This window comes from Calliopsis andreniformis, chromosome 6, assembly GCF_051401765.1.
Source record: "Calliopsis andreniformis isolate RMS-2024a chromosome 6, iyCalAndr_principal, whole genome shotgun sequence".
NCBI classification, from domain to species: domain Eukaryota; kingdom Metazoa; phylum Arthropoda; class Insecta; order Hymenoptera; family Andrenidae; genus Calliopsis; species Calliopsis andreniformis.
The window spans coordinates 12561718-13095251 of record NC_135067.1 but is presented as its reverse complement, the minus strand read 5'-3'; the positions used below and the strand labels follow the sequence as shown (position 1 = coordinate 13095251).

Here is a 533534-nt window from a genome sequence, read left to right as displayed (position 1 = left end):
TCACGCTCTGCTCGAAATGTACGATCGACAGGTGATTCGCGCAAATACCTTCCAGTATCTCGAAATACCTGGTCGTCGTGGATTGTAGCCAGGTGGAGTGAAAAAGGGTAAAGGAACGATACGGTGAAGGGGGGAGGAACGGGACAAAGGCAGAAGGAAAGAAACCGGGGCGAGAGTGTGTGTATTTTCCAGAGGAAAAACGAGGAAGTCGTGGCTCAGCTCATAAATACTAGGCATCCTACCGTTGATTGGGGTGTGAATCTTCCCAGTAAATACCCATGTATCTATATACCGTATATACGTATGTACTCCCTAAACTGGCAACTTACTTTCGGCTGTGCGAATAGAACCACTGATACACTGATTACTCCGCGCTGGCTTAATTGATTCCAGACCAATCTGGAGGTCCTTGGGACTTTTTGAACTTCTTCTATCTGTATCCCTTCTTCTTTCTACCTCTCTTTGCTCTTTAATTTTTCTCCCACAGAATCCCCCAAAGTTTCTGTCTTTCTCTTTTTAATCGGGTCTAGATTTTCATTTTCCAAACTTTTAACTTCTCGGATGAATCAAAGTGGAGTGTCCAAAGACAGTGACAAGATTTATGGTTAAATTTGGTGATAATAAATGATAAATGACTGGGAAAATATTTTACAGAATCTATGAATTTTAATAATAATGATTCCAAGGGTTTTTAAATATAATATGTGTATAAATTCTGATTGAAAAATGTTTAAGTATTAGAATTGACTTCTCTAATCCCTAATCCTCTTTGCTACTTTTTAGGCCCCTCTTTCGAAACCTAATCTCTTGTAATTGAAACGAAATAGACCTACTACATCTACGACATTCTTTATTCAAAATAAACTGCTGAACTAACCAGACACTCTGTATAATGTGTATGTGGCCGTGTGTAATGCTAGATAGAAGTATTAAACAGTTCCCCCTCAAACACAATGACGTACGTGTTTGTTGGACTCACCCTCGTTCCCTTACCCTTCTCAACCCCCTTTTCCTTCATGCTTCGACATCGTTCCCTCTATCGTCCACCCTCCGCGAAAAGACTCCCGAGCAGCCTGTAGTGCTGGAACTTAAAGCGTGCAGCCAGTTTCACGAGCGTAACAAGAAGTAACAGCTGCAACGACTTCGCGGCACCCACCGACAATATATCCGAGAGATCGAGCAGACAAAAGTAATTATGCGGGATATATGAAAGTCGAACCCCATGCTATTTTACCAGTGGCTGCGAGCTTCTTAGATCTACGGAGAAACTTTTTGATTTATAGTTTCGACAGCTTGTTTAACCCTGCCATGCTCGTAGTATGGTTTACTACGAAGGGCTAGGATAAGATGCTCTTTCATTTCAGTTTATGGTTTACTAATGTTAGAGGAAGATTTTTGCGAGGCGAGTGAATTTTTATCTTTATAAATAAGTGTCACAGATGCTGATGACTATTTAAAGTTTTGTGGGCAAAAGCTTTCATCCTAAGGGACACGACATCAGCTTTAATCTATTAATGCAAAGTGACGTCACGATCGTTCATCATCATCGAATTTTGACAATGGGATCGTTTACCATTGAATACATAATCAATATTAGTCTCTTGCACAATGTAAATATCAGGCCCGTTCCATCGGGCTAGAGAAACCGTGGCGAGAGTGTGGCATTCAATGAAACAAGTTTGCTTTTGTCCAACAATTACGCTGAAACAATGAAGCGCCCCAGATCCTTTCGACCAGCTCGTTCGGCAGCTGCCATCTTCTACGATCTGATTTCCACCCACTATTGCCTTCCCCGACCTTTGTCGCGGTTGTCCTACCCGAATATTCCCCCAACTAATATCAAACTTTCAAGAAAGAAGTAACACCATCGGCATCCACTGTTCCGCGAATCGATCCATAGTGATAAGGAAGCGATTAATACATACGTTCAAGTATTGGTATAGAGATCTAAGATAAGAGAAATAATCATAGAAAATTTTCAGCACTTCGATTACTCCAGAGCATAACTAAAGTACACTTGAGAGACTCTTTTTTTACTATAATAAACTAAATAACTTCAGTCACAATTTTGTCAGATTAAAAATTTATTTCCCAATGATTCAAACACCCTCGTCTTAAACAGTTTTAAACCTCGTAGTTCATCCAAGTCTGACAGCAAACACTCATATTTCACTGTGTGAATTTGTCTGATATGCGACATGCTCAATCTACTTTGTAACTAACCCAAACTTACTCTCGCCAAGTACCTGTCCTATGAATCTCAGGAAAAATTCATGAAACATCTCCATCGAGAGTTCCCCAGCACCCCAAAGAATCATCCACAATGTATCTAGGATAGCTGCAAGAACACACAGCATACACACAATAGCCCAGAGTACAATGCGACTGTGTAGACACGTCCACCCACGAACGTACAGTTTCCAACCTGAACGTAAGTACGTAGTCACAATCTCGGTGTAACGCTCCTTCCAGGGATGAATACATCTGTACAGTTATTCAATGGATGTGTGCGCGCGAGTGTGGGTGGCCAGGAACATAAAAGAGGGCCGAGTTAGGAGGGACGGGGCTGTGGATAAGGTTGAAATGGGACGAACGAGGGTCGATGATGCCGCGGCGGTATCTGGAAGTAAAACAGAAGGAGAGAATGTTCCGCGGGAAATAATTGATTGTATTAGGTGAGTTAGTATTCCGCCTGCGGATCGCGCCGTCGAACTCTTGCCGCGCAAAGCTCTCGGGCTTATCCCACCGCGTGTACGTGTGCATGTGGTCGTGTGGCCGTGTGTGCGCGAGGCCCTGGACATCTACACACACCGAAACGACGCAGCCAACGGCAAATGTTTGCTTGAAATCACGAACCTTGCGGCCTTCCTACCAGCGATTGCCTGAGCGTACGCGATGTAATAAACGTGATTTTTAATGCAAGCTTTTTTTAATGAAAGAAGAAGAATATTCTGTGACACACTAAATACATCAGATGCACATAATCTTATGTAGAAGAGATGAGTGAGTCTTTGACACTTTGCAGAATTCTGAAATATTAAATATTCAACCCCTAAAGAGAGGAGTATTGGCGTATTCAACTTAACAATTTCTGCAATACACCATATAGCCTTATTACAGAAAGTGAACGTCACATTTACTTTTTTTCATAAAACTTCTCACTTATTTACAGACTAACTTATGTCACCCAGTATTCAAACAGAAACCAAGATCCCAAAGCCTAAGAAACCGAGACCAAAATCCCTTCAACTGCATCCATTCCTCGCGAATGAATACAGCGGTTCGAACCTGTCATAATGTCCAGATGAACGTCACAGCGGCACGGTTTCGAAAAAACCTGTCGATTTGGGGAATACGGGAATTCCGTGAAGAGCTTGTAATTGAATCGTAACCCAAATCCGCAGATTGGCAGATAGGTCGCAGTGTAACGTCGTGGATGTTCCTCTGGCGTGATTGAAAGGGAGCAGCGGGCGAAGGAAGAGAATGAAAGAGGGACGGCTGTTCCCCTAGGAGCGAGAGAAGAGACACGGAAGGGAAGGAAGTAGCGGTGGATGAAGAAGCAGAAGAAGTGGCACGATCGATCAGGTCGCAACTTTCATAGGAACGGTCAGAAGACTTCGAGCGGGCGGAAGGGGGAAGGAGGAAGCGGTCTGTCGGTATTCGATGCCCATACACATCCAGCCAGGTGTAGAGAGGCATGAAGCAAGCCGTGAGTAAGCCGTAAGCCGTAGCAGGCCGTGGGGGCTGGTTCTGACTGGCAGGTTTCTTCATCGGAGAAGCCACCGGAAATGATGCTTCCTTCCTTCTTACCGGGGATATATTGTCGCGGCAGCTACTACCAGACCTATCCTCAGCCATGTCAATAAATATACCATCGACGAAAATATACTTTAAATATGAAACAGTCAGGCGCAGGGCCCCGATCCCCATCGAGATGACTCCCGACAGCAACATGCCTCGAACACGCCTCGGTCCGCCGAAGGCCCGCCTTCCCGACTTCCTCGAATCCGCCGCTTTTCTCCAACTTTCGTAACGACGCGCCGGAACTTCGCTACATAACCCATATGTACCTACTTAGGAGATGCCTACTCGATAACTCTGTTTTTTATTCTCTCTTCCGAATAAATCGGAACCCATTTCCCTCGGATTACTTTGTAACTGTAACGTCGGTCTTCGCTGTGGTTGACCAAAAGAAGACTCTTTGGTCTACTGAGTGAGGGTAGGTCGGGGAAGAGGGCTCGTAGGTGTTCGAAACTAGGTGAAGTTGGGGAACTTGGGTAATTCTATTTCGAAAATTGGAATTACTGAAATGTCATTTTTTTTTTCAATATTCTTACTCTTATTCTTTACTAAATATTTATGCTAACTACATTGCTCATATTAATTACCCACAATAGAGCAGATATTATCATTTGAAGGGTTGTATTACTGGAATGTTGGGGTTTACAAGAGCGACACGTGAAATCTTGAATAAGTAGGTAGGAAATGGAAGTGTTTGATCTTCATGAATGTACTGATAGAAAATTGGCAGATGTCTATTTATGCTTCAGACTACTAGAGATCTGCAAGTGGAAAATATGAGCATGAAGAGAACTGTATGCCACACAATTGTGTTTTCGCCTATTTCCCTCTGCAACTGTACCGTCTCTGGCTTTCATACCTCCTATGAATTCTCAAAAGGATACTACCTATCGCCTACTTTTACAATGAACATATCGAATTCTGATAGATAGGTAGCACGTGTAGCAGGACATGGGATACGAGAAATGGTTACTATTCAAAACTTGATTCTTGACAGAGAAATCTGCTTTAATACTGTCATATTAACCAACCTAAATCCTATTTTAACAATGAATAGTAATGGATGCTTTTGCATAATAAATTTATCTCTTCTCTTTTAATTAACTAAAAAAATAAAAAAAAAAGAAAAAATTATCTACTCAGCTGAACACTACCAATTTTAGAAAAATTAAGAATTTCCTACTCTTCATGAAAAAATTGAAGAACACACCGAACATACTACTTCCTCAAATATCAGATCAATTAATAGATGTATATCATAGTCCACAAAAAATTCACTTAATTCCACTTCTGTGATCCACTGTGCTCAAAAAAGTACCCATAAATAATACTCTCCAACCATATTATCTTAAAACTAACAAAATCTAAAGAAAACTGCTCAACCCATCACCTACTTGACAGAAGCACTCACTAATAAATTCCTAGTGTTCCACACGTAGGCTCTCCAGAAAACTTTCCAATCACCCTCAAGAAACTACTTAAGTCCCTCCCTGAACTACGTACTCCCAATAGTCACGCAAGGCGAAGAGCACGTGGCTGGCTGAGAAGACGGCCGAATTTCGACGTGTGCACACATGAGGGGGTGAACAACTATCGTGACGACGACAGCCGCGCTTCGTTATCAGAAACGAATGCCAATTATACTTAACCAAACTGCGAGTCCAATTTGTGAGTCGGCCGGTGAAGTGGCCTCAAACTTCGAACGAAGGGGCCTCCTCTACATGGGCCAGGCGTGCTGTAGTGCCTATACTTGCTTCGCCACTAAAATAACAAGAATCTCTCGGTCATTCCCTTCCTATCCTATTCCTACCTAGTTCTCCACAGTCTCGGGTCGCGAAATGAGGCGTGTGCCTTAGCCCCGTAAGGCTTCAATACAACACATTCGAGCAAGTTGCTTATATGGATAGAGGACTCTCTTTCGGACTCTTCTTTAGAGTTCTTCTTTAGACCCGTCAAAAGCTTCGTTAAAAGTGTATACTTCGGCTTAACTATAATTCGCCTTCGCTACTGAGACGAATTTACGGTTTCGTAATCCGTGTGGTCCCCTAAATTTCTCTCGAATGATATATCTATCAGCTGGATTTAGCCTCGTCGCAGATAAAAAGGTGTCTTAAAAACCGCGAGCTCGGTTGTAAACGCCAAGCATCTTTATACGACACGTGCGAAAAAAGATTGATGGAGGGTAACGAGAATAACGCGGGACCATGTGTGCTTATATGAATCACGCGAATGGGGAGCGAAGAATTCTCGAAATGTGCATCTGTGCTGATTATTTGACGCAGAGGTCTTAATTTAATCGAGGTTGCTACAGTACCACTTAAGATACTTAAAAGTGCCTTATGTGTTTAGATAGACATAGGTAGAGCACTGTTTAGGAGCAATATGAGTTCTATTATGAGGAATGTTAATCCATTGAAAATTAACCTCATGACAGTCAAGATTCTGCTAATCTTTCAAATTACACTCAATTTATAAATACTGTTTACCATATGAATCTGTATAACAACTGCAACAAACACAATATAAACCCAGACACAGTCCACATACGCAGCACTGCATTCCTGAAAAATGGATTGTACACTCTTTCGAGATCTGAAGTCTGTCTAAAGCAAGAAAAATTAGCGACGACAGAATGTGTAAGGATGCCGCCACGCTAACCTTTATCGGTTCACAGGGAAGCATATAAACAATAGATAGAGGGTAGTTCATCAGTTCGATTGTGAAACCGTGCACGTAGTTGCACATAGTAGCATAGATATTCGTCGCGACATGCAGCATGTGAGCTGCAACTCGTGCGCCCGAGGATAGACATCTGCACGTGTTAGAAAGAGCCGATGTATGAGGATTGAAAATAGATTTTCGAAATGCAATTTCCCAATGAGAAAACGAAGAGCGTACACGACCAACCACCCACGCGTGTTTTCACTCGTACGTTGAATATTAACAAAAATAATCCAGCACCTCTAAAAGCCACGCCACCACCGCCTCATTTCATCCTCCCTTGCGGCTTTGCTTTTCTCTTTATGCGGATAATTCGTACGAAACTCATTAATACAATTTCGAAGCGATATTCGATCATTCAGAAGCAAAATCAGTGACCATTAATGATAATGATGATAATTCATAAAAATGTATTTTTGTTGGTTATAGTTACGTCAGAAAATGAATCTTTTCAAAAACGCTTAAAACCCATTCATTTGGCTTTTTATTTTAACCATTTATTCGAGCACTTTCAAATTGATTCAGATTTGATATATATTCTGAAATTTTTTAGATTAATAATAATTGAAAAGTATTCATTTTAAGGTACCATAATCAAATATCGATATTATTAAATTATATCTAAAACTTATTCAAGAGTCTGTTTCATGGCAGAACATTATTACACTGAAATATGCATTCGTTCCTCTTTGACGCACGCATACGTGCTTCATAGAAAAGTTAGGAGGTACATTTTTATCCGCAATATTCGAAATGTGAAACAGACACGACATTCCAGGATTGCAGCGATCCAATATGACACAGTGTAATTAACGAATCGTATATAGAAAATCTCCTATTAAACGGATGACCACCGTTATGCGAGTGAAAGCCAAGCCTAGCTGCCAGACACAGGATCATTTTCAATCATTTTCGGGCGTATTTCAAGCACTACTGAAAATCGATTAAATATCGAGTGGAGCGGTCTCAGCGAGCAAATCATATTGGATCTCGTCCTATTGAAGACAACGAGAATTTCAACGTTTTTTTTCAATCCTCCTCAGACTGATTCCACTGTATTTTACCTTAATGAGATGAAAAAACGTTGGTAATATCAATAAGAATCTGTCTAAAGAACACACCTTGGGATTAATGATGAAATATTCGAGGGTTTGAATAATTTCTATCCGAAGGGTAACATGTTCAATTGACGAGGATAATTTGATAAATATCTTCGCAGAGAAATTGTCCTCTAACATTATGTCCGAGATTTTCACGATTTCACTGATAGCAGAGTATGACAAAACGATTACTTATCGATCCGTAATAAAATCCATTTAGATTAATGCGTTACAGATCAACAAAATTCATCGGGGCGTTGTAACGATAATTACGTAGCAACGCGTTAAATAGGTATTACTGTGAGCAGCCAGCATCACGTGCAACCATTAACGAAATCCTACGTGAGAAAGGTTTCGATCAGCGAGTCCATTTTAATTACGTTGTCATTCTCTTCAATTTACAAGCGGCAAATAGCATTTTCAACGGCTGCGCTGCAGCAACGCTATTTGTCATGGAAAAAAAGATCCGATAGCGTGTTTCTACGCATTCACTCCTAAATTCAATTACACCAGCACGGCTTCGAATTCCGATACTAAATATAACGATTATCTATATAAACGTGAACACGAGCATAAATGTTCCTTACAGATGACAAATTAATTCGTCCCCTGAAAAAGACTTCTTTGCGGATCATTTCAAGCGAATTTGCTTCGAACTCAATTATTCCCGTATTCACTGTGCCAGTAGCAATTTCGTTATACACCCTTTCCCACGTACCAGAGGAAATCTCAGATCGATTCGTTTCGAATGATTGGATTTTAAATCTCACTTTTATTACAGCAACTATCGATATTTAATGACTCGAATCTATGATTACTGGAACGGTATAATGCGCAAGGTGTTTCAAAAAGAGACTTGAAAATTCAGAGTGCTGTAACTCATTAAATTAAGTGAAAAATATTTAATCAAAGTGAATCGTAAAATTCATGCTGACGGATTTAGAATCTACTTTGACCTATGAAAGAGGGGCTTCAACCACTCTGATCCCATTTCCATACGTGTCTGTGCCTTATAAGAAATTTCTACTTGTCACAAATATTAACCAATCTCAAATACTAATTTTATTATCGAAAAATTCAGAAATAGAGGTCTATATTCAATCCTGACTAGATTAATATTTTAACCTAATTTCAATCAATATTTTTCATTAACCTAATTATACAGTCCTTATTCGATAATTATATCTACATTAGTATACGCGTCTTACTATATGTCGGTCTCTGTATTCGACTACCACTCGGTCGACTGTACCAGTGATATGTTAGTCTTCTAGTGCTGCATGGATCGAAAAAACCTTCCTGAAGGCATGATAACGAACAAAAAGGCTGCTTGAAATACCCATTTGCGAAAATATACAGAAGCCAGGGAGGAAAAAAGAGGAACGTTGTCGGTGCAGGAGAACTGCGAAGCAGATTTCAACCCTCCGGGGGCTCGGGAACTAACCTCAGCTAGAGCCGATTAACGATGCAATTTATCAAAAAATAAAAGCACGCTTTTAAGCTGATACTCGCGACACATGACGCTGCCTCCTATGCAAAAAATTCCCCAAATCCCCTTCGTTTTTTTCTGAACTGTATAATTATTCTCTTTTCGAAAGCTAGTCTGTGTACTCTAATGTGGCTGACCAATTAGCCTTCAATGATTGTTTACTACTTATGGAGTCATTGATATATGTATAAATGAGATAGATACTCAAAAATTGAACAAATTTTGTACACAACAAATATAATTATATAGGTATGTACAATGTATATCTATTTTCAAATTCACTATAAGCATTGAAACTGTTCTACACGCCAATTCACTATGCTATACATATGTACATCGTGAAGTCTTTTCAAAGCTGTGGAATTGGTTATATCCATTTCGATAGATTTTCAGCTAAACAGGATTGGATCGTTTATAAACCTATGATTTACGTAGATGAATTTGCTGTACGGTAGATCCTTTTCTAATATTTACACAATGCATTAACAGCATGAATGATTAGCACTACTAATCAGAGTTGAGTATTGAATTTATTCCAAATAAATACCTGTATAAATACGTGTATGTAAATACTCGATTAAATTTCATTTAGTTTAATATTTTATTTGAATGAAGATCATTCACTCCTCAAAATCATTCCATTAAATTTATATTCGATTAAAAATATGTTTGATTATGGAGAACAGAAATTTATGTTTATTCCTCTTCCATTATCTGAAAGAAATTTTTACTTATCTCTGCTAGTAACAGACGAATCTTCCATTCTTTGACCAGAGGTTGCGACAAGAATCTAGCAGACCAAGAGGACGATTGATGGAATTTCCTGGGCGATCCAGAAACGTGACGAGTAAAATTGCTGGAAGCGACGTCAGACTATATTTCGCTCGTTAAGGTGCGCGGCAGGGGCAGAAGAGGGCAAGAGATATTAAAAGTAAGGCAGGACGGGTGAACTTATCTCATTAGAACAGCTTGTAAAGCCAATCTCCGCTGTGCTCTTGCACCGACCTCGGATTACGCGCGATTTTCGAAGATGATTGAGAGTTAGGGCCCATAATCAGAATCCTTCTGCCGAGGGGATTCTCGAACGAATGTTCAAGAAGTCGACTGAATAGAGATAAAGCAAAAGTTTGACGTATTAATCAGTCAAAATTTTCATGAAACGTCCATTGTCAAGCTCAGCTATATAGAAATGTAGAACGAAATAAAACTTTCCTCCGAATCATGGCCAGAGGACAATACGTAACAAATGACCAGATCTCGAGAAAAATCTTAACCTGAATATTAATAGCTGGAAACGTATAGCTAATTAAAGAGAAAGTTCTAGCTACTGAGGCTTATAAATAAGCTAGCGTAGCTCGTAAGATTAATTAGGTGATTTAGTTCAAAGAGGAAATCCGACAAATCTATAGCACAGGAAGCAATTACTAGAAGACGATCGATCGAGGGATATTGACTAGCAACTTTTCTTCGACTCCCCTTCATTTTTCGGCCATTTCGCCATCGTTAGGGGCTGAATGATTAGCATACAGCAGACCATCGGCCACGATTACCAACTAAATCAAACCACGCGCGAATATTGAAATATGCTAAGAGAATCCATATCGCCACCTGTTCCCTTAATGCACTCATATGTATGTGTAGGATATTCTAATGTGATTTCCGATTCATAATGCATCGATGGGACGGGCGGGGAAAAGATGAGAGGACATGAACGTGACGGTAACAAGAACCGTGTCATCCTCTACGAATCCTCGCTGTGCGTGGATATGAGCTAACTTTCAATTTAACTGTGCAGTAAGACTGATACGCTCTCTGCTTGTCGACTTTACATCGCCACTTCTAACCGTGAGCGGAAAATTCAAGTACCTTCGACGGATCGAATTTTTATTGAATTCATCCAATCGGCCTTGGGACCACGCATGAAGGACCTCGCAATTTTGCTATTGAAGATTATCTACTTAGGAAGATAAGTATTAAAGTTATTGAATCTAACGAATCGTGTTGATCATTAAACGTGAAAAAGAATTCAAATTAATCCATTTCAGAAAATCTGTAAATCTGCATAGCTACTATAATACAACAATATCGTAAGAAATATATTTTGTTCCATTTTAGTTGAAAATTATGTTATTAAATACTGACATGGCTCTATAATTTTTTTAAAATAGATGGAATTCAATATGCACGTTCAATTTAAGTCTAGATTGAAAATAATGAAAATAACATCGAGTATCACTGCATTTATGCAGCAGCGCTTTCCAGAGAACGCATTAATGCATTACATGGTCGTTTATTAGCAGTTACATATTCCCTGCGTGCATTAATGATATATTGCATTAATAGGAATGCTCACTCAGCTACTTAAACAAGTAGAAACGAAATTCGCTGACTCGCTTGAAATGACTGTATATTCGTACTACACATCAATCTATTCACACAATTTATGCATTTATTTTCCTTATAGCTGTTACATTACTTCTTCATGCTTGACAGTTGCCATAGTCCATAAGACATGATGCGATATTCGTGGAAATATTTACAGAAATTGTCAGGAAGTTCGGATGAAACAGAGAAAACTTTCGGAAATATCCTTCTTTGTATTTGATACTTCCTTCTATCCTTTACATATGAATTTAATTATAAACACGAAACATGGCAATAAAAATGATTCAATCGATCGAGGCTAAAGAATCCACGTACCTACTCTGGATATTCGATAAATGTACAGACGCGTTGAAATCTCTACCAGTTCACACTCTACAGCGATACGTTACATCATTGTCCAAAATCGATGAGATTACAACTTGATCCGGAAAGCAAGGCAGCTTTCACAAACGTGTTTCCCTTACGGTACGTTTTCATCGCTTTGCTCGACCCATATCGACCTGTTCGCTTTGACAAGTGTTCATTTCACTTGAACAGCTATAAAACTCTAAGAAAAGTTCCTCCAACAATTCTCGAAACTGTGACAATTCAATTTTCTTTTACTCTTCTTATATAGAGGGCGAACAGGATAAATTACTTTCGTAAAGAACATACATCTGATCCAAGAAAGACAAAGCAAGTTTCACTCGAATTAAATTAGAAATGGAAAACGTCGAATGTCAGTATCGTTACTTGCATTAAAAGATAAAAATTCGATTTCGAGTATCATCGTGAGAATATTCGTAATATCTTATTATTTACTACTTTACTGTACTATTTTCTGGAAATATTTTTTTCTCACAGGATCAAGATAACGTATAAAATATAAGCTCTTTTCACTTTTACAATTCCACTCCATCAATTACGCCAGCAGTAATTCATTCTGTGAATTGTAAGCTAACCAAAGAACATTATTTGGAAAATGAAACATTTGCGATCTGTGCAGCAAACGCTCCGACAACAACAACGCGAATAATTCTCCCCCACAACGAGTAACTTCCACATAAGGCACCACAGCGAAATTCACCCGGAGGAATTTGTGCTTTATCATAACGAGATAGAATAAATATTTCGAAAGCGCAAGATGGAAACGGATATGATGGTTAATGCGAATAAATGGCCCAGCAAACCAGCCGTATAACGGAGCATTATGTTATAAATTAGCCATTGTTGCCCAGTCATAGCCGGATGTGGCTAACTGACGAAGGATAATTTAACCGTGCCGCGTTCGCCAGTATCCACGGGAGTCACCGCGAATATCCGGAAATGCCCTTTCTAATTAGCATGGCGGCCCATGTGGAAATTATGTCCGATTTGTCGGCGATTTGACAGTGTGCGGAAGGCACCGAAATTTTCTCGGCCATCCGCGAATTTCAATGGCGCGTAAATATGCTGACCGTTCGTTGAAATTTCCTAGCTAATTCCACCGTCCAGCGATCGTGGTTACTGCTTCCTTGAAAGCTCACGAGGAACAATCAAGCTTCGAAAACAGAAATTTTCTACTATTTCCTATATATCTGTCTTCTGAATTATTTTTATATGTACGAAAAAACTTAAGGTAATTATTTGCAATGAATTGGAACGAAAAGTAGATCATTTTTATGAGAGAAAAACAAAAAGCCAATTGAAACTGAATATTCTTAGTGTTTTAGGTGAGTCTTTAGTGAAGAATTGCAAAATTATCAAAAATTCGTAACTTTCTGATTTCTGAACTAATAGTCTGCTCATGTAATCAAAGATACTAAGTGTATGTCTGACTAATGACAGGTTCGTACTACTTAGTAAGTATCTAGCACGCGTCTGGCTGTACTACTGAAGCGTCTGACCTACGTAGGGCTGTGCCACTGAAGCTTCTGACCTGCGCAGGGCTATACTACTAGAGTATCTGGCCTGCATAAGGCGATACTACTAAACCATCTGACCTACGCAGAGCTATACTATTCCTGTATGTCTTACCATATACGGAGTTATACTACTTGCTAAGCGTCTGACGAGGGACGAAACTATACTACTTACATTACTACTCAAAATTGCATTTCCATATATTTTCATCAATTATACAGTTAATGGTATTGCAAAATTCGAGTACAATTGGAGACAAGATTGAACAATTGAGAGATAATAGGTATTTTCACTATCGATTTAGAATGTTCACACCAAGGGTGCAACGCGAAAATCTGGTGCAACCGGCCTCGCAGCGATACAGAGAAAAATTAGATTCCCGACACGGGCGACGACAAACTGGTAACCACGGCTGTACCCGCGAACCATCGATTGTTGCGAATTGAAAAACAATTAGTGAATTGCGGTTTGGTCCAGCACCACCACCACCACCATTTCGATGTATCACAAATCCATCCCCATCCAGGTACTCCGCAATTCTCCCGTGCTACAATCTCGTCGAGGTCATCGTATACATACGACATTCATTTGCATACACCAGTGAGAGGGAATATATGAAAACTATGAGGATATCGCGGAGAAGTTCGCGGTGAAAGAAACACGTCAAAATTATGATTGCACGAGGTACAAGGGGAATGAAGATAACGATAGAAATTAAAAATAATTAAAAGAACATTGTTAAAAAAGTTTCTGACGAGCTGAATACTATTAACAAATTTTCACACCCATAGTATTATCAGAGATAATATGAATTTGCCTTTCTCCTCTTTATCTTCCTCCAAATTCATTCGAATGATGAACGAGGTACAAGCTTTCATTCACCGCTAACAAATAAGCTTCTCATGAAATATAAATTTATCTGACTAATTTATAATAGCAAATAATTTCCATTTCAGCTTTCGATTTCAAAGAGTTCGCCTGAATAATTACCTCAAAAAGATATTTATTTTAACCAGTTCAAACAACGACCAACCCTGATCCCTACATGCATTAAGAATTCCGTCTCCCTACACGATTTTTCGTCATACTTTCCGGGACCCGTCGATGTGACTAATGCCCGCGATTAATCTTCACCATCATCACTCGATAAAATGGCTTAATCACAAAGAAAAATTCCCCGAAATAGCTACCGTTCTTTCTCGCGAGTTTCACCATCAATATATCTCGCTTAACTTTTCCCTACACTTTCCCCTCTCTCTTTCACCTTCCCGCTGCCTATCAATCTACCTATTCCCCCAATTCATTTTGACTTTCCTGCTGGTCCAAGCTAATCCGTCAGAATAAGTTAGAACCGCGAGCGAATAATTCGGTTAACACGCCGCGTTACATATCTCCACCCTCTCTCTTATCAAACGAAACTTCTTCAATAAGGGACGCGATCGAAGTTCCCCAAATATCATTAATCACCGAATGGTGATTCACTCTTTCCTCCCTTTTCTCCCATATTTCACCTCTCAAATACTACAGTTATTAACACGAGCGATTCTTCGAGTACGACAGGTCGAGTCTCTGTCGAACAATATCGACACGGTGATGGTATTAACGGCGTTGAATATGCGCGATGAAAAAAATGATCCGCGAGAGGGAAAGAACGAGCGCGGCGCAGGCTGACATTTCCCAACGGCGAGCCTACGGCTAATTTCCATATCATTTCGACTACACGCGCGGACGTACTTCTGACAATCACCTGTTCTCCACGCATACACGTGCCCAGAGGTTCGCGGTGACCGATGCACCGGCGCAATCCACCACGTCCGAGCATCACTTGAAAATCAAATTCCCGCCGATATGCATTCGGCCCGGCTCAAATACACGCACTTAAGTTGCCATAGTGTGTTTGATAGTTGTGAATTGTTTTATTCGCATGTGACAAATTGTATTAAACGAACGGATGGGATGGTAATTGACGCGTTTACCGTGCTCCCACGTTCCTCGTCCGCTGTTTATAACGAGTCGTTTATAACGCCAGGGGAGATTATTTCGCGCGAGAACGAGTACTTCGATCGCGTGCGGGGTGAAAATAACGTCGCTTCCAGGGCACAGCAAATGTATGGTGAAATCGGAGGAATTGTTATGGGAAATTCGGCGGATTTATTTTGAAGCCTGGGTAATGTGGATATTTCTATGCTGGAACGAATACTGATCAGTAGATTAAGTTATTGAAGTGTAAGTAAGGAAAAAATAGAAATTTTGATATATTTCGGAGAAATAGAAAAATATTTCAGTGGTACTTTTGCTAACTATATTATGAGATTATATTATTTCAGTGACGTCGAATAGAAATTTGTTTGTCATGTACTATGCAGAAATGGTGGACTTGCACCTGAGACATATGTTGTCTAAGTCCGAAAATGCAAGTGAAATCAGGTGAAACTATTTACAGTAACCATATAGATACGCATTTTTTCCAGATGCAATCTTACTAGCTCTGGACAGTAGATATCACTGTACATTATTTACAAGTATCAGCTAGACCCTCCAATATCATCATTACCTTGATTACTTTTTAACGTGACATTTTATAAGGATGCTTCTGCGATCCTGACGTTCGTAGCCATCCTCTTATTAATTCATAACGATGTCGTCGGAGCAGAAATAGGAAGCCTTCCGCTGGATAAAAAGGGATGCTGTGAACTCGATGCAGTATTTTGATACGTGATTATACAATGTAATTAAACGAACAAGATCGAAACGTGTGTAATGATAAGGGAGAGTGCCGATAACCTGTACACACGAACGAGGGACTTAATAATTCCTGTTACACCCCACGAATTTTGCCACTCGACCGACTCAATTATACGCCCGGCGAAATAATCTTCATTCATTAATGTTTTAATAATCATAAGGAGAACGACATGGCGCAAAAGCCGCTGAAGTGCAGCGGACTGTCACGTCAAGTGTTGGAAAGCTCGCGGCGAGTACACTTCAGCAGATCATTAGTCGGTATAATCATCTGCTGAGCTTAAAAATTCACAGCCTCGTGAATCGACGACAGGGAAAATTCTAACGAATTATATACGCGTTTGTGCAGTTTTTCAATGCTTCCTAAGATAACGGATTGAAGCAGTCGACTTCCTTGCGTTTGATAATTAACGAACGCGACCGCTGCACGCAATCATCGTACATACTTGTCAATTTTTGCTGTAAAAACTGTCGTTTGCTGATGTAAAAATTGAAAATTTAATAGCAGATGCTAATATTAATTATAACTAAAAATCATCAGTGAACGAAAATTCATATTGTTTTTTTAAAGAGAAATAACAGAAGTTTCTCGAGATTTATTAAGATTCGAATTACCTCCACCCACGAAAGATTCGACCAATCATAAACGCTATCAACAACACGCAAGTGGTCGGATTGATGTATTTTTGATAGTATGGTGTGATATTTCTAAGGGAAGCATATGTGCCCAATAATATACTGGCACCTTCCGTAATCTATCATTTCAAGTAATATGAGACAGAAATCACGCTACACGATCCAAATATACTACTTTCAGTATGGCCAGCAAAGTGCAAATAAATTGACCCATTATTTCAAACGGATCATATACATATCAAGATCTCAAAAATAGCGTTCAAGCTCCACATTGTCACAAATACGTAAATTAACGTAATTTATTGAATGTGCGTGTAAAAGCATATCCACTGTGTTTTATAGAAGCTATTTGCAACTATATGAAGCGTACTCTTAATGAGACAAGTATTACAATTGATAAAAGATCTCGTGTAAATATCACGGTACGAATAGTCTCAGTGCAATGAAAACAAGTTCATTAAATGAGCGCGAAACAATGGGAGGATTTTAAAAAGTCGTAATCTCGGTTGACGATGAATGATGGGTGCATCGACGAAATTAATCGGAGATACGAATGCAGTGCCCATTCGCGTGAACGCGGCGATAATGCAGGGCGTGTATAGAAACTTCCATTCGGTTCCTCGATGAAAACCGCTAAATACCTCATCATCCCGCCTCTGATTTATCCAAGCATACGGGCGATACACGATAAAATTCTATTTTGTAAAATTCAGTGCAGCGCACCTCTGCGTAGATGGTGCTCGATAATTTCTTTAAAACAACACTATTTTGAATTACTTACACCCACAATAACACGTTTCGAAATATAGCAACAGTTTGTAAATAACTGTACGGCTGGGAATGGAGCAACAAATGCTTATTGAAAGTTAGTATTCTAATGTTTAATTGAAAATTGTACAGTGGTTTGAATTACAAATAAAAAAATTTCCAATTTTTATTGCCTTTAATTCCCTCAGTCCTGAAATATTTTTTCAGCAGTGTATATTTTGAGATTTTGTTGAAAATAAAATGTAATTTGAAAAGCTGCACCATCCTCTGTATTTTCAAAAGAATATTTCAATAATCGACACGAAGGAATTTTTACCATGAAATTTTAATAACGCCGCAACGATATTCGAGTACATTACGATAAAAACGATTCAATATTCGACATATATTTCAAGATAATCGTATTAATACCAATACACGATAGCGCTGATATTTTGATACAATTGTGATACACGAGAGAACTTTTCCCATGTCGTTCTCCCTCTCTCTCCTTCCCCCACGACAGACAAAAACGCAAAGGGAATACAGCGATGAAACGCGACAATTATCTGCAAATCTCTAATTTACAATTTTAAATCGCACATTGGCACACATTATGTTTCCCGAAAGGATTACGTACATTCCGACAACGAATTCGAATTAATTAATCTGGGAAGCAAAGTGAAAGTTCCATCTGCACGTTGGAAAATTTGTTTTCTACATACATTCCATTATACCTCCGCATTTGAATTTCTATATTTCAGGAAACTCCAAAGCGCGTAACTTGTAGGAAATCTGTTAAAAAGTAATCTATATTAGTAATAAAAAAATATTTTAATACAAACTTTCCCTCGTTAAACGAACGCTCAAAACATACATTCTCAAATCCTTAAATATTTAATAAAATCTCCACGTCACAGACCCGAAGTTACAAACAAGCACAACTATGGAACGTGTAGTGTTTAGGTAAAATTGAATAAATAATAATGAAGAGACTTTGAAGAGTCTCACAATAGATTATCGAATGAGAGATACGAGAGGATGGGTGCGTAGTAGATACATAACAGAATAGATAGAAAATGCAGTATTGGACCAGTAGCCCAATTTGTGTATTCTTTCTCGCTGCCATACACTACGCGTACGTGTAGCAAATCGGAATTCTATCTGTGGACGATGTGTAGAAGAGTGCCATCGAAAAAGACGGAGAGAACTCGGGGACGTATGAACATCGCGTTTCGATACCCAATGCGTCTCGAACACACGCACAACCTGCGTTGCATACGTTCATCGGCTAAAACCAAATTCAACTGCAACCACGCTAAAGGACTCTTTTTTTATACCCTGCAACCTACCGTATGCAGAACGAAATAAACGACAATGCAAGCTAAATCTCCACTTTCCACTGGCGCACGCTGCAGCATGGCGCCGCACGCGCATGAGACAGAAGAGCAACCAGAAATCTGTATAGGTGTTGACAGCCATGAACTACTAGTATTTCTGTATGGGGATGAAACGTTCAGTAACAGAGAATTTTTTAAATCTACAGGATATTCCGCGATACGCGAGTAAAAAGAGCTGAATCGGAATATCGATCAGTAAATCGCGTCGATGGGGAAATGATATGAAATTGCGCCCGAAACGACATTATTGGATAAAGTTACGGTTTGACCGTGTCAGAAAATTGATAGCAGATTGAAGAATTAAGTGTGTCTGAAATAAACTAGTTGGAAAATAATGAGCAGGAATAATTGTATATTATTAATGATAATTTTGAGAATAAAGGTAAACTGATAAGGGATCCAAAAATGGCGATGTATAATTAAATTGCAAATGATTTTTGTAGTGAATTGTAAGAATTATTAATAAGTATTTCTATATTTGTATTTTTAAGTGAAATACAGACACAATTTCTTAAATATTATTTATCAAAATTTATTAAACATTCATTCGTAATATTTCACATTTCATTTTTTACGCTAAACAGTTCGATTTAAACAGTTCGAACAGAATGCTTCGATTTAATAAAAATTGCTAAAGTCCGTTTCGACCATGCAAGACTGCTCCTTCAATCACGAGGGTATTTGCATTCACGAACTAACTTTAAGTTGGGAATTGTTTCGAGGTCAGGATTTAAATTTCGAATGTAGGAAAAATTTAAAGTTTCTTCTTCAAAGAAATTACCATTACTTAGCTTAACTTTTGGTAAATATTTAAAAAAAATATGATGTTCTAAAAAAATATGCAAACAATAAAAGCTACATTGAAATCCTAAAATAAAGGCTAGGCTTTCGTGAAATATTTGAAAAATACCTTAAAGATGAGAAAGTACAAAACAGCGAGATAAAATATAAAAAATGTCAGTTTTGTACTACCATTCCACAAACACCTAGCACACTATATATGAAACGTTTCAGGCCACTTCAAAAACCTTTCTCAATTGTTTTCCCGCCAAACAATAGCGTGGCGAAAAAATATCGTCGAAAGCCGAGCACAAACTTATTCCCAACCGCACTCAATCAAATTACCATCGATGGATACGTACCATCGCTGTTTCCTATTTTCCAGTTATATTCGATAAATACAATGGACCGTGGATTAAAAGCGCCCACTTTAACATAACGTAAAAAAATGTTCCCTTGGAAGAAGAACAGCAGTGTTGGTGCGTTTACATTACCGCGCGATAGGAAGACGATTCCCTATAAATTTACGGTGGAAGAGACTCTTTCGTATTCGCGTCGTAGCTTATCTCACGATGCGGATGCCAACGAGCCGTGCTTCGTGTTCGAACCCGAACGCCTTATCTCGATCACAAGATTCGACTGGAAGGGTTTGTACATACGGATGACGTGTGGGTGGCTCATATCGAGTCTATGCAAAGTTATACCGTCACGTCGCGCGCGACGTGAGAACGTCGCCTCTCGGTTCCCGATGCCCGTCGCGAGGGAAAGTCCACGGAAGTCGGTGTAACGATAAATCTCCGCGCGGGGGAAAAAGAAAAGGAGCCCCTGTTCAAAGGCGATTTACCCGAAGCTTCGATAAACAAGAATTCGAACGCATCGCGACAACGTGGGCGGAGAGGGGTTGCGAAACCAGCGGCGTCTTCGGAGGGAAAACTCCTGGCGTAACGTGGAAAATACTGTGGTTGGATTAATGTGTTGGAAATCTGATAGACAGTGAGAAAAATGGGGAGTGACTGAATCAGGAAACAACTGCAGGGGAATCTTTCTTTTGGAAGAAAATAGATTACCTGTACTCTTCAGCTTCAGGGAAATTTCAGTATCATGACAGAGCTCTTAATTATGTGAAACGTCGCATAGTTCGCACACTGGGTAATTTTATTGATGAAATTCAAGTAATATTTGTAAAAACAAAAGAAGAACAAGAATGTTGTATATTGAAGATTGTTACCTTTTAAATAAATAATTTCACTAGAATTATAATGTATCAAGAACTTCGAAAGTTTTTGTATTTCCTATTGTCTGTACTATCTTTCTTTGAGTATTTCAATCTGGTCTCAATAACATGAACACATTGTAATTATCGTACTCCCATAGCAAGAGCATAGTCTGTTATTCTTATTAAGATATAATGAAGTTAATTAACTTTCTAATTATCATCTTATCCTACGCCACTTCCCTACCTTTAGTTTCACTTATTTTCCTTCCTCCTCCCCCCCGCCGTCTTTTCTCTTTTCTTTCCAATCCACTAACTTGTCTACCGTTTTCAATGCTTCAGGCACTTTTCAAAGCGCTAAATGGCAAGCAAGCGGGAAACTTAGCGGTCCCGATGAAATACCCTTAACATTTTACAGACTAAACTTTAAAGAAAATAAAGAAAAGAATGAAGAAAAAAGTATGAGTAGGTATTATGTTTGCAAAGTTTCGTACGTTCAATATTGTTAATTTTTTACTGAATCTTTGTGAAAGAATCAAAAGATGCAAGGACATAAATTTTGTGTAAATTCAAAGAAGTCAAACTGTGAGATCTTGTGACATATACGGCAGCAATAATATTGCAAAAAGTATATTTTTAAAATGATTGAAAAATAATAAGCGAAGCAAAAATAAATACATCTTTCATGAAAATGTGCACAGAGAACAATTAAATATATGTACATACATATATAAAATTAGTCCATTGGTGAAGTCAAAGTATGTAGATACACGAACACCCCAATTAACTGACAATGAGTCATCGTTACCCAGAATCTCTGGTATCGAGGTGCTCAATTATTCGACATATTAAACCCATGATTTAGTAATAGTCTATAGAAAGTAAATAATTAGTCATTAAGAGGGTGTTTCAACCTCGAATCTGATATTAAGTCGGTTAATTGAGGTCGCAGTATATTCGCAACTAATGTGAAACTGTGTTTCATGTAGAAGCAAAGTATAAATCATAAAACAAGTCTCTTATCGCAAAGCCGTGTATTAAATATCACTTATAAATTATTATTTCACAATAGAATAAATGCATAAAGGCGCAAAAACATTAAACACAGACTAGCTGAGTGACACAAAAAATGACATATCAAATAATAATAAATTTTAGCTACATAAGGATCTGCAAAGAATGTTAAACAAACTCTTGTCATATTTTCTTTTAAAAAACATTAAACCTTGCATTTATCAGAATATTTAATACCCGTCTGCAAAAATCCAATACGATTACTTCACAAGAAAAACAGCTTTATGATTAAAGTTTGCCTGAACGACTACACAACACCATAAGATCACAAGGTACTCACCAACGTAAGCAGAGGAGCGGGCGAAATTGACGGAAACATGACATAGGATCAGGCCACGTCTTCCAGAAGGCTAGTGGTAGCGGTGGAGAACAGCCGCGGGCAGATCCAGGCAGCAAGTTGAATCCACTCTGCAAGGAATATCTGGATCTCCCTCCTTCCTTTCGATTTTCTTTCTTCCACTGGGCTCTTCGTTAGCGGTTTCGAGGGTAAAGTACCGTGGAGTTAGCTAATTGGTTGAACGCCTCGGGCGGCTACTCTCGGAATCTATGAGATATCCCGAACCCTTCGGTCTCCCTCCATATTTCCTCCGCTCGAACCTTTACTGCCGTTCCGTATCTATATCTTAGCATCTGAAACGACGTAAGAAAGGAGAAGGTGTAACTATATACTTTCTTCGAGAGATTACGAAATCGCGTTTTCAGTGTTCGAAGAGAAAAGCCCCGTGGTTGTGGGGCCGCGATGGCGGACGGGCGGAACAAGGACGGAAGAAACGCTTCGAGGACATTCCCGTCGAGTTTATCGTGAAAGTTTTCGCCAGTTGTCCGAGGATAAGGACAAAATCCAGAGATCTTGCTTGGCGACAATGAGGACTTCTCTAGACGATATCCTACGATCGTAATATAGTGCTGCCGATCCCAGCGTCGGGGTTGGCTCTCGAGATACCGTATTCGCTGTTTGTTAGTTTAATCCTTTGACCCAAGTTAGATGTTACACAGCCTTTCGAGCTGACACGTGTTACGTGGGGATTGAGTCGTGGACAAGTTTGACGTGAGACTTTGAAATCATGATCAATGTGAAGAGTACAGAGTACTGACTTTTAATTACGATGTCATGAAGGAATATAGAAGAAAATGGTCATCGCTAAGATCTATATGTAGTCTGAAAAATTTGAAATATTTCAGAAAATGAAGGTCTGATTCCTGAAAGGCGCAAATCGAACGATTCTGAGCGCACTGACACCTTCTCCTTCTGACTCTTTCTTATTCAGTAGCCCATCGTGAAAGAGAGAGAGAGTGTGTGTGTTAATGCGCCAGAATCGTCTGAGCTGAGTATGTATACTTTTAATTTTTAACAACATGATTCTATAATGTACGCATAAAGAAGACTATGCCACATGTATTTTTATTCTAACTGTACATGATGTGTTGAGAAATGAAAAGTGGGGCAACATAAATTGTCGAAATTGTAATAAATAATCTGTACACAGCCACGATAAAGTACTCGTTAATGCGTTTAAATGTTTTTACTAATTTGCATTGTACATGCCGCAGCAAAATACAAAAGCTGCTTCTGCCAAGTTTCCATAAAGGACCATTAATACGCTTATCACGTAAAATGATTGCATATTAATAGCCATTCGAAAGGGTTGGAGGCTATTTGTAAACTAGATATGAATATTCATTTATCCTTTCCCATTTAACCATCCGTTTATCCACTTAGGTACATGGTTCCGAGAGAGATTACGATTATTTTCACAAGTACATCAGTTATTAATCCTAAATAAATTGTTTTACAGATTATTTAGATAATTTAAATATTCAGAAAATAATTTCACTGGGTGTGCGCTATCTGTATTATTTATTCGTTTCCAGCTGTTGCTAAGTTCAATGATTTAAAAACTATTTCGAATACAAAAATAAGTGAAGTACTTTTAATATTGTTTATTTTATAATATGTTATAAACTAAAATCGTGTACATAATAAAACAAATATATTTGATTTCCAGTGCTTTTTCAGAGGACGCTAGCTTACGGCTACTGAGTCGTTTTATCATCAGTGAATAATAGTGAAAATATGCTCAAAATCACAGCCGAATGCACAGGATAGGCCGGACATTTAATGGACTTTCATTTCTCACGTTCTGAAATACCGACGGTTCGAAAAACCACTGGTTTTTGAACGCCCTCTGCGATTTTCGAGCGGTGGATGTAGGAAACGGATTCTTTTTACGCTGGTAGTACCAGCAAACGAGAAAATATTCCTACCATACCACCCAAGGTACAAGATGCCCCACTAAACTATGCTTCTTATTCATCCTTACAATTTCAAGTAATAAGCAAAAATGCTATTTACAAAAAATATGTTGTCGCAGAAAATTCATACCAGAGTGACGATATTTATTCTAAATGAGATGTCTAATTTTTTATGGTTAAATTCAGTAAAATAAGGAATTCTAGGTAAAAGTGCTAAAGTGCATTCATTCAGAAGTACAAATCGCTTAGTAATGATGGTAAAGAAACATGATTAAAAACTTTAAGGGTAGATAGCGTATGGACCACAAGGGCCCGCGAAGAGATAAATGGAATTGAGGTACCATCAATCTTCCATCACAAAAAGCTTGAAGTCTGAAATCTAAACTGATAAGCCAAAGACATCTGATCAATGGTTAAGCTGTTAGTGGACAGAGTGGTTGAGGGTAACCCAAGGTAGTCCATGATAATCCAGGAAGTCCTTCCAGAGGATCGCCAGGACGATTCACACCTGCTGGAAACTCCGAAGCGACTGACCAGAAGATTGTTATCCCTCGGACAGTAGATTGTCTTACGGTCATATAGACAGCCAGTGGTCTCAGGGTCAATTTTGACCCAGCATTTGTCGTCCGAGGGTTAATAACAATCGCAAGCAGTGACTGATGCAAGTTATTAACATTTATAACTGTTAGTTAAAGAAATATTAAGAAGTTTCCAAGAGTTGCGAGATTAATCGAACGATAAATAATATACGAAAAGTTAATAATTTCCACATTTGTTAAATAAGAAAATACAAATGCACACTGTGTGTAATTGTTATTAACAATATGTGTGACAGAAATTGTTGCTCGGGTGAGTATTTTATGAAAAATATCAATTTTTCGCCAAATATTGTTCGCTAGATCGGTCTCGAATTTCTAATTAACTGAAGAACTTCTCTGATTGGTTCCTCATCTTCCAGGAGACAATATAAATACCCCTGCAGGAGCACGAGTGTCTCACTCGTCGCGGGTCCTCCGGCGGGTGAGGACCTCCCTGGAGATCCTGGAGGGACTCCTGGGCCTTGGACCTGCCTGGACCTCGGCCCACCATGGACCCCTGGACACCCTTGACCAGTGGCCAGCTGACCGATGACCAGTGGTCATCTTGGACAAACGGTAAGTTTTTGCTCAAATTTTGAATTTATTTCTACTCTTGCCCCTCTTTGCTGGTTCCTCCCTTTTTTATGTACCCCACCCCCCTGCCAGGTGAAGGGTTGTGCTTTATCTATATATTACTGTTAAATTTTGGATTCAATGGAATCCAGTTACTATTTCTACTTCTTATACTTGTCTTTCACTCATCTCTTTGGCTTACTAGTCATAAGTTTGAATTTTTAAATTTTTGTAAAGGGAGATCGATGGAACTTTGATTCCCTCTATCTCCCTGTGGGTCTCCAGCACAGCAACCTCCTCGTGGTGAGACCTGGGCCGGTTCTGTCCGGGCTAATGGCTGTGCACATCGATGGGGTATTCTTGATGAGGCTCCCTCAATCATTTGTGTATTTCTCTTGATCTCAGATTTTGCTCTTATTTTTGCGGTTCCTTCAACCATTTATATATGTCTCTTGATCTCTGGTTCATCTCTTATTTTCACAATCACTGATATGCTTCTGTTACTCTTCCCTTTCTTCGCTGTTGTATGTCTCTGTATTATCTTGTTGATTTAGTAACAATTATCATCACATGAAGATCATTCATCGAACGAAGACATCGTATCCCCCGAGGGATATCATTTCCACTTCTAATTTCTAACATTTCAGGATTTAGGTGAACATCGAATGAAAGTATTAAAAGAAGAGTTCAATCAAATGCCAACGTTGTTCAATACTGTTTTCTCTTTAAATATGTTTTCTCTTGATTCGGGGTTCGGATTGTTCCGTCGATTCCTTCTCACTTATGCGATATTCCTGAAACGATTCAATCGGACATTCAATTATATTTCCTCCTATTTCTTGTAATGGAATTTTTCATTCTCTTCGAGGGCTATGGATCATTCGATCGATCCTCTATCATTCTGTAAAATGCTGTTCAGTACTCATTGCTGATCCTAATATTTATCGCTTTTGCGATCCTGTAATTTTAGTATTCTCTAGGATTTAGGTGAACATACCTACATCAAATGAAGACATAGCAACCGCCGAGGGATTCCATCGTTACTTCATTTAAAATCTCTTTTAAGATTTAGACTTCAAGATTTTTGTACAGGGAGATCGATGGAACTCTGATTCCATCTCCCTGTGCGTCTCCAGCACAGCAACCTGCTCACGGTGAGACACAGGCCGGTTCTGTCCGGGCCAATGGCTGTGCCATCGTTGGGGTATTCTTGGGGAGGCTCCCCCAATTATTCATATAGTACTCTTCATGCTGGTTCTCTCTTCACTTTTTACTTGAAGACTGAAGAGCGAAGACGTCGCATCCGCCGAGGGATTCGCCGCTTCTAGTGTATAAGTCACAATCGCTTAGAATATTTTTAAGTCCCTACTTCTAAGTTTCCATTGTAAAGTCATTGTAACACTGCCAAGTTGTCATTTCTTAACTCTCTTTGCTCGGTTACTTCCTCCTCACCTTCTGTGAGGAGGGCACCTCTGCTTCTCTTAGTAGAAGCAAATGTCCAACTGTGGAATCGGCGGTCGATGGAGCCTGTTCTTCTTCCCTTGGGGGTTTGTACTAGCAAGAGACGATGTGGACACCGAATGGTGTGTGGTATGACACACTTGCAGGTGGAAACCCCACAGTTCAATCAGGCAACTGATTGGGCTGTGAGGTGCCAGTCGCCTTCTTCTAGTACCCGCCTTCAAGGTGGAAGGACTCGCACCACCGATTGTCTATTTCATGGTTGCCTTACGCGATAAACTCTAAATATTCTCAATCTCCACTCTATGATTACTTGGCACTTCTCTACTTTAAGATCCAAAGCAAAGGCGTGGATGGAACTTGGCTTCCATCCATGTCTTTGCCTCTCTAGCGTAAAATTACTGTACAATTGTCGAGTTGTCATTCCTTAACTTCTTTTCTTGAAATTTGTTCCTCATCTTTGGTGAGGAAGTCACCGCTGCTTCTCTTGGTAGAAGCATGTGACCAACCGTGGAATCGTCGGTCGGTGGAGTGTGTTCTCCTCTTGGGGGTCTGTACTAGGAGTGACGCGACGGACACAGTAGGGTGTGTGGAAAGACACACTCGACTGTGGAAACTACACGTTTCCGCCTTTTGCACATTCTCTTTACCAGCCTGTCGGAATTAGGTCTACCTCGGTAGCTCCTATGTGGCAGCAGGGAGCAATGGACAATTGACTGAATCATGTAGTGCCGTGCGCCACTCCGACCTACCGGCCTTCAAGATGGTAGAGCTCACACCATCGCTCGTCTATTTCACGGTTGCATTAGCTGTAGAGTCCAATTCAATCAAACCATTCCTAATGATAGCTCGACAGTTTCCTACTTTAAGGTCCAAGCTAAAGGCTTGTATGGAACCTAGCTTCCATTCATGTCTTTGGCTTGTTAATTTAAGATTTTTGTAAAGGGAGATCGATGGAACTTTGTTTCCATCTATCTCCCTGTGGGTCTCCAGCACAGCAACCTCCTCGTGGTGAGACCTGGGCCGGTTCTGTCCGGGCCAATGGCTGTGTATCTTGTATTAGATGTAAGAGTAGTTAGGTAGAAGTATGTATTATTTTCTTCGTTCTCTAGAACATCTGTGGTTCCTTTCTTGTTCTCGAGGAGGCTCCCTTAATTGGAGGTACAGATTGTTCTGTCAATCCTTTCTCATTGTTATGATCTCCATATGGGTCTCCAGCACAGCAACCTCCTCGTGGTGAGACCCGGGCCGGTTCTGTCCGGGCCAATGGCTGTGCCAACGTTGGGGTATTCTTGGGGAGGCTCCCCCACTCATTGATATATTCCTCTAGAAACTCTTCCTTCGCTGATTCTCTCTTTACTCTTAACTTGAACATTCAAGAACGAAGACGTCGCATCCGCCGAGGGATTCAACGCTACTAGTTTATAAGTCGCAATCGCGTAGAATATTTTTAAGACCCTACTTCTAAGTTTGCATTGTAAAGTCATTGTAACACTGCCAAGTTGTCATTTCTTAGCTCTCTTTGCTCGGTTACTTCCTCCTCACCTTCTGTGAGGAGGTCATCTGCTTCTCTTAGTAGAAGCAAACGTCCAACTGTGGAATCGGTGGTCGATGGAGCTTGCTCTTCTTCCCTTGGGGGTTTGTACTAGCGAGAGACGATGTGGACACCGAATGGTGTGTGGTATGACACACTTGCAGGTGGAAACCCCACAGTTCAATCAGGCAACTGATTGTGCTGTGAGGTGCCAGTCGCCTTCTCCTAGTACCCGCCTTCAAGGTGGAAGGACTCGCACCACCGATTGTCTATTTCATAGTTGCCGTACGCGGTAGACTCTAAATATTCTCAATCTCCACTCTATGATTACTTGGCACTTCTCTACTTTAAGATCCAATGCAAAGGCGTGGATGGAACTTGGCTTCCATCCATGTCTTTGCCTCTCTAGTTTAAATGCACTGTACAATTGTCGAGTTGTCATTTCTTAACTTCTTTTTTTGATACTTGTTCCTCATCTTTGGTGAGGAAGTCACCGCTGCTTCTCTTGGTAGAAGCATGTGACCAACCGTGGAATCGTCGGTCGGTGGAGTGTGTTCTCCTCTTGGGGGTCTGTACTAGGAGTGACGCGACGGACACAGTAGGGTGTGTGGAAAGACACACTCGACTGTGGAAACTACACGTTTCCGCCTTTTGCACATTCTCTTTACCAGCCTGTCGGAATTAGGTCTACTTCGGTAGCTCCTATGTGGCAGCAGGGAGCAATGGACAATTGACTGAATCATGTAGTGCCGTGCGCCTCTCCGACCTACCGGCCTTCAAGGTGGTAGTGCTCACACCATCGCTCGTCTATTTCACGGTTGCATTAGCTGTAGAGTCCAATTCAATCAAACCATTCCTAATGATAGCTCGACAGTTTCCTACTTTAAGGTCCAAGCTAAAGGCTTGTATGGAACCTAGCTTCCATTCATGTCTTTGGCTTGTTAATTTAAGATTTTTGTAAAGGGAGATCGATGGAACTTTGTTTCCATCTATCTCCCTGTGGGTCTCCAGCACAGCAACCTCCTCGTGGTGAGACCTGGGCCGGTTCTGTCCGGGCCAATGGCTGTGTATCTTGTATTAGATGTAAGAGTAGTTAGGTAGAAGTATGTATTATTTTCTTCGTTCTCTAGAACATCTGTGGTTCCTTTCTTGTTCTCGAGGAGGCTCCCTTAATTGGAGGTACAGATTGTTCTGTCAATCCTTTCTCATTGTTATGATCTCCATATGGGTCTCCAGCACAGCAACCTCCTCGTGGTGAGACCCGGGCCGGTTCTGTCCGGGCCAATGGCTGTGCCAACGTTGGGGTATTCTTGGGGAGGCTCCCCCACTCATTGATATATTCCTCTAGAAACTCTTCCTTCGCTGATTCTCTCTTTACTCTTAACTTGAACATTCAAGAACGAAGACGTCGCATCCGCCGAGGGATTCAACGCTACTAGTTTATAAGTCGCAATCGCGTAGAATATTTTTAAGACCCTACTTCTAAGTTTGCATTGTAAAGTCATTGTAACACTGCCAAGTTGTCATTTCTTAGCTCTCTTTGCTCGGTTACTTCCTCCTCACCTTCTGTGAGGAGGTCATCTGCTTCTCTTAGTAGAAGCAAACGTCCAACTGTGGAATCGGTGGTCGATGGAGCTTGCTCTTCTTCCCTTGGGGGTTTGTACTAGCGAGAGACGATGTGGACACCGAATGGTGTGTGGTATGACACACTTGCAGGTGGAAACCCCACAGTTCAATCAGGCAACTGATTGTGCTGTGAGGTGCCAGTCGCCTTCTCCTAGTACCCGCCTTCAAGGTGGAAGGACTCGCACCACCGATTGTCTATTTCATAGTTGCCGTACGCGGTAGACTCTAAATATTCTCAATCTCCACTCTATGATTACTTGGCACTTCTCTACTTTAAGATCCAATGCAAAGGCGTGGATGGAACTTGGCTTCCATCCATGTCTTTGCCTCTCTAGTTTAAATGCACTGTACAATTGTCGAGTTGTCATTTCTTAACTTCTTTTTTTGATACTTGTTCCTCATCTTTGGTGAGGAAGTCACCGCTGCTTCTCTTGGTAGAAGCATGTGACCAACCGTGGAATCGTCGGTCGGTGGAGTGTGTTCTCCTCTTGGGGGTCTGTACTAGGAGTGACGCGACGGACACAGTAGGGTGTGTGGAAAGACACACTCGACTGTGGAAACTACACGTTTCCGCCTTTTGCACATTCTCTTTACCAGCCTGTCGGAATTAGGTCTACTTCGGTAGCTCCTATGTGGCAGCAGGGAGCAATGGACAATTGACTGAATCATGTAGTGCCGTGCGCCACTCCGACCTACCGGCCTTCAAGATGGTAGAGCTCACACCATCGCTCGTCTATTTCACGGTTGCATTAGCTGTAGAGTCCAATTCAATCAAACCATTCCTAATGATAGCTCGACAGTTTCCTACTTTAAGGTCCAAGCTAAAGGCTTGTATGGAACCTAGCTTCCATTCATGTCTTTGGCTTGTTAATTTAAGATTTTTGTAAAGGGAGATCGATGGAACTTTGTTTCCATCTATCTCCCTGTGGGTCTCCAGCACAGCAACCTCCTCGTGGTGAGACCTGGGACGGCTCTGTCCGTGCTAATGGCTGTGCATCTTGTATTAGATGTAAGGGTCCTTAGGTAGGGGTGTATAACAATTTTTTCGTTCTCTTGAACGTCTATGGTTTCTTTATTATTCTTGGGAAGACTCCCTTAATGAATTATGTATTTCTTTTGACTTGTGGTTCTGCTCTTTTTCTTGGAGAGGCACTTTCATTCATTTACCTATTGTTGATTTCATCACTAATAATATTTATCATCACATGAAGATCATTCATCGAACGAAGACATCGTATCCCCCGAGGGATTTCAATTCCATTTCATGTTTTTAACATTTCAGGGTTTAGATGAACATCGAAGAAGTATTCAACCAAATGCCAACCTCGTTCCATTCTGTTTTCTGTCTAAATTCAGAGTACGGATTGTTCTGTCAATCCTTTCTCATTTCTGTGATTACCATATGGGTCTCCAGCACAGCAACCTCCTTGTGGTGAGACCCGGGCCGGTTCTGTCCGGGCCAATGGCTGTGCCAACGTTGGGGTATTCTTGGGGAGGCTCCCCCAATCATTGATATATTCCTCTAGAAACTCTTCCTTCGCTGATTCTCTCTTTACTCTTAACTTGAACATTCAAGAACGAAGACGTCGCATCCGCCGAGGGATTCAACGCTACTAGTTTATAAGTCGCAATCGCGTAGAATATTTTTAAGACCCTACTTCTAAGTTTGCATTGTAAAGTCATTGTAACACTGCCAAGTTGTCATTTCTTAGCTCTCTTTGCTCGGTTACTTCCTCCTCACCTTCTGTGAGGAGGTTATCTGCTTCTCTTAGTAGAAGCAAATGTCCAACTGTGGAATCGGCGGTCGATGGAGCTTGCTCTTCTTCCCTTGGGGGTTTGTACTAGCGAGAGACGATGTGGACACCGAATGGTGTGTGGTATGACACACTTGCAGGTGGAAACCCCACAGTTCAATCAGGCAACTGATTGTGCTGTGAGGTGCCAGTCGCCTTCTCCTAGTACCCGTCTTCAAGGTGGAAGAACTCGCACCACCGATTGTCTATTTCATGGTTGCCTTTCGCGGTAGACTTTAAATATTCCCAATCTTTTCTCAATGATTACTTGGCTCTACTCTAGTTTAAGGTCCAAGCTAAAGATATGGATGGAATTTGATTTCCATCCATGTCTTTGGTTTACTAGTTCAAACCATAGACTTTAAGATTATAACTTAAGATTTTATCCTTAAGACTACGGAAGATAGCTCATCCGCCGAGGGATTCAGCACCTTTGGTTCGTAAAGTTCTGTCTTTACTCTTTATTGTTCGTGTGAATGAAGACGTCGCATCCGCCGAGGGATTCCCCGCTTCTAGTATATAAGTCGCAGTCGCTTAGAATATTTTTAAGACCCTACTTCTAAGTTTCCATTGTAAAGTCATTGTAACACTGCCAAGTTGTCATATCTTAGCTCTCTTTGCTCGGTCACTTCCTCCTCACCTTCTGTGAGGAGGTTATCTGCTTCTCTTAGTAGAAGCAAATGTCCAACTGTGGAATCGGCGGTCGATGGAGCTTGTTCTTCTTCCCTTGGGGGTTTGTACTAGCGAGAGACGATGTGGACACCGAATGGTGTGTGGTATGACACACTTGCAGGTGGAAACCCCACAGTTCAATCAGGCAACTGATTGTGCTGTGAGGTGCCAGTCGCCTTCTCCTAGTACCCGTCTTCAAGGTGGAAGGACTCGCACCACCGATTGTCTATTTCATGGTTGCCTTACGCGGTAGACTTTAACTATCCCCAATCTTTTCTCAATGATTACTTGGCACATCTCTACTATAAGAACCAAGCTAAAGGTGTGGATGGAACTTGACTTCCATTTATGCCTTTGGCGTATTAGTTTAAGGTTTTTGTAAAGGGAGATCGATGGAACTTTGATTTCATCTATCTCCCTATGGGTCTCCACTCGCAGCAACCTCCACGTGGTGAGACCTGGGCAATCGGTTCTGTCCGAGCTAATAGCTGCGAATTGTCGATAGATATAAAATAATAGGTATAAATATAAAGACACTTCACAGCAAAAGTAAAGGTTTACTAATTGTGGTCCTAAAACTTATCGATCGTTGAGCTGATATAACACATTTAGAAACCGGTTGTTTGATGGTAATGGGGCTTTAGAGCCCCGAAAGTATGGGACAGATGAATGTATTGCTTGTTCAGTCTATTCTCTAAACTCGTACGTGGTCGAATGTGAATTTACAAACTTTACCGCCTTTTATGGTTTGATTTATGTGATTCGTAAAGTCACCACTAGTGTACGTAGAGGGCGCGAGAAATCAATGTTTCGGAAGTCGGTATTGCAGATCATATAACACAAAATCCCATATGATGTTAGGTCTACTTTATATCTCGTCGAGGATCAAAATAAATAAGTGGCGTTAGTTCCGCGTCATACATGACATGTGCCTTGAGAAACTTGTTGCAACTGTTTTGTTCTAAACTGAAATTACTATTACAAGAATATGTTCATTAGCCTAAACTGCTGTTAAATAGATTTTAAATTAACATTATACATAATTTCATACTTAAGAATGACTAAATCGGTTCTTGTTGTTTGCTTATTAAGTTTACTCATTAGCAAAGGTACAATAATAATTTCATACAGGGTGTGGTTGATTTATAATCCACTATTCATTTTACTGTAACATTCATTATATTTTTAGGAGAAAGCTTATATTGTTACAGATGTAACAGTAATCATCCTGGGTGTGGCACACCTTTAAATTGGTTGTGGTATTGGGGAGAGACTTGTCCAGAATATGATGATAAATGTGTTAAAATTATTGAAAGGAAAGGAGGTAAAAATTTTGTAATAACTTATGCAACTGTATCAAATATTATAGCAATACATAGAATATGCCCTAGTAACTTATACTATAATTTATTGTGTAACTATCTCTTTCAGCTGAAACTATTATAACACGAGAATGTTTAAGTTCAGTACGTAGCTTTAGAACAGACATTCCAGCTGATCGATATGAAGGGTGCAGACCTGCTGCTAAAGATGTTCGATTGGGACATTATGTAAATAACACTATTCCTCAGTTGGATATACACAGAGATTATTATGATGAAGTAACATGGTGTTTCTGTTACTTTGACCATAGATGCAATAGTGGTACTACTATTGCTCTCTCAACAATATTATTATTTATAAGTATTGCAATACAGCAATTTGCTGTTTAAATGTTCACAAAATGTCATTTTACCATTTTTAAGATTTTTACATTCTTAATTTACTCAAATGCAATGTTTAATTAATATAAGGTGAAAACATTGAATCAAATTCAGTTTAATTGATTCAGTATTTGCATATACATAAAACAATGAAATTTGAATTTAATTTTTTTATTGCACTATTGCTCATAACATTTGCTATACTTGTATATAATGTAAATAAAAATGACATGCCAGAAAACACAAAATAGATATAGAAAATTAATTGTTACATATTTCTGGATTTGATCAAAAATGTTCTAATAATGTAATACTTCTATAGTAATAATACTCATGTACAGCAAATAATGTTTCAGAGATTTTATTGAAAAAATTGAAATGGTAAAATGAACAAGTCAGAACTACTTTTAGTAATGCAATGTTTATCTGTAGTGTTCATTCCGTCCAAAAGATCTATTCACAAGTGTCTAAATATTTTATTTTTATACACGAAAATAGCATTATTTACTCTAATATATATAGTGTATTGTTTATAGTAGCTTTTTTAAACAATTGGCATATGAGTTGCTGATATTTTAAACATATCGAACTGCCGTCCATTATTGAAATGATAAAAAAGTATATAATATTGTATAAGTATTAAATAAAATGCAAGTTACAACTAATTCTAATAAAAATTTTATTAAAAGTATTGATGTAGTTGATTTTCTTTATTTATATTCTAATCACTTGGATCATAAATCATGAACTTAAACAATTTTAAACTACTATCTCAATTATTAACTATAGCTATGACATGACATCAATAGTGACTGAGTAAAGAACTTTTTGATTGTATATTGAGAAATGTTAATGATTTATGATTTACTGGGAAGGATGATTGAAGTAGAGATGGTTATAAAAAGAACTATTTTTTATTACAAAAATTTGTATGACAAATTAATAATCAGTTATTAAACTGACTCACTCATCAGTACAATCAAATGTATTGTTTCATGACATACATCTTCAAACCTAAAGATTACATTTTTACTTATCTAAAATATGATTTGTAAGAACAATGAAAATTGAAATGCAAATGAAATTTTTAACACCTTTGAGTTAAATGAAAATAAATAATTTTTTAAAGGAATCATACACATGTGAAATGAAATGGAAAAATACTGGAAAAAAAACTTGAATACAGTCTTCTTAAGCAGCTTTAACAGTCTGTTCTTGCTGTGCTCTCTGAGGTGGATTCTTCTGTGCTGTATTCTGATCTTTCTGCTTCTCCACTGCGCTGGTATCTTCTCTTATAGCAGGCTTTCCTGTAGTTTGAATTTGAATAATTCTTTCATTCTTTTGTTTTGATTCAGGTTCCTTCCTTGGTGCCGTAATAGTCAAAACTCCATCAGAAGACAGGCTCGATTTGAGTTCATCAATGTTACATTGCTCAGGTACAAGATATTTCCGTACAAATTGTCTGGAGATAAAGCCATGCTCATCCTGTCGCTCTTCATGTTTACCTTCCACAATTACATTCTTTCCAACGACTTTAACTGTCACCTCTTCTGGAGTAAACTGTTGAACATCCAACGTTACTTGGAACTTGTTCTTATCGGCTTGAACTGTAGATATTCCAGTGGACTTGCGCTCCAAGCTTCTTTCGTAGGGCTGATACCTTTGGAGACCACGACGTCGAGGTCTCAGCACTAGGATTTCTGAGTCGTAAGGGGCCAAAGCTGAAGTGGGCAAGTCTTCAGGGCTTAAAGGCAATCCAAAATGTTGATCAAAGAGACGATGAGGTCTCTCCAAATCTTCCCACCAGCTTGAGAATAACATTGGTAACAGAGACATTTTGCTGCTCTTCTCTTTAACTCTTGGCGTCAAAATATAGTTATTGAAAGCTTTGATAATTCGCTTTCTTGCTTCAAACGTTTGATATTGTCCGTTTGGAACTTAAATTGTCAGATAATGCACTATTTCAGTAGGCAAAATTGAAATGCGCAAAACTTGCACTGGCGTACGTTAACGTCATAGAATGCACTCGATCTGTTGGTAATGGCTGCCACACGCGAATATATATTTGCTACGTCTCGACAGCGTAGTGGGGGCAATATTAATCGAGAAATTTCCGGAAGTCTCGATTTCCAGAAAAATTAAGAAGAGAATATAGACATTCTAATAAACATAATAACTAGAAATGAATGATGTTTAATTGAAATTTTAAATATATATAAACGATTATAAAAAATGCTACCGTAATTCGTTCCGGTAATAAAATGGTTGAAACGCGCGAATGTACGAAAACATGTCTGAACAAGATATGCAATTTCGAATATTCGTGTACTTTATATGTATATTAAATCATTACGAAATATCAGTTAATTTGGTATACGACTCTTAAAGTATAGAAAAAAATCGTTGGCTTCGAATGATAAACGCGCCATTTTTGTACCCCGAAAGTGTCCAAAAAGTATTTGCATAAATAATTACTTTTAAGACAAAGTTTCACTTAATTATTTGCACAAATTGAACATCGTAACTTAATTGTTCAACTAATTGATAATTTATTATAAATCTGGCCATTTTATCTTAAAATTAACAATAATTTTACATACCAAAAGCAAGCGTGACGAATGCCCCTCCATTGCGCACTCACTTAACAAAATTCAATTCCAGTGTTTCAGTAACTCAATTTACGGAATTCCAACGTTCCGTCATATTCATAAAAGTACTAACAGAAATATTGAATCAATAGTCAAATTTAAGTTTGAATTATATTATATGATAAATGATAAAGTATATGTGTGTAATAGAAATAAATGAAAAATTGATCAATACTATAAAGAACATATTATAATTAACACAATTATAAATGACTTCGAAGCTTTAAATAACTTTAAATCAAATTAAGTGAAACAGTACTTTTCGCGCAGAAAAGTTATCTGGATGGAATTTACTGGAACTTCTCATTAACGACGATTTTGGTTGAAATTTTAAACAATTGAGTTCATAATATATTGACATTCAAGAATTTCGGACTTTTTCAAATAGTACAAATGTAATCTATGTATAGTATTCAATTTTAGTACTACAATTAAATTTAACTAGTCATACAGATATTATTAAGAAATACTAGAATTTTTATAAATCAAGCTACCATAATCCCATGACCCATAGCAATAACGTATCGAACAATGATAAATTCTCAACACAATTTAAAAATTACATGGAACAAAAAAATGAAACAATTACATAGAACAAAATCAAGATATATACCTTAAGCAAAATAAAATCATACAGACATGAACACAGTTTCGTTTAAATACACCGTGTTTATTTTTCTCCATTACCTACATAAGTAAAAGGTTAGGCAAAGGGTTGGCTTCTGTAGGTCGTACAAACCCCATAAAAACATTACATACGTATGTACATATCCCCGTATAATTCGCCGCTCACTCAATATCCGCTCGAATCTCGAAGCTTCGGGATACGTCGAGGCCTGCGCAAACGCGTCTATAAAAACAGCGACGAGCGAGTTAGCTCTCAGTATTCATTTAGCAACCGAACAGTGAACATCGCAGACAGAAGCGAATCTTCACCGCATTCATACTAGTCGAAATATCGTGATATACTCTTGGTATATTTATCAAGTTAAACAATCGTAAAAATGTCTCTGGTACCATTGCTGTTCTCCGACTGGTGGGAAGACTTGGATCGCCCACACCGACTTCTGGACCAAAACTTCGGATTGGGCTTGTACCCTGATCAATTGCTGTCGCCAAGCCGGCTGGAGCTCTACCTGCAACCACGAAGAAAGACGTACCACAGACCATGGGCTGAATTGCTGCGCTCACCCGAAGGAGGCTCTTCCACCGTGCAGGCAGACAAAGATAAGTTCCAGGTGGTGCTCGATGTTCAGCAATTCGAGCCCAGCGAGATCGACGTTAAAGTCGTCGACAGATACGTCACCGTCACGGCGAAGCACGAGGAGAAACGTGACGAACATGGCTGGATTTCACGGCAGTTCGTCAGGAAATACCTGATCCCGCAGCAGTGCGATATCGAGCAGGTCGCATCGAAGCTGTCCTCTGATGGTGTACTCACCATTACCGCACCGAGGAAGGACCAACCGAAGCTGGAGAACGAGAGGGTAATCAAGATCGAGCACACCGGCAAACCGGCGATTCAGCAAAACAAACCGGCGAAGCAGCAGCAGCAACAGCAGAAGCAGACCGAGGAGAAGAAGAAAGAGGAGAAGTAAAGACAACGTTTCGCCATTAAACGTTGCTGTCGATTATATTCGATACATATTCCTATTCACTATTAATCATTGTACCATCGTTACTTATGATTATGATTCCTATCGTAGCATTTTTTCTTATGAGGTACAACACATCAGAGTTTAGAGTTTAGGAACGTTGTATTTATAAATCAGATTATATTATATTTTCGTTTCATTCACCGTTCATTTTTATACAGTTGTGAATATACGTAAAATCATATGTATGATCACTATCTGCCAGTATGTAAGACTTATTTTTTTTATGCAATTAATAAATTTATAAGTAATTAAAATATCTTCTGTGAATTTTATCCGTCCTATCCTCATCCAAAAGTATTTGTCTTGTTCATAAAATAAATACATTTAATTTAGTTTTCATTTTCTGAAGACGTGTATAATAAAATACTTAGAGAGATAACGTTATTTGAAGGTACTTTTAGTTGCTATAGAGACACAGCATTATTTATCAGTTTGCATTTTATCATGGGGTCTATACTTTCGTAGCTTTCCAAAATTTTATTCCTGATAAAAGTAAAGTAGTCGTACTTACAATTAGTAGTAATTTCTGCGTTCGAATTCTGTATTATTTTTAATGATAAATGAAATTTTGAGAGTTAGTGATTTAAATTTTGTCATATATCATTTATTATACTATAGAATCATATTTACGGTTTTCATTAATGTATGGTATAGTATTTATAGGATATTACACTGGAGTTTTCTTCACGTATTTAGTATTTGCAGCATTGAATCGCAATTTTTTTTTATGCGTGAAATCGTAAAATTGCTTATGCCTGTGGATCCTAATCTACAATTATCTATAATTTTGATGTTGATCATTTCCAAGAAATACAATATAGATTACAATCAATTGCATTATTTCGCTGCAAATGTTGGATTATCACGCAGAGTACTTTCAAGGTTTCTCCGCACTTACATAGAACATATCCTATTTGATCTGTAAAATTTACATATATTTTTACAAACTTTACTACAATTTTGTAGATATCTAATAAGATATTTAATATATAATTCGAATAAATGATAATTTTTATTGATATTACGTAACATACAATACATCATCCTGTATTTGATCCATGTAATAATTCATATAAACAAAAATAAATATACATATCTAAACCTCATGCATTTTTTGGCTCAAAAAAGTTCGTATAAACTTCCTATACTGTGAATTTCTATTTGAATATATTGTTTATCAGAAGATTACATAGTAAAACTGATCATTTTTTACGAACGTAACACGCAGTAGGTCGCAGGAAAGCCGGTTATGTTCCTAACCTTACTACACATGATGTACATACGTTACTACAAAGAGACAATAAAACGAGTACAATAAAAAGTTCCAACATTAAATAAAGGGAAGGTTTTTTAAAAAATATTCTTTGATGATATTACGTTTCAGAACAAAGTCTTATTTTATTCAGAAAACTTTTGTTGTACAAAGTTTCTTTATAAAACTACATCACCTACATACAATGCTTAAATATATATCTACATAGTTTAAGGAACATAGCATTAGAATAATGAGAACGATAAAAATACTAAACACGCGTACGAAATATACAAAAGAACACTTCAATTTGTTTCTACTGGCTTTGTTTCAATCTCTGAGGTTCGTCCTCTGCCGGTTTACCAGTACGTTCGATTTTAATAGTTTTTTCGTGTTTGGTTTCGATAGCTTCTGGTCGCCTTGGTGATGTTATCGTCAAAATGCCATCCGAGGACATAGTACTCGTCGTTTTCTCAGGATCGCATTGTTCTGGTACTAAATATTTTCTAATAAAATGTCTCGAAATACTACCGTGATCATCTTGCTTTTCCTCGTGTTTGCCTGCAAAAATAATTATAATTTGTTAACGAAATATTAAAATAGGGATATTTAAAACACGTAATGATTTCTATAACGTCACAAAAAAGAATTATAGTTGCACATTGATTCTGTTTATTATTTTCTATTAAAAAGATATAATTACCTTCGACAACAATGTAGTTATCCGCCACTTTTACGTTTACTTCTTCCGGTTTGAACTGTTGTACGTCGAGCACCACGTGAAACTTGTCTTTGTCATCTTTCACCATAGACCATCCACTTTCTTCCTCTTCCTTCATCCATTCCATCAAAGGTCTATAATAACTGTATGGACACTGTCTAAATGGTGATCTTTCAAAGATTGATGATGGGAATAATTGATCTGGTCGCAACGCTCTGCCGAAACGTTGATCGAACAACCGATGCGGATGATCTAATGTCTCCCACCAATGAGAGAACAATTTTGGAACTATTGACATTCTCGATCTCATTTTTAATGTTTTGGTTTTTTTTCTTCAACAGTCGTTTAAAAAATCTTTCGTTGTTAACGACGCAATAACGACGTATACTCGAGGCTTGTCTGCTTCCTACTGACGCGCGCGCTTGCGTTGGGGTTCTATATATACCCATGGAAACTTAGCCGCGCCGAAAGAGTGACAATCGAGAATTTTCACGAAAATTCTAGAATTGTCTTTGATTTTCTCGAATAACATTGTTTTCTATTATGCTAATCATATAATAAGGAAGAAAATTGTAACTGTTATGTAAAATTCTGTACGTTTGATTTATATTGATTTATATGGAAAATACTTTGAGGACATATTGGTTCAGTTATGCATGTATACATTGTAATTTATAGGAGACAAGCAAAATTTAAACACAATTATAAATACATCACAGAAAATAGGATTTTCTCTCAATTCTGGAAACAAAATTGATTATTACCTTGCAAACAGTTTTAAGTGTATTGCGTCTACTTCATTGCTAGTCAAGAATCGATAATATTGCATCAGACAGACGTTAAAATTGTTACTAGCATTTAGTTTCACTAAATAAAGTATCGAGCTATATTTATTGTATGTAAAAATAATAATATTCCTTGAATGATTGAATCAATATCTATCTGTATGTGTATCTATACATTATTATAAAGTCTGAGTAATTTTATTCAGAGATTAAGCTATCTATATTATGTTAAATACTAAACACGAAGTGGTTTAGTTTATCTACATTATATATTTTCCAAATTCCTAAGACGGTATTACTATAAATTTATTTATAATATTCCAGTCATTTTATATTCAACTTCTAGTGTTATTAATGATAGAGTTTATCTGGAAGTTGTAATAAAATCGTTATTCGTTTATAATACTACGTTTCTTTTGGCATTTACTATGCTTCATTTAGATATAAACACTTTTTGTTTATTCTAATCATTTTTATTGTATTTTGTAGATTGAAACGTTGAAAATACGTTGATGCTGAACTACGAGATGTATTGACGTGGCTGCGCGTAGCGAAGACACTGACCTCTCACACTATTACACGACGATTGCGCATACTTTCTTAAAGACGAGACTGGTTTAATCTTCAACGGTTGTCCGTTATCCCGAAAAAGAACCTTGACATTCAACTTGTCCTACAATTTAGATCATCATTTAAGCCACTTAATTTGTAAATACACAAACATGAATACAATTTACTGTTGTATATTTTTAGCTGCAAGAAGCACAACTTACTGTACCTCAGTTAGCTGTCTAATAAGATAAAGAAATATATTAACATTATATCTATTTAATTAAATATATTTTTCCATTCTTATGGGCATAGATTTATAGAAATAAGACTTCTGCAAAATATTAGAATTATAAAAATAGTTTATTAGTAGCAATATTAAAGTTTTAATTTTTGAAGAGGGAAATAATATTTCTCCAACGTTTATCGTTTTAAAGTTAATTTCCGTTTATACGTACGTTTTTGAATAATTCGAAGAATTTCTGTTTTCTGCCGTCTGTCTGCAGTAGAATAGGAACGTGTGCGTCAGATTAGACGAATCCGTTAAGAATAAAAATTGTGCACCTCTTTCTCTCTTTCTTTTCTTCTTGTTTTGCTGTACCAAAAAGGTGGTGACTGATTTCTCTCCTCTACTGGCCACGAGCCGAAATTGCGTGCGTTATGTTCGTCACGTAGGCTCAAAATCAATACAGAAGAAAATTGCTTGCTTGTAGCAAAGAAATTCGCATAATTGAACTTAAATGCACCAAATGCCTGACATTATTCTACCAACTATAAAATTTAATTTTAAAGTTAATTTTACGGAGCATTCTGACTTTTAATGCACGATCTGAATGTCAAATCCCTAATTTAATCAGTTTCAGAATGACAAAAATATAAGAATTCGTGATTCATTGAAAAATCAGAAACAGGTAGTTAATGCGAACAACGATGAATAAGTACGTGGATATGCAGCTAAAAACACCGATTACTCAAGAATATAGTAAAAAAAGGAACCGATGCGATTACAAACGTCTGTCACTTGCTGTGATCCTGAATTTCGGGTTGTAGTCTATTTAGTTACGTCACAATACCGACGATCCTACGGTCTGGAACAGAGGTTGTGGCAAGGTTACGACGCATTTCGGCGTTAGTCGATATATTTCTTCAAGGCTCATTCTCGGGACGATGTCGTATCTGCGACGTAGTAGCAGCGTGTATGGAGGTATGTTTACGAAAAGAGAGATGAGAAACGAATGCAAGTCGTACAATTTGAAGGATTGTTTTAGATATTCAAATACGAATATGCATTCATCCAAAAACAGATTTATTAAATGTTATTTACACTATCTTTAATAAATACTGTAGGTCGTTTGATATTACGGAGTTCAAGTTTTTTTTAACATAGTTGCGAAAAGAGTGAATATTTTTGTCAAAAAGTAGATTATGTATCGAAGAGTACATATTAAAATATTTTTTACTCAAATGCGCGATTACACAAATGTATTTATATATTATATTAATAATTTATTAATTAAAAGTTTTAGTTACTGTTGAAATTTTTAAGACAGGTGTAATACAAATGTCTGTAAAAACAATAAAAAGTACAGATGTGTATCAAATGTTTATGTGTAAGGCATAGGATTGATTTTATTACACAGCATGTGTTATATCAACTTGTTTTTTATTATGAAGCACACCTCCCGATATCTGTCACCTCGTTTTAAGTAACCTAAGATAAGCTCCATATTTACCACGTCTATCAGCACAGAAATATATTCGCAGATGGTATACGAAGAAAATAACTTATCATGCATTTGGTGCCATAGTAAAAGGTATAGACATAATAAGGGAAATTTTTATTTTATTTTAATGTCATTAAAGTATTAATTATCTTAATAATTAATTAAATTATGTTAACAAACAAGTAGATACAAACTTGCACGATAGGTGTTAAAAGATGCGAAAAAATTCATACACTATCAGTGATTAATACGCATATTATAACATCCGTATACAATGATGAATCAACTGTGCGTAGCTCTCAGATAACTCATTTGTTGATTCAACGTGTCCCAGTCACGTTCCAGAATTTTCGAATTTCTCAAAAGAAATACAGTGTAGAATATTTTATCTATGATGTAAAAAAATTGAAAGTTTCACAAATATTGCAAAAAATTATATTAGACAATGCTATATGATATTAGTTTTCAGTAAAAAAAGTACATATTTAAATATAAATTGAATATAAAAGTATGTATTTAAATATAAATTGATTGTACAGGAAAAAGTTCCTTTATAAAGTCGTCACCAAGTTTTGAAATAAAAAAAAAACGTTAGAGAACATTGCCATCGTGAATTGCATCGATTTTAAAGAGGTACCGCTAAGAGAACCAATTCGAGAATTCGAATAGTAATTTCTCGAAACAGTCACCGAGTTGCGTCATTTGTGGCGTTTGTCGACAGACCGTTGAAAAAATATTGATTCGAGTGTCAAATCCGGTGCTCGATACACTTACTAAATATAGAATAAAATCCACTAATTTAAAAAATCGAAGAAACATTCAAAAAATTTAAAAACATACTTTGACCTAAAGAAATGACGATAATAAAAAGCGATATTAAATTCACACACAACGTACTTAAAAAGGGAAACGAAAAAAGTTGAAGGAACAAGTCAAATTTAGGATAAAGTACGTAAAAGTCTTTCATCGTGAGAGAAACGAAGGTTCTACAACCTTCGTTTCGCGTCGTATCCCGACCTATCGTACGGGAAACGTTGGAACGAAAATACGTCGTAACTTCGCAATCGCACTGAAATTATCAGATACCCTGTAAAAAGAGAAGAGCATTAATTATTCGTCCTAAAAATGACGATATCAGTATTAAAAACGACGAAGAAAGACACATCGATGACATCTTCTCGCTCTCAGTCCGGTAGCTTCTCGAAACTATACGATATAGACAACGTTCCACTACATTGAAACTCGGCCCACATAAATAGCGTTTGCAGAGGGCGAAACTTCAGTTGTATCTCAGACAGCAAAGCATTGCAGAAAGGTGCAAGTTGGTTATAACATTTTGTACTTGAGCACACTAGTGAACAAATTTTCAGTGCGAGAAGAACGTTTAGAGGAATCGATCGACCGAGAATGTCACTTTTACCTCTTCTATTCTCCGCTTGGTGGGCGGACTTAGATCGTCCACACCGTCTTTGGGACCAGAATTTCGGCTTGGGAATGACTCCCGAACAATTAATGCTTCCTTCCACGATGGACAGGCTTTATTCGATGATGAACAGAGCCGCCCTTGACACGTACTTCAGACCAATGACCGAAATGTTGCGGCATGAAGATAGCGGTACTTCAACCATAACTGCCGACAAGGACATGTTCAAGGTGATCTTGGATGTGCAACAGTTTAAACCGGAAGAAATCAACGTGAAGCTCGTCGACAGGTTTGTCGTGGTCGAGGCGAAACACGAAGAGAAGAGAGATGAGCATGGTCTGATATCAAGACAGTTCGTAAGGAGATACTTGCTGCCTGAGCAAGTAGATGAGGAAAAGCTGTCGTCGAACATCTCTTCTGATGGCATTTTGACAATCATGGCACCGTTGAAACAAACGGAAGGGAAACCGAACGAGCGAATGATCAAGATCGAGTTCACAGGTAAACCTGCCATTCGTGAGAGGCCAACAACCACCATGGGCAATGAACTTCCAAATCAAGAAACGGAACGTCGCGAGGAAACTACTCCAAATCCGCAGGAAAATAAGACCTAATATTCAAAAACTACCTACATTTTTGAATATTTTGTTCCTATTAAGAATTTAGTTGTAAGGTTTTTACAATACATTTAAAAGTGTGTTATGTAAAATAATGGCTATGAATGCTGTGCGTAAAATTCTCAGGATCTTGTGTTAATGTTTTTTTATCGTTTCTAATAAAAAGAGTAAACTCTTATATACTGTGTAATTTTTTAACCTTTCTCCTATCCTGTGTCCTTATATCACAAATTTAGTCGAATTTTTTGATCAGTTTCTAATTCAATTTTTTTATGGATAAAGAAGTTAGATGCTTAGAACTCCAGAAATATTTTAACGCATTCCTTTGCTACATAAAAATTTCTAAATAGAGTAGTGAAATATAAAAATGACTTTCGAAAAAGAATATTGTAGAATATGCATTATTAAAATGTTTCATTTCTAAAAGTTTATCAAATGTTGAAATCAACTGTTTGATAAGTACAGAAAAATGGTACAGCAGACTTTTTATGTTTTTGATATTTAAAGTATTTCGTATGCTTATGGGGTTTCTTACGTATACCAGTAGAATGTGACAGTACGCAACCAGCCACGATGGTTGCTACACACTTCATTCATGTCTTACGATACTGTATAAACAAATATACCTACATTAACTGCGTTTTCATGTTTTTTAAATATTATCTTACAACTGTTCTTTGATGTTAATGTAATTTATTTTAACATACGACAGTGACTATTCTCGGTTTATGGCGTTGAAGCGCACGAAGGGAAGGGAGAAAAATCAATAAATAGAAACGTCAGAAATAGTCAGTTGTCTTTTTGAATAAAATTTACCTATATAGTTTATAGTATACGTACAAATAAAAAACTCAATGATATATTCGTTCATGAAACATACATTATAAATTTTCTGTTTAATTGCGATTATTGCGACTATCAATAGCATTATCACGCTAGGGAAGTGACACAAACTCGACCATGAATCGTATAGTCTCCAGTAAGGACATCTTTAGGGTCAGTAAGGGAATCAATGACTATAATGACCTTTTCCATGAAATTTTAATAATTTGTCTGCACTTCCAGTAAATCAAACCTGATATTCTTAAATTGTTTAACGAGTATAGTCTTCAAATATAATTACCGTTCAATATAGTAGCGCTTTAGGTCAGTTGGTGCAAGGTCTTTGAACTTTACTATTGACGCAGTCGCATTCAAAATCCAATTAATGCCTGTACACTAGTCTGAGTACTATAGTTTGCAAACAAAACATCAATATTTGTATTAATTAAGCTGATATCGTATTCCTTCGATCGCCGTGTCCATTTGATTACATACGGTATAATAATTTCTATAGAAACGAACATCAAACAAAATTTTTGTTTCATCACGCACATAAATTTGTCCTAATATAAAGATTAATAATTCACCAACTACATCCTACAAATGTCATAACTACACGGTATTGATAAAGCAATCCATTTAAACTATTTCTGGAAATTTCAAGAAATTTCGCTTTGCGCGTGCCTACGAATTTTCTAGACGTTCGGCTTTTCGATTGGAGCGCCTTCCCTTAAATGCGGCGGTCATGTTGGAAAGCATATCAGTTCAATAACAGCAGCCGCCGTCGAGAATACCGGTGCATTCCGTGCAAGCTCTCAAAGCTCTCTCAAGCAAACTAATACAAACCAGCTCGAAACAGCGAGACCTCCAATCATGTCTCTTCTGCCTCTGATTTTTTCCAACTGGTGGGAAGATCTGGATCATCCACACCGGCTTTTGGATCAGAATTTCGGCATCGGCCTCAGCCCCGAGTCATTAACCCCGAAGGCGTTGCATCTGTACAATTTTGTTCCCCGTGAGCCCGCCACGAAATGTCCCATGGCGTACTACAGACCGTGGAGCGAGTTGTTACGCAAGGGAGAAGGCGGCTCGTCGACCGTGAAGGCTGACAAGGACAAATTTCATGTGGACCTTGACGTGCAGCAATTCTCACCGGAAGAGATCAATGTCAAAGTCGTCGACCGTTTCGTGATAGTCGAGGGAAAGCACGAGGAGAAGCAGGACGAGCACGGCTGGATCTCTCGACAGTTCTCTAGAAGATACATGATTCCCGAGCAATGCGACATCGACGAGGTCACGTCGAAGCTTTCTTCGGACGGTGTTCTTTCTATCACCGTGCCACGCAAGCAGAAGCCGGCTCCAGAGGGCGAAAGGGTGATCAGCATCGAGCAGACCGGGAAGCCAGCTATTCGCCAGGGCCAAAACGAAGAGAAGAAACCGGAGGAGCCGGCAGAAGAGCAAAATTAAAGCTGACATCGTCCAGCATTTTCTCATCACCGTTCTTACTTCTTATATTATATGTATCTCTGTAGCTGTGGTACGAGTATTTAGACGTGATACGACACTCTTCGACGTGTACGCGTATAGCAACATGATATGCAATTAAGATTCCAATTGCACCTTTGAGGTGCGCCGTTTTCAATTCACTCGATACCTATGGTATCATTTATCGTTATTGTTTCCTTTAGTCGATGTTCCATGTTAAATATCAGTATTATATTTTGATGTTAAATCGTGTGTGTTACGTAGTATTAAACATTCGATTATAATCAGGAGTGAACGATTCAAATTTTTGTGTGTAGGTATTTTACAATAAATATTTCATTTATGAACTTAATATCACTGATGTAATTTGGAATGGATTGGATTGAAATTGTCTATGTGAGATACAATTAATAAATATCATCATAAAATGTGCAGTACCTGTGTTATTATAAAAATACCTTTAGATGGTTTATTCTTTGGACGTTCTTCATGAACGATATCGTGACTAAAGTTTGCCATGACTACATCCGTATAGAGTTCGCGATAACTGCTGATAATCTGACCAACGTTAAAATCAGCACATTGTATTCTCGGAAACGTTTTAGTCCTCCGAGTGAAATAATTTTAGAAGAGTTTAAATAAAATGTGCGAATTTTATACGCTGACGAAATTATTCTTTAAATAAAATTTCTTTCCATACTTCCTACAGTCCCACCTACGATTTCTTCCTTATGGATATTTATACGATATTGTACCTCTTCATGCTCGATAAACGTTTCTTGACAAAAGATATCGCCCAGTTTCCGCACTAAAACGCAGGGGACAGTGAAATCATCGCAATATTAATTACCCTTAGATAACCTTACTTTAAAAGTAGCAATATTAAACAATAATGTACAACATACAGACACATATACTGTATGTCTCACATACTAGAATAGGTCGAAACCATGGGTATAATACTCTGATGAAGTAACCTTAACACATTAAATGACTTCAATTCTTAGTTAGATACTCATTTACATATTTCTCCCCAAATCCATCGCGTCAATAAAGTAGATATAATCATCCAAATACTCAACCCTTTATAGTTCTACTTTAAACACAATCCCTAGTCCCAATTATTAATCGAATCAAGGAACCAAGATCGACAGAAAAAAATTGTACCGCCAAAGGGTTAAAAAATTCAAAATTTAAGATGGTTACAAACATTAAATCATGCAAAAACTACGCAAATATTATAACAGATAAATCTTTCGAGGTAGCGTGTGAAAGATAGTCCCCCTTGGAGCGTGACTAACTGGTTGGATCGATGTCTAGACGCGGTCTAGACAACCTGAAGTTAACAGTCCACAAACTTGCCCCTACCATTTTCTAACGGCTTTCGTAGATAGTGGCACTAAAATATTGAAGCTACAGGCTAGTGGGTTACGTTACATTGCGCAGGTCTGTTACAAGAACTGATGTCTGATACGAAAAGGCGACTGTATTCAAGGACAGCTCTGGTGTTTTCCAGTCTCTTCTCGGATGCGCGGTACATACAAGGTCCCCCACTACTCTCCCTAATGCGCAACGAATACGTATAAAGGAGAAACGCGGGGTTGTCGACGGTTGATTCACGTGTGAACGATATAACGGTGCGGCCGAGCGAATCAGCTGCGAATAAATCAGTGATACAGTGTATTGTATTATATAACACGGAGATCAAGAATAAATAGTAATCGCGTAACCGACAAGGTTAATTATATACGCGAGACTGGTGATAAAATTCTTCGAATACGATACGGAAATAGTGAAACTGATTCAGTAATCTCACAATGTCACTGCTACCAATGTTGTTTTCCGATTGGTGGGAAACCTTGGACTACCCCCATCGACTCTGGGATCAACATTTCGGCACACCGATAGATCCAGAAGATTTTTGGGAACCGTTGAACTCAGAAATGATGCTTTATCGACCGCAGAGTAGACGCTCTCGAAGACGCTATCATCCGTTTCTGAAGGGCGCTGCCAGAAGGGGACGGGGTGCATCTACTGTGGAGCCAGATAAGAATAAGTTTCAAGTGACTTTGGACGTGTCTCAGTTCGCGCCAGAAGATATTAACGTTAAAATGGTGGACCAAAACGTTGTTGTCGAAGCGAAGCATGGAGAGAAAGAAGACGAGCATGGTTGGGTGTCGAGACAGTTTGTGAGGAAATACATTGTACCGTCTCAGTGTGACATCGAGAAAGTAGAATCGCATTTGTCTACTGACGGTATTCTGTCTATCAGTGCACCCAGGAAAGAGCCCCTGAAGCCAGAGGCGAATGAAAGAACTGTTAAAATACAGTACACTGGTAAACCTGCTTTGATTAATGGGGAAGAGACGCCTAACGACACGTCAGAGTCGCAAAAGGACCAACAACCCCAACAGAGAGGACAACAGCAGCAACAACAACAGCAGCAACAGCAACAACCCCAACATCAGCGCGGAAGAAAAAGCGCTATGAAAACATAAATCATATATTCATCGTTACTCATTTATGATCAAATTCATTAATCATTACTAGCAATATCGTAAACATAGTTTACGGCATTACAAGCATTGTAAAACAAAGGCTATTCACATATATCGTGCACAAGTACAAACGTTGTTCATATGTTTTTTATTATGATTTCCGTTAAGAGTAAGAAATAAATCGTTCCAGTTTTTATTTAAATAAACTGTGTTCATTGAATTTGACCTCTCACCTATCCTAATCCTTTCGAGATCTCCTACCAAGTCATTTCTTATAATAATTCAAATTCTAATTCTAATTATTTTCTTAATTGTTTAATTTTTTTAAATGATCTATTAGATTTGCTGATACAAACTGAGAATTTAAAGGAAACTGTTTTCAAACAGTTTCTTATCAGATTTTGTATTTTCTCCAAGCATCAAATTTTTTATATTTTTCATATTTTTTTACTCGACAAAAGTATGACAAATTATGCTTGTAAAAAAATGTCCTTGAGTTAATAAAAATTATTTTTATGAAAATCAATAAGTAAGGAAACACGTTCATCGCAGAAAATAAACTTTTTACCGAACTAAAAATAATTTGATTTAGTCATTAGAAATATTTAAAAGTTTCTAGAGTGCAATGCCCTACACAGTAAACCGAAGTACGCTATGTGGGCTTGTAGCCAACATTAGCAGCTTAGAAGCACCGAGAAACATCGATTTTATTTCATGCAAAAATAGAACATCGCACACGGAACATAGATGGACACGGTTTGTATTCTCTGCTTCAAAAAGTAACACCATGAACAGGTTTTATAAATATTGCCAGCTCAAGGTAAATGAAGAACATTTACCTTCTACCGGTTCAGGACTGGTGAACTATTAATATTTTGGCAAATGAATAATGCTACTATTTTGAAAATCTAAAGGAGAAACGCATATTTCAGGGCCAGGGAATTATGTGTATATTTAGCCAACATGATTAAGAGACTCGGATTCAAACATGGATGATAAATGCGAATTCCTGAGTTGCAACTTTGTTATCGATTATAGAATGCATTAGAACTTACTAGATAAAGTTCACTGTATAATATAACATAAAAGTAAACAGTTATGTAGGTTTTTAACTGATTTTTACAATGTTTTCTTGTAATAGATAAATATAGAAATTAAGAAGTTGAATTTGCGTTTGCACAAAATTAGTAAAAGCTAGTATTATTCATACAAAATAATAATCAGACTAAGTCCATGAAATATGATAGAAATGTACTTATTCTGAGTACATTCGCACATTGTTTCCACGCTCTTTCTCAAAACGAGTAATAAAATATACGGAGTAACATGATGAGACGTGTGAATCGTCCGTTGAATAAGTGTTAAGGTCACGTATGTTACTATGCAAATGCTCAGAAAGATATTTATGTATAGTAAGGCCGCACGCGTATTACTAAATTTAGACACGTATATGTAAGTACTTAGTAATGTCGTGTAAAAAGTAGAAACGCGAATTTATGAATATATTACCCTAAGGCAATTACGAAATTATAAATTACAAATCTTGAAATTTCTCGAACATTTACACAATTGAAAATGTTTCCAAAGAACTTTCTAGAAATTTCGATTACTCGAAAGTGCTATTATCAGTTATGATTGCATTACAAGTGACTTTTTTGTTTTAAAATTCGCACGTTAATTGCGATATGTACGTTCAGAGCATGATAACATACTCCAAATGCTTTAAACAGCATTATCTTTATCTTCACTGCCTGGCAACGCCTTCTTCGCAGCGCAACATGTGCAGAATTTAATATGAACATTTATTTCGAGCTTCAAATGCTATCATTTAATACAAAATAAAATTAGAAGATACTAAATATACATCGTATAGTAATAACTCTTTAACACTGTTTACGTCTGCAACGTAAAACAGTGTAGAATTTATTTGTTCCATTACCAAGAAATCTCTAACGACGACTAATTTTCCATGATTATCTACGTTTCAATGGTGCAGTTTTATTCGCGTAATGATACGGTTATACAAGAGTTATACAATAATAGGGTTATCGTTAATTTACCAGAAATTGCTGTGAATTATCTCTCCAATTATTGTATCCTGACATGCTTTTTGTATCGTATTTAAAAATAACGTTGCCGCAACACCACAGCATTCTACATGTTACAAATACAAAAACTCCACATCATTTCTAGAATGTTCGAGAATATTCTTTTAAATGTTGCTAATCACATAAATTGTATCAAAGATAAGATAACTACTATATAAATGTTTTTCAATTTTAAAAGAGCTTTATACTGTTAATCCAAAGATTTTTACAAATGTTAATCTATATCAGTTATGTTTACATGCCTTCGCGAAAACCTGCCAATCACGACGCGATGCCTGCACAATAACATGCCGGCAAATAATACGAAGTATTTCATATCTCCACAGAATTGTGTATGTACGTAAATATTTAACGCAACAATAAAAATATACCAATATAAAATAAGAATAGTACCTTCTTGACACTAGAAAATTGTAAAAACAACATTATAGACATCACTGTAAACAAAGTAGCGGCTTTCGGTAACCTAGCTACATGCATGCACGAATGTATCCCTACGCCAGCTGTTTCGCAGTCGCGTAGTAAATATCCCCCTCGATGATTTCAATTATTATCGAAGTACATAATCATTATCGCTATTCTTAGGCTAACAGCAATTTCAAGTCCTTTGCATTATAAAATAGATTTACCGAGATGAATAAAAAGGTAGAATTTTCTCGAAAATTTACATAAAAATAGAACGTTCTGGACGCGCACATCCGCCAGCTTCTGACATATAAATACGTGAGCGCCGGTGCGTAGCAACAGTACGCCGAAAGCAATCAAGAGTGAAGCATCGTGATATTAAGCGTCGAACGCAACATACGTTTGAAGAAGCCCTACAAAGAGTGTACGTTCTGTAACGTATAATTAATCCAGCAAAAATGTCTCTGGTACCATTGTTGTTCTCCGACTGGTGGGAAGATTTGGACCGCCCTCACCGCCTCTTCGATCAGAACTTCGGCCTGGGATTGCACCCTGAGCAATTGCTGAATCCAAGTATCCTCGACCAATACTTGGTACCTAGCCGAAACAGAAGGCCAATGGGAGGATGCCCATTGATGTATTACAGACCATGGGGTGATCTCCTGCGTAAAACCGAGGGAGGAGGTACCTCCACTGTCAAGGCGGATAAGGACAAGTTCCAAGTGATTTTGGACGTCCAGCAGTTCAAGCCAGAGGAAATTAGCGTAAAGGTGGCCGACAAGTGCGTTATTGTCGAGGGCAAGCACGAGGAGAAGCAGGACGAGCATGGCTGGATCTCGAGACAATTCACGAGGAAGTACTTGATCCCTGAACAATGCGATGTTGATCAGGTAACATCGAGCCTGTCTTCCGATGGTGTACTCAGCATCACCGCACCGAGGAAAGATAAACCAGCGATCCAGGGTGAGAGATCGATCGCGATCGAGCAAACGGGCAAACCGGCGTTGAAGGAAGCTGAGAAGGAGCAGCAGCAGAAGGAAGAGAAGAAGTGAAATTCTTGTTAACTCATGAAGTGTACCATACTTTGTGTTCCTCTTTCGTTATCATTTCATATTTGTCAAGAGTTTTCCTCATTCATGTAAATCGAATTTTGTAACTTTAGCATTTAAGGATTTTTTTTTCAAATAAAACATTTGTAAAAAATATTTAACGTTTTCTTACAGCTTTCTGTATGTTCCTTCCCTTTTCATTGAATAAATATATTTTTAGGTTGATTAAAAAAAATTTAGTCTCAAGAGCAATGAAAGATAATTTTAGATCACGTATGTGGTTAAAAGGGATGACCATTATTGGATGTCTATTATTGAATTACTTGGAAAGTACTTTAAATTCTTATTTTGATAGGTTTCTTTGTTCTATTTATTAGATAAAATTCTACTTTCAATTTTGTTATGGGATTTTATTAATCTGTAGCTATTGTAAAAAACTGATGTGAAGAATGGAAAAATATGATTTTTATGGTTTGCATCATGTGTAATAAAATTAAGATAAATTAAAATTTAGTGATAGAAATTAGTATACAAATTAACAATTTTTATTTTAAGATATAGGTTTAGTATGTTGGGAATACATATGTATTTCAAATTTACATTAAAAATACAATAGAAGTATTATCAGTGTTCACATGTTTACATGTTTATTGCTAGCCCCCCATTTTCTGTCTATTTTTAATGCAATGTTTTATATACATTTGATGTAAACCAAAAAATTGCTTAAAAATTATAACTTAGATTATTAAAGTGTTTAATGTTACAAACCATACAAATACAACCTGTGTTCAATTTGTATAAATTTCTGAGCTAATTATGTTAAATCAGTGATATTTTCATTTTATAAGCAGAATGATCAATGCAGTTTAATTCATAGCACCAAATACAGGTAAAGTGATCTAATACTGAAAATATACATTATTTACTATTTCATTCGTTGTACAGTTTTAGATCAAATATTTTACATTGTTATTTTCAATAAAAAAGTGTATTACAGACTATTTTTTTCAATTGACAAAAATTTTACAGTAAGACTATCACATGACAACACATTGTTTCTAATTTATATTAGTTATTGTCAACATATCTTTGAGTAGCATTAAATAGTTTTATTGTAATTACCAAAATAACATTAAAATTAAAAATATTAAATACAACTTTTTCCAGATAACTGTTTCTTTGTATAGCAAGATTAATTTTGAGAATTACTTATATTGCAATTAGTTAAATAATTATCACATAGAAATCGATATATTCTTATCAGAAACAATTTTTTTCATTATCTTATTGAATGAAATTCAGTAAATGACTGTACATATTCTATAAGCATTGCTTCTCACTAATGATTAAAAATTTACAAAGCATAATGTATAGGAAATTTTAATATCAGCTATCCTTTAGCACTTCTTTTAAAATGGAACCTGTATTTCTAGCTGGAACAAAGTCCGGGAATGTTGGAAGATTTACATTGGAAAGCAACAAAGTAGATTGCGTCGATGATGTAGAATGCTGTCTACTATGGCCAGGTCTTGGCAAAGGCTGCAAAAATAGAATGTTAAATCATGAAATTGTATATAATATTGCATAGTAATAGTGATAAAAATAAATATTCTTACAGATGTCTGTATTGGTAGTGCAGGCAACTGTGGTTTAGGTTTTGATTCACTTTCTAAAAATCTGACAAATGCAGCTGACAAAGATGCTTCTTGCTCCTGAAAAATATAATTATTTACATTCTCTTTTAAATAGACATTTCCTTTAAATACTTTTAGTGTTATATATGCTATATTTTAGTTGTTATTGCTTTCGATATTTATTTCAATATAATTTTATAAAAAAAATGATCAGTATTTAAATACGTAACTATGGTTTTTAAATTTTGGCGCTAACGATGCAACACCACCAATTCGATATCTCGTAATATTTCGTTTAGTACCCGCGAATGTACCCTACTCCGATGCGTAATCTTACCAAACGTTTTTTAGTAATAATTGTGTTTTAAACAAGTTATTTAAAACTAAAACTATTAGAAAGTGAAAGTGTAATATAGAAACAAGTAGTTTACTTTGTTAGAAACGGCGGATCCGCCACTTAATCGCGAAAACCAACTATTTTGCGCGGCCGTGTGGTTTAAGCCAGCTTTCTCCCTCTCTGCTTCGTCGAAATCCAAAATCGTGGAGAATACCCTGAGTACTGAGGACTTATCCGCTGCTGACGAGGACAGGTAACCCAAGAAAAGATTTTTAATGAGAGTTCTGAAAGAAATGAGCGTATTTTTATCACGTCTGCTAACTTTACACAATGAAGTTGTATAAGCGATAGTTAATAATGTACTCACTTATCAACTTTACCCTCTCCACTTTGTTTTGCTTCTTCTATCCTATGATCAGCAGTATTCACAAGGTTTGTCAATCGGTCCACTATAAATATACAATAAAAATATGAGGAATATGGTAATAAGAAAATAAAGACTTATAACTACTTAAAAAAATAGTTTGTATGACATTATTGATTAAATGATGTGCTAGAAAATATAATTGAAATAGAATCATTAACTGCTTAAGAGAGAGTTTAGTATTTTGGTTGTTTCATTTTTATACATGTGCATTCCAGCGTTGTAAAGTTGGCAGATTCGAAGGTTGAGAAGACATGAGCGTAAGTATAACACAGGTACTGGTTGCCTCAATATCACACCAGTACCTGATGTAATACTCGCACCCATGTCTTAATTGCTCATGCTGCATTCTTCATTTATCATGCCGTACTAGCAAACTAACTTTCACACATGCCACTAGAAGTAAGGAAGCTATATTAATATAGTAATAAGTACTTTAGTATGTTACAATAATATAATAATGTAATTAGTATGTTACAATGATATCAAATATTATATTAAAATATAATAGCTTATAAATTTATTACAATTTTTCTGTGCAAATTCGAGTAATTTGTCTCCAATTGACATATAGATTTCCAAAAAATTATATTATTTATAGAAAAAAACTTAATTAAATTTTGATCTGTAAACTATTACAAAATTTGAATGAATTAGTAATTAGTCAATCTTTCTTACATTGTATGAAATTAATTACAAGTATAAATTATGGAAAGAAAAATGAAAAATTCAAACTACATGCTTTCATCCTTGTAGGATAATGGTAACGGGTGGGAAACCCCACGGGGTAATATGAGCTTTTACAATTTACACGCTCACAGTTACCGCATGAGATTACCCACTCTAACGTTACCAAACTTTAACGTTTGATATATTTCTTTTCCGTACAACGCGCGTTATATGTCCCTAATACACATTAAATTTCATGTTTTTATCTGCTGGTAAAATACATGTTCATCAAGCCTAATAGCAAAATTATTATACTTGCACTATTAGAGTACCCACAGCTTATTTCTTTTATATTTAAAAATTATAAGATCACATTAATATAGGTACAATAATGTACATGTGATCATACACATAATTTGTACAATTTAACTGCATAGTACTCTAATGTTGCAGTACATTAATATTTAGAAATCACTCTAGCTAGCATTTTATTTTAAAGATTAAAACTAGAATATTACCTAAAAATATACTTTTATATGTTATATGGATATGAATGACTTAGTTACTAGTATTACAAAATCAAACGAATCATTAAGTGCAAAAGTATAAGTGAAACATAGCAGTATTTATAATAATATAAATAAAAAGTTAAAGGATGTTGTAATGGAAAAAAGTAACTAATGTACATAGATACAAAAAAGTATAAAAATAAATTTCTCGTCTGTTCTTTATTCCTTAACAATGGTTTATGTAAAAGATCAGAAATTTATATTTAGAAAAATGGGGAAAGATAGTACCAGCACCAGTGGCAATGCATGAGCTAACGAAGATGTGATTTAGTGTGCTAAGGCGACGACCCAGTTCGTAGCCGGATACCAGCAAGAATCCTGGGTTATTGTCAAAATCCCAGAATTACCAGCTGATATTAGACTACGTCACCAGATTTTTTATGTGTTTGCTATTGCAGATTAGTTACAGGTCACACTCAAACCAGTAATTATAAAGTGGGATTCAACCATCTCACCAGTGCATAAATTGTAATTAGAATATACAACACGTTGCATGTTGTTTTATAAATAAGCTGTTATAGCATCAAATTCATTTTGCATAATTTGAATGCATGTGCTTTCCTAATCCACATAAAAGGAATTTGAAGCACTCCAATATGCCTTTTGAAAATGTTACCATATTATGTCCATGTATTATGCATATTCCATATCACCATTCCAATAATGATGCAATATTTGGGTGATTATACATATGAATAATTTAGCTTAAATACAATACTATTATGATAAAATTCGAATGATTATAAAAAATAGTAATATGAGAATAATTCACCAATGCTGATGATATAAAATTGCTATATTTTAAAATGGAAAAATATAAAGACATTTAAAAAGAAAATTAGGTCATTATAATATAATAAAACAGTGAATTATTCTCTGTGAAACAACATTCAGTATGTAATGCTATTTAATAATTTAGATTTCAATATATTTTGATGACTGAAAAGTATTAAGCACAATTCTGGTTAAGAAGTTAAATATTTTAGAACATTTTTAGTTAATCATTGTTTATAACTCAGTTTTAGTATAAATTACATATAAAATAACACATAAATCCTGTATATTTATAACCACACCAAATAAGCATGTACATATATTTACTTACGTTCAGCAATAGTTTTACAAATGATTTTTTTAAGAATTAACCATATAATTTATATAAAAATTGCTTGCAAATATTTGAATACCCCTTGAATTGATGGAAGTATTAAGACACTATGAAGTCGATTTTGATATATAATGATTGGTGAAGTACTTCAATCATGAAAAAATGCTTATCATGCCAAAGGTAAAAGGAACAAGATGCAAGCAAAAAATAAACTTTGGTAATAAGCATAAAAATGGATACCTTCTTGGCTTAGTTGTTCAATACGTTCCGTTTTTTTATCAAGTTGCTCGCTCAATCTGGAGGCGGCTTGTAAGCATTCCTGAGCTTCAGCTAATTGCTCCTATTAAACATAGTTTCAGATGAATAATTTGATAAATATAATCTTAATTTATAATTTAATATATTTATCAATAAATTAAAAATCTACCTTAAGATTAGTAACATCATTAGCCAGTTCTTCCTGTTTTTTAAACGAGTCATTTAGTTTAGCTTGAAGTCTTTCTGTTGCTCTTATGATCTCTCTTTCTTTATCTGCAATAGATAGAATGTATAAATTAAAGGAACATCATATCATTTTTTATTAATACTACTTGAATTTTATACGAACCTCGTTGAAACTGTTCTAAAACAATTTGCAGATTTGTTAGAGATGCAGTTTGCGATAAAATTCTGTCCTCGGCAGCGGATAACTTGTTTTGAATGTCATCTCTTTGCTGAATGATCAGTGCCATTTGCTGCTGTAACGTTTCCACTTGCTGATTAGCTCTAATACTGACAGATGTATACGCTGTCGAACTACTTTTCATTTTCTCTTCTGCTTGTTGCAACTTTGCTTCCAATTCGTTTCGCGCCTCTTCAGCGATCAAAGCCTCTTCAGTATAACTGGATTCAATTTCAACTAAATGCGTACGCAGTCTTTCCAATTCTTTTGCCGCATTCACTTCTTTGCCTTGACTTTCGTTAAGTTGATGCTGCAACATTCTGTTATTAGATTGCTCCTGGATTAGAGCTGCTTCCAAGGCATTGCACTTTTCGTTTAGAAGTGTAATTTCTGCTGTTTGCTTGGAATGCTCAACAATACCGCAAGTTTCGCTAATATTCGACTCTTCGATGTTTCTCAAGCGTTGCTGAACTGCATTTAATTCGTTCTTGGTCCATAAAAGTTCAGCATCCTTTTCTGTTAACTGCGACAAATTTAAATCCTTCTCCGCCATTAATTTTTGAATTTGAGTCACTTGTTCGTTCAACAAATGTGTCAACCTTTGAATTTCACCGTGATACTGCAGACTCTCATTATGTTTAATCGTAACAAGATTTACTAATTCATCTCGCTCTTTCTTCATAGTTGCAAAGTCGTTCGATAATTCTGTATTACTTTTGGTTGATTCGAGCGTCGCTTTTAGAGTACTAATTTCCTCGTCTTTCTCTCTGATAAGATGGGATAGACCTTCTATTGTTTGTTTCGCCATATCAACCGATTCTTTATTACTCTCAAAAGTCATTTGCAGTTTCTTTTGGGATTCAATGACTTCTCCCATTAATTTATTATTATTGCTTTTCAGAGCGTCGTTTTCTCTATTTTTCTCTTCTAAAAGAGCTGCAATATGCTGTTTTTCATTATCATAGACATTCTCCTGGACACGGCTTAATAATTCATTTTTCTCTGTTTGCAGAGATGTTACTTCATCTTTAAGTTGTTCTAACTTAGCTTGAATCGATTCATGTTGACTCCTTAAATTCATATTCTCATCCGCAAGCTTTGAGAAATGTTCTTGCAAGTTTACTAATTCTTTCTCCTTCAAGCGTAATACATCTACCTCGTTCATCAACTGACTATACTCATTTTGTATGGAATTAAGTTTTTCAATAGTGGACTTTGAGAAATCCAATTCATTCCTCAGTTCATCATGCTTCTTTATTTCATTCTGTAGATTTTCATTTTCTAATTGGAGCTTCTCGCCTTTCGCGCTCATAGATAAAAGTTCATTCTCCAATTTTGTATACTTTTCTTCCATCTCATGTAATCGGTTCTTAACTTCATTTAATTCTCTCTCCCTGGCTGCGGCAGCTTCTTTCAACTCCGCCTGTTCTTGCTCAAGTAAAGACTTTTCTGTATTCACCAAATCTATTTTATCATTAGACTCGATCTGAACAGCAGTTAGCTGCTCTAATAAGGAGCCCTTTTCCTTTAGTAAACTTTCATTCTCTTGATTTATCTTCGCTATGTGATCATCCTTCGCATCTACTTGCCTAAGCGCTTCGTCTAGCTCTTTTCTCATATTCCAGATATCATACTCTAAATCATCCCTCTCGCGAGTGACTCTATTAAGTTGCTCCTGGAGTTTCTCCAACACATTATTATTTTCCTGTTCCGAGTTAATCTCACGCCACCTAGAAATCTCAGCCTCCAACTGTTCATTTCTCTGAGACAACTCTTCATTTTCCTTCTGTATCTCCTCTTTTGCATCTCGCATGTGCTTTAACGTGCTTTCCAACTGTTTCATGTTAGAGGTGGATGTCTCCAATTCTCGCTGTGCATTTTCCAAGTCGTGTTTCAGCTCCTCGATGAACTCCGCGTTTTTGTCCAAACCATTGCACTTCTCCAGGGATACCTTGAGCTGTTCCTGCGTTTCTTTCTCCACAGTCTCTAACATATCGATTTTCCTCCGTAACTCGTCATTCTCATCCAAAGTCGCGTGCAATTTGCGAGATAGACTCTCCATCGAGCTGTCAGTTTCCTCGATATCCTCAGGGATATCCTCTAACTTAGTAGGTTTCCTACTCTTAGGCGCATTTCCTGCATGCATCAAGTTCTCTAACCGTACCTCGTTTACACCACTCCCTCCCAACTTCGCGTTCTCTTTTCGTAACACAGCGTTCTCTGTCTGGAGACGTTTCACTTCTTCGTTCAAGGTCTCTGTTTCAGACTCCAGCAACGCTACGCGTTCCTCGCTCGCCTCAGGTATGGACGGCAAATTTAATTTGAGATCCTGAATCTCTAGCAACAGCGAGTCGATGTGCGTCTGCATATCGTCACATTCTACTTGAAGATTTTCCTTCATCTCCACAGTCTCTTTCAACTCTCGCGTCAGCTCTGTAACCTTCTTCTCCAGCACGTCCTTCTTCCACTTCACGTCGACGTATTGCTTCGCTACAGATTCGAAGATCGATTCCCCAGGCTCTATTTCTACAAAAGTATTTTTTAGAATGTCTTTGACCCTCTTGGTTATCTGGTCAATGACTGTTTCTTCGTTCGTCTGCTCGTTGGCTTCAGGAATCTTTGCTTGAATGGATTCGTCCACCACCTCGGGGCGTACAGTTTGCACGGAATTAGAAATCGTCTCGGTTTGAATGCACTTAGTGGAGTTGAGGAGTCTGTTCTCCAACTGAGTGACCTTGTCCTGAGCTTGGTTGTAGTCTACGTACAGCTGCTCGTAGGCTTTCTGAAGGCACTGGTGCTTTTTCTCGACATCTTCTTTAAGAGACAGCACTTCCTCTACGAATTTAAGGAATTGGTTAATGACTCTGGTTATAATTGAAAAATTTGAGAATAGAGAACACAGTCTTAGACTCACCTATCGATTCCTCATGTTGCCGATCCAACTCTTCGACGCTAGCGAACAGTCTATTGTTTTCTTCCTGAAGTTCCTCGATTTTCTTACGCAATTCCGACTCCCTGTTGCTCGAAGCCGCGATAAAGCCATCGTGTCTTTTGTGAAGGTCTGAATTAACATCGAAGTTAGGCTTCGCCGCGACGGACTCATTGCCTACAGTGCCACGCCACTTGAACTTCTCGTCGAAGTCCGATTTTTCTCGCTTGTTCGCCTCGCTCTGCTTTTCGTTCTCCGTCTCCAGCGCTTTTAACGCGTCTCGAACTAAATCTAGCTTCTCGAGGGAATTCAGTTTGGACAGCACCGTACGAAAATCGTTGATCAACGCCGTTTCATCCGACTGTATGCGCTTCGTGTTCCTCTCTGCCTCTCGGTTCTAATCAAATATTGAACACTGTTTGATAAATCGTTCGCCATAAGTGTGAGTCTAGCGATTAGAGTCGCGAGAATGAGAGATAAATGCTATTTGAAGTAAAATCAGATGGAGAAGAAAAGTTGAGATTATGAAGAACTTAATACTGCTTCGTTTTTCGTATTCAATACCGCGATTTTAAGCGCTTCTTGGAGCTTAAAAAACGGAAATTCCTGTTTTATCAAGATGCAATACCTTTTCTTCCATTTGGATTATACGGTTCACCATGTCCTGTTTGGCTCTCAGGAATTCGGCCTTCTGATGGCTATCGGTGAGCTCGTCTCTCAAAGAGGTATTACTAACCTACGGGTAATATGAAAATTAGTAATTATTGTTCACTAGATTTACTGTCAATATTTATTTTTATTATTTTTATGATTGATTGATCTTAAAAAAATAGTAGACCATGCAAGTTGATCACGTTACACGTGTACAAGTGTATTTCGAGCAAGATGGCAGTGATACAATATCGATTGAAGATAACGTGTGGTGACATGTGTTGTCACGTGTTTGTATGCGTGAAACGGTTGACGGTGAACGGTTAAAATTAAACGCAATTATCTCAAAACAATCGCGATGGTAATTATCCCTTTTATGTTTAGTGGGACAGAGGAGACAAGGCGATTATTAGACACACGGGGTAAAAAAGTATTGCGTGAAACTGTCGGTAAATCTGGCTTCGACTACCTTGGAAAGATGTGTTATTTGTTTAATAACGAGCAGAAGGACAGTTTTACAATATCCTAATAAAGAGAATAATAATATTGTTAGGATACTGAAGTGTTGAAAAGAGAGTTTCATATCGAATTTGTTCATATTTTAGATTCATTCGAAAAATTATTTCGATGATAATATTTTCCTTTTTAGGATAAATCGCCTAGTTTTTTATTGGATGAGATCGTTTTTCATTTTCTTTAAACCTTTATTCAAACAGTTTAGATTTGTTCATTAGAAACTGCCAGAAAAATAATGTTTTACCTTTTGTACACATTTCAATTCAGTTTCCAAATCACGTATTCTCACGGAGGCTTGTGCCAATTGTTCTTGTAGCTGTCGCACGTGGTTCTGATTTTTCGAATGTCGATTTTTTGCGGACGGTGGATCCCAAAAGAATACCTCACTGTCATCATCTTGATTAGTATTGTTCTGTAACAAACATAAAAATGGCATATGTAATATTTTAAAAAAAATGATTGAACACTTATAATTTTCTGTCTTTGTTTACTGCTTTCAAAGCATTTTTCATGCATTCATTTTATTAAGAGAAACTTCACAGACAGTCACAATGTTTTGTTATACGTATTCGTGATACAAGAAAATTACAATGTGCACTAGCAAAACGATTGCAGTGACATTTTTATGATGTATTTACGTTTTATTATATGAAACATCGACATAATAATATTATACAAGAGGCAAGATCGTATAAAAGATAGGGATAAGGAAATTCACGAAGGCCTTGTAAAGCAGATGCCGATGGTTTTGAAATAACAGCGTCTTTTATTGCATAGGTATGCACGAGAGTGCATGTTTGATTAGAAATTTATCGAATAATTGCTTTTATCACGGTCGATTAAAAGCAGAATGGGTGCCACAGAGAATATTTTGAAACATCTGATATATCATAAAGTTAATGTATTTCAACGAGCACTGATTACTTACGTTAACAAGAGGAGTTAACAAATGAAAGTTGCCGCAACGTAAAACAGATTAAAAGGCAACTTCATTTAAAACCATATTAAGGAATATCGTATTTAAGTCCAGAGCAAGATGAACATGAGACTAACTCAGCACATTTCAGTTCCAAGACCAAATCTATTATCAGCCCCAAAACAAAGCATCCATATCTCGTCAATAATCCACAGTAGCCTGAATGCTAACTCATGGAACAATTAAAGGTCTAAATTTAATCGACATACATAGATTCGGTAATGGCCCGCGTTCGAACGGCACGTGAGTCGCGGCGTGGTCGCCTCTTCCGTCGAGGCGAGCCGAAGCAGGATGCGAGCAACAGGCGCACTCGTATGATTAGTAACTTTAGTATTGTTATGCACGTTTACATAAGAACCTTGCGTCTGCAAGCAATGCGCCTAGTATGGCGCTGTTCGACCGCAGGTTCGCGCAAAAATGGGGAAAAAGGACGAAAGGAAGAGGGGGGGGCACGCTTACGCAATCCAAATTATAACTGGCTGCATCGTTCGAGGGGGGGAAAGGGAAAAGAAAATGCATCGAAGCCATAGCCAGCGCTCGGCCGTCGGTGTATATTCGGTTTTCAAATTGCCCGTGCCCGATGGAAAGGATGTCAAGATTTTACGGTGAATTGAGACCTTTATAAAAGCCTTGTCATTTCATAGGAATTGCCTGGATTATGTAACCCCTCTCTCGCGTTCTCTCGCACGTTTCACGCGTTGTTCGTCCGTTGTTTTTTCACCCAGGCAAAGGCCGCTCGAATTGCAACGAGCCGGCCGGCCCCGCGACCGACAACTCAATTCAATGCAATTCGCGCGCCGATTTGCGCTGGGTAAATTGGATTCGTATTGAAACGCGAGCTGGCCGAATTATGGCCGGGCGGCTCGCTTGGAATTTCTCGTGGATTGCGTGATTAAAATCCACAGGGATACCGGATGGCCGATCTTTTATCGGATGGCGAAACTCCTGTTTTCCTTCTTTTCGATTCTTCGCTCGGGTGGTTTTGCCCATTTCGGAGCAACAAATTTGTGGGAGGGTTATTTCAAGTCCTTCTACGGGAGTCAAGTACCTAGCTCCTTTACCTTTGTGGGAGGTAAACGCCCAATAATGAATAAGATACTAACGATTCAATTTACTCTGCGTATCTTACTTTTTTTGAAAGATTTGAATATTTAAAAGTTTTATAAAATGGCAAAGTCACTTATTGAAAGATGAGCGTTACATTTGCAGTAATACTAATTCCTTATTAGTGGACTTTGCGTTTCGTGTTCTGGAATCAATAAAACTGGCGAATCATCAAGAAAGAGCCAGCCAAATTATCATTTACGTAAATTATATTTTTTTTCGCCTTTAAGATATTTATGATTTATAGTTGCGAATTAATACGTCGATTCATTTAATTCTATGTGATGTATAAATATTAATGAAAGTTATTTCTAACGCTGAATGGTTGAATAGAAAATTATATGGTATTTCACAGAATCGTTTCGAAAACGTGGAAACACATTGCCCTGAGTTAGAATACCTTTCTGTTCGTTGATCGATTTCGAAGTCCTTCGTCACGCATTACCATAATTCTATACAAATTATTCAATGGGTCGTTATTGTAGTCGCGTATCGTCCTGACAAAAGACTACAAAACGATTTTTAATCTGCCATAAGTCTCCTACCAGAGGGAGATTCACCTTTCGACCGGGCTTTTACGGTGTCCAAAGTTCTTTCATCTAAAAGTCAATTCACAGCGCATGTTTCTCTTTCTGACCTGTATAATGTAGTATGTCACAAATGTGTCTTATAAATACTTCAATATGCATTCGAATTCTTCATTCGATCGCATAAAAAAAGGAGATCCATATTTTATTTAAACTTACACAAAACAGGGAGCAACTATTTTATCATAGATATTTTACCTACTAATTTTCAATTCTATTTTTTTGTTTGCAATGAACTAAACTCATGTCCATCGAAAAAATTAATATTTCTCGTATTTGTAGTACCTATGAAAAAGGTTAATGATAACATACTCGATAACTATTTTAGTTTTTGCAAGCTATGCAAGAATTTGAAATGCAAAGTCGAAACGAAAACGAGCCCCTGGTATTTTCGTTATTTTTTTACCGCGCCAGCTTGAAAAATGACACTGACTCCTTGATGTATGTCTTAGGTGATTCTGTGTCGCATCGTTGCATATTATCCATTCGGGTCTCTCAGATATACGACTGATACCGAAAAGCTTTCGAGTTGGCCGATGCACATTGTCGAAATGCTGATCGATGCACGCGCGTTATACATTCGCTTCGCTCCAGTCGATCCTGACTCAGATAAAGCGTTCTTTTGGCTTGGTGACCGGTAGTTTAGGATTTTAAAAAACATGTGAACACTAAAAATAAATTCGAGGATCTTGCAGCCTTGTTTCCCTTTTGATAAAACTGTGAGATTGGTCGAGCATCGACGATTTTCAACATGTTCTTTCCGAAACAATTCTTTTGAGATAAAAAGTATGCCAGAATTAAAATGTGTGTTAGTAGTCATTAATAATAAATAAAATAAGCATTCTTGAACTTAAAATTATTAACAATTAATGAATTTTTCAATGTAGAGGTAGAATACTCTGATCAAGTTCAATTTGTTTCATTTGTAAGGGAGCTACTCAATTTTTAATATTATTTCTAGTGATTATTCAACAGATGCGTACACGTTTTTTGAGTAAACATAATATTCAATTACTTTGATCTCGAAATGTCAATCACAAGTGTGTTCCATATGTCTACCTCGAAGAGATAATGCGATAAGTTAACTCATTTCATGGTGAGTACAATAGATAACAACCTCGTTTCCAAATATTCATTTAATATTGTATTTCAAGGGGAAAAAATTGTCTGGTAGCTACGTTTCACGTTTTTATGCTTTTTATCAGACCCAGCACAGTAGTTTCAGTTTCAAGTAACACTGTTCCCCATTAATTATTTTATTACTTTCACAGAATTTTTATTTCAATATGATCCTTTATATACTGTATAATATCATCCATACATGGGTAACCATGGTAATCAATATTAATACTACTTTATAACTCTATAAGATGGGGGACCTAGAAACTTCTTAAGTCCCCTGACTTAAACAATTTAACTGAGCATCTATCAGCAAAGGTATAGATAAACGTTCTACCTTAGAGACAAGGTAACTGCTTTATAGTATCTAAAGTTCTAAAGAGACTACGACCTCTCCCCTTTACTCAGCCAGCCAACCCTACTTTATACTTGCAAACGATATAAAAGCACTCCAACCCACAAACAATCGCTCCCAGAAACAACAGCCCAGAATAATATAATTGAAACAACCGGAGTATCGTCGTGTTGTTGAAAAATCAGCGAGCTGTAAATTACAGCAAGCATGCGGGCGTCTTTCGTAGCCCGAACGGGGGCAATTCTAATGAATATGAAAGGGACCTTCGTTAGGTCAGGTCAAGGAATAATGCATCGTTTGACTTGCATACTGCCTCACGACAAAAGTTTCTTTCTCGCAGCCATTACCATCCGCCTATGCGTACGTTTGCTTCAACCTTGGTCGCTCGTCGTCTTAGGACTGACACGGAGAAGGCTCGTGATCCCAGGGTCGTCCGAAAGTAAAAGAAATTAATGCGACAGACCCGCGGGATCCCGTGAAAGCAGGCTCGCGTCGAACGTGCACACAGTTCTCTCTTTCTCGGATTCCTCCTCGTCCAACGGTTAATTAACACATTCTTTTTATTACGGCCAAATCGGTCCCTCAGCCCGCTCGATGCATTTACATGAGCCCCAGAGACACGGGGTGGTTGCTCGAGCAAGGGGTCACCCGCGCCTGTTCAGCTTTTCCAGGGGAAAATTAGAGGCGATTGAAATTAAACGAACCAGTTTCCGGAAGAAACGTCGAACCTTCCTCGCGGGTGTATCCTCTGGCTCTGGCTGAGTGGGGCATTTGCATACGGTTTCCCTGTGTGTCGTACTAATACGTCTTAACGAGAAGCATCTTGTTCCATGGAATTTAAGTTTTTATTTGAATTTCAAATGGAACTGTCCTTTCTATTCGAAGGAAAGAACGGTAATTGGGCGATACTGAATTCAGCTCGTTACGTATGTGCTTCGTGTAGTGTGCTGGATACTACTGTTAATTTGTCATGTCTATTGTGTTGTATGTTGGGAACAATGTCCTTAATGCTTTCTAAAGCATTTATGAATTGGACATCGTTAGTATTGAGTGAATATTTCTAATGTTATTGTTGAAGATCAAGTCTCGAAATAGTACTGTAAATTATGTTCTGGTAATTCGTCTTCAAATTCATGTGGGAAGGTAGTTGACTCGGTTCTCGATCAGTACTTAGTAGTTGACCATTTCAATAAATAATGATTTTAAAGTACTTATTTATTTAGCTTGTTATTAAAAAAATTATATCAATTGCATAAATATAAATTAGATCAATTTGAGAAAGTTCAAAAAAAGCTATCTTATTATTTATTGAAGTGATCGAGTACTGAATGCTGTACCTTATTTGAAAGGTTGCAGAATTCATCAACTTGCGATTTAAAGTTGCTCAACGCATTTTACCTCTTTAAAAAAATTGAAAATTTGAAGATTTGAAAATTTAAAAATTTGAAAATTTGAATATTTGAAAATTTAAAAATTTGAAAATTTAAAAGTTTGAAAATTTAAAAATTTGAAAATTTGAAAATTTGAGAATTTGAAAATTTGAGAATTTGAAAATGTAAAAATTTGAAAATTTGTAAATTTAAAAATTTTTTAAATGAAATATTTCCGCTTCAATGAATACACCTGCTTAGTAACAAAATACCATTAAAAATGGAGTAGGAATCCACTGTTATAAAATCGATGAGAGAAAGGAACAAGCATATATTTCTGAGTTGAAAATAAATTAGATTTCTGATCACAGTTTATGACAGATTTAGCGAAGTAAAAAATGCTGACACTCCTTCAAGACATATTGATAAAAGATATCGAGATGAAGTATATTTGTTATACAAAAGCTTCGTGCAACGTCGAGTAAGGGAATACGGACATAAATTAAGTCTTATCTTGGAAAGAATTGTATGTAATTCATTAATAACGTTCGCGCGTGTATCACTTCAAAAATGAAAGTGAAGGAAATGAATGCGTTATCCCGATACGATCTCGCGACACTTGCTACGTGTAACACGTGAAATTACAAGGTGCATGGGGAGAGGGAGAGAGTATTAAGATCAAGATTGCGATTCGCTTGACTCGCGACCATTGTTCGAGATCTCCTGCAAGTTTTTATTAAGCGATTCCTTTGGAACCAAATCGATTAAAATAAACTAAATCCAGTGCATATAAGAATTAAAAACGCAATGAAAAATATGACGAAATTAATATTATTGCACAATATTAGCAATTGAAATATTATTTAGCAGAATTGTTAATTCATTTTGAAATGCAAGAGAAACAGATAGGTAGGTACTAGGTTACCCGAGACACTTGAAGACACGGTGTCTTTTTTCAGTGCCACAGAAGGGGGTAATAATTTCTCGATTCTAGCAAACTGTGTACATTCTTGACGCCACAACAATAAATGATCTCCTGCGTTGTCCATTGTTGCTATAAGGTAGTTGATATCTGTTTACTCTATACATTAAAATAGAAAAAAAAAAAAAAAAAAGAAAATAGATAACATCTGCCGTTGCAGGCTTTGATGCAGCTGGAAGATATATTATCGCAATAATGTGAATTTATAGATGCACATGTTCCTAAGGACATTCTTAACAGAAGAGATAAGACGAAGTAATGGAAATAGTCAATAAACGACTCGACTAAGCTGGATTAGAGTGGCAAAAGTACGATTAATTGTTCCTTGCGATTAGAACAATATAAAATGTCAATAGATGTAAGATGCAGGGGTTAGTTAGGGTTAGGTTGTTAGTTTATAATAATGCAACTCTGAAGTACATGAAAATATTAATACATTTACTTATAGCAGAATATCTCTATTTAAATATGTATGTAAATCAGAAATGAAAAATTGAATTTCACTTAAGTTTTCTGTACAAAGCTTTGTATTTTTAGTAGCTTAAAAAATAGTAGAATGAATGCTTATCACAAGATATGAAGATATTTATCACAAGGATTTTTTATTTCATTCACGTTGTTTTATCTTAACAATAAGCAGGATTTTTCTTCTGAGAGGAAAAAACAAAACGAAAAATAATACTTTTATCTGACAATGTGATAAATACTGCGGCTGAATTATCAATAAGAAACGTATTGCTGAAGTCGCAATTTCTTTTCAACTGTAGAGTAGTTCAAACTTAAAATGTTTATCGCTCCTCTGGAAGTGTTCTTCCTAAGGAAGTGGGAGTATTGATTAAGCGCCTTTACGAGCATTCTTAAAAAGAACGAGATAACATATAAGTTATTAAAGGAAATTGCATAATGGTTTAGATAGATATAATGGAATATTTTAGACTTTCTTTTAATCTTGTTGCAACGATTTTTATTTTCATTTTAATATTTAATTAACTGAAATATAGAAACACTACACATATTTTTCAATTATTAGGTTATTACGTGAAATTGGAACTCTAAATTAGTAAACTAAAGAATCCTAAAATGGTATCATTTTCTAAAAAGCGATTATGTGCTTTGATAATGAGACGCTGATAATTACCATCATGTTATCGCGATGTGATTTTGCGAAACGTGTTGCATGCGAGGTTAAAATAGCAACCGTAATAGAATTTTGCATAGTATATGATAGCTTGCGTCAGTGATATGATAAAAGTTCACTGTGGTATTCATTGAATCATTATTTAAATATTCGCAACTGTAACTGATAATCCAGAATATTTACATAAACTTGGAAACCTTCAGAGCTTCTTAAATTTTTTAATAGTTTTCTTACGATAAAAAAAGCAATAATAAAACCAGGTTGCAATTAAAAAGTATAATGAGTCTTACAGCTCTGAAACACTGAAAATGACAAACAATAATTAACAAAAGTATTATGTACTACTTTAAAACTTATATTCTTGAGCATCACCATTTATAACGTGGCAGAGATACGACAGTATAATTCTGAATAGTATGATAAAGAATAAACAGATTACACTACATGAAGAATGTCGTTCGTGTGTCCTTATCTCTACATTTTCTAATCTACGTTGCAAGAAATTTGCACATTTTCTTTAGTTTGACGCAACAGTACTAGAGTAGATCAAGTGAACAGTAATGAAATCGTCCTTAAAATGATCTAGAAGAATTTAGTTTGCTTTTCTATTTGTCACGATAGGAACAGTTAGTGGATAAATCTGGAATATAAGTCAAGATCGAGTATCGAAGGATTATAAACATCGATATCTAACACGCTGGATTAAGCCTCGTTCTATATGGATTGTGGATGTACTTCGAGGACTCCGTGTACTAATTATAATCTCACGAAGATAAATGACGTCAAAACTTTGAACGTGGTGACGAGTCATTCGAACACCATTAAATGGATATTGATCACCGCGCTCCGAGTGAATCACGTGTAGCAAGGACATGTGTATCCTAACTCATTCCACAAATAATCGCTTTAAGGCCTCTCGATGTAGCTAATACTAATACCTCCAGGTACTTTCAAATTCCTTTTCACTTGTTACGTTTTCGATATAATTCTCCGCGGTACTAACAATAGTCGACGTTATCCAATTAAACAAGAAAAATGTATTCGGTAACTATAGAAACTACAGTCACTACGAGACATATTATGCGAGTGCTTCACGTGTCAGCATTGTTTATAGGCTATAAGTCTCAGCTAATTGTAATTTATTATTTTAATCGAAAATGTTTCTAGGCAAAGCTCTACTTTTCTGAAATAACTATTTCCCAAGTGACTATCATTTATCGAGCGATTTATTTATAGAGCACTCCCAGTTCGTTCGATCGAATATCAATGCAGAAAGGAGTTAATATTCATGGAAAGGCAGATCGTTCATGGCGGTTTCCTGAATATCCATTTGCAACAAGGGCATGATTACCTGCCATGTTATCGAAGTGATATGCTTGAATCGTACGCTACAGGTAATACAGTACTGATAGCAACCGTGAGAACGGAAGTTACTATCAACGTTGATGCATATGTGCTTTGTCCTAATCTCGACGAGCAAGAATTGCATGCTAATACTTTTAATACCATACTTTCGTGTACAATATTTTTTTTAACACAAACTCCAATGAATAAAAAGACACACACACTTCATTATATCGTTGATGTTATATATATGAAAATGAATACTTTGTATTTAGCTTCAGGTGGTCGATAAATAGAAATAGCTTCCAAAGATTGGATTTCTGTATAATACTTTTATCCAGAGGTTTTTAAACTGACGGACAATGAGACCTTCCTAGGCGACCGAGCTGACGTCAGAAGCACGCAGATGCTACTCGATATTGTAACGCGTGCTATGTCAACACAGGCCGTAATAAAACTTGTATTATATCCCCTTATACGTGTCCACATGCTTTGTTTTAATCATACGGAAACTCTGTAGCTCTATCGTGTTCGCATAACATTCGACTCAATATTATTCCGCGACAATTGAAACCAGATAAGAATCGACAGTTATGGAAATAGCAGAGGTGACTCAGAATCTTATTGAGCTCTCGATGAATGGTGAATTATTTTTCAATTACTTTTTCAAAGTTGAGTTCAAGTTGAACTTAAAAAAAAAGTTAGGTATCTATTTTTTAGGGATTGTTACAAACTTGGAGTACAATTGATTTTACTTTCGTCTATGTAAATCGATTTAATCGATGTTAATATTGCATCAAACTTAGGTTTTGGACTTCGATTCTGCATCGTTCGATTATTCTATTTTTCCTGTTCACTCTCCTTGTTTATTAGATGTCAGGAATTCTCTGACAAAGCTGCTTAGGTCGCTTGCGATTTACACCATGTCTCTTACATCACGGACTATTCCTCACTTGGTTAACAAATAAAAGTTACGAGCTGTCAGAGTTCATAGTTCGACTCTTTGAACGTCCTCCTCGTGTCTACCTTTCTAAAACGACTGTTATTCATCGTCGCGACGCACGTACACCTCGTTTTATTCTTCTCACAATAATTTTAATTTACATTCCCTTTCCGCTTCACCGTCCCCCTCCGAATCTCTTAAATTCATAATTCCTCTACTGCTCTAATTGAAATCTCGTGATTTCGACAGTTTATTCAGTGGCTACAAATTAACTGATAATTGAATCTTGCAATCAGTTAATGGATCTAATTATCTCTTGCACAGAATAATCGCAATAAAAGGTAGATCGTGGTTAGGGATTTCCCTTATTGATCACCGTTAATGAGCTATTACCTACCATGATTAAGCTTCACGAATGAACGCTAGTATTTTAAATGCAGCTGCAGGTAGGCAGAGATTCTAGATGCTTGTTAGAACAGAATTTACGAGTTTACTGCAACTTCTGATGCAGTTGCACTCATTTAACACTCAATACAGTTCAGTTTACCATACGCAACTGCCGTATCCACAGGTGACTAGTACTTTGGACTCATAATGCTTTCTTGCAACACTCACAAGAAGTGAATCAAGCATTTATAAACTTCCAAACGACGTTATTATCACTGAGGTTTTTATGCAAAACCGCGAACTATTAATTTACCGAGGGATCCAAGATTTTCTTAGTTCCATCGGAATGTACACATTTGCATAGAAGAAAGGGCCAGAAACTAAAAAAAAAAGCCAGCGAACGTGCCAAAGATTTGAACACACATGTCGAGTGATGAAACACCTCGTAGTTGACAATTACATCCAATGAAAAAAAGGGAAGGGAATTGCCAACGAATGAACGGACAAGCAACGAAGGAGGTCACGATAAGAAACGGGCGACCAAAGGTTCTCCGTTCCCTCTACCTAGATACGTCACTCCAAGTATCAGGAATAACGAACGTTCGAGCATTCAGCCACTCGGTGCATTGTTCACACTGCAAATATTAGCTGCAGTCTCGAGTGCACCTCGGATATTTCTAACTGGCGGCCGTCCTCGCGTAAATTTACCGCGAAATCCTCTTTTTCTGTTTTCAACTGAGTCCCAATAGGCTACATTGCGAAGCCAAACTTCAGACAACTATAAACTGCAGAGGAATAGGGAAATTTTCATTGAGAGTTAACTCTGTAAGGTCAATTTTAAAATGAATGATTTTCTTGATCCTCGGAGTCGCGAGAAACTTTAATCAGGCTGAGCAAACACGGATTTGAATCCCTGAAATGGCTTCACGTTAGAACAATAGAGATAAGATCGTGGAAATTCTAATTTCATGAATACTCGAAGATTTGTTGTTGCAGGATCGCGAAAAATTTCCCCCGCGTCGCGCAAATATGACGAAGAGGGATAGAAAGTTTAAGTTTATAATGCATTATTCAAGGCAGGAGTAGCAACTCTGGGAAAATTACGAACACTGTCTCCTGGCTGCATATAAATTTATGTAAAGATATGTTTCACGGTGTGGGCTCAAGGAGAGTGTTTTGTTCATTTCGCGAGTGGCTACATTGTTCGGGCGTCGATACGAAATTCCAGTAGCAACCGTAAAAACCGTGAAATCGTTGAAATTGAATAGATAGCTGTAAAACCGATTGCAAAATCGAAAGCATTTACACGCGTGCTATACGGGCGACAGGTTTTCTGCTGAACAAATGTTTGTATGTGTAGAAAGGGAAAACACAAACAAGGAAACCATTAGCATAATAAAGATGTATGAAAGTGGACTACAATATATTAGCAAACCAAAAATTCAAAAGAATTTTATTTTACAACTATAGATAATTGTTTCTAATTATACTTTTCAGATGTAAATTAGGCACACTGTATTTTTATCAGTAAATTTAATATGAATTTTACCTCTATATTATTAAGTTCGAAGAAGACTATGACAGTATTGTTGAAGGTTTAAATAAATGTTAATTATGTGTTCTGCAGTAGGTTATGGAAATGATTGATTAGCTGGAATAATTTTAAGTAAATACTAGTTTCAGAGGAATATATTGTAAAACTGAGACACAGTACATAGCACATAGTACAAGTCTCTATTGATGAAATTACTGCTTTAAGGGATCGATCGGGCTACAGCTATTTAATTAGAATGCTGTTCACGGGTGCGCGACACAGTGTGATCTAGGAATTCTAATTTCATCTCCTCTGCATCTATAGAGGATTTTTGAAGTGTTTGTTTCGAATAACAAAAGTGATAAAACTTGCAGTACTAATATAATCAGTTAATAATATAGACGTGATATCTTTCAAAAATAAATACCAGTTATTTTGACTACTCCTGCAGTTTTAGTGTTCAATTTCGCAAACCGAGGCGAAAACTTTCTCATTCAGACACACGATCGCGAATAGAGCATCGGAAGTTAGAAAACCGTCGACGATTAGTCAGCAAAGCGACAAGTGTGTTTGCTACGCGACTTATCGCTTCCCATCGTCATATTCTTCCTATTCTTCGTTTTTTACCACCTCCAAGCTTTCTGAGTAGCGTCTTCGTTCCTTCCTCGCGATACCATAGGATATTACTGTCGGGGACAGAAAAGGTACACCATGTCTCGTGTTAGATACCCAGAAGTTAACATTCAGCGCGTTCTTGCTGAAGATAAGGGAATTAGATTCGTGTGCAAGCGATTCGACGCCTTTTTAACGCGTCACCAACTGTACGTCTTCAGTATCAAGTTAGTGAATTCAGCCAGCATCTTTTATACGACTCTATTCTGAAGTTCAGTCAAATTATTCATAATTCTTGAATAACTGTGAACAAATACCTACGTGAAATAAATTCTTCAAGCAAATATGATTTATTCGCTGTTTTAAATTTTGATTGAATTAAAAACTTATTCTCCTGGTTACGGTTACAGTATGCTGGTTTAATTAATTTATTCACGAACTTGTTCAAATTTTCTTATGAACGATGTTATTAAACTTTGAAAATAAATTTTCACCCAGAAAATTCTTCTTTACTTGACTTTATAATCCAATTAAGTCATGTCATTTTTAGATTAACTAAGAGAACAGGGATAGTTTTAATAAATTTAGTGAGAATTTAGTCACTTTTAACTTCGAGCTTGTTGGACTTCTTTAAATAGGTAATTTTCCATGCCAATGAATATGTTCTTTAATGAGTTCATTAAGTCTGTAGAATCGTATACATACAAATGTAAAGTTTAATTTTATAGGTACAGGTTGTATCAGGGAACTAGAACAACTTTTGCAATTAACATGACTAACAGTCTAAAAGCGAGTGATAAGCTACGAGGAAATAATTTCTTCCACTTTCTTAACGTTATCATTACCAACTTATAGTTGCGCTCATTTTCAAGTGAAGGTCTGTAATTTTGTAATACACTAATCGGTGTAATTTCTCATGCTCTATCCTTCAACACATATTGTCCTACATACACACGCAACAAGCATGATTCACAAATTAGTATAAGAAAAGTGTGTTTTTATTAATGTGCTATTTTAGTGTCTCATGGTCATACTTTAAATAATGATATGAAAATTAACACGCTCCTTATACCTACTTTGATACAGGATATAAGACACAGTATCAATTAGTCCATCAATAAATAACAATTCCCACCTAAGGAAATAAGCGAAATTACATGCTGCAATTGCTTGCATACATATATACATACTAACACATAGAAGCCATGAATAGGATCATTCAACATTTCTTCAATATCACTTCTCTCACATCTCCAGTCATTTCGAGATTGCATTTTACTCTACATTTCCAGGACACCCCATTGTACGCGATCTATTTCTGAATATTTTCAACCATAACATTCACGATGACGCATATTCTAAGGTTGAGGAAATGGTCGTGCCCCTTCAAAGAGTGCATTACTCATTCAACACGTGCCATTGTGTTCCACATCACGCACAGTGGACGGAAAAATCTCATACGGACGCACGTATGCGGGAAGATGTTTAAGAAGTAGTCTGAGCTGAAACTCTGACGGTTCGCTCGCACGAGCCACGAGATACGTCGGAGAGCGGATTCTTCTCTCGTCTCGAGAGCGTGTCTTTCTTCTTTCGTAATTCCTAAGTAAATAACAGCACCGAAAATACACACCGCCGTGTGTGAAAGACCTTAAGGAAACTCTACTTCCATTTCACGGAATTCTTAAAACCTTAAACAATGAACAGGATGCCTTGGAAATTCACACCGGGACTCGGTCTTACTCGATGGTACATAACAAATGGTCCTAGGCGAACAAGAGGGTGCTTCCAGCGTTTCGGTGGATCCTTGCTGACGTCGTTCAGACACGAATTACTTATCGAGATTTAAGACTTGTTTGCTTGAGAAACGACTAGCTCCGTTGGGAGAAAAACTTGGAGCAGATGTAACTTTGCTCCGGTTTTTGTGTCTTGTAGTATGCGCAGTTGACGAACTAGTGCTTGGGTTTAAGAAGGGTGGATCTAAGTGAAACTTATTTCTATCTTATTGAGAATCTACTAAGTGTATTTAGATAAAAAAAATATTTTTTTTAATTATTAAAATGTCGACAATTTTTAAGGAACTTCTTTTACCTATCTTGTTTGCAGATGTGTGTTTCTGAGTAGTGACGTACAGTTATGTTCTTAGTATGTTCACTTTCGTGACATTTATTTCCCAATCGTGTTAGTAAAATAGTGGACAGTAGGTTTCTTAACTTCGAGGACAAAAAATGCATCTGAATGCAAGTTATCGATGCAACAGTGGTTTCACGACTCGCGGCACTGTTACGAACGTCTCACTGGTTGTTCTTGATCTTTGGTCTACGTCACCGTACCAAAAAAAGTCCTGCAGTCTTCCTATGAATGGAAAAGTAAATGGTACAAGGTGATGCTGTGAAAGCGCAGAGTGCCAGCACTATCGCTAGAAACGGGAATAGCTTTAAGTTCTGTAAGATAGAGTCCTTGTACGAACATGGAAAAATAAGTTCAATTCAGTTTTGAAAAAATAGTAAGTTTAGAAAAATTAAAATATAATATCGTTATCTACAATACTCTGTTAAAGAGAAAAATATTTTAAACTGTCTAATGTTAGATTACCAATATGAATTGAAGGGGTCAAGCTTTGGCACTAAATCTTTTCAAAGTTAATCGACTTTTTATGAATGCATACTTGCAGAATATTTAGGTACGTCATATCGGTACAATGTATGTATGCTAATGTGTTTAGAATATTTACAGTCAGATTCCGATGAATAATTCAAACTAACAATGATAATACTTATAGTATGTATTTTGCTTTATGAATCAATTCAAACCTTTATGAATCGAATCAAAACCCACTTATTGAAAAACCTTTAAAAACATTAAATTACTCATCCATCATCGCGGATTCTTCTTCAGCAAACGAATAATACCATGCAATATTCGAAGCAGAGCAAATAAAAAATTCAACGCAATCGATAGACTCTTCAAGAATATTAAACATAGCTCACACACAGCTATTTTACTCATTTCAAGTGTAACCAGCATTTGTAACTTCAGTATCATAAATTTTAGTATTTAGTATTATGCACTTCTATGCACTTCCATGCACAAAATGCACAATGCTCCCCAAGGCCGAAAATTCTAAAACATTTCTAAAGGTTTCGTAGATAACTGTTATCGCTCGCGGCTGAATTTTTATTTTCGAATATTGTAGATAGCCATGCATCGTGGATGGCATAACCACTAATAAATGTGCATACGGAATATGTGTCACCGTTATTGACGGGTTTTGCAATCGTCTTCATTATCGGAAAGTAATATTTTCGTCCGGTTACCGTTAATAGCGCCAACGATTGTTTGCGCATAGAAGAATTACCGAATCGGCACAACTCACAATTATCGATGAAAATTCTTAGAAAACGTGTGGAAAGTTTCCCCTGCAATTTCAGAAACTTTTCTGACACGACAATCTAGTTATGGAAACGCAAAAGTTGATAACAGGGACATTTGAAAAATTCTGCTCCATCTTCTACCCTTCAAACTTTCTCGGTGAACACCCCTTTCGATGCCCTCGCCTTTGTTTCGTGAAATCTTCTAGAAATTTCAATTCGTTATAAAATCCTTCGCTAATCCTCGTGAAATTCATTTAAAAAGTTCCCTAGACGACTTGCGAACTTTCAAATGGAGTTTCAAAGCTGAACGATGATGAATTTAAAAAACAAAATCTTTTACAAGGCAAATTGCATGGAAAGATAAAGCAACGCAACTTTTGATAAATAAAATATCGTTCTATTTTTTAAATCTATTTTTTACGATAATCACGTTAGGTTATTATCTACCCTTATTTAATTATAGATTCATTTTTAGACTTTTCGAATATTAGGTAGACTTTAGACTTCGAAATGGCATCGTTGAGTAATTTATTCAACAAAAGCGAAATATGTGCAGGATGAGGAGTGTGATACTTTCCCTGGTATCAATTATACATAGTGCGCGATCGATCTTTACCTTTCCGTGAACAAATCAGGCCGTGCATTACAGGGCGCCGCGGTTAAAAGTCGTTGCACAGATGAGGCCACATTGCGGTTCGCGGTGCATTGGTAATTTCATTCTCTGTTCCAGCATCGTGAAATTGTAACGTGACTGCAGTTCGATTTGAATCGCGATCCCTCGGACAAACGTTTCTGCGTCGAGCTGCGCCGTACTACTTGTCATGAAAACGAAACGAGAGTTTACTGCTCCCTTTGATTAAACAACGAGGGGCCTGGCGATGGTGACACGATTCTGGGCTGCCTTAAGCCATGTTCCTACATGTGCGACGCTCTGCACGAGAATATTTAAATTGAAATGAATTCTTCCTTCTTCTTGTAATTTCAAAAGATTTTTGAAGTTACAGTACCCATTTAAATTGATTTTAATATTTTGAATTTGTTTTCTATAAATATCGAAACGTATAAAATAATACATTTTCTAGGTTTAGAAAAACAGTACTCAATAATGTTCTCATATTGTCCCCTATATAGAATATTAAACTGCATAATAAGAATAATAGTAATAATATTCTATGTATCTACTTAATCTTTCAGTATATCTTGTTTATAAAAAACGAGTCTAAGTCAAATTTTTTTAAGTAATATTTGGAATTGAAACAAAGTTTTCCATCACACATGTGGGAATATGGCTTTAGTCTGTCTTTCGCAAATTTTAATACGGTTGCTACTTCATTTTACCGGGAAATTTAAAATACATAATTGCCACAACATTTCAGCGTCTTACCATGACAATTCCAGCGCTAGCAATTTTCATAGAGAGGAATTCTATTCTCTGCTGGCTTCAATCGATCCAATTAATTCACCGAAGCGAACAAACGGTTAATTGTAATTTCTTATGCGCCCGGGGTTTTGAGCGTGCAGTTCGTTTAATGCAAGGGAGACTGGCGCAGAGCGTAATCGTTTTAGACGAATTCGATTAACAAAGACGAAGGATTATTACTGACTTACGGGAATGGCTGAAGGACACTGTAAAACTATGAAAATTCTTTGTATTACAGTATGACTTTTCGATAATTAATAATGGAGTAAGAGATATAGGTTCTTTTATTCTATAAAAAAGATATTCATATCTTTTTGAGTAATTATTCACATCAAAAACGTGAGATATTTCAAGTTACTTAACCCAATTAAGTCCCAAAGTTGCGTAAACGTATCATTTCATTTACCATTTTTTGTAGTAAATTTACCTTATTGAATTCTGCTTTTTTTCGTGTTATCGTTATAAAAAGGAATATTAGAGATTGGCTTAATATTTTTTTCGTTACTATTGCTCTTCTGTGATGAAAACTACAACGTTTTAAAAACTAAAAAAATTGAAGTATTTATAGCACTAGAGTACAACAGTCTGATTTTTAAGCTACAATAATGTCTCTTGGCTATCGCCATACTTTCCTCGAATTTTACGTGTAATCGGGCCACCTTCCCCTTTATTGTTCCGCAATACGGCTAAATACGAGAGCCATTTGATCTCTCCTCGAGATTACGTGCGACGTAATGACACATTAGCGTTATCTGAAGACGCAAAAACAGCTGAAAAATCGTGCATCCCGGCACATCTCATTAAGCCTGGTCGACGTTGATGAAACGCTCGTCAGCACCTCAAAACAAATAATGGGGGGCACGATTTTTTACGCTCCCCCTCCTTTTTTTTTTGCGCCAGTGAAAATACCTCAGTGTTAATTTGGTCGAGTTTACAGCATTCCAAGCGTTGTGCGTTTCAATTCACGCCTAAGTTTCTCCCCTGCATTCTGGCGTCCAACGAACATCGAAAACACCAGAACACATTCCTACTGTGTACGTTTTCCTTTACTCGTCCGCTGCAAGCGTGCTTCGGTGAAAATTTTTAATTAACTGTATTCTATCGATTTAATTAACGTCGCTGTTTCTTTCAATCAAAGGAACGTTCAAGTATTTTCTACGTTTTCTCTTGTTCTACTTCTTCTGTGAAACTTTTACTGCAACGTTTCCTGTATAACAAGAAAAATTAGTTTCCTCTACGTTGATCTCGAATAAGGAATAAGTAAGGAGGAAACTTTACGTTTGGAGTCAGGTATTTTCGAGTGGTATGTTTGTAGACTGAAATATTTAGGAAGTAGTCAATTTTTAAAAACAGAGTGAAGGTTTCGTTATAATTTTCCACGTTTCTTAATACTGTCTAACTTTAAAGTTACTAGAATATTAATATCCTAGGGAATTAAGAAAAATCTCCATGGATTTCTATGAAGGATTCTGTATTCTTTCCCTCACATAAATTTTCTTATCTATCACTTGTTTCTGGATCATTATGATTGTTACAAATCTGAGATCGTTTCGCTTCGATCTGACCTACTGCTTTTCTTTTTCGCGAATCGGTTGAATTTTCTCAGCGCAGTTTTGTTAACGGGGTTGCCACAGTTTCTTACGTAAAGCCATCGATACAGGCGTTGCATCGTGTCTTTTTGAATTAAAGAACGGCCAAAGATAACGCTGAGTTCTGTGCTTAACTATCGTTACTCCAAATCTGAGAATCTCGGATCATCGTTACGTTAGCACGACTCGCAACTGCGAAGCATAGCGCGACACGTGATGCTTCTATTGCGCAACTGGATCGCTGGACGGAGACCTTGATTAAGCTCGCACCTTTCTGGATATTTCTCTTTTCTTGCCATTTTTCTACCATTAAATAGTTCCAAGCCTTCGTCAAACTAAAACTGACGATGGTTTGACCTCGTTTTTTGTTCAAAGGAGTACAGTCTCCAGATCAGAAATTGCAAATAGAATTTTATAGAACTGAAATATACGCGAGATCAACCTTTATGCTTATACTTTGCCTTTTACACTAATGTATTCTTACTTAATTCTATGCAGAATTACTTTTTACAGAGCAATAAAAATGCATTCATAATAAGGATAATATTCTGAAGAGTCAGACTGACTTCGATAACAGTGTCATTCGACTTGATACTGATATTATTTCCTTCTACCAAAATGAAGGATATTGGAGATCTAATTCAGTAGGACTGCAGACTTCCTCTAAATTTTGTATATAGTCATAAGGGAGTAAAAATTATTCAAGAGGAAGTAGATCAATGAAACAATGCGATTCCAGGCAGCAATTCCAGAGTTCGAGGAATTCAAATAGAGACTAAAGGATGAACAGTGCAAGCCTGGAAATGCGCATTGCGTAACTAGGTCGGTGGACAGAGACCTTGATTACGTTCGCACCTTTGTGAATAATTTTATTACTCTTACTCGCGATGCAGGATTGTCTTCCACCATGTTTCAACGTATCGCTTATTCAGAAATAATCCTTCTATAACTCCCTAAAAAAATATATGTCAATCAATGCTCTCAACATTGATTTCCTTTATCTTCTATAGCATTTCCTAGAGAAACGGTTAAGCCAAGCCGAAGTTATTATTAATCCCTCGTATTTATATCTACGTATGTAATCTTTTTCTCAATTCAAATCACTTAAAAATCATCATTATTTTTATTAAAAATGTCATTACGTAACACGAATATTGTGGTAGCAGTAGAAAATAATTCATAAGAAACTGAACAATTACGATAAAGAATGATGTCCTTCAATTTTTATCAAATGACATTTCAAATAGTTGCGCAGACGCAACATATTAGCAACGCGTCACGAAATGAGTAAATAAGCCTGATCGTATATCGAATAGGTGAAACTGCATGTTACCAAGGATTTAGAATTGCCGACTCTAAGGTTAAAGTACAAGGATCGACTTAATTAACTGCAAGTAATGCACGAGTATTCTGACTGGCGTGGTTTATAATTAGTATTTTTCTTCTTTTGCTCGAGGTTTAAGCGTACCATCGTTGAAGTCCAAGCGAATCTAATCACGATTGATGTTAGTTTAAAAATTATATTAAAAAAAGGTGAGAAGGAAGTCACATAGGAATGGGCGCGACTTCGCAGTACGATAGTATTTACGAGTTCCTTGTCGAACAAGTATTGACTTTTCACTTTTTTTTTCATGGTCTGAGTCGCGATAATGAAAGAGTGAAAAATCGCGTACGAAAAAAATCCATTGATATCGCTTCGATCAAAATAATGTCATGCCTATATAAACCCCTCCGATAAATTAAGCAACATGCTAATCTATCGATCGTACGATACGCAATCTTAATTGCGGATTTGAATCATACTTTTTGGTAGAAACTTAAGCACCAACTTAATCATCAAATAAATTGTTTCCTTCGCTTTATAATTCATAATTTATAATTATAATTTGTACCACGGCAGTTCCATATTTACAAACCAAATAAGTTTTACAGTGCTGATTATTCGCATGGTAATTTAACTTTCATTTCATGTCATCGATTCGATGTTAAAGAATCGACAATGACCAGCTATCCTATAACTTGTGAAATGAACTTCTGAGACAGAAGACCAGACAGTTGTATCGACTTGTTATACTCCATTTTATACGACAGCGACAGGTTGCACGACAGCTTTAGACGTTTCACAACTATCGTTCAAACAGCAATACAAATGGTCCCATCTGTGGACCCTTTTGCTATCAGCCACGAGCTCGATGCTGGATCGTTAAAATGTTTTCGTCGATAACTCCCATGCTCATTAGAATTTTAATCGATTCGCGAAGGCATTCGAAATCTCGAAAATGAGAAGTCCACGTTGTAGAAAAAATGCAGTAATTGGGCATGCTGGTGCATGGCGAGCGTTGGCTCTGATAAGGCTGTACGGTGAATTTTATCACGCGGCAACGTTGACTTTTACAACGAGAATGACGTTAACGAACATCGGTAGCTACCAATACGTTAATCGTTCCACGCGTTCGTTAAGTAATCATAGGTAAATTCGGCCTTCGTTTATTATCTACTGATAACGTTGCATTTTACCGTGTAACGATTGCGTCTTAGCTTTTTTTTTCGTCGACTTTTGAACACTAGAAAACAGTCGATCAATTTTTGCTATTGCTTTGACAATTATTTCGTGAAGTAATAGGAAGCAGATATCTTTATAGATAATGGCACTATCTGTCATTGAAACGTGTTTACTTTTGAGTAACCTACTATATTTAAGCTGTATGGGTCTTACCACGTATCTACAGGTGATATAGTAACTAATTACTGAAAAACGTAGACGTTCCAAAAGCGTTATTATATAGAAAATAATAACTGTTAACTGTATGAAAAAATAAGTAGCTTAGTGTTTGAAAGTAGGTAGTTACCTAGAAGATTCTAAATCAGTAACACACTTTTAAAATTCAATATTTACCTAAGAAGATTACTATACAACAAAGTCACATGTCGAAAAAATATTTTGACGATCTCGACATCGTATATCAAAACCTGTCTACAAAACAATCGGCTTTAATGAATCACAGTGGATCAGTACAGCTTCATGATAACATAAAACCGCAGGTGGTAATATGAACTCCTAAAAAACTAAATTCACTCGCTTCATTCACCAGATATTTTTCCCACAATTTATCTAATTAAGAGACCGAGCAATTTTTCCCAAAATAATCAATTAAGAAATGATATAAATATACAAAATGTAACAAATATTCATCAAAAAATTTTAACGAAAAAAGTATATTCAATTTTCCACACGCACCCTTTCAATACCATTCCATCTCAATTAAATTTCTGAACGATTACTGTCAACATAAATGAACGAATCTCTGCACACCCCCAGGGTATCCATTTATTTTCTATCTATACGTTAATAAACAAAAAACATCAGTTCCCAGAAATGCACACAAGCCCTCAAAATAATGCTCGAATGGGCGCAAGAGGCGTATCGGGTTCGAATCATGATATTTGCGTTTGAGAACCCAAAAAGTTCAAATCAGCAAACACCCTCCAGCGATCCAATATTTTTTTGCCGCGGGGCTCCGTCGAATCATCGAATGGGCTCGCGAAAACACGGATTCGACGAACGCGAGCATCCGCAGAGTACCTTTTTGTTTGCACGCATAAGCGTCCCGTATTTCCAAACGCATTTACGGAAAATCATTTCGCGGAGCTATTTGCACAACGAATGTTAATCCTGCTCGTAATGTTTGCGCGGTGCAGCGGTCGCGCTGGGCTCGTCTTCGCGCGGAGATTGTCGCGTCGTTGTGACAGCAAAGGCAAATGGCCCGCAAATCGTCGGCGAGACCGATTTTCAGATTGTCGCTCGGGCAAGCTCGAAACCGGCGAGAAATGTCGTCGCAGGGAACCGAGACGATTTGCATTCGTATAAATAACGTCGCTGGACAGGCTGTCTTTTCAGCCGTGGTCCGCTCTCGTCCCACAAAGAACGTCCTTCTTTTCTGCGAACACCCCGTGACTAGGACTCTGCGGCGACTACTCGAATACCTTAGTATGTGTTTTTAGTGGTACAAATGAACTTTCAATATTTCAATGTTTAAACATCGTTATAACGTGGTTAGGATTATTTAATGGGGCTTTGAATACTACACATGGGTAAATACAGTGATTCACGAAATGGTTCAAGAAGGATTATTATAATTTGAAATTTTGAAGATATTTTACTTTTCCTAGTGAAACTAAAGAAACTAGACAGAAGTTAAACGTAGAAGCTAGAACTGATAATGAGGTAGATAAAAAAGAAAAATATAGCACAGTAGTTTTCACACTTAACTAATGTGTTGAATACTTGTGCACGAAACTATGAGTCACTGTAGGTTAGGGTACAGGATATTCAAATTATTTCTTATTATACTTTGAGTATACTAATGTGTAAATTATTTGAAAATTACGACGTTCGTTTTATCGTCGAGACCTCAAGAATTCTATTTCCGCCCCTTTTAGATCTTCGGATTCACTTCAAAAGTTATATTATAATTTGCTTCGCACCCTGTACACAATATTTAAGTACTTAAACACTTATAGGGTAAAGTACTCAATCATCGACACCTTGAGCAAAGTCTACAAAAACAGTTTGCTCACTAAAAGTTCATAGTAGAGTTAGTAGTACTAACAAAATGGCAGATTTTAACAAATTCCAAACTAGGATTTAAATTTCAAGTTTATTTCATAGAAGCTATTTTATCTACAGAAATTCAACGTCCTTCTAAATCCTAACTGATAGCAAAACCATGAATTTCGATTGAGTGCACCGTCAAAAATTCGCGAACTACCTCGCCAGGGCTAATAACGACAATAAACAGCTTAAATCGAAGCTGGTACCAACTACGGAGGAAGTTGGAGAAGTTGCTCGCTAATTAGGCGTGGATTCTTTCGTGCGATGTTTTCCAATTTCGAGGGAGGCGAAGTTAAATTGCGCTCCGTTGGAAACTTGTTGCTCTGGCCTGCGCCACGCCGCTAAACTTTCCTATGCAGTTAATTTACATTATCGAGATAACTCGCTTTGCACCGAGGATAATTATTAATATCACGGCTCGTGGCACGTTCGACTCCATCTGAATGTTGCTCGAATGTTAATCCAAAGCACCATATTATCGTTTCACTCAACAGAGACGTCGTTTATGAGACATTGTCCGAAGAAATGTAATATACAGCGGGTTTGTACAATATCGTTCTGTCTCGTGCGTTAACAACGACAGAAGCGACGACGTGTAACATTGTAATTCGAATCTTATCAAATGTTACAAATATTACACGGTTCGATAGGATACAGTGGCGGTGTCTATCAATCCGCTCCCTAATCGCCATTGATATCGCCTATCCGATATCTCTGTTTCCTATATACGTGCACGTATGATGCATGAGCGCTCCAAATCCAAGGATATTCCTTGATTCTTCGGCAAACAGATACGTCACGTCTCGAATCCCTCGATACTCCTAACACTCTCCTTAAAATGGAAAATTTTGCGAAAATTGCTTACTGTTGGAAGCAGATGAGATCTAGCTTGAAAGGTCCAAATTTTGCTATAGAAAATATTTCCCACGTAATGAGTCGCTAAATTACGTCTTAAATGACACTAACATATTCTCTTGTCATAAATAAGCTCCTTGACATATTCACTGAGTCTCTTGTTTTTACTGACAGTCACATATTCGGTAAAACTAAAATACCTAGTCTACCATAAGTACAAGTTAATTAAAAAACAAGTCGCTATAAACTCTAAAACGAACTGTGTGCCTTTGCCAAGAGTCCACAATATTTCTCAAATTCTGTATTTTAATCAACAAAATCAACCTAAACCTCATCTGCTCCAAAGAATCGTACCTTCTCAAGACCACCTAGTCTAAACTGAGTATCCTATTCGAGACACCTCTACATTCTACATTGAAAATACAAAAAACAAAAAAAAAAGAAGTAGATCTCTTACTTGTAAATACGACACTCGTTTCGCTGGCGGGTGCAAGTTCCTCCGAAGGTCCAGGCCGAGGGAGAAACACGCGAAAGGCAGGGTAGCCCAGGGCGACAGTGGTTGCAGCGCGGCATAGTCCCCTGAAGGAACAGAGGCGTTCACGTGTTGGTTGCCCGGGCCACGTTCACCGTCCGACCGTCGAGAAGCGACTGTGCGTTCGCGGCTACTTCACCTCCTACCACCTAGCAACCCTCCCCGAGGAGAGGAGGGCACACGCACCAAGAGGCCATAGTTCTATCGCTGCTGACACAGAAACGCTCGCTCGCACCAGGGCCCGAAAGCACAGAGCCAGAGCAGATATCAAAGATACCTATGCACACCGATCCCCCTAGGCACACTCTAGCAGCAGCAAGGTACAGTGCCCTTTGTGCGCGTGTTGGTACACAAAACGTAAAGATGCACGTGTGTCGACGAAAAGCGCGCAACTGCGCCTGGGACGAGCGGAAGGAAACGCGCGTAGATATGTAGAAAAGACGGTGTCAGGGGGCACGTGGACGCGCGGGGCTGGGTCGGAGCACTCGGGCAACTTTGATGGATGCGCATGCACCGACAACGATGCACTAATGCATCCAGCGACGGAATATTTGGCCCAAGCGCCGCGGCAACACGCCTACCGTGTCGTGCAGCTCTATTAGATGGGTTACCGATGACAAACGCAAGTGCATCCGAGCGATGGACGATGGATGCACGCATACCGTGGCAGGCGGGAGATGCTCGTGCACGCGAGGGAGCGTGCATGCTCTTCTCTGTGCATGACGACCACGGGAACGTGCGTACGCGATATTGCACACATGCCGCGGCTGACTGTTGCTGGCCTGCGTGCGTGTACGCGAAAATTAGTAAATACGCCGTGCGACTGGGGACGTGGCGGCTGTGGATTAAGGCTTTCAGAGGTTTGGAGTCCAGGGAAGTCTGTAGGGAGAGTAATGCCTGGGTGCCTGTAGATAATACGAGCTTGAGTTTTTCAAGTCTGAAGATTGCAAGGTAGAGATACTGAATATGGAAGGTTTGCAAGGGAGATTTAAATTTGGAGTAGAGTACTGCATCCAAAGATTATTGACTCAAACTCTGGAGCAAATTGCTCAAAGTTTGTGATTCGATTTTGGGAGACAGTAATTATCAAAAGTTAAATTAGAGAAGAGTAGGAAATAAGGGGATAATGATTGTGAATGCTGCAAACTGAAGACTTACAGAATTGCATAAGATTCGTATTCAAGTTTCCAAGCAACACGTTATAAAGGCAAATGGGATTAACGAGATAGGCGTAATGAGGAGACACCAAAATGTGCATACTGGTCGCATCTCGATTGCGCAAGATAGATACAGTCTGCGTTTACTGTAAGTCGGCGGAAAAGATATACCGATGCGATGACGTTCGAAAGTGCAGCATGATATTGATATTTCTTTTTTCGATAACCAAGTAAATCGAATGGCTGCAATAGCTATTTCTGTAGCTGCTCGTACGCGAATATTGCAAGTGACTGAGCGAAGGTTGCAACGATCGCCCACTTTTTACGATATTTTATAGCCTCAGGGGTTTCAAGGTACATTGGTACGCCTGTGTCGAGTTTAATGAATATATTTGATTCTTAAAAAGTAAATTAATGAAGAAATTGAAAAAAATAAGTTATTCAAAAAATGTTAAGAAGCTCCAACAAGCCCCACAACAACTCACTGCAACAAAACTCAACTTTTGGAATAAGTAGCACATCGTCAGGAAGGTATCGAACGAAATTCTCCAAAAGCCCAAACAATCTTCAAAAGCGACAGCAACGCTGCCTATATTTCACCAAGGAGTAACTCCACTTCAGTCCCGTGAAACCGAGTATCGTGATGAGTGTGCAGAGTTCTCACTCCGAGGAGCAAGATTCAGAAACGAAATTTCCGGTGCTCGTAAAGATTCATTTCAAGCAGCGTCTCTCGAGGCAAAACATACGGTTCAGACGAGGAGCACCGCAGACACGGTCATGAATAATGTAATTAGGCTAGCTGCCGCCTTTTCCGTTGGGACATGTTTGTGTACGAATGTACAACGCGTCGCTGTTAACGACAGGACATTTTTATCGGGCCCCCATGCGAACGCGTGCTGCGGGCGCAGCTGAAGGAAACCAGAGTGGAAAAGGTACATTACCGGTGACATTATGGTAATCGCAGGATCGCCCTTCTTCAGTCCCCTCCCTCGCCCCTCCTGCTTCCCCGTCGTCACGGTTTTCGTGAGGCCCGAGCCCACCTATGAGGAATCTTTTTTTTTTTTTCGGCGGAAGAGAACTGTTTGACGGGAGACAGAGTTTCGTGAACTGGAAATCAACTCGGTGCGTCATCCGTGGTACGCAATATTTGAGCATGACAAAGACCTTAGAAATATTGTATACAGAGAGGTGGAAGAAAGAGTTCGAGATTTGGAAGAAGGTTACTCATGAAGAAAGATAAATATGTTTAATTAATGTGAGTTCAAAATGATTTGAAACCCTTTCATAGTGGAATCTGATTTTTAGTTTTCTGATGGTATAGAAGAGATTGAAGACCATGTCACTTATGGTCTAGTCAATGCAAAGTGTTTAATAATGGAAGAAACTTGAGAAGATTAGAATAATTATGTCTCTCTTTATCTTTTTCGTTTACGATTGTTTGAGTTATGTATACTTGGAACTTACTAATTTAGTGACTAGTTAATAAGGTAGCGTTGGAATCCTAATATTTAATACATTAAAGTAAAAATAATGTATAAAATATTGTTGTACTGACCTGCCAATGAAATTGATAATTAGGTGATCAGAGTGGTAGCAGACGTGTAAGTAGAGTGGAAGCTCGTTCGACCTACATTTATAGCTATTCGCGGGGGGTAGTCATAGTCACTATCACCCCCGAAGGCTAAGCACCCCTACCTACTCAGCCTATTGCCTCCCATCCGTTATCAGCGAGAATGAAACAATAATAATTGCACACTCCAGCTAAATCTGATCGATGCGTTGCGTCTGTCGCTTGATAATACATTTCTGGTTTACGTGTATCAATCATCTGATTCAAACAAAGTAGATAGCATTCTTATTCATTCCCATATAACATAGAATGATTTAGTGTCACGTGCTTTCTAAGAGTTACAATTTTAGACTATATTCCTTTCGAAAAATTACTCCAAAATGTGAATTTAATTTCTAGTTTTATAATGTATCTACTTATTTGAACGAATTAATAACATTTCGGAGCAAGTGGATAGAATCTGGCCTGTTCATTTTGAAACACTATGTCTCAACAATATACACACTGCTAGAAGAAAATCGATAAGCAGCCTTTGAAATTAAATATCAGAATTTCGTTCATGATCGGATAATCAGCGTTTCTATTTCGCGAGGGTATTTTAGGACGAGGTTATTCATCGAACGACGTTTCAAAACACATACCCGCTAAGTGTAACTTTAAATGGCATTGTGGAGCGGCAATTAACGTGCACTTATTGAGTTAATATTTAGCTGGTTCGGAGCGTGACTGTGATAAAGCGTATTGTGATCAATACACTGATGAGAATAATATTAATATAATGCTAAGAAACATAGAGAAATAATATGGACAGTTTATAAGTAGGTACTGAAATAATAATGTAAATTGCTTTTATAAAGATCATTCACTTTCCTCTATTCTCTTTTCCTTAAAGGTGTATAGAAGACCTGATACGATAAAGAAATAGGGAAATAGAAATTTCCGGTAATTACCCATAACAGTGGTCTATTCTGAATTAGAAATCTAAAACAATTGATTTTATGAGTAATTTCTTCTTGCACCGATTCTCATTACAGAACACGTCATTAACTCAATCTATTTAACTTCTAACTTAAATCACCTTTCAAATCCCTCGCATAAATACAAATCGTTGCTAGTCCAATCTTCTAGCGTCTAGCATCGACCAACAACTACCTGCGTTGTATGATCGAAAACGTAGTCGTCACCTAAAAAATAACATTCGATAAGCGTGACCATCGTACACCTTGCTCCCCATTTATTAACAGAACCGTGGACAATTTCCAAGTGTCCGATAAAGCGACATTAAGTAATTTCCACTGCATTAGTCGCGATCAACTCCAAGGACTCGAATTCGAAAACGGTGTCGCTCGTAGACAGTGGGCTCCACGAGGGATGAGTCACCGCGACGAATTTTTCAGCTGGCCATGTTCCCGTGCGCGATCGAAACGACACGGAGCCTCAACACCTGATTAGTTATTAAAAGCTGAGGTGACGGAGGTCACAGGCTACATCCGGCGGTGCAGAGCCCCGTGAATGGCACCGCGATCGGTCGCGGCGGAGCAGCCACGTGCTTTGTAACTCGACGCGTGCGTTTTAATTCGAATGGACGCGGAAAGCGACGCAAAAACCGAGGGAAAGAGGAATAGAGCCACGTTTCCATGGACTAGCGTTCACGGTGACGGCTGGCAGAGCTTGGACCGATCCTTTGTTGGTCCAAGATATGAAATAAAGCGAGGCTGCGGTTATCGCCTTATCTCGCATTCCTAGCTAACATTTCCTATAATGGGACGGTGCACCATCGTACTAGCTTTTCTACCTATTTCCTTTGCCAGCGTTTCTTATCGTGGCATTACTGATTCGCACGGGGATTCTGGAATTCTTTTTTTCAATCTGCCTGGGAGCGTAGATTATCTCATATTTGGGGATGGAGTGTTTGCGTGGTTATGGAGGGAGTTTTTGTTGACTATTGCAGTTTGAGCTTGGATGGAGTTTCTTATGGCATGAGAACTTATGATCGATGTATGAAGGTTTCTTTATTACTTCTCAGACTATTTGTAAATACGTACGTACTATCGACAGGAAATCGTTCTTATGTAGTAATAAGAATATGATGAACTTCATCCATAAATACAAAAAGTAATTAAAAAAAAGAAGAAATATAAAACACTGCAATCCAGAAGGAACACAAACAATAAAGGGTCGAATATCATTTCCACTTACATCCAAATTGTGTGTTCACGTGAAGAGAGGAATGTTAAAAATTCTGCTAAAAAAGCTCGTGTGAGAACAATCGTAACGAACTTGCTCTTCATTACGGTTGCAGTTTCTGTTCGTATAGAAATGCTTGCGTCACTTTCGAAACTTAATAACGCACCGTGGCAAGCAATTTAATGACACTCGATCATGGATTATTATTGCGATGACCTAACAATGAGTTATCGTCTTTCGAATGTTAACGGAGGTAGAAGTTGCGCGACAACGGAGGGTGCATGGTTTATGGATCGTGCAACCGCAACCAATCCTTAAGGTGCGCTTATTGTCGGACTTCTTTTCTCGTTTTTTTATGCCTGTGCGCGACGCGTTGTACGCGCTGTTTCTGCATACGCGGTCGCCATAAAGTTCAGGGAACCTTGCTCGCTTCGAACTGGCTATGAAATGAGGCATGGGTTACAACAAACCCATGTAATTCAATTATTATTGCGATTCAGTCTCTTTTTTATTGCATGCATTTTTTTGAAACCTCTACACTGAAAAGAAATATCGAATGTTTTTCAGATAAATAAAATCATTCGTATTTCTCTTTTGATGTTTTGAAAAAGAAAACATCGTACTGATGGATGAAACTTGCAAAGGAGTTAGTTATGAAGCGATGTTATTTAAATATCGTTGAATTGATTCAGTGCTTTAAAAGAAGAAATAGAAATATTAGTGAGTCAATATAATGGCTCAGAAAAACTTGATTCAAGGTTACTTTTTCAAATGACATAAATTGAATAATCTAGGAAAATGTGTTTCATTATCCGCCATTTTGTCTGAAGATGTTTTACCATCAAGGTCTCTTGAAACTGGAAAAATTGCATCTATCAGCAGGTCCCGTTTAATATCAAAGGATTTTACTTCATTACCTCTTCAAGCTATGTAATAATTTCAGCCTTAATATTTCCTTGTCTTTAAAGTCAGCGGGGACATTTATGTACATATATTCTTTTAGATTCTTTATCCTTTGCAGACGGTAATGCGAATTGCTGTGGCGAAATTTCTGCGTTGAATACCGTACTAGACGGCTTTCTTTTTAATGCTATTTTTTATGGTTTTTAAAAGTCACTTTAACAATTCTCAAAGTATACAAAGATCTCTAATCTCCCTAACAATTAACATGCATGATATAAATTACTCTGTCGTAACGAAAATAATTAAAATAATTAAAATATGTCCTCATTCTATTACACATTCTACTATTGCATGTTCCCTTCGTGGAAACTTTGTCAAAAGGAATTATCATTTAATTTTTTCAAGTCACCAAAATATATTTAAGATTAAATCTTACTTACCAACAAAAAATGAAATTCTTTTGGAGTACAAGACGCTTAAGAAAAATTAGCAATAATTTACAGTAACAGAAAAACTGTATCACCATGAAAATAATGCAGATAGAACTTCCAGCTTCCCTTAAGCCTCCGTTTATGAATGCAAAAAGTAAAAGATTATTTTGAAGCGTAACAGACGTTTGTTAGTCAATGTATGCAGCAAGATTTTAAGAGTTATACATATATTATTGTCGGCACACAGTGGAAGCGTTAGTACGGTCACGAAAGAGGCGTGAAGAGAAAAGAAGTGTTTAGCAGTTTTCTATCTGCCACATCAGCTGCTACTCAGCATATACACTGTGCAGGCTACGAAAGTGAATCAATTGCGAGCGGTTAATTACACTGCAGTCTGCTTGATTCCTCTTGTTAAATATGCAGGAATATTTTAAAGTTCAAATTGATTCAATTTGACCGTGGGAAAGATTTAAAAAATTATTTTTATAATTTCCCATTATTCCTGAGTATTCATGTTAAAATTTGTTAATTATTAGAAAGTCAGGAATCAACAAAAACGTTCTATAATTCAAGGCAGAAAATTATGATTATCACTGAAGGAAGATTATTTAGTGACAAAACATATTTGACATACACAATGGCTCCAATAAAATTAATTTTTGACAGGGAGTTATTATAATGAAATTGAAATTGACATTTGTAACATTTCAGAACATATAACAATTGGATAATGAATGTTTTATTAATTTGTATAATGCTGAAATGTGGTGTCCAATCTTATCGCGTGCCACTTTTTCTAAACGACTCGAAAACGTGACTCTGTTAACAAGTCATGAATTACATTTCACACGAGCGCTGAATATTTAAAATTAGCTAAAAAATAAGGTCTTCCAGCGTATGTTCAAATTGTAGAAAAAAGTTACAATAGATAATATGATATAAAATTGTAGTGAACTTACCGATTCCTTTGACACCGCGTTTAGTTCAACGACGGTTTTTTGGAGCTCGCAGTTCTGTCGACGCAGCAGCGAGATCTACGATAATAATACGACTTAGTTTTTAGGAGTCTTAAGTATATTTCGAGGTGACGTCGAGTCAAATTTCAAAGACATAGCAAGAATATTATTATTCTCTAAACCTACCAGCTACAGAAATGAAAACCCATTATTCGATTGTACTTCCAATACTCAATCCTGTCTCAACTGTAATCTGTTCCAAGAACGAGCTCAATTGTATAATCAAAAGATTAAATCGTATCACAGATATAAATAAAACCTCCACATCAACAAGAGTAGAAATACTCGAAGGTGACTAAATATTCTGAACCGAATTTTCGATAGACCAGATAAATGGTGACATCCGAAGAATTCTTGGAATTCGGTGCTCTTGTTGGGACAGCAACGAAAAATCGGTATCTCCTGAGGCGAAGAATATGGGGGAAAAAAAGGACGAAAAAGTGAGAAAGGAACGTTAACATGGGGAAGGCAGTAATCACGCTACGGACTTAAATATTGGTAACCATAATCAGAAGGAAGTCCGGTGGTACGCTGTGGGCATAGGGACCGTACGATGCGCGTTTCTGTTTGCCTTCCTTATCTCAGGTTTGCACTGCGATAACCGCCCTTCCCCTTCTCCAAACGTTATACCACCTATGGCCACACCATCTTAAACACCCGCTGGGAGCAATGAAAGCGAGACGATTTCAATCGTTTTAAACCCATCCTCGATAATTTCTAATAGACTGCTCACTCACGAGGCTTCCTTTTAAGGTATCTCAACAATATGGAAAATGGGCTTGATATTAGGTAAAATAAATTAGGAAGGAATGGTATCTCGTTTTTTAATGAGTGCAATGAATTGTGAATGGATTGAGATGTACAACGTTCGTAAAATCAATAACAGTTTTTATTTATATTTTCTATGTTAAGTTAATTGTAAGTGAGGAATGAAGGAAAATTGTTAAACAGGAAAAATTAAAAGCTGTATTCTTGAGTAGATATATTTTGGAAGAAAATTTACTGTGTTGTTAATCATTTTGGACAGTCGTTTTTGATAAATTATACGCAACACTATCTGATTACGATTATTTACAATGAACAGTTATGAAGAATGAAAAATTATACACTTTTAGCATTTACTAAAATATCTTCCTAATTTAATATCATTATAAATTTGTGAAGCTGGGATGTTTGTAAAAATTTTAGAACACTGCAATGAATAGGTTTTTTAAATTTAATTTTATCAGGATGTTTCAATGTATCATGTGGATAAAATATTTAAAACGTTTTGCTAAAACAGTTTTCACAAATAACATGAAAGGTTGCTGAAAAATTCAGAACTGATGTTTGCGATTTATGTTCCACCTGATCAAAATCGGTATGATTTATGATTTGAAAAGACGGAGTAAATACTGAACGTTAATGTTCGAAAACGATATTGCGATTTCAGAAAGTTGATAACGTGATTATGAGGTGTATTAAAAATTCCAAACGTACAACCCTTGCAAGAAGTACAAAACTTGATACTGTTTAAAATAACCGCAGAACAACTTATTTTAATATGTTAATAATTATTTTTGGAACTACTTGCATTATACAAAATCATTATTTAGTGAAAATCTTCTCACGAGACAGGCGAGCTAATAGAGGATCAAAGAATTTCGTTTCGTAAAATTATCAACTATGAATAAATTCCCTTTCAAGTAATTAACCTACGACAGGTAGCTAATTATAAATAATTATCGAAATTAAATTAATTTTCACTTTCGTATCACAATAATACAGCACTTTACTGTTTCATTTAAAATTGTTACTTTTCTAAGTCACCCTCATAATCTGAGGCATTTTGCTCATATAAATTTCAGTCCCCGCGAAAATATTTCCGATAAAATGGCTGGATTGATTCACGAACGCCGATATTTCCAGCGGACACACCTCTCCCTCGGTAAAAGTCAATGAGGAGCGGGTGCATTAACACTGTAACGTTATATGCATGTATAAGGAGGGCAAAGGGGGCGTCGCGTAAGCATTGTTAATGTAGACCAAAGTCTTTGATATCGTTATCTATCGATTCCTAGAACAACAGAGGGTATGGTCCTGAGGTTTACCACAAAAGCACGAACAAACGTGGCGCTCGCTTTCGGTCTCTTATGCTTCCACAAATTGTCCGTGATAACAAACCGGAACGACGTGGCCGTGCAGACTTCAATGACCCTCTCCTCCTCCTCTCTCGACCCCGCCCGTCCCCTTAGAGAACTATTTTTGCACGGTGGAATGATTGCACGTACGAAGGTCGTTCCGACGAGCAATAATTTATGAAAGAAATAGGACGATTGTGGAGAAAATGAAATATTTAAAACCTATCGTGGATGAATTTTTAACGAAGGGAATGGGGTAAGGTTGATTTGCTGAGGAGATGTTAGAAAATTAAGGTTCCCTGTTTCTTCAGTCGTAGAATAGTACATTTTTCTATGAAATAAATGAATGCACGATGAGGTTGGAAAATGGTAGAAAAATTTATTCGAAATAATGCAATATTATCACATCAAACGTACGATTGACATTCTGATCAGCGAAGGACGGCTCGGTATCGGTCCTTGCCGAGGGTTGAAAGGATTCGGGGTTGGTGTCAAGCTAGATAAGGTAAACGTGTTTGCATTACACTCGATCCCGGTTATTATGGAAGGCAACATCTGTCAAAATAATTCCTAACCGTAAGGTGACTGTATCCTTATCGACGTTGTCGACATCTGCGTGGATGTCAAGGATTTGCAACAGTGTTGTGTGTGATTATAAAATAGTTATCGTAGATAAGGAATATAAATGGTATACTAATTTCAGCGATTCATAAAAATATCAAATGCTAAATATGCTTATAGTTTATAAAAATATAAAAGTATGAGATGATAATTTTGTTCATAAGATATAGTTGTAGAAGATAAAATTATACTCACTTCGGCGTCTTTCGAGTTGAGCAATTCTTGCAACTCGACACATCTTTCGTTCGCTTCGTTTAACGCTTTCGATCGTTCGTCTGTGAACACGGAACCATAAAATAATTATTTTTAAATTATTGGATACATTAGCTAATATATTTTCCATTGCTTCAAATTTCCCGCCATTTTATCGACTCACTCGATAAAACAGACCCTTATATTGACAGTCGTCAGTAACCTGCCACGTTAACCAAAACAAACTACACTTTGCAATGATTATACTGTGATTTAAACTAAATCATACACACCTGTTTCCTCTACAATGCCTTCTGATAAGACTTCCTTCGTAAAATTAGTTAACTGTCCCTTTAAATTCGACAAGCTAGGCAATCCGTCACCGAACCACGCCATTTTACACGTTGACACACAATCGTCGTATGTATTTTTGAAGATATACCTCAGCACTTTTTTTTAACGTTACAAACACTGCATATTCTGGCAAAACTATGCACATTAACAGCATAAAAGTATCAAAACATAAAGTAGCAGGAACCACGTAGTAACCTTCACAAAATACACAAGTTTAGTTAGACATGGTCGGCAGTATTAAATGAAAAATCACTAGATCTCTGGGGGTTTTTCTGTCTTGCATAACGGAATATCATATGTTAATAAAGAAGTATTATTTATTATTACATTTAATAATACTCTTAGTCAATTGCATTGACTGTTACATTGTGATCTTAAGATAGAGAACATTTTTTAAAATATTAGCATTGACTAAATGTATTAGTAGACCTAGCATTTTGCGGACCTGCACGACATGATGACATATTCCAACTGCATTACCGACCTGAAATATTATGGGTGATTTTAGCGTCCTCTGCTCATGAATAACGGACAGCTGAAGAACTATTTCTTTGAAGTAAGATTAGTAAACGAAGGACTGCAGTGTGATGTGCATGCATGTACATCTGGCTGTCTTTGATGGGGGGGTGAAATACACAGCTGCTGCCTTTCAATTAAAAAGAAAGAAATGGGGACTGAATACATAAGAATAAAATACTTGATGTTTGTTTCCTCAATTCATTGATGTCCCGTTATAAAAATTTTAAAATCTAATTCTTGAACTAGTAAGTCAAAGTCATAGATGGAAGTCAAGTTCGATTCATGTCTTCAACTTGAGCTTCAAAGTAAAAAAGTACCAAGTTATCATTAAGAAAAGTCTGCTGTTGACCTAGACCCTAATAAAGAGGAAGAAATTAACATTAGGGGTCAAGGTGGGCCAGGGCACATAAAAAATAGGGCCAACAGAAGAGATAAATTTAAAATTTGATCAAAATTTACCAGTGATCCAGGATGACCAATGGTCAAGCTGTCCACTGGTCAGGGTAGTCCAAGTGTCCATGATGGTCCGAGGTCCGGGGTCGTCCAGGACCCAGGAATCCTTCCAATGGATCCCCAGTAGGACCCTTTCCCGCGGAAGGACCCGCGACGAGTGAAGCCCTCGTTGTCCCCCAAGGGTATTTATACCCTCAGTAAAATGGTCAACCAATGAAATGAATTCTTCGCGTGGTGGGAATTCCAAGATTAATCGAACGAAGAATAATTTGCAAAAATTGATATTTCTTCTAAAATAATTACCGCAACAACGATTTCTGGTACACGTATTGTTAATAACAATCACACGCAGTGACTCGTACAAATTGTTAACATTTATAATTGTTAGTTAACGGGATATAAAGGAAGTTTTAGAATAATTTTTCCATATAACAAGTTTTTATTCATCCAGTGCGATAATGGACTACACTAGACGATCAATCTATTTTACATTGATCTCAAATGGAATTTCAAAGAATAGGACTACTGACGAAGGTGTTACCATGAGTTATTATTCTTCGTCGTTCAAGCAGCCGCAAGATGGCAGTAAAACTGCATTTGTCACATCCATAGCTTCCAAGTTCGTCACCAGAGGGCTATGAATAATAATCAGTTTAAAGACTGTAATTTCTAACATTTATTGAATTGGTATTTTTACAAGGAAGAACAATTATTTTGCAACTTATACGGAAGAAACGTGAGTTAATAAAGAATTTTCTACTTATAACATCCTTTATTATACTACAAATTATGATAGCGTAATATTCTTTTTCAAAGCTTGGAAGTAATTTTATTTTTCTATCTTAAGGTTAAATCGTAAAACATTACAGATTGTGTACCGATCATTCCACTAACAGAATCCTTACAAACTAAACACCTTTATTTCTTGATTACGAAAACATTTGCGCATAGAATAAAAAAGTACGCATAATCATTCTACCAAATTTTATTCATGTTTAAACTACCAAATCGTCACAAGCCTTTTCGAAAGATCATCGTTTACAAGCATTACGTTTCTCTATAGAAATGCACACCTGTAACACTTGTTTGAAGTAGGATACCCCCGCGTTGATTTACTTCTTTTCACGGACCAAATAAATTGCCCGGTCTCCTTGTCCATTCTCGTGACTCGTGATTCGAGAATAAAAAACCTTTTGAGAGGGGCGCGTATTATTCAGAAAGTGGCTTAATGTTCAAACGGAAGATGATTCAAAAGGATCCCCCTTCTCTTTTACATTTATTTACGTCCTGCATTTCCTTTATTTTTAGGAAGTCAAGTTGATTGCGTGGACATTATGGAGCCAGCACCTTTTTATAGGGCTTCTTTCGCCGTGGCGGGTACCAAAGTATTAGGAAGAATGGTGGGCACGAGGCTGAGATCCTCAACGAACGAAGGTGAGTAGCGGTTGAGAGAGGGACAGACGCTTTGCTATGCTGCGCTTACACGCAGTGCCGTACCTTTACTTTAGCCCGCTCGGTGTTAAAAGGGCGCGTGATTCAATTTGATTTTTGGTTGTGGAGAAAATTAATAACTTGAGAATATATATAGTCTATTTAGTTGTACTATCATTTAGTTATTACGCAAGATGCAAGAAAGAGTATTAGAATATGTATTCTCACTAACTTGTTGCATAGTAGATCATACATAATAGGTACTACTCTTTCTTATTTTATTTAAATTTTTGTTGAATTATGTAAAGACAAATCTATCTATATCAGCGCTTTTCATAGCTTTGTTCATTTCCTGCTCAACACATATTCTTAACAAAATTTCCAAATCAGACATAAACAACGAAATTACATTACTGAATAAATCTTTCATTATTAACGTTCCTAGCACGTCGTTCCAAAGGACTCAATGCCTACCAGAAGCTCACGTACAAGGGTTCAAGAATTCCCACCTCGATCACGATTCGTCCCGGAATCCGAGCAAAGCGTAATCTCGCGGACGAGGCGATCGCGGTGAAAAGGATGGGTCGCGTGACGCGCCACAATTTCGCCGTGGCGCGTATACGAAGGGCCAGGTCGAGGTACGTCACTGTCCACGCTATCACGATTAACAGAGTGAACAGCACGGGACTGTCCGCGCGCGGGAGGGAGACGGAGCGCGTGGCGAAGGAAAGGTGAAGGAAAGGAAAGGAAGGCGCGCAAGGTAAAGGCATATCTCGAATCCTTCGGTAGACTCGGCTCAGTCTGATTCGAGCCAAGCCACTGCCCTGATCCCGCGGCGTGCCTCGCTCTCTCCGCCGCGACTGGATCCTCTCCTTCCTCTGCCTCTGCTCCTGACACGTTCCGCTCGCCGTTCTAATCCGACGGTGTCATCGATCGCCGATCCGACTTCCTTCCTTCGCGTCGGTTCTCTCGCTGCGCGCGGTCAGTTCAAGTCACGCCGTGCTTCCGTTCCCCTCGCGCCTTCTGCCCGCGACCAGACGAAAATCCGCCACCTGACGTATCGCAGTGCACGCACCGTCTCCGTGTCGAACGCTGCTGCTGGTTCACGCGCGTCCACCGAGACAGACGGAAGCGGGCCGCGCGTCCTCCGAGGGCCGATTTTTTCCCTGCCACGCGACGGGTGTGCGCGTCCGTTCCTGGAAACGGCCGATTTCTGTGGATCCGACGATCGCTCCGCGCCGGAAGTGTGATGACCCTTGCAGCGGGACGGGCTGCATCGATCAACGCGACAATAGCGTGCCTTCGATCTGGGATCTGAGTCTCGCGGTCAAGGTGCGTACCAACTTCTTACCAAGTAGGATTTTCATTTTTCTGTCATTCTTCTGTGTTTGGAAATTGGATGGTACTTGGTGTCTCTAACGAGAGTGAGTTTCTGTTATGTGGTGTCTCTGCAGTAGTTGCTCCCTTTTGTTTAGGTTTAAAATAAGGTGTTCGATATCTGCAAATTTTTGAAATTTTTTGGTATTTCTGCTGAACGGGAATTTGAAGATGTCGTGGAAACAGGGTTCTTCTATTTATTCTTTAATTCGTTTTAAAAGATCATCTATAAAATTGTCTTCTTATAGACTTACAGCTCACTGACAATTGTAGTGAAAGACATGTTTCTGAGGTCCAGTGTAGCTTCGTTAAAAATGTGAGTGACAGTGTGTGACAAGAACTCGTCCTCTTCTAACTGCAAAACAATCAGCAATGATCTTCTAACGAGGGAATGCAGTAACCTCTTTGTCTTGCGGAGTGATAGACGCGGCGAGGAAAAGCTTATCGGTATAATTTGATGCCTCCTTAAAGTCGATCAGCGAATGCTTAATGTGGGACGAGAGCGCTCTTCGTATTGTATTCCGAAACGCGATCGTCGACGTCCGCGTTTCTTCCGATGCTGCCTCCATGACTCGTCTGGGATAAATGAAACATTTTTCCCCGGATCTTTATGGTAGACAATAGGCTATTAGCTGTAAGCACCAATTATAGGGGCTGCATAGCGTGCTTCTTTGCCGGATAGTTGTGCGCGAATAAAGTCAGCAGTCGAGAGTTGCGTCTTTCGTCGACGCTCGCGGGGGAGGTCGAGCAAAAAATCAGAAAGGAAGGCTAAAGGAGTCAAAGGGACTTGGCTCTTTTGTTTATGTAAAAAGCTTTGTAAGGTAAATGTCGCAATACCTGGACGCTTAAGATGTCAAATGTTCCAGTAAATGGGCAACCAGAAACGCATTTATCTCAATGCTTGAATTGTGTCCCAGTAACTGAACATACTATATTATGATAATACTTTATTTTTTTATTAGTAGTACTGGTTTTATATTACAATTTAAGCTTAAAATGAAACAAAATTAGTGTTAGGGTCCAGGTATCGGGACATGGTTAGCTACTAAGACACTTACCTTACCCTGTCTCTAGTCCTTAGAGCGTTGTGTCCTCGGTATCTAGTGTCACTCTGTTATTTATTTCAATTTTTGTTACCAAGTTCTAGAGTTCAAATCTAATCCCTTGCTTCCTCGGTTATCAGCATCTGCGAGTAACCAAGCTCGATACAGACGTTCCTCGTTATCGTAACCGCAGATTCCAAAGGTAAAAGCGAATGAGGGACCGAATCGAGGACACCGTAACTAGCCCCTTGATATTTACCCAGGAAATCGCAAGTTCGTATCAGTTTCGTGCCAGTTTCGTCGAGTGACTCCACATCGTGAGTTTGAATGAAATAATCGCCGCTGGCGGGGTCTGTTATCGGTGCAGGAACGGTTTTCTTGAAGTACCTTTTGTGCGTGAAAGTTATCGATCGTTTTGAGTCACGCTCGGCTAGCAAATGGCCAGGCTAATTGGCGAAGGCAGACTCCTCCGCGATTAATTCCGCAATATGGGTTAACCGTGGCAATGTGCTAAGTCCCGTCGCTTTCTATTATCTCCGGACGGATTCAGGAATTCTGGATTCGAAACCTGTTCCACGGATGCATCAGGCCGCCTCGCGCTCGCTCGAGTTCAATGGCACTCGTCAGTTCGGCACATTGAACAGACGGATTTTTCAAACGACGCGAGGACAAAGGGTGTACTTGGACTCTTGACCTTCTCCCGGTGACTTGTGACGGGTGTCTATCGCTTCAAAACGTGATTCTACGTGACGGGAAATAATTATGCCCGCGACTATGGGAAAACGATAGACGCCTGACACGTGACCCTGACTTTTCTGTGGCCGTTGAGGAAAGTCGAAGGACTCCTGAGGGTGACTATGCTCACGATTATTATTCAGTGATCAACAGAATGGATAGGATATTTGGGGGCTTATTCCGAGTTTTTTAGTTGAAAACATTCAATCAATATGAATATCTTTTGGATGTGTAATCTTAATTTTGTTCAATTTTGAATAATAGAAATGGATAGATTTTTATTTCGAGAATGGAGTAATTAAATTTTTCATATATTTTGATCAATTTTCTCTAGATTTGAAAACAGCAAATTTAATGAAAATTTTTTAGAGAATTAAATATTTTAAATTAACCAATTAGAACTGTTGAATTATTAAAAACGAAACTCGCGTTTAGCACTACTTTATTTCGTTGGTGTCATGGAAGACTGATGACGACAGTGAAACGATAACAGTACCTGATTCTGCAGTATTGTGTTGAAATTGAATTCTACTTCACAAAGATCTCATCTATTTCGATAGAAGACACTTTAGAAGAAAAACACGCATTTCTAGTTCACTGAATCAAATAAATAAACTCGGATCATCAAGATTCTTCCAAAACAACCATGACGAGATCCATCCAAGCATCTCCTCAACGTCCCTCAATTAAATATCAATTGAATCCAGCAGAACCCAAGGGAGCAATCTTCTCTCATCAAAACTTGGGTCTCGATCAACAGGCGCGTACGCTCAGCGCGTAGCAAACGAATAAAATAATTCATCAGGGTCCGTGACAGCGGCGAGCGCGTCGGCTAATGAATAAAACGTGAACACATTGACAAAACCGCGACGATCGTGGTGAACCATGAGGAGATATCGGTGATCACCAGAAGCCGCCCGGTGACTCGTCTCGCTGCCAGAACCTGGAAGGCTACTCGACTGCCTACGGTATTCAAAGCTTCCCCCGAGAATGCAAAGCACGAGCCATTAATTTTCTTAGTGATTCGTCGGGCGTAGGGACATTCTTTTCAGGATTGATATATTGCGCGATGCGCTAGCCAACGTTTATACGCGATTTTTGTTTGAGCCTCGACTCGCCGATGGAGGAAGGGCCTCCTACAGCCTCAACTTCTCTCCATTGCTCGAGTAAGCTGAAGCATCGCGAAATGAAGTGACCACGGAGGCAAATATTCAATTGCAAATCGCCTCGATTGAAACACGCCGCTCGACGTCGATCGGAGAACGACCGCCCCTAGGCAATCTATAATTTCACGACGCCTAATGAGTTTAAATATTTAAATTATGTCGGGGTAGGAGAGAACTCCTCTGATGATTTATTCTTCTCTATATATCAGCGTATTTATCAGCACACTCCTGAATCCTTCACGCCGCCCGCTCCTTCGTCTTTTTAATCAGTCCTCCATTCGACCCTGTATTACTCTTCTCGGTTCGCAAATAACTTCGCGATATAAATAGTATTCGCGATAACACGATTCGCGCGAAACGCGATGCCATGTTGTACAAATAATTGAGTTGCAACAGCAATTTACAATTTGTGAGAGTTGCCGTGTTGGATTGCAGAGTTGCAATCGTTAGGGGTACGATAGTGTGTACTTGAAGGGGGATGAGGGAGGTTTCAGTTGGGTTGAGAGTTGTTCTGGTAGGTTTCGTTACACAGGATTTTTTTAGAGGTAGATTTTCTGGTAGAACTGATTTGGTGTTTTTAATTTTTAATGGGAGTTTGAAGCTTTAAAAACCACGGAATCTATGGTTCGCATTTTGGAAGCAAATTTTGTAGCAGTCTTTATTATTCAGCCAAACTTTGTTCTTCCATTATATACAGTTATTTAAACACGAATATTCCATTAATATATCTACTACAGTTTCTTAACAAATTTATTATAGTCCTTGTTCTTTTTCGCTTTTAAAAGTCAGTAATATTAAATGATGAATCGAAATGTCATATTTCTGGGTCTAACAAGAAACTAGTTACATTATACAATATTTATTATACATATAATAGCCAGACGTTAAAAGCAGCATAAGTGTTCCAAAAAAGTCCTGAGGAATATTATTAACGCGACTCCAGTTTATTGAGATGCACGCACGCGCTAAAGCCTCCACATTACGCACATAAATTTATAATTCGTGCAGAAACCCCGAAACAGCCGCGGACCATCGACGCGTTTGTTTTAAGCGCATCAGGCAAATTTATGCACGCCCCTTCCCGCGCATAATTACCGTACTATGAGCATTATTTACATAACGAGTTTAAGTAACAAACACACGAGCGACACTGTAAAATCCGCGCCGGGTGTTCACTTAATTTCCTGCTTAAGACACGCTGGGGATCGGGTGAACGAGGAGAGGCGAAACACGCGCTGGTACACGCGCATAACGGGAACGTGCACCGATCTTCGGCGCGGCACTCGCGTGTTACATATTTTACCAAACGAACCGTCGACCGGATCCAACCGACGAAACGGGAAGAGGAAAACGAAAGCACCGCGGTCCGAGGGACAAGGAAGCGACGATTTTTACGACCGAGGCGACCAGGACGGGTTCCTGTTGTTTTGGACGATTTGCTAATCGGCTGGGAGCAGTCACAAATTTATTTCAACCGCCCCGAGCCTCCATTCGACGCTTCCTGCTGCCGTCTGAAAAATCGTAAACAGCTCGCTACCACGGAGAGCTACTTAGCGGTACCGTTAGCTCATAGTTCCGACGTTAACATCTCGAATACGATTCCCTGACTATTTCGACGCGCGCTCGTCCACGGTAACGCGCGAATACTCAGCGCTGCTGCCACTTAAAATGCCTTCGTGAAGACCTGCTGGCGTGCACCTCGCTGATTACCGCGAAAATCATTCGGCCAGCTGAGCTTCTATGAGTTGCTGATGTTGATACGTATATGTTCAGATCGGGAATAATTTTGCTGGAGGTCTTGAAGATGCCTGCTTCACGGAGTACGTGGATGGCGGCGATAGAAGTTGAGCTGTGCGGGGGGTACAAATTGCGGGTGATTCGGGAGGCAACTTTACGGAAGGTATTAATTGCTGCCAATTAAAGCTTGGGAGGGACAAGTTTCGTTCAGAGGGAATAGAAATGTTCATATCGAACAGATGGTGTTAACCATGTATTTCTGGAGTTCCAGACTCTCATTTGGAATTAATGTATAAGTTACTGGAAAATCTGGATATAGTGTACCAGCTGTAGAAAATAACTTCATATTATATTAAGTAACTGGGGAAGCTTCATCACTTTTGGAGCGAAATTAAGGTCATTTGTATTTATCAGTTAAAATAATTCTATTTGTAATACCATTTCCCAAGGAGAAGATAATTTATGAATTCTATTTTTTGAAACTCAGGATTCCTATAATACAAGTAATTTTATTTTAACTTCAAAAGTAATAGAATGTTCTTCATCGAATCAAATACGCGAGAGTTCGATCTCTCTGCGATCGTCGCTGTGAAAACATTGGTTATTTTCAAATTCGTCACGGAATCCTAGCTGACGACTTTCATAAAAACTGCCAATCTGCTCGAGCGAAAGCAGATATCATAAATCACGGAATCAATTGCGCGAGCGAAGTCAATCGTCCTACTCGTATGCGTGCCCTCGTTGACGACAGTCGACGAGATCTAGATAATTCACCTTCGTTTCGTGTCCTCCTTCTCCCATTCCTTTTCTTCTTGTTCTTCTTCTTATAAAGAGTCGACTCTATTAGTCGCACAAGCGTGTCCCGTCCGTGGATCTCGTGGAAGGCACGGGATAGATATCCGTCTGATTAACGATCAGATCGAGCAGTATCCTCCTGCTGACTGATTAACGAGCCAGTTTTCGTTTCGAACTGGCATCATGGTTGAATCGTTAGTCCATCGTCCCACCGAGCCTGTCGCTTTGCGATTCGTTAGCGTTTTATTATTCTATTGGACCATGAACGCGTAATTTTCGTTCAAAGGCATTAGTTAATTCGACCGTTTATTCAGGTATTGTACAGGGCACGATTTTAATTGGTTTCGTTAAACACGCGCCCATTGAGCCCGCGTTCGAAGAACTCGGGACATTTTGAGTTTCGTTTCATTCAGCGTTCGAATTCATCGTACGATGGACAATGGGCTTCTCGTGGAATGCAAATTTTATGATCTCGCGATTGTACGTTAATGAATGGGTAAACGTTGAATAATAGAAAAATTCGTTTCCTTGTTCCTTTGTGGTGTGACGAAATATTAGATCCATAAAGTGGAAGGTGTGTTTAATTAAAAATCGACGTATATTTCATAGTGGAAAGAGGGTGACTACTCTAGGGTTAAATAGCCCGCAGCTTACGTCTCTTCCCTCTCAACCAATCGCGACACGTTCATGCTCGAGGGACGTGTTCGTGTATCAGCATGTACAGGCTTTGACGCTGACAGTTTTGATCGGATTACAACGTCGTCCTCGTCTTTCAGGATGACCGAGACCGATGAGCGGATGAACGAGTAAAACTAGGAAGGAATCACAAGGGAAACGAGGGCTGCCGAAGGAAGAGATGGTGGTAGAGTGGCTCTGTCCTGGACTTAGGCCCGCCGGAAGCCGTAGGCCCCGTCTTCTTCACTGCAAAGTGATACTTCTTGACGAGCATGAGCTGCTGCAGGATGTCCTGGTGAGTTTTTGTACCTTCTTCCTGTACGTGTTGCTAAATTGGAAAAAAGATATTTTATTAAGACTATCTTGGAAACTGTGAGAAATCTTATTAAATAAATTGATTGCGATGTGTATAGCTATAAAATTATAACAGCATCTTGTTCATGCTGTTACGAATACAGAACTTTTCATTTTGGGTAAAATACCGATATGTAGAAAAATGTTTGAAGATTTTACAACAATCTTGGTAGTTTCAAAATATGTGTAATTTCTGCACACTTTTGTTAAAGTTTTCGTAAAAATTTTAATCTTATTTTCCATGGCAGGTAATAAAACATTTGTCTAAAAGTTTTTCTTATATCTCCGATAGTTTTCAAGATAGTATTAAGGAGGTAAAGCTTTGGAAGCTGGTTTTAATCTTTGAACTCGGGTTACCACAGTTGGACAAAGTATGTAACTCTTATCTTCAACTATTCTATGAACTTATAAAGTTTCGTTGAAGGTGGTGAGAGGGTACCGTGAATGTTCTTTATTAGTTTTCTTTCTTCTTTGGTGATAGGACCAAGTGTCTTCAAAGTGATTTAAAGGCTTCACCAATATTATTTAGTAGATACTTTTTCAAAGCAAAATTTTATCTTCATAGATATTTTAGAACACAACTTTTAGACATAAAAATTAATTTCGTTTTATAATATATATTAATTATATTTTGATGATTTTCGATTATAATTTTGAATTCTGTAAAGCATTCTTATCACGGTACTGTACCATTACTTTTGGTCTCTGAAGGTATCCATTTACGAGTAATGTATTTACGATAGTATACCTTCTCTACTCCATTGTTTCGTACGTGTTGCAACAGCGCAGTTAAAATATTTTTAAGCGAAATTGATTTCGCCTTTTTGGCGAACGACCTAGTAACAGCCAACAGAAATTTCGTACACCCACGCTTCAGCCTTTTCTGGCAATAGAAACCGAGGATATAAAAGGTGGGCAGGGAATGTGGGCGAACTTGTGTTGTGAGTGGAATTGTGTGCATTGTTAACAATAATTTTATTACATTTTTCGTGTTGTTTATTCACTGTTACGTGCGTAGTTTCTCTTATAAAAACGAAATTGTTGTGTATCCTGTCTGTAACTATTAACATTGGTTATTATATTGTTCGTCAGAACTTTCAATGAATTTTTCTTAAAATTACTTACACAATTTTCCTTGTTGCTTCACGTTGTACGATTAATAATTAGGAAGGAATTCCAATTACTAGCCAGACATTTTACATTCTTTAGTCACACGTATTTGTAATGATGGATATTTTCACGAACATGGGAAATCATTTTCACAAGCCTTTTGCTCAGCGCTTAAGACCTCCATTACCAAAAGTGAGCGATCCTCGTCTATTTTAGAATGATTATCGGTTCGCGGGGTAATTTCGTGCAGACGCGTCACGTAATGAGCGTCCTGTTAATTGCTTTTGCCTGTAGATATTACGTTCTTGTCTTCCTAAATCTCTACCTACTGCAAATATTCTCTTGTGGGTAGGATTCCGCAGAGTATCTACACGACTTATCACTAAGACGAAAATTTCTCTAATGTTAGACAAGTAGAATTTTAGTTTCTCCTAACTAAACTAATTTTTAAATATTTAAACAATTTCCTGGTATATTCTGAATACTTTGAAGATAAATCGATAGATGGCCTGTGGAAAAGAAACTATTTCAGATATTCTCAACCAAAGGTATCTAAAGAAGTTTTCTTCGACAAGCATGTAGACAATGCAGCTGTTCTTTCTCTACCAGTCTTGTAAATGGGATGATTTTTATTAGATAATTTCCATCAGACCGATTGAATCGACCTGGAAACCCATTAAACACGTCGAACATTTGGCCACGGTTTCTAATTGAATGGCTTCTAATACCACAGATAATTCTGTAGCAAAGAAGTTTGTACCTTTCATAACAGTCTAGCTGACTGGAAAACTGAGCCAATTGAATAGCATCCTTTATTACTCTTAATGGTCCATGAAAATTGTTACTGATGTTAATCCTGGAAAAGCGTATGAACATAGATCCGTAGGTAATGGGAGCTTATAATTTATAATAACCTCCTTTAATGGCCACGTTTACGTGAATCTTTTAGGAGTAATGAAACTTATCAGTCTCAATCTATTTTTTAAAATAAAAACTAATAGTAAATTCAGCTAGTAGAAGATATTCCCCGCAGTAAAATAGATATTGAAACTTCTTCACTTGCAACAGTTTTCTCTCGAGGGTGTGACTTATCCTCTCCTTCCCTATAATACTGAAACGCTATTTATAAATAACATACGAATTCAAAAGGAACTAGACTCCCCAGAAATGCTTCCACAACAGAAAACCCTCCACATCGCCAAACCCCAGAGCTCTCAAATCCCAGACGCACTCAGCTATCAAAACACCTAAGTAGAAAAAGAAAACCATCGCCAGGCAGTAATATCCAAGGACGACGGCAGTCCTGTCTCTCTCGGGGATCCTCACGAATCGTCGATCGCTAGCCTCCCATGATTATCCGCCATGAAACACGTCCCCCATACGTATTGCATATTTCATTGTCGCAGCGCGAGCTGGCAATTGCGCGCGAAGCACGCCCGCGCCGCGACCAATTCGCGCACAAATCATCGGCCGAAATTTAATGCCACGACCTACTATAACGTTCCCCTGCACGAACGGCACTGCACGTCGAGCGTTTCACCGTGTCGCGTCATGCTAAAAACTCTCGGCCCCGCTTGGCTCATGCTCTCGAGTCGCGCGATCGTGAGCTGCGCACGTGCACGTCATGGTGAACGCTGCAGACTCTCGCTGAGCGATGATCGGACGAAGTCCTGGCAATGATCGCAGCCGCTACCTTCGCCACGGTCGCGACGATCGCTGCGCGCCCGAGGTATGGAAAATCTGAAATTACCGATCGTAATTGCCCGCCGACGTGGGCATTAACGAAAGCCTGGTGGGCAGTTAGGATCGTTTTTGCTTGGTACCCAGACCGATGAGCGGAGCCGATCGATCCAGACGCAACTGTCCGACAGCCGAGCGTCGTTTTATTCGGTAGCAAATTAACAGCCGTTTGGCACGTGGGAGGATGTAATCCTGGGGATAAATCGAAGGTTTATGATTTAACCGACGCATCGAGATATGGCTTAATTGATGCTGAGATATGGCGAATCTGTGTTACGGAGAGATTCGGATTCGTTTCGACGTCTCTGCTCGTGGATGGGCGATCCCTCGCGGGCTGCAAAACCATCTGCATTTACTTTTCAAAGTCTCGGTTAAATATTCGTGGTTAATAGTGCGGAACGAGTGTCTCTTTGTGATTCAAATTAACCGAGGGACTTGTTCGGCTGCGCGTGCAGAGGAAATTTCGCTCGCGTCTGACGTTGATCGCGGATTCAGTCAAGATGGGACTCGATCGGGGATGCGAAGAAGTTTGCGTGGCTCTCGGGGTAAGGGGAACAGTTTTTTACGAGAGTTGTTCGACCGGGGAGGATGCAAACGAGGGATGGGGTTAGATGGAATGGTGTTTAAGGAAAGTGGGTAGGTGATTCAGTAGGTTTGATTCAGCAATCAGGTCTAATCTCTCGTGCTTTACTTATGAAGTGTTTGGGTACTTATGCTTTGCTAGAAGGATACGAGTCGAGAGTTAGAGTGTGCTTTTAAAATTTTTAACTCTGGATTTATGGCCCAGTGGATCTGGGCTCGGTTAAAGTGGGTTAGAGTGAATTCGAGCGAGTTCGAGAGGATTTATGTGGATTCGAGATTATAAACTTGCTTCAGTGGGAGTGAATTACTCGGTGTTTATTTTAACAGGCGGTCAATAGACTCAACAAAGTATCTATTCAAATATCGAAGTCAAGTCAAAAGTACATAGTCAAAAATGTCTCCATCAAGACTAATCCCTAAACTAATTTGCAGCTTCTCCAATGAAATATTCGTTATCTCTACACTTATTAAGCGATCCTCCTTAAAACATATCAACTTGAATCGTAGATGCTCTTACTCCATCCATACATTAATATCGAGGCTCGCAATCTTAATTGACCGTAAAGAGCAGCGCTCAACAATATCCTACAATTATTTCGCTCGCCAAGACGGGAATTGCCGTTGGTAACGACTGTTACAGCATCCAGTCCTGAATTGTTATTTGTCCTTCGGATGATTTAGGGCCACCACGATATAATACAGCGTAGATATTGCAGCGTGTAACGCACAAAGGTTTACCCCCAATAATAAGAGGTAGCCTTGTTGCCCGAAGATATTGCCTCTTGCGAAACTCATTCATATGCCCCAATCTATATCAGATATATGCCGAGTCGATTTACATTCAAAAGGACACCCTTTCACCCGCGTTTCCTCGTAAACCATTCGAGACGCTCCTCGCTACCGGCACATTTTCGACGATGTTATCTCACGCGATGCCGGGGCAAGGCTACCGACTTACGCGGCATTGCTCATGCGTGCCCCTTTTGAAATCATTTTGCAGCATCCCCGCCGATCGCGTTTTTCATCTAGTCTATTATTAGACTCACGCGAAACCTTCTCGCGGGTGCTTTTCGATCACGACAGCTTAGAACCAGCTATTAGCTCGCTACTGATTGACGCTTGAAGGCTAAGGCTGACCCCATAATAAAGCGACCATTAACGATGACAGGGTTTGATATCTCGAGCTCCTCGGTACGAAGATTGGTCCTGAAAAATTTTCAGCTAGGAATTCCTTCACAGTGAAAGTACGGGGTGCTGAAATCTGGGATACCTTGTACTGTCATTGTTTCCCAAGAGGCTGGGATAGATAGGTATATGATGAAGTAGAGCTTAGTAGATTCAATTCTTTCATAGCTCGTTATTTTTAATTATCTCAGGTATTTAGACTTACCATTTCTTGTATAGTTTTGATTGAATATTGAGTTCTTATAACAAAATTTGTATTTCCAGTCCCTTTATTTAGTCAAAGAAGTGATCATCTACGTACACTTTCTTATAGTGTTTCTTCCCATACACCAACCCCATAATCTCAATTTCACATTCCATCCACTTCAAACCTACTCACTCAAAAAGTGTTTGCAAAACAGTCTGCGAAGCTTTAGCTTTTATTTTCATATCATTTTCGCGTTCATAATATCCAGGTAAAGGAATGCGCTGCTAAAAACTGGTAGCGTTTGACCAATTTCACCCAGTGCCCTCGCTTTTTGTCGCTTCCACTTAGCGTATCGAAACTGGTTCTCACCGACACTGTCATCGTCGATAGTTGTCGCGTCGTTAAATGTGAATCGACCTTAATTCCGATCCCAGGGTACCATCCTTGGCGAAATGTAAAACACGGTGTAGCTCGCGGCTCCCGCCTGGCCGTACACACACCGAGGTCATTAAGTCCAAGACACTTGGTGCACGTAAACGCCCTATTATTCACCCTAGCGAGCCCTGTCTATCAGACTCAGCGAGTTTGCCCAAGGAGACTTCATAGCCTGTAAATTATCCCGCGTTCGCGACTGTCTTCCACTCGATGTCGTGCGCGTAACATTAAAACTGGGAATATCGTCGGGCGGAATAAGGTATTAGGTATCGTTGAACGGCTCGTGATCCGTCGACTGGCAATTTGTAATAATGCTTCGGCTTAGAACATGCTGAATTTATCTGTTTCTGCGAGCTGCTTGTGAAAGCTTGATATATTCATGGGGATCGCGACGACTTTCGATACCGCGCGTGAAATCGCGGGTAAAGCAATTGCTGACGTTTTCTTTAATAGTGTTTTTAAGGAGATCCTATGGCACTTCTATGTGGGACAAGCCGTGACTTGAATCTTCTATCTATTCTTCTTATTACAGCCTCTATTTTGAGTTTTACGCATCTTGCTGAGAGTTTATTACTCATTTTTCATATAGCCATGAAATATTTTTTAGTTTTTTGAATGAGTAATTGGAAGTTCCTAACTGGTTCTCAAACTCTGCTCATGGTATCTGACTCGTGATAAAGTTTTTATGGAGCAGGACCTAGATAGTAAGATCTGCATATTTATGAGGTAATTGAATTAAAGTTACTAGACAGGTGAAACCAGCTGAAGGTTAAGTACCACAGTTTTACATGATCGTAGGCGATGATTAATCCGTCAAACAGATCACTCCTCAGGGGGTAGCGTTAGCTAATCAGTATTTCAGGTGTTTTGTAAGGACACAGATATTTCACGAGCGTTAGAGTATCCATAAAATATGGTCTAAACTTTGTCGTCATTAGCGCAGACTAATTGCTGCTCTTCGTATGCATACATTCTGAAATTGATATTCGGCGATTCAACATGCCTGTATCGACATTCTTCAAAGCCACGGATTACATCAGGAGCGAGCAACGCGAGTAGAACACAAATGAACCTACACGCGATCGATCAACGCTAATCGAGCGTTTTATGATGGTGTTCGTTAATGATAAACAAGAGACGTGATCGCGCGCCGCTAATGCGGTCGCGGATGTAGTTAGAACAAAGTATTATTAGCCGGAAGTAATGTATTACACTGCGGTATATTACGGTGCAATTAAGAGAAAAAAGTATGTCTACCTACGCGATTCATTATTCACTTGCCTGAACGCCGACATCTGACTTTCCGTCCTTGGTCACTCGACGGACGTGCGCCATATAAAGTTTAGAGTTAATGAACTCTACCTTCTGCGAAGTGCAGGGCGTAAGATCACGGGCAATCATGGGTATTTTTTTAAGCGTGCAAAAGAAAACGAAAAGGAGATGCTGTTGATGATGAGCGCATTATTTACGTGCAATGTGTAATTAAAAAACGAATATTGCTTGTCTCGAATGGTTCATGAATTTTCGTGTTTCTTTTTTAGAGAGATGGAAAGACAGTATTATCTGTAGTCTACTATAGACGGACATCTTTTCTCAATGAATTTCTTCACGCGAGCGTTCAACTTTCTCCTCATTCTTCGAATACTTACGTAATCACTTCGAACTAATTTAGGTTAGTCTAGAAAACGATTTTAATCATTGATGAACTGAATTACCCATTAATTATATTGCGTGAGTACTATATAATTTATACTACCGTATACTTAATTACATACATCCATAATCTAATTACATACACACGAACATAAAGTACTCACGTTTTCTAAACATCGTAAAGTATCAATGTTCAACCAAATTTACCACTTTTAACTTCACACTTAATTAATCAGGAATAAAACAAAAATCGAGAACAGAATTTCCCAAAAAGAGTTAAACTCCACATGATCTTCACGACTGCTCTGCATGAATATATTCAACAAGGTTCTTCATACCTATTATTTACAAATCTCCTCGAGTTGGCATCTCTTTAAAAAATCACAATAAATTGCAAGTCGTATTTACAGTATTCACGCGTTCATTGAAAATGAATCCCTCGGCGTGGATGACACCGAACACGGCTAATGCGTTTCCCGCTTCTGTAGAAGGGACGCGAACCGTGACCAGTATCGTGCTGGTAGCTTGGGTCGCATTAAATTGTCTAATCGAAGATCGATATTCAACGAGCTCGTCGTGGAGGGATTCCGATCGTCCACCGGTATTCGTATAAAGGTTCAGCAAGCCGCGGCTCGCGAAACGCTTCTAATTAATTCCAATTACGAGCGCTCCGGAGCTGTGGTCCGTGCCTACTATCTATTACGAGCCGTCCTTTCTTGCGGCGTTGCTGTGTATCCTCGGTCTTGGCGATGGCGCTGCGATCCACGCCGCGTATATCGCACGCAACCACGATTATTCCTAGGATCCGGTCGGCGAAGGCGATGGAAAGGACTTACGATCCGCGTGGACACCACGTTTAACACGTTTCTGATGTTCTGCCTCGTACGCAAGTCAGCACGCCTTTGACTCATATATCGCTTCATTCTTGCGCTTGGATCAGGGTTACGCGTGCAGCTTCAGGTATAGAAATAGTACGTTTGCTCTATGTCTGACCATTGTTCGGCTATTCTACTTACTGAATTGGTAACGATTCACTTCACACTTTTCTGGTTTTTAGAGGCATTTTAATCTGGGTTGTCCCATGAATTCTCTCTTTAATTATAGTGGGGGAGAAAAGAGTGTCCTGTTGTATTGCGTTGTCAAGGTTTAGCTGCGGTCTAAGGCTGGACGTGTACCAAAGGGACACCTGTTGTTTCATTCACCACCTCTGAATTTTTCTCACTTAGCCAAGAAGGGAATTCGTACGACAACACAGATTTTGATTTTGACGAGGGAGTTAGATTCACAATCACTAACCCCTTTCTTCTCTGTATTTATAATGTTTTAAGCGTAAGTACAATTTTTTAGTCAGTCTTTTTATCTCTAATTTAACATACCCGCTCAAAGTTCTTTGATCATACTTACCACTCTTTGTTCAAGTTACTTCAAACCTTTTCTTTTAAGACTTCTAAGGCTTCTTACTTATACCTCAATATTGTATGCAATTACACCTTCTCTCAACTTTCTTTCAATTTCCTCTGTACCGCAAGATTTGATTAAAATCGCCGCATTACAAGGTTCTTTTACGAGAGAGTCGGTTCACAAGCGCATTCGAGTTAAAAACACACACACAGTCATCTAGCGTCGCTACGATAATTGCCGAGGGACATTTTCATTTGTCGTCTCTAAAGCGTGACCACGGACGGCGCGGTTTCATTGAACTCGCGCGATTCCTGCTAGCGAGCGCCTCTGGGACCGGCTGCTGCCTCGTTTTCCGCGAATATTTAAAATGTTGCGTAATGCAGCATGACCGGATGAATCCGAAGCGTTTCACGCTCGACCACTTTATTTCGCAGACAGGGAGTATTTTAATGGCGTATCGATGATTACAGCTATAATGATACCAGCGGAACAACGCTGATAGCTTTGATGATACGCGAATGAACGATTGTGGGAATGTTAAGGGTTCATTAGCTGGGTAATATCTGCTTCACATTGCTTATGCAAGGCAGAAAAGAAACATTGTAGGAATGCGCTGACTATAGGGCACGTAGAAATGAAACGTACATGATGTACGTAATGGTAGAAAGGAATTCAAAGGCAATCAGGCTTCTGGGAGAAGATATTGAGCTATCATATTCTTGGGACCAATGAATATCATCTGCGTTACGATGGAAGTTTATCGTGAACGTTGTTTCACAATTGAGGTATGTGTTCGATTATACGAAAATTATAGTTGAATTAAATTCTTCACTTAGAGGAAAGAAAGGTATAGACGGAATATCTGCAATTTTTCTGAGGATAATTTGTTCAAGATAAATATGATGCTTTGTTAATAATTCCAGTCTCGTTACAATAAATAAATACAAGTGAATCTGTCAAAAAACTGACAGGTTAAGTTACCAGCACCATATTGTGCACACTTAATTTGAATAAGTTAGTAGAACTGGTCTTCCACAAATCATCTCCCAAAAAGAGACATTATTCGCCGCGCTGTCGAAGTGGTACCAGCCAGTGAGACACAGGCACGAAGCACAGTTGAACTTTTCCATAACCCCGCGTTCCATTGAAGCGTCAGGGCTCGGCAAAAAATTATCCAATTACAGTGTCAAGGGTAGAAGGGTTCCCTTTCAAAAGCTTAACTACGAGAGAACACCGAGCGAGAGACCGCGTTATAATTTAAACGGATTAACAATATTTTGTTTCCCGGTGGGTTTCGTTCTTCATAGTGGGCATTCCGTGACCGGGGGCTATGTCGGTGGTGGGCTATGGGTGGCGGTGCATGAATAAGGGGCGTACGTATCGTGGGGGTACCCGGTGCACCTTCAGCCTGCTCTGTTATTAGGCGATATACCAAAATTGGTGGGCCACTTCCCCAGAGGGCAACTCCCCCATCCACCCAGCACACTAATTCACGCGGCTTTTAAATTCGTCTTCTTTCTCGTTCCTTCGCTCCTCCCGACCTCTCCCGAAGCGATCCCTCCTTGAATAGCCGGGGGATTCCTCGACGGACGAACGACCGCGTTCGTGTATGCGCGCAACTGGCCGAGCAGTCCACCGTCAAACATTAAGAACGAGGAAATTATTGCCTAGAGAGGGAATCGCCGTCTACAGGGGCCAGTACCGATTAACCACGACCGTGAAAACTTTTGGAATGTTTCACGAAGGAGACCCTTCGGAATGCCTCCCCTCGGGCTGTCAGAATGAAACGCTCGCCCGCGGTTCCCGATTCGAAAGGGTAATCTTGTCTCTGGGCCAACGAAATTTTTTCAAGATAAACTCCGCGCCAAACACGAAACTCCTCGGTAGCTGGGTGGGGGGGACGTTTTGAAGCATTATCTTTTTTGGGGTGAAGCGATTTCACCTTGATGTTAATAATAGGGGATAGCCTCCACAGGAAGAATTTAAATAGACCAGGAATGTCTGGAATAGATTTTGAGCCTTTTTTCGTTTATTTTTGGGTTTCGGGGTTTGGAGATTTTGTAACGTTTAGGGAATATTAAATGTCGATATTTTAAAGGAGCAAGGACTTTTATTTTTGAGATTCTTGTTTGAGAAATACGATTTTCATGCAGATTTGTTGAAGTTTAAAAATGAAGTATGAGTGAATATTGGACAAGTAAGGTTTACGTACTCTCGAGTATAATTTATATCATTCGATGTAGCTTCACTCTCGAGTGAGAAATACGACTAATTTGATCGTTACACTGGATAAATATGTTATATTATACGTTACATCCAGTTTCATGAATATTTCATTACTCGTGTGTATCTGCCTTCCCTGGCTCCTTCAAGCGTGAAGTACATGTATGTAAAGAGGAGCGTCCTTTAGATCTTTTTTACGGCTCGTAGTATTTTATAGGAGTTTCCCACATTCATTTGCAAATATTATGAATTGAAAGGGCAATAGCACCTAATATCACGTAACAGTACGTAATGCTTCCTTTTCAGAGCTAAGTGTTTTAAGATAGGTAATTACTCCACTTTAGTGTGTGACGTTCAGGTCACTTTATTAAACTTTATTAAGATCAAGTACAGTAACTTTCACCCACTGACTCCTACGTCAAATAATACAACTCTAATTTAAAGGAAACTAGAATTACTTAATTAAGTATAATGGTATCTCCTTTCTCTAATATTAAATCTTCAAATTTCAACCTTCATCTTTAGTAATCTTCTATACTAATTCTTTTCTCACACAATCATATAAGTAATATATGTAGTACACGAAGTTTGCCAAATACGATCTTCCAGCCTGTTCAGAATGTTTTTCATCACTTCCACATATCCACCCAACGACCTTCCCTTCAAGTGCACTCAACATTCATCTTCCAAACTCCTTAATTACCACCGCCTCGAATCCAAAACCGTCTCGACATTCTTCGACCCTAGCCCTGTCGACGGTTTTTGCCAACGAGATAATTGCGAATTATGCAAACTCGCCGTGTACAGACTACGCAGGCCACGTAGCCGCTGTTTCAAGGCGCAGTTCGCGCTGTTTAGCTTGCGGAGTTACCACAAACAATTGCCGCAGAAGGAAGGAACTCGAGTTCTCGGTCGATTCCCCGAGACGTTCCACGACGAGCCGCCTCGTCACGAGCAAACGCGTCGTTATTTGCTCCATTCGACGATTACCATCTTCCCCTTCTGCTCTCCACGGTCAACAATAGAGAATCCTGAAAGTTGGCCGTAGACGGTCGACTTTCATCAGGGGACATAATTTAATCAGTCGCGCGATTCGGGTTCAATCTGGCTGCGCTAATCCTCGGGGCGAGAGTCATCGTGGGATCGCGTTTCAGCAGAAACGGAAGTTCGAACGACGCGAGTCTGGCGGTCTGGTTGCTGGGGAGGGGCACGAAGCGCGAATCAGGGGACAATAGAAACGTCGTTGTCGGGAATCGCGACGGTGCTCCCGAACTTTGGAAACGATTTTCATTCGTCCTTTTCCGTTTCCGGGTGACGTCTGGAGCGACGATCCCGATAAAAGTTTCTCTCTACGGTGAAATTGAAACCAGTCTAATTATACCTGTAGATCGCTCTCGTCTCCCTTTCAATCTGCCCTCTTCTGTCCTTTCCCTCCCCCCAATCCTACTCTCCACGGTCTACTTTCCCACCCCATCGTTCACTATATTAAATTCACTGTTTTCCAACGAATTTGTCCCACGAGAAGTTAAAAATTCTCCCCGTTATCCGCTTTATCGTGCCCCAGACTATTATATTATACATGCCGTGGACGAAGTTGAATTACTTGATTGAGAGATTCGGGGCTAAAATCGAGTTTGCGATTTTTCAAACTTCATAAAGGGATCCTCCAGATTGGGCGCTCGGGGGAAAGGATTTAACGAGAACATGAGAAGTAGGAGCTGAGAGTGACCGTTTCTACGGTGTGTAACGATGGGACGGAGCGTTTGCTGAAAAAGCAAAACGTTCGGACGGCTATTCACCGTTGTCGCGGAAAAAATGTTTGATTGACGTTTCCTTGGCAGTTCTCTGTTTCTTCGGTGAGCGATGAACGCATTTAATTTATTTATACTCGTGATGCGTCGGTGTTTGTCGATTCTTGTTGTTTTTTGGAGATTTAATTGACTAGTTAATCGATTTTTCGAGCAAATCTTTTTTATTGGGCAGTAGAATGGCTTTTCCTCTTCATTCGATGTAAGGCAAAAGGCGAGATTGAGTTTACTTTGAATCCAACTTTTTTAAGTGGTTTGTCTTGAGAACTCTAGGGGCAATTTCTTAAGATCACAACTCGAGAAACGTTAGGTTTGTGCTATATGATTTCTGTAAAAAATTCTCAAGAATTGTTTATTCTTATATATATATTTAAGTTCGATATTTTTTTAGCATAAATATGTGAGAACTGTGTATTTAAAACACTCCTTGGTTTAGGCTTTCACAGGACGAAAGAAAGTTCACTCCTATACCTCAATAGGTAGGTATATCTTGTCACTTGTAGGTACATCTTGTAGGTATATCACTTGATGCTTCTGTACCTCAGTATACCTACCCTAACCCTAGGATCAAGTGTCTACAAGTTCCAATTCGAATTTCAACAGAATAATCAAAGTCTAGTAATTAATTAATAAGAAAAACTAAACTCACCTAATATGTCACCAGTTTCACGTTTCATCCTACCCCTCGCACGATGACGCACATTAAGCAAACACACCTGCTGACTCGAAGCCAAATTCTAATTAACAGCTCAAAAGAAGCTACCCAAGGCGCCGATAGGAATATTGAATCCATGCATCATCCAGCGTCGCGATACATCGCCAGCTGCTTTCTAAAATATATCCCCTAATATTCATCATCGAGAATTTATCGCGACATTCGTCAGCACGAAGGTACGTGACATCAATCTAGATTACCCTTTCCCGATCGATTTACGATCCTCGCGTATTCGGTCCCAGCGAGTCTAGAATCCACGGTATACCGCGTCAGTCCACTGCTGATCGATGAAAAACGCGGAGCTCGTATCCTGCCTCTATCTTCATCACGGCGCTCGCCTCCTGGCGCACCGTTTATTAATAGACTTCCGAGAGACTTATTACAAAATCTCGTAGCCGCCGAGCGTCACCGTGATTTCATCAATTTCAATTACCCAGCAACCACGTCGGTTAGCCGAGTCGCTTTCTGCCCGCGTGGCGCGCTGGAACGCCGCGATTCCGCGACGCCTAAAGGTTGGTACAGACTATGCGTGATTCGTGGTACGACTTGGGCGTGAATAGGATAAGTGTACCTACTAGACGCTAGCTGTGTCTCTAAAAAAAGAAACCCAACAAAACGAGCAAACTGCAAAAGTAATAGCAGGTAATCCCCTCTATACTTCTGCAATTTTACCACTTTGTCGCGTTTCATTCTTTAAAGACATACCTAGCGTCCAGTATTAGATACTGTCCAGTAGGTACACTTATACTATTCACGCCCAAGTCGTACCACGAACCGCGAATCACGCATCACGGATCACGCATAGTCTGCAGCGGCCTTAAGAAGAAGAAGAACACGAAGAATTCCGGAGCGAAAGCAAAAGGAGGAACAAGCTGGGGGGACTAGGGGGCTGGGAAAGGGTAGCGCGATATCACGGATTATTAGAGCTGGAGCGGTCGAGTCGTTTGGTTAGTAACCACGATACTTATAGGCACTATTTCTCGCCATCGATATACCGGTATACGGTCGGCATCTTCCCGGTTTTATATCGGCGGTCATAGAACCAGTCTTGCGTAACCGAACAGCTTGGAAGAATGGCCATGCGTCAAGATAATGCGACCGGATAAACGTAATCCTTCCCGGCAGAACCAGATATCCTCGATACGCATCCGTACCGCGGCGCGTCCTCGTCGTCGTCGTTTCGCGAGAATTTGCATATTATTTATCGACCGCTCGATAGCGGCCTGCCCATCGAACGAGGGACCCTCGTTTCGCGATCTCCACGCTCTTACGGATAACGCGGAGAAATTTTCTGCGCGGCAATAATCGGTTTATGGAAAAGTACGGTTCTAATGGGAACACGTTACGAGACTCGCTGGGATTCGAATGATTTAAGGAGCGACGCTGGATACGTTCTGCGCGTTCGATGGTTGAGGTGGATGTCAGGCGAGTTCCTGGAATTTTTAGCGGGCTGTTTAGATTGTTCAGTTTTATTGGAGCGGGAGGAAGATAGGGTGGAGTGTTCGAGGAAGGAGTATAAAGGGTTTTGTACGTGCTTTGTAAATGCTTGATTCTTATCGCTTCCATTCGGCTCGCTACGAGTTTCCGCTATTCTTATCTGGGATATAAATTTCTTTGCGGGGTGGATAACATTGGCAGGGAATTATGGGAAAGCCAGGGATGCCGTCGCAAATCCTGCTGTAGTGTGACTGGGTTTCTTGTCACTTCCGGTGAACAAGGATTGGGATCGTAGGGTTTCTGTGTAAATTAAAATTAGAAGAAAAACAGTTGGGTACTTCTTGAAGAATATTTTCTCTCACTATTCCTCACAAAAGGATGCAAAGTATGAAAAATAAAGTGCATACATATTATAATAGGTAGAGGCAGAAAATTAATCTCTACCTACTTTTTGCTCTACAAATTACGTCTATAAAAATATGAATTTGCATAAATATCAAGAACCTACAGATGATATTACTTTATAACATATAATAATTAATGCACGCAAAAAGTATTAACGATCAAGTTATCAGAGGAGCAATAAATATATTACAAACTCAACTCGATCTGTTAAAACACGCCTGTCCACGAGAAATTTCGTCCGCTTGTTAGAACGATTTTTAAAGCTCATCCAATTACCCTCTACGACATCTCCGTGCAATTTACGTCCACATTGTGGCATCCGTAGAAGGCAAGCCTTCAACGAAACCTGATTAGAACAGCCACGTCCACTTCGCAGCCAGTTCTCGAGTCGAAGAAGCCGCGGAGATGAAACGGATGAAAGGAAGGCAGTGGGAGCTTCCTGAAAGGGGTCGCGATCGGTTCCTCGAAATTTTTGCTCCTTTTTATCCCGTGCCCTTCTACAGTCTCTCTCCGCCCTAGCCAATTACACAGATAATACTTGTTATATAATTTGCCGGGGGCTTAATCCGTTAAGAGTTTTTCGAGCACAATTGTCCGCCAGCACTTTTCACCGATGTTGCCCTACTCCGTTCGCAAAAAGTAGCAACGAGGTAAACGAGGGAAAAAACCGTCCTGAAATTTTCTGCTTTGTTGCGTCGAGCATTCACTTTTCCCTGTCGGCGGAACGAGAACGCCGTTTCTTCGGATAATTTTTATAACAAGCATGAAGAATACCGTTTCTTGTCTTCCCCCGTTTCCTCCTTTCATCCCTACCTCACCTTGGCCCCTTCTTCAGACACGCTTTATTGATTATTCAGATTCTGATTCGTTATGAATAAAGATCCCATCAAAGTAAACTCCTCATTTCAGTGAACAACTCTTCCTACTTGAACATCTTAAAAGTTTCTGGATTACTTCTTTCGACGAACGAAGTTTCGTCGTTAACGAAAATTCTCTTTTTCTTAAGACACGTTAAATAATGCCAGGGTATTAGGAAACCGTGATTGAGATGCTTTTCTTATTTCTTTGAGTCGCGGTGGTTCTTTTTCTTTCGTTGCACAGATTTACTGTCAGTGATAAGAGTAATAAGAATAGCAACGACTGAGATATAACACATTTCATAGATAAACTTGTGAGAAATAAAATTTTTCTTGTGATTCCTGTAATAGTACCAAATGATATCATAAATTCATGTTGATTGTAATTAATAAATAAGCACATGAAAATTCCCGCTATATTAAATACAGTCTGTTAGGAAAATATACTATAGTTGAATAGCTCTTTTTGTTGTGTCCGATGAAAGATTGCAACCAAAATGAAAACGAATGCCCAAGCAGAGAAAAGGTTGAATAATGCCTTGGAGTATTATCAGCGTCACTCCACGTAGTTTCCTTGTGATCTCTGATACCTTTGAAACCACTGCCTAGAAAGGTGCCAAATGACAATCGCGAGTATTTTTAACATGACAGGCTTTGGCTGATCTTCGCTTTAGCAGAGATTTCAAGATGATCCTTCGTCTCTTAAAATGTTCTTTGTCTAATACTTTTACCTCCCATAAGTTTATTTTTGCTATTCGTGTCGCGTTGCTGTGCACAAAAACCTGCAACAGTAAGAAAACGTAACGTACACTAAATCAAACTAATCAAATAAAAAGAGGACGTGTAAAGATATAAAAGATTAAAGTTATAGTCGGATGTGGTACTTAATTTGTCGCGAGCAATCTAATCTCTCAGTATATCATTTTCACAGTCCCTATCTATTACAGACATGATCATTAATTTTTCTATTCGCCTTGGTTTTCTTACACGTCGCAGTTTTTATTAACAGTAGCAAAGAACTCTAATTTCATTAACGCGACACAGCCGGGAAAGCACTCGTTGTCTCAAAGCGCAATTAAATCCGCCAATAACAGCAGTCACGCCCTGTTGACTAGCAGCCCGTTGTTTTCTTCGAACCATTCTTTCCTCTCTCGTCCTCCTCGCCATCCAAGGCAAGAAGCCAGCTATCGGCGTTTTTTCCCCAGAAGATACTGTCTGTAATCCCCAGCAAACTGTAACAGTAAGAGGTAAGGTCAATTATCGCGGCGGTAGAATTATCCCGAGCAGTTAGCAGCGCCCCGATGAATGTCTTCTTCTGCCGTCGATAGCACGCAGGAGAGGAGGGGCCCCGAGTCTGGGTCCGAGGGCCAGCTCGTGCAACGCGCTATCATCGCGTTCCAACGAGCCTGCGGCATCGTTTCGTACCCAGTTGATCGCGGCTTCTCGCGAAACGGCCGATTCGGTGGCCTCCAGTGATGTTGATCCGTGTTATGGTGTTCCGATTCCCACGACAAACCCTGCCCAGGGGCTGAAAAGTAGCACTGCACGAGACCAGCAGGAAGACAAAAAGGAAAGGGCGGTATGCCCAAATAAACGGTTTGCCTGCATCCCGTATGAAAAATGAAAGAAATGATCGGGGTGACCGTCGAAACGAGAGAGAAGAAAACGGAGCGAGATGGATCGAGACGAAGGGGTCGTTCGGAGCACGCAACCTAAAGATGATTACCTACCTCCTGGACCTATACCCAGGTCCACTCTGCCTCGGGCCAGAAGAAAAGGGAAGTGGACCTTCCTCTTCTTCTTCTGCCTCGTATTCTGCTTCCTCCTCGTCCACCCTATCCTTCGCTGTCGGTCTGCAGATTTTTACTGCGTCGTCTCCTCCACTCCTGCATGCTGTGTTCGATCTCTCGCTTGTTCTAGGCCCCGTGATGCAGCACGGTTTTTAAGTGCTTATCATGCATCCCTTCTGTCGTCCTCGGTTCCTGCCGACGATGGCCCCTCGCACGTATTAATCGCAACGAGTTGCCTGACTTGGTCGTGGTAATAACGATAGGGAAAATGAGAGATTAGCCCTTGAGGATTTTTCTTTGTTGGAGGCTCTGCCTGCCGTTCCAGTTGCGTGACGAAACTTCGTGGAATGCCTCGTGGCTGCGTTCATGGTGTTTTGAATCTCGAATGAGGTGGAGCAAATTGGAAATTTAGTTGTTTTTACGAGGTAATGGTATTCAGCGATTCATCGTCTGTTCAGCGGTTCTTTCAGATATTATCTTTTGATCTCTAAATTCAACAGTCGTGTGCAAATGTAATATTACCTTTGCGTGCATTCGCTGCTCACAGGAATTTATTGTTTGATTCTAGCAGATAGATTCGATTGAGCAAGCAAACTCGATTTTATTTAATTTAACTTTTTGCTCCGTTCTTTTGATCAGTTTTGTATTTCATTTAATTCCAGAGGGCTGGAAGACTTGGAATCGTTCCCCTTTGTTATTTGGAGTTTCCTTTTACTGTATTATTTGCTATTTCGTCTGAATTTTATCTGTGCTTTTCAATCGTACAGCTTGCCTTCCGCTAGTATCACGTGTATTTCTATTACTTTATCTTGAAAGTATTCATGAATCGCGCTCGAGGTAATATGGTAGCTTCTGGCATTTCAAGAAACTGGCAATCAGTGAAATAGCTTCCGGTAGCAATAAGATTTACATATTTTTCCTGCCACTATAGTGAGGGAAATAAAGATTCCTTTCTTTAATAAAATTGAAATTCCACGTGGCCCGTGCCATAACATACAATTCAAATTCTTTAGCGCTAATTAATATTCTCTCCTAAGCTTTTACAAGTGTTGATAATATTTTTATCGGTATACACAATAGTATAAAGAAATTATCACACGAAGACAAAGTACCGCAATTTATTATAAATTTCCTGAATTTCGAAAAATATTTTTAATGTGTTACATGAATTTACATAAAAATTATCAAAATAACATGGTTAATATAGTTGTTGAATTTTCTTTTTTATACTTCCCAAGGGTGCCAAAGAAACATACTGATGTCCTTGAAATCTCATAAAAAAAAGACTTTGAAAAATTGTATTGCCCATTACTGTATACATTTCTCGAAATAGTGAAACTTTGTCTTAAGAGCTTTTTTGATACGATAAGTAGCAGAAATATTTAGGGATCCTCTTTCTCTTGACTCAGCCTCTATAACAAAATATCCGATAATTTCATTTCTACTTAAACCACTTCCACAATTACTAGCATAAATACAGTCTCTCGAACTCGCAGGCACAGCTCAGTCCCACGCCAGACATAACCAAAACACTCTCCTAACCAGAGGAGCATTAATTCGTTCTCACACGGAAGGTTCAGCAAACGAGTTTGCGCTTCGGATGAAAAATAGGATAGCGGTTGAATTATCGTCCGATTGGCCTGCGTTTTTCGAGCAGTCAGGTAACGAACTTCTCCGAGTGACAATAGTTATCGCGTCGAGGCCGCGGTACACGTTTATCGGGCACAAAGCCCATGAAACGTGGAGGAACCTCGAGCTGCCTCTCCGTGTACGTGCAAAAGGAAATCGGCGAGCGAGGGAAGAGGAGGAACTGGCCGAGAGAGGGAGACAGAGCGTTCGCCAGTGACTCGGCAATGCAGAATCGCGGGCGAACATCGTTGTTTGTTTGTTTTCTTCATTCCTTACCCTCATCCCTGGCTACAGTCTTCCTCCTCCGCGCAGAACCAGCGATGCATTTTCCGCTGAAAGCCCGTGGCGCGAGGCTGTTGCAGGTGAAACGCTGCTGCCGGCGCGCATCTTTTGTGCGGTGGGATGCCCCGTTGTTGCTGGCTGCTTGTTCGCCCGGTTGCCTGCTCGCCTTCAGTCACTCGCGCTGCGACTTCCTCTAAGAGCATGATTTTCTTCCCCGAGAGTTTCGATTTCCTGGCCCGTGCCTGGCCAGCATTCGACGCCGCGCAGTTCTCATTTCGTTCCATCCATTAGCTTTCCGCTTGTAACGGCTCCCCGAAATGGTATGAGCCTCCGAAGTTGCACAATAGCCGATGCTCCCGTTGCCAGATACCCTGAAAGTTTTCTTGCGTTATCTCTGATCGTTCCGTGGCTGGAACCTCGTTGTTCCGTGTGCTCGCTCGTTCTTTCTATTCATTTTCGTGCCATCGATTTTAGAGCTGCTGTGAACTTGCGGCTTGGCCTTCGAATACTGCGAACTGGTTAAAGGGAAGAGGAAACGCTTATCTTATCCATGTTAGGTTCGCCAGCTATGTACACATTTCTTTGGAAAAGCTTTGGGAGATATTGGAACGAAATTTTTATCAGATGTTTCTTTAACCTTGTTATGTATTTCGAGGTAGAATTTTAAATTTGTTTGGATTCAGAGATCTCATTTTTCGAAGGTGAAAAATTGTCAGCTATGAACAGAATAGAATATAGCGAAGCCTACGTATGAAATCATTATACATACATATATATCTTTCCGTCTCCTTTTAATTAGACATCTAGGTAACTGTATTTCTTAAAAAGTTTCTTACTAAGGAATTCAATGTATTATGAGGTTACAGTAATTTAAAACATATTAACTCTCTTTCTATTCCTCAATTTTACTATCAATATATGTTTTTCTAATAATAGAAACTTTAGAGAGCGTGATAAACTTTTTGCTGAACAAGTAGGTCACAGGTAAAATGCTTGTTCCAGACAGTCTCAAAATAGCCAGCAATATGTTTAACTTTCTTCAGGCGTCGCGTTTGATCAGACTCACAGATGCGACACGGCACGCGAAAAGTACAGGGATTCTAAACGCTGACGCGGATCGAGGAAAAATGCTGTCGCGCGAACAAGAACCACCGACGTATATCGATCACATAATAACGCTGGTACCGAGAACCTGCGAAGCGTTACTTCCACCTAAGTAACTTCTCGTACACCGATCCTAGCCATCCTGCCAAGCATAAATAGTAAAGGGTACACGACGTTCCACGTCAGGCCTAGCGGCGGGGCTCAGAAAAAGTGACAAATGGCCTGACGAAGTACTGTTCTTGCGGCCATCGAAACCTCCTTACACCATAGGCATATTAAGTATGGACTACGCATTCTTTACAACGGTCTAAGAAAGTACTTATTCAAGGTAGATAGAAAACATCGCGCGAGGAATGACTGGTTTACCTTTTTTTTTTCTCATAAATGAGATGACGATTGAGGAAATCACACGGTTTATCAATTACTGTGTTTGCTTCTGCGTCAAAGATAAAGCCGCCGCCACGCTTGCGTTCTCGCGAGTCCCAGAGAATTGATGCTTTCTTGATCTCAGTGAGTGTCTTATTTATTAAGTTTTGTGTTGAGCTAAGGTCATTCTAAGATAAATATTAATATCTTGTAGTAGCTTAACAATGTGTACAAATCTGTTTATTTATATTATTCAGAGAATTAGAAAAGATTTTAATATTTCTGAAAATTTCATAGAACGGACTACTGATCTGCCTACTAATTTAGATAATTTCTTCAGGAGTTGCAGCATTTGGCTTGCTACCTTACGTTAGCTAGATTCTCAGAACTTGCACAGTCATTTTATTGCAATTTCAAATATCGCTACTTTTAGTCAACTTCTGGAATATTAACCCTTCTCATACATTATTGATTACACATGCGATTATTGGCCATATATCAGTATTGTGGTAGTCTAGGTGGCAACATCCGCGAGTGAAGTGGAAGTGTGGCGCCAGCCTAAATCCCAGACGCTCACGGCGCGAATGCACGCTTGTCACGAATTAGCGTGGTTCGCGGAATATCGAGTTAATGTATCCATAGATTTGTGGTGGAAAAATGGTAATGGCCGGCGAGCAAGAACCGCCAGCGAGCGGAACACGCGATACTGAAGCGTACCGAGAACTACCGAAGCGTTGCTTCTTTTCAGCAGTAAGTTACTCGTCGGCGCGTCGATCGTAACCAAGCCGTGGCGAAGCTCGCCAGTCGAGGCTTGGAAAAAGTGACAAACTGCTTGAGGTATCGTCCTCTCGCGCGAGGAGCGTTCCGCGGCAAACGAGGGACCCGAGCTCGCGCGCTCGCGCATTACTGTATGCGCGCCTCGTGCATCTCTCTCGCGCATTTAATTAACTAATTTATTTAATTACTTAATGATTATACCCTTCCCGACACGGGAAGGCGTAATTTATTTTTGCCATGTAATGAGCCGATCCGTGTTTATTTCGTCTTCGGCGATGGCTCGCGAGGGTCGTCGAAGAGAAGAAAGATTACAGGGTGCTAATTGTGACTGATCGTCGGGATTAACCCCTTTGCCGGGAACAGAGTTTCCGCGAGTTGCTTGCTCGTTTAACAGCGACGTTTCATGTTTTTTAGCTTGGTACCATTTTGCAAGAATCTACCTTGCCCCTGTTCATTTCCTTTTCTCATAAATCCATTAAATAAATTCGCTAATGTATCTTAAATTACTAGCTATATATTAAGTTTTAATATACCTCACTTTGCTATGGTTTCAATACATATCGATTCCTATAATCTGAATCTTCATTTAAAAACGATTTTCAAAAAAACTGTCCCATAAAAGTAGAAAAAAAGGAAGACGACACTATAACCCTAGTCTTTTTTATCAAAACTAATTAATATCTATAGAAAAACGGATATTAAAACATAAATTCTAGTATGAAAGCACGCTGAAATGGTGGAGCACCAATCACCGATACCACCCAAGATTTCAAGAAGCCACAGGCACGTCACGGTTAAACAATACTCTATCAGAACGGCCAAATAAGGTATCTATCGCGTGCGCGTGCATGCATGCAGAGCGAGGAGGCTTAATTCATCGGGCAGAGGGGCGATATTCACCTGTAGCTAACGTAACGTGCGTTGATCGCGGGCAAATTCTCCGGGCGCTAGGCTCAGAGCCCGCGGCGCGGCGCCGCCCGGTTGAGCAGCTCGTACCTCGAAAATTGGTATTCCCCGGTAGGTATGAGTTAGTGGCATCGGTATGTGGGTATTATACCTTTTGTATTCCGATGTGACACGCCTCCGTCACGTTTGCGGGCGTACAACGACGACGACAACGCTGGCCACGGTGCAACGACCACGCGGAGGTATAGGTGGACAACGATAACAGTGTCCCTCGGTTGGGTACAGACGTCCACGTACACGCGCGCGCACACCAGGAACCGAGGGCACGTACGTGGGTCGCGTGTACGTGGACGCGCGTACCAACACCAGCCGCGGTTCCCAATGCGGATGCCATACGTAAAGGCTCCCTCTCGCTAGTAGCAGAGTGGCCATCTCAGCCGTATGTACGTTTGAGAATACATTATGTAAGCAAAAAGCGAAAAAAGGCCCCGCGGTATAACCCCCACCAGATTCTATCGAGTCGCGTCCCTCGGCTCTACTCCCTTCCAGCGGCTCCTACTCCTTCTGCCTCCCGTGTCTGTTCCTGTACCCCCGACCCCTGGACATCGGGCCAGGAGCATCAGGGCATAGACCTTCGCTCTGTTATACGTACACGTACGTATCGGACGATACCGAGACCGTGTCGTATACACACGAAACCGAGCCGCTGGCGTTCGAAAGCTGAGGGAAGAAGGGATGGAAAAAAAAAAGGTGAAAACAATGCATCCTGGAAGTGGACGGACGAACTACTCCGCCGACTGGAGCGACAGAGATACAGCGGGGGAGGCAGGGAGCAGAGAGTGAGATCGAAGGGCGGCGGGATCCGCGGTCGATTCCTCTTGTGGACGTTGAGGCGATACCCCTGCGATCTCTCGATCTGGAGATTAGGAGATCTGCTTGTGGAGCTGGGGGACTTCTTGGGGCTTTTGAGGGCTATGCTTCGAGGAATATCGTGACATTGATACAGAATGTTTTATTATGATGGGATAGTTGGTTTTGGGGGGATTAGGTTGGGTTCTGGGGGAGTCGATGGTAGCATGAGTTGTTGAAGGATGAGGATTAGTTTTGTGAGATGTTCTTATTGTGGGGTAAAGACAAACATAATTCTTGGCCTAAATACTGAGAAGTCTCTACATATATTTTTGCAGTATGATGTATTAAGCACTTGCTTTGTAACGATGAGTTACACTAGGTAATAATACAAATTCTGTATTAAGTAGCAGACACGGTTGCATCATTATGAAGTCTAAGTAATTAAAATTCTCCAGTTTGTTCATGTATTTTGTAACAAGATTTTCTCTTCATTTAAATCAACTGTGCCCCATGCAGTCTAAAAGATTGTAAAGTAAGGGTATAAAATATTGTTGAAAATTTACCTTCACTTTGTTATAGCTAAACATGAATAATTGTCAAAAGTTGCAGGGACATAGGGACTACAAAGTAGCCAAGTATTTGCTTAATATCGTAATTTATTTTCATCAGTTTTTTCGCGTTTGAAGACTACCATGTTACAAGGGGAGCATAAATTTCACTGAAAAATGTAGTTCCCTTCTTCCCTCGTTTGTGATTCAGCGGACACTGCTTTGGTTGATTCACGAAATCCGAAATATCCAGGGGCTACGCGTGTCCCCTTTGCATCACGTAGCCAAGACAAACACGTTGACTTTCAAACAACTCCACTCCTCTTTGCTACCTCGTTTGCGCGCGGTCTCTGTTTTCGAAAAGCTTCGATCATTGCGCCATATAGATTACTGTGATTTAAAAGGACTCGCGAGAGCAACCGGTCGAGATCGGCAGTAAACCTTGGGCCATCGACGTCGAACCTTTCTTTTCCGCTCGTTCCACTGCCTCTTCTCTTTTTGAAGAATCTCTCCCCCCTCTGTGCACTTTGAACGTCTCTCTTTTGGCGCACTTATGATAACATTGTTTCGATTCTGGGGTACTGGGGAGAGCTTTTTTCCTTCTGATAATATCGTGATACACTTTGCTTGGTAGGTGAACGCTATATTTCATTTGAATCACGTTCGTACAGGTTGCAGGAGATTCAACGAGCACGGCAAAGATAAGGGTTTGCCCTGATAAAATTGCTCGTACTATTGTCGAGAAGTATCGTATCATGGAAGAGATTATTCTTTTGGATCAGAGGTTAGTTAGAAGAAAATGATGTTAGCTAGTTATGAAGGTTTGAAGGTTTGAAAATTCAAAATTTTTGAAAATTTAAAATTTAAGAAAAATCGTTTTTTCTTACATTTCTAATGGTACATATAGCTGCAAAAATGAACGATTTGTACAAAATTTTCCAATTCGAAACCAGTGAAACCTAATTAATTTTCAGTGCTACTGATTGACTCACCTGAAAATTCCAATGTCAGGGCAGATTTATAGTAAGTTTATAGTAGGCTTGAATAAGTTTAATAAAGTTTGAACATACTAAATTCCATATTTTTTAAACAAAGCTTACAACTGGCTACTTTGAGCACAATCAAAACAAGTTGTTTCAAAAATAACCTATGCATAATCTTTCATAGCTTTCTCAAGATTATCCCAATCGAGTAATGTCATCGAGCAAAAAAGTATGTAGAATAGAACCCAGCGATCCACCTCGAAATACGACCCGATATCCGATAAAATACACTCCATTATCCACGAAACGTGTTCAGCTCGTTCCACGAGGGATAAATGCAACATTTATGAACTCGTTCGCAATAAAGTGTGACTATGTATGTCGTTTCAGAACGATCTTTCTTCCCTGAATTTCTCTCGCTCGTTAGTAAATTCATTCCCCCTCTGTGACAGGGTTTTCGTTGCAGGGTGATAATCGCATTTTTCGTAGGAAATACGTTTCCGTCCTTGCAACAAATTACGCCAGCTCTCTGTATTCGTTCGTTGCACCGATTCCAATGTCATTATATCTATCCCTGGTGGGAGATCGCGAAGAAGAACTGGCCCCATCCGTGGAATGTGCAAACCATCGCGGATGCTGCGGTAAAAGTGCAGGTGCAGCAGGTAGAATAGATGCCAGTCGCGAATGGGTTCAGGGCACCCACAATAAATTTCACAATGCCACGATCCAGATACGAGCGTTCAGGGGAAAAAAAGAGGGCCAAGACAGTGGCTCGATAGATCTCTCGCTCCGAATATCCCTGCGCTTTGTCGTTGGCCCTGGAGGGATGAAAGAGCCCATATCGAACGTCGTTACTTCATTTTTCTTTCGTTTTTCCTTTTACTGTACTCTTGTTCAGCACTGGTTGCTTCTTTAGTCTTTCCTGTAGTTATTGAACAGCCTTGCATCTGATATTTTATAGTTTTACATCGGAGGAATTTCACCCTGGAAGTGTCCAGTTTGCATTAGGCTTAATGATACAAGAAGCTAGACATAAAAGTCTCTGGTTTCCTATTAGCGCACATTAACCAAGCTCCGTGCTCCATTGTAATGGGCGTTTAAGTAGACCAAATACTCTTGATGAATCGTAAAAGATTGTTACAAGAATTACTATAATAGAACTACAAAAGTGTTAATATTCTGGTGGGTAATAATTTCAGATAGATAATGTATATAGACTGTTGAATCGTTTAGTGTAACTTGATGTTATTATGGGCACGCTTGTTGTAATATATAATTTATAAAACGTAAATCAATTTATAAAAAGAAAATAGGCAGTAAAACTAGTAAAACCTCGGTACCAATCACTGTTATACCTAGTTATTATCATTAAAAACCTCTACGTTAAACCTTACGAGGAACAATTTATTTCGATTATCAATATGTATCAAAATTGATGGATTCATTTTCTTGCTTGCAATGTTCACATATGAAGCTTCAGTGTGTTATGATTTATTACATTCTAATTTTAATTTTAATTTGTTGAGAATCCATCATGGCTATAAACATGTAAGAAATATTAATTTCATGATTCGAAAGGATGAAATTGTACCCGAGTAAAGATGATAGTACGTCATCAATTACGTCGTAGCAGAATTCTTGGCAAGGTGGAATCCTCCGAACTTTAAACCACGGCGGAAATTCCTCGCGATGGTATTATTATTTATTTGGTTTCTCGTCAGTACTCAACACGCAATTGTTAATTATGTCGATACTAATTATTTGATAGCATATTTTCATCAACGTTGATCTATTATTATATCATTATCAATTGGTTGTTTAATAAACGCTTGTTTAAACCTTTTATCCACTTCGAATGTTGTCGATAGTCAAAACAAGTCATTCTAACTACATGCAATGAAATTACGATAATTCTTCCTGCCATTAAACAGACTAGATACATATATTAACATATTTACTAAATTTATCTCAGCACTTAGCAAGTACATATACATTTCCTTGATCTTTGCAACCTTTCCCAATTTCCCTACACTAATAAGGCAATTTTGGTACCCTGAAAAAGATCATTTTTATAATCTTCTGTAGGTTTACAGGGCACCCATTAGCAGCTGTCCTCTCTTACCTTCGCTACATATACACGAAATACCCATTTTATCACACAACGAACCATCTTAACAAGTGTCATACCTGTGCCAACAATTGTCTCGACTATGTGCACCGTGCCATCATGATTAGCATACATCGCGCGTCGCTTGTCAAAGTCGGAGGATCGTTAGGGGCATTGGCAACTGCTTCAATTATTATCCTCGAATTCCAGCGGTTTGTACAGAGGAGAAAGGGCCCGTATGTAATGAGCGATCGAGAGAGAATGAGGAGGAGCAGGGACCACTGTGCTGGAGGGAGACGTAGAACGGGGAACGGGTGATAGAGAAGCGCGCTGGTTGGGAGGTCGGGAGCGAGAGGAAACGATAGGGTGTGGGGTAAAGGACGAGAGGTAGTAACGCGGCTACGCTAATTACGAGCAAACTCGAGGATATTCTTCCTTCTTCGTATGTCCGCGTGTACGGGAACATACGCAGCCCGTATCTCGAAGGAACAAACGATCGAGCACGAAAACACGCATCGTGGCTCCCCGTTAGTTTCCTCCGAAGGGAAACAAACGAGCGTCACGGCTCGCTTGGGTGCACTGGGAACCGGAAACCGCCGATTTCAATCGCGGGTTTGCAAGGTTGGACGTCCTGCGATTCAATCTGCGCCACGTCACCGTGGAAATTCGTCGAGGATCATTTTCCTTGAATCGGAATCATTATCCATGACTCGCGAATTCTAGGCAGATGGCGTGAGAATGAACCTCTAATTGAAGATTGGGAGGAAAATTGTGGATGTTCGTGCGCCTCTTCGCGCCTTTTTTGCTGCATGGAATGATGATGTACGAGCTGGTAATTTGTGGGACTGTTGATACAGGGAATCTTGGAGGTTTTTTTGAAAATTACTCCTGCGGACAGGTAATGATGTGAGGTGTAGTTGAATGAGAAACGAACGTAAAATTATGATTATAAGCGAATTACGCTGGATATTTCGAAACAAGTGTTAATAATTTGGACGAATGATTCTACAAGTTAAACTACGTGGAAAATCAAGAATGATAAAATTACGTGGGAGTCTTCGTTTCTGAGTTATTAATTCTCAATGATACACCTAAGATGTGTCTGACTTGCGTACTCATTCTACTGCCGCCGCACATTAGACCACAGACCAGGCACAGCGGTGTTAGTAGAATAAGACAGTAGAGTATGTCTAATCAGACACATTTTACGAGTACTGTAGACCTTAAAAGTATTCATACATAATCTCTGTACCTCAAAGCTAGACTAACCCAAGTCCATTTTTTTCAAAATTAAATTTTTTATAGAATCTTATTGCTTTCTCTTTATTTTATTAGAATAATAGGAACTTAGTTAAGTTACGTTATATACGAAGGAAATTTAATACTACAAATTACTTCAAATACTATGTTAAGAAATTTTCTTATACCATATTATTTCTTTATATTTGCATCTGACCACATGGGTCATTTAGCAAATGGGATGAATGTCAATTGGTCGTGCGAGAAGGTATCGCCCATTAGCGTGCCTTCAGTCGTTCAGAAATGGGTAATCGCATTTGTTTTTCGGCTCTCCTGAAAAGTAACAAAAAAGAACCTGGGTCCCGTTAGCTCTCAGTTACAGATCTCCAGGCACTTAGGTATCATACGTTCCATAGGAATCGTTACGTGGATAGAGCCTAATTAGCCAAGGGGAAACACAACTCCCTCGACCGCAATGACATATTACGCGCGTCCACGAGTCGCGAAATGAAAATCTGTTGCGGCCAGAGGAACCGTTACGAAACGTGTTACGCACCCCTGAGTTATATCGGCGGACAGCAGTGGACATGCGAAAGAACAAACGCGTTCTAATCCAGCTCCAGGACGTGTTCAATGACGCGTGCGCATCGCGATTCAAATTGCCACGGTTGATCGATCGCGGATCGAAAGTCCCCGAGGGTAATTCTAATATAGGCCCGTTCAGGAAGTAATTTCGTTCGTGTCGCTACGCCTGCACCGACACAGATGCAATAAGTTAAATCATCGCTGTTCTTTTGCAGAGCTCGAACCTCGGCCAAGAGCTGCTCGACAGAGTCTTCAGGCACTTGAATTTATTGGAGACCGCTTATTTTGGGCTGCGATACCTGGACCACGGGAATCAGACGGTAAGAAGATATTTTCTAACATTTCATACCATTAAAATGGATGAAATTTAATCGAACAGCTTGCTTAAAAATTGTATTATCTTAATGCATCTTATATTTTTTAAATGATATTCAAATTGAATGCATTTCATAGATAAGTTTCTCGATGAATTATTTGTAAATTTTAAAACGATTAATAAGAATCTGGGGTATTTTGATTGGAATAACATCAACCTCAAAGTTAGACTAACCCAAGTCCTTTTTTCCAAAATTAAATTTTTTACAGTAGCTTATTGCTTTCTCTTCATTTTATTAGAATAATAGAAATTTAGTTGTTACATGTTAATAAATGGGTAATCCCATTTATTTTCGGCTTTCTTAAAAAATAACAGAAAAGGACTTAGGTCACGTTGGCTCTCAGGTATAGATATACCAGATTAATTTAACCTCAACGTAATCTGAATGTTAGTAAGTTTGCAAGCAACTCACAATTAGTTTGGAACGTTGATCAATACAGTAGCAGGATCGAGCAGTTTACCGTTAATTAGATTTCCACGATTAAAAATTCATAAGAGGACGCCTCGGGAGAGGCCAATTGCATCGCCCTTGGGACGTAAGAGGGTAGGATTATTATCTACGGGAAATGTCGAGCTGCCTGCAATTTCCGGTCTGCTTGATCAACAGTTTCAACGTAACACGCCTCGATCGGCCAGGGATTAATTATTTAGTAATAATTCTCGCCTGTTATCCCCGAAATCTTTAGCAATGGCTCGATCCAAGCAAGAAGATTGGGAAGCAGCTGAAAGTCCAAAAAGGGGATCCAAGCTCGGATGTCCACACCCTCTACTTCGGTGTGAAATTCTACGCGGCGGACCCCTGCAAGCTCATCGAGGAGATCACACGGTGAGCAGATTGAATTTATCTTTCGATCCTTAACTAGTTACCTACTTGTCGTCGTGTATCATGGTTACGAATAATTCACTTGGATGAAAATTGCATACCTTTAGACTCTGTGTGTTGCTTAAACGAGGAGAAACTTCTGCTGACATTTACAGCTACAATTCTTTCTCTTCGGAACCTGTATTTACGAATATTATAAATTAAACGCTCACGACAAGTATAATTTATGGGGTTTATAAAATCTTTGAGTTATTGTGTAAAAATTCTATGTTCATAGAAAAGGAGACGATAAATAGGTAGTAAAATTTCGAAGAGGAAAATCAGTACGAGATTGTTTCCTTTAGAGGAAATACACGAAACTTAGCTCTTATCTTTCTCGTAAATTCACACGATAATAAAATGCAAATCTTGAAAAATTCAAACGCTCTTATAGTACAGTGCAACATTTCTCAATGCAGCATTCTCAGCTCGTAATATTTGCATACGACTACCGTTTATTTTTCTCACGATGTTCTTTCAAATTAATGTACACCTTACAGAAATCGCTAACGGTGCAGAAGACGGTAATTAATAAGCCAAGAAAGTACTAAATGCACCTCATGATACTGTCCAAGGTATTCGTTGATTTATGAGCCGATTTGATACGCATCTGTTAACTTTTCGCTCCACAATTTCTCGCCTTTCGTTGCTTGGCAAACGATTAATTCCGCGCGAGAACAATGCAAACTGAATGACTACGATCGGTATCGGTTTTATTGTACGAATCTAACAGTACCTACCTCTGACTCCTCTGCAGTACACAATGGCCGTGGGGAATCCGATTTTCCGACTCGCACTAACGAAAATTCGGTTGTTTTATATTGTTCGACAGCGATCCTGGAATTAACGAATGGAGTAGGTCTCGTAATCTCTAAATCAGTTCCGACAACGCTAACGGAGCGTACGCGTACAAGGGCCGATTCTCCTCTCTCATGAATACGAAACAGGCACGTTTGCACACACGCCTGTGCGCGCGTGTACAGGTTTTGTGTCAGAGGCACTGGATGCCTGTCTCGTTATCCTAATGAGTTGGGCTTAAAATTCTCAAAGCACGCTTCAAAATCTTTTTACTTCGGCGCCATTCCAGCGCGGCGACGAAGTTAAGAGAATTTAAAACACTCTTACGCCGTCATTGCACTCGTTTCGGGGTTGTCGCGCTTCTTTTGATAAACAAAGTGCTGTTTCACCTGTTTTCACGCTGACATTAACACTTTCTCTTTTCATATTTTCTCCAATTATTGTCTTTCTAGCACTGGGTTTAGCACAGTTGTAGAAAGCTTTTGTAGAGAAGAAATTGAGATAGAAGTGAACATTAGAAAATTTGCATACTTAAATATTTGAAAATTTGAATATTTCTGTTTGTAATTTTGAAATTTTGAAAATTCGAATAAATTTAAATTTGAAAATTTGAATATTTCAACTTCAATTTTGAAATTTTGAAATTTTGAATATTCGAGAAATTTTAAATTTGAAAATTTGAGTAACTGTAATACAGATTGGAAATCACAACTATTGCCACGTGCTTCAGCAATTACACATTAATGATTAATATGCTAATGTGCTGATGTATGGAATTCATTGCAGTGAGTGAGTAACTGAAGCCGATTAGATGGCAATTGTCACTGTATTCACCTAGGTACAGTTTCTATAGTACAGAGAAGCTTGTTGTATTTGGACTATAATGCAACCCATTGTTAACTGTTAGAGGGGTCAGCATGGGACTAAGTAGAAGCTATAACGTAGAGATGTTCGCCCAAGTCTTAAGTGATTACATCTTCATCTAATGTATTACTAGAAATCTGTGTCTACGCCAGTAAAACGGAGGATCAATTATGATTATCAATTACTCGAATAACAGTCACAAAATTCATTTATATTAAAAATTTGATTAGAATAGGTGTATCCTGTTACACATATCATTATTTATTAAATTGTAAATACGTTTTAAAACACTTTTATCAGAACCCTAAGAAACTTTTCCTGTGTAGGTACTACCTGTAATGTGAAAAATCGGGCGCGTCTATCAGATTTATTGATTGTTCCAAGAATGCTGCATTTCTCGTGAGTTCGATTACAGTTTCCAAACAAATCACTGTCGTTTTTCGCGACCCCTTATCAGAGACTAAGCAACTTATATCAAAAGGTCTTCGATTTACCGTCGAAGTTGATGGAGTCTAAGCGAGCAGCGGTGCGTGGCAGACCTTTTAATGGAAGCCCAGAGAAAAATTGGGGGTTCTGCCACCGATAAACTGGCTCGATTGATTCCGTGTTCCCTCCTAGGACTTTCTCAACCCCTCGCGATGCTCGAATTCGCCCCCAGCGATCGCCGATTTTTTCCAAGCGCATATATACGTTCCTTCTAAGTTTCAGCTGACAAGGTAAAGCTCCTTTTGTCCGAGACTATCGACATCACCTCGATATTGATCATTCAAGGCGTTGCTTCGCTTCCTAGGCGGCTCTGCATGAAGTCAGAGCGACGATATCTCCTCGTTCTATCTCAAATATTCGAGTTCCGCTTCCGCGTGATTGGTTCACCCGAGGATCTTGCATATTCCAGCTCTTTGAGTCACTGGTATAAAGCAAAAGATTGGATATGATACGAATAATTTATTTACAAATAAGTAGATTTTTAAGTAGCAGTCAAATTTTTTTGTACTAGCTAGATAATTATATTCATGAGAATATGATAGGTATATCAATACTTAATAATTAATTTCTAGAAAATTTCTTTAATGACTGATGTTTATACGATTAAATTTATCGTCTCCATTTTCTAGATTTCATAAAGTGCTATCCTAATATTTATGCTTGGAAATACACAAGTGTTTGTTTTTTTTAAGTAAAGTCCACCATGGGGTTTGATTATTTGTATGAGGAAATGTTCTCGTAAAAAGTGAGGGAAATTTTCTTATTACGTATTTGGATGCAAAGGGTCGCTTTCATATGGAAATCTTAAAATCGTGCAACGAGATTATGATAATATTCAGGAAGGGGGATTATTCATTTTTTTTCTTGTTAAGCAGTCTATATTGCTGTTTGAAATATTTATACGAGAACTTGCCTCTTTAATAACTGTAATTCAAAGGGAAACCTGCCTCTTCGAGTATTTTTTAAAGTTATCCCTGCAGGTTCTTATTAACAGCATTCTCTACTTCTACTTCCCCATTATTGCAACTATAAAAAAGAATAACCTAAGAATTACCTAGAAATATACTCAATAAGTACCGATATTATTGTCTGTTAGAAAAATGTTCACACATTCAATCACAGAATGAATCGCCTCATATCAAACAGCATAAACCACAAAACATTTCTGCTCCTCGAAGTCCATGCCTCCCATCAGAGATTTCTCCATACTGTCCTAAACATTCTCCACAGACCCATCGCGAACTCGATCATCCGAAAACTATAAGGCCGTTCGTCTGTACCGAATTTGTCGTTGATTATTCGCGATTCGAGCGTAGAGTCGGGAGGCTCGTGGCGGTTCAGCTGATTCAGTAGTAGAGCCTGGGCATCATCCGGAACAAGAAGCAAAAAACGACGTCTCTGGAAACGGACGAACTCAATCTATATGCAAATGCGTTCATCTTTTATCTTGAGTATGAGCAATCGATGGACGGTTGTCAGGATGGGACGTGGTTTTGCGCGGCAGGTTCAACTCCATTGCACAATGAGGAAACGAGCGGTGGGATGAACCGCGGGACGTCGGATCTAAGCACCGAAACCGACTTATAAATAATCCCGATAATGAGATGCGCATATTCCCGCGTTATTATTGGCTTTCACGGAAAGTGAAGCGCGTACGCGGCCGTGGCCGAGGTAATAGCACGCGGAATAAAGCGGCCAACGAGATAAAGCGAATTAGCTTTATATCTCGCTAAATATGCCCAGGGTTGGCGCGTTCGCAACGCGGAACGCAATGTGCCAAGACGGCGCACAGGGCTAGAGAAAAATCGAATTGCCGCCGCGCGTTCGCTTGTTTCAAGCCTCCTCGTTTCTTTTAGTCGCGCTCGATGCGCGGACATTAACCGAAGTGGGCGTATTTAGTCTCACGGTATTGCAGCATCCGAATGCATTAAAATGTAAATCGTCGCTGATATTTATGGGACTGTTCCCGACGCTCTTTCACTAATAAAACGCGACGAGGGGAATCCGTACGTTTCGATTCCGTCGTTTGATACCTTCTCGATATTCCTAACGCGACGAGGAGACGCGATTAAGGAGAAGAGCTTGAGAAATCCTCGAGGCGGTTGGTTTATCTGCTCGATTCGATGAGTGTCTGCGTATGAAGGAATTATCTGGGCGTTAATTCTAAAATGAGGGTAAACTAGTTTCAGAGGGGATTTTCATTGAGAAGTTTGATTGGAGAGGTGAACTTTTTTAGTCGAGAAATCATCGTATGGAGATTATAATTTTTGTGGAAATTTGTTGGTAGTTGAAGACTATTCCCACGAGAATCGTGCTAGGTTGAATTATACTTTTTTCCTCGCCGTGTTTGATGAGTCTAACAAATGCAATCACGTCGAGTAGAAAAGAAAGTTTGGAGTATCAACATTACTGTAATATTTTTAGCCAACAGAAATTTCTAGGCATTTCGAATAGGAAAAAATTAAAGAAATTAGTGTAGAACTTTCTAAAACGCTTCGAGTTATAATCCAAAAGAAAATTTCAATATTTTTGAATGAGAATATTCTTTCAAATTTTAAAAGAGTTTATTATTAACATTATTGATTACATATAATGAGATTAATATTATTTTAAAGAGTAATCCTTCTGTTAAAATAAGATTAATATTAAATTGCAACAAGAGTCAGCTGAAAAAGCAACGTCAGAAAATTAATAGATAGAGAGTTATTGGCTGAAGCATTCATTCAAAATCTCAGTGCCAAATTTCCCGAAACTATGTAAACTTCGCGAAATGTCTGACAGACGTTTTCGTGTATCGGCGCGGCAGACGAGAGTATTGACCTCCGATGATCAAAACGGAAACACCTCTCATTCCCTTTCTAACAAGTAAGACCGGACTCTGGGCTATAGATTAGCGTGCAGTTGTGGCTTTAGACACCGAGTTCGTGGCTGAACTGGTAATTAAGTACTGGCTGGTGATTATTTACCAAAAACGAAAATTATGAGCCTGCATTGTTGAATATCCAGAGTTTCTGTAGATTAGTACTTCGCTTTTCGTTTCCGTATTCTTCTTTTTGTGGTTCCTATTCTTTCTCGTCTAGACTTCTAGATAATGGAAAAGTAAAAAAGTGAAGTTCCAGTATGTATTTAACATTACTGAAATTCTTCCTGATTTAACAATTCCATACGATTTATTTCTGTGTTCAGAAGTCGACTTATTTTTATTATACTGTAAATAGGCCTTTTACAGGTACTTATATTTCAATCTTTCAGCTCCAGTTATTACACAGTAGAAATAACTTGCAGCCAATGGCGTGCCCAGACACATTATTGTTATTCCCAGCAGCAATGCTCCGTTTTAATCGCGAACATCTTCGGGTTAGTTTACAGGCATATAAGCTCGCAAAGCTACGTTATGTATGTTCTTTTTTCATCACGGTAGCGCACGAGCGTTAAGGCACGCCGTGCTCTTGCCTATCGTTACTAATGTCCGCCCACGATTCTCGAGAAGATCGTAACTTCTTTCTTCCCCGAGTTCCAGGGGCTCTCGACGACGTTCCATTGACGTTGCAATATCGTATCTAGCTTCCACCGACGCGTATACGTACAGCATAAAGGGGGCCGTTTCTGCTCGCGTGGGGTGTATACAGTGCACTTATACTCTATCTCGATGTTTGCCCTTGCAATCCCCCATAATTGGTAATGCAATATAGGAATCGATAACGTAAAAAGTTGTTGAAGTAATATGGTAACTCGATAGACAGCGGAGTGTGTAGAGAGTAATTGCATTTGAGATCGTAACTTTGATTAAACACAGACGATCAAGAAGAAGCAGCCAATTTTTTAGATAATATATTTCCATATTTAGAAACAGAAGAGAATAAAGTGTACTTTTTGCTTCACCTCTTCAGAGATTCAGCTCTTCCTCTATTCAGAGAGGAAAAAATGCGGTGAAAATTTTGTTTGTGCTTTCCAGTTTCTTATTTTTCTCATTTTTAGAAAGAGGGGAACATGCAGACAAATTTTTGTTTGAATTATTCAATTTTTTATTTTCCTCTTTCTAGAGAGACTAGAAAATGTGGAAAAATTGTCGGTTATATTTCGCATAACGACAAAAATGAGTCACTAATTTATAAATGGATCTCGAAAATACGTTCTCAAAAAAATTCCAGTTCACTTCACCATGTAAAACTTCATATTAAATTTCCCAGAATGATTAGCTCCCACGAGTACTAATTAACAGAATTACACGCATATGTAATCCACCCCTGCCTGGACTTTGTCAGTGACCCTCGAGCCTAATCCATCGCCAGACGGCGTCACTGCTAAAAATTCCAGCGATTAAACAATTGTACCGTTACATCGTCCAGTGGTGATCCTCCAGAACGAAGCATGCGGCTTTCACCGTGGGGCTTTACAGAAATTTCGTCGAGCAGAAATCACGGTGTCTGGTGGTGTCAGGGCGATTACGGTTGTCTCGCTGATACCAATGCAAATAGACGGGGAGGCATCTGCGCGATTGGCAGAGGTATACGTCGTCTGTGACAGTTTTCGAAGCACACAGATCCGCGAGCCTCGTGGTGTATGGTCGATGTGAGGGCTCCTTAACGCCGCAGAAATCCCCGACTGTTCCCTGGCACAATATAACAGGATACGAGATGCAGACAGTACGACTGGACCGCGAGACATAAAACCGTGGTTCGAGGGATGGAGAGGGCGAGGAGGAAGAAGGGATAAGGCGCTGTCGCCGACGGTTCTCCACTTTTGCCTGCACACGTGCTTCCACGGCCACGGTGTGTGTCGTGCGAATGCAAAAAGATACGTCACGCCACGCCGAGGCGCCCATAACGCGGGGAATATGGGATATACGATACGGAATGGAAGAGCGGGACGCCTTATGCGCTTGAACCCCTCCTCGGGATCCTCGCTGCGAGAGCAACAAGTTTTGGAATAATTAAGTGAGATGGATCGCCACTGTGGCCGTGGCTGACGTCTAGGCTTTCTTTAGGCCTGAAAGGATTCCCCAGTTTTCATTTTATCTGGAGTTACTGTTTATTGACTATTTTAGATCCTTCTTTAAGACTTGTGTAGTGAGGAACTGTTGATAAAGGTTTGACTCGATCTATTTTTATGGTACGAAATAGTCTGAAGTACTGTATTTTTAAAAATATGGTCAGGATTGAATTTTAGTTTTGTGTTAGATTGCGGAGAAGTAGAAGAAAATGGGAAATTTGAATTCCTTTAAAATTACTAGGAGACAGAACAAAATTTAAATTTGAATTTAAATTTGAATTTAAATTTACTTTAAGTTTGAACAACTAAGAAATACTGGAAGTTGTAGATGCATAACTTTTAAATATTTTTTTGCATTCCTTCTTTATTAATTTCGTTACCAACCATAAAATTCCATCTTTGGCAGGACGACCAATCGATTTGGATATCGATTAAATATCGATATATAATTTAACGGTGGCTGTGATTCAATTGGTGACCGCAGTTTTTATTTGATGCTCGTGCAATACCTTTGAGCGCGAGCCGCGGTAATGCGGACAATTTTTGTTCTATGTCACGCTCGCATGCGAATGGTCTTCCTAGCAGCGCGAGCCTCGAAATTCCAGGGAATTCCAGAGTGCTGGTAGCGCTTCAGAATTCCGAATGCGTCGAAATTGTTCGTTTCTGCGTCCGTTCGTGCGTACGTTTCCTTCGATTATCGTATTATCGCCGCTTTGGCGAGTGCTACTTATACGCGCGAACAAACTGAAGGAACGGGACTGAAATACGAGAGAAAAGGAGAGCGCAGGATGCGTGAAGGGGAAAAAAGTTGGAGTGTTGAGTGAAAGTAAAAAAAGCAAGCGAAGGGACGAGCGTAGTAAATATATCAATGTCAAAGTTATCAAATGCGCAGTGAATGAGATAGTTAATTTAGCGATAAAAATACTTTTATGGAATAATATACTTTTTCTTCAGAAAGTTTATTTTTAATTATTCCAGTATTTAGTTAATCCACTTATTCTCTATATTTTGTTCTTTTTTCACCTGTATTCGTACAGGTACGCCATAATGTCATTATTCTCTCTTTCCACATCACGAGAGTGAAACTTAAGCACGTACAAAAGAAATAAATTAGCAGACTGCAAATAAATGTGTAAAACTTTGCGAAAGAAATAGGACGCTAGAAAATTGACGTTAATTACTCATGAATATTGAGCATTCGTCTTCCCTTGAAGTACTAAATTTCACACTTCGTCAGAAAGAAATTCAACAAACAGAGACGATCTCTTTTACCAGGGACCAATTAGAAGTCCCTAAGTGACTCAGAAACAATTGCGCCAGAGATGTCATAGGCTCAAAGAAAGGAAGCAAACGAAATTGAAAGTGAAATAATGAAACCCAGACCAAAACTGAACTTCGTAGGAATTGCGTACGAAGTGAGAAGGATGTGTAAAAACTTCATTAAAAGTTGTTCTTGAGTTTCTTGATGCTATCCTGACTTCTGCATGAAATGCGAATATTAACTTAGAGTAAAAAGTTAAGGGAATCCAAAAAACGTAGAAAACGGATGCAACTGCAGACAGCGCTAAGTGAAGGATGAGCTTAAGGGTAGCAATCCTCAAGAGTCCACCCGAGACAACACAAACAGTAAAAAGCAAATAAAAAAGAAAACAGCACGAGAAAATGCTAGAAAGTATCCTCAACTGCATCTAAAAAAAAAAAACAGAATAATGCTTTCAGATCAATAGTCAGCGACGAATCCTTTTTTGGTAATTGATTCGATGAGACAATCTTAATCATTTAGTTCCCATCTTACCAGTAGTCCACAGTGGTTGGTTTTACTTGCAGAAAGTTAGGGCGAATTCAGACTTTTCATTTTGAATGATCATCGCAGGTAATTCATTCACGCTAAAAATGAAAAGTGAAAGCTGAAGTATTTTCACCAGTGGTTGAATTCACTTCATTAATTTTCAATATACTGACGAGTGGAATATTGAGTATCAGAATTAAAATATTAAAAATAGTAGGTTTGCATTTATCACTGCAGCTTCGCCATAGATGAATCATTCATTTGTTTCATCAAAAGTAGAGCCTCGCTCTACTTCCTTCGCTGTACACTTTCAGAGCCTGGTCACGCAAGCATTAATATAACAAACGTTACGACGTCTGTCGTATGTCTTTCCCTGTTTTCCCAGCTAAGGTTCGATGCACACGAACGATATTTTGACGCACGATCTCATTGCGATCATGCGTCTGCTTCGTTCTTTATAATTAAGAAAACAAAGAAAACCCCACGATCGCAACGAGATCCTGCAAAAAGTATCTCTATGTGCATTGGTCCTAAAAATAACAAATCCACAACTACAATCGTCCATCAATTCTCACATGACCAGGCTCTCAACGCTCACTTTAGATTCAACGCAGATGAAAACAACCTCTCCACTTTTCGCTACGCATAAATCATCCTCCATAATCACCCAAAATGAAAACTCCAAATTCGCCTTTAGACAACATAGCTCAGCGATTACTAACAATCACTGATACTCTTGCTCTAGAAAAATTTCCAAAAAACCCCCAAAACCTGAAGGCAGATCGATAGCCAGCCGCGTCGCGTTGGTGGCGCGTTAATAAGTGGTGCTTCGCGGTCATACGACGCGACGGAAGGAGGCAAAGGGACGGAGGTCGTCGAGAGAGAAAGGAAGACGATGTGGACGAGGTCGTGCAGCCAGCGGAGAGAGTGGGACGAAAAAAACGGGTTAAAAAGACGAGGTTAAACGACGGGGAGTACGAGGAAGAGCTGGGAACAAGAAAGCGGGCTGATTAAGGTGATGACTGGAAAAGGAAGAAAAGGGAGAATTCCCTCCGGCCGGAAGGGGTCGAAGGGGGGGCTTAATGAATGAGATTTTAATGATTCAACGGTAATATATTGAATTTCTTTCTACGCGGGTTGCTGGGGAGTCGGTGGCGAACGGAAGGGGCTAAGCGCGCGCGTTTCCTGCGAGGATGGCTAGAGATGCCGAGGACACCGAGGGAGACAGGAAAAACCGGAGAGTGACGGTAAATCTTACGGAATTATCTTAAAAGGAATTTCACGGGTAATCCTGGCATCGGTGGACTGGGGGAGGAAAAAGAGATAACGCCGGGAGAAGAAACAGAATTTGAAAGGGGAAAAGTCCCTTGGGGATTCGCTTCGCGGGACTATGGAGAATTCACAGTCGGACGGGAAATTATTCATGCGTTAATAAACAGCATTGGAGGATCGTGTATCAGGGGGGGATGAGGCGGGATGGGGGCTGGTCACGAAGCAAATGTACTTTGAGCAGGTATTTCTTTATGGAAAAGATACCAAGTGCTTTTAGAAATGGAGGAAGCAGGGTGAGCTAACAGCTTGGTCTTAGCTCCTCATCTTGGGCACCTTCGGTGCTGAAACTCGTCGCTGTGTATTTTTCTCTGTTATTATGTGGCTACTGTTATGAAGTGCAACATGGAGCTGTGTACTATGTGTAAAAATTAATTTAAACTGTGATGCAGTGGAAACAGGTGATGGCAACAACATTCCTTATTTTTCTATGCCATTAGATGAAGAAAAGAAGGAATACAATCGCCTGTTTTCAGCGATTGTATCACTGTTTATACGCGACTTTAGAATTTGAAAATGTGAATTTGAATATTTAAAAATTCAAATACACAGACATTTCTGTTAAAGTCTCATTTAATGTACTAGACGAACAGGAAAGCTCAGTAAAGAGTCACTTAAGTACGCCTCATAACTTTTTAAAATTGCTAAGATGCAGAAGAACTGGCACATCGCCAAGTGTTTCACGGCAGAGCTGGTGGACACTTATTTTCATCATTCAGTGAAACGAATCGTTCAGCCTTGACTAAGGAAAGGATATATTGTTTCCGTTTTGCCGCTGACAGGTCGCGTTCGCAGATAGACCGGCGGAAAAGCGAAGGAACGGTCGGGGCGAGAAAGAAATAACTCGAGGGAAAAATGAAAACGAGTGTGGCGGATGAGCAAAGAAGAAGGCGACTGGAGAGATTGGCAGGCAGAAAATGAAGAAAAAGCGTGAGTGGTGTGCGAGCGAAAAGGAATCTGCGTAAGGGAAAAGGTATGCGCGAAAGGGAGATTCGCTTGAGCGTGATGTGAACGTCGTGAGATAGAGGAAGAGGGGAAATGACACCGCGAAAGAAAGGCTGGCAACGGATGGCAAGGCGGGACAGGTGAAAAAAGACGGAGGGATCCTTTAACGATGACTTCACAAGAAGAGAAACCGCGAGGGCAACGGTGGTAAAACCGAAGTTCGCGGCGAGACGAGGCCGCAAGCTGACCCCATCCTGACTTCCTTTTTCTCCCGCCCCTTTCTGTCCCCCTTCTATGCTTGTCATCCACCACCCCGTTACTTTCCTTATATAACGCGCATACACTTGTCACACGTCATTAACCGCACTCACGAAATATATCGCCAGAACTCGTTCAATGCCGAGACCGTGTTTTCTTTCGTGCCCGCTGAAAGTGATATTTTTCTGCTTCGCAGGTACCAGTTTTTCCTGCAAGTAAAACAGGACATTCTGCAAGGGAGGCTACCTGTGTCGTTCGACCTGGCCGCGGAACTGGGAGCCTACGTCGTCCAATGTGAGCATGCCATTACTTTTGCATTACTATGTAGCCATTTGCATTAGATAAGCCTCGTCCAGATTATTCAAGTTACTTGAATTCCAGCCACTTGTATTTATGTGGCTTGATGTCAAGTTTATGTTCACGCAAATCAAGTTACTTGAATTCAAGTGGTTTGAATCGAAAAGTTGCCTGAATTCAAGCTATCATACAAAAATAATAAAAATGGCGCCGAAAGAAGTGATAAACTGATCGCTCTGTAGTTCTGCAGTGTTCCTTATGATAGAGATTTTATAAATTCTAATATGAAGCAGAAGTTAGAAACTTAATAGAAGCCAATATAAGGAGCCTTCTAACATTTTATTGATATTTATGAATATGTGTAATCTTGACTGGCTATAAGGATTAATGTAGTAGTTGGAATTCCACTTCTGATGAGTGAGGATATTCGTACGACTAATATAGGAGTAAAAAAAAATTGAATATTGAAATTCCATAAATTTTCCTGTGAAAAAAACAGTAAATTATATATTACGCAATTTTCAGTAGTTAGTTATGCTTGCTAAATCATCTAACGCAGGCATGCATTGCAAAATAAGCGTTTTCATTTCGCGATCCGGTTGGAAATATCAGAACCCATAATTTAAACTGCAAAGTAATAATTTCCCATAGAAATGCATCGTGCAATGTGTTACGGAAGCAAACAGAGCGAACGTAATCAATCAGGTAGCTTATGTTCGCTCGATTTCTTTTCGGAACGAAGCTTCCGTCAGCCGTTCCTGACACAGAGATTATTACTGTTTCTAATGAACGTTATGATTAAAATTGGTGGCTTTAATTAAATTCTGGGATATTAATCTTTTCAAGGTCAAAGAAAGCCAGTTTAGACGCGGAAGAACAAGGGCTTGTAATATCGCTGCAAAATTAACTTTCAGACTCGAACGTGAACATAAGAGCCGTGGATTAAGTTCTTTGTTCTTCCCTGAATAAAGAAACAATTTTTGGGATTAAATGGATTCTCGAGTCGTACTAATTGACGGAAATAATTTAACAGGGACGAGTTCCCTGAAAAACCTATGGAGCGTTTGCAGAGTGAGCGCTGGCTTTCAGGTATACGGAGTGTATAGAGGTTGTTCTCAGATGAAAGGACACTAATTTACGATCTAGTAGGAAATGCAGTTTTACTGAACGAGTTGTAATAAAACCATATGTAGTCTTTTTTAAAGGTTATTTAAAACATTGCATGAGAGTAATTAAATGCAGAAGAGATTGTTAACTACTATCTACCAAAAAATCAGAAATATTTTCCAATACTTGTTCTACAAAATCGTCATCGTTGATACCAAAAAGATGTCCATAAATTTCATAAATTTATTCCAAAGGTTGCAGAAGATATCGAGCATCGTAGCAATTAGGAAAAGGCAACTCCAAAGAAACCGGTAGCAGCGAAAAACAAGTCAGAGCAGATTGCCACTAAGCGTAAAGGAAAAGTCGCTTTAAGCGAGTAATCTCGGAAAGACAATTGCGAACGTAAACCTCAAATAACCTCCGAGTGCTCGTCCCTCATTAGAGGTGGCACTACTATCCTGGAAATGGGTTGTAACTCCTTTTGTTTCACTGCCAACAATTCTCCGTATACTCGTGTCTTCCGGTACGATTCTTACCGCAGCTGTCCTTGAACGTCTGCATGCAGAGAAGTTGTTCTGGTTTCACTTCGCAATATTATGCGAAAAATAGACTGGATCGTGTTGTATAATGATTACAGGATCTGGTACTTGATCCTGCGAAACAGGTTATGTATAATTATTTATTATAAACAGTCATTAAGTAATAGAGAGATTCCTCCAGCACGAGTTTCGCAAATTTCATGGTCATGTTAATACTGAATATAAGACTTGACGATGCGCTTCAAATTATGTAGGTGTATTTTTATACATTGTTAGTAAATTATTACATATTTTAGAAACATAGTCTAATAGAGTTGGTTATAAGGATAGGTATTTAGCTGTCGAATATTATTAAATTAAAATTATGGCAAAATGTACAGGCTGTTCGACAACATGTGTCAGAAATTTAGTAAAATGATTCTACGCTTCAAAATAGAATGAAAATCAGGAATAACAAAATTTTGTCTAGGGCTTCTTTCCAGAGTTATTAATTGCTGCAAGAAACGCCTAAAATTCGCGTGAAATGTGTCTGACTTGAGACTTATTCTACTGCCAGCGTGCATTAAGCTGCGGTTACATTGGACACGTGTTCTTACGACTACGTCTGTACTTGCCTCACTCATACAATAAATAGTTCAGACGTAGGCGTCAGTTCATCAGTTCGTCAGAAAACGCATCCACTGTAACCGCAGCCTTAGTAAGTAGAATAAGTCAGTCGAATAAGTACCAAGTCAGACACGTTCCACCCGTACTTAAGATTTTTTCTCAGCCTTCCATAACTCTAAAACGTAGCCTGAAACGCAACTTCTTACATGGAAACCGTATTATAAAAGTACCCCATTATAATAGAAGACTTTACCGTATAACCACCTTAAACCTTGATCTACCACGATACAAACCCCAAAAACCCCAAAATCGTGGAATTTCAATTCCAAATAACACTGTACTCAATCGATACACCTATCGATCGAGTCTCTCTTTCCCAGCAGTCCCCTTTGATCCAAAAATCAAATTTACCATATCGGTTACCGCGAAATCTCCTTTCGCGCGAACGACTCCAGGGCTCGATGTAAATACCACTTTCCTCGGCATCCCCGGCTGGTGTTCGCTGAAACGGAAAATCACCGCGCGGTGGACACTGCACGCGCTCCGTTTTTTCGCGAGCACGTCGCGTTACCGCGAATACTCGCGTCCGCGGGCCGTAACGCCCGATAAGGATTTACGCAGCGAGAATCGGAGCGCCTGGAATCCCCGCGGTCGTGCATCGGGGCAGACAAAACCGCGGATCGACGGTCGGGGGAGCGGCGGGCTCATTTTTATCACGGTAATGCCGCTTTTATTTCGATTCGTGGGACGCGTGAAGACGAGGGGGTTGAGGGTGGGAACGGGGGATTTCACGGGGCAACGCCTAACGCTCGGACACGCTTATTCCGCGGCCGAGTCTAAACAAAATTGCATGGTAGGTGGCACATTATGCACCCACGCCATTCAGAGCCGCCGCGTCGAAATTACGCCTCGTAATAATTTTCTTTTTCATCGCCTTCACGGCGAGTGCGCAATAAGCGGGCAGGGTGAAGTTTCATCGAAACGCGGGAACTGTGGCTCCCTTAGTCAGAAAAGCGTTTGAGGTGTTTCACGCGAGAATAGTTGTAGAATAAATTGTGTACGTTAATCTTTTTGTATGTTAATTGGTAGCTTGATTAGTTAAGAGTGAGAAGCATAGTTTTCCTAATGTATTTAGGAAAAGGTAATCAAATGCAAACATTTTTTGTTATACTATGTATCGTCTTCAATTTATTGCAAAAAATGGTGCGATGATAATAATAATAATTAACTCATAATTTAGTACTTAATGTAAAACATACTCTAAAGTAAAACTCTTTATATAAAGGGAACAATAGTTGATCAAGGGTAATATAAATCATTGTCGCGATTCTGTATCTCACAAAAGTCACCGTCTGATCGGTATCCATCATACGCACATGCGATACAAGTATTGCAGTGTGAAATAGCTCTTTGGATTTTTGTTTCGTGCCAGCCTTTGAGCGTTTCTCGATAAATTTGTTACTTTATCATTACCACAGTTTCGCTTTGGACCTGGCGTTCGCCAGTGAAATAGCAGAGGGTATGGAGAGATTAAAGTTTTATCGAGGCTGAGGTAGAAAATGAAATGTTAATACGAAAGGAAGTTCAGTTAGAGCATGATTGCGCGACGAGTGTGTTTCAGGATGTAGTGTTGGTGTAGCAGGTTTTTAATTTGCACAGAATTTCGTGGATCGTGATTGGGGACTGTGGATTGGGGTTAGGAGAAATGTTCCTTTTTTCATTTTGATGTGAAGAGGCAGGAAATGCCGCGGCTTAATTTTATGCACGTAAATTAAGAGGGTGTGAGAGCTGGGTGGGAAACTGTGGATGTGAAGAATCATTGAGAAATATTTCCGCGTCTTTCTGTTTCTGTTAGGTTGAAATTTAGAGCGGAGCTTAATTGTCAAGCACCAGCGTTTAAATTTCGTAATGGGAGTGATGCTTCTTTTTTAACTATTTTAATTTTAGAGTGGAGGATTTTTAGTTTATATTGATTAAGAGTATACATGTAGTTAAAAAATGAGAATCTGTTGTTTTGTTAAAGTATTCGGTTTTGCTTTTTTATAAGAATATATAATCTATTTTTTTTTAATTATACATATTCGAAATTACCTGTTTTGTAAGGATGTTTAAATTTATGATATCTGTAACATGGTATGATATAAAAAAGGGATAAATCTTCTGTAAAAGGGAGGATTTTTTGAAATCCTCGTCCGCTGAAAGGGATAAAGTTTTTCAAGAGAAGTACGATCAGAGAAAAGCGATTTAAAAGGATTCGTGGAAGCTTCGCACGGCATGTGATTTCAATTTCGTCGGCGAAAAGAAACGTCCATGTTGCACGTAACACGTTCAACTTTTACAAAGTACATTCAACTTTCTTCCCTTAGAGATAGTTATTTCTATTTCGCATTTCTTTTTCGTGACATTGACAAAAACAACTGAACATATTATTTCTAAAAGATTTTCCACATTTTATACATCCTTTTGATAACTTAAGTAATTTCTCTCTCTTCACCAATTTGATACGAGTTCATAAATTTCATCAAAAACAAATATAAAATTTACGAGCATTACAAAAACTGCAAATGAAGTACTTAAGAATTCATTTTTAAAAATATTATTCAAAAGCATGATGGTATCAATAGTTCAAGTACGTTTCATATTTCAATTTGAGATACGATATTAGTTCCATTTTATATGAACAAAATATCGAGAACCTCGTTATCTACAAGAAATTAAAATTTCTGTAGGCCACTTTAATTTTCACATCAAAGTTAGACAAATATGTTCACATCATCGAATGTGCTTACAAGCCTTCTAAACTTCGTTGAGATGTCTCTGTCACGTATCAGAATGAAATGGCACACTTTCCACGTGTTATCCAACTTTTATGCGAGCCTGGGTGACCTGTCGGTGCCCGATAGTTAAAAATCTCGTGGTTTCCGTTTGACACACACGCGGACGTAAGGCAAAGACGCGACGTTGGTAGAAGGTGGCTGCAGGTCGACGCGTTAGTTATCTGCTGCGAGATTCAAAGTCATGCAAATAGAGAAAGGGGTGGAGAGAGAAAGATACGGTCGTGTTTGCGTCTCATCGCCGTCAAAAGAGACGAAATGAATGCCCTTTCTTCTTGTTCAGTCCCTGGCTCGTTGACAACGAAACGCGGAACAGACGGAGAGAGAGGCAGCGAGCCGAAGAGAGAACGAAGGGGGCAGAGAAACGAGAAAGAGACACGGCACGCGTTTTGCTGCGCGAAATGGAGATAAACCTCTCTGAATGCGCGTGCGGTCCACCGTGGATGAGATCACCGCGAGGATGGATTGCAACATCTTAAGCAACATAATTTTACGTGTTCGACTTTCCTCCCGAGCTCCCTTCGTACGGTGCTGTACACGCGAATCTTTAACGTTTCACTATCTCTTTTGTTGCGGCTACCAATCGAGCGTGTATCTTTATCTTCGAGAATGATGGATCCTGAAGAGATCTCGCGATGAAGTTTAATGTGCGCAAACATGCTCATGCTACTTTACATGAGGATGGGAAGTGAATGAAAAGAAAAAGTAGGAGGTGGAGAAGGGATCAGGAAGTGATTAGGGAGAAACGAGGGAAATGGAAAAGGAAGTAGAAGAAAAAACTAGGGAAAGGGTTGCAAGAAAAAAAGAAGAAAAAAAGTCTAGTCTAGGAATATAGAAAGCGATACTTACATAACTAAATTCACATTTATATTTTTCCTATTTAATGGATTACTGTACCAATTTATGTAAGTATTTAAATTCATCCTCATAATGGGAATTCTTTATTTTTCCATAATTTATTTGTTTTTATTTTAAAAAGTGCAATATAGTTTACGCTACTCATGCAGGTAAAAGTCTTATAGAGTAAAAACAAGAATATTCCATAGTTCAGCAATGCGCTTAGTCTTTTGCATCATTCTTCTTGACATTAACATTAATTAAAGCTAGCCAAGTATTAAGGTTATTTATTATAATAAGTATCTCAGGAAAATGCTGTAAGCCTAAATTACCAATCACTATTAACCCCACGGAATCTAGCTTATTAAAAATAATGTGCAAGGTGTACCATAAGATGTTCACAGGATTCAATTTGAATCGACCTATAAGCTAGCATCGCAATATTTCTCGAAACGATTACCAGGACGTTTCATTTCCTGCAGCACAGCAGATCAATGGGATATTTTCTCTCCGAGAAAATGTTATCGTTATATGACGGTCGCAATCCCGTTCTCGTTCACTGACGAAAACTAATTTCTCGAGTAGACGGTTTAACGACCTGTATTAATCAGTCGGACAACGAGGCGATTTCTGCATCTCTATAATACGTCTGTCTCGGACTGGTAACGCGTTTTTCTTCTCCCGTGCAACGAACCGTGTAGAAACGAGCCCTTTGCGACTGCTTCGGCAAATATTGGAGTTGCTCCGAGGATAAGTAGAACGGCCAGTTTCTGCGCTCTATTTTACGAATGGAAATAGACCCTCGACTGTCGGTGAAAGCCGTTGTCCAGCGTCTCGGAGATCTCAAATAAGATAGTCGAAAGCTTTGAGCACAATGCCATTAGAACGGCGACAGAAACACCTTTAGGCATTTTTCCATCTCGGTATGTCTTCTAGCGAGTGTAGTTCCTTCGCGTTGCCTCGCCTCAACCCTTTCGGTTCTGATGCTTCATTTTTGGGCCACCGTTTCATCTCGTAAATTAATTTAATTTCGCTGTGTCTCGAGGCCCTTGCTCGCTTTAAACAAGGCAGCGACGGAACTTGAAGGCGCTTCATTCAGGCGTGGACAATGGAACCCTTATCTCGAGGCTTAATTGTTTCCTACATTATCATTGCTCTTTTATCTGTTATTGTCTTCGTTGTTTTTCAATTAGGTGCAACCTGCTTTTGTTTGGTCTATTGATGGAACGATGTAAAAAGAATATTCCGAGGGAAAATATATATGAGAAATATCACGCGAATTTGGTACGAGATTTTATGATAGATTCAATAGATTTGTGAAGTCATATTTTTTTTAGCAATCCTGCCAAATATTGTACTAAAGTAATTGAAATTTTGATAAAGTGTGGACACAGCTTCAGGAGATCAAGATATAAGCTTCTGAAAGAGGGGAACTGGAAAGGGCGGAAGTGATCCGAGAAAACATGTTCAGACCACTCTTTGGTTTTCTTTCGGATGAAAAGCTTTCGGTAAACTGAGAACACCATCGAGGTAATTCTACCGATAAAAAGGATTTCATAAGTTTTCTTGTTATTTCTATGAAAGAGGGGAGATGAGAATGTTGGAGGGCTATTGCTTGATAGAGAGAAATGGAAGATGTAGTCAGGGAGATGTAATTTAAAGAGATTACCGAAACCTTTTATGAGATGTACTTCCAATTTCGTCGATCAAAGGGATGATTTCGTGCTTGCGATATATCGAAAACAGATTGCACTTTCTTCGATTGTGAAACTTCGATCAATCTGCAAAATGAAATGGAAAGCAAAATGACTCAACTGTATTAAATCATATTTTTATTGTAGTTTTTCATGTAGAAAATTATCAATACAAAAATGGAATTTAAATTAAAATAGACTCTTTTGTATTGCAAATTGATCTTCGTTAAGTATTGGGAGAAAAAGTTTAGAATAATAGAATTATTCTTACTAATATTTTAATTAGAAAGATGTGGAATTATTTACACATTTGTATACAATAATTTTTTACCATTGACATTCATGGAAGCCGTTAATGATAAGCTAGAGTTATTAATGGTAATTTACAGAAGTATTATCTTTCAGATGCTTTTTATCGTCATACGAGCCAATCGAATGATTCGACTTTCGTTCTTGGTAATATACCTTATGTAACTCAAGACATTTACAAACTTGTCCAATCAATCTTTATTGCAAGAAGATATCAGCAATTGCCATTAAGGAATGTCTTATCGCCTGTTTTCTTCAGCGGAAAGGATTGCATTTATAAAATAATATAACGATAGTTATTATTTAACCATAATAAACTATTATTTTTTATCTCTTTCATAACACGAATTCTACAATTCATCATAATCTTAAAAAATATAATAAATCAAAATACAATAGTCCTGTACACAAGTGTTCTCAAATTTCTGTTTAAAAATAACTCAAATTCTGTCTTAAAAAATTCACCAAATTGTTACAAGCAACATACAAACACTCACAAGTGGACACATATTAATTACTGCACACCACGCATGCGCTACTATATCTCATTTCCGCGCGAAAGAATTCCAAAAACTAAGTTACATCCGTGCCTCCACTTTTCATATCAAACAAACCTACTCCAAGGCCGACTCTCTCAAAATAAGCCAAAACCCACTCGAACGAATTTCATTCTCAGTCCAATTAATTAACACTTCAACTTTAACCCTTTCCCGCGTGTTCAAACAAAACCATCCCCCGTCGAGCCCAAAGCTGGCTCACTTTCCCAGCCGACTTTGCAATATAAACAATCGCCGACAATTTTCAACGTCTACTGGATCCTCGGTCGCTCAATTAAGCTCCGCTGGTTCAATCAGCGTTCCCCATCAATCACGGATCCGAGTTGTCGGTGATCAGAGCAAGAATCGGAAAGATTCCGGTTATGCATCGCGACCAATTGACTCCTATCGATAGAAACACGTTCCTATAGGAGAAATAAACAAGTGCTTGGCGATTTTATACATTTTAAAATATACTTAATATATAAAAACGATATTAGTATTATTATTACTCATTTCTTCATCCATAAAGTAAAGTTTTTGGAGATATGCAGTGCACTTGAGTGGACAGTTCAACACCAAATAATCTAATAGCACAAGTAACATGTAAGTAAATGTGGACGAATTTTGATATATTAAAGCACATATCAAAGGATTTCTCAAAGTTTAAAAAACGATGGATATCACAGCTGCTTGAAGTTGAACTCTAACTCTCTTTGAAAAATCCATAACTCTCGAACCCATAAATCCACGGGAATCAGCTTGTGCATGTCTACCACATTCCCTCGCTCCTTTTCTTCCGACTCAGTTCTTGGAGCGGATCGTCTGCGCGTGAGGACGTTTTCCTCCGTAACGATCCCTTTTTCCATCGGTTCTCAATCCTCGTCGAAGCATGAACCTCAGGACCGATCGACTGTGTCGCGTTTCGTGCATAACGCGGCTCGACCGATCGCTCCGCGGCCTCCGAACGGCGGTCTCGTAATTACACGACCGAATAAGCATACAAGAAGTCGGCGACGAGCCGACATTCATCAAAGTCGGTGATTGAATTAACCGACCAGGGATGATTTCTGGAGGGCATTTCTATCGTGCACCCTATGGGTGCTGACACGGCCGGAGGATGAAGGGTCAGACTGGAGGCGGAGTAGGAGAACCGAATTTACAGTGATCGTGGAACTCTCGGCAAGGATTAGTTGAGGTTCTGCGTTAGCTCGCGGATTACTTTGCTTCTGCTCCTTTTGGGGGAAAGGGAGCTGGTTTTCTTCTTTTTTTTTTTTTGAACTTCTGGACTGCTGGCGAAGGTAGTGTTTATTAAAAATTCAGAATGAAGCTTTGTAAATATGTAACCCTTTCTGAGTGGAAGCACTTTTGAAGGAGTCGTTAAAATTTGCAATTTAATAAGATAGCTACTATTTACGAAGGATTATCTGAAAGTGTTAGCAGTAATTAAAGGTTACTCTAAGCAATAAATATCAGTTGCTACCAATAAATCTGTAATTTTCCAAACTTGTGAAATCGTTCCAATACTTATGAGCGACACTTATATTTGTACTTTTACTTTCCTGCAAATAATAAATTATTTTAGTCATAGTTTTCTGCGTAATAGAATCTTGAATTAAGCTTCCTTAGTTTAGATGGTTAATCCTCTTAAAAATTGTATTAGGAAGATAATGAACAATTTCGAAACCTGTTCGCACGTAGTAGCACTCATGTGCACGTTGAAATGGAACAATAAAGATAAGGAAGATGGAGGAAGAGTACAGAAAAAAGGGGCTCATAACTTATGCATACGGAGATTGCAGGATGAGAGTACTTTCTTCTCCTAGCGCAGATAATGTGTGCGAGCATCCGGCCAAGGGAATGCACGTTATGGAACGATTTACTTAATACGTTGCAAATAAATCGTGAATATAACCCTTGTACGTGCATCGTACATCTCAGCGGCGATAGTAACCTCGTAAGAAGAACTGTTATCTATTGAGGAAGCGATGAGCACTTACGGTCCGCTTCGTGGAAGGGGAAATGAGTTTATACTAAAGTTCCATCTACGGGTCTTTTGATTTCACTTGGCGACTCTGCGATTGCAATAAAAAGTTAATGCAGCGCAGATGGTTAATTGTTTATGCAATTAGGAATGTCTGTCTATAATGAACGAGTAAAAAATAATATTTATAGAAGAAGAATGTATTCATATGAAGTACCCATTAAAGTTTTAGAAAAAAGATTAATATTATTACTAGGTGTTCAGTTGGGTTAATTTCTAATTTTAATTTTATAGTAAATTGGTTTTTTTGTAACTTTAGAATTATAACATTTATTTGCAATTATTCTGTGATTATTTCAGCGGAACTTGGAGATTACGATCCAAGGCGACATTCCCTGGGCTACGTTACCGAATTTCGGTTTTTAGCCAATCAGACTACGGAATTGGAGAATCGTATAGTGGAACTTCATAAGACTCTTGTGTAAGTTTTGATGTATGTATACGCGATTTACTTTATAGCTTTAGAATTTTAAATGGGTACAATTATTTTCTTAAATTAATTACTAAGGTGAATAATAGTATTAGCAACTTGAAAGAGAACAATGATTTTTCCAGAGGACAATTACCTTCAGCAGCAGAACTGAATTACCTAGACAAGGTGAAATGGCTCGAAATGTACGGGGTCGATTTGCATCCCGTCTTGGTATGTATTCAATTCTCATATTTAGAAAAATATCTATGATAGACTTTACAATAATAATCCATTGAAAACCTTTGATCTTGGTCCACAGGGTGAGGATAGCGTAGAATACTTCTTAGGTCTGACACCAAGCGGTATAATACTACTGCGTAACAAGACCAAAGTGGGAAACTACTACTGGCCTCGAATCAATAAAATCTATTACAAGGTAAGAAAACTATTTACTTGTCTTCAAATATATGAAATAATATAATCTTGAACACAGTAAAACATACTAAAATGTTGTCATTTATAAAATATAAGCTTTAACAAATTTCTTTTTTATTTATTCATGCAAACGAGATGTTATCGTGTACGATATTTTACAACTGTCCACAATATATTGTACGAGGCAATATCATTCACTAATTTCCAAATCAGAGCTTTTAGTCAGTTCTCGAGTACATTTTCACGTGCGGCGATTCGTCATGAAGCTAATGCTGAGTATTTTCTTTCCGAAAGCTACACTCCGTCCAATAGCAATTAAACGACAAATTGCAAGCAGCAAAGCGGATCGAAACGTTGTACGTCGTTTTCCAGGGCAGATACTTCATGCTGAGGGTCAGCGAAAAGAATTCCGAGGAAAGAACGCACGGGTTCGAGACGCCGTCAAAGGGAGCGTGTAGGCATCTCTGGAAATGTTGTCTGGAACACCAGGCGTTCTTCCGTTTGATGGCCACGGGGCCACCGCCTCTGAGCCCTTACTCCCGTTTCCGTTCGTACAGTCCCCCGTCCGGCTCGGAGAAGCACACAGTGATCAGACGGAATCCCCCGCCGATTTTCCAGAGGACTCCGAGCCGCAGGGCGCAGCGGCGCGTGGTGGAGGGCCAAGAAATGGTTGGCCCTTTCGTGGAGACACCCGCCACCGTGAACCCAAATGGGGGCAATAACCCAGTCGGTGGCAGTGTTTTGTGCAATACGCAGAACGCGAGACAGGTGAACAATTCGAGTCCCAGGAGCACCAGGAGCGCGCCCTGGACCCAGAGCCAACCCAGGGGCCTCTACACTTCGTCTAGTCCTCGGTCCGTTCGATCTGCGGGAACGGCACCGGCAGTACGTTCTTTAGATTCGTAATTTAGTAGGACATATGTTCTTTATGTAGTGATTATAGTGGTAGCCTTAAACCCTTCTCGTACAGTTTTCTTTCGTAATGTTATTACCTTCGCTGCCGATCTGAAACGTGGGACTATCCCAAACTGCCGTCAATAGAGCTCGCATTGAACGAACATGGACCCTTCACGCGATGGTGCGTGATCGGTTACTTGCGAAAAATCTTCAGCACGCGTTACTGCATAATCGGCGGCGAAGATACTGTAAAAAGTGCACGAGTCAGACTCGTCGAAGTATGGCGAGGGGTTAAAAGGCTGACAGACCTATGGCATACACCCTCGACCAAAAGTATTAGGATATTTGCTCAGTTACGTATGTGTATTTGGAGAAAGTTTTAAAATCAGTAACGAATTGCACTAAAATGCTTGAAATTCGCGTGAAATGAGTCTGAGTTAGAACTTATTCTACTTCCAATGTGAACTAGCCTGGTTAGATGCAGAGAAATCGGTAGAATAGGTTGCAAGTCAGGCATAGAGAAATCAGTAGAATAACTTGCAAGTCAGACACAGCGAAATCTTGTCCGACTTTAATATGTACAGTCACTTCTTAAAATTTCTGATCATTGACAATTTGTATTCTAAAATGGAGGTTATTGAAGGCAGTGAGTGTCTTAATACTTTTGGACAGGGGTGTACATGGGGATATCACTTCCTCAAATGTGAACATGTTACAGTTAGTGATTATCAAAGGGATTTGTATGGTCTTTAAATTTAGGTTTCAGTGATTGAGTTATGAATTTCCTCTCTATTTTCAGCTCTTGAGCAGGCTCCAGCGAAGGAGCAGCTCTGTAGAGAGCCAAAGTTCAGGGGACAGTCATAGTCGCAGCGGTCATCGTAGAAGAAGTCATAGTCATAGTCATAGTCATCGAAGACACAGTCGCCATTCCGACTGCGAGTCCGAGCTTTCAAGAGGTTCGGACACTAGATCAGGACATCGCAAGCACCGCAGGAAGCACAGAAGCTCCCGATCGTCTAGGTACATTTTTAATACACACCAATTTCAAGAACAGAATCATTACACAGGATGGCTCAGCAACATGTACCCTAAACACTATAAAAACTTCTATAAAAGTATTTACAAAGATTTGATACAGTAGCCACAGAAGAGGATAAATTTCTAATTATTTACACATATTTAACTAACAAGATGCTATATATAATATCATAAACATAATATTGCAATCATAAAAGGCACATCGTAGAAAGTTGCAATAAAATTCGATTTATCGACCTCGTTAGCTTCCCAACGTGCATTAAGTCAATTAACCGTCTAAGATGTTCGTGCCGGCTTAATTGGTAATTAATTGGAGTGATAAAGGCTCCTTAGACAGCCATGTGAAAACGAAAGAACTCGACAGAACGTCTTGGGCGAGTTCATCGACCGTGAGGACGGGAAAGAAGCCCTCGCACTCATTATACTCTCACGGTAGGGTACATAAAGTGCGTAAAGGTGATAATTATTTTAATGACGACGCGCTTGGGAAGTATCAACCTCGCGCTACGAAATCTCCCGACGATACTTTCGCATTATTCAATGAAGAAAAAAAAAAAAAAAGAAGTGAACCCATAAGCAGGGACTTGGGACTCGTAATCACGTGGTGCTTGACAAAAGTATACGGATTCGAATTTAGTTTATCGTTAGCGTGTACTTATAATGGGGCGCTCAACATTTCCCGAGTTAAACTGCACACTCTAGCCATTAATGCTCGTTGCTGGGGATCGTTGTTTTCATTTGCACGTGAATCTTTTCAGACACGAATTGGTAGACTCTGAACCGCAATGGAGAGAGGCGCAGAAGCGGAAAGGCGAGGGTGTGCAACGGGCTGTCGTAAGTTCGAATAACATTATTTCATTGCTAGGAGTCTTTTAATTGAACTTGCATCACTTGTGTATGCTTCTCATTTCGTACAATTTTTCTACATACTTTTCCTGCTTTTCTTCTTTCCCCTTTTTTTTAATATATAATTGAGGTGAGAATAATGTTGCGACAGGTGAGTCATACGGAGCCTAGAAGGAGACACAGGAGTAGACACAGAAGCCCTTCTCAAAAACAACCACTGCCAGACGAGCTTAGAAAGTGAGTTTTATTTATAAATATACAGTATTACTAGAAATATTAATTTGTATCCAGGCTGATACAGACATAGAATACCTAATAGTACTACCTAACTTATTCAAATGCATTTATTTATATTATCTACCTGCAGCTACTTATAGCAATCAAGAACTCATAACTACTATTCCCTACTCATCAGAACTCATAACTACTACTTCCTATACATTTAATATACTTAATTCCATTCCTAACAGGACTTTTTTCAATTACCCCTCTTATAACGAAACCAACTCAAAACCACGGCTTCGTTTTCCAGACACTTGGAGTTCGGACTAATCGACACGACGGGGATGAGCGAGCAGCAGCGTCGAGAGATACCATACACAGTGGTTCAGTCGCAAAATCTCCAGCAATGTCCCCTACAGTCTAGCAATTCCCGATTGGACGACCCAGACTCGTCGTCCCTGCCTAGGTACGATGATCTCAAGGCGGCCTGCAACATCCACAGTCATCCTCCGCAAATGGAGGATGAGACGGGATCCGTAGTCATTGTTTGAAATCTTCCCCCTTTTGCATGTGTGTTTTTTTTTTTAATTAATTAATTTATTCAGAGCATGTACATTACGTCTACTATTAAGCATGCCCATTCCTTATTATTTATTTGACGCATGACAGATCCTTAATAAATCGATGAGATTAACAGCTTGTCGCACCTGTTTTTATTTATTTCCTGGCTGGCACACGTACTGATGCTTCTGCTATTTCCATGCTTCTGCATGGAAGTACGTTTGGCTGTTCCGTGGAAGTACATCCTCGGACGTTGTAGCACTTGTTCCATTTGTTTGTTGTATTGTCATTGTTCGTGTATTTGTGTGGTCATGCATCGTGTATTCGTCGAACAAATGTTCGGTATTTGGGAGTGTCGAAATTATTCATACACGTATGTTATTGAAAAAGGGATCGAAATTTTTGTTTTGATATTCTCTAAGCCTGTGTATATGTATTAGCGAAGGTAAAAAAGAAAGTTTGTTTGTTGTGTGCGATTTTCTGGCGTCTGTTTAAAATAAATACATGTTATGTGTGTACCGCTAAGGAATGCAAGATTAGCTCGTATGTAGATATGTATTAACCGCATTTGATCGTATAGTAAACTAAAAACAAACCAAATATGTATTGTGCATCGATGTCGGAATGGTGATCGATAGCAGGTATCGGCTTGAGATTTGGGAGTGAAATCCAGAGATTGTCAAGGAATCACTTTCAGAACGATTGGATCCGTTGGCAAACGAAACAGGAGAGCGATACAGCATTGTCGCGACGGAAGTTATAATATGCCGGCGGCGAGGCCGAGCCAGGTTGAGACAAAGTACTACGATGGTAGTAGGACCGAGTGCAATATGAGGAAGGACTTTTATTATACTCGTAACAACCGAATATTGATAGGCAGTAACGTGGACAGCGGCCTCGGAGAAAGCACGCCGCAGGAATTTTCAAGCTGCTGCTCAAGCTCTGCCGACAGCGCTAAGCCCACTCGTGTAGTACGTATCTTTACGCTTTGCACCTTTTATAACATTATACATTTATTTATTTAGTTTGATTTCACGTGGAGCTCATTACTTTGCGAAAGAAAGAAAGGAATGAGTAACACTTTTGCTTCAAGTAGTTTCAAGCTTTTCGCTTTCAAAAGAGAACACGATGTTTTCTCGTTATAAGCTTGCGGATTCAGGTATCGTGCTTTCATCTTGCGGAAGGCAAGACTTCGTTTAATCCTAACAATCTTCAGAAATGTTAAATAACGAGCTTATGACGGGAAAATGGAATAGTAAATTACAGATGAAATTTTTCTTTATTAAAATTGCACTTATTACATGAAAGTTCTCTAAAAATACTAAGCGCTTTATTTAAATATATGTGGTTAAGGTTTGCTACTTCTTTTCCCACTGGTAACAGCATTTCGTTGTGTTTTCCTAAATTCTCGTAGTTGAAAAGAAATTGATTTAAAGAAATGCTGTTGCTAGAATGTAGTGTGTTGTATCGTAAAATTCTTTGCGTAGTAAATTAGTAAAATAGTTTTGTTTGGTATAGCCGCAAATGCAATTAGGGGGAGAGGTACGCTATGAACTGTCTTCAAACCAAGAAATCTACCCTCCTGTTGATACTACTCTGGACGCTGTTCTGCAACCCATTATATCGTAAGTGCTTCTTTTCATTGCTTCATGCTTTTCTCTCACAATAATGAGAAATCAGTTGAGATAGAATCTGGCTTTATTAATATCTAATGCATTAAAGTGCTACTAAAAATACTTACCATTGGAGTTGTATTTTCTAGAATGTACTTGTAGCTTCTATGTTAATATTAGAAAAATCACATTCTTGTTTTTGTACACTGTACTTCAAAAATTTATTTTTAAACAAACATACACCCACATGACACTTCATTCTGCTTTGCACTGTTTCAGAACATTAACAAGGAGGCAACGGCACCGACCGAAATGAGCGTGAAGCTTTAAATATATACAGAATAGATCATTTATGCACATATTGTATATTTAAGAATGTTTTTTATACCTCATTCAAATTAAATATCTATAATCCCATCAGTCACTGAGAATCTTATGAAATGAAACATAAACGATGAATCAAATGCGCAGCACTTTTATTCCTTATTTTAAAAAAATGTCCCCACCCTTATCTAGTCCTTTATTTTAGCTTTCTTTAGACGCCATGTGCCTCATCAGGTTCCCTATAAACTTTTCCATTTTCTTCAAGTCCTGTGCAATTTCTGTTTTATATTGTAAACACTATAACAAAAATATAGTTATATTATTTAAATAAGTCCGGAAGTATTGTAAAACAAGTTGCTTTAAAGTGACAATTACCGTTTGATCATCTGTAAGCTTTAGACATAGAACACCTTTCCTATGGCAATATTTCATTGTGTACCGAGCCTAAAACAAAAGAAAGGAAATTATAGACGTATACTTATAAAACTATTTATGAATAAAATGCCTGTACATGTTAAAACAATTCAGATTTGCAACTGTAATCTAATATTAAGGTCAATAAAACTTTCATTCAATAATTTTTAATATCTTGCAATTAATTTAATAGAAATCATTTTAAGAATATAAACGATATTTATCTTATGAATAAATTATTTTAAGAATCCTTTACAAGCATATATTGTTCATTTTTTTTTTTTTTTTTTTAACAAAATTTAAAATCCAAAAATTTTCGACACAATACGCTATAGACATCTAGCGGTGATAGAGATAACACTACTTATTAAAGACCCTGCAAAAAATTAAAGAAAAAAAAATTTTAAATCACGTTAAAATTGCACAGTTAATTTTAAATGATGATTTATATTCTCTATCCAACATATGTGAAATTAAGAATTTATCAAATGTATAAACATATAATTAAATATATGATTTCTATATTTCAATAATTACTCCAATAATAGTATAACATAGTAGATACTCTAAATATTAAAAATAATTATTTAAAATAAGAATACTTAGTATGCATGAAATAAGCAACAAATCAATGATATTGTGTATAATTACCAACTATATGAAATTAAAAAAAATATATATATATTCTGTTTCTATTTTAGCGATAATAAGAAATTAATTATTTTTAAAAAACATGAATATAATATATTATTTTTTTCTCATTTGAGATGTAAATAAAATTTTGTCCTTAACCCTTCGAAATGACGTGTCATGTTGTAATGTCAAACAACCTACATAATTTATAGCATATTTTTTTAATTCTTGAATGAAATATGTTAATCCAATACTGTCTCTATTAGCCAGTAAAAACCTTTAATATTTCATGGTAAAAAGAATGAGAAAATTAGTATAAATTCAATTAATACTTACCTTCATCGGATCTTGAAGGTATAACCTCTCAGCACCCTTTTCGAATTCTTCCCACGAACTTAAATATGTCATTTCTATTTAACTAAAAAGACTCGATACACACGAATCCACACTACACCAATATCTTGGTTGAAAAATGCAAACTTTATTCAACACATTACCAGAAACCACAATATTTATCAAAACACAGGACGTGTCGGAAACGAAGATAGATGCTTCGCTGGAACCGGATGGGAGCTCGTGAAAACTTTTCCTAAATGTTCCACTAGAGGGCTATGCGAATTACCATTTTCTCGCAAGTATTTAATTCAACAGTACGTTGAGATGACATTTTACCACTTTTGAAATTCAAATTCGATTCTATGCTAAGTTAACTGAACTAATATAATTAAAACACACCAAATTTGAAAATTTTCAAAAATTTTGAAATTTCAATTTTTAAATCTTTAAATTTTCAGTTATAGCATGTACAAATGCACTCATAGTAAAGAGTATTACAATTACTGATATATACTGTGTAAATTACATCAAAATTCATCTCTACAAAGAGACGGAGAATGGGCGTTATGAAATTTTAAAACTGAGGAAAAAGCGCGCCTATCCCCTCTCTTTATAAGGTTCGAAGATCCGCCAAAGCTGCGCAAGTGTATGCGCAGATTCATGCGCAAATGTATGCGCAGAAAGTGAATGCCGGGAAACGTGTTCGAACTTGTTGGTGAGAAGTGTGAATTTGTGCTTTAAGAATTTGTGGTAAATTAATTAGTGTTAGATCCAGACAACAAGGAATATTTCAAGAGAAAAAGTTGCGCTGAAGTCGCCTGCCATGTTTATGAAAAAAGAACTTAAAATAGGTGAGATAGATCAATTATTTCAATAAATTTTACGATGCTTCCCATTTGAATTGAAAAGGATGACGCTGTAATGGCGTCTCGTTACACATTATTTCAAATACTTTCTCTTTTTCTTTGATTCGAATATAACGTTGTACGTATAAATAATTAAAAATACTATTTTGAAAGCAAGCGATACAGTAAGCATATTGCAAAATATATTTTCACGCAGAATTTGGATGTTAATGAGGATTAAAAAAGCAGGTAGAATATTAGCAAAATGTAATTTGTGCAACAGTTTTATTTTAGGTCTCTCTGTATATAAATAGTGTTATAAAATTGAGTCATCGTACAAAAGTTAACTCGTTAAAAAATGCATGTAAATATTGTTATATTATAAATAAGCGTTCCGTCTAAACAATCAAAAATTAAAATTAGTAATAATTCCTATATTTAAAAGTGTCGTCGTTCCTATAGAGGTAGACATTATGGCAGAGATTGCAACATATTTAAAACATTATTTTTATATTTTGTTGAGTCGGGAACAATATTTCGATATAAAAGCATGTGCGCATCTTAACGATTTGCGTATAAGTTGGTGTCAGTAATGTATTACGGTTAAACACTTCCTAATTCTACAAAAATACTTCGTTGCTGATATGTATCTTTACAAACATAGAGTTACATTATTTTAAAACTGTGTATAAAGTACTTAATGCCGTATTAAAAAAGAATCAACTTAAAAAATGTAGTTACCAAATTTCCTACAGTATGTGTAAGCTGTCCAGCAGAAAACTTGATTCTTTTTTTGACCTGTCCTTAGTTAAAAGTATTATATATTTAGTTGTTTGTACTTTCAGTTAGTGAAACATATGGTTTCGGAACTTCAGTTAAAATTGGAAGAAATATAAAAGATAATGATTAAAATGTCATCAATATTAGATTTTAAGTATGTAGTATCTATGTCCATAGTGCTGTCGGCATTATACCTTCTACTGTGCTAGCAGCAGGTTTCAGATCCTCATTGCATAAAAATTTCTGTGGCATATTTACCAAGTGACCCTAAAATTAAATATAGAGCTATAAATTTAATACACACGACACTTATCAAAATGCTTAGGAATGTCTGTACCTTAATCTTCTCAACCATTTCTTGTGCTAAAAGTGGATCCGATGAACATAGAGGTTCTTCGTCTTGGTACTGTCTTAACATTGAAAAATTAATCACTTTATCTGTAGGGATACAATGAAATACTTCTTCATAGATTTCTGTATTCTGATTACTTCTAGCACACCACACATCTCTGTAGAATGAATTTTTTATTATGTCATTTATGTCTATGTTCTCATTTGTTTTGAATAATCCTAAATGTTCAGAAATTAATTGCTTCCTTAATGACCCTGCAAATTTACCACATGGGAACGGTATATCGTTCATTCTCCCATCTTCAAACTCTCGGTCCTATAAATATATAGCAAAATATAAAATTTAAGCAAATTAGGATTTTCATATTTAAAGGATTTAGAATTTTCATTTACTTACTCGAATTATTACTGCAATTTCACTATCTCTTGTCGCTATCATGCTTCGGTCGTTAATATTAGCTGAACCACAAATGACTGTATTATCATCTACAATTAGTAGTTTACTATGAACATAAATTAGCTCTGTCACTAATGTGCCATTTAACATTGCATTTGTTCTTAACCCATGGAATGTGATGTATTCGCTAGGGTCTTCTATTCCTGCTTCAATTAACCGATTCAGAATAGCATCTCTACCCCTATTTGTAATTAAAGAAACACATGTTTTAATTTCATATTTCGACACAATACCAAGTTAATTCGAAGATATGTACCTTGATATTGAAGCATAATTCCAATGAGTTATAGCACGCAATGCTGTACCACTTGGTCCTCCAACTTCACCTTCAAAGCCTGGTAGTAGAGGCATTATTACAAATACCCTAAATACTGCACCTTCTCTGTGAGCTCTTAAAATGCGTTTGAGCAGTGTTTCTCCTATACGATTTTTCACGGCACTTCGTTCCATAGATGCAAGTGTTATAAAGAATTGATTTTCTATATATATATACCTAGCAAATAATTTAAAAAATAAGTCTTTGGAATATACAAGATTTATTACACTTGTAGGAATTTATGTTACCTTTCTGCTTTACTGATAGCATTTATATAAGCCTCTTGTATACTTTGCTCCAAAGTTTGAGGGTCTAAGAAACCAGCAGACCATGAGCTGACTGAACGTAGTACTTGACAGTCCACATTATGTATAGCACTACTATCAACGAATGGGGCATAGCTTTTACAATCTTTATATGATTTTGGAAGTAGAAATGGATAACATGTATTCAATTTTGCCTTTTCCATCTATAAGCACAAATTATAGATATTATTTTACTATAAGAGCACTGAAAGATTAGATGTGCTTACTTTAATTGCATTCCAACGTTGAATAAAATGTCTAGCAACATCCCTGGCTGATGCACCTTGAACCATGACTCCTATATCATGCCATGGCATTCTAGGAGTCGTACTTCTGTCTACTAAATCTTGATAGGGTTTCTCGAGATCGTTAAAATCTTTAACAATAAAATTTGTATAGTCTTTTCCAAGCCATAATTTGGCTGTATGCGAATATTCTGAAGGTGCATCAATTTCGTCATATACCATTGGTGTACAAAGTTCAACTGAAGTTTGTACTGTGCCACTAAAAATTATGATTTTATCGAACTTAAAATTACGGACTTAATGAAGAGTTATATTTCATCTTTAAATTTAATTACCTATCTACCGTATCTTCTTCATCACTGCTTCCTTCGTTTGGATTGTACACCATATTAATGAATTCTTGTCTTTTTAATTTTATATTCTGCTTTACTTTGCCCATAGTATCTTTTGCCATACCAAATAGATTCTTTCGCTCTGTAGTTGGTGTATTACATTTCATGCTATCGTTTTCTGGCAATTGCATCAACATTAAATCACTAGGATCTAATTGTGGTAGTGTCAATGACATTGTCGCTGTATTCCTCATCATTGGCCTTAAGAAAGAATTACTCTCAGTAATTTTAATTAATTTTCATTTTACAAATAATATACGTACATTACGGGTATAGATCTAGTAGTAGCCATAACAATTGTATTAGTTGCGACGGCTAGCGGTAAAAAAACATGCTTTTGTGTCTTAGAACTGGACACCTTTTTAGTACTGGTATTAGTAAATCTACCTTTTGACGGGATGTAAATACTAGAGTGATGAATTGATCCTGCAAATGTAGCAAATAAGATTAAATTAATGAAAATTAAAAATTCCTCAAAATTTAAGAGCAATTTACCTAAATCTACTAATCTATGTTCATTAGTGTCCCATCGACCATAACATAAATCAATGCCACCAAGAAATGCAATGCTTTGGTCAACAACTACAATTTTTTCATGATGAGCCCAAAGAAATACACCCACCCTTGCATGATCTGGGTGACGCAGTACTTTTATATTGTCAGAGCATGTCTCAACAAGCTTTTGTTTACTGTAAAAGCTGTTTATGCCTAGTGCAACTTCTACCTCCTTATAGATCATTACAAATACTTTTATGCCTTCCAACTGAACAGAAAAATTAATTATAAGTACTTATATGTAAATCTTTTAATTTATAAAGTCTTGAATTTATATTTTAGCAATTAGATAATAAAGAATGCAATAAATATTATATATAACAGATTGTTAAGTAAATAATGATGCATAAAAATTGAATTTATAGCATTACTTACAGCTTTTCTTTGTAAGATTTTATCCAGTCTCCAATAATCGCTATTAAGTGCTGGCCTTTTCATATAAATCTCAGGTGACAACCACCAGTCTGCAATAAAAATTTCTTCCTTAGCATTTTCTAATGCATCTGCTACGGCAGACATGTAACTTGATCCATCCACGAACCAGGTGGCAGGTATAGATGAACGATAAGGTGCAAATGAATTGTGTGGATTAGATTGTATAAAATCTCGACCTGTAATGACAAAATTTGATCTTGTGAATTCTAGACTGAGTCCTAAATTTCACTTAATTTCATTAATTTACCTTCATTGTTACTAATTTCTTGTATAAATTCCATCCATTCTTTGGCTTTTCGTCTAGTCCAACATTTAATTACTATGTGCCTATTAAGATTTGCTATCTGCATACCATTTCTCAAGCCTGTTGTATACATTCCAAAACTGATACCAAAACCATTATCCATTAAAATTACTGATTTTATGCTGCCATCTTTGGGACTAATATATGTTATAAATGTATCTTTAACCACAAGGTGTCGAGAGTGCCATTTACCACATAGAGATGTACAAAATCTGTTACATCTAATACAACACATGCCTTCGAGCAGACCACAGAAGTTACATCTGGTTCTTGCACCTGACCCTGTTTGTTTCAAAATGAGACCTTCTTTGCCCTTTACCCCTAAATCTGCTATGAATGATAAGTGAGAGATTTCCATAAAACTGATCTGAAAATATTTGGTATTAGCTTGGACATTTTGTAGGTAATATTTGTCAGACATTGACAGTATCTTAACTTACAGTTTCAGGATGGTGCAAATAAAGCTTAATTCTTAATAAATTAGCTAGGTAGTCTTCTAATACTTTTCTCCTATGATCTAACTGTTCATAAGGTACTAAAACATCAGGTTTATTTGGAAACCTATACAAATTATTTATTTTATTATTACCTTGGCTAAGAAAGGATGTTTTTTTCAGAGAATTATTTTTTTATACCTTGGTAACGCACCTCTGCGACCTTTTTTCTCTTTTGCTTCCCCTAAACTCTTTAAACTATTTCTTCTTTCTTTGTGACTTTTGGTAGGAAAAGGTATAACTAAGCTAGCACGATATATTTTCAATTGATTATGTAAATTTTGGATATGTTTATATCGTCTTCTTATTGTCCATCTAAATGGGCCATGACGAAATTCAATGGTATATAAATTTGGATTTAGAGGATGTGTGGTCACACTACGTTCATAATCTATGATTTTTACATGCACTTCTTCACCAGGGATGTAAATATTACGGTTCTGGCTTTTGAATTTTTTGGGTAAATCATGGATGGCAGAGAAAGGTATCACACCAAGACATTCTAATAATTGACAAACAGAAGTACACAAGTATTATTTTAACATTTGGTGTTACAATTACAAAATTAATGGGTATAACATCAAAAGAAACAGACATATTTATCAACTTACCTCTATTATCAGAATCTTCCGTAGTTTGGGCATTTCCACTACTATCGTTATCATTAACAGTAATTTCCAAAGAATCAGGTACACATAATGTATCATCATACTCAGAGTCATGGGATATTAAATGATCTAGATTATAGTTCCCATTTTTCTCTTCATTTGATACGTTGTCAGACATTATTGCTATTATACTGCACGACAATAATATATTCTAGACACAGAGTTAAGATCAATCTTAAGAACAATGTGTTGTTAATTTTCTATACCATAAACTTTTTCATTGTGCACAATAGATTACACTATCAATGGTATAAAGAACTTATTGTGAAGTGTTTTATTAAAGGAAATGAGGAAAAAATGGGAGGTTCTCAGGAAAATTTTTAGAAACACAATATATTTCATGAATAGGTACTGAGGCTGGACACAATAGTAATGATTGTACAAAGCATGTACTATGACACAAATATGGATTTTCTTGACTCAGAAAATCTTCTGACGTACGAGGGAGGGGTCTGGAATGTTGGGTATAAATCCATTTAAGTATAATTGGCTGTAATGAGAATGAATTTCGCGGAGGTGTCTCAGGGTTTGACTTAATTAGCGTGTAAACGAGTATTGTAACAACTGCAATTGGCGAAACTTTTCTTTGTAATTTCACGATCTAAAAAAAATGCGAGTAAAAAGTTACTTAAATAAATATGAGATGATAAAAGGATACAAATTGTTTGTTGTAAATATCACATGCCACAATAGTACGACTATAAATAAGCTGCTCTCTTTATAAACAGTATTAAGATAATGTGCCTTACATGATAAAGTTTGCTATACTGTTCCTAGATAATTTCATTATCACAAGAAATCATCGTCGTAATTGATTACACGCGCAACTTGATTCGTGTTCATTGTGACACTTCAGTCACGCAGGTACTTGTTGCTTTAACTACTATAGATCATAGTAATCGAAGAATGCGTGTTCTATCGGTATCGTAGAAAAGCGTCTATCCCTCAAGAATCGAATGTTCGTTTAAAAATGTTACTATATTGAAAATTGTATTTTTTGGAGTTGGAAATGATTCTTAATTTGGAATTAATTAATTAATAAAACTTTCCTGTTTACCGTGTTATGGTTAGTTATGTTTATAGTAATGATCTATGCTGGATCATTCTGTTTTACCGATAGATACAGACGTCCTGTAATGATCAATAGAAAAAGGCAGCTTTTTATTCTTGTTCATTCATGAATTAAATTTTACTTTTTGCGATTATTTTGAACAGTGATAAATTTCTTTTGGTTTTCTGGGGGTTTACAATTAGTTTTCTGTATTCGATCTAGTTTATAAATAACTTGAAGAGGAACCATTGATAGGACCTAATTAATCAGTGTCATATTTGTATTGCATAATTGTAGAAATATTTCTAGTTTCTATACATCATAATTTTACTTAACTTTCTACTTTCTTCTTATACGATGACCAGATGTATCTTACGCAATATATAATATTAATCTAGTCATATTCAGTACTTCTTTTTTATATTTCGAAGTGATTATCATTGTTAGTCTCTTATCTTATCAATAGCCACCTCTTAAATGAAAACAATTTTACAAGATTTATATTTTGGACATTAGACATGTAATATCATGCATTGTTATGAAGATATTATTTCCTGTTTTTTCATCAGACTGGTTTTTGTAAAATGAAAAATTTTACAAATCAGAGGGAACTGAAAATATTTTTTCTTAGATTAATTTTATTAATACAATAGGAAATACAAAGCTAGAAGAAATTGTCAATAATACTGGAATTGAAAGGAAAGATACCATTTCTTTCCTATCAGCTTTCCCTTGACATTCTAATCCAGGAACAAAATCCATGCTCTATGTTCCAATTCGAAAGTAGACCACAAAACAGAACAATTACCGTTCAATAATCAAACGGTTGTCTCGTTTGATACGCACAGGCTGTAATATAAAGAAACATTGTTCTCGAATTGTGAACATAACTTTTCACAAATGCGTATTATATGTATAGCAACAAAGAACGAGGTTGCGCGATTTCGAACCCTTTATAAAACGTTCTAGTTTTCTTTATTGATCCCAATATTGATGCATCAAACTGACATTCATTCAATGAATGAGTAGATAATTATTACTCAATAATTATTACTTTTCAATCCTCGACTGGTGTGCTATCAATATTACAAGCGAATTAATTCAGTGGCATTGAAACCACTTTACAAAATTAAGATATCAGTATAATTTTCAACCCAATCAGAACATAATTAATCCAAGAGCGACTGTAAAAGGGGAAATAAGGGGAATAAAACTGAAAAAATAAAACAATCAGTAATGAAATCCAAACAGCCTTGTTTCAAAAAACAAGGGTAAGAACAACACCTTTCAATTTCAAAGACCTTCAATTTCACCTGTGGCCCACTTCTGGTCCTCTCGGTACACAAAGCGTAAACCACTAATAGGGCCGCACACTCGCGTGCACACGTATCCTCGATCCACACTCATATAGCACAGAGACGTTTTGAAAGTGTATTAAAGACATTTAGTTAATTTTAAAGATATTCAGTTCAGACATTAAAAATGCCTGAAATAGGTCTTTAAAACATCCAAAGTAACAAAATAGGACGTCTTAAAAAATATTCATAAGATGTCTTAAAAACATCCAAATTACGTCTAAAGTACGTTCAGACAATAACTAAACGTCTATAAGACGTCCAAAGACGTAAGTTGTAATACGTCTCATGTAATATGTCTTATGGGCGTAAATTTCAGAAGTCATCAAAACGTACACTCTCAGATGTTCTTATGACGTCCAAATTGTATTGTAAGACGTTCAGGCATAAAATGAATCTAAAACAGACGTCTTGAAGACATCGCGTGCTATCTGGGCAGCGAGTCACGCATATCACTGCAGCTATCAGTCAGTAAGAGGAACGAGGCGACGCGTGCTCCTGGGAGGGGAGGCTTTCGAGGTGTACCTGTCCGAGGGTAGGGGCAGCGTGTACCACGCAGAGAGCAACGCCGGTGGTGGTGGCGAGCCGTGGAGCCGGGCGAAAGGGAAAATGGTCGGGCGAACGCTTTTTTTTCTCCCCCATTTACACCCAGGTTTTTTGACACGGCCGTCGTTCGATCGACTTGCATTTGTCTCCGAGCATTCCGCCGACTAAGGTCCGAACAACCGCGCTCCGCCGGTGCATCCGAGTCTCTCGCGAAGATGTACAACATCCGCGCCCATTTGACCTAACACCGATCGTCCACCTCGTGAGTTCACCGCGGAAGGATCCTCTGGATCGATTCCATCGCTATTTCGTCAGAATCAGTGATTTTCTTTCGTATCGACCCTCTCCATAAGAGAACTCGAGGTTGAGCTACTGTTTACTTCCTCCTCGCTGAAGTTTGACTGTTTTGTCAGTGGGTACCGTGCCCGCTGTGATCTTGTGCGCGATATAAGGGCTCCTCGTAGCGTCAGGACGATCTGTGCGCCCTGGTGAACTGAAATGAACCATTGGATAAGACTGGTCTAAGAAGCTGCAAGGTGAGTGTGACTCAGGTGTACGCGGTACTAGTCAGGCTTCCCTTTTGTTCGTCATGGGAAAATTACGAGTTCGTTGGAACGAGACCTCTCAGGGTCGTGTTCAGCAGCGGAGGGAAATAAGATGAACCTTATAGATTGTGTTCTATTTTACTCTGCATTCGTTGTAATTGTTTTTAAAGGAGGTTGGATGACTAAGGGCTTCGTCCTTAGGCAAGTTGCGCAAGGGATTCTTACTCTTACTTAGTAATCGGGTGTGCGCGGTTTCGTTTCGGTGTTCCTGACGTGGAACTAAGGCGATTAGCGACTTCTCGAAACGTTGTTGCGGTGTGGATGAAAAAACCGTCTTTGATGTGTCAATTAGGTGGTAGTTGAGGATCGCGTAATTTTCTCGGTGGGAAACTCCCCTGTGGAAAAGCGATCGCGACGATTGGAGTTGGCAAAAAACCGCTTGGAATCGCTGCTCGGTTCCGTGATCGCCACGGGAACCAGTTGGAGTTGCAGAATATTAGCCGAGCGGTCGCGGAATTAACTGACCGTTGCCTGTAACTTGGTAGTCCACTTTCACGTGCGCAAACTTCCAGATGTTCCTGCCGTTTCTTACGTAAAACTCGGTTACCTGGAGCGGACCGTGCCGAAATGATTGTTTCGGCGCGACGAGATGGCGGGCTCGTTGACTAGTTGTAAACAGACCCCGTTACGGGGTTTTAAATTCAATAATAATTCTAAAAATTCGTTGAGATCGACAGCGCACGAGCGACTCCAGACTTTCTTTTTATTACTGTATCTTTGTTCTTCGAATAATTGGATTTTACGCAATTAGATATGCTAAAAGAGTAATTTTATTTTTCATTTGAAGGTCAATTTAAAGAGAAATTCTTGAGGGAGATGAGGGTAACCAATATGGCGAAGGGAAATGGATATGGGTTGTTATATAGGGGATATCTATTGTGGATGCTTTATTAACAGCATAGTGTAGAATTAGCAAAGTAGTCCAAGTGACTGGTTTAGAATTATTTATAGAAACCACTGTATTTTGTAGTATTTATACCATGTCATGAGAGTTTTCGTGATATTTTAAAAACTTGACCATATAGTATGTTTAGATAAGTAGGAAATAGAAACAGGTGTACGTTAATCGACGGTCGTTTGAGTGTAGAGAGATATTGATTTTTGCTGTGACGACGTAAGGTGACTGGGTTGTATTCAGGCTCTATTTACTGTAATACATTCTTTTCTTAAAATAGATTTTTTTCAACTTAAACAGTTTTTAATATAAAATCCTTGCCTTTCAAAGTGAAACGAAAAGGATAAAAAAAATGGATAATCAGTTTTATGGAAAATCTGTTCAGAATTTAATGTAAACGACTTTTTGATATGTGGGATCAGTGCAAAGTTTATACTTTACAAAGGCTGAAATGTTTGCCTATTGGTATAATATGGAATATGCTTCACAATCGCGGGCACATGCAACTGATACGTGCAACAGTATGTATATGTAGAGGCGAGGAGAATTTACTTTCGATTCGCGCGTAACTGATTCGTGCGCGCGAACGATCGTGGAAAGGAATCGGTAGTGGAGTAGTGCACCTAAGGAGGTACTTAATCTGTCGATTGTAACAATATCAAAAACAAATTAATAGTTCTCCTTTTTCAACTAATAAGTTGGTTTTACTTAATGATGTTTGTGTTTTCGTTCTTTCTTCTATTAATTATATAATAGTTATTGATATATTATAGACGATAACTTAGGAATTTAACATTCCAAATTTCATATTCAATTGTGAACAATTACTCAATATACATATATTAGTTTTATTTAAAGTGTAACATGTAGTACTGTAAAAAGATAATTATTTAGAAACAAGTATCTGTGTTGATTTTTCATTGATTGATAACTTTCATTGAAGTGATTTATTCAATAGATAATAAAATTATGAGGTTACACTGTTTATTTGATTTAGATAAAAAAAATAGCAGTAACCTTATTATCTAAAAATATTAAAAGTGGATTTTGCATACAAAAAGACTTTTACTATAAAATAAAAGTCTATATTTTATTCGTAGAAACTGGAGGAAACAGTTTCCATATGTCCATTATATAACGAATTACGAAACATTCTACTCAATGAATAATTTGGGTCAATAGAAAATGTATAAAAAGTTATGCAAATTAAGGTAAAGATACGTAGGTGTTTGACAAAGTTGAATCGACGATGCTAATGGATCGTAATGCTACGCGATCGAGTCTAACGGTATTTCGAGTACGGTCGTCGATCCGCGGCTGATCTTGATCTTCCTCCACTACTTGTCGATCTTCGCTTAGAAGGAGGAAAGAGAATCGAGAGAGATCACGATCATCACGACTCGCCGCGTACTTGAGATGGTTTTATTAGATCGCCGTTTGTCAAATTCTGCATACCTGAGAACTGGTTTTACATGTGTCTTTTATTCCACAAAAGGATTGTGTCGACAAGCTATTACATAATGAATGACTGCAATAACCCAAGATCATATAATTGTACATGAAATTCTCATTTTGAATAGGGAGAATTATGATAATAGAATTTTCAATTTTTAGCTTTTCTTTCTGCTTAAAACAGTTGCCATATTGCACACATGCTTTATTAGTTCTCAGTAGTTAGTTAATAAAATTTCGTGTCTTCTGATGAAAATAATAAAATATCGTCTTTCTATAGAGTGTTAGAGAATAATAGTCCTATGATATTATTAAACGACAGTATTAATTATTTTTATACAGCTAATGAAGGTACGAAGGCGTTCTGTCACAACAATGTAAGATAAAAATAAGGTTTAATCGATCTTGCTGATATGGAAACAAAGAGGGTAATCGTGTATTCATCCTTGATGATGCAAAAATAGCTAACTCGGTTAATAGAAGACCGCGGTGTAATTGAATATCAAGGGGTAATTCCGCGATGATCTTTTCGTTGTTTAGCGTGGAAATTGCAGAGATTTAATTGCGTCGTTAAGTGGTTCTACTTGTAAATGTATGATCTCATAGGCGTTTCGTTGCGTACAAGGTACAGTTGTTGAGAATTACGGACACTGTTAACGGGCCAAGAGTATCACGAGTAAAAGTGAATTTTAATCTGGAAGGCGTTGCTCGACTTTCGTGCGTGCATATATTAACGTCTTTTGAATATACGAGCATGTGAAATGGAGGAAGTTCAAAATAAAAGTAAAGCCATTTTAACTTCACTTCTCTTTTCTGAGACCTACTTGCCCTGAATTAATCTTAAATAAACTGATTGTGAAATAAATTAGACTTTTTAATTAAGAATCCAAGAATACTTTTTTGTTAGTTTAATATTGCTTCATATTATTGGTATAAGATGAAACGAGTTAAAATGACTAGTATTGAATTTTTAAATTTTAGATCTTGTGATAATTCATTTTCCAAGTAAATTAACATTCCTGCTTTATTTTTGCAGAATGGCGCGGAGATTTTCGTGGTGCACGGTAGTGGCATTGGTGGTGCTGCTTTTCGTCACAACCGAAGGTCTTCGTGAACGTGGTACTCAGGTTTGTGAGATTTCTCATAAAATATTAATTTCTACATAAAAATTATATTTAAGTAAGGGTAGGGTATCAAATGAGTTGTAATTCATTTATAACTTATAATATCTATATGCGAAATAATATTATTAATATTACTTCTAAAGTGTACTTATAAGATTGCTCAAATGGATTTCGTTATGCAACAAACTATTACGTTGAAAGGATGCTATTTTATGACCTTGCATGTTACATTGCAAAACGGATATAAACAATATCGTCAAGGATTCTCACGAAAGAAATATATCTCTTTGTTTTATTAATCCATTTTTAGAAGCGTTCAAGTTTTTAGCACCACTTAAAGATAAGTAATAATGGTAGTATTTTTCTTTGGAAATCAGCAACTATGATGTAACGAATCATAAATCCATTGACTCTCGACGACCAAATTATCCATGTGACAGATTTCTTAAAGGCCCCAGGAGAAGGTAGATTTCAAATAATTCATTTTGCAAGATCTTTTCATCGCGTTCTGTCTTTCTCCTTTGCGATCAGCCCTGATTCCCTTTTTCTCAAACCTGCAATTTGAGAGTACAACAATTCTGTGTCAAGGATACCGCGTTGCGTTTAATGTAGTGACAGCGTTAATTTTTATTTCTTTTCTTTTCGCGAAGGCTACCGAGCGAGCCACTGGAACGGATTAATCCTTATAATTTGAATAACTTCTGTAATCGAACAGACGCATCCGCTTAATTAAATATCGAGAAAGGAAGTCGTTCGTCAAGGATGGTCCTGCAGCTCCACAGCCGTGATACGAAAGGGAAATCGTTATGAATTTTATAATTGAGAATGTTTCCTGTTGTTAAGTCACTGTTTAAACACACTTCTTTCGCTAGTTTACCTAAATATTCGATTCGTGCAGGATAACTTGTAGGTTAAACGAAGCATGTCCAGCATTACTGTGAAAATCTCGAGTTGGTTCGTTCGATATGAAATACGAAATTAGCAGTTTTCACTGTAATATGGAGAATCTTGGCACTCGAAGCCTATTATCTGCAAATTATTTGAAGGCAAACATTTGAGACGGTTCGATCGAGGAGGCACGAAGAATAAAGTCGTATCAGGAAAGCGAATTAATTGCGTTTGTCGAGAAAGAGGAACGTGACGTTCGTCCATTTCTCCATAGAAAGTGTCTTAAACTGTTGAATCTACTTTCCATAAAATTAGTGTTAATGCTACCACAAGTGTTTTGTTTGATTTGGGATAAGAGATATCCTCATTGCATCTCTCAGTTTTTGCGCTCGTTTGCAGATACTGAATTGACATTATGAGTTTACTGTTTTGCGCTAATTAGGTCGGACTCTTATCGAGTTCATTTAATGACTAATCAGACCTTTCTGATAGAGATTGCATCTCAAACAAAGTGTGTGCGCAAAGGGAACGTAGAAAGTGGTACTGGTCCAGTTTACAAAGTAGCTTTGATATTTATGCGTAGTTCACACGTAATTTGTGTCTATTGCATTTTACTTTCGAACTGCTGCCAAACGTTTATTGGCAATTAGGATGAAAACATTATGATGTAAAATATTGCTTCAATTGATTGTATGTTCTGGGAGTTAATTTACGATGATCAGAATTTCTATTTTCGCCACGAGAAATTGTAAATGAGCTTTGTTGAATTTGCAGAAATTACTAATTTTTTTATTCCATTCAAGTAAGATCGTTTTATGCAATTGGAAACTGCCTATTTCTTCCTATAACTGTCTACGTTTCTTATTTACGTTTTTATGAAGTAAGTTTCTCTTACGAACACGATTTAAAGATAAAATCTTCATCAAAAACTGTTAATGTTAATTCTGAGAAGTTTCAATTGAAGTTAATTTTATAAACTGACTCTGAGTAATCATTCAGCATTCCTTAAATAGTGATCTTTAATTTTATTTAATTTGTAACTCTCATTGCAATAAAATAAAAAAGTTCGCGTGATCTCAATAACATTAACTAATTTTCCTCTCTCAAACAAAAAATTTAGGCCAAAAAACGTTAGTGCATCGAAAGTGCAATAAGACCCAGAGAAATGTTAATGTCTGCCTTGTAACTTTATTTCATCATTAGAAACTGTATGTATAGTACTCCTAACACGTCAGAGTAAATATGTATTAGAAGTGCAAACAAAAACTGCTATCTTTCAATTGATGACTTCATTTCTCTCTGCGGTATCTTTAATAGAATCACGAAGATTGTCAGACATTCACGTCGATTCCACAGCCTCCAAAGGTTATCAAGACGTGTTCGTTTAGCTAAAAATGATCGAGGTGAATCCTTTCATATTCCGCTGCTCATAAGCACGCTGTTCCACGCTGGCCACGTGTCGACGATTGGAAAGTTTTGGTCGTAAATAGAAATAACAGGAACTGAACATTACGCCAGATGCAGTGTCACGACGTGCAGATATTTACGCACACTGTTCCAAAGATGAAAAGGGCACCATAGCTATTAGAGTAAATGAGACCAATTAATTAACCTCCATATAGAGGAATACTGAGTAGAGTTTCATTTAAATTCTCTGTACTTTGTGGACATCTCATTTTTGATATTCTTTGAAGTCTGACTGCGGACTTATTCTACTGACTTCGCTATGTCTGACTCGACTACTGCGTGCTGGCAGTAGAATCAGCCCCTAGTCAGACAGATTCTTATCCTTCATTTTAGTCCTGTTTTTGACATCCAGAACGAGCTCTTAAAATTCCTGACACCTGTTATCGAATGCCTTATAGTATTTTACTAACAATATTGGATTATAAATTGGAACATAGAACTGTTCATGCTCGATACCAGTTCAATTTCATCGTTTTCAGACTTACTTTCTTATTATGCCTGTGGTGAATGGTTGTTGAAATGCTCTGAACAGCTGTTAGAGAGTGTAGGAAGTATCTTGAAGCACCTTCTCGCGTATACATTATTGTACACGATACTGTACTCAGACCGGAACAATGTTGCCTAATCGATTCTCCTTAATACACTTTGTTCCATAGGATATAAGCAAATTAGTAGTAGTACATAGAAACATTTAAGTCACCTCTTAGGTAAATGCAAGTTAATCTTAATTTGTTCATCATAATGTGAAAAATGGATTAGACCTACCTTCAACTTTCGCCCTGACCGCAATCTTGAATTACATTTAACAAAAACGTTACGAACTCTTTAGATGGAAACATTTCTCTTTTCTGTGTCTAGATCTAGATATCCATAGCATCCTAAACCATACAAATTAAATGATCAATCTCAACTGTACAAAATGTGATAAATTATGTTGAATCAACCTGTACACCCTCAATGATCAAGTAAATAGTGATACAAAGTAGGGAACGCGTTCACTCCGAAAATCGTATTGACCGATTATGTTACATATAAACTATACCCCAAAGTAAGTAAGTGTATCGCAGTCTCAAGTGCCCTAACAGTAAATAGCTGAGAGACACAGAGAGAAACGTAGGGAAAGAAAGGAAGAAGGCAAGAGTGTGCAGGTCCGCGCGGGCCACGCCTAGTCGTGCGCCGATCTCTCGTAACAAACAATCCAACGGGTGGCTATAAATTTTGCGCTTTTCCAGCCGGTCTAGATATTTTCTAGCGACGAATAACAACGCCAGGCGTCTCTATGACGGAGTCTCGTAGCTGGATGTGGGACAGGACACGAATAGGGTCGATGGTTCAACCGGACACGATTATGCGCGTTATCCAATGGTAATATTGTTGCTGGGACAAGTGAAAATAAGTGTTATTAGCGACTTAAGCGGGGTCTACACAGTGAGACTTGTCTCGAGGCATGCTTTGCAATAAATGATGGGACCAGAACACTTTGAATCATTTCGACTCTTATTGGGTCTTTGAAGGAGCAAAGAAATTCGAAATAAATCCAAGTGGTCTCAAATCCATCGCTTTTGTGAGGTTCACTTTAAGTGTCCTGGTTTTGAGAGATAGCATGGGTGTCTTGCAATTGATTCTCGAAAATCTGGGGTATGTAGGATGTATACTTTTCAGATTTAGTAAAATTCAATGTAGTGTATGTGGAATGTATGGTCAAGGGATGAGAAATTCTTGCATGGATTATAAAAACTAAAAAATTTGTATACTTACTATATTTGCGAATTTGCGAGTTTAAGAATTTGAGGACGTGATGTATTTCATATGATCTACCTTGCAATGAAAATCGTTTACAAATTTTATCGATTCTGTTTACTCCACCCGTTACATAGATCTCAAGTTTCGCGCGTTTATTAAGCTTCAAACTGTTCAAACACGAGCACGTTTTGCAGGATTATCTGTTCTAAGTTTCGTTATGGTATCTGTTATCCGTTAAATACAATATTCTAAGTAACCGAAGTAAACTGGCGACATGTGGATACCTGTTTCACAAAATAGCGTTAATTGTTACCGATGGCTAATTAATATCTCACAAAAGGGAAACATATTTAGCTACTGCAATTTTCACATGAATTAAAAAGTCACTGCGTCTTAGTAATTGATATTGACATTGAAACTTTAGAATCTTGTTTCAATAACAATTTAGAATATTGATGATCTTGAACTGTCCTGACATTATAGAAATAGTATGCCTTGGAATATGTTCACTAAATATTCTGGTTGTGCAACTCGTTTTGGACGCAGTAGAAGTAATATTTAGAGTTCGTAAACAGTCATCTGAACTTTTTTGCACACATAACGGAACTCCTTTTTTGTCAAGGAGTAGGTATGTTAATGCCGTATTATAATTTATAATAGCTTATTACGAAATAGTTTTTGGTAAAATCATCTCTTTTTCGTCAACTGCGTCTTTCAAGATTGTCTATTAAGTAGTTCATCAAAGATCAAACATTTAATTATTTAGTAAAAGCTTAAGAAATATATATTTTCATGAGTACTATCCTTTGAATTATAACATTTATTCTTAACTAAAGGTTTATTAATTAAAAGATATATTTTGCAATGTTTTATAACATTAAATACCGCTAAATTACTTTTATTCTTCTAAGGAATACGAGACCAGTGCAAAGTAGAAAATAATTGTAGTTTTGCAAATATATTGGCTTCAAGTATCTCAAAGTTCATTTCAAGTAGTAGAAATATCGAAGGTTCTTCAAATAAACGCGCAATCCATCGCTAAATATAAATCATAAACGACTCGGCGTTCATCGTAGAACCTCTGGACAACGACTGAAAAGGTCGGTCGATCTCGTTGAAAGTTAATGCACATCATCCACGATCCTTAATCTAAATTACACATCTATTACAGGTGTTGCTTCCCGTGTTACGGCATTTCGTATAGCTTGCTCGGTTTTGCGCAATGCGATCGCAACGCGAAAAAGAGGCATCAGGATGAGATCAGCGGATTTCGTTTTGTTGATGAATAGGTTATTTTTAACAAAACACAATACCTATCAAGTCATAAAATTGGAGAATGTATGCTACTGTCCTTCATTTTCGTGTAGAATGGAAGTTCCTGTGATAAATCGATGAATAGAGAGAAACAGTAAGTCCTTCCCACGTGGAAGGATCTATAAATCCGTCGTGAGATCGTTTAGATGGAAATCTGGATCTCTGTATTCGATGAATTTGTTCTGATCGATCATTCAGTTATCTACGATCCTATCGACTGGCTTCAGCTGTGTCTATTACTTTCTCTATACGTAGCTGCCTAGCTTACTATTGAAGTGTGAGCTTTTTGCTTGGAGAAAAAGTGAAAGAATAGTCATGATAAATTATTATCGTGCAGAGGTTTAGTGATGAACCGAAATGATTCATTTGGCATGATCAGTTGATGATAGGCTTCCTTGTGCATCAGGACTTTGGTAATCTGAAATATCCTATCTTTTGCCTGAGATCACAAGCTCTGTGATCGCTGGAGTAAGACTTGTGTTTTGCAATTAGTTTTTGTACCTCATAGTTAGACTGTGAATTTTTATGCAAATTATATCTTCTCGTAAACAAAGCTAAAGAAATGAAATCTGAATAAAAATTTGGTTTACCTTTCAAATATTATAATTTGCACTCTACTTTTTATATTTTCTACATTTTTTAATATTATACATTATTCAACTTTTTACATATTCAACATTTCTATAAATGGATAAACATCTACAGTTTACAATGTATTTGTCTTCTGCTATTATTTGCTTCATTAATTTTTCATACAAGTGTCTTTTGTAAACCTGCTTCAATAAAGTCTAGATTTATAGATAGTGATAAAAAATATGACACTATGTATCTTAACAATAAGTAGATTATCAATGGAGGCTAAGTATTAGCATCAATTATTCTCAGATTTCTGATTAAATTAGTCAAACTTCGTCACGTATCTTTTTACAACTCTTCTTCGATAAATGCCATGGCATATACGAAAGTCCACGATTTTAGTATAATAAACGAGACCAACTCAGTTAAATAAATGTTAGATGTTGTAAACTAGCCCTAAGGTATTTCCAGACTTCTGATGTCATTTAGTAGGTTCTGGTTCATGGCTCCCTGTTCATATAATAAAACTGAATGCATTGCATTTATCAATATCTTTTGCAATGAATCCACTATAAACATGAGAAACCTTCAATGAGCAATCAGCCAACGCACATTGCGTAACAAGTATCTCGGTTATTAATCTGGAACGGTTTTTACGAAGCCAACGAAGCTTCGCAACATCCCGTTATTAGGCATCGCGCTCGGTGCATGTATAATTGCAGAAAATATTAAACAACATCTCGAGCATCGATCCGTGGATCGTATAGATCGTCTTGCAGAATAAGGTGTACGGTGCAAGGTCGCCTACTCTTACCACGGGATTTCTAGTGTCCTTATCAGCCTCATCAGCAGGATACGTGTATCCTTGATCGATCCTACCTGGATGAGAGGAAAACTGGAGCGTGTCAGGAATTTGTGAATAATTGTTCTTGCGCGTTTAAGATTTCTCGGTCATACATCGAGCAGTTATCCAACGTGGATTGTTGATCGGTTTTTGTAAGCTTGGTCTGTTGGATAATACTGCTCGATCATGGTAACGGGTTCGATGGGGATTTTTGTTTGCAAAAACTGCAAGGTCGTTTCTAAAAATACGGCTGCCAATAAACTTAGCACAAACTTTCGGCAATGAAATCGTGCTGCTCGCGTGTAAGAGAGGGTCCTTAAAGTATTCTGCGTGTAAAAAAGTGAAAGGAAGTTCTTGGTAGCAATCTTGAAATTTGTGACTTTATTAGGTTTTAAATTTTGGCGTTTGGAGTCTAATTACTGATTATGAAATAGGTATGGATTTGGGAAATGGGAAATGAGACTTTAACTTTCATCTTTTGATAATACAGAAAATTGAAGAGGAAAACATAGGGAAATTAACACACATTAGTAGTCAACATGAAAATGTCTTTCGGGCATCCTAACTAGCTAATTTCTCGTTCACATGTGCATCATCATAATTATTCAAGAAATGTAAAGACTGATGCCTCATTAATCATTTCTTGATTTGTGAATTCTAATTTGCATGTGAATGCCGCAGGAAAATTTGAAATTTAACTGAAATGTAGTTGAAATGTATCTTCTTTTGTTGCTCGTAAGCGTGTTCTTTGGTTCACGAAACACATCCATCTATGACCTTTCCAGAAACTTCTCGAAAAAATTATTTTTGACGTATAATCTAGTCTCTCAGAATTCCTGTTCAGAACGATATATTGGAGTACATAATTGGCTTGTCGGCAGCATTAGCCACGGAATTCATTTAACTTAACAAGTCTAACAATGTAGTTCTTTATTACGAAATAAAAGTGATGTATCGCGATACATTTCTTGACGGTTTACTTTGCCATTGCACGCGTTGCTTGTATCAGGAAAATACTTTACATATTTTTACTTAGACTGCTGTTTCTTTCATATATTCTTGTCTCTATTTTACACTTTCAATTACTGTAATATGGGTCAGCACACCACCTTTCGCCAAATTAAAACGCTCTAGTATCTTATAAATACTACCAGTTTCCAAATGAGTATTTCTTTAAAGGAAAGCATTTTCCATCTCCTCCATTACAGGATACTCGTAGACAGAAAACCAGATCAAAGATTTACTTCTATGTCTCGCACTGTAAGCCCACTGCAGGTTCAGTTGCATTGTGTATGTCCTATTGCATTGACCTGCTGCATTACGTACATTCTGTTGCATCACCGTTGTCTAAGTCATCGTTGACGTGTTGAAGCCACATATTTTGTGGTTTACCCATGATTACCTCCTTTGATTACAAGTGGGAAGAAACCGTTGACCAATGCAACAAACAATGTAGACTTTCGTACATCTGTAATTTCTCGTTGATGACATATGCTTCCTTGAAAACATAGTTACGTAGACATCATTTGAAATTATGTGAGTTTTTGACGTATGGGATAGTATTAGGATACAATTATGAATGACACATAGCGTAGAATGAATTTAAAGGAAAATTTCCTATGCATACATTTTACAGTACTTTTCTTACCAGAGGAAGAAATTTAAAAATTGTTGAATTTGAGAACTTGAAAATGTGTAAATTTGAAGATTTAAAAATTTAAAGATTTGAATATTTAAAAATTTGAATATTTAAAAATTTAAAAATTTGAAAATTTGAAAATTTGAAAATTTAAAAATTTGAATATTTGAATATTTGAAAATTTGAAAATATTGCATTTATTTTTGACGAATAAACGTTAATTGTAGGTAATCTCTGTGTTGATTTCACGTCTTGCCAATTTCCTCTTAGGGTACACGCAGTTCACGCGTTTCCATCTTCGTCGGTTCATAGTTATCGATGCAGTGGATCGTAAATCATGATCATTTGTCTGGTCTGGTACGATGCGTGCATTAGAGCCCTTAAACCGTGTAAGTGCATTTATATGCACCGATGTGAGGTCGGTTATTGGCCGCGCTAAAGTGTGCAGAAGTATACATATAGGTATGACGATGGATGTTGCACCTTGCACAAGCATGTGCACAGGCGTAATGAAAATCAGGTTTTCCATCGGAGAAAGCGCCTCTTCTGCATCGTTTGGCTCGCCTGTCTTTCCGAACTTTGTACTGTTTTTATTATTATTCATTTTTGCTCATTTCTGTCGTTATCGCTCAGGTAACTGTCGATAAGTGTTACGCAGTCGCTTCTTTATTTGTTCTTTGCGTCACAAATGTACATTTCGAACATAAGCTTCCTCTAGCATTTCTGTAATTGTCAGTGAGTTCAAAATTATTGCAATAAAAATTCAGTGCTATGAATTTCTTTTATAAGTATTCATTATGATTGTAGTTAAATTAATATAGGAAAAAATTGAGAATAAAAAAATGGATATAAATATTCAGTGGGGGCAACAGAATTCGAATAATGCAACTGGAAAAGCTATTTCATCATACTGATTGTTTAAAATTCACTTTTCAAACAATAAGGTATTAACATTCTCTTTTATGGCTATAACAATATTTATATACATATATCTCTCTTTTTTGATTTACGATCTCATTGTAATAAAAAAATATCTTACAGTCATTCTTCGTTGCACTCTATTAGCTATTTTGCTTTTTAAAATAGACTGCAATCATTATCATCGCGGTTTACCTTGCCTCTCATTAATTTATTACGTCATAAATAGAGTCAGCGTTTTCATTCTAGAAAGAAATTCATTCAGGTTTCCGCATTCCTTTAAAATTTTACAAGAAATCACGCAACAGAGTGTTGTACACAAAATTCAAGTAAAATTGGGAACAAAGAAGCAAGCGCAATTATTTCGAGTTCCATGTAGTCAAGTGGTTAAGTTTCATTTGAATTTTCCAACGAGGGGCTGATGTAAAGGCGATCCACATCAATTGTTTGATACTGTTTCTGCATTCTTCCGTATTTTCTCTCATTGTTATGAATTCTTTCTTTTATGGCATTGTACAAGTGTTAGGTACAATTGAATAAACAATCTTTTCAGCATCACGCGAACTAGCTCGCGATTTTCCTTTAATTTCAGTTCTATTTTTCCAGGAACAATACTAATCGTTCTTTCTCGTCGTTTTTAATTTGTTTGGTTATTGTATTCGGTTTTCTTAATCGCATTCACTTCCTCTTTTATTACATTTAATTTGTTTATGAATCTTAATTATTTAGCACGTTCGTTTCTTTTCCGTTACAGTAATTTCTAAAAGTTGAAAACACAGATTAAATCTCGAAAGTGTTTGTATCTTTTTGAAGATATGAACAGTCGAAACCCGGAAAAATAATTCGTAATTATTCCTTCGGCATTGAAGGTTTCTCTCCGAAGTGAACTCTCTGTAATTAAGTTGATCCACTTCTCAACTAGTTTTCGATACTTATGCAACCATGCGTTATGAAAGAAGTATTTTCGTTCATGTTACGCATTTTACAGAGGGTAGTTTAATATTTCCTCCTCAGTATCTTTAATTTTCTGTGTTTAAGAAATCTTGCGTTAGATTTCTTAATCTAACTTTTGTGTTCAAGTAGAAAAAAATTTCGAATCTTAGTATAAAGTATATATATTTCAATTTAGTATTGCAATTTATTTTTTGTATAGACGTCTCATGTAAGATAAATGAGTTCTATATCAGATCTTAATCTAAACACTGTCAATCGAGGTCCTAAGAATCGATACGTTGTCTTGTTTCTGTCAATGGTGACACACATTTTTACGTACTACCTAATCAGGCTAATTGTCGATTGCAACATCCAACGATGGAAGACGTTGTAATATCATGTTACAGAACGACTCTTAAAGATTGCAATATTGACATCGTTCAGTTTTACAATTCATAAGTTCATGATTATCTTTAACCCAATTTAATGGGATTTGAATTAGGAACGACCTATGAATCGCGTTTTGCATAATTCATACTAACGTTGGTATTTGCATAATTCATAGCAACGTGTCTGGTTTAAGAGAGCAATTTGCAGCGTTCTTCATAAAAGTTGGAATAACTTTTTCCTATAACGAGTCAGCTTTTTCTTTTGAAGAGTCAGTGCAGATATATTTTGCAAATCGGAGGATGTCTCATCAATAAAATTATATAGTTTTTTAAATAAAGATTATACGACAGCCTAGATCAACGAACAGATTAGGAATCATGGGTTTTCTTAATGATGTCGTTACTTAAAATTCTTGTCGTATGATTACAATTTACGAGGATTTCAGAAGAAAGTCGGAAGTCCTGTCTCGGAAGTGATAGTTAAACTGAAAGTAGTCGCATGATGCGACTTCTGAACCGAATTCTTCCCTTTCGTTTTTGAATCATTCCTTCTGGCCATTCACAGAAGCCTAAAACGAAAACAGAGTCCGAATGGATGCAAATCTTGCTTTCTCTTTCGATTTCTACGAATGCTATTTTGCACAGTTTGTGAAATGTTGCTGTGTTATAAAAGTAAATGATGAGCGGAGGTCTGTCAACTATAGAAAGTAGATTCAAATTTGTGTAAGAAATATCATTACGTTTTAATTCTAGGAATTTATTTCGTACCATAAAAAATATTTTGAAAATTGCATTCAGAATGACTGGTAGATCTTTAAAAAAAATTATACAGAGTTGCACAAAAAAGAATTCGATTGGAGAGAAATCTTACAATACAGAGTCGAATCACGCTAATTATACAGCGTATTGCTCACGCCTTGTTAAATTTTTTACGCTCTAAACGAACGTCCTTCGATCGTTCGAACTTATATTTATATTGAAATGGGAATCTTGCTTAATGTTTCATTCTTAACTTTCCATTGCACTGATTACAAGATTAATCATTCTGCGTGAATGCAAATACTTTTTTTTATTGTTTTTCCATTATGTAGAATCAGGTGCAATTTCCTAACATATTTTTTTCAGTTGGAAAAGAATTCTACATATTTCTTGCAAATTTTAAATTACGCATAATTTCTGTTAGCTTTAAGTTCGCAAGATTGCAAAACGTAATGAGAAATAGCCTAAGAAATGAGAAAAACTTACAAGAATTGAGTCAGACCGAAACTAGGTGCAGTACTGGCATCAATAAAAAAAAAATATCTCAAGTTTTGGTATTCAAAAAAGTGGTCGGACCATGAAACAGGAAATTTCATCTTTCACACGATTTCTTCATTAACTTAGCAATTTTGATCATCCCATTGTGTAATCGTGAGGTTATAGTAGGCGATGTTGGTCCTGTTATGATTCACATGTTGTGTGTGTAGGAAAATGACGAAGAGGACCTCGTTCTGCCTGAGGCTTAGTAGAAAGCTGACGTCGTATGGTTTTGCGGTTCGAAATTGTGTTAAAGGTCGCTGATGATTTCGATCGAATGCGACTAACTGCAAAACTCGTTTTCGGATCTAGGTTTTCTCTTGACATTCAATCTGATCCTCGTCGTCGTGTTTGTTGGTATTTGTAGCGAGGAGATCACTTGAAAATATGGTAAAAGATTCATCGAGAAATCGCTCGAGTTCAGGATAGTATGTAATTTAGGAAAGTGGAGCAGATGCACGGCATAACCGTTTGACAAGAACTTTGACTTGTTCTACATTTATTATGCGTATCATTGTAACAGTCAATTGCACATTGCGTGTGGAGTGTTGTTAGGTGGACGAGTTCAGGGTACGTTTAGTCAGTTTACAGAGCGTGGATCATCGTGTAACGGTAAAGTCTAAATTATATAAAAATTGCGATGTCGTGAGTCCAAGTACTTTAGTATTTGAGTCTCTTTTTTAGCGAACACATTTTGACTTATTACGTTAAAATGGATTATCAGTTGAGAATGATAAACTTTCCCAAAAAAGAATGCACGTGTGTGAAGTAGGTAGGTGACAGAAGCTGTTGAAAAATTGTGTTACGAAACGTGGATGCAAGGAATTCAACGTGAGAGGATTTCATGGGTTGTCTTACAGGGCCAAGAAGAGAAAACCACACCTTCACTTTTCGAACCAGTTTTTGATGGTCACGTTTGCAGACATTAAGGTTTATCAGTTGCTGAAGTCCTTCCAATAAGGAGATCAATATTTTTAGCACATGCTTTTACGCAATCCGCCTACAATTTATTGAATTTATAATTAGGTCAACTTGTTTTGTTATTCTCATTTTGATTCGTTGAAATATCTCCGTGTATCCTCGTTTCTGTCAATTTATCTTTGGGAGTTGTCGATAAATATTCAAGCTGATTTAGCTTCTGAGAAGGATTATGAAGGTTCTTTTTGTCAAGTTGACATTTCTTTATTTGAAACATCCGACTTTTTAGGAGACTATATTATATATTTTTGAAAACTGGGAACTTGGGAACATGGCTTGGGGATTTGAGGATTTACAGATTTGAGGATTTGAGAATTTACAGACTTGAGGACTTGAGAATTTACAGACTTGAAGACTTAAGGATTTGAGAATTTACAGACTTGAAGACTTTTGAGGACTTGAGGACTTGAGGATTTGGGAAATTGGGGACTTGAGGACTTGAGGATTTGAGGATTTGGAAACTTGGGGACTTGAGGACTTGAGTACTTGAGGACTTAAGGATTTGAGTACTTGAGGATTTGGGAACTTGGGGACTTGAGAACTTGAGGACTTGAGGACTTGAGGATTTGGAAACTTGGGGACTTGAGGACTTGAGGATTTGAGGACTTGAGAACGTGAGGACTTGAAGACTTGAGGACCTAGAAAAGTTAGATAGAACACTAAAGGTTCAAAAATTTGAATACAGAAGACTTGAATACTGGAAGATTTGAATAGATATTTAAGTAGATAGTCGACCCAAAGACAACCATATTCGCACTCAAGGTATTTTCAGTAGGTGCATTATTGCACTTACGAAACAAAATAAGACCGTAAAAAAACCTATCATCCTTCGCCTCCAACGAAATAAGAGGTACCGCCCTCCTCAATTACACGGCCACTCACATTTCTCTCCTCCACAATATATAACAATCCCTGTATCAGTGCTTCCAAGAAATGCAAATTGCTCGGCATAAATGAACCAAGAAGAGGATGCAACATCGTCAGTAGTCGAGTCTCGAAATTCGTTTGAGAAATTTGATTACTCGTGACCAGCGAGGATCCGTAAACTCGCTATCATTTTCTCATCATTGCACCAACAAAAGTCGCGGAGTGGCTCCGATTACGGAGTCAAATGACGGGGAAAATCACTAATAATTCCATGAATAATTCACATCCCTTAATCAAACGTTCCCACCGATAGAATAATCATCCAGGGAATCTGTGATAATCGTTCCTCTGGACTCGACCAATCTCTAGGCTCTGGCTATTTCGCAGTCAAGATGGGCAAAAAGCTTGGGACGATTAGTCGTCGATTTAAAAGAGGATTCGGTCAGCGTTGGGAGTCAAGTGGCGAAAGTGTATCTTTGCTGAAAAATTCAGATGCAAACCAGTGGGTAGAGGAGAGTCCTGTCGAAATCCAAGGACACTGTTCTTAGAGAGACCTATAAGGTGACTAAGTTGGCCAGGCATCATCGAGGCGGTCTACCTTCGTGGAAACGAAAACAGCCTCTCACCGCCGTCACCGTAACACGCTTTTTCAATAATTCTACACAGCGTGATATTACGCACGAGTGCGCTGCTACATTGACGATACGTAAGAGTATCGATCGAGGAGTATCGAACGAAAGGAACTGGAGAAATGTTGGTTTAGAAATCGTCTTGCATCGCAGGCATTCGGCGGGAGGTTTTTGCCTCGAAAATCTTGGGGGTTTCGCGAGTAATCAAGAGTATCAAAACCTTAGACTTTTCCTAATTCTCTAGACATTTGGTGAGATGTATTTTATCCTGGAAATATCTCTTTCGATATTTATGTAAGGTTTCGGTAAGAACTGGTGGAATGTAGGTGCCAGAAGTGATATAATCGCAGACTGAGTCTGTAAAAAAGAATCTTGATGTAATTGGAGTTCAAGTTTATTTGTATAGATAGAAATTAGTTGTTATTCGAAGCGAGGTAATTAAGAGAACATGTTACAAGGTGCACTAGTAAGTTGTAGAACATCTAAGCAGGGTACTTTCTTTAGATTATTCCTGAATCGAATGGATCGAGAAATTTGTACTGAATATTTAGTTAGCTTAATATTATCGTCGATGTATCATTATACATTTACGAAATAAGCAGTTTTACAGGAAGTTAGATATATTAGTATTCAATGTTTTTTGTTAGTAATCGGGTAAGAGATATGATCGTCAAATTGCGTGACTCACTCTGTAGAGTCGAACAAAAGGTGCAAAAAATTTCATTCTTTATTCATTTCTTTCATAATTCATTGGACGAAGGTTTACAAACTTCTGTAATAGGAACTAGTTTTAAAGATTGGTAGAATGAAGTCAGTATTAGGAACAGAAGAATACTTTCTGTATACTAGCTAATTTATCATTTATTCCAAATTTTTTTTAAAGAACATATTGCATTATTTTTCGACAATAATTTATTATTTGTAACTTTGAAATTTTACTTAAATCAAGTTTCATCTTATAATCCTTGAGTGTTGCCCACACAAGGCCCACTCAAGAGTCACACAAGTGACTCTTCCTTTCACATTAAAATTATAGTTCATAGATTTTGTCTAGTGAAATCTCGAGCCTTTCAAATTCTACCTAGTTGGCATTTCGTGTTGCTGTACTGTTACACATTCCGTCGCATGTTCATAATCATAGGGGATGTGTGTGTAATTGCCAATGGGTGAGAGTTCGATCGAAGATTCCCTAACAAGCAGGGGTTCTAGTTCGTATCTTCCAATTACGTAAGTAAACAGCAGATTTGTAATTACGTAGTAGAGTTAACGATGCTGCAAGGATCATCATTGTTGCATACATTCGGTTCTTACAGAAGAAAGTCACGATTACAGTCTGTTACACTCTTCCTTGCATGAAAGTAAAGAAATAATTAAGTACTACGTGTTGCGCTACAAATGGAAGTAATGCAAAAGACTGTTTGATTACATGGCTTTTAATTTTTTGAGGAAACACATTATGCGCTACGGATTAAGAAACTTTTTATTCAAATCTTGGGCATAATGATAGTTGTAGAAAAAAAGTAGATAGCAAAGGGAAATTATTTAATTTCATGCTACGTGGATTCCGTACTGACAGAGATGCATGTAATTTATATTTGTGTACTTTTAATAATGTATTTTTTAATGACTCTTGATTAGAGGACGTAAATTATATAAATTATGGTACCGTAATAAAGTGCCTAAATTGATATTAATGCAGTAATTATACAGCATTTTTATCGTATTATTCTTAATCATACTGTATGTGAGTAGCCACTGCTATTTCACTGGTTGCTTCAGTTAATGACAGAGTCTATTAGTATTCAGACAATTTTCTTTGCATTTCTATTAAAGTTACTATTTGCATAGAATCCTATATTACTCAGAGCTGTTCATGTAAATCCAGTTCTTTTTAGTATGCAGAAATTTTCACAATATTGTGTACACTGTTGTAAATGTAAATGATGAGAAAATGCACTCAAATTTTGCAACATGCCGACCTTGGGGATCGAACAATGTGTCCTCGATTTCGGGATCGAGGTGAACGTAATGCAACTGCACTAACAGGTAACTCAATAATTTTTCCAACGAACAGATGGTGCTGATAACGATACAGATTGAAGGTATTGAGTTAACCTCTCACCGTTGCCAGCCAGATGCACTTTTTCGCGAATATGCACGCCTACAGTATGTAGATTCGATCTGTTCCCTTCTGACTAAGTTGCGCCAAACAGAGAAAAGCACTGTTCCGTGTTTCGAAATCGAGCACAGACGTAATTGCAACCTGGTTGATATCAATATCCTAATATTATTTCGTATGATAATTGTCCTTTGAGTTCTACGATTTTTCAGCGGAAACTAGTACTTACGTAATTAAAATTGTGAAACTTTCAAGGATCTTAATTACTTGACATATTTATTTCAAATTTGTGGTAAAATAAATTCATAATAAATAAGGCAATAATAAGACACTACTTTCTCAAGAGTAAAAATATTTTGGCACGTGCCTTGTTATATCGTCTTGATTCATATTTTAGAATAATTCAATATCACTTGCCACATTCGTCATATTTTAAACCTACATACAGGGTTTAACTAGAAATCCTCTAATGAGTGTTAACAGCATTAAGAATAAATGCTGCCAACACTCAGAGGGTTTCCAGATAAAAAAGTAGGTACAAATTTTTCATTATAAGCTCTTCAGTGAACTATGACTCCACCTGAATAGGCCCTTTTATTATAGGCATAGTATCTGACATAACATTCTACAGTGGTCCAAAGATCACTACGATTTTCCTCCACTTTTACTGAAACCACCGAAGCATAACTAGGAAGAGCATCTAAACACATCTCGCGAAAGTGCATTTATGGTTATCATAAGACCGATGCTTCCCATTATCAGCACAGCTGATTAAAAATCTCCTTTCACGTTAAAGTGAAGGGATCGATGAGCCTTCTGACGGCTGTTCGCGAGATTCTGCCTCGTCGATCGACTCTCTCGCGGAAGGACGTCGGTAGTCGGCGGACGTCGAGCTTTTCGATTCGTTCTACTTGAGTTCAAATCGCGCCGACAAAAGTGCGACAAAAAGGGGCTGGATCGTTCCTGGGAAACTCTACGGGGACTTTATTTTGCAGTTCTATTTACAGTAGTTGACCGCGGCGTTCAGCGGTTCAGCGAGGCATGCTTTAAGGTTGCTCGACTTCGGCTGCATGCTTGACTAGGTAACGTGACGTGAAACACCGACTTTTACTTTCAGCAGCGTCGATTCGACTCGTGTGTCTCTTGGGTGGATAAGGATAAATGAAACTAGAACGCCAAGGTGTACTGGGGAGAACCGGGTCTTGGGGCAGTTCAAAGAATTCTTTGGTAAATGCGGTTTTTCGGCCTCCCCCTCCTTGGGAGGACACTTGCTTAACTCTGTGTAGGTAACGAGAGAAGCAGTCGTACTGTTTTCTTACTATTTTGTGTACTGATATAGGAGAGTATTGTAGAAGTCTCTGTTGCTATACTTTGGGTGCTGATCAATAATCTTGGGGATATCAATTTTGTAGAAGTTTAGATTCTTGTGGTTTAGTATAATTGCAGACGCTTCTTAACACATTCAGGAATAGTGTATTTTACCAAGACTGTCCTCAGCGATCCATAACAGTCTTTTTAGATAAGAAATTACTCACGTGTTGTGTCTGGCTAATGAGGAAGGCTATCCTTTGATTCAATGGATGGGTCATCGGACGAGAATGTGTTAACAATGTGATTATGCATGGTGTGTTAATAGCTAGTTGGTAAAAAATGAAAATAAAGTAAAATTCATTTGGAATGGGAACCCATTTTAAGGTTGGAATGCTGTAAATTTATGCATATTTTGACATTTAAGCAAGGGTTATTAATAATCTATTTCTTAGCTCCGTCCTTTCTCATTTTTTTCTTAATTCCTAGTGGAAAATACGTAAAAAATCGAGTCTAGGGAAAAAGGGTGGTCCCTATTCTTGTGCTGTCTCAATTCCTATCAAGTACTGCTAGTAAAACAATTTTATACACAGGTAATAATTTTTTATCTCCTGAATGTTCGAACTGGTTTTTGTGTAAATAAAATTAACTAAGTTTGATAGTGAGAAATTAAGTTCCTGTACTTGTTACGTGACATAGTTACGAGATGTGTCACAATGTTTTGCTTTAGTCTGTATTAGTATTATCATTTTGTTGCACAACTGTTCCTAAGAATGGTGTAGTAGTTTCACTTCTAATTCTAGTTATATTATTTGATACTCTCGTATTGGTTACAAAATAAGTATTTAGAGTATCATTAAACAAATTAGCTTCACAAAGCAATCTTCAACTCAAATTAAAAAATTACTTGTCATTTTCTAATTTGAAAATCTAGTATTCTCGCATCTACGAACTTTTCATCTAGCAGATCACAGGACAAACATTAGCAAGTCACCTAATTCGATCGTCTTGAATGAATTAATAAATTAAACGATCACCTATTAGATGCACTTATCGAAGACCAGTCAGCGCAGTCATGAAACCGTTTTAACGTCGTTTACAATCGATAGACACAGACGACCCATAATTTAAGATGAGTATCGGTTATCTGCTTTAACGACGGAACGTTGCTTAGCAAAGTTCATTAGCTATTGTCAACGATCAACGATTAGTCGATCTGTTCATCGAATCTTATTATTACTATGTATTCACATTAATCACAGTCCTTGCGAATAATCGACTAATTACTATTCCTTTGCTGTTTCACAAGGAACAGTGAATGAATGATTGATCGATGTAGTCGACTCTCTATTGTCAGAATTTTGATTAAGATTCGATTGACTAGAATGATATTAGACTAAAGCAATGCCTTAATTAATTCAGTTCTAATTTCTCAACGTAAGAGAAACTTAAATCTTTTAATAACCATTGCGAAAATTAATGCCAAAAATAAGAAAGTAGTTTAAGTTAAAACTTTTTCTCATTGCTATTTAGTAGTATATTAATCATATTGATACTTAATCTTTTCGCTTGTGTAACGACAATGTAATAAAATCGTGGCAATATTTATAACTACTGAAAACCTAAGAGTAGGTCTTTAAGTTTTCTATTAAGTACCTTTTCTACAAACTAAATTAAATCGTAGAAGAATAGAATACCAGGAAACAAGTCTCACAAAACGCTCGCAAGATTCCATTAAATCTAAGAACTAAATCTAAGAACAGGTCAACACATTTTCTGCTCACATTTGACCATTGCTTTCCATCTTATCCTCCATCAATCTCTGTTCATTCTACCTCTTCCTGGTGAGGTAATAATCTAGCAAATCTCTTCTTTTTATTTCTCGTCTCACCTCGGTCAGTATCGTTTCAAAGGAAGTCGATGATGTCCCTTTTGCTCCTTCCTTTCAGATCGCGCTTCCGGTGATCGATGAGGCACACGCCAGCTAGAAACTACGTTACTACTACACTGCTATCTCGTTTTCTTGTTCCATTCGATCAACGTTCTAATTATCCGTTCAGTTCTCGGAGAACTTAATTCCAGTGCATCGGCACAGAGATCACTCTCGGTGCTTGTTCTTTAACGTCGTTGCATGACAGAACTTTTCCCCTTATTCTCGAACCAATTACATTCAATTAATGCCTCATTGGAGTTCACCTGTAACGTCACAGGTGTTTCGCCGCGAATGATGTTGGACGTTTTCATGACGCCACTTGCGAAAGGAGCGTTGATTGTACTTACGCGTTAGAAATGCAAGTGGACGTCCATTCACTTGAGAAACCGTCGCGTTGTGGTCGTAATGACCATAGGCGATGAAAGTAGGCAACATGAATGATGGAAATAGGTAATGGGATTGTTGTGTTCAGATGCATCTTAAGCTGAGCTGCTTCCATTAATTAATACAGTATGCAAACGTCTCGTTGAGCTGTGTTTGACCATGGATGAATGTGGAACTGTATGGTATATTGATTAATGATTTATTATCTGTTTATCGGCTTCGAGATGGCTATTCAGACATTAATTGAGGAATTAGGTAACGTAGTGCATACATTTGAATTCATTTGAATGTACGAACGAAGCTGAAAGTGTTTTCGAATGGGTTGCTCGGGGGGTCGTTTATTTAAAGAATTTTTTAATGTGTTCGCAATCAGAAGTTTCACTTGAGATATAGCGTGAATGATTATTGTTTGAGCGAGTAATTTATACAGCTGGATTTTGATGCGAGTAATTTGTGCAGGTCGATTTTCAAGGTATCAAGATTTCAGCTGTTAGAATTGCAAAAATTTTTTGTTATTCTATCAAAAGTTGTCGGGATATAATTTTATTTGTTGCATTATACAAAGTTATATACGAAAAATCAGATTTTATCGAAAGAAGAATTAAATGTGAAGGGTGACTGGATGTAGGATCATTGTCGTGGAAACGAATGCATTTAACAACTGGATCACCTTGAATTCACGAAATATCTGGAAGTAATTGGACCCTTTGGGTAAACTGGACCATCTAGATTAGTTCTTGTATAAAAAAAAGTTGAGTATCAAAAAAAAAGACACTGCAGAGCCTTGGGCCCAAAATTTTGTATCAATTTTGCAACAGTATCCTTGAAATGAAAGATAAAAATGTATTCTTGTTGAGAAACTTAAAACTAAACAAGAAGAAGCAGTATTAAATATCGAACAATGCACCGATATAAAATAAATCTTTCAATATTAAGAAAATTTGTTTAAATTTTAGGTCGACGATCACAAAGCGCATAGCACTAAAGATCGTGGCACACTGAGGTATAATTTCAAATCTCCTGAAGAAACTTCGACGTCAGCCTCGTCACTTTCGAGAGCCAGATCGAGAAACAGAACGTCACATCTCGAAAGGCACAATGGATCCATTTCGAAACCATCAATCAATTCGGAAGCGAAAGTCGAATCGAATAGACGTTCAAATTTTAGAACCGCTAGAACGACTGAGCGAAATGTCGTCTCTGCAGCGACTGAAACAACGAATACTCCACAAAAAACTTTAGAGAGAGACTCCGAAAACATAAAAAAAATAGAGCCAGCAATTCACAGGAAAAATGATCATAGACATCCTTCAGAACACAACAAACCACCGAAACCAAAAGTCGATGAGCAAAGCAGCACTCTAGTGACGCCAACAGAGGCTTCTCGAAGATCGTCTAACAGGAAGTCTGACAATCCAGGTGTCACTAAGAGATTAGACGACATAGGACCATCTTTCTTCACTGCAACCACCGAGTTCTCGAGATCCAGAACTGGCAGAAAAGTTCAAACCTCTTATACAACGTCAGAACTCAAGACTCAACTACCTACTTCCAGGAAGTTCAATAATAAAAAGTTCGAAGGTATTGAGACAACCACAGCTGCCTTTAAGAGAACCGAAAGTAGAGGTAGATCGACGACAGAGAGAAGCGACAGAGGAAGATCAGGCAGATCGAAAGTAACGAACAGAGAGAACAACACCATCAGTCGAAGAATAGATGGGCCAGATCCTCTGCTCTCTGAGTCTGAGAGCATCAGGGTCGACGTTCCTCTGACAGTTGAAGCTACTGAAAGTTTAATAGTAAATACAACTACTGAATCCATCGTGCGCTCTCAAAGACAATCAATAGACACTAACAGACGATCTGATACCAAGGACTCTTCCAAAGCTAATACAAGACCTGGCTCTGAGAGGTTCAAGATTCGTGGACGAGCAAATGATACTGAGTCGGCTAGTCCAGCTTTTAGAAACAGTTCTCGAAGAGGCTCTTCTAAGTTCAATGATTATGCAACGACAGAGGCGAGTGAAGCTAATTCTAGGAGGAATACAGTTTCTAGAGATCGTTCGAGGATCTCGGAATCTAATAAGAGTTCTACCAATGAAGTACGACCTAGGTCTAGGGGTAGAAATCTTGAAAACAGTGGAAAGTCCAGTTCTATTGTTGCGTCAGAGCGAGATGTTAAGAGGAAATTACCTGGAGACAGAAATACCTCTGAAAGGCGATCGAGAGTTCTTGATCTTGGTGCCAGACCTGCAGAAAATCGTGGACAAGATCAGGATACTCGGGGAAGGTCTAGGAGTAGGTCAAGGTTGGATGCTACAACAGCTGCTGTTTCGGGTAGGTATAGAAGTGCTTTCTTTGTTAGAAAGTATTAGTCATATTTTTCAGAGGATAATCACAGTTACGAATAGACAAATAAAATAGCCTAAATTAAGTATTTAGGTAAAGAGGATAAAAGTGCATAAGAATTCCATTTAACAAAATTAAGACACCTATGTTCAATCATCGCTAACACTAAAAGCTAAAAAATAAAAATTTGAAGACTTCTAAATATTAAATCTAATTTTTGAATTTTCCCTGCATCTACAGTAGATACTATCACAACTGCTGCACCAGATACGACAGTCTCCAATGAAATTACAACCAGCTCAACTGAAGCATCCACCGAAGTCACGAGCACCACCATAAGACCTACAAGTCCTGCTACGACTACTACTAGTTCAAGAACACTTACAACAACAGCTAGACCAACCATAAATACTGCTGCGTCTGAAGGGTCTGGTCGAAACAGAGGGAGAGGCAGAGGAGGAGGGAATCAAGGAAGAAAACAGGCGAAAGAGGATTTCTTTAATCATGGGCTGGGATTTAGAGGTCGCAGGCCTTCACCCGAGGGATCCCCGAATGTAGAAGATTCTAAGAAACCAACTGCGTCGAAGAACGACTCGCAGAATCAAGGAAATCCAGGTTGGACACTCAGAAGGCGGCCGAGTCACTTAAATCATTCTGAGACTCTAGCCAAAATAGTACCCTCGCCAAAAGATCAAACGAACGAGGTGATCCCACCGAACGAACAGTTAACGAGCACTGAAATTATATCCACGATAGAAAGTTCTACGACTACCACGAGAAGAGGCTTCAAGAAGCAACAGTCAAGCACGGAGGAAAGCACGATTGTTAATGGAACGACTAAAAGCTTTAGGAGAGGTAACAAGACCTTTGAGAAGAACAGAACTTTTGGAATCGGCAAAGGGTCCACCGAGCCTGACGAGAGCGATAATTATCCGCCTGACTTTAAGGCGAGGTTGACTCAGCTGGTGAGTTACAAGATTTGATATTAACTTAAATTGGGTTTTATGACAGAGAGGTATTGAAAGAAGCATTATTTTTTGTATTACAACTTTCTGGTTTTGTCTTAAAATGCACTTAGATCTTTTTGAACATAATAGAAGATACTATATCCTAATTATTTAAGTACTTTTAGATATTTTGATGAAGGCTGTAGATTTTCCAATTATTTATTTCTCGATTATTTATATAGATCTTTTACTTGCAATATTGCTGTTTTATGCTTTACATTTTTCTCTGTTGTATATTATTATTCTTAAATATGTTTTGACTACATGCCACTAGTTTTCCTTAGCTGTAAAAAGTTATCACAATCCTTCATACTATTATAATTAACCAAGAAGTATCGTTTCAGAAGAGTACGAACACGAAAGCACCAGCCCCGAAAACTACCTCCAGAACGCCTTTGGAGGTAAGAGTTCCGAGTGCTCCTCAAAATCAGCTTACAGCGTCTGAAACAGTTTCTTTATCTACTATTAATTACAATAACATTTAATATGCTTTTATTCTAGTTCTACAAACTACAGCTTTACACTTGACCAGTTTATCTAATACAGTAAACACATAATCATTGACGTGACATCGTTGTTTGAAAGTAGACTAAACCTTAAATAACGAAACGTGACTTACAAGGGACACTTACAACTATCTCTAACGCTAAACAAGTTTAATCAGCATGCACCTTAACAAAACACGATTTCTGAATATTATTTTACATACTTAGAAAACGATAGGCTACGTAGGTATTTTTATCGTTCAGGAATCAGTATTTTATATTTTGAAGTTGAAACAATTCGTGTAGGAACAACCGCAGAATATCTTTGGTCTACGCTCGAGGGACAACGCAAAGGCGTCTGAGCCTGACGACCTCGAGACCTCAGCTTCAGGGCACGTCATTTTGACGGAACAAAGTTTAGTCGTGAACCCCTTAACGTTCATAAACGACGCACCATTGCGACGCGTAAGAATGAAGATAATCTTTGTATCGCGTCATCGCTTTCTTCTATCCACCCATTTTCCGACGCAGACCGAACTTCCCCCCCAGCTTTTAGGAGAAACCGAACAGATACGTGTCGGTTCTTAGTAGCTTTCGATCATTTCCAACTGAAGTGCTTGGCCTGCCTTATTGTCATTCTTTGCTTCAAGTGCGAGCCATTTATTCGAATCTGTCGATACACGAATAAACGTGCAATAAGAAATATCACAGCTAGATGATAGGCTACCAATTTTCTCTTTCAAGTTTTAGAAGATCATGATCGAAACAAGATATTATTGTAAAATATATGAGCATGATGTATGTGAAGATTGATAATGACGATCGAATTGGGTGAAGGCTATGGATCATAAGAATAATTATTGCTTCTGGCATCATTGACGACCAATTGAGACTGGAGAATGATGCCCGCTTAACAAAGGAACGTGTCAGCGGAAATAAGCTTTTCTGGTGGTTGGTGAGACATGGAATCAACATCATTTGGATGATCCTAAGGATCGAACCCTTAAAGGTCTGGGTACATCATCGTGCTCCAGCAGCTTCAACGATATCGTCGATCTCCAAACACGACTGGATCGGACGATATCTTAACACGAGGAGCGACGAATCCTCGACGAGGAGCTCTCTCAAGGTCCGAATAAGTCCGTGAATTTTTTCGGAACTAGTTTTAAAGAAATTTCAAGAGCGTTCTTATTTTCGCGGTTTATAGAAGCGGTCAAGTGTTTTACTTACCCAAAAGTGTATCGGTTATAACTTCAGTCGTAAGCGGTCAATAAACTGGTTTTCGGTTTTCGTTCGATTGCTTTTGTATTGGAGTCCCGTTGGTGAAAGTGAAGGTTCGTTTGACATATCTGAACGTAACGCGTTCTGATTTATTCTTTCGACTCTTTGATCGTTTTATTTTGAGGTTCCGCTAGTACTCTGTATCGCAGAGCTCTTCATAAGTAGGATACACGTGTTTGATAAAGTAGAGTATCTTGATCGATGATAGATAATCTTCTAATTTACTTTCAATGGATTTAGTAACAGTTTCTTCGTATTGTTCTTAATTTGATGGTAAATTGAATGTTTAAGACATTTTTTAAGACGGAGGAAGGCAGGAAAGGAATTGAAATATTGGAAAGGAAATGAAAGGAAAGGAAAAGGTGACTTTTTATAATGTCGATGAACTCTTAACTTGGGATACATTTTGCCCCTGTTCCAAACGAGGAGAAAATGAATGGCTTTCCGCCATGTAATTACAACGAGATTGGTTTCGTGACAAGAGCTTTATGTTTCCAAAGAGAAATCACAAATTAGGGATGTCGGATAAAAATGGTCCAATAAAATTTTTCTATTGCTAGTTGTGTTCAGGTAAAATTGAATCAATGTAGCAAAGTATTTCTAGGAGTTCTATAATGGGGATTTTAAACTTAATACATATTCCTGTCGAAGGTGTAGCATAACATCTACAAGTTGAAATTCAGAATCAATTTTGTGTGAAGTAGAAAAATTGTTTTCACTACATAGAGGGTGATTTAAAACTATAGATTGGTCCAGCAAATGGTGATAGAAATTTTTTTGTTCAATAAACATTTTTCCAATCTTGCCTTCTCAGTATACTGAAATTTGTACTGTTTATCTAGAAAGACATGTATTCAAAATGACCGTAATTTCTTAAAAGTAAGGCAAAAATGGATAATATGTTTATTAAACAGAAGAAGCTTCCCTCGCCGTTTCAGTCTCCTCTTCGACTGACCCATAATTCTAAATCATCCCCAACAAACCAGAATTATATCACTCGTTCACCGCAGCTAATCGCTTCGACGCTTAAAAGGATGGTTATCGAGTAGATACTTCCTCACAGGACCTACAGATAGATTCACAAGTAGAATAACCATCGTAGTACGATTAATAGAGAACGCTTCAGCAGCCCCGAGCTTGTTACGTCGATTAGTTTTGTATGCCACTGTCTCCTCGGTGGTCTCGTTCACTTCGTCGTGATCACCTACTACCTCTCTCTCTCTCTTTCTCTCTGTCTCTACACCCACACGAAACGTCCTTGCGTTTCTGATAACAGTGATTAAACTTTCAGTTGTTGTCCAGTTCAGTGAAATCGTGGCTCGAGCTCGTTACGAGCCAAATGGCAGCCTGGATCGTCTCGTTTCTGCGCTTCCTCAGGCTTCTATTCTTCATGTAGGAAAAACTCGGCGTCGCGATATGTCTCCCCGTAATCGAAGTACAATTATTCGTTCGTCGGCGTGTCGTGTGTGTAAGGTTTGAGAGCGACCTTGAGAACGTCTCCTGTCGACGGAAATGTCGTCGAGACCGTGGCGCACTAACAGAGTCCCTGCTCGAGCTTCCAGAGCTGGCTTTTGTCTCGGCGGCGGTTTACCACTATCCTAAAACGGAGCTGTTTGAACGACCCTTTCAGGTGAAAAAGTCCTCCGCCGCTCTGTTCGCCGAGAGATCGAGGATGAAGCTGGAGCTGGCTAGGAGGTTAGTGAAGCCAGAGTTGAACATCGAGGAGAATGATCTCGACGCAACCACGGCCTCCTCTTTCAGCAAATCGAAGTCGACCGGAGCATCGGCGGTCGACGAGACGAGCAAGGTCGCCAAGTTCGAGAATCCTGGCGCAGCGGAGCGCAGAAGTTCGACAGAGGCCTCTCAGGATGACGACAAAGCGTCGAAACTTTCTAAACTGGAGAAAAGCCTCGAGGACTCCTCCAAGCTTAGACCGTCTGTCTTGAGAAAGGGACGAATCGTCTCTGAGAGAATGGTCACTTCGATCTCCGTCGAGGAGAGACCTGAAGAGACTACCAAGTCCTATGCGTCAACGAATCCCTCTGTCAGTACTGTCTTCGCGGAAGAGGGGTCAGCAACCACCGTCGACTCAACGAAGGTTCGTCTCGCTGCCCTTCGCGGTGGCAAGAAGTCCAAGGAGGATGACAAGGCATCAGTTCGCGAAAATGACTCAGTAACTACCTTCAAACCGAAGAAGCCTTATGTACACCGATCGCGTAATAGTAAATCACAGGACCAGTCTTCGACGGCTGAGCAAACTTCAGTATCCACTCTGAAGAAGTCTTATAGCTCATCTAACAAGCAGAACATAGGGCAAAGGAAATCGCTATCATCGCAAGAAGAGGACGTCACCAAGAAACCTAGGTTCACTGAGAGTGATACCAAATCCACCTTCAGGCCACGTTACAGCAAACGAACGAAGGTGAAGTCTGTTGATGGCACAGAAGAACAGACTCTCACTACGAAGGTACCACTAGCTACCAGCAGGTACTCCAGGAAGAAGTCCATAATAAAGTCTACTGAGGGCAAGGTCAAGATCACCACGACTGAGGGACCAGCGACCCCGACGAGGAAGCAAGAGTTTCGACCTAGAACAGCAACTTATCGAAGACACTCTGAGGTTCCAACGACCTTAGTCGAGTCCACCACCAAAACCGAGAGTACAGGAGTCGCCATCACTCCACGAGTGCCAAGATATCATGCTACTTTGAAGAGCTCTACGCAGTCGTCTCGATCGGTACCACAGGAACCACAGGTTAATCTCAACATCGTGAACGACACTGCTCAGCAGGCACCTGGCATTACCGGCGGCAGCAATGGCGACATTGGCAACTCGAATATCTTCAATCCTACCAGAAGTGCATTCCTCAGCGGAAATGACACACTGTTGGAGCAACTGCGAAGCACTGTAGCACCGCTGCTGAGCTCCCTTGGTAACAAGACACCTGTGTTCTCTGGATCCTACAGCAATGTGAACAACGCGGTAAGTAGATATTTTTATGAATTTATTTTTGTTCGTGTTAGGGTCAAATTAGGTGTAGTACTGTAAAAATGTTAATAGGTGTACTATATGATTTTATGGTGAAGCTAAGTGTTGCTTGAATGAATCTTCATTTTCGTTTTCTATTTAATACGTTTTTGTAGAGTAGAATTGTTGTGAAAAAGTTTGGAGTGATGCTAGTTTTATTTGAGCATTTATGGAACTGAGAAAAAATGTATTTGGTAAAGAGAAAAGAATTATTTATTATTTCCACTCATTATTTACTTTGCAATTATACACTACTCTATTGAACTTACCTCTTTATTAGAAGAAAATGAGTCATACTTAAAAATGAGTACTAATTTTCGTTTAACTTTATCTCAAGTAGAATATATCGTAGAGTATGGTTTGTCTGTCAAGCTTAATACTTAAATTTGAAGTGATAAAAAATATTTTTTGTGAGCAGAATTCAGCCCCAAGAATCACACCGAGTGGATCGCCTCCACGATTTAGCGCGAGATACAAGGGCGCAGAATTGTTTGTCAGAAAGCAGAATAACATTTATCAACCTACTGTGCCATCGATTACCAGTTCATCCACCACACCAGTAACACCTGTAGAGGTAAGATTGTCACATCTACGCCTACCAAGATATATTTCACTTTTAAGTATACGTTTATAAGTTTTACGATATTCGACACATTATCACTGTAATGTAGTTACCTATATGCAATACTAACGCATCATGTTACAAAAAGAATTCCTCTTTAACTTTAACGAGTTAAAACGATAATGAAATGTGATTTCATGCATGAAACGTTTGCATTCAAAATGAAGCAGACCTAATTCGTTTAAAAAAAGTAGAAATCCGTGAAGTATTTCATTCTTATTAAGAATTACAAAAGACTACGTAGCAAAGAAATGGATCATGACGATGATTACGGAGGTAAGGTTACGTGGCAGAAGAAAGTCGAAGTTAATATAGTGAGTTAGTGTGGTTGTTTTTCTGTGCTTAAAAGGTTTTCACCACGAAGGTAACCGAGGAGATCGATGCTGTCACACCAACGTCGTGGACCGATATCATTGGTGTCATCACGACTACATCCGGAAATCTCGATTCGAATGACATCGATTCCGATAATCTTCGTTAAATTAATCCCCTACATTATGTGTCGATAAACTGTGTTATTAATAATCATTTCTTTCTACTATTATTTCAGTGACACATCATTTTTCTATAATTATTGCACTTATTCCATATAGCTTTTTATTCAGTTTTGTTTATAATTTTTGAGGGGTATTTTATTAATTTTACAATAATATTGTATTCTTGATAAAGATACAAGCACTCCACAATAACATTGAATATTTAGAATACGTCTAGTATAATAATTAGACGTTATGAAATTACTGCAGAAAAGACTTACAAATAATATGAAAAAATTAATAAAAAAAATATTTAACTGCTAATTTGTGATTAACGTTAACGTCTTTATAATATTTGTTTTTGGGGTTCACATATAGTAATACATACAGGTTCTCAGTTCATCATAATACATATGTTGTATTATATGGATATTATATAACTTTGGTAATAAATGCACTGGTTTTGGATTTCACGCGATATGCAGTTGTTCGTCCCTTTTTAAGCGCGTCCTAAAATATTTTATACACGTATAACAAATGTTTACTAGTGAGCATTAACCAATCCTCTTGGATCATTTTCCTGAACTCAGATTTTCATATTTTATAGGCAATATGTATTATTGATTATATTTTAAGTCAGTCTATTCAAGTTTCCTTTTAATATATTACACATGTATTAAAAGCATCTTGTGAAAACTGAATAAAAGTAGTGTGACTGAACTTTGATGAAATTAATTATTCTTATTTAAGTTTAACATAACGAGGCATCATTTTCTGATATGAGAACACATTCTGAGCGCATAGGTACATTTTCGTGATCCGTTGCTTGAAGCGGTACAAGTGAAAGTAAATGGATGCTGCATAATGTATCTTACTTAAAACTGTATTAATGTTATTGTATCTAGAACATGTGGGTGGTTTCAGATCGTTTAAAGTGGCTAAAAAAGAAAAACCTAATTTATGATCACAGATGTACCTCTGGCGATGAAGTATTGTTCTCTGCTCATAGTGAAAATTAATAATTAAAGCTGTATTTATTTACATTAACAAATTTTCCATTATACTTGTACCATTCATTTCTAAAAACTTACAAATAGAGTCAATTTCTTAAGAGTTTTTAAAGTAATTAAAATTAGTACTAATTTAAAATACAAATTGATGTTTACATAATTCTAAGTTGTTAAAAGACATATCGCTGGAGACCTCTGTGAGAGACGATTAACAGCTGCAAGAAATCCCGATTCAGGGGAAAAAATCAAAGTGAGCGGGCAACCAGTCTCTATTGCCTGTACAAGCGATCCCTCGTCTGAGGAACGAGTTTCTAGCTTACTTCTACTTTGCTAGTACCCGTGTTTCTTGGTATATTAAAACAGCCTCAGTTTCTCCTCTTCCTGAGCTAGTTCATAACTCCACCAAGAGATGGTGTATGCTCACTCGATTCAATTGAATTAGTCAAAACTGAAATCAATGAATGTAACTAATGTACAACTGTTTCGTGTGAAATCAATTTCATTTCGTAATCCATTTATGCAGGAATAATTGTTAGGTATTACAAACGAATACCAAATACTCGACAACTCATCTTAATTGTCGTATAATGTAAATACATTGTACAGTAATGTATACCAATGCACAGAAAACGTGGGAATTGTGTATAAGATTTAGTCACCCCTTTAAGTTCACTCGGCACTATTTAATGTACAGCACACCCAGCACGCACAAAATTTTTGATTTTAGAACTCTGGTTCGGCACCACCTATTGATGTCTCAAGTCCTGGTGAGCCACGAATCCTCACCTTCTATCATGCATTGGAGTCGGCCAGCATCAGGAATGAACAATTACAGAGGAACACGAGTGTACAGCAACAAGATCAAGTTGGTGTGGTTCCTCAGGTAGACTCTAACGCCACTGTCGCTAACGACATCAGCAGTAATTCTAACAATGTTACCACAAGCCCCACTGTAGCCACCACGAGCCCACAGACCCCAGACACAACCACTGTTCAGGATATCATACTATCCCCGAAATTATCCGAGGGAACGAGGAACTCCACCCCCATGGTTACCACAGGAGCCCCCGAAAACCCTTCGTCTACTGAACAAGGTTCCAGTACCGAACTACCCTCCAATACCGAACAAGTTGCTACAAGCACAGAATCTTCCTCTAGCACCGAACAAGCTTCCTTAAATACAGAATCGTCCTCCACTACTCAACAAACTTCCACAAATGCCGAATCAATGTCCACAACTGAACAAACCACCACAGAATCACTCCTGAGAAACACAGATACGACGACGACTATTGATGAAGCTGTAAAAAATGTCGAAATTTTCGCAAGAATAGGCGGCAGTTCCAATGATACCACAGAGACGACCACTGCGACGCCAGATCAAAATCTGACGAGTTCTTTGGCTCCTTCGACTGTAACTACCGATGTACCTACAACGACTCAAGTTTCGTCAAGCTCTGCAGAGGTTACCACTACTTCGGCTAGTGATATGAATACCAGCACATCTGAGAATCCAGAGAGTAATACCATAGAGATGTCTGACACGACACCGACTCAAGCTACTGATGCTAATTCGACCGATGCTACTACGACTGAAACAGTGTCGAGTAATATAATTGATGTGGAGACAACCACAGTAGAGGTACCTACGATCACTTCTCGAATTAGATTGATAGACTTTGCGCAAGACATTTTGTCACGCCTTCAGTCGTCTTTGAATACGACTATTCTGTCAACTACTGTGCCACCCACTTTATCGACTACTGTGCCATCCACTCTTTCAACTACTGTGCCAACCACCCTACCAACTACTGTGTCAACTACAGGACCGATGGAGGATTCTACAACAACTGCATCCCCTGTAACTGAAATATCGAACGTTATATCAGATACAGATATGAGAAATACTTTGAAGTCTCTAGCCCAATTAAAGGACGTGGAAACAACGACAACGCAAGGAGAGTTGGGAACGACTACCTTGCCACCGAATACGACGGAAGCTGCTTTGAGAACAGCTGAAGATATGACTACACAAAGCGCAGTAGGTTCAGTTACTCAAGAAGCCAGCACGCAAGATGAAATGAATTCAGTAGTCACTAGCACACCACTAGAAACAACACAAGATACCCAAACAGTTTCTAATACTGACTCGACTACCATGTCGCTGGCTACCTCTACCAATGACACTTTACTAACAGAATTAATGTCGATTGCCAAGACACTACTTTCAGAAGGAATGAGCGAGACTGAGGAAACGACGTCTGTTCAAAACTCAGACATTGGTAATAGACTAGGGAATCTAATGGAAAGTGAGGTAGATCAGCAATTAGGTACAACTCAAGCTGCGGATGTCACAACAGTCACTGTAGAAACAACACCACAGACTACTGTAGCTATGCCAGAATTAACTACTTCCTCCGATGATCCTTCCCAAAATGAGGTGGATTCTGTAGACCTTACCACAACTGGTTTGCCTTCAGAAAGTACTTCAGAAGCACCCACTACAACTGCACAAAGTAGTGTACCTGACAATGACGTTGAAGTTATACAGAGAAATCAAAGCACATCGTTAGGACCCGTAATGGAAAACATAGAGTCTACTACTGCTTCGGTTATGACAGAAACTACTCCACCAGTGACCCTTTCTAGTAGAATATCGTCTGGTTCTGAAACAAGCCCCGACACAACGACTCAATCACAGACAACTACACAAACCTCGACAGTCGCTACATCTACCATGAATTTCGAATTAACTACTAATACTTACGACTTAGTATCATCTAACTTAGTCACGACGACTAGGCCTCAAACATCTGAACAAACCACAGAAGTAGTTACCGAATCTACTGAAGCTGCAGTAGAACTAACTAACTCTACAATATCACAGCCTATGACGAACACTAGCACTAATGAACCTGAAGTAACTACAGTGTCCACGGACCCCGAATCTATCCTTGCCCGTGTAAATATTCTCACCACTACACCATCAGTATCATCCGAATCGAGCACTGAACAAACCACAGTGACACCTACTACAGAGCTAGCTCAAAATGAAACAACCACGCGCACTACCACCACGCTGGATGTTAATTCAATGGATGTCACAGAGGTTACCACTAACCAATCCTTTCTAACATCCAGCACAGAACCCATCATGGATCGTACTACTAATATGTCCAGCGAAACGACAATCTCCCCAACGACCCCAAGCCTCGAGAATGAAACTCCAATTGTTGTTGCCCGTTTCCAGGATACGACATCATCAACCGCCCAAGGGACGGCAGGTTCGGGAATCGGCCAAACGACCGAAAGTATCTCAACCACTCCATCATCCGATTCCTCGACCCCTTTACCTTCCCAATCCCCTGCCACTACGACTACTTCACCTTCGGTCGCGACGACGACAGGAACGACACCGACGACGACAGGGACGGCGACGACGACTAGCACACAAGTGACGACAGAACCAGCAAGAATGAACGTCGTCACGATTACATCGATGTCTGAGACAACTGTTTTGACACCAGTCACCACAGTCGATATAAACGAGAATCTGGTGTCAACCGAAGCTTCAGAGACAACGACAGTTCCATCTGTCATGAATGTCATGAATGACACAAGCACTGGGAGCGTTACTGAAGCAAGCATGGCAGGTGAAACGACGCCTAGGATGATGACTACAACCATTCCGCCAGGCAGCCCATCTCGTCAGACTCTTACAACGCCATACGTGGGTCGATTCGGAGGCAACAGAATGACACCTGCTCCACGTTTCAGCCTGAGCTCTACTACCAAAGCTCCTCTCCGCGATTATTTGATCTACGGGATCTATCCTAACAAGACGATAGTTAGGAAGCGGCCAGAGGACAACCTGATCGATGCCAGGAACGTGAACAGCCCGTACGTGATATTCGGTATCTTCCCGGATGGCAAGCTGGTCCGGAAATTCCCGAATGGAACGATAATACCGGATCCACCTAGGAGCCCGGTCGAGGTTGTGTTCTCACTTAGCACTACCACTACCACTAACAGGCCACCACCCAGACCGTTTTATAACCAGGCTAACCAAGGCACTTACAATCAGTATCAAGGGCCCGTGTACGATAATAACCGTAGACCCGTCGCTGAACCGATGAGAAACGTCCAAAGACCCGGCACTGTTGATCTTGGCCTAACTGGTAACGCGATCGTCGGCCCCAATGGAGGTGGACCCGATTTCACGGGACCACTTGGTACCCCTGCTATCGCCCCGAGCACCAACGAAATGGTATCTCTTATGCCACTTGTTCATCATCGATCGTTAGCCATGCGTCGATTTTCATCCGAGATATTTGATCGTGAACAAGTCCTTCTCACACATTGTATAGTTTTATTTTTCTGACTGTGTCATTGTTGGATGCAATGTTAGGTAGCTTAGAAACGCAGGGTAAGGAGAATAGTCGAGTAGAGGAATTTTTAGTTGTTTTTTAAGTGATTTTGATTTGTTGAAGATGTAGTGATATTTGGATAGTGTGAAGTAAATGTTCCTACTAATTTTTTGGCTTTAAGTAATATTTAGTTGGTAGTTAATAATATTTATTTATTTATTAACGAGTGAAAGACCCTTTAGTTTAGAATAGACTAGTTGATAGGTAGACGTGAGGAAGGAAAATATAAAAATGTTAGGGCGCTACGATAATTAACGTAATCAGTAAACTAAAACTAAAATTAATAAACATATTAGTAGTTAATAGTATTTACTAAGCAATTTAAATGATTATTAAAGCAACGGTTTCAAGTCAAAGTGTGGGCATAATAATTTTTTTAAAAGGAAGATATGGTTTTAAATTTACATAAAAATCGTAATGAAAAAATAATAAAAAATATATAGGTGATGTTTTGAATAATAGTATATGAAATATTAAAAGATTTCACTTTCGTTAGTATTATCATTTAATTTAAATTATAGCATGAATTTTGTATATTGCTCTGTCTGATCACGTACTGGACATTTCTACTTGTTCACCGTCTCTGGTAAAGAAGTGTTCCTAAATGGTTTTTAATGAATTTTATCTACTTTTTTATTATTTTTACATTGCGATTTCAGTATGTATATAATTACTGTATTAATTAGATTTATTAATTATTTATTTAATAGATAGAAAAATCATAGTAGATATACTTGTTGCAAAAATTTTGATATAAAATTTTGACATGCTTAAAAATTAACTTACAGATTACGTTTTAACATATTTCGTGATGAGACCAGTTACCCTTTGTTTAACTATTTATTAATTTTGTTATGTTCATTTTGTTATTAGATTTATACTACAACCTTATACAAATTTTGTGCTAACAATGACACAGTATACTTGCTTCTTGTTTAACGCTTTGGTTTCGTTGAAGTAGTTTCTTTTGGTAGAGTAATAAACTAATTTTCCAATGTCGTGATCATTAATTGTATTATACAAATTCTGTAGTAACATACACGACATTTTTTGAATACCAGTTTCCTTTTCATCTCTTTCTCTTTGCTTTTTAGCAAGGAACATCCATATTTATCAATTTGAATAAAACTTATTAGCTATTTCCAATCAAAAAAATACAGAGTGTGCACTTATCTTCAACTTTACATGTAGGTTTACGTAATGATATCATATCATTCTATGCCATCTGCTTTTATCATTCTCAGGATATTCCTTGCATACTTGTACCAATATAGTTTCACCAGTATAGAGAATTTATCAAATGCCCACTTAAATTGTACATAATCTTACTGTAAATTAGTGTAAATAATTGTTATATGTTTGTGTCGCACATTTACAATTTTTATGCACTTTAAAATGCACTGAACCTTTAACGAAGTCTGAGTTAAATTGTAAATAATACGATCTTTTGAGACTTCAGAGGTTTTTAATATTCAACAATCAAATTTTGTATTTAGAGAATATTATATAAATTAATATTCTATTATTTTTCTTGAGTGGTATTCGATAAACTCTTGAAAATAGGACTTGATAGGACATCAGCGTTCGCCCTCCAGTCCCAAGGATCGATTTATCATTGCTCGTCCTGCACAGTAAAACACTGATCGATTGTTATTTTATTACAAATTCTAAAACGCTTCAAATACTGCTTCCACTTGTATTTAGTAAGCAACAATAATAAATATAAAAAGAGATATTTATATTGCAAAAACAGTAGATAAAGTATAAGCCTAAAAAATGTTACTCATCGTTGCATTTCTCGACCATATTATCCTTTAAAACTTTTCAAGACAATGGATCATGTTTTCACTGTCGAACAGGCTAGCGTAGCGTCGTTCTAATGCAATGTAATTTTATGGGCCTTTAAAGAACTTAAGTACTCTGGCGCTGTTTAGAGCAATACCCCCATGAATGCGCAAACGGGGACAACGTCGAATGTAATGTCTGCGATTGCTGGTCGACCGCCGACCGATTCGCAGGGCAGTCGTATCGTCCAAGATCGAGAGAGGGACGAGGCCACCAGGACGAAAGAGGCCGGAGGTCAACGCAGCTCCGTGTACATCGGACAGGTAAGAAACCAAGAGAGACAGAACATGATTTACAACGACGCTGTGGCTGATCCTTTCAGCGCTCCAACGTATCTCCTTAAGAGTAAAAAGAAAAAGAAACAATGTCGAATCTTTCAGGACAAGTTCGTCAACTATTGGACCAATGGGGATCCTGCCACTAACCAGCGCGTTGTCAGTGTAAATATAAGTTCAGTAGCTGTAAGTGTAAACACTTTATCAAATTTTAGGGAAATCTCTTGGTCAATTATTTGCTTTTTATGTTACTAAACAGTAATCTTTTTAACACCTTAACAAACCCTAGCAATATTGACTGAACACAACTAAACCTTCCTGTTCTTCAATATTGGTATTTATTTGACGTGAAGATCATTTGATACAGTCCGCCGCGAATGAGGGGCCATCGCCATCGGTACCATCATTTGAGAATCTTCTGAACAGTCAGCCTGGAGGTCGGGTCACAGCTCCACCTGGTTTCCCATGGAGGGATCCACTAGATCAGATTTTCGGTATTACTACCTCATCGCCAGTGATAACAGCTTCAGTCGCATCGAATACGCTGGTTAGTGGTTACTAAATCCCACTTTTCAACTTATTTATTCTGAACTTTATAAAAATCGATTGAATGACACTGTTCCAGGATGATTCAGGAGATACAAATAGTCCAGTCTTTGCACGACCTGTCAATCCTTTCGTTGAAGTGTTCACACCGTTTTCCAGTGCAATTGGTAATATAAAGAATGGTGCAGTGCCTTCTACCCAATCAACTAGCACAACTGCAGCAACAACAGTTACCCCTGCTACTACTACTACTACTACTACAGCGCAAACAACCACAACAACAATGGCACCAACTACAACAACTACAACAACCACAACTGTGGCACCTACTACAACTACAGTAGCATCCACCACAACTTCAGCACCTGCGACTACAACAGCTGGAACTACAGTAAATACTCCTCCTCCAGTTACTTCATTAAATTTACCAGCGAACTTGCTGACGAATATGCAACAACAAAATGCGTTTGGCACTACATTTGACGATTTGGCATTCTTGAATTCATTGGTGAGTGTTGAATTATATACATATTTTTATTATAGGAAATGAATGATTGTTTTAACATAAATCATAGCTTTCTGGAGGGTTCTCTTAATGTTATTTGCAGTTTCATTTAAGCATAGAAGTTTAAGTAACGATTTATAAAGTTACAGACTAATTCTAGACAAGCCACGCCAAAGACACTCACAGAAGTCGAGCAACTTTTGGCAAATAAGGTAAGCATGAATAATATAATATAGTTGAGTAATTGTAGCAAAATATTGTCTATCCCATGCTTTGTTAGAACTTGAATATTGAGCACCTTGCTAAATAATTGAAGTGTAGACTAGAATGAACGTTTCGGTTTACGACACGAAAGCTAAGAAATGCGTCAATGCGAGCGTTAAATGGACCTTTCACTCCTTTGTACGTCTATGCAACTGTATTCCATTTCTAAGCGCGACATTAGAGCTAACATTGCATTTCCAGTAACTCCTTTCTCGTGTTTCTGCACGGTATAAATAAAACGTAGAGCTCGAGTCATGCGAGAAGAAAAATTCGGTAGATTACAGATTATCTTTAGACACGCCCTTCTTACAAAGACGTAATAACGGATTTACAACGATCACAATCATATGACCAACCAGTCACGGTGAATGGACTGAAACAACCTTGCCAACGGCCTTCTCTATCCTACACAATGCTAGTCTGATATATTGTTTTTAGGTAATGTTGCGCTAATATATTTCAATTGAGGTGTATGCATAGTGTTGCTGAAATAATGATGAATCAGTCTGTACCCTCGCAAACTGATAAAATTACACTAAAAAATATCCAAACATTAAATTAATTGTTAATGGCGGGAAACTGTATGTTCCCCTACAACAGATAAAAGTATCTCTTAGTAAATTTTACACATAATCTATCTATGTTTAGATCCTATCACTGGCATTGAATAACCCAGGGCCAACTCGATCACCAAAAGCTATTAACATTGAAAATGCATCGCCAAACTCAATTTACTACTCTTCACCAAAGTCTGTGGATCCAGTAGTGATCGATCTGTCTCCATCATCGACTGCAGCAACACCCACCTGGAAACCAGTGCCAACAGAACAAACCACTGAAAAACCAATTTCAACTACTACCACGAAACCTATCGTATCAAGTCCACCCACGACAACTACAACTAAGACGTCTCTGATAAGCACGACCAAAGCTCCAGTAGCTATCACAGTGAAAACCACCCCTCGACCTAGGACAACCACTCCTCCATCATTAGGCTTCGGTGCCAGTTTATGGCAGGCTCTGTTTGGGAATGGTCTCTTTGCACCACCAACTACTCAAAGGCCTTTGAAACCAAAACAGGTGAAAACTACACCGAAATCGGTGAACATTACTCCGAAACCGGTTCCAATTACGCAAAAACCAGAGACTACTACGTTGAGGACTGTAGATGTCTCGAAAATTCAAGTGAGTACTCCGAATTCAATTGTGAAAGACGCGAAACCTGCCTCTACATCGAATTCGATATCCACGACCAAGCAACCATTGCTCAACAATCCAAATCCAAGATTGTCTAACGCTGCGACATCGACGTTCTCCCCTGAAGAGGATGCCAAGTTTCTACTTGCACTTCTACAAGCAGCTGATGAAGGTAAGTTTTGGAAAAAATTTGCATATATGTCTTATTGAGAAAGTCATATAATATTATTTACTATAAAAAAAAGTGCATAAATATATAATAGAATAATTAGTCTTTCACAATCTTGCTATTGTGGATTTCGAAATGAAATTTTCATTTTTGCTGTCAAGTTAAATTATCCTCTTTGAACTGACTATTCAGCATTTTAAAATACGAGAATACAGTATTATATCGCAGCCATGTTCTGAGTCTTGTCATCCTTCTTACAGAGAATAAAACTTCTGGCTCCAAGAAGTCATCCGGTTTGACACAGGACGATGAATCTTTCTTAAGGGCGATTTTGAGTGGGCGAGCTCTTACAACAACGACAACTCCTGCACCCTCAAATGACATCAGTAATGCAGCCTTGTTGGCGGCATTGTTAAAGGCTCAGGGTATAGAACCTCCAACTCCTGCTACCAACATTAGAGAGCAACTGCTGTTAGCCGTAAGTGTTATTCATATGAATACTTTTGTAGCTCTATTATAATTCAACTACTAAAATAGTACATTAAAAATGGCAAACAAACTACTGTTAACCTGTAAAGTATTAACAACGTTGCAGAAAATTCGCGTTGGTCTGTAAGAGTCTTAATGGTACTAGATTAACCGATGAGATTATGAACAGTAGAATTCAGTTCCCTCGAAAGTTCCATAACTAATTAAAAATGCAATATGGTAGCATGAATCACCTTTAGATCACTTCGCTATTATAGATAGAATGCGCAATAGTCTAAGAATATTTGTTCCTGCCTTTCAAGTTAAATGGTTCGCTATTGGTAGTTGTATAATCAGAATCTGTCGAGTGGAGAGTACAAAGCAATGAAAAAAATTGCTGGCGATGAAAGAAAATAATTACTTGGCTTGTAACAGAGCCTCGGCCAGAGCGTCAGCTCTGCTCCAACCGCATCGCCAGCTACCGAGTCTACGACAATTACGACAAGGCCGCCATCGACTGCAACTCGACCTACGGTTACCACGAAAAAGCCAGTGACTCCGAGACCAACCTCAGGACCAAGGATACGCACTACAACGTGGTCGCCGAGCTCGACATATCCACCTCCCCTCTTTAGTTCCTTCTCCAATTACGGTACTCCGGTACAGTCATCCAGTGGCGATAATTCTGGAGGTGGCGCATTATTGGGTGCTACCAGAGCGTTCAGCCAGTTTCTTGGTGCTGCGATAAGTGTGAGTTTATCTTACTGCTTAATGCATTTTCACGCTTTACTGACAAAAAGAGAAAATAAATTTTATTTCTTAAAAATGGAATTAATAGTGTTAGATAGGATTGAGATTGGATTTGGTCTTATTCTTCAGAGACAAATTGGGTCGCTTGGCATTAAAGGAACGAATAATTAGTAGTGTAACGGAGAAATATACTTTAGTCGAAACTAGAAACTGTCCCCTTACTTTTGAAATATTCTTTATGCCCAGAGTTATCTGCTTTTAATAGTATCCAGTATACAAGCTTTATCTTAATTATACAGGGTGATCATTTTAACTGGACACCTCCTGAGTGTTGGCAGCACTTATTTCAAACACTTAGCACACTTACTGTAGCGCTGCCAACACTTAAGAAGGTTTCCAGTTAAAATGATCATCCTGTATACAGTAAATGTTTTTATATCACTAGAGAATATTTTTTGTTTGTTTCAGGGGGCGGCGAAACAGCTGCAGTCATTAGTCAGAAATAGTACCAGAATCATGTCTGGAGTGGTGGGACAGAATTAACAACAGAAGAGAATTTAATATACAATCTTTAGAATAAAAGATTGATACCCGAAAGTGAGAATCTAGAATATACAGACAGGACAGTTTTACTTCGAAGGAGGTAGTCGTGTACCTCAACCAAGTAATGGTATACATCTTCTCAAATCTGAGACTTTTAACAAACTTTATTCACGAATTAGGTGTTAGCTTGATATTAAAAGAGAACTTCTCAAGTTTGCTCCTTTTTTATGTATACATTGTAGTGTTACGTACAGTAGCTGGTAATCTAACTTACTGGATGATCATGTATTCTACTTTAAGCTGTGTTGATAACAGTGGGCATGACATTTCTACAAGCACAATTTAACTCTTAATTCTTGAAACATGGAGACCTTAAATACTTGAAATAGTAATCTTAAAAATTTCAGCAACCCCTTCGAAAATTGAATACTCAATTACCTCAATTGAATACTGATAAACATACTCAAATGGACTCTGATATACTACAATTCAGATGCAACTTTGATAAACCTTCAGTTAATATTTCAGCAACACAATCAACCTTGCACCCTCTATACAAAATGAAATCTAATCTCCAACTTTGATTACCAGTTAAAAATCTGAATTCAAAGCATCGCATATCCCCGTGTTTCAAGCATTGAGAAAAGCTCTCGCTGGAGAGGGCCTGTTGTAACGATAACGAAACTCTTCGTTCTGGTGTCCAGCCTCGAGATACGGATTATCGAATCGACGCTTTGCAAACGTTTCTGGGGTGCAGCAGCGCCGAGTTCGGCGCCTCGTACCGCCTGAGACATTTGTAACGTTCGTCGCAATTAAGGTAATTAATCGAGGGGGCGACGCGCATCGTCACGATTCGCGAGACAGTGACGATCCGCTAGTGAAACGCAGATCGATGCGCGGGGCCCACCCACAAAGATCGATTTAAACGACCTCGTCGCTGCTAAGAAGGTGGTAATTTAAACAGTATATCTCCGAATGAGAGCGAGAATGAGGACGAGTGCGTGCGTGAGAGCAAGAGAGAAGGAAGCAAGGGTGGTCGACGCGTGAAACGTCAACGAAGAGACCATTGTGTACAGCGCGCGAGAACACCTTCACTGTCGGTGAGTCGCGCGTTCCTTATTTTTTTTTCCCCCTCTATTTCCTTTCTTTTTTATATAATAAAGGTGGTAGCGTGTATAGCGCACACGATCCTTGGTGTCTTGTTTGTCTTTCAACCGTATGCAGAGGTAGCTTCAGCTAGTAATGGTAGAGCGTAGTAATAAGAACGGTAATTTAACGAGTGCGCTGAGGGTTGAAGCGTTGACGGTCCTTTTTCCTATTCGAAAATTTAGTGATATTGCATTTCGTGGTACAGCATTGCGGGAATTTTGTTACGCGAAAACGTTCGGGTGTAACGATGGGGAAATGATTCTTTGAAGTTTGACTGTACAGTGATTCTAATGTTTAAAACGTGACGTGTTCAGAGAAATTCTTTGACTTTTATTAGAATTCCCATCTGTTTTTCAAGTGATTATATAGATAATAGTAGAGTTTATGAATCGTTATTTATAAATGAGGATGATAATAAAGATGTCGGAAAACGTAGATCTGTAAAATAGTTGTTTCCTGTTTCATATTATTAAAAAGATTCCTAATGAAGAATTTACTAGATAAATTTATTATTTAGAGTAGACTTAGTGCAGTAGCTTTTTTTCTTGTAATTAATCTATCTATTTTCTTCTAATTTCTATGTATCTCTAAAACATTACTCCATTTGACACACTTTACTATTACAGTTATGCTCTGTTCATCTTTAGCAGAGATAGTTAGAATACACTACAATTATTATTATTTAGAATAACGTAGCGTAAACCCTTGTTGTGTAAATGAATAATTCATCGAATATCTTTCGATTACCTTCAACTATTAGCATGTTAAATAACTTTTTTAGCCATAAAATATGTACGAGTCTTTCAATGTTTACGAATCCAATTATTCTTATCTTAAACGCTCATATACAGATGGACTAAAAAATAACATTATGTTCAATTTTCTTTTTATTAAAACTGATGAGATACTATCTCGAACTGCACCTTTAGCTATCTATGACGTTCGTTCGTCGTAACTTTTTTCACTGTCAGTATTTATTCATGACACATCGAACCGAGACGGAAATTATTATTCAAAGTATAATTCCAGATATAATGACCGTCATCGCGGCATAATCAGAGTGTGAAAATAAACTCGTTTTACGACTATGATTAGCTCGCGTGACATACGATTTCATTTATTGACAAGGAAATGCTTACAACATGGCATGGTAGTCAGGAGTCATTCAATTAAATGTAGCCAAGGCAGTATCATTTGCTTTGACATCGTGCGGATAAAATAAAACGAAGCGGGAGCAACAAAAAAAAAGGAGAGAGAGAAGTTGGGTAAATTGTACATGTTTTCTTCTCCAACTTTTTGTACTTCAGTTCCCCCCTCTCTTTTCGCAAGAACAACGTTGAGGGTCGGCCTGGAATATTAATCACTTGCTATGACGTATTTAACAGTCATTAGGGACAGCTGACTAGATAGGATGCAAACCATTCTCATTTCAGTGGAAAGTGACGGGGACCTTCCCCTCTTCTATGCACTCTAGAGAAATAATAAATAATCTTTTCTGGCGGTACCATATAATTACAAAGCATATTCAAGAATACTTTTTTCATAGCTGAAAACAAGACAATAAAACGTAAGTAGTATTATAAATTAATTTGGGGCACACAAGCTTGATCATTTCGAAATGCAGATAATATTTCTTTTATAGTAATACTCGTTTCGTTTTTTCCATGTAGTTCTTGAGGTAATTATTTCCTCCGATGTCATGGATATATTTATCGATGAAACAAGCATTAACGAAGATGAACAGGTTGATTCTAAAATTTGGGCCAATTGATCGGAGATAGACAAGACTATTAAACATAAACTACTAAGCATAAACGTCAACGCGTGGCATTTCTAGGTATCCCATTAAGTATTTATTCTTCAATGTCCATACATCAATAATTTTATTGCGGAATGCTGAGACTTCACGTATAAAGAAAAGTAGACTCGCATATTCCTTAATGCATTTTCTGAAACAAAAATATAAGAGTAAGAAGATATATCTTCTACTCGCGCTTTTTCTATCTACATATTTTATCGAATTTCACTCAACATATATAGCACTCATAAACGCTACTCTCCCTTCCAAAACCAATTTTTCTAATCTAAATCAAAAATAATAAGACCTCTCTACCTTCTCACCTAATTCAAATCCCAAAACTTCTGGAACCTCCAGTACATCGACTCCTTGTTTACACTTCTCCACATCGTCCGATCAGCAGCCTTTCAGCCCAAGCCTGAAGGAAGCTGGCGTGCAAAAAGGGACGCTCGTGTACAGGTTTCACCAGCGCGGCAGGCTCGAAAATCCCTGAAACGGAATTTCGCGCCGATAAATAACAAGAAAGCTCACCGACAATACCGACTCGAATCGTTTGGTACCACATGCCATTTGGTATTACGGCAATTTAAATAAATTAACGGAGTGCAAGCGTATCAGGGGCCGCGAACGTGAAGAAGGGAAGAAGGAAGAAAGGAGAAAGGGGAACGAAGAAGAGGAGGAGGAAGTAGCGTGTACGCACGGACCGATTGTAAGACTGGAACACCCACGCGTGCTCGCGATGCCTCCGCGTGGATTTTTTCTCCTGCTCGCGGATAATTACAGCTAATGGCAGTCATTGAGAATGCGAGATGCGTACCGATCCGCGTACGTGTACCGTTCTGTACTGGATGTTGCCTCTGTCGCTGCTACCTGGCCGACGATAAACGCTCGTCCCCTGTCTCCCGCGACTCCTTCGATATTTAATTTATTGGCTGAATCGCTAAGTAGACGCGGCATTATCAAGCCAGACGCACTTCCACGATCACGAGCGGACGCGATAGGATCGATGGACCGAAGCGATCGGCGAACGCGCCATACGGAAGACCAAGGAGAGGAAGATGAAGAGGCACGACTGTCCAGTGATTTTCCGACGTCCCGTAGAAAGATTTATTCCGTCAGCTCTCGGTACGCATTGTGGCCGACGTGCTTGCCTGCGCGTGTGCTCTCTGTGTACCTCTGTCGCAGATGTTTCTTTGAATTGATAGGTACACTCTTCGAGACGTATTTGTCCCTCTTGCTAAAGAGAGAAAGGAGAGGAGAACAATTTATGGGCGAGTGGCGATTTGGATGAGTAATTTGTGTGAAAGGCAAGACGCAAGGATTCGGAAAATGGAGAATGAGTTCATTTGATGGGAGGTCGTTGTGGAGCATAAGCAAGATGTTCTTGATAATATTGAAGATAATTGTATACTACGTATGTAAATGATACAGGATTTTTTGGACAGCTAAAAGCAATAGAAGTCGAATAATTATAGCTTTGATAATTGAAGGCAAGTCTTGTTTCTTGTATTCCATCAAGAAATGGTAAGAGCACAGATTTGAATCTGAAAGTACCTACTACCTATATTGGTTACTTTGCTTTCCCACAGCTATTGAGGTTCTAAAATCCTTGCCTGAAACGAAGAATTGAAATTACAAGCCTTCAAGAAGCAAAGAAGAAGAAAGAGCAAACTTCGTAAAAACCTTAATCTCCCTACTATTTTATTCAGCTAATAAACGTCCCACAGTGACACTATTTCTTCACAGCGATTCCGTGCCTTAAAAGTTGTCGCTATCACTCATACGCTTCGTGAGGCATAAAGAAAGAAGAAAAGTGTACTAGTCGTAGCTTTCTATTCCACTTATCGACGCGTCGAATCTCATCGCGCAACATCGGACAAGGAGTCGTTGCCTCCCGTTCGTCCCGATTCGAAACACCGATCCATACAGAATTATAGCCGATCGATCTCGTCGGCGATAGGATAGACGTAACTGAGCAAGGACGTCCTTAATTATCCCACGATTGGACAGCTCTGCAATCCAATTTGCGGCTCGCCGTGCACCGAATCCTTTCTGCACTGAATCATAGAAAATGTAGCAACACGCGCGGCACACGGAGTGAGTCAGCCTGTCATCTCTGGCATCGCGAAGAAATCGCCCGTGGTGTTTCTCGCGCATTCCCACGATAGATCGGTGTCGCAATCGCGACAATACGAACCGATTGCACACGTGAGGGATCGAATCGCGATTACACAGCCTCCAGTCCTTCTCGTACGCCATGACCGGAGTTTCGCGAAAGGACCCCTCCACCCCTTCAATCAATGAAACGATAAATCGTTTCTTCTCGCTGATGGACGACTTCGGTCTTTGCGAGCTGATTAGCAGTTGCTCGCCGTCTTATTGTTCTCGTCGACGGTTCATTGTTCGCTAAATGGTGCTCCAGGGTGTAGTTGGAAGGATCACGCGAGGGTGTTGGAAACTGGAGAAACGTGCGTTGATTACTATGCTTAAGCAAGTGTGTCCTTGTAATAGTTTTTACAAATAACGTTATGAGTTAGGAGGAACAGGAATGAAGAATACTACAGCATAGTTATTAAAAAGCATTCTGGAGAAGATGTAGATTTAGGGGATCAATTAAGGTAAATACAGCATAGAAAATAGCAGCCAAACAGAAGCTGTTACATGGAAGATCTACACGTTTAAAGCTGGTAAAAGATGAGTCATTCAACATGGAATTAAATTCCCATTAATAAGCAAACCAATGCTATCCTCAATGGTGCAAGCGCGATTAGAAAGAAAACCACATCCACATAAAACATAAAACTTTATAAAAATAGTGTTCCAAATAAGTTCTCGACCAAAGTCTGAAGATTTACGGATTGACAGAGACGAACAAATGTAGAATTGGCATCGTAGAGGCATTTCGAAAACGAATCAATTGAACGAGACTCGCAAGCTTGGCCGCAGAGGACTCTCCCCTTGATCTACGTTTTACCGAAAGGCGAGAAAGAGAAGTAAGACGAGGAGGGAAGGTGGCGAAGAGAGACGAGAGGAGGAGCATGGGTGGGAGTAATGCAGGAGCAAAAGGCAGAAAACACCGGTAGGCAGTTTTGTAGCTGTTTTTATCAGCTTCTGGGCATCGGGGGTTCAGGCCCGACGATGCCAGGACGCATCTTGGGGGGTTCGTGTGGGAACGTACGTCTCTTTAGCGTACCTCTCCCCCTCCCCCCTGCAGCGTTCCTTTTTGTCCTCTTTCATTCTTGCCCCGTCCTTTTCTCGCCGCTACGACGGGTCGAGCTTCCTTGCTTGGCCTTCCTTTTTCCTCCGTTCGCCAGCTCGGCGACTTGTTTCTCTCCCGTTCGTTTTTCCTCCCCCTTCTTCTACCGCTTCTTCAGCCTCCTCTTCATCTTACGGCTGCCTCGGGTACCAAGGGTCATCGAGGTCACCCTCCACGGTGCACTCGGCTACGTGGTGTGCCCTATATTTACGCACGGTAAGAGCACGCTGAAGAGGAGGTGGTCACTCCTCTACCTCTTTCTCTTTCTCCTCCTCGCTTCGTTTTCGTCTTCTTCGGCTCCCCTTCCTCCACCTTCTACTCCTCTTTCTCCATCTCTTCTTCTGGTTCTTACAGTTCTCCTCCTACCTTTTTTCTCCACCCCCTACTCGGGTCGCTCTTCAATAAGCGCCGATCGCTTTAAGATCGGCTCACAACAATGATTTGAATGCCTCCTTTCGTCGACTCGCTTGTTCGCGCCTTTGGGCTTGTCTACTTTTAGGAAGTCCCGTGGGAGGACTTGTGGCTGTGGGAGGACTAGGGTGACAGTACTTGAAATAGTAGTTTTCTGTTATTTATCTTCGGGTTACGTACTCAACAATGGTATTGCAAAAGTGCTGTGTAGTATGTAGAATATTGAAGAAAGATTAGTAGGTTCGTGGTCTTCAGTAAATTGAATAAAAAATACTAGATCATTATGAATTTCCTATTATACTCTTTTTAAGAGTCTTTAATTTTTGAAAACTTTTATTTCTGAGATCTATAAACTTGCACACACTCTCTAAGCATTTTTTATTCTACTCAGCCTGCGAATTTTCATCCACCTCCTCCTAAATGTCTCTCAAACCACTGCCATAGTACAAGCACTATAATAATCAGCAAACAAGTCCAGCAAATGTGGGACAGCCCTAACAGTAGATCAACTTTTCTGCCACTCTTCAAAGTCAAATCCGTTAACATGCGCCAGAAGAGCGATCCCCGTTAATCATCGTGCGTGGGGTGGGGAACAATCAAAACGAATGAAACATGAACTCAAAGGAACGATTGTGGCAGCTCGCCACGGTCTTATCCTATAAATCAAGGGAGTCGCTAAAAAGCCGAGAGTATTAATTTGTATGATAAACTGTCTGCCGATTGGGAGGGAGGGTGGCGCGTATTCTAAAAGGTTGCAACAGAGTACCTTTCAAAGGTTACGATACGAATTGCAGGCAGCGTGTCGTAACCTTTCGCGAACTGCATCGTGGAATATGCGGGATAATGGCTGGTATTATCTGTTGAATTGTAATTATATTGTCCCAGCCTGTAAGCTGCTCGTATTATAATTTTTCAACGTGCACAGCGAATGTCGTTCGCCGCCGTGATTTTATCTAGCGTTGGCAAACCGAGTCGGGTAAAAGCGGGCTCATTCGTTTCGCCCGTTTCGTGCGTCATCGCGTGCACAGGTGCGAAACTAATAATGTTCGATGGACTAGACGGTGTTATATGCGTCATCAACGCGTTCAACGCGGCTATTTTACCTGTTACACGCCGTGAAATATCTCCCATGGAACTTGTTGCGTTTCCGCCGTGAACGTTCCCCTCTTAAAAACTACGATAGGGACACGTAACCTGCCTAATGAACAGTGCGAAACGCGGATCCACGAACACAACGAGTGCCTCCCTTGTTAATTAGCCGCTTAAGTGAACTTGGATGCGATGATCGCCGCGTTACCGTCTCCAAACAGGGTTGTTAAGTTCGGCGTTAGGTATTAATTCTCTGAAAAAGATGCGATCAGCATTAGCTTTGTTTGCTGAAGAAAATTTTCTTTCGAAAAAGAGGAAATAGGATCTTCTTTTTGAAATTAGTAAAAGTGATCTAATAGAATTTTAATTAGAGTAGTTCGTTTTATATTTTGTTTAGATAGATCTTACTTGGGAAAGTTTTGTCTAAGTAGATGAATTTTTTAATTTTTATGAATTATGTATATTGAGAAGTAGTGAAGATATTCTGTGTAACAGTGGTCGATTTTAAGTGTCTTTAAGCCTTCTATTTTAATCCTTATCATTTTCATTAAAATAATCTCTTATGTCTAGATCAATATTATTTAATTTATAGCAAGAGAGATATTCTGCCATATACCTAGTAGTAGTCTGAGATAACTTATTAACACTATGAACAAGTTCAGTGATACAATTAATAAAAGTCGAATAATTCTTTCAATTTTTTAAATATTTCTTTTAATAGTTGGTATCAGAATTTCTTAAGCACTTTTCCAGTTGGACGACTGTGTACAAGGCTTAAAGATGCTCCGGAGACCTCATGCAAGATACCACGGGGTGGTCGCAATACGCGAACGTTACGAAGATGCGGGACGATGAAAAATCTCTGGTATCTCAAGCCAAGATCCCTCGAACAATGGGATATCTTCGGGACCGACTCGGTTACGGTGGACAATTATTGCTCGATTGCCGGAAGATAATGTTTCATCGTGGATGAAATAATGATTTTCTTTCGACCGGACGAAAACATGTGAAAATTCTTCGATAATAGCGCCCGTAAATTATTTCTGTCCTCGATACCGATGGCATCAAGATAATTGGATGACCATTAGGCTCTAGCCGATCCCATCTCTCGATAAATTTTGAAGAAAGGAAAAGTGATCTAGTTCACTTTCCCTCAGCTTCTAGCGGAACGACGATGTAGCAATACTCTATTGCAACACCTTGCAACTTCAGTTGAACTTTCATCGACTAAGCAGAGAGATACTTACGCTACTATAAACCGCAAGATTTATTTTTTAAACTTAGCATCGTGAAATTTACAAACTATCATTTTTCATTTATCTTGATTGCACCTGACAATTCTTTTCATAACTGCAAGATTCATGTTCGGTCCATCGTTCAACTTCGTTGCAAAAGATTATTTTAGTAAAATTAACGATTCTCATTGAGGTAGTATCCCTCATCAGAATTCCAACTTCGTTTTTTAATCTCGCAATTTTATTCTTTCAATGAAATATTTGATAACAGTACGATAAATCAGTGCAAGGGACAAGCGAGCCATCGGTCCCCTTCGTCCAAACAATTTTCCCTATATTATATGCATCCCAGCTGCATCGTTCTTCCCAATAAAAGAAACGAAACCGTGGCCGACGTCGGCTCATACCGCATATCCGCCACGAATGTCGCAGATTGCGAAAAGGGCGTACGGCGCTCTTGTACTTCGGTAGCCGCATACGAGCCGCAGTTCTTTTCTTCCCGACATAAATCTTCTTCCTTTTTTCTTTCCTCGTGCTTTCTCACAGCTGAACGACGTTAATGCGGCGAAGACCGACGTCACTGGTAGTCGAACGGTTTTATTTTCTCCTCGGTTCTCCGTTTCTCACACGATCCACGCGTGCGAAAGGGGTGCGCGAGGCGAATCGTCTCGCGGGCAGGGAATGTTTCCACCGAACGAACTTCCCCTGATTTCCGTTCCAGTGACGCAATCCTGGCCATTCCGTGAAACGCGCGACGGTTCTTGCAACCAGACGCAATATAATGCTGTTACTGCGTCCGAGGAGAGAAAGTTTTATCGATATGTCATAATTTATATCGACAGACGTAAATTGATTTTTCCAACGTGCGAACGATTTAATTTCCCAGCCGGATATGGGCTTTCGCAACGAGGAAAGACCGATTCAAGAACCGCCGCGTAAACCGACCGATAGAATGGCGGAGGTGATCGTTAGCCCGTGAACGGTTCCATAACAGTGCTCAAAGTGTTTTTATTGGGTAATAAGAATCATTCAAATCGATAGATCGATAGAGCGGTTAAATTTATCAGCTCGCTTCGCTCGCGTTGTCTCTATTTGCATAAGAATTTCTCGTACGACCAAAATGGGACAGCATTCAGTTTAACACCGTGTCGGTGCGCTGTGTGATAATTATCTAGATTATAATTAGAAACTATTGTCTAGGGAATGCTGAGTTTTGGGATAGTTATCGATTCTACTTTCATGGTTCTACCAGTTTGGGAGATTATTATTACTAATATAAAACAATTATTTCTTAAATTTTATTGTTATATTTGAACCTCGTGCATTCTGAATTTAATTCTATGTGACATATTTGACATTTTTATTGAATTTTAAAAACATTAGAGTTCTTAGGTACATGTAATATGAATATATTAAACATGTTATTATCTAGGGATTGATCGATACTTGCATCAAAATTCAAAATGATTTTAATTACTCCATAAGTATATTTTCATGAGGTCCTCAATGGCCCTACACAGCATCACGTATGCTTCATTGCGCAAGAATTCTGAGAGTTCCTGACGCAATGCTCAGGAAAGCAACGGGCGCTACCTTTCTTAAAAGCCACACGTAACAATTTGATACCTCGCGTAAGCTTCGTTCGGTGTCTCGTAACAAGATGTAATGAAAAATTCACATGTATGACGCACGTAGATACAAAAACGTAACGATTGTTGCCACATAATTGACCGTTTCCGTTAATTAACGTTCAATTATAGACGCACGCCAGAAAATTATATGATCCATTCTTCGCAGTATAAATTAAGAATCTTTTCGCATAGAAATGCACGAATTTAGCATAATTACATCTCTGCTGGACTTTCTTTAGAAGAAACTTCACCATTGCACGAAGGTAAAAGTTTATCGCGAGAATATCTATTTCTTAATTGAACATGTAATCTCTGCATCCAAATAAGAGGGTGATTTCCGCTGTTTCAGAGACAATACGATTTCACCAAAGTTTTGCGTCATTCAATCGGCAGAGCCGGAAAGGTGTCTGCCCTGGAATCCGTTTCACAATCATTCAGTACGGCGCCATCGTCCTGCATCGCCATAAGTTAGAAAGGGCTATTGTGTCCACTTTTCCTCCATAAAGCGTGTCGCGGATCTAATCGTCGACTAATCGCCCACGCAAATACCTGCGTGCTCTCGCGCGGATCGTTAGAGTGCATTTCCAAGGAGCCCGCTACGCGTGTACCCAGATTATTTACTGTCGTATCAAGGCTGGTAGCGGATTCTACGCTACGACCCGCGCGAGAAGAATGCCGCAACAAAGCTTTTCATCGGTTATTTTCGCTTCACGCGATAACATCTTTCGATTTCTACTTCTGTCGTGTCGTACGCATTGCAATCGAGCCGCTTTGTTATCGTAACGATTATGTTAACGTATGTAATATGCTGCAAGATTGCGTGATAGCATTATCCTTTAATATTTCAGGAGTTTAGTGTGCAATCATTTCCAGTCAATTTTCGGTGCTTTATTTTGGGGTTTGTGTTGACTGATTTCTCACTTTTGAGGTGAATTAAGAATTTCTTTTGAGTTTTGAATTTATTAGATATGGTTTGCAGTAATTTATAGTATAGAATCATGGTACGAGAAATTATGTAATATGCTCTTGTCTATTTTTTTTTATTATATGAAGACCAGAGGAGAAGAAACTGATAAATCCATTTTTGATCATTGCTTGTTTTCAATATTATCTGGTAGCAAGAAGAGAGTACTTCGATATCCACTGAAAGTGGTTAAAATATTGATTTTCTAAAGATACTCTTCTAAATCAATCACACTTACAAATACTCTTTAATGTAACAAATTAATTAGACCATTTTGCATCTCTTCGAAAGATGAATTTGAATTTCGCAGCTGCCACAAAATCGTAACTTTCAAATTCCCTTCCCAGATGTCGTCCCTCAAATATTTGCATTCAAATATCGCAACTTCCTCAAAAGAAACATCACTAACAACCTCAACCCAGAATTTTCAGAAGCACCCAAAATTGTATTATAACTCCTACAATCCTTCTCCCCCTAAATTCCAACAATTCCCATTTATCGTTCATCTCAGCACTAACTTTTTAATCACAGAACCTCCAGCAACTCGAACGGCGCCCAGTAAAAACCGTGGTGGCCCTGCGCATGCGCGAGGATCCTTAGTAGGTCGCGTCAACGGCTCGAACGAACTTGTCTCGCGCCGCTTCCACGGATCAGTCATACAAAGGTGAGTCGGGATACGAGACGCGCCCAAAACGCCATAATCGTCGAAAGAACAGCCTCATCGTCCCCCTGAAACCTCACGAAACAGTTTCGCGCAAGTGCTACAGAAGGAACATCCCAAATCGGTTCGCAGTGTCTGGAATTAACAGAACCACGCGAATGTGTGGAGTGAGTGCGTCGCGCCCTCGTAATTCACGGAGTTATCGCGCAGGAAGCTGTCGGTTATTGGAAAAAATGTATCCCCGAGGACGAGGAAGAGGAAGCTATTAAACATAATCATTGGACCGACAGGAACAACGCGTATTCGTTCCGTCGTGGTGCTGTCAGTGCGAGCAAGGATTGGAAGTTTCGCGAGGAAGGCGCACGCGCGCGATAGTAGGTCGAGTCGGACGCTCGGTGGGGCTCGGCCGCGGTCGGTCGCGCTCGGGACGCTCGAATTCGAAGTTGGTTCGTGGCGGCCGCGCGCCTCAGCGCTCGGTCAGTCAGTCAGTCGCACGCGGCACACGAGGGCCTCGAGAGGTCGAGGGTTTGAGAACACGCGAGAAACCAGATCAGACGAGACGGAAGAGGCTCTGGCCGAGGTGAAGGGAGGAACGATTCGTGGTTCGAGGGAAATAAAAGAGGGTGGAGAGACGGCGCAACGGGACCGTGCGTCGCGCGAAGACTGGAGCGGTTTTAGCGGGTGAGTCGATCTCTCTCTCAATTCGAGAGATCGACTGGACACGGGGCAGCCTGTGAGAGAGCCAACAGGGAGACGGAGACGCTGTCAAAAGTGAGATATTACGGAGAAACGGGAAGGACGAGATGGTGTACGGAGGAGGCTTTGATATGGTGGAAACGGTGAGTCGGTTTTTTTGTTTGGTTTTTGTGTGGAATTAAAGGTGGATTGTTGCGTGGAGTGCGTCGAAAATGCTGGCTTCTTTGAGTGCGTATAATTTCATTATTTTGGGGTTGGATTTTTAGCTTCCTTCGGAATTTTTGTTTGAATTATTTTGTTGAGAGAAAGACTTCACTGTGATTGGATTAATAGGTTAGAAGAAAATAGAACTATGAGCTTGTATTTTGGAAGCGCTTCGCGTGTATTGATAAATGTATAGATAGAAGTTTGGTTCAGTGTTAAATACGAACTATTGAACATGAAAGTATAGTAATAGTAGAACTTACGAGCGTGTCCCGCGCGCGTACTGCTGCAATTCTGCTGCGCGCCAAATTTGAAATGTGTCCTGTAATAGTAGAGTCGCGATTATTGACAATTTGCTAACGTAAGAATTTATGCATAGATCATAGGAATTTGTTTTCCGTATGGCTATGAATATGTATAGTTTGGTGTTTAATGTTCAATATCTTGTATTTATATCCTTAATATATTATGCAACTGACTACTTAGGAATTTAATTTTACATAAGCAACAATTTAGTATTTATTATTCATTGGTTAGCATAAAGTATTTGAATGTTATTATTACATGTATACATCGTTTAGAGTCGAGTGCTATTATTTAAATATAGACTACATAAATTGAGAATTCAAGTTCCTCAAACAAGCAACGTTAATTATCTAAATCATATCTTATATTTCTATTTATTAAATATTGTGTTTTAAAATATTCATACAATATGTTTAGAAATTTCAGAGTAGTCAAATTCGATATCTGAATCAGTCTTTTAAATTAAATACCTAAGTAGTAAATATTAGCATTTTGTTAATAATAGAATTTAATTCATCTACTTTGAAACTTTATCAAATTCATGAATGTTAAATTTTACCACAACTTTATCAAAATTGTACCATCTCTGAATTTTCATAATACAGATGATACGTGCAACTACTTTGCTAATAACAAATATTATGCTATTTTGAACGACGAAGTAGATGTTTAACGTAGAGCTATCTACATGCTAAACACGTGCGTGCGGTAATTAGAATTAATTTGACCGAACCGCCTTAGAAAGAGCGGGTGTTTTACAAGTGAAATGCTACCTCAGTTGGTATGGTTAATGATAATGAGCAAAAACGTTAGGACGTCTACGAGTTAACAGCTCACCAGTTGACGAGAGTCGTGAATTATAAGAGAGTGTTTTGAGGAGTTTTCATTGACAAATTGAAAAATACGGGAGTCGTTCGTTTCGTCTGTTCTATCGTTGGTTACCTAAAAAATTACGCGCAGCGAGATGTAAATCTCTAAACGAGCACGATTTATCTGGTTTGAATATCTATGTCGATGGATAAAATGCAGAATTCTAAGAAGTCCTGCGGAATATGCGACGATCACATTGCGTAATATTTTTCGTACGTGCTTGGGTGCGCGTAATTCGTGACCTACAAGTATTGTCTTCAATTTCTCTGGGGCTTTGTGAAGCTTTTGGAATTCTAAACTCTAGAACTATCGATTAATATCAATATATTTCTATTTTTTCCTATATCTATGGACGCTACATAGATATAAGAGAAAAGAAAGTGAAACAGTACAAATTAATACTATTGATTTCTTTTTGAATAAAAGACGTTTCATTTAAATATTAAATACATTTTTTAAATAAGATGTTTCAGGAAATGAGGTGTTTGAAAATTGTATAATTTTTATAAAGAATTTTAAATTTTAGTAATTCTAGTATACGTTAAAATTATTTTACCACAGTATAATATTCTTGCATATTTTTATGAGAATTTTATACTAGCGACTACCAGTTCTCAGCAAGTTTTATGAAAATAGTCTATCAATTGAACAGACAATATTGTTTCGATCGTCTTTCTTCGCTTATCTAATACTATATTTTATGATGCAATTTCGAAGTGAATTTCATTTCGTCAAATATGAGTGGAATGTCTATACATCGGTTAATATTCGTCGATATTTAATTCCAATCTATGTTTAGCGTTGTAATTATCTGGGAGGAAGAACAAATGATACAATTAATTGCATTGATAACTTGTCTTATGAGAAAATTAATTGACAGTTTATATTTGAAATTAATTGGAAGAAATTTTCTTCATAAATGGATATAGTTTCGCTATCTCGAATGCATCGTCCCAGTTTGTTTAAGTAGATACGGCCCTGTCGTAGAAAGACACAAACAGTTGTCGAAGACGGTCGCGAGGAGGCTAACTTTCGAATCTACTACCACTAAACTCGGTAGAGTCAAGTACGAGAAATTCATTCTGGTTTGTACGTAATGGAAAATTTTTGCAGTAAAAACTAAGGCCAAAAGCAAGTTTTTGTTGCGTTTAAATTTCACTACAGTATACAATTCTTCCATACAAAATAGCGATTTAATCATTAACTAGGAAATTGGAAAATTTCTGATCTTCCACGTTGAATTTCTTATCTTTATGAATTATCTATCTATTTCTTTATATAGCACTTGTTGTCAATTTTTTATGCAATTTTAAGAACCTCCAATGTCACAGATTAATTTCTTCGTATTTTTTTGATAGTCTCAAGAATTATTTTGAAAAGTCAGAAAGAGCATTATCACACAGTGTGCACGGGGAACAGTCGAAGCGCCGCGTGAGAATTGATAGTAGAAAGCGATTAATTGATTCTCCTTTATTATCGCTCTTTCCTTCGACGATGAACTTTGCGTGATGCAGACGCTAAAATTATTTTGTTACTTGTTGTCAACGTTTCTTGTAAATACGAGATAATATTACCGCTTGGAATTTCGCTTTCACAACTTATTTACCTTGCGTCCAAAGAAGTAATTGCAGTTCTTCTTTGAGACTTTACTCGACCATAAAGCGTTCAGTTGTAACGTGAAATAGACCTGAGCCGATGGTATTTGAAATAAGAAATGGAAACTAATATTTAAAGTAGCGAAATAGTTTGCTATTTCTATTTCATTGGTAATTTACGAAAAGTAATTTACTTTGTACTAATATCGACTACATTTTTTTATAAGTGTTTCATATTTAAATAAATTAGTACATAACTATTAAAAAATTAGTTTCAGTTAAGTAATAATTATCTTTGGGTACTTTTACTTAACAGATGCCCAGGTCAGATATGAAACACACATCCATTCTTATTTTACAGTTTTATAAAATAATAGCGAAATTATTTCCATTTTCACTTTGTTCAAAGCTGTTCTGACACTTGCATTGTCCCGTGGATTTTTCTATTTTTTCTGTATTCTGGATATTGAGTGCCTAATGCGTATGCTCTGTAATAGAATTATGTATTCATGAAAGAGAGCTCTATAAGGTTCGACGACATGAATTTTACATTACCATATTCCCGCGTTAGATGTATCGAAAATTTCACTGTTCCACACCGCTGTCGTTCGACCTTCAATTCTCGCGTATAATTTTTATTTTGCCATTCCTCGCAGCGTATCTTATCGACGTCTCTAGGCCTCCTTTAAATCTCTCAACAGGCTTCTCGTAGTGCTCGTCGAATTGTTCAGCATTCTTATTAAAATATTCCCTCTTCATTTTGCATTCAGTTTCGTGTTTGCACTCGATTGGTCGTTCGCAAACTTATCGCGGAAATCCCGCGAATAATTAAGTACTCTACATCATCGTTAAATCATTTCTTGCCACCGCGGGTGCAAACTTTTCCATGACAGATAACAATAATTCATCTGACAGTATCTCAGATCTACAATGTTATAACGATCGCTATTAAAAATTCTGAAAGAAGCATTATCTTAGTTACAACCTGACTCAGTTTCGAGACAACCTGACAATCGTTCTCTTGGCTTGTGCAATTCACGAAAATATATTTTATAACAACTACCTATATTACATAAAGAAGTATTTTTTTATATTTCAAGGTACTTAACTCAAATTAAATAAAGAGTGTCCCAAAAATAGGTAGCCAATCTTTGGTACCAACCAACTCCAGGTGTCCCGCGCAAAGTACACACACGGAGAAAAGCTTTCGTGGGTCATAAATCGAATTGTTAAAGATAGGCAGTCGATGTCAGACAGGCAGGCATAGTCTCTCGCGGCTGACCGCGTAAACAGGGTGTAATTAAAAAATCTCACTAGCCGGTCTTTGTGTCGAGCGTTGTGTGTAGTTGATGTCCTTGCCGAGGCAATTCGAAATCCTGTCCTGGTCTCGCATTAGCGAGGGCGTGGTTGGTCGTTCGTTCCTGGTCCGAGGATAGCAGCCTCGTGGTAATTGCACCAGACTCGTTTCCACGACGCGACTTTTGCGGGTTCTGCTCGCCTTCTTTCTCTCGCCTTTTCCACACGACATCCGCTTTCCTCCTCGCTCTCGCGCCGCGAAAGGCGTCGCTGCTTTCTCTCTCTTTCCCTCGTTTCCTCTCTGTCCCGCGCGTCAGCCTTTCCGCGGATCGTTAGGAGCATAACAAAGTAAGTGGAAGCTGGAGACGCGCGTTATCGAAACGTTAGGAACGTTTGTTATATAACCGGACTCTCGCGGGATCGCGATTGCGATCGCGCACAGCTGCCAGGAGTACCGTTGTCGACAAAGGGAACAGAAGATAGCGAGAGATATTAATAAAATCGCCGCGGAGATATTAATAAACGAAACGGGAGTCCTTGGACGAGTTCGACCAGCTAAGGAGCGATTTCGATCTCGCTCGATAGTCGGGGCAAAAAGTGGAGGGAAAAAATGGTGGGCTGTCTAGGAACGCGTGGACATGTGAGACGTGATCTGTTCAGTGGCCAGGTAAATATCTGCCTTCTGACGTATGTTTTTTTTTTTTGTTATTCTTTAATGGGTTGTTGTGCTACGTGATGGAATAGTAGATTAAATGTAGGACAGATAAAAAAAATATTGAATATGGAAGTTTAGATATAATATTCGAGTTTGGTCGTCGCACTGATACGAATTTGGGACAATCACTTGGAGGTTTGCGAAGAAAAAGGCATCTGATTTATTCATCAACCTATTTTGGTATACATACCTATTGACGTCTTCTACAGCCTGGAATTTCTTTGGTAGAAATCAGGTCCATATTCTTTGTTAAATAAGTAGAATTAAAATGATGTTATTCAGTCAAAAGTAGAGTAACAATAGTTTTCTATTAAATTAGAATAATGTATTGAATATTAATTTCTCTAGCAATTCAAAAAATTCTTTTGTAAAATGAATGCAGACATTTAATCAAACGTTTCTAGAACTATTTCGGCAAATCGTCCACCTTGCATAGCCATTTGTTTCGATACACAAAGTAGCATTTCCATAAGAGCCTCGGCCAAATGCCACAAACGTCCCTGAATTTAATTACACATGGGTACGTGTATGTAGGAGCAATCGAGTCGGATGAAACCCTTCGCTGCGATTCATTGCTTCAATCGTTTCTGGTAGTCGCGAAGGAGCCCTGGTGACCTCGACTTTCCTGGAACTGCATCGCGGCCCGTCCCCTTTTGTCCTTTTACCCCTACTTCCACCCCCGCCGAGCGTCGCGTCTACTGGGGCCAGCAGACCAAAGAATTCGCTGTATTATGCCAGCGAAAAAATGTTCAAGTGCACCGACAAACCATTCCCTGTGTTACTCAGGTGTCTACCCCCTTTGTTCTCTGGCGAACTTTTCAGCCGCGTTGCGCCCACGGATTTACATGCATTCGGCACAATACAGCGATCATTAGAACGACCCGTGAACAATGCCCATTTACATACGAGATTTTCGGATTTACTGTCTCGCGCGTACTCTCTTGTGCCTCCACGCGATATGTAGAGGGGCTTGAGAAATTCAGAGTGAGTTGTAGGTGTTTATATTTTAATTCTTTGCACTGCATGGCTTTTTGAGCATGAACAAGTGACGAGATCGAGATATCTTTGTGACGCCATTTTTAGAGATTAAGTGTTCCCTGTGACGAAGGATGTTTTCGTAATTATGATCTGAATTTGAGACATTACTACATAGCGCTAGCAAAATATTGAAAATTAACTTGGGGATAGAGATTCTTCTTGATTCTGTAATTCAATTCTTCATTCAAATTAATTGAAAAGGCTGTATTCGAGAAAGTCTGAAGTTAGATATTTGGTAGTACTTATGTGAGATGTTGTTAGAATTTTTAGAAAACTTTCGAGGTCTTTTATATGCCTAAAAATCAAATAACAAATGTGAGAGTCCCCAGCGTACTATTTGAGAATGTAAAAAGAAATATATTAGAGTTAATATTTCCTCAAGTTCAGTCGTGCATCGAAGCATGTATTCGATCCAAGAACACTTTTTTATATGCCGTCGTTCTGACGTTGTCGTTACCCAGTGACATGTAATTGCGCGGGCAAATGGCGAACCTTGAAATTATATCATTCCAATGGGAGAAAGTAGCACTGGCGAGTATTTGCGTCGGTCTTTAAAACGATAAGTGAAGGAAACACTTTTACCTTGCTTGTTTGAGTTTCAAAATATGTCAGAACTTTTGTGAAGTTATTGACAGTTAGTTATAGTAATTACATTAATAATAAGAATAATGTCAAAATTATGTTATTGGGAAGTATATGAGTATTACTCTCGATAAAAAGGATATCTTGAGATCTGAATATTGCTTGCCATTATTTATGCAGTATTTACTTACAAGTAGTAATTTCATTTTTATAGGGTAAAATATATGCTTACTTTTATAACTTTTGTACAGGACTCAAAATTGCATCAGATTTCATCACATTCGTTAACTAAATTACTTTCAGTACCAATATCATTCTAAGATAAATACTGTCTCAGTCGATCTCACTTTTAAAAAAAGGTCAACTTCCTAGAAAACGATCGTACAGATGAATAGTGAAATATAATAGCAATCTTATTGTCCGTAGACACTTCCATCGTACAGTCCAGTCATCTAGTTTCTCGTAGCTCTCTGAGACGTTTGTAACTCGTCAAATATTTATTACAACACCCGTAAATCGTCGAAACGATCGACACAAGCGCTATTGTCGAGTTACTTGCATAAATCGGGTCAAGTAACGCCCAAGAAAGACTATGGTACTGACGAATATCAATGGCATCTTTAAATATCAATAGAAAGGCCATTTTACAGAGGTCTGAAAAGTCGTCGAGTGAGGCCTTGCACAACACTGTTACGATCGAGCGGTACGAGGCAAAACTGACTCTGGTTCGCGTGTCGTGCCGCGATCTACGATCTAGGATCAATCTAGAAGCCGAAATCGGGGGCATTAATCAGCAGTGCGTACACGTGGGTGGTCACCATTGACGCAAATCGTAATAATCGTTGCGTTTACAGCGCCGACGAGATAAATCGACCGAGGTCGAGGCTTTGGCAACCGAGACACCAGTCACAAGTCGACCCCCTCTTAATATTTAATCTCGCAGAAGCTGGTGTCCTTAATCACTTTCAATTTTTAACGCCGAATTTTCGACTGTCCCTATTATCAGTTTCCTCTCACTTTTTATTTTACGAAGTTGATCAGTGTGGCTTCTGCGAGACTCATCTCCTGACTCACATCGAGAAAGTAACGTGGCTCGAAGTTGCGAAGGCGGAGAGAAAAAAGAAAGCAGGCAGCATCTAAGAAGCTTAAAAACGCGCGAATTCTCACGATTCTTCGTGTGAAATGAAACTGAAACATGAATTGTACAAATGGGAGGATAAATAGCTTCCACCGCGAAATGATATTAACAGTAAAAGGGAAACGGGGAACTTTCTTAGAGTGGGTGGAGTCGTGTAGATTATTTGCCTTTTAAATTGTAAAGGGAACGTAGAATTTCGTACTTAGTTGGATGACTAGCAGTAACGTTAAATATTACTTAAAACAGTGACTTCAAAATGAGTGTTTTTGAAGATACATCAATTATTAATATTCACAATAGACCACATTAATATTACTATGTATTTAAAATATATTATTTCTAGTAAAATAAAAATATGATAGTGTTAGAGTATTTTAGCTACTCTGATTCAGAGCTTCTAGATTTAGAAAAAAAGGTTCATTCTTCTCATTCTTCGAAACTACAATTAGATGTTATAAAATGAATCCACTTTGGAAAGTTCAATATTTATATCTAAAAAATACCCAAAAAGATTCTTCTTTCATGCAACTCATAATAAGCAGAAGAGAATTATTATCAAATTCCTATCATCCCCACACTCGTACACCCCCAAAACATCCAATTCTTCTTCTCCAACAATCCATGCATCGAACGTCACACCACCCCTTCCTACAGTACCCTCGTCTCGCTCGAGAAAAAGGATTACGATGCTCCCCAAGCAGCTCGCACTCTCCTCTCGTTCTCACAGTCCCCCTCACTACAAACGAGTCCCTTTACTCGCGGTGTCCTACGCGAGCATCCATCCATCCGTCTGTCCGTCGTTCGCGTCGTTTCGGCCTCGGTAACGCGAAATTTACAACAGCCATTACGAGCTGATATTCTTTGTCTTGTCGCTCAACCGCCTCGTTCCTCGCCGACCCGCTCGGTGGCGCCTTCAAAATACATTGTTACCGCGGCGAGCAGCGCGCGAACAACGCGCTTACCTCCCAGGGATTCCCGTCTCGCGAAACGATTTGCGCGCCTCTCGTACTCTCTCCCCTTCGCTCCGCGACTGCCCCTAATGCGCTGGAATCCGCGAGAATGGATTGCAGTTTGACTTCATTTCCCTCGGCGGCCTTCTCAGACGACGATTATCCCTGATCCCCCAGCGAAATTGCGCTGAACACGAATCAATCTTACCGAGCCTGTGCCTCAGGGATTTTTCGTTGACCCTTACTACTGAATGGCGCGCCACTGGGGAGCTCTGCGCGACTGCGCGCCACGCGGCGGCTCGTTTTGAAAAGGTGAAGATTTCTGATGGATTTGCATCAGTCGGAGCAGGTTTTAATTCCTTTGCTTAGATGGTTTTCGATGGGAGAGTCTGTTGTAGTTCTTGGTCAGTAGTGAATCAAGGTATCATAGAATTTTACGTATTGCAATAATATTGAAGTGTCCAAATACTTAAGCATGGTAGTGAATATTGTATTGTAATTCTGACATTATATAACTTGAGTTAAAAATTGTTAAAAATGATGAGTGAAATCCATCTTCAATATAATGCAACTGTAACTCATACAGAAGTTCATTGACATCGTGCACCACAGACAGGAATTAAGTAATTGTATTATTAATTCAGAAATCGTAGGAATCGGCTCTGTGATAAGATACCACGCAAGCGCGCGGTCTTTACGAAACGCGAATAGCGTTACTCTCAGCTCGTGATACATTCAAGGTTTTGTTGTTTGAATTCTAGACTACGCCGGCGCCCGTCTCTTACTTTCACCTCGTTTGTTACACGTACGCCTTTTCATCTCTCTCGCGCGATTGCACGGAATTCTTGCCGACAATTGACCCGAGTAAAACGCTCTCGTACACGCGTGGATGTATCTCGTAAACGACAATGCGATGGATTTCAACCGCTAATTCGATGTTAACAAATCCATTCCCAGGACGGCGTATTACTGCTTTATCCCTTTCACGTGATCCTTGCGCATAAATCGCAGGGAGAACGTGGCAGGGCAGTTAATTCACCGTGTTTAATCTGCTTTTTGAATCGTCTTCTTAGCTCCCGTCTTGCTCCCCAGTCTTCTGAGTATAAAGTCAAGTGTTATGACAGACTCTAATTTCATAGAAGAAATTCATATTCACGTCTTTATGGATTCTAGAAAAATTGTACAAAATATGTGGTTAAAGAAGTCGAGCATATCTGCTTGAAAAATAGGTCAAGGAAATTCAAAGCCTCAAAAATGGATACCTACGTATATACAGTTCTACTATTATGAAAGTCTCTTCCAGGATGCACTAGGATTAATCCAAACTAAATAAAAAGTTACACTTAACATGTTTTCCTAATGCATCTATAGATCTTCCTCTACGAAACATGTCTCCTATTATCATTTTTTTATCACTACGAAGTTCGACACTTTGTCTTACGCGCACAAGTTTTTCTCCTCTTCCGAGCATGCTAATGCTATAACTGTTTATTCCACAAAACCTGCCACGATATTTTCAAAAGCATCGTTAGAAACGCGTGCATTTTTCTCCATTGATCGACGTACAGGCCAATGCATATCATCTTTAGAAAGCATACAGGTAAATGGCGAGCAGCCGCGCGAGCAGCGCTTATGGTTAATGTTCTGTGACGTTCGAAGCGTAAGACGTCCAAGTGCGACCGGATTCCGCGGTAGCAGCGACCGTTTCACGCGCATCCGGATGAGGAAGATAGAGAAGGAGCAAAAGTGCACGCGCCAACGAGAAACAATAAGCAGCTGTGTTGCACCGCGCGCGCACTGGTGCATTCCAATTACCGTGGCGCTTTAGGGTCCGCCCTAACGTTATCCATAACTACTGCATCGTGAGAGTTGGATGTTTAGCTAACATGATTAACCCTTGGGCGACAGGAAAATCGGAGGACTTTTTTGGAATGCAAATTTGTAAGATTATTTTTCAATCAATTCTAAGTTATTTTTATTTTGCAAAGTGGGTATGATTTTTTTATGAATATTATTTTGTAAGAGACGAAGTTGCAGGGGAATATGTATACTTGATATTATACTGTGCAAGGTGTTTGGAATTGTTTTAGTATGAGGATATTATTCAAGGATAAATTGAGAGCACAGAGATGGTACGAACAGTTTGTGAAAATGTTAATTTTATTCGGCTTTGTTCTTTATGACTCAGGTTTCTAAAACTGGATGTACATCAGCGAACAGTGTCTGAAAACGGCTCACAAACTTTTTATCACTCTTACTTAATTTTTCCATGAACATTAAGAACAGTATACGAACAGATAATTTTATGAATTTTAAATGTAAACGTAACTCGAAGATATTCCAAAAATCGATAATCATAAGAAATGACTTTATATTGATTTTTTCAAGCAGACTAGCTTCTTCTACTCATCCCGAAGTTCGTGTAGAATCATTGAATTTAAATTCAGACGAGGGTCAAAAACCTGAGCTCCTCCATTCTGGAGCTTTGTGCTAATGCTTGAAACGAGAATCTCTTCCATGTCTCTCCACTGTTTTTTCGTAGCCTCACGAACGAATGTACCTGCGATTCGACCCTTGCGCCTGAATGGAATAGTAATGGAGGCATTATTAGTTGAACACTGGTACGTAATCGGCGAGCAGCGTTTAGTTTGAAATTAGCGTACGTGATTCGAAAATACAAAAGTCTCGTTCTCAGTGCCTGTGAACCGGTACCGCGAAGAAAGTCGACTTTCTAAATCGACTAAAAACAGTTGTTTTCGTAGATTAGGGAGAAGTGAGAAAAATGAATAAAAAAGGGGAAGTAAAAAGAAGTTTCAAAGCTTTATAAGAAAATTAGAAAAACAATTAAATAAATACATCTTTGCTGAATTTTATGTTGCTGCAATAATCGAGTTGCATTCCTCAGATGATAGTAGAACACTAACTGTGTTAAACCATAAAGAAATGTTTTAATGTTATTCTTTTTTAAAATATTTTGAACTCTAATTGAATACAAAACGTGAATCACATCAAATGCTAGTTCCTTCTAATAGCGCTTTTAGTAGCGTTCTTATCAGATGTTCGTTGACGTAGAATCCGTACTATTATGCTGGTTTCATAGTTACTACAGTTTGCCACAGTTTTACTGCTTTATTACGGGGCGCTGCTTTCATTAAAACGGTTTTCCTCACAGGAGTACCGTTTCGATGAAAGAAAGTTTCCGTTCCGTAAAATCCACCTATCTCGATGGAATTTTTTCGCCACTGAGAAGTATTGCATTTTATATGTAGATACAAATACGATCTCATTTTCGAAGATGCAACCAATAAATATCTTGCAACTAGCTTCCTCAATTTCACGACTTCGCAAATCCCTGATATCATCGATCTTAAAACCGATTTTTCCTTCTCTGACAGTATCAATTTTTCAGCCTGTACAAACACGCATCTTTGTACTCATTTGTAACATTTTGATTGCCTCGTTATATTTGCTGGGAATTTATCAGGATACGCTCAATTTAATTTCAAATATATCCTACTCTTCTTCTAGTAGCCTCCAAGAGGAAATATCGTTAATATTATTCCTGTAATGAGATTCTACTTATAATCACGTTAATAGGCCTACCAACTGTGTAGAAATAACGTGGCAGTCAAAAGTGATGATGAGCACCTGATATTATAGAACTCCTAAATTTTTTTTATGGTTGTTTAATACCCTGAGGAACGCTTGCATTTTTATTAAGGTGTTATTCTCGAACCTATTATTTGCAGTTCACTGAGGCGTTCACGCCAGTCATTTTCGTAGCCAGAATGTTTATTAAAGTTTCTTTTATTCTGGTTTTATCGAACCTCGAATCTGGATCTACGGTGGAATTATTTATTAAGTTCCATGACAGAGTCTACCAACCCAGCATTGATCTTCACGCTTGTGCGAAAGAAATGCTCGCGGTAATTGGCTTTCCCCTTGTTCTACTTTTATACCTTGCAAATGCATGCGTTTTCGAGTTAGACGTGAAACTCCAGACATTAAAAGCTTGTTAATCAATGGACTCCTGCCAAGATTAATTCTGCATTATGCTTGTTCGAATTTTTACGACAACCTTCTTTCTCAAATTAACACTAAAATTAGCAAAATAATCTGAAACTTATAAACGTTTTTAGAAAAGAATATTTCTTGAAATTCTTTACAATTTTTAAAAATATGTTAATCGTTTGTAATTTTGGTTTGGAAGACGGTGGCAATTACGATATACTTTGAAAACCAGATGATTGGTCAAATTATAAGTAATTTATGTCGCTGTTATTATTATAACATTATTGATCGAAATTATTGCGGAAGTGTAATCATACTTGTTATTATTTTACTTCGTTCTTCTTTCTTTCATTTTCCTCCTTCTTATTATATTTCATTGTACTCGTGGCTGATTGCCATCACACTTTGTTAAGGAGTTCCCCATAACTCGTGGAAATTAATAATTATAGTTGTTTCGTGTATCGTTAAATATTTTTACTTCGAGAAAAACATGTTCTTATTGAAATATAATAATTTACTTCTTTTTTTACGCCGCTGTTTATACGGTAATAATAGAGATCTGCAAGTATGTCTAATTACATCTATTAGCCAATAATTGAAAATTAGAACAGATGCCGCTAATTGAAAGCATACTATGAATGAAAAAGTAAATTGTTCAGGAAATTGCGGATTTAGATAATTAGAAATTATATACATTACCCTGTTACATTTTTTATGAAGATAAACGATCTTATATTTATACCAATTCGAGCATAAGGTAGTATACGTTTTATAAAAATGTTATGAAGTTGAGAGTAGATTGTCGACACTTCAATGAATTTCATAGGAAGAAAACTCAAGTTTTAAAGGCCATAAGAATACGAGAAAGTAGACTAATCATATGTTAACGTTAACATTATAACAGAACCAGTATCCACTTTATAAGGATTATAGAATTCCAAAACGATATATTAAACCACAGGTGGACAAGTGGTATTGCAAGGAAGTGCAAATTCTATGTAGACTATTAAAGATCAAAACGCAAAATAGTATACATTTCTTTATAATTAATAAGACAGAGAAATCCAATTTTAACAATAAAACTGACAGTCTTAAAAAAGTATAAAACACATGATAAAATGCGAAAGATATTCTTAAAACAAGATTTAGTTCAGGCATTGCTAATTCCTTCAAATAATTGTTAATTTCTCTAATCCAATTAAGAACATAATCCAACAAAAGCTACATTAGACACAGGCTGCAAAACAAGTAAAAATGTAACTCCACAAATAACACAAACATCGTCGCATCACGCAAGCTGTCACAAAAGCCATAAAAATGAGCATCGTTCGAAAACCTGTTCGGAATTTCGAAGTGCCAGCGCGCCGCGGTATCTCTCCATAAATACAAAAAAAATAAAAATCGTATCAGTTTACATGGCACAACGAAGCGAATCCAGTTCCCTGTAAGTTGGTCACATCGAGCACCCCACCAAATTTATTATAACGCCACGAAGAGACGTCGATTGTGGACGATGAAATCGATCTTAGAATAATAAGCGACGCAACTGGTGCACCGCTGCAAGCATCACCTGCAGACGCGTGTACAGTTATAAACGCAAGTATTATGTCGCGGACGTATAAAATATCTCTGCAGCGGTATTCGACCAATCTCGCGAAGATTTAACCTGACGATAATTAGGTTTTTCCATCGACTTGAATTTTCCACGAGTACGTGTGCCGATGCACGCATGCTACGCGCGCTCTGGGACGCGTGCAGACACACGCATACGTGCCTCTGGTACGTAGGCAGCCGTGCAGCAACCGAGTTTCTTCGGTACGTGGCTTTACCGTTAGGCCGCTTGATACTCTTGTCTGCGAGTCGCCTACATACGGGGACGGCCTTTACGCGCGTTTAATGGACGGGTTTTCAAAGCTTTTTGTTTATCCTCTTTCCCTTCTTTCGTTTTTTTCCAGCGACCTCAACGATCGAACGCGTAACCCTCGTTCGACGCACGCGGAACGCGTTCGCGAACCACGCGAGCATCGAAATCGCATGGGATACGGTTTTCGATTAGATAGAAAGTCTCTGCCTCAAGGTTTCTCTTAATCAGGAAGCTACTCTTCGTTTAATTTATTTTCAGACACAGTTTGATGGCACTTGCTTCAGGGACGAGTGTTTCATAGGAATGGCAGATTGAGAGGGAAGTGTGGGAATAGTCGAGTAGGCAGAGATTATGGTGGAGGAGAAATTCAAATGATAGGTTTCAGAATTTGAGAGAGTAGTTTTTGTAGTTATCTTTTAGATTGCAGTGTACAGTTTTTGTAATTGTACGCACGTGGTTGAAGTCTCTGTATATTATGAAAACTTAGCGTCAATAGTTATTAATAGTATCTAGTATCTACTTATATACTGTCTACGTATATTTATTTCGTGTTTGTAAAAAATTGAGAAAGAAGGTTTTATAGTTCTCTTTTAAATTGCAGCATAAATGTTTTATAATTGTACACGTGTTCCGATTGTCTGTATATTATGAACGTTTAGCGTCAATACTTATTAATAGTACTTACTACAGTCATGAAAATAGGTTTAAGCTTTTTCTTCATACTATTTCGTGTTTATAAAACATTTGAATTCGATGCAATCGAGTGTTTCCATCTTTAGCTCTTCGTTACTCTTATTTTCAGATTATCGAGTAATTTATTTGAAATTATTTCCAAGTAACAGAGATTTTTGCTTTCGGCGAACTTGTATCCCCTTATCGTGATGACCAACTTCGGTGCAAGGCTACAGATGTCTGATTACTGGTCGTCTTATTAGTTCCAACTAGATCTGTATCTCCCCAGATCTTTAGATATCAAGCCTTCCATGCAAACAGTTCAATGGAATCGATTACACCGTTCTGGTTTACCAAAAGGAATACCTGAACGTAGGAAATAGTTATAACATGAAAACGAGCATTGAACACGTCATATATCTTTCCTGGAATAATTGCAAGATCATCTACTGAAATGAGACCACCACTATTTTCAAACATACTCACGCCAGAAACAAGCAAATCGTTTATATTCGATTTATATTAGGGAGACACTGTCTTCAAACTATTTTAATACTTTATCCTTTTAAAATATCATTTAAATCTATTTTTTAACCAGAACTCTAGCAAAAATGATCCTACCAAACACAATAGAAAATTGATAACTTAACTAGAACATAATACTTAAGTGAAGTACTTCAGAGAGTTCAACTGAAGTTTCAAGTATTCCTTCATATATGCTTCCATCCTGGAACCAGTAAAAGGTCATGCGATTTCATTAGTATCGTGTCCCAGAATAGTTCAGTCTTTTCCTCTTAATGAATACAAATGGCTTCAACTTAATCGCAAATTTAATCGGCCAGCTTGGAATACCAGATAAATCCCCTAATACTTTCGTTAACGGAGGAATTCCAAGTAAAACAAAATCCTCGATACATTGTACGGACAGAGAAAGAAATAACGACGGACGACGTGGGGGAGGGTAGGGGGGAGAGACAAAAGACATTGCACAGAGGGAGAACACGAGTTTCATTTGAATAGAATAGGTCGATAGTGATTTACGATACTGGAGGCTCGTCCGCTCGTGACTGTTTTCCACTTCTTTTTGATCCTTTTTTTTTTCTTTCTTCGATGGTACGCCTCTCGCCGCGACCCCTGTTTTTAATGACATTACTAAATTCGTGAGCGTTCAACTTTGTCCTCTATCACCAGTGGAACATGTAAGCTACTCCTCTATATAATTAGAAGACTGTCCACTGGCTTTTCAGTGGTGGCCAGTGGTGACTTCAACGCGTGGTAAGGTGAGCTTCGACACGCTCTGCAGACTGCTGCAGAATCATAAATAGTGGCCTAATTGGCAAGTAGCTCTCACAGAGTTTTATAGACAAGTCTTTTAAGCAATCTAAAGGAATCTTATATGATTTTTATAAAAAAAATATGATTACACAGCACAATAAAAGTATCATCTACCTCTGATAAAAGATTAAGTTTAAACCTCACATTCATTACAATTCAACCACTCTACCCTACCCCTGTCTGCTTTTAATGACTCTAAAACAACAACATTTAGTTTCCCATCTGAAATCATTCACCTTGTATTTGATTTCTGAGACTCCCCCAGATACCACACTCGAGCACCACTAAATCATCTAATCTCAATATATCAGCAAGCCAGCTAGCTAAATTATCAGTAACCGACAAATCAACGTTCCCCACGGCTCGGGTAAAGACCAGAAACCAGAAACCCGCTAGAATCCCCGACGTCACCGAGCTACCAATAAATCCATATCGAATTCGTCTAGCCAATCCGCCAACTCTAATTCATCCTTGAAGCATGCCCCGACACCTCCCGAGATTTAATGCATCCTGAACGAGTGTTCACACCTGCGGCACCGTGAACATCGTCTCATATTTATCAAACCCGCGAGCGGAGCGTTACGCGCGAGCGTCAGTGCCGAGCGGGGAAAAAAAGCGCGTCCGAGAGTTATAGTATCACGTTTTAATTCCGCGGCGTTCGCGTACGGCACAGCCGGTCGTGGCAGAATTTACGACGCCACGTTTCTCCCTCTCACCTTTTCGGTTCATGAATACAAGTTTGTAAGTTATGACGCCGCAATAGAGAGCGATGCAGCTACGCTCGCGCACGGCTATCAGAAGCGAGGAAGGGCGCGCACCGTCTGCCCTGGATGCACCGACGTGTTCCGAGAACCAAGGGGCCACCATTACCGGCGTCACCCACTGATATCTCAATAAGGATCCCCGATTCGAATCTACCTTAATCCACTGAACGCTAGGGATGGGATCAAGTTCAATGTGTGCTCGCGAATCTGAGCGAACTTCGATGACCAACTTTCGCTCCATAGGTTTCGAATGGTGTTCATGAGGAATGTTTCGGTGATTATACAGAGTATTCTACATTTTTCTGTATATACTTTGGCAGTGTGTTCTACGAGAAAGAATAAGGCTAAAATGTGATGTAGTAGGAAGTCCATAAATGCTATGAATTAAGAATTAATTTTCAATGTTATACATAGTTTCCTGATTGTCCTGCAAATTTCCATCGATTTAAAGATGCTGTAAAGAATAGGAAACTCCTGGTTTAAGTACTCATAAAAGGTTCGAATCTGCTTGATCAAAATTCGATTACGATTGAAAGTATCATTTATATTTATCAAAGTACTTGTAAAGTGTTCGAACCATTCTCGTCTAGATTCGAGTACACGTACTTACTAGTATTGCTTTTTCTTCGAAGTACTCGTGAAGTGTTCGAACCTATGCAATCAGACTCGAACCTACTTAGAAGTATACTTGAGCCCATCTCTACTGAACGCCCCTCGACCTGATCTATAAACTGGGCTCGTGCGAAGGGCGAACGAGAGAGCGTCGTAGCTTGCTGTAAATTTTCCCCTTGATTTCCCTCTGAACGATGCAAACATTCGTTTGCCTCGTGCAACGACCACTCACGAGGATACGATCTGGAATGCCTTTTTCCGAGCCGAGGACTTTTTTTAGACTCTGTAGACAGAGTGTGCTGACGCTTCGGAGCGAATACATGTTTCGAAATGGGAATGGGAAGCAGACTTGTTTTCTATTGTATTGTAATGACACCTCCGTGGTTGTCGCTTTGGGTTGAGGGAGTCTGTTATAGGAAGACATGAAGTTAATTTGGGGATATGTTCAGAATGATTGGAGCGTGTTGAAAGAACGTGTAAAAGTAGATTTCTTCAGTTTGAGTTAAGGAACTTGGAACCTTTGGTGTAGAGAATGGAGTATAGATAGTGGTAAGTCTTCAAACATCTGCTACTTGGTTTCCTCATAGAAATCGACTTTCACGAGCAACGTTTCGAAACGTTGCTTAAAGAAGCGAAGAGTGATTTATAAAATCATCTAGATAGGTAAATTGATTGCGGTTCTCGTGCGATTGATCTGTTCGAGTATAATGTTCTTCGAGATTGAGCACAGGCTTTGGATATTATGGATTTCAATTTGATTAAGGATTTCGTAGTTGAATAACCCCACTTTGTGGTGAGTCTTCTTTACTTTGAATATTTAAAATACTTCGAATATTTGGAATATTTGAAATTTGAAATATTTGAAATTTGAAATATTTGAATTTTGAAATTTGAAATTTGAAATTTGAAATTTGAAATATTTAGAAGTAAGGCGTATTTTAAAATTTAAATGTTTAAAAATTATATACAATTCAATCTTACTCTCTCTACCATATCCTGAACTAAGTATTAAATCGTACTACATTTACCCAACATTTATTAAAAATTTCTCAGAGTTTCCTGCCTCCTAAGTCACAGGTATTTTGATTTACGTAAGCAGCATTGAGGTCCCCTTCGCATCGTTGGGGAGAGAAAAGAGGGTGGAAGTCTGATTGCGAGTACAAGGTTACATATGAGATAGTTATACCCCACATTGCACATGCAGAAAGAGAGAGTACCGTGCATATGCTATCTGCTCTGGATACACACAGGAGGTGGGTTCTTAGAACGGGAGGCCATTACCGGTGCCCGGCCACGTACTGATATCTCAATACAAACCCTTAGTTTGAATCCATTATAATGTCGGGGTACGCGAGCACAATCGTCGCGTCGTGTACTCGTCCACGTATGCGCCTATACAGTATTATCCTGCGAGGATGCCATCCATACCACGTTCCAGGAACGCCTCCTGATGTCCCTTCTCTTTCCTAGCAACGAATTCCCGCGTAAACCTTTCCATTTTGTTTCGTGTATCGCGCATCACAGTTGCGTCGCGACTCTACTAATTAGGATTTAGAAAACAAGGACACTGATGATATTAAATTCCTTCGAATCAGTTTTTCTACTATTAAAACTACTTCGATAAATAGATATTAGAGAAGTTCTGTTATCTATCCTAATTAACGCAAAATCTGATGCAGTATCAGTATCAGCTGATTTATGTAATATGGAAATGGTGCACCTTATCTGTTTCCTCTTAGCTGTTAATGTCTCCTTATACAATTTCTCTACTTGCACCTTGGGGAGTTAGGTCTCAGCCTTCCTCGTATTTTCTTTATATATTTTCAATTTTTTTATCAACTTTGTGTAGTTCGAGATATCAAATAACGATAAGAGACACATAAATAGAACACGTTACTTTGTTAACGAATGCACGCGAATTTTTTCTAGAGACAAGGTGAAATACGTCGCACACTGTTGCACACAAGTTTCAGGCTAATTCTACAATTCCTCGTTTTGCTGTTTTATAACTATCGTAAGAAACGGTATCAAGCTATGAAGAGTTAAGATACCTAATTAACTATTTTCTAAACATGCAGAGATATCGAGTTCCTACAAAGTCCTCTACTTAGTCTTGTAATATTCCCTAGTACCTTTCTCTCCTTTAAATGCTACTTTGTGCACAGACTGAATACCGTGAATATTCTACCCAAAGGTGCACTATTAGCATATCATATTTCACAAACCCCTTCTGTGACCTTTCGTTGTTTCTTCAAGGCTTTATCTCATTTGTCACACCATTTATCCTTCTTACCTTTCGCCTGCCACATTGTTGGCGACCCACTTGCTGCTTGTAAAATATGATAAATAGGATCAATCTATATTGCTGGGAAATTACGTACTTGGACTCTATTCTAGACGCTGTACAAATAGTTCCTTGAAGTTCTTTCCCATTTCCAACTCTATTTACATACGTACATTCAAAGAAACTAATATCAATAGACCACTCTGAAACTGATATTGTAATACTTATCTTTCTCTCTCCGAAGGTTATTGACGCTACCTTTCACTTCTCGAAAGTTTCGAAAACCAAGAGTAATGAACTTTACGGCCATATAGGTACTTTAACGATTCATAAAAAGATTCAAAATGTATTACCGAACCATATGTTACGCCAATTAATCCAAGCTCTACTTACTGCAAAATACAGTCGAACTCCAACCCTCAAATTAACTCAAACTATAAATTTACTTAACTAACTTCAGCCTTTCGAAACGTCCAGTAATTGCGTAATATCCTAAAAGACATGAAACGAATATAACTTCTCTATTCCCAAAGGTAGTGGGTGATAAATCAGCATATCGACTCGGCAAGAGCACCCTTGTCTCGGTACCGTTCTCGTCTGCAAAAAATCCCTATCAGCTCTCGGCAGAATAAGGCCGTCGCTGTCACGCGTGGCTTGAACGCGCGCAACAATTCCCAGACAAAACCGCGAATAATACCTACTCTCGGAGCGTATACGCGTGCGCCCTTTACGTGGCGAATTATCGTCGCGGCGGCCAGGTATCGTAAACATGAGAACGTTATGTCTTTAGCAGCCTCGCAGGAAACATCGATCGGTGCCCTCGATTGCATCGTTGTCGGTGTAACGATAGTCCGGTCGCTGGAGACATTCGCCTCCGCAATGTCGATGCAATCGTAGAGCCAGGCTCTTGTTCTCCTCTAAGTACCGTGCTCGTCGGAACGAGAGCGTTCCCCGCGATAGTATTCCACTGCGATTTTACGATATAAAATACGACGGCGAACGTCCCTTTGAGGCGTGCCAATAACTTCGCGAAACGACTCTGCTGGGAACGGAGGAACGAGAGGGAGATCGCTGGTGACGACCATCGAACGCTCGTCGATTTTATTAGAGGAAAATTTGCTCCCCTTTTACGATTTCGGAGTGGGTACTTCAGAGGGAAGTTTCTAGATAAGGTGTGCTACTTTGGAGGACTGGAAACTTGGACAATTTGGATGCTGTGTAAAGTACGGAGGGAGTTTGTTAGAGATACAGGGTGGATTAGGTTGAACATTTTTTGTAGGTGTTCGCTCTGGCTTTTTGAGAAGTTATTTTACAAGGGGATTTAAAGTCTAAGATTTTCTATGGGGAAAGTGGTTAATAATACTGTGTACAGTAATATTGAAATTCAAAAAAAGAGTTTTGGGAATTGTGACTCTGGTTATACTAAACCATGAAACAATGTGAAAGAGAATTCAGAGTGTATGATTTAAATATCTCTTCTAAGTAAAAGGTGATTTTCTAAAATAAGTACTTCTTTCATCGAGGATTTCGTTTTTCACATTTCTAAAACTTCAGATTTACTTTCCTCTTTCCTAATTCTATCATTACATCTATGATCTCAGTTGCCATCAACTTTCCTCTACCTACTACTTTAAAGTGAATCTAGAAGACTCAGTGTACTTTTACTGAATCATGTTACTATCTCATAGAAGACTACAAACACTCCATCTCCTTGAATCATTCAGAAACTCAGTACTCTCTAATTACTTTGACAGAAGTGCAGCTCTAGCATTAGATACTCTAACAATAAAGTTTCGCCACAGAAATATTCATAACGGTTCGCGTCATATATTTCCACCATACACGCCGTCCCTAATTCGTCATCCAAATTTTTAAAAGTGACCATTGAAAAATGCTCCTAACGGGTCGTATAAAATCCTGTTGTCGCTGGCATTAATTCATCACGCAGATTTTTCCAGTTGTCGCCACTATGTCTTCCATGCGTGAGTTCACGCTATGACACAGTGTCTCGCAAATGTGCAGGACACACCGTACGTTATACTTAAAGCAGCCCGCGCTGTGCGGTATAGTAAATAGTATAGTCCGCCCACTGGTGTTTTGCGAAGCGCGGGTGTGACGACAGTCGGCGGAACGTGGGACGAAGAGAAGAAAACTGTACACCTCCCACACAGTTTTCTGAACGTTGGACGTTTTCAAGAGCACGTTACCCCTTTTCCCGTGGATTGCTCGCTTCGTCTCGCCCCTTTCGCCCGCCGCGTCTTTATCGAGCATTGACGCTGGCCGATCGCAAATAAGGCGAGGTGCCGCGAATCGCGAGCAGCGAAGAAAAGTGGTCGTAAAGTAGATACTTTTTTCTGGAAGTCTTATCGTTTGCTCCCTATATGGTGGATGACGGTGATAACTGTGCTAGAATGGCGAGTTGCCTTTGAGTTATTTCAATTAAGTTTTATTTGGCCAGTTTAGGGTGCAATAGAGGATTTGGGAATGTGTATGTGGGCAGTGGTTTAGGAGATGTTAACTGTTAGGTTACCACTACTTTGTTGGATGAGTTAGGGATTTAGCAACTTTCATATTCTAAGCATTCAAATATCTAATTTTTCCAATTTTCAAGTGTTCAAACTTCCAAAAGTTTAATTCTTCGAAGAATTAATAGTTGTAACTTAGTACAAATGTACCTAGATTCAAAATAGATATGAGAGCGATCTAATTAGTGTAAACGTGTTATGGGATTGCATCCCCAATTCTTTATGAAACACTACTACTATTATATAACTTAATTCTTCAGAATTCTGAATCTCACATTCTACTTTCATCAATCCTTCCAATATCCCATTATACTCCAGAAAGTCTCTCAGATCTTAGCACTCTCTACCATTCTCAAACATACCAAGAAGCAAACCCACAACCCACTATCGCAGTTCCTCGATCCACGTCCACTCGATCGAAAGCTTTTCACTGGCAGCAGCGGAGCTGGCGCGAAGAATGTAGGGAAAACGAGAAAAGAAGGAAAGGCAGAGACGAAAGGCGATCGCGCATCGAAATGCTCGAGGCGTGGAGCGGGTCGACGTGGAAGGCGCACTCGGATGTTAGCGACATAAATTATTGCCGCGTTTTCAATTTTTAACCCGTCCCGCGGCCGTTCTTTTTTCACGACGTTTGCTCCCTCGACCCGGCCAATCTACGCTCAATCTTCCCGCATATGCCGATCCTCTCCGCTCTCCGTATGCGAGCTACGAAGCCACGGTGTTCCGCTGAATTAAACATAAGTCAGCGAGTATAAAATATGCCGCGAACGTTACCGGCAGATATAAAACGCGACTCGGTAGGTGTACGTGCCACGTGCAACTGGGGAATGCGCGGATAGATTGTTTTTTGCCGCGGGGAACATTACATCCAGCCGAAAACACGGTGATCTATCGTAGAGGAGGCTGGGTACCGCGGTAGGATCCTTGGATCGCGGGATCTACTGTGTCCTAGCGGAGATGAGGGAGCCGATAGACCGCCCGATGTAAATAGCCACTGTTCGAGGGTTCGTGTTGTGGGTCTTATCGATTCTGAGTGGAACGAGATTAGGATGATATCGGTGGCTGGAAATTGAAGTCGAATTGAACATTAGAGGTGGGGTGATGGGGAGATTGAATGGCTTAATTTATTTCGGAATAATTTTGCTTTTCTGTATTCAGACTTTTTCTAAGTCAATATACAGGATGATCAGTTTATGTGGAAACCCTCCGAGTGTTGGCAATATTTATGCTAAATGTTGGTAGTATTGTAAGTGCTGTCGACACCGACTAGAGGGTCTTTAGTTAAACTGATCTGAAGCTTGTACTTAACTGTGAGATGTATTTATTTTTACTGAGATATTAAGGTTTAGTATTGTAAAGGGTTTTCGACGACAGGTGTGAGAGAGAACATCTGAAGTGCAGGTGAAGTGTGTCTGACGAGTCTTGTTCTACTGTCTCATTCTAGTAACCTCGCTGCGTCTAATCTGGCATCACGTGATAAGTAGAATGAGATTTGAATAAGACATATTTAATTATTTTAGAAAAAATGCAACTCTTAATTTAGTGCAAAGTTTACTGACCGGTATAAGTATTCTACATATTCTTCTTCCAGAACCAGCAAGTTTTCATTGCTCCACTAAATATTACTAATCTTCTGCTATAATTAATATTAGATACAATTTAATATTAGATACAATTCTAAAGAAATTGTACCTCTAAAAATACATACACTACTTCCCCAATAAAAATAATTTCCTATTACACAAAATGAACTATTGAATTCCTGTTCGGTATTTCTCATTCACAAGTTCATCCCGTTACTAGGAATCCAAGTATCCCAAGCGTCCCAGCTAAGACTAGGGAAACCACGATTCTTTCTTCGACCCGACCTTAATTACGTATGTTCGCTCGATGACCGACGACGGTCGTCTGCATTCACGGCGAGCACAGTCAGCATCGTTTCGCATGCGAAAAGCTCCTCGCATTCATTCAGCGCGACACAGCGTTTCGAGATCGGTGTACACGCGCTTATTTGTTTCGTTTGCTGTACCGTTGCTCGCGGTATCCTCAATTAAACGCGTGGCTCAATAGCTGGATCGTCATGAACGCGTGCGTACACCGCTGATACATGTGTTCCTCTGTTCTTCGTCTTCTTTTTCTTCTTCTTCTTCTCCGTCTTCTTCTTTATCGTCTTCTCCTAGCGCGTTTTGCTCGTCGCGGATTGCTACTTATGCGGGCGCGCTTATTAGCGAATAAATTATGTCATAACGGTCTGATCGGTACCCGTTGTGGAAATGGTAATCGGCTGGGGCCTTTGTATGCTCTCTGGACGAGTTACGCAGTGTTCACTGCGTGCGGTTATGTTAATTAGATGGTAGGGACGCGGCGACTACGATGACAAGCAACTCGCCGTGCAATTATAACTAGCTCGGTGTCGTCTTTTATGCTACCATTTCATCCATAGGCTGTCACGGGCCTTTAGAAATATATGAGTGAGAGGATGGGCAAGAAATTTATGTGAACTTCTTTGGGGAGATTTAGAGTACACTTTCGTTTAATATTATATGAATAAAATCAGTAAATTTTCTACGTTGTCAATTCATGTATATTATGTTCCATGACTTTAGTTACGATTTACGTTCCCCACAAATTTATATTCTATTTTAAGCGCAGCACGCAAAAATATAAAGCAGCCCAAGTCACTAAAAAGAACTGTAGGAGGAACGTGTATTACATGCATCAAAGGGAAATCATAAAATAAACTCAAACATTTAAATATTATAATATACCATCCAACAGTTTTTCAACACTAAACCCACATATATACAGTATCATAACGACACCATTAAAAGCAACAATTTATTTCACTCTTTTGTCGTAATGATCCCCACGCCCAAGACTTTTCCTCGTTACCCCGAGCTTAAGACCGTCAAGTAACTTCTCCACGAGTAACAAATGAACACTTTGCGCGTGCGCTGCTTTGACGCAACCCCCAAGGAATTATTAAACACATATCCAAGACAGGATTAATAATAAACAGTTCTCGCAACGCGAGTGGTTAGCCATTTTTCACACGGGACTTTCAATATTCACCTTTACTCGAGCGACAGAACATAATTCAGCCGTCTTATTAAGCAGCTCGCGACAGTCGATTAAACCCGCTCGAGGTTTCCATTCGCGGAAAGGCTGCTATTTAATCTTGCTTCCCCTTCCAAACGAACGATTCTCCCAGCGTTATACAAGGTGTAACAAACACAAGGTAATAAGTTTAACTGGAAACCCTCTAATAAGGTCAGCACTCAGAATGTTAACACTTGGAGAGTTTTCAGGTAAACTGATCACCCTGTATAGCCTGCGATATTTTAAGAGGTGGTAGGGGATACGAATTGGAGCATAAAATGTTCTATGATATAGTGTTTGATCTGTCTTCGTTTTGCAATAATAGTACTTTAAAGTTAATATACCTATATATCTTACTCAGAAACTCAGAAGGGTTAAAATCAAAGGGTTCTGTAATTCTACAGATATATTAAGGAGCAGAAATAGAGCAAGGAAGTCTTAACAGGTTTTGTTGTGTCTCTTAAGGTTTAACTTCTATCAAGCTTTCTGAGATAATCGTAGAAAACAAATCGCGAATTTTTAAAGCCATACAAGAATTAAATCCTAAGAGATACAATAAAACGTACCTAGAAAAAGACCTTCTTGTTGTATTTTTGCTCTTCAATATATCTCCAAAATTACAGAGACCTCTGATTTTTAGTTTAACACATAGGTATACTAGCTTTAATGTGCTATTATTACAAAATGGAGGCAAATCGGATATTATACATCATACAACATTCTGTGTTTCATTCGATCTCCCCTACCACCTTTGGAATCTTCCAACGTACACTTGTCACACCCTATATATCCCGTATCAGTGGCCAGCGATTTTGAACGCGCATAAAATAACGTAATTCATGCGTCTTATTAAAGCGCTGCACGCTACTTGCTCGTTGCGCGTCGACGCGAGCGCAACCTACCCAAATCTACTTGCCTACATTCGAGGCTCGTGCGCACACGCGGTCGCTAGCATCTTCCAGCCCGTTTATTAGGCGCGATATACCGTTCTCAATTAACGTTGCGCCGCTCGTGCGCGCGGGAAGATGCAGCGATCGTGACTTGACGCAAACACTCCGCGCAGCTCGTTCTCCCTCTTCCCCCAAACGGCGCGAAAAATCGACCGTGCACAATGCGCGCAAATGAACACATTTTGCAACGTGAAGTAACGCGGTTCGCGCGGCTAATAGAGTGGCGCACGATTCTTAATTAAATCCATTTAAGGGGGACGCGGTCGCCGAAGGCCGTCTTTAATGTCAGCCACGTCGACTGTAATTCATTTGTCATCGGACATGGTGCACGGAAGGTGATTTAAGCGACTTGTTAGTGGCGATTCCGAATTATTTGCCGCTCGTAATTGGCGCTGCTGGGGCTCTTTGGGGGCGTCTGGCTAGGGACGGGACTATTCTACTTAGAGTAGTGGCAGAGGAAACGTTTCGAATATTTTGGGATTTCTTTCGGGGATGCGTGTGTATGAGTGAAATTTACAACTGTGAGATGGTGGATTATGTAGTGGATAATACACAGAGGGTTTTGAAAGTAGTCTTTCATTGCGAGCAATGTAATATTTCTGGACCTGAGAGTCAGATTAATTCAAGTCCAGTTTTCTCATAATTTAGTTTTCTATGGGATCTTAGACCTTTTTTTTCAATTTATTCGGGTGACATAAATTCAGTTAAGATACGTTATAGGTGAAGGAAATATTAATAGTATAAATTTAGAATATTATGTTAAGAAGTGGGTAATCGCATTAGTTCTTCAGTGCTCTTGAAAAATAACAGAAAAGGACTTAAGTCACGTTGGCTTACAAGTATAGATTTGTATATAGAGGGTCGATGCATATTGCGAATCGATTATTGTTTTTATATACATATGAGATGCAAATGTTTAGTGCTTAGATAGGTTTGCAGAAGTAGCAAAATAAAGTGAAACACCATGAAATACTAGATTGATTAACATATTTTTTTCATAGATTTTATAGTTTTGTAGGAAATAGAATGGTCAATGATTGTAATAAAATGGAGTGCATTGATTATGGTCATAAATGTAAATGGACAGTAATTTTAAGACTATAAATAGCATCGAATGCATATCAAATGGGGAAAACTGAAATTTGCTTAGTTTTTTCTTACAATTTATGTATCTGTAGCAGCAGTGTAAGGGTTTTACTATTTTGACCAAAGCACAGCAAGCACAATCAGTATGCAATTACTACGTTATGCATCGACAAGAAATTGCCACTTATTTGAACGTAAAGTGGCGTTTCAGTAAGAGTTTTATAGCATCATGAAGTTTTTCAACTATGTACTTTATTAGTAAGTTAAATATTAAAAGAAGGAAGTACCTAGGAATAAATAAATTTTGTACCAATTTACTTACTTGATTTTAAAGACACAAGATGCATCTTCATTAGAGATTATAATTGAAAACTAGGTACAAAAAGCGAAATAAAAAGATACAGAGACAGTAATTCGTTATGATCATCCTTTAATATTTTTAATAGTAATAAAAAACGACTGCTACAAGTACAGATTATTTAATTATCATTAAGTTAATGCAATACCTAATGAAATCAGTAGAACCGTTAAATATATTACATTCTTAAAAGTAAATTAATTTTTTGTTATCTCATGTGGCTCCTATAAATATATAATTATTACTTTTAAATATTAAAGCATTATTTATCCAATCCCGTTAAGGAAGTTGTAAATCTAAAACAAATAAATTACACTAACGATTTTACGGTAAAATTGGCGAAACTGATGGCTTAACGCCCATTCATCATGCAATGATTTTTTACGAGCACCGTGGTATGTTGCATGTTACACGATTATTGTGATTGACTTTTATCACGCTGAAAACAATTTACATGGTTACGGGAAAAGCCTGTTAATTATTCAGTTTGGTTCGCTGCTGGCTAGGTCGAACGTGAAGTTTTTCAGCGGAGGAGTAGACACGGTTCACGGGGCGAAATAAATTATTCAAGTATGTAGTTCGACATTTACCTGCTCAGCAAATCCTATTAAACCTTTTTCACAGCGAATACGTGAAGCTTCGATTGGCTTTTGTTGTCTGGAAATGGAACGGTTGCGCAAAGAGAAAGGCGCCGCACGATGCCTCCTTGAATAAAGGAAAAGAAACTTTGTCTAATCCTTACACAGGTTCCGACGACTATTAAACAGCTGCCTTTAGATTTATTTTAACTGCTGCCATGTTGTAAATCCTGATATTCATATTTCGTGTGGTCGAGACATTTTTATTGCATGAAAATTAACACGTGTCTGCATACATTTTTTTCGGCTGGAAGAATCTATAATAGGTCTTGCTTGAAATAATTGCCATTATTCTATTGATATTAATAAGTATGATGAATATAATTTAAAACCCTAAGGTTACGTAAGTGTTAAAACGTTGAAAAAGTTTACGCAGCTATTAATAACAAGTGTAATATGCACTAGAAAAAACTTACATTTGTTTTTAAGGTTTTGCAAGATTTGTATTGCTAATAAAATCAACATATGGAGGTACAACATATTGCGTGTTTAATGAAATTATTCCATTAGAATTGTGTAACTATAAACGTCGAAGCAAATTACTGTATTACGGGATGCTCGCATGAGAAAAGCATAAAAATGCATATTAGTAGAGCTGAAACGATTCAGTTATGAATTAATTGGAAACTAACCATTAAACAAAATTCAATCACTGATCAGTAAAATTGATCTCGTAAGCATTATCCCAAATAAAATTAAATTTCTTATTAAGATGTTAAGAATCAATAATTTTTGCAGGTAAAAAATGCAAAATATGTTATACTTCCATAACAGATCCAATGGATCGTCAATATCCATTCCAATAAAAAAAAGGAATTAAAATCCACACATCTGCGCAAAACTAAAAGGAGAAAGAAATTCAAGCTAAATACGAGCTCCTCTCCATTCCCACTCTCCTACTTTCTCTCTCCCAAGATTTCAGTCCTATTGCACAAGCGTGAACGCGAAGAATTGTAATTCACGGTTCGTCACTGTAAACGCTCAAAATAGTTGAACGACTTCGACGTGAGTCATTGTTGAACCGAGACGGAAGCGCAATTTAAAAATCAAGGATAGAAAACTAGTAGTGACCACTACCACTACAAAGAGCGAATGTAAAAAAAAAGTTAAATAGAGAGAACGAAAACAAAATGAGCGTTCGCGAAAAAAGTGAAAAAAGAACTGAACCAGAGACAAACAAGAAACAAAATACAGGGTTGAATAAAAATCAGATCGAGCAAGATAGACAATGGCAGAGGCAAGAAACGACAGAAAGAAGAAAACGTGATGCTGTGGGGGAACGGAGGAGAGAGACAGAAGGAAGGGGAAAATGAGAGAGGGAGAGAGAGGGAAGCTCGAAGAGGAACAGAGAGAAAGGACACTCGAGATTGTCCTCTTGCGTGGAGAACGGCACCTCCAAGGTCGGCCACTCTGGGTTTTCCAAATCGCGGTCCCACATGACGAGCGACTTCCTAACTCTGTCCTCTTCCCTCCTGGGGACTCGCAGCAGCGACGATGGAGAGACAACAGAAGTTGGCAGAGGGAAGGGTGCAAAAATGGAGAGAGGACTGTGCCGACGTAACTCGCGTAGAAAAAAGAGCCGCGTGCGTGCGATGTACAGGGTGAGTCAGAAAGAGTGACTGGCTCACCTGTGATTGCGATTTATACCGTGCGCGATTTTTTGCCGCGAAAATTGACGCGTAACGACCAGAGGCAATGGGCCGTTCGAGGAATGAAAATACTCGTGCGCGTCGATTAATAGGAACATAAAATTGAAATGGCTTCCACGGTGGTTAGCGCGCATTTTTAGTATTTATAGGACGTAACAATAGCGTAAACGGCTCATTTAATCTTGACTTAATATGCATCCAAAGAAGGGGGAGAAGTTACTGCTACATGAGATGTTTGACTAGTTCACACTCCTGCGAGCTTTGAAAGGAACAAAACAATTTTGAGTATTTTGTAAATTTGAATATTTAATCATTCCCCTATCCGGAAATTTGAATGCATTTTTGAACATTTAAACAGTAGTTATTTTAATATTCAATTAATTCCTCGTCGAAAAATATTTTTTTCTAAGTCAACTTAGCATGCAAATGGCCACGCCTAATGATAAAAAGTAAATTAAATTTAGTCATAAAATTGACTGATCTCAATATTTACCTACATTTCCATATTTAATAGCTTATACTTATCTTAATGTACCACCGCTGAGTTATGGAAGTATTTTATAATAAAATACTAATCAATTTTCTGCAGATAGATCTGGTCAACGTCAGTAAAAAACACACCAAGAAATATCGTTATTATTCGTCCACTAGAATACATTATTAAATCATTCGTCACATCAGTGAATTCGATCAAAAAAATCGCCCCAAAATTGTAGACATTTTAGGGACACCAGAACACCCGTGGATCGTTGTTCTTTTTAAAATGGAGCAGTCGTTCGATGACTAGGCCTGTCCCATATGTATCGATCGTATCGATCATTGTACATATTTGAGTCTATAGCTTTTTTTACACCAGGAACATGGGTGATCGGCATTCTTCCGGGTAGCTAATTTAAAAGCAGAGCAAGGTTTTATCTTATCGTAAATAACGATTGCTGCTCCCACATTCGAACGCTTAGATTCTAAAGTCAGTTCAGTCAGCTACATTTTTTCTACGAACTTCGTTCCCTTTCTTCTTGCTCAAAATACATTCCCATTCCTCCTGTCACAAGGAACAAGCTGTCTATACGTGTTCGAACAAATTTAAAAAAAAAGCCAATTACAGTAGACATGTCTTAAGACGTCGTTTTACATTCGATCGAGATTGATCATGGAAAAAACCGCAACCTACGTTGGGGAAGGCATAAAAAGTTCGAGATCATATCGCACGTGGTTCTTTAACAATCGATACGACTCGTGACTTCACGAGACGGTTTTTCCCGACACAAATCTTCGTTTGCTATGAAACGATTTTCTTATTAGAGATCCTTGCGATATCCATAGCAAGTCTAATGCAAATCGGTGCACGTTACAAAGTGGGTGTTGCAACAGTGAAAATGAGGGAAGATATACGGAACTGATTTCCATGCCTTCGGATTCTGTGAATGAATGGAAATTGAACATTCAGATCAGTTCGAATTATCGGATCAAGCACCATTATGGAACGAATCGACAAATAATTCCATTCTAACAACGCTATAAAACAATCTCAAACGACAGGAGTCTTAAAACGATCGAATCCCCTCTCTCGATCGGAAGGTATTAAACCAGAAAGTCTTTAATCACTCCAGCTTCGTTTCAATCCGTTACGATAGATGTTATCGGGCCAATCCTCTTCCCTCGAAATTTCTCGAATTCTTTCTCGGCCGTCTCGGTCGGCGAACGAAAGGGAAAAAGTGAGAAGGCGCGCGATGAATACGCGCTGGGCCTCGCGCCCGTAGAATTGAATCGTTCGATTATGCGAAACGCGGGCTTTTCGCGCCTTTGTTGGGTCGGTGCGTGCATCCACCGTCCCCGTGCATCGTAATGTATGCACCGTGATCGCGCAGCGTGCACACGTGTAACGCGCGGGACCCATTCGCAACAATGGCGATGCGTGGGCGGCAAAGTGTTATTAATAGCGAACACTGCCAATATCTCGGCTACAAGCGATGCGGCGCAACGGTGCGCAATAATGAGGCAATTATTAACGAGGCTCGATTATGCGGTCGAGGTAGCAAGCGCGGAACCGCGCGCGTTCCTCCAGTTTCAAACTGACTCGCATAAAGCAATGACTTTCCATGCCCCATTCACGTTTTATCTTGTAGCTGATCGTGAGTGAGGGAAATTGCTGCACCCAAAGTGCACCGAGGGTTTTCTGCTGGTACTTTTCAGGGCTTGTGGGAACCCACTTTGAGGTTCTGTTACATGAGGATTCTGAAGGAGGTATTTCTTATTGATACTGAGAAATTTAAACCTCGGGAGGAGAATGATTTTCAGTGAACGTGAGAGACGAATGCAGGGGCATTTTGAGGCATAATAGAATTTCTATTGCAAACTATTTAGGGGGAAAAATTGTATATGAAAATGTACTTCGAAGTTGTATAAGTGTATTTTTGAAGAAATAAGTGTATTTTTGGTATGATTCTTATAAATATATTTATTACAGTTTTGAGATGTATTATATTCAGGGTTAAAGTGACCCTGCATTCGTCGTACGAGAGTTAAGAGATTGTTTAAGGGAGGGGATTGAGGATTAGAAATTAAGGAGAGAAATAGGGAGTGGAAGAAAGAGAGGACTAGGAACTGAAAAGCTTGGAATTAGTGGGGGTAGGAAAAGTGAGAAGCAGAAGGGATTATGATCCACCTTAGATCTTTTCTTAATCCCTGTTAGGAATTAGGGAGGAGCAAGAAGGGACTTGCTTAACCTGTTCTCTTAGCTGCTCTTCTTCTGAATTATAAAAGAATTTCTCTCTTTTATAATTGAGGATCTAGGGGAAGCTATTGTTGAACAATCCATTTTAGTTGAAATTCTTTAACTCTATCAAGGAAAAATAGAAATTAGCTGACACAGAAATGGACATTTTCCAGAGATGCATTCAGCTTCCCATGTGAATGCTTTGAACTTCGAGCGGCATCCTGTTTCTAAAGAAAACACATAAGTCTGATGACGCCACGAGGAGTTCGTTTACTCAGTTTCTAATACCGAAACGCTTCCTCCAAGGTGATAGTTTATTCCTCTTGGCAGAAGTAATGAGCTAATATAAATCTTCTAAATGAACGAGGTTCCCCAAGCCATAATACAGACTTTACTCGCACTCTTCTTTTCGCCATTCTCTCAAAATTAGAGACTACGAGAATGCAATAAAAAGAGCCCATTAAACCCATGAAGGTGTTATATGTAAATAAGAAAGTTTATGTCCCTAACCTATTAGTTTTAATTCGTGTAAATCTTTTTCTGCGGAAAACCTGAACGGAGAAAGTCTTGGGAAAATAATCCCTCAAACAGCAATCGTCATCGTTAAGTTTGAAAGAAAGTGGCACGCTTGGACTGTCTACTATAAAACAGCTTGTAACTTTTTTTAGACTGAAGCACAACAACTCAATATCAGTACCAAGTAGATACCAACTACATACAACTAAAATAAAAGTGTGCTCTCAAAAATGATTCCATTAAAACAAAGCTTCAGCTCAAATAGGATCACGAAAACCTTCTCTACCCACGCGTTAAAGTCTCCACCAATTAAGCAGAAATGTGCGCTCTGGGCTATTCCAAACGAACAACTGCTATTACAGCCAGAAATTTCAACCACTGAAATGATTCCTGATAAGTCAGACAATTTATTTGCAATAGTTCTGCAACATTTTCTAAACTGAATATAAAATAAAGAGGAACATGTTATGCCTTTCCATTTCTAAAGGTTCCCTCGGCTTAAATCAGTACCAAGTGTTTAATATTCCCAAGAACCTCGTAGCACGTACGCACGCGCAAATTCACGGTGCAAACGAGGCCGTTATAGTTTTCCCCGTGCAAAAATGGCGGCAGGATCGTTTGCGATCTCAGGTTCAGCCGTGCAGTACGAGCGTCCAGGTGTTCGTAACCGGCAACAGGTCGAATTTATAACATCCACGGGGTTATACGAAAGGAGCTGCGCTCTTCTAGGACAAGGGCCCCGCGAAGATCCGCCAGGCCCTATAAAACGCTTAATAACGTGGCCTTAAGGCCCGCTCACGGCGGACAAAGGCCGACCTGCCGTAACTTCTTCATGGTGATGCACCGACGGCATTACCAAGCCGCGTTATGCTCCCATTATGCGGTATTATGTTACTATTTACGCTATCGCGACTCCCTATTTATTTGTCTTGCCTGGCCTTCCACGTTTGCTCCTTCATCTTCCTCCTGATACTCCGATTTTTTAGTCCTCGTCGCTCGTGCCCTGGCGGTCTGCGAGGCCAGCGTCCCTTTGTAACGGGATCGAATTTGTGGAATAGGGAGATATCTCTGGTCACATAAAAGTGGGTCTACCCTACGTGTTATGTAACAAAGTTATACAACTTTTTAGAGAATAGAAAAGAGAGGTGTTATACATGTGTCTTTTTTCTGTTTTCTAAAAAGTTGTATAACTTTGTTACGTAATATATAGCGCAGACGTACTTGAAGGAGTAGAAGAGCTTTTGTGTGCTTTATTTGTGGGGAATTTGTTGCAACTGTGTTAGTGTTAGGAATATTATTTATATGTTTTATTGAGAGGTTTTTGAAATAATGGGTCGAAGATTCTTCATAACACTTCAGTCTGTAGATTTTCATTGAATATCGTTTTGTCTACTTTTTTTTGTTCATAAATATTGGTAAGCCTTCGATCTTCTCTAAGATAGAAATTCTGTAGATCAACAATGGAAGACTCGAGTGACAAAAATAACAGATCACTTTGTCTCGTTGAGTATCTCGAGAAGGTTAAAAAGGTACACTGGGACAAAGGACTGAATCGAAGCAGTATACTACAAGAACCTGTTTAATAAAGAAGCCCAATTAAGCGAACAGGGATTTGCGTTGAAACACAAGGTGAATCCTTCGAACGCTTACTTTAATTTGCCGTAAATTAGGTGCTACAGCTGGACCTGCGTATGTCAGCACACATAAAACTACATTTTTGATGTCATCTAAATGAGCGTCTGAAATATTTCCATCTATTTCTTCTCTCGTGTTTTGTGCGTTCCTGAAAGTTAACTGTTCCAAAAACACCTCTTAAATAGCATTGAAGATTTACATCTCTGATTTTTGGTATTCACACGTACAATCGTAATTAAGTCTCGCTCGTTTGCGTATCGCTCAATAAACAGAAGGGAGCGCCTGACGGCGAACTCGGCGAAAGACAAGCGTGAGAATAAGGAACTGCGATAGGCTAGCAGTTATGTTTAGTCATTAATGTCCGCAACAACGACGTTTAACTATTCAAACGCAGGAAACACGCAGCGATCTCCGCGATTCCAAGTGTATGGGCCTTGTTACCTCGCACCTTTGGCGCGTCTCATAGACCTTGCATTTTGCAACATCACACGCTGATGCATCATCACTGTTCCATGCATCACGTTCAATTTGGAACATCACTCCTGTCTAGAATTTTTCCTAAAGTCGAAAAGAATTCAAATAGCTAACTATTTCTAGTTTTACATCTTGGACGAAAGCTTCAGGAATTAGCAGCCTATTTCAATGTTCAATTATGGGAAAACGTAGATAGATAGTTCAGAATCGAGTACAGTACACTCATAACTATTCGAACGATTTCACAAGTTTGGATAATTACAGATTTATTGGTAGCAACTAATATTTATTTCTTAGGCTAACCATTAATTACTCCTAAAAATACAATTATACTATAACTATTATATACTTAATTTTAAGATATAATAGAAATATGAAACAAATGTAAAGAATATTCATCACTAAGAAACCTGTATTTTTCTCAACATGTGACATCATTCGAATGCTTATGAGCGATACTATATATATTTTCTTCAATGAAAATTTGTTGACTCTTAGATCACTACTGTGTTAAACCAATGGTACAATATAAGAACAATAAAATATTGTAGCTTTTTGTGTCCCTTGCAAAGTGGTTAGAGCAATTCCATTATTATTCGTCGTAGTATGCATAAATGTGTATTCCTTGTCGAGCGAAGAAAGGCGAAGGAACAAGGAGCCACGTTCTCGCGACCGTGTTTAGTCAACGTTATTGCCATTCGGAATCTTTAGCTATTTTACCGTGTGTCGGCTTTCCATATAGCAGCGGCAGAAAGGTGCAACGTCGACGGTTCGCGCGGCGCACTTGCATTCTACGCGCATAAGTTATGCACATTATCGTTATGCGCCAGTTCGAGCATAACTTCTGCACTCAAGTGGTTCGTACACACGCGCCAAGGCGATGCGCATTACACAGAAACTCTGATTTCAGTTTCTTTTTTCTTCTCCTCGCTGTTGCTCCTTTTACACCCTCTTCCTTCACCCCCATCCATTTTTCTTCCTTTCTTACTCTGCGTCTCCGACAACCTGTTTCGATTCCCTTTTCCACCGCCTCCGATGTCTATTCATCTTACATCGTTTATAACTTTGTGCGCGTGGGTTTCATTGATTTTTGTGGAAATTTAGAGGTTTGAGAATTTTTGAGAAAAAAAAAGGAGTAGAAATAAATTCAGACTTTGAATAAATTTGATTCTTCGTTCATACCTTGAATATTTAGCAAATGTTTTAAGCTGGTCTCCATCTCTGCGAATTTACTTATTGTGATCTTTTATTTTTTTATCACTATAATTCTTCGATCGCTTAAACGGGACTGAGTGAGCGTACCGTTAGTCTTCGACCTGTTACCAGTATTCAAATATGTGCCAGATTTGCACTTCAATGATATGCACCTGCATACCCTTTTCACGTTTCTCTTCCCTGTCACGATTTTAATTGCTTATGGAACACCGCAAAGGGAAACACGTCTCGACGAGATCGTAACAATACCTTGCTGACAGCAACTGAAACTTTGCCTTACATTATCACGCTCTGTTTTTTATTTGTATTAAGCATACAGAATTGATAATACTAGTTCTGTATATTATATACACTACCTTGCATATGTATTTGGGCAATCACGATATTGGAATTCCACGAAATACACTTCAAGTAGAATTCTCTAACTTAATTCTGGCTACAGATCTTACTTCAAACGACTATATTATAAGATTTATAAATATCGATGAGAATAGCATTTGGTATTAGTTAGTATAAATAAAAAAGTGTCATGCATTTCCAATGATGTGAAAGTGTTTAAATACCTATGCACAATAGTGTACAAAAATTGTAAATACTTCATAATATTAAATTGAACTTTTAGAAATTCATTAATAAAGCTCTTACTGTTATTAGCTCTTCGCGGTTCACACGCCATAAATCATACTCAATCGATAATCGAGACGTATCGACAGCTTCGATCATAATTGAGTTTACACGGTATCCTTGGGGAAGTTGAAAATAATCGAGAAAACATCTAAGTAATTTTCAAAAGACTCTCGACGGAGGATGTTTCGTCCTTGCGGTCGACGAGGAAAAACAGCTGAATCTCTTCTTAACAAGTCTATTTTAATCCTTACTTTTGTATAAAATATACACTCACTATATTTCATGGATTCTCTCAGGCTGAAAAAATTCATTAAACAAAGGAATTCTAGTTACTCTCAGTAAAATAGCAATATTCTACAGAAGATAATAATTTCGACAATAATATCTACAGAGACATAAGTATTTCAGAAAGATAATTCTCTATAGTTCTATTACAGATACTTTTGCATTTCTTAAGATGTTGCAAATTCTCAGAGTGTACATAGATTTTTGTGATTCGATGTGTATAGTGGACCATCTACAGTTCTATTAAAGATACTTTTGCATTTCGTAGGATATTGCAAATTCTCAGAGTGTAGATAGATTTTTGTGATTCGATGTGTATAGTGGACCTTCCTTCGAGGTCCCGTTTTAACGCGAAAAATTTCGCGCCTCCTCTTGAATGTAGAATAGGCGTAGGAATGGGAGGTGGGACGATCACGAGAGAAGATGATCGTAGATGGTACGCAACTGTCATGGATGGTACACGTGTTCCAGGGCAGCGGTCGTTCACGTTCAGTTCAGGTACTCGACCGCCCGCGTAGCCACGTGAGATTTCGAAGTGAATGTTCAACGATCAAAGAGCATTTTTGTAGTTGCCTCGCTTCGAACACTGCTGGAAGTTTCTGTGTCGCGGAGAACTCTTCAAATATCGTCAAGTACGACTTCATAGTCAAATGAAAAAGACGTGTACGTGATTCAACGAGTACACTTAAAACGACGGAAGTTGAAGGCATTTTCTTCATAGTGAAGTTCTGTCCGTGGTGCGTGTAATTCTAAATATTTTCAGGAATAATCTGAAGGAATGAAATACTGTTTTTTAATATGGGAAGATACTTCACAGTGCAATTAATCTTCTTTTTTTCTAAATAAAAGTGAAGTGAAGTGTGTGAATTAGTGTTATTTACATTCGAGGTTAAAACAATTGAATCTTGTTTGATTCTTGGTGCGTCCGCGAATAATCAATTTTATTTGACGACTTAATTTATTCTCGTAATTACGTGACTGTAGAAAAACAACTTTGTAATCGATTGTTTTCTCGGTGCTTGTCATTTCGTCGTTGCTTCCCGCAATCTCCCTGCGGTGAAGATTTAAATCAGCATCTTTGACGTTCGTTTGGTTTCCTATTGTCTGCTCGATGATTCTTATTAGCGTTTTCGCGTCGCACGATGTCGTAAAATTTTTTTTGCAACACTATTGCCTTCTAATCGAAATTCTTCGTTGATCACTGGCTGAAGCATCTATTTGATACGATGCGTGTTGAATGCGATTCAATGAAGCTATGAGGCTGATTGCGATTAATCGATTTCATCCGGCAATTAAATTTATTATGCCAATTATACTCGCCCGCGTTGCTAATTGCTTTTCGACTTACTTCTGTGTTATTCTCTTTACATACCTCGACAATGGAATGCTTGTATAGCTTCTCTTTTTTTATCAATTTCGCTGATAATTTGTCAACTTTTGTGAACTGAAATGTTGAAGAAAAGTGAGTTCAATTCTCTACTTAAAATATAAATTTAAAATATCATATTTTTTTGGTTTTTAGTTCTAATTTCCTTGTCGAGTAATAATTCCTCATTTTTTGAGCTTTCAGTCATTTGAATAGGAATATTAATATACGATTTTCAATTTATACAAAATTTGATATTTCTTCTAATACTATTCACACGAATTTTAACTATTTCATTTTTCGGTTCATTATTGTATTATTTAATTTTTCAATTTTATTTTTTATTTTCCCACAAATACTGTTTAAGAACGAATCCACTGTCCAATCATTCGATCAGCGATTCCACTCCTAATTGCACTGATTCAATCCTCAGTTTCGCTTCCAATTCATCGCAATACATCACTGTCACCGCAGAACCGCTAAACTAAACTCGACGCACACGACAATGATTACATAACGCCGCTCACGTAATTATCACGAAGAAAGAAAATCAATCGATCGTTCTTTTTGCACCGTGTATTGTGTAATTCACCTGGCTTGTCATCGTGTTCCACGAAACGAGCATGGGAATGCGAAATGAGCGATTAGGATTACGCTACCGTTACTTTATTGCTGGTTTCAAGAGCGCAGAAGGAAATGCATATTAATCGACGGCCATTTCTGTTATCGTGTTCAGTGACAGTGTCAAAGGCGATTCGGTCGACGTTCGTTAGTGTCCCTGATTGCTCCTATGCCTGCTGTTGCCTCCACATTACGGATGGTAATTATTTCGACGAGTGTGCAGACCGACGTGGAATGTCATGACAGGTAACGGTATAATCTCGCGACTTTCGAGGTATATTAATATTATCGCGCCATTTCGCTCTTTACTGCGAAAGTGTATCGGGCAAAATTACTGAGCGCGGGACTGTTCGTCATCTTAATTGGCAGGGCAGCTACCGTTAACGAAACGCTGGGGAAAAATTCGAAGTGCTGTTAATGAAGCGACTTCTCGCGTAAGAAGGGTGTTTAATATGGGCTGAGAGAAACCGAAAATGGAGCAGTCTCTTAATTCTTTCGATTAAAATCTCGAAATTTATATAACTGTACAGTGGAAGAAATATATCTAGAAAATTTGAAAGGTGATCGTATATTAAATTATGCACAGAATTTCATTCAATAATACTCTTTTTATGATGCACCTGAATTTAAATGAAAATGCAGCTGGAGTCATAACTCACAATTAGCCATAATAAACTTCGTGTAATCAAAGATTTATGCTCTTTAGAAAACGTGCGTGTTGCTGGTGTAAGAGACTTCGAATGCAACGTCAGTTACAGACAACTTCCATAAACTTCATTCCGATAAAGTCAAGATCGTCGGGTTGCCTTGACCCAACAAGAGAAGACACCTCTTAAATGTCTGCATTCCAAAAGTCTCGTGAATCGGAACGCTGAACACGAGTAGCAGATAACTGTCAGCCTGACAAAGTTTCTATTTCTTTTAATTACCATCGATTTGTTTCTCTTGGTGCTCCTTTGCCAAGGCTAATCGCTTCAGAAGTCATCTTGCTGATAAGATAACTTAAATAAGAAGATAACTTAAATAGAAGATAACTTAAATATTTTAACTTAAATAAGAAACTTATAGTCTACAGATTTGTGAATCGAGTAGGCTTAAGCTTTGGGTGTTCTGAAATTGTAGGTAGGAAGGCGTTACTGAAGAGTAGAATACCGCAATTTAATTTTTAAGTACCATAGTCTCTCAAGAAACTCTCAGTATATCGCTATCTAAAATTTGGATTCTGTGTCGATTATAGCAATTTTCGTACGTATAAAAGCTATAAAATAACTAAGGAACATAACATAAAATAGCTAAGGAAGTTCTGCCACTTTTGAAGGCAAAACAAATTGTTTTAGATGTCTTATTGAAATACATTTCCCCAAGGAGAGGAAAATGTTGGATAACCAGCTTTCTACTAACATTCCATTAGCCACTGTTCATCCCCTTAATAAGGACTCTGAACAGTTCCTTTCAAAACAACTTATGCATCATCACACTTTCCATTCCAGAGTACAACTTTGTACAGAACCAGAACTGCTCATCTAGGAATCTAGTGACTCTGGTCATTCTCCCCCACTAGACAGCTAGTCTATTTGAGACCTCAGGCAGCATTCTTGAGAGTATCATTTTGCATACTTCGATCTCAATCTTGCAGAGTTCTGTCTTCTATTCCAACTGCTTTTAAATAGCTCACATCTTCTCAGTTAACTCAATATGTAACTAATGTTGCTTACAGAAACGTGACTGAAGTATACTGTTAACATATAATCAATTTTTACCCAAGTTTTCAAAAACGATTCATGAAGTCCACTGTCACAAAATTGCAAATTCTCAGAATCCAAGACAAATCTCCTCTCAACTTCAAAAAGCGACTCTCTTGCTTCCCCTGATAAAAATCCCAGTCTAGTAATATCACCCCCAAAATGCCACCTGTCCACTGTCCAAGCGCACCAGGCAACGAACCGAGGATCCACCTTCGCGAGTAATCCACCCGTGACGCAGGCAACCCGTGATTTACGTGTACGCCGGGCTAGCTGACATCAGTCCGCCGTATTTAGCATAACTGGAATTAATTACAAGGAACGCCGACAGACGTCGGGGATGAATCGGCGAGAATCGACGCGTCTCAGAGAATAGCGATCCGCGATTGCCTCGCTTGTCGTATCTCTTGTCACAATGCTGGTAACTCGCAAGGAAATCCCTTTCATAAATATTCCTGGTCGTTAAAGGCGGTCGCGATCGAGGGACCCCCGTCATCGGCAAGATGGCGAGGGCAAAGGCTCCGAGTTGCACTGCAAAAAGTTGCAGTCGAGGTATTTTTTGCCCGAGTGCAACCTTGCGGCGAGTGGCTGTCGAGCAGCAGGGCCTCGACGAAAACGGTTCGCCGATCGACGAAGGAATCGCGAATTTGAAGCTGCCCGCCGCGGCGCTCGTGGCCCCTAATGGCGCGAAGATTAAATTGTGCAAGTAATTTTCGTTTATTGCTTATTTATACGCGGTTCTGGCGAGGCGAGCTGGTTGAGGCTCGTTGTTTGCGAAAGGATGCGCCGAGGCTGATGCTTCTTTTTCTTCCTCCTCTTCGGTGACCAAGGTCGCAGAACGAAGTCGATGAGTGCTTAATTGTTTATAACTTCGCGTTACTGCTCGCGAGGATGTGTTAATGGCATGGAAGTGATTCGTATGCAGGCTCGATGAAGATAACTGAGGAATTTTTCTGCGATTAAGTATATGATTATTGTTCGAGTTCTTCTGGGGCGATGTTTACGGTTGCTATTAGGGGGAATTAGTGGAACATGATTGGTGGTCATTCGGTGATATTGATTCGAGATTATGGAGTTAATGAAAGATATTTTGAGGAGCGGTAAGAAGTATGTCAGTGGGATATATGATTCTTTATTTTGGGTGGGGAAGGAGGAAGAGGTATATAAATATTCCACAAGTTTTAAATTTGTGTATTATGTAATATTCGGTATTCAAAGTATTTTTATGTATTTTTGGAGTCGAGGTATTGTGTAAACTATTCCTTTCTCGGTGTTTTTGTAACACTTTATCCACGGAATGCTGATATAAGAAGTGATTCATGTAAAGGATTGTGCAATGCTACTGAAAAACGAGGAATGGTAACCACATTTAAAAAGTGTATTTTGTTTTTGCGAAAGGCTTGCCATTGCAGTGTTTAAATATGTGCAGCATATATATCTCTGCATCAATTTTATATTCATTAACTAGTAGCTATCACCCAATCCAGTTTTTAGAACTACCCTCTATGAAACACATCAATCTCTTTTCTCTCAAAAACAACCGTCACAACAGAACCAAACTGTTCAGAAGCTCTAGTCGACAAATTATAAAGAACCCTAAAAAGTCCTCAAACGTGGATCATAAAAATTCATCAACATTTTATCGATATAGTTTTTGCCTACCTATCGAGTCGTCACGGGGACTAAAATCTTAAGTGGAAATTCTTGTGTGAATAGGAAAGTTCAAGGTGAACTATCACTATCAAACCACGATTAATGTACAGACACATCCTTGCGTCTGATTACGAATCCAGTGCAAACGGGTACAATGACACTTGAGAGTGGATTATTAATCGAAGTCAGATATGTGTGACATAAGCGACGAAAATACTGCAAAACTGTTGCAATTATATAAGAGATATTCGAGCAGCAAGAGAAAGTGTTTTATCGACGACGAAGAGAAAAAAAAAACGAGCGTATACGTATATGGTAAAGAATTAATCGTTTATCGTAGAGCGAATTTCTCAATTAATCATGCTACTGTGTCGGCTGAACAATGACGGGGGAGAATCACTGTAACGTCAAGAGAACGCGACGGGTCGTTTTATACGCGATTGAAACGAAAAGAAGTTGGAGGAGCATTGTTAGCGATGGACAAAGAGGGCCCCTGATGTCATATTCCTTTCTAATTTCATTACGTCATGACGGATTAAGGATCATCCAAGGTATTGCTCTGTGAACCGTAGAATTACTGTCCTTGAACCTGTCTGTTCATCTGCTGGGTCGCTGAACTGCTTGAACTCTATTTATATTTAGGTTTGGATCCCTTGAGTTGGTTCCCAGGGAAATGATTAATCTTGATATGAACAGTTTAATATAATAGATACAGGATTTTTTTGTAGAAGATACAGTATTTCTTTGAATGAAAATTTGAATCTTTTGTAGTAATTTGTTCAAGTAATTTCCTCAAGAGGGTAGTAAAATTCTTTCAAATCGTTTGACAAAATTGCATACTAGTTTCTGCAGTCACTCCTCACTGATTTGCAGATTTTATTTTTATTTTATGGATATGGACCAATTCAAATCATTTATCTTGTTGTATCAGTGTTTGTAATAGCGATTCGTCACGAGACGAGCATGGGAAAGGAGCAAAGATAAGGTTCTCTTGGATGCATACACGGAAATCGATTCAGTGTCAAATGAATGCGCTATGAGTCTTATTCATATTTTCTCTGGGTGAGCACTATCGAAGGTCATGATTTCTCAGTCGAAAGTATTATCATTCACGTACAAAGTTCGTTCACGAGAGTGATCGTTGTGAAATCCTGTGGACGATAAGTCGCTATCGTCTTAAATATGTAATCATTTCTGTTGAATATTCGGGTTTTTTCGAAGGTGCATATTGCGACAAAATAGATAACAGTAGGCCTATGAGAATGTGAACTTTGATATCTATACGTCTATATTTGCTCACCTTGATTTTTCCAAAAATTTATTTCACAAAATTATGATGATCTATTCCTGTTTTACTTCTCTGTTATAATACTGCATAAAGTGTCTTTATTCTATTATCTTTGTGACACAAAGTTAATAGTCTGGATGCTAAAATTAGTACCAATCTTTTCGAAATATGTACTTTTGAAAGTGACTTTCTAGCGAATTCATGATTCATCGTGAATCGATGACTCACGACCATTTTATCAAAACTTTCACGAACCGTAAATACAGACGCCTCGTAAAGATTATAATAATTATGTAACGCGATAATAAAAGCAATCTTTCTTATTTTTTCTCACAGCGCAAGATGTCAGTCTTATAGCTTCTTATTTTGGGACAAAATAGTGTACAGTTATTACTGACTGAGTGATTCGTTATTTTCGCATGTGTTCCTCTACAAAACACGTAGGTACATAAATTAAACAAATTAACACCATTTCTTGCAGCGTTAGCAATTAAAGGTTAATAGAATACTGTTCTGTTATATTCAATCTCATTAATTAGATTTCAAAGCAATTAACATCTTAATCTTGCCGTGCTTAATTCCTCATTGTGGAAATACGAGTAAGTCCCCAATCAGCTCGTCTAAACTTCGAGGTGAGAAATTGCATCAATCTGTTTCTCTTCCTTTTACCCAATTATATTCGAGCAACTTTTTTCAAACAACTGTCCAATTAGTATCCAAATGCGTTTGACTTGCATAAAAAAGCCAGCGGCTCGATTCACAGCCAGTTGCAAGCTATTAATGATCACAGTTTTATCGTTCACTGTCAGAATATCATAAGCGCTACGATGGGTTTCTTCTGACGGAAAAAGAACAGAAAAACAAAAGAGATTGTCTCGTCGACGATATAAATTATAGTCGATCTTTAAGTGAGGCTGGTCTCTTTGTTCGATTCAACCCCAAAGGCGTCGATATCTCGAAAATGATGAGGTCGATCCGTGTAGTATCGTGACTTCAGTGGAATTCCATGTTTAATGCACGAAAGGAGAGAATGCAGCTGCACCGTTGGATAGTCGGTAACGTGACGTCAATGACTGGTCCTTAGGAAAGGCCAAAGCGATAGCAGGAAACCGAGGAGAAGCCTTAAAAACTTGTCGTTGCGGGGACGATTTTGTTGCCAGCTCCTTGACAACAAGAACAGTTCGACAAACACGCTGAAGCGTATCTCGGCGGTTAATTGAGCAGTTCAGATACCGCCAGCTTCTGCCATTAAACCTTTTAATTATTGCACTCTCTATTCGTGCAAAAAGTTTTGATGGAATTTTGAAACGTTCGCGCTTCTTGGCTTCGATGACCAACTTTCCTGCTTATAAATCTGGACAAGATTATATTGCATTCTTTTTAAGTAATCAACGAAACGGTATTCTAAATGAAACTATTAGATTTTAATAAAGATCATTGGTGAAAGGAGATGATTAGACAGTCGAAGTCTATGCACTTATGAAAAATTTGAGTTTGCAAAATAGTACAGAATATACATAACTTTCGAAAATATACAAAATATTTAAAGTACACATTATACTATTTTTTGAGAGTGAAAAAAATCTGTATTTAAGTTCCATTCCATTAGCAGTATTTATGAAAACTCGAATTTGCGTAAAAATCTGCAGAAAAAAATTAATAAAAAATGTAAGATAAAATTTATTGGTTGAACACTTTGACTTCGTGATTACTGAGTGTGAATTTTGAAGTACGATTGTACGAAGATATCGTTTTAGGGGTTTGAGACATACATGGAGTAGGAGAGGCAGTCGTAGTCTGACCACTGACTTTATCTACTGTGAAGTAGAAGCGTATCTCACACGCCGTGTATCTGTCAACCGTGCCAGTGCACGTTTACTCAGCTAAAATTCATAGTCAATTATTTTCTAAAAATCGAAGCAAGGCATCTATATTTTTAATCATTGTTTTATATAAGTAGTTTGTAAAATTTCAATTTGATTAAAAAAGAGGATCCCCTCGTATAGTTATAATTAGATGAACTGATCTTAAACCATAGAACCTAATAACAATAATCAAATACGATAACAGAAAGATCATTTCGTAATCGCTGAAAATTTCTCACTTCACAGCACCTTAATACCATACACTCAAAACGAATGAATTCATTTCGTCCGATTCGCAGGAATTTTCACACGATAGTTAACTCCTCCCTGCAGCTAACAGATTAAGCGCATTTACGCTTGCGAAGCACGCGAGGCGAGCCACCAGAGGGGGTTAAAGCTTCCCCGTCCCTTCTCGCAAGCGATTCAGGAAAGCGAGGAATTCCATCGTCCATAGATCCCATCAGCATAGATAAACACACTCTTTCTCCCTGGGACCTTTCGCGGGAGGCTAGGAGCAGTCGAGAAATAAGCGGTTCTCTTTTGTGCCTCTGCCTCCCCGTATCTCTTCTCCTAGGTCATCTCTCTCCCTGTCTCCCTCCCTCCCTACCTCCCTCCCCCCCCCCCCCCCTTCTCCCTCTTGCCTCACCTGAGCCTACACAGATACGCGGTGTACCAGGGCCAGGTGGAAGGGATGGTATTGTGTCTCTACGTTGGTATATCCACGGCGTAAGCGTGCAAATCCGCGGGGCTCGTGTATGGGTATAATCGTTTATTTCGCGTCGACCTTTGCGGGGCACTACGTCAAAATGTCAGACGCGACCCCGCCTGAGCTAAGGGAAGATGCACTGGGAACGTTGTAATGGGCTTACAAAGCGTAACAAACTGATGCGAGGTCAAACACACGACGGGCAATAAACACACGGAAAGATAAATGGGCCCTTAAGGTGCACCGCACCACCGACGGGGCCCGCGTGTCGGGGAAAGTGTTTCGTTTTGGCTCGGGCCTTCCCTTCTTTTTAGACGCGAGCCGAGATAATAGCGAGTCGTTAGCGATTATTTACAAGGAAACACAAGCCGATATTTATTATTGAAGGGGGCATCGCGGAGCCAGCCTCGATGCACTATTTCCCGTCTCGACGTAACGCGGCCTAGCCTGTCGATTACTTTGACCCCCCCTGCGTTTAATGGACGGGGATGAAGTTTTAATTACCCGACGGAGGATGGGGTATCTTGATGCTTGTTTCTTTGATTTAGCGTCGAGTGGCGGTGGGAAAGGGGACGGGGACAAAAATGGGGATACCAGGCTAATGATGTTCGATGAAATCTCTTATTATGTACTGTATGCCGAGAAATATTTCTTGAAGATTCTGTGAGCTACGAAAATTAGTTGCCTCGAGCTATGAGTTTAGAATTTTTTAAATATGGGATAAATAAGTGGGTAGATTGAGTTGGCTGTTAGCTATTAAAAAATGGTCCTCATTGGGGTCAGTATTCGGGACGTCATAATCTATCTGAAGAACCGCTATTTAGGTGCATTACCTGCCATCTGATGAATAGTTTTTGATTTTTTGTGCACTGTAGGGACACGGGCTCTGAGCCATTAACAGATCAATCATATAGCTATCTCGAAGCTGTTAAGACACAGAGGAAATAGCTTGGCAGGATTAAATATTCACGTGGACGTGATCGTGACGTTTACGGTTCGAATTGGACATTTGACGGAACGATATCACGGTCGTTTCACGAGCCTCGAAGATGGGGCCTGAGATCGCCCTGAGCCACAAGTGACTTACGGAGCGTAGCAAACTGACGCGAGTTTAAGCCCAGGACGGGCAATAAACATGCGGAAAGATAAATGGCGCCTTGAGTCCATCGGTGCTGTCTTGAGGAAAGTGTATCATTTCGACTAGATCTTTTCGCCTGTGCACGCTCATGGAAATAATTGATCGTCGAGGATGTGAAGCAAGAATGTTGAAACTTCTAGTGGAACTTAGAGACTCTAGCGTTTCTAGCTTGATTTTGAGGACCAATAAGGAAACTAGAAAATTAAGTAGACATAAATGTTGTGTGTTTTAATACTTGCGCAAGTATTCACTCTCATTTTCTAGAATAATCAAGGTTCTAATCTAATAATATATAAATAGTCTTTTAACTGAGGAAATTAAGCGATCTAGGTGCAGTTCATCGAAATAAGTCCTTTAGTAGATTAGTTCACTAATAAAAGGTTATAAAATAAGAAGCTATAATTAACAAAGACTCTTCCTTTTGTTTCAGATGCCACAAACGGTACCCACCGCAGCGGGCTACTCACCCTCATTCGACTATAGCACATTCCAGTTCGATCTGTCCCTTCTTTCGGACGATTATGGCGCCACAAATGCTCAGAACACTCTGAAACCAGCACAAATCAAGCAGGAAGCACAATCTCCGCGTCCTGGCTCACCGATTACTTTCTCGAGTCCACCATACCCTGGTGCAGGGGGCGAGCTACCACTATCCCCTAATTATTCTCAAGAGGGCTCGCCAGGATACCCAACGAGTCCTTACTACGTACCCAGAAGTCCTCAAAGCGCACAATTTTATCCAAATAGCCCAGAACCCTGCGCAAAGCAACCTGTCAAGAGGGAGAAGAGTCTCGATCTTTTGGCCATCTTGCAGGAGTCCAGGTAAATTTTGTTTCCTAACTATTTTTCTAATAAACTGTCTTAACATGTTCGTGGTCCTTTGACCCACGTGTGAGTCAAGACAATTTGAATTAAAAAACAGAAATAAAAATACTGTGAAAGTACGTCAATTTTATTGATATTTCTAATAATTCTGTAAAGCTTATTATGAAGTTCCTGAATGTAGAGATGGATTAGCATCTTCTTGACAGAGTATGAACGTGTTAACCTTTGAACTAATGATCATCAAGCGACGCTATTAAGCCCCCAATGACCTCGACCCTTTGTACCTCCAATTTCAGACTACTGGCAGAAAGTCTGGGCTACCGAGAGGACTCCACCGATTGCACAGTGCCCTGCACACCACCTAGGACAGAGGAGGACATCTACAACAGCCTTGACGCGGACTTCTTCGCGAAGAAGGAAGATGCCGCAGTCCAAGGACACCCATTGCTGAAGGAAATCCTGTTCAAGGAGGAGCCTCGGTCCAGCTGCAGCAGCAGCAGCAGCGTCAGCAGCAACTCCTCCTCGTTGTCGTCCTCTTCGTCGACGACGTCCTCCTCACCCGACCCAGTAGACCTGGAGAACAGTTCCCCTCTGAGGAACTTACTGTTCAAAGGTACTCGAAAGGATTTCGCGGACGTCGCGAGGACAAATGTCCTGAAACTTGAGAGAATACAGGACGAGGTCAGGAATCCTCTGCAAAAGGAGGAGGAGCTGTTCAAGGACGGGCAGAAGAGCGATCATCAGTTGCTCAGGGAGGTTCTTAGGGATACCAGCTTTCAGAGGAAGTACAATCTGAGACCTGTGGACCTTGGCAGCGTTGGCACTGGCTTTGTGGAAGATATGGAACCCGGCGAGTGCGTCGGTGACCTGACCAGAGAACAGATAGAGCCTGTACTCAGTTTAGCCATCCAACAGCTGCAGAAGGACTTCGATAATACCTGCGTGGCGCTCGGTATCCACCCAGGTGAGCAATAATATTTTTAAATATATTTCTTGATCAACTTGTTCGATAAAAGAATGGAGCTGGGTTACTTGATTTTGTGAACTTTCTATGAATTTATGAATTAATGTGGATGGAGAACGCAAAGTTTTACTCAGGCTCAAAGATTATGAAAGGACTCTATTATATAATATAATTAAACACAAATAGGAATCTATTTAGGCGTTTTAAAATTCCCTAGTAAATTTAGAATATCGTTTATTATAAAATAGAAGCAAGTAAAGACATGGAAATATTCCTCGGTCATTTGAAGGTGCGTGAGTGTCCATTAGACACTCAGACCTTCTTGCTACCTTGCCGCGGGCAAAGCTTCGACGTTATCTTCGTGAACGTAGGAGCGACCGGTTCGACTATTAGTCCGAACCATGATGTCATGCTCGGAATAAGTTACGAAGTCACCTCGCGCTTTCATGGGGAGTTACGAAATTTCGAGGCTCAGCTCAAGGTCGCGCCACACTTCCGCTACTTTTCTAGCATTTTTTACTCCTACACATATATAATCTTCAATTTTTCGACATATTTACATATCATATGCACACTGCACTTTTTCACAGATTTAAAAATAAAAATTCCTCTTCCATTTATTTCAACCCTTACATGGGTTGAAATTTACTATATTGATAATAAAAAACTTCCCCAATATTCGAGCGATCCTAAAACGTCAATTTCACCAGAGCACCCAATATACTCGCACAGCTCCAGGCGGAAGTAATTTAAAGATTGAAGCGCAACCCAATAAAAGGGCTCGAAAAGTGTCATCAATAACGGAAACGGTTCTGTTATTGCAGAACCTCGCCGCTGGAGCGCAGCAGACGTAGCAGCCTGGATACAATGGGCCAGAAGGCAACTGCAATTGCCCTCGGTGCCATTGGAAAGCTTCAACGTCGACGGCGTTACGTTGGCATCCCTCACGGAGGAAGAGTTCTGTCAGCGGGCACCTCAGGTGAGTCTAATGTAATCTCTCCTAAAAAAGTTCCCGCGCTTTGGCTTCCACGGTCGTTCACGGACGAGGCTCGTTAAAATCGGCTAACACACAAGTCGCACTTTCAATGAGGTACCGTTACGCAATGCCGTTCGAGCAGCAGCGATGAGTATTCGTATGCTGAAGCGCCGTTTTACTGAAGCAATTAACTAGTGGAATTTCGTGGTACTGTTTTCGTAAATAACTGGTGCAAGTGGTTGATAGAGTAACCATTACTATTGAGACCTTGAGTAATAGCTATAATTAATAGAGTGATCGTACATTATAGATATTAATCTATTCTCGAGGGTCTTGGTATACTTTCTAAAATTTTAGAAAATTCTAATTTTAGAGATTTCTTTTATTTGACTAAAATTAAACAAATGAGGTTATTTATGGGTATTTAAAGCTCCTTTTCTTTTATGGAGAAAGTTGTTTTCTTGCTTCATTCGTAAAGTGATTCAGAGCTCCTAGCAGATAATGGAACAGAGGAGAGGAATTTTTTATGCAGACAGAATTAAAAATAAGTCAGAAATCGTAAGATGGATTGGCTGTAACAGAGTAATTATCGAATAAGAGAAAATTAGATTTGTTTATAGACGACAAAGTAAATAATTGCGAAAGCAAGATCTTCAATGAAATACGATTACCCTGTACCATATTCGTGAATTGTTATCTGCGATGCTGTCGACGGAGACATTTTTCAGTAGGGTTATCTCTCCTGTCGTCCCAAGAATTTATAACAGATTTCGTTTTTGACGTTATCGCTGCTGGAACTTCATGTTAGCAGACAATGCAATTTGGCGTACTTCCAGGTTGCGAAATCCAAGCATACAAAATAGTTAGCATGGAAAATTTGTACAGCTTTTGAAAAATAATTTAAACACCATTAACTTATTTTTACGAAAATATAGCGAATATTTAATAATAGTATCAGTGATTCTCCTAGCCTTCAGCGTTTACAAAGATTCTAAACCTTCTTCAATCATCTACTAAATCACTCTCACAAATTATCCCCCCGAAAATCTAAAGAACTTTCTCAAACTCCACTGATTATTCAAGGAAGCCTAAAGAATCCATTCCATCAGTCTCTCTCACAAAAAAAGGAGAAACATTATTCCAAATTCCAAATGAAAAAAGAATCTCTTCATGATCCCAGTTCAACGAGACCTAACGGAGTCGACCCATATCGACAAAAAATTCCTCGGCCACTAAACGTGCCATTCCAATTCATCCAGTAAAAAGCCTCTGCAAAGGCCAGCACGGTAAATCAATGCCCCGTGTATCCGCGTGATCACTTCCGTTTTATGCCCATTGATCGTTTCCACGGGTAAATCCCGCGTTGCAATTTAGTCCTCGCAAAAAATAGGGGAAAAAGGCAAACGAGAAGGCTGGACTCGTTCGATGAAGAAACTAATGGCGCGAGTCACTTGAGAAACACTCGCGGACAAGGTCCGGTGAAAGTGAATTTCCTGGAAATCAGTGTGCGTCCATGTTCTTTCCTCGTAATCCATACTCTCGACGCGGGACGAGGCATGAGTAAGCAAGCTGGCGTAATAATACGGTTCGCGACGCTTAACGGAACCAGGATTCCCTCGATACCTTTCGCGCGTCGGCCCAGCCGCGGATCTCTGTTCTGCCATTTTGAATAGACCGTTACCGCGGCGACGACCCTCCAAAGAGGACATTTAAGCTGGGCATGAATGCGAATACGCGTTTTCAATGTTATAAATGGTCGTTTGTCTTCCATGCGATTAGCAAAACCGAGGGGACTCTTCCTATGGACGCTCGTGGCATTCATTTCGCTCGGAGCTCGCTCGAGAGCTTTTTCTACGGTACGAAAACGGTACCCAAACCTTGTTTCCTTATTTAATATGCTTTTGCAGTGACACGTGGATTTATGTCTGCTCGGTTTCCAATTGCTGCCGTTTGGGAAGCAGGAGGTAGATTAATTGCTGTTAATGCGAATGTGCAGTCTTATCTAGAGGAGGGAGTTAGAGTTTAATGGTAGTCAGGGTTTATTGATTTAGCATTAGGGTCTGCTTGAAATATCTGCTTTTCTGTATAGAGAGATCGTTGTACCTTGGAAAATAAATTTGTGAAAGATGGTTCCTTAAATTTTATGGTTTTTATCTTTGATCCAAACTTTGGAATAAGTTTGTATAGAGCCTCTATGTCTATGTAGATCCTTCAAGTCATGTGTCAACTGAGAAATTTCTTATGATAGGTCTCTAAAGTCTTCAAACATCTATCCTATGTTCCTCTAGATCTCTAAATTCTCGAATCTGTAATCAATTCACACCCTTAATAATATTAAATACGTTCGACACTGTCCCACGTTTACCAGACCTCTAAACCCTAGTATCTCCACATCAGAACAGCTGATATTAAAAATAAGCTTCGTTAGCAGTCTCAAAGGGATAATAACTGTGTTAATGCCCCGTACAAGCACTCGAAATTAAACTCGATAATGGTCACGATTCAAGAATCAGCCGCGGCGTAATTTTGCAATGCAAAAGTCGGAAGAGTAACGGTCTAGTTCGTAGCAGAGGAAGCCACGGTCTCGGTACGTGTATCGAGAGGATCTCTGTCTCTTGAAATCGTACGTATAGAACGCAATGGAAATTAATGGCGAACAGAGTGGTTGCATAGCAGACGGGGGAGATATAGGTAGTCATGCATAATGGAGATTCAGCTTTACGTCTTGTAATTGGATAATTACACCACGCTGTACTGCGCTATGCTCCTAACGTAGAATCACGATTCAACTCATGGTTATACGCTATCTATAATTTTCGTGGATTCTCCCCTCCTTTGCACGGCCTTCAACGCCATCCACGTTGTTTAGTTTCCCTCTTTGACGTGCTGATTACTGAGATACCTCTTCTCATTGCCTTGATGAAACTTCAGATTTTTCCATCTTAATTGCCCTTTGTAAAGGAATGCTTCAGTTAATATAAAAAATAGGAAACATTTTCCCTGGTATTGTGAACCAGAAATTACTGTATCAACTTTGTGTGTCTGGCTCTGAGAGACAGACTAATCCAAGTCTATTTTTTAAAATTGAGTTTTTTACAGAATCTTCCTGCTTCTTCTTCATTTTATTAAACTAACAGGTATTTAATTAAGTTACCTTATAAATGAAAGATATTTAATGGCTCTGGCTCTGAGGTACACAACTATTTTAAATTATTTTTTAATAGCTATTTAGTTATGCAATATAGTTTTACAAAAGTTTATAATCTGACTAAATATTTTCTCTTGCTCTTTTTTCATTGAAATAAAACTCAAAAAGTCTGTAACTTTGTTTACAATTAGTACTGTAAAAATGCAGGAAAAATGCAAAAGTGCATGCATCTCAAGAAATGAAATGATCGCGACGTCAAGATTAACATAAGTAACGCCACAATGTATCGCTCTACTTGATAGTTCCCGAGCCTAAATCATAAAGTTCATTTCTATTTATCAGCAGCATCCACATAAATTTCAAGTTCCCGCCTCGTAACGGTTCGTATTCACAGCCTACGAAACGAAATCTTAATCAAAGTATTTCACCGAGAGCTTCAATTCGCTTCGTTCCCCTTTCCTTGCTGTTCGCATGGATTCTCGATATTAATCACAGCGCCGATCTCCCATTGTTCTTTTTGGCATAATTCGTAAACGGAATAGGAGATGATGGCTAGGTGAACAGATCGCTTACCTTTGACCTGAAATTTAATGCTCTTCCTCGGTGGTTAAGCAATTCACGTACCCTCTCTCCTTCGGGTGTGCTCTCTGGAAACCCTGAAGAAGTTATTAATGTATTCTGCATTCGTTATGGTTCTTCAGCGTGCGAGCCAGTGCAGTAATCGGCCGATGGGAATTCGATTCCTGGAACGTTTCTGAGGATCAGGGTGCCGCGTTCTCATTGCCGCGACGTAACAGCGGCTGAAATTACATGGATACTTCGCTCGCGTGTTTATCCCGGTCGTATTGAAGTACATAGTTGCATCAAACTCGAAAACACACGATCGCATCATTGGCCTGCATTTGCATCGAATCCTCGCCTTCAACGACTTCATGTCGCGATGCAACCTGCCGAAGTGGCAGCCTGAAATCATCGTGCAGAACCTACTGCCAATTAGGAATATCTTTTACGATACGTATCACGCGTGGGAAGAATACGAATGAGAGACATGCAAATGAAATTCGTAATTCGAAATTCCCTCCAGAGGTTCTCGGTTTCCTTCATTTCTTTCACGTTATTGGTGGCTTCGTAACTTTCATGGATAAGTAACCGATAACTAATGGACAATTTTAGGGAAATGATGATTGAGGGAATCGGATGCTGAATTGGAAAGTTAAATTATTAAAAATACAGGATTGTGAGATGAGTTTAAGTGTTATTCTTTATGGTGTTCGGTGAAATTGATTTTTAATGATGATGCTATAATTTTCTCTCAAATACACGTGCACCCTTAAACCTCCCACTCAAACCTCCACCTCCCCAAATCATCACACCAAAATTCCAAACCTCCCAAAATTCAAACCTCCTCCAAACACCTCCCTTCATAGAGTCATTAATTCAATGCACATGGAGTCCCCTAAAAAGTCAATTACATAAACATAAGCCGCATCCAAGGCAGACGAAAAAGGCAGCAGTCCGAGCCGACGCGATTCATCTCTTCCCCCACTGGGTGCAACGACTCGGATGCACCGTTTGTCGACAACTAGAACTCAATTCACGTAGCACGCAGAACCGTAGCCTCGCGTCACACGTCGTCGCCGTCTGCATGGCCTCTGTAGTCGCGGCCGTGGCGCATAACTGCATCTAAGGTGCGTTCGTCCCCCGACCTCCTGTCCTCCCCTTTTCCCAGTGCAGCTTCCACGGAGTCGAGCAGCAGGATTGGCGCTCGCGTATACGTGCACAGATGCGCTATTTGCCCGGCAGAAACGATCGAAAAGTGGGTCAACGGCTGCCTTGTGCTGCCTGGCTCGGTTGCTCGGCTGGCTTGGCTTGCTCGACTGCCTGTTGCGTCTCAGCGGTGCCGCTTTCTCTTCTCTTGCGGCGCAACGACTCCGTCACCAGGAATTCTAACGCTTACGTAGCCGCCGCCTCCTGCCTCGTCTACCCCTCGCCCAGCGTTTCTTCATTGTTGGACTTTCCTCTTATCAATTCGTTTCCTTCCTCTTCTATGGCCTTTCGAGTCCTGTGCTCTTTGGGTAGATATCGGTAGAAGGTATCGTGAGTGGTACAACAGAGTTTATAATTTTGCGAAGTTCAAGTGCTGCCCTGGAAATGTTCTGAAAGCGGAGGACTGTCGAAGCGATTAAGTGTTCTTGGTAACAGGAGGTGAACATTGCGAAGGTACTTGGTTTATCATTACACGATATGTTTCTCGGGTCCATATGTTGTAGTTTTGTGAGGGAAGAAAGGTGACTCTGTTCTAAGAACTGAAATTAGGAAATGGATATAAATATTTCATCATATAAATTTATTATATTTAAATATTCGAATAGATACGTGAATATTTAGTTATATAAATTTTTGAATTTATTTTCTGTTCTGAATTTCTGAGATTTTATATACTTCTCTTATCAAATATGTAAATGTTTGAATGCTTACATAATTAAATACTCTGTAGAGTGTTAATTAAGTGATCTAATAAAATGTCCTACTGAGTGGCATAGCCACCCAAGCATGTAATTCTGTAATTCTCAGAATTAATGTGGTACTATCGTTTTATCAGTAGTTATGCTCCTACAATGGCACTAACTGTTAGCATTTCCCTTTGTTCGCCTCCCGTTTCTCTTTCTTCACAGTCGCCATGGAGTTTAATTGTTTTACATTACCGCAGAACTCTCGCGAGGCGTTATCAATCTCCGGGTATGATAAATTTACCTACTCGGTTCTTCCTACCTTCTCCTCTCTTCCCACCGTTCTCCCCTTACGGTTGAATGGCAACCGCTAAGAGTACCGAACACTTTCGTGGAATTTCTTACCGTACAGAGGAGACAGGTATTCATGCAAATGGAGTTCATATGGAGTCATTAGAGATAGCGTGGTTTTCGAGAATGCCAGGTGGGAACGACTCTCGCGAATGAATCAGTGCTAATAGTATTTGCCTTCGTGCATGAATTATTGTAATGCTTACAAAAATTTAAATATTTAGTGTACTCATATTTCATTCGTGTTATTACGAATTTTTCTTTTTAAATAAAAGTATTTATGATAAGGCAATGAAAGTGTTAAATAAAAGCCTTGTGGTCTGGTCGATTCGTACTTTATAGCAGGGTTAGTCATAATGTTTAACCATGACTGATAACCGTCTGAATGTAATATTTATGATATTTATTTCATAGCTAATAAAAAGATATTTTTTCTGTTGCAGTGTGGCAGTATGCTGCATGCTCAGTTAGAAATTTGGAAGGCAGCGGTCGAGGAATCTCCACGTAATACATTGGCAGCTTCTTGGAGTCCAGCAGGTGTCGTTCAAACACCTAGCACTAACACAACAGGCTCACCAACTATTGGAAATGCTTCTGTTACTGTCAAAGGCTCTTCTTGCAGCGTTGATTTCTCCGATGGTAAGTCGATCTTGATGTATAGTTTGTAGTTTCTTTGCTAGTGTTGACCTAGTGCTTCTTCGATCTGCTACACAAGGAATGCAATTTAATTTATTTAATTCTTAACATATCAAAGTGGAGTCACTCAGTGACTTCAATACTATTTCAAATGCTCAAATTCCTAAATTTTTAGATCTTCACATGCTTACAATACAAAAGTTTTCGAATATTCAGTAAGATTTTCGAATATTTAATATACAGTTTGAATTTTCATATATTTAAAATTTTCAAATTTTCATATATATAAAATTTTCAAATTTTTAAATTTTCGAATTTTCAAATTTTCGAATTTTCAAATTTTCAAATTTTTAAATTTTCAAATTTTCAAAGTTTTCAAATCTTTAAATCTACAAAACTTTTTATTTTTATGTATTCTTTCCGATTTTTTAATTCTAACAAGTAGAACTTTTTACATATACGAACTCTGAGTGACCCCTTAGAGTAATAAGGGTTAAGGTTGAATGAAAAATAATCCACTTAGCAGATCGAACCAACACTTCTACTGCATTCTTTGGCTGCTGCTGCTACTGCTTACTAAAAATTACCTATCACAGAATTGTCGTAATTTAGAGCACATACATATCATAAAGTTATCATACTACAAATTTATAGTAAGATCATTAAACATAAATAATATTCGTACACAGAATAGACTACTTCTCCAAACAAAATTTTTCAAAGTAAAAATCTTCACTAAAATTACAAACCTGAGCACGTGTAAGCAACTCCCTTAAAATCGTAAGCAAGCTCTAAACATCTTTATTAGGACTCTGCAAATAATCACGTTGCCACTCTAACTCCATGAAAGATCATCTACTGCTACTTATAATTTATAGTCCATGACACACATACTCGTCACACCTAACTCTAGCAATAGCTCACATTATCAATTAATCGTACTAAAATGCAAAAATGCAAAGAAACGACTGTAATCAACAACGAACCGCATACGTGCTAAACACCAAGCGTTGTCAAGTGATTAAAAACCAGATCTCCGATCGCAACAAACTGCACACCAACTAACAATTACCCACTTTATCACAATCCATCAAGTAACGCGTTACATGCAATATGTAGACATGATGAATCGCCCCCTAGCAATCACTCAATTATGTTGAAACATGATAACCCGAAAAAAAGCATCTATAATTACAAGCACGCATTTGCATGCAAACCACACATGTGGCGCAACTGTTCCCCATTAACCGACTAAAAATCCGAGCTTTTAACCACAAACAGCTACCTGGCAATCACGAACCTCATCAAGGTTAATCGAAGACAGATCCTCCTACGAGATAGCATGAAAATCGCCATCGAGACAATCATAACTCTTCCCTACGACGCAACTAACAAACAACGCTACTCTATCGCAGAACTAATGCTAGACGCAATCTCAATTAATCAATCCTAGGAAGCACATTGAAAGTACTCTGAAGCGCTTTGAAAGACACTAGTTCACAAAAAAAAAAAAAAAAAAAAAAAAAAAAAAAATACAGCAAACCCCAGCACGACCAGAAAACGCATGCCACACACAAGTCACAAGGCCGCGAAACCACAGTCAGCACACAGTGCACCCAGCAGGGTCCAGGATCATTCACCAAAAGGAGGCGTGTCGCCTCGTCGTCGGTTTTTTCCAGACGAGGACGAAGACTGCGGTTCGTCGCAGACTGGATCCACTGGCGGCAGCGGCGGTGGCAAGATGCGAAACGGTGGCTCGCACATCCACCTGTGGCAGTTCCTGAAGGAGCTGCTACAGAGCCCAGGGATCCACGGGTCCTGCATACGCTGGCTGGACCGAGGCAAGGGCGTGTTCAAGATCGAGGACTCGGTCCGCGTGGCCAGGCTCTGGGGCAAGCGGAAGAACAGGCCAGCGATGAACTACGACAAACTGAGCCGCAGCATCAGGCAGTACTACAAGAAGGGGATCATGAAGAAGACGGAGCGCAGCCAGAGGCTGGTCTATCAGTTCTGCCATCCGTACTGCCTCTAAACGGTCCCGTTAAGCCTTTGCAACACGAGCTGTCTCACCCTGGCGGCGACGTTGAAAATATTTTATTTATTGCCGACGAGCGAATGGAGCTGAGCTTCGACGCGGACAATTTATTCGAGTATTTATTAGAATGTACAATGCGCCAGGGTAATATCGACAGCTCGCTATCTACGACGATCCCCTTTACGATCCCATGGCAAGTGTCCCCCGAGCGTCAGCGACAGCCGCGACAGAGGATCTTGTCAATGTAATCTTGAGGTGGCTGAGTTAACGTTCGAGCACCGATGCAAAGGGTTAACGCCTTTCCATCGATTCTAGATTCAAGGTGGTCGGCTGATTACCTTGAGCCTGGCACTCGTCGAAGGGAGTTGCGACGAAAGGCTTCCGACTCTTTCTGCGTGCAGTGTTCTTTATTTTTTTTTTTCTCTTGTTTCTTTTTTAGTTATCACGATGTATCGTGGTGCGTGCGTGACTGTGTCTGTGCGTGTGCTCTTTAGCGTGGATGAAAGGAGAATCAGTAACGGAGGTCGAAGGTAAACAATCCACCGTGTCCAGAGTTATCCGTGGTGGATAACACTGTGTCACGGATGGGTGCATTTAGTACGCCCGTTTTGGGCGAATCCCCCTTAGCTATTCCCTACCCTTTATTTCTGATCCCCCAGTTCTCTCTTGTAATATAATCTTTCTGCTAAGATTAAGATGCTCCTTCGTTACACGATCCACGAATTTACGTTGGTACATCGGGACGATGGCTGAGTCGATTTTGAAGCCTTTTGATTGCGTGTCACTTCTTGTGTATTCGATTTAAAATCACCTGCTTTGATCTAGATCTATATATACGAAAAAGAGAAAGATTTCTGAAGCAGGAGCTAGTAGTCAAGGTCTATAAAAGCGTCTACTAGCCCTCTGTTTCTCTAATACTCTTGTAGTCTGTTTTTCAAAATATTTCGTTTCTACATATTCGAGGATTTGTACCCCCTTTAAATGGACTGAAGGAAAGTGTCGCCAGTGATCGTTCACTAGCATATCAGCACCAGTTTACGATTACCAGTAGTATACCAGACACGCGTACTAATACTAATGTTATACTAATATAATACTAGCCTAACAATAATATTATTCATTCTAATACTATATATTGATATAATATTAGTAATATTACTACAGTGTGTTACTAACAGCGACGTCACCCCAGTAGCACAGCAGTGCTGACATTAAATCGGTATTATATACCGTTGCGCTAACGTTAGTACGTTACTACACGCTAATACACTAATACAAGGTGCGATATCGCGACACTGTCACAGCATCGAAATGGTCAAAAGGTTCCCAAGATCGACACGCTCGAGGACCTCGTTTCGGAGGTACGTCCGGCGAGTCTCGAGCGATGCCCATCGATATCTCGACATTGTTCGAGGACGGAGAAACGACGAGGAAGAAGACGTAAGTGGAGATTCGTTGGAGAAAAGGGAAGAAACTGCTCTTTCCTCTCTGTTCTCACGATTGCTTACCAGCGCTGGTCGCCAAAGCCTCGAGCTCCATCCGATCCACGGATCCACGATCGATGGACGATCCAGCGGGCGGAACTATTCGCTGCTGCTTGACTCGTCCTGCCATGTTTTCAAAGAAGACGGTAAGATGAAGTAAGCAGAATTTTCTGAAACGAAGTTGTGATACTCGAAGCGCTGAATTTTGTACAAAGAGAAATACTACATTTTGAGACACTTTGAATCTATAGGAACACTATTTTCTATCTCTCTATCCAATTGTCTATTTTGTGTATTAGATATATGACAATATTTTTGACACTGTAGAGTAACAAATATAAAAAAGAAAGAGAATCGTTTTTAGTAGGTAATGTAAAAATCAGAGGAACACTAAAGGCAACAATGTTAGCAAAAAGCCTACTGTTCTCTTCCCTTACAAATTGAACCATGGGATATGTGATATTTAAAAGAGATAACTTTGAAGAATATTGTATGGAGGATAACATAGTATCAGCAAAGTCCTTCGTAAAATCATAATTGACAAGCGTGGCACGTCCTTATGGGACGCCAGCTCCGTTTAGAGGCAATTTTCTATTTATAACAAGGAACACTTTGAGTCAAGTCAGCGTCCCCTTTCGCGCCAGAGAATACATAAGAAAATTGAAAAGTGCCTTCCAGAAGTGCCTTCCACCTGAAAAATCGGGCCCCGATCTGACACGCATCCTTTTGCGGATGCGTGGCGATCGTAGCTCGTCATAGAGAGCGGAAAATTTCGCTCGCGCGGCGTGAAACGACCGATTCGTCCTGGGACACGCTGTTACGCCCTCCCTCGCGTGGATCGAGGGCGCACGACTTCTTTGAAGACGCGTCGAATGGCGATCGTGGATGGCTCGAGGCGCGAAACGTTTTGCGCGACTGGTTCTGGTGATTTTGGTCCCATATATCTATGATATATTAACGTTGTATGTTCCATGAACGATTTAGCGTGTAAGTCCACAAGTTAGCTACGTAAGTACCCTGACGAACTCACGTGAGTCGTCGCGTTAAGTTACTCGAAGAGATTTCTCCCTTCCCTATCTTACTTTCTCACCCCCTCACTCACTATTCTCTAACAGATTTTGCGATTATTGCCGTTGATCGTCGGTTACTCAGTAATGGTAGCTCTTACATTTCTAAGCGTTCTTTATTTAAGATTTATTTCAACTTTCTCTGGATACTTTGCTGAATTCTAGGCGTTCATCGGGCTCCGACTTTATGTGGAAATATATTTTATTTTCTCACTCTTTTCTTGTGTTTTTTATTTTAGGTGACTGTTGAAATATCAAACGACTGTTTTTAATGAATATTCTAATTCTTATTAATTTCTGTACTCGCGACATTCCTTCGATGATTGTAGTTAGAGGAAGGAAGCTGGAGCCCGCGTGAAATGCTGTAATTCAGTATTCAATTGCACACGTTTATTTAAGGCGATTCTGTCGCGTTTATTTAAGAACTCACCCCCGATGAACACTCGTTACATTTTCTACTAACACTGCAAACTTTCGCTCACTGATATCGGTTGTACATACTCGACGCGTAATTATTTTCTACGCTCGTTTTATTATTATTATTTTTTAATTATTTATTTAACTGCGTTCGTTCGTAATATCGTATTAATATATTCAATATTATATTATATTATATTATGTGGTACATTGTTAGAAAGTTGGACGTGTACAATAAGACGGCGAGGTCGTTATAGAGTAGCATACCGTGGGACTGGTTTCATTTTTACGTTCGATCTGTCGAGGTACATGTAAATTACATAGAGCGTAATGAGTATAAAGAGAATTTATAAGGATGAGCCACCTGGTCGTCTTAAAAGTGCAATTACTGCCAAATAAGGAAGGAGGAAGTGTCAGAGAGCATTTATTTTATTATCTCGAATTTATGAAGTTCTAAAATGTAGATCGTTAAGCCAAAGAACATGGCGGCGTGCTCGATTATATTCTCGAAGGCAGCCTCGAAAAAGATCTTCGCTTGATTGCGCATGTAGGGTGAAAATCGGAGCAAAGGTATGTTGAGAAGCAGGTGCAAACTTCTGAGACAAAGATTTTAATTTCCATTCTTTATGAATCTTTACGTAAATTCTATATTTCTGTACTTTCGAAAAAACGAAGATCAGTTTGTATCATGCAGGGTTGAACAGAGCGATGAAATCAAGGGTACAAGTTTTTACTGGAATATTAAAAAATGAACGAATTGTAAATAAACGATACAGAAGCATAGAGATAAATAGCTAAGAATAGAATTACTGGATTCCTCTTTCCAACTCGAGAATGTGAAATATGTATATCAATCCCAAGAAAATTAATGTGATGAATGTTTTATTTATATGTTTGGAATACACTCAACTAATTTCTTAATATCGCTAAATATATCATTTTATTTAATAAAAAAAAAAACTATGTAGACGCTATTTTCATCCCCCAATATCTTCTGCGCAGTATCCCTCATATCTTTTTCTATTTCCAAATTTAGAAACTTCAGAATTCAAGTTATTCTTCGAAGATTCCGATTTCTCGCGTTACGTAAGAAATTTCTGAAATTGCATAAAAAATTTCTCGAACTGTACACTTAATTCGAGTTTTCACGACAGAAGGCTTGCACCTCTTTCCGACGAGCCTCGCGAGATTGAAATGTAAATGTGGCGCGAATATTCGGGCGCGTTTCTGCGTTCACTCGATTCCGATGATAAGCTGTAATGTCGTGTTCGAGCCTGGCGCACAATATTCATAAAATCTTGAACGAAACGCAACATCGAGGACATAACAGAACGATTTCGAACCTTTTCTCCTGCCACTGCTTAAGGTACGGTTAATAATAGTCGTAAAGTTCATATTATTAGAATATTAAGGTGACGATGCATCGAGTCTCGTTGTTTCTTATCAGAATCGCTTCGAAATACCTGTTCCGCGAGCCTCATAGGCTTACCGATAATTCCAGTGTCATTTATGAACGAAGTCACGTCTTGCTGTAACTCCAAGCGTATCGAATATTGAAAAGGACCGTAAAGTACGTCGCGCTATCAGTTTCCTTCCACAGTGTCGCTGATTTCAAGCGCCTTTCAGATTTATCTCCACCCTTTTCAGGTGAACAGTACCGTGTGAACATGCAAATTATGTCCCCTTAAGTGGCGAACATTTTAAGAGGCTGGCCTTTCTTTGGTACGAGTGGGAAACTTAATACCTACTATTCCCACAATTTTCTAGAATTTAATAGCAGCAAATTGAACTTATTTTCAAAAAGAAAATTACTTTCTTACCTTGACCAAAATTGAGAAGACATAATTTCTATCTTAAATTAAATTAAAGGAATATTATCTTCCTTAGAGTACAATGTAATAAGACACAAGTTTATAATACAAAATTTGTAACCCTTACATAGACTGTTCTCGCTATAGCCTCACAGTATACAGACTCTAAACTTATAACGAGGAACTCGTTACTAAAGTCTCTCCACTGTTTCTTACAGATACTAGTTTCACTTTGTGTCTGAAAGCGCAAGAAAAATGAAAACTTCTTTACTCCATATAGTTTCATGCACACATCAGAGTAACGAACTTATAACGAATTTCTACCTTGCCTAGTAATAGACACATCGTATGTACAAGTGCCACAAAAACCAGAATCGTGAGAGGCCCAAGTAGCCCAATTTAATGTATCCTATCCATTGATTTACTCCGAAGTGGTGCAGTCTCAAGGAAGTTCACAGAGATTGTGTACAAAGAGCGACCGTTCTTCGGCTGGAATTTACGATAAAGCATTGTGCGCCAGGCTCTCGCGGCGTTTCGTAGGTTTAGTGGGTAGCCAGTGCTTCCGTCAAGCAATAAGGTAAAGCGAGTTCCAAAGTACACGTTGTACCCTGGTGGTTCTACGATCGGCCGCGTTTATATACGAGCAACTATTTGCTCCAGAGCTGTTCATGTTAGGGACAAAGCGCGTTTCAGATTCGCAGATCACGATCGATCTACGATCCATGTACTTTGCTAGCTCGAGAAACGCTGTCCCTAGCTGGATGTAAGCTTCGAGAGAATCGCTCGACTTTTCTTCCTGCTGAGAGTATTCTTGCTGACGGAATTAATCATCGAATTAAGAAATTGGATTAAGTGAATATCGTGAGGAGATTTAATGCTTTATTGTGTATTGTATAGTAATCGATAACTATTTATTTGAGACGAACCCATTACAGAGGCAGGGTAGTTGCAATATTTGGGAGCAGTAGATTAATCCATTGGGGGTCAGACAGACAGACAGTTTTTCTTATCTTTGAGTAGTATATTATTTGTGACAAAGCGTTCTGCAAAGAAACGACAAATATAGAATTTGAAAATATACATTAATAGAAAAAGTTCCGAATAAAATATTGCATAAATGTAATTCTAATATTTAATATGGGTTGTTACAGACATCAATGTTGTATTGCTGCAAGAATTTTTGCAGACTTTATCTATTTTTCACCTCTCCAAAGGAAACTATTTTTTCCCATTTCACTAAAATCTATTTATTCCTCTTTTATTAAATAATTATAAATAAAAAATCTTATAAAACCTGATACCACAAATAAAACCAGTAATTTAAGCACAAGCTTTTGGAATAGTAATTTAAAATAAAAAAAATCGAAGGAATAATGAATGAAATATCTGCAAAAATTCCAGCAGCAAGTCAACGACTTCGTTATTACGTTGCAAATGATCTATTGTCACTGGCGGCCGCGGCAGAGAGCGGTTGAAAGGTCTTTGAATTATTTTCAGACACTAGATTAAAGAATCCAGGTAGTCGTTTGCGGTTGGCGCGCTTTTTCTGTGCAGCTGCAGCTGCACCGAGCGAGATTTCGTTCGAGATCGACATCGCCGTGACTAACAGCTCAAAAATGAATACGAGCCGAAGAGAACAATGCCGATAACGTGATTATCGGGGCACAGTCGCACGAAAGGCATCTAGGTCATGGTGATTATAAAAATTGCACTGCCTTAGGATCGACGGATAGATAGTCGTATGAAATTATTTAGTAGTCAGCCGATAGGTTTGGTGGAAATTATCTCGAGATCTTTGGCTAGAAGAAAACTGTGATGACTGCGAGCTAGGTGAATGCGAAGGTAGCAGAGGTTCGTCAAAACTTGAAAGACGCAAGAATCATCTTGTATTATTGGATTATTGTTATAATTAATGAAATGGAGTCTGTTAAAAGAATGCTCAAAACTAAGATTATTATTAAAAGTATTACTATGAGAAATTCTAAGAGAATAATTTGCAAACGAAATATTCAGTGAAGTGTCTGAACATACCGTCCCATTTTGCAATTATTTTTATCTGAAATCGATACTTATGTTGTCTGTCTATTAAACTTGTGTACAAGTCGAGAAGCGAAGCGATTTCTGCTTAAACGAAGGAAAATGAGAAGGTACAGAAATGGGACCAATATAAAATTCTTGTAGATTATTTTCGTGGCTAATTAGAGGTACACTCGTAATACGAAAACAAAAATATATTCTCATTTCGTTTGAATGTTCACAAGTTTTACGGTATTCAAATTAGTATAATTTCTAAAGTATATAGGCACTATAAAAAAGAAGAAAAGTGTTTAAGAGAAACGTGCTTCCAGTTCTCAGCGACCACGAAGCGATCCGATATGTTTGTTCTCAACTTTGTATATAATTGCGAAACGGTAACCGAACGCCTTATTTATATGTTGGTAGTGTGACTGCCGTTAATTAATATGTTAATTAGCGTTAATGAGTTTATTTAATTAGCTTTAAGAGTTGTTTTTTTATTTTTTCTGCTACTTAATCGGTCTTACTGCGAGACAGTTGTTACAGGTTTATATTTATACAACATCCGCTCAATCGCTTGAACTGTTCGGTAATGAGATTACGCCTGATGTTGCGCGAAATGAATCATTATCAAATCAACAGTATCGACGATAGCGTATACGTAAGACCAGACATCCCATATTATAAACATATTTTTATTTTGTATGCCGACATTCTTGCTGTCAGGATTCGAAGCGAGATACTAACACGAAGCAAAGATTTGGAAAAAAATTACAAAAAAAGCTGGAAAACCACCGAAAAGTGTATTTTACTGTGATCACTCCTTTCCTAGTTATTTCTTTATAGAGATTTTATTCACATGTGATTCATCGATCGAGCAAAACTTTCTTTTCCATGAAATACTTATCTTCTGATTTTTTTCATTTGGGTTTCATGAACACCAATTGACTATAATTTAAACAAAGTCAGTGTCGAAATGCATCATAAATATGGAAATCTTCTAGCATTGGGTGTGGACAATTTTTTTCAGCAGATTACTGAAATGAAATAGGGGTGCATTTGTATGCAGAGTCGCTGCAGATTTTTCACGGAACTTGGAGTCCCACTTATGGACATTCATAGCTAAAAAGTCAATAACATTAAAAGAAGCGAAAGCAACTCGAGCTTGTGGGCGAGTGAAAGTCCTCGAATTATGCGAACCTAATCGACAATAAATTCGAATGACTCATCTCGGTTAAATTTCCTATGGTTACGACGATGATGAGGCGCGGTTTGCATTCGAACTGAATCACAGCGGAATTTGTGTCAGGCAACATACTTGGTTATTGCTTTAAAATTAAATGCCATTTCACTATGACATTAGTAACTACAATTTTCCATGGATAAAATACTTGCAAACTTCAGGTGAACTAACGAAACTTTATTCAAATTTCAGTTAATTAAAATCATAGCACAGAAAAATGCCCACAGATAATTAAAACGTTCAGAAGATCCTAGTGTTATCAAATGGATTAATTAATTCAAGAATATTCCACTAAAACACAAACTATTCCAGTTAAAGTTCATTGGAACTTTCCAAGATTGGAAGCATTGAAATCACCTGATGGCCCGTGAAATCTCCGAAAATTGCCAACGCAAACAAACAAAATTTTTTTCCCTAAAAAATCGTCTTATCTAAAATCCAATTACTCTCAATAAACATTACGTAACTCGTAATCAACATATTAAATGAAACATCAATCTGAACCAGTTCCTCGCGTGCAGACGTTCCAGAGCAGACATATACAAACGAAATCGAACTGCAGGGTAGAAACATATTTGGCTGCACGTTCGCACCTACAATTTATACGTTTACAGTTTACGTTGTGGAAATCGTTATTGCTTTCGAGTCAATTAAACCAGTGGTCATCTCGTGCGAGTAACGCGGGGCTCATCTTAATGGGATTAAAAAGGACAGAAACAAATAAGGCAATAACGTGTCGCTTTAATGGCAATACGGTCTAGCAATTTCAATTACAGCGTTTTAATTGGCCCTCGGGAACATCGGCGTAATTACGTCGATTAACGGGAAGACTCACTGGCAACTGGAGCGTGAATTTTATATTGCCCGCGATGTTTGCTCGCTAGCGGAAATTTTCGAAATGAATATAAACAGGTATTTTACCAGTCGTCCCATCAAAGGTGCGAAACGAAGTCGGCGAAATATGTACGTGAACGGCGCCGTTGACATATTTTAAACGTGATTCTGAATAAACCTGATCCAAGGAATAATTAAGCTCGCTGGTAGATAGAATAGAGACGAGTGACTTCGCTCAGCACGGTAATTAACCGTAATTTGACACACGGTTCGCGAGCAGCAAGTGGATGCAGAGATTCTGAGCCAGACGTGGGAAAGAGTGGCAGAGGCGTAGGGAACGTGACAGCACTACCAAATTATTAGTAAATGGTTTAGGAAGTCAGTAATTTGCTTAGACAGTTTAGCTTCATAATGTTGGTTAAACTGAGTCAAGTAAATTATTGTACAGTTAATAGTTGCTTGTTTAATTTTCTAGTTTGCTGTAATGTAATTAAAGTAGATGTAATTATTTATTAAGTTTTTCGGAAAAGGGGACCAAAAATAAGGAAAGATAGTCTTAAACTTTCTTTTTTTATATGTGTGTTGTTGGTAGTTGTAGAATGAAGTGTTTCCACAGAACAGTTTGAAGAGAAAGCGTATAATGCGTGACATGATTTAATAGTTACATTTATGCACCGGTAAAAGGAAGTTTCTATAAAATGCACCATTCAGAAAATCTGTGATGACTTCGAGAATTTTGGAGAAATTATGTATTATGAATATGGATGCATATTCTGCATTCTGAAATCTAGGAAGATTATGTAGTTACATTGCTTTTACATACACTATACGAACTTTCAAATATTCAAATTTTCAAGAATTCAAATATTCAAAAATTCAAATATTCAAATTTTCAAAAGTTCAAATATTCAAATTTTCAAAAATTCAAATATTCAAATTTTCACACATTCAAATTTTTAAATCTCTCAAAAGATAATACTTAAGGCAATTTTAATTATCAATATCTCATAAACTATTGATCACATACTTCCACAATGGAGAATGAACACTTGAAATGTCAAATTTTAAATTTCGATGAAAAATTCTAAATTATCAAAACTTATTAAAGAGTATGACAACATGACTTTCACACATACATATAAATATCTCTTTTCGCCCCAAAGAACAGCACACAATTCACTCTAAGATAGCTTTCTACACACAAAATATTGCACATAACACAGTACATCAGCCAATAACCGACAGTTCTTCCCAGATTTCCCCTTCCATCAAATACTCACAAAGTAGCATCTTTCAGGGCCAATCCCAACCTCTCTCACCTTCACGTCATCAGTCATCCCTCCAGAGACCCCATATCACAGACCCATTTCTCGATCCTCCACCCTGCATCAGGTGTTCAAATTTGCGTAAATCGTGGAAAGCAAAGAATACACCAGAGAGGAAGCCGCGCGTCGACGAACGGAGCAAAAAAGAGGATCGGAGCAGAGGAGCAAAGGCAACAACAAACAAGACCAAAAGGGTTGAACCGCGGAGGATGGCGAGAATCTTTCCGCCATAAAGATTCGTATCGCTCTGGAAACGTCGAGCTTCTCTCTTCTCCGTCTCTGTCCTCGTTCCTCACGGCCCCTCAACCCTGCTGCCTCCTCGTCGTTCTTGCTCCGCGTCCTCGATCATCCCTGCACGGAGCAAAGAGGGCGGGAACGAAGCCAGTGGGCGTCCCTTTTCGAGATTTACGACGATTTAATCGTACAATTAATCTAACACCTTGTTGCAACAACACCTCGTACCGCGCGTATCTCCGTTACCTCCGACACTCCGCGTGATTCCGTGGAGGTGAGGAGGGAAAAAAAAAAAGAGCGTCGGGGCCCTGATGCTCCTCCAGGAAGGAAGGAAAGAGGGAGCGGCAGATAGGGGAAGAACAAGAGGGAATAGAGGCCGGATAGATCGACAGAGAGGCGCTGGCTCTTCTTCTCTTCGATCTATCATGCTGAATCGCTGGCAGGAAAGGAGTACCGCGGTGTTAAAGGGGAGTAACTAACCAATGTGATGGGGGAGGGGTGTACAGAGGGAGAGAGACGGCTGCTTTACATTGCCAGCTGGAGCAGTGGTGCGCAAAATTCGTTTGGAGTCAATGAGGTTTCGATATCTTATTTCAAGGAATTACGATGTTCAATGATGGTATCTTTCGATATCGATGTAACAGAGTAATAAGGAAGCTGTAGATACAGTTAGGAAATTCTTTATTAAAAGACTTTACGAAGATGAGAAATTTTAACTATTTAAGTAAGTAATAATTGTAGATTATATTAAACTACAAATAGAATTAAGGATTATAGACTAGGCTTGCTAAGTATAGGTTTAGTAGAACAATTTGGTATATTTCAATGTTATATACTGTTTCACTTCAACTAGTCCATCGTGATGTCTTCTTTGGTTTATTTTCTCATGAGGAAGTGGCTCATGAACCTTTAGAAGTCTGAAAAAATAGATGCTAAAATTTGAGGGACTAATTTTCAAGTTATAGAGAACGAGGTGCTCAAAGGTTTATACGTGTCACGGAGAGCAACGATTGCGCATCACTGATCCATGGGGTAGTTCGTATTCTTATGATAGTGCAGGCACGTGTAGTTACGTAGAATAAATGAATCCTCCAGTTATTTTATCGGGCCGCCATTGTTTTGCGATCTGAGAACGGTCCCGTGGCCGACACTCTTAAGCAGATGTAATTTAAACGTGGATGCGTTTCGCTCCGGATCGGGAAAAATCGGTATCGTGCCTGTTTTAACGCTCCCCGAGATAACAGGTCGATAGGGGTCGAACGTAAAAATGATTCGGTAGAGATATCACTCGGGCCATCGGGTACAACTTCTCTTGCTTAACGTGTAATGCCTTCGTAAATCGATCATGCTCCTCTTCCATCGGAAGAATTATGTATATTAAATCTTCCATTAAAAGAGTTATATGACTATATTATCGTAATTAATATACGGTTATCATTCTCTTTTGAACATTTCTAAAATAGTGACGCTTCACATATATCCGTGCGTCACGCTTCAATCGATTATTTTTGACGAGGTTTTTACGAAATTAAAATTCGTTTTTTGAGGAAATGTCTTCGTCCGTTGAAATTTCTTCGCAGAATATTCAAGAAAACTGACAATACTCTTAACACGATCACCATTTTCCTTCTTTTTTATCGCTTATTGGTATAAAATTCCAAATCTTGTTTAGAATTGTTTATGAAATATTGATTATCGCAGGCACTGAGAATTTGAAAATTTGAAAATTCGAAAATTTAAAAGTTTGAAAGTTTGAAAATTTAAAAATAATGCAAATACTACACACATACCTACTTCTCCATATTCTGTACCTTCCTACTTTTCTAAATATCTACACCCTACAAATCCACCCCAACTCAATTATCCCAAATTTCCATCACCTCGAAAGACGAATGCCAAACAATTCAATACACAAAAAAAAAAAAACCTACCATTTGTTTCTCCCCAAAAATTCCTCCAATACCTCCCCCAAAGCCTGCAACTCCAACGCCACCTGCAACACCCAATTAAAATCAGTCCCCAGTGAATCAGCTCCATATTGGTCCACGAGCTCCCGCTGGACCCAGCGTCCCCAAACGTTTCCTGAAACCTGATCGCATCCATTAAATCGCGCCACGTCTGGGCAGGTCCTGGTGCAAGTTGCGAGGAGGACTCGCGCGTAACAGGAGGGAATGGGCGAAAATTCCAAGCCCGCAGCATCGTGGAAGCGCGGTTTGCACCTGCGGCTGGTTTGCGCCTGCTGGAGGAGCCGCGAGTAAAAGCCCGCACGGCGTTGTTCTACGGCGATATAGAGACTGCTGAGTGCAGGGGACACCCCCGCAAACGAGCGGACCACGCGTGCGTCCGTACGACCAAGGACAACAACATTCTCCGCAAAACTAATTGCCAGGTAAGTATATACGAGCGACGAGCCCGCTCGAGCGCGGCCGAACACGCGCCGATACACCTTCACGTGAACCGCGTGCACGTACCACCGCGAACGGGAGGAACGGGGACGAACAATGAGATGCTCGTGCGGATAGGCGCGAGCCTGGCGATGGGGAAACCAGGGAAAACTCGGGGGAGAAGCCTCGAAGGGTGAAGGGAGAATGGGAGGTGGTAAAAGAATGATAATGGGGCAGAGGTTTTATTGAGATAGGGTTTGTTAATAGAGAGGGTTTAATGGGAGGTGTTAAAGGGAAATGTGGTCGAAGGAGGAAAGGAGAAGGCTGGAAGATGAGGAGAAAATAATAATGAAACAGAGGTATTATTGGATTTAGAGGTTTTGTGTATGGTATTTTTAGTTATGGTGAGAGAAATAGAGTTTAATATGAAGATTTAGGGGCAGAGCACTGGAGCGATATTTTGAAGCAGGGTTTTTTTGCAATTGTATGTGCTCCTTTGTTTTCCCATTATTAATTAGAAATAAGGAAGAGATGATCGCAACGAGATCATCAACATATTACTCCTGTGCATTGATCTTTAAGGAGGAAATGTGATCAAAAGATGAATGGAGTATCTATTTTATTAATTTAGGAAATAAAATTTAGGAAACATTTTCATTTATTGTAGTAATTTATTAATAATCGAAGAGGCTCAATCTTTGATCTCTAACAGAGACCTCAATTTTATTTTTAGAAAGTAATCACATCCACATCCACAGATCAAGATACATATTGATATTATTCTAGAAGTAATGAAATTATTCCTAATTTCATTAGAAATTTTCAATTCAAAGACGAGGAATATTTAAGAATCTTTGAATGAGAGAAATAAATTTCAAACAATTTTCATAAAAACAAGGAAACAGATTATATCTGCCAACAAAGAAAGTGTGCACTCTGCTTGTACTATAATGATCTAGAAAAATACGTAGTATGTATCTAATAGTGGAGCAATGTACGTATCGTGAAAGTTTCCTGTGTATCTTGTAAAGCTATTCTTTATGATTGACGTGATACAGGGCTTGCATATTTAATACAAATTTAAGATGCATTTTGAAGCGAAACGTAAAATGGTCTGCTCCACTTGAAGATAAGAAAACGATTGATATCTCAGTGATGTAGCGCCTATCACACATATGCTAAAATAATTTGTAGAATGCATTAGCGAAGAAAGTTTCTTTAGACTCAATTTATGGAAGTATCACTGATACTTCCTCGTAAGTATTCAAGGTTTCGATAACATTCATAGATTGATGAGAAGTATCATTGAAACCACGTATAAAGAAAGAAGATAATCTTATTCGATATGCAAATTATATAAAGAAATCTTATTATAGAAGAAATCAGATGATTGCGTGAAAGTAAAGAAAATAGAAAACAAAATTTTATGCTATTTTATTCAGCAACTCATAAACTAGAATATTTCTTTCTAACAAACTACAAAGAAAAGTAGCATAAAAGACACAGAATTGTAAAATTTCTCCTCATCAGGAAGAAATAGGTTAAAACAAGCTCTCGAAGATACCCAGAAGAACCACAAAAAAAGCGTCACAGAATAAAAGGAAGAACCCTCGTCTCCCCACGATCACAAAAAAAATTCAGAAATCGCCACAAATTAAAGTAACAAATTTCCGAAACCCAAAACGAGCTCCACGGAGCGACGAGAAAAAAGGGAAAGAACCTCAGGAGGTGAAGAGACGCGGAAAAATCGCTAGGGGAAAGGCACGAAGAGAGAAAGGGAGGTCCACGAAGAAGGAAACTAGAGAAGGATGCAAAAAGAGAGAGAGGCCCAGCGAGCATAGGCCGTATAGCATAGAATTTATTGCTGGGACCACAGTGGACTACCGTTGAAGAAAGAGAGAGGTGGCCGTACGAGAGCGCATAATTTATGCTCTCATTATGCGACAACCAAGATTCATTACGGGCAACAAGCATTGTCGCGCCGATTCGGAGATCGATCGTGGCTCGGTAAGTAAATGCACGGAACGATGATCGGATACCCAACGTGGGGACGAAAAAAAAAGGGAAACAGAAGACGGGGGAGAAATGCTGGCCGCTCTTATTACCATCTCGAAAGGGAATGGAATATATTGCGAGAATGAAGGAGCGACGATAAGTCGCAATAGTGATTAAACGTTTTCCACGTTGCTCCCTTTGTCCCCTCTCAGAGTATAATGATACGCTCGAGCCTATTGTCAGGGTACCAGAAAGCACGAATTTCGCGCCTCTGATTTATTTCACGCATCCACCCCACGTGGCTATCGCCAGAAAGACGTACTGAATTTATTCGCGGGTGAAGTAAGGAATATTTAATTATCGACCACGAATTATCCCTGTGGGTTGCGTTCTATCTCGATGACCCGTGACCTCGGAAATGCGGGTGTTTTAATATTGTATTCGGTGTGCACGCGTGTCGTAAGTTGGATTTTCGTGTTTCGCGCCTGGGAAACATTGTGATTATATTATTAAAGTGATTAAAATTGTAAAACCGTAACATAACTCAAAAAAGTTATTTATGAAAATGAGTCTTATATCGACCACGATCACATCCCGATTGAGTTATAGTCACGTAAGCATTAATTAAGTAATTATCATTAGAATATAGTAGGTATTTAATATGTTACAGGTTTCATCGTTTTTAATACGGGTTTCTGGTTTTAATGGGCAATGGTCGATTAACCAAAAGGGGGTGTTAAGTAAAGTCGTTTATACTTATACAAGACAGTCAGCAATCTCGCGTGTTTGATACCTACCGATTGCAAAGCGATCCAAGACGATTAATCTCTTTCATCCTTATCCGTCTCGCGATACAGTCTATCTCGTCTTTCCATCGAAAGAAGGTTAACCCCTTCTCCGTTAGAAGATTACCACTCATCAACTTAATCCATTAACCTCGTGGTTAATCACCTCTGTGTTAATACCTGATACTCACTTTTCTTTTATTCTCATTTCTTATTTCCCATAGAAGAATCGTGCATTAGATTGTTTATACACAAGGTGATCAGAATTACAGACTAATCGAAAGGGCAGGAGATGGTAATAGATAATTAAAAAGTAACATTACTACTATAATAAAAAATTAATTGAAATACCTACTATAAAAAAGAGTGGCAACAACCCTTCAAACAGCTGGTGTATAAGAGATTGCTTATAATAAGGCGGTCGAAATCTCTATTTTCTAAATAACCTACTTAAGAATTTATATATTTATCAAATAAGAAATACTTTTTACATCTGTCTATATTTTTATATTTCTTTCGTCGTTTTTTACTACTCTTCCCTCGGTTACTCTGCAATTTTCAATTGTTTTAAGTAATTCTGTATAATAAAGTAAGACTTTGTCCTCACAAAAAAATAGAAAAAAAAATCCTTGTGTTCTGGAATTTAATGCCACTGTAGTTGTTCTGAAGTTTAAAGCCACAAATGGATTTCAGAAAGTTCACCGTGAGAATAATTCTCGAGCCAAGGAGTACAGTTTATTTTGTCTTCGCGAGCTTCCTTTTACACCTTATTACCTCGCCATAGACACGTTCACTGGTCTTTCTCCCTGCCCTTTCTAACAACCTTGTCCTGCAAGAATGTAATCGGTCCCAAGGATGCTGCGAAGCCGAAGAAGGAAGGGGTCGATAGGTTAAAAAGGTTAAGAAGGATAGAACTAATTGCTCGGCGAGCAATATCTCATAGATGTACAGAGAGTGTGCCGACGGTAGACGAGTAAAAATCGGGAAGCTTGTTTATCCCGTCGTTTAATTAAAGCCTGGGGAATATTAATTTAGCCTCTTTCTTTGTTGTCTAGTCGATGTTTAGCGCGTACCTCGTGACCATTTTTCAACATTTCTTGCATAAAGAAAAAGTAATTAATTATGTGAGCTTGAAACTTGCATTGTGAATATTATCTTCTGTTATTTCTACAATGCAATTGCAATTTATAAATGAACAGAGTTTAAAAACCTTATGATTTTATTAAAAATTATAGATTTCATTTAGAAATCATTTTTTTGTTTTAACAGTTTCTTTCTCATTTTTCGCATATTTAACTGTTCTACTGTAGCATACTTAGCTTTTATTTCCAATTTAAAATATTGCAAAAAGATTTAGATGCGAGAAACGAGCCCACACATTTTCTATTTCAAGGACAACGAGGAAGAAATTAGTTTCTTATCATTAACGCAGTTTATAGTACAATTTATACTCCAAGGAACCAGCTTTAAATGAGTCAGCAAAACCTGCAAATTAGAATTGCAAATTAAACAGCTACTGGGATCGATACGCTATTCTCAGAAGCAAGAACCACAGGATATCGATTTTTACAATGATTTTATAATATATTGCATCCTAGAGTATAAACTATTTTCAGGAATGAAACCGTATTAGTCAGTGTATAATCGAATCCAAATCATTCTAAATCCATAACATAAAGTAACAAAATTCAGCAGAAGATATTGAAAATCGTAGAAAGAAGCACGTTTGATAGTTTATTTGCTGCATCCTCGCGTATAAACAGTGACTCGGGAGGCAATTAGTTTTTGCTTTCTTATTCCGTTTAACCTCTCGACCTCTTCTTCTTCTTCTGCTTCGCGGCATAGTTGCAAGAAAGAGCTGAGACGAAAGGTCAGTAAGCGCGCAACAACGATGAACCTGTTTCATCCGCAACAATGCCAACCACCCTCTATTTTGTTTCATTACGCTAATTAAACTGAAAACCCTGAGACCTCCTCGATCATTTATTTATTTCTATAAATATTCAACAATTAGCACCTCTGAACTCTAAACAAACCTCTAATCTCTATGTTCTTACCCAAACTATCGCATTGTTAATCTCTAAAATTAGATACCTACAGAAAACTCGATAGGAAATTGATTGAATCATGTAGAATTTTTGGTATCACATTAAATAACATAAGACTTAATTGAATTAGTGGAACATAAGGTAAATGAAAATATTTTCAGGTCAAGAGAGAATGAAGTATACTATCTACAGTTTTTTCACCAAATTTTTCAAGATAGTCCACTTTCGATATTCTATATTGTATACCATTTAAAATAAAAGATAACATATAATAGCTTCCAGCATTTATCAAGCATATTTCAATTAGTAACAGGATCACCACAAAGCACGTAAACGCCTTAAACACGTCTTAAAAACATCCAGTAAAATACTAAAAAAGTCCAAAAGCGTAAGTCTCTAAAAAATCCACGTAGTGTGTCTTTAAAACATCTTACAGACATAAATTTCGGGAGTCTTTAAAACGTACGTGGTCGAACCTTTTTAGGACCTCCAAACTATATCTTAAGACCTTCAGGTATAAAATGGACCTAAAATCGACGTCTTGAAGACGTCGTGTGCTATCCAGGCTTATTTCTCCCCCACCTTCCACTTCCCCCCCTATATACCCAAGAAAAGAATTTGCGCAGCAACCCTGATAGGCAAGGTGTTAATCGAAACCCTGAATCCTCATTTCCCAGCCATCCTTAATGAAAGTCATCTCGTAAACGCTCGTTCGTTGACTGCAGCGACGACAGGTCGGGCAAAATCGCCGAGCAGGGAGGCTAGAAGGTGCAAACCGCCGCAGCATATCTGAGGCAACTTCTATCGCGGAAACTATCGGTCCTCGTCCACCAACGCCTGTAATCTAGGCCCGTAACCACTTAGTCGGCGGGGCGGGAGGGATTACAAAAAACCAGCAGAAAATGAAATACGGATTACAGTGGTTGGCCGAGCCCACGATAATGACGGGTAATAATGACCTCGGATGGTACCCTCGCTACCACAGCGTTGTCAGGATCAGATTTTGGATTTTTCTTAAACCGCCCTCGCCTGCGCGCCATCCTTCTGTCCTCTGCGAGGCGCAATTTTCGTACAGAGTTACCATTCCTACATTCCCTCCTCGAAGTCGTTGGAGTGCGTTTTTCGTATAGAGTTACTCCCTTGATGACAGCTGGAGTTTAAGCGATCAGTGGTTTCTCTGCGTCTTATGCAGTGTCTAGGGAATATGTTGAGGTGGTGATGCGGCTTTGGTGATAGCGGAGACGCGAGGGTTTGCGTTTTTTGAAGAGATATGTCTGCTGGCAAAATATCCACTGTAATTCTAATTTTAAATGCATTTAGATTTAGTGAATTTTCTTAGACACTTTAAAAAAGGCTTTCTTTTGTTTTGATACTTTTGTAGCCGAGTGATTTTATTGTGCTTGTGTTGCTATTGATTTTTTTTCACTAGGTTTTTTTGCGGCTCACTATGTGCAATAGTAAGAAAAAATAAGTGGGATATGTATGTACATTACTGTGCATAAGTATTTGAACACTTTCACATTATTGGAAATGCATTAAATTCAATTTTCAACAGTAAATGACAATTTACTAATTTCAAAATCTTAACAAGAAACTAGGGTGACCAGACGTCCCGATTTGTCAAATTTTGTCTCTACTTTAAATTTTTAGGTTCGACATCTCAGTGTCCCAAAGATATATTTTTGGACTTACTCTATATCCCAAATTTCAAATACATATTCACAAGCTTCTAATCATAAGCGACTTATTTCGTTAACAAATAATCAGTGGACTAAAGAACGAAATCATCCAGATATCAAAACTCTCAATGCAACAATTTTCCGCAATTTTAATCTAAACATAAAAAGAATAAAAAGTTATAGTCTGTAAACAGCAGCCAAAAATACTAAAAATTCACCTTCCTTTATAATCGTCACATCCCACGTCCCGACTTTCAGTCCCCTAAAAGAAACAGGCTGAAAAATTAGCATAGAGAACGCTCGAGCTTCCTCCTCGACCATCTTCCGCAATTCTATCCCACCGTTCGCGTTCTTGGACTCCTCGACTTGCCGCGGCGAAACGGCCGACGCTCCCCTGAATTTTCTGCGAAACGTGGAAAAAGGGGGGCGTTCGATCGGAGATCGGCCCGCGTCGGCGCGAGGTGTCGAGAGACGGGCCACGACGTGCGAATGCGAACATAAATCCAAATTAGCGGCAACATAACGCAACCGTGGCTCTATCGGTGCTACGATTCAAGAGGGTTCTATCTCGCTGCTGTTCGCGGCGGGACGACGCGCGAATGACAGTAAATCGTAAGCGGGATTATCGGCACGGTCGATCGGCCGAAGACGGGACGCTCGTTTCGCGGACGTCTGCCTCGGTGTTTCGCTAGTGAGAGAACCGTGCCGATACCGCGCCGCGATCTCCCCGTGTTCCTTCGATTCCGCGAGATCCTTCCTGGTTCGCCTCTCCCCCTGCCCCTGCGCCCCTCGACAGAGCAGATATATTAGTTTTCATCAGACGTGATCGTGGATCGGGAGGAATCTCGAGCGCGGCGTGCTCCGTTTGCTGAGAGAGGAGATATTGGAGATATTGCGCTGGGTTTATTAGTTAACAAGCAGGTCGTGATCTGGGGAAGGTTTTTTGAGAGCACGTGGTTTCTAAATGTTGGGAACGATGAGTTTGGTGGCGGAAAGGATTTTAGAGATTAGAGGGTTTGAGGTGAGTTTTGGGGGTTTTAAAGGTGATGGTTTTTTCAGTGACGCAGAGACTGAATTTGGGTAACGATTGAATTAGACTTTGTGGTTTTTGATTTGTTATTTTAGTATGGGATTGATTGCTAAGGATTTGACAGTTGTCATTTGCATATTAGGGAGATAGGTACGTTGCAATTATTTCAATTCTAGAAACGCATGTCCTTTTAGGAATAATTGCAGAAAGATTTTTCTAGTTAATTTTGATAAAAAATAAATAGTTGAATGTTTACAATTCAGATTTCATTATAAAAATGATCAAGAAGAAGACTTTGAAGGGTGCTAACATATTGGGGTAGCGTAGATTCAAATTATAGAAAGAGGCTGCTTGCGACATCTGACGCACGTATATTGCACTCGATGCACCTGCAGTTTTAAGCATCAAGAATCAATTGCATACGAAAGCCTCGACAAAGTACAGATATACATATACTTTGTCAATGGAATAGGATAGACCAATCACCCAAATTAATTTTTTATCATACGTTCACGGGGCTCGTCAGATTATTTTATCACTTTCCTGCCATACCCGACGCGCAACGTTATCGATTCAGCCTAAAATAAGATTACAGCACTGCAAGTGGTAAGAATTAAAATTAGAAAATATTTGAAACATAAAAAAATTGAAATAGGTCCGTATCTAGCATGAAAGTATTAACAAAAATCTGAAAAAGCTTTATTCTAAGTTCTAAGTAATTGTATACTATTATTGTTAAAAATATATATAGCAGAAATTGTTGCTGTGATGTTTATTCTATGGGAAATATCAATTTTTCGTAAATATTCTTCGTTCAATTAATCTTGCAATTCAATGATTGGTTTCCGCTATTCTGTTCAAGGGTATAAATGCCCTTGAAGGACGATGAATTCCTCACTTGCTCCGGAGTCTCAGGAGGGTGCAGATCGTCCAGGAGATCCTCTGGGGAAGTTCCCTGGATGCTGGACTATCCTGGACTCTCTTGGACTCTCTTGGACTCTCTTGGACTCTCTTGGACTATTCTGGACTATCCTGACCAGTGGACAGCTTGATCCACTGACGATCTCTGACCACTGGTAAGTTTTCTCCAATTTTTATATTTATCTCTATTCTTACCCCTATTTTGTTTCCTGTCCCACCCTATCTTCTAATATTAATGTTGTAAAAGTGAATAGCAACATTTTATTTCACAAATTAAAACTTACAGAAGAGGATACCAAAATACAAAGCATTTTACTTTAAGAAAAGAGACGGTCTATATTCTATAATTTACTTTTCGTAACATATTTACATTTTACATTATTGAAAAATTATGTCTTTTGTACATTCAGTCATCAATATTCTTATTTATTCTCAGTCTAAAGCAGTTTTAACCGAATTACGACATATTGGATTAATAAAATAATAATTTAACATTACAAATTATTTGGATACGAGTAAAATGAACGTAATACTTGCATTATAATCAATAACGCTTCCAAGTAGAATTCTAACTACGAAATAATATTTTTTTAAGCTTACACTATCGAATGCCCAATGAATTACAAATACGTATGCGATAATTATACAATTTACTCATTTTTAAGAGAATTATCTAAAAGTAATATACAATTAAAATTAAATTGATACAATGTCTCTAAACTTCTCTTTTACTATTCAATGGTGCTTTATGGCTACAAATCTTTCTCCAAATGTTTTTTTATTTATACAAATTTAAAAATTATATAATATTTATTCACAATCGACTCAAATCACCACTGCTGCACACTAGACTCCATTTCAATCCAGTATATTCAACACTTGAAAACCGTTTAAATAGCCCAAAATGTACCATACGTATACATGTCCAAGATTCAAACTTGTCATAATAATACACAAACCTTCGAATCCCAAAGACACTAAAATCCCTTTTACTCTCTAAGAATCTCTCCCAAAAGCAAAGTGCTCATTCACTCTCTCTCAAGTCGCCTGTGGTGTCGAGACCTTGCTCGAGTGGGAATGCGTCGGTTTCGGTCCGATCATTGGTGTCTTACTAGAAACTGGGCACAGAATCTGCTTATAGGCCTCTCTATAAAGCTTGTTAGTACCAGCGTAGATGAAAGGGTTGATCACGGAGGAGGCCCACGCGAGGATCGAGGCGATGACATGAAGAATGGGTATCTTGATCTTGTCATCGATCACGTTGACTAACATCAGCGGCATGAAGCACAGAAGGAAACAGAGAAATATAGTCAGCATCAGTCTGGTCACTCTCGAGTCCTCTCTGCGTTGAAATCCCCCAGCTTTTCTTCTCGACACGCCTGCGTGGGCCTCCAGGTTCTTCCTGCTCTTCCTCACGCGCCAATAGATGCACAGGTAGGACACGCTGATCACCACGCAGGGTACTATGAATCCCAATACGAAAAGGAACTTCTTGGGGCTACTGCCATTCTTCTTGAGGATGGTGCAAGAGAATGTCGATGGCTCGAGACCCAATGTGCCCCAGAATCCCAGCAATGGTGGCAGTAGCAGGCAGAAGCTTAGCGTCCAGATGATAATCAGCATCAGGATGATTCGTTGGGTGGTGTAGAGTTGCGCGTATATGTCTGATCTCGAGATTAGAATGTACCTGAAACGGGAGATTTTATTAGTCAAATTTTGCTAGATTTGTTTTCTTTTTGCTGTTGGTGTTGGATAGTATAGTGACAATACCTATATGTGAAATTTTTGAGAATTAAAATTGAAATTATCTGAGACTCATTTATTTGACCAAGGAATACTGCAAATTTTATGTAAAAAATTTATATTTCTTTTATCAAAATTCTATACCTGCAAGTAAAGATAGGAAAGATTTGACTCCAAATAATTTAAATTATTCTTCGATTCTTCTTTCGCAATAATTAAATATTGATTGTAACTGTATACAGTATCGAGAGCCGCCTATTGCCGCGACATTTATCGAACGCACATTTGATACTATGTATTGGGATGAGTAATAAGTCAGTGATTAAATTCCAGGGAGAAGTGCTGAGCTTGTAAAGTTGACAGTACATTTGATCAGCGTATTTAAATGTGAACTGTATCGTAAATAATGGAGATAAATGTTACTGAACTTTATCGGCGTATTGTTCTGCTTGAAAGATGTAGCGAAACAAGTTGACATTATTCAAGATACTGAGACTCAAGGTTACGAAATTCTGAGTCCGCATGAATTCTTTGTATAGATTAAAATACAAACCGATTTATCGTGATCGCCACCATACTGAGCAAAGATACTGCGACGTTCCCGTAAAAAAATAGCGGGAATATTTTGCACAGGGTTTCGCCCAGCACCCACGCCTCGTTTAAATATCTGCTCGCGGTCAGCGGCATATTCACCGCGGAGAAAATCAAGTCCGAAATGCTGAGACTTATAACGAATGCAGTCGTAGCGTGTCGTCTCAGCCTCGTGTATTTTAACAGTGCTATTACTGTTACCAGGTTACCTGCAATTTAAAAGAATTTGTTCAAATTAATTTGGGAATTCGTGTTCCCTCAATTGCTGTTTACATTTTAAAAATGTTTCGAATTTGGTTTTTTAATCCCCAGGTTAAAGTTTCATAAAATATCGAAATTTAATCTGAATAGTAATGGGAACATCTGATTGAGATAAGTAGTAATCGCTCGTGAACTATCACATGTGTGACCCATAAAGGAAATGGTCATAAGAACAATTAAAAAAAGCGATATTAATCATTTTAATTCTTGACACTCTCTGGCATACATTAAGAGCGTTAATAGCCATAACTCGAGAAAGGACACCCATGGGTTAACAAGAAGTTAACACGACCATAGAATTCAGGCGTGTAATTAGGGATTAATGTATGTGGCTTGAAGCTACATGTGAATACCCAGAATATCTTCTTCATAGTCTGAATCTGAATAATTCTCAATTCTTATTAGTTCATAATTAATTTAGTTCCAAAAGGTGCCATTTTATAAACCGTACTTCAGATGTTACTGTGTTTAATTTTACATTCAAATTAAATTTCAAGGGCCAAAATTTCAATTCAAATTAAATTTCAAGGGCCACAATTTCAATTCAATTTCGCTGTAATTTAATTTGAATACTTTCATACATTTCTTCACCCTTTTGTACACAATTCTTTCTTTGTCTGACTTCAATGTCGTATTCCATTTCATTTTAATTTTAAACATATTATGGCTGAATTTCACAACATTATTATAGTCCCCCAATTTTATCGCACGAGTAAATTTTATGACAGCAACTTTTATTCTGTGTAACGTATAGGTACTTTACATATGAATGCAAATTGAATCTTACCTGCGACACCGATAATACTAAAGATGATCGCACAAACAGCCGCCACGATTGTAACTGATCGAGGAAAGTGCTTCAGACTCTCACCTCCCAAAATTGTGGCATTTATCACAGAGCCGTCCATTTTTTATTGTATTTAATTTATGCACTTTTTCGCAATGACGTGTCGCCACAAAGTAAAATACAAAGCAGAGTAAGTGCGCTTTTAAGAAAAGGAAACTGCATCTTTAAGAACACCTGCATTTAATGGTGATAATACGTTCATTGTATTATCTCATTATCATATAGAGCTAGAATAAAAATAAAAATAGATCGTCAGAAATTTATATAGGATCTCATAATTTATGATAAATAATAGTAATTTATTTACACACTTTTTTTAATATCGTTCATTGTCTTCACTTGAAATCGCGACTCATTTACGATTTTTTCATTCTGAATATTTTTTTATATTTTAGTGTGATAGATTTACTTAAAATACGATTAATCCTTCTTCAACTATTCTCTAAATTTCCCAAAAAATATTGCCTCCGAAGTACGAAATTTTTTCATCAAAGTAGCTTTAGATTCACAAGGTAGAATGCTACTCAGACACCGTCCGATCCTCCTTGGCTCCATGAAGAGTGTTTCATCGACGTCTAGAACAAAAACCCAAGAAAAAATTATTAAATTAATTACTCCCTAAGTTTCGAAGTCTCACAACACACGCTAATTAAGACAAAAGTAGTTCTACCATCCATACACAAGATAATGTCACTCTCTTCAGCACGCAAGGGTGCTCTTATCAATCCTTTCTCCGCTATCGCCAATCGATTCACTAATTCACTTCACGAGCAAAATAATACTTCTTACTTTCTCTTCTCTATTCAAATCACCAACTTTTATATATGAAACAAAATAAAATACCAAATAAAAAAGAAAGACTACACTTCCTAGGTCCTAGAGTCTCTCAACTTAATTTACAAATACGAAAGTGACAATGCTCCGAATAAATTTTGACTCGATAACCTATTCAAGATAAATTATTCCACCAAGCCGACCGAGCCGAACGTTACGCAAACTTCTATTATTCGACATGCAAAACAGTTCTCGATTCACGCGCGTTCGATCGTCGTTGCGACGAGGCTCGACAACGTCTGGTACGATTAAGTGCACGGGGGCTCCTTATCCGACGAGCCACTTGAACTCGCTCTCCGTTTCTTCTTTTTGTTCGTTCGTTAGTGGCCACTCGCTCTACGCGTTTCTTCCACCAATTTTCTTGCCTTTGATCTCGTGCACATCGAAAAAACGGACAATCCGTCGGCTTGGGCCAAGCAAAGACCGTCCCCCTTCGTGGACCTTTTCGTAGCGACTGAGAAGGGAGCCTTTTCGAGGCTCCCAGATTCTTGCGACAGTGGTCGCCGAGAACTATCGGGGGTCTTGTGAACTTCGACCTTGTCTTATTGAATGTAATTGATTTTCTGATTTCATGGAAATCCTGAGTTTTTTTAATGTGATACTTTTTTATGGCAGAGATTTGAATTGTTTTTTTATGGGAGTAGAGCTGACATTTTTTAGGGTTTTGCGAGCTGGTATTTTATTATTAGTGATAATAAAATGCTATCTGTTGGTGATGTTCGGTGCATTGTCTTGAACAATGTTTTTTTTCTTCTTGGACTCTCTTTACGATATGCATTTCTAGGCATTCGAGAAGTGGTTTTATATTGAGATTCGTGTTCAATTTTATTTGTTAAGGAGATGGAGTATTATGTGTTGATTCATTGAAGAAGAATTTAATGCTTCCTTATATTGATACCTAACTTCTTCGATTTTCTTGAAATCTTCCAATGGTCAATGATAACAATGCACAAAGACTCTCATTGATTTACGAGTTTCTCAATGGTACTTTCTTCATATTCTTTTCCCTGTCATTTAACTTTCTTTCATTTGCGTTTTTCAATCTTCCAAATCCTCTTGTCACTTTTTCTTCAATTCTTCACTCCATCATCCTCCCTGACGACTTGGCAGCGAATTTGAAACTGCTGCAGATTTTAAAATTTAGAAGGTATCTTAATATCCTTTATAAAATCTCGATGTCAATTGTCAAAATTAATGTCTCGAGTGCTTCATAGCGTTTCTTGCTGTCCTGGAGAAGGAAATCAGCGCAAGAACTCTTCGCGAACTCTTCCTATAGCGCGCAGCGAATGCTCTTCAGGGACTGAGGAACACCGCCACTGTATAACTCCCCATTTATAAACGAGTACACGAGGCCTTCTTATCTGCCACTTCTTGATTTAACTCTCTCGCTTCCTCTCCCTTCCTCTGCCCTTTTTTCAGCTGTTTCATATTCTGTCGAGCACCGCCACCAGCCGTTTGATCAGCTTTGCTCAAGCACCACTGTCCCCGTGGAATCCTAATTAATTAATCTCTTTAAGGATCGTTGTTAGGCTGAAGAGTATCGTTCGAACGTAATTGAGCGAAATGATAGCCTGTTGGTAGCTCAAACATGGTGAGAATTCTGAGGTCCTTTCGAGATCTGAGATTTGATTTGTTTTGCGAATTTGGTAACTTAGAGATTCTGAGATTCTCTAGATTTTGAGATTTAGAGATTGAGAAATCAGGAATCATTATTTTCTTAGTTTGTAATGGAGATAGAGGAGGTTTTTTATTTATAGAGGTACTTTTTGTAGAAGCTTAATTTTCAATCTTCAATTTCGTGTCGTCAAATTCTAACAAACTTTAAAGTTTCTTATGTGGCATTTGAAATTCGATTAAATTTGGAGAAAAAAGTCATTTGATCTTTCAGCTATTTTTTCCTTAACATTGTTTGTGCTTCGTGATTGAAACATCATACATTATGATTGAAGACACACCTTTTTTTGCTTGTCATAGTCCTACTTTAAATGACAACAGAAGTCTCGACGTAAATTTAAACACAAGGAAAATCTTTTTCCACTAAAAAAATTAGGAAAAAATTATTCATTTTCTTATCCTTCATGTCCATTTTTGGGACATACTTTTTTATAAAACATAACTCAAAATATCGCTATAAGGATCTACCTTACAGAACCACTAACACTTTGCAACCTTCAGAATAAAGAAATCCATACAAAGTGATTAATATTAAAAAACATTCACGAATTCTACTTAAATAGACACCTACATAAGAAATTAATCACGAATTTCCCTCTCAACCCAAATTGCCCCTATTAGATCGTCCTCGAAGACAAAACCCAAGAAGCACATGCTTCTTCCAACCCACAAAGAATAAACTCTTTCAATATCTTTCCCAGTAGGTATCATAATTACTCCAAATTTCAAAGAATCAACTCACGTCACTCGTGCCTTTCCCACATCCGAAACGATGAATCACATTGCACTCGAATCTCTCATGCACCCCTCATAACTCACACTTCGACTTTTCCTTCTTCATGAATAATATCGATGCAATATTCGATAGTTATTTCAAGAAATATATACACGAATTGTTCACTCTTCTATTTTAAAATAATAAATAGGACTTGATCCTATTTCACAGTAAACCTCCCTCAGAAATTCAGTATAAAACACAGTTGCAGCAGTTCCACGATCTCACCTTTCCGCTCGGTTCGTCCGCGCGGCGCGCGTTCCTCGTACTGTCGGCAGTTCTTCATGTCGAGGTGGAGGGACCGACGCTGAAAATGGTCGAAGGCCCGGTGGTCGAAGCACCATTGGCACGCGCTCGAATTAACACTGTCAACAGGGTGCAAGGGGGTAACAGCAAATATCGATACGTCCAGCCGTTTCCGTCACGCTACGGTTCGTTAATTGCTCGATTAGTACTAGGTGTACCAATTGGAACGTTCCATAAATATTGGCTATCGATTAGCGTCTAATATCCAGTTACTTTGACAATATGTTTTTATGCCTTTTATGGGGGCAGACTGTAAACAATAAATTTCAGTGTTCGAAACAAGTTATCTTAATGAGAAATATTGAACCACGTTGTAATTTAAAATGGTGTATGGTTTTAGTTCAAATTAAAATGCTTGGAAATTTATTGGAAAAATAATTCTGAGTTTATAAGGCAGAACAGCATTTGTGACGTACTTTTATTTTCGAGATACTGGTGTAAGAAGTTCTGAATTTTATAGATATGGATTTGCATTCTATTGATTCTCCTTTTTAATAGAAGAAGTTCCTTTAAACTATTCCTCTTTTATTGAAAGTAAAAATTGTATTTTGTAGAAGATTTTTAATGAAAGTATAAACTCAGTTTTCTTGAAAATGTAACTCATATGATTTTGCCATATGATTATAAAATTAGTACTTGATAGCCCATTTTATTCGTCAGAGGAACTTTCCATTTCACTATAAATTCTTCCACGTTTAATAAATACAATCATACCATGCTTTTTTCATAAATAATTTGAATGCGAGTCAACTCCCCTGCCGATGTCAAATTGAAAAGGCAGCTATAGAAGCACGACATGCCATCACGTAGGCCAGCTGTCGGTGAACTCGGTATAAAGCCAAAAGGAGCGGTCCAACAAACAAAACTCACCCTCTGCGCCCCCTTTTCATCCCCTCGATACGTTTCACCTGGGCTTCTACCCTGCGATTAAAGGTAATCTCGAGAAATAGGCGCTGGGATCACTCTCCATGAAGCAGGACTTTCCTTTTGTTTGAAACCGAAGGTATTTTCATTTTCTTCCTCACAGTTTTAGCTGGCTTCACCTCTGCTCTTTTCTAAAGACAACTGAACTACATTTCAAAGAATTGATTAATTTGCTGATATAACATGTAAAAATAAAGGAAATAAGTTTCCTTAATGATCTACTATGCAAGAAAGTGTGAAGCTTGTTTATTCGTTTCTGGAGAGTGTCACGAAATGCCAAAGGAAACTGTAAATCGTCGAATACCTCGAAAAGGCTTCGAACAGGCTATTTTGCATAACCAACCCCGATTAGACCGGTTCAAATAACCTGACCCAGGAACACACCGTGAGAAGAAGTGTATTCTTCTTTTCTGACCGTTCGCAGGACAACAGAGCTTAAACATTTCCTGGGCCGAAGGGTTCGCGTAATCAGACTGTGCATACAAGGGACCTCTTACCTCGACCCTTCGCTATCGTTGCGGCAATATTTCATCTTTCTGAAGAAGAATTCATCTCGTTATCTCCCCGTTGTCCCTTCGAAAACAATCTTTCCACGTTGCATAGGCGATTTTGCATTGCATAGATAAATTTGAAAAATTTTGTAAGCATTGTTTGAAACACTTTCCTTTCTTGTTTCCTCAGGAAACACATTTATGTGAAATAAATATTTTTTTAAATAGACCATTACTATTTGGGTAATTATTTAATGTATTGAAATAGTCTTTACATGTGTGCAGAATGTACACAAAAATTTGTATAAAAATTTAGTATAACACAGGAAAATTATTTAGCACCTCAGTGTACTTAATTAGCAATTTCCTGTGTAATAATAATGGTTTTGAATTTCGACTAAAAAGACAAGTGATCTGGACAATCAGAAAGTCGATTAATGTCTACAGATAATTATAATCTTCGACTGACAAAGATGATCGATGGTAATAAATCTTGGAAGGCAACTCCAATGACGATAAAGACCGTGAATTGTGCATTGAAAAACGTGGTCTTAGTAAATGATAAATGAGTATTAAGTGAAACACAGTTCTGCATATTACTGATCGAATTTACATTTTTATTTGCATTATGTAAGGAAACGTTTCTAAAATTAATTTACATATTCTCAGTTATTTAGATTCTAGAGTGGTTTCACTAGTCCTCAACTGCGTTTTCATTTGTAAAAATTTCTAATTCTAATAGTATAGGCGAACGTTGGACAACCACTGATATGTGTTCTGAATGAACTCATTATGCATAGAGTCGGGAGCCCATACACCATTTCAATTCAACAGTGCTGTCTATTCACGAAATACTACGGCGACTGAACTCGATTCTAAAAGCCAAAAGGGCACGACTTAAGGGCGAGGTGCGCCGAAATAACAAATAAAAAGATTCCATATGCAAGAGCAGAGGTCTTCAACTTCGATGCATTTTAAAAGGAATCGATTTTTTCTCAGAAATTCTAATTAAAGTTCTCTGTTCTCTATCCGTTTTCATGTTCGATATAAAAGAAACTTCATTTTTTCCTAGAAACGCGAAAGAATTTATTCTGATCTAAAATTGATTTTCATTAAAAAATTATTAAACTTATTAATTGCAGCTTTTTTTTAAATCTATTAGAATTATTTAAAAATCTGATACCTATGTCAGATATTCTGTAACTGGTAATTCAGGAAGTTCAGACGCTAACAGGACATGCTGTCAACATTTTTGACAGGGGCACAGAGAATGTTTGAGCGCACGTGTAGATCGAAACCAGACTCTACGATAATAAACTATAAATACTATTTTTATAATCCGTAGTACCTACAGAACATACCTATTACCTCTGAAACGAAACATACTTTTTTCTAAATTATTTCTTATTAATAATTTTACTTAATCAAATTAGATTTTTAGAAGTACTTAATGACTATTTTAGCATCTAATTAGTTAATATAAATAGTCAAAAGAAAAATAATTATTTTGCAGTTTTACTTATGGTAGCGTCTAATATATTCTACAAGTAGGTATGTGTATTTTATCATTTACGGCCCCGTATTTCCGGCGAGTTCTTTCCGCGTTTTAACCCACCGATAAAACCGCGTACTAAGGAAATACTCTTATCATATTCAAACCCACGGAATTTCGTGTTTTCTATTATCAAAAATTTATCGTTTCACAGCGGATAAGACTCTCTTTCAACCATCTTTTTACGAGTTTGACGCGAGTGTAAGATTTTACCTAAAGATCAGTATAGTTATTTAATAATAATTGCTTTCTTCACTTACTAGTTAATTAAAAATATATATATATTACCATTTTCTGTGAGTCATCATTTAATAAAAGTTAAGAATTGATAAAAGGATGTCTTAGAATTGTGTTCTACGAATTGAGGTGAAGTCACAAATTTCAATTGCTTCATTAGTAAATTTTTGTAACTTTATTCATTTCTTTAATACATAATTCTCTATCGTCGCATAAACGTAACTATTTAAATACAATTAAAAATCGTTTTGGTTTAATTATAGCGTCATTCCATTTCTCGTCCCCATTAAGAGCACATACTCGGTAATTAGCCAGCGATGACAATATTAATGAGTAGCTTATAACTCTAGAATATCGATCTATAAATAACTATAATCTTCTTTTATCAAGAAGTTCTCTTTTTCCTATTCGTAACAAATTCCCGCGTTTCAAATTCCTCCATCTTCAAAATTTATGTAGATATGTATTTTTACAATATGTCTTAGGTTCTACATACGTTCTCTTCGTTGAAATTATCGCATAATCAATATTAAATTAATCTTCTCAAGTGTATATTTAAAAATATACATAATATTTTCTGAATTTGAATTTGAGTTTAAACATGCCATTTATAATTCTCTAACAATGTATACATATATTTTTTATTTGTGACGTTTGTATAAAACGTAGTTCTTGAAAAAGTAAGCGCATATAAAATGGAAAATGCATTTTATCGGTGAAAGAGTGTAACGATACATTGATATGAACTATTGAAAATATAAAATTCTATTTCTAGCTATTGCACCGTGTTAAAATCCTATTTATGATGAAAATCCACGTGTATAATATAAGTACAAATACTTATTTTACAATTTGTGTATTACGATCGAATCCACTCTGTCTGAAATATACCAATATTTCAACATTAACTGTGCATTACAACTAGTTCAGTCATTCTCTTTGAGTAATATTGATTTGTCATCAGATTGTGTAAACACGATCGATTTCATTGATCAATTGCGATCAAAGCGAACTGCCAAGAACATGGAAACTTTCAAGTCAAATTGTTAACTTAGTTTTATTAATTATCGATGGTTTTTAATCCTAGATAACTAGCAAGTAGTGAATAGTAGTAAGAATTATTACCAGTGAGTAATCATTAATCAGAAGTTATTTTGAACACTATTGTAGAGCAGACTACTGCAGTTGCCACTTGAATTAAATGGCATGTAGTACTCGAGATGAAAAGGCATCCGTGTTCTTATCAATCAGCTTTGAGCACACATCTATGACTCATCAGATCAATGATATTCTCAGCATACTTCTGTCTGACTTCTCAAGAGAGGGGTTCTCAAAGCTAGAACTTGCAGTCGCAATTTCGTAATTGTCACTTCTGTCATGGTACAAAAATATTCAATGTCTCCCATAACTGTTAACGATTATCAGCGTATTGGACAGATTTATCATCAAATAATTATAAGTGAATATTCTATCAAAGTCTGTGCATTTATCGTTAGTCTTACTAAAGCTTGGTCCATTGTAATAAATGCAAGAACGAAAATTTGTTAAAAAATGGTCCACTAGCTCTTCAAAATATTAGATATGCATAAATATATAGGCACATGATGTCTCTCTAACAATGGGATGGCCCCTTGCAATTATGGCACTAGAAAAATGATTTTTCTCAGAATTTAAAATTAAAAAAATGCCTTTCAGCAGATCTCCTAAAAAATATACAATTTCGATAAATCCTTACGATTTCTAAAAGCTCGATTCGATTCAAATCATTTCATAAAAATATCATTTTACTCCCATTATTAAAAGTACCATTTCCTCCACTCCAGCCAAATGCTCCCAAAATGAAATCAACCCCAATATTCATTAATATTTTTACATAAAACTCGTCCCTTTTTCTACAAATCTCTCGACAAAAGTTCAAGCATTTAATAGAAGAATAGAACATAGCTCTAAAAGAAGCGCTCGAGAAAGTAAAAAATGTCCAGATCCAAGAACAAAGAAACAACACCGTGTCAACTTCCATTTCCTCAAAAAACAGTCTCGAAGGCCCAACATTCTCTTCAGACTTTCGACTTTCACGATGTGCACTGTCTGTACTGTTGCGCCTTCTTCTCGATCTCAGCTAAGTGCTTCTCCATTTCTCCCGTCAAGGAATCGACCTCTGTCATCAATTCCATCAGCAGCTTCTCATTGTCCTTGTAAACGCCTTCCATGCCATCCAAATCCTTCAACTTCGTCGACGTGTCAGCAGTCAATTCAGAAGCCCTCTGCAGAAGCTTCTTCGCCTTCTGGATATTCCCTTTGCTCTTGTTCACCCTGTCGTCCAGCGACTCGTCCACCTGCTTGTACTCATCCACGAGCCTCTTCGTCTTCCTGTCGACCTTCTGCGCTTCCTCGGCCACTTTCCGCGCCTGAACACTGATCTCCTGGTTCAGTTTGATGTTATTAATCGCCGAATTCGTCTGCAGCTGCTTCAAACGAGCATCCAAGGCGTTAACAGTCTGCGTGGTGCTGTTAGCCTGCATCTGAGCGCCTCTTGTCACCTCGCCAATCTCCTCCAGGTCCTTTTTCGACCTGTTCACGTCCTCTTTCGCTTTGTTGATCGCTGCCTGCGCCATGTTTTGAGCCATCTGAGCATCGTCCAAAAGAACGATCACTTTACTGGCCAAAGCTTGTTGCTTCAGAGCCTCTTCTTTAGTTCTATTCGCTCGTTGCTTCAATTGCTCTGCCAAGAGGAGGTCGTCTTTAGTGTCCGCGAGGATCTTTTCTGAATCGGTCAGAGAACCCACGATGCTTTTTATACGATCAGCTAGCTGTTTAATTTCGTCAGGCTTTAGTTGAATGTTCTTTTCTAGTACTTCGTTCGCCAGGTCTCTGACCATAGGTGGAGTGGATTGCTCTTCTTCTAGGGTGTTTCGAATACGCTTGTTTATGTCGGAGAGGCTCTTGGTGACGTTGTCGGACAGGTTGCGAGCTCTCCAAGCGAAGTTGAAAGCGTCCTGGGCATTGGATCTGGCTGTTGTAGCGTCCCTCTTTACTTGGATCATCTGGGAAGGCAAAAGTAAGGTTTAATGAAATTGTGGGCTATTAGAGTGATTTTACGAGGAAGAGTTGTAGTGCTAATAAAAAGGAAGCTTGGAAGCTAGACGATTACAGGAATACCAAAACATAGTAAGAAAGATTTGTAGTCTCCATTCTCCACCATGTGAAGTTAGAAAATCACATAAAGTAGATCAGTGTCCATGATACAAGTGTATTCTAAAATGGGAATTATTTTTCCTAAAATCTGACCTACTTCTAATACCTCTTTTGCTATGTACTCTATAGCAGGGTTTCTTAACAAGAACCATGTGGTCCTCTAAGGGTACCCAACACTGAATTTTTGAAACCACGTGAAGAAAAGGAAGCTGGAGGCAAGAAATAAAAAGTAAGGATAGGATAAAGACAGAGAAGGGGGGCTACAAAACTGGCTGAAATTGGAAACAGAGTCATGAAAGAAAATAGGTTGAGGAACCCTGCTTTAGAGTAAAATAATTAACTTCGCAAAATACAAAAAACAGCCCAATAGCATACATCACGAAACAGTTGGTCAGCCTCATCCTTGTGACTCTTAATCTTGGCAGCTTGTTGTTTGGCCACGTCCAGAGCTTGGTTAGCCTTAGTAACAGCACCAGCGTCGCAAGACAGCATGCCTCCACAGAAACCACAACCAGCTCCTCCACAAACGCTGCTACAATCCGTGACATTGTCTCCACACATTTGAAGGTTCAAACTTGGCATGACTTCATCAAACATTTTCAACTTCTCATTTATATTATCCAAAGACTCCTTGGTTCTCTGCTCAGCATCGTCCACAAAGGCACGATTCTTGGCCAATAAGCTCTCAGTGTGCTTACGGAACCTTTCAGCGTCAGCAAGGACGTTACTAGTATCATTGGCCATTTTCTCAGCCTGCCTCGACTGCTCTGCCATTTGCTGTGTGACGTTTAGAGCGCCTTGTACATTCTCTTCCTGCAACCTGGTGGCATTCTCTTTGAGGTCCACAGCAGCCTGGTGCAAGTTATTAGTTTTGTTCTTCAGGTTCTTCAATGAAGCATCATCCAAATTGACTCTCTGACTGACACTCTCCAGCAGGTTATTCACTTCTTCCAGCTGCTTGGCAGATAGTGTCACGTTGTTTTTCAACTCATCAGCCAGGTTGTTCAGCTCATCCAAGTCCTGGTTTGTGATAGAGGCATTGTTGACCAATGCCCTCACCTGATCCAAAGAGTTAACCATATCGTCGAATTCTTGGCTGTAAACACCTGTTGTTCCCACTTTCTGGATCCTCGATGCCTCTTGGATGACGAGGTTGGTCCTGTTCCTCAATCCAGACAGCGTTAGGTCCCAGTTGTCGAAACACTCTCCACATGGAGAACACTGAGGCGCGTTGCCATAGAAGCCACGGTCGCACTGGTCACACTTCTCGCCACCAATTCCTTTTCTGCAGAGACACATGCCAGTGTTTCTGTCACACTGTTGGCTAGAGGACCCAGTTAAGTCGCAGTCGCAGGGGTAGCACTCGACGTTGGGGTTGCCCCAGTAATTAGTCTGGCATTCGTTACATTGTCTACCACCGAAACCTGGTCTACACTCGCAGGTACCATCGTATTCGTTACATCTGTATGAGAGAAAAGTAGAGATATTACAATATAATTGGAGACTTTCTCTAGGTTTTATTTAGTGACATAAATTCACTAACTAACATCTAGAATTCTGTTGTCTCTAATTGAAGAAGACTAATACCTGGGACACGTTTAATTAAATCTCTACTATATCTACTAGTATCAGGTGTATCATTATAAATGTGAACAAATTCTCTAGATCAGTACCCTTGTTTAGTTCTCAAAGTACCTTTAAGCCTATCCTACTAAGAACACTGGTTACCTAAGAGACTAGCTATCTATAATCTCAACATGAGTACGCTAAAGTGTATGGTATCCCTTAATAAATAAATAAATAATAAAATAGAAAGCGATACACGAACCTATCAGATACGCTTCCAACAGCATCGCACATGCAAGGATCGCAACCTTGTCCGCTAGCAATCCTCCAGTGATTCTCTTCGCAAGACTCGCAAAGTTGACCAATGACATGTGGCAAACAAGGACACTGTCCAGTTCGATGGTTACAAGGGCCAGCCTCGCTGTCAGTTCCCAAGGGATTACATTCACACTCCTGACAGTCTTGTTCAAGTGCGTTACCGTAAAAGCCTGCTTTGCAAATTTGGCAATTCACTCCATCAGTGTTGTACAAGCATTGCAGACAACGACCAGTATGAGGATCGCAGTTTCCAGATCGACGTATGTCTGTGTTGTTGTTGCAGTTACAGAGTTCACAACTGCCACCTGGTACTTCGGGGTTACCGAAGTAATTCTCCGCACAGTTTTCGCAACGAGGTCCTGTGTAGCCCTCGAAGCATTCGCAAATCACGTCGTGAGTGATTGGGTCTAAAGAACAGCTCTCTGCGTACGAGTGACCAGAATCCAGAGTTCCTAGAGATTAGTAGAAGATTTAGAGTTAACAAATATTAAAATTTGTAATTTTGAAATGTCCAGATTTTTAAATTTTCAAATTTTTCAAATTTTAAATCTTCTAATTTTTAAACTGTCAAGTTTTCAAATTTAAAAATTGTTTAATCCTCTAATTTTCAATATTTCTTTAAATTTCAAAGAGGTGTTTGAATTTTCAAATCCTCCAAGTTTCGAACTTTCAAGCTTTTAAAACCCTCTTTCCTCCTTTAATTTTTAATTGCTTCAAAAGTCCCTTCGACCTACCTGGACAAGGACACGGTCTGCAAGGAATATCGACGCCAATCTTAGGATCGCCATAAAATGTATCGATACATCGATCGCAATTGTGCCCAGTGGTGCTATCGCGACAGTTGATACAGGCGCCAGTCTTAGGGTCGCAAGTCTCAGCGTGTCCATTACACTCGCATCGTTGACAATGTGGGAAGTTCCAGAAACCAGGTTCGCACTGACCACAGGTTCTGCCATAGGTATTGGGACGACACTTGCATCGGCCAGTCTCGACGTCGCAGAAATTATCCAGAGCACCTACGCCATCGCAATCACAAGGAATGCAACCCTCTGGGCCGAAGCCATAAGTGCCAGGAGCGCAACGATCGCAACGTCTTCCAACGACATTGGGCTTGCAGGGACATTTACCACCGTAATTCTCGCAGAGCAAGCTGTGGGATCCTGTTGGGTTACACTCGCAAGCTGGAAAAAGGTAATTCAATAAAAGCATCTGTTATTTAATAGAACATACTGAAGATGGTGCAGGAAATATTATGTATGTAAGGTGTTCAACTAGAAGTAGGAGAAGATTAAAAGAAAATTCAAAAGCAATGGAATTTTGGCCACTGTGTCAATTTTCCTCCTATGTTGCTATCTGAAATCATCCCTTAAATTTTCTCCCTCCATAGTCGAATAAACTATACATATATTCTGAATGTATAAGGATAGTAGTATTACTTACGGTGAGCACCATCGTAAACCCAGTACCCAATACTATTCTGAAGCTTCTTGCAAACTTCAGGAACATTCGTCCATACAGTGTTGATCTCATTAAAGAATTCATTGCAGTGGTATCTTTGGTAGTCCTGGCGACGTAGCTCCCCTGACTCTTGGAAGAAGGGTATTGCTTCTATTCTCGGTCTCAGTACAATCTAAATAAAACACATAGTTCAAATATTAACACTGCTTTTCGCCATGAAGTAAATTAATAGCAATAGATTTATAAAAGCTATCTATACTTCATTCATTTCAAATAACACATATTCTTATTCGTTCCTCACCGAATCGACCAAAATGGACGCCGATGGTGTGTCTACGTGACCATTGAATTTGCGGAAGTATAACAGCACATTATATCGTTTCCCAGCTTCTAGACAGACAGAAGGCTGTGCTACGGCACTCCTAGATCGCACAGGTAACTGTGCCCACAGGCGATCTTCTAGTCTATCATCAGCACAAGGTCCATCAGGGTCCACTGGACCATCTCTTTCAATGATTATCTCAACATTTTCCCAAACTCCAGGTTGAACTGGCTCGTAACGTATAACCACGTCGTAAAATAGGGATTTTCGTATATCATCGATGGTGAAGTTCAACATGGAACCTTCCAGCACCTTCATGAATCCTGTCCCAGTCCAGGTGCTGTTCTTTCCACCGCGATCAGGTTCTCTGATCACCACCTGACAATTCTCAGTAGCTCTCGACAACTCTCCCTCGTAGATTAAGAAGTCCAAAGATCCAGTATAATAAGTCTGCTCGGGTTGGTTGCAAGTCCTGCCACTGACGTGGGGCTTGCAGCGACACTGGCCAGTCACAACGTCACAAGAGTTCTCCTTGGAACCACCTGGATCACAATCACAGGGTTTGCAACCATCTGGGTCCTCAGAAAGGCCCCAGTACTCTGGGAGGCACTGATTGCAATCACGCGCTGTGACGAAACGTTTGCAGGTACATTCGCCGGTGTTCATGTTGCATCCGCGATTGTCGATGGTACCCAATGTGTTGCAAGTGCAAGCTGCATAAATAATGATTTTTTAGTATTTTAACAGTGGGATTAAATGGATAGTTTTTCATTTTTAGTATATTATTCGTTTAAGCAAAATATAGTTAGCAGACAGAGGATTTTTATATATTTAAATGTATATTTTTATGAACACAGCTAAACAAAAATTTATTCCACCCCTCAAAGACTATAACTTGCACTTTACTTTTTGTATTTCGTATATTTTTGCGTATGTGTAACTTTTTACACATTTAATGATTCCATGAATATATAGAGATCCGCAGACTAGTTACGAGACCCTTACCTTGACATCCCTCGGGGTTCGCAGGGTCAAAGTTCCAAAATCCATTCTTGCAACGATCGCAACGTCGACCTTCCACGTTCGTTTTACAGTGGCAGCGACCTGATTCGTCTCCACTGATAAGGTCGGTTCTTGAATCGCATATACCATCGTCCAAGGAACCAGCCAAGTCACAGTCACAAGCTACAAATTTGAAATAAATCTAAAATGGCAGCAGTACCGATAATATAATGAAGACTAAGAATTCACGCAAGTATTTTAGACATCCTACGATGTTATACATCTAGATGCCCTAGTTTTTATAACCTACTTATCATAGAACCAAAAAGTCACACACCAAAATCCCAAACTTACGTAGACAAGCTTGAGGATGCGAAATATCCTTCGTGACATCGTGATAATAAAACGGCTTGCACTGTTCACAGTTTTGCCCCCGAGTGTTGTGCTGGCAGTCGTCGCAGACGCCACCAGAGACTCGTCCCGACCTTTCATAGACAGTTTCATCGAAGTGGCAAGACGTGGAATGGTTGTTACAATTGCAAGGTCTGCAAGCGTTTGTTTGCTTCCCAGCAGCAGGCTTCCAGGGTAGATCATTGTAAAAGTCCTGACATTTTTCACAGTTCAGACCCGTGGTATTGTGGGTACACTCGCACCTGCCGTGCACCATGTTGTCTTCGTGGGATACTCCAGGTAGAGGAAGACACTTGGAAGCGTGACCGTAACAAGAACAGGATCCACGTATCACCATGTTAATGATGGCATAGTAGTATTTTTCACGGATCTCTGGGCGCTCGTCCAACAGATCGTCTCCCAAGGTATGCAATCTGGTCATATTGATACGTAGATTGGTAATCTTTAACTGGTTCTGTACTTCCTTCGAGTATGGATTGTCGATCTCCAAGTTTCTAGGCAACACTCTGGAAATTTGAAAAGGGGTAAAATAATAGGACTTTATCTAAATTCTTGATATAGTAAAACTAGGATAAAATTATTAAAAATAAAATATCTCTGTGTTTTCTATTAAATTATTATAGAAAAATACATCCAATTTTGATAGAAAAAAATCTAGAGGTGTATCAGTACCAGTTTATAGTAGGACCATAGTAAAACGATTAAAAATGAAATCACTGCATTTTCTATTAGATCAGTGTAGAAAAGAATATCCAACTGGAATAAAAAATCTGAGGGTATATCAATACCAATATTATGATGACCTAAATGAAACTAGATACAATGTTATCAAAACGTGTTAGAATATTAGAACCATTTCTGTGTGCACGTACAAACTGCAAAGTGTCAATTGACACAGTAATGCACAGCGATGCATAGTCATACACTGAGTTAGGTGGTGACTCTTTATCGCTGTTTACATACCTGAAGATAACGTCACCTTCTGTTGATGGCGCCACGCCAGAGTATCTCGTCTCGCACATAACGTCGGTCAGTTTCTGAGGTGGCTCGGTGGAAATTCCAGGGAAGTACTGCTCGCAATTGTGAGCGAAGTATCGATACACTTGCCAGGTCTTACCGAAATCGTAGGATCTCTCGATCAGCATAGCAGCAGGTCGGAAGGTTTTGAAGCGAATGATGATATGGGTGAAGTGAAACTCTGCTTCGAGGTCGAAGCGTATCGTCACGTTCTCTACTCCATTCTCTGCTTGCCACCAAGTATTTCCATACTTTGTTAAACCCCTGAAATTTTACCAGATTTTCCTTATGAATCAATTCATGTTTGATAAAAATGAAGAGATATAATTATAGTACAGAAGAACCACGATAACTCGAGAAACATTCTTTTGATTGCTAGGTTTCTTATCTTTGACAGACTATTATTAAATAATCGTTTAAGTGCCAATGAATATTCTAAGTGAACTCTTATTGTTATTATATCGAATGTCTAGTACTCGTATAATTTGAGTATATAACAGAAATTGTGAAGAACCGAGGTTCAATAAATTCTACCATATTAGCTTCCAAAAAATAGTGAATAGGATAAAAAAAATACATTACTTACCCACTGACAATATTGTCAATATTATGCTGCTGCTTCGGCAAAGATGCATCGCAGAAGAAGCACTTCTTCCTGTCCTTCAGATGCGAAACGATGCAATATCTCTCTGGTCCCCTAAGACCACAAGTGGATGACGCGGTCAGTCGATTTTTCCGACCAATCAACAGGTCTCCAGTTGCGGGGTAACACGAGCTCTGCTCGCAGGGGTGCTTTCTCTTAAGGTTTGGACCTGGGATCATGAAAGAAAAATTCAAATACGAAATTCTGTGAGAGAAAGATCGAGTTAGCCACGGTTGGTTATCTCCGTCCCCTTTGATCAGTGAATACGTCGTTACATCACCATTTACGGGATAACATTCGTTATTTACAACTGTTAACGTAATTCCCAATCGCCGAAATTAGTTGTGAGAAATCATATCCACCACAACCTTGGATTAAAACGAGAAGAGGGAAGAAGTTTGTGTGTCCTCAGTCGTCTTGGCTGTTTGTATTAAATTTATCTTTTGTTTTGTTAAAAATTAGAGCTGCAGAGTGTTTTCGGTGCTCTACAGTCTAGCGTATATATACATTGCTTTCAGGTGAAATTAACACTGAATGTGTGAGAGAAAAGGAAGATTAACTTTTTAATCGTGAAACATTTTCATGCTGGTTTTAATTTGTTTAAATATATTGCGTGATAGGGTGGGTTATTTGTGGTACCAGTGAGGACTACCTCTTGGACCAGGATCGGCCAGCCTTGGCCAATTATGGCGCTCTTCAATCACCTCTATGGGTGACATATCTCCCCTCTGGACTGATCCTATAACACCCCCAGTTTTTATCTCGAATGCTTATTCGTAACTGGTTCTAGGTATTCTTATGCAAATCTTCTTAAAAGAAGCAACAACGTGCTATTTTTGAAAATTCAGAGATGAAGATTGAACGAATATTCTTGGTCTTTTATGTAATTAAACAGATGATCATTGTTAATGCGATGATAAAAAGGTAGATAAACATTTTTCATCTTCTATCTAGAAATTTCACTCATTTCTTTATAATTTTGCTAAAGTACTAGTGATTAACTTCCAAATTTAATTCCATTTAATAAACGAAAGGATTCATTACTCACCTCTGACTTGATATCTGTCTCTAGGATACTGTGGATCTGCAGCATCTATAAAGAATAATTACAATTTATATTTTCTTTAATGATAACAATTAGCAAAATTTATTTTTCTATCGTAGTTCCGTGAACATTCGAGTAATTTCCAAATTCTAAATCAAAGAGGCTTGCATATATTTTTTATCATTTATATAGGATAATTAATATCAAAACATTTTTTGCTGAAAAAGCAGAATAGAAACTTCGTTCTGAGAAAATTTTATACGAATCTAGAATGCGTAGTTATCAAGTAGCATTCTACTACCGGTAGAGGCTATCAGAAGGGACAACCGGATGTTTATGATGTGGCATACTCTGGAAATCATCGTCAAAGTGAATGAAATCCCTTTGGAAGGCATCTTATTCATTTATAATCACCTCGATTTCTACCTATTATTTATTAACGTCACAAAATAATCCGAGGAAAAATATTTTTTTAAAGAACAGAACATCACTGTAAGATAAATGCCTATTTAAAGTCGATTTTCTCATGAAACTCCATGTCTTAGCTCTTAAAATAATTTTAAATTATGATACTACGTATTTAAAATATCTAAACTTTACATACTTTTTAAATAAAATATTATTTATAATAATTTTGAATATATTATTAGCAACTGTCTCCTATTTTTTATATTTTGAGTTTTTGAGCTTCTAAAATTCTTGAATTTTTGGAGCATATAATTTTCGTAAAAAAAGATTTTGGTACGAAGAAATATTAGCATGTCATTTATGGCTTCTGGTCATCGCGTTTTAGATTTCTAGGGCGCTTAGATTTTGGAGACCGAAATAAACTTGAGAAGTAAAGAAGAAAGGCAGGTCGAGGGGTCAAATCGCTATCTAATCGTAATGGATAAAGTGTCTTCTCGTAAGGGCAATGAATGAAGACCACGTTGCGATCGTGGATAGATGTATCTCAACTATTTCGTTCCAACGAAATTCCTTCCTTTCATAGCCACGAAATTTTTCTTCCTTCTGACAAGCATTGGATAAAATCCATGCAGAGTAAAAAAAATGTAACTAATTGCAGAGTATTTTTATTATGATCTTATAAGTTTTATCTACAACCTCGAGTTCGTATAAAAAAAAATGATTAAAAATACAAATTTTGATTTTGGTATCTGACATAAGCAATCAATGTTGTTAAATGTCACTTACTTGACACGATTGTTAATACAAACAGCAATGCTGCTAGAATCGTCTGACAAGAGTATATTCGAGCCATTTTCTCTCCTCCCCTCGTTTAAGCTATTTGAATTAAACCTAAGCCATGAGCATTATATTCCATCTGAAAATAAAAAATATTTAAAATATTACTTAGTTACTTATTCGATACTGAATTATTCTGAACACGAATTCGTTATCAAACGAGAGTTTTGGGTATTTGATAACTCATGAAGTGGGTTAATGTATAAGAGTACTGAAATGTTAAAGATTCTTCGAAATTTGAGAATTTGTATATACTGTCATAAATTAACTGGGTAGCTTAGATTCTTTCTCAACAGTGTTTAATGAGTCATCGAACTTATCCCAAGGTTTAGGGCTACTGACTCTGCAAATTGAATGAAGAAGGGTCTTTTCGTACCTGTAGTACTTGTTTACTAGTTATGTCACAGTTATGAATCAATTCTTTATCTAGAATTCAGTACTTTCTTTGTAGTTTCATCATAAGCCAGCTATTTTAAGCAGAGCTAATATCAAAGTTTTACTTTTCGTGGATTCTCTGAAGAAAATTACTTATAGTGTATTAGATTTCATCTACCATGTTTGTACATTAACTATTGTACAATTAATATTCGTTATAAATAAACGATGCAAGACAAATGCATCGCGATGCACAAAGAATTACCATTCGCGCCTTTAAAACTGCTGATGAAGCGATTTTCCAGTTCGTAGAATTATATCAAGTGTTACTAAATACATTTAAATCTCTTTTCTATGCTATAGTTTTATGTTGAAGAAATGAGTGTATCAAACTAATTCCAATTTTGCAAACCTTTATCGCTTATGGTTCAATGACCGAACTAAGCGATAGTTCATGAATGTGGAACACCTGATATGTTGTTAGATCTTCATGACTTAAAACTTTTGATAAATTCTATTAGATAGGCAGCTAATTCTGCAAGATTCTTTATTTAATAAAATTGGATCGTTTCTGTAATGTATCTCGATCTCCCCGGTTAAGAGATCACATGAATTCCTCTGTTGAGATAACACTGTTAAGTTCTCTGTTGCTTGTTTCTAAGTTGTCTTCATTTAATGACACATATTTATCAATAATGAGCTTAAAAATACATGTTATCTACAGTACCAGGTAATTAAATATCGCCACGCGAAATGTTATATCTGTCCTCCAAACTGTGTATTCAATATTATTCTATTTTTATATGAAATAGAAATTCATGCATTTCTTCTGAAAAGATCATGCAGTTTGCAATTAAACTAATTATAAGTCGATCTATCTACCAATATCCCCTGTCTGATTAGTGTTCTTATCACAACAACATACTCTCACGCAACTTTGTAGCTCCAAATAATTGAGACTCCAAATAGCAAATTGCAAGTCGTTAAATTGCAGCTTACAAGATTTCAGAATCACAAATTAGAAGACTCCAAACTACAAATCCCAAGGATCCAAATCACAAATTAGAAGGCTCCAAAAATGGCAAATCGCAAAACTCCAAATTACAAATAACTACAGACTCCAAAAAGCGACTCCAAATTCGATCATACCATGCAACAGTCTCAACAATCACTATCCCATTCTCAGCAAAAAAGTCATAAAGCCTCCAACACCAAACTCCTCTCATCTCAGATCTCTCTCAGCCTCTATTCTACAAGTCTCCTATCAGTCGTGTCAGCGTTCCACGATACCAAAGACTTTTCCAATCGATCCATCGGCAAATGTCAATCGTCCAGCAGAAAGCAATCATACTCTCCTAATTCACATGCAGAGGAAGAATATCGACAGCGAGGTCTTACCTAACTAAGCGTGATCTCCCTGGGGAGAGTGTCTCTCTCGTTTCTCAGAGGTGCTGGCTCTGGCAGGCTCCACGATCGACGATCCAGCTCCGTGAAACAGAAGATCTACACTAGGAAAACCGATCGATCACACGATCCACGCGCTGGATCGACGAGTACACCGAGCAGATCACAAGATTCGGAATGGAACGAGAGAGGAGCAACGCCGTGGTCGGCTTGTGACGCGTCTCTCGCACTGTCTCTCTGTTAAGGAGAACCTCCGACAGCGACCAGTGCCGTACGTACAGTGAGGCTCCTTTCTTGCTTGTTCAGAACGAGGGTGCTGATACAGGCCGAGGGGAAAGGTAACGTTTCATGCAGAGAGTGAGGGAGTCGAAAGAGGAGAGAGAAGAGAGTGGGAATGAGAGAGATGGGAAGGAGAGCAGGGGAAGAATGCGGGGGCGACAAAGAAGAAAACCTTCTCGAGGGATTAGCCGCGTGCAGTTTCGGTATTTTCTCTTCTTCTTCTTCTTCTTTTAATTTAGTCGTTTAATTGAGAGATTGAGTGTATGAATATTGGAAGCTTTGAGGATTGTTTTATGGAATGGCTGAGCTTTGGAGCACTTTGGTTTTTTCTTCTTTTCGGGGGTGATTTGGGTGGAAAAATAATTGTTTTATAGTCTGTATTATACTGTCTGTGAAGATTGTTCATTTTATGAATGAAAATGAAGTATTTAAGGGTTTCTTCAGAGTGATGAGTATTTGTATAATTTTAGTTTAATGAGGAAATTGTGTCTAAACTATCAATTAGTGTAGTGTTGAGATTATTGTTTTTATTGAAAGTAATTTTTCGAAACAGTAAAAATAAGTTGTACATAATACGTAATATTCAAGGATGAGAAGATTCTTGGACGTGACATTCACGAGCCAGCAAGAATTCCTACTGTCCATTGCGGTACGCAGTTGGTGCTGGTAGAACCAACACGTGCAGCACACTTGTATTCCTTTTCCTTTAGAATGGTTTACAACAGGGGCATCAAATCATTGAGACTGACCATTACCTCGGTCGCAGGCCATAATCGAAGGTCCTTTTTATGGTCACCATTCACACAGTGGCTTGAGAAAACGGATTCTGCCCCTTTAATGAAGTAATAGTCACACTTCGGATTACAAAATTATGCAAATTATTTACATATAGTAAATAAAATTAGGATTCATAAATAAAAGAATTGAAGAACTGTTCAAAAGTTGAAGAAGGAGACTATTTCTTCTTCTTCTTTAAAAAGAATTATGAATTCCAATATTTAAAATAAGAGATCGAATATGAGAGGAGTTATAAGTCTTTTATAAAAATAATTTCTGTACTCAAACTTCATATCTGTGATAGTAAAGAAGAAAGAATTATTAAAAAATTGTAGCAAGTAGAAGTTGCAAAAGTACACTGCCCTCAAGAACAGACAGTATTACATTGGGTTTCGTACACGGCGAAATGTAACAAGCAAATGTAATAATCGAAGAGGAAGGAAGAGAAGCGTGGGCGATGCTATCACTATAGCATATCCCGGTTATGATAGTAAAGTATCATCGCCTTTTCGTTCCCGCCTTCCCTTTTTCACGCGTCTTTTAATTTTTCTACTTCCAAAAACGAAGTTATTTTTTACACAAATCTTCAAAAGAGCTAAAAATAGTAAAATGAAGTAATATATTTTTTTACCCTGAGTGTATTAAAATTTATATTTATTACACTAACTTCACTACTTTTCAAATTGGATCTTTCAATTGGATTGCATTTGGTGAATTAGGTAACTATAGATATTAGGGACTAGGGAAATAAATATTTGTGTAATAATACTAATATGTGAAGTATAAAAAATAAATTTATTGTGATTGTACAGTAGATTTGTTAAGCAAGTCTATGTAGGCTTCTGCTATCAAGTCTTCATCCTTTATGCCCAATTTAGACATCAAATCTTGAGCGATCTTCTCTCCAGTTTCTATATCTTGATCAGCAGTCAGGACTACCTAAAATAATAATATTAATGTTACTTCTTAACATATATTTTAGATGAAGGAAGAACAGTATAGTCACACAATATATGTATCATACATTTACGTACCTCTAATTCCATAAAATTTCCTAATCCTTCAACTTCATCAACATGCACTCGAGTCTGACCAACCATGTACAGCTGCCTAACTTTTTTCACAATTCCTATACAACCATTGGAGGCAGCTAAAATGTTTCTAATTCCATTACAAACATTTTCATCAGATAATACTGTTTTCTCATAGCTGGAAAGTTTTGGGCCTGATGTATTTGATCTTTTATAGAAAAGCAATTCTCCTGAATTATCCTATACAATGAAACATTTTTTATAATGTATCTCTAATATTTACTCAATACATTGAAGGAATTTATAAATAACATTAAAAATTTATCTTCTATTCAATGACTTGAGTTTAAAAGTTCTTCACTTAGTTTCAATGTATCATATAAAATTGGAAAGAGTAAATGCAAGTGAATTTAAAGGAAAATGGATAATCATTTTACTTCAAATTTTCGTAACTTCAGTCTTCCCTCTACTACTTTGAAAAAAGTATCATGTTGCTTTAGAATAGTGCAGGTATCATCAGTTAACTGTTTAATTTTAGAAATCAGAAGCTTTGGATCGCTGACTTTTGCTTTTATTTCTATGTTACGCATAATTGTCATTGTCTAGTTTAACTACTCTCCACTAACAATAAATAATACTTTTTATTAAATCTTGGAATGATGCTACGAGTACTCCGTTTAAAATCATTTAAACATAACCATATACATGCCCACGTATCATTTTATAGAAGTTTATGTTCTGTAGCGCCCTCTATGAATTGGACATTGACAAAATATAGAATAGAGTTATCACTCAGTGTATTTTGTACCCTTTTTAAATTACTCTAAATCAATTTCCATAGTATTAACTGATTGTTTTCTAATAATTTTCAATTTAATGTAATAGGGCTCCATCCCCTATTAACACAGTCCTGGTATTGCCATGGTAGTGGCACCATCTAGTGGCGGTTTTGTTGTAACAGATTCCACCCACACCCCTCTCGTACTTTATTCAAATATAGAACTTCGTTTAGAAGAATTCTCTTTTTGCATAAATGATATGATATGATATTTTTGTTTAAAATTATTATGCCTTAGTTAATGCTCTGAATACTCAGGGTGTAAATAAAATAAAAAATAAGCAAATTTAATTAATTATTTTAATAAAACTCAGTGGAGTTTTCTTCAGCAAATTACCATTCTTTCGAGTATTTAAATTTATATGAGATTTTTAGAGGATAACTTTTTTGTCAAAATAAACACAATGTAGTGCATTGAATAGAAAAATGGACGATTGAAATAAGAACGATAGCAATACAATTATTATCATCAATTTAATACGTAGTCGATGACGTTTTTGTCATTGAATATAATGTAATGTACAATGTTGTGCTTAAAAATGATTTCTTCTAAAAGAGAACCGACAACAATGCAACGTTTTACATTTGCTAATTAATCTTATAGTTGCTTTCCTTTATTCTCGGTTAAATTAGTGGAGTAATTCCTTTCGAGAATTGCGAGTATTTATCATTAGACGTAGTTCATTGAAATTTAATGTTTAAAATTAGCGACGCTTGGTTTACACATGGATTAAATGGTAAAATGGTGTGTCTATTCTACGATAGATTTTCACGCTTTTTACTAAAATTTTCATTATTCCTTAAAATCCGAAAGCGATGAATATTACCATTCCGAATTTTCATTCGAATGTGACGCGATTTTAGTTTTAATGCATAGCCACGGAAGCAAATGTTACGTTAAGAAAAGTAAGATTGCCGTATTGAACAGCCTAGTTCAAAGCAGCCACGTTGATTCTTTCACTCTTCGACGTAATAAATTTGATTACGAAAGAAGGCTCATTAGATACTTACACTCTTTTTTTACTATCTCTAGAACAGTATTGAAAGTGTTGGTAATTTGTACAGTAATTGCATTAATTTCTCTTTTCAAAGTCATTTAATTTACACGTGAAATTCTTCTAGCTATTTATCAAATTAATCTTTAAATAAGTTAATCCTTTCCTATCTATTAACTTTTCAAAAACTGTATGAACTGTATGAAGATAATATCCACCATACCATAGTAGATACATACTACTTAAAAGAATGATTCTCGATACTCTCTTAGTAATTTTGAAATACATTTTTACAATCTCTAACTCTTCAACTAGATACCAAAGGTTCTTCAAGCAAAGATTAAGAAACTATTTAAAATAGCCTTCGATCGTAACCAATTAAATTCTCTACTTTCTAAGATCATCCCGTACGAATTATGATACATAAATTACACGTAACGCGCGTACATAGATCGACGTAAGAGAAATCTCATGTTGAATCGCAGAGTCGTTTATACCCTTAAAGGGGGAGAAGATTTCCCCACAATCAAGAAAATTGAAATTATACAAGACATTTTTTAGAATTTTTAAAAAGAATAAAAACAAGCACTTTTAATGATCGTGTGTAATAAGTAAAAAAATATAAGGTTCTATTTAAAAAAATTATTTGGTTTTAAAATCTCTTCCAGTACTTCACCTACTAAAAAATCTTTTCTATCACATAATGTTCCCTCTTATACCAAACAATTTTTGTAAGAACATTTTTTTGTCACACTAGTTGTTCATCATTATATACTTCAGCGTTTTTAATTAAAAGAAACACCCTGCATATAAATTAACGATTAACAATAAACGATTTACCACACAACCCCCAGCGTGGGATATCTTCCCCATTTAAGGGGTGAACTCTGTTCGTTTCGTTCCTAACACATTAAATGGCGTTCGACTCGTCGAATTCGACAACCGCATTGTCTTTACCCTTTCCCTGCTTCTTGTAACCATTTATGATCGATCGTTCGCACATTGTTTCTCTGTAATACACGACAGGGGTGCCCATTTGCGCGACACCTTTTACCTCTCTTCGCGACTCGCGTTTGCAGCGAAAGATGAAAGGCGGAGGAAATGCGTTTTGCCCTCATCGTGACTGCAGGTTTTTTAAAATGTCACGCCAAAGGATACTCTCGAAAGCGACACGGTCTTTAACGCGTGTAATGTACGCCTCGATGCGTCCCTGGCATGTTCTGTGACCAAGGGAAGTTGAAATGAAGTTTTAGAAGTTAGGCGGAAGATTGGAGTACAGTACACAATAGCAGTCACTTTGAATTCTTTTTAATTTTATGCGTTTTCACAGTCTTTTTTTGAGTTTACGTTTTGCTAGCTTGAAAAATTGAACGAGGTAACCATATAGGGGTAGGCTCTTAAGCTACCCTCGATATGAGGGAAAGAAACAGGGAAAGAAGTTCGACGTGGTTTTGGACGAACACCGCGAAAGCTCGGCCGGATTTGCAAATACATAGTCTCGTGCTATTTAATTTTCTAAACGAAACGAGTTACTACTGTTTCTATTAGCTGTACACACGACTTTCCATTTCCTTAAAGTGCTCCTTTTTGTTTCGCCATTTCTTCCTATTTTTTTTTCTTTTCTTTAATTCGCGACTACGTTACACATAATCGACACATTTTACATATTTCTTTTTTATTCGTAACAGTTCGATAAAATTTTGCAAATCGTCACTACAAAAATCTGCATGTTTAGAATTTCAAGTCGTAACAACCTTAATTAACAGCATATACATACGAAATACGTACATAATATTTTTGACTCTTCTCTTTCGCTTTTTTATCGTTTTCGTTCAATATATTATGCAGGTCACCGTATGCAGTGGATATTCTCTATTTTTTTATGTAAGTGATCTCTCAACAGATGTTTTGCGAGTATTATAGCGATGATGGCCATGCCTTTTTAATGTTAAGCAATTTTCTTCTCTCGTGTTAATGACCGGAAGTATTGAGAGTAGAAAATTACTAATACCTAAACATACGAAAATTCTTATTATACATTCACTCGTGATATACTGGTATATTTATTTTAACTAATTCGCTCGAACGTAGGAGTAATTAATTATTAGCGATAAATTGCTAATAATTCATTACCAGTTGACTGAACATTATCGATTGTTGTCAACAGAAAGTTTACTTGTGGTTAGTTAACCACAATTTATAGTAAAGCAAATTGCTATTTATTGCCATTTAATTAAGAATTTTTACTGATTTTACAAAGGGATTAATCCACACGTTCAAATATTTCGATATTTTTCTTCTCATGCTTCAATAGCGACTCGAGTGTCTGATACTCTGAGAGATTTTGATTACTCATTGAACCGACTGAGTGGTAGGTATCTACTCAATGCAGACACTTATTCCTGTGTAATTTCGATTGAAAATAAAAGGGCCGACCTCTAGTGAACTTACCATTGTATTTCACACGTTCTTTCCATTTCTCTTTTTGCAATTTATGTCCTAATAGGCAAACTTATAACGTATAACTTATTTATGATTAAAATCCTGGCTTCGTATACTAAAGGCAATCCAGTTACATAAAATTTACATCGTGTTGCTTCCTTGGGCTGGATAGATTGAAAATTATGGTGCAATGAAGGAATTGTTTCTTAGAAAAAAAAACATAATAGAATGTATTTATGATAAAATCTATCTCTTATACAAAATTTCTGCTTAAAAAAAACTTATATTTCGTCACTTTTTATTAACACTAAAATAAAAATTTGTAAATCATGTACCTACGTAATTTACGAAATAATTATCTCTGTAGCTTTGCCTAATAAATAAAAAGAAAAAATGATACCCTATACAATTTTCAACATTTCACTTTTACAAAGATTCTAACAAAAATCTCAATAAATAAGTATCTATTAGATTCACAATTATTTATTTCCCTAATGCACCACAATTTCTCATCCACTCACAACCAAAACCACCCTCTGTCAATGTTCCTTAACTCACGGCTGTCTGAGAAACAATCTTACAATATCGACGACCTAATAAACGCCATCTTGATTCCGCCCGTGTCCATGGACGATACGAAGAACGAATCCATCGAAGTGTTGTCACTTCTTGTCTGGCGTGGCAGGGTGAGAAAGAGAGAGAGAGAGAGAGAGAGAGAGAGAGAGAGAGAGACAGAGAAATACGCGATCAGTTTGTCCTCGCGGCTCCTTAAATGTACTCGGCAAACATTATCCAGTAAGTTACGTTTAGTACGGCGAATAGAAACGGGAAGAAGACCCGCGAGACACGGTCGATGTTCAGGGCGCGCATTCGCGCCCTTTGGGCAGGGGTGGGTCCTGGCGGTGGTGCTGCTGATGATTTCTGCGATCGCCCGGATAACAACATTGCGTTTTCCTGCGTGACAACGATCACAACTTGAACCGTCGCTGTGCAGACATCGCTTCTGTGCCTCGGAGCTCGGTGAGATGAACGCGTGGGTGGCACGACGGCCGCGGCGCCATCGATTTTCGAACCACCCCTCAGTACTTTAACGTGAGGTCATTAAACGTTTACTGATTGCTTCTAGTTTTGTTCTAGTGTTCAAAGATTAAGCTTGTTAAATACAGTGTTTTCTTAGGAAGCTTGTTACTAGTTTACTATTTTTTTTTGGAGACACAGTAGAGTAGGGTCTCGATTAATCCTTAGTCATGTAGCACAGAGATGTCTTAAAGATATCCAGTAAAGTCTAAAGTTATAAATCAGTGTGTCTTTAGGACGTTTTAAATGATATTCATAGGATGTTTTGGAGACATCCAGATTACATCTATAAGATGTTCAGACAAAAAATGGACATAAAATAGATGCCTTTAAGACATCGTGTGCTATTTGGACAGGTGAGATCTAGGTCACTCAGAAATCCCACTATTACTTTCCCAACATGATCGAATTCCAGTTTTCAAATCTTCGAGCATTCCATTTAAAGCGTTCCACTTTTTCCTAAAATATCAAAATAGCCATTTTCTCTAAAAAAGCTTCTTTCCTCTTTGAAATATCAAATAAGAAAACACTGTATCCCCATTTCTTGTCTCCGAGGCACAGAAGCTGTCTGATACACTGATCAGATCTTCATCCAGGCGTTACCTTTGTGGCGATATCGAAGATTTTATCGAGCTTCGCGGTATCGGTGCCACTGGAAGACGGTGGCGGCTGCGCTGCTGGTGGCTTTTTCGCTGGTGCGTCCGAGTCGCCGAGGACGATGTTCACCAGACAATACTCCATCAACGCCATGAACACGAACACCGTGCAGACGGACATGAACGCGTCCACAGCCTTTAGATACGAAACAGGTGGTAAAGAGGACTGACTTTTCGCGTGCTGCGTCGAGAGGGTCAGCAGAGAGGTCACGCCCAGTGTCACTCTAGCTGGCGCTGCTTCTGGTTTTATCCAGAAAGAGACCCACTATGAAGAAGAAGAAGAATTATTTATTCTTTGCGTCGAAAAGGAAAATTCTCTATAAATAATACGTAATTTAATAATCAAAGAAAATAGTAAGAAAGATCTGTTGAGATTTTACAAAGCAAGGCCTCAGTAAACGTGTCAAATAATAAGCCAATTTCAACAGAAGAAGCAACAGAGTACAAAAGCTACTAACTTCTTTTATTAGCTCCGTCTTAAACTTGCGAACTTACCGACATGATAACGATCAGACAAGTAGGAATGTAAGTGTGGAACAAGTAATAACCCAACCTACGTTTCAGAACGAAGACTACCTCGAGGCAAGTGAAATTACCTAGACAACACACAATTTTTATTAACCACCCGCTTCATCTTCCACGCTTCAACTTATATTCAAATCTATTCAGATCAACCCAAATCGTATTCAAAAACAGAATAATATTTCAACACTACGTAAAAACAGAATTTAATATCTTTAATATTTAATCGTATTTAATATCCAACACAAAAATAACGATTCTCTTAAGATCGTCGTAACAAGTATTAGCTTCCAATTCTTCCATCACATTTCAATTTGAAATTCCAAAGGAAGTTTATCCACTCAATAAATGTTCCAGTAGTGACATACATATAAACGATCCACGCGACATTTAGCGTGTCAATCCTTCTCTCCACTCTAAAACCGCTAATTAGTCAATTCCCCTGAATAAAACTCACCAGTGGAATAGACCTGCGTGCAGTCGGCCGTGTAATTCTTCACCAGCCGTAGCTGCGGCAGCTCTATGTTCTCGTCGACGACGAGGGGCACGTCAGGATCCCACTGGAAGATCATTTCGTCCGTGGTGTGCGACACTGTTGACCGAGTTACATTGTCCTTGTCAAATCGCAGGGTATTCAGACCGCGATAACTAAATACGATCGCGAGTACGAAGGCGGAGGATTCGACGCCCATTCAGCCTGATGCATCACGATGGGTTCGAACAATGCTACAATGACAAGCTTGGAAAATTAACCAGGGACGGTGTTTTCAATGAAACGTGAAGCGAGTCGGAAGAAAAATTGAGGGGCCCTGAAAGGCGTTCTAATTTCGAAGTTAGAGGCTGCTGATTCGAGAAATGACATGAATCGAGAGACTTTTTTTAGCGAGCAATCGAGATGTGTGTTTCTGTGGCTATTTTAAGGGTGAATTGAATCACGGTGTCGAGAGAAGAAACGTGATACTTTGGTTGAGAGGTACAGGTTTGGATTACTCACAGCTCTCCATCTGCAGTTTGCACTCCTGGGTGTCGTGAGGGTAGATTAAGAAATTCATGGCGCAGGAGAGCCTCAGTGTTAATCTGTAACAAGAAGTTTCAGAGTACTTTCTTATATTATAATATTGAAATAATAGTACCATGCAAATGGAGTAAAGTCTTATGATAAATTATTGCGGGATATGCTGATAAGAAAATTGATCTGAAATCGTTTGAGTTTTTATTTTTCTATAGCTTTCTGTGGACAAAGGGTAGCTTTCAAAATAGGGTGTCAGAAAAGTAAAATGAAAAATGAAGAGATTTGTAAATTGTTAAGAAATTTTGCTTCTTACTTGACCATGTACAGAATAGTCTTGTCTTTGTATAGCCATAAGTAGTGATTAGGAATAGTCATCGTTTGGAAGGTCACGGATTTGGCGTTCTTGAAGAATGAATCCGGCCGCCACATGTTCTTCAGCCAGTCCACTTCTAGTAATCTTTAATTATGTAATTTAAAAAACACCTTATTTAAATAAAATCTTACTTTTAAGGTGATTAACTTATCAATATGCTTGAATCTTGTATTTTGCAATAGACAAGTGTTTCTACTCTTTCGTAAAAGTCAGCTTGACAAATTTTTTGATCATTACATATCTTGAATCACAATGAAATTTATGTCACATGATTTTTAATCTACATTATAATTTCATCAACTTAAACTAACATCGTTTACGTACCTATATTCGGACGTCATATTTTCTGGCAATCGCAGCCTGTTGTCCTTCCAAGTTTGAGCGAAAAATATATCGGCAACGTAGGTCTGGAAAATCACATTTATTCTTTACAACTGGACTGTGGACATTCGTACAAATTCATATTTTTATAAACAAGCATAACAAAACGAAACCTACATAAAGATTTGTTTCATCTTTTAAAAATACTATAATATCTAGATACTTTCAATATTTTGCATATTTTTTATACGGTCTGCATTTTTCTCTAAATTTAATTTTTCTATAAATGCATAAATATCCACAGTCTGCTGTAACAATAAATCTTTCCAATTCATAAGAATTTTTCAGGAATTCAACACGAAAATTTCAATCCACTTAAAATTGATTTTAGAGTGAAATTACATATGCAATTCGAAGTTAATTAGATGCAATAAACTAAAATACCATTGAATTCTCATCTATGGAATCGAGACCCATGACAGTGACGTGAAAATAGACGACGGTCGCTTGTCCATCTTTCTTGGGCGGCCGCATTTTGTCGTACAGCTTCGGATCTTCTGGTAGAAGATCGAAGAACTCCAAGCTCCTCCTGAAATGACAAGTTACTCACTTAACTTCAACACTATTACTCACTCAATTATTTAAACAACCATCTGCATAAATGTATCCATATAAACGCCTGCAATTGCTAAAGGAAGAATGCTGCTGCAGTCGCTATTAGCTACACAGTTTGCGACGAAACGCCATTTTGAATTCCTTGAAGGATCCTTAGGTAATTGTACTCAAATAAATTATAGAGAATTATACAGTAGATTTGAAAACAGTTCTTTTTATACTTCATGAAAAATTTTACCAGTACTTTAAAATTCTGGAAATATTTTAATATGGTAAAACTACTTTGTACGAAAAAAATTGAATAGCAATTTTTACTTTGACAATTCAAACTTGAACCACAGTTACTTTTGACTTTAAACTATACTACAATGTAATTTTTAAAGAATTGTATGTCTTCTAACTCTTCCTTCTGGTAACAATCCTTCAAGAAATATTGTTCAGACGTTTCACTGTTTCATCCCAGTTTCTTTTCCTTCTTGGTGGAAGAAAACTGATGGAACACTGAGGTTTCACTACGAGTTTCATTGTTCTTCGACACACCATGTACGAATCACACATCACCGCGGAGTCACGATTCAAGATTACAAAAGCCCAGAGAAACGCTTTTCGACACACCACCGTCGCGTTCATTCGTTACACCTCGTTGATTTCTCTTTCAACTCACTGAAAGACACATTTGCACGGCTGTTTGATATATGCGCGAGTAACTTATTACTTTTACAACGAAAAACCGCGAGAAACTATTTTAGCACACAGATGCACTGCACTTTAGCGATATCACTGTGATCCTGTTTGATCTTTTTCTTGAGAGATTATCCTTCCGTGTTGAGTCCTGTGTGATTTGTAAATTAGACAGCTGGAAGTATATGTGATTGTATGATTTGTGATTTGATTTATATATAACATTTATGAAATGTACACCTTGTGAAACTTAAGATTATTAGGATGTTAATGAAGAAACCTTACATCTATGACGAATTTAAATATTCGTGAGAAAACTGGACACATAAAATTCTTGAGAAGAATGAACAAAATGTTCCTATTCGTAAAATTACTTAATCTCAACATTGTGAAGTATAAATTAGCCAAAATTTACACTGAAATCTATTGCTTGAAATGGATAATTATGTAGGTATTAGAAAATATTCGACATAATTAGATGAAAATTGGAAATTTTTTATCTGTGACAGCTTTCTCGTGGGAACACGAAAATTTCGAGCAGTTAAAATGTAGAACCCTTGAAGAAGATCTAGAGAATAAGGATTGTAGATAAAAAGTAGAATTAGAAGTAGGAAAAGTAAAGAAAGTCCTACTTCTAAAAAATACAAAAAATGGCTCTCTCCACAGACAAGTTTTTACCACCCCAAAGAATAAAAAAATTAATACAAATACTACTTAGAGAAAAAGCTTCTTTCTCAGACGAGATCTCCTGAGATTTACTCTCCAACAAATGACAGAAATCTACTGAGAAATCTACTCAGACATAAAAATCTACTTCAATCAAAATCCCCTGAATCACAGCATTAAAACATAAACCAACATTATAAAGAACCACCCTCTCCACTATCCTCTAGTAATAAAAACGATAGATCCAATCACAATGATCAGCCAGTACCCTAAAGAAGCAATTTCCTATATGCAACTCACACTGCAATTACCTGCAACGTCAATCGCATACGCTCGTTCTCAAAATATGCAAATGTTCTAATAATCATGAAAGTGCTCTACATCGAATACCGAAGAAAGTTGAATTTATCACTTATTTTACAATGTACTTGTAAATCAATGGAACACCAAATAAATGATAAATTCAACCTTCTTCGATTTTCGACGTAAACCACTTCCATAATTACCGACACATACTTACGTATAACCTACTGCTTTGAATCGATGAGTTGAAGAAAAGTACAAGTCCAAAAACCACCCCCCATACAGTTCAATGAATTTTACATATCTGGACCGCAGAGCCAGAGTATACTAAGTCCACTCGTTCTCCTTGTAACTTAATTACGCTTCGTCTCTAGGACCCAGAAATATTTTCGAGCTTATTTAAAAATAGCTAATTTTGAACTTGTCCTATCCTCCAACTCACCGATCTATTTCTCTTCCCATAGTTCCCAAAATATATGCCCCACACGTTGCACCTAATCCCAGCGATCCAGCCCCACAGAAAATCCCACTTTAAGACCAGCAGGTCGAAAAGAACGAGACCATCGTCTCTGTCGATTCTTACTGAGCATCCGCGGTGCGTCCGAGCAGTAGAAGAAGCACGACCGAGGAAAGGATTGCGGAAACCATGCCGCCCCCATGCGCCTCGTCCATCGACATCCTTCGTCGGTCTCTCAACGCATCTTCCTCGTACCAGAATGAAGAGGAAACCGAGAGACGAGGCGGTCGAAGGCGATGACGGAGCTCGGCTGGTCCTCTCAGGATGGATCGACGAGGGTGCCAGAAGCGGAGGACGCGACAGAGGAAGGAGAACGAGAGCGCGAGAGGAAGGAGAGACAGGGCCTCGGCTGGGCAGCCCCTTTTTCAGCCTCGTTTTTTCCCTGATCGTTATTCCCCGATTCGCGGGGACGTGCGACCGTCGACTGACTTCTTCAAACGACTTTGCCGAAGCTGCAGAATCCTCATCGTCTGCCGTAGAGTGGCAGAGGTGGAGGTGGCTCGTTGGTAGCGGTGGTGGTGGCGACGGAGGTGGTGGACCAGCGGCATCGATACACCCTCGTTCTGTCACCCCGCTTCTTCCTCTTAACTCGATACAGAGGGAAGAAGAAAGGGTGGAAAGAAGGGGTAACTCGCGCGCTCGCTCGCACGCTCGTGACGTACACGAAGACAGGTTGGGAAAGGGTCGAGAGTATCGCCAGGAGGACCGTCCGTGGGAAGAGGTGGTGGTAATCCCTCTGGGTTCGTACCGTCACGATGCCTACACGACACGAATTTACCCCAATGCGGCATGCCTGTGCAGCGTGCGAGCTGGATGGATGCTGTAATCGCGCCCTTCGAACGATAGACAATACTGTTGCCGTCGCGCTAATTGCGCCGATGAACGATGAAGGAAGAATAACGACGCGAACGGAGACCGCGGGGCACCGAGGAGGCGCCGCTTTTGCCAGCGGGACGATTTTCGGGCTCGATTGGCCGACTTTGTGGAATAAATGATAATTCGAGGCTCGTGATTGTGGTGCTGGATTCGATTTTGGAGAGAGGGCAGATTTTTTTAGGGTGAAGAGGAGCTGCAGGGTAGAGGTTCTAGTCAATGATTTCGGGTGTTCTGTAGCTGAAAGCCAAATTGAGATAAGTACCTTTCGCTTGGACGCAGATGATCGAAAATTTCGTCGGCGTAACTGAAGGCCAATTGCAGTTTTCATAGAATTTTATATGTCGATTATGCTTCTTATTCAATAGATGAAAAGAAGGATTTTTAGTCTGTGATTAGCCTTTTGTCAGACCAACAAAATTGTTAGTTCTATGTGCCCTATACTTGCTGTTTTTCAGGGGAGCAGAACATTTATGTTAATATTGTATTTAGAATAGTTTAGAAGGGTTAGATGGGTCGTGAGGATACATTTACAGCTTTCAGAAAATAATTAAGTAGTACAAGTAAATGATATAAGTAAGTGGAATGAATTTACTCTTTGGATTCTCTTGTGGAAGAGAAACATGTGTTCTACTACTGCCTATTAATTAATTAAGTCTTCATATTGCTCTACACTGTAAAATTGAATTTTTTAAATAGAGTTCTTAAAACTTTTTAAATAACAAATCTGCTATGTTAATATCAAGTTGAACACTCTTCTAAAAAATATATACTGTTTAAATAAGTATTCTTACAACATTAAAGTACAATTATCATAAATTATAAAATAAAATTATAAATAGAATTCTATAAACTCACCCTCACCCTCTGTTGTGTTCTTAGGGGTAGCCATCTTGATCATGAGAATGTTAAAGTAGAATGTTAAGAGGCAGAGATTTTCATTTGTGTGAAAAAAGAAGAAAAAATATTTCCCCTTTGGAAGAGGCACAGTAAAAGTTTCAGTGAAGCAGCTGAATTGTTTTCTTAGCCAGAGATTCGCCACTAGAATTCCGCGCCACGAAAACGTGTGTACTCGTTACAATCCTCAACGGAGTGGCGCGTAACGAGTAGCGAAAAACAGAGTATCAAGGCGGCTAGACTCCCCTTTGATGTTGCTGGAGTCTAAAACACGAACGACCCAAAATTAACTCAATTCTAAGATCTCTAGTATGGCTTCTTCGCGGGATAAAAGATGGGGATAATAATTTGCTAAGCAGGTGGATCTGAATTGCACGGTGATCTGAATCATTTTAATAGAATTAATGAAAAGTGTCGCTTGAGGGAGAATTTATTTGCATTTATTATAGGTTTATGTAAAAATAATGGTGGTAATTATATTCAAGTGGTAGGGAAAGTGGAGGGAAAATGAACAGTGGAGACTTAAGGGTGTACGTAATTTTTGCTTGTTTTAGCAAGTTTCTATTATAAATAAATGATACTAGAGTTAGTAGTGTCATAGGACCTAGCAGAAAAAAATCCACAAAGAAGAAATTACAACTTCAAAATTAAGACTTGTAATAGAAACTTTAGAACAAGAAGATACTTGACAAGCGTTGAAAAACACACAAAAGCTAATTAATTAACTTCAACTCTGTCCACATTCTAAAATCCAATGTTGCAAATATGAAAAACACATAGTATTCTAGACATTTTTATCGAACTACATACCAACATGGAACAAGTCTACTCAACTCTCCCCTTTAATTCAAGCACCAAATCACACGTGAATTGACTTGTTAGGGGTACCAGAAAGAGGGTGTTAAATATCGCAATTAAATACCCCTAAAAGCTAAAAACCCTACGACAACCACAACAAAACTCTCATTCTCTACTTCCCCATAGGAGAAGCTCTTTGACAAAAACATGGAAGAACTTCCCTTCGAACTACTGTCTGTCATCGAGCAATGACTAACAAAGCTCTGCTAGTGGCAATTAGACCCTCGAAAGTCGGCATTAGAAGAAAAACGAGAGGCCCCGATGTTGATACGACAAGATGGTGGGAGTGAGAGTGGAGGGGTGGGAAACAGGAAAAACGTCACCGATGACGAGGAAGAGGAAGCAAAAGTGGCGAGGAGGAAAAGAAAGGATCCTGCAGTCTCTCTCCTCTCGCTCTCGCCCCTCCCTTCTTGAGGGTGACTCTCAGAGACGTTAACTACCGTGCTATTTGAAGACATCGTGGTCGACCGACGGGACACGCCGCTCGATATATCGATCCTCGAAAATTGTGCCGCGAATAGAATGCTACGTGTTCGCGGCGCTCGTGCATCTTGAAGTGGCCGCTCTCTTCGAGAGGGTATATATGCACGCATGGCCGCTCGCGGAGGGACGCCATGAGGTAACAAGCTTTTCGGCGTTGGTAGCCTGCCAAAAGTTATTCATTATGAAGAATGTTGAAAATTATTGTAGCTTGGAATTATTCGCTAATGATTATTCTGGCGAACTATGGAGAAAGGCAGTAATTACAAAAAAAAAATGTGGAATTAAGTGTTTTGCAGCTTTGGATAATTTTGAACATTTTAGCGCCTGGGTTTAGTGCAAAACAGCAGTAACATATTTTTAGTAGATAACTGCTTTTCTATATAGTTGGGCAGTATTAAACTTCTGTTATTTGAGGCTTAGTTTCTTGTGGACCAGGACCTAGAAAGGTCCTAGTATTTGTTAGAGATGTATTCAGAATTAGGGTTCTGTCTTTGGGATTTATTTTTTCTTGGACTAAGGTGTAACAAGATCCTATTACTCTATTAAGACTAGACTATAATTGGAGTTACTGGAAAAATAATTCTGAAAAATTCTTTTGTAATAACTACACTAAAATCTGTCTTCGTGTAGAACATGGAAGGATGATTAAGTGAGAAGGAAAGGATAGGCGTCAAAACTGGAAGAGATAGACCTGTATGCAGTGTACATCACTATAAGAATGCGCTTCTTCTGCAGGTGTGGTTCGACATCAAAGATGACCCTGATCCTTATCGATAATTCCCAGAAACTTTGCATCATTATCAGTAGCTCAAAGCCCTATCTCTATTGTTGCTCTTACTTTAAAAAGTCTGCACTATTTTTGCCTCTTTGCACCTTCTTTTTTATTTATTTTACTTATTCCCAGAAAGGTGTCTCACATTTTAAAGAAATTGTACTTACTCTTGACAAATTAAATACTGGGAAAGTACTCGATTACAATTGAGAATATTCGTTTTCGTATTTTCAACCATCTAGCTCGGTAATTTTTGTTGTGCATAATTATGATTCTCATTAAATGAATGACATCGATAAATATCATTAACAAGTGAGAATACATGCAATCAGTATCCTCTGTAAAATGACACTTCTTTACCACGTGACACGTGAGGAAGTCTCGGGCACTCTCATTAATTCCGGCACAATTAACAACTTTACTTCTCTCAAAGATCTTGATATTCCTACGTAGAATCGTAATTTACGTCAGCGTTTGCGAAACTACATTGAAAGAAACGTTTTATACTGTGTGACAAACAGAAATACCCAGAAAATTAGTACACTAAAAATAAAGTACGAATTCCAGAAAATGACACTTTTTTTAATATTAAAATTTCTCAAAAATTCTGAAACTGAATTGATTATAAATAAGAAACTTTCTAACAGTTTTTAATAATGCTTAACATTTGCTCCTGATATTTCGAATAATTTTTAATTAGCAGTTTTATGGAAGACGAGTTAACACGATAATGCTTCCTCAGGGTGAACGTATTTACGTTTACCTTGACCTCGTGACATTACCTTGAGAATGATAAGAACGAATTCCTTTTCCCTTGGCTGATCCTAAGTCGTAGTATCGACCAGTCTCTTTGAAAAGCACGTTTCCACAATGCCTTTCTAATTGTTGAGTAGTAGATGCGATATGGTAACACACTGATGCCAGACGTTCTCACGCAGGGATTCCACCAGAGCCAACAAAAATTAAATAAAATATTGTGACTGGGAACTTTGGACTTTTAATATTCCAAAATTCAAAGAGAAAATAGACAATTATTTATTAGAAATAAAACACTATGTATATCATTAACTATGGGCAATTAATAAAACAGTAGCTTCAAAAAAAAGTATAGGACTGAAAATAAAAAGAAAACAGTTTCTAATGAGAGATTCTATAAAAAGGCGTAACTAATTAGATTCAATACAGTTTCTGTAAATATTTGGTGGTTCTCTGTAAAAAGATAAAGAGGCAGTGATTTGAAAGCCACCAAATGGCTGATGTCCAGATTTCTTTCTTCTGCTCCCCAGAGAGCTGGCAAGTAGATATCTGAACTTCTTATCTTATACACTATACATATAATATATAGTCACTGATCATATGACATTTCGAAGACGAATGTTCGATTTCAAATACCATTGCAACTGCATTGCAAACTTCGAAGCCCTGTACACTCAGATCCTATCCAACTCCAAACCCTCAAAATTCTTTCAAAGAAAAACACATTATCTTTCTACAGATCATCCATTGTAAAATTTCGAATAATTTATTTATCCAAACTGTCTAAGCCATAAAAATTCACAATTTTCAACTTCTAAATAAATACCTTAAATCCACTCCTCTTTCTCATACACCATCCGCCATGTTGCCCTGCAAAGTGGAGTTCAACGCAAGGACTCCAAACGCACCCCTTCACATCTTGGCACCATCACAAAGGAGTGTCCCAATATTTTCGAAAAATTAATGCATCGTCACACCCTGTACATTTCGATGCGTCTGATGACGTCATTTTTCGTAGTACTGACGTCGATACTGCGGCTGGCTGCAGCTAGAAAGGATAGAGCCCAGAAATGGATTGCTGAAGGAGCGGTTCGAGTGGTTCACGGCATTCTGCTATTCCCAGTGGTAGTTGCAGGCCCAATGACCTGATTGTCGAAGTAAAAAGAAGCTGCTCTCGATGGTTCGTTACCACGAGCTTCGACGCGAGGATGATGTCTGCGGTATTTTCAGATGTCGAAAGTGTCCTACACCTATCGCGGCTTTTTGGACAATGCACGGAAGGTTTCCTCTTCGAGACCGATTCATCCTTATTAGACGCTCATTGTCGTCAACGAGCAATTCTGATAACTCTGCTCGAACAGTTTTATCTGGGCCTCTTCTAAAAGGTGGAAAATATTTCAGATTTGAGAATATAAAAAAGATGGAAACTTCTTTAAGATACGATATTTCTACCCATTTTTTTCTTGTGTTTCAATTTTTCTGTCCTTTTTTCTTGTTTGTGTTTTTGGAAGAGAAGAATTTATTTATTGCAAACACTTCATTTCTTCAGGTACAAATATATACTGTTCTTTGAGATGATGATATCTCTTGCAGCCAGGGTACATCATTGTTAGAGACAACAGAACTTTAACACATTGTACAAATTATACATGTAACGAATAGGTGGATTGAGTTAATTAGATGAATTGAAATGATTTTGTTATCTTAAATTTCTACGTTGGCACAGCGTCCTGCTGACTTTCTCCAATTTTTCTCTTTTCGTACTGGGTTAAGGTTCCCGGACAACAAAAAGAGATTATCAGAGTACGATCATCGTATTATCGAATTCGAAGATCTATATTTGACGTGGTTGAGGAAGAGCGCGGGGTGGAACGTTTAAAAAATCGAACTCGTCTCAAGTACTCGAAGTGTTGTCAGCTTCTCTTCGTTCACCAGCAACGAAGCATTTACGTCAAAGACTTCCATGACGTCACTCGACGATCGGAGTCTTTATTAAACCTTACATTTTTAGTCTCTTTTCCCATTTCGACCAAGACAAAATTTTGCATAATCACAAGATTTGTAAAACATACTACCAGAAGCTGCAATACAAAACAATTTTCTTTCAAGCTGTAGAAAAATGATTTCAAAAGATTTTCTGTGCGCTTAGAGTTTTGAAATTCATTTTTTAATTAAAACTTTAAACATGGGCCTTCACAAGGCATAAGTTACTTAAGTGGAAATGGAATATCAATAGAATTGAAGAACGTATCATAGCAAAACACTATCATATAATCAGCCTAAAATTATTAATTCTTTCTAGTACAGGCACAGTATTGACCACCAATTGAGAAGTGACACAGGCACTTCAATCATTAATTACAACGTGACCGATGTACTCGAGCGATGCATAATTAAAAGAGAGAAGTGGCACGAACGTCAAAACAGAATGAATTGCAGAAGAGATCAGTACCACGAGCTTGCAACACGATGCTTAACCCATTAAGTACCAGGTGTGCCTATTTATAGGGCAAAGTGCATTTCACATTTCAAAAGATGGTGGATATTACGGGTATCCTTATCGAGCAAGCTATATCATAATTAGGAACGGACTCCCAATGTCGCACCTTTGACACTTTTTATTTTTAAGTACTTCATTGGGTTGCTTCATACTTCATTCGCTTCTGTAAGCTTCTGACAAGAAATAAAGGAAATAGCGACGAGTTCATAATGTGAGAATACTTTTCACAGTTTCCTTTTCTTATAAAAGGACGACAACTATTATCCACTAAAAATTGTCGTTACTGTCCTCAAGTGTCCTCAAAATCAGGAAAACTGTACCTGTATGCACCTTCCTTTCGTCACAAAAACATCAAATTAATAAGAAATATTTTACTCCTTTCATTACTAAAAGCCTGAAATCATTCTTCAAACAACCACAGTTCTCAAAAATTGCAGTGTACCTATACTCGCACTCCATAGTGCCTATACCAAGGATCCAGTTAAAAGAACATACGTATTATCACCATTACAGTACCGATGCATACAGACACATTCCATCATCAACGCTCTCACAAAACCGCTAACCCTTACCATAAACCTCCCCCATAATGCATCTTCCCAAAGGCCAAACGCGATCCTCTAACCCTAACCCAAAACGCACCGATACCGATGCATCTCCAGATCCATCGACGATCTGGCAAACGCGTCGGGACCGGGAAATTAGGGAAAACAGCCAGGAAACAGACCCCTGGTAGGGGTTTGTCGCGGCCGTACACGATGACACACGTCGCGGTGTGGTGTTTTTGCGAACGTCAGCTGAGGTACTCTTGGCCGAGGCACGTCGAGAAGTACGGACACAGCTCTGGCTTAGCTTGCCGTGGAGAAGCGGTTTCGAGGTAGCTGGAGACGATGCACGATAAGCACGCCCGTTCCTCTTTCTTCTGACCTCACGCCGTTTTCATCCCCCCCTCCCTCCCCGCCTCGCCCCTCGCCGATACGACGACCGAGCCGAGCCACCCCCTCGAGCCGCGGGCTGCCTATTATTTTCGACCGATTGCCAATTGTCGTGCAACTGCCGACACAGGTGCTCCTCTTGGATGATTCCGGTTTGCCGCAGCATCCGCGGGAAACGGGATCCTTGGGGCCAGCGTTGGGATCCTGTCATTCGCTGGGCGACTTGTTCATTGCCACCCTCTCTCTTTCTCTCTTTCTCTCTCTCGCTGTTTCTTCTTATTCTGATTTCGTTGGTGGTGTGAAGTATCGCTTATAAGTATTCGAACGATATTTTATTTGAGACTTTGAAGAGAAATATTCCTTGCAGAATATTGATCCCTCGATACTATTCAAATTTTATGTAAAATAGTTTTTGTGTCATTATAATTAGAAAAAGAGATATTTAGGTGGTCTTACTTAAGTGGACCATCTTGTATTTTAAGGACTGGTGTCTTAGAATAAATGAGTGCCACCAATATGAACAAAATATCAATGATAAAGCTAGTAGTGCTCTTTAGGTAACTTCTGAGCGGGGGTGTAAATTCGATTTAACACCCTCATGAATTCATCACGCACAGTGGTTTTCCTTTTGACAAAGATTATTCTTGAATAATTCTACGATTCCACTCTTCCAGCCAAATTCTTGTGATTATGTAAACTAATAGCGTTCACAGCCATGCAAATTATTGCAAATAACACCTTTACTAATACAGGCTATCAGTGAAAATAACCAAATTAAGATCGCTGTTTCTTGTTTCCTAATTCTAATTAAAATCGATTAGTCTTTAGTAATACAAAAACAAGGGTAGTAAAACAGACGAGGGTGTAGAGTCAGATTGGTTCGTAACTCGATTCAGTTTCAAGAAAATTGAGTCTGAACTTCGGCCGAGTACATATGCACCAAAGTGCGAGCTTCGACGACGAAGGGGTGCGCTGACGTAAGGGGAAAGCTTCTTTTCCGTAGACAGGGTCGCGTCCCAACGAGCGCACCCTCACTTCTGCACCCTCGACCACCTCGGATTGTACTTCGGTGCACGCTTACTCGGCCGAAATTCAAAGTCAATTTTCTCGTGAACAGCCAGTTAGGAAGAAATTGTATTTTATATTCTCGAGCTTAATCGTTCGAATAGAATCACTACCCTTTCACTTCCTCTAGCATTTACGAAGACATCCAAAGAAACTGTCTCCTTTTCTTGAGCTCTCTTTTAATGTGAGACACTATTCCTTTTTTAAATATTCAGACAAAAATTCTGAGAGGGATATTAAATTCAGTATTTTATTTTATTAATTTCTGAAAATATAAGTGTTAGAGTATGCTATTGGACGTGATGAGTTTCAAAGTTTCAGGTAAGTCAGACGAGTTATAGTTACCGAAATTGGTGATACAAACGATTTTAGGAAAACACAGATCGATTCGGGATCGAACAGTGGTGCTTGCCGATGACGTGTAAGATCACCCCGTTACCTCGAGATTTCGAGGTCGATCACGTCCTCGTCCCAGAAATCCAGGGATGAGGATGCACTCTCCGTTTATCCCCCGGAAAATGGCATACTCGGCTACTTGAATTAATTATTTCGTTGCGTCAAACATTTGACATTTTTTTAACACACCAGGCCTACCTTATTTGTACATATAACATGGAGCCAAGTTGAACAATTCAGGGGGAAACCAGTGAGATGATTATAGAGAATATTCTCTGTGGTGGTGTGAGCTTCTATGTGTTCTAAAACAGTACAGTACAAAATATTTCTGTATGAATAAATACTTATACATCTACAATGGACTTAAATAAGATATTAATATTGAAATATATATTTTTCTGTTACTGTATTACGAAGAATAAATTGCAGTATGCACTTTAGATAATTATATTTTCGCTGCTTTTAGGGTTGGCAAAATGATTGAAGAATAGAAAGCTGAGAAGGTGTTATTAAAGTTTTATGATAGTGATAGTGTCTTCAGTATTTTCAGATTGAAGATTCCAATCTTTCTTGAGAATATTTTATATTATTTTCAGTCACATGAAGGATTAAAATACAGGATCCGAGTTTGACAATAGTAAATGCTTTAATCCGTATCCAAAATAAAGTTCCCATTTGAAATCGAACAAGCACTTAGGTAGAAACTTGAATGAAGTGACAAGGAAATGAACAGACAGTAAAAATTTAAGCACACGACAGCCCCGTTCAGCCTTAAAATTTTATAAAACAATCGTGTTTGCGCGCAATTACAGTCAATTCGCTTGATACAAACTCATCGCAAGTTCGACGCCCGTGAGGGTACGAGAAGGAAATAAGGCGCAGAAATTTGAAAAATTATTCGTAAGTTACAATGCTCTCTCCTTCTGTCGAAACAAAATTTATACAATTAGAAATCGGAAGTGTTCAAATTCTGCTCCTTCGTATAAATAAAATTGCTCTCTTCGTTTATTTTTTAACACAAATGATTTAGACAATCGATAGTTGAATATCTTCGAAAGATAGTACGATTATTACAAATTTACGATTGTTACAAAATTATGTAGCAAATGTATAAATAAAAATATTCTTGCGTGTTAAAATTCTCGTACATTTCTTTTTGTAATTTTGTACCCTGCGAACGTGTTTAGTTATTGATTTGTTTATTCCAAAATTGATCTTCGTACCACCAATTTTTGAGCATTTTGTTCCCAAATTTTGATTTTCATTCTCGTTCAAAAACTGGGATGATTTACACAACGAAAGGCAACTTTCATTGACAGCACGAAGATTGTTTAAATAATATTACATTCGAAACTGATTAGTAATTATAAGAAATTAAATCGAGCGACTCGTTTCCGATGAATTTTACATTATCGAGATTCATTAATGTTAATATTTTGTTAATAATTGAAGACGGAACGACTCTTCATATAACAAAGACAGTCGAAGCATTACAATAAAGTTCTCTTCTAAATAAAAATAATAATCATTGTTATACACGATTACATCAGAATTTATATCTGTTGAAAAGTAACTAAATTAAGTTGTTTTAATTTTCTCAAAAATACTAGATATAAATGCATCGGGTGAGTAAAATATTGGTAACGAAAAGAACCTGAATTTTCGAAGAATCGATCTGTCCTTAATTAAATTCGCAATTTTCACTTCATCCTGCGTATGACTTTCACAAAATGTCCTGCACGTTTTCACAAAAGGAAAATATGTATTGCAATTCTTGGCACTTTTTCGTAGTAAGATCAATAAAATGAGGAAAGAATAAACCAATAAAAATTTGTGCCATTTCTTATCCAAAAGGCTATAGATTCGATAACAATCGAATACAAAATTGACGAAAAGAATAATAAACGAACTTTTAGAAATCGTTCATAAGTCTATTAGAGAAAAATATTGTTTCGCCACGCTCCTGATCTTTTCAACTTTCCATATTAATTATATCACATAAAACGCACATTTATAGTGAGGTCAAAAAATAGTCAAAGACTTAAAAATCGACCCTTTACGCTTGTGCACTATTGCTGAATTGAAAAAATGAACATTTACAATAAGTCTAACTGTAATAAAATAAAAAAAAAATAAAAACCTGCTGTACTTGCTAAGTGATAAGTTTTAAACATATATACCTGTGTATTTTTCTTTTTTTTATGAACTCGTTCATAATTTCCATAAAATACAGTGTAACTATATTAATATAATAAATCGAATTCCAAGCGTAAAGAGTCTAAAGTCCCTTGCAATCAGTCACAGAAAGTTTTGAGTGGAACTTATTTCAGAAACACATCTGCATAACGCTTCTAGACTGTCTACGATAATTAGATTATAGACTTCGGTCGATCTTCGACATCACGTTTATGCGATCTGGATAATACACACCTCTCTCGATATAATAAAGTAATTATTATTATTAATAATAATATTATTATTATTACTATAATTATTAATGTTATTATTATTATAAGATGATTATCATGTGACTTGCTAATGTGCATCGCGTATCGGAGCTTGCGAACTCGCTTTTATCCCTATAAAAATGAATCCTTAACTCGGTGACGTTAGAAAGTAAAAGGTAGAAAAATATATTGCATACGCCGCTTTACCGTTTCTCTGATCCCGGTGCCGCGTGGAGAGTATCTGGAAATGTCTTTTCCATCCTTGCACACCCGGCCGCAGATCGCGCGAAAGTCATCGAAACCGTGGTAAAAGGGGGATGCGAATTTTCAAAAGTCTCTACAAAGCCTATACATCTCTACGCGTAGAATCTTTCAACTCAGAACCTCTATGCATCGTTCCACGCTCTTATCTCCACGTAGCACTGGCCTCGAAGTACGACAGGCTCACGATCATCCGTTCTCGTGGACTCTATCTTCTATTTGTACTTTACATTTCATATTAACCCTAGGAAATGGAGATTCTTGCCTAGCAATTACTTCTAAACGATAATTATGCAGGATGAGATAATGCGAGTATGTAGAGATGAATGGAAAGTATCGATTGTGTTAGTAAGTGTTGTTAAGGGTGTTAGAGGTTCCCAGGTGTGAGCTAAGAGATACTGGAGGTCTTCGTGTAATTTCTGGAAAATCGTTGTAAGGCTTTGGTAAATTGAAGTACTCTATTGCAGGATTCGTACTAAGGTGACGTCCTCAAGACACGATGACTCTAAATAGCAAAGCATTTGACACGATTACAGTACTACAATATTCTGACATAGGTACTGATACTGTGACATCATTCTACAAAATATAGGTACAGGCACAGCAATTTCGTATACACTGATACTGGTACAAATTCATTAGAATTTAATATAAAATGTACCTATACTAGTACAATATCTCTAAACTCTTCAATATAATCAGAGTTGCCATACAAATTCCCTCCTTGAGTATAGTGAGGGATATTGAGTGGTGGAGGAAGAAATAAGGAGTGTCCTATTGTATTATGATACTAAATAAAATTCCTCAGATCTAGAACCTAGATCTGAACTAACAGAACACCTGTTATTTCTTCCCCCACCTTCTAATTTTCCCCACTATACCCTAGAAGGGAGCTGGTGTGGCAACCCTGAATGCAATCTCCACGAAAAGCACTTTCTAAAAAGACACACTACCTCCAGTGATCTCCAACAATTCTCCCAGAGAAAGAGCCAGTAGAAATCCCAAAGACCTAAATTACCATATAAAAAGGGAGACAGGGCATTTTCGCGTCGTCGCCGTATCATGAAGCGGAGCAACGAAGAAAGAACGACCCAGCGACCTAAGTTGTCCACGAAAACGAATATCGCGAGGCCGATCGCGATATAACACGGCATAGATTCTTCCCAACAGACAGCACCACTTTCTTCCACGATTCTCAGGTAAATACAACGTCTATGCGACTACGACACGTTCGAATAAAAAACGCTCGTTAACTGGCCCTTTAGAGTGCTGCTCCCTCGCAAACAGTCGATGATACTATACCTAACGATCCTACGTACACGAAGAAAATTCCAGCGAGCCTCGAATGTCCTCGAGGGACCGTGCTGCCCCTTTAGCAAAGTGGAAATCGTAACAAACGTTCGAGTGGCGTTCCCAAGTAGAACCAGCACTCGAAGGGCTCTCTCACTGGCACGCGCTACTTTGCTCTCTCGAGTCCGGAAGACGCAGATCGCGAGCACGATTTCTGAATGTCCTCTACTTGCATGCGACTCTGGGGAAAGCGGCCAAACTGGAGGCTCCGCGGAAACGCCGATCGACCATCTTTCACTTTTCGTTCGCGTGAACTACGTCTCTACCCTGTGTGTACGTCTGACACGCTGTCAATCCTCGTTTTCGTTCTCGACTTTTCGCGCAGTGGATTGTGCGATCGCGCATTCCAACCCGATTTCGACGTCCCTTCGAGACCTAGGGATTTTAGAGTCAAGCGATTTTTGGGAGAGAGATTTTGATTGATATAGTTAGGTCGAGATCAATTTGTTGGTCGAAGAAAGTTCATCCACTGTGGCTGGATGGAGATATGATTAGTTTCGTGTTATTGTTAATCAGGTTTGGGAAATACTTATAGTGAGAGAGTTAGTGTTTTTAGATTGATATAATTTTGTTTTGGGTTGAATATTCTTTTTTACGAGAGTTTTCTTCAATGATTCAGAGTTGACAATTTTTGAGGGCTTTGAAATTTTAGAGCTTTTATAGAAGTATGAAATATATCATTTAATAATAGAGAAGTAGTAATTACCTATATTAAATTTTTCTTAATTTCAACTCATTTTCGTTCAAATTTTCTAAGGTTTTCAAATCATTTCTAGCTTTACACTAGAGAGAAATATTTTCTTTTCTAGGAACTTTTTGAGCTTTCAATTTTATACTGATCACTTGAACAGTACTGTGTTTCACTGAATATTGTATTAAAAATAGCTCACCAGTAGCCTTATTTAACCAATCAACTTCATACCAATTCTAATCGTTACATGTGTAGTTTAATAAATACTGCAAACACTCTCAATGTAAGTACTCTTACTTGTTAGCATATATTTGACTCGATGATAGAAAAGGTGGTCTCGAAAGTACTAAGAAATCGGTACACAGAGAAAATGTACAGATCGGTAGCTCTTGTGGTGGTTCGTACCACGCATCCTCCACACTCTCGCAAAACTCGATCATTCATATAAACTGACTTCGTCCGTACAAATATGAGACTACGCTCTGCTTTTTTTTCTTTTCCATTTTATTATAAAACGTAATGATTTCCTTCCTCAGCGTTGATTACAGGAAATTGGTCGTCGAACCGTACGAGAAGCAGCCATTTACCTAATCAATATTAATTGAAACGTACGTAGTAGAATAGGAAAGTTAATATACTTGGATAAAAGAAAATACATGCAGTGTGTCAGAATAATGTTCGAACACTTTTAACAATTCATAATAGAAATATTGAAAATATTATTTCAAAGCTAACTTAAATTTCAATGTTAATTAAAGATCTTATGTCATCATTTACAAATACAATAACAATCCTCACTTTAATTTACAGAATTATTTTTTTATTATACTCAATTTCGAACATTTTTATGATTCACTGCAAGTAGAAGTTTTATATACATACACATTGAAGTGAAAAATTTGTATTAAAGAATATTTACACAAATAGGAACATTCTACCACATGCGAAATATTCATATAGTAGTTGAACTTATTTTGCAAATTTCCATATCATTCGAAACTTCGCACGCGATATGTCCCTGAAGTCTCAGTATCACAAAGTTAAAAAATTGATTGACAGAGAAGGGTGTGTTATGCCTGCTACTCGTACGATGGCATAAAATTAAAAATTAAACGATAATTACGATACATAGTATAATGTATTCCCACTCTTCATACGTATAAAGGCTAAGAATCAATTAAATGAAGAAATGCATCGTCGATTAAAAGATCAATAAAACATTAAGCTCCGTAATAAGCAGCAAGTTCCTAGTCAATATAACAATCGAATCTCGCGCTTACGCTTAAAAAGTATAAAATGCAATATTTTTTTGTTTGTTTGTTTCTTTGCTTACCAGGGAAGTAGAATTGTTTTTATACATTTATCACTCGGTGGTTACCAAAAAACTACGTAAATACGAAGATACGATTAAAAACGATTAGTTATATCATGTGTATAATCAATTTATCCTTACTTACATATAAAACTTCCAAAAAGGAAAGAAAGTGAATTCAAGGAATTTTATCACCTCGCTTTTAGCGTACTACAGGTACAGCGTACCTTTCGAGAAAAGAATAAAAGTTCTATGCCACTGGCTGCCATACAATCCCAAATATTAATACGAAACGTTTGCAACTGAACAGACGAAATCGAAAAATAAATCGACTTCCTCCGTCTTTGGTTCTCTAAAATAATTCCCACTAATACAATAAACTAGAGTCAATTAAAACAACAAAAAATAGAACAGTAAAAAAACTGTTCAATTCATTTATGCTCTCAAGTTTAAGTTTTCAAGAAAGTAAAAAGAATAAGATTTAATATACGCAAGATGATTCTTCAAGAGCTACAAGAGTTGCTAAAAATCGTTTTTGAAAAAAATCAAATATCCCAGAATTAAAAAATTAAATCCCAGCATCGTTCATGGAAGAGAATCATCGATTGTCAGATAAACAATTATTAAATCAGTTCTCCTGAATAATTTTTTTTTTCGAAAAAGATTTGTCTCCTGATAATAAGACAAACGCTTTAGTTGACTCACGTTACTGTTGGAAAAGAAATATCATAAAGAAAAAAGGATACCGTCACGCGTCTTTTGCATGGGAAGTAAGCTCAAAAAATGGCACAGTAGTTTTCTTTTCCCCTGGGGAGTCCTTGCCTCTTGAGCACGACTCGAAATTGCGTACAGCGGCACAGAGCCTAGCAGGTGTCTCGATTTACCTGAGACAGCGCAGCCACTTTGGCAAGAGGGCCGCGCATCTCAAATAATCTCAAATGGAGCCACTACTATCACCAGGAAAGACCATCATGTTTTCAGCACCATACGAAGGCGTCGGTGAGCTCCTTGCGTCGAGAGAAGCTCTGCTCGCGGAGCTAAAGCTACTGGAACTTAGATCCTCGTAACTGGCAACTGACTGGCTGCCACCTGTAACAGGTCAAACAGATTCCCGTCTTCATGCATGGTAAGATTAGAAATCGACGTTGCAAAGATTTTTAAATTGCTTTCTTATGAAAGTGTTACAGCGATTGGATATCGAATTAGAACCACTTACGTAAATTTTACCTTTTTTAAGTAGAACAAACAGTTCTAAACAGACAGTACATACTGAAGTAAAACAAAAATGAAGAACAAGGAAATTGAGTTTAATTCATTTCTGAGTTATTAAGTAGTACAGATAGATGTAAGATGCGTCTGACTTGTGAAATGTGTCTGGCTTGACTTATTCTACTGACTGATTCTACTGACGTTGCTTCGTCTGACTGCAAGCAGTAGAATAAGTCCTAAGTCAGACATTTTACTTAAACTTTAAGCCTTGGAGGTTATCATATATTGGACTGTGTGTACTAGGACTTCTATTGCAAAGATTTAAGTAGTCAAAAATTAATGTGGGAAACGTCAGACTGTTCCAAATAGGAAAAAGTTCTAAAAGTTGTTTTACTAAATAACTTACAAGCTGTCTGTGGTCCTAATTCGATGACCATGGTCTGTATTAATAATTATAGTAAAGAATGATGAGCGTAAAAGACGTAAATGTACCGCTAAAAAGTATCCAGGAAATACCCTCTTGAAAGATGTTAGTATCCTAAAAAATATTAATGAATGAAATGCCTCAATCGAAATTGAACGAGGTGAAACAGAAAGCTGTTTTAAGACAATTTATTAGTCACATAATTATATTAAAAAACATGAGTCTGTGAATGCAAATAAGGTGTTTACATGTTAACTAAGAAAAATTTGGAAATCTTGCCAGTGTTCTCAATATTTTATAAATCTTTTCATTCAAAAATTTGACATTATTGAGAAGTAAATTTATTGAAGCACGTCCACAAGATTTGAACATGTTCGACATTTATGGTACGTACCAAAAATACTTTTCTCTTATAGATTCGGTTAGCGAAATGATTTCACAAAATTTCTGATTAAAGAGTTTACTGAAATTTGCGTATGACGAATTCTATTATTAAATTTTTACTTACGAGCGTCAAAAATGCAGTTCACTATTTTGTAACAGTTCAGGGTCTTGTCACTGTCAACTATCAGCCACTGATCGCGCTTGAATAAACGCGCTATGAAATATTCGGGGTAAAAAGCAGAATTTTAACAGAGACATTAAGAATTATACAAATTTCGAATTTTTACACGAAGTAACTTCTCGTCCCTTATTTGTATACTGAAGAGAGAAATGAAATCGTAAAAGAAGCAAGACACTAATAAAAACAGCTTTCCTGTATATCTCTATATTTTTATTTATGTCGTGTACTCTTTCCTTTCCTTATTATAAATCTATTAATATCGGATTACTCCTCTGCGTGAATAAAGGTTCTGCGTTACCATGTTACCTTAGATATACTTCTCTTTTTCTTCCAATTACCATTAGAAATAATTACATACATACATGTATCGTGCATTTACATTACATTCCGCGAGTTCGATTCGCTTGATCTGACTGTGAACAGCGAGTAAAAGCATCCATATTTTCACTTTGTTTTCTTTACATTTACGCAAACCCTCGCGAGTCATCGACAAGATCACAAGAAGAACGTAAAATTCCTCTGAATGTATTACAAAAGTAATACGATTCAACATGCACAATCCAATCATGAAAATAGCAAAATAATATCCCTAATCAAAGTGTATAATTTACCAGGTGGTACCCATATTTCTCTAGAATTACCGAAACATAATGAATACAATTTAGAAGTTACGATTAATTTACCTAAAGAATTGCCAAACCATTACCACAGGAATTTATATACAATGATCAAATATAAGATAAAATCGTAGGATACCGACAATAGAATGAAACATCAACCACTGTCAATTAAATTCGCTGACATTCGTTATTATACAAGAATGATTTCGAAAATTTCTTCCTCGAAATAATTGCTTTAAAATCACTGCTTCTTTCATACCATCGAGTGATAAAAATAATAAATTAAGTTGACAGCGATCAATCTTCCACATTAAATATTAACAATCCATTTTTGCTATTATGTTCATGTGTTATTCGCAAAACCTAAATTGCATTTTTTCTTTTTCAATTGAAACACAGTGCACTAATTTATCCATTCTTTTCTCTGACAGCGCACCACATGTGGACATAATTTAAGAACACAGATAATTTCCGCAAAGGAATAGGGATCATTCAATTCATTAACAACGAACTAATATAGTACCATTAATTTTCCTTTTTCAAGGTGGCAGTTGAATATCGCGTAGCACACTTTCCATCAGCTTCCCTCTCGATTTGGCGACATTCAAAGTGTCAGATTCATCGCAGCACAATGCATTTATTATACAATATGTACGTATGCGTGCATTCAGTATAATTACAAACCACATCGTTAAAGTGGATGAACAAACTCACTCGTGAAAGTGTTCCGCTAGAACAATTCGCTAAATAGTACTCTTCTCGATATTTATTATATAAATCGTTGACGATATTTTATTTAAATGGAATCAGGTCAAGAGAGTGTTGATTCAAATAATCAAGCAGTTTAGAAAAATTAGATCCGTTTGATAGACTAAAACAGACCGAATTTTTGTGTCTCCTTAAACAGTGCTGCTTGAAATATTCGAATTTATTTGCATACTGCGTTCAGTTTTCGATAACTTCGTTTATGTACAAGGTTCAAGTTTCTCTCTAATCTAATTTTGTACGAAAATGTGGAGATAACACATTTAATGCCATCGTGAAGTTTTAAAATTTTGGTAGAACAATAAAATCTGATGATCGAGTCAATTTACAATATTTTATTAGGTACAACACTGGTTTTCAAACTTCTTTTATGGCACCCTCCTTTTGAAACATCTCCCTCTCAAATATTCTGGATTTTATCTATATTGTAAATTGGTTTATAGAAATTGTTATACCAATTATTTATCCTATGAATTTATGCCATTTTTATAAAAAGAAAAATTCTCTCTTTACGGGAATCTCGTATTCCTTTTTTATGGCAAATCTTTTCCAAGGGAGTGTGCCTTCAAGTTTAAGACTCAGAGTATTATAGTAATTACTAATTAATTCTTCGTGACTTTTCCTATTTTTACATCGAATCGAAGAACATGTTTGCTCGGTAAAAATTTCGTTTTCAATACACATTGTGAATTATCATTAGGATCAAAATGTGTAAAGACAAAGAGGAACACTAAATACTGGCTACACGAACTGTGTTATAGGATCGTATGTTGTTATCCCAAGGTATACCACAGAAAACTGAACAGTCGAAATAGTAATTGATAATGTTTTGTTAATTCTCGTCATCCTGAATGCGATATAACATATTACATACACATGCAACGTATATTACAACATATTGCACACTCGAAATTGCCCTATTTAAATACTGCTATATGACATATCGATCACTCATACTGTTTCCCTCGTGGAGGGATTCCAACGAAAAAATGATACATCATTTATTTTATTTTTAAGTGTTTCTTAATCCATGTCACAATCAGTGTTTCTATGTTTAGCGTTCAATCTTGCTATTAACATTCAAAAATGTAATTATTCAAATTGACAGGAAAGATAATTTAGAAGGGAGCTCCTACTGGTAGAATAACCTCAGGTGATAAATAGCGAAATCGCTTGGTATTTTTTAATATTCGTACAGTTCTGCTGGTAGAAGCAAAATCAATTGGTTTACATAATCGCTCTTCTGCTTGTGGACTGTACCAGGCAGTGTTTTTATGTTTTAATTCTGGTTTTGTCTTTCAGATCGAGAGGAAAAGGCAGATTCTATTCTTGTGGGATTTGAGGGAAATTGAAGACATAAGGGGTACAGTATGAACACTTTTGGAACGTAATATGGGACAACCAATCAATTTTGTTTCGAGTATAGGCAAATATATAATACTAAGATTTCTAGAATTCAAACGATTGTCGTTAGTACTAAAATAATTAAAACTACTTTTTTTTATGAAGTAAAAGAATTTGACATGTTTTTTTCAAGTAATTTTAAGTTAATTAAGAATATTGATGCAATAGTAATTCAAACTTTAATATAATTTTTGAGATATAAAATGGAATACAACATACCACACTTTATAATTTTTTAATGCTAAAACATGTCTACTAAAAAAAATATATTATCTCAATAACTCAATTGAATTTTTTGTTAGTAAATTATTTCTTTTTTCTTTACGAAGAATATTGTTAGTATTTATTAGTATTTCTAGTATCTACCATGAGGCGACTGATAAACAAATTTATTTGGTAGTATTTCCAGTAATTATAAAACGTATTTAGACAAATTAGGTTCAGGTGTTCTCGCAAGATGTTGCAAAAATGAAATTCAACATAAGTTCTTTAGATACGTGTACTTGATAAAAAATAATGAAAAGAACAGTGATATTGTCTTTATAAAATACGTCTTTTGATTTATAATATATTCAGGTAATCGTGTACAATACTTTATCTATTTTCCATGTACAATCGAATCTGTTATCAAGTCGTCGAATTGCAGCAACGTATACATAGAAGCAATGACCTACTGCATATTACATCGAAAACTACTGAGATCTTGCGTAATAGAAGTTCGAACGCAATTTCGAACGAATTCCATCTTATATTATGCACAGCTCTTAAATGTGATCTGTCTACGTATGTATAAAATCAAATATTTGGAAATATTTCGATAAATCGTATGCCCTTGTTCTTTTTTAAATATAAAAATGTACAGAATATACAACCAAAATATAACAATTTTTATTACAATGTACTCATGAAAGACATTCTGTATTGTATAAATTCGTCTAAATCGTAAAGATTTTCACTTTAAAACAGAAAGATACATTCTTCACCCTTGATTACTAACAATAAATTATCTGTAGGTAAATATTCTCTTTTTAGCTATAATGACACTTTTTTTATCATTTTCTCAATGTCATGCGTGGAAAAAAGGATTAATAGTATTATCTACAAACTCTGTAAATTATATGAAACCATAAAAAATAATCTCTTTTTTGATATTAGATTTCATCTTTTTCTCATTTTGTATTTCTCTTATCTATTTCTCTGTAGGTATAAAATATATTACATACTATTTTTATAAATGTGCATTTAACAGTATAAATATTTAGCACATAATTACTATTACAATATGTGCAATGAGCATAAATAAACCTCAAACTAGCAGAAGAGTTAATTGCAAAAACGTCAAAAAGCATTGCAAATAAATTCATTAAATCTGGACACGTGAAAAGTATCAAAATTTATACAAATATACTCACATTTAGAGAGCGTTATAAATTATACCAACTTTTAAACAAACAGGGATAAACAAAGAACCTCTTTTTTACTCATTATAGATCGAAGTTAGTATATTGTATAAAAGCAAAGTAAAAATAAGTTAAACTTCAACTAAAAGAGTGCCCAAGATAGAAACTTCAAGCACACTACGCAGAATAAAAAATGTCAACTATTCGTGCTGCAATAATAAGTACTCTTGATTTTTAAATAAATATTCAGATAGTACGTACTGGTTTGCACGAAATAAATAACTACAATATATAATTCATTTCTAAGCAGTACTAGTTAGCAAAGATAAAACCGTTGATATTAAAATATTAATATTATTTTATCTTGTAGAAAATAAATAAAAATACTCTGAAACTTCGTTTCCTGCTAATTCCTACTTTTTTAATACCATAGCGGCAATTCGTCGGTGTTCGACATTTTTTCTTTCGTTTAAAGTGAAAATCTTCAACATTTAGACCGTCGTGTAAAATTTGCAATATTCGTTATGCTCGCAGAAAAAAAATCCAAAACAATTTCACTAAAAGAAGCAATTGTTACAATAAAAACTATAAATTACATTAAATCCAAAAAACGAACACTATTGCAACAATATTCTCGACATTCGCTTTAACACATACAACAATTCAATAGTCACAATTATTTCACTAACTCTTACGATACAACACAATCTTCAACATTATCCTCACAACAAACTCATTGAATAATCTCATGTCAAAATATTATACGATCTTCAAAACTTCACACAAATCACCTCAATTTTTCGAACGAAAAAGAAAGTAAAATCTGTCCTATCTGCATCGTAAACAAATACACCATCTGCACAAAGACGACAAATAAAAATAATAAATAATCTTATCGTCAGTGATATCGCCTCGACAAAAGAATCCTGTTTAGTTGCCGTTTAGAAAACTAAATTATCTTCCTTCTATCGTTTCGAAGAGTTAAAAGCGACGAATTCCATTTGAAGAATAAAGCCACGTTCCCACATGCGTAGGATGTAAAACAAATAATGCCTACAATTTTCACAGACCAGTCTATGCACCTATATTCTATACTAAAAAAGAACCTATCTTGATCCATCTTGATCTAAAAATTTAATTATATAATCATTGTTCGTCTGTATTTTCCATAATTCCACAGAATAATGACAGACCTCAAAGACCTGGAGGTCACAAAACCGAACATTTTTCACAGTAAAAAAAAAAATGAATATTTTAGCCAATGAAGTTGCAATTACACTGCATCCCCAAAATATGACTTCGTAAAAGTCACTATTACGTCACATTTTCAAGAAATTTGATTTAAGGACTTAATTTAGATCTAAAATATACAATCTTACATATATTTCCAGAAAGCAGAAAAGGCATTAAAAGAATTTTTTCTTAAAAATAAGGGTTCAAGACAAGACAGCATTGAAATTGAAAACTTTGAACGCCAATACGTCATGTGACTTACGTCATCCTACATTAAAACCACAGATATTTCAAGAAGACACTATACTATTGTTACTATTACTATTATTTCTAGGTTCCCCCTCTTCGTCACGCGCTTCTCGAGCGCATCACGCAAGTGGGATCGTGGCTTAACGCGTTAAAAGCATTGCACCTAAGGGACTAACGATCATCGTTTATCATTTGGTTCAAGTTCCAACTTAAAAAATACGATCGCCTAACCGTGTTCCTCGACGTAGCAGTGACAGCGTTCGCGAACATAATCACAGCACTCACGAGGACGAAAGCGGTGGTTAAAAGCTTTGTACTAAATCTCTTGACGTTGAATCTTCGAGGTAAGGACCATTTTACGCCAGATCGACGTCTCATCGTTTCATTTGTAGTAATTTGTACTAGCAACAAACTCTAACGAGTCAGAATTGTATACGTATACGGATATCGTGAACTAAACGACTCGTGTGATTTTCCCTACGCGTGATCGTTTCGTTTCGATGAACTGGATTGAACCGAGTTCGAGAAATGAGAGGGGAAAGGGGATCACGAAGATCAGTAGTCGATCTCATCAAGAGGAAATAAATAGAGCACAACGGGTACGAGCTAAGAAGAAATTGAACTAAAACGAAGTCGAAGATTTTTGTTGAACTTTCGCTCTGTTTTGGGTTCTCTGTGTAAAATCTTGTCTTCGTGGAAGCATTAAATAATATTTAAGGAATACGAATGATGGTGATGCTTGTGTAATACATGTCTGTATAGTGTCTATTTTTTATCTAGATTTGTTTAAGGGTCCTGCAAGACCCAGCGAATTAAATTATTATTTATAGATTCGTGCTGATGATGAAACTGCAGCCCTGCTGTTTAGGGGATTAGATACTACTGAAACTCATTATTGGCTCCTTTTTAAATACTTCGAAAAGTGCTTAATACTGTCTTGAAATTGAAATATTGATTTAATAATAAATATATATATGTATATATATAGTGTATATATAAATTCTCTATAAATTAAATTTAAAATGTGTAATAAAATGTTTTCGTTGAAGTTCTTTTTTTGTAAAATACTGCTCAATGATTTCTCGTACGAATCTGTATTATATTTCTATAGATAATTTGAAACGTTTTATATTAAAAATGCTGTCAACCTAAAAAGTGATGATACAATTCTCTGTATTTATAAAATCGAAATGATTAAATTTTGTACAATATTTAAAGCCAGTCAATTTCCATACTTTTTCACTTCTCATTGAAATACTGAAATTTTCACTGAAAAATAGTTATTCCACTACTAAATATTGTAGAGCCATTAAATTCTACTGATCACTGCGATCAAACCAAAGGGCTTATGGATTCATATTTAGCACTCTGAACCAACAGAAACTACGTATAAATAAATTCAAAGCTTCGAACAGAACGAAGAACAGGCAGACACCTAACTGTATACGAAATTGAAAAAATTGTCTAGCAGATCGAACCGAGATCCTAAATCAATTGCTATACTGTGATCCCGATCGTCCTCGAATTTTTGCTTATAATATAATACAATAAAACACTCGGTTCATGTATATTAACGTTATACACAACACACGTCCAATTACCATATGCATTACGAATTGTTAAATACGTGAGATGAATTTTCACCTCTCTCGCTCAACTAAAATCCTTTGGATTTAAAATAATATTCTCTTTGTAAGACGCTTATATGATCGTTATACTTTGCTAATTATGCGTGAATCACGCATACAGAACGACGTATTACGATTACGAATACGATTTCTCGGTGCAAATTTCAATACACCTTGCACATCTTCCTCAAATCGTGCCAATATTAATTTATATTAACGAGTTCGATATAAGAAAAAGATACCTATGAAACCCTACGCGTGACCAATTTTTGATCAACAATTGAGAGAACAAGTTCGAATATTCACGAAGAAGAAATACATTGGATGTACGTTCATCAAAGGTATCCCATTTGACTAATGTTAAGCTTTGCACAAAGTGAACTAACAAAGCTCGAAGTGTAGAACTTACGAGGAAAATAAAATTGTCTCTCTTTAATTTTTACATACTTTTGTAGGAGTAACAATATACAAGTCCCTTTAAAATAAAAGCTAATAATAAAATGGCTAATTTTGGACTTGTACTACTCTCCAACTCACCCATGTATATAATGTTAAAATGACAGTACTGGTCAAAATGTAATTTAATATTCATCTCCAAATTTTTCTCGTCATGTTAATATAACATCTTTTTAAAATTTTTGGATCCACGTAACAGTAAACAAGTAGCATTGTCATGTCCTTAAAATTATGAACTGTTTATACTGATGCTCCACAAATACCTATAAATAATCAGCAAATCTGTATACTACCACCCTGCAAAGTTACCTAAAAATCAGAGAGAGTCAAGTAAATTCTCCTCGACAGAACTGATCAAGATACAACTTGTAACACGGAAAGAAGCGACCAGGAGAATTCGTCGACTGAGTTTGTCGGTGAAAATTTTACAGATGGCTTTCATGGAAAGCATGTCTCGGTGGCGTACAAAAGACAAGACGAAACGATTACATTTTGTACGGCAAAGGTGACTTTTGTGCAACTGAAACCGTAATCCCTGTATGAACGAAGGGCAGTCAGCTCGAAACGGGTCTACCAGGTACGCCAAGTTCACCGAGAATTTCCTAAATGATTCGTTTCTCGTTCAGGTTGATTAATTACGATAGTAAAAGCTAAAACACTTTTCGCGTGCACCACACGGACGACAACGCACAGTAGATTCGATTTACTCGACGATGTAAGGCAGTCGAAACAGAAATCGCTATTATGAAATCGTTCGAAGACACAGATGGAGTTATTTAGACGACTTTCCTTTCGAATTTTCAATATCTCTTTTTTTTCTTTTAAATTCGTTTAATTAAATACGTTCGATAGAACGCCGGACGTAGATCCAACGGTACAGCCTTGCCCTTGTTACCTCAGAACGTTCACACGAGTTCAGCGGTTTCATTTACTTCGTTCAATTTATCCTTTAATTAAGATAGATAACCACAAGTTCCCCATGCTAACATTTAAAAGCTTTTTACATTGATCCTAAATAATTCTTTAGTGAAATGATCAAATGTCTCACAAAGTTTCGAGTTTCATCTGACACCTAGAACAATATTATTTTGCTATATTAATTATTAATAATGAATGTCATGGGTGGCGAATTTGAAAGCACTAGCAAAACTGTGATCATCTATCTTACTTCATTTAGGTACAACCTTACAAACGAATTTTAAAAAATACCAAATTCAATACGTGTGAGGTTCCAGACACTCGTTGCTCGACCAAACGATTCCACGATAACATATTTATCGGTGAGACGAACTTAGGTAACTTGCCATCACGAGAACGCGCGAGTCCTCGACTTATACTCCTGCTAATCCACCCCCGCGACCTGCATCAGGAGTATGTAAAGGGCAAGGCTGGCCCCAGGCACATCCATGCAATCCTCTACTCATCTGCGTTTTTTCTTCTTCGACCTGTTGCCTTTCTTGGACGTGGCACAAGTCGAGGAGGTCGAGCCATTGGCAGAGCTTCTCTCGACCGTCTCTCGGCCTGGACAGTCGCCCTCGGTGTTCGTGAACACCACGTTGGCGTTCAACTCATCAGAAGAGCTCGAACGTTCAGGCACGACCTCTTGCTCGGAGTCGCTCTTTTTCTCTGGATCCCTTTCGGGTTCTGAGGAGTCCTCCTTCGAGAACGTAGGGTCCAGAGGTTGATCGCTATCTACTTTGATGTCGTCGTCCTCCAGCTTCGAAGGCCTGGGTCGTTGCTCCTCTAGAGGCTGTTTCTCTAGAGGAGAAGTGGAAAGATTCACCAAAGTGCATTCACCTGGTGGCTCGCTGGGTGGGTTCTCAGAAGTTTTTCTAGTGGGTGACTTCAGTTCCAGCGTGTTAGAGAGAAGCTCTAGTTTCTTGCGGATCTTTTCCTCAATGGCGTGCAGTAAGTCCTTTGGGTCCTCTGGTTCTGGAGTCTTCTTTTTTACGATGGAGCTCCAGGAGCCTTCTGGTGTTTTAACAGAGTCTGTTTTTGCTTCAGAAGTTTCTTGTGGGTCGTCGATCACTGCTGAAGATAGACATGAGTCTCTTCGAAATGTCTCTTCAGTCGATTCCTCCATTATTGGATCGAAATCAGTTTCCTTCTTCGTTTCGAGCTCCCCTGAAGAAGTATTCTTCTTCCTGACGATACAGCTCCAAGATAATTCTGTCTGAGCAACAGTGTCTCCCATGTCGGATTCACTGACAGCCTCTCGGAGCTTCTCGATCATTGTTGAAGACTTCACTGAAGATTCATATTTTCGACGAGTTCTCTTTTCTTCGATAATCGACTCTTCAACGTTTGGATCGTCTTCCTTTTTTACCTCCTGATCCACTGTGGTTTTCTTCCTGATTGGCAAAGTCAAAGAAACTTCCGCTACCTGCGCAGAAGATTCCTCTGAATCCACCTCGGTGACAGCTTCTCGAAGTTTGTCGATTACCACTGAAGTTTTCGTTTCTATGTTCTTCTTCGAATCGTATACTTTCTTCTTCCCTGAATCTGATTTCTCTGAACCAGAGGTATATTTTAGAATCTCTATTGTGTCAGTTGTCTCTTCTACCTCCACGAGTTTACTGTCTTCTTTTCGAGTATCAAAGTCTAAGGAAGGAATACTGCTTTTCTTCTTCACGACAGAACTCCAGGAAAACTCAGACACTGGTTCCTGTGAACCCGTTTCTTTCCCTGTTTCTTCTGTCTTTGAAGCTTCAATTGAAATCTCAGAACCCTGCGAAGCGATTTCAGCACAGGATTTCTTGTTTTTCCGAGACTTCTTTGTACGTGTTCCGCAGACTTCAGACCCTGATAGAATTTTGCACTCTGGAGCCAAGGTTGTATCAGTAAAAACATCCATCTCAGCCTTCTGCATCGCATCTATATCAATAATCTCGATTCCTCCTTGTGGTCGTTTGATGGGAGCAACATTGGGAGGAGAAGTCTTGGTTAATCGACTTTTAATCTTCTTCAGAGGACTTGGATTCTCACTACCTCCTGTATCCTTCACGCTAACACATTCTTCTAGTTCTTCTTTCTTCTCTAAGTTCTTATTCTTCCAACCTTCAGCAGGTTTAATAATGACAGTCACATCCGCAGCTGAAGTGTCGCTCTCTATCACCACGATATCCTTCGACTTCTTGGTAGTCTTAGATTTCGTCAACTGCTCCGTCGAAATCTCCTGGGCCTTCCTCGTTACCTTTTCAAGATCACTTTTTATTTCATCTGACGTTATACTGCAGACATCAGAATGCTGCACATGCTCCAGATCATCGTCAGAAAAGGTACGTTTGCTGCTAGCAGCATTGGAGTCATCATCGCTACCTCTCTCGATTTTAGACCCTGGACTGTCTTTACATTTCTTATCAGGAGTTTCGACGAGCTCTGACGAGTGTATGTACTCTAAATCATCGTCGGATATCGTGTTCTTACTATTCTTTCTCTGCAGACTGGGAGTAGGACTCGACCAGCACGCAACGTCTATGCATTTGTCGCTGTCGATGCATTCAGGCTGGTGCAACTGTGTGATCTCTGAACTCTGAATATGTTCGATGTCTTCGTCTGACTGAACTGTACTATCTTTATTGCAGCAGGTGCTTTCAACTATGTGATACTCGCTGGAACTGAAATCGTCGGCTGAATCCGACGGTGGTGATTTGTACTTCTCTGTTTCCTTTGTATCCACTATAGGCTTGCATTCTTCCTTTTTATCTGCGGCCTCAGTGCACTTCGGTTCTATGGTTGGATCTGATCGTTTAGCTGAACCTTTTCCTACTGTATTACTCTCAGCTTTTGCTTCTTTGCTCTCTTGAACCGTGGAAGACTTCGACTTGCCCTTAAGCTTCCCTGTTGCAGTTTCCTTTCCAGATTCTCCAGATTTGCTCTCAATATTCTTACCCTTCTCTCCACTTTTCTCGCATCCTTTCTTCTTACCACAACTACTCTTCGAATCCTCGCTGGTATCCTCAATAACGATACTATCCTCGTGCTCCTTAAGAACATACTTCTTTAAAGGCGCCTTACTCTCGACTCGCTTCCCAATTCCCCCACCCGATCCATTTCTCGCAGACTTCTTCACAGGTTTCTCAGCCTCTACTTTCTTACCACTCTCTTTGGCGTAAGAGGAGCCGCGTCGCCCATGGGCCACCTTGTTCTCCATCAAAACAACGCTGTCATCGTCGCAATTGACCACATACTGGGCCTCCGACATGTTCCTCTCGTGTGCTTTGTCCTCTTTCTTATCGAACCTCTTGCACCAGGCAGTTTCCTTCGCCTGGGTCATAGGACTGCTCGGTATCTCGCCCTGCTCCACGCAGAGACTCAGACTGGTCGGCACGTCGCGGAAGGCCTCTTCTTTCCCGAAGTCGATGGAAGTGTTGCCAGGGTTGTTGATCGGGGCGATCTCCACGCAGAGCGCTTTCCTCTCCTTCACCTCGCGGATGTTCTCGTCGGGGACGCTGTCGATCGCTGGCTCGCTAGCCGAACGCATCTCGACGCAGATCTCCGTGAGATCCCGCAGCGTTTGGCTCTCAGGCTCCAGGTCGCCAAGAGACGCCGGGCCCTCCTCGGCGCATACGCTCCTAGGTGGTTCTGGCACGTAGCTCTCCTCCGCGGTATCGAACTCCTGACTGGAGTTAACGTCCTCCTCATCGGCCGACACGGTAATCACGGTGCCCAGAGGGTTGACGACTTTAGTTACCGGTTGACCCACCCTCTCAAATACCGATCGCCTCCCTAGTAACAGAAAAAGCCATTGGCAGGTATCAATATCGAGTCACAATATCTCCCTTGTACTAGGTCTTTGTGAGATAATGTTGTAAGCCTAACGTGTAGAATAATAGCTCGTATTCGTGGAGTCTTTTAAGTACAGCTAAACGTTGCATCGTGAGGGAACATAAATATACATAACGATTGACTCTCTCTCGGGGCACGTGACAAAATATCGCAATGATTTTTCGTAATTATGACCGAGTGTTCACACTGCACACCACAAAGACACAAACTTCATCGCTAAATGATACATTAAAGAAAAAGATAAGTTCAAATCACGTCCCACATTGCGTTGAAATTTTGAATGAAATCAAAATATTCTCTACGGGGTTAGTAGACTGTTCGCAGCCTTTTCGGTTGTTTACCTCGACTTGAAGGGTGGATGTTGATAAAAGTATGTATATATCGCTGTTAGTAAATAGATATACAATATCATTAAGGGTGGGGGGAAAACGGAGATACCTGCCTCTGGCCAGTTCTGTATCCACACAAACTTACAATCTAGCTGTCGTCCGTCACCAGATGCAGAAAGCAGAAGCAACGTGTCTATCTTTAGACGCGTGCTTGGAAAGATTAGTCTCATGAAATGATGAATTCGAATTAGCACGAAATTTCAATCGAAAGCCATCAGTTTTTTTTTGTTTTTTTTTTTTTTAATGAAAATATAAATAGAACACGCTTCCAATTTGACATTTAATGATCATTACTGTTCCTAAGAAATCTTTTATTGTTCTTTTTTTTTTAAATACAGACATGCTATGTTGGAAATAACTTTACTGCATTTAGCAGGAAGATCTATCGTTGATTGTAAGAATCGTAAGCTCAAAAATATGTTCAAAACACATGATTCGGGTATTTAAAAGTAATCATTTCGATAATTCGAATTGTATAAGATATTTTCATCGTTGATATCAATCGCTTTAAAGTCAAACTTTAGCGAGACATTAATAAATGGGATATGCCAGGATTTACATTTTTCTATGTCAAAGCAAAGCATCACACATCGCATTGTATGGTTACTTACCTGGTGCACGATGAGGTGCAATAGACGTCTCCAGCATAGCCTCGGCTAGATCCTCTCTCAACTGATTTTCACCGCTACCAACACCCGCGTTTTCACTATCTAAGGAGTCGCCATATGCCTCCATAAATCTTGGAGACTGTTCGTAACTGCCTGAAATAATACGAAAAGTATTACATGCATTAATTATACATATAAAAATACTGTTTGAATAAAAAAGTGGAAATACGATAGATATAACAACACAAGTAAGTAATAACATAAGTAAAAATGATCAAATTATGAAAACGAGTTTGAACAAGATACTATGTGGCATTGCTCCTGTATAAACTTACTTCCTGATCCATCGATCACCACAGGTACCAAAGATCTGGACGCAGCATGTGGCATATTGACAGGATTTGATCTCGCTGGACGAGACCCACCTGTTACTCCAATTTCAACAGCCTCAGCTTCAACCAGATTTACAGGCGCTCTATAATTGGCAAATTTTTATTTTTACCATATGTAGACAATGTCATATATTAAGAAACATATATTGAAACTTACCCGCTGGTCGCGTTATACGTTTTGAAAACAAACTGAGGTCCCATCCAAAGCCGCCTATGTGGACCAGCATGTGTGACAATTTCTACTTGACTTAACCAACGATCCTCAGCCGAATCAATGTCTTGAATATCTTTTGGTATATTAATTACACTCAGCAGAGGACTCGACGTTGGTAATAGTGGCACAATCTCTAACGAATTTGGAGATCTTATGAGTGGCCACTGACCTTTGGCTTCGACTTCTAACTCTATCATTGTATCGTCGCATACTTTTTCTTTTGGTACACCTGAAATGTTCATCAACAAATAAAATTTAACAGAAATTAACACATAATATCTTCATACTTTTTGAACGAGTGTCTTACCTGCGGCGGGTTTCGGTTCTAAATCATATTGTATCATATTTCCATGACACGCCATGATAAACAAGGAATCAACTGCTCTTTTTATAACTTTCACAGTAGATTCTCTTTGTGCATACATCCAGGCCCTTGGAGGTGCAAAGCAAGCACATATTTTTAATGGTAATGTACCACTGTCGTCGGAGTGCAATCGTTGTCTTTGTTGCGGCCTGTTAAACAATATAGGTTATGTACATGTAACTATAAGCAAAATGTCATATATACACGTAAAGTTTATAAAAGCTGATAATGAATACGTATAATTACCTCTGTTGGGCTGTACTGTTCACATGATTTAATGAAGATGGTTGCCGTATCTGTGCCAGAGGATGCAGTACGGTTGGATGAGGATAAGGAGGAAGTCTCGGATTAGAATATGGGTACACCGACAAAGGCAATTCCGTATGGGATACAGGAGAATGGGATCTGGTGCCATCGTCCATTAAACCTGCGCTTCTGTGAAATCTTGAAAGCCTATTTACAACATGAGGTGTGGAATGAGTTCGTACTCCTACCGGTCCACCGTACGGTGCTACCGGAAATACATGAGTAGTACCCCGTACAGTTGAAATTGCCGCCCAACGAGTATCGCTCGAAAATACCATATCCTAATACAATACAGTGTCAATAATAAGTCATTATGAGGAATAAAAGACTATAAAACAATAAAAGACTCGTCTAAGTACCTGTACTTTTGCAGTAGTATCTCCACGATGTAAAATATACAAATGATGTACTGCTGCCAAAGTGGGACCACCTGGATGAGGTTGAATTCTAAACACATGAAAATCGTGCCCTCTTTTGTCAGCGGTCATTAGCAATGCGCCGCTCAGATCAAAAGTCATGGCAACAATTGCATCGCTATGGGCAGTAAAATGAGCAATTACAGTCTCTATATTCGCGTCATCTAATTCCTTCTCTTCTTTTGCAGCTTGGAGATCTAATATCGTGATTACGCCTGGTTGAGTCACATCGTTGCCCGTATTATTAACAACTATCGGCGATACCGAATTGCCAGTCAAGCTCGAAGCAACGGTCTCTCCAAGGCCACGTAATCCTTTCCCTAAAGACTTTGCTGCATAAAGAACAGTAGCGGTATAACTTTGAACACCCTCGCCTTCGCAACCGCCGCTGCTTCTTTTCGCTGGTAATAATTTCTTTTCGCTGAAAATAATGCAAAATACTTTATTAACCTGAAATAGTGGACATTGGTGTCTTTTTCGATTTAAAAATTTAGATTCTCACCTGTAAGCGAGCCATCTTGTTCCTAAAGCAACAGGATTTGGATTTGGACCAGGGCTGGCATAGCAAGTGGTGACTGTTAATACATCTTCTAATGTTCGCGCATCGAATACCGCAATTTTTTCTAAGAATGTTACTACTATGGATCTTTTGTTCGCCAAAATGTCGCAGACAGGATTTTTGAATTTGATGCTTTTAGCTTGTTCCCCAGTTTTTAACGAAATAAAACTGATGTTGCAAAATTGTGGTCCAGGTCCAGCTGAATCACATATTGCTACCATTGGCCGTTTCAAATCAAACAAATCAGCGTGTTCGTCGTCAGTCTTTGGATTCGGTAAAATTCTCAGAGTGCGGACCACTCCCTGACGCCATGATAAAACTTCAGTTGCTTCTCCTGTTGCTGCTATTAACCACACCTGTAATGAATAAAATTTATTATTATACTGCTTGTATAAATTATAATACCGCAAAGGACAGCAATAATATAATTAAATAATAGTAAACAACCGAAACAATTTTATAAAGAAAATTTCTACAACATAGATATTTAATTCTCTTTAGAGAAAGAAACTTAAAATACTTTGTCATTATCTTTAGCCACATGTATTCTCTCACTTTGATAATGAGTGTGTTTGTTTGGATATTATGTCTTTTAGATAAAGCAAGATTTATACATTCATAAGCAAAAATATAGCTTTAAAATTTATGCTAAAGATATACTACAAATACATACTTAGAAAGTACATGAATCTGTGGAAAGTTTTCACTATTAATTTTTTATTTAATTAGAAATTTAAATAAGATTATCTATACAACATTGATAAATATTATTTTTTACAAATATCACTAATGAAAACATTGTTAAATGATTTTCTTACACCCATAAAATCTCCATTAAACATATTTAATCTACTTACACTATTTAAAGAAAGACTGTACATAAAATGAGCAAACCTGAACTCCAGTTGTGTAACCAAGCACCAGTAACAAAGGTGGTGTATTAGAGCCTTCATTGTAATCTGGGTATAGGGCTGGATCATTAATGTCTGCATACTCAAACCGTGCCCATGATATAGACTCTTTATTATCAGAATTTGGTGTGCCAGCATAAGCCTGTACTCAAAAAGAATAATATATTTTATAAAGAAAATTATCAGAAGGACAATGCCTCAATATACCAACTTGTGGAACAATGTCATTAATAATTCCCGCAACACTATCTATAATTGATCGATCGACTATTGGTTGAGGTGATACAATTTGAGCTCCTTTATGCACACCGCGTCTTGGAGAGTCTGCAGACATTTTTTCTTCCCAAACTGAATATTTTTACCTGCAAATAATATTAATTAATTCCATAAATCTTTAACTTCATTATGGATTTCTTTCTGCAATACTTAATATTACTCTAATTTCCCATTCTTGTCAAAATTAATCACTTGTTATCGATAAATAGTACACTGTATTTACATAAACAGACTCAATTTGACATTACAACAATTTATAGACATCAACTTATAAATATAAATACAGTGATATTGTTATTATACATAACAAAAACGAAACAATAATAAAATAAAATAAAAAACAAATTCCTAAAACCTCAGAACATGAAAAAAATTGACACTCGTTACGCGTTAAAAATTCATTTTATCGCGTTAAGATTAAACGTATACGTTGCACATACTTCTATTAATAACAATACGATACATAATGCAGAAAAATCGTACGACACGATTAACGATTAACAGTTAGCCAGAACTATTACAAAAGTGTCGTCGCTCGGAAAATTTCGCGAAACGTTATCTGTCCATCAGATAATGCACAAATGAGTAACAGAGGGGAAACAGTAGTGGGAGAATCTATTTTGCCTGTTAAAGAATATTACACAATCCCAATACAGCTGTTCGTTACTCGTAAGTTCAGGGACGATTAACAAAAAGGGAAACGCAAATGACGAAACGACGATACGAGCGAACGCCTAATTAATCACTGCACGAAAAAAACGATCACCGCTGCGTTGAGATCTCGATAGGAAACGAAACAGAGAAGAAACTCGTACCCTGGCGTTAAAAGAGCGACCCTGACATTTCGTCGAACAAAGGGGGTAGAAGGCAGTTTTATCACAACAAAGCTGTCGCTCCTCGCGACGTCGTTATATCGCCGTCTCGCGGATAGACGTTCACCGTTCGATCGTTTTCGCGTGAACGGGAGACAGAATTTTCGATTTACCTCGCCATAAAACTGTATTTTCATACTGGGAAGCTCGCCATCTCTGAGACGACCTTCTACTGCGTCATTCTGCGAGTGACTGACACACAACACACAACCAGAAAACGACAGTGATGTCACCCCGCCCGCGAAACGTCAATCTTTTTGTTCGAAACGCGAAGCGCGTCGGTAAGGCTTTAGGTCGCGACGATAACCGTCGGATACGATCCACGTTTCGACGTGCCGACGAGGGTGTTGGGGAATGTCGCTCGTTAAAGGGTATCGCGTATCATAACGACGGCGACGGTCCGTTTCGTTGGAAATACGAAAACAATAATCAGCTGATTCAGATAAGGAAATGGTGGGAGAGGGGAGACCGAGAGAAAAACGAACCACGGACCTTTGCTCGCGTCATCGGTGATTCGACTAGATGGCATAATTCATATTGAAAACGCGACGAAATTAATGAGGCACAGGGATGTTTGAAAATCGAGGGAAAAGGGAATCTTTGGTTTGTTGAGAGTTTATGGTCGCGACGAGGAGTAGTCAATTCTGTTTAGGGATATTTCAGGGACTCTGATTCTGGTTTTTAAAGGGATTTAATGTTGAGATTTGAGAGGATACACTTGATTTCTGATGTTTGTCACCAGAGGGCTGCGAGCAACTATTGATTCTCGAAAGTGGTGAATTTTTTTAAATAGAATATAGATACCTATGTTTCTATTTGGAATTAAATATCTTTTTGTTTTTAATCAGTTTTTAGCTTTAACTCAGTGTAATAAGAGTAGCATACTTCTGTGCTAGGGATTCTTTGACGATTAGAGGTTAGTTCAAGTGATCACCGATAGAGGCGTCGTAGTTGAAGAAGTATGCACAGGCAGCTATGGAAGTATGTTCACTGTATATAGAGTACGTATTCATAGGCATTAATAGCCATTGAATTTGAATTTAAATCTGACTGTAAGTAGCACTAGAGAACTAGCCACTAATAATCACAGAAATTCGAGTGTTGTGTTAACGTCTTCCTATTACATTGTGATCAAGACTTATTCAAGACTTAGTTGTAATTTACTCTTAGACTGAACTTCAAATTTAAATCGTAAGTGCCAGAAATGAATATTTACATACCACAGTTATTTTCTCGGGAGACAGATACCTGGAGTCAGTAGCTTACCCCCTCCCGCCACCTATCAGTCACTTCATGAGAATCGCGGGCATACTGAAATTGAGACGACAGGTCATAACACGTTTGGTGGCAGTCGAAGAGGTCGGTCGCATTAGAAACTTCGTGATTAATACAGTGTGTGGTACGTGTCATTTATCAACTAGTAATTAACCATTCTAAATACTATTAGTGCTTTTGTTCACTGTCTATTACTACTTTCATTTCAAATCAGCAAGCTTTTAAAAGTATATTTAATATTTTACAAAAAGTGGGACTGATTTTTGCGTTTCCTCTCTGTTCTACATTTAGTATTAATTAATAGTATACGTATACATCGAATTTCGATATTTTATTATATATTTCGTGTTAAAATATTTAGTAGCTGCGATATATTTATATTTACTCAAATATATTTGTTCTGACATCATTTTCTCTGTTCTGTTATAGATAATTGACTGGAATCAAAGTGAAGGGAATTCGCGCCATAGTGAAACGGACGCCATGACAGTTAACGGTTATTTTAAACGAATTTTAGATAGAGTTGGTGTAACTTAGATTTTTGAACAAATTTGTGATCGCGTGCAATGCGATTGTAGAGTCAGTGTTTGCTGTGCAGTTTTTGTTTCGTCTTAGAAAGAGCAAGGTAGCTCATTTTATCAGTAGCGTCCATTGACATTGTAAAAACACGCTGTGCATATTATTAGAGTCAGTGTTTTAACCAAGTTATATGAACAATTCTAGAGCACCGCGAAACTTTATGTAGGAGAGTAGAGTCAGTGGTTTTAGCTAGCTAATAATTTTCGGTCGCGTTTATAGTACTTTATTGTTATTTTTTTTTTTTTTATCGCTAAAGAGTGCCGATATATCGATATTTTAGTGTCGTGAAAAGCGAGAGTTGGTGAGCTCAGGCGTCGGAACGTGAAGAATAATGTAAGTATTGCTTTATTTTATCGAAATTTTAAGCACAATTTGAAAATCATAATTTAGGTCTTAGAATTTGAAAAATTGAAAATTTAAAAATTTGAAAATATAACGTATTTGAATATTTAAAAAAATTTGAAAACTGATTTTCTAATATTTTTTATTTTTTTTATTTCAGGCCCAGCAGACACCCCCTGGGTAATTCGTCGAGCTGCCTTCATCCCGTGGGTGTTAAGGTAAGACAAATTATTGTTATGTAGTTTTATGCAAGCATTTTATGCTCAATTAATTTGAACTAAACTATGTTAGGTGTATAATTGAATACAAGATAAGTTAGGATTATTAAGTTAATAAACTCATTAGATTTTTCGCGTAGGTACTTAGAATGAAGTTCCTTGCGTTGCGTGTTTGCACGACGATTAAAATAATCATTTTGCAAACAAGCATCAATATATGTAAAATATTATTTTTATGTAAGTGGAGGGTGGAAAAAATATATTCGACATTATTTGACATATAATTATTAATTTGACATATTGTTGAGTTATCAGTGATATCCACAGAAATCAAATATTTAAATAGGTTAACGAAATAGGCCAGGAAACTGTTATGACATGTTATCAGTATTATTTATCTTTATTTAAATATACTTGGAACATGTGTAAAATATGTATATACATATATTATAACATAATAATTATAAGAAAATTACGGAATTCAAACAATTACGATACTATTTATGAGGTATATGATTTTAATGCCGCAACACTAATTGTTTGAGAATTGAGTCTCGAAGAATAACTGTTTGCGGATTAAAATACTTACACGTTGCGTGCGATTATGTTATCTACGATGAAATATAATATATATGTATGTATATATATATCTTTTAAATATTTATATATGAATATAATAAATATATTTTGCAAGATTCAATATTTTATATGCGAATATGATACAGAGACACGAAGTAACACAGTTTTAACACGTTCAATTAACTTGAACTTGAATAAGGCGCCCGTGAAAAAATACAGAGTCGAAGATTCTCAAAATTTTCATTGTGCTTTGAAACATTTAAGTTCGTGCATTTAAATTTTCAAAGTTACTTAAAACAACGTGAACATAAATGAATACTCTACCTATGCATGAAAATTAACAGAATTAACAATTGACATATTTCCCCTTTTGTCACATATTTGATTAGTTCTCTGATATAGCACAGAAAAGCGTCTTAACCAGAAGATACATTTAGACATAGAGATTCTTTTTATATTGCACAAAGATTGTTCAGTAAGATTCTCACGTCAGTATAAGCTTTGCACGAATACTTTGCGCTTCTTCGATGAATGAAAATTTCTTAATGAAATAAATTCATAATTTGAAACAAGCTATATTAAGATTATCTACTGTTAACAAAAATAGAAGTATTGTATGCCTAGGAAGCGTAGCGTTCGTAGTATATTTATAACAGATAAAATAACAGATATTGAAAACTAATTTCGAAATTTCGTTTACTATTGCATCTTTGATTTCCTTCAGATTTTACGTTATTCTGTATTTTGTAACAATATTTGCTTAGACGCTGTACATGCAATATATTATTCGCTCTGTTCAACGAAAAATATAACATTTAAAATATAACATGGATATAACATTCGAATTAACTTATTTATAAATATTGTACCATTAACAATCTGCCATCGCAAAAAGGAAAGAGGATTACTATCGGAATTCCCTATCTACTTTTTCATCAAGTATCTCAAAAAATAAACGTTTCGCTGTAACACAGTTCTTAATTCTATCCGCTGAAAAATATACACTCGATTCAATCTGTGCGTATCTATTACATATTTACGGGAAAACAATCAGTTCTTCTTAATATTAGGCGTCCAATTATATTTTCCTTCGTTATCTACACTATTTTTAAAGGTAACATATACCAATTTATTCTCAGATAAGGGAAAGAAAAAAAAATAAATTCCTGGAATACAGGGTGTTTCAAGGTCTTGTATAGCAAAATGCATTAGTATGTTTCATAGATAAAAATTATACTCTATTATTTTTATTTTTATTCATAAACCATAGTTGTAGGTTGGGTTAAAAAATTCTAGGATAATCTATATGAATTTTGATAATCCATAGTTTATTATCAATCCTGATTTGAGGACTTATTTCAATGAATTACTATACACGTTTTCAATAGCCTACGAAGTAAAGAAACGATCGAAAAAGTCTATTTTGGACACCTAATATCGATTTCCGTAAAGCGAAACGATTCATTAAAGTGATTCTAGTAATTGTAGATATCCCATTCATCCGTTTGTAATTTGATTGCCGGTCCACAGAAACCTGGAATTTTATTCGGCACTTACTGTTATCGACTTTCATATTCCTTGTTTCCACTACATTCATTTTAAAGTCCTCTTATCTAGCGTTATCTAGTTTCTATAATATAAAGAAATGCATTTTTTGCAAGATTTAAATACAGTCAGTAGAAGTGATAAAATGAATTTTCTGAGACACATTTATGTTGGATGAAATTTAAAATATCTTTTTTTTTAATTGTGGTAGCTAACAAATAATTCTAGTTTATATGGAAAGGAACTATTATTGATTTAATTATGTTCTTTCCCTGTTTTGTGTCTTTAAATGTATTTAATTTAAAATTTCAAAATAATCAAAATAAATGGATTCATATTTGCTATCCTAATAGATTAGAAATAATGACGATATAGTTACCATGCAAACAAGCATAACGGATATTATAGCTCAAACACTTTCTTTTTTGTATTCGTGTATTTATCACGATGAAATCACAACTATCATCATCATAAAATATGTCATCAGTTATCAGTTTAGATTTTTTTAGTAACATTGAAATAGGACATCGAAATGTAGTACAGTATAGTGAGATTCATTGAAAGAGATAGAATGAGAATTGATAATGATTCACGTGCCAGAACAATATATAAACCATAGCCACGTGTTTTACTATCAAATGTAACAGAATACTATAAATGCAGAAATGCATGCAAACGTGTATGTATGTTAAAGACCAACAATCCCTTCTAACTTTAATCTTTCGAATTCCCACATTTGATTGACAATCATCATATAAAGATACACAAAACAGCACCTATAATTTTCAAAACTACTTAAAAGAAAGAACTATCCACTAAACTAAGAACTATCATAAGCAAAAGAAATCATTGATTTACAATATACGAATAACGCTTATAGTCTTGAATTGAACCAAACTTACGATTTGTCACTTTGAGATTTAAAACAAATATATGAACACAATGGTGGTGAGTCAGTATAAAAATAGGAAAAGTAAACTGTTATCTGGGGATTCGAAATGATACCTATACATATAGTTTAATGAAAGAGAATTTTAAGTATTTTTATTGACTTACGGCTCCCCATCTTCTTTTTGTGGTATTCGACTTTCAGTACTAGCTGTTCTTGTCCTAATCAAGATGTTGAATAGTCTTTCAAAGACAAACGTGTACTGTATGCATTTCATTTCTGTTGTGCGTTTTCGTTCTTGTCCAACTAAACAATTTTGTTCATTTTCCATTGTGGCTCAGACGTGTTTCTATTTCATGCACCCAATTCACGAACGAAACATTAAAAATTACGGTTCACATGCTTCGTCGACAATCGTCGACCTACTGAAACGAGGGCCAACTAAACGCAGCGGAGAACCTGCATCTTTTATCAACCTCTGATTCGCTTGTGTAGAATTTTCTTTTTCCATGCACATACCTAAAAGTGTACACTCATGGTTCCGACAGAATTTCCCTCAAATCTTCCTGATTTAAACAAATTCGTTCGTTCAGAATATATTTTTTGATGGCATGGTGAAGAGACGTGATGTTATCATTAGAAAGAAGTTTTGGAAGAACATTTATCAATCTCGGTTCGATCAGTTCAGAGCAATGCTATTTGATGTTTGTACTGTCATGTTAAGCACAATGAGACAAGCTGTGGCTTTGCAGTCGCCTTACAACGTTTTTATAATTATCTCGTACGCGCCCGTGCAACTTTGGAAATTGTTATCATAGAATGGAGAATTGTTGTTAGAAAACGTCATAAAACTGCTCTGCCGAGCGATGCAGACTTCTCTTACTGGTGCGACGGACATTTCTGCGAGCGATGGAAGCTTTAAGCAACTTGCTCGTACTTGGCTTTGTTGATGTGACTGGCCAGACAACACGCTAAGAAGACACCTACGAGCGGGAAGAATGCTACCCCAATGGCTGTTCCCGCGACTAGGCTGATGTTGGAATTGATCAAGTCCAAAACACGAATATAGCAGCCCTGGAAATTTCAATTTTACAAGTATAGTTTAGGACATTTCATACGCGTGAAAGGTATCTGACTCGGGACTTATTCTACTGCCAATGTGCATTAGTCAGACCAGAGTACTAGCGCAGCGAAATAAGTAGAATAAGTCTTAAGTCAGACACGCACTATCCGTATTTTCTATTTGAAAATTTCATTTTCATTTTATTCTGACTTATAGAAACATCTTTTAAAAGTACTAACACCTGTTGTTGAATACCCTGTATAGAGGTGTGAAGAAACTATGAGCAAAAATTTTAAACTTTTTTAATAGGCTGGGTGTAAGTAGAGCAAGTATTTTTGGACAATGAATTATCGGTAGAAAATGTATAATTATCTGTTTGAGAAGCTAATCTGTAGTTGGTGTTAGTATAACGTAATGTAACAAGTCCTCTGCAAATTCATAGAGAAACATTCAGTTTCCTCAAAATACAAATTTTATTTTTAAATTTACCTGAGTGTAAATATCGTTCGTATTATTAGTATCACATGTGTCCTTCGGCACTTTGCAACAAGATGGTGGAACCTCCTTCAGTGGGTGCAACATATTTAACCAATCGGCATAACCTCTGTTACCACAGCACTTCAACTGTAAATTAAATCGCGTATTATTCGAGCAGTACACTATTTCATAATATTCTGTCGATATTGTTACAACTAGTTTAAGGGATAGATTTCTCAATTGAATGACGTACAGTGTATTGCATGATATCGATATGAGAAGTCTTCGTCTCGTCCTTTCCATAAACAGCCATGCTTTCGTTGAGACCCTGATCGAATCTTTCGTTCAAGCTACTTTGATAAGCATAAACCGATGCACCAGCTCCAAGTTCCAGTAACGCGACTACAGCCAAGAATGCACCATACTGAAAATCAAAATTTTGTTCAGAATTTGATTTTTCTTTCTTTGAAAATTAATATCAGAAAGTGTTTTCTAATGAAACACAGTACTCTGTTGTTGGTTCTCTATTTAATTTTGAGTTATGGGCTTATAGTAAAAATTCTGTCTAGTTGCCAATAGATTACAGAAATTTCGAAAGATAATTCTACAAAATTGACTTTCTATCAAAGTTATGTATTATTGTTGCAATGTTGCAAGAACGTCTAAAGTCGACGTGGGATGTGTCTGACCTGAACCTTATTCTACTACCTATTCTACTTATTCTAAAGCTTTAAGCTTTAGTCTTAGCTGCGATGCAAGTAAAATCAGTCAGTAGAATAAGTCAAGTCAGACATATTTCGCTAAACTCAAATCCTTTTTCATCATTCTTGACTTTCGTTTTATTTCAACATATGGAATCACTCTTTAAAGTTGTTAAATGAAAATACTGTTTTATTACTAAAAAAAAAACTATATTCCTGGAAAAAATATTACTTAATATAAATATTTCATTACACAAAGTAGGTTAATCATTAGAAAAATATTATTTTTACCAAGTACAGAAGAGCTGGATGTCCGCGGGCTGTACAGCAGCAAGCAAGAGTTGCTGCCAAAGTTAGGATCGCGCCCAAACTTGCCAATGCTAGCAAAGCAGCTCCGCTGCCGTCCATGCTCATGTCAACGTAGTCTCGAAGTTGAATTCGCATCCAAATGCCGATGCATAGCATTAGTATACCAGATGCCTAAACAATTCATTAAAAGAATTAATATTAAGACTGTTGCTAAGTTTATACAGGGAACTTCAAAATAAGTTATACATATGTTTGCAGCAATTCTATTTTTAATTCAAATAATACTTATAAAAGTAGTACGTAAAATAAATAATTTTGATAAAGTAATTTAAGACATATCCTGTTTGGATTATTTCATTTATCGCGATTTTATGAGAACATTCATTCAAGCTACGAAATAGCATAAATAAATTTTCTTCGTGACGCGTAAAGCATTTTTGCTGGCACATAAAACACAATTTATAGTTATTACGTTTAACATCTGTATTTCGTATTTTTTACAATATGCGTTTGCAACGAGCAACGTATTTTTTACATATTTTAGTTTTATTTTGTTTACTTTCTTGCGACGTTGTGGAACATTAATTATAAAATACACATATTTATTTTGAACCTTCTCTGTCGTAAGCTGCTTAGACTGATAATGTGCTCATAGGTACAGGATGTTGATATGAGAAATGATAATAGCGATAACTAACTGGCGATGTTAATAAGAAGATAGTTTTTTAAATCGAAGTATTGAAACCAGAAGAAATTGTTGAAACTATTTTTATTTTTATAAAGGTGGAGGTGTTTACTAAAAAAAGATATTTAAAAGAAAATAAGAATTTGTGTAGTTTACGAATTTTTATCATTGAAATTTGTAATTTTGTATAGTAAATTTAGTATGAAAATTTACAGAAAAAAATAATCTCATTGAGATTTTAATCTTATGGGTGCGTGCTCATGAAAATTTGTGTCAGTGATGCTTCCGGAAAAGATCAATCTTATTACGTGAGCGTGATCTTGTTACATTACTGATATTTCATCTATATAATACTCTATACTTGGTAACATTATACGTTTAATTAGAAATTCTGTATAATCTTTTTAGATACCTAAAATTAAATATTCTTTTTTGAAAGATACGAAATATACTTTTAAGCTAGTATAGGGTGTTAAATTGGAAAAAGACCATTGATTATCTGAAAATAGTAGAAATATAAATATAAATACAGTATAGGTAGAGAACAAAAAAGAATATCCAAATTTTCGAAAACGAGTCGAAAGAACCCAGCTCATTCAGATCGACAGTAAAGAATTTAAAATAGAAAGCTTTTTAAATAAAAATCTACCATTAATACGAGAAAACTCGTAAAGAAGTAGGAACACACTCCCTCAGTCTTAACTTATCAACCTTTCCATCTTGCTCTACTTTATTATTAATTATTATTTGCAGATTCAGACTAATTTCCCCCAATTTACCCTATCCAATTTACTATAAAATTCTTTAATAGTTCTCTAACTAAAAAATATCGAATAGGCTAAAGAAAAGATCGCGACCTCCCCATAAGTTTCCAGAAGTCCACAAATGTTACATCATTTTCGCAATACTTTTTCTCTTCCCCCGAGAACTAAAAGAAAAGGCGAAAATAACGCGCGGAAAGCACAGGTGGAATTTCGCTAGCATCATGACAGCGACGCTATAACGAATTGTGCAACAGTTGGGTGGACGGTGTTCTCGTCCCAGGATTCAGGACTTCTTTAGGGTCTACGTGTCAAGGGTGGATTCGAGGCAGGTGAATCGATTCGCTTACCCAAAAAACGACGTTGAAAAGCATCAGCAACGTCTTCATGCAGGCCATCGTGGCCACCGTCTCCAAACGTTTGCTCATCTTTCGTCCTAGGTTCCCTCTGTCACTCTGTGTCTGCCAGTCGTAAGACGATCTCTCGATGAAATTTTGGGAAAGTACTACGCACTACTCGCCTGTAACGAGTGAGAAGGCGATCGATTTGCAGCGAGTTTGCACGAGCTTACGTGTTTGCGTGCGTGGCTTGCCCCACCAGTCGGTGCATGCGCGCTGTCAGACCTTTTGGTCCTGTTGGTTCTCATACGGGGTGGTTCAAAATTGTAGGTCAATTGATCAGGAAGCGATAAGGGAGATAAGACAAATTTTCGATTTAATAAATAGAGTGCTTTAAATTTTTTAGGGAGAAAACTGAAACACTGGGAATAATGGGGTGCGGGTTTTTAAGGGTTTTAGAAGAATTATGTTTGTAAGATTATTAATTAGTATTAGCTAGATTCTTTAATGGTTAGTACATACTACAGTTACATGCATACTATTCTGAGTTTCTTCAGAATTAAAAAGATAGGGGGAGAATGCTTTGAAGTGGTTGATGTAGAGCTGATTGCTGGTCAACATTTTCAAGATTTAATGATTAAAAAAATAGAACGAAATTGGAAGCATGCTGGGCACTTGAAAAAACTATGATTATTTTCTACCACCCTCTACTTCATTGATCTCTAATTCTAATTCACTTTGCATTTAAGGGATTGTTTTTTCCTTATTATTCATATAAAAATAAGTTTTCTTTAACCATTTTTACACTTCCACTAAATATTACAATGGAAGTAAAATAAACGTATTGTCTGGTTTTTTAATGTTTGTTTTTAGAGAATTTATAGTCTTTCGTGTTAAGAAGTCTTATATCAATGTTGCGTGATGTTAGAATATACAGATTGGTGATGCAAGAGGGTTAAAGTAATATACACTAGATTTCTATAATACTTACGTTACAAACCATTACGTGGCTAATACTGGATAAGAAAAAAGTGCTAAATCTTGTAGCTACAGATGAATTTTTTCAGACGATTTTTGCGTAGATATGTAACTCAAAGGTATCTGATAGCTACTCTCTCCATTTCAAATTTTTCGTTTTCAATTTCTCTTTTTAATAAATTATACTGATTATAGATCTGACAATTTTTTGGGACTCTCAGAATTTTACTAATTTTATTTTATGCAAGATTAATGGTAACAATCAAAATGAAAATGATTAACTATTAAATAAATGTTACATTAATAAATTCTCGATGTCTTTGTTCAATTTTATGTTTAGAGTTATAAGAATGTCAATAATAATAATATTATTATAAAATGATAACTATCGTCAATTTTGGAAAAGTAACGTATAAAATAATGGAGACATTAAATTCGATATTAAGTTTATTTAAGAACATTTAAGGGCATTCATTGTGACTATAAGTCATTTCCCTTTACACAAACTTAATCATTTGAAATAAGTGAAATTCAAAAGTAAAATACAAAAGATTCATCAGAGCTCTGCGCAAAGTACCAGCCTTGCTATTTCATCAAGTCGACTCTATAATGAATATAAAAATAAAGGAAATATATTGAACTAATGCTGCGATAATGGCAAAGACAACATATTCGTATTTGAAAGTCACTTATTGCATATATTTCCATTCAGACAATTTTTCCTTGTTATACATTCCATGACATGAACTTCACCCCTTCACTAATCTAATCCCGATCAGAAATTCCAATAGTCCCAATAACTTCAACGAGGCCACAAAAGAATGGAGTCAAACCCTATATCTGCGGTCTGCAGTAATGATGGGGAGAAATAGAAGGATCGATGTTCCTCGTGTAATTCAATAAAACGCTTGGCCAAATTACATCGTTGTCCCCCACAATCGGCGATTGCTCAACTCCCTTCGACACTCTTCTCGACCAGGTATCAAGAAATCCACTCTCATTCTCCTTCTGCAGCTCCTCCACACAATTCCTCGAAACACCACACAACTGCGTTTGATTCTTTAAATTCGCATCCTCCTCGAACCTCTTCTCCTCGATGTAATTATTATTACTCTCCTCATCCCTCTGAGGGATCGTCCACACGTGTCGATTGTTCTCTTCATCTACAATCCCATCAGAGGTATCGTTCCCATTTATACTGAGCTTGCTCAGGTCCACGTTGCACCATGTAAGCGAGTCTTCTTCGTCACGGTTCTCTGAAGAATTGAAAATATCTTTAACATCGTCACTATCAAATCCACCTTCCAACAGCTGATTAGCAATGAAGTCAGACACATCGCTAGCGTCCCACTCCACAAGCTCCTCGCTGCTGATAGAAATCCTATCCTCTTGTTCGTTCCTGTCCGTATCTGTGGCCTCCTTCTTGCTGTTCTTCAAGTCACCAATCGTCTTGAAGTAGATGCTATGGTCGTACCTGTACGTCTCCAAACAAGTGCTGTCCAGGTTGCTGTTCGATTGGTAATTAAACGTGCCACAGCAGTTAATCTTGGTCTCCTCTGGCCTAGACTTTCGCCTGGACTTCTTAAGGGTGTGGAACCGCGGACTCCACGAAGAGTCGTCGATGATCAGCTTGTTAGAGGAGATGCTCCAACGTGGCTCCTGTCCCCCCTGCATGGTCATGCGTCCCCTGGACAGTCGTTGGGACCTCAGACGATTGTAGCCTCTCGCGTATGCAGCCCATCTTTCGATCCTCTGGAAAACGTACTCCGTCTCCTCGTTCCACCATTCGGACAGTCCCTTCTGGAGCATGGTGCCCACGTCCTCGGTCATAGTCGTTGTCAAGGGTTGAACACTGGGATTCGAAGGCCTCGTGCCCCCTTCATGCGAGTGGGACAGGTGGAGCAGCCGTGCCCGGCTGAACGATGGAAGCGGATTGAAAGATGGGGAGCAATTGGGTGGCTAGGACGACCTCGGCCTCGATTTATAGGGTCCTCTGGAAGCACCGCAAACGACTGAAGCCATTCGGGAGTGTAATCCGTGACCGTGGCCTCGCGAGAACGTCAAATTCGCTTTGCCACCTTGCCATCTGACGAGTAGACTATTGGAGATTCTGTCTGGATCGATGTCAGACAACTTGGCAAAAAAGTGTGCTCGAAAAGTCGATCGCTTGGGGAGGGATAAGTGTTGGCTGATGCTTATTCAGCACTTAGGAATTGGTGGGGATCTGGGGGTCGATCTTTTTTTAATGTTAGCAGTTAGTAATAATACGTATTCAGAATTAGATTGATGTTTAAATTGTTTTTCTCGTCGAGTCAGACATTTCTTTGTGTTAGGTTTGAGTTGGTTGCTTGAGGTCTGTTTTTACTACTGTCTTATGATGTCTAACTTTGCTGACATGTTGGCGAACTGCCCTTTCTGAAATGTCGTTATATCGGTAAGGTTTCATCACTAAAAAGAGGGTGTTATGTAAAATTTTATTGATTAGTGTTTTAAAGTGAGGATTGAAGTACATAGAGAATGTGTCTGTTTTACTATTACTATTTTTAATATAATTTTAGATTAGTATTTAAAACTACATAGCGCAATAAGGGTTGCATCGAATATTTATTTGAGTTAAACATAACCATAACCATAATTCACATAGCATACTTTTTCAGTAATATTTGATGACTTCTTAATAATGGGCGTACACTTAATTAATTTTATTACCCATTATTTGGAAAAAAAAGCAATTGTACTCTATGGCACCTCAATTGGTAGTTTGATTGGTACCGAGGGAATCCCACCGCTATAAAAATAGCTTCGCAGAGGCGAGGCAAAGCAATCTGCCATAACATTCAGATTTTCTCTTCCTCTCGGGGTGCCTTTATGGCGTCGATAAAGGATGGGCCGTATTGTCTTAGAAAGAGAAAAACGAAGTTAAAACAGTAATAGGTTTATTCGAGCTGCCAATCTTCGGCGGCCACCGCGGAATATTGAATGTTGAACGGCGAAGGCGTCAAGAAAATTGTTTATCAGGCTACAGCTACGTGAATTAAAATTCAAAGAGCTCAACGTTCCTTCGGGATCCGGGGGATGACGGCGTCCACGTATAAAAAGCCACGTGGGACTCGTGGAACCCGCATTCTTCCGCCGATTTCCGGTCTCTACTAAACAGGTGAAAGCAGCCTTTCATATCTAAGTACTTTTAAAAAAGTGATAAGACTTTGAATATTTTTTAAATACTGAAAGGACAAATTCTCTCTCTGTTACCTAATCTTTTGTAATGCAACATCTTTCTAATATGAGCAATTTGTGACTCTAACAAATTTTTATTGTATCATTTTTTTAAATTCAGTGTTGGCTTTGTAATGGAAAATTTTCATTGCTTTTGATTTTTTTTTTATGAATCTACGGATTCTTTGCGTGCAGTGTGTAGTGTATTTAATGATTCCAGTGAAGTGTAAAGGTAACTTAAGCTATTTCATTGGTGTTTCATAGAATTTGTCCTTTCAATGGTATAATTTTACAAGGCATAGTTATCTGTAGAAAAAGAATATAGACGTAGGATGCACGTGTGTTATTCAGAAGCTTATTATAAGTAATTTATTGTTAATTTTATTAACAGAGAGTCGTGTTAGACGTGTTCCATTGCTTAATTCAGTCTATGTATTACTGAGCAATGAAATTAAGTCATTTGACAATTTTCTTGTCCTTCCCCTAGATATGAACTTAACTTTCGCTCTATCTTGCGTGATGGCAGTCATCTGGTTATTCAGCGGAAAATGCGAGACAGCGCCAGATTTCATTGGTAACATGTATCGCAGATTTCGCAGTCGCCCTTTGCCACGAGGGTAATTACCGAATTTATCACTTTATACATCTATGAATTTAGCGATTGTTAATCTTTACTAAAGATTCTAATTATTAAAAAGTGAATGATAAAGTAATATTCAGAGTTTCAATAATATTCTTTATCTAGGCATTTAGTGCTCTCGGTTCTGTAAATGTATTTTTTGTAGGTATATCGTGGAAAATCGTCTGAACGAAGACGATGATTTTCTAGACCTAAATAAACGCCAAAATTTTGACGATTACGGGCACATGAGATTCGGGAAACGGGAACAATTTGACGACTATGGTCACATGCGATTCGGCAGGAGTCACGACTAAACATTAATGGTAATACTGGATTGTAGACGCCACTGTACAGTGATACTTCGCTGTCTTTGACGCAAGAGTCGCATTTTATTTAGACTCTAGACAAAATATATTTTACATTGCAAATGTACGTTTCGTCATTCTGCCCTTTGTACCCCTTCTTTCTTACTACTACATCCTATTGTAAGTCCTATTTGATCTTAATAATAAATATAGGGTTCATTTGTTTATTATCTAATTAAATACTAATTAACATTACATTTATCTCTTTTGTAATTATTCCAAGAATAATTTCTCGAAGACTTACTGTATTAAAACACTGAAAGATATTAGCTATTTGGTTAAATATAGTATAAAATAGCAAAGTAACTTTCAGCACAATATTCTTCTTTATTATTGGACGTTTTATTTGTACAAAATTCACGATCTTAAATAGGGTGACTTGTTTCACAGTTACTGCTTTTTATTACTGTGGCCTGTTATTCCGATATACAGGGACACTCCTCTTCTACAGCCACTTTTTCTTTCTTCATATCAGGGACAGTAGTTTGACCCACATCTGAACTGTCCTCAAGCATTATGTCGTGCAATTTATATCTCTTCGATTTTAATTCCGCTATCCTTGCATGAACCTCCATGTTATCATCCAAAAAAGTATTCCTTCCGTGTCGTTTTTCCAATTCTTCGAGGCTGTAACCGATCGTCCGTCGATTTAAAAGCCATGGTTCTGGTGGAGGTGGGGGTGGAGGTGGTCTTGGTCTCATGGGGTGAGGCAATCTGTAATCAATTTCCATTGTCGTCCTGTAGTCCATACAGCGTGCAACTGCAGGATTGAACAGTGCATCTGTCATCGAGAATTCTTTCTTCTCCTCTACCCTGTAATATGCGTCTGAATTAGCAAAATATTGCATCGTGAAAAGCTCTGTAACCTGAACTTATTTTTCAAATTTATGTGGGCACAAGAACATTAATGAGTTAATCATGAATGGTACTGATTGACTTAACTACGAATTGTACTAACAAAAATTTGCAATAAGTTTTCTAGACTAAATTTTAATATAAAATTTTTAAAACTTTCCCAGATTTTGGATCATTTTCTCCATCCTGCATAAATATATACGTATATGTATACTTACCCTTCTGCTGCAAGAGATTTCATGTTGAGAAGAGTACGCTGAGGGTAAACACGTTCGTATAGATGCTTCAGTTCTATCTGAGACAGCATGGCTTGGGTTTCTGTAACTCCTGTACAGCCATCATCAGGGCCTAGTCTTCGATACGATGACTTATGAAGACTTCCATGAGGGGGGAATATTTCTTTATTATCCCTGGGCTCTGCCAGGGTGTGCATTTCCCTGGAAAATGGAAAACAGTGTTCAAAACGTTAATAATCAGAAATAGTTTCTATTCTCAAGTAAGCACTCCCAAAGTGTAACGTGTGGTTTCTGGTAACTGCGTATAAACAGTTCCAAAATCGTTCTAACTTGTGCACGTTGCCATGTGAAACAAGGGGTGTTTCAGCCCCTTTCGTCGTGACATAAAATCGTTGCCTTTTAATGCTTTGATTGCCATACTGCATTTGCTGAACGTTTACGAAGGACTTATAAAATGATTATAATTTTAAAGGGTTAATTTTTTATATTCACTATAAAGTAAAGGAATATTATTCATCATTAGGTATACATATAATACTAGCCAAAAAAATTATGGCATACAAAAATTTTGGGCAAAAATTAGCCAACTTTGAATGGCGATAACTCCGCGAAAAATCATCATGGGATCATGATCTTTTTTTTAAATTAAAGCCTGAGGTCTTGGTTGTAGGATATTATGCCTCAATTTCAGTTTTAAGGCATCTTTGCTACTGTAACTCCTTAAAATTTAGGAGATGTTTATCGTATTGAAAACTCCAAAGTTTGACAAAATGCACGGACTACCTAGAATTTTTTTCGAAAATGTCGTTTACGGGAGCATAAAATATGAACCTTCCTCTTTAATTTAAAAAAAGAATCAAGTCGCTACGATTTTTTTTCGCAAAGTTACAACACTTTAAAGTAGGCCCTGTGTTTTCGTCATGTGTTGGCACTACCCCATGTGCCATCAAAATGCAAGGGTCACTTTGAACTGCTGTAACTTTGCGAAAAAAAATCGCAACGACTTGATCTTTTTTTTAAATTAAAGAGGAAAGTTCAAATTTTATTCTCCTGTAAACGACATCTCCGAAAAAAATTCTAGGATGACCGTGCATCCTGTCAAACTTTACAGTTTTTAATACGCTAAACATGTTCTCAGATTTAAGGTGCTACAGTAGTAAAGGTGCATTGAATCTAAAATTCAGACATAGTATCTTAAATTTAAGACTTCAAGCTTTAATTTAAAAAAAAGATCATGGTATAAAATTGATTTTTCGCAGAGTTATCATCAGTCAATTATTAACATTGACTAATACTGTGGTATTGAAAATTATTAATTAAAAAATGTAGAAATACCTGTGCTTACCAACCATGAATTTTCACTTTGTGATTATAAGTCGCAGGAACGTGAAAAATAATTGGATCCAGCTCCTTAGTTTCATCTTCGCAAGATGGAAAAATGGTCTATAAAATAAATCCTAATACATAACATATGTAAATGTTATAATACATTTTTACTATCTAGGTATACATATTAGTTTGAGATGAAACGAAAGTTTGAGAAAGAGTTTGTTCATATATCATATTTATACCTTTTTTTAAATATTAACTACAATCAAAGTAATTAAACATTTTGGTAGCTGAAAATAATCTTACATTTACTTTTCCTTTGGATAACATTTTGCTTTATTTTCAATCCCAGCGCGAAAGTACTCAATAAGTGGTTAATTAAATAAACTAATATTCATTTACGTGAAGATAATAAAAAAATGAACAAAACCATGAAATTAGTATCGTTCATTCTATTACTGATCCTTTAATCACTTCAAGTCTATTCATTAATACTGAAGAATCATAATACTGAGTAATTATAATTATCACAATAAACAAGATGCAAAATATGAATACTGCCTTGAGAGAAATGATCCTACGACAATGCAGAAGAATGGAGCCATACGATGAAGAAGAAGAAGATGAAGAGGAAACAGCCAGTATAGAAATAGATAGGTTAGAAGGAGGTGAAGCAATTGAAGAAGAATTACCATTTGAAGACATTCTCGCAGATAAACGTCGAAAATATACTGTTAAAGAAGAATTCATGTATCTACTGTATAATGACTTACTCCAATATTTTGTAACAGAGTAATTACTTCTATATTTCTCTCATTACTTGCATCATATTTTAATTAAAAAAAAACCTCTAAATATCATAAAATACAAATACATTCTCTGGTACAGATGGAATGGAAAATATTTAAGAAAGAAACCAAAGAAAAAAATCGACGATGATTCTGAAGACGAATACGAAGGATATGAAGACATGGAGGAGTTAGAAAGTAACAAGGATATAACTGAGTTTCTAAAAAAGGAAAATGATTCTGTAACAGAACCCAAGTCTATGCCTTGGAAATTAACTTTGCCCGACGAATTTGCAAATATAACGTTTATTAATAAGAACACATACAGTGGTCGTATCAGTAAGAAGATGATGGAAGGCGAAGGCGTGTATAGATGGGCAAATGGAGCCCGATATAAAGTAACCACAATACTCTGTCCTTATAAGCTCATTACTGTCTCAACCTGTTTACCACGTTCTTTAGTCTTACATATATTCACAAGAGTCGCTAAAAATTAAACAGTCTCTGAACAGGGAGAATTTCAACAAAATCAAATCCATGGAAAAGGCTTATTAGAATGGGACAGTGTATGCTGGTACGAGGGTGACTTCGTGAATGGTCTTCGGCATGGCAGAGGCTTACTTGTGGATGGAGGAATTCGGTACATGTACACTGGTCACTGGTACAGGGGTCAAAAACATGGTAAAGGGTGAGCCTCAGCATTAAATGTAATTGACAATCATTTTTCTTAACAAAGAATCATCTACAGAATGAGAAAACTAAAAATACAGTATTATGTATTGATAAACTGTAAAGTGTACACTTTCGTGTATATCTCTCTCATGAATTTAATGAATTAATAGGTTATAGAAGTTTAATTTCCATATTTGGAAATGCTATAGAAGGGATGGGTTGTGAACAATGAATTTAATGATGTAGGTATTGTCGCTACGGTGATAAGAGTTCATACGATGGCGATTGGGTAATGAACAAAATGAATGGAGTTGGATTACGAATTTACGCGAGCGGTGCTCGTTACGTGGGTCAATGGAAAAATGGACTTCGACATGGTAGAGGAACTATGGTATGGACAAATGGGAATGTTTACCGCGGAGAGTGGAAATGTGGCGCAATGAATGGGTTCGTTAGATTTCAATTTTATAAATGCGTACCCATATACGTATATTTGTTAACTCTCTGAGTTATTGGACAGTAAACTACAGACAGCAAACTCGCGAAAAATCATTGTCCACTAAAATGTAAAATATGGTTCCTCGCTAAGGATTCTCGTATATTTATTTTATAATTTTTTGGGGAAAAAATGATGAAATCTTATTTTTTTAGAAATATGCAATTCTCTCGTAACAAGCTCGTTATGCAAGTTCAATTTTCTTTTTAATATTTTTATCATTTTATTCATATATTGTATTCCACTTTGAAATGAAATACAAAAATTGAGGAAACATTCACAGTTATGGCAAATACATATGGGAAGGATTTTTTAATCAAACTCTAACTTGGCCGCAAGAGGCTTCCTATACGGGTTATTGGCGTGATGGAATGCGTCATGGAAAGGGTGAATATTTATTCCTGTTATTTTTATTTTCCTATGATGGTAATTGTTAATTGATGGTTAAAATGGTTCAAAAGTTACCAACGTGTTCATAAACTCAAGAAAATTTTATTTTAAACTTTATTTATTTTTAATGCCTCACATGTTAGGCTTGGTACTGAATCAATTTGTTAAATATGGAAAATTGATACCTCATTAGTAGTTTGAAACCTAATTCTTAACAAAGATCTTAATATAGGTATACTGAAATTAAAATCTGTCGGTGGAGCCAAGTATCTGGGATACTGGAAAGATAATAAAAAGCATGGTCACGGAATTATAATTGGTATATATTTTTAAGTGCTTTAATAAAATCATTTTAATTTTTATTAATCAAAACTTCAAAATAATCAAGGAAAATATGAATCTCGTATTTTCAATATAGAAAACTATTTTATTCTACGTAGGAAGTAATGGAGAAAAGTTTGAAGCCAATCCTCTATTTTTAAACGATATTTTGGTTACATCCGATATAACAGATGGTACTTCAGTAAATGAGTCAGAAAATAATGATAGAGGTGGTTGTGTCCGCGTAGAAAAAGAAACTGAACCACAGTAAGAATGGTTGACTCTTTTTAATACTAAATACGTACATTATGTGTAACTAATAAATCTTAAGTCTTCATTTAATTTTCGAATTGTTCTGTATTGGAGATTATTCTATAAATCTCAAAGGGACATTTTCTCGCGTTATAGATTTCTTGAAAAGCCAGACAAGTTAGGAGAAGCTCCTGTAATTCCTATTATGAGACCAGAGCATTTTCCATCTTTGTCGTACCACCTAACTCGCTTATTGAATCCAAAAGCTTTGGAACCACCCACGATTCCTCTGGTTCCATCTGGGAAATGTAACACTTGCGAGGATCGAACCTGTTCCTGTCTGAAATTGCATCCACTCGGTTATTCATTTCTATTCAGTCTTAATATTTATTCTTAAATTTCATTCAAGAATAACATTATCGAAGAAAATGAATTACTAAAAAATACTTCTCTTGAAACCATACAATGGAGAATAAATTATTATTTTCCATTGCTCAAAGCAATTTCTCTCTAAGAGCTACATTTTTATTTTTATTAATTTAAAAATTTTGTGTACTGTATTAATTAAGTATTATTTGAATATTTATCAGTATTCTGCTTCAGATTTTTGATTTTAAAAGATGGCAGACAAAAACTTAGCTAATTTTTTTAAAATACAAAAAATTTGATACAGCAACAGCTGTGAGTGAAGAAACAGTATCAGAAAAAGATATTCCTGACTCTAAATGGGAGAGTGAAGAACGTTCGACGTATGATTGTATAATAAAGCACATGCCTCGGTTGCGACAAATCTACAATGATTACGCTAAACTGTTCACGCAATTTCCACCAACGTGTATCCTTGCGATGAGCAGATTATGTTTGTGGCAGCTGTGGCGAGATTGCAATATCAACAGGAAGGGGTTGAGTCTTGTGGAAATCGATACTTACATTGGTAGATGACATTTATCACTAATTCAGTTATTAATAAGTTGCTAGAAATATAAAGTAAAATGTAAAATGTTGCTTAGAATTTTAAACAGAATTGTAATATTACTTATGAATATTTCAACTATAGCGAAAAATGCATCCACTTTGGTAGAAGATCCACATAATCCTTTTGAAAAAATTGAAATTTGGCAATTCTTACATGCATTGTTAGAAATCGCTTGGCACTTATACACTAAATACAATGATATGGAAATTGGGAACTCGAATGAAATACTCGCCAGTGGCTTATTAAAACTTCTGGAAAATGATATCTACCCTCATGTTGGAAATCATGTTGGTACGTGATTAATTTTAAAAACTCTCTCTAAATTCTCTAAAAATCTGAGACCACTTAAAGTTAGACAAAACCACGAAATGAAACTGCTTGTTAACTTAACTTATTTTTGTAATAAATTTTTCTGCGTCAGGCTACGTGTGGTGTAAATATCGAGATTTACTGCCCATAAATTGTATCTTCGAATTGCATAAAGAAATCGGATATCCGTGCTCAGCAAAAGATCTTCTACGAATTATGTGTGCTGCAAAAGGTAGACTAATTAACTCCCACTAATTAAAATTTTCTACTCAACTCACACTAAGCTATCATACGTCACTTAAATCCTACATTTTCTTCAAATACAAAAGTTTTCATTCCTCTGATTGAGAAAAAGCTTCTAATCTCATTAAATAACAAATTATCTAATTTTAAAATCGTAAAACGAGCTTCCTCTATGCATTTTTTACAAGTTCTTCTTTCGAGAAATTGAAAAAAAACTTATTTCACTTACTGGCAAAAAATCCTACTTCTGAAAGAACATCGAATTTATTTCTTACAACCAACATTATTTAAATTTGTACAAGAACTGATAAAGTAAGATATCTACGAGTATAAAAATAAGTGTAATTCAAACAACGCGTACAACTTTAAATTATTTTATTATCTGTGAACAATTATGTTTGTACATTTCACAGTATGCATGCAGAATCCGCTCAAGTTCTAGAATCTAGAGTAATGGTATTTTTACATTGAGATCTGTATATATTTGAATGATGGTAGGTACACAAGCTTCCTCGATCACTGACGAAACTACTGAACCTTTACCGGATGGAATTAATTCCGTGACGATAGGCGAGAAAGTTAATTATCTGTTGAAACTAGACAAAATTTTCACGCCGTCGCATCGCATAGTCAACTTACCGAGAAAATACAAAAATAATTCGTGTAAGTGTAACATTTGCAAATAGTATTCAAGAGTTCTTCAAATGGTTCACATACTTCTTTTACGCTAATGAAATGATATACACTGTAGCTCCGGATTTATCGGACTTCGGGCAATTAGGTGCGTCGAGGCTTGTAGAAATTATGGCATCGATATGTCCTGCAATTAAGGACACAGAGAACGGTGTAGTCATTTATATAGACTACGAGGTATGATCTTTAACAAATATTTTTACCTCCAAATAGCTTCACATTCGAATACCACTTAAATAATATAATATTGTTTGATTGTACGTGCGAAAACTAACTTTGAGTCAGAAATATAAATTTCTTTTACCTTCGAAACCATTGGATATTTATTTTTCTAAGAGATCAGATAATTCGATTCAATTAGAGAAAATTAAGTGCAATAAAATTTCTATTTTATGAAATGTATCTATATTTTTATGGGCAATTGGTTTCAAATTTTTTTACTTATTTTAACAAGTGCTAGGAGTTTCAAAGTGTGTCCCAGTTTATGTCCTTTGAAAGATTTATTACATAAATATTGATTTTATTTCTTTTCTAATGTATGTTGTTAAATAATTTACAGTAAATATAATTGAAGGTAATAACCAATGGTCATTTGAGGGTATTTTGAAAATTATATTAGATCTAAACAAGTACTATATTATACAATATATTAACAATATTGTTGCAGCTGACATTTCTTGAATTTTATGAGATAATGTTAGAAGCAACAAAGCAGTTACTTTTGATGGAAAGAAAATCTGAAAAAGAAGTACACGAAAAGGCGGAGGTAGACGCAGTTTTAAGAAATGAAAATGGAACTTCGCGAACCACTCAACGCCTGTTAACTCAAAAAGGTCCCAAAATTAAAAATGATGTCCTCAAATAATACTAGTCTTCTTAGATGTAACTTATGAAGTGTCAACTTTATTGATATGGCATACTAAAATTTGTTAGATTCCACTTCTACTTAAAATTATTTATATTGCACTTTATTAAAAAAAATCATTTGATCAGTTCAATAGATATGGAAGCTTTTGTCTTCTAGATGATACAAGGTAATACAAAAAAAATTAAGTATCAAACTAATTAAGAGGTAGGATTTGAGAATATTTTAAAGACGCGTTTAAAGGAATTAAAAACACTGTAATTATTTTGTAATCCTCCAATCCTTGACAGCTTTAAAACCACATTATTCAATACGAAATAAAGTCACGAATTTGAAAAACTGAACTTTTTTGAGCGTATCGTTCTATTTGCAACACATACATCCATGCATACAGAATTAACAAAAAATGAAAATACGATAAATAAACTTAATATACGTAGGACCGTCTATTCATCTTGACTTAACGATCTCAAACGTGATTTTCAAACATTTTCGAGGTACTTTCATAAATAAATCTAGACATTTCCCTTACAGTTAACATTCTCTGTTAACAATTTCAAAAAAAGTAACATTTGCAAAATAAACGCATGTAACTCAGTCATTTCGCAGCACATTAACATTAAACTACGGACTTGCATTTATGTATAGTGCTTGAAAAAAGAAAACGAACATCCTATCGACAGAACAAAATCAACTGACCGCTCAAGATCACGGAAGAAGGGCTATTATATTTTGCTTAGAATCAGTAAAATGTCTTTCAGCGAACAATTGGTTTCATTTCGACTATAGTGTCTGATATCAAACGAATCGATGTTTGAAATATCAAACGATGATAACGGGGGCGATGGGTACAAATACGTTGGATAGTGGAACAGGTACAGTTAGGAAATTGATTTGTTAAACATCGTAAAATTGAGAAATGCGTGGCAGTTGGCTCTCGTTATAGCCACGGATGGAACAATTCAGTCTTGAAGCGAGCAATAGCAGAATTTGTGTTGTTGATACGGGCGAATCCATGACGCGTAGTTACGCGTAAAACTTCATCGATCTTCGTCGTATATGTGTAGATCGATACGTTTTCGTGGATTTCCCGGGGCTCAAGAAGTCGAAGGAACGACAAATTGCGACTAAGTCGCTTACAAGGTGAGATTCTTCTGCCTACAATACAATGGGTACGCGTTACTTCCGGTCCATTGCATCATCGTCTCTTGGCACCTCATATAATAAATTAACAAACATATATCGTTATAAAATTTGACTAAAATAAATAAATTCTCAAAATAACAAACTAATATTTTTAATTTCTGAAAATTTATTGCAATGTTCTTAAAAGGAAATAAAAGTTAGTAATCTAGAAGCAAGGCTTTTAGAAGCTTAAGATAAAAGTATAAAGTTTAAAATTTTCCTGTTATATAGAATATTTACATTAAAAAATGATAAACAATAGGAATAATTTGAGCAAATAAGTGAAATCTACTCACTGTAAGCGTTAAAAAGTAAATCAAGAGAACGAAGACGCTTTAATGGTAGATTTAGAAGTATCGCGTGAATTTGGAACGGCTTAGCCGACTCAACAATTTCTATAGGTAATTCTAAAATATAAACTATATACCGATGTATACAACTACAGTACAAGACAATGCATTGCGCTTATATAACGATAAAGCGCAGCACTGTTAAAATCCTCGATAGCACGCATTTCGTTCAATCTGTCAATGTTCAAATTAAAGTATCCAATTGTCGTATAAAATAAAATAATCATGTATTTTCGCTGGGTAGTATTCGTCTTTCTGTATGTATAAAGTAATTTATTTTCAATCGTAGTGCGCATAAAAGACACCAAAGAATGTAACATGTAATGTATGGAAAGGATATACCACAAACATACTCTAGTACAATCAGAATTTGATTTGTTCTTTAAATTATATTCATCCCTTTGATATTCCAACTTAGTACGTTCCGTATAACTAGCTTCTATCGACTCTCTCACACTTGCGTGTCTTTTTTGGAGCGAACTCGATATAATAATTAAAATGTAGAAAATCAGATTATTAATAAATCGACCGTAGAAAATGTTTTGCACAAAAGTATCTACAAATTTCATTCGAATCACTCGGTACACAGGACATCTTAGTTTAAGTAACTTGAATGCCATCGAGTGAGTGGTACGTTTCACATCGTTTAATTGGTTATCGAGATACAATGTTGAATGAACTAACTTCTTTATAATGCAACTAGTATGCGAACAGTAACTCTCTTTATAAAAATCGATCGAATAATGACTGACAGTACGATTATTAGAACAGATACAGCGCGTAATGAGCCCCAGGGCGTACAATATCTCTCACGTGAGTAACGTATCGTCTAGCTCTTCTATTTTGCCTTCAGGCTGAGAAAGAACTTTGCGCAATACTTTGCTGACTACATCGGCCAAAGACTCCCTCGCGCCGGCGTCCAAGAAAGCCATACAACGCTGAAAAATAATGTTTAAAAATAATAATTAAACAGTAAATAAACACGAAATTAATTAAAATTATAAATCCTCCATATTATAATCATAACTTACCATATGCTCTTCTTCGCCTTGCCTTAGTCTGAGAACTGCTATTAGAGCAAGTTCGCTGTTGGCTTTGACGTAACCATTTTTCTCTTTTGTTCCATTTACCAACATGGGCAGAAGTGATTTGAGTAAATCTGGAGACATCTTTTCGGGTGGTATATTGCGAGCTAAATGGATGCAAACCCTGGCTAGTAACTGCTTTACTTCGTTACTGTTGTTGTTCATTGACTGAAATAAATACCATAGGTAATTAATTATTCGTGAAAAAGAATCTTACAGATTTCAAGCTTATGTGTCTTAAAATATGCATACCCTCACGAAGGGAGATAAGACTTGTTGAGGTATAGGTTGCCCTTCGTTCATGAGATACTGAAACAGGTATCCACAAGCTCGTATACCGTTCATGACTATTTGTACTCGATCCGCAGCTAAATACGAAAGTATTATTGCGCAAACGCGGTCCTTCTCTTTAGCATTGTATACTGTTGTTGGTGACTCTTTTAACGCGACGAATAATGCCGCAGAACGTCCGTGTCTAAGCATCCAGTCAACATTGCTGTCATTACCTATAGGTTTTTTAAAAATTCTCATAGAAATAAATATTTTAGGCACTAAACGCGTTAACATTCTACTGTAACGTAAATATAAATTATACTTACACAATAAGTGCTCATTAAATGCAATGGCTAGTTGGTCTGGACTAAGCCACCGTATGAGTGCTCCAAAACAACCAGCTACAGCATTTCTCGTAACATCTTCAGAATGACTCAGCATACTACTTAACGTAGCAAATACTTGTTTTTTCATTGGTTCCGTCATTTTATCGCCAGCAGGTGTAAGAACACCTCGCAAAGCTTGTAACATTGTTTCCCTAAAAAAATATTTAATTTGAAAATGTTTCTTCCAGTACAGTTGTACAATATAGATAAAAAGTATTAAATAATATAAATTTACCTAATAGCTGGATCATCGCCAGTTTTTATGCCAGTATGAAGTTCCGTGAACAATGGGTCAACACGTGTGTGGATTATAATAAGATTGCTCAAAGCATAAGCAGCTTTCAATCTCACTTGCCTATTACTATCATTTAATGCTCTCAAAAATGTGGTTTGTAATTGTGGTAAGAATTGTTTTAACATAACTCCAACCTAACAAAAACGCGTGACATTAAATTCATATCCTTTTTTGAAATTATGCATTCATATCACTTCAATAGTTTAACTTACTTTGCCCAGCAAAATTGCAAGTGTTTCTAAAACTGCTGCTTTAACGCTCCAATTGAAACGATCTCCTAGAATTCGAATCAGTGGTCCAGTAATATGCACAACACTTGGTTGTAATGCCGATGCGCTGGTTAATTTGATAACTTCTCCAAGTCCCTGAGCTGCTTGCTCTTTTGCTTCTGGTAAGCCGTTTAGTATAGCTTCCCTGAATATGGGAAGAATTGGTGTAATTCCTTTAGGCAAACAGAATCCAGGTAATAATTCTTGACCTTTTAGATCAGAGACTGCAAATCGCACAGCTTGTCTAATGTCTTGTACGTGCGCGATCTGCTGATCAGATGCTAAAGTCTGAAAATAAAATTATCAAATTTTAACATCAATTTTCTTCCATGAAAATTACATTTTACATTAGATCTATATTAATGTATAAATTGCGCAACATAAATAGGGAAAATAATCTGACCTTGGTAACAGCAGTAAGCGCTTCCCAACTCATCTGTAATACATCCTTGTCATCGTCGGTGAATAAATGAATAAGTCCTCGCAATAATTGCGGAACATATTGGCTATAATCTGCTCGAGTATCTCGACAGAAAGCGCATAGCAATGTTGCAGCGCTACGACGCCTAGATGGATCGTCTGCTCTTGTAGCTTCCATCAACTGGTCCATAACTGTCCTAACACCTACTTCGTCAGTAACTGATAAAATAACAGCTTGGCAGTATTCTAATTCCTGAACCTCATTCGGTGTTCCTTGAGCACTAGAGAGAGCAGTTAGTAACGCTGGCAGAATCTTATGAAGGAATCTTGTCAATGCTTCACCGGCAACGCTCGCCAAGATTGACAGTGCTTTTGTATTAACAGGAGGTGTAGTTAGTTGAGGTACTAGGTATGGCAAAACAACTCGGGATTTAATTGCCATTACTTGGCGCAAACCATCCAGAGTATTCTCTGCTTCTGCTTGGTCCGGCGAATTCAATTGTGTTAACATAGCTGGTAATATGTCGTCTAAGGCTCTAACTCCTACAGTCGAATGTAAACCATCGAAAGTTTTCGCTGCTGCCTGTCGAACTTCCGGTAATGGATCGCATAATGCTTTTCTAAAACCAGACACATTTCATCATCTTTCTGATCGGTAATTTATATATTAGACTCTGTAATAAAAATTTACCTCACTGTTGGAACCAGACTGATGACAAAAGTTAGCACCATGTCCTTATTGGTACTAGCCATTATTTCGGATAATCCAATACAGACACCCTGACGTTGATCAGCTTGATCACTCTGAAGACCTTTCTCTAAAATAGGTATAATCTCTGGCAATACCCTTTCACCCAATTTTCTAACGAGATCTCCCAGAGTTCGCGCTGCCACTTGTCTCTTATCATAACTTGTACTAGCCAAACAGCCAAGAAGGAGTGTAAATAATGTAGGTAATATTTCCCTCAATGTTCGAGGAGTATTTGTTACGACAACCTTCCATACATGAAGAGCAGCTTGGCGCACCATCAGTGCTACATCAGATCTGCCCATGTACAGTCCAGCTAAGACACGATTTCGCCTTTCCGCGCCAAGAGCATTAATAATAGCATAATGGGACTGTTCGGTTCCAAAGTTATCATCTTCACTAGCTGTCTCTGTTGACATTTTACCAGATACCCCAGAAATTCGATACAGTAAATCTCCAAGCAATTGTACCGATGAATATCTAATACGCCAGTTATCATCGAAAAGCCCTTTCTCTAATTCTGGTAAGAGTAACATAATCGCAGAGTCAGCATAAAGAGTGACAATACGCTGACCTGCTCTTAGGGCAGTTTCGCGGACGTATTCATTCTCATCGGCCAAAGCTTTTAGAATAGGATTGATTATCTGCCCAATGTAAGGTGTGAATTCTGTAGTAAATGCACTCGGCATATAAATAAACATCATAATATAACCATCTTTAACGTGAGGAGCTATATCCGTTCTTTCAGCTGTACTAATAATTTCGGGCATCAGTTTATGAAGCTTTTCAACACCGAGTCCTCTGACAACTTCTGACAAACCCTGTGCAGCGCCTGATCTATCAACGCTGCTCGTTTCAGATGTAAGTGTTTGCATTAACCAAGGCAGCAGATCCTCGAAACTGGATTCGCCCATTCCTCGTACCATGGCACCTAACGCTCTTGCAGATACACTCCGTACCTCTGGCACTGGGTCCAACAAACTCGTCTTCAAGCCAGGAATGATGGTTGGCAAATATGGAGTTAAGTCTTTCTGATCTGTCAACGAATACATATTTCCAATTATTTGAGCAGCCATTTTTCTTGTCTCGGTCGATCGATCCAAGAACGCCCTTTGTACCACAGGCATAATGAGAGCCAACGATGGGGCATCGATAAAATGGACAAATTGAGTATCCAACAAAGTTTGAAGACAGGTCGCTGTTTTGTGAGAAGGATCTTGCAAAGCTTTTAACAAGACTGGCACAATAGCTTGAATCTCGGGATTACGAATGACACTCCCAATAACTTTAAGGGCTTCTGCTCCAGCCTCTTGAACTTTAGTATGCGAATCGCTAAGTACTTCGATCAGCTTTGGAACTATACTAGGTAAACAACTACTCAGCTGTTTTGGTGCACAATATGCCATTGCACCCAAAAGTTCGACAGACCCTAGGAAAATAAAAGTTATATAGTCGCTGAAAAAGAAATAATATACTAAACAATATTAGTCTTTACAAAATACTTACCAGTCTTAGTTCTCCACGAGTCTTCCTCTAGGGCCGCTAATAAACTTGGCAAAACAAGTTTCACTCCATGTGCAGACAATTTGCTCATAACCACTCGAGCTGTATCATCGGTAGCCGTTCTTACATACTGACTCGAATCTCCAAAACACAGTAACAAATGTGGCAACACATGAACGATATATGGTTCAAATAATCTGCCCAGCATCGTACATAACATTTCGAAAGCGAACAACGCTCCTTCTCGATGTCTATAATTTTTCTTATCCTGAATGGCATTGGTTAATGTTGTCATAATATCAAGTTGCTTTAGCGCGAGTATACCCATACCCTTGATTATACCTGCTAAACCATAAGCTGCACCTTTGCGCTCCCCATATTTATCTGATTTCAATAATTGGTCCATTAAATTGTCCACAATTTTTGGTGCATCTTCTTTAATGGAAGGCACAAGATGCGGCAGACAATTAGCCACAGCATCTTGTACTTGTTGCGATGGAGTAGAAAGAGCAGCAATCAAACGCATAACTATTGGTTTTATTCGTGGATCATCTTTATCCAAATGTCTCGCCAATGATCCCATAAGAATGACTACAGACTGTTTAATGGAATCAAAACTGCCAATTTTGGGGGCTTTATCCATAAACTCTTCAAAAACTGGTAACAAAGAAGTTATATTTGCTTTGCCATGAAGATCAACCGCGGCCAGAGCAGCAGTTAACATTTCCTTACGAACAGCTTGATTTCTGTCTCCCAAGCCGGTTGACACAAAAAATTGCACAAGTTTAAGTACTGTTTCAGCGGTAAGAAGAGGCGCTAGTTGAGCCAGTGCAAGTGCAACACCTCGCCGTGGACCCCAAGTATCAATAGGCTGTTCGACTACACGACCAAAATCATTTAATTTTGGAGGAATCATAGCCAATTTCTCCTGATAGAGTTGCAATAATTGATCCAAAATCGATGGCACTAACTGAGGAACATTTGTCAAACACTGTGCTAAAGCACAAGCAGCAGCTTGTTGTACAGGTTCTACAGGGTGTGCAATATCTTGAATAAGTTCTTCAGCAAGAATATCTGCATGCGCTTCTAATCCTGCTTCATTCCATAACTCATTAGCCAAAACTTTATTATCATCACAAATATCAAATCTGGCAATCCATACTCTTCTGATAAGATGAAAAGCTTGAACAGGATCTTCCTTCGCGGATGGAAAGGCTTCTTTCACAACTGTTAAGGCTCTCAAGGCTGCATCTCTTATTGTAGATAAAGAATTCTGTAATGCTCCAATTAGCGAATCTATATCCTCACTAGTTGCTAGCGCAGTACCAGCTTGACCACTAGTAGATTGAGCAACATCTAACAACGTTGCAACTGCGTGTGTCTGCACTCTTCCAGTTGTAATTTCCATCAATTCTATTAACAAATCGAACATATGTTTGTGAGGAAGTAACCAAGGATGCCTCATATCTCTTAAATCAGAAAAACTTCCTCTTTGTTTAACATGCTCCTGTATTATCTGTAATCCTTGAACAATCATAGTATCATCCTTATAAGATAATAAAGTTTTCTTTATAAATGGAAAGACATAACAAAATGCAGGAGATGTGAATAATTTTTTTTGTTTTATCGTAGTTGTATATAAAAGATTCAGTGTTCTTTTGACTGCAGTATCAAGGTTTTCTTCCTCCCAAGCTGGATCTAAATCACACTGTGGTTGTAATTGTCTCAATGTAATATGTGCTACTAAATCGCCTAAAATTGGATTGTTTCCAATCCTGACCACTTTCTTCAAGCAAATGTAAATGTCAGACATTGCTGGAGCAGCTAATGGTGATCCCAAATTCTTCAAAATTGGAGGTAGGAGATCTTTCAAATAAAACGAAAGCTCTTGACCATTTCCATTCACTGAACACGTGATAAGAGATACAACATCGACTATCTTACTCTTCAATTCGGTCAGTCTTTTACGAATTGCATTTTCTTTTGCAATTTGTGCTTTAAGAATTTCTTCTTGTTTAGGCGTTAACTTCGGTTCCTTTATTTTTCCTTCCTTCTTCTTCTTCTCATACAATTCTCGCCTAAGTTGAAGTTCTTCTTGCTGCTCTTTAAAGGAATACACTTTACTCTCTCTTTTCATGTTCATCGAATTAAGAATATCATTTTCATCGTTTGCAGGCAGTACACTTTTATCATACAACTCTCCCTCTGGAGTCAAATACGTAAAGTATTCATCTTTAGTGACTTTTAAAATTTCCGGATCGTCGAGTTTAGCCGTAATATTTGATACTATTGTAGGTAGTATAACTTCTGGTATTATAGATATTACTCTCGCTAAGGCATTCTCATAACTGGCGACAGGCTTATAGTTTTGCACCAGTATTTTTTTTATTTCATTGTTGAACGAACATAGAAAATCTCTCGGTACAAGCTTGTAATTTTTTGCAATTTTAAACCATAAATTTGGTACTGCTTTGTAGATTGCAGGATGGTGAGATGGTATCAGTGCATCTCTTGCCATTTGCATAGCAGGCAAATCAAACAGAAAGGAACCTGAACAAATAGCAAGTAATCCGTCTGCAAGACACCTACCTGTTATCTCTCCAGAGGGTTCTTCTTTATTTTCTTTATCAGCTTCAGACTTAATTTTTACACTTTCTAAAAACTTGTTAAACTCCATTAATAATTCTTCCGCGGGCGCATACGTGCTCAAGCCATTCAGAATTTTCTTAATTAACGGAAAACAACGTTTTCGTGTACTAGACTTTGGAGCTGTCGCACATATTACAATTGCTCTGTGAACACCGTTCAACGCTTTTTCATTTAATCTATCAGAAAATTCTGAAATAAGTTTTTCACAAAGTAACATAAGATGATATAAAATATCATCTCCACATGACGATAAAAATTTCTCCGAAAAGAATATTTGATCATCAATTGCGTTCCATAATATAGTTTGTTTGTCGTTTTCCACTTGATTAGCAAGAACAAACTTCAGTAGCAAGTAAGAAGCTACTAAACCTTCCGTAACCGTAGCAGGTTGCGTGCTTTGCTGTGTAGCTCTTGTTATTGCTTGAATTAATAATGGTGTTATTACTCCAGAATAAGAAGTGACTGGTGTAGAAAAGAAAAGCCTGATATAAGCAGTTCGCACAGCAGCAGTTGACGTCTTGGCGGTCATGCCCTTCTTAAATGTATCTACTACACTTTTTGGAATAGTATTTGTAAATTTATTGGTCCATAAGGACATCATTTCGAGAGCATGAATTAAGGTCTTTTCGTGAACTTCAGTTTCAATAACTTTGATAAAATGTTCACAGGCTGTTTCAGCCAATCTTTGAACACTACTTCCAGAAGCTGCATTATAACTAAGATTACCAGCGCCTTGTAAAACAGAAATTTTATGAGTTGTAACTGTGAGTTTTCCTTCTGATCCATGAAATATAGCAAACACGGATGACAACAAATTTTCCAAAGCAGTTGTATCTGAGCACTGTAGAGCTAATCTGCGGCAAGCTCCAACAGCTTCATCTCTAACTAAATCTTCCTTAGAGTGCAGATTGGCAAATAATCCTTTACTGATATCTTGACTGTACTGACTTAAATCAAGGCATAGACCACTTAGAATATGACCAACGGATTCAATGATAATTTCTGGATTTCTCAACATTGCTTTCTGCAAAGCTGGCAGTAATTGACTTTTAAATTCATCATGCGTTATTCTACGGAGTAATGGGACAGCATTGTCAACAACATACATGTCTGGTTTCTTCTTGCAGCTGATAGTTACTTTTATAAAAGTGTCTATAATGCTTGTCTGTAAGAAAACATTTATTTAATAATATCTATTGCATAGGAGCTAAAAATTATAATATCATGCCAAATATAAATTTACCTTTAATTTTGTCACAGATTCACTTTTCTTTGCACTTACTAAATATCTAGTAAGTAAACTAGCAAGCACAATAATACCATTTCCCACTTCTAATTTTATTAGTGTATCAAGATATACAGTTTCTGTGTCTATAATACTTGACCACTGATGTGCTAATAATACATATACTTTTTCTGTCAGTTTGTCATCCATGGGTGCTGATGCTGCTGCACTTAAATTTGCCTGTGCTTCAATTAGTTTTGGTAATTCTGTATTAATGTCCAAGTTGCTTTTGTACCCATAAAGAATAATTAACGTTGACCACTTTAATGCAAGATATGCAGTTAAAGCAGTGTTCAAACTGTAAATTATTAAATATTTGTTATATATTAATGTTCTATTAAATAATTAATATTTTATAATATATTCCATAAAATATATATGTTTATTACATACGTAGGAACTACATTCTTATGCCAAACAGCTTGTTCTACCACCACATTTGTCATATGCTTTATAGAAGCTTCTGGTTGTTTTTTCAGTAATTCCACAATCAAATTTTTTACGTAAGATTGGGAAGCTGTATCCTTATATCGATGTAAAGTAAGGGATATGGTTTTACATATTCCACTGACAATCTTTTCATTAATGCCTAGAATATGAAAATAATGTTTTAGTCTTATATTATCATGATTTATGAATTATACTAAAATTATAAACATAATAGACATTTAAATATGAAACAATAAAAGTACCATTTTAAATAAATATTTTAATACATTTCAACATCATTCTACATCGAGTTCTAATTTAAAATATTTTTTATAATATTTTCTCTAATTTCTATTTGTCATTAGTGTGAATTGAAACTATGTACCCTGTATATAATTAAATTATATAAACAAATAATACATTCTTTCATTCATTTATTTCATAGTATTAATGATTTAATCTAAAGATCATAATTTGAGAAATAATCATATATTTAAAATTATATCCATAACACTGAATATAAAAATACGAAAATGAAGATCATAGTCATTCTTTATTACAATAATCTACAAAAAGAAAGACATTAATTTGCTAAATAAGTGTTTAATGGATAACATATTAAATTCATTTATTTTAATTTACTATTATACATTTATAATGATAGTATCATTGGCAATTAATGTTGAAGTTTGTAAAATTGAAGAATGTAAAAATTAAGTTTGTCAATCATGTAAAAATCATAAATGTTGCAATTATAATACAATATTGTGCATTCATCATGGTTCAATTTGCATTGTTGTCATGTATAATTTCTTCCGACGTATACGTTGCAAGATTTAATTATAACAGAAAACACAATCTTTTTCCACGACTGGTGAGCGCTTTTAATCTAAAAAATCATATATTCTTATCAAAAATAAATCTACGATAAAGCCTTACCAGGATTTGACAACACATTGACGACATTTTGCAGAATCTCGCGCCGCTCGATTTTACTGGCGGTTTGTATTCGATTTGGCAGATCTTTCAATGCTTTTGCTAGCTGTAACAAAATCAATCATAAATAATGAGTAATTATAACATAATAATACGGTTTCTGAACTTCCACGTGACAGACTCACCTCAACATCCGCCATATTTCTTCAAAAACCGGACTACCTTATAGCGCCACTCTTTACAAAATTGTTGCTCCTTCGAATTATATACACGTACATGTATCTTACCAAATCAAATAATTTGTATAATATACAAGGTATTCACTTTAATAACCTTTATAATTGTTCAACTATTATTAAATTATAAATAATCCTTAATCAAAATCTATTTGTTTTACGCGAACAACATATAGTAATAACAAATGCACGTTTTGAAAATTGTAATTTCTTTTTACACTAAATATAAAATCAAAATTATATTGGGAGATCACAAGGACTCACTACATCTATAAGAAAGACAGAATTGCTATAACATGGTAGATTTTCAGCAATATTTAGTGTTTTTCTTGAAAAGGGGAAAAGGCGTTTTATTATCATCAAAGAAAAATTTTTTTTTAAACTTTTATATTAATTTGTCATTGTTACATGATAAAATTATATGTACACTACTTGTATAAGGAATGTTTCACAATATATAATTTACAATGTTCCTATATTTCTGTAATTTAAGTAATAATACATATGAATCTATGTATAATAATTGTGTCATGCAAAAAACACCAGTATTCGTTAAATTGTTACAATTGCATAACAACATTTTAGCGCTTAGATAAACGACGAACATTTCATGTTCGATATACCAAATCAATGATTTGATACTTATAATTAAAAAACAAAAAAAAACTAAAAAGGAAAACAAATAATATCTTGTTTTGATGTTAATATCAGATTGATATTAAGTTTTTAACAATTAGTGTTAACAGCATAAATTATTCATATTATTTAAAAATACTAGATAAATTAATAAAACAATTTAACTAATTAATCATAATATTTTTCACAACTTATTAGTGTTTTACTTTATTTAATTCTTCTGTAGTAAAACGTAATACTGTAGAAATAGCATTGAGCATATGACGTTTACTGGAAACATCATTTGTAGTTAAGTAATTTATAAAAACGTTCTTTAAATATTCAAGATTGGCACCTTCTCTAGATTGGCAAGCTTCAAGTCTGAAACAGTAATTACATGATTAGACTTTTCAATTAATTCAAATTCGGGAACATAAATAAAATGTGAACATACCGTGCAATTTGTGCCTCTAAACTTTTTGTTTCCTCTTTCTGTTTTTCTTTTATATGAAGAATTTCTCTCTGTTTCTCTCTTAACGAAGCCTCCAATTCCAAAACTTTCCTTCTAGAAGCAGATACTTGGACCTCTTTCCTTGCTAACTCTTGATTATAATGCAATATTGGAGGACTGTCACTTGTTAATAATCCTGTTACTAAATCAGTGACTGGTTCTCCTTTGCTCTCATGTTTTGGTATGTTCGGTTTAGTTTCTGTGATAGTATTTTCCTTTTTTGGATAATATAATAATGCATGGAAGGAAGTTTTTAACGTTAAAATTTCTCTGTCCTTTTCTTCGATGAGAGCCATTGAACGTTCTCGTTGACGTAATACTTGTTGCTCTAGTGTAGATATTTTATTACGAAGTTCATTCTCTTTTTGTACCAAAACTTGTGCCAATTTTGAACGTTCTTCTTGAAAGGACTACAGGAGTAATATTAATCATATTAAATACTGTAAACTTACACAAACAGTAGTAATACAAAAAAAACATCTTACCTTTAATTGATGTTCAAGTTTTAATTGCATTTCGGCCTCCTTGTTCATAATCTCATTATTTAAAATACGTATGCGTTCTTCTAAATTACTGTTATGGGCTTTTAGAAGGTGAAGTTGGGTTTTGCTATTTTTGTCGTGCGATGCTGCTATATTTTGATTTTGAATATTATTAGACATATTTGCAGTATTGTATTTACATATTTGCTGCTTATAATCTCCAAATTCTTGCAACAAGACTTCATACTTTTCCTTATAGTCGACAATTTGTTGTTTATCATATAAACCCAAGCTATGTAACAGCGCTAAAAAAAATGTATTAATAATATTAACTATCTTTGAAATAAATTACATGTATTTCCAATTATGTAATTTAGAATCGACTCACATTTAACATGCACAGATTCATTCTTTTTATTATCTAAATCTAATAATTTCGTGTAAAGACTTTTTATTTTGGAAATGATTTCTTCTGGTTCATTATTCAAAGTAACATAATCAACATGTTCAGTGTCTTGTAAATTAGATAACTGTTCTTTAAGTTTCTGAATAGCCTGTTGATCTTGTTGTCTAAGTCTGTCATAGCCTCCAACAATTTCAGACAGCTCTGCTAATCTTGCTTCCAAGCCTGCTACTCTTGCTTCATGAGTCATTGCTAATGCTCTTGCTTGTTGCTCTGCAGCAGCAGCTCTTTTCTGTTCCTAAGAAACAAATAAAGACAGTAACTTCAACTATAAATAAATATGTCTTATAAATCAATGTTTTTAAAAATTACTTCATGTATTGCATTTAAATGCTGTTTTTTCATAAGAGCCATTTCAGATTGAAGTGATAGTAAAATAGGAGGTGTCTCTTTGGCTGCTTCTTCTGCCTGTTTAAGTTTGTTCCTAGTTATTTCCAATTCAGCTTCAAGTATTTTACATTGTGTTTTGTTTGCAAATTGCGTTTTCAATTGTGCCTCCAGCTGCTCTTTATTTCGTCGCTCATCATACAATAATTTTTGAAGTTCTCTAAAAGACAATGCAAGAAGATAAAATAGTAACTAACATCATAGTTAAAATTTATTAAATACTATAAGAATAGAGTATCATATACTTTATCATTTTAGCATGATCAGCTTGCTCTTTTTCCCTCTCATGACGTTCCATGATTAATTTACATTTCACATGTTCAATCTCTGAGTAATTTGTAGTTTGTGCTTTCTTCAATTTCTCCTTTAAGTCTTTAATTACTTTTTCACACTGAAAAAGTTACACATATACGCTATATGACTTAAAATTAATAACAATAGAACAAGCTTACTTCGTCTCGCTCGTTTCTCAATTGTTTTTTATCCATTTGAAAATTCGCTTCCATTTTAGACTTTTCTGCTGAAAGAGTTGCTAAAGAATTCATCAGAGTGTCCAATTGATTTTTCAATTGTTCTACCGTTTCTGTGTCTACGTCGTCTGTTTGAATTTCGCGCGACTGAAAATATATAAAGTATTAATTATAATAGCTCTTTAGCATTTTATGTATTGTACTTTACTTGTAAATGAAGTAATTCGTTATTCGTTGTATTTGTAGCTATCGATTTACGTAACTGCGTGTCTTGAGCATTTTCCACTTCTTCCGTTTGCGAAGAAGTTTCTGTCTTGTCTGTAACTATACAAATTAATTAAATATACTTTAAATAGGGCATGAAAATTTTATTAGTATTTTAATATCATTATAGTAATACATAGTCTACCTTCCAAACTTGGACTTTCCACATTTGCATTCTCAGTTTCATTCTGAGTATTATCGTTCTCCATTATATCTCAATAATCAAATACCACTAAATATTAAAAATTAATATTTGCAATTTCTTATACGATTTGTAGCATTAATTTTAACATGATTTTTGAATCATGATCTTAACTTTTTATAACGATATTTGTAGCTGAAATGAAAGAAACGTTTTACATTGCATTTTTTTTCATTGAAAAAGTATTTCATATGTTCTTTGTTTTTAAAAAGAAAATAAGCGGGAAAGTTAACTTTCTCTGTTCACTAAAATTCTATGTTAAGTTTTTAAGTGTCATAAATGTTTTCTCTAAAAAAAAAGTAACAAATACGAGATCAAATATTTTAGATAAATGTTACTCATTTTTTGGGAGAAAATTTAGAAAGAGAAAATTTTATTTAGAATTCTACACGTTCGAAGAAAATCATATTGCCACTTCCGCCCTCTAGATACAATCTGGATTCTGAAAGTAATGTAGCACATGTATAAAAGAACTTATTATTCTCTAATCGTAAGATACGAAAAAAAGGTTTTATCAGCAGTATTTCTACTAATCTTGATTAGTTTTCGTAAATGGTTTTATGATTATATCTGACATGACTGCTTCATTTATTTTAGTATGAATAGTAAAAATAAAAATGAAAATTATAAAAAACATTAATCAACGTCTAATACATCAATATATGGAATTAAAAAATATTGTGTTTTGTCACTTACTTGATTATTGTCAAATTGATTCTTGAATACACGTTCACGATATCTTCGGAATATTGAATGCCCAATTTCAAGATTATGATTTTTCCCGATAGATAAAATAATCTTCTAAGCATAAATACATTTTTCTATGACAAAAATATTTGTTATAACGATACGAAATTATAAAGAGTTAGAACCAGAAAAGTTAGAACACGGTACACACACACACACATATATATATGTATACATATGTATATTCTGTTTTTGCTTTTTATCATTAAAAAAAATGTAGAAATAAAATATATATGTATATAATAACTAAAAATAAATAGAATACAATGTAGATATTAAAGCAATATGTAATGAAATTAACTAAATTTCTATCATGCAGAAAGCAATGTTTTGTAAATATTTGTTAACATATTATGTAACACACAAAGGGAGAAGTTTCAGAACTCATTGAAACAAGGACATTTATTAGGCATTCAATTAATGTTTCGTTGTTATTAAATTCTCATTAATATTTATTACACTTTATTAGATTGATTTTATTCATTAGATTTAATTGGAGATTCTATTTCTATTGTTACAGGTCCACTGTTTTGTATATTAACTTCCATCATTGCGCCAAATTTACCATCTGTAGAAAGTAGTTAAAAGTTCAATAGAAATTTGATGATAATATTTTTTAATGGTATGCCAATGTAATGATACATTTTGATATAACTTTCTCATTAAAAATAATTTACTTGTAAATACTATTACCTTTAATTAATTCTGGCTTATAATTTTTACCAAGTTCTGCAAGAAATGTGTTATAAAATAGTTCTGACGATTGTGCAGGCATAGCTCTATGGAAATCTAATTTATTTCCTTTTAAATTATGGTATAATGTAAACTGACTGACACATAATATTTCGTACTCTTTATCCTTAACACTGGCACCCCACCTTTTATCATTATCACCATCAAAAATTTTTGTATTCAATATTTTTCTTACTCTGAGAAAAACAATATTTTGCTCCTTATTTTCAGAACTTAAACTATTTTATATAAAGCCTTATAAATATAATGAAAATATTACATATAATTCATGTCCTCCAATGAGTCGTCTTTCTTTATACCAACTAAGACACAGAGACCATTCCCAATGCTACTAATAATATCACCATCAACTGAAAAATTGTTCTACGATCATATCAATGTTGTTTAAATCTTTCATAATCGTAATGATATAAAATGATACACGTATCCTAACATTAAGTATAAGCATAAGCTTACATTATATTTAAGCATTCCAATCTGTATTACATATGCAATAGATTACATTCAATATAACAATTTTTTTTACATGAATTCTTATTGTTTAATACAGTTTAAACATTACAAGAAAGGAAAAGTATAATATAATAATGTTTTGCTAAATACAATAAAATGTAACATTTTTTTATTTTACACATATGGTAGTATGTAAATTTACTTTGTGACCCTTATTTGTTTTTTAATGGACGATAATTTGATTATTACAATAAAACACATATAACCTAATCGTTACCTGAAACACTAGCTTTCGTCACTCGCTGTATTATCGCTTTCATGTCTAAGTAAATCCTTCTTCTTGTATCGTCCAAATAATCGTTGTAAGCGTGCAAACATAAGTTAACACATTATAATTAAATATATTCTTTTAAAGAAGATACGCTACAACGTCCGCTAGTAGGATTCAAGGAACGAACCAATAGGAGAGTCGGAGCGTACGGAATGATTATTTCCGCGTATAGACTTCCTGTAATGCAGTTTGACTTTTCAAAGATTGTTTACAAGCAAATTGCGGAGCACATAATCGTTTGATAGGTTTAATAATCTCAGTGTTGTTTCCAACAGACTTATTAAGATTAGTGAAAAATGACATTACCAAGACATTGTTATGTGTTGCTGAACTTAAGATGGTAGTTCAAACTAATTTTCTGTGACCCACTTGTTGCGTTTAGGTTATGGTGTTATAAACAAAAATATGTTGGATATAAATGTTCAGTTTTCATGATCAGTTCTTGCATGCCAGACGGTAGGGATGGAGGGTCCAGGTCTGAGCTTGTTTCAGGGCTCAGAAAGTATCCGACTAAATACAAGTACACAAGGCTTAGAGGAGGATGAAGAACAAGAAGATATTAAGCGACGTAACAATGAGGTGCAATTTACTTTGTCTTACATTATTTTTGTTGTACTTTGTAGTGGAGTGTTAGTTTTAATCTTCTGTACTTTCACTCAAGTGGAATAAATTTCATTATCTGAGACTATAATGTATGTCTTAATGTTTTAGATCAAAGATCTCTTAACTAATGCATTTGATGATCTAGATGATGACGATGACATTAGTTCTGTCAACAGTAGTCATTATCAAGATAGTACTAAGGAAGCTGAGAGTTCTAACATAGGGATAAATTCTTGTACCCAAGGAGTTATATCACCCCATGGACAAACTGTATCCCAATTACAAAAAGAGTTTGGCGTTTATGAACATGTTGAGAATTCGAATAATTATGACAGCAGTATGACAAATCACAGATCAGATTTAGAAATTGGTCCTTCATTGTCAGACATACAAAGGGACTTTAATATGTATGGTCAAACAGATACACCTTATTCAAAAAGTAGTAGGAGTAATGATAAACATAATATTACTGCAGAAACACCTTATGAATTGGCAAGGCCACCAAATTCTAGTTTTCCCAGAGAGTTAAGACCTCAAGTAAACGATGAATACACGTTTAATGAAAATTACCCATACAATTATCAGACACCAGCTAACCATTATGATAATCAAAATAAAGTTTACTCCAATAATGGTTACATTGATGGGTACGAAAATAATGTACAATATAAACAACTCCACGAATTTGGGGGTGGTGATAATGTTACTCCAGATCATTTAAATCATTGTTACAAAGCAAGTTCAAATGGTAGGTCACAAGATGATAATGTAGCTTACAAAACTGCTGAATATGAAAGTAAGGAGCAATTGGAAGTTTTATATTCAGTTCGGATAAGAGAAATAAAAACATTAACAGATGAATTGCAACAGTTACAATTAGAAAAAGAGGAAGAAAAAAATCAACTTAGTAGAAAGATAACACTTTTACAAGCAGAAATTGAAAGGACAAATATATCTAGGAATCAAACACAGCATGCATTGGGTAAGATTTTTTAATTGACTTTATTAAAAAAAATAAATGAATTTTTACAGAAAACATTTTAAAAAATTTCTTTTCTTCTTCCAGTGGATGCAAAAGCTGAAATTGCTGATCTTCATAATCAAATAACATCATTAAAAGAAAAAAATGCAGTTTTAGAAAAAACTAATCAAAATGTAAAGCCTGTTTAAGTTTTATAATTTAATAATATGATTGTTCTGTTTATTAGCATTCTTTTAACTTAAATTTTTTATTTCAGATGAATGAGGAACTAACTGTTGCAAAAGATTCTGTTGTAGAGTTACAACAAAAAATAGCTGTATTAGAAAGAGTACAGGCTTTGCAAACACATGATAAAACACATGAGAAGTTTTTAAAACAGGCACAAGAAAAGCATGCAGTTGAAATGAAAAATATGCAAACTCAGATAGATGTCCTCACAGATAAATTAAATGCAAAGGTATTTGTAATTTTATTCTTAAAGTCTTTGTACTATCTTTTTTATTAATTGCGTTATAATTGTACTAACACTTTTAAATGACATTATAGTTTCTATAATTACAAATAAAAATCTACATTTATCACTTTAAATATTTGTAATAACAATATTTGTCATAGCTGCTCAATGTGGATTCCAACACTCATTGTATATGGGCAAGTTATTGACATTTCATCTTTTTTAAAAATCACTACGTATATCGCTACATTTATTAATAAAACTGATATTAACATTTGTATTGTAAACATATAACAGATATAACATTATATTGTATCACTATTTAAAATATGTAGAACACATTTTCTCATACATATTATAGTTGTATTTGGTATATAAAACTCTCTTGATTTGTATTAACAGGAAACGTCATACGTGGCATTGGAAAATAAATTAGTTGATGTACGAAGAGCACATGAAACACTTATGGTAGAGAAGGGTGATACTATGAATCGCTTAGCACAAGCATTAGAAGAAAGTCAAGCACAATGTCGCAATCTTATGGCCACAAATAATGCTCAACAAATAATGCAACTTCAAGCACAGATCAAAGTTTTAGCACAGGAGAAAGAGGAAATGCAGAAGCTGATTCAAGAATTACAGGTATTTTAATGCACTCATTTAAAATTACGAGAAATATTAAATGGATAATTCATTCATGATTAATTCTGAAACATATGTTTAAAATATATACGAACTTTGTATAAATAGAAACGTATTTACAGAATAAATTGGAAGTAGCAAAAAGTGACGTAGCACAGTATGATTCATTATTAGCAACAACATTGGAAGATGAATCTGACTCTATTCGACAGATGAAATTAGGTGAATTTCATAATAAATCAAAATCAAAACCTTGTGATGATATCACAAATAAATTAAGGGCTGAATTGCAAAGGTAATTTATATTCATATTAAATAATTGTATACTGTGTCAAAGTGAATATTCGTCTTTAATATTATATTATTAATTTTTAGATGTTTAGCTGGGCAAGCTGTTAAAAGAAAGGAAATAACTCGGTTAGAGAATACTTTATCGCAAAAGGAGAAAGAACTTGACAAAGCTCTAGCAGTAACAGATACATGTCAACAAGAAGCTGCTCGATATGCTAAACGTGTTAATGAATTAGAGCAGGAACTTAAGTCTGTACTTACCGAACAAGCTATGAAAGCAAATGCTCAAATACAAAAATTATCTAATCATCTAAGCGATGTAAAAAAACAGTACGAAATAATGCGCGAAGAGAAACTTGAGTTAGAAAAAAAGTTAGAAAATGCAGTAGCACTTAATGAAGAAACACTTAAAAAATTACGCGAAGAAAGTATAAATAAACAGGAAAAGGATGCCATTGATGAGTACAACAAAGAATATTTAGAAATACACGCTAAGGCTGTAGAAAGAGTTAGGCTAGAAGCACAAATGGAAGTAGTGCAATTATCGTAAGTATGAATATAATTGCTTTTATCAAATTACATTTTCCTATGTAATATGATTCTAATGTTTTTTTACAATACCTATAATTTAAAAAAAATATATTTTAATTTGTAGCGTGCAATTAGAACAAACACAAAAAGAATTGGATCGTGTTAAAGAATTGTATATAGATGTTTGTAGTACAAAGGAACAGTTAATAAGTGAACACAAGTCTGAAATCAAAATGCTAAAAGAGAAATACGCTACTTTAGATGAACGTGAAAAAGATATCGAGAAATACGAACACGACTTGCAGGCACAAGTAAAAATAGCAGAAAAACTGACACAAGAGTGTGATACGTTTAGAAGTAAAGTGATTGAATTAGAAAAAGATTTAAGTTACGAAAGAAAAAAGAAAATAGAATACACAAAGAAAATTCATCAAGAAATTGAAAGAGGTAAGTGATATAATATAAATAAGGTTTGCATTAAAATATTAGCATCAGGCCAAATTTTTCTAAAAGCATGTTGCTTACAGCTAAGGAAGAAGCATTAAACGAATTACGGAATGCTCATCCAAATCAAGAAATAAGCGTTCTCTTGCCAGATCATTGCTCTGAACATTTAGAAAAAATTAATCAAGTAAGCATATTTTAATTATTAACATTTTATTCGTATGATTTGTTCTATAATTTAAAAAATGTTTGTCCTTACAGCTAGAAGAAGACTGTAAGCGTTTGGAAGAAAAATTACATGCTGCAGTTGATGAACATAAAAAAATGTCAGAATATCAATCTGAACTAGATGATGCAAGATTAAAAATAGCACAGATAGAAATTTCTCAAGAGTCGTGGAAAAAGAAATATGAAAATGCAATTACTGAAAGAAATGATCTTATTGCTAAAATTTCGAAGCTCGATTCTGAATTAGCAAATATCAAAAGAAATTCGAAACTCGAAGATTCTGACGACGTAAAATTGAAAGTAGCTCGATATCAAATGGAAAATGAAGCTTTAAAAAATAAATTCGACAATTTGTTTAGCGAAAGAAATATTTATAAAGACAAAATTTCACAGTTAGAAACAGAATTATCAGAAGCAAAGAAAATAATTGGAAACTTCGAGAGTAGGTTTAAGAAAAATAGCGACGTGTCATTAAATTCAAAATGTGAATTGGAGAAAGAACTTTCTCATTATAAAGATCTGGTAACACAATTAAGTAGTAAAATGAATCTCTTAAAAGCTGGAAGGAAGAGTGATTTAGTCATGGAGCAAAGGATCAAACAGTTAGAAAAAGATTTGCAAGGAAAGGATGAAGAGTTAGAAAGATTAAAGGACTTTGAGAAAATAAAAGAAGAAAGGGATCAGCTTGTATTAAAATTGAAAAATCAAGCTAAACAGTTCGAGCAGTACGTTAAAAATCAAAAGCAAGTATCCGCCGAATTAAATTTATCACCGCGCAGTTCAAACGATGGAACAGATTTTCAAAAACTGAAAGAGATTATGATAAAAGAGGTTCGCGAAGAGATGGAACAAAAAGTAGTCGAGGAGCTTAGGGGTATAGAAGAGCAGCATCGAGAGAAGAGAAAGGAATTAGAGGAGAGGTACAAAACAGTCTTGTTAGAGCTACAATCCAGATGTAATGAAAAATCGCAGGAAGTGGAAAATTTAAAAGAAGTAATGCTTGCGGAAAAGGTAAAAATTCATTCATCTTTCAAAGCAAAGGAGCAATTTGTTAGTCAAATGATTGAAACAAAACTAGAAACTTACTACAAAGAATTGGTAGCACGAAAGTTGAAAATCGAAAAGTTACAGGAAGAATTAAAGCAAAAAGAAAGTGATGTGGAGGAAGAGAGAAATCTGATGGCTCAAGTAATGACTAAATGGGCTGCAGAGATTAGGGAAATAAAAGATAAAGAAGTTGAAATGAATGAGAAGTTGCAACAATTAAAGGAGAGTGAGGAAAATCTGAAATCAGAGATAAATACATTGAAAGAGAAAGAGAAAGAGATGAAAAGTAGTATTGATACGTTAAAGCATAAGTATCAGTCGGCGAAGAAAACAGCAAATAATTATAAGGTAATTTTATAATATGGAAACAAATGATTTTCCCTTCTTTTATTTTTTTGAATTTAATACGAAAATTATTTTAGGAGCATGCGGAAAATAAAGAGAAATTCTTATTAAGCGAATGTAAACGTATAGAAGAAGGGTATAAAAGAGCCATGAATCAAGTACAACAAAAACTTGAAGCAATCGTTAGTACTCAAGAAGAACAAGTAGCGACAAAACTTAAGGAACTCGAGTGTCAGTATGCAGAGAGGATAGAACAAATGCGACTTACATTGAAGTACAAAAGTAAATGTTGAAGTATGTATTAATATTTTAATACGCAATATAGCTTTCGTAGTTTAAAAGCAAAACGTAGTTAGAAGAGGCTAGATATTTTTTAATTTAAAGCACTTTATTGTACAACACTTTAGTAGAAGAGTTTTATTTTAGGGACCAATAAGTTAAAATTTATATATGTATATTAATAGGATTATCGATACATGTTTGTTGTACTTTATTAGCAGAAGGCAACAAACATGAATGTAATTTTAGATGCAAATATGAAAGTACAATTTCCCGGTTAATCTGTAGAGGGTACTAATTAATTTAGAGAAAAAGCTATACATTAGTTAGCGAGAAAGCGAAATTGTAAAAAGAGAAAAGAACCATTTTTACACTTTATTATTTCATAATGTTATAAATCTATATTTGAAGCATAAATAAGTACTCCTGAATAAGTGAGATAGAAACATTTAGTCACGTCTTTTCATTGGACATTATGACATAATATTGTAATGCAAGACTGGATCTTTATTAGGTCTTTTTTTCTTATAAAATAGGTGGAGTTTCTCTAGATTTTAAGAAAAATTGTTGTAGGAAAATAGATGCAAGTTTTCTCTGACTAAGAATATCAAAGTATACCTTGAGTATTAAGAAATTGTTCACAATTTATATATCTTAAGAAGATTATAGAAATTTTATGACATAAGATTGTACAAAATATGATTCTTTTAAAGAAATGTATGTTATACATAGAAATTTTTAAATTAGAATTTTATGTGCAAAATCACGTTATAAAATTAACGTATTAAAAATTAAGATGGAGACGATTTATATAAATTTGGAATTTAGAAAGTTTAAAATTAAATGTAGCATTTTTATTGATTTTAATTTAAATTTTGAACACATACATATGAAATATTTTGTACAAACTAGTATATGTAAACACTGTAAATGAAATAAGAAGCCATAACTTTCTTTTGATCTTATAATTTATTTTATAAGATTGACCATGTGTGTAATATACTCATAAGTAATTATTGAACTACAGACTGCAGCAGTTAGTTTTATTTTATAAAAATTTTTATACCAATTTTAAAGCTAGGTCTTAACAAGCATTCTTACATTCTCAAAATCAGTTTTAAAGAAAGTGCTATAATTAGAAACTAATATTTCAAAAATTTATTGTATTTCAATTCAAACTCATGACATTAATGCATTATTTTTCTGTACATTAAATATTAATTTTACCGGTGTCATCACTGTCATATTTTGATAATAATAATCCTTGATGATAGTATAATTATTAAATCATCATTGGATAGAGAGTATTATTAATATTAGTTATGTATTTTTGTATGTAGAATGAATTAATTTATTTTTTGTAATAAAGATTTTATGTCAGTGTCTATTAATTACTTGATTTGAGTCCCATAAAACCAGCTATTATTATCATAAGTTGTTAGTTTGGATACTTAATATACAGGGTGTTCCTTTAATTAAAATTTTCATTACTAACAATTAAAAAAAAAAAAATTAAGAAGTATTTGTAAATTTCATTAATAATCTGAGATTAGAAATGTTTTTTCTCCCTCTTGAAAAATTAGATTTTCGACACTTACATTATTTTCTACAAAGACTCTTCAAGACAACTCACTTATATCAATCGTTCGAATCATTCGAAAGATACGGGTAATCTTAATCAAAAAATAATTATCGTTCATATCAATTCAGATTACATACATTAATTAATATTTTATTAATACGATATATTATTTAAAATTATGCTGATTAAAATTCGTTTCAGTTCTATATGGTAATCTTTAATTCTATGTTACCGAAATTTATTTTATCAAATATGTATTTTACTTATATCATTAATCCAGTTGTTATCTCAATTTTTCGATTTTAAAATATCTTAAACTTTTAGTATACCTTGTATGTAATGAGTACTTACAGATAGATATGCTGTGAAGTCCGTTACTGGTCATCACAAAATTGACAGTTTGAACTTGAAGCAGTTTGAAGCTAGATCTCATCGACAGCTGATCGCGATGAAGCTCCAAAGTATTTTCCTTTTAATATTTACTCTATTTTGGCAGTCTTCGGCACAAAACTTCCTTTCAAACAGATTCCACCGTAATCTTCGAAGACAATCGCGCAATCATGAATTGCTCAGCGCGAAATACAAATATGAAATTAAGACAATCGACGTTCCAGTATGTGCTAACAATAATTTCTATTGTATTTTGTATTTCTAATATTAGTATTGAATTGCATACCTAAATATGTATGTTACATATACACGAATGTTTTAAGTATTTTCGTAGAATAATTTATTTAGAATTCTTAAATAGTCTTCCAAAGCATTTTATAAAAAAATTTTTAACATCATCACATATCTCAATTTGATAAATATGTTTTTCTGTTTATAAAACTTTATTTGATATTTTCATTTCACAGTCATAATCACGTAGCTTAAAACAATGATATGAATATAATACTCATTTACAGGTGGATCATTTTAGTTTTTCGATACAGGATACATTTAAATTAAGATACCTTGTAAATAATACTTGGCAAAGAGGAGATAATGCACCTATATTTTTCTATACTGGAAATGAAGGTAACATTGAAACCTTTGCTCAAAATACAGTAAGTATGAAACGTGATAATAATAATAGTTTTAAGTATCTAATTAGTTATAAAAGAATATGTTAATGTAGACTAACTTTTGCGTGCAACATCTTTCTAATTACATTTGATTAATTATAGTTTATTTCATTTCTGATTTTCTATGTTAACCAGCATATTTTTGCAGGGATTTATGTGGGAGATAGCACCAGAATTTGGAGCATTATTAGTTTTTGCTGAGCATCGTTATTATGGAGAATCAATGCCATATGGCAATAAGTCATACATGGATTCTCAACATGTAGGATATTTAACATCTCAACAAGCTCTTGCAGATTTTGTGGATCTTATTGCATATTTGAAATCAATACAGACAAATGAACAGAGTCCTGTCATAGTTTTTGGTGGTTCTTATGGTGGTATGCTTAGTGCGTGGATACGTATGAAATATCCTCATATTGTACAAGGGTTTGTAAACAAGTGTTATAAAATATTAGCTTCGAACATAAGTTACTATATGACTTAAAAATCATTACTATTACAGAGCAATTGCAGCTTCAGCTCCAATACTTCAATTTACTGGAATTGTAGAATGTGAAGCTTTTGCACGAATAACTACAATGGATTTTAAAACAGCTCATCCTAGCTGTCCAAAACTCATTCGAAAATCATGGGATGTAATCTCTAATGTGACATCAAATGGTAATGAACTTAAACTACATTTAATTATTACAAATGAGTATGATTGACTACTATTGTATCATTATCTGATGTTAACAGACAAGGGCAGGAAATGGTTATCAGATAATTGGAAATTATGTCAACCCTTAACAAATACGTCTGATGTTAAACAATTAAAATCTTATTTGGAAGATATTTATACAAACCTTGCGATGGTGAACTATCCTTATAAAGCTAACTTTTTAGCACCTTTACCTGCTTATCCTGTTAATGTAAGTTATTAATTTTATACTAATTTTTAATTGTTTATAGTTAGGAGTTTATTTGTATTTTGTGTAACTGTAAACAATTTATGCTAAAATTTTCTTAAATCTTAAATTCAAAATAAAATAGTTTCGAGAGTTTCAAGTTTCGACTTTCGAAAGATTCGAGAGTTTCGAGAGTTTCTGATTTGAATTTTGAAAATTTAAAAATTTTGTTTCAATCCACTCCGGTTTATAGTGTTTTTAAAAAATGTTAAATATATGTAATTGCTCTTAATTGCATGTATTTTATAGGCTGCGTGTAAGCATTTAACGAATGAGTCGCTAACGGGAACAGAGTTATTAACTGCGATACACAAGACAATTAGCATATTTACTAATTACACTGGTGAAACAAAGTGTTTAACTTTAAATGACTCTACACCACAATTAGAAGCTGTTGGATGGTCTTATCAATCTTGTACAGAAATGGTAATGCCAATGTGTACGAACGGGATAAATGATATGTTTGAACCTAAACCATGGAATTTTGATGATTATTCTAAAGATTGTATGAAACAGTTTTCTGTAAAACCACAACCAAATTTAGTCTGTGAACAGTATGGTTGTACAGACTTATCAACTGTAACAAATATCATCTTCAGGTACAAACTATTAATTAATCTTGTATCTGTTTTCTTAGAAAATGGGATTAGATTTTTTAAATATTTTCCAAATACTCATTAAAATATAAATACAATTTTTGTTTATTTTTAGTAATGGTTTGTTGGATCCATGGACTAGCGGTGGTGTGGTGCGAAACTTATCTGCATCAGCAATAGCAATAATAATACCCGAAAGCGCACATCATCTTGATTTAAGAAGTAGTGACGCTAATGATCCATACAGCGTTGTTTTAGCAAGGAAATATCATCGCTTTTTTATTAAAAAATGGATTAAAGAATATCGTACGAGAAATAAAAACTAAATATCCGGTTGTGATAAATGGAGAAGTATATAATATATGATTATTATTGTTTTTATTTTGTAAATTATATATAAAAACATAACATGCACACAATGATTACAAATATCTACTAATTTAATCATTCTAAGTAACAGACAATAAGTATCGAAAATAATACAACATTGTTATCACAGAAATTAAAGTGCTTTAAGTCAGACAGATAAAATTGTAGAACAATCTTGATAATAATCAATGATAATAATATACTTTTCATACTATTTTTACACAACTTAAATGACTTTAATTGTCGACTATATTATTGATTACTGGTATTTAACTAATAAAACATATCTAAAATAAATATTTTAAGACATTTCAATTAAAAATTGCTATGAAAATACTACAATATTATCTGCATGCTAAAAAATCTAATTTTTATCAAAGTACAAACAAATGGTAATGTAAAAGGACATAAATATGCTAGCAATTATTTGATAAGGATTACATTTTCATTCTTTTTCAATTACATATACCTAATGTCTCTATATAGAGCAAAACATTTTATTTTTTATCACACAGGTACAGCACATATTTCTCTCTCTAGAGTCTTATATCAACTTTCTATTTAATTGATTTATATTGCATGCTATTAAATATGAAAATGTAATTTCTGCGAATTTATACATTATTATTTATTTAAAATTTGACGTCTAACATTTCACGGATATCTCAAAGGAATCTGAATAAATGATACGTAAAATCTATTACGATAGTTCGTTTTAGCCATTACAGTTTTATAAATAATGAAAGAAATACCTGATTTGAAACACAAGTTCAATTCTGTAGAGTTTAGCTGTAACTTTTCTAATATTGGATTTCTTGTAACATGCACTGATACTTATACTTATGCGATAAAAATTAATTTACGCAGTTTTTTCATTGCTACAGTTACAAATAATATTGCCCTACTATATTATACGTCCTTTACTTTTATACATACTGAAAATAGGAATGAACATGTCTGATTCTAAACAATAATAAATGCAAAAGTACATAGATATAAATTTGCCCGTACAAATTATATAAACAAAAATAAATAAAATATTCTACAAAAAATGCTAAAAAAAGGTACTTAGTGAAAAATAAATATTTCTATCGCTTTATATAATTTAAATATATTTTCAGTGCGGAGTACGTCTATGTGCTGTAGTTGGCCTTGGAACTCCAGACCGACCTCTTATCTTTTTTGGTTGCACGAAAGTATTGTCGATTCCGTTATTATATGAAAGATATATATTCGACATATCTGGCTGAGTTTGCTATAAGTATCACGATGAGTATTAGGAAATTTGTTTATAAGATGGTGATTAATTTATACTTAGTTTAATACATACATCTTTATTGCTTCCCACGGGTGATGTTGCTTGTGCCTTACGCATATTATTACCAGTATACGCTACACATTTTAATTGCCATTCTCCAATATCTTCATTCCAGTGAACATATCTTTCAATCATTGTCTACAATTAAATGAAAGTGGAATTATTTTCTACTTATATCGAATATTTATTAGCACAGTCATGTGACATTATACGTACTTGATATTGAACAGGAATGTAACTGTTTACTATCAATTCTTGCAACTGTAATTCTCTACCAATACCTCTGACTCCTTCCAAAAGTCCTTCCATTTCTCTTTGGTGTTCTTGCTGCAAGTCAGACAATTCTGCTTTGACAGACATTAACATTGTATATACTCGAGTCAATTTCTTCGTTTTCCCAGCTGCTTCTTCTTGTAAGGAAGAATATTTCTCTTCTATGTCTATACGTTCAGCTTCTTTTGCTTCGATAGCTTTCTTTAATTGTTCCTCTCTACTTTTACGTTGATCAAGCTCAATTGCCGCTGCAGCTAATAGTTGTTCTTGAGCTTCTGCTTTTTCCAATAAATTTTCACCTCCAACTAAAATCTTGTTTTGCAGGTTTTGCATTTTTTCTCGCAGTGCTTCTTTCTCGCTCCTGTAAAAATTAATATTTTATACACGTAATGTATATTTCGTATCAATTTTTGAAATACTTACTGGGTTCTTTTCAGTTCTATAACGTCTTTATCATCAGGACTTTTATCTTCTCTTTCAGCTTTGTCGATCTTTTCAGTGGAATCCACATCTCTGTCTTCTAGTTCTTCCATTGTTAATATTTGACTTCTTCTACGCCTCGCTTTCTTCTCGAGTTTAGTTTCTCCTGTTTCTTCAGAATCTTCAGTATCGTCTTCGGATTCGGAAATTTCTGCACCATTTTCTTCCAACTGTTTGCGCAATTGTTCAATTTCCACTTGAAATTGACGAAGTAAAGCGTCCTTTGGATCTTCATTAATTCTCGCTCTATTTTTGATATTCTTAGCACGATTCGCGTAACGAAGCGTACTTATAGTTTCGTCGTAATTTATGTCTGCTGGACTGATATTTGCACACTAAATTCAAATAAATAAATAGAGTAATTATTTATGGAATTATACCCAGTTAAAAAGAGATAAAAATTATTACCATTAATGTTTTTGAATTACCACCCAAAGAATCTTGAAGTAATCTTGTCAGTTTAGAGTTTCTGTAAGGCACATGTGAACTTTGACCATCAACTAAAGCGGATATTACATTACCTAGCGTTGAAAGTGACAAATTAATTTTTGTTGCTTCTCTTAAACGAACTCCTGAAGCTTTTGTTTTACTTTGTCGTTCTGAACCCTATAAGGAAATATTAATTTATCTCGTGTTTTAAAAGAAACATTATTAATTGTGACAGTAACATACAGCTAAATCAACTAAATGAAGTTTGCCCATTTTAACATGTTGTTCACCATCCTCCCCAAGCTGACTAGATTCGACTGTGATTGTAAATATTGCATGAGATCTAGAACTTGATACATTCATTGCTGTAGCTCCAACAACACCTATGTATCAAAATATTGTACGATTTATAATTACTTAAAATTATTATTATATTAATATAGAGATACATAGTACATAATTATTATATACAAAATTCAAGTGAGTTACTTACGATTCTTATTTCCAAGTGACATTATTCGATCTAAATCATCAGCATTATTTACGACGTAACCACTTAGGTCTTTCACAAATACTCCAATGTCAGGCCTTTCTTTCACTTCTAGTCTTGTATTCTGATCCTTTCCTAATAAATCTCTGACTTCTTCATTGTAAATTTCTAAATAAGTTGCACGAACTAGGAATCTGTTAACAAAATTATATTTTCACATGAGAAACTGACCATTTGTATAACTTTTATTTAAATTATGTTATCATACTCACTTCTGATTTTCATGAGCTTTAGCTATATGGCCAAAAATATGTGCAAAACTGTTCGGAATAATCCCTCTAAGTTGTGGTGAGGTTTTTGCACCTGACATGGTATAAGTTTTACCAGTGCCAGTCTGTCCATATGCGAATATAGTTCCATTATATCCTTGTAGAACTTTATCCACAATAGGTCTCGCTGTTTCATTGTATACATCAACTTGGGATGAATCTGTGTCAAATACGGCATCAAAAGAGAAAACTTTTGGTGGTTCTCCTTGCGCTGCATTAGGATTCTCAACAGTTATTTCGCTATTTATAGTATCCACATGTACTATATTTTTACAATGCCCATCCAGCTCCTTTCCATTTAAAGGTCGAACACGGACCACGACCCTAACATTTTCTATTTCTCCGAGTTCGCCAGTGTTGTCCTATACAAACAGTATCATTTTTACGATCATCAAAAAAACATGCAATTGCAGATATAGAAAAACTAAACCATCAAAACACCTAATTTATTTACTACAATTTTCGTCTAATGGTTTAGCTGACAGTACGTTCATGATAGTATTACGACTTGACAGAACTGTCAAAAGGATACTTCATAACATCCCTTCTTTAAAGTACATGATCTTATAATGCAAAGGAATACTAACTTCAGTGCCCGGCATTGCAGCTCTGTTTCTGCTTAAAGTCACATAAAAACACGATTTAGAGCATAATATTTAGTCTGAAAACACTGACAAAATGCAACGAAATAGCAGACGACCTCCGTAAACAAATGGATCGATTTGTATGGTTGCAACCACAGGAAGCCTAGTTGCAAGCAGGTCCTGTCATCTATGGCTCGCGTAGTTCATAATTTGACGGGTAATTCACCGACTTTTCCACAATCACGACCCCTTTTACCATTTTCATGTCGCGATCAACGTTATCGATTCTGTTCAAAACGAGATTACAGTGCTATGAATGGGAGGAATTAGAACTAAATGTTTTGGGAGAAAATTGAAAAGTTTGAATCAATCTAGATAGTCATTAACAATCAATTTCAGGAAATGTGTAACCTCGTTTTGTGGGAAAATGATATGCGCTCATTTTCAAGAAATTCAGAAAGGTATGTGTACGTTTAATAATACCTTTTAGTAATAGAATTTCAATAATAGCGTCACATAACAGTACACTTGAAATAATATTACATTATGGAGTCCCCAAATTTGGTTACATTGTAGTTGGCAATTATCTACATATTTAATATCAATATAAGTGATTAATATAACCCTAAAATAGTAAATGGTACACTGTTTTTTCAAATTACTAAAACGTCATAGTAGGATCCTTCAGTTTTGACGTGGTTTTCGCAGATTAAAAACATGCAACAAATTCTGCAAAAGTCTTTTGTATTCTTTTCGTGCGTACTTTATGAGCAACTTTTTTTCGAAGTTTTGTTCATATTTTGTAATCATATTTATCTTACTCAGCATCAAGATTTTTTTACAAAACGATGGCGACCTCACAAAGTTTTGTTTATTATTTGTGTACTCTATACCTTATAATGATAATAGACTATGATACAGAAGACTTACAAATACGTGAGCCACTGAAGTGAAATGCATTACTTCCGCGGAAGTGAAATTTAGCTGCGTGGAAGTCAAGTCGTATATTATCAAACAAGTTAAATTAAAATGCAGCCACAATATGCAAAAACTTCTCCCTGGATCCGGTTTCTTTTCAGTATTACGACATAAAAAGAATAAACAGATAGAAAAGGGTTCGGAAGTCCTCTATTCTTCTCACGTGTCGCATAAGAAAAAGTACAAAGTTGGAGCCAGGCAGAGCATTTATTTTTAAAAACAACAATACATACTTCCTATATACTTCCAAACAATTACATAATTTCTAGTGACCCTAAAAGGTCTAAAAAAGTCAGAAGATTCTAAAAAATTTAAAAAACGTTGACTGTACCATTTATTTTGTGACATAGATCGACGCAACACCAAATAACCGATAAATTCAACTTCTTTAGCTTATACTTATTAACATACATAGAAAGCAGATTAGGCTCATTAGATGGTACATATTTACTGTTTCTAATGATAACGATGTTTGAAAATTTCAGAGATACGGGCGCCCAATTAACGTGGACAATCGTCGGGTGAAAATTGCATGCATGTGCGGCAGGGACAATGGGGGAACAAATTCCCCTTCCTCGTGCCATGGTGGCCCCCTCCGTGTATCTGGTACCATGGAACCCCCGTACATCCATCTCCCCACTCTGTACGGAAAGAGTGCTCGTTTGAAGCAAAGCAGCAGCTGACGACCGTAACAATACATTCTCTGTGTACGCGAGAGCAATATGCTCTACGCAGGATTACAGAAGACGGCGAAATTGGTGCGTGTACGCTACTGGCCGCTGGGTTATCGGTGTAACAACGATGTAAAGCCACCAGGACGCGTAGGCAGCAGGTAAGGATCTACTCGTTTCGACGAGATATCGATCTTGCTACTTCTAATGTAATACACACGAGGGTGATAGGGTCTTCAGTAGAAAAAGCGTGGGGGCTGTCGAACCGACGTCGCGTAGTTGCGTATATTGTTTGGATACTCAATGATGCACTCGTATTCTTTTGGGACCATTCTTCCTGTTTAACACTAGAATTACGAGAGCTATTAATATAGCAGATACAATTACACTTTATGTATACAATTTATTTCTTTTTTTTTTACGAATGATATTGCTTTCTTGGTTAACCCTTTCGTGGCTGAGATTCTTTTCGAGCATCTTTTATTTTCATTTTTTTTTAACTAGGTTTGCAATATTGTTCTAGCTGTGATAACAGGAAAAGAATAAGTGGGACATGTATGTTATTTTAGTTGCATTCAGTGTTAACCCTCTCGAGGTTAGTGGGGCATATATTGCTTGCATAAATTATGTACTTTTTCAGAGATCTGTGGTGTTTTAATACTGTTAAAAATAGACTATATTAAGCGTCGTAGTTCTAGTGGTAATTGGTTTTTGTCTTTGTGGAGACGAGTTTGCAAATTGTCTAAATCTCCAGTCTGCTGGCATAACGTGCATTGCCATAGTCTGTGAATCATGCGTATATGTGATGCATGGGACAGTGAATATGTTAAATTTAGAGCATTAATTGATTTTAGAATCTCTCCACGTGAGAGTCTTCTACATTAAGTGTTCTCGAAAGTATATACTTTCAAATTGCGTGTCAAATTATAATTTTGTACGATACTTGAGGGAGCATTTTAAGCATTGTCTTACACTGGTAAATTTTCCATTTACCAGTAGCTCATTAGCCGTAGAAATGAATTCCTCCTCATTTTTAACCTTACAATTGATTTCGAAACGCGAGTTTATATCGAGGCAGTGCTGTACATCTATATTTTTCCCCATGAATAGTTGGATCTTGTAAATATGTCGATGCTTGGGGTAATTAGAAACTTACATCATTTTCGAAATACACGAGCCTAGAACCGTTTCGAACTCCGTACCCCGAGTCAGCCTCCCTCCAGCCACAGGATCTTCATTTCGAAAAGAGCAGTAACCCTCGCGCATTCAGAGGTTCAGACGTAAGAACCGTGAACCCATTCAACGACACCCCATTGTTCCACCAAAGAATCTTCAGCTCATAAACATTCTTGACTGTACGTGTCCTCTGCTATTCGTCCTTCAGCAGAACGATCTACAAAACCCGACAAAGTGAACAAAGACCGATGCAGACTCTTTACTTCGCCCTCTTATCAACGCTACGTCCATCATCGTGACACCTATGCTCGACATTTCCTAAAATCAAAACCGAAAGGACAATGAAAGAAAAAAGTACGACCACCATAGACATTGGACATCACGGCGAGAAGAGAAGGATTACGGTGAAAGAGGCGAAAGAGGAGCAATAACGTAGGGGAGAGGCTGGACGAGAAAGAAGCTGGAGCGCTGGAGGAAAGGAAATGGCGGAAGAGTTAGAGGACGAGGAAGAAGGAGAGGCTGGAGAAGGCGCAAAGAAAGGGGAGGTGAGGAGGCTGATGGAAGGAAAAGGGGGTGGGGTAGGAGAGAGGCAAGGAAGAAAGAGGACAACGACGAGAAGGGAATAGTGGAGAGGTTCTGTTACCTGGTCCGTTCTCCTCTCCTTCTGTGACGGCAGGTCAGTGTTGCTGTACTCGTGGACGAGGACGGATGCATTGGTCGATTATGCGTGAGTATTTTCACGCAGAGGATCGAGCTCGTTCTTATCGCGCACGGTGAAAAACACGGCCATGTGACACGTATGCGCGTGGAAAATCGCCCCTCCTTTGTGAACCAACGTTACCGCGAAAGGGTACGTACCGATTGATTTTCATCTTATTTATGAGAGGTCGACGAGCGAGACGTGTTTAACCCTTCAGGGACGGAGCATTTTCACCTGTGGAAGCACTATGCAAATGGGATGGAAAATTACAGTGGACGAAAGAAAGTTTTATATCGATCTTTCTATTAGTCATTTTCATAGAACAGACTTTATCTCCTATTGATAAGATACTTACTCTGGGATATTTTACTCTGAATAACAGAGCTATTTCGTGTCGTTGCTCCTTGTAAAATTATAGTGTCTCTTTAGTTTGTTTACCTTCTAAACTTTGTTTCTCCCGCCAATAAATATAAACAAATTGGGTTTAAATGACCCACTAAGAAAATATCATTTGTCTGTTCCACTAAACTAACGCAAGATTATTTCAAACAGTATCCAACCAAATAAACTATTTTACTGATCATTTTTAAAATACTTCGTTTCAATAATGCCCATATCTGATTGCCATATAGAACTGCAAAGTGTTAAACAAAATTATATTATAGTGTACCTTTACAAGCATTGATAATACGAAAGAATGGAATCCTATTCATTAGAAACGATTCATGTCCCAGAAGAAGTCCTTTAAAAAGCATTGCCCTTAATGGTTTCCAGAGGCCTTCTCGTAAGACACGAATAGCATTTATAGTACGCACAGACGTCCTCGAAGGGTTAATTCATGCGATCTCGGAAAAAGTGTGCTCGTTTGTTTGGAAGGCGAACGGTATCAAGGTTAACGGTGCCCGTCGCGAAAAAGTAAGACGCCTTGGCTAATGGGTTAAACGCTTTTATAGTTCGCGCGGTGAAAAGCGTCGCGTGTGTCACGCGCGTTGAACCGCTCGAATCTCGTGTCTATGTAGCACGTCCGAGACGCGGATAGAACGTACCATTTTCCAGTGCACGTGCTGTCGCCGCATGAATTCGGGCCATAATAGATCGGCCTGTTTCGCTAACGCAGATCGAGCGAGCGATCGACACGCTCGCCAGGGCCGATTTGCAAGGGATATCCATCCTATCGTTAGACGCAAAACGGTCGGGAAATCTGCGGGAAACAGAACAAACGAGCGTGTGGTCGTAGCTCGTTAGCGTACGGCACATAAACTGAGAGCCTTTGGATTGATTTATGTCTGTCGAGAGGATTTCTTTTCCTCCCCTTGGTTCTTGGAACTTTACCCTATCTGTGCTCCATAGGCGGACATAACTGCGTACGTACTTCCTCGGTTCAGTGAAACGAGCACGGGCTTAATGTATTTTCTTCTTCGGCTGGAAATTGATCCGCCAGGAATGTGGTTGTTTAGAAGGATCAAAGATTTTTAAGAATATTTTTGGAGGTCTCTGTTGTCGTTCGGCCAAGTTGCATGGAATGTTACATTCGACGACTGGTTCTTAAGTTGAAATAAGAAGATAAACAAGTGGTCTATGGGTAATTTTAGAAACGGAGTCTGCTTACATTCGTGGAGGAAAGTAAACTGGTGCATGCCACTCGCGGGCCGCGCGTACGTTTGTATAAATATGTAAATAAGTTCGGAATAGGAAGCTAGTCAAGGCGTCGATTCCTTCGACAAAACAAGAACAGGTTTCAGAAACTGAACTTCACTAACCCTGTGAAAGGTGCTGTCTCCAGGGATACCTGCATATATGGAAACAGACTAGTCGAGGGACATACTTTTCCTCGAGGAGACGTTGTTTACGAAACGTGAGGTTTGAGTGACTTAGAGTTAGAGGAGTTATAATTAGAGAAGTTAGAGTTATAACAAAGAAGATTTATCTTTGTCGTTACTTTGGGTGGGCATGTGTGCTAATGATCAATTTCTCACAAACTTGATGACGCAGTTGAAAAAAGAACGAACAAATTAGAAACATATTTCTTATTTTAGAGTTTGTCAAAAGAAAGATCGATTTCAAATAAATACAATCCAACTGTAGTTAGAATGAATTCTAATATTTATAGAAATTACTCAAAATTTCCAATTAACTATTCCTCGAAGCTTCATTTTCGAACAAATTTACATATATTGGATATACTGAAGAGCTAATTTTCATCGCCAATGAAATGACAATTTTTCTTTCTATTTCAAATAAAATTCACCCAAATCTGCACCATACATATTCTCATTTTGGATACCTGTATAAGGTATCACTGTCATCTATGATTATCTAATCTTCAATTCAACGAAACATTCTGTCCTCAAGAATCAAGTTTTCCTAAAAGTATAATTTCTTAGCCATCGTTTACGATTTCGTGATTAACCAGCTTCGATGTTACATTTAGCCAAGGTGGGGCGACGTATGATGGCTGATACGTCCCTGGAGGCACTTTTTCTGCGAGAAATTCTCTGAAATTCTCTCGAGGCAGACGGTGCACCTTGCACCATAAAGTCGGACTCGTCGGATCGGCATGTTATGTACGGGTTGTGGCAATGTAATGCGGCATAGTAAGGTATGGCGCGTAAGACAGATGTTGGCCAAGAAACGAATAAAAGAAAGAGAAAAGAGAGGTCGACGACGAGCTGGTAGCCTGAAAGCAATGCCACAATCTGACGAGCACCGCGTTACTGCCATTAGTCATTCCGTGATACCATTTATGAAAGGTTTCAATGATTTAGCTCCCTTAATTTTAAGCCGATTATGTCGCTGAAAAATCAGTTTTATTTTTCATACGTACGGAGGAGAGATTAATACATTCTTCGATCGCTCGTTTGGCCGATTTATCGAGTTACGATTGTGATAATCATGTCCTGAAGCATTAATAGCGCGATCATTATTTTATCGCGGATGTTTCGTCGCTGTAATGAGATCAATATTTGTTGTGGATCCAGGATTAGTTTGTGTTCACTGATAGATAACTGTTTAGAATTGGACGTTGTAACAGATTTAAGTTATATCTATGTACACATTTTGTGACTGCAAGGGAAAACTGTGTAAGCCACATTTTTAAGAAAAATGAGTTTTGGACATAACTGAGGGCTATAAGATAAAATTCTCCTTTCAGGCATAAGGAACTTTAATTAAAACAAGTTTACCCTTTAAAAATACGAGTTTAATGAGGTGCACCTTTATAATATGGAATTCAGATTTAATACTTTGAATTTTTTAATTTACAAATTTCAATTTTCAAAGTTTGAAAACAGCAATATGGGAGGTATACCATTTTACTTTACAACCACAGATTTAACGGTTATTGGAAATACGGTTACTATTGCAGAGGCGTTATCAACTGTTGCGTAGCGTCGACACAGTATAAAGATTGCACCCACAGTGTCGTTAAATAACTGTGCATCAGGTCACTCTTTGCAAACATTAATGTCAGTTCTATAAGTCTTTATGCGCTGGTACACACACCTGTGGACCATACGTGTGATATTGATCTGACGTATAATTCATTGTAGTCTATCCGTGTCCGTTTTATATCAGCAGTACTTTGTAAGTAAATTCTCTTATATCTGAAGACGAGGAAGTAAAATGAAAGTAGGTTGTAAACTAGTCAGACGAAGTTGATGAAACGCACATTTATTTTACATTTATTTTATGACAGTTATAGACCTTCTTTTACTAAATAATAATTTAGTATTAAATATACAGTTCATCATAAATATAGCAAGCAATATAAAAAAATCTGAAAATATATCCTAGTCACGATACTCGATAAAAGACTAGGTCAGTCGAGTACCAAAGAATTATATTACATAATAAAATGTTACAGTGTCATTCCATAAAAACTGTCTACATCTATCACAGTAAAAGAGAAGTTCAATTTCTGCGCAATGCGAAGCGAAATGCAATTTCACGTAGATATAATCAGTCACCAGATGTGACACACAGTGGTCAAGGTCACGGGAGTCAGAGTTCTATTATCGAAAAGTTCCCATATCAAATCGCTGACTTTTATTTTTCTTCTCTCTAATGTGACATCTTCAGGTGCTCCAATTATCAGGTCTTTTAATTTAGTTCTGATTGTTCAGTCACGGTGTCCCTCCCCTTGTCTTTGTGACCAATCGTTGCTCCTCCAGTTTGGGTAACGTAGATCCTACCATAGCCGTAATAGGGGTGGCGCAAGCGCGTACCTAACCACTGGTTGCCACGAAAAACAGATGGTCGGTGCCATTCGCGGTACCAACAAATTGTTGGCATTGCAGTGTGACTCCGTGTGCCGGCAGAGGAGCATCCGAGTGTTCCTGCCGGCAGTCGAAATCATGAAAACGAGCCCCTGCCGTGACTCGATCAGTGATTTTTTAATCGATCGTTCGGTGCTGTGAAAAATACAAAATAATCGTTTGCGTGAATAGTACCAATTAATTTCCAAGTTGTGTAGTTAAGAGACTCGCTATTTCGTGATATGTGATTACGAATTTGCCCGGAAATTAGATTCTCGCGTTGATAGCGCGATTTACCTTGACATCTGCTGACTATCTAGGTAGCGAAGAAAGTGTGGAATATAGTTTAAGTTTCATGTGAACGATATATCTTTTTTATTTTCGACGAAGTGTTTTGTGAAGTATTTTTTAGGTGAGGTGGTTGAGGGTGATTGAAGTGTTAATACTTGATTAGCAGATTTTAGATGATTTAACTGATACGATAAGAGCTTATTCAGAATTGAATTTATATTTTCGTTATGCTTAAATTCGCATAAAGCGTAAAATTCACACTGGTATGAGAATTTTATTATAAAGATAAACACGTTAAAACTTTTTCAATTCATAAGAGTACGCGTTTGTTTTATGCTGTTAGTAATTCGAATTTATAGGGGTAATAAAGATTTCAAACTATTTTTCTTAGAGGGGACTCATGGATACCATATGGTGGTCGTAAATGAATTTTTCTGGGTCTTTGAACACTCCTTATCAAGACTCCACGTTGTTTTTCTGGCGATTTTTCCTGGCCTTTCACGCCTTTTGGGATCTTTTTTCTCTGTACAACAGCTCCAAAGAGATTGGAAGTAAAACAGACAATCTCGTGTCAAATTAGACACATCATAAATAAAGGATGTTCTTCTTTGAGCGAAATTTATATTTAGAAACAAAAATACACACCAAGACCAATATTATTAAACACTGAATATCGAATGTGTTTTCCCAGAAATTACTGATCCATGACAACATCACGCAAAGTTCAACGTTTTACAAAAATTTTGGCAAAAATATTTGTATCTAAATTTTAAGTAAAAGGTTCAAACCAAACTTATGAGATTACATCCACCTATAGGTCTCTGGGAGAAATACAAAATCAAGAATATTATAGTGAAAAGTATCAGTGCAAGTCAAATTAAATTTTCTTCCACTAAAAATTCTGCTCATTAAATTTTCTATTATTCTATTAAAAAATAAAATAGTAGTATTTTGTAAAACAGTAGTATTTTATTCAAGAATAAAATAGTAAGGCTCCAAAAACTAAAGAAAACATCACTCCCTCAAGGAATACATGTTTTCTTCAGTCATTAATACTTCTCAAACATCTGATGAATAAACGTGTAAATAATGTTCGTGCACATCATTTTCATAAAAAATTCTTTAATTTATATTTCTCCTGTGGCCCATTGGGTACAGATGTAATCTCTGAAGAGTGGATTGAATAGTCCCAGGCTTCAACCACCGAGCAACCACAAACAGTAAACATAACGAGACATGGGGGCTCGATGCGCGTCGATTCGCCGAGGATCCTCGGAGCGGTTTCGCGCTTGATCGGAAAAGAAATCGCTGGTCGTGGCATCGTGTTCTCGAAGTCATTGATCGATAATTTTATCGGGATAAAAGTGACCACGGTGAGAGTGTCCAGGTGAGGGGCAAGAAATCGGTCGGAAGAAAAGTATGCAGCTACTTTCCAGTTTCATGGCGAGGCACCTGAAGAGAGGAGCATCCTTGAGAAAAGGTACGGCACTGTCTGGATCAGACTGGCGAACGCTCATTTAGAACAATGCCGCCGTAATTACTGCCGCAGAAGATGCCACGGGAGGGTGAGAGGGAGGATAGGGCTCTTCTCGAGCCGCTTCTCTTTTTTCTCGAACCCGATGCGACGCTTCTTCGTTCCTTCTCGCTGATAGCTGGACAATTAATAACGATTTTCTCACGATCGAAGGATTTATCTGGGACTCGAGAGTATCGAGTGATGGTAGCCAGTAGCTAAAGTGGAGGGAGAGTCCTCTCCGCGATCTTGATTTATGGCCACACGCCGTTCCTTTCTTCTTTGACGCATAACTTCCATAATTTATTTTAATTATCGCCTCGTCATCAGTACCTCATTGATTTAGCTTGGATGAGAGTATAGGATGTCCCTCGATGCTGGCGTGGAATTTTAAGGCTTTTTGTTGGCTTCGTGAGGAAATTTAAAAGAACGCTTTTCATCTTGCCTTCTTTCTGTGATATGTAGATCGTTTTTAGTGCCTGAGTGGAATTATGGTCTTCTTTGTGACTTGACGTGAAACTCATTCTTTTATAGAAGCAAGTAATTAGCGTGTTATAGAGAATTACTACGATTTGAGTTAGGGGAAGGAGAGTGTAGGTTCTTCTAAAAACTGTGAATGTGTTCTTCAACCTTTCAGATAAAAATAAATAGGGAAAAGGCTTTGGTTCTTCGACATTATGTTTATTGAGAAGCAGTAAAAAAGGTTTGGAAGTGTTTGTTTGTGCAGCTAAAGACAGGTATTTTCTCTTGTATCTTGTTTTGAAAAGGATGCAAGGAACTCTGATCAAAAGTCGAATTCGTTTTTTTATTTATTTTAAAAATCAAATAATACAGTCGTTGAAACTCTAAATTCTATCCATAAATAACGACGATACGTTTTTGTTATAAATCTTTTTATCTCGCCTGCTTGTATTTAATCGGATGGATAAAGATTATTTTCACGTTTCTCTTTTGACAAATTGTAGAAAACTGTATGATAAAGAAGTTTTCTCATGTAACTTTCAGATGCAATCAATTCCAATTAATTCTATTATTAAGCATGGAAAAGTGCGAGAAAGGTGAACAGACGTATGAAATTGAAATCTAAAAGTGTGCATGTGGGTCATCAGACAGGTAGTTCATGTGCAATTAGAACGAACAAAAGAAAAGTAACGTTAATTGGGAGTATTGTCGAATCAACCAAGATATAAATCGTACAACTTGGAAGTATTCGAATCAGTCATTAATAAAGTCCGCGATGCAATTTCCGTATGGCAGTAAAACAACAGAAAAGAAATGTTTTCTACTGCTCTATCTACATTCCAATTTTTTAATTAATATGTATATGGAATTGATACAATTTTAATTATAACTGTTCCATCGCATACCGTTTAAAAGGATATATAAAATTGTCTTAATTTAGATTCAGTTAACTTATCTATAAATTATACATATAGTACAATCTTGTAGAAATAAAACCATTTTGTAATTAAACAACTTTATAATCTACTTAATACTTCTGCAGAACATAATTAAGTCACGCGTCAAATGAATTCATTTATATTGAGATTTAATTCATGATCATCATGCGTATTTGCGTTAATTTGTGATGATAAATACAGAAACATTCATATCTCCACTATTGTGTAATGTTAAAATACTGCTTGAAAAAGGACACTAATTGTTCAAATGCAGCGATCAAAGTGGTACCAGGACTTTCGTGATTTATTGAAGATCGATGCCGACGTTAAGAGATTTCCAATTTAATTCTACGCGACACATGTATATATTGCGTTTCCAAAGGACTTACATCGTATCTACTAAAAACAGGGTGCGCACGATCTAGCGCCTTATTTGATCGATGGGACCCGTTCTATCCACGTGGACTTCAAAGGAACTGGTTAGAATCACGCGATGTTAGCGTTGCCGATGGTTTTTGTGTTAGGATTCTAACTAAAACCTGTTAATGTATACAAAATTCGCTTTTTACAAGAGTAGATAAATTCAAGTTTCATATTTTGTACTTTTTAGAAGACAGATCCTTCATCGAGCTTTTTATAAATATTACAATTTATCAGTCTATTCGTCAAACAAAAATAATGTCAAAATTAAACAAAAACAATATTAAAAATATTGTCAAAATTTGATATAATATAGTAGAAGAAAACATTCAGAAATTTTGTATTCATTTTTCTTCCAACTTCTTGGCACACTATTTTTCTCAATTTTCCAGTAATGCATTTGCTTCGTCAATTTCCTCGGATTGATAAAGAGATTTGTTCCATCTACCTTTTTGTTCACAAAGCAAGCGTGAAATTACGGTTCTAGGAGGTAAACACGAAACGCAGTAACACCTGAAAAAGGTTGCGCGGTATTAATTCCTGTGCAAGGGTTGCTTGTAATGCCAAGGTCTTGTCCTCGATTCTTGTTTCTTCTTCTCTTAAGTACATTGGGCGAGGTGTTTGTCTACTGACATTTCAATCTTGCAATTAGATCTAGCGGAAATGCTTAGACCCTTGAACGAGGCTACACTGATCTCTGGATATCAGTATCTTAAAGGAAGTTATCATGTATCAAAGAACATTTTAATATTGAATATATTAAGCCATACACATGTGATTCACGTGTCTTTTTAGCACTTCTTGAATGGGAAATTATCTAATAGTAATTTTATTTTAATTTAACTATTTTTATTTTTCAATTGGAAGTTTTTCAAATTTAGAAAATTTCACTCTTTCTCGTATTAAACAATTTTTAACTTATCATAGACACTGGACATTTAAGATTTCATTTGAAATTTAATTTTGCATATTTTTGCCTGGAATATTAATTTCTTCAAAATTTTACAAAATCAGATTTTAGAAGCAATTGAAGCTCACGGTAACATTCATTGATGCTGTTATTATCGTGACATGGAACGTCTGATTCATCGCCATTATTGACAAAAATTTCAATGCATGTATTGCTCCATCTATTTTAGTTGCTAGTGACGAACAGAGACGTTAATTTCACGGTCAGACGTTAACAAGGGGGGAAGACGTTAATTTCCTGGAGACCCAGTGTCATGAACATCTCGACTTCCGGGGTCGATTTCAATCTGAAAATTCTATACGAGATTCACGAGACGTCCAAGAGGGCAGGACATAAATCGGCGGGAACGACTTAACAAATGGATGGAGTAAACGCGACACTGAGCAAGGACCGTCCCCGAGTTATCGAGTATGAAACGTTGCAGTGTCGTTAATTGCGTCCGTACGACGTTCGTCCTTGCACCCCCTAAGTTGCAGTTCCATTGATATGCACGCCAGTTAAGGGACCATTATGCACCGAAGAATGCGAAGATTCCGCGATAACACGTCTCTCATGTGGACGCTGGAAAAACAGACTATTTCCACAAACAAGGCATCTATTTCGTCTTTATGAAACCTTTCATCAAAGACGATTAACACTTTCTACTCGTAAATCAATTTCCATAATACTCTGTACCTCTTCCAACCCCTCTTGTATTTATATTACCCATTATTCTAATTATAGTGCCAGTTTCGCTGAAAATAGCATAACGTTGGGATTACTACGACAGTGAAATTCGTAATATCTTATTTTCTCAGATATTTATTGCGATATGTAGCTGATTTTATCAGTTTATTTACTCTCACATAATGGGAACCGAAAGTGACTGTGTATTAAGCGTTAGGTATCACAGATTTAATGTATGTTCATATAATTACAGACTAGAGTATGTGCTACCGTATCTCGTCGAATTTACGATGCAAAAGGAAATCAATTTACTCTTTCCAGTGTAACATAATTCAGCGTCATATAGAGTAATCAGTAATTAGGTTGCAGCAATTTCAGTGAAGCTGTGACCACGTTATCCCATGTACGATGATGCAGATGCAATTGTGGCTATCGGTGGTAGCCTATACTAATTAAAAGTATTCGATTATGCTTTCAATATTTCCACGTGTTTCATTTCCACTGCAAGTTGATGAGAGGTTCTGTACTTCCGATAAATACCGTGGGTCAACCGTAGCCCACGCAACACGGGACATGTTAATGTATGCAGCTCACAGCACGAGAAATTTCTTCACGATGTCGCTTTTATTTATGAGAATGGGGAGAATCGATTTTTCTCGAGCTATGAACATACGAGCAGTTCGGCTCCTTTGGAGCGTATAAAAAAAATCGCATTGTTGAATCTCCTGGAGGTTGTACCTTTCCAGACTTTCGCTAACGTAGATTGCATTATTTTGTTCCAGGGAAGCGCGAAGGCATTGGAGGCGGAAATTCAATTGGTAATTATCCATCTTCGACAGGAGGTCCACCCAGGGTCATCAACAGTACCGTTTACGGTACTGCGCCTGGGGGTGCCAATATGAACGCCGAAGACCCTGCTCCCGATGAAGAGTTCGCTTTAGCCATCACTCAGAAGGCTCAGGTGAGTACTACATTTGTTTATTTGCCTATTGTGAATCTGTACTAAATATATCCTCGAGAAATTCAGTTGGTAATGGCTGCCATTTTCTCAGCTCATAATTTTGCTTCCTGGTTATCGTCGATTTTTTAACCATTTCTTTCCCAAATTTTCAGCAGTGGTAAATAGAGAATAAAATTTTGATTTCAATTGAGATATGAAATTATATGACTACAGGAAGGAAAAGGATTAATTTTGATGTGGTATCGGTGGATTGAAACTTTCCCTGCTTATTGTTTTATTAATTAGATAAATTCGTTTCCTATACATATAGCCTATTGTAAGATCTATTTACATGTATGTTATTAGTAATAGCGAAAGATTATTGAAACGTAACTGCCTAGATTTCATGCACTGGAAACGAACTAAAGAATATATTACCCTAACGTCCGTGCAGTGACTTTAATGAGTTGGTTTGACTAGCTAATAGCACACGCTAATTATTAATTATTAGCAATAATGCTGTATAGTAAATCTGTTTAACGATTCTATTCAGTATCGCCGTTGAATCGTACATAACGATAATTATCCTTCCCAGTACTTTATTATTAAGATAATTTATGAAAATTACGATGTGTAGCCGGCTAGCAGGAGGAAGGAAGTTATGGGCAGACTTTTATATCCTTGCTCTCGTTATATCAATAGATCGGTAGTCAGTAGAGATTATATTTTAAATTAATTTCTCGTAATAAAGTTTTGCCTATTGACACAGTAGTTACCGAGCGATTCAGTATGCTTAACATTATAAACAAATACGATCTCCTTTATGATTCATACAGTGTCCTCTTGATGCTCGTAACGGGAGAAATTTTTCGACGGAATTTACGTGATTCGAATCGTCAAGTTCGTAAAAGGAACGCGCGATAGTGTTCCTTGGAAAGGGTTCCTTTTCCCAGGGATGCGATACAAACATCGTTCGAATCGCATCTGGAAAATAAATCTGACGCTTCCCTGCATCCATGAATGCGGGATTCAATTACACGACTTCCATAAAACAATTACTGTCTATTAAAAAAATACCACGCACATCACGTACACGACTAACGGTGCGCACATTCAGAAAGGTAATTCGCGTAACAGGAAAAGACGAAACTGTAAATTCCAACGTAGGTGAATTTCGACATTGGAAGGATAAAATATTAAAAGATCAGTGTTACGATAATTTTTTAGTCGAGATTTAATTAATTGATATAAATATTGAAAATTTACTTCAGAGGAAAAATGTCTTTTAGTGAGTAGTAATATGATGAATCGTTTGAACTGCTTTCTGACTTGTTTTATAAAATCAATTACATTAATATGGAATACTTCTTTATTAAAATTGATCTCGGATACATAAAAATCCTAAATACTTACGTACAGTATTCTGAAAATATATTCTTAAAAATATACTTTAAAAAAGTGCAAAACAGGAGAAAACATTTTTTACCAACTTTTTTCACTTTTCATGTTTCAAAATTTACGAACAGTATTCTAATTAGATTTTCAATAAAATCGTTGTATAACAGCGATTCTTTTTTACTGTTTTATGATTAAAAGAACCAATCGATAATAAAACCTGCACCATCTAATTTATGGAAATTTCTTTCAATCACTTTAGATTTATTACCCTTTTTCTGCTCAATAAATTCCTTGCTCGTTAGCGATCATCGAACACTTTTATAAAAAGCATAAATATAAAATTTGAAATAGATAATTAAAACACGATATATCTAAGCCTCGAAGCAATGAACGCGAAGGAGAAATTATTGTCTACGTGGGAAATGCTCCAAGTAATGCTTTCCGGTGTGGAACTCGTGAGACTTCTCGAGTGATTTTTATCGTTGCATTCCTTCCCTCGTCGACGCTAAAGGAAGAGGAATAGGTCCCTCTATTAAGAAGCAGATTCTTCATAGGAAAGCACTGCCGTGGAAGAAAGTTTTTGCTCGCTACCTTACAATGTAATTCCCGCAAAAAAGTAAATGTTCTTAAATGACCACATCACGCAGTGCATTTTCCAGTCGCGGGAAATAAATTACAGAAAAAAATAAGCTATAAAGTACTAGGTGTGATGGACATGTTCTACTTACACTTTTTATCAAGTTCCTTTTCAATTTTTTTATACAGAATCTTTTACCAATCAATAATCGCCTTTTCAGTCGACAATATTCTTATTCTACACATACACTCAGTCACAACTGTCTACATACATTACACATATTACAAGGAAGTTCACCTAATCCGAAAATTCTGAGTTTAACTGTATCTATTCTCAGCGTGAAAAAGTGCTGAAACTCTGGGGGTTGATTTCACCCTCTCAAAAGAGTTCCTCGTAAAAAAATTCATTAAAATCAGAATTTTCAGATTAGGTGAATTTCCTTGTAATACAGTACTCTTACATAGACTTCTCTGACTAGCTGTACTTTCTTTACACCCTGCAGATAGATCAGGCGTACATATCCTCATCCCAACTCTCAGTTCTCAGTTTCCAGTTTCAATCTCACATCAAGTATACATTGCATTTCTCCGCAAGCATCTGATGGAAAAATAGTATATTCAGATCCTTCCTTCGAGTCTCTCCTCAAAGACACGAGGATCGAAAGGAAACCCATGAACCCAGATCAGTGCCTTTCTGTCAGGTTTGGTCCACTTTAAAGGATACCAGGATTTTACTCGGATGATCGTTTATGTCGCACGGTTTCTTTATGAACGCGATTATGCCAGCAACAATTGTCAAAACAGCATGGGTGTACCCCCTCATTACGTCGGGAACGGTAAAAATATCATCGACTCAAGGTTCCATCTCGACGCACCAGGTGCTTTACGATCGAGCTCGGTCCCTTAGCAGTGGACAACTTTCTAATTAATGAAATGTTACGTTCTTGACAGGACAGGTAGTATTGCCGTTGCGTAAGTGCACGATATGAGACAAGGGACAACGATGTGTATTTTTATTTTACAGTCCTAATTGTGAACTTCATCGAGAGGAGTCGATGGTCGCGCGGGAAACGTTGAGTTACTTCCAGCTGGGCTCTTCTTGATCCAGTATTTACATGTATTACCTTTTTTTTAAATGTGTGTGGTTACTAGATGGTTACTGTGAATCCTTATATATTTATAGGAAATTTTAATATGCAACAATGGATAGAAACCATATAATATAGAAAAGTATAGGAATTATCGATAGATGAACACATTTTATGATATTTCAAGGGTGAAACAAGTCTTCAGTTAAATTCTACTTCTTTATAAACTTGTCCATGAAAGTAGGAGTTTACATTTACAGTCTAGTGATTACGCTTCCTTCGAAAATTCAAGCAAATTTAGTATCAGTACATAGTTTTTCAAATTTTCCTGTGAACCAGTCTAATTAAGAACTTAATTTCTTATGAGATTAACCTCATAATCACAGCCTCTATTAAACTTTTCACTATCATGGAGAATAAGCAAGACGAATATTAACCACAAATTTAGATTATCCAAATGTACCTAAAATTGACACTGAACTGCATTATCATCTACTTTAACAACGTTCTGCTTACATTTACTTTCAGAGAAAACGAATTCAAAAATATTTACTGATGAAACTTTCTCACTTTTCCATATTCTTAATTATAACTTTCTTACTACACATTTCTGCGCAAAAATTATTCTTTGTTTTTTTTCCATTGTTCTCTATAATATTTTTATAGATCCCTTTGAAACAGCACACTCGCGATTGTTTATCTTGCTACAGCGAAAAGAATGTTAATAAAAGAAAGGAAACATATTCGCCAGCCAGTAATTCGTGTTATCTCTGGAATCGTAAAATTCGTGAAAACTTTTGATTTGAATCCATTGCGTTTATTCGTGTGGCTTAATCTGATCATTCGGGGGTTAATGACGTCTTCCATGACGCCGGAGAAACTTTTTACTGATGTATGTGCACGCGATGTTGCGTGGGCACACGCGGATCATGTCCTATATCCCGGCATGATTAAGGAATAATGATTTTTCCAGTATAGCTTTCGCTTTATTTCATCTTTTTCCGTGAGATGCTCGCATGTTTCAGTCCAAAAATAATAAACCAACAAGCTAGTAATGTTTTCAGCTTATATGCAGCAAGGCACATCTTTTAGCAGGTCATAAAGTGACATTGATTTTGCTTTTCTAGGCAATCGAAGTAAAATTGTTATTTAGTCAATTTTTTGCTCTTGAGTAAAACACCATAGACAGTCTCAAAACGTGAACTTTTATCTAGGATTTGCTGTATTTAAATATTAGTTCTGTGTAGAATTGTATAATGATTCATGTGAATCTTGGATACATTTGTTTTAGGTAAAGGTAATCGTGAAAGATACCTCTAACGCTGGCGTTATTAATTTCTTTTCTATTTATGTCTGACAGGAAGTCAAACTGTGGGTGCAATATCCGGGGGAGTAGGCTGAATCACTCCTTTCTTAGACAGATTGCTATATTTCCTGTAATACCTATATTTGCTATACGTAGTCAAAGATTAATAACAGTATGATAAAATGAGGGTAGATATGTTTTTTAGTTTCGTTTGATTTGAAGTATTTGAACAATTAAAGAAAAGTAATTAAAGAAACTTAGTTTCCCAATAATAACTACTTTTACAGAACCGTAATTCCATAAGATAATATTTCTTCTCGTGAAACACGACTTGCTTTTATGGACAATAATTTCACCTTGTAAGGACTTAACTAATATGACTTATTAGTTAAGAACTTATTCTAACATAAGCTCTATAATAAAATGCGCCATAAATAGCACACTTCATTAACTTCTAAATTTACAATAATTAGTTTCGGCAATTATAATTCTTCACTTCCATCGACGCAATTTAAACAAGCGAAATTAAGAAATTTTATGACTTTTAATCGTTTTCTGCATCGTTAACAAAATATTAAGCGCTAGGTTATTTTGATTTAATTTAGCGACAATCTGTCGCGTGAATTTTTTTAATTAACTTCTTGTGCTTTTATAAAAGACGATATTTCTGTAAGTCGTTCGGTGAAAATTGAAAAATTAATGGACTATCTTCCTTATCCCATGCTGTGTGCTAACATCACGAACAAAGCGATTGCTTTTTCTTCGCAGAGGGACGCAGAAGCCATTCGCGGTGCATTGTATCTGAGCGTGGCCCTTGCAATTGCATGGATAATAGGCGCAGCAGGGCTATCACTGGCATGGCTGGTGCTCGTTTTGGCATTGGCAGGAACAATATTCAAAGCAAGGATATCCCGTCTTCTTCAATCGACGCTTCAGCAGGAACTAGGCAGGCTACGTCGAAGGAAAACTTTGTACAAGGATGAAACGGCCGAGTGGCTAAGTTTGCTCCTCAACAAATGGTAAATATTAGTTTTATGCTATCCTCACGACATTATCACGTCCATTTTCAGGCAGTATTCTCCCTTCGATGTGGAGTGAACGAAATATACGTAGTGTCCCAGAATTTTCTTATTTAATAATAATCAAATTAGAAACACTGATGGTAATTGGCAATTATTAGCATTAAAAAACAATTAATAATTCATGTAATATTCTGTCCGTGTTTATACTTAACAAAAAGTTAAACGTTTCATATTTTTTAGCGAAATATTCATAGGTCTTTGATTGCATGTTTTTGTATTATTTCACGTTGATCATATAATTTGTGTAACATAGTTTGTAAGACAATTCTAGGACATTCATTTTAAAATTGTAATCAGATACTCAGGGTAAAGTGCTGTACATAATATTAAAGCCTTTTATTAGATTTTTAATACCACCTTTATGAGAAGTCGACGATGAGTAACGAATAATAGGATATAGTCCATATACCATTATCGCGTTTATAAGCGCCCTTTGAATATCAGATAAGATCAGAACGCCGCGACAAGATAAAAATACAATGTTTTCACATTATCTTGGGTATACATTACCATGTGCAATATGGCATGTCATGGTTGCACTTCTGAGTATTTCAAGCAAGATATTTCTATGAAATATAAATATTAGTACTAATAAAGAATTACATAAATTTATTAAATTTCAAGAATAGACACTTCATTAAAATACCAAAATTTCTTTCATATTTAAATGATCAGAAATCTCGTATTTAGGAACGTAGTTGAGTCCTTAAAATATTAGCTACCTCTGTACTGATTAAGCCATAAATAGATTCCAATTAACAAAGTGTTTATACTTCAGTACTCTACCTAAATTTGGAGCATAGTCATCAAAAAATTATTCTATCACGTTTTCGATTACTATCGTCGGTTTCACGTTATCAACGACAGATTTGTCCTGATGACAAGGATACTCAGGCGCGATTAAAACGATATCTATTAAAATATCGCGTGGTTCTTTAATGCCTCGACTGTTCCCCTTATGTGAACGTACGTTGTTCGAGAACGAACACTATATAGGCATTTGTAAACATTCCACATTCCTCATGTGTATAACCGTTGCCTTTCACATTTCCCCAGTACTTCCACCACGTTCGTGTGTACTACCATCACCGGTTGACAAAACCGTAGAACTTGAAGTCGATCCCTATAAGCAACTTACCATGCTGCTGCGCGACTTACAGTATTAGGATCTAACTATAAAAGAAGCAATACTTTTCTGAGAATACCATCTTACATTCTGTAGACTTAAAATCAATTTTCCTTTATTTCCAGAGTTTTTGATTTCTTAGAGTTTCAGTAAGTTTGATTTTTATCAGAAATAGTATACTTATTGATGAACTGATATGGGGAAAAAATGTCACTGATTAATTAGAGTAGTTGAATTTGTATTTTAATTTGTTCCTTAAATAAAGTTTTGACAGACTGACACAATGCAATAATTATTAAGATCTTAAGATAAGATCTTTCGTTGTCAATTAGCGATTGGTAATCTGAGTGCATAGTACATGGACTTTTTCTAATATTTCTAAGTGCATAATTCGATAACAGTGCATTTGGAAAACTGTAATATTCAATGTTTGTGCATCTTTGTTGTGGTCGGTTGCACCTGCTGTCTGTACAGCATGTTCAGGTGAAACTATACCAACGTCACTGACGTTTTCTCGTTTGTCAGGGCCTTAATGACACTAAACATCTATGTGTGAGAATTCGTCTGGAAAAAGTAGTGCTTATTTGAATGCTCGATAGATCTGTTCAAGTATTCTCAAATATCGAAGAAATAGAATTAATCTGATTAGTACACTGAGTCGTAATTGCACGAAGATTAAATAGAAATAATTTAGAAAGGCTTATAACATTAATTTTGTCTGTAATATTTAACATACACAATAATCTAGTTCAAATAATACTATATTCATGTGTTTCTAAATTTGGTATAGGATTCAATTCTTTTGAGAGAATTTCACGAATTAGATCCTTAGTTTTATTATACATTGTACATACAGATTTCGTATATTCGTAACTTAGAAAATGTTTGTAACTTAATATCTCATCCACAATGCAGGTGGAGGTTTAGTGCAGCGAGTATATTTTCTCTGGCGAAGGAGAGATTGGAGCCTCTCTTAAACGAAGCTAAACCCGGAATACTCGGTAAGCCAAACATCAATTAGGAAAGATAACCAATTTGAAAGTAGCTGTAGAATCATTAAAGTAAACTCACGATCTAAATGATCGTATCAGTAGAAAATACGTGAATAACATTTCCTTTGGAAATTCACTTGCATGATACACTGATGCACAGGATGTTCAGGAGAGAAATATTTTAGGTCCACTAGAGCTGAGGGAACTTACCCTAGGCGAGCAAACTCCGTGTATCACGCGTGTACGAACCTTAGATTACGCCAATGATGATGATTTGGATAGCCACATGGGTCAGACGAAGTTGTTCATCGAAGCTGACGTCCGTCTCGACTGTGAGCAATTTCGAATGCTCATTACTACAAGATTGTTTGGAAAAGGGTTAGTACATATTAACGACTTAATCGAATACATTAGATCATCATTTAATGAGGTCTTAATCATTCGTAGTGCCTTTTATTCAAAACTAATACCACTCGGTGTAATAATAATACAAGTACAACATCGATTTGGATTTGATCTATGATTTAATAATGATGTGCTGCAAATAATAAAATTAGTACAGTAAACTCTCTCCATAAACTTGAAATCAGAGTTTAACGGTTTCATTTTATTAATTAAAAAGTATACACGATGCTTTCACGTGGAACTTCGTTTTCTAGATGATTCGATTGAAATAATTTTCTTGATGCACGTGCACTGTAATGCATTTTCATCTGGATTTTTCTCACGTTTGTATTTACTGAAATTCTCAGTATTTCTATTTATTTCGAATCGATTCTACTAGTTTACTTTAATTTCTAAAGTAAACCTTTTGTTTCTATTATTTTGTCAACGCGAGTACATAGACAGTAGTCGAGGGTTTATGGTCGTTAACGTCTGGTGCATGCAATGGTACATAATACTTCCGTCATAGTAGGTAACTAGTGAAACTGATATCTTAATCATCGACATCCTAACAGACACATTTGTTGCACAATGATTAGAAATTTAGAATGAAAGTTAGTTGCGAAATGTTACTTTAACATTGTAGATGCTCTTGTCGAACTAATTGAAATGTAAAAGGAGAACGATGTAGGATATGTACGATGACCCTAGAACAAGTTGCCCTCCCTCACGACATAATATGAGCGTAATGACAACTCTGCGTGTACCCACAAGACAATAGGTTGCATTCTTACGGTATTTTTGAGGTGGAAGGATTAATGGATCGTAATTGCATTGTTTTAATACGTATGATGCAACAGTAATAACACACAGTCTTTATTAAAATTTGCATGGTTTAAAAATTGATTTTTACGAAAGCAAAGCTTTTTATAAAAAATTCTATAAATACATAAATAGAATGAAAATTGACAGAAATGATTATTAATCACATTGTTCTGAATAGATTAATTTAATTAAATTCTGTGCAAAAATTTCAAAATTACTGTCTATACTCACGCGACAATAATTAATTTGAGGGATTCATAAAATGTGGATTATGTATATATGAATAATTAATGATTTCATAAATAATTAATTATACCCCACACCATATACACGATAATTAAACACAAACTTATTAACGCTTGAACTCCTGGTTCGTCAATCAGAGAATTGTCCAATTCGTCAAATTTTCTAGGAAAAAATATAAAATTTCGTATCAAAATTACTAAATAAGTGTCAATTAATTCAAAGAAATCATTCATTAATTTTCCCTTATTTCGATTAAAAGCGAATAAAAAATTAGAATTTCGTAAATGAACTCATGCCACAAGAATTCGACATTTAATTTCTGGCGTAATCATGTAATATATTTAAATGTACCTACATTCGAGTAGAAATAACGATGATTAATTCGTCCAATAAAAAGCTCAATTTCGAATTAAAGGGTCGGCATGGACGTCGATTTAGCTGTAGAGAAACTGTCTCTCTCTGGTACCATCCTCGCCACCCTGACCCTTAATTCCATGGCACCGTTTCCTCACGCAACCTCTTTAAGCGTGAGTTTCTTGGAGAAACCGGACGTTTGGTTCAGCGTGAGAATCCTGCGAGCCGTACAAATGATGGAAATGCCTTTAATTAAGACCTGGATTCATGCGGTGGTCACGGACGCTTTGGCTAGCTGGATCGTCGATCCAGGCCACTTAGAGATGGATCTGAGAGCCCGTGAACGACCTGGGCCCAAATTGGATTCTATGGCGAACACCATATCACAGGGAGTGCTGACCGTCGTTTTATCCCAGAATGGTTGTCCGGGTAAATAGGAAGATAAACAGATTATAATTGATCCCTTCATTAGCATCCACTTCCTTCAACTGATTTTCAGTCGGGTAGAAATACTCCTACATCGAGAAAGATTTGCTTTTATAAAGGAATTAAATGAATTTTGAGAATTAGAATTTGAATGCACTGGAGTATTTTCAGCAATAGAGGATTCAAGGCAGCGTTTGTCTAATGTATAATTTTAGTTTGAGAGAAGTTGTACATTGTTTAATTTTGTCTGTAGCTCCGATGGGAGACGAAGTGAGATGGCTCGTAGTGACACTAGGAGATCAAAGACGAATTACTACTCCATTGAATCCTACGTGGAACGAGGATATCTCGTTTCTAGTAGGCACCTTGGATAATGAGAAAATTTCTATCAAGCTGAAGGCAAAACGACTCGTCAGTACTATTACTTTGGCGCAGTTTGAACTTGCGCTGGGTGTTTATAATTGGGACAACTCGCAGGTGTAAGTTGATGGAATTTCTGGATCCAGCATTTTGCTAACTATTTGGGTGAACCGAATTCTATAATGTATTCAACGATTGAACTAGTATAAAGTCTTCTATTTGCTCTACTCTAATCTCTGTTTTCACAAAGTGTTGGTACTCATAGAAAAAGAAAGTATGTAAAGTAAAATACACGATCGATTTCGAAATAAAGAAACATTATTTTTACTTAACAGGGTTGAAACCGTGTTGCAACAAAAGAAGCCATCCCGTAACAGTGCAAACATTCCAAATATCAACGCTCGATTAGAGTATACAGCGCTACCAAAACTGGATCCAGATTTGCCGCCACCCGAAATAATAGAAGACAATTCGCACCTTTCAGGTATTTTTTCTTTCTCGATTTCTTCACTTCTGGAATACCTAATTGTTATGAAACACCTACTCGGGATAGCGTAACATGAATTTTTTTTTGTTAAATTAATAGTTGAGTTCCAGTGTTATTCTATCTGCTATTTTCAGTGTCGCGATATCCCAATCGAGCTCAAAGATCAGGTAAAAGACAATAAATATTGTGACGACGATAATGGTTGTGGCTTTCGAGCATGAACTTTGAATATTTTTGTTTCTTTTTATTAAAGCACAGCGCAATATTTTTATTTTTCTATCCACTTTCGTATGCGTCGACATGGAGTTACGTTATAATTCGTTGAATAATAATATTTTATACGAGATTCAAGTGATTTAATTGCTTCATAATGGATATAAATTTTCAGGAGTGCTTGTGGTTTATATTCATTCCGCAGAGAATTTAAATAGTGACAGTACACAATGTAATCCTTATTGTATGTTATTTAATAATCGGAAGAAGGTACGCGCTCATTTCAATTCGTTATGTTCTTTTGCCAGCGCTGAGAAATGTTAACTTTATTGTTCTTTTAATTTTTAGGTAAAGACCACGCATTACATTCGAAGTACCACGTCACCATGCTGGGAATCCAGAGCACAGTTTCTTGTCCAAGATTATACTCAAGTGTCTTTAAGTTTCGTTGTATATTCATGGAATATATCGAAGTCAACTGATAGTGACATGCTTGGACTTGCTATACTATCTCTGACCCAGGTAAGAAGCAATTTAAATACAGTAGTCGCGTTTCCTTTTATGTTATGTGTAGTTTCTAATATTTAAAGATATATTCTTGTTACAGGAAAGCACATGGATAATTAGAAAAGAGTTAACTCTAAGTGGCTCGAATAATATGTCAACAATGACAGTGTCCGTATTATTTTACCCGGTTAAAAGTGTACAACAAGTCGTCACCAGTCGACGAAGTAGTATAACCCTTCCTGCATCAGATGACGAACCAAAATCTAAGAGAAACAGCTTACCATGGATGCAACAGGCGGTTAGTGGAATCGATAGAAACGATCGTTTATTTATACCTCCGTGATTACGTTGTATTTTTGCTCTCTTGTTTTATGTATCCTTAATTATTTCCAGAAGCTATTATTGACTCACAAGGATATAGATCCAGCTTCGTCAGACGTATCAAGTTTGCTTTCTACTGGAAGTGGGTTAATGGAAGTTACGTTAATACGCGCGAAAGATCTTGTAGCAAAAGATCTCAATGGATTCAGTGATCCTTTTTGCGAATTAAAATTAAATAACGAAACAAAGTACAAAAGCAGCATAAAAAAGAAAACGCTGAACCCTTGCTGGGATGAAAGTTCTATCATGGGTTTGCCTAGAACTGGCGAGACCTTAGATGTCGTAAGGATGTTCATCTTAATTGTTTCTCCTTGCAGTCATTATAATTGATATAAAGAAATAATAACATAATTTTTAAACATATTTTGTACAGGTTTTATGGGATCATGATACTTTCGGTATGAAGGATTATCTTGGGAAAGTATCATTGACTCTCGATGACATCAGAAAATTATCTGGCAGCGATCAGTCCCATTGGTTCACGTTAAGAGGAACCAAAACAGGATCTGTGGAATTGAAAATTAAGGTCTTGTCTGAAGAGTGTGAGGTACTAAGTGCAAGATTAATTTTTTAAAAAGCAAATAGAAATATCGATTTACATTGGTTTCTGTTTCATTTATTCTTAGACTCAGAGCACATATGCAGCTAGCAATATCAGCGAAAGTTCGACACAATTAAATATTGAACCTTCTGAAACAGTATCGAGCATTATCAGAAGACCTTCTATGGAAAAATCGAAGATGAGGTTGCATTTGGATGTTGTACCACCTCCGCCACCTCCACGTACAGTCACGTTGCTAAAACCAACTATTTCTAGTCAATCTGGTATACTAGTTTCAAAGTATCCCATATACTTGCTAAAAAATGTTAGAAAAAGTATTTTATACACTTTATTTGTAATAGACAAAACTAGTATTGGAAGTAAAGACTCTACAGAGATGAATGGAACTCAAAATTCGTGGATACCTAGAGTCATTACAGAAAATGTAGCGGACACGATTGATGATGCTGACGCGACGAAGGCTAGAGAACGACGATCTTCTCATAACAGTTTAACGCCAAGTCCCGAACAGAACTTTGGTAAAAAATTACCACAATATAACAGCTTCCGTGTTATGAAACAAAAGGTAATCGTAATCTTTTATAAAAGCCACGTAATGACAGTATTAATATCATTACACATAAATAATTATAGGTAAAGAGAGGACTAAAACTTCGTAGATTTCGGTCAGAAGTAAACATAGAGGAAAAAAATGATGCAAAAGGTATAACATTAAGTCTAGAACCCAGGGGTGGGGGAGAAGCTGATGCTACAGAATTATTACAAGGATCTGGTTTAGCTCATGCTGTATCGCAACCGGATATGCTTGGCAGAATTAGACAGCCTAGTCCACGTTTAAGACTGAGACCAAATGGTTACTAAATCATATTATTAACATAGTTTTCACGTTTTAATATTTATATCTCAAATCAAAGTTCTTATCGAACGATATTTCTGTTTTATTAGAATTAAAGGTTATCAATGGAACTAGAGAGAAGTATTCTGGAATAGAAGGTAAAGTGCTTCAAGCTCAAGGACTCCATGTTGCGCATATTGCTCAGTTATATTGTAGAATTAAACTTCAAACGTGAGTATACGTGCAAAGAATGTTACTGTTTCATGAACTAGTAGATTCAATAATTATACCTGGTATTTATTAGCTGCACCAGCCCAGATAAAATCCCATCGGTAAACAGCGGTAAAACATTGGCGAAATCTCGACTTCTACCTGCTATGCCAAATCCTCAATTCAGCATAGATTTCCATATAGAAGGTGACAATGTCCCAAGACAATCTTTATTAATTTTCGAAATTAGAAGCGCTAGTAAAGAACTATTGGCTAGTCGACGTATCAGCCTTCACGAATTATTAGGTATAGATTTTATATCTCCTGCGAGAAAGCAAAATTCTACTTGGCTTCTATCATTAGTATTTTGTTACTTTTAGGTGTTTCTGCAGCAACTGATGAAATTCATACATGGTTAGCATTGAATAATGGAGCATCATTGGAAGTACAGATTGCTCATGGTAGAGAAATGAAAACTAAATCTACAAAAAAATTATTTCGATCTTGGTCAGTACACAGAATAGGTAAGATATAAAGTATACTTTAAAATTGTATATTTTTAACCTACCTTTGATAAACTTGTTATATACGTGCATATATATATATATATTGTCCCTTAAATAGAGAATTGTATAAATTAAAAAAATTTCCTTTATAACAACTTAATACTATGATCAAAAGTTTTACATATTCATTTCACATTTCAAGCGTTTTGTTACATGTAAATATACATACAGACATATATATATATATACATATAAAATTTCTAACATTATTTCACAAAAAACAATTGTAATATTCATATTTTGTATTATATATTGTGTATAAGAAGATATTCTACTTTTCCTCATAAAATGATTTGTAATTGAAGATATAAAGACAACTATGTTCTTTTGCCATCCCTTAATCTATCAATCAAGTAAACATGAATACTAAAACTAATTCTTATATGTAATGGAATAGAATTACTATATTGTTAATGTTTTGGTCTGAATAAATTACTAAGTACGTAAAGATATTTATTCACTATGATTAATTATGCTTAGGATCTTAATTGAAAAATTACTATTCTTACTTTTTAAATTGATTTTGATGTAATTTATTTACACCCAAATTTACATTTATTTATAATATATACATACAATACTGTATCTATAATTCGTATACAGTTTATATTGTTTTCAGTATATGAGGTACGTTGTAGAAAGTAAAAATAAATTGGATACATTAACTTCTTATGATCATACTGTTATTATAATACCAAATTTGCAGAAGAAGAATACATTATATAAACAAACATATTTCAACAACAATAAATTCAACAATAACGATGAAAGTAAATAATTCATTAGAACGTGAATTTTTAAACTTTCACTTTTTAAACATTTTTTAACTAACACTGTTATTATATAAGTACAAAATATTAAGAAAAGCTATGGTATAGATTATAAAAATCTGTAATAGTAAAACATTTCAAAATCTTTGAACATTCTTATACATGACAAAAATATATTTTTACTATAATATTAGTAATAGTGGTAATAAGAATAGAAATATTTATGCAAAAATTATGTATACATAACTATTACATAGAATAGTTTATCTTTGTCTGTTATACATTTTATCATACTGAAAAATGCGTATTTTCTTATTTATATATATTATCTAAAATATTAATATAATTAATGTAAAACAGTTATATGTATCATAGAAAACATAGTATAGAAACATGTATCTGTGTATCATTTAACCATTCTCTTCAAAAATTTAAACTTCATACAATACAAACCTACAATTGCATATTTTTGCTGTCTTCAATAACAATCAAAAAGTATTGTTTGGTGCATCCTTTATATATTATGTGTATATAGTTTATAATCTTCATATAATACTTGCCAGTATTTTAAAATTCATAAGCAGTGCATGTAATTACTTCTGTTCCTTATTAGCCTACTTGCCACTAAAACAGAATAAAATTGATTGTATTAGAGTCATCAAAGTCGAAAGTGAATATATTAAGATAGTTTAAAGTATCATTTATTATTATGAAGAGTGTTATTTCAAATCTTTCAAATGATAACAAATATCATTTAAATATTAGATAATCTATCAATTAAGTATATAATTTATGATTGTGATTATAAATTAATTTTTTTACCTTTAATCCAGTTTGAACATTCATATTACCAGCTTCTTCCTGACGTTTCTCACGTAACTGATCTAGTCTCTCTTGCCTTTTAACAGCTTCCATATCTTTAATACCTCGAGATTTATCTTGATTAATTCTCCTTTCTGCAGCCTCCATCTGTTTTCTTCTTCTAGTTTCCTACGTAAAGGAATATCATTAATTATTTATTTCTAGTTAAATATATTGCAAGATAAAACAATTCTTAATTTTGTATTTAGGTAATATTTTAAAGGAAATAATAGTTTTTGCAGTTATAAAATACAAATAAACAAATAAAATATGGAATCAAAATTTACATTTTAATTTTAAATATGAAATATTTCAATTATTTTCATATTTAAATGGATTAATTCCTATAAAAAAAATAGTTAACTGACACCTTTTACATGTGATGACGTTTAACATGTTGACATAATGATGCTTATTGTCAATGTATTACGTTTCAAGTTTATTTTTATCTATACTAATTATTCATGTCACTATTTATACATCATTTAAAAATATTTATATGAATTTTAGTTGAATGTACCGCATCATTTCTAACCAATATCTACTTTACATTTTTGATTCTGCGTAAAAATATGATGACATTTGCATTCCTAACCCCATCGACTTGATCTTACCAGATCCGGCGTTAAATCTTCGCATGAAGTTGATCCCTTCCAACAAGACGTACAAATATTCCCCATGATGTATATCAAAACTTTTGTTCAAATTAATTAACTTATATTTATATGGTAGCAACTGTTCCGAGAACGAACAAATATGCGCCTAAGTCACCAATTAGCGTCACTTTTCAATAAAGTTTTTATACACATACATATGTATGGACACAGCCCACGTATACGTTTACATTACACAAAATATTGTTAATAATTGCTCCGTTCTCAATCCTCATTAATTTGCAATTATTCGCGCGTATCGTACATACGTACAAAGTCAAACAAAGTAAAATTTCACACGTTTTTTATCAGACTGCGAAGTTGCACGCAAATTCATATTTCTATGGACATTGATAAAGAAATAGAGATTTGTTTCACTCTTATTTACTGTGTAATTTATATATTCCATCCATCTTTAAATATTATATATATTTTGTGTATGTATTTAGACTACTTCAATTTTCCCTGAACGCATGTACTTAAATATCTGCAGTTGCATTGCTGCATCAACTATTTTGCAAATAGAATTCGGTGTATATTAAAAGCCCATGAATGTACTTACTTACTACTTACATATAATACAAAAATAACTAATAATTCGAATCTGACATTTGAAAAATCATCTTTCATTATCTAAATTTTATTTCAATCTTCGATATCAATGCAGTTTTTGAACCACATCTTGACAGTCCAAGACTGCATCTTGCATATAGCTATGCATTGCTGTGTGCACTTAACGCATAAAGCTGCATAAAGTCACCATGATTTGTTTACTTTTGCCGCATTAAATCCCGCTTATTACGACAAAGTGAAGAACTTAAGAATAAATAATAATCTAATTTAAACTTAATCGCATTAAAATGCGACTTAAACATAAAAAATATTTCTGTGCCGCGATTCTCTCGTAATCCTTGTCTTCGTAGCGAATAAACAATCGGTCATAAATGTATCGTTAGATAAGGTTAATCGAAAAAAGACGAAAAGACTCTGGATCCTGCAATTCAACGAATAAACGCTAAGTACTTATAAATATGCATTGAAACAGTTTTCAATTCAACAAATCATCGTACGTGAACGCATCTTTATTTGAATTTTCGAAACGTGTTGCATACGCATGGTGTAGTCATCGAATGAGATAAACATGGTATCCTCATGGTGTTACATTATTTTACCAGTAGTATTGTTTATTGGATTGCTGCGGAAGTGTCGTGAACGTACATGGGGAAAATGCAAAAATACAGACAGCCTGAACGGTCGCGTATTTATCGTGACAGGTGCCAATTCCGGTATCGGTAAAGAGACAGTGAAAGAATTGGCAAAAAGGAGAGCTACGGTTATCGTAGCTTGCAGAAATTTGCAAAATGCTCGAACCGCAATATCTGAAATACGTGCTCAAGTTTCTACAGGAGAATTGGTAAATACAATTGTCTTGTTGCCCCAGTTGATAATATTTAATATTATTTTCAAGTATGTACTTATCTTATTGTTTTTACAGGTGCCAATGAAATTGAATCTAGCTTCATTCTCGTCAATAAGAGAATTTGCTGAAGAGGTCATGAAAAATTTCCCGCAAGTTCATGTTTTGATCAATAACGCTGGAGTATATGTTCCGTTTAAGGAACACGCTTTAACAGAAGATGGATTTGAAATTCATTTCGGTGTGAATCATTTGGGTCATTTTCTACTGACAAACTTACTTCTGGATCACTTGAAACAGAATGCACCAAGCAGGTTTGTTACGAATTGAGACTTATGTAAGAGAAATTTGTCGTTCACTTATAGAAATTTATTTGCAACAGGGTTGTTATTGTGACATCTAAGCTTTTTGAATCTGGAGTAATAGATTTCTCAAATTTGAATGGTGAGAAAGGGGTAGTAGTTAAAGGAATGAATCCTGCCTATTGTAACTCAAAATTAGCAAATACATATTTTGGTATTGAACTTGCAAAGAGAATAGAGAATAGTGGTGTTAATGTGTACATGGTTTGTCCTGGATTCACTTATACAGGGTTGTTCAGACATGTTAAGAGAAGTTGGTTCCACTATATTATTTTTTCACCAGTTGCTCTATTGTTTTTACGGACTGCAAATCAGGTAAATAATGTTTTCATACGGTATGCGTATATTTATAAAAATTTTATTATATTACTTCTAGGGTGCACAAACTGTGCTACATTGTTCAATAGAGCCATCTCTATCCAATGAGAGTGGTAATATTTACAGAGATTGTAAATTGTATGTTTCAAAAAAAAAATTAGACCCTGACATAGCAGTACGATTGTGGGATGTAAGTGAAAAACTGACTGCTGTCAATGAGACATCAAAGTGAATATTTTTATGTATATGTATTATATACATGTTACTTTATTTTTAACATATTCAGTGGCCATTTGATATTTATTTTTGCATATAAATATTATAATGTAACAGTACATATAGTAAGTGTAAGAGATTATTGCCATAGATCTCATAAGAAATAGTGACATATTTTTGTTTGCACTATTATAAATAAAATACTACACTATAGTTTTTTAAAATACTTGATTGTTAAAAGTGATATAAATTCTATCAATTACCTGAGAAATACAGTCAAAATAAAAGGATTTTAATGATTTCAATAGTGATGAAATTTCTTTTTAAGTAGGTTCCTGTTGTAAACATACGTGATATATTCATAAACATTTAGCTCAAAGAATCAAATGAAAAGTAATTTACATACACGTGTTATTCTTAGAGTACATATTGCATATTATGTATGTAGATTAATAGATTTTCTAACACAGCAGTTTTAATTATAATAAATAATAGTCATTACATTATAAAAAATATTCGATAACTTAGTGAAAAGAATTATACTTACACTGGTAAAATAAATTTATCAAAATATGATATCACATTACATGAACATTTATAAATTTTGTGTTTAACAATTGAAGATATTTTATGCCTTTCTATTTCTTTACTTAAGAATAATTTGTTATGAACATTGCACAAGAGATACTCATATTTCTTCCTTCTAATAAGGTGTCGCAAACGATACTCTTCACTTATAGTGAATAATTACAAAATTACTATAGTATTATCTCCTTAAACAATAGCTATGTTAGTACTTTGGTTGGTCCTCTTACATACGATTTGCATGGATATGAATATTTTTTTAATGGCAAAAATAGGAGAATTCTATATAAAAATTTAAGTGCTGCATCTCATAATCATCAACCGAATATTACTGAAACAAATCTTGTTAAGTATATTCAGATACGTTTAAGTGTATACAAATATCATTTACTTAGCATAACATGTATATTAAATCAATATAATATTGCCTATACACACAGAATATTAATAGTACTAACTGTACATAGTAATTATAAACATCACAATTAAAAAAATATACATATATACTGATTTTGATGATGCACGTATCAATTACGAAATTTATTCTTGTAATTAGGAGTTAATAGATTAGTACGTATTGTTTTTTAAGAAAAAGCTTAGTTAATCTTTCATGACCCACAATAAATTACATACGCGCCCGCGCGCACGCATGCATAAGTAAATTTAAATTTCAAATTCAAATTTATGTACAATACATGTATTTAAATATATTACGCAATAATAGTATTTGAAATATACTCTCCAGCCCTAGTTCAAATGACCATAAGATTTAGAAAATAATCGAATATAATTACTCTAAACTGAATATTCGTAACATAATTAACAAACCCATTTCCGTTTTTGCCTTATATTCATTTTTCTTTTAAACAGAAGCATTAATGATCTGCATACTAAATGAAAATTTCTCGCTTCGACGTTTTCAAATAATTATACCATATTTTTTTCATTTCAGACTTTTACGTAATAACATAATAAATATTAATCTTCTACATAATGCATTTAACTTTTCTTCCTTCTGGGGTCATCTAAATATCAACTATTAGAGCAATAAGCGTTATAGTATATTCTAGAATATAAATATTACAGTCGTGGTTTCATAACTTTGAAACTGGTTTTCTTATTAGTTAAAGCTTCAGTGCGTGCATATACTTGTTCCGAACTACGTCTGATAATATCTATGTATTCGCTCGATGTTTGAAAGTCACATGCGTTTGTTTCATCGCACGAATAACAGTCTGATTTATGTGCTGTTTGTATTAATTCCGTTGCCAACTGAAATAATCAAAAAATATCGTATCATTAACAAAAGTAACATTTTAAGAAATATATTAACGAACTCACCATTGATTCTTTGCTCGCATCATAATGGCACCAACTTTTAAATTGCGAAGGATCTACTTTATCTGTTCTGTAGCAAAGAAAAATAATTTTCTTGTATTTTAAATTTCTTAAATATCGTTATTACTGATTAGAAGCAGATATTTATTACAAGCAAGTGGTTAAAAATCACGTAGGCACTTGAGAATATTGATTACATCAGCATACATGTACTTACTTTAATTCTGAATCATGTTGTTTTCGCGAAGTTGTATCTTTTGATGAAAGACACTCTGGGTAACTACAAGTAGAGCTTGTCCTTTGTTTCTTTTCCGTTTCTTCGTAGGTACATGACATTATATCGTTTAGTGACAAACATGATTTAGCGAAATGTTCCTTATTATATGTTGAAGCTTCCATAGCGGCTGCACCACATTCATGAATATTGTAACTTGCTTCACTAGCTGCTATATTAGGATTATCACACTTTTGTGGAATTTCACTACCTGTGTTAGAATCTTCACTATGTTTGCCATTTTTTTGAGTATTATCTATAATATCACTTTCGTCTTTTTTAATTGCATTATTATCGTTTGAACTATCGTCTCCATTCTGACTGCTATTGAGTGCCATTTCACAGCTACTTATGGAATTGGAACTTCTGTTTCTTACACTCTCTGAACCTTCTAAACTATCCGTAACGTTAGTCGATTTAGATATTGACGTTGGCATCATAATTTCAATATTACTTTCTACTTCAATTTCATTGTTTGCTCGAATGCTGCTGTCGGCATTCGAGCCACTTATATTACTTAAAATAGCATTATTTAAAGTTTCATTACTACTGTTTCTTGATCTATCTTTTGCTAGTACCAACGTTTTATTATCAATGGCACTTTCTTCTGACTTACAAATACGTTTTGATTGGCTACCTAAAACAAGGGTCTGTACAGGTTTATCTAAACCCTGATCCAAAGAAGAACCGAGAGAAGATTTTATGCTTTTCAGTTGACTCATAGATCGTGAAGATCGATGACACTTTTCAAAAATTAATTTCTGTATAGGCGGTGTTAATGGCAAGTTTTGTCTTCCATTCCCCACTTCAGTATCCAAAGATGAAGCAGAATATGTTCGTTTCGAGTTATCCAAACTATAAAATAGTAGAACGATAACAATACATTTTGTAAAATGATTATATTCGATCATATCAACAACATAATTACGTACTGCGATTGATTTGGTTTAATATTTATCAAAGTAGCTAGATTAGGAAGTGTTGCCCTTAAGTCCGTTGTTGGAAGGCCGCAGTACCATCTTAATTGAGCTATGTTTTTATTCAGTAAATAGACAGCATAACGAAAGTGCAATTCATCTTTGCTTCGAGCAAATAATGGGAACCTAAAAATACACATTGCTGTTATAACTTCAATAAAAGTTTGAAAATATAAGGGGTACAGAGTACTCACTGTCTTTCATTATCAGGTAAGTTTTCTGTGATATGGTCTATAACTTTACTACGTGATCCATAATGTATAATAGGATATCTAGTAGGTATATTAAGAAAATTAGCAATCATTTGAGTAGTATGTGCAACAAATCCCAATGCAACAGCTACTTCAGTATCATTTGATAATTCTAAATCTTCGCTATCAGGTAAATGTACATTGTGTATTCTATATTTCCCATTTGCATCCTGTATGATATAAGTATCTTTAGTTTTTCATTGTATTTATATACTTATATACTTCTTGATTTATTCCACATCATTCTTTAAAACTTTAATTATATATCATATAACTACCTGTGTAGTAGGATATATTAAACTGAGCTCTGAAATTAATTGTCTTCTTCTGTGAGCAAGTTGACTACTCAATTCAGCATACATTTCTCTTGTATCCATTTGATTTTGTCGCCATTCATGTAGTCGTTCTATGTCTTTATTAAGTTCTCTGTACCTTTCCATCAAATCTGAACCTGTAACACATGGAAACATTTAATTTAAAATCATGACACATAAATTACATGCAGACACATTTAAATATAATATTATATCCTAATCAGTACCATAATCTTGATTTTCTTCCATTATATTAGAATGGGATTGAGTTAACATTCTCACTTCTCCCATTTTCCTTGTTCTTTCTTGTTCTAATAATTTTGTTCTAAACCTGGCCATTTCTAATTCCTTCCGTATTTTTAATATCTCAGCTTTCTTCTCTCTATTTACTTTACGAGGTTGAAATAATCGATTTAACGAAGATTGTGAGTACTTTGGAGTGTGAAAATTATCTCCAGATGCAATTCGCATTCGAAGTGCTTGCACTGATTCTGTTTGTTGTTTTAATGCTTGCATTTTGTTTCTTAAACTGCTGAGTTTGTTTACAGTATAGCTATCTTTTATCTCAGATGTATTAACCTTCATATGCAGATATCTTTTTAAGTCAGGAGCTTCAACAAAGCAGTAGACTGGTGTGAAAAAGCCTCCATGAAAGTGGAAAATTAGAGAATTTTCTTTCAAAACAGTATCTAAATTATTTGGCAGTTTTGGACCAATGTAAGCTAAGCCAGTAAAAGATATTCCCCATGTAAATATAGTTACATCAGTTGACACATTATCCATAATCGTTCTCTTCCAAAGTCTTACAATAATCTCTGTCAAAGAATTTCAAATTTTCTTACATGTAATATCAGTTCCATTACAATGAGTAATATTAATTAGGTACTTAATTATAAAGCCTCAAGCTTAATTATACCAATGAACGTGTGATTACATTTAAGGTACTAACAAACTAGAAAGCTCACCACTAGCAGTAGAATAGCCGGTGGCATGTATAGTTGGTACTTCAAGACTGGACCACCTTGGATTCATATTATCAATTGGTTCACTTGCATACAGAGGAGAAGACATACTTGTTCTATGTAAAGTATAATAAAACCAACAAACTTCGCTATTCACATTTGGCTTCAAATTACATCCTATTATTTGTATGAGATTTCTAAGCCTTAGCTGAAAATCATACTTTCCTTATTACAAATTACTGTACAAATTACATTTAATGCTAATATAGTATCTTTGAATCTAATCTTGAACATTTACCACCATAAAAAATGATATCCCTTAAGTGGTATGATATGGGTCATAGGTCATATTTTATATTAATTCAACTTTCAGTGTTTGATATAAAATATATTCAAGAATAATTTACAGAAATTGAAAAACTGAAAAGTTGGGAATTTTTTATCTATTAGTATGAATCATTTTTTATTATAGAAACTCAATAACCCAACTAGATTATGTTATAATATGACTACCACACCAGTTGAGGATTAAATTTATGACCATATACAGTGAATAGTAGGCACAATAACAATTTTACAATGGTATTTACCTGCTGTGTCGCGAGAGGTAGCCAAGTTTTGTATCGTGGAACAATATGAGGTTGCAGGGTTAAATCCAAATCTCTAACAAGGTTTCTTGTCTCTGAAACCTCCATTGTATACCTTCATAATACCTCGCAGAAAATATCATTAAAACGTCAAGTACGATGACGATGATATATTACAACGTAATATTGTGTAATTAATATTTGGAGTTTGTAACGTGCTTTCAGGTTATACAGACCGTCTTAAAATTTTAAGTAAACAATGACTAAAATCATAGTATACGATTTTACTCTGCCATCAAGTTGAACTCTGATTATTTGTATCTTTCAACGACAAACAATTTCTCTTAATTTTACAGAAATTCGCTACAAGACACTGTCATTTTCGAAACTTTGACAGTTCCTCGTATTGACACCTCTGCGTGTGTTTCGATGTCAGCGAGTTCTTTGACCAGAGCTCTATTCGCATTCAGTACGGCCAAACGTTAAAATTCGAAGTTACTTTATGTTTATGGTTTTTAATAATTCGCTCATGTAATTCGAAGACGCTGCATTAACATTTAACACTGTACTCGAATGTTAAAGTTCTGTAGTCAAATTGAAGAGAATAACTAGTTAACAGTAAATTTTACAGAAATATAGTAAAAATTTGGATCTGTAACAAAATTGTTTTCTGAATGTAGCAGCAAAGTATATTCCATGACAAAGTTAAGATATGATTAGTTGATTCAATATTAATACGAAATCAAGTTTACATTTTTGTGGACATAAAAAGTAGGCCTAGATAGAAAGTCAATCATTCGTTAATAAATATTCTGTGAATTCAATATCATGTGCACTTAAAAATAGGTATAATATTTACAAAAGTGTACTGACAATGAGGGAAAAAGTAACAAAATGAATATTGGAATTGACTCCTAGAGACAATGAAAAATTGTTTTTCAAAGGGTGCATCATTGACAAAGAATAGAATAGACCTATCACCTAATGTATTTTTTTTATTGCGTACTCGGAGGTCTTGTGAACTTCTTATCGTTTTTGTCATGCTTAACGTTATCGATTCAGTCAGAAATAAGATTGCAACTAATATGAGTAAGAAATTACATTCAATTATGTTAGAGTTTAGAGCAATCTGAATTTTGCAATTAGCCTTACTGAATATGTTAAAGAATACTCAAAACATCGGAGTGCATAAGTAAAAAAAAAAGGTAGATAATTCTATTTTTATATTGTTTGTACCTTTAAGAGCGCCCCCAATAGGCAGATTTTTGCGATGTCGCGCCAATTCGAAGATTGTGTACTGAGTAAAAGTACTACTAAAAAAAGGTAAACTATTTAAATAACATAAAATTTTAAAGCTGTATTTGAACATATATTTTTACATCTTCTATCGTATCTCTAAATTACATAATTTATTAGAATGTTACACTCATCAGCAATTAGATGTGAAAACTTGAACAACGTTAGAAGAATATTATATTAATTACTCGTAGATAAATAAAGTAACCTTCAAATATTTATGCGCTTTTATAGTCTTATGCTTATAGCAAGGCTTAAAAAAATCGAAATAAATATTAAAATCGTAAATATATTTCGAAAATTAAATTTACATGGCTTGCCACTTCCTTATTACAGTCATAAATTTCTGCGGTCGCTAACCTGCCCCCTCCCGCCACCTAGCAACTATTGGCTAGCTTTCCGAATTGACAAAAAGAACGTCATTCATTCAGTGACAGTCAAAGAGTTCGGACGCTTTGGAAATTTTGTGAACATTTTGGTGCGTGTACTTTATCTATGGACATATAATCGTTTACTATCTCTATTAGTACTTTCGTTTACTTTCTATTATTAATAATATCTAACACTAGTAAACTTTTCATTAGAAATTTATTTGATATTATAAAAATAGTACAATCGGCTCTGCGTCTTTTCTCTGTTCTATATTTCGTGTTAATTAATAGTTTGCACGTTGAATTCAGATTTTTTATAATACATTTCGGGTTTAACTATTATTCAGTCATGATATATTTATAATTGTTTCAACATGTCTGTTTTAAATCTGTTCTTCCTTTTGGTTAAAGATGTTTGACTGGAATCGAAGCGGAGGAAATTGGCGCCAAAGTGAAATGGACGCCATGACAGTTGACAGTCATTTTAAACGAACTTTATGGAGAGCTGGTGTAACTTGAATTTTTTTAACAAATTTGTGGTTGCGTGCAATGCAATCGTAGAGTCAGTGTTTGCTGTGCAGTTTTCGTTTTGTTTTGGAAAGTGCAAGTTAGTTTAATGTGCTTTGGACGCGTTATTAGTCCTTTATTTTTATTTTTTTTTTATTGCGAATAAGTGCACATACATCATTATTTTCGAGTCATGGAGAAGAACGAGAGTTGCTGAGCTTAGGCGCCGAAAATGAAGAATAATGTAAGTACGTGATACTTTATTTTATTAAAATTTTGAGCAAAATTGTGTTGCGAAAACTGTTGCGCCTCATATGGCTGCTTTCGACACTTTGTTCTATGATGTTCTGTGATGTGATATTTGTTTTACAGCATTAGATAAATTAAGATAAGATAAAATCTAATTAAATATACCTAAATCTAAGTTAGGTATGTTTAGTTAATTTATGTGATATTTTTAATCTTTCTCGAATTGGTACTTAGAGAAAAGCTCCTTTTACTATTTGTTTGTAAAATTATAAAAATAATTATTTTTTTGATGTTTGAATGGTATCTGATTGCTTGACTTGTGGCTCTTTCGCACAGAGGGCGTAGAAATACAATGTCGGTATTTCAGGTCACAGTGATTAAAATTGTATTATTTTTTCTCGCTAGATGGCGATATATTTCCAACTAAACAGGGAATTGGGATTTGTATAGAGAATGCAATAATTTCGTGATCTGACAGATCTCGAGGGAAAGGCGGATTGAATATATTATTTTTTTTATTATTGCGTCCTTAACATAAGGTTGTAATATTTCTATGAAATTCACTAAAACTTCTACTGTACTGTGACGTCATTTGAAGGTTTCATCGTACGCTGCGCATGTAAAACGCGCGTTAGTGATGAAACTTAAAAATCTGTTAACATGTAATTATGCATAAAAGTCAGGCGTCTGAAAAACATATTTTTCTTATCGAAATAAGTAAAGAAAAGCGAAGATATTTATTTTTTCATCTAGAGAATTAATTGCGTATCTGAAAGGAAACTGGTGTAATATGGCTTGAATAGTGTAAAACAAATTCTACAAAATTAATTTTTATTGACACTATTGGGATTTCCACGTTAAATATAGATTGATATAAATTAATATAAATAGTCTATGAGTATGCAATATTTTACCATTTCAAATTAATTCAAATTAATTTTTGAAGAGCATCGATTATACAAGATACTCCATATAATTTCATCCTTTCAAATATTGTTCTCACTTTCAATATTTAACAAAAATTTGAGATAATGTGGCTCTTTAAATAATATTCTTAAATGATATATTAAAGTTCAACACCCTACGAATCAAGGTCATCCAAGGTCATTCAAGGTCAACCAATATCGTACATGTATACGAAATTAACTTTAAGAGGCGGGTTATTCAATTTCTCTTAAAAACTATTATCAAGTATTACTTATAAAATCAACTGTACCAGTATAATAAAAATATTTCTATCGTGTCAGTAACAAACCAATACCACACATTAAAAAACAAATTGTTTAGAATAGTAGAATAAATTAAATCAAATGAAACACCTTGCACAATTTAAGAAATAGAACTACTTAACAACAATTTCTCACCAACTGGACAGTTTATTTCTCAAATGTTATTATAATTTCTATCTCAAAATAATACATAAAAACAGTGAGGCCATCAATTTCTACTTCTCTGGAAGTCCTTAAAGCTAATGAGAACAAGCAACGCGGAAATGCAATAACGAGAATAAAATGGACGAACGAGTGGATCAGAGGTAAAAGCATCGAAACGCTCGGTCGCTTTCTCGTTTGACGGTCGGCGGCATTTATTTTACGCGGCAAGGAGGGGTATCCAATCGTAATTGCGAGACGGGTAGCTATACCCACTCTACGGGACACGCATGCAATCCCCAGAAATAGTTGTCTCCAAGCCGACCTAATTCGCCGACCTGTCTACCTGCCACTTTCCTACGTTCCACTTAAAACGTGCACTGAAAACGCATGCTTAATGGATTGTCCGGTGCTCGCGTTTGCGCGCGCGCGCGCGCTTTCATTAACAGGGCTCAAAGTATTCACAATTATCGCGCACGTGAAACAGCGACGTCTGAACTCGTTTCTGAACCCTTTCATGTTCGAGGTCGATGTATTTTGACGCTATATTCAAATATGATCGACGAGACTTAAGATTCTGAATTATTTTTTAATAGTATTCATTTGCACTGCGTTGCAGAGCTCAATTATTTCGTTGGTGACTTTTGAAGTTTTGAAGGGGTTTTGTGTGGTGTGTTGTAACATGAGGAATATAAGAGTGATCAGGCATTAGGGTTGATAGTTTGGAATTAGGGGAGGCAATTAGGGTTACAAGAAATTAGAGAATTTGGGGGAGGATGGAGTAAGGATTAATTAGGATTAATGGATATGTTAAGAATTAGAAGAGTTTAAGAAGAGGGAGAAGGGATTGAACGTTAGGAGATAAAATTGGGAACTAGAAGGGATTAGAAATTAAGAAGGAGAATTAGGGAAATAGGGAGAAAATTTTCTAGCTTCTAGTAACTCTTAGTGTCTACTAGAAAAATTAATGATTAAGTATTGAAGAAGAATATTGACAAGAAAATAGCTTTTCTAGTGACAGGAGAGGAAAAGGATTTAAAGTACTTGTATTTCTTTCTATCTTATCCCTAGTCTTTAGGGAAAATTGAGAGAACTAGGAACACTTTTTCCTTCTTCTCTCCTTCCTACGAGTACTAGAATAGGAAAAGGATAAACTGGGTGCTTCTACTGCTAGTTTAGCTGGAAAATTTCATATTTTGTCATCGTTTTACTTATATAACGGATATCAATTAAAGCGCTGCAATCTTCCTGACGATCTTCCGCGAACAGACGTTTTCGGATGAGCTAGTTTTAATTGGAAAAGCACATGAAACTTCCCCTAGCAAATGCGACAGATTCCATTAGCGCGCAAAATCCTTGCGAAGAGAGGCTAATTACTAATTAGTAAGACGAATGTAGAAGCGTGAAATAATTAACGCGAGCGGCCATCTACCGAGAATTGTTACCTATACGTCGTCTAGTTATAATTAGATATATTTCGACGAATCTCTTGGTAAACTCTTGACTAACCTTCATCCACAATTTTTAATCAATTTTTCACTTGCAAGAATAAGAATAGAAAAAATATATATTCTTAATTATTTAGAATTACATTAACAGTCTCACTAATTCACATCTCGAATATTTTCTAGAACACTGTTCAGTATTTATTTGTGCAATTTATTGACTTATATATTAGTAGATAAACAAAGATTGATTTTTGCTATTTTCGTTACAAGGTTAGTATTTTTCTTGCATATCCAATGAACTATGTTTTATAATCTCGTCGCTGTACCTATCGATTCATATAGTTTCTCAGAGACTCCATTTTCAAATATATAGAGTATAGATAATTTTAGAGAAGTATAGTTAATTATAGTGTTGCCATTGATCCCTAGTCACGACACTATAGCGATTACTATTTCCAGTTTCTATACATCGAATCATTTGCTGGAAAAAACGCTTTCAAAACCAACCCTTTTCTATCACCATTCAGTTTCATGTTGCCTTTCAAGTACGTACCACAGGTTCCTGGACCCTCGACTTCCAATATTCAAGTACTCCACCATCTTCACCCTCTCAGCTCTATTCCCTCCATCTGCAGTGAAATTCCTAGCCAAAATCTCTTCGTAATTCGGACATTTTCCAACTATTAGCCCCGTCCAGGTCTCCTCAGCTCCTCCTCCATCCCCTTTCAACCCCCCTCTCACTGTTTATTCACCTTTACCACAACCCTCTCTTTCCTGCCTCACCATAGACCTCCGTATCTCCGCGAAACTGTATCTCTCCTCCCTTCCTTTTTTCGCTTTATCGCAATCTATCCTTCCCCCTTTTTCCATATCATCGACTCTATCTCGCTGGCTTCCTCTCTCTAACCCCCGTGCGCCTCTTCCATCGTCCGTTTCTCCGTCTCTGTCGGCGCCATTGAAAGCTCCACAACACGTTATATCTCAACGCTCAGTGAATAAAAGCTCGAAGCCAGCGAAGTGAGTATACGCTCCGTCACTTCTAATTTTAGCACAAAGGGTGCGGCGAGCCTGTGTACACATTTTCGCGCGCAAACGTGCCCGTGTGTGCGGGAGTCGTGTGTACACGCGCTAGCCAGCGCGCGGGTATTACGTGAGCGTGTGTGCGTCGCTGGAGTATCGAGGGGGTAGAATATCTACCTATGGATTCCCAACCGCCGCGATCGAGCGTTTACCAGGCCATTTTTATACAGTTTTCTTTTATCTTCTTCCCAGCGACCGCCCTAAATCGGACTCCATTGAAATTACGATTTCCGTCTCGCTGCGTGTCGGTGAGCATGTAGGGAAATTATCGGGGAAATGTGGTTAAATATCTATTCTGGAAGGTACGTGGAAGGTATTTGGAAGACTGGCTGTTGAATATTGTATGGTCTTTCTACGTATTCTACTGGATCGCGACATAGTGGATGCAATGATATAGAGTACAGTAGAAGTTCGATTAGCCGAGGAATATTCTAAATTGGTGCTTAGGGTTGCGTATGTTGAACACAGTAAGGATAAGAGTACGATTAATGTGCATCTTTTAATCAGTAGTGAAACAAAGTTTCGCGAGATGAAATGTTAACAGAATCATAAACAGGGATGATTACCTATTAGTCGAGTTAGGATGGTGTTAAAGCACGTGAAGAATATAGGAAAACTAAATTACCATAATTTTAATGTAGGTAACGAGTAAATTAAGGGACGTGCAAGACTTTATGCCAAGACAGGAAAATTGATTATATGAAACGTTTAAAAATCTAAGTTGTCTCGTAAAAAATTTTAATAAGAGAACACTTGAGACTGAAAGAAAATTTCATTCTCACTTCATTTTCTTGTCAAATCTAATTAGCATCTTTATTCTTCGAAAATTTTTTAATATTTTGCTATTTTTTAGATTTCAGAAGCTATGCTGAAAATTTAAAAAAAATTAGAATGTTATTTTTGGATGATTGTTTCTGTATTTATGTGTCGTGGGAGATAATAATACATGCAGCTTACGAAACAATATTAAGTAATGTTTATTCACTGCACTTGGAACAATTTGGCACTGATTGTGAGTAGGTATCAAAATATCTCACACAAGGGTACAGACGTCGTTGCAATGTGCGCAAAGTGTAGTGGATGCATGATGGGCGCTCTCCAAGCTGAAGGACTGATCTAAAACAAAATTACTTTGGCAAGGATTATGTTTACGTATGCAAATACCCATGTAAATCATATAATATTAAAAAGTACAAAATGAAAAATGAGACGACAGAAATTGATAAAATTTCATCAGGTTCCATTTATTAAAATTCATGAATAGCTAAACAAACTCTACTGATTTTGTCACGAGAATAGTAAATATTACAATGCTTTTATTATCTCTTCAAATTTAAATTATTCTTATTCTTTTTATCTACTATCATATCTGTATTAGAAAAGAAGAATATAACTAAATCTTTTCAGAATCGTAACAAAAGATTAGCTAACACTATCACTGCGTAGAAATAAATATCAATAAATTCATAAATTAGTTTTAAGCTAATTTTCACTGCCACGTTGATAGATTTTCACGATAAAGAAAAAGTGAACGATAATATTCGATAGATTTCGCTTTTTCCAAGGGAAAATCGCATTAATGGTGAATTGAAGCGTGCTCACGTCGACATACGGCTATCGTTGACGTCGAGCTGGTGTTTAAGAAAACAGGAGCGGACTAAAAACGCGCCGAGGTCAATAAATACTGATAGAGCCAATAAATTTCCACGGAGAAAAAGGATGCTGGCGGTACGCTCGAAAAAGCGGAAAAACGGTGAACAACGGCGTTCATGGTTCCTAATTTCATTTCCCTACCCGACGATTTCTCGTAATGACATTTCTAGTCCTCTCCCCTCCCTTGATAGAATTTTCTTGTTCCCTTTACCGTCCTCGGGGTTCGATGTAAATAAGTTTCTTTTCAATGCTGTGGTACGTGGAAGAAAGTTCGTGTAAAAATGTGTTATCCTGTATGTTTTAAGAAACAAAAAATTCTTTACTTTTTTAATAAATTTAATAGAGAACAAGATGTCTGAAATTGTCACTTAAAATTATACGTTCTAGGGAAATAGCATTCAGTAACAAAAGTAAAATGGATTTAAGGGGAACCTAATGATTAAGTAGTTTTTAACAATTTGTTTTTTATGTTGAACTACTAAGTTGATTTTTAAACTGGAATATCCTATATATATTGTTACAAGCTATATTTTAACTGATCCATACTTTAACGTACGACTAATTACAATTCTTTACAGCCATCTCTCAGCTTACTGACACCCTTCTTTCTTCCCTCTCTATTCGCTGCTCTACCTTCCTTAGCCATTTGACAACCACCTCACACATCCTCCCTTCTATAATCTGCTTCTCACTATACTCACATCTCTCTATTCGCTCACACTCTGGGACATCCTATATATTTGTATGCTATAATAGTTAAAAAATCAAAGGCTAAAATCGTCTAGTCCCCCTAAAAAGTTGTCAGTAGTTTCTCATAATTAAATGCAAGAAAACAGTAATATTTATATAGTCATCTTCATGGAATTCATTTCGCGTGGCATTTTGAAGGCGCGTGAATGAGGTCGTTATAAATATAATACGTAACAAGAGACCCGAACTTGTGGTTTCAACATAAAAGGCTGTTGACGCAAGTCAATTCTTATACCCTTGGTCCCCTGCCTCTTTTGTTTAGAAGGCACGCGGAAATATCCCACAGAGGGTCTATATAGCGGGTAAAAGTCCTCCCTTCAATTACGCGGTTCCCTGTTTTAAATTGCAAAGTGGATCTCGGTTTTTCTGTGGGCGCCTGTAGTCGAAATTATTCATAGAAGAAATATGTGCATTGGATTTAAGTTAATCCAATCAATTCTAGAGCTGTTTCCGACTGAGGTATTTTATTTTAGTTTTTGAGCGTAATATGTACTCCCACTATGTGATCTCCCTAATAAAATTATACAACATCGCAAAGTGAATTCAGTGACAAGGAAAGTATAGGGCGATACGAAATTGGGGATCAAACAGGCAGCGAATGGTAGGGGATGATAAAAGAAATATTTATTGTTTAGTAAATCTGTTCTCAATTATGCATTATTTTTGGATTAGAAAACTTTTAAAATGCAAGTTTTAGGCACCTGCAGAGAGAAATTAGTGATACATTGAGTATTTCAAAATGTACTTACTGCTCATCTTACTATCAGAATAAAATCAGACCAATTTTAAATGAGAGGTTGGTTCTTTGTCTTATAATTTTTAATTTTCAATCAGTCTGTACATATTTTAGATGGCAAAAAGGTAGCTAATACATTTCATATCATAAATGTTTATATAGACTGTTGAACGATAAGTTTCACAAAATTTAAGGGGTGATTCTACATACTAAACCAAGACGAAACTGAAGATAGACAAAATTGGGTTTTGAGGCTTCGTTTCTTAGTTATTAATTATTGTAAAAGCGCCTCAAATGCACACGAGATATGTGTCTGACTCAGACTTACTCTACTGAATTCGCTGTGTCTACCAAATACACCTCGGCAGTAGAATTGGTCAGACCACGCGCAGTGAAGTCAGTAGAATAGGTCCCAAGTCAGACACATTTCACTCAAATTTTAAACATTTCTACAGCAATCAATAACTCTGAAACGAAGCCCTAAACACAATTTCGTCATTCTTGATTTTCTTCTTGTTCTGGCATGTAGAATCACCTCTTAAAATTTCTGATATTTGTCTTCAAACACCTTGTACACGTGACGCCAAATTCTCACTATTCTTCTTCACTCGTCATATTCAGCCAGCTCGTACTTTATAAATCTGCTTATTGCACGCTTTGCCGAAAGATGGAAGAAAAATTTCGAACAGCAAAGTTTCGTACGGCAGCACCCATAACCAAGGAGTTTAGCAAGGGATTCACGTGCGCGAATTCCTTGCATAGGTGGAATACACGGAATTTATGCTTTCGATGTCTAAATCCATTTACTCTTTATGGTGCAGTAACCTTCCAGTTCATCCCGCGAAGGAACGCGCACAGCTCGGATATACCCGAACCCGACGTCATGAACTCGGGGGTAGCGTAACATTTTCCTTAAATCGTTGGCACTTTAAGAATTTATGATCCTCCGTCTTGCCCCTGGCGCTATGCAGCCACGAAGCCACGCGAGCCTGTACCGAGCAAGTAGATTGCAGCGAAATTGCTGAAACGAACGTAGATGTTGGATCGTGGAATTTTAATGTTTCTTTTCTTTTTCTCACGTTGGAAAAAATTGAAAACTGCTGACGAATAACGAATGCAGTATTCGTGGCGATAGGAATTCCTTAACGGTTGAGGGAATTACATCTCGGCGAAAATTGAAATTTAATCTTGCGCGAACTGAATAGAAGCGAAAATAAAGTTTCGGTGTTTGTTCGGAACGGAGTGCAATCAAATTTATTCTCGATTATTACCAACTACGTTCTTGACGAGGAAAACTTGGCGCGTAAATGCAAAATAACTGGGAGCGGAATTAATCGCGAACTTAGTCTGTTTTAATTGCAACTAAAAGTGCGAGATACTTTCATATAGGGTTGGTTGGTTCGTTTGAAATATTAATTACGTTGATGATGCTTATGGAGGTTAAAAAATGTGGAATAAATGCTTTGTTTTTTAGGATTTTAAGGTCAAACGTTATATTTAAAAGTTATATTTTCGCGGAAAATATTTATCTGGTTTTAATCTTGAAAAGAATGATGAAAAAAATTGCAACGAATTATTATATTTTAGACGAAATGCTTTGAGTAGCTTATCATACAAATAAGTTGAAATTACTAAAGCAGCTACATTGGCTAAAATCATTGCAATTTCAAAATTGGAACAGAAATAGCCGATAAATTTTCTGTAATTAAACGCCACTTTCGTTTCAATATATTGTTGAAATAGAAACCGATTCGTAAAGTGTTGCTTAAATGGTACACGATTTTAACGTGGGAGGGTATTGCCAATGTAAGCTTAATTAAACAAAACTATTTTGCATACCTCTCGTGCGCAATAACGAAAATTTATGGAAATTAATATTCTCTTCTTTCATTTTATCTGCTTACGCAGAATCGCCCATTTACCGATATAACTATAAAAAAAATCTATTAAAAGTACGCGGCTGTACCAACTACTAAATTGAAAGAATAAATAAATTAAGTAATTTCATTTAATCGGCTCGTGCAATCAATTTAAGCTAATTATTATTTATATCGGCTATGTAAACGATGCTTTATTTTGTTGTGAAAACATGTGCTATAGGTATTGCTAATAATTAATTACTATAATTAATTGAGTGATGATACATTATAATAATTTTCCTAATTATTTACAGTATATGTACAACTCGCTTCATAGGTATGTGAAAGAAAGTAGATATAGAGTACTATACCTACTTCAACCACACACATTTATCTATTAGCAAATGTGCAGATATAATTTTATGATAAATTTCTTAAATACTTTCTTGAATATGATTATCGATTGACAACAAGTTATATCACGTTCTTCGAGAGTCACTGGAAATTTGCTTTAAGCATCCTTTCTTCTTTTGGCCATATTTCTAAATTTGTATAAATTGTTGATTTCTCTTGCAACAGTATTAATAAATTAGGTACAGTTTAGTGATTCACGATAACTTCTAATCTTAAATTGTTGAAATCGTAGCAATTTGGTTTGCGAAACAAAACTGCTTCTATCGTTCGCCTTTTTACAAATGTATCCATCGACATTTGTTGCGCAAGGTCTAATTGGTACACACAAGAGTACCAATTACGTACGCACGAACAAAATAATAGAATTCTCATTAAATTTATACATCGTGTGTCAGTTTTAGCTGAAAAGCCGCGGCAGACATTAACCCACTCCAATATTACGCCTCATTAACAGAAAGAAGAGATAAAAACCTCTTAACATCTATGACATTACTTATAAAGAATACTTAAGATAAGACACTCAGCGATAAGTAGTTTGATTGCCAAGTAATATATGAGACTTAATTATTACTTTGTCGACGGTTGTACGTCTACTTCACTGGTATCGCGATCGATAACAAACCTAAATATTACCTCAAACACGAAATCAGGATAAGACTTCGAGTACCGAATTATTTGAACCTTTTTACAATTCACTTTCTCTTTATAGAAGTAGTGGAAAAAAGTAGTAGCTTTCTTTTATATGAAATCTAAATAGGGTAGCTTCGAAAATAATCTTTTATTGAAATTTGTTATTCTAAATAGCGTAAAGGCAATTTTCATGGTTACATGTACTTCAACTTTTTTAGATCGTTCCATACACTTTCTCATATTTTCCTATAAGAAGAAAATAAACACAAGATATTCATAGTCCCGATCGAGCTTCAGTTTATTGGTAATGTGGAATAAATAACGCCTGCTACAGGGCGCGTTTGAAAATGACCATGCAAATAGACCCTATGCGTCGTAATATAAGTATATAAATCGTTTCAAAAAATATGACATATTTTCTGCAAAACAATTGCAGACATCAAAACAATGGCAATTTATAGGATTTTTTGAAATAAATTCACTTTATTAGCAATCAGAATACATTGCTTGGATATCTCGTAACTCTGTTACTTTCTATTACCTCTAATACTAACCTAGCTCTGCTACGTGCAACATTTGCTCAGAATACTCGATCAGCTGATGCAGACATTGGTTCAGGTTGCTATTCCACAAGCATAGTAGGCTAACACTTTAAGTAACATAAAGTAACATATTTATAAATAAAAAACTGAGTATTAAATACAAGGTGGCTCAGCAATAATTGACACATAGAATATTTCTAGAACTATGGAAGTAAGAACAAATTTGTTCAATAAGTTTTCTGGTATGAATGATGTAATCAAATGGCCTTAACATTTCTTTTGCAAGTGGAGCCATTTAAAAGATATTCATCAACAAAATCAGTGGAGATATTCTAAGTAGTAATTCTTATAGGTTCATTTTATACATATGTATATACATGAATATATTTATCGTTTCGATATCTCTAATCAATCGTCTGTAAATATTCCACATATGTATTCATGAAGCACCTGTACACACATGTACATATGTAGGTACAAAATGTAGCATTAATAATCGCCACTGATTGACTGATAATAGAGATCGATATTCAAAGGAAGTCACGAAGAAATCTCAATCACTGTTCGCTAAACAGGAAAATCGGACGGATCAACACGCTCGACGTTCCTTCCGCGATTCTGTAATTAAACGCCAGCAGTCGCCTACGGATTGATTAAAAATTGAATAGCGACCGATCGCGAGAGCGACTGAAATATCCAGCGTGATATAGATCAGCCTTTATCCCAGCTGATAATCTGCGCTGTAACACGCGTTTCGCGACTGGTACAGTGAATAATAACGACGATACAGGATCATCCATAGCGCGCACGTATGATGCTGAATAATCGACTCTGTAACGTATTTATTAAAATTAATGCCTACCCTGCCCATCCCCGGGTTAAATATAAACTTCGACGACATGGTTGGATTATTGCGTATCGTACAGGCTTCGTTTAATAATACCGCGAATTCGGATTGATAGCAGCATAATTTAATTAGCCTCCTCGCTGTTGCCATGAGTTTGGATTTCTTGGCACACTGATTTTTGAAATGATTTGTTCTAACAGTTCATAAACAGAATTTTGACAGTATGAAAAGTTTAATCATTTTTTTAGTTTTGCAGAGTCGTAAAAGTATTCGATATACTCGATAAGAAATATTCTTTGGTCATAAAAAATTATAGGCAATTGATTTTTTATAGTTTGTAAAAGCGTGATGGAATTATTTGAAACTTTTAATTGGAATAAAATGTAGGTGCAAGTCTACGTGCATATAACGAAATAACATATATCGCATAGGTTTAATAAAAATGTTTGAAACTGGAATGAGAACCTGGATATTTCCTGCTTGCATAGGGAGATAAAAATTGTAAAAATATAAAAAGTAACAGAGAAGTAGACACTCTAAGTCAATCATATCTGAAAAGAGCAGCAAGGTTAAATAACACTTAAAAAGCACTTCAACTTCTGTTAAAGCAAACATATTTATTATTCAGAAGGACGTCTCGGATATCTCGTTAAATATACCTTGAAAGGTACATCAAGTTTTCCGCAAAGAAAACACAATCACAATAAAAAAGAATCGAAACCTCTATTAAAATCTGTACAAATAGTACTCCGACAAAAACCTTCAAACGTGATTTCAGAAATCAGCAGCAATCAAACAGTACCCAATCTCCAAAAAAAACCCTAGAATCACAAGGGACGAAAATCCTCGACGGATGGAGTAACAAGCCATTTTCCCATATCCCGACAAGCTACGATGCCCAACACGCCACCATCAAGAAAGCACTCCCCTTTCACTATCATATTTACCACCCCTCCCCCAGAATTGCCCCGCAGCATCAGCACCCCCAAAAATAAAACATTTTCGTCATGGGACCCACTGTTGGCTTCATTTAATCGTTAAACTGATGAGATTATTTTCTTGGCGGCTAGTATAGAGATATCGAAAAGGGAAAAATGACACTTTACTGTTAGGTGCCCCGAGCTCGAGGGAGGAGCGATCAACGAAAAGGTTTTCCGTGGCAGGGCCATGACTTTATAGCTGGCACAAGGAATAGGGATAGCAGTGACACAGGACCAGGGGAGGTTTTGACGGTATTGATTTCCCAAGCCCGGGACCTCGTACCATCTGCAACTCAAACAGCTCGCTTGAGATACCCTTACGTGTTCTCTCTGCTCTATAGAATCCTATCCACTACCTGCTGTCTCTATCCCGCGCTGGTGACTCGTGTTTCGCAAAAATTTTGCACCGCCATTCACACCAGGCCATTTGCAATTTTACTGTCGCGTAGTAAATTGAGTACGGGCGAGGGCTCTTCGATGGGGAATCGATGGGAATGGGGACCGTAAAAAGAGGAAATTTCTTAAAATTGAAATTTATGATGGATGAAGAGAGGATTTTCGTATATCTTGAATGAGGTGGGAATGTTGGGTATCGGCAGAGGATTAGTTGCTATCTGTGTCTTATCTGTTTGGAAGAGTTGTCAATTGAAAATTGTAAATACTTAATATTTGAATATTTAAATATTTGAATATTTGAAAATTTGAATATTTGAAAATTTAAATATTTGAAAATTTGAAAATTTTGAAATTTTAAAAAATCGAACACTTAGTCAGTTCGTCATTTCTCTTCCATTTTTAAGACACCTATGCCGTGGAAACAAATCTAAAATGCCAAGACTGTTCTTTTATTTAATAATGTAAGCTTGGTTTATGGTATATCGGTTTTTATATCTGCTTCTTCTTTCATTTTCCCTCGATTTAGTTTACATATTTATACAATGCAGGTAGAATTATTTAGCACAGTTTGAATGTTATTTATTGAAAGCAGTAAATGTGTGAAGGGAAAGACCGTAACAAGAAATATTTTATATGTACCAACTGACACAGTCTGATTGGTTTCGACCACTGTCCTCCCACAAGCTTTCCCGTTCCACTAGCAAAACAAAGGAAAACCGCTTACTAGGTCAAAGGTGACAACCCAGCAATTTAGAAAATCGGTTCGGAAACACGTGTATGTGAGATACTCACACATACACTGTATGATCACTTATACATTATGTAACTAGCCAAGAAGTTTATAACTTTATCTTTGTATTTATTTATTTTTTTCTTTATTCACTTTGCAGTTACCTACTCAATCGTCCATTAATTAATTAATTATTAGAATTCAGATAAAAATATTAGGAATTAGATCCATAACTGCATCACAAAAGGGAGTTTTGAATAATCTTGGATAAAGAGTTGATAAAAATGTTACATACATACCATCTCCCTTACAAGATTCTACAAACAGATATGATCATACAGTATAAATATCAAATATTTTCTTTAAGCGATCTTTTTGAACATCATTCACTGAATGTCAAGGTGATACAGTACATTATCTTTGTTATAAAAGTTTTTATCACAGGAGTATAGTGTTAGGTTACGTAACAGTGGCTCTGATTTCCGAGGGACGAATTTCTTGAAAATCTAGAATTACATACGCGAGACACGTACATATGCTGCACAACGGAACAACTAAATAGGAACTAAATAGAAGTTGGCAAGTATTCAAAACAGAATTCTCTAGAGAAATAGGAAATTGTTGTATATACTATTATTACTAAAGTTCTGGTTGTTCTTTATAGTCCAGCAACTTATTAGAACTGTAACCATAGAATGTGAGACGTAATTCGTAGCAAAAGACAGGGTGATTCACCTTGTAAAATAAATTTGAATGAACATAGAACGATATAACTGACAAGTAGAAATAGCGAATCATAACCAGACGCGTCACTTAAATAGAAGTTAAACATTTTTTAATTACTTTTTTCAAGTCTTCTATGAAAAAATGTATTAAAAACAAAGCTTAGAATTGTCCAGAAAAATATTCTCCTTAACTTCTCCCATAATCCTATAAAAGGATAATCAATGTTAGGATAAGAAATAAAAAAACAAATATTAGAACAGAATTCAAATTATCTCCTGGGAAAGTAATCATGCTGTCAATTAAGGAGGGTTAATAAACGACGATTGAATTCAAATAAGGATGCAAAAAGTCATAGAGACCAAGTGCAACGATTAATGTCTATCGAAGGAGCTCCAACGTGGTAACATTCGAGTGGCACATATATCCGTGGCGTTCGTTAAAGGAACCCCCTACCTTTTTACTTTATTTCCGTACGTAATCAATAGACCTTCGATCGAGTTGGTACATTTCCGAAGTGCCGTCTAAACGTTCACAGGAGAGCCTCCTTTATCGAGGACGTCGGGCGTAGAAACGAGCAGGGGAAGGATGTACTGTGTGCTCTAAAATAATGTTACAAGAGTAATGCTTCAATTGGGAATAGCGTGAGTCTGACTAGAAAGTTGATCACAATTACAGACCAAACAGTTTCCTTCCTTGAAGAATTTCCATCAGAGACGTACAAATCGTCCTTCGTAATTATACCCTACCACTGTTCCTGTGAAACAGCTACTACCACTTTCAATTAAAAAAACTTGGCGAAAGGAAACTCATTGGAACATTACAGACACTATTTTAAAGAAACTTAGTTTCAACTCTCCTTATAACTGCCGTTAAATCATCTCTCGCAAACAGAGTGCAGGATATTAAGTTTCAAAAATTCAACAAGTTTCGAAATTCTGAAGTCGACAGTTATTTACAGTACAAGAATCCTCTAGCCTCGAGGACTCGGGAGCAATTTACGCGGAAATAATTAAAAACTTGTTCACAGTCCCAGGGAAGGAATCGATACAGAGGATTGCAGAAACGTGGGCGACCGATAATCAGATTTCATTCAGATTGAGCGGTCTCGAGGCTCGAGAATTGAAGATGTCGGCAGGAATGCCGAGGCTTCGCCGTTGATTTACTTCATCGGCGGTTCGTTTTCGTTAAAAATAGTTGGGAAACCGGGTGTATATAGAAGCGGGAATACATTGTCGAGAGGAGCGTGCAGACTCGCGTCGGCTGGTCGCAACGACGACGGGCAATTATTCTCCCGCGACCTGGCGACGGTTTTGTTTTATCGTGACGTGACGTTAGAGAAGCGCCAGTGACGTCACTGAGCCTACTCGGCCGATAGACCAGAGTCACCGAAGCGATAAACATATTTATTAAGTGTGTTAAGAGGGGACCTTTGCCGCAACCCGAGGCGTTCTTGCGCTTAATGTCCGCCTCATTATTGCCAGCGATCCCTGCGGTCCTTTTTATCTCCGTTCTAGCCTTTGGCTTCGCGAGAATTACAAGGATTCTACTTCACGCCGAGTAGAAGAAATATGCTGAAGATATACTCGTTCACTGAATAATAGTGCATTGTTGAAGTGCCCTGGAACGATGTTCTTCTGATGATTATTCAACGACAAGTGTCAGAAATTTTAAGGGGTGATACTAGATGTTAAAATACAACAAAAATTGGGAATCATACAATTGCGTTTGGAGCTCTGTTTCAGAGTTAGTTGTTGAGGATATATCTAAGATGTGAGTGGGATGTGTCTGACTTGGGACTCCTTCTACTGCCAGCACGCATTGACCAGGTCAGGCACAGTGAAGCCAGTAGAATAAGTCCTATGTCAGACACATATGTTCTATGTCTGAAATGGAGCCTGAAATGCAATTTTGTCTATCTTCATTTTCGTCTTATTTTAGTATCTAGAATGTAGAGTAACTCCTTAAAATTTCTGGCTGTTGTCGTTGAACATTCTGTATAGTAATCTAGAAACCTTATTTAAATACAGGTGTTATCTAGACACAGATATCGTGGTTACTCGGATAAACAGGTATCCACTGATAGGGCCAAGGATGTCACCGGATATCACCGATGGCCGCGAATATCCGACGGACCGCAGACGTATACATCGTCGTTCCGCGCCGACTGTCACGTTTCGATAAGTATTCTAATGGATTTAACTGTCTGCGCGAATTGACCCCCGATATAGTTGCGATACACAATGCTGGCTAGCAGCGTATAGAATTGTTATTCAGTCTGATTGTTCGCACGGCTGAAAAGGGGTTTAGATTGCAGGGATTAACGCTTTCATGAAAATTCATGGAAAAAGTTGAACGAAACTTTCGACGTCGGGAACAAAACTGTTCTCATCGCGGGAACGCGCTGAACCGAACGATTCTGTTTAAAAGAGGTGCGAGCTAATTTCGTTTAATGGTACTTTGTACTGTAGGTAAAACGGGATAATGCTGATTTAATTTAATATACAATTTAAAATAAACTGATTCATTGGATTATAATAGGGTAGATACTTCGTTTATTTGTTTGAACTCTGAGAATTTGAAGGCATGAGTGTAATTATTGTTAGGGGATATTTTGGGTATAAAAAAGGAACTATATAGGAGGAACTTGAGTAAGATTACCAGCAAATGATTTGTTACAGAAACATGCTCCTTTAGTATCAGAGGGCTCTGAGCCCTTATGAAGGGAGGGCTCAGTAAGTAGCAGTTACGTTGACTAATTTATACAGGGTCAGAAATTTTAAGAGGCGATTCTACATGTTAAAATAAGACAAAATTACGTTTTAGGTTTTTTTTACAATTATAAAAAATTGTAAACGCCTAAAATACACGTGCAGTGTGTCTGACTCGGGACTTATTCTACTGACTTTGCTGTGCCTGATCTGGCGAGTCTCGTCGGCAGTAGAATAAGTCCCAAGTCAGACACATCTGACTCGAATTTGAGATATTCGGGCAAGAACTAATAACACTAAAATGAAGCCCCAAACGCAATACTCGTTATTCTTAATTTTGACACGTAAAATCGCTTCTCAAAATTTCTAACATATACAATCACTTCTCAATTAAATCACTTCTATAATATTAAATCAATTCTATATATAAGTACATCTTTTCATCCATCTATTAACAGTTACAAAACAAATAACCAAAGAATTCTCGCTTAGTTACAACTAACAATATAATCCAAATTCCTCAGAGATGAGGATAGTTTCATAATTCAATCTCAAACTGAATGAAAATGAAGGGGTGTTTGCTAGACTCGCAGAGAATATATTTATCCACATAGGCAGCTAAATTCAGCCAACCAGGGAGCACAAGGACCGCGAAACAAGTCTTGCCCTAGTCCTAACAGCCGAGACCCAGTTTGCGAAACTTGTCCAGGTCTCGTTCTACCAGAAACAAGCGAAATCGTCGGGCGTGAACGTACATAAATATAGAAACGGGGGCTGGCCGATGAAGGCAGACACTGAAGGAACACGCGTACAAGGCGAAGACCTGTGTGTCTGCCCCTATTCGTTGAACTTCTGTCTTGGCTGTGTCCTCACGTATCTATTCGTATGTTTGGCGTGTGACTCGCGTAACTAGCGTGAGAGGAGCACGACGATCGGGGACGTTCCCTCGACAATGGAAAATTTTAAGCGTTTCCTCGAAGCCTTCGAGGTCCTCCGTTCTTCCGAGACGTTTGACAGAATTCTCGAAACTTCGCGAGAGCACGCGGGCCTTTGCGTTACTGTCTCTTTGTTTGCTCGTTTAAACAGTTAAGAAAGTGAAAACAAATAGCCGCTGAGACAGACTTTGTGCTAGAAGTATTGCTTTCGACTTATAAAAATGACGAGTTTAATGTTTTCGTCTTTTGACTTACGTTTGTTTGAAATATGCTGATTTACTGGACTGAAGTTTTTGAAATTCGTGAAAAGGATTGCTACTTAACTCAGAGTTAAGATTAATATTACGTCAGAAGCATCAGAAACTTAAAATAAATTGTTTCTCCGTAATAAATTAATGCTACTACCTCGATTTCGAAAAATATGTAACTTAGTCCACGTTTGCACTTCATGCCTTGTGTACAAAGTGTATGAAAGCAGAATTTATTCTTCCAAATAATTCGAAAAAGATAGCATAAAGTATAACGAGTTTATATGAAGAATATTGTAATCAATTTCTCAAGAAGCTCTGCTAAAAGACTCTCTTCATTCAATACTCCGTCAGATCAAACGCAAAAAAGTCTAATAACTTAAACGAAGTAGTAGGGCTTTCATTTCTCTGTGTATTCCAAGGCGACGACGATACTTCTGAAAGTTTCGAGACGCTCGAGCGCATCTCGTGCAATCAGCAGTAAGAGAAGGTCCCTTTGATGCATTTTTCTGCACGATGAGACGCATCTGGAACAATCCTCGTAACTCCCCAACAGTTAATTGAAAATTAAAGGAAGAGGAGTTTAAGTGGTGGCCAGTGGATGTAAAGGCGCGGTAGAGAGGGACGGAAGTAGTCGGATCGTGACCCGCTAAGCTGCTCTGTAATCTTAGTTGGATCCTAGGGGCGCTCCTTCTTACTGCAACCTCCTTCACAGAGGCGAATCGCCCAACTTGTCCCATTCTGATGATCGTTTGGAAACGATTATGCCCAGATCTTTGCTGGTATCTATAAAATCCCAACCTTAGAAACTCGGTAATTAGAAATAGAGGTAATTAAAGGTGAACAAAGTGGAGGTAAAGAGAGGTAAAGGTTTCATTCCCTTCTTAATTTTCTTGTCGAATTTAGCTGCAGTTTTGAATCACGTTATACATCTACAATATATCACCAAAGAATAGAAGATTAATTACAGTGACTCTTATTAATACTTGGATAGTTCAATAAGTTCGATTTCTGAGTCCTATATTTCGAAGAACCATGCAACGAGTAATGAGCAACAAAGGTGTATCAGATCATATCAAAGTACAGTGATGTCTAGAATCCATGATTTTTTTCAGAGACTTGACTATCCTTATGCAAAGGACTTAGCCATGTCCGAATATTAATGAGAGTCATTGTCTATGCATTTATAGAATAATAATTTGTGGAAGTAGTATCATATATAGAACAGGTATAATTTGAAAAAAGGAGAACTTATTCAACTACCTTAGCTCTCACGATGCAGCCGAAAGACCTCGGCTGCATTGCCCCTCCTATATTTGAGTATTCGCACGTGTTATTACCGTGGCCTCCCTCCTACAATCACATTACACTGGGAGCACACTTAGCCAGGAAGGGACTTGCAAATCCCATGGCACGGATTTTCATGGAGCACCGTCACGTTATATTACGTGTATCGCGTCCAGGTCGCTTCTAGTACGCCTACGGGCATTTATTTCGGGCATCTCGCTAGAATCTGTTCGAGTGCGCCGATTTCGTTCGAAAAGGTCGATGGCGAGTGTCTTTGAGCCTATAAATATCTAAATTGAAGAGCGATAACGGAAACCTCTCGAGCTAATATGGGGGCAGAATAAATTTTAAGAAGATTGCGCGGAAGTGGAGGACCGCCAACCGTCAAATAACTAATGAAGTTTATACATTGTGTGAGTTGGCTCCGTTTCATGGTTCGTGTTTGATGGTCTCGGTGTGGTGTAACATCGACATCTTCGAGTATAATATATTCTTTAGAATTAGACAATGGTAATTTTGAGAAATATTCTTGCGTTAGTTGTAAAGAGGAGAGATAATTGATTAATAAATAGTGTATTGTTTTCAAAAGAATTTTAACTCATAATTAATATATGATCTCAACTTGGTTTACATTTTTGAATACAAAGAATTAAATGGTATTTTTAAGATACATATGTGCGTGCTACTATTTCCCAAAATTATAGTGTTATGTATTCCTCAATGTTTTTTTGCTTACAATGTGCAATGTGTACTATTTTAAAATTAGCATTTCTTTTGAAATTTTTATTTGAAAAAAAGGTATTTGCGAAACCTTTAATTTCTGAAAGTTAAGCACTTTTGTTAAATCTCCATCACTTTTTATCAGTGAATTATATTCAGTGAAACGTAAAAGCAACGGTACAAAAAATTTAAATATCCGCGTAAAGCTGGTTAGTGAAAAATATCAAAATTTTTTCACCGAACATTTACCAATCGAGAGTGTAGTGCTTTTATTAAAAGAACTACGCTTTTCATTAGCCTTTCATTTTTACTTTGTATAAGCACCACGCTGCAAGCGACGCTTTGAGCTATTTATATTTTTTTTCCCTCGGCGAAGAAAATGTTAATATAAAATATGGGAGAGCGTACATTCCCTGTGTTTAAACTTTTGGACATTCTTAATACGATTAAAACTGATTTTCTTCTCTTGGCGAGAGTAAAGTGACATGTCCTATAAATATGCAAAATTATTTATGACCTGGTTACATCTTACTGAGATAGTTGATATAACTTTGCAGGAATATATGTCTCAGGTTTTAAATTTGATTATAGAACTGCAATTTACACGATTTTTGTGATATATCGCACACTACATTATACGTATATTTTATTCTTCTCTATCATTTATTATTAATTCTTTTATTATTTTTTATAGTCTGTGTCTTCCAAATCTTTCACCTTCCCATCAACTAGATTACACAAAGTCGAGTTGAATTTTGTTCCTTTTTCTTCTTCACAAATTTCCGCATATTTACAGATGTCTATTTATTTATTAATTTTCTCAGGCTTGAGAGCTAACATGAATTTTAAAGTAACCCATAGTAGATGTTTCATGAATGTTAATTAAATGTCAAAGATATTGTTTAAAGAAATTACGAAGACTGAAAAACAAAATGTGGAAGTTCAATTTTTTTATTTACTGAAGTACTGTGGAGGAGCATACGCGTTTATTAATAACATAACGCATTTTCCTTGAGAAACGCAGGCATCGTTTATAAATAAAGCTTATTTGCCGTAGTCCAAGGGGAAAGACAGGATCGTTATCGTGTATTTTTAAAAAAAAAGACCGTACGGGGAATTGAATCATTTCATTTTTGTGAAACGCCAAGAATTGCGGGCGATTCAACATTGCCATGACAACGGATCAAATATCTCGTTGCAGTTGTGTTTGTCGTACCTGACTGAGCGAACTCTATGGTGAACCAATCGTTCACTGCAAAAAGATTACGAGAGATAGCTTTGATAAAAATACTCATTAAAGGAAGATTTGTAAAAGGAAAGCTGCACTCTGTTAATATTAAAAAAAATTTATATATGAAATCTTTGAAATTTATGTCAGAGGCAATTGTGGAAATAAAATGTTGAATACTTTTTTAGCAGTATAAAAGATATTTATTTGCTTCATATTTTCTCGATATATATGGTTGCTGTATTTCATACATTTTGAAATTACTTTTACAGCAAATAAGCTTTGTTTTCAAGAGCTCTCGCTACTCCTATCATTTTCTTGGGATTATTTTTGGTTCTCCCTTATTCTGTCTTTTGATGAAACAAAACGTGTTACTATTGAGTTCAGTTTAGAAACATGTCTCTTGCTGTCTGTAAGCTTGATGGTGGTAAAGTTTGTAGCAAGTTTATATCAAGTAGAAGCTATGCATAATTTACCCTCAATGACGTGTCATTCACTATATCCTCATTATCTGTGATACGTAAACCGAGTCTATACTGCAGAATATTCTTCAACACATACATGTTCATTATTAATGATAATACTGAATGATATTAAATTTAATGTAAATAGTCCAGTTTCAGAACTGATCATTTATAATTGCGTTCGACTCAAAAAGAACATTGGTGTTTATCTCGAAATTTAGAGCACACAAAAAACGTAAAGCAGGTAGTTAAGGAAGGTGGGAGAGACGATCAATAGGTAGGAACTCAGGCGCAAGATTTCGGTCACTTGCGTGCAAGATTTATGATGAAACAAGGAGAAGAAGAATCAGAAGCTTTGTTCCTCTATTAAGTACATCTGATCTCTTTTATTTTCTTTCTCTTTGCTTCTTGTTTAAGAACCACTTGCTACCCTTGTAACAAGTACAAAAGATTTACCCTTCAATAGTTTTCAATTATTTATCACATATTTTGTATGTATTTTGGATATTTTTAACATCATTTCAGTTTCATTTAATTTCAATTTAAGAATTTCATAGTTCTGAACATTCTGATTTTTAAAAAATTGTCACGTTTACATATAGAACAGGCTGACAGAAAAGTGTATTTGAGAGGCCAGCTTAAAAAAATCGAGTGTCTGTAGATCTTTCAACGAGAATTAAAAAGCCAATGGAGCGTGCCATCGATTTAACCCACGCTGTTCGTATCCCACTTAATAATACGCTATTTCCAGTAAATACTGATAATTCAGTTTCAACCACTGTACCAAGAAAAAAAGATCGCCTCCTCGACTCCATTTTGTTACGTATTATATCTTTGTAGGTACTCGAGGCGAATTGTATCGGCAGGTATTGGAGCGAATAAAGTTGATTGAAATCGATTTGTGGCAAAAAAAAAATTGAGGCGGTTTTTTTTCTCATAGAGACCGATTCAGCGCGCTTAAAACGTCAAACGTCTCTTTCGCGGAAGAGCGAGATAAAGATGGGGAAAAAACGATTTGAGGAATCGTAGAGCACTCGGAAAGCTCGTCACCTCCATTGTATCGCGTAAATCGAGACAATCGAGCAACCTATGACGATTAATTGCCGCAAACGCGATTCCTGAGCGCTCTCTGAAAATTATTCGACTCCCCAGTTCTCACAGAGCAGTGGAGGGGATAGAGGAAATTCTTAAGTTTATTGCAGAGAAGAACAAGTATTTAAAACAAACTTTTTAACTTACTGACTTTTTAGAATCGCCAATTTACCTGTTTACAATTTTCTCAATTTTCCAAGGTTCAAAGTTTGCTTAATCTACTTTATATTGCAAAGAAGAACAAGCATTTAAAACAAATATAAATCAAGCTTTTCAATTTTCTGACTTTCGAGAATTCTATTCACCAACTTTCCAATTTTCCTGTTTACAATTTTATTAAATTTCCAAGGTTCAAAGTTTACTTAATCTAGTATAATACATGCTCGCTATAGACTCACAACTTATAGGTATTGATCCTATAACGAGTCATGTTTCTAAACTCAACTCACGTACTGACAACTCCTGCTTCAAGCCAGAGCATATAAGAACGAAGTTAAAACGAAAAACCCCTCCTTTCATTTTCACTATTCCGATTAAATGAATTTCACATTACTCTCACTTCTACATAAATTAGAATCCCTCTTCGTAAGAGATGACTGCGGTATCAAGACACCAAATAAACAGTTCAATAATTTATTAAGGCTACTACAAGCCTACTGGGAACGCAATCGTAATTAAGAACAAGTAGTCTGAGCCCGAGCGTAAGTAGGTGGTGGGCGGAAGGGGTGGGTAGTGAGAGGCTTTCAAAAGCTGCCAAGTGGGTAGGGGGCGGCAAGGGGTAAAGTTTGAGAAGCAAGCAGTATAGGCAGAGGTTTTATAATGAAGACACTTTCGCGTTTCGATGCCCCTCTGTCTCTTTCTCTCAGACGTGCGCGCGTGGCCGTTTCAGAGAATATCTGTCTTCTCTGCGGCAACGTGTCTATTTTTGACGCGCTGCTCATACATCAAACTCCCATTCTGCACGTAGTGACCCACATATGTTACTGGCAATGTACCGTAGAAAATCCCATACGCTGATAAAGCGACGAACGTAAGCCCTATTTCCATTCGCCAATGTTTCACCCTTTTGTCGGGTACGTATTGCCCATCCCTGGGCTACGCGAATATTTCATAACAAATCAAGCATATTCAGCTGGATATTGTGAAGAGAAGCCCCACTGGTGTTTGTTTCCTTTCGCTATCGTGATGAGCCATTATTTTCATCCCTTCGCTGCATCCGTAGAGCGTGGAGGGTAACGTTGTTGTATAGAGGGTTGCAAAATTGGTGGACTTGTTTTTGAATACTTTTGTAGGATTTTTTGCTTTTTAATTAGGTTTTCATTTGGTGCTATGGATTATGTAAAAAAAGAACTGAAAAAAGAGTGGAATAATTGTATCCACCATTCAATTTTGTTCTGTTTTTGGTAGGAAATTTATTGATTGTAGAAACAAGGTGAATCATTTTGCGTCGACCTGTAATGTAAACTCAGTGTTGGCTAACGGAAAGTTTGGAGGCTAAATGATGACAGAGATGCTATAACGATACAGGAAGTAGTTATATTCCTCATTTTCTGTCATATCAACTTATGAAACTGTCTAAAATAGATTAATAAAATTAATATAAAATATGGAATCTAGAAGAACTTAAATTTTTTTATAATATTACTTATTATTCAAAATAAATATTCACTGTTTTATTAATCCTTTATAAGTACATTAATTATCGTGCTTGGTAATTGATAACACGAGCATCGAACGTCTGGAAATGAATGGACCTACGTCACTTATTCTTCCATGTTCGACGTTTCTACAGACATTAAATTCCAAACAAAAGTTTGCCATAAACCATAATTTATCAAATATCGTTTCACTGAACAAGAAATTATTCGTAATATTTATTGCTTTCACGACAAATGCATTGTCCAAAATTTTAACGTTATATTTATCAATTAAAATATTGTTATATCAATGAAAATTTTGATTGTACATTTCTTTTATTAAACAATCGGCAAAATTGAATGTGCATGCTATCCAGCGATTTATAACATTTATTTAGCCTCAAATTTAATAATTCGAGCAGAGTGGTTTTTCCTGCATATATGCGCATTCCGAATCGAGCACATAAGATCAGCTTTTGTAAATCAGGATTATCCTGTTGACGTTTCCCTTACCTACGAACGTTGCCATTGAAAGCGAAAACCGTGCATTAACTGAATTACAGCGCAGAAATCGTTGTGAATCCGTGTGTAGTCCGCCTGATGAAGGCCGTGAATATACAATTTGACGCGAACGAAAAGAGGGAAATAATTTGTAAAAAAAAAATTCACTACATTGGGCGATTAATAGTTCCTTTAATTAAGAAATCTAATTATACAAATAACCAGAGCGTGAAATTAAAGTCACATATTTTACGTATTTTTGAGTGATAAATTTTTTGACTAGATATATGTGAAATCATTTTTTTTAGTAAATAAAAATGGAATATTGAATAATAAAAAAGGGTATTTTCTCAAGTGATGTCAATATGTCTCATACTATGGCTATAGGATCAACATATGGAAACATATGGTGTCAGGAAAATAGTATTGCTGACCTTTATGTGACCTTTGAGATAATCTTGGAGGAACTTTCTTATATTATGATATCAAACTTCCTTAGTCTTTCCTTCTGCTTTTCCTCCACTTTATTAAACAGAGGTCGAATAATCTTCAAATTCGGATTCAATTGACTTGTCGAATCCAAACTCTGGAAATATAAAAAAAAACGAGAAGGAACGTTCAGAGAACGAATGGCCAGTGGAAATATTTGCGTGTTTGAAAATCGATGAAATCGTTTACCGTAGTTCTCACCCGCGGAGTATGGCATATTTTATTTGCACTGAAATTTGTCTCGTTTACCCAACTATCGGCTAGGAAAACAACGCAGACGCCAAATCAAATTTCTGAAATCCCACGTCGACCTTCGAGCGTCATCTTACGCCTATGTGAACCTTTAGCTTAATTAGCTTGGATTTGATGTTATGCAAAAAAACGACGACGTGGATCAAGGATGAACGCGACGGAGCGATTCAATAACGCTCTCTGTGTTTAGGAACAACGACACGTTCTATTTATTCTTCATTGACGTTTCTGTCGACTGTATTTCGTGTATCAGGTTGAACAGCGAAATGTGAAACGCACAGAAATCTGGAAAAGAAAATATTGGAAAAGAGATGAGCCAAAATTTGTAGTACAACTGAAGAGAGAGCTCTTCTCTGTATAACTCAAGAGAAATTGCAGTGATAAAGTGAATTTTTATCGCGGTATTGCTAACACGATCTGATTAATAAATTTGTACGTTTTTATTCGAACATAAAGTCTATGAAACGACCCAAGTAATGCCAGGCTTGAACGTTACGAGATGCCATAAGGGAAACGAAAACTGAGTGTGCAAGTGAAAGTAGATCGTTTATGATCAGACCATAGAGTTCAATAAGAAAGTTATGCCGATATTATTAAGGGGAAATTCTTTGAGATGAAGTCAATGCAATATTTTATATGTATAGTTTATGGTAATATTAAATGGATTTCAAAACTGGGGCAAATAGTTCATGTATAAATTTTTTTATTTTAAGTTTTGTATTATTACAACAGAACAGTGGCAACTATTGTATATACTCTTTTCTCGATGCTTCCTTTTTATAGCTAAATATTTTTCCCTTAAATATCATAATACTATTTCCAGAAACCTGTCAGATAATTATTGAATAACTTCTGACTATAACAAACTATTATCACACACGTGAATGAAAGAATTGATGAACTAAATTCAGATTATGGAAGTCGTTCATTTCAATTTTGAAGCTCGAACTTTTAACACAATAGCATCAATTTAAAACATTACATTGCGTTTATTAAAAAACGTTTACTCGAACTGACACATCCAAGGCCATGAACTCTCACTGTCAGTCGAGAAAGAAAATTGCACAGTTATGAAATTTAATCATACGAGAAACCATCTGCGCGTCATAAATTCGTTGACTGTCGGAGAGGCGTATGACAACGCGAACTCTCTACACGCCTCTGCAAGTAAGAAAAAACTAGTCGTTTGAGCTGGTTAAATGACACCGTGCAGTAGTAAATGTCAATGATCCCGTCTCGTCCCTGAACAACCGACGCATTCCAATCGAGCCGAGTATTCGTATGTCCATGCGAAAACTCGACGTCCATCACTCAATAGATACCTTCGACAAGGTCAGTACTCCCTTAAAGCAGTGCGTTGTCCATCGCCCTTATAATTATTTCAAATCGCGTCGCCTCGACTTTAAACGTCGTCTGTGCTCAGCAAATAAACGTAATTGCGAATGATTTACTGTTAACTGCTCAAGAGCTAATGACTAATGTTTCGTTCCTTTCTAACGATAACTCGTCGACGAGGTTGTTGACTGGATAAACGTGGGATAGGAATTACTGAATCGCATCGATTGGTAATTAGGAGACAAATTAATGGTATTTAGGTGGCACTGGTGGGGTTGCTAATGATAAAAAGAATCAGAAATTTTTAAATGAAAGAAGTACAGAATACTGAAACGTGAAAAAAGGAAGAAAGAGACCAGAAAGTAATAAAGTTTGAACTACTTAAAGATAATGAAGGCCTTCGAGGAAGAACAATAATACTTTGCTTAAAAGAATGCTTACTAAGAAAGCACGATAATACTACTTAAAAATGCGCTAAGGAACTCGCGAAAGACGAGTACGAAATAATCAGAAACAAAGGAAGCTTCAGTCATCAAGAGACTACAAGAAAGACGATCTCATTAAACACGAGATAAGGTCAAAAAGGCGAAGCTGAACAAAAATAAATTCCTTATCCACTGAACACTTTTCAGAACCATCACTGCGCGAAGATTGAGAACTCTTAACAACGAAATTGACATAAGTCAAACCGATTGGAAAATTGAATTACTGTCGAGGGGTTCACGCTATAATCAAGACACGAATTACGAAGGCAAAAAAGAACACGAACCAGTGATTCACAACGCCTACTCGGTAATGTCAAATGCAAAATACGCGCAACCCTCTCAACTCAAAGCAAACCATCCCCAGCTAGGCCACCCTTTCTACGTTAAACTACCGTGCAACCGATGACAGAAGCGCGAACGCAGCACAAAGCGCGAACGTGTTCCACCCATCGATCTCAGGCTCTAAATTCACTGAAATCACGTAACACATCCACATAGTTACATTACGCAACGCGTAGTTAAAAGCAGACACAATATCTCGAACAAATGTCTGTCCTCCAGAGGTAATGAAATTCAGGCAGGCTTCTACGAACCCCTCGATTTCAGCCTAAGACAGAGGACTCCAGAGTCCAGAGATTATTTACATGAGACACTGTCTCGCAGACTGTCCATAGTCTATGTATATTGGCACTGTACTATCTGTACTGTCAACACGTTCCAAACTTGGACTCCACACAGATCGTCGTGATTGTCAACAGAGTGGTATCGCCTCAAATTGACGACAACAGGAAGAAGAACACGTGGAATCAGAGATTGAAGAGGATGTCCATGTTCCATACCCGCGCTGTTCTATCGATCGCAGCCACTCGGTGGACACGGTGATGTCGACTGGTACAGGACCTCCTCGGAGTCTTACGATGCTCCTGCACGAGCGCAGACATCGATCCAACTTCGGCTTTTGGAATGCATCGCGTCATTATATAATTACGTCGAACGTAACATTACATCGTTACGCAAGCAAAGAGCGACGATACGGACGCGACGTCCAAGTGGCCAAAGAGGCTAACTGGTTGCCAGAAAGCTCTAAAATTAATGAAATTAATTCGACAGGCTGGACGAAATTTCCCAATCGAGAGAAAAACAAATTCCTTGTCATTTATCATTTTTATTCTGTTTCTTTTTGGTAGTTTGATGGTTGAAGTTTTCTTCGTTTTGAAGATAGTTGAGTACTTGGAGATTTGGTTATGCAAAGTAGATAGTGGATAGGGTTTTTGAGTGGTAGTAGAGCATGGCTGAAGGTAGTGAGTTTATTAGATGTGATTGTTGGAATTTGAGAGACGAACTTTAAGATTATTAAGAGCTTATCTTTATTAGATTCCTAAGATCTCAATATCTACATTTTTTTGTCAAGAAAAGCAATTGTTAGTTATTTTTCAAGTAACTTAAAATATTGTTGGGTTTCTGTGAGCAATCAAATTTAAATCACTCGAGATATTTTTTAGAATAGGTTTATATTGCATAACGGAATCTCCTATATAACTGAGTCAGCGTACCAAACAGCAAAGCTGCTGAATATTCATTTCCAAGCGATGAAAAAATGTATAAATTGCCAAGGATGCATCGAATTCGAGACATTTTATCAATTCTCAGCTTGATGGAAACCAATACCTACATTTCTCGCTTTCAAATTGTCATAGACAAGTTCCTTCAATATCCCAAAATTATTCTCAGATTTCAAATCTCGCTCAAATTATGAATACCATTTTAACCCACTTTATATCTAAATCCCAAACTAGCCAAACTAGCTTCTCCATATTTCCATTTTCCAAGATTCCAATTTACCAATTTCCCAAATCCTCGATTCAATCCAGCGCCATAAAATCCTGGTCATGTTCCCATTTATACCTTTTCAACCATCAAACTTCAACGAGAAACGAAAAGTTGTCGCAGCAGCAAACCTGTACAAATTGCGAAACGTAAAGCAAGGAGTCCATAAATCGTTTCGTCTCGTCCCCTCGAATGAACATTTTGACCACCGTGTTCGGTTACGTTCGCCCGATAGCGTTTCTGCCATCAGCTTCGCGTGGCCTCTGTCGGCTCAATAAAACTCGGAACGTAGTCGATACGAGAAGGAAAATTTCGCCTGACGTTTCGTGTGTAACAGACGATGGGCAACGTCGTAAATCGCAGTCATGTAAAGCGATCCGCCTCGTCAGATGTGCACGACTTCTGGAGATCGATCGGATCTCCTTCATTTGATACGATTTATATCTGATTGCAGCGTGCTTGAGGGACACGAGATTCACGGGAAATGGGCAGGGAAAACGGGAAATGTATCCTACGCGACTTGCTCGTCGCTGGGTTTGCGCCGGTCGAAGCAGCAATTAATGCTGCTCGCGGTCTCGACGGAGGAACTGGCTTAATTGAAGAATTAGCTTAGGTGGGAGTTCGACGCTCACGCTCGCGCATCTCGTAACTGTAGAGACGAGCGTCTTGGGTCTTACGTTAGCGTCTTCTCGATTCAGAGACGTTGATTTTGATATTATTGCTAATAGATGCGAGTTTTAGTGATTAAGATAAGCGTGCACAATTTTGTCGTACTAATCTTTGGAGTTAGAGGGTTGTATAATTTTTTTAATTATTAATTTAATGTATTTTTTAGGCATCATAGGTACGTAGTTTAGAATTTTATTTAAGGATTGGGGTAAATTAATGTCTAGAAAAATAATTTTTAACTGGTGTGAAATGAAAATAGTTGAAAGGGTACAACTGGCGAAATTGTCGTACATGATAGACACAATTTTGCCATGATGTGGAGAATTGCATATAAGGATCAGTGAGAACGTATAATTAAATTAGATGTACGATACAGGTGTAAGTAGATAATAAAATGAGAACAAAAACGAGAAACTTAACTATGGAAAAGACTGATACATGAAAATAAAGTTCAATACTTATGCTATCAGGGCAAAGAAGTCTTTTTATCTTGTTTGCTTAATCTAATACATGTGTCATATAAAATTTCTGTAGTAAATTTTATTCATGACATTCGGCAGATAAAAGAACATTTATATCAAAAATTTAGAAGATACGAATACAACTTATCTGCATGGAAAGTTAATTCTTTAAAAAAATGCTGACACTGACAGAATCGACAAGTTAAAAATTATAATGAACTACAAGTCACTCAATTATGTCTCACATTAATAATGAGAATGTATAAATTACTATTATAAAGTATATTGTCAAAATATTACTATAATATACTAATAATTTATAAAAACTGAAAGATACTAATATAACAATTTAACTACCATAAATAGCGCACAATTTGATCAACTGCATCCGTGACCACTCACTGATAGCAAGTGTACCTTAGCTGCACGCCGACCACTTCATCCTAAATATCCAATTAATATTGATTTAACCCGTTTAAATCCCTGCGATATACTAACATGATCCAATATACATTCTATAAATCAGGATATAGCATCCACCCACTCGATGAACTTTGTATCCAATTTGAAGGATATGCATTTCTATGAAAATTTAAATCCCTCTTTTTTATTTATAATTTTACATGGTAATATAATTTATGTTAACTTTAACTTATTATTGTCGCACAAAATGTAATACTTTTATAAATGAAGAATTTGTACATTGATTAAAATGTGATTAAATTGGAGACACGATTGCTACTTTGAAGTTTAATTAAAAGTTTCATAACAATCTTATAATCGATAATGCCATCTATCATAAGTAGAATCGAGTGCATTTTTCATATTAAATGTTTGAAAAACAGATAATTAGTAATAATTGATTACTTTAACTAGCATGTTTCATCTTTAATTAGTACTTTGTTATCATAATATGTTTTGCAATAATCATAAGAGGTCAGGAAGAAAATCATGACAAAGCGATGTAAATAAGGTTCGATGCTTTCAGTATGCACACGCGAAACACTCTTTGAACGTCATTAATATGCTAAACTAGAAAACCATAATTACGAGAAATTAATTTCGGTCAAAGACAAGCATCCACTCGTGAAACAAAGTTTCCAGTATACACACCAGAAATGGGTTAACACAGGAGTAAATAGGTCAAGAATCAAGTACCAACCAAGTTTGAACATAATTTTCAACCTTATTAAAAAGAAGCACTTGTAATAATGTGGTTGCCCGCTAATGTATATAAAGCTAATCAAATTAAAAGAATGAAACTTGAATATGGATCGAGATGTGCATGGTTGGTCTTCCATAAAGCCCATTAAAACTTCTATTTACATATGGAAATTAATACTCGAGTTACCCTGGGTTATCGATGCAGCTCAGATTGGAGGTATTTCAATCTGAAACCTTTTAAGGGTGAAATTTACATGGGGTTCCTGGTTGACAAATAAACATTGACATAGGTCGTGCCCACGAGCGCCTAAAGACCACCGTGCTTCAATATTCTATTATACAGGATAGCCACAGAAACGTGGGATATCTCAAAATCGATTATAAACATCAAATCAATGAAAATAGTTCTTATGCATATATCTCCAATAAAACTTACTTTTTAATTATATAATATGTTATGTTGCTCAAAGTATTGATTTAAAACCCCTGGAGAACGGCACCACCATCTGTGTCAGCTGATTTTCCACAAATGTTAGTCATTATACATCTTACCTTTCTTAAATAACATTCAAACAAAAATGTGAGGAATAAGTATATGCATGCATAAATTTTCTATATAATTGTTATGCTTACGATCTTAAGAAAGTGTCCCACATTTTTATGAGCACTTTCTAGGGCTTCAATAAAGAAACGTAGAAATAGTCTTCTGTCATAAAAAAGACTATAACTAAGAAATGAGAAGTAAAAATACACGAGAGGGTATAGTAGAATTTTCGTACTATTTAGTTTGAAGGGAGATATTTAATTATTATTAAATGAAGTTGATTGACATGGAAACTATGCAAACGCTTCCCCTGAAATTAGGCACACGGTGCACATGGCGTACGACAGGTGTGTGGATTTTAATTGTTCGCGAAGCAGATATAATACAATTATTACGCCCACGGTTCATTCTGTTTCCTGTTAATACATCTACACGTCCGCGGTAAAACCGCATCGACCGATGGTACACACGCGTCCAAAGTAAACGTACGTTTCTGCATACGCTCCTTTGTGTGCGAACTAAATCGAGTTGGTGCTCAATTTCAAGCTAACTTCGATTCACAGACCGAGCAGAAACTCCAGGAAGCATGTACGTTTAAACAATAATTGCGCCATTCAAACGCGCTGCATCGTGTTTAATGCTATTACTTAGCGGCGTACCTAGGATGTCGGAGTATCTTTCCATTTCTTTGAAAATCTTGTCACAGCGACACGCCCGCTTCTGAATTCGAGATAAGTCGTGCGACTGATTCAATGGGCAGATTTTTTATTAGACTCCACGTCCTCTACAGAATTTTACTCTGGTCTCAATTTTTCAATAAGTCCAGTATGAAGTGGGAAGGGAAATACGACTTACAATTAGAGGTATTCAAGAATAAAATAGTAAATTAGTGTCGTAATTAACTATACAGGATGTTCTAGAAGTGTCAGAAGTTTTAAGGGGTGATATTACATGTCAAAATAGGGCGAATATTAAGAATGACAAAATTGCATTCAGGGCTTCATTTCAGAGTTATTGATTCTTTTGAAAAGGTCTAAAATTTCTGAGAAATGTGTCTGACTTGGGACTTGTTCTACTGTCGATATGGATTAGGTCAGACATAACAAAGTTAGTAGAGTAAGTCCCAAGTCAGACACGAGTTTTGTACTACATCGAGATGTACAATCAGTTTTTAAAATTTCTGGTATCTATAGTCGAATAACTTGTATAAATTCTATAAAAAAAAAATAAAACAAATTTCAAGTGAATCTCTATTCAATTTATTACTCTGGTGTTGTTTTTATTAACATACCGACAAAATTATAGCATTGTTTTAAACGGTTTTTTAAATGATTTTAAAATTCATTTTAAAGAATGGAAAATTTTAAGCGTGATATAAATAAAAAGACTTACCTGTTGTGTGAAAGAACATGCTCGATTTTTGCAGCGCAATAACGAAGATTATTGGTGCACCGTGTCGATGACTGTCAGTATTTTCCTGATAAATTAATATCGTACGAGATAATTTGTTTTTGTGGTTAATGGCGATGATGTTTGAGGAGGGGGCGAATGTGATGCACGAACGTTGGCAACGCTTCCACTTCTGCGTTTACATAATACCTGAAGTAGTTATAACAGTTGTAGCAGAGTTGTGTGAAATATAGATGAAACTGTGCTATATATTTTTTTCCTTGAAATAATGTGAGAAACTACGTGTATGAAACTTGGACTTCAGGGATCGAAATAGACTTTAAAAAATTGAAAAGAGAATAAGGAATTTAGAAAAAGTTAAAAAGACAGAGTGTCAGAATGAGCAAAATTTATACTACCTGCAAAATTGAATAAAAAATCTTGAAACTATCAAAACACTAAAATAGTAGCTTATGGTTTTTGGTAAAAATTCCTGGTCTGTGCTTGACAGGCATTTTCTACTTACTGTGATAACTTTTGCTTCACACGAGTTACAAAAAAAAGGCACAAATACAATTGAAATATTTCTATCATTTATTTCTTCTATAATACTAAATTTCCTATAAAACCAAATTTAGTTTAATATTTGACTACTGAATTAAACATTCTCAAAGTTCTCAACTCTTTCTTTTCAACACTTCTCTCAGGACACAGTCTATAATCCCAATAATAATAAACCAAGATAACTATTTAATTAATTTATTTGTATTTATCGTATAATCACTCGTAAGTACCGGGGATACGTAAACAATCAGCTCAAATTAGTTTAAATACAAATAGCCTAAAACACATCTCTGTTTACATATTTGATATATTATTATTCACAGACAGACTTAGCCACGTCTCCGATCATGATTCACAATATTATATCTATATTTTCTTTTATACATATACAATTGACCCGTATTGTCTCGGATCATAGACGTCAAAGAGGCCGAATTGCAGCGAGCCTCGGCTAATTCGGCGACTTCGATCCGCGCTTTAGACTCTTTATATTACTTTTCATTCTTTATATATATATATATATATTTATATATAATATTTAGGTACTTCCTTACGGGCAGTCGACAGTTGCGAATCGAAAAGAAACATCGAAACGCGATATCGCAGGGAACGACGCGAATCGACACTAGCCCCTTGCCCATTTAATTATTGCTTTGATAACTATAGTTTAATATTTATTGTGTGCCTGTAAAAGGCTGGTTCTCAGCGATCCTTTCCCGAGATCGTTGCAACTGTCGCCTCTCGTCACCCCTCTTATCACTTCGTTCTACATCGAGAGACCAAAGGAGCTCGAGAACTCGAATCGATCTAGCGCATAGATGTTGGCACCCCTGCACGAGGCGTTCCTCGTGGCGGCCATCGGGTGCACCGAGAAGTGCATTTCGCAATTTCTTTTCGGTTCCCTAGCGTCTGTTATCAAACAACAGCAGCAGCAATGGCAGGGGCCCATAAAAATGTACCTTTACACGTTCACACTTAAAACGATAGCGTCACGTGATTAAACGATCGATCGATTCGGGAGTACACTAAAACGGGTACAGCATTCTCTCTCTCTCTCTCTCTCACACACACACACACACACACTCGCTCTCAGTTTTAAAGGATTTGAAAGATCGCGTGAGATGTCATTCGTGCGAAATATTTTTCACCTAATGCCTATTCAAATCGAAGATAGAGTGCGTGTAGACGAGATCACGTGCATACGTGTCGATGAGGGGCGTTGATTTTGTTGGTAGATATAAACAATCGATGATACTGCGCTCGTGACACGACCCTGGTTCAAGCAGTGCGCCGAAATGGTCCGTGGGAAACGGACCAATGGGCGACACGCAAGCAGTACTGTCTACATCCACTCTATCAACCTGAACGGAGTATAGTGTGCTCGGTGGACGATCTACTTAAAGATGAGTGACTATCTACCAACAGTACGCACAGATATACTCATCGTTTAACCCCTTCCTGCCCATTGAGTTACACTTACACGCTGTAAGCTCGTGACTTGGAGCAAGCAACGAGTTTACGGGGTGTAAGAGGTATTTTGCTATAGATGAGAGAAGATAATACAGTGTCCCTTCGCCATAGTCTCATAGCCATATTCATCTATCTTGGAATAATATAATTTAAAGCAAGGGAGCTTTCGTCTACTCTCACCTCCATTCTCGAGGAACCAAAAGTGAGCTAGCAGCGCAGGAATTAATTTTAGATACACGTCCCTTGCTATAAGCTCATCGTTAGGGCCGTGAGATTACAGCGGAAGCACTGTAGCTAGTTGAAGTTTTAATCAAATCGCAAGCAGCGTCTTAGGAGCTGATGTACAGCGAAAAGAAAAAGACTGTATTGAACTAGACACAGGCAACAAGGGGTCATTTCACGCAACGTCGACACCCCAACAAACCAGACACCCCAGAAAAAATATATCCTGGCTTTAGTTCTACCGTCGATGTTTTACACTGACTTACACGCCTTGGTATCGCTGCCCGCGATAACGAGACGTCAGTTCGCCCCTTTGATTACAATAAGCTCCGCTGAGAAAGACCCAGTCACAGACTGTTCCTCGTGCCCTCTGACAGCAGATCTAAAATCACTTCGCAATCGATCAGCCCTTTCGGAGAGCCACGATTAGGGTTCGCTTGATCCAGAGGCGACACGAACGCTGCTCGACTCTAATTTCTCTCCACGAAGGTCCGATGCGACCTGCAACACGGGTCGCCCGCTTTGGTACAGCTAATGGCATGTTTGGTAACTAAACAGAGAGTAAATGGAGGCAAGCCGAATTCCAGCGGATGGATCCATCTCTGCAAGCCATAATCGAGAACGACGCGAAAGGATGCGTGATACGGTGCGCGCGGTGACAGAGACTGACATCGACGTCACGAAGATAACAGCAGGTCTACGACACACATTCAGTGACATGGCTGGCCGATGGTCAGCGCAATGAGGCTCGATCCAGCGTTATTAACGAAAAGCTCGCCTTAACAGCCTGCGAACGATTGGGTAGAACAATTGACAGGTCACGCACACTCGTTCTGGCGAGACGAATGCCCAAGGCATTCGAATTACCTTCCTTCGCTGTTACGTGCTCGGCTTTATTCATGCGATATCCAGCGATGTGAATGGAAAGCGATTTGTCGGTTCCGCTAGAAACGAAAACGTCCTGAGGACACGTTGCTCGTCGAGCAAGCTCGTAGCTCATACGAGGAAGAGCTTTGGATTGGTTGATTGTGACGGGTTAATGAGGAACGTGGACTGAATATCGTGCGTGTAGATGTTTTGAAGTTTAAGTGAGCTACAGATGGTTCGGGATTGAGGAGAAAGGGAATTAAGAGTGACTTGATGGAACTTACAGGCTTCTAGGAAATGATTGACTCGTTGGTGCATAGTCACGTTAGAACCTCTATTTTCTAAGTTATTATTAGATAGTAACTTAGTTATTAGTTGAATCAGAGTGATGTGAAGATACAGAGCATCTTCTTTTTTCATAGAATACTTTAGAAGGAATGAAGTGACTGCGGGATATTAAAGAAACTGAGATTAGGAGTCTGGTAGGCTATTAATCTTTCCAGACATGGTGTCCATAAAACTAGGCATGAACTTTAAGCACTTGTGGCAATATGTTTAAGAGTTTTATAATCTTGGAAAGCCAGATCATTAATTTTCCTAAAGTATAAAAGTCAAAAAAGTAGATCAGGGATAAGCTTGAATACACAAAATTGAATTCTAGTCAGCAGTTAGAAAGTGATAAGAAGTGTCAATCTTAAAGAAAATTTTCTCCCTATCTTATCTGCTATTCATATTTGTGTAATTTTATTTGAAGTATCTATAAGACATTTAATATCGAGATAACAAGTGTGCTACTTGAACCTTTCCTTATCTAAATAGTTTTCTTCTTTAATCCAGATAATGGAGATTCCATTGCTTACTACCTTCACCATCACAACTGATACAAATCTTTAGTATCCATACACCACGATCAACTAAATCAAGATAGCTTTAACTCTCTCTTGTCGATCAAATTATCAAAAATATGGAAAATTTTATACTCTCTACTATACCATCCTCTCTCATCATAAACTACATGCAATTACGTATTCCTCATCAATCCCAGAATCACTCTCCATCCAGTACAGCACAGAATCAAATACGTTTTCAATCCACTCTGCGTCTACGAGCTTGCCCAACATTCAAATTAGTACACCACTAAATTTACCACAACTAAACCGACGAACCATGTTTCCTACTGACCATTCACATATTCATCCCAGCAGCAAACAACAAGTTTGCCCGCGGATGTGACGCAACGGCTCGATTCTTCACAGAATCGACGAAGCTGACGCAACGACGCGATTGCCCTCGTCGAGGACGTTCGTTCCAGCGCGTGAGATTCGTGAAACATCTTACGATCTAGTCTAACGTGTATGTACAGATAATCTATGATAAGGAACCACTTGGTGTAGAAATAGAAGCTTCCTCGATGGGAGCTAAAAATAATGAGAAGTACGAACACCATTCGCGCGTGACAGTAGAAGCACAGTGTTTTCTCGATATAGGCTCACTGACGAGTTTATAACATGGTACATATTTTTAGGGTCAACTCATTCTTATGGCTAAACTGTAGATCTTTGTGCATTTATGGAAACTCTCAATATTTCAAAATGTACAGAATTCATGTAATATGAAAAATATAGAAATTATTGGAAAAGAAATATATTTTATAATATCTAAAGGGTGGAATAAGTTTCTAATTGGGTTCCAAAATGAAAATGAGTTTGTATAAACATCTGCAGTTTACTCATATGTCCCACTCAGATCTTATCAAGAATTGAGTGACAGAATTGCGAATAAAACTCTTCCAATCTAGATAGTTTGAAATTCCAGCGAATTCACGTGGCTTATAACGAGGAAACACTGTACTCACACGCGAATCAGCGTTCTGCGACCCGCTGTCATGGAAGTACAAAAACGTTCACGTCGAATGTACGTGAGAGCACGTCGCGAAAGGTTCATCATCGGCGCGAGGAGCTATTAACCCTCAGACGACAGAAACCGCGGACTGGATCATTCATTTTTGGCGAATTTAATTGTAGCTTGTTTTAACTCGCTCTAACTCGCAGGAGCCTACTCCAGCTCGCTTGAACTGCTCTGTACACATTCTAGCTCACTCAGGTCTGTTCGAAATCGTTCCAACTCGCTCAAACTCGCTCCAACCTACTCTAACTCACTCGAACTTGTTACAACTCACTCCAACCCACTCATCACAATCTCCAGTGACTCACTGCCAGCCGAGGGTTAATAAAGCTTTCGAGCCAAGGCGGAGTCTTATCTATTAACATAGTTGGACCCACGCGTCTATGATCTCGTTCCCCTACGATCTAACAGCGCAACAAGTAGACTAAGAATTAATACCATATGATTGACAACAGATGGAATGTAAGTGCCTTCGCTCGCTGTGAATGTGGACTGTCTTCTTGACGAGCACGACTCGATGTGCAGAACTGTCGTAACACTTACGAGGGCTATGAAACTGGAGGAGGACGTTTCGTTGCGAAATTGGCTTCCCTTAGGAAGTCGAAGTTAACAGAGAAAGCTAGAAAGTGTCGGTTCGTACCAGAAATTAGGACGAAGAGAATAGAAAGAGGTTCGATAAAATCAAAGGAAAACAAGATCACCTTCACTCGTTATGTATTTGTTCCCTTTCCAGTTTTTTCAAGTTCCGTTCTCCTTGGAACAGTTGCATCCAGTCCAGGGGGAAAGGCGTGAATCATTGTGCAGGTATTATGCAAAACTGCGATAATGCAAATTCGCTCGATAACATGGCTCGCGATCGCATCTGTGCGCCGAGAGGTTCCACTGTTTGACGCTCGAGCGTGATAACAGCAGGAGGCGCGCCTCTTAAGTTCCCTGGATGGATGCGAAAACCGACTTCCGTCGATTTAACTCTTAACTGAGTCGTGCACACTACTGTGCTGCTTCCTTCTCACACTGAATTATTTCGACAAAGTGCGTATTCATATGCTCGTTTCACGAGGATTATTAGAAGACAGCCTAATGAGTCCTCGGCTTCAAAGTTTCATGGGATCCTCTACACTGAAGGTTAACGAATACCAAGTGCTTTGGGATCGTGGTGAACTTCGATTAGCCCAGGGTCGACGGGCATGCATTATCGAACAGATGGAGCATGTGTTGCGATAAATTATTAGTTAGACGCGCGATTTGCGCCCCTCAGGTTACCTAAGTGACTCAGTGTCGTGTAGGGTTTCGCTTCTCGTGTGGAAACACGATACGCTGCTTTCTAAACAATGATACACCGGAATACGTTCCGTGAGTGTTTCGCAACGGAAGCGGATGAATTGAACGGAACTACACGCGACAGCTGGAGACGCGACAGAATGTGCCAGACATAGAATTCTTTTGAGGAGACTTTGGCACTGCGTGAGACGATCAGAGATAGATGAATTTTTGTGGTCAAAGGTTTCGTGGAAGGTGGACTGTCGTTTTAGATAAACGAATCCAGGTAGATTCTGAAATTCCATTTTTTGGAGTGGATATTTGGTATGGATTTTTACTCTTTGCTTAGGATATATGAATCGATGAATTGGAGAACAGTGCAAGTTCAAAATTAGCTATTTTTAAATAATCTCAAAACTATATCTGAACCCTAGAGCCAAAGTGCATTGAGTCACACAGAGAATAAGTAGACTTATAGGTTCTGGCTCTGGCATCCAGATATGTAAAGTGCATAGAGCTGCACGTTGAGATCATATATCTCAAAATATGGCTTTTGGACTTGTATAGTAATTCAATTCACCGATTGATACTAATACGTACATATTTATACTAGCTGAGTAGTCACAGATAGACGAACAGTTTCGATCTGAATCGTTAACACACTAATTGTACAGGTTTAGGTCCCCCTATTCTTCATACATAAAACATCTACATACGTCTTTAACTGATAAGCTTCTACTGTCCATCTTATAAAAATCAAACTTAAATTCTTCATATCCTTGACACCTATTCAGTGTCATTTGCAACCCACCAGCAAAGTAAGAGAAATTATCTAAGACACTAAAGATACTAAACTGAGCGTTATCTCCTCTTCATCCTCATCGCCAATAAAGTAGCCAACTCATTCAACTAAGGCTCTATATACTCCCGCGGCTTTTCAATGAACCAGACAGCTGAAATTCACAATTAGGGCAGCTTTTTATATTTCTGTTTACAATAACGGGGAATCCTCTTTCGAGGAAACGAGGGGCGTTATTTAAAGCCAGATTTCAGAGTATCAGTAGACGATGTATCGTTGTGGTAGCGCGACGATTGTTCGTGCACACGGGAGTGGTACGAATTTAGACGCAGCAACAATCTATAGATGAGCCAAGGTCGTGCCGTTGGCTTTTTCACACAGAGCCGCTCCTCTCGGCCGCCATTCTATTTCGAGGATTTTCTAAAATTTATCGCCCGGCACCAGGAGTCATCATTACACCGCTCTAATACACTGGCGCCATCAATTTGAATTTATGGTACTGCGCGCGCGCGGGCCTTTGGGCTTCTATTCGTTGCGCTTTGCTTAGTGCTGTTTGAGAATAAGTGTGATTGCAGCAGGATAATTATTCACAACACTGAATTTATGTAAAACAATATGAGGAGCTCATAACAAAAACGATCCTTGACCATTTTTTTTCAGGGAACAAAAAAGATACTGTAGCACCTTCAATTCTTATTCAATTGATTAATATTCTTTTTAAGAAAATATTTACCATATTGCACATGTTGTAGTTTTTTATAGAATAGGTTCTATTATATAATCAATCTCGTTTCTCGCCAGTAGAATATATTTTTATTAAAAAGATCGTAAAACTTGAGAAGGGCTGTTTTTGTTGTGAACTCTTCCTATCTAGTATAATTTAAAACTGAACAATTTATTGTAAGACAATTTTCAAAGTATTCAGTTCACGATAATTTACGCCAATAAATCGTCCTTTGATATTCATGAGAAAGTAGGTCTCTTGAAATTTCTTTTGCATCTATGGCGCGACATCGATGCACTGCACCCAATGCAAGCATAACCCAGGCCTAACCCAGATCCATAGATTTCGCTGGAGGACGACGACGGTAGAGTTCAATTTTTCCATGAGTTCCACTGTGTATTCTTGTCTTTAGAAGTGAAAGATTACCGCCGTGTGAGCAGTGGTAATATTGAAGAAATTAGGTTGGTCCAGGAAAGTTTGATCACCAGTCTGCGTATCATTCAGTTAGTTCATTTAATGAGGGTAGTAACGTAGATCATGTGAAGCTAAGAATAAGTTAATGGTATTGGTTTGGCCGCTATTGATCAAAGATGAGTTACACAGCAATTAGAGTGTCTATAATCAGCTGCAATTGCAATCTGCATTTCTACGAGTGGTAGAACAAGTCTTTGAAGAGTAATGTTATTATCAGAAAAGAAAAGGGGGTTTTGTTAACATTTAATGTTTTGATATTTCGTTAAAGTAGCTATTTTATTTCTTAGAAACGATTTTTCAGAGAAAGTGAAAGTGTCGCTGAAATAAGGAGTCAGACTATATTATTTTAAAACCAGCTTTTTTAAAAGGGAAACTTTTATGGTAATGTAATCAATATTTTGAAACCTCTCGTGTCCTTCAATTAATATTTTAACTGAGAGAAAATCGTACTAATGTACGCGACATCTGATTATACCCGTGACGATCATAAAATATGAATAAAAAGGGCGCCAGCGTTATATCCTTGACTGGTAAAACAAACTTTCAGATAAAATCGGTTCACTTCTTCCCGGAACATTTTTGCTTAATCACCGAGTAACAAGCATTTATGGCACGCTATATAGTAGTCACGTAAGTCGCACACACAACATAAAAATGACCCAGTTCTCAAACGGATCAAACTTGACCTATTAAACAGCATCTAAAATGTAGAATTTTCTCTTAGCTTCTACGCGTCCACTAATCGAGATTTACCGTACACAAAGCGAGCTTTCAGTTACAACTCTTTCAATTATAAATCTAACAGGTACATACTCCCGCGTTAAGTGCGCCAATGCATAATAAAATGTAATTACACGAAAAAATGAACTCTAAATGGTGCGCAATTATCTTCCATTAAAACCGAAAAAAGGAGGCTCTCAAAAAGAAATACTCCATCGCGTCGCGATTAAAGCGAATTGAATTAAAGCGATTAAATTCACTTCGCCAGCAGATATCCGTATTTTTTTCCCTCGTAGTAACACGTATGTACGTACATGTATATTCGTTATTCCCAAAAGAGTCGCGTCTATGCATACGCACACAATGAACACGCTTCCCCCTCGCAGCAGTAATTTTTCGCCTATGAAACACGGGCGAAAAAGAAGAATTTTACGCACCATCTAATGGAGGAAATGAAAAAAAAAAAAAGAAGAAGAAAGAGAATCGAGCGACGTGGGAGCGAGGATCGGAGGAGCGCGCAGAAAATGAACGGTCGAACAAAGGTGCCAAAGTGAAATCAGTAAACTGAACGACATTTAAATTATACAATCTTTACAATAGGATTTATTTTAAATTAATATTTACAAAAAATGAGATGTTGTGGTATGTCCATTGAATTAAACTCGTTAACTCATCGAGAGCACTAGATCAAATAATACAAGAGTCCGTATTCTCCGAGACGTGGTCTACATAGATCGTATAATAAGAATCGGTAATCGGCTACAATTTACAAACATAATAATCACAAAGGCGAGAAAGGTTTCTCGGTTTCACAATACTCCTGATGCAAAATAGTAATAATATTGATTTCTCCCTTCACTCTCTCTTTTCTCATTCACTCGCTCGCATTCTCTCTATCTCTCACCCTTACGCCTCTTTTAATTTATCTCTACACTCACAAAAAATGATTCCTATCGTGTCCCTATATTACATGTACAGATAAATACTTCACTCGTACGTACTTTGGCGCAACAATTTAACCACCGAACAATTACTAAATTCACCGTTTCAGATCTCAACGATCGTCGCCCTCCGACGCATAACTATTTAATCGACGCTTATTTTTCTGTGCACGATTAAATACCGTGGACGAGGTATAGATCAGCGTATTTGCATCGATTTTCAAGAAAATTCAACGCTATTGGTAAAACTAATAAATACAAAACTCATTTTCCTATCACCATATGAATCTACAAATAAGTTAACAGTGATTAAAAACGATTCCTTCTCTCATATTTGGTTTCACTTTTTTTTCTACCAATAGTGCTGCAGATCAATAAGACAAAAGAGATTCGTGAACCCCTCTGGGGGTGACAAAAAATTGCATTAGAGAAGCCTGTCCCATCCTCGTCCATGGTTAATCCTTCGCGCGACCCTCAATACGTAAGAATAAGATTCACGCGCCATCTAAGCATCAATCACTTTTAGCCTACTTATAGGTACTCGGAGGTTTGATTCAGGACGCCAGTGATAAGACGGCAGGGCCGATTCGATCGAATCTGAAACGCGAGCACTGGCCACTCTGGATCTTCCCTCGAAAAGATGGCGCGGGAAGATGGCCAGCGACAAGACGTTTTTCAATTCCACCGATATTTCTGGAATATCGATTAAATTTCCCCCACCTGGTGGAGGAGCTCCACTATCGTCCCTAGAACCAGCTCGAACCCGCTCGAATCAGCCGCGCCAAAGTTTCGAAACTGTCGCTGACACCTTGAGACCTCGAGGTCGCCTTGTCGAGGCGAACTGTTAACGCGACAGCTTCGAAATATCGCGGGGAATCCACTACGAATCGATGGATTCATCGATCCACTACAGCGTTTCCTCGATATAAGCTCACTGGCGAATTATAACATGGGACTCGTCTTATCCCACTTTGGTCTTATCAAAAATCGCGATGATGCTCGCAATGAAGATTCTTTCGCTCTGCATAATCGAATCAGTGAGTAAGGACAGTAAAAGTCCAAAGATCATACTTTGAGATATTTGATCCCAATGTGTAGTTTACATACTTGGACCTCAGGGCTAGAGTGTATTAAGTTCCCTAAAATTCTGTGACTTAATGAGCCCTCTGGCTCTGGGGTCCAGATACAGTTTTAAGATTATTTGAAAATGGCTAATTTTGGACTCGTGCTGTTCTTCAATTCGCCGATCCAATTTCAAGCTACAGCGAATGCAGTAATGAGACTATAACGAGGAAATACTGTACCCTGGAAATTGGTGAATCGCGTCAGGGTGCGAGAATCTCCGAAAATTATCGCGGCCGAGTGGCGTTTGGATTTGTCGGCGCAAATTTCGAAATTATCGATAACGTATCAGCGGCCCCCGAATTTCCCAGACCCGAGGCGGGTGAACGACACTCTCGTACACGTGACCGCGGAAAATCAATACAACCGCGGCTATCTGGTGTCGTGTTTCACCGGACTTCCCCACGTCTCCTTCGTTTCCTAGCTTAGGCTGCGTGCACATTTTTTCCGTACACGAAGAACCGTGACGCTGACCTATGCGATTGGACAGAGCGAAAACTGGAGGCTCCTTCAGATTGGTCAAGTCAGAGTTGGACTAGAAAGTGGAGCGAAGATAAGAAGAAATCGTGATCCAGCAGGAAGCTGGAGCCTTCATCTTCCAATATCCTTGCCACTTCACTTGTCTAGTGAAACATATTCACTTTATCGTTTGATTAACTTTACGATCTGTATTTCTAGTCCAACTATACTTGAATTCAAGATCCTTGTGTTCAAGTAGCTTGAAGTTTATGTTCGCACAAGTCAAGTTATTTGAAAGACTCGTTCAGATGAGTCAAGTTACGAGAAATCGAGGCAACTGTATTCAAAGAGCTTGATACCAAGTTTATGTTGACACAAGTCAGGCTACTTGAATTCAAGTGTATATTGCACATCAATCATTGTGTACTTCAAAACCAGGAATAGTTGAAAGGATCTCAACGTCACTTGAAGCTTGAAAGGATATTTCAAGTCAACTCAAATACCACGCTCATATTGGTCAAGTTGTCCAATCAGATCACTTGAATTCGAGTAACTTGTTTAATCTAATCCTCGACGAAATAGAAGAAGCTTAGAACCTTAGAAGGATATTTCAAGTCAATTGAATGACAGGTTCCTATTGATCAAGTTGTCTGAAATTGCATCCAAGGTGCTTGAATTCAACTTGGTTAATCTGAACGAGCCTTATGGAACGGAAGAGAACTTCGATTTCCCACTGCTTCGTCCGCGAGGGACGTTGGTTCTATAGCTTTCGATGTGTTTGGGGGAAAGAAAGTGTCACGTGAGCCAACCTTGATGTACCGCGAGCAACGACCCCCGTTCATCGCTTCGAGCACGAACTGTATGATAGTTCATGTATGATAGTCGTTGGAATATGAACACTCTGGGTGCTCAAGAGTCGCAGATCGTTTCTTGCGTTTCTTTTCGCGCGGACTATAGAGATTACAGCGATAACAGGGCACACGACACGCTATTGAGGGGTGTCCATGCAAAGCGGACGCTCGATACGCGTGCAACGACACGACCAGATGATGCTCCAGATACGGTATACATCCGTCCGAGTTAATTAATTTTCCTCCAACGTTCGTGATTAATTTTCGTGGGAGAACAGTTAATTAACGGGTTGTTGGATGCTCGAACGCTGATCACGGGATTCTGAGGTCTCGTGATCGCCGTCCTTGAGGGATTGACTATTTTTGCGAGTAATTCTGAGACAGGGTTTGTGTCAGCCATTTTCCTTGACCCAGAGTTCGAGAATTAACACTTTATCTAGCTGTGAAGCCTATTAATTCTTATCGTGCCAAAGGGTTGTTCGGTATTTACAAACAGATTTCCAGAAATGCAGAAATTGGAATAAATACACAAGGAGGCTTCAAAGGTTTGAAAAATTGAAAATTTGAAAATTTTAAAATTTGAGAATTTGAAAGCTTTGAGTATTTGAAAGTTTGAAAGTTCAAGACTGAATACTTTGAGAAGTTGCAAACCTGCATTTTAAAGATTCAGAGGCTTAGAATATTTAAAAAGAGTAGTCAAAGTGTTGTATTTTAAATATTCGAAAATCTGAAGGTTTGGGAATTTGAAAATTGAAGATCTCTCGCGGTAAAGAAAGAGTCCCTGTGTGATCTCATCTTAGTATGCTAATGGTTGGTCCCCTGAACGTTCAAACTTTTCCAAATTTACCATTCAAAAATATTCAAACTTATGTAAATGTATACTCCATGATTACTATCACGAGCTCACAAAAACTGAACTTCATCGAGGGATGAACAAGCTTCCTGTAGGCAAAGTGTTAATAACCCATCGCACACACAACCTCTTTCCATCGCTATCAACTTTCCCTTCCTCCAGGAAATTGTAATCTGAACACACGTGCATCTTGGTTTTACTTTGAACGCGAAGCTATCAATCGTTGATGGGCGTTAAAGGGTTCATTACGCGATTTCTCTCCGGAAGGAATCAGCCGACCGCTGCGAAATAATATTATTGGAAGATAATAGAA

The 533534-nt window shown here is 37.4% G+C and overlaps 31 protein-coding genes, 1 long non-coding RNA gene and 4 pseudogenes across 48 annotated transcripts; 16 read left to right on the top strand and 20 right to left on the bottom strand.

Moving 5' to 3' along the window:
- The first annotated feature begins 33400 nt into the window (after window positions 1-33400).
- Window positions 33401-34783, top strand: Crim (QVR superfamily protein crim). The gene is made up of 3 exons (XM_076380675.1): window positions 33401-33568; window positions 33649-33783; window positions 33891-34783. Exons 1-3 carry the CDS (start codon window positions 33517-33519, stop codon window positions 34169-34171), a joined length of 468 nt encoding a protein of 155 aa, XP_076236790.1. The 5' UTR covers window positions 33401-33516; the 3' UTR covers window positions 34172-34783.
- A 274-nt stretch (window positions 34784-35057) lies between these two features.
- LOC143180729 (protein lethal(2)essential for life pseudogene) lies at window positions 35058-36190 on the bottom strand (annotated as a pseudogene).
- Window positions 36191-37692: 1502 nt separating this feature from the next.
- Window positions 37693-38722, top strand: LOC143180732 (protein lethal(2)essential for life pseudogene; annotated as a pseudogene).
- Window positions 38723-39841: 1119 nt separating this feature from the next.
- LOC143180734 (protein lethal(2)essential for life-like) lies at window positions 39842-40860 on the bottom strand. The gene is made up of 2 exons (XM_076380673.1): window positions 40424-40860; window positions 39842-40281 (listed from the first exon to the last, which is right to left on the bottom strand). Exons 1-2 carry the CDS (start codon window positions 40749-40751, stop codon window positions 40037-40039), a joined length of 573 nt encoding a protein of 190 aa, XP_076236788.1. The 5' UTR covers window positions 40752-40860; the 3' UTR covers window positions 39842-40036.
- Window positions 40861-44764: 3904 nt separating this feature from the next.
- LOC143180730 (protein lethal(2)essential for life) lies at window positions 44765-45717 on the top strand. The gene has a single exon (XM_076380670.1). It carries the CDS (start codon window positions 44907-44909, stop codon window positions 45534-45536), a length of 630 nt encoding a protein of 209 aa, XP_076236785.1. The 5' UTR covers window positions 44765-44906; the 3' UTR covers window positions 45537-45717.
- A 1401-nt stretch (window positions 45718-47118) lies between these two features.
- LOC143180733 (protein lethal(2)essential for life-like) lies at window positions 47119-48280 on the top strand. Its single transcript, XM_076380672.1, has one exon. The coding sequence runs from the start codon at window positions 47235-47237 to the stop codon at window positions 47826-47828; it is 594 nt and encodes a 197-aa protein (XP_076236787.1). The 5' UTR covers window positions 47119-47234; the 3' UTR covers window positions 47829-48280.
- A 1175-nt stretch (window positions 48281-49455) lies between these two features.
- Window positions 49456-50550, top strand: LOC143180728 (protein lethal(2)essential for life pseudogene; annotated as a pseudogene).
- Window positions 50551-53192: 2642 nt separating this feature from the next.
- Window positions 53193-54062, top strand: LOC143180731 (protein lethal(2)essential for life pseudogene; annotated as a pseudogene).
- Window positions 54063-54448: 386 nt separating this feature from the next.
- LOC143180717 (uncharacterized) lies at window positions 54449-98951 on the bottom strand. 2 transcript variants are annotated; one of them, XM_076380652.1, is made up of 13 exons: window positions 98725-98951; window positions 98435-98514; window positions 95442-95516; window positions 63649-63816; window positions 62866-62973; window positions 62223-62634; window positions 59255-62143; window positions 59075-59178; window positions 58888-58987; window positions 56245-56326; window positions 55972-56161; window positions 55523-55618; window positions 54449-55445 (listed from the first exon to the last, which is right to left on the bottom strand). In XM_076380652.1, the coding sequence occupies exons 1-13, from the start codon at window positions 98825-98827 to the stop codon at window positions 55293-55295; spliced, it is 4560 nt and encodes a 1519-aa protein (XP_076236767.1). In that variant the 5' UTR covers window positions 98828-98951; the 3' UTR covers window positions 54449-55292. The 2 variants fall into 2 exon arrangements, with proteins under 2 accessions (XP_076236767.1, XP_076236768.1); XM_076380653.1 differs by lacking the exons at window positions 95442-95516; window positions 98435-98514; window positions 98725-98951 and adding an exon at window positions 88160-88500.
- A 3443-nt stretch (window positions 98952-102394) lies between these two features.
- LOC143180719 (band 4.1-like protein 4) lies at window positions 102395-167917 on the top strand. 2 transcript variants are annotated; one of them, XM_076380660.1, is made up of 16 exons: window positions 102395-102520; window positions 108818-109011; window positions 138192-138296; window positions 139039-139178; window positions 150872-150969; window positions 161779-161899; window positions 162034-162121; window positions 162210-162326; window positions 162698-163210; window positions 164022-164242; window positions 165019-165094; window positions 165258-165343; window positions 165639-165794; window positions 166587-166860; window positions 167408-167514; window positions 167782-167916. In XM_076380660.1, exons 2-16 carry the CDS (start codon window positions 108898-108900, stop codon window positions 167816-167818), a joined length of 2253 nt encoding a protein of 750 aa, XP_076236775.1. In that variant the 5' UTR covers window positions 102395-102520; window positions 108818-108897; the 3' UTR covers window positions 167819-167916. The 2 variants fall into 2 exon arrangements, with proteins under 2 accessions (XP_076236775.1, XP_076236776.1); XM_076380661.1 differs by lacking the exon at window positions 167408-167514 and having other exon boundaries at window positions 167782-167917.
- A 44-nt stretch (window positions 167918-167961) lies between these two features.
- Window positions 167962-169429, bottom strand: Srp9 (signal recognition particle 9). Its single transcript, XM_076380686.1, has 3 exons — window positions 169210-169429; window positions 168202-168270; window positions 167962-168123 (listed from the first exon to the last, which is right to left on the bottom strand). Exons 1-3 carry the CDS (start codon window positions 169279-169281, stop codon window positions 168028-168030), a joined length of 237 nt encoding a protein of 78 aa, XP_076236801.1. The 5' UTR covers window positions 169282-169429; the 3' UTR covers window positions 167962-168027.
- A 924-nt stretch (window positions 169430-170353) lies between these two features.
- On the bottom strand, window positions 170354-175577 carry Pld (Phospholipase D). Its single transcript, XM_076379613.1, has 15 exons — window positions 175563-175577; window positions 175300-175507; window positions 174830-175190; window positions 174635-174755; window positions 174138-174561; window positions 173831-174066; window positions 173396-173663; window positions 173164-173326; window positions 172844-173101; window positions 172491-172767; window positions 172207-172427; window positions 171899-172135; window positions 171583-171823; window positions 171172-171501; window positions 170354-171101 (listed from the first exon to the last, which is right to left on the bottom strand). Exons 1-15 carry the CDS (start codon window positions 175575-175577, stop codon window positions 171000-171002), a joined length of 3462 nt encoding a protein of 1153 aa, XP_076235728.1. The 3' UTR covers window positions 170354-170999.
- A 6720-nt stretch (window positions 175578-182297) lies between these two features.
- On the top strand, window positions 182298-226256 carry LOC143180714 (uncharacterized). Of its 4 annotated transcripts, none has more exons than XM_076380648.1 (15): window positions 182298-182387; window positions 203566-204946; window positions 205199-205923; window positions 209362-210714; window positions 211178-211333; window positions 216118-217134; window positions 219229-219402; window positions 219520-219600; window positions 219782-219961; window positions 220040-220468; window positions 220615-220677; window positions 221378-222098; window positions 222356-222573; window positions 222999-223313; window positions 223782-226256. In XM_076380648.1, exons 1-15 carry the CDS (start codon window positions 182298-182300, stop codon window positions 223854-223856), a joined length of 6978 nt encoding a protein of 2325 aa, XP_076236763.1. In that variant the 3' UTR covers window positions 223857-226256. The 4 variants fall into 4 exon arrangements, with proteins under 4 accessions (XP_076236763.1, XP_076236762.1, XP_076236765.1 ...); XM_076380647.1 differs by having other exon boundaries at window positions 220609-220677; XM_076380650.1 differs by lacking the exon at window positions 216118-217134 and having other exon boundaries at window positions 220609-220677.
- LOC143181036 (uncharacterized) lies at window positions 213486-216038 on the top strand. The gene is made up of 3 exons (XM_076381220.1): window positions 213486-213509; window positions 213595-215967; window positions 216009-216038. The coding sequence occupies exons 1-3, from the start codon at window positions 213486-213488 to the stop codon at window positions 216036-216038; spliced, it is 2427 nt and encodes an 808-aa protein (XP_076237335.1).
- Window positions 226257-236660: 10404 nt separating the features above from the next.
- On the top strand, window positions 236661-298491 carry Ets98b (DNA-binding protein Ets98B). Its single transcript, XM_076380664.1, has 6 exons — window positions 236661-236889; window positions 285565-285956; window positions 286256-286923; window positions 287748-287902; window positions 294292-294487; window positions 296164-298491. Exons 1-6 carry the CDS (start codon window positions 236854-236856, stop codon window positions 296514-296516), a joined length of 1800 nt encoding a protein of 599 aa, XP_076236779.1. The 5' UTR covers window positions 236661-236853; the 3' UTR covers window positions 296517-298491.
- A 20053-nt stretch (window positions 298492-318544) lies between these two features.
- Tre1 (Trapped in endoderm 1) lies at window positions 318545-321307 on the bottom strand. The gene is made up of 3 exons (XM_076380667.1): window positions 321175-321307; window positions 320089-320335; window positions 318545-319479 (listed from the first exon to the last, which is right to left on the bottom strand). The coding sequence occupies exons 1-3, from the start codon at window positions 321293-321295 to the stop codon at window positions 318831-318833; spliced, it is 1017 nt and encodes a 338-aa protein (XP_076236782.1). The 5' UTR covers window positions 321296-321307; the 3' UTR covers window positions 318545-318830.
- A 6868-nt stretch (window positions 321308-328175) lies between these two features.
- On the bottom strand, window positions 328176-340265 carry Lanb1 (laminin subunit beta-1). The gene is made up of 13 exons (XM_076380651.1): window positions 340199-340265; window positions 339008-339052; window positions 338612-338698; window positions 337903-338128; window positions 337263-337580; window positions 336243-336805; window positions 335892-336071; window positions 334866-335599; window positions 334547-334736; window positions 333841-334287; window positions 333051-333558; window positions 331598-332684; window positions 328176-331071 (listed from the first exon to the last, which is right to left on the bottom strand). The coding sequence occupies exons 1-13, from the start codon at window positions 340263-340265 to the stop codon at window positions 330100-330102; spliced, it is 5424 nt and encodes a 1807-aa protein (XP_076236766.1). The 3' UTR covers window positions 328176-330099.
- A 3108-nt stretch (window positions 340266-343373) lies between these two features.
- On the bottom strand, window positions 343374-344705 carry LOC143180081 (uncharacterized). The gene is made up of 7 exons (XM_076379612.1): window positions 344553-344705; window positions 344119-344355; window positions 343895-344023; window positions 343809-343823; window positions 343604-343716; window positions 343442-343550; window positions 343374-343379 (listed from the first exon to the last, which is right to left on the bottom strand). Exons 1-7 carry the CDS (start codon window positions 344703-344705, stop codon window positions 343374-343376), a joined length of 762 nt encoding a protein of 253 aa, XP_076235727.1.
- A 4053-nt stretch (window positions 344706-348758) lies between these two features.
- Ort (glycine receptor ora transientless) lies at window positions 348759-355294 on the bottom strand. The gene is made up of 9 exons (XM_076380666.1): window positions 355200-355294; window positions 352796-352940; window positions 352355-352437; window positions 351971-352114; window positions 351640-351722; window positions 351103-351237; window positions 350619-350719; window positions 350071-350388; window positions 348759-349311 (listed from the first exon to the last, which is right to left on the bottom strand). Exons 1-9 carry the CDS (start codon window positions 355292-355294, stop codon window positions 349159-349161), a joined length of 1257 nt encoding a protein of 418 aa, XP_076236781.1. The 3' UTR covers window positions 348759-349158.
- Window positions 355295-379783: 24489 nt separating this feature from the next.
- LOC143180743 (uncharacterized) lies at window positions 379784-390839 on the bottom strand. The gene is made up of 11 exons (XM_076380688.1): window positions 390721-390839; window positions 389841-389991; window positions 389613-389771; window positions 388662-389074; window positions 388103-388580; window positions 387684-388024; window positions 387381-387586; window positions 387017-387302; window positions 386803-386942; window positions 386471-386620; window positions 379784-385410 (listed from the first exon to the last, which is right to left on the bottom strand). The coding sequence occupies exons 2-11, from the start codon at window positions 389961-389963 to the stop codon at window positions 382103-382105; spliced, it is 5604 nt and encodes a 1867-aa protein (XP_076236803.1). The 5' UTR covers window positions 389964-389991; window positions 390721-390839; the 3' UTR covers window positions 379784-382102.
- Window positions 390840-393556: 2717 nt separating this feature from the next.
- Window positions 393557-400720, bottom strand: LOC143180727 (tetraspanin-7). Of its 3 annotated transcripts, none has more exons than XR_013002168.1 (6): window positions 400551-400720; window positions 398737-398925; window positions 397998-398168; window positions 397757-397891; window positions 396372-397278; window positions 393557-395304 (listed from the first exon to the last, which is right to left on the bottom strand). XR_013002168.1 is itself a non-coding variant. In XM_076380669.1 (5 exons), exons 1-5 carry the CDS (start codon window positions 400626-400628, stop codon window positions 397123-397125), a joined length of 729 nt encoding a protein of 242 aa, XP_076236784.1. In that variant the 5' UTR covers window positions 400629-400720; the 3' UTR covers window positions 395636-397122. The 3 variants fall into 3 exon arrangements, 1 of the variants encoding a protein (XP_076236784.1); XR_013002169.1 differs by having other exon boundaries at window positions 393558-395304; window positions 396724-397278; XM_076380669.1 differs by lacking the exon at window positions 393557-395304 and having other exon boundaries at window positions 395636-397278.
- Window positions 400721-401950: 1230 nt separating this feature from the next.
- On the bottom strand, window positions 401951-403456 carry LOC143180735 (uncharacterized). The gene has a single exon (XM_076380674.1). It carries the CDS (start codon window positions 403344-403346, stop codon window positions 402351-402353), a length of 996 nt encoding a protein of 331 aa, XP_076236789.1. The 5' UTR covers window positions 403347-403456; the 3' UTR covers window positions 401951-402350.
- A 1103-nt stretch (window positions 403457-404559) lies between these two features.
- On the top strand, window positions 404560-405782 carry Dsk (Drosulfakinin). The gene is made up of 3 exons (XM_076380685.1): window positions 404560-404673; window positions 405220-405349; window positions 405518-405782. Exons 2-3 carry the CDS (start codon window positions 405222-405224, stop codon window positions 405666-405668), a joined length of 279 nt encoding a protein of 92 aa, XP_076236800.1. The 5' UTR covers window positions 404560-404673; window positions 405220-405221; the 3' UTR covers window positions 405669-405782.
- A 353-nt stretch (window positions 405783-406135) lies between these two features.
- LOC143180080 (uncharacterized) lies at window positions 406136-407007 on the bottom strand. Its single transcript, XM_076379611.1, has 2 exons — window positions 406793-407007; window positions 406136-406532 (listed from the first exon to the last, which is right to left on the bottom strand). The coding sequence occupies exons 1-2, from the start codon at window positions 407005-407007 to the stop codon at window positions 406136-406138; spliced, it is 612 nt and encodes a 203-aa protein (XP_076235726.1).
- Window positions 407008-409274: 2267 nt separating this feature from the next.
- LOC143180079 (uncharacterized) lies at window positions 409275-414144 on the top strand. Its single transcript, XM_076379610.1, has 13 exons — window positions 409275-409325; window positions 409440-409615; window positions 409846-410046; window positions 410379-410482; window positions 410718-410804; window positions 410926-411073; window positions 411215-411438; window positions 411717-411992; window positions 412116-412325; window positions 412456-412575; window positions 413085-413249; window positions 413338-413456; window positions 413947-414144. The coding sequence occupies exons 1-13, from the start codon at window positions 409275-409277 to the stop codon at window positions 414142-414144; spliced, it is 2079 nt and encodes a 692-aa protein (XP_076235725.1).
- L(3)80fj (lethal (3) 80Fj) lies at window positions 412945-426157 on the bottom strand. The gene is made up of 13 exons (XM_076380646.1): window positions 426143-426157; window positions 425961-426063; window positions 424986-425181; window positions 424551-424890; window positions 420662-424472; window positions 419099-420584; window positions 418391-419027; window positions 417931-418275; window positions 417659-417852; window positions 417364-417575; window positions 417017-417270; window positions 416711-416932; window positions 412945-416617 (listed from the first exon to the last, which is right to left on the bottom strand). Exons 1-13 carry the CDS (start codon window positions 426155-426157, stop codon window positions 416489-416491), a joined length of 7944 nt encoding a protein of 2647 aa, XP_076236761.1. The 3' UTR covers window positions 412945-416488.
- A 606-nt stretch (window positions 426158-426763) lies between these two features.
- On the bottom strand, window positions 426764-430378 carry Gcc88 (GRIP and coiled-coil domain containing 88 kDa). The gene is made up of 10 exons (XM_076380663.1): window positions 430284-430378; window positions 429531-429722; window positions 429380-429445; window positions 429104-429268; window positions 428897-429042; window positions 428577-428811; window positions 428190-428502; window positions 427805-428106; window positions 427263-427729; window positions 426764-427189 (listed from the first exon to the last, which is right to left on the bottom strand). Exons 2-10 carry the CDS (start codon window positions 429570-429572, stop codon window positions 427024-427026), a joined length of 1902 nt encoding a protein of 633 aa, XP_076236778.1. The 5' UTR covers window positions 429573-429722; window positions 430284-430378; the 3' UTR covers window positions 426764-427023.
- Window positions 430379-430721: 343 nt separating this feature from the next.
- Window positions 430722-432254, bottom strand: Dtd (D-aminoacyl-tRNA deacylase). 6 transcript variants are annotated; one of them, XM_076380678.1, is made up of 6 exons: window positions 432178-432254; window positions 431818-432048; window positions 431347-431437; window positions 431213-431263; window positions 431028-431063; window positions 430830-430902 (listed from the first exon to the last, which is right to left on the bottom strand). In XM_076380678.1, the coding sequence occupies exons 2-5, from the start codon at window positions 431858-431860 to the stop codon at window positions 431054-431056; spliced, it is 195 nt and encodes a 64-aa protein (XP_076236793.1). In that variant the 5' UTR covers window positions 431861-432048; window positions 432178-432254; the 3' UTR covers window positions 430830-430902; window positions 431028-431053. The 6 variants fall into 6 exon arrangements, with proteins under 6 accessions (XP_076236791.1, XP_076236794.1, XP_076236795.1 ...); XM_076380676.1 differs by having other exon boundaries at window positions 430722-430902; window positions 431028-431263; XM_076380679.1 differs by lacking the exon at window positions 431347-431437 and having other exon boundaries at window positions 430722-430902; window positions 431028-431263.
- Window positions 432196-438433, top strand: LOC143180718 (uncharacterized). 4 transcript variants are annotated; one of them, XM_076380659.1, is made up of 13 exons: window positions 432196-432450; window positions 432583-433456; window positions 433541-433629; window positions 433713-433913; window positions 434072-434107; window positions 434313-434552; window positions 434675-434847; window positions 434928-435389; window positions 435499-435821; window positions 435902-436005; window positions 436080-437057; window positions 437178-437441; window positions 437516-438433. In XM_076380659.1, exons 1-13 carry the CDS (start codon window positions 432334-432336, stop codon window positions 437729-437731), a joined length of 4077 nt encoding a protein of 1358 aa, XP_076236774.1. In that variant the 5' UTR covers window positions 432196-432333; the 3' UTR covers window positions 437732-438433. The 4 variants fall into 4 exon arrangements, with proteins under 4 accessions (XP_076236774.1, XP_076236773.1, XP_076236771.1 ...); XM_076380658.1 differs by having other exon boundaries at window positions 437172-437441; XM_076380656.1 differs by having other exon boundaries at window positions 432197-432450; window positions 436080-437441.
- Window positions 438434-439733: 1300 nt separating this feature from the next.
- On the top strand, window positions 439734-442569 carry LOC143180724 (lysosomal Pro-X carboxypeptidase). Its single transcript, XM_076380665.1, has 7 exons — window positions 439734-439912; window positions 440208-440348; window positions 440515-440795; window positions 440872-441029; window positions 441108-441280; window positions 441566-441915; window positions 442028-442569. The coding sequence occupies exons 1-7, from the start codon at window positions 439748-439750 to the stop codon at window positions 442236-442238; spliced, it is 1479 nt and encodes a 492-aa protein (XP_076236780.1). The 5' UTR covers window positions 439734-439747; the 3' UTR covers window positions 442239-442569.
- A 189-nt stretch (window positions 442570-442758) lies between these two features.
- On the bottom strand, window positions 442759-446376 carry Klp64d (kinesin-like protein 64D). The gene is made up of 9 exons (XM_076380662.1): window positions 446188-446376; window positions 445544-445962; window positions 445275-445465; window positions 445025-445164; window positions 444761-444958; window positions 444296-444687; window positions 443816-444233; window positions 443612-443737; window positions 442759-443536 (listed from the first exon to the last, which is right to left on the bottom strand). The coding sequence occupies exons 1-9, from the start codon at window positions 446200-446202 to the stop codon at window positions 443399-443401; spliced, it is 2037 nt and encodes a 678-aa protein (XP_076236777.1). The 5' UTR covers window positions 446203-446376; the 3' UTR covers window positions 442759-443398.
- Window positions 446377-455654: 9278 nt separating this feature from the next.
- LOC143180510 (uncharacterized) lies at window positions 455655-474182 on the top strand. Its single transcript, XM_076380276.1, has 20 exons — window positions 455655-455733; window positions 460005-460183; window positions 465299-465549; window positions 467654-467739; window positions 467916-468108; window positions 469601-469968; window positions 470219-470444; window positions 470661-470809; window positions 470947-470979; window positions 471201-471295; window positions 471374-471547; window positions 471633-471830; window positions 471926-472195; window positions 472287-472460; window positions 472540-472738; window positions 472817-473040; window positions 473109-473328; window positions 473421-473541; window positions 473615-473826; window positions 473901-474182. The coding sequence occupies exons 1-20, from the start codon at window positions 455673-455675 to the stop codon at window positions 474053-474055; spliced, it is 3588 nt and encodes a 1195-aa protein (XP_076236391.1). The 5' UTR covers window positions 455655-455672; the 3' UTR covers window positions 474056-474182.
- An 881-nt stretch (window positions 474183-475063) lies between these two features.
- Svip (small VCP interacting protein) lies at window positions 475064-476775 on the bottom strand. The gene is made up of 3 exons (XM_076380516.1): window positions 476332-476775; window positions 475679-475846; window positions 475064-475480 (listed from the first exon to the last, which is right to left on the bottom strand). The coding sequence occupies exons 1-3, from the start codon at window positions 476395-476397 to the stop codon at window positions 475466-475468; spliced, it is 249 nt and encodes an 82-aa protein (XP_076236631.1). The 5' UTR covers window positions 476398-476775; the 3' UTR covers window positions 475064-475465.
- A 122-nt stretch (window positions 476776-476897) lies between these two features.
- On the top strand, window positions 476898-478900 carry LOC143180638 (retinol dehydrogenase 11). 2 transcript variants are annotated; one of them, XM_076380514.1, is made up of 5 exons: window positions 476898-477389; window positions 477494-477784; window positions 477866-478101; window positions 478170-478464; window positions 478526-478900. In XM_076380514.1, exons 2-5 carry the CDS (start codon window positions 477512-477514, stop codon window positions 478697-478699), a joined length of 978 nt encoding a protein of 325 aa, XP_076236629.1. In that variant the 5' UTR covers window positions 476898-477389; window positions 477494-477511; the 3' UTR covers window positions 478700-478900. The 2 variants fall into 2 exon arrangements, with proteins under 2 accessions (XP_076236629.1, XP_076236628.1); XM_076380513.1 differs by having other exon boundaries at window positions 476898-477784; window positions 478526-478898.
- A 72-nt stretch (window positions 478901-478972) lies between these two features.
- On the bottom strand, window positions 478973-484130 carry Uvrag (UV-resistance associated gene). Its single transcript, XM_076380512.1, has 9 exons — window positions 483975-484130; window positions 483388-483592; window positions 482650-483237; window positions 482387-482559; window positions 482052-482278; window positions 481813-481983; window positions 480824-481735; window positions 480610-480676; window positions 478973-480540 (listed from the first exon to the last, which is right to left on the bottom strand). Exons 1-9 carry the CDS (start codon window positions 484077-484079, stop codon window positions 480349-480351), a joined length of 2640 nt encoding a protein of 879 aa, XP_076236627.1. The 5' UTR covers window positions 484080-484130; the 3' UTR covers window positions 478973-480348.
- A 27100-nt stretch (window positions 484131-511230) lies between these two features.
- LOC143180450 (uncharacterized) lies at window positions 511231-514881 on the bottom strand. The gene is made up of 3 exons (XR_013002133.1): window positions 514776-514881; window positions 512054-512401; window positions 511231-511961 (listed from the first exon to the last, which is right to left on the bottom strand). It is a non-coding gene; the product is annotated as an uncharacterized LOC143180450 (long non-coding RNA).
- Window positions 514882-533534: the final 18653 nt, after the last annotated feature.

Bases quoted from the DNA above. Each gene is read 5' to 3' on its own strand.
- Crim (XM_076380675.1), top strand. From the start codon at position 33,517: ATGACTAAATCGGTTCTTGTTGTTTGCTTATTAAGTTTACTCATTAGC. The intron at 33,569-33,648 runs GTACAATAATAA...TTATATTTTTAG, and splicing joins AAGTTTACTCATTAGCAAAG to GAGAAAGCTTATATTGTTAC. The intron at 33,784-33,890 runs GTAAAAATTTTG...TATCTCTTTCAG, and splicing joins AATTATTGAAAGGAAAGGAG to CTGAAACTATTATAACACGA.
- LOC143180734 (XM_076380673.1), bottom strand. From the start codon at position 40,751: ATGAGATCGAGAATGTCAATAGTTCCAAAATTGTTCTCTCATTGGTGG. The intron at 40,282-40,423 runs GTAATTATATCT...TTATTTTTGCAG, and splicing joins TAACTACATTGTTGTCGAAG to GCAAACACGAGGAAAAGCAA.
- LOC143180730 (XM_076380670.1), top strand. From the start codon at position 44,907: ATGTCACTTTTACCTCTTCTATTCTCCGCTTGGTGGGCGGACTTAGAT.
- LOC143180733 (XM_076380672.1), top strand. From the start codon at position 47,235: ATGTCTCTTCTGCCTCTGATTTTTTCCAACTGGTGGGAAGATCTGGAT.
- LOC143180717 (XM_076380652.1), bottom strand. From the start codon at position 98,827: ATGGCGTGGTTCGGTGACGGATTGCCTAGCTTGTCGAATTTAAAGGGA. The intron at 58,988-59,074 runs GTAGATTTTTAA...TATGTTTAATAG, and splicing joins ATGATGTTACTAATCTTAAG to GAGCAATTAGCTGAAGCTCA. The intron at 56,327-58,887 runs GTATCCATTTTT...GTATATTTATAG, and splicing joins TGAACAACTAAGCCAAGAAG to TGGACCGATTGACAAACCTT.
- LOC143180719 (XM_076380660.1), top strand. From the start codon at position 108,898: ATGGTGGTAGAGTGGCTCTGTCCTGGACTTAGGCCCGCCGGAAGCCGT. The intron at 109,012-138,191 runs GTGAGTTTTTGT...GTTCTTTTGCAG, and splicing joins AGCTGCTGCAGGATGTCCTG to AGCTCGAACCTCGGCCAAGA. The intron at 138,297-139,038 runs GTAAGAAGATAT...CGAAATCTTTAG, and splicing joins TGGACCACGGGAATCAGACG to CAATGGCTCGATCCAAGCAA.
- Srp9 (XM_076380686.1), bottom strand. From the start codon at position 169,281: ATGACATATTTAAGTTCGTGGGAAGAATTCGAAAAGGGTGCTGAGAGG. The intron at 168,271-169,209 runs GTAAGTATTAAT...CTTTTGTTTTAG, and splicing joins ACCTTCAAGATCCGATGAAG to GCTCGGTACACAATGAAATA. The intron at 168,124-168,201 runs GTAATTGTCACT...TTTTTGTTATAG, and splicing joins AGCTTACAGATGATCAAACG to TGTTTACAATATAAAACAGA.
- Pld (XM_076379613.1), bottom strand. The intron at 171,824-171,898 runs GTACATATCTTC...AATTACAAATAG, and splicing joins AATTATGCTTCAATATCAAG to GGGTAGAGATGCTATTCTGA. The intron at 171,502-171,582 runs GTAAGTAAATGA...ATATATTTATAG, and splicing joins AAATTGCAGTAATAATTCGA to GACCGAGAGTTTGAAGATGG.
- LOC143180714 (XM_076380647.1), top strand. From the start codon at position 182,298: ATGGCGCGGAGATTTTCGTGGTGCACGGTAGTGGCATTGGTGGTGCTG. The intron at 211,334-216,117 runs GTAAGATTGTCA...GCCCGTTTCCAG, and splicing joins CACCAGTAACACCTGTAGAG to GATACGACATCATCAACCGC. The intron at 217,135-219,228 runs GTATCTCTTATG...GGCGCTGTTTAG, and splicing joins CCCCGAGCACCAACGAAATG to AGCAATACCCCCATGAATGC.
- LOC143181036 (XM_076381220.1), top strand. From the start codon at position 213,486: ATGCACAGAAAACGTGGGAATTGT. The intron at 213,510-213,594 runs GTATAAGATTTA...TTTTGATTTTAG, and splicing joins ACAGAAAACGTGGGAATTGT to AACTCTGGTTCGGCACCACC. The intron at 215,968-216,008 runs GTCACAGAGGTT...TCTAACATCCAG, and splicing joins TGGATGTTAATTCAATGGAT to CACAGAACCCATCATGGATC.
- Ets98b (XM_076380664.1), top strand. From the start codon at position 236,854: ATGGTGTACGGAGGAGGCTTTGATATGGTGGAAACG. The intron at 236,890-285,564 runs GTGAGTCGGTTT...CTTTTGTTTCAG, and splicing joins GCTTTGATATGGTGGAAACG to ATGCCACAAACGGTACCCAC. The intron at 287,903-294,291 runs GTGAGTCTAATG...TTTCTGTTGCAG, and splicing joins TCTGTCAGCGGGCACCTCAG to TGTGGCAGTATGCTGCATGC.
- Tre1 (XM_076380667.1), bottom strand. From the start codon at position 321,295: ATGGACGGCTCTGTGATAAATGCCACAATTTTGGGAGGTGAGAGTCTG. The intron at 320,336-321,174 runs GTAAGATTCAAT...TTTAAATTGCAG, and splicing joins TAGTATTATCGGTGTCGCAG to GTAACCTGGTAACAGTAATA. The intron at 319,480-320,088 runs GTTTGTATTTTA...CTCCCGTTTCAG, and splicing joins GTGGCGATCACGATAAATCG to GTACATTCTAATCTCGAGAT.
- Lanb1 (XM_076380651.1), bottom strand. From the start codon at position 340,265: ATGGCTCGAATATACTCTTGTCAGACGATTCTAGCAGCATTGCTGTTT. The intron at 338,129-338,611 runs GTAGTCCTCACT...TCATGATCCCAG, and splicing joins GGCCGATCCTGGTCCAAGAG to GTCCAAACCTTAAGAGAAAG. The intron at 334,737-334,865 runs GTGAGGAACGAA...TGTTTTATTTAG, and splicing joins CGTCCATTTTGGTCGATTCG to ATTGTACTGAGACCGAGAAT.
- LOC143180081 (XM_076379612.1), bottom strand. From the start codon at position 344,705: ATGCGTAACATAGAAATAAAAGCAAAAGTCAGCGATCCAAAGCTTCTG. The intron at 344,024-344,118 runs GTACGTAAATGT...TTATTATTTTAG, and splicing joins GAAATTTTATGGAATTAGAG to GTAGTCCTGACTGCTGATCA. The intron at 343,551-343,603 runs GCGGGAACGAAA...GATATGCTATAG, and splicing joins AGACGCGTGAAAAAGGGAAG to TGATAGCATCGCCCACGCTT.
- Ort (XM_076380666.1), bottom strand. From the start codon at position 355,294: ATGTCGATGGACGAGGCGCATGGGGGCGGCATGGTTTCCGCAATCCTT. The intron at 352,941-355,199 runs GTAAGAATCGAC...TTGTCATTTCAG, and splicing joins GGACGCACCGCGGATGCTCA to GAGGAGCTTGGAGTTCTTCG. The intron at 351,723-351,970 runs GTAAGAAGCAAA...TTCTTGTTACAG, and splicing joins ACTATTCTGTACATGGTCAA to ATTAACACTGAGGCTCTCCT.
- LOC143180743 (XM_076380688.1), bottom strand. From the start codon at position 389,963: ATGTCTGCAGACTCTCCAAGACGCGGTGTGCATAAAGGAGCTCAAATT. The intron at 389,772-389,840 runs GTTGGTATATTG...TTTTGAGTACAG, and splicing joins TTAATGACATTGTTCCACAA to GCTTATGCTGGCACACCAAA. The intron at 386,621-386,802 runs GTAAGTTTATAC...GTATTATTTCAG, and splicing joins GGTGATCGATGGATCAGGAA to GCAGTTACGAACAGTCTCCA.
- LOC143180727 (XM_076380669.1), bottom strand. From the start codon at position 400,628: ATGAGCAAACGTTTGGAGACGGTGGCCACGATGGCCTGCATGAAGACG. The intron at 398,926-400,550 runs GTAAGCGAATCG...TGAATTGTTTAG, and splicing joins TTTTCAACGTCGTTTTTTGG to GCATCTGGTATACTAATGCT. The intron at 397,279-397,756 runs GTAAATTTAAAA...TGAAATTTCCAG, and splicing joins CGAACGATATTTACACTCAG to GGCTGCTATATTCGTGTTTT.
- LOC143180735 (XM_076380674.1), bottom strand. From the start codon at position 403,346: ATGACCGAGGACGTGGGCACCATGCTCCAGAAGGGACTGTCCGAATGG.
- Dsk (XM_076380685.1), top strand. From the start codon at position 405,222: ATGAACTTAACTTTCGCTCTATCTTGCGTGATGGCAGTCATCTGGTTA. The intron at 405,350-405,517 runs GTAATTACCGAA...TATTTTTTGTAG, and splicing joins AGTCGCCCTTTGCCACGAGG to GTATATCGTGGAAAATCGTC.
- LOC143180080 (XM_076379611.1), bottom strand. From the start codon at position 407,007: ATGCACACCCTGGCAGAGCCCAGGGATAATAAAGAAATATTCCCCCCT. The intron at 406,533-406,792 runs GTAAGTATACAT...CGCATATTACAG, and splicing joins AAATCTCTTGCAGCAGAAGG to GGTAGAGGAGAAGAAAGAAT.
- LOC143180079 (XM_076379610.1), top strand. From the start codon at position 409,275: ATGATGGAAGGCGAAGGCGTGTATAGATGGGCAAATGGAGCCCGATAT. The intron at 411,074-411,214 runs GTAAGAATGGTT...CTCGCGTTATAG, and splicing joins GAAAAAGAAACTGAACCACA to ATTTCTTGAAAAGCCAGACA. The intron at 412,576-413,084 runs GTAGACTAATTA...GAATGATGGTAG, and splicing joins AATTATGTGTGCTGCAAAAG to GTACACAAGCTTCCTCGATC.
- Gcc88 (XM_076380663.1), bottom strand. From the start codon at position 429,572: ATGAAACTGAGAATGCAAATGTGGAAAGTCCAAGTTTGGAAG. The intron at 429,446-429,530 runs GTAGACTATGTA...TAATTTGTATAG, and splicing joins GGAAAGTCCAAGTTTGGAAG to TTACAGACAAGACAGAAACT. The intron at 428,812-428,896 runs GTATATGATACT...ATTGTCTTTTAG, and splicing joins GATCATGCTAAAATGATAAA to AGAACTTCAAAAATTATTGT.
- Dtd (XM_076380676.1), bottom strand. From the start codon at position 431,860: ATGAAAGCGATAATACAGCGAGTGACGAAAGCTAGTGTTTCAG. The intron at 431,438-431,817 runs GTAACGATTAGG...ACAATTTTTCAG, and splicing joins GACGAAAGCTAGTGTTTCAG to TTGATGGTGATATTATTAGT. The intron at 431,264-431,346 runs GTAATATTTTCA...TGTTTTTCTCAG, and splicing joins TTGGAGGACATGAATTATAT to AGTAAGAAAAATATTGAATA.
- LOC143180718 (XM_076380656.1), top strand. From the start codon at position 432,334: ATGGAGGGTCCAGGTCTGAGCTTGTTTCAGGGCTCAGAAAGTATCCGA. The intron at 435,390-435,498 runs GTAAGTATGAAT...TTTAATTTGTAG, and splicing joins ATGGAAGTAGTGCAATTATC to CGTGCAATTAGAACAAACAC. The intron at 437,442-437,515 runs GTAATTTTATAA...AAATTATTTTAG, and splicing joins AAACAGCAAATAATTATAAG to GAGCATGCGGAAAATAAAGA.
- LOC143180724 (XM_076380665.1), top strand. From the start codon at position 439,748: ATGAAGCTCCAAAGTATTTTCCTTTTAATATTTACTCTATTTTGGCAG. The intron at 439,913-440,207 runs GTATGTGCTAAC...ACTCATTTACAG, and splicing joins TTAAGACAATCGACGTTCCA to GTGGATCATTTTAGTTTTTC. The intron at 440,796-440,871 runs GTTTGTAAACAA...TTACTATTACAG, and splicing joins TATCCTCATATTGTACAAGG to AGCAATTGCAGCTTCAGCTC.
- Klp64d (XM_076380662.1), bottom strand. The intron at 445,165-445,274 runs GTAAGTAACTCA...TTTGATACATAG, and splicing joins GTCACTTGGAAATAAGAATC to GTGTTGTTGGAGCTACAGCA. The intron at 444,688-444,760 runs GTAATAATTTTT...ATTTGAATTTAG, and splicing joins GTAATTCAAAAACATTAATG to TGTGCAAATATCAGTCCAGC.
- LOC143180510 (XM_076380276.1), top strand. From the start codon at position 455,673: ATGCAGCTACTTTCCAGTTTCATGGCGAGGCACCTGAAGAGAGGAGCA. The intron at 469,969-470,218 runs GTAAATAGGAAG...TTTTGTCTGTAG, and splicing joins ATCCCAGAATGGTTGTCCGG to CTCCGATGGGAGACGAAGTG. The intron at 471,831-471,925 runs GTTAGTGGAATC...AATTATTTCCAG, and splicing joins TACCATGGATGCAACAGGCG to AAGCTATTATTGACTCACAA.
- Svip (XM_076380516.1), bottom strand. From the start codon at position 476,397: ATGGGGAATATTTGTACGTCTTGTTGGAAGGGATCAACTTCATGCGAA. The intron at 475,847-476,331 runs GTAAGATCAAGT...TCCTTTACGTAG, and splicing joins AAGATTTAACGCCGGATCTG to GAAACTAGAAGAAGAAAACA.
- LOC143180638 (XM_076380514.1), top strand. From the start codon at position 477,512: ATGGTATCCTCATGGTGTTACATTATTTTACCAGTAGTATTGTTTATT. The intron at 477,785-477,865 runs GTAAATACAATT...TTGTTTTTACAG, and splicing joins AAGTTTCTACAGGAGAATTG to GTGCCAATGAAATTGAATCT. The intron at 478,465-478,525 runs GTAAATAATGTT...TATTACTTCTAG, and splicing joins TTTTACGGACTGCAAATCAG to GGTGCACAAACTGTGCTACA.
- Uvrag (XM_076380512.1), bottom strand. From the start codon at position 484,079: ATGGAGGTTTCAGAGACAAGAAACCTTGTTAGAGATTTGGATTTAACC. The intron at 482,560-482,649 runs GTACTGATTAGG...CATGTGTTACAG, and splicing joins GGAAGAAAATCAAGATTATG to GTTCAGATTTGATGGAAAGG. The intron at 482,279-482,386 runs GTAGTTATATGA...TATATCATACAG, and splicing joins TAATATATCCTACTACACAG to GATGCAAATGGGAAATATAG.